The sequence below is a fragment of the Zootermopsis nevadensis genome, unplaced genomic scaffold (assembly GCF_977971745.1).
Source record: "Zootermopsis nevadensis isolate Lab colony 2312 unplaced genomic scaffold, Znev_1.0 Znev_ptg000010l, whole genome shotgun sequence".
NCBI lineage: Eukaryota > Metazoa > Arthropoda > Insecta > Blattodea > Termopsidae > Zootermopsis > Zootermopsis nevadensis.
In genome coordinates this window covers 3,054-428,574 of record NW_028259142.1, presented here as the reverse complement: position 1 = coordinate 428,574, position 425,521 = coordinate 3,054, and the positions used below count along the sequence as shown (strand labels likewise).

The following is a 425,521-nucleotide window of genomic DNA, read 5'->3' as shown; positions in this document are numbered from 1 at the left end:
GTCTAGAAATTTATCTAAATCTACGGGGCACTGCCTCGACTTTAATTACGGTTTCAACTGCTTCACCAGTAAATCATCCGACGATGGAAGCCAAGCCCGAAACGGCCTTAACGCTCATCCAATAAGAGCCACTCTTTATGAAAGTAATGCATTAAAATGGACCAAACTGAAACTTTAATTGGATCAGTTATATTTCTAAGACTGAATGTAATTCCCAAGATTTTATTTACTAAAGCATCGCTTGATTGACTGAGTCGTGTTTACAAGAATTCATGTGACACAAGGGGTGTCCAGCGTCGGCTTCAAGCAGCGAACTCAAGTGTTCCGCGGCAAAACACCATTAAAACGTAGGTGGCGATCAAACTACATTCGTTCGTTCGTTCGTTCGTTCGTTAGGTGCGGTAAATACGCGATAAGAATGAGGCGTGTAGCTTGTACCAGGGCAGGGATGTCCTCCAGCATTAACGACCGGCTCGAAACTGATAAACCCGCCACTGCAACGTATTTGTAACAAGTGTCAACGAATCCATGATTGCGTATTGGACATAAACAAATTTGCGTGGGGTCACTGACCTCTGAGATCTTGAGCCGATGCGACAATTCTTCTAATATTTATTCATCCGAGCTTCGCTATCACAATCACCTTCACGTAGTGTCAAGGACTTGAAGCTATACCTCCATGCCCCTTATACGCCTTAAAGATTTGCTCCTATCGAGATCACTATGTACAATCGTCACAACACGTCGTCTGTGATTGATGCAGCGTTGTTAAACAGTTCAAAAATGCTGTCCCGTTATCAGCAGAAGCAGAGGTGGCCTCTGACAACCCTGCCCGAAACGTCGCCACCGAACACAAATCAGAAATAGACGGAAAGAGACGGACGATTATACCCAGGCAGTGGAAACCTTCGCCTCATTCAGGGCTGCCAAAACACACACACACACACTCGAAAAGTTTGGGTTTGGAAATTTCATGGGAGACACAGAAGTTTCAAGATGGACGTCACTCCCAAGCACGCACAAAATCTTAGTTTGGATGCCGCGTGCAAAACAGGCGCGGGTCTGATCAACGGAAATTGGAGAAAGGACTCGATGTTCAACGATGACTCAAAACGCACGTCGGAATTCACCTAAAATCACATAAACGGCGCCTCCACGTTCGGATGGGCTGCGCGCGCAGCTAGAACGCGCGAGACACGGAACGAACGCGGACGTTTTTGGCGGTGACACCTCTGGACAATTTCAACCGAAGCGAAGACGAAAGGATAACATTAAAATGGATCTTAAAATACACGGGGTGGGCTTCTGTTACAGCTACACAGTCGGCAAACAAAGTCGGAGAAGGGCTTGCCACACAAAACGTTATCAGAATGCGCCAAGGCGTGGTGGTACTCAGGTACTCGAGGAGGGACGGACGGACGGACCAACTGAAGGGTCCACAGTTCGCACTTTGTAGCGGCAGCAGGCTTGCCAACCGATAAGGCGGTCAGCCTGCGAGCACGTGACAAGGGTCAGTGCTCCTAGAGCGCGGCCTTCTAATTGCGTCGAGCAGTTATTCTTCAGAATATGACAGTTGCTCAGCTGGCTAAGGAAATATCTATCCCTTATGGAAGCCAAGGGTTCATTACCGCGTTCACAAAAGCTAGTATTCTGCTTTTCTCAGTCGGTTCCTCGGCCCGCGGTCCCTTTCTGGTTCGTAAGCATCCGCGTTCCAGCAAACCATTCTCTTAGGAGATGTACGGGTATCACAGGTCGATTGATAATATTAAGTTCTATCTTGGCGAAGAGCATGCTGACGTAGCACAAGGCGTACTGAGCTTTTGTTGTGTCGATGACGAACCTCTCGGTCTCATCAGAACCGAAACACTGCGAGTGTCTCGGGATGGGCGGGACTGGGGGTGAACATTCCGAGACAGCGCAAAATCTGCACAGCTATGGAACTGCCTACGTTATGCCAAAACGCAGTTGATTGACGATATTCCAACTGCATAGGTTAGGGTCAAACGTCGAATCTTAGGACGATTATTGATATTACTGGACCATTTTGAGAAGTGGAGTGGCTGAGGACAAACAAGAAAAGTGTCACGATTCCCAGACGAAACATACCTCACCAGTGCCGTCGTGCCGCGTGTCAAGGAGTTCCGGGGAACTCGCAAAATGACGCATTCCTGGGTCAAGGAGCCTCAAGGTTAAGGGTGCTGTGACGCACAGAGGAGTTTGCGAAAACAACAGCAGAAGAAGATGAAACCGCGAGAAACTGATGTTCAGACGACGCACTGAGACAGATGGACCACATTGATACGAAAGAATTTCCTGCTCTTGAACTCCGTCTCATGAAACACGGCTCGTTGTTTCGGGAACGAGAAGTTCAACATCGACCTCACAAAAGCCAGCCACGGGACTCCATCCGATTTTAGGTACTCCATGTCCTCACGCCCTACTTGTGTGAGACAAACTTCAACAGAATCATCCTCCCACGAACGCCTAGGGAAAAGACAATGATTTCCCTAATGATGGAGGCATCAAGTGCCTCCGAAACGTCGGCTTCTACCAGGCTACACGGCGCTACAACCCAGAAGACGGCCACATTCACAGTCGCCGCCATGAGAACTCCAAACCCTACCTAATAAAAATCGAATTATGGTTAATTATTTTCGAAAACTCCGTCCCATGCGAAACCAAATCCTTGGTGCGACGTCGGAGGAATCTATGAGGATCAAGAAATCTTATGCAGAGAAGGAACGGACAGACGAAACACACCAGTGTTCAGTTTGCTGTCGGAAACATAAATCAGGCCGACGAGATTAATCACGATTCTCTGGAAGATGACTGGTCAATTGTACGCTCCATTTCGATCTCTGCATTGCCATGGCGACGTCAGTAAGTCCACAAACGTTCGTCAGCAGCGTTATCGGCTACCCCGAACAAACCTCGTTTTAATCTTTGAATCGCATCTTCATTTTGTTTGTAACAAATCTCAAGTGTCACTGTGTATGACGGCCTAAATTAACTTCGCGTGTCGAACCGAAGTCAAATTTGGGTCAGAAACACGTGACGAAACGTCTGGAACACACATTCACGTAACATGACGTGCGACGATAAGGTTGCGCCCGGTGTGTTGCAGGCAGCCAACAGTCGTAGTAGAGCCGAAAGCTTTCTCCCTTCAGGGTTTCGAACCCGGAAGTGTTTGCAATCTTGCTAAGAATCTTTTGTCTTCCCGACTGCTGTCTAAAAGGATCCAAGATAAGAGAACTATAATTTAACATTTTCTTTTGTGCGGGTGTGAAACCTGGTCTCTCGTCCGAGTTATGAGCACAAATTGAGGGATGAAGTGGCCGGAGGGCGGGGAAAACTTCAACGTAGTTTGTGAGCCACTTCCCGCCAGATATTAATGCAGCAATTAAACCAACGAGGGAGAGATGAGAAATGCTTATAAAATTTCGCTGAAACCTAACCACAAAAGACCAATGAGACGTTTAATACCAGGGCAGACCTTAAATGAAAGGTTCCAGCGACTAGATCATGTAAACCTTCGGGTACCATAAACTACGGGAAATTTCTTGAGGCGCTGAGCGACTGTCAGCTTCTGAGGAAGGACTCTGCTCCTTGGAGTTGGTTACATTTTAATATAGCGCCGATCACGCATTCTCCTCAGCGTAGCATGTACCACATGTCACGAAACTTCAAAGTCATAGACTTCGTCTTTCGTCCATCCAGTTACTACGTGTCCGGACTGATGTAATCTCTTGCGTCTGGCTGCCGTAACAACATTTCGTGTGGCACAGGGATATCAATGACGTACAATCCCACTTCGTAAACATCCGAAAGCAACGTCAACTTTCTCGTATCCAAATATTTCTCTTCGCGTTTCGGTTACTGTCCTTTGTTTCGGAGATCCAAGCGACTGATCCCTGGACGGGCAACTGCACAAAGGTCACGCTCTGACCTGCAGCAAAGAGCAAGACGTCTTGTCCGGGAATGTGCGCATTCAGTGGGGGGCCTTGAAATTTTCGGTCTGGTACCGGACTGACTGAGGTCCCTCCTCCTCAAAACAGTCAAAGGCGACCAACAGGATAACGACCTAAGATACGCCACGACAGATTCTTCCCAAGGTCCTCCCCATCTCAACGTCGGCAGTTTGAAATTAAAGGATTTCTCATCTTCGCGACACACGATCCACCCACCCTCGCCATGAATGAATCACTGTCCATGCAAACTACGAAAAAAAAAGCTTAGCTTATACAACGACATCGTTTCAGCACTCGAGAATAATAGCCGTGAGTTCCGAGGAAAATTTAATACTCGTCTGGTGCGCCCACCACGATAAGGTTCCGACGGATGCCTCGCCATACCGAAACGAGACCTCGCGTCTTTGTCATCAGCCCGGGACACAACATGACCTCCCGATCAGACAAGCGTCGTTATCGTCTCTTCTCACTGAAAGCAGCTGTTGTCAACGCCTCGCATCGTCAATATTACCCTCCCACTTTCCTCTCGGTTTACAAGAGTTCTTTCAGTTTTCGCTTCTTTAATTATCGACTTCCCGAATGCCTCACTTTATAAACCGTTGAACTATTTCATAATTAATTACTAATAAATTGCAAAGGATATGGAATAAACCTGCCGTGGCTTAAGGCACTGAAGGAACCGAGGGGAAAAACCCTTCGGACAGGGCAGCGGTTTCAACGGATGGCTCTCCCGAACAATAATCGATCGCCACTTGCGGGTTTCCAAAAAAGTTCTTTAATCATTTCTTGTATCCATACCCTACCTACATTGCCAGCCCATTGCATCTCGTACCACCACCAGGCGACTTTTGTAAATCACGGAATTACCTGTTACACAACATCGTGAACATATTACTTACGGCACATAATTCTACTTCTGTGCACTTTGCCTCCAAGGACTTGAAAAATTCGTAACGAACTACCGGGAATATACCGTCAGCTGATCTCCGTCTCTTCGGTAGGTCGTCAGACGACGCGGGGCCAAGACTGGAGCTGAAGGACGCCTTCTTAGACCACAACTACCTTTTTCCTTCAAATAACATTGCAAAATAAGACACGTGGGGACGAACGTGGCGTACAAATAAATCCTGACGCAACATCGAGGGCTCTTTCAGATACGCCAGTGAGACGAGCGATAAAGCCGCCCGGCGTCGGCTACCGTCTCTCAGCTATCGGCGAGCAAGCGAAGCACGGACACTGAAAGAGAACAACAAGACTGTGACGACAAGATGATTGAGGAGGTCACAAGCGCGAATCTGACCCGAAACACTGTGACCTCAACCACGAACCCTCCCCCACTCTGCTACGTGGCTCCGAATTTCACAGAGGCGCGTTCGGGACGGCAGGACCAATCGGATGATCCGCGCACAAGGGAGTGTTACCCCAGAGGACACGGGAAGCCGAGGCTCCAAGGGTGTGTGCTCTTCCCCACTCCTTGTCTAGTGTCAAAGTCCTTCAATAATTATTAGTATAGGACTGACATGTCCAGTCGGTCTGGACTTAGTCGTCAAGAACGCTGTTCCCAGGACGTACGTGTAAGAAGATTCCTCTCCAGATCGTCAAGGCTTCACAGCAACGAAGACAGTTCACAAATCATAAGTTGTTCGTGGCCTGTGTGAAGGGAAGTATTGGTTCACTCGAGTGACAATAAACATACACACGCACGCACGCACGCACAAGATATAATTCGGGAAGGTTTTGTCTTCTATGGCGAAAAGCAGTAACGACACGTTCACACAAAGGTACAACATCGCTCTGTTCTTTGACAGTGTTAAAGAAAGATTTTGGTAGGAATAACTTTTAAAAAAAAGTCTCAGAATAACACAAAGACCAGTTCTTTGAGATCCTCTAAATTCTGCTAGACTTTACAACATTTTAGTTTCGTTATAAACAAAGTCGCGTAAACATCGTCAAGGAGCGAGGAACAGACGCGTAAGGATGTCAATGAAAGATTTCTCGAAGCGACAATGGCTGACGCTGGTCGTCTTCAGCATCGCCGACTTCTGCAACGCCATCTGCGTGTCTCTGCAGGCGCCATTCTATCCAAAAGAGGTAAGTTCAACTGCATCTAATACAAGGTCTAGTCGGAATTGCGTGTTATTGATAGACGAGCACAAATTCTGGGTTTATCAAACCGCATTACATTTCTTAATACTCCAGAAGCAGATTTAAACGCAGAAAGCGAGTTCTTTAGCAATGCCAAGTGCAAAATATTTAAATAACAAAACTGATTAAATATTTGCAATCTGAATTGTTATACGGCAGTTCAAGGCTAAGAAATAATCTGATGCAGGAGTATTTAAATGTCGCGACCATTTAAAAACCGCTGATACAAACGTCCTTGACAGTACAAACTTCTCCCAAAGATGAAATAGGACTATTTTTTTTCATATTTTAACCAAAATCAACAAAACGTCACACCTTCGTCAATCAGTTAAGAGCACAGAAATAAAAATACCTCAAGGCTATTCAGTGCAGGCGCGTCAGACCAGTTTTAGTCGAAATCGAGTGACCGCGAACTTCCCCGCTCAGAACGCAAGAGGCAGAGACGAAGGATTTACTTTTTTCTCTGACTACAACGTCGACCGTCGATGACTGACGAACAGCAAATTTGAAAGCACGTTTCAGGAAGTGGTCGTGGCCGAATAATATGTTCTATCTGGGCGTTTGCCAGGAGGGACCGACGAGGACCTCAGCGGGCAGAGATTCGAACTGGGATCTCACAAAAAGGAAGCAGTGTAGTGTGGTCGGTCACGTGAGTGGGTAGTGTGGCAGTTGTTATGAAAAGTGGGAGAGAGAGAGAGAGATGACGCAACAAAGGAAGAAAGGATGATGTAACACAGGATGCCTCGACGAGACGCCTCCATCATCAGGGCGACGTTGGTAAACTTCTACCAGACCACACGGCGCTACAGCCCAGAACACAGCCATCTTCGGGCTCACAGCCGTGAAAACCTCCACTCCTAATGCACCAGTCGCCTGTAAAATCTGGACAGAAGAAGGAACAGATAAAACTGAACCATCTTCAGAACGGAATATTCTGACGCAAGCAGAAAACGGAAAACATGATAAGGGCTCTGTTTATTGAAAGTCGACATACACGGAGACGGAACACAACTTTGGACTCATATGACTTAGAGCGCCCTTCCACGGACAACACAGAAGTTTGGCGACAAAGAAATTGCGTGAGGACATGTAACGACGCTGTTTCTGTCACATCGGATACTTACTTCCGAAACATGTCAGGTCGCACTCCTTGGTACCAAGCGACTGATGAACCGTGTGACCCAGTAAGGATCAGATAGCGAGAAGCACGCACCAGTCTGATTCATTTGCGTCGTAGATCAGCAACTGGGTCCTTCAGTGACAGCTTCCTTTCGAGCTCTGAAATGCTGCTTCACGAAAAGAACAAAACAACAGAAAACGCTGCATAAACGTCGTAAGAGTCAGAGAACAGCCAGCAGTCGCTTCAAATTTCTTAATCGTCTTTAAAATTTGTAATTTTGAAAAACTCAGTACGAAGTCCATTTCCTGATAAATATGCGGCGAAGTCGCGAGAAGTGCGAATGTTTCAAATTGTTAATACTTGTATTCCTACAACAACAGATCGCCCTCAGTTCCTTGCGTGGATGCTAAGCGACCATCTCGTCCGAAACACCGTCGCCTTGAATCAGCAGTCGGCGCGATTTATTTTCAGGACGAAGTGGGCATATGCAAGTACCACGTAGATAAGATTGAACGGGAGCGTCACGTTGTAAACCGGAGTTCAGACATGCATTAATTCTGTCTTTGCACATGAGAGGAGCAATTCTTCTCCCTTCGCGTTTTGTACGCAAGAGCTCATGCTTCGGTCGGATCGGCCCATCGCCACCCAGAGGCCAACGTAACATCACGAGAAACGTCCGGCATGAAAACACAGAATCCTGTCGAATGTGACTTGGTGTCGCGATCAAAGAGAGGGTCTGGCGCATTCTAATCTGTTCCTACGTGGTTACTCCGACGAGTACACCCTTCCACATTTGTCTCTCCCTCCAAGCCACGCCACAGGCTTTTGTGACGACGGTGATGAGCAGTGCTGCAGGGACGACCGAAGTTCACAGTCACACAAATGCTCGACCTCAGCGCTGAACGGATAACACTGATAAGGTGGCATCAGTGTCGGAGCAATCACAGCGCGTTTCTGCCTACAAATCATTTCTCTCTCTCTCTCTCTCTCTAGGAGAGCCGAACTCTCGCGTGTGGGGAGAAGAAACGTTAGCACTCCTGTTTCAATTTCGGATCATCCCGGAGACCGGATATTGCGACCGAGGCTTTTTCTCTGTCTCGCCTGGTACAAAAGTTCCGGGCAGTATCTTAACTAGGGCCATGATCGCCTCCTTCCACATCCTTTCCCATCCATTATTCACTGCGGATTCTATCACTCGACACTGTACAAAATGAGCTACTGAAAGTGTCGTCAAACAACCAACTCCGCGTTTTAGATAAGGACAGGCCACGATTATGAAGTTTTGACGCTTCTTTTGGAGTACATAATGCCCAGACGCTGCGCCATTTTCTACCAAAATGTTAGTTTAATTCAATGCAAAATTGTTTTACTAAAAATAAACAGATTTCCCCCGCGTTCTGCGGGATTTGCAGACGCAGAGTCCAGATACTCGAAGCCCAAGTGCCCAAGAAACGGAATATTAGAAATAATTTCTCACTACGACAAATCAAACATTGTCCACTGCGTGACCTCTCGGAGGTTAGCAAGCGACCCAGTAGTTTTATGGCAGGCAGCCAGGAGGCGCCAGTGAAGCTATTGAACCGATACTGTGACGCCGCACGCAGTGTCGGAAGGCCCCAAATCCCGTCACATTGAACCATCAAAGTTCACAATCAGTGTAAGAGAAATGTCTGATAAACGGATCTGACTGGCTGCTTCTTGCAGATTTAGATGCAGAGATACCTCGCCCCGTCTCCTGTGTCCGTGTTTCATCTGCTCAAGACCTTCCGCAAATGATCACAATGTTCCTTTTCACAGCCGGACTCAAAATTTGCTGGTACGCTACGAAAGCAAAGAACACGTTCTGCACATATTAAGAATCGGCTGAGGACATTTTACATCTCCAAAGAAAGTTTGTCCGCGAAGGTCCGACTGACTTCACGACCTGGTTCATCGTCTTACTAAAACAAATTTAATGTGAAGTTATGAGGACAATAAAATAAACTGAAAACGGCACGCGTGTCCACTGTAGATCGCGTTTAAAATTCCCAGCCACTAGACGTCCGAACGTTCAATATCAAGGGCTGTGTTCCGAGACGAATGTGGATACAGCAGGTCAGTTATCACACCGGCCGTGACCCACTTTATCGCATTATCTGTGCAACGGATCGGTCGTTACACATAATTTGTCAGAGACAAACATACTCAAGTCTCTGACATCAATTGGGAGGCTGTTCTGTGTGGACCAACGCGTAACTCGCTGCAAAGACGTGTATCCAGTGAGGAGGGTTAGGAACGTAGGCTCGGAGGGGGCGAGGGCGGGGGCGGGGGCGGGGGGGCTCTGTTGTATACCTGTAGTCTTAGTCTTGGAGCCGACTGGCATTTAAATTCAGACACAAGAGATGATGCACCGTGTAACATTTAAAACGAAGCGACTGTTGACTTGTTCAAAGGTTCTGCCATGGAATTCAACCGCGAAGCAGTTCAATCCAGTCGAAACCTTCACGCCCTACTTATTTAAAACCAATGTTAATACCATCCTCCTACGCACATCTTCCAAGTTCTCCCTTCAATTTTATCGTGTACATATTTCTTCTCTCCCCCCCCCCCCCCCATGTCCCGTACATTCGATGTTCGATGAGCACTACAAAGCTCCTCTTTTCTCTACGTGATCTCCGAGGCATAGCCATCGAGTTCACTCCAAACTTCTCGTATCGTAACGTAAAGTAACCGTAACTGTACGTGATGTTGCAGGCCGAGCGGAAAGGGGCGAGCGCCACGGAGTACGGACTGGTGTTCGGCATATTCGAACTCGTCGTATTCATCATCAGCCCCATCTATGGACAGTACGTGAGTACAAGAGGGCGGTGGGAGAAAGTAGAGATGCATACAAAATTTTCGTAGGAACATGAGAACGAAACAGGTCACTCGGAGTGCAATCAAAGAAAATATTAGAATGGATGATAGACAATGAATGAGAGCGCGGACTGCATGTAACACGGTTCCATAAACGGCGGAGAATTTGACTAGATGAGCGACTATAAGCTTCTACAGTAACTGTGTCGTCTCTCACGTTTCAGCTCAACCGGATAGGCCCCAAGCTGCTGTTCAACGGCGGCATCTTCACAACCGGAGTGTGCGCCATTTTGTTCGGGTAAGCACCTGCTGTTACAATGAAGTTGACTCTGCTTTTCAAAGTTCTGCAGACGCTAAAAGTTGCGGTAATGATGCAGGTTGCTGGACCGAGTTGACGGCCACTACACCTTCATCGTACTCTCCTTCCTGATCCGCATAGTGGAAGCCTTGGGCAACGCCGCGTTCCTCACCGCCAGTTTTGCCATCATTGCCAAGGAATTCCCCGAAAATGTCGCCACAACCTTCGTAAGTATTCCTCGCGGCCAGCAACCTAACCTAACCTAACCCAACATTACGGAGCAGTTCGACTGTCGCCTTTCATGAAGGAGTCACACGAACTCCTCAGATCAGCCAAGACCGTTCCCTTCCCAATTCGCCATTCACTGATAATTCCCTCGTTTAACGCCGTATAACCCGTGTTCTTTAAAATGTTCCCGACACGCGCTCGCACAGGAGGTCCGTTGTTAGTGTCCCGTCTCAGGCAACTCGTGATGTAAAAAGATCTGTTCTCCTTCTAGGCGTCACTAGAGACGTTCTTTGGACTGGGGCTGATCGTGGGACCCACAGTTGGAGGGGCGTTGTACCAGGTGAGTCCAGTTCAGACGAAATCCGATAACCGCGTTGTGTTTCGGTTAATACGGTGTTCTGAAACGCTGGTCTCGAATTTCAGGCCGGGGGATACACGACGCCATTTGCAGTGATGGGGTCGGCGCTGTTCCTTGCCGCCATCATGACGGCCTTCGTGCTACCAGACCACGGAGACGCCGAGGAAGACGCCCAGCAGGGCTGTGAGTGTCCCCTTCGACTTTCCGTCCCCCACACATTGACAAAGAAGTCGCTTAAAAGTGGCACGTCCACTGATTGATAGGCAACTCACGATTGCGTTCCAGCGAGCCTGCTGCAGGTGCTGAAGATCCCGGGCGTGCTCCTGGCTGCGTCCAGCATCATCGTCACGTCCATGAGCATAGGGTTCCTGCAGGCGACCCTGGAGCCCCATCTGCGGCAGTTCGAACTGTCCCCCATGGTGCTCGGTCTCATGTTCGTCATCAACGGGGGCACGTACGCGCTTACGGCCCCCTGCTGGGGTTGGCTGTGCGACAGGAAGCTTAATCCCAAGGTGGCCACCGCAGTCGGCTGCCTTCTCATTATCGTGGGCTTCTCGCTCGTTGGCCCAGCACCCTTCATTCCCACACCCACGTAAGTCTCGATGGGTTTCATTGCACGCATTACATTTGAAAGACGTGTTAAAGCTTTTCAGTAACAGGACCACTACTTTGTTCCAGGATTCTGTGGGTTTCTATTCTGGGGCTCGTGTCCCACGGACTGGGCATCGCTGCTCAACTTGTCGCCTCTTTTACTGACGCACTCAGAACGTCCATGTAAGTCACATCGTGTAAACACGTGTAACCTTGCTCTTCTGTCCTCGCCTTTGAGGTTCCTTCTTGCTCCAACCCATACGTCAGCGCTCGTGATTTTATTCGCCGAGGGGCGTTGCCCCCTCCATGCGACTTCGGACATCTCCACCGTGAAGACATTGTTTACAAAAAAAAATCTTCCACAAAATGCCAGCGTTACTGAGGGTGAAATTCAAAGGAGGCAAATGTTTCCAGATTGTGTGGGTTCCCTAACAACCTCGAGACGTACGGACTGATCTCCGGCCTCTGGACTTCGACGTTCGCCCTCGGCGCCTTTGTGGGGCCCTCCATCGCGGGCATTCTTTACGACAGCGTCGGCTTCAGGAACGGGACCATGTTCGTCGTGCTTCTGAACGTCATAGTGGTAAGCGACCTCAATATCTGTCGCATGCCATCAGTATGATTAGCTACTGACTGTGCCACTGGACACCTGAGTCACCTCACGACCACGGACTGGGGGTGCCAAGGGGGCATAGGGACAGGCGGATGGAAGAAACTACGCAAGAAGGAGCTTCATAATTTGCAGGCCCTACTTTCTGCCAAATATTCGGGTGACGAATTACAATTCTAATCTTGATATCAGACAGGAAGTCGTAGATTCAGTTGGCTCAGGATTGGGTCCCGTGGTAATGAACCTTCGGGTCACGAATAATATCAGCCTCTCTCTGTTGGCTGTTGCAGGGAGTCTTGGTGGTGATATTTATCTGCTGCTCTCGCCAGAGGGTCCCGTACAAGCAAGTCCTGCCGGCAGAGGATCTCAAGGTCAGCATGACGACGTCCGGTTCGCACAGTTCCAGCAATGGCCACGCCGGAGGCAGTGCCATCGCCATCGAGCGTCCTCCGGGCATGAACGGCATCATCACGTGCAACAGCTATAAGAACCGACACGGCACTTGGCATCGCAGGGAAAGTGGGGCCGTGCTCATCGGGCCGTACAGCACCAGCTACGGCAGCTGCGAGTCCAGGGGCTTCCTCGAGAGCGTGACGTAGGGCGAACCAAGACACAACCACGCCGCCTGGCAGCATTCTTCTTTGCAGATCTTGGTACTTTACTGGCGTCCATGTCTACAGCTCAGCGATGTTCTTGTATTCAAACGTCAACGGTAAAAAAGGACAATCTCATAAAGGAGGGGTCTACAAAATGTGTTCCTTGGAGATAATCAAGGGTCGTACACGTCCCTTTTGTCGGGAAGAGAAAGAACGGCAGAGAAATAAACGATATTAAATTAAAAAGTAGAATTTGTGGGTTTTCACGGCGGTGAGAGTGAAGATGGATGTCTTCTGGGTTGGTACGCCGCGTAGTCCGGTAGAATTTTACCGACGTTTCGGAGGTCCTTGCTGCCTCCATCATCAGGGCGATCGCCTTGATGATGGTTGTAGCACGGACTTACCAAACGGTACCTTATATCAGACTACACGGCGCAACAACCCAGGAGACATCCATCTTCGAAGTTGAAATTCTTAAACTTGTATCATCTATTCATCATTTGTGCCTTTAAGGGATAAGAAAACATTTTGTAATTATCGGGATTCGTTGTCTTTCTTCCTCGATCTCTTTTGCGTTCATATTGCCAATATTCCCCCACTTTCAGGATACCTCAAGAATAGTTTTCTCGTGCATCTTCGTCACTGCTATTGGTAACAAAGTACGCGGTATCTGCACAAATAAACTTTTAATTTGTGTAGCGGAAGCACAAATCTGGTCGTGGCGCCGTGGAGGGTCACATCCACGTAGCCAGAATTTACTGAAAGTAGTCGATCATGAGACAAGAGAAGGCTGTGGGACACAGGCAGTGAACGAATGAATGAATGAGTGGAGTGAATGAGTGAAAGAGAGTGAATTCCTCTGGTTTATAATTATAATTTAATTCTATTTAAAGAATGAGACATGCAAATACTTTGAATAAATGACACCTGAAAAGTCCTTAGTAACAGAATATACAGTAATTATTGAACGAGTGTTCCTCGCTTTCATCACGTTTATAAGTGTTACTTCTTACTTGGACAATTTCATTTAATCGTGCCTTTTAACACTAACAAGGATCAAATAATGCAGGATAACTGAAATGAAATATATTCGACCTCGCTGAGTGAGAGTTCAATTTTGTTGCTCTCGTAGCAACTGGAAGACCTGTTTTATAAATCTGTACCCAAACACAATAAAACACAGACGTGTGTTCATACAATTTAAGTAAAAACTGGGGGCCATCACTGGCTTTGTCTTGAAACAAATTAATCCAGTCCACTTTAATAGTATCATATGTGTAGATCTCATCAAATGGTCTCTGTTCAAGTCAGGTTTTATTTAAGAATATATATATTATATAATGGATAATTATTCATATTTTTGTTGAATATTACATGGAAATTCACAGATCTATAATTCTTCCTTTGATTTAATTAATATAACTTCTGAATTTCAGTCATGTCTGTTACATCCGAGGCTGAAGATTTGTCTGAGTGATTATAGCTCACAGTAAAAATTATACCGAGATCTCGTAATTGGCTTTGGGTTGGGTCACTAGCTATTCATATTGCTCCCTTCACCATTGCCGCACCTAGAGTAATTCTGGGACCCACTCAGCCTCCGATACAATTTGTGCCGAAAGATCTTTCCTCGGGGCAAAACGATTAGAGACAGGATACAGAAGTTTTCAGGTTATGATTCTCACAAATTTAGAAAATAACTTGTATCAGCCAATCTCGGTAAGGCTCGTATGGTAGCCATAATTTCTGAGGTTTACTACGTTCTTGCCTTCAATTATTTAACTGTGTATAATTTACACACAACAAAAATTTTACTTTGTCAGTGTACAAACTACTGTTCAACTGTGCTCCCATCTGGTGGTATTCATTAAAATACTGAGGTGCCGTATGCATTTATGTAAGTGCTGTTTTTTGTCACTGTAAATATTCCATCCCTAGTCATTTCAGTACAATCACTAACAAACACTGTATGTTTGCAATCATAAATAAAATATACTGTCAAAAATTCATGTTTCATTTATGGTTTGAATACCCAACATACATACTGCATTCTGTATTAGTTTATATGGCACTGAATTAATTTAACCTTTTATTTAAAGTGGCCTTGTTACACAGGCTAAACAGAAACAAAAACATAAAATCTTTCACTGGAACAACTACAACAAAATATCATGAAGACAAAATGGGGCTAACTAACATTTGGTCACAGTGTACATGTAAATTAACAATGGCAAAAACTTTCACAATTTAATTTAACTTCAATTTTGACATAACAAATTTTAAGAAATGTTATACCACGAACAAAAATTGTGTTAATCTAGGTATCGGACATAAGGATAAAACAATTGAAACAGCAAAAGAAAAAAACAGATTTCTTTGTCTACAAATTGACAATAACTTAAATTAGAAAACATATATTCATTACATTATCCCTAAACTAGACACAGCATGCTTTGCTACAAGGGCTGTCACACCACTCAAAAAAACAGAAACTTTAAAATATAAGAACAAGATACAAATATAACCTTCATGTGTTAAACAATAATCTCAGTAAATATCAAAAAGGGGAATTCCTATACTAGAATTAAGCTATTCAATAATCTTCCCCCCTCATCACCAATATAAAAAGTCTGAATCAGTTTGTTCTATAAGACATGATCGAATGGAAGCGAGCAAAGTAGATTAATTTTAAGTTTCTGTTTTCATGAGCGATGCGAGAGTCCTCATAACAAAGCAGGCTGAGCTTAGCGTACTTATAACGTATTGAATACGTGTTATCCATTTTAAGTTACTGTCAATGCGTAGGCCAAGAAATTTAGTTGTTTCTTCTTCTTCTTCTTCAATTGTTATAACCTCATATCCTACACTTAGATTAACACAGTTCTTGCTGATAGTAGGAAATGTCAAGAAATTTCTTTGTCAAAATTTAATGCAGGTTACTTAGTTTTAATCCCTTTATTCGAGCGAACAAATACATCATTAATTTGGAATCAGTCAATTTCTGGATGTGAAATTATAACATTAGTATCATCTGCAAAAAATATGGGTTCAGACTGAGAGTTAACAGTTGGTGATAAATCATTGCTACATATGAGGAAAAGTTCAGGATCAAGCACTGAACCTTGAATAACCCCATGTTTTACAAATCTCCAATTTTAAAGGTGCTATTATTTCAATCTGGTGATTTAATTGTTTGCCTGTTGCTTTCCGCCATGAAGTTACTGCTTAAACCGCTGAACAGGTATATTTGTAATTAAATAAAAATGTAGTTTTGACAATAACAATTCATGGTGTAAACAATAAAATTCTGAAGAAAGATAGCAAAATTGTTCACTTGCAAGGTAAATGTTTGCTTTTAAAGTCTCTTACTGTCACATATATGACTTTCTCAAACATTTTTGGAAAAAAAAACCCTGTAAATAATTAAATTCGTGTGTAGTTGGATGTGCACGATTTTTCAACTTTGTAAAAGAAACACTGTAGGTTACACAGCTTTTGAGAGAAGTTGTTCATATGTCATCATAACCTCAATAATAGAACCTAACAATGAATTTCCTGAAGAAAATAAAACGAAAGTAAACGTGATGTATCAGTTCCTAGTGTAGGATAGTATTCTTGCATAACCCTGCAAACATTTTACAAGGAACCTTATTGGTAAGGCTAAAAAAATTTAAACTTACTTACCTTAACGTGGTACATCGATGTCGAAAACAATCCACCAGTGCTAAATATGATGCGTGATACACTTCCTGTGATAATATATTCTCTATCCATGACAAGTACGTTGCGAAAACAAAGTCATGCCTTTATGTCATGTTTCGTACAAAATATTTCAAATCGCCATTTTGGAACAGACGATTACACAAAAATCATACCACCTCACTAGATACCAAAGATGCCATTCTACATACCAGGGTGTACACTGCAGCGCGGAAATTCTCATACATTTGATTTCTAGTTTTCCGTAACTAGTTACCAACAACCATAAAATACTTCTAAAGACTCAAATTCCCCTGTAGACACATCTTACTACAGGCCTGCTTAGAGCATTAATGAAGGAACCTATAATTTACAATTCAAGTCCCTCTTGTCAATCCCATTTCCCTCATTGTAATACAAGAAATCCTCCACCAAACAAATTACCCTGCATTGTTATTACAGTACTGGTTCCACACATCCTAGGAGTTTGTTTCTGGACTACGTAAATTAAAGTTTTTTTGTCTCAGTCATACTCTTATTTCCTCAGATCCAGTATTCCCTAGGTTTGCATTTGTTTCCAGTCACTCTGGCACAGATGAGGTAAATTTCCACTCACAATCCCATTTACTCATCGATATTGATTACCAACTTAGCAGCCAGCTGCATAAATTTCTCCACTCCTGGCTTGATATATGTAACTATTTAAACGTTATGGATGAATGAGGATTTGAGATTGTCACGGCAGTGAATACGTATGAAGATGACTGTCGTCTGGGTTGTAGCACTGTGTAGTTTATTGGAAGTTTACCAATGTTCCAGAGGTCCACCAGACTACATGATGCTACAACCCTGAAGGCAGCCCTCTCTGTACTCACTGCCACAAGAAACTCAAATCCTACTAAAAATTAAGGCATAATACTTATTTGTGTAACTGACATCATGAAATATAGAAACAAGAGCTGCGGCTTACACTGTTCAGTTTCAGAGAAAATGTTTATACTACATCTCATGTGGAGGTTCAGCAGGCAATAAATTATCTGAAAATGGGGAGAGAAGATAGTTCAGTTCCTGGTGACCACAGAGTAAGATGTTAACTATAAGAATGTTCAAAAAGGTTTCATATAACAATCTCTTGACCATTTATCTTTCACAGGTCTAAATATTTCCTCAACACAGTGATTTCAAACATTGCTATTTATGTTCTACCATCAAAGTACAGATGAGATCTTTAACAATCAATAAAACTACAGACAAAATTACAGTTCACTATGCCTTAACCATTACTGTTTCAGGTTTAAAGCAACTATTAATAAAAACCAGAATTTACAGAGTAAGCAGATACACTGCGCAATAACCCAAATATCATTTCATTACACCACATACAGACTGTGCAGTATTCTTGCACTTAAAATGGTACTCTCTCTAACAAATTCATTCCCTCAAATCAGAGCCATCTTAAAGGAAGTGCATACAAAGTGCACTCTTCAACTTCTACTTTACATTCATGCCCACATTACAGACTGGCAAGAACACATTATGAAGAAAAAGCACTAAACAAAATGGATACACGATGTATAAACCACTGTTACATCTTAGAAAAGCATTCTCATCCTACATTCGCATGACCTCTGTTATCATGAAGGATAAGTAAATTTAAGCGCAGTAATCTGATACACAAAGCAAGTGCGTTATAATTTTTTAAAAATCATTAATCCTCGATTATCAGTCTGTGGCCTGAAAGCTTACAACTATCCATAACACATTATTGAGCATTATTAAAAACACACTTCATAAAAGTGTGAAGGAAATAAATGTACAGACAAATCATATAAAGTATAATTCAATCTGTAACAAATATCTAACTTATATGGCATTCTTAATCACAGTAATTAGTACTAATACAGCTCAGTCAACAAAGAGGCTGATTAAAACAAATCAGCTAGGCTTCGATGCTGGACGTTTATTTGTCTCCAATGGACCAGCCATGAGGATACTAGGGCCTTCTTGCCCAGAGATGCATCACAGTCAGTAACTGAAGCACATATTTTCCCCGCAAACTGTGTCAGCACTTAGAATGCATGGAGATCTCCCTCCACGACCACTGACATTTCACAGTGCCACCTCTCTTAGTATTGCAATTACTGCAGCACTGAGTAAACCAGATACTGGCACTGTTACCAACCACGCAACAACAATATTCCTGTGGAAACAACAATAAATAATTTCATTCAAGAAAAACTTAGGAATCAGAATTAACAGTTTTAAAATACGGTCAGTAGCTGAAAGCTGAGAAACATGTTTGTTACTCCATCTGACTCGGTGCAGAAGACCGCAGAGAAAACTGAAGACGAGGAGGTGCGGGAAGACAGAGACCGGCGGAGATGCTTGGTTGAAAGAGCAGCCTCTTATAGCGGAAACATCTTAATAATAATAAGAGCCATAAATGTATTCCGAGTGTTCATGCAATCTGACGCCGTGAATTAGGCATATACAAACCAAATGAGAGGAAGGAATGAAGTGTACCAAGTCGCAAGACTCGCCTGAATAGTTTCCAGTCGACCCCTTCCTTCGTGGCATTGGCCCAGCCAACGAACACGACGGATCCGACCTTGCAGTGTGTGGTGCTGATGGGCATACCAATCTTTGAAGCCAGTAAGACGGTAAGTGCGGCCCCAATCTCTATCGTGAACCCTCTGGAATGTAAATTACAGCTCAAAGACAAGTAACGACTGTGCCAAACCTCAGAACCGGTATCAGCAGACAACCGGCACATTATTTACCAGAGCAAAACTGATTCCGGAGGCCTGTATTATGTTAACAAGGTTCTAAAGACATCTCCATCTCAGAATACACAACGCTTCCAAATACTACGCAATTCGGCATGCGTGAGTGTGTGACAGATCTTCATATTCAGTTACTGCACACAGACAGTCAACATGTTTGCATTAAAAAGTCATTTTTTCCTACATTTGATCAAATATACACCACACTAAAGTATGTTTCAAATAAAACTTATCATACCTGAGCTCTGAACTTGCTACACTTGTTTCATTTTAACATAGAGCACCTTTAAACACAGTTTTTATAAAAAGCAGCAGCTGCATTTGAGTTACAATTGTTAGTATAAAACTCCATGTCATCAAAATATATCATGTAACCTGGAATCTGAAATGTATAGATGGACAGATGTGGTCACACAAATATCATATTTTTTCCATTGTATATATTTTCGTCACCACAGTTACGTTATCTGGAAGGTGACAGCGGCGACTTATGTTGAAAATAAATCAAATGACAGAAACATGTCAGTTAATAGATGCAACAGCTGAAAATGCACAGACGTGAAACAGAGACACCGGATCGGTTTTAATGTATATTTGTAAATGACCCCACAACAAAAGAATGCGCTGAATTCAGTAATATAAGAAATGCAAATAAACAGCTGACAGCAGTTGCACTCACATCAAGTCTGCTTCGAAGAAAATCCCACAAATACATAGGATTTAAAGGTACAAAGATGCACACATTTTACTTGTCTGAACGTGCACTCACGTGGAAGCCGCGATCTTCGTGAGGTCCTCACCTATGGTCTTCATCACTCTCTGACCATACACCCACAGACCAACAGACATGCCAATACCTCCATAAAATAAAATGTAGATCGGAGTCTCCTCCTTCTGCTGCACAGATCCTTCGGTGTAGATCAGCCACAGCGCAATCACTGGGCCAATGGCGTTACTGAAACAAAAGAGGCACAGTGAGATCTGAGTTGATTCGATGACCTTAAAAACAATTAGCAAAGCGACAAATTATTAATCTCATCTTCACACAGTTTTCTCCACCACCTTACAGACATTTTTCCAATTACAATGAAACCTGTCTAGCATGTGTACGCAGTATACAGCATAAGTTGTGACATGAACATATGGAACACATCTAAATGTAGTTCGAGTGTTAAAAAATGCGGGAAAACGCTCAGATTCCAAAATCTGCTATACGTAAGTCCTAGTACCTCTCCCAACCTCAAGTCTGAAAGAAGGTCGGAAGATTACCTGACGTCATTTCCACCACGTGCAAATGAAGAAAATGTGGCAGCAAGAATCTGCAGGAATGAGAAGAGTTCAGGTGGGGCTGCTTTATCCTCTGAGGTTGGCTGTCCTGTGCCATTATCAGAGGAGAGACCTGAAACATAATACAGTACCACGCAGCGTTCGGAATTTGATCTGCTTTTTTGTATGAGTGTGAAACATGGTCTTTCATTCTAAAGAAAAAACAGTGTGATAAAAATATTTGTATCTGTTGCACATACAAATGCTAAATTCTGTATTTCGACAGGATGTGTAGCATGTAACTTGCCAATCTTGGCACCACCGCACAGAACCATTCGTCTGGTTCCTTATTTTCGAGACGTCATATTTATAACACCTCTTCTAGTTAAGGTTCTTACACCGTCCTGATCTCTTCATGACTATTAAAGGCCAATAATTCATATTTCAAGTCCGAGAACAAATATCGCAGGGTCAGTCTGCTCTCACTCACAGGGCATAATGAAAATGTTGGCCGGGAGAGCAAATCATGGCAGGTTCTGGTCAAAGGCAAGTGACGGAGAAAGCATGCGAAAAAATCTGCACTGCACCTTGAACCCCGAACCCCTGATGAGCAAGCACCAAGAACATCAGATTCCATGAAATATTACATTTATGCCCGCATATACGACACAACTGCGAATTGTAATTCTTGTCTTCTCCCAAAATAATTACAGTAATTCCAACATTACAAAAACTAGTGACTCACTGAAAGCTAGGTTGTCCTGTCCGTGTTTTGCCACAGCCCCGGGAGGTTCAGTTTCCTGCAATAAACAGAGATGTACCAGAATTATCATAGAGTGCTTGTCACAAAGGACCACAACATCTTGAAACTGTAGAACAGGATACTACTTACAATTTCTGTACTAGTACCCGTCCACAGATCCAATGTTCACCCACATATTTACGTGACTGTAAAACAGTACTTTGCTTTGAAAGTACTGACTAAATGAAATAATCATTTCAGCTTTTGCTACAAAAATTGCAAATACTTTCATGGCTGCAGAACATCTACCAACTGCAGTACACCGTCAAACAAAGTCCTGACAGTTTACTTATAGAACCACAAATATAAAAGTTATGTCGTAATTCTCAGGTATCTGCTTTTAAATATCTTAAGCAGGCGTAATCAAATTAGTATGACGAGAAGAGAGTATCTTATCGGCATGAGAGGATTTTCAAGATGAAGAACACATTCATACGTGTACTTTGGTAGAAAGTCGTTAGATAGTACACATTCTGCATAAATGAAAGTTATGCAAACAGAGAGACAGGATATTTGGGAGAGTGGTTAGGACACCTCATTCCAGAGACCAGATATCCCGACGCAGGATTGTGATAGCCTTCCCCCAAATATTGCTGTAATAGTACCTTCAAATTAGACTGAAACTGCTTCCTTCCAAATCCTGCCAACTCATTATTGTTTAATAATTCTATCGTTCCATGCTACATAATCTGAGCTTCTGACATCACATCAACTACGGTCCACAAGTGTCTCAGCACTACGCACCTTGGGATTTCAGCCAGATGACTGGAATGCATCTGGCAAATATCAGTGCTTACCTCATTGCTGTTTGTCGTCTGTGGGCCCTCAGAGTTAACAGCAAATGGTACCATCTTAACAGCGGGTGGTACCATATTGTCAATGATCCCTGTCAGTGTCCCATTGACCTCGGTGCAGGACGAGTCGACTTTGTACTCGTCATCTCTCGTCTTTTGCGTTGAACCTGTTTCTGCAAATTAAAATTCATAAAAGTGATTATGTTTATGGGGTGATGAATTTCACCAAACATTTAGCATCCAATAATAAAATGAAGAGACACAACTGTAGTAGAGTCTCCCTCCTTCCCGGTCACCCCAGCCACTAACCCCTAAAGTCTACCCACTGTTTCAAGACTGAAGCTAGGTGTATAAGTCATAAAGATGCTGACCTGACTGACCACCGAGCTTCCGCTTCATGAACGGCACGAGCACGAGCTGCACAGTCAGCATAGTCACTGCTCCACAGCACAAGCTGATGATCAATGTGGCCCACCAAGGGATTCGATCAAAATACAGCACTGCAAAGGCGTGGAAACATCACTCACTTGATCAGTATTATTCAATGTAGAGAATCAATAATTATATTGATAAAAAAGGCTAATAAACAGTTCATTACACTCCAGCGAGATATAAATTATCTGTCATATTTGATTAAATAAAAGTCAGGGGAAAAAAGAGACCTCTTCAGAGACACAAGCAAAAATGGGAGAAAAATATTAATGTGGATATTACAGAGACAACGTGTCTGGCTACGGACCAGAAACAACTGCCCATGAACAATGGCTTGTAAATTCAACAAAGCATTGGAAATTTTCTGACCATTAGCTTCTAAAGAACTCTGCTTGAATACTGCAGTTACCTCGTTATTGTGCACTACATACACAGAATTATTAGAAATATTTGTTCTAATGTGGAATTCCTGCAAAACTTGGTTGAAATATTTTGCAACATTTTACATTCAACAAAGAACTTTCATACTTACGCTAATTAATACATTCACATTATTCTCGGACACAATGCAACGCACTTACATGTCGGACCGTCAAGGAAGATGGAGAACACGTTGATGAAGACAGTCACACCATAGATGATGGGCAGACTCAGCAAACCTCGTACTATGGGATTAGGCGCGTTGAGGATGAAGTGACGAACCAGAGCAAACAGCGACACCGATATCACACCAGACAGCACCGGCGACAGGAACCAAGATCCCACTGCAAAGTAACCGGATGCAACTGCAGCTGACAGGACGAGAAGCCTCAAACTTCATCCAGACACACCAAGTACATGAACCTTGTGTAGCTTCTTAAATACTCAAAAAATTAAAAATACTACACGCTACACTTAGAGAAACTCCTGACATTAATGTCCCACGTTACCTGCAATGTTTACAGTCACCAGATTTAACTGGGCTCCTACAAACAGAAACCCGTGTCAACGCAGACCTACCAATCAATCCAAGGACTCCCCAGTTGATGCCGTCATTCCCGCGGCAAACCAGAGAGAAACCAAGAGTGGCACCGACGATGCCGTGAGTGGCTGATACAGGAAGCTTCAGGAATATTGCAATGAGCAGCAACACAGAGCTGGAAACTGCAACAATAAAAGAGTATCAACATGTGCCACTCATAAATCAATACAACCTGCACCATCATATCTGTTTAAACAGAATTTCCCCATTTAAATTTGTACGTACTTCTTACTTCACCCATATTCTACATGCGCTGTAAAAATAGACCACCTGGGATCATTCAGTTTTAAAATTCCAAAATGCCATCTTTCTTGATTCAAATATATTAAACACATTCTGTAACGTGCCACTTACTCAGGACTGCGAACATTCCGAGCATAAGCTCCAACTCAGCACCTTCGTAAACCGTCAACTGCAAAACACCTTTACGCACTGTTCCCGACACTTTGTAACCTGCAACGCAGAAAAACCCATCGGACACTGTGTAACTCAGCGGGTATCAAAAGGGTGCAGCGTTCAAGTAGAGTGGAAATAATATAAAATGGAACCTGTTTTCAACTGAAAATTTCTCTGGTCCAAATAAAAATGGCCCAGTGAACCAAAATTAAGGTAAATATTAAACCACTTTTCTGGTAACAGGGTCCAAAGGCTCTGATGGTTTCCCAAGTCCCATTTTATATATTTATTTGCCTTCCAACTAGAACATATATTATCTCCATTCAAATTCACCAAATGCATTGCGTTTAGATGAAAATATTTTCATTAGCATTTCATGTTCAAATATTACTGCCATTGTTCTCAGAGAGCGACATCAGAATTACAATTTCATGTTCCTTCGTCTTCGATGCTTTGAAATGCAAATAGGGGACAGACAAAAGGCACAGACAACTAAGGAAGAATAAACTGCAGAATCCAACGGACAGAAAACACGTTCCACTCACCTAGCAGAACGGATCCAGCGATTTCACACACCGTTCCCAAACAGCATGCCTGCCTGAGAGTGAGCACTTTTGATCCGACCGAAGTAGCAAATGAGTTCGGAACGCTGTTAGCTCCAATGCCAAATGCCAATATGAAGGCTGTTATGAAACCGACGATGACAACCCACAGGACGTCAGTCGAATATGGGTCAATCATGATGAAAAGCTTGCGGATTCTTCACACAGCTCGTTGCAGAGACACTTCGATGTTCGTAACAGTTTATAAGAAGCAGTTTTCCCATTCCTGATATCCGTGCATTACGCTACCGTCGCTGTTGCAACTATGTAGTGTCACAGAACTTTTTCTTTGCTTGAAAACAGCGAACAACAAAACAAATTATTTTAACAGCGCCTGCCCGTCATTTTGACAGCAGAAAAATATAAAAGCCAGCTGAGACACTGATCGAATTCTTCGCTGGACAATGACCTCTCTCCTTCGTGACAGTCCCCGAGCGTCACCTGGAACACAGAGAAAAAAAATTCTGAATTTGCTTAAAACACTGAAAAAACTTCAAAGCTAGGATCGTCTTCAGGCTTCATGTTCTGTGTGTGTGCGTGTACATGGATTTATAACTGAATGATGGAGTCCGAACAATGCAGGGTTTGAGGATTTCACGGCGGCGAGTCTGAATTTGCTGTCTTCTGGGTCGTTAAATCGCCCTGATGATGGAAGCAAAATGGACCTCTGAAACGTTGGTGGACATCTACCAGACTACATGACACAACAACCCAGAATTATATTATGGATGTCATGGCGGTGTCGGATTAGAATATGTGAAAATACAATACAGGAAGTGAGCAAAATGAAAATAAGCAAGAGTTTTCAGAATTTAATCTCAGCTGAACTTCTTTGCAAATGTAACTGTGATTTGTTACTGTCATTACCACAAAAAATACTAAAAAATTTTTTTTACTAAAATGTAAGTTGTCAAAGGACAGCTGTTAATTATGAGAAAAATAGCAGCTCTAGTTGGAAGAAATCTTCAAAATGCACCAGGGGTGATGACAGTCCTCAGCTAGCGGATTCCTAACCTCGAAATAATGAGTTTCGGGGACAACGCCTTGCAACAAAACCTGAACCACTCGATGCTACTGCCAAAAGTGTCCTACATTTCTGACATTGTTGAAGGGTAAACTGAATTACGTAAGTTTAAATACTGACGGGGAATAATAACAGAGCTCGCGTGTTCAATATAAGTGCATGAAAGGCTCACGCCAGTTCTACAAACAAACGCGAAGTGGCTCGCCTTTGCACAATCCGAGACGCCGGGTCAACTTTCTTTTCGTTGTGAGTGTACGCACACAGAACAGAGCGCGGCCGAATATTTGTCGTCCCGGAACGGAGTCAGGCTGTGCAAAACACTTATTTTGTTTTCTCAAATCATCAACACAACAATGCAGTGCTTACTAAACTTATTTGTCACTCGAGTTGCCATTCGGATCCTACAACTGACGATGTGGCAACAACTCGCGCTCCTATGCACAGTTATAATCGGTAACGAAGGTTTGCCGAACGACTGAAATATATTAAACAGACTTAGAAAACTTTAATTACCTTCCACGCAATGTGGGCCTTCAAATATACCAGGACAATACTCGGGAAAAACTTGTAATGTGCATCGATCGGAATTCATTAAAATGTCTCAAACGACTGACTACTTGTTCCTAACTAAAACTGAAATGGCTCAACAAAAATGTGGCGTAAGTTTTTCATACCGAGTTCCGTCGAAATCGGTTTCGCAGTTTTCGGTGGCGGTGCCCGAATAACTGTGAGACGAGCATGATACCAACAGACGCACTTAAGACGTTTACACAAACTACTGAGGGTTGTAACTCCCTAAGCGCTATGGATAGCTCGAGTCGAGTTGCCTCGAAAGCAATGTCCCTGCATTTGTTTTCGAAAGTCAGTTTGAATGACCTCGAAATGTCGCCAAAACCAGTTTAAAATAACATTAATTTCCATAAAATTATTTCGAAAAATTAATTTAAAAAGTTCACAAACCTTTCCTTAATTTCGTTTCGCATTCTGATGTTGGCATTAATTAAAGTAGCATTACGATAGAAACGAACTGACCTTGTCTCACCACGGATTCTTGGACGATGCAAACTCCAAATTTGAGGTTTTCTGACAGACGATACAGCTCACATTATGTACGACTTTACAACGTAATAATCACACTTTGTCCTTCCTGTGATATCAAAAATCGTGAAACGCAATACTGACTTCTATCCACGAACCAGTCTGACGAAAACTAAAAATTATCCTTTCCTCAAACACCCACTCCTCACTCACACTTAATAGCTCGTTCGTGGAATTACCTTACCACAGGTAAACACGATGTTTTTCCCGCTGACGAAATAATATCTGGGTAAAATTTGAAATATAATGAGTAATAACGTTACCACACTCTCTCACTCCATCGTGCAGTGTTCTTTGAAACGTCGATTGTTACTCGGCTTTTCAAAGAACAGCCCACTTTGTTATGGAACCCGACTCTATCCTGACTTAGACGCAGGTAACAAAAGACAAAACTGTTACCAACTATGAAACGAAGGAACAGCCATCACGCTGCACGGCGAAAAATGAAATGATCTCGTGAACTAACAAGGAAAGGGAAACAATGCGCCGAACTGGAAAAACAAATGACGCACTGTCGACCGCATGAAACTGTTTTGCCATGGACTCTTACTGGCAAGACGGGACATGACACCGAGCATTTTTGCACTCTTGATTGACTGACAAACAAACAATGGCCAAACAACACACACACGTATTCAGACGAGCTCCGTGACCATTTAAAACATACAAAATTACTAATAAAGGTTTGTTTCAGTCATAACTATTTCCAAAAGTACAGAATTGCTCACGTTTGTTTAAGTCCCAAACAGGATGTTTTCAAAACTTGTTTCTAAGCACCAAAAAATGGCGACAGCTTAGGGTTACTGGAGGATGCTGAGTTAAGTTTAATTGGATTAACATTAACCATGCGCTCCATTAAGGGCACTGAAGAGAACATTTGGACCAAGAGACTGTGGCAAATTGTATAATACTGAGCTTCATAATTCGTACTCTTTGCAAACATTAGCATGACAAATTCGAGAAAGACGTAAAAGGCAAGGGATTTTATCGTATAATAGGGAGATAAGAAATGCATGCAAAATTTTGGTTGGAATGGCTAACGACAGGGTATTTGGAGCTCTAGGTGAACTTTCAGCCCAATGAGCTACCAATAATTAATATTATGCATGCGTATGAAAAAAATGCACTGACTGGTCACAATGTCGACCTCCTCACATGCTTACCAACCATTTATAAACAACATTTCAGGCGAGCTATGGTGCACACCCAGATTTTTGATTAATCAGAACTCTCACAAGGGACTGAAATTCGTGTTTGTAGGTTTAGAAAGTGATAATGCATATGGAACATCTAAATGACGTAACGTGTAATACTTACTGGTACATTAATTGGCCACATTTCCCACTGTAAAGAGTCTGAAGCCGACCGAGATGCCCGAGGACACATACAATTTCATGGGTGTTTGGTGGCGTGGGATGGGGGCAGCAGCAAAATGAGCACTTTATGAAGGAACGCAACAGTTTATACACTTTTCGTTTTGCCTCAAAAAGTGTTAATCACCTCTTTTATTTTCGTAATTACACATGTTACACGGAAAAAATTATCTTAAGAAATGTCAAGACATGTTACGAACTATGTACTTTATTTCCATGGCATAGTTCTGTATTTTAAAACAAATTAATTCCCTGTAATTAAAGTAATTTCAAAAGAAACCACGCTCCTACCTTCACATGAAGTGACGCACCGTTCTTATTCGCAGACCCCGAGCCAGTACAAATTATGAAGCAAGCACGCGCTTAACTTCACCACTTGGTGCGCAGATGGCAAGGGTTACCTAAAAATTCTGGTATTAATTCTTCATGCTTTTATCTTCTCTGTATCACGTCACCAGAACTCATCCTGTATTTTCGATTTGTATTCACAACTGGCAAGCGAATTCCAGTTTTGTCCGCACTGATACGCGGTTAACCGTTATGTTAAATTAATTTGAAATAAAATTCTACAAAATTCCTAATTCTGCAGAGAAACGGTACACGGTGCAATACGCGTCTTTAATTTGTAACACGCGCACATTAAGCGAAGTGTAAGAAAAATAATAATTAAGTGTATTACTTGTATTGTTAACATTTAGTATAATTCCACAACAAGAAAGCATCCACTGAATAGTTTCAGAGGAAAAAGGACGTATCACCTCCTGTAACATTTTATAAAAGCATTCTCAACGTACGTTCTCAGAACCTCTTGCCCTAGTCTGGCATCTTGAAGGTTCGCTGTAATCAACGGTACAGCAAAATGATACACAAAGGACATAAGTTGTAACTTCTAAAAGACTCAGCAATCCTTGATTGTCAGACTTTAGAGGTCAGAACTATACATGCCGCATTATTCAAGTTGTCGTTCATAAAACTAAGCTGATAAAAGAATTATATAATAAATTACAGATAAAACAAATTCTTGAATTGTTTGGCATTCATAACAAACACAGAGTCGGCAGAACCACACGGTTCGATGTTTCTAATACCAAGGCCTGCCACTGCACGGAATCCCGAGCCAGTTCCATCCACTTCCCATCATCACAACCTATTTCCGCAAGATAGGCCGCAATACAACGCCGTCATCTCCTTCTCAGTCTTCCAAGTGGACGTTTTTCGAGACGTTATTCCCAACAACCTTTCGTGCGTAATCTAACGTCAACAGTAGAGTCAGTACAAAGACGACAACTGGAGTCTATCATATCCTCAAACGCTGCACCGTCGTCAGTGACTGAAGCACATATTTTCCCCGCAAACTGTGTCAGCACTTAGAATGCATGGAGATCTCCCTCCACGACCACTGACATTTCACAGTGCCACCTCTCTTAGTATTGCAATTACTGCAGCACTGAGTAAACCAGATACTGGCACTGTTACCAACCACGCACCAACAATATTCCTGTGGAAACAACAATAAATAATTTCATTCAAGAAAAACTTAGGAATCAGAATTAACAGTTTTAAAATACGGTCAGTAGCTGAAAGCTGAGAAACACGTTTGTTACTCCATCTGACTCAGTGCAGAAGACCGCAGAGAAAACTGAAGACAGAGACCGGCGGAGATGCTTGGTTGAAAGAGCACCCTCTTATAGCGGAAACATCTTAATAATAATAAGAGCCCTAAATGTCATCCGAGTGTTCATGCAATCTGACGCCGTGAATTAGGCCTATACAAACCAAATGAGAGGAAGGAATGAAGTGTACCAAGTCGCAAGACTCGCCTGAATAGTTTCCAGTCAACCCCTTCCTTCGTGGCATTGGCCCAGCCAACGAACACGACGGATCCGACCAAGCAGTGCGTGGTGCTAATGGGCATGCCAATCTTTGAAGCCAGTAAGACGGTAAGTGCGGCCCCAATCTCTATCGTGAACCCTCTGGAATGTAAATTATAGCTCAAAGACAAGTAACGACTGTGCCAAACCTCAGCACCGGTATCAGCAGACAACCGGCGCATTATTTACCAGAGCAAAACTGATTCTGGAGGCCTGTATTATGTTAATGTAACATGTAAGTGATTGACACCTTTCTGCAGTCATGAAAGGAACACACAGCAATGAATAGCTATTAAATACCAAAATTCAATGTCCGAATATAAGAATTGCGAAGCGCGTGGTTTATTTTTCTTTGGACATGTACTCACGTGTAAGGTGTGATCTTCGTAAGGTCCTCACCTATGGTCTTCATCACCCTACGACCCCATACCCACACTCCAACAGTGATGCCAATACCTCCATAAAACAGAATGTAGATCGGCGTCTCTGCCTTCTGCTGCACGGATCCCTCGGTGTAGATCAGCCACAACGCGATCACTGGGCCAATGGCGTTACTGAAAGGAACAAGAAGCCACCGCTGTTCACTTCAGTACCATTAAGTTCGACAAGACCTGAGCTTCAACTCCGTAATTTTCAAACCGAAGCTCGTCTATTTATCACTTCCATTAATGGAAATTAAGGAGCTTTTGAATTTGCAATAAAATGATACAAAGCTTATTTCTACCCAAAATTCTCAACTTTGGAAATTTTATATAATAAAAGTAAGAATTTAAGTTGTTTAAAAAGAAAGCAACATTCCATAAAGTGGTGTAGCTCCACGCGTTAACCTCAGCCCTGGACGCTGGTGAGTTAACAGCGTCATGCTTTGATTGCTGTACCCCTGGGGGGAGGGGGGAACATGTAAAAGTAATATTACATAAGAACTAAATGTCGCCATGGCAATTTATTTTGTAGTCCCAAGTCTGAGAGAATCGTACCTGACATCATTTCCGCCATGAACAAATGAGGCAAAAGTGGCCGTGAGCACCTGAAGGAAGGAGAACAGCTTTAAAACCTCTGGTGGGTCCTCTTTTTCAACCTTCTCCACTTTTTTGGAACCCTCTTTCTCCTCCAAGGATGGCTCTTTTATTCTGTCATGAGAGGAGAGGCCTGCAATGCAAATATACAGCGTCACCTGGGACAAATCGACAAGAGTACGCAGCGGCAATATTTCATTGTAATTCCAACGCTACAAGATATGAAAACTCACTGAATGCTGGGTTGTCCTGTCCAAGAGTTATCACGGCTCCTGGAGGCACAGCAGCTTCCTGCAAAACACAGACATAACACGCATCTGAAAAACAATTGAAGTGTGTTCTTTCAGACACAGTTAAGTTGACTTCCAGCTACAAAGGCAGACCATCATTCTATCAGCAGAAGGGAGAGTGCAGAACGAAGAATCGTAACAAGTAACGGAAAGACAATTATGAATTCTCTATTTCCTCCTCAAAAAATCAAGTGTTGTAATTACGCAGTGAAGCCACAGCAAATTTGGCAAACGTCAATACTAACCTCACTGTTAGTGGGTGGCGTAAGCATTATCTCATCTGTTTGAAGTGGGCCATCAGAGTTGTCGCTCAGATGTCGTATCTTGATGCTGGTACTCGTCACCGTCCCATTGCCCGCCTCTGGACAGACTATGTCAGTCCTCTTCAAGCCATCAAACGTGACACCGCCTGTCGTGTTTTGCGTCGATCCCGCTTCTATAAATTACAATTTAACTTTGATATATAGACGAAAAAGTCAGCTGGAACAGTAAGAATCCTGTTTCAATAAAATATGTCGTCCGACAGACAAGCCACCGCACAAAGCCGGGTCTAATCACCAGTAGCCAGAGCAGCCGATGCGCCTCTAAACCCACTACTACTACAATTCTTCACGGGCGTATCACGTGGTATCATCCGCATCTTGCGCTGCTTCCCTTCCCCCTTCCTGAGAAGCCATCAGCTACCAATCAGTTTACTTCCGCTGCGGCACTTCACAGCCCCTTTATAACAATGAGCGGGTCAAATTTGAAGGAAGTCGCTAAAATATGACAAAGTTTACCTTCGATCTTCCTCTTCATGAACGGCACGACAAACAGCTGTACAACCAATATGGTCACTGCTGCAATGACGACGCTGAGAATCAGGGCGCCCCACCACGGAATCTTATCCAAATACAACACTGCAACAGAGTAAGAAATTCGTGCGGTACTGGGAATTCCTTGCGGAAGTTCCTTCGCTGTCTCCTAAGAGGAGAGGTGAAGCAATTAAGCACACCGGTACTGTAACGACATTCGCTTGGACTGAGTGATGGATTGTTACGTTAATTTAAGAATTACAGGCTGTACGTTACAGTACGGTGATGGCGTACCCCTTACCTTAATTGGTCATGCAGTTCTGAATTCTGATGCACAAGACCAGAGGCACCATTGTTCGAACAAACGTTTGTACAATGGGATCCGAGAGTTCCCATTTTTGCGCAACAATCACTTGTGATAACATTAGCGCAATAATGACCTCAGATCGTATTTGTGCATCCTACGTGATGTGGAATGAAGAACACATATTGAATCTGGGCGCACTCCGCACGGCATGCCTTTCCGGCCTCGTCAATAACAACCGAGGATTGGGCCCTTGCCTGTTCTAGCTCCTCCATCTCTTTCTTGGTCATCTTCACTTTTGCCCAGTAATTCACGGCTTCTTTTGGGAATATTCTGTTTTTCCGTTGCTTGCACATGACCAGAGCATTTTGCTTTGTATTAAAATATTTTATCATATTCTGTAATCTGTTCAACCCTTGCCTGATTTTGTATTTTATTTAATCTTGCACACACTTTAACTGCTCTTTAAGATTTTCATCTCGGCACCCTGAATTTGATCAGTTTCTCGTTTAGTTTGTGCTCAATTTTGGTGGGCACTAAGAGAGAGAGAGAGAAAATGCTTTAGGACACATTACAACGCACTTACATGATGGACCATCATGGACGATGGAGAACACGTTGATGAAGACAGTCACACCATAGATGATGGGCAGACTCAGTAAACCTCGTACTATGGGATTAGGCGCGTTGAGGATGAAGTGACGAACCAGAGCAAACAGCGACACCGATATCACACCAGACAGCACCGGCGACAGGAACCAAGATCCCACTGCAAAGTAACCGGATGCAACTGCAGCTGACAGGACGAGAAGCCTCAAACTTCATCCAGACACACCAAGTACATGAACCTTGTGTAGCTTCTTAAATACTCAAAAAATTAAAAATACTACACGCTACACTTAGAGAAACTCCTGACATTAATGTCCCAGGTTACCTGCAATGTTTACAGTCACCAGATTTAACTGGGCTCCTACAAACAGAAACCCGTGGCAACGCGGACCTACCAATCAATCCAAGGACTCCCCAGTTGACGCCGTCATTCCCGCGGCAAACCAGAGAGAAACCAAGAGTGGCACCGACGATGCTGTGGGTGGCAGATATTGGAAGCTTCAGGAATGTTGCACCGAGCAGCATCACAGAGCTGCCAACTGCAAAAACGTAACTGTCTCAATATGTATCAGCACATCCCACTTTCTCTATAGTCAATTTAAATATTACTGTCACATTTTCAGGACTCAAGTTACTTTCCAAATGCCAGGACAAGATAAAGTGTGACGCAGTTCCTCTGCATCAGACTTTGTCCACTTTTAAGGTCCAGCACCTCGCTCACCTTAAAACTTCATTAATTTCACTGCTACTTCTTTCTGAAAGACCAGGATTTGTATCGACATGGACGACAATTTAAAGAACAAAACACTGCAGTCACCAGCACATACCCCAAGAATGACTCACGGGAAAAAAATAACTTTGTAATCATAATTATAAATGATTTAGCAAAATTATAGGAACACCAAAAATTCAGAACACACAGACGGAAGATTACATCAAAACATCCAATTCTGCAAGATATTACAGGCCTCACCCGCAATAACATGTTACATGCGCTTCAACTTTTCTTCACATCTGTAACGTGCCACTTACTCAAAGCCGCGAACATTCCGAGCATGAGCTCGAACTCGGCATCTTCGTAAAGTTTCACCTGCAAAATTCCTTTACGCACTGTATCAGCCACTTTGTACCCTGCAACACAAAATTACAACCCGTGAATGTCTCGAGATGGCACGACAGACACCGCTCAAGGCGTACTGAAACTTGACAGCGCATTTCTCCACCTACTTTTTCAAAACACTCGAGATAAAGGATGTACAAAAATTTTGAGGGAAGAACACAGATTTTTCAGATAGGACGTGCGTTCCACTCACCTAGCAGCACAGATCCGGCGATTTCAAACACCGTTGCCAAGCAACACGCCTGCTTTGCAGTGAGCACCTTTGATCCGACCGAAGTACCAAATGAGTTGGCGACATCATTGGCTCCAATGCCAAATGCCAATATGAAGGCTATTATGAAACCCACGATGACAACCCACAGGACGTCAGTCGAATATGGGTCAATCATGATGAAAAGCTTGCGGATTCTTCACACCTCAATGTTCGTAACAGTTCATAAGAAGCAGAGTTCCCATTCCTGATATCCACGCATTACGCTACCGTCCCTGTTGCAACTATGTAGTGTCACAGAACTTTTTCTTTGCTTGAAAACAGCGAACAACAAAACAAATTATTTTAACAGCGCCTGCCCGTCATTTTGACAGCAGAAAAATATAAAAGCCAACTGAGACACTGATCGAATTCTACGCTGGACAATGACCTCTCTCCTTCGTGACAGTCCCCGGGCGTCACCTGGAACACAGAAAAAAAAATTCTGAATTTGCTTAAAACACTGCAAAAACTTCAAAGCTAGGATCGTCTTCGGGCTTCACGTTTCGACCAAGTAAAACAGCATCAGCTCCAACTGGCGACTAACGAGCTTCAAAATGCACCGCTGATAATAAACAATTAGGAAAAATTACGCGAATGTAAACTTTTGTGACCAACTGCAGCAGCTGCCTTCAGAAAGTGGGGAAGACCCCAACAAAATTCCGATCAGGAAAGCCAGTCTAGACCAGGACACGGCCTCTGTCGTTCTGAACGCAGAGCAACTTGACTTTCACTCTTCCGCCAACTGCAAATCTACATTTTCACCTGTCGTCATTGAGGCCTCAATGGGGAATAGTAAGTTAAAACAAGCCACGGCCACTTCCACTACAATGCGTCCAAAATCCTGCAACGCTGTCGTTTTAATATCATTCAGCAGGTGATAGGCGTTCTTTGCGGAGTTCCAATGTGACAGGCCGAGTGTCCATCGTACAATACGACTATCACGAAGTTCTTTTTACAAGGATTTCTTTTTCTTAAATAAACACCACCCCCCCGAAGCCTTAAAACAAAACAGAATCTCGCAGCGAAATAGCCATTTCCCAGTTCAATCGCTTTTGGTTTATTTTGTCTGAATAATAAGGACCACGAAGATATTTATACTGTGATCCTCATACAAGCCGCCGTGGGAACCTGAAATCTCACCAATATGCAGCAGTCAACATGGCACAATGTCTCTGAACGCGTCAGACGTTAGACAATTAAAACCATTTTTTTTCAACATGCCAAAATACACAATTTTTTATCGTATAAAAATTTAACATTTTTGTGGGAAATAAGCTTTTTCACTATCAGGAATGAATTTGCCGCGTAAATGTTACTTTCTCAACACAACACGAAATACAATCAAATTCGTTGTGGCAAAACATCGCAAAATGCCTTTCGGCACGTAAATTATCCGCTAGTTTTCGCCATTACAGCCGACGGATATTCGAGTGCAGTCACTCACCGTATTTCGCACCGAGCTGCCAACGTCTTGTCCCACGAAGAGCCACCAGTCCTCACTTATGAGACTGCGACGACAACAACAAATTATTCTCTCGTTTGCCAACACGTGCTAAGTGGCCTTTTCAACAGAAATGAACCATGCAGCAGTCTTTGTGCGCGCTAAATGGGTCAGCACCGCCACGCATGTCCTGAGCAACAGGTTCTGATTCGCCGACCGGTCGAGCAACAAATGTTTTCTTATTCTTTTCGCAAAGACCGGTGAAGTACAGCGCAAATCTGATCACGTCCGAACATGCGTAATTCATGTGGCATTTCCGTGGCTGTGATCTTGCAAAAACCTTCCGCTAGACTGCTCAATCGCGGAAAAACCCAGAAATAAAAAGGACTTTACAGAAAACCTCCCAACTTAGGTAAATGCTGTTATCTCTAACATACCCGAGCCAAGATTAAAATGGATCTCAAGGCATTGAAGTCTGAAACGGTGGACTTAATTCATCAGTAACAACATTTCAGACAGATCGAGTGCCATCTCGTTTCGTACTGTCGAAGCAAAGCGGCAGATAACAGCGCCAACAAAAGAAATTCCTCGTAAATTGCCTGATTCTCAACCAACAGCGAGGTAGTGGCAACAATACGCAATTTAACATAGGTCGAAACAATAGCAGGCCATTCGTCTGTGAGACTGACACTACAACAATGTCGTGTTTAAAGAACGGAACTGTTTCATTAGCACAACAATCAGCCCTTAACGAGGCATACGAAATAAAACAAAAGACGGGGGGGAATGGGGAATCACGCGGTATGTTATGACACACATTCGCCAACTCGAGGCCCCCGTACCATTGTTTGGTACCAACATTACGAACGTTACATTACTCGCGGGAAAGAAAACTGCAAATGGTTTGCATTCTGAGACAGCTCAGCTCACACGGTGATTTACGAGCACCCATTTTAATATTATACCGCCCCATTCATGCGGTGGTCTCCCAAACGACACTTTTAGCTGCCCCTTAAAATGCCTCCATGCCAACGAAGCTGAAGGTCCGCGTAATCCAGTCAGGCATAAATTAACTGACATTCCAAGAGGAGCTTAGTGTCTCAACCACAGAGGCAGTAAGCACCTCCGAAACGTCAGTCCATTTCTACGAGACTACGTGCCCCGACACTCCAGAAGTCATCTTCATAGAGGAGACGAACTTATTAAATCAGGCCTCTTTCTAACGAGTGCGTCCAGACGTGGACACGGTTCAGAAATTTTCTTTGCGGAATGTTTGCAAGCAGGATTCAGGTTGCCGCTCAACGACCAGCCAAATGAGCAAGGTCAGCGGCTTAAGGCACGGCAGGGGCAGTCCCCGCTGGCACTTTCCGGGAAAGGACGAGGAAGGTTGCATGAGGTCGTGGCAGCATGCGTCATGCGAGACCGCAGCTACGGAATACCAACCACTGTTGTCGAAACATCTGAAGTAACTCATCCGTAACATATGCAAATAGGCTAAAAGTTAGGAGACGTGAGATTTGAAATGCTGATCGCAGTTTTATCATCGTCCTGATGATGGAAGGAGCAGATGCGAAACACTAAGATACGTCTTGAAACAGTACCTATACAATGTTTCACAGCAAAATACCCTAAAAGTCCATGGAGCATCACAACACGGAAATTGTACAACAATGCAGTGACAGGAACGAACATTTAAATGTGTTCATATCAGTTAAATACACCAACAAATAATCCTAAATCTGTGCAGTACTTGGCAACAATGCGAAAAGTCAGAATGACCACAAGAACGAATTAAAATTTCGTAAACTCCTGTTTCTACTCAGCTCAGAACATCTCGCCACTGCTTCCCGTCGATAAACACAAATACAGAATAACGCAAAGAATGCCAACATATTCTACGAGCCAATTAGATTAAAAAGGTGTTTCTTGAACACCAAAATGGGCCTTACCCATGTTCACAAACATTTTGACCATTTTAATGTTTAAAGACTTCCAACGGTATTCTGTTCACAATTTCACGACTACCAGTGAACCAGTTGAAATTCTGTTGCTGCGACAAACCCATACAGAAACGCGGTTAAACATTGCAGGGACACGAAGACAAGAAACTGAGAATTGGCACGGCGCTTACGTTAGTAACGCAATTTGACATCTCTTCTCTCCACAAAAGTTAGTTACAAGAACTCGTAATACATATTTTGCATTTCTAAATAACTTACCAGAGATGAAACTCCCTAGTTACAGCAGTAATGGCAAAAATGAATCTTCAATGAGCTCAAAAATGATTCCATGGAGTTCTCAGGTGATGAACGCATCATTCATCTGCAGAGGCCTCTCTTCTGAACAAGCATCACTGCTGCGAACACAGCTTTCACGTTTCTTAAAACAAAACACTCCTGTAGGCACAAATCGCTTACTTTGATATTAAAATAGAGACTTAACTCTGACATGCAACTTTCCCTGGCACAAGACTTTTTGTTCTAGACAATGAACATTCTCCTTGACATGTTCCAAACATCACAGGCACGAGCCTCCAGCTGATACACAACCTCAAAAAATCTAATGACAAAGTGAACTTTCAAGGAACCATGTGAATTATAAACTGAACTGCACAAGAACACCAATTTCTGAGCTCAGGTGACACATCGAGACGCACACACGATAGAAATATATACAAAAAAACTTTTCATATCAAATATATTTTACAATTAACCTTTCTGCTTATGACGCCTCCAATGAAACCAACAAACACAAGAAGTGTTGTAGTGACAACAATCTTTGTTACCAACTTCAGTTCGAGAACAACTTTGTATTACTCAATCAATCAAAGCGACTCACCTTAAGCCCAACTGCTGAGAAGAGTCGTCAGTCACTTCTTTCTGCCGACATACGAGGCTAATTCCAAATTTGAGCCTAAACGAGGAACAGAAAATTGACACCATATATGCACACTTTGCTATATACACATCAACGTTAAGTATCCTCTCATCAACAAAAAAACATGTTACAAGGACGAGCTCTGTAAAAGCCAGAAAAAATGTCAGGTTAGGTACCAATTTCACACGTGGCTTAAAACAGCAGCATTTTAGTATCACATCTGAACAACCTTTCTTCAAAACCTAGAATCCGGTTTTAAGGGAACGAGGCAAGAAAATCAATGCTAAATTCCTGTCTTCTGGGTTGTTGCGCTGTGTAGTCTGTTAGCTAACATCGACCAGACTACACAGCGCAACCCAGAAGACAGGAATCTTCATACTCACCGCTGCGGAAACCTCAAATCTTAGAAATCAATGCTAAATTTGTAAATATTCAAGATCTTTTATATACGTGTATACTCTATTAACAATCTCGGAGAGAGCAGATTCCTACAAAATGTAACCAAAGTGGATGAACGGAAGGAAGTGTTCCTTTACACTCCAGCGTAAGAAACAAACACCATCTGTCAGCCACACCTTTAATCACCCCGATACAGCAACAACCTTGGGTCTGGCTGTTCCTTTGATACCATTGATGGATTTGCCATTCCCTTTGGTGCCCTGCTGACTTCTTCACCTGTGATGTGGCATAAGGAGCACCTCTGGAATTTTAATATACATTTTGCCGGTCTTATTAAAGCTGTAATCCTGTTGCAAAAAAAAAATGGCAGAACATGTGACATGCCAGGTGATTGAACGTAAATGTAAATGTACAAACAGTAATTAAACAGAGAACAGTAATGTGAGCTCAATTAGAAGCTACCCATTTCACACATCCATCTGCATCAAATGTACCCGGCAACAGGACGAGCGACTCGGAATCTTGACAGTACCTCTGAGGAGCCGTGACACTACCTCTGAACGTCACACTGCAGCACACATCAAATCAGGAGACCTGGGAGTGTATCACTTCTTCTCGAGGATAACCGGACACTAAATTCACAACCCCGTCTCCTTTTTCGAGACGAGAGATAAATCATTCGCCAATAAAGTAACAGTCTCTCACGCATTATGCCGTCACAAGTACGACCAAGGGTAGAGCAGCAATCCTTAAAAAAGAAAGGCGCTGTCACCCAGGAGGATAGTGTGGGACAGGCTAAGAACAATCATAGAGGCAAAATGTAATTTCCACATTTTATTCTGGGAATGGGGAGACCAATTGACATATTTAAAATACTGTAACAATAAGTAATAGAGACTCAAGGTTGTAAATATTTTTTTGCACAGACATATAATACATAACTGTAAGGCCAAATGCTTCAACATTTCATTTAAAAAAATTCTTTCTTAAGCACTAACAAACAGTTTTCTGCACTAACCAGACGTCCTTCTTTTAAGTACTTAATTATTTCAATATCATCTTTCAGTAAAACCAGGTCTGGTTCATAAACATTTAAGAAATTGCTAAAGTAGCGTAACATTCGAGCACATAGTTACGACGATAATACAATAAAACATCCGCACAACAAGAAATCTCAGGTAACAGCACCAAATATCCGTCACTTACCGTATATCAACTATTTTAAGACAGAAAGCACGTACCTTGGATAAATGTTCCAGCCCGCGACACCTCACATACTCAGCAAATAATCATCCATTCATTTTATACCTTTATCAAAGTAAAATCCAACTGTAGACTTTGCATGGCAGCCATTGTTTTACATTGTACAAGGAGAAGAGGTTACGTATGTTTCAAAGATATATCAACACACAAAATTTCAAGATTTCAGGTTCTGACGGCAGCAAGCATGAGGAGAGCCGTGTTCTAGGTTCTAGTGCAGAAGTTTATGGACTTTTCAGAGGTACTTCCTACCTCCATCGCCACCCTGTTGATGCGAGGTTATCAAATACCTCTGAAATGTCAGTAAACTTCTACCAGAACCCAGAAGACAGCCATCTTTAAAATTTCAGAACCATACATTAAATATTGCTAGTCACTTGCGTTCACGTGGCCATAATACTGGCAATGCTGAAGGCAGGCAGGAATTAAAAATGTACAAAGATAGGCTGAAAAGTACACAGTACTTAGACATTAATACAGTATGATTGAACCACCATTTTCCTGTGACAGATGCTGTGCAGGTATTTTACTGTATTACCATTCAAACACTTATAATGAGCAACTAATGTTTTATTTTTCACAACGGCGAGGACAGGACCAATTCATCAGAATTATCCCCACATCTCTCTGCTCTATGTACACACCACTGGACCATGTAGTAAAATATGCACATTTAACATACAAGTTACTGTCACTGTTTTCATATTGCTAATTACATATGTATGGGCACAATCCAAAATACTGTTACAACTTGAACCAACGAAAGAAAACCTCGAAAACATGACTTAAAACCTGGTTACAACTGGCACATCACTTACAGCAACTAAAAGATTACTATAACCTCATGCAAATGTAAGAAATTTTGCATCTGCATTTCCTTCTTATGAAAAACTTTCTCTCTTGAACAGCTATCATACAAAATGGCAGGTACGACTGGCCAAAACTGCAGTGAGCGGTAGGAAATGCAGACTGACATGTCAGGTGACCAGGAAACTCAAATCGTTACTGTTTGCTCGATACGCAAGTAGATTTTGTACTTGCGGTTCATGACTTCCTATCAGACAGAAAGTGTCGCGTATTTTCCCTTTGCTGCTGGCTTTATAGCACGACTCGGCTACTGTAGTTCACAACTCTTGTTGGTGGAAAATCAGAAACAGCGCGCATACAGTGACTTGCAAGACCTCGTTTCACAAAATTATTTCAAAGTCCATTGTGTGGATTAATCACAATGAACAGACAGTTTCAGTTTTCTTAACAGCACTTCCACTGCTCTTACATCACGTTCTTCTGTTCTTGGCCAGTTCTACATAGTAAGCAAGAAACAGTTATAACCAAATCTCATGTCAGTAAATAGTTTATACTAACCTATTTTCAAGACGTTTAAACCCGAAGTAATCAGAAACTGCGTAGACATAATTAAACATGACTACAAATTAATAGGAATATAAATTTTGGACGAGATAACTTCATTGTGCGCTATATGTATTAAAAAATAAATTTACAAAATAACAAAGATGAAAGTACTTTATATGCCCTGAAATGCATATTGTTTATAAAAAAAATTGTTTCCTTAAAAAAAGTACAAATATGCCTTGATTTAGATGTTCAGGCATGTTTGCATGTCGCACATGGCTAAACCTCCCATGACACTAAAACATTCAAATAGCTTCGTAGTGGAAATGGAAACAGTTAACAGATCATCGGGCTGTCTACAATATTGTAACAAAGCCTGGCCTACAGTCTTGCGGTTACACACACCAACATTTGTCAACAGGAGAGCAACGAAAAGCACAGCAGACTTTACGAATTCCTCTGCAGGAAATCTAATTCACTCTCTTGATACGATACTCCTCGAGCGATGCCGACTGCTCAAGACACATACATGCAACAGCAGCGTGCAATCTTGTTGCTCCCTACAAAAACTAGACCACTGCCATCTCAGAGGAGCCCGTCAAACCCTCCATTCATTCAAACCATCTAAACTACATGAGTAGCACATCTGTTTTTGATAAGATGTCATCTCAGCCACAGACTGAACCCAGTTCTCCCGCTTACAATTCTTTGTCATGCCTTCTTTCACATTTACACAATGTTCAAACTAAAATAACACAACGCCATTTCTCAGTTCCACACGACATGTTGTGGGCAAGATAAACTGACATCAACATACGAATGATCGCACGATAAAACACGGTAGTTTCAGGGGACATGGAAAGCAATGAGAGACAAAGTGTCGATCAAGCCAGGCAACAAATTTGGGTCACCATACAAAGGGAAGGAAGATTTCTGCCGCAGCAAAATGAGATGTTCATCGAATGTAAAGAAATAGGAAGTTCGTCAACATCGGCACACTCATATCACAGAGCAGTAAAATCAGTACCGTGTGTTGAGGACAGATTTCAACTGCAGTGTTGTGCCTTACTTCCCCAAAAAACAGAGACATCATGTAAAAGCTGAGAATGTCTCCACAAAACGAATAATTAACTACACTACACACCTGAATGACATGACAAAATCCTACCAACAGGGGAGCACCAAGGGGAAGACGGTGCGAGATATTGGCATCTGATCAGACTCTAGGAAGGCCAAGATATCTGCATTGCCAGGGGGAATGGACCAAACACACAAAAATCTGCTTCTAGATATAAACTCTGGGCCTCAAAACAAAACTATTGCATCTCACTTCAAGTCCTCTCATTTCAGCAGCAGCAGAAAATTTAAGAAAAGAACAGCTTCACTTAATGCCTCACATCTGGCACACGCCTACCAGGACGTAATTTCTGCTTGCCATAATGACACTTCTGAACGCATGACATTCATAAACATGAAGTTTACATTAAAAGCAAGCGGCAAATGTCATTCTGGCCTGTCTTAAGTTCAATCCCTTACATGCAAAAGGGCAAGCATTTTTCTTTTATTGTTACACACCCAAACTAAAAAATGTTTCATATGAACGATATGAGGTCTTAACCCATTAACTGCTGGCAAGGAGCACAGGTTCAGAGCATTGTGCACTGATCAAAAAAAAAAAAAAGGAGGATGCTCAGGCATAATTTCTTTACGGCAATTTTTTGGGTCACTTCAGATTGCGTTGTTTCGGAAATTATGCGAAGATAACGGGAAGACTCGTTTCACTCAGAATCTGCTGCCAGAAATTATCTTTGCTAACATAACAGATGACGTATCACTTATATGATTCAGACGATACAAAATTACTACAGATGGCAGAAGTTGCCAGTGAGTTACGCACATCATCTTTTTACAAGTCAAGGCATCCATAATAAAAAGGCAAAGTGCCTGATGTCTTAACATTTCTAGCAGAAACAGAAAGGGACGATGGGGCCGCGACATGTCCGACATATCACGCAAGGCGTGAATGGGGAAACGACATAAAAGTTTCACGCTGTGTGCAATGTTCTGTACACATAGCTAATCCATAAATTTGTCTGTCCACTCACTTCAGTCAAAGTACACGTTCTGGGTCTCTGAATCATGTACAGTTTCACCCGACAGATGACAGAAACAGACTAGCCCTCTGAAAACACTGTATTAACTTTTTTACACAGAAACATATGGAAGGCTGGAACTGCCAATGTGAGAAGTAACATGTCTTAAGGTCAGGGTGAATAGCAAACTGAAGCTAGTAAGACATTGCACACCAAAATTTAAATAGAAAAAGAGAATGACTTACACAATAACAGTCAAAATGGTGCAGCTATACAATATTAAACATAGTGGCCCAAAGGTTAAGACGACATGCCTCTCTTCAGCCCGTGCTCCCAACCGTGTGGCAGGCAAGAATTCAGAGGGTATTGACCCATCCTTATGTGCACATTCATAACAAATATTGTATTTATTTAAATAACTGTTATAGCACCAGTACCAAGAATGTATTCTGTTACCTCATCACCTGCCCTCCAACACATAATCGCTTCAGGATGCACTCATAAAAACACGTGGCTATAAAAATTTTAATGCAAAATAAAAAAAGGTGACCATTTTTGGATCACACTTGCTCCTTCACGGAAGCCGCCATTTCAAAATAATCACTGACAAAAATTGAGTCATCATTCACCGCACACTGGAAACACAAACATCACTCACATGACAGCAGCGCAAAGAAACAAGCAACATATGGTGGAAGTTGTTTTAATCAATACCTGTGCACGTGAAACCATCCCAACAAGCAAGCACTAACTCGGTTTGTTAGGGCAGTATTGCTTTCACCCCCCCCCCTCCCCCCCAAAGCCTCTCGGACTGCTGCTGATGCATTCAACTTAACTACTATTATTACAACGTGATGAACGATGACACATGATGCGTACTAAGAGCGTTACCTTTGCTTCAGTCTCTCAGCCAAGGCTGAGGCAGGCCTAGAGGGCAACGGCTCTCAGTATGACCATCGTGAGAGCGCTGAGTCCAGCAGCAATTGGCACTGTTACCACCCATGCAAAAATGATGTTCCTTAGGGGAAAAAATCAACAGTAAGAAACATTGACAGTTTTGAACCTCTCACATGCACACACACAGAATCATGTGGCCATTATTATCTGGACACGGTCCTTTTGAATGAGATACAGCGGATATGCCTCAGACAGTGGACAGCATTCAACATAATATTTGAAAAAGAATAAAAAATTGTCACATGGCTTTAGTATAACATGTAGTTTCTATGCGCTACAAACTGGTCTTCTAATATGCCGATTTCAACTCAGTGAAAGATGCAACATGACTGAAAATAAGAAACGCAGTTGAAGTAGGAGCATAAGACTTCTTTACTCTTTATATTTCTCCTCAAAAACAAAAACACACTCCGTATTAACGTAATGCTCTACACAAACACAAAACAAGGATTAAAAGAACTTGTCAAGGCTACATATTTTAATGGCCTGAAGGATCAGATCATAACACACACAAACATGAACGCCATTCCTGAGATCACACTCTCACATGGATGTCATCATGTGGCAGAAAAGCAGGTTATGGGAAGAGAACAGGGACCTAAAAAATAATGGTGAAGATGGTACAAAGAGAATGAAACACTGAACAGTGGAGAAGCTGTGGACAGACATCATGTATCATGTGAGACAACAGATCTTTAGTCAGAATGCTTTCAATGTCACTAATTTCAGGTTAGAGATGAACTAACCTCCCCCACTGGACTACAAGAAGTAAGAAAAGTTTCAGAATATCAATTACTCATCTGCTTTTAGTACCTGAAGAGTTTCCAGTCAACTCCTTGTTTGGAAGAACTGGCCCAGCCCACAAACACTACAGATCCAACCTTGCAGTGCGTTGTGCTGATGGGAATGCCAATTTTTGAGGCCAGCAGGACTGTGAATGCGGCACCTATCTCTATTGTGAACCCTCTGAAACGAGAAACATCGCCGCAATGTTGACATTTACTCGAATCAGTATAACTACAATCTGTCAGTTTTGGAAATACTGTCTTTATGGTGAGCATCACCAAGCTGCTTAGACAACGTATTCAGAAGTCACCTGTCTCACTGTGAGACAGGGCACTGGCTGTCTTTACTGAAGTGTTGCGTGGTGAAACATCACAACCATCCCTCCTTGTATGAGATCCGAGTTTCTTAGTGGTGAAGACATCCATGTTGGTCGTATGGATTTGAACATGGTGACAAAACCAGGAGACCACAATGACCTCAAATATAAAATAAACTTAATTAACTGACGAATGAGTTGTTTTGGAAATGAAACATGGACAGACAGTAGACATAACTCCACTATGAATAAACATTATAAAATATGTATAAAAAACACAAACAATAATTGGGCAGTCAAAATTATAGAGAGACATAGAATCTTATTAAGCCAAAATACATTCCAAGAGACGCTCCGCAGTTTGTGCAGAATCTGGACACCATATGTTCGCGCATCCTCACCATTTATCTACATGTTAACTGACTCACGTGGAAGATGTGATCTTCGTGAGATCCTCTCCTATTGTCTGAATCACCCTGCGGCCCCACATCCACAACCCAATGGAGATGCCGAGGCCCCCGTACAACAAGATGTAGACGGGCGTCTCTGACTGCTGCTGCACAGAGCCCTCCTTATAGATCAGCCACAACGCTATCAGTGGGCCAATAGCATTGCTGCAACCACAGACAAAACAGTCACCTCAAAACACAATGGATCACAGAAAAGAACAGAGGAACCTCTCGGGGCTACCACATACTGGACAAGTTTTTTTATTTATTTATTCTTCATTTATTGAATACTTTCAACTTCATCACATGATGGGAAGAATAAAAAGAAGTGAATAATAAACTCAAAATTATGTGACAGAAAGAGATTTCATCCCAGGATGTCTTGGGTGTGAACCACTTGATTATGATAATCTGTTGTACTACTGGAATGGTGGCACATTATTTTATTTGGAATAAAAATTCTTTCCTTGACTTGATACTGATCACGAAAATATTGCAACTGTTCCAGTTAACACCACGATTTGTACCATGTCTGATCCCATAAAAAATCACTGACAACTACAAACTCACAAATGTACCACTATGATTTGTGACTACCAATAAATTTATAAATTAAATTAAGAATGTTTAAATAAATCTGAAAAGGTGCTTGCAATGTTCACCACAAACACCTGATCAAATATTAAAAAAACATCTTAATATGGATTACAAATTCCAGGATTAGATACAGAAAATGCCTGACCACACGTTCCTCACCTGATCTCTTCCGAGGCTTAATCAGTGAGGCATGTTTAGGGTTATTAACAACGCACTTTATTATCATGGCAAAAAGTTCAGTCATGCAGGTCAACTGAAAGTAATACCTGACATCATTTCCTCCATGCGCAAATGATCCAAAGGTGGCAGTCAAGATCTGCAGGAAGGAAAACAGTTTTGCAACCTCTGGAGGGTCTTCCTTCTCTACCTCCTCTATTTTTGAAGCAGCTGCTTCAGGATCAAACTTGTCATCTCTTACACGTTCTTTAATTAGAGGCACTGCACTACTATTAGGGGAGAGACCTGCAAGAAAGAGGCCTCATTACTGAGCGAAAATCTGCCTGAAACAGGACTCAAATATTCCGTACTGAATACTTGACCAAATACACAAACGACTTCAATGGATTCAACGCACACTTTTTTGTGCACCAAAAGCCAACCTACACCCACTACAGCACCAGCATTTAAGCAGTATTAAACACATTCACTGAAGATACACACGTTTAAAACAGCTGGTATGATGGAAGCACAGTATCGGTATACTTCGGTGGATTTTGCTGGCAAAACTGAGCAACACATTTTAAATCCAAAATTATACGCAGGTCAGTGTTCACATATTCTTACAAAAAAAGTAAACAAACAGGGTAAAGTGTGGTCCTCAGAGTTATATGAAAATGTTAGTGACATCATCCTCCAAAACGTAGGTCACCACCTACAAAAAACACAAACCCAGAAGGCCACAGACCCCAATTTCAATGTCACAAGAACTTCAAATCTCAAATACAGCATCCAAGAAATAACGTGGTAATTACTCCACACACAAATGGAAACATTCACAACATGGTGAACGCCAAAAGCCTTACCAAGCACAGGCGTAACCTGGCCACTTCCCGGCCGCAGCGGATCAGGGAGAAGCTGCTGCTTCTGTGGCTGCACACTGCCATTTCCAGGCATGGACATTATCAGATTCTCAGCATCAATGGAAGAGGCAGAGTCCTGACAAACAAAAGTAAACGTCATCAACACTTTAAGCACACCGACTGCGTCACTACAGCACGAAGCGGTATGTCTGCCTACATGCATGTTGCATCTTCAGAACTAATGAACACATTTTTATTAAATTCTGATAATGAAAGTCTGCATAAAATGTGTAAGCAAGAATCCATTTTGATCCATATCAGACAAATACAACACTTACTTAACATCAGAGCTCAAAGCAAACTTCAATTTTCTCAAAAGTGCTTCATCAGAAAAAGTATGTGGAATAAACCACAAATTTCAACAAGATTTTAAAAATTCTATTAGAAACATACTTCAGTTTTGTGAACAATTCGTTAAGTACATGGAAAAATAATTTCTGAGTCAGGAGCGTAAAAAAGTATAATGTGATTACCTTTGTAATAACAAACGAGGTACATAAAATAATGAAGAATATGCATAATCCAATATGTGTACTCTTCTCCAATTTATCCTACATCTGCCCAGCGTAATTCATTTACATTCTAAAGGTTTTGTAAAACTCTACTGTCCACACGCAAATACAACATTCGTCGTCGGTGAACTAATAAACGTAATCCACGCTTGCAAGTTATACAATACTACCTTGTTATTTGAGGAGTTGAGAGTTGTTTCAGCCAGCAGGTAGCCATTTGACTTCGTTGTGGCAATGTTTGTCTGTGGGATTGGAAAGCAATAGGTGTGGTTGGCACCCTTGTTCGTCCCATTTGTCGAGACAACAGGAGGAAACTGCACCATCTCATTGTTGTCACTCAGTGCCAACACTTGTTTCTCCTGTTCGCACGTCTCGGTTATAACCGGCAGCGTCTTCTTCATATCGTCTGTTGAAATGGCTCGAGAAGTCTTCGGGCTTGGGTCCCGTGAAGATTCTGCATTACAACACCACACACATGAAAGTTAACTACTAACAATGCACACCTTGAAATGGCTTTCCACAATACTCTGATACAAGGCTAAAATGCACAGCTCAAAGAAATCATTATATTTCAACAAAACACCTGGAACTTCATTTGCAGGAAAAAAACTCAGAATGCCAGACACATTAAGACAAATAAAACAAACTGAAATTTTAATGTCATAATGGCTCGGCACATACACAGGTCACAAACACCCTGAGTGTCGGGTTGGTCTGGCGCTGACACGCCTGTGCTCACTACCCTGACAAGACAGAGACACTTGCGATTCAAACCTGTGTAATCCCCACGCAAGGCGACGGTCAGATCCGTTACAACACATTTACTAAAATTAAATTTTGTAAATTAATCTCCAAACATGGAATATTCCAGGTACATATTATATGAAACTCTCCATGCGAGAAAATTTTCCTTTAATTTCGTGGTTACACAAAGAGTACGGTTAAAAGTGATCACAACATGGGTCTCCAGAAAGTCACAGCCCAAGACTGTTTTCAGTCTTACACAAAAGCTTATTAATGCCTTCATTCTTAGGTTAGGATAACTTAATTTAGTATAAAAGGCATGATAACATAACCTGCACCAACTCCGCAACGGCCATGGATCACCATTATACTGGTATTAAATATTCCACAATCACCAAAGTATATGCCTTTTACGTTTTATAGCATCTAAATGTTCAGTACTAGCAAGTGTAGGGGATGAAAGTAATTAACACAAATGAAAATTATTGAATTTCTTAAAAACAAATCTTTGTACATTTATCTGTGGAAGCTGAAGTTCTGAGACATCAGATATTAGTTCCTAATCTTAAACAATAAGAAAGAGTGAAATCGGGTTCTAATTAAATTCACATTTGCCATACGAGTCACAATTTTATCGCAGAAAGCCATTTCATTGAAAGTAAGGTAACAAAGTATTTCTGCTGTCTGCATTTGAAATTCTGCTTGAACCTCGTACTTTCATCTCATTTATAAAGGTGTACACTTACATGAACGCTGCCAACTGCAGAATACATTACTGGGACCAGTTCATTTACATGTGTACCAACCAAGTAATTGATGCCAACATTCTATCTGCTGGAGTAACATAACCCTCAAATGGGCAAACTACTAGGACTTCATTACTACCAAAAAATACATATAAATTATCGTAAGTTCCAGTGAGAACAACAAATTAAAACTATAAAGCATTTCAGACAAATTGATATTAAAAATAAATATTGAAAATTTCCAATTACTGCTGTTAAGATAAAAAGAATGCTTTCATACTGAATATGAAATAAAAATAGCTTGTTTGTATTTGAAAACAAAAAATACAGTACAGGCTCTGTGAAATGTCGGCCTCTTACTCTAAAATGTACACTATTACCACTAATGTAGAATTTTCATTTAATCCAAAAAAATGAAGTGAAAAATCTGGAAAATACAGGATGCACCTGATAATCAAATGGTCTGCCAACATTTGTATGGCAATGTTAATGCACCCAAAACATCAAATTATGGAAATAATGGCAAACCATAAATAATAAGCTGGGTATATATCCAGATTTATTTTTAATGATCAGTATATGAACAATATTAAGATGAAATAAGTGATAATGTACATGCTGGAAATGTATGTAATAAATGATTGACAGAAGAAGATGCTATGAAGCACTGCCTCACTTGATTCATCTAACATTCACGAAACTCAAAATGAGAATAGGGACTACAAAATGTTGCCAACATTAATTAAATTTCATGAGTAAAATTCCCACTGTAACTTAAAAACGTAAGATGTATGAAACACTGTACTAAGGGTGCAACTGCCACACAAATGCTGCACTGCACAGCCAATGGGGGAAGTGGAAGTGGTAGTAGCAGCAGCAGCAGCACGATTAACGCATTCTCCAGCATGCTCAATTGCCATAGCAACGTAACATAATACCTTACCCTAGGCATGCAATTTCATGTGATGCAGACAAGTCCTGTTGCACAAAGTGTGCTAGAAACTTGTTTCTGCCATCACATCAGGGTGAGAAGTGATTCATAAAGCAGTCACTAGCACATTCAGTAATAATTTACGACTATTTCAGTAACTGTATTATCATTATATTGACTCATAATAATTTAATGGGCATACTTTTAAATAAACTCTCTGCTCTTTTTGGTCATACTCAATGATTAACACATTTAAAACAGAATCACTTCTATGAAACTTTTAAAATGCATAGCGATTAGCAGAATTGTCACCCATCCTGTGAATAGAGTCTCACTTGGTAATTTTCGTTGGAAATGCTTAAAACCTAATTTTAAGTCTAAAAAAAAAAGTCTTTCTTTTTTAAAATTTAAATCATAAATATCAACAATATTTTCTGATGTACGAAATATCTTCAAAATAACTTTCTTGCATTAAGAAATGTAAATATATATATTATTTAGAAAAAAGACCTTTTTGCTTGGATGAAATAGAGGTTAACAGTTTTCCTATTAATATTACCTGTCGAATCACCAAATGAAAAACTGACGCCTCGCCCCTTTTCTTTCCTGAACAGCTCTGTAACACAAGTTATCACGATGCTGTAACATTATGGCATACACTTCTCACATCAAGGAGTATCCTGGCCCTCACCATCAATATTGACTTAACTCTAGCTCAGCAAACACCATTAATTATGTACAACTGCTTCCACCTAATAAAAGCGTATCAGATCTGAACACCACCACAAATGAGGTTATGTAGGAGGGACCATTTCCAAACTCCTTTATCCAATTCATGCAACAGAAGTACTAAACTGCACACAATACGACACCAGACCACTGCAGAATACAACATTCTGGATCACAGTACGAGTGCACTTCTTAGCTGAAACAATGAGTAGATTATTCTGTCAAATTCATACGCACTTCTGGGCTGATGTTATCGCATGTAACCTGTGGCTGCGTCATTAATGAAAGGGGAGGATGATTCAAGAGGACACAACATTGAAAATTTATCGCAATTTACTGTGGCAATTAGAATGGATTTACTATTCAAACCGAATATTTAAAATAACCTTAGTAACTTCAGAGAGTTTCTCAAAGACCCACAAACAGTACGCACATCATTTTTTCACGTGCCCCTCTAATTTTAGTTATGATTCACTGCGAAGACTGAACAAAGTACAAACAGTTTCTTATACATGAGGGCCACGTGTGGCCTGTGGATTAGGTATAGATAGTTTTACAGCTTTGGCATATTCTTCGACTGTCCTTAACCCAAATCTAGCTCCTTCTTCTCCAATAATATGGACAAAGCAGTTTTTCAGAACCGAACACCTCACTGACAAAACTGATAAGGAGAAGTGCGTCCCTATGAAATGAACAGTATCGCAACGGAACCTGTTAATATCCTCGATTTTAATTCCCAATATAAAGGCACATTAACAAAAAATCTCAAGTTGTAACTTTCCCAGTTTGAACTGACCATGATTTTACTTTCAAGTCGTATCTGTAATGGCAGATGGTATTTGCTGTCTTGCGTCCTTGCGCAACTTGCGAAGCAGCGGCAGTGGAAAGCGAACGCCTGTTTTTGAACTTGCTACATGAAACTACAAGAAACATTTACTGATTCTGTAACATGGATCAGGTAGGAGGTGGATTTGGTAGAGCTCCTACAGCTGACAGGAACAAAAGGAAATGATGCTGAATTAGCCATCATACTTGAACATGCCTTTCTACTAGAAACACAGCATACTGTGAAATCTAAAAATCATATCTAAGTGCTCACTTAGCAGTGGTGCCAACTAGGTAGTCAATATTTACTATTTACTGTTCATAGTCTGTTATGAGCATCATTAGCATGAAGTGCCTTGCAACACGCCAACCCACTGCAAAGAAACGAGCATCTACAAAGTAATGGCATGTCCCAGCGCTACAGGTAATTCAAGACGCAGCTGAAATGCATTCCTGTTCTTTAACACTTGTGATCAACTGCTTTGCCATTTGCACACCAGCTGTTGCGTACTGACTGCACATCCTCTGGGATCCTAACAACGTAACGGCAGGAAGTTCTGATCATTTTGTGGTTGGAAGCTGACTGGGAAAGCCATGACAATGTGGCAAAGGGTGCGATGACTTCCCACAGAAAGAAGCTCGTATTAGTCGTTTCTTTGCGGGGGGGGGGCTCTCGGTAACAGCCGGGAGCAGCGAGTCTGTGTCGGAATGCGAGTGTGCGAGAGAGCACTCACCAACAATCCGCTTCTTCTCATACGGTACCAGAACAAACTGGACAAGCATCATGGAGATCAGGCCCACACCTACACTGATAATCAGTGCCCCCCACCATGGAATGTAGTCAAAATACAGCACTGCAACAAACCAAATTGCAGTTAGTCAACCAACAGACAGCAATCTTTCCATGAATTAATCAGCACAAAATATTAAAATTAGGGGATTAACTGGCTAATGAGAATGGCGACATGGCAGGCGAGTGACTTTCTAAACATACTAATATTCAACGTATCAAAACTGTCTCAGATTTGTCACAAAAAAAAAAAAAAACAGTACATACTAAAAAAAATACCATCCCTGATACTTAATTAAGCACGGCACCATAAACATGTATGAGAAAATGGAGGAGCATCTCTGCGCATTCTTAACCCTGGCAATAAATGGGGTTGAGTGGTGATCTTCGCACTTTAGCCACTGCCACTCAGACCTCTGCAAGAGAGAGAGAGAGAGACCCAGTACTCGCTGTACAGGAGACTGGGTGAGCCCCAATCTTGGTCTAGACATGACAGGTATGAGAATTAAGCCTGTGGGGATTAAACCATGGCCATCGACACTACCGCCAACTTTACTCCACTGCAGTCTCTACCAATTACTCTATACTGAGGCGACATGGCATAACAGTGAATCCATATGGACACGCGGCAGTCCGAACGTACTGAAGACATTATCCTGTAATTAACGCAGGCAGAACCTCTACAAAAAGACCTGAGTCAGAACCACTCCACTGGGAATCTGTTCAATGTCTGACTGCAGCATTACCACCATAACAAACTTACCGTGGCACATCCTTGTGTGGGCTGTAAAATGGTTCGTTCTTCCTCATTCATGGAACAACCATCTGTTACAAAATGTTCCATAAATCACAAAACAATTTTAGCGATTAAAAATGCACGTATCAGTCTTTACTTACAAGTGTAAGGTTTGCTGGCATCTGAATGTTTCGCACTGAAAGTGTTAGCTCAGAATAAAGTTCCACTCACATTTGGGTCCATCGTGGACAATGGAGAAGACATTGACGAAAATGGTTATCCCATAGAAGAACGGAAGGGCGCGTAAGCCGGGCACCAGGGGGCGTGGCGAGAGGAGGATGAAATGGCGGATCAGCTTGAAGAGGACCACGGACATTAAGCCCGAGAGTACCGGTGAGATAAACCAGGACCCCACTACAAGAAACAAACACCAATGTTATTCAGTCTGTGAGTGAATTCAGTGGTTCATCAGGTAACAAGAACACAGTTAGCTCAATTCTCACAAAGTTACAGAAAACCACCAGAGTTCTTCATCCTTTGCGTCCCAGTCCGACTAGCAAGCTGCTAAATCATCGATTGAAAGTTAGGTTAGGTTGGCAGCCCCGTAGTATGGGGGTTTAAATAACTTTTTCGCCTGCGATAAAGGTTAAGTGGATTAACACCGAGTGCAAATGTCAAAGTTCATTCAAGTTCATCTCTTTTTTTGTTCCGCGTGGAAGACTGACGACGATGACTGACAGATTTACAAAGCTATGGTCCAAGAAATGACACGGTACTTCACGTGTATGGGAAAGAAAGGAAGAAAAAGATCATTTTAAACCATTTTTTAGGTTACAAAAATTGCTCGTAACATTCATCAGTCGCCCAGCAACATTCGTGATGTTGGGGGCAGCATCCAACGGACACTGGGCCAGCCACAGGACCTATGGGAAAGCAGCTGTGAACAGAACACTAATTTCCATCAGATCCAGTTCAATATTATCCTCCCATCTACAACTAGGTCTTCCAGGTTTCTTCCCATACAAAGTTTGGATCCCAATCATTCCACAGACACGTGAGTTACGAACTATCCTCCACGACCCCCATGTGTCATCCTCGTTTGTTCGAAAATGCTCACCAAGTGCCCGTATTCATTAAGTTACGAAAATGTGTCCTCCCTAAATTATAAAGGGACGCTTGAGTACACTTGCACCAAGGCACGCCATGTCGATGTGACCTCTCAGCAAATGTCACTGCACAACTCGAAAGAGGAAACTCATTCCGTCCTGCCCACTGGACCGCGACCTACCGCCCGCGCAACACGCGAGTATGAGAAGTTGCAGAGTCATGACCACGACGACCTGTCCAATTATCCGCCAGCAGTCACAAGCAAATCAGAAAACAGAACAGAACCGACTGAGCTGCATCGGCTCTCAAAACGATCTAATCCTCCGGTTTCCGGAAGCTTGCAGGTCCGTCCGGTCTCTTGCCTTTCGCCCCGAACTGTACAGCCGTGTCGTCACTTCGCACTTCACTCGACGCGACGCGACGCGACGCGGTGTCTAAATTTACTCCCGCATTCAACCCACGGATCCACCTATTTCCATTAGAGCCGAGTTTTCGGGCCACCCAGTTGTCACAGCAGCGGCGCCCGCCTCGTTCCAGTGCACGAAGCAATTTAGGTCGTGGCCGACTATCTTTAATGTTCGCGGTTTCCTCGTACTTCGATGCAGGCCACGGCGTATTTAGCGATCAGTGCACGGTTTTCGACCAGAAAGAACCTAGTTCAGATCCCGGGACACGCTGTGGGTTTCACGTGACCAACCACGAGGGAAAGGGAAGTCTCCCAGAGTTTCCGTGTTTTCCTCAGTATGGCCCAATAATACGTGGAAAGCAAGTTTAAAAATTGGCCACGACCTCTTCTATATTCCGTCAAATGCACTACCTACAACTGATCACTCATCGCCACGTTAACGAGTTGATACAAAGTCATAAAATACGTAACAGAAAAACTAAAAGATTTCGATGATGAATCATCGGGAATTATGTCGGACTAGGCCCTGAAGATGGACACAGAATGTTTCTCCGAAACTACGGTGTCTGCCTACGAGATCAGACGCCATCAGAACCCCGAACCTTGCACCGAAGCGGATTTTTTATCGCCACAAAACACCAGGTCGTTCCGTTAACTCAATTACCACACGTCGCGCTCTGGCGGCGAATGGTTGAACGAACAGGAAACGGAAATCCAATCCCCGCCCGCCTTTTCGTAGTTTCAGCTGGCGGATTCTGGATCTTGCCCCACGTCCGACATTCGCGATTTCCCCTCCATCTGCCAATTCCGGAAACAAGAGACGACCTTTCGGGTCCCACGGGACAGCCGCGGCGTCCCCAAATCCTGCTCTTATTGGGGTCAGCGCAAATGACTTAAGACACAGCATCTCTGGCACCCGACGCTAAGCCACACGACAAAACCCACGACTGACAGAAAATATCGAATATGTTACCGATACTCACCAATGGTTCCTAGGGTTGTCCAATGGAGGCCTTCGGTCCCGCGACTGACCAACGAGAAGCCGACAGTAGCGCCAACAATACTGTGAGTGCCAGAAATCGGAAGCTTGAAGAACGTGGCAACCATGAGCCATGTGGCACTGCCCACTGCAACGAGACAGGCCTGCCTTCAGCTTTCTTCGGTGTCGTTTGAAAGTGACAGACACTTACGTGTTCACCGCAGGGGCCGACCTACCTAGTGACGCGAGGCAGCCCATCATGAGCTCCTTCTCCGAGTGCTCGTACACGGCCACTTCCAGGATGCCTTTCCTCATCGTGTCCGACACCTTGTAACCTGCAAGAGGAACCAACCGAGGTGAGATGCAGGTCCTCAAGGCGCCGTGCATTCTGGTAGAAACTGACTGACGTTTCAGGGGTGATTACTGCTTCCATCATCAGGTTCAGTGTAACAAACAAACATCGCCACGCGCGTATCCAACGAATGTCAATGCCTCCTATAACTGCGCCAAGTTTAATCTGTGCTCCCTTCGACAGAACACGTGTACTGTCCACCGAGCACGAGAAAATCCCTGCAAGGGGAAGTCGTTTCTGGTGCGGTGCGGGGGGAATGTTTACTGCCAGCTGGACTAGAGGGCTGCTATTGGTGGGAAGTGTGACACGTCAGAGTTTTACGCTACTACACAGACTGAAAACATCAAGCAGTTGAGACCAGCGTGTAGTGAGTGCACCTCTAATGTGTTCTGATAATATTCTAGATTAAATCGCTGTGCCGCTGTGAGGTAATCTTAAAGCTGTACCCATTAGAACACATGAAAGCCTGTCGTCTGTTGTTCGTTCAGTGGTTGTGGAACGAATGCTTTTAGGATGGGTCGTCACTCACAGCGAAATCTTGCGCATGCGCGTATATCGAATTCCTAGCAGGGATTTTCTCCTGGTCTGCGGACTGTACGTAATATTGCATATTTAGCAGACCTCTGACGTGTATCTGTGAATCTGGAGTTACTTATGAACAAATCTGACGGATTTAAATGCAAAGCAAATTGAATTCAAACAAAAAATACAAACTACACGGGATATCTGAGAAAATTTGTAACAAATTATAAAAATTATTAGTAGGAACATTTACATTGTACGCGTTCTCACAAGCTGCCCTTCAGAAAACGCCTACTTACGTAAATACATCGTCACATCAAAACAAATATTCTTATTAGAACGTTGTCCCTCTGTGTTCATCCCCTGGCCACGTAAAAAGTTGAACACGAGTACAAAACAATCATAAAATTACGAAACTGTTTTAATCTTCACACAGGTCAGGTTCTATACAAGAGAGTGGAGGGCGTGGAGGACACAATGACAAGTTCACCAACTGCCATCTCAAGACCAAATGACTGCACTTACCAATCAGGACAGCTCCTGCAATTTCGAACACTGTTGCCAACATGCACGCTTGTCTGACAGTAAGTACTTTTGATCCTACAGAAGTTCCAAAGGAGTTGGCAACATCGTTGGCTCCGATGCCAAAAGCCAGGACGAACGCCACTAGGAAGCCGACGACGATGAGCCACAGGACGTCCGGAGAGAAGGCCTCCATCGAGAAGGCGGTCGGAGTTGATGCTGTTATCGCTTCCATGGTGCGCAGTCGCAGACAAGGTCGTTCCTGGCCCCTTCGCGTCTTACAAAGTCTTTAGCTTCACGCCTCGGCCATCCACCGCTTGCAGACGACAAGTCCTCGACAGTCCTGCGCCCATTCTGATTCTCTATTTCTCTACGGCTAATATCACAGTTTCGTCTCCAAACCCTGAGCCTCCCTTCGTTAACTAACAGACACCGGTCAACAATTCACAAGTTCTTATTCCTTATTACAAAAATAAATTAGGACACCTTAAATTATTCGACTCTCTTAAATCACTGCCGCCTTCGTACCAAATTAATTTCTAACTTATTTGAAACTTTAGGCCTCTGGAATCTTCTCCTCTCAGTATTAATGTCAACAATTTCTTTGCCTCTGTAAAAATAATGTAACAGTAACAATTCCTTCAACAATGTTATTATTTCCCTTCAATTCTTCTTAATTACAAGTTCCTATCCTTGTCTTCTCCTCTATCCCTCTTTTGTTTCAAGAACAGAAAACAAAAAAGGGAATCGAGATCTTGGCCCTTGCAGCGGTGCGTTTATTCCCCACAGATGTCAACACATGTAATTCTCCTTTTCCAAAGAATCAGGAAGCCTCGCTTCAACAACTTCTGGTCGTGGGTCGATTCATCCTGTAAAATAAAACGGAGTCAGTGTCCTGCGAAAACCTCGACATTTCCATTGAAGGAGAAGTTTAAGACAGTGTTTTTGAAGTTCTTCCACTCGTATTAAGAGCTATAACAAAAAGTCTTACATCTCCCATACAAAGCTCGGTAAAGTGCTTTAAAAAGCATGGCGGAATGTCTGTGGCAGCTCCTGACAGTTAAAACGGTGGTACGAGCGGCTGCGAGACTGATTTTAGACGTAACACATGCACAGATATTTGAGGAAGAAGGTAAACAATTTATTCGTACAAGATTTGGAGCTCTCACGGCGACCGAATACAGCGACGTCTTCAGTCGAGTCACCGACCGCAAACAGGAGAACGAAACAATCTGCATTACTCTGTCAGTTTTGGTGCGTGCATCCCTTACTTACTTCCAGTAGACGCAAAAACTGAACAGAGAAGAATTTGAAACAATTTAACCACATAATAAATTGTAGTAGTGGACTCACCCCCAAAAGTTTAAAACTAGATTATCGTTCTTGATGACTTCTCTGCAATGTTATGAGGGTGAGGAGTGAAGGAGGAGACTTTGCCTCTGTGATGGCTAAGAAACGGACCGACTGTCCAACAGGGGGCAATTCCTCAATGCGCACTCGCTCGGTCCAGTCATCTGAAAAACACAGAAATATAACAAGATGCAAGATGACAGTCTGGATACGCTTCGCCGCGCCTCCGCAAAAGTATTGCTGGCATAAGACGACAGACGGAGCTGTTTCGCGTTATTCCTTCCCATTAACTGTTCCAAGAACTTACTAGTGTCAACTCAAAATTATTACAGCAAGAAACACGTCTGAGGAATTCCACGTGTGTTAAAGAAATCAGCAGATTTTAAGCTGAAACCCAGCATTGAAATGCCACAAACAAATATCGAAGTTTTGTATCTGTAAAATGTGCAACGATAAATTCAAAAATTCCCCCCCCCCCAAAATAGATGCAAGTTCACCCTACACTTTCACCACAAGGAAATGAAAATTACTTTTAAGATTTTTGACACTAATGTAATTTGCATCCATGAAATAAGTGCAGAAACTTATCAAGAACGAGGCGACCGAACCTGGTGAAATTATCACAGAACATTTCATTAAGGTGCAATTATAACTTTTCAAAATTAGTGGCAGGCCACGTGACGCAAATCTGAAATTTATGGTGACTTTTAAACTACAACAGATGAATCATACCAAAAATTTTGATGTTACTTTCAGAGGACAAAATGTTTAATCCAATTTTTCTAGTCCACGCACTGAGAAGTGCAAATTCAGTCATGCTCAAAACCCATCTGCATCTTGGTTAATCGTCGGAAGTTCCTGAAGATTTTCCCCACCACAATTGTCTGAATTCCCAATCTTCCTCATCCTAGCTGCATGTCCAGCCCATCATAGCCTCCTACATTCCATTGTCGCGTTCTTTCGCGATGTTTCATGGCGACATGAAAATGGCTTTCGGGTTCCACTGCTCACAAATTTCCCAGATTGCATGGGAAAATACGAGCAATCATCAAATCGCCAGGCGGAGATCGCCAACTGCCATAACAAAGCTTCGTACTGTGTAATTGGACTTAACGAGATGATGAAGCCTGCGTTGCCATGGCATCGGCTGGTAGCCAAGGAGACCGCGACTCTGCAGGAGGCCATGGTCACATTTAACATAAATGGCTGATGTCGAGTTAACAAGCCGTCAACTGCGAAACTACTTTTTACACTACGAAGATAACTCAACATCAAACGAAATGTGGTCCATTGTGAGAGAAACAGCTGTGGCTGGTTGTATACATTTCTTGTTTATTAAACGACACCATCAGCAATTTGGACTATACAGCGTCAAATGATAGATCGATTAATGGATTGGAATGGATATGTAAGGAAGAGGTCGTGGACCAACACACGGTACTGACGCAGAATTTGCTGAGGAAAACCACGATCCATCCTCTGTCCCGGATTCGTACATTCAAAATCGTCCGGGACCAGCTCTGCTTCCAAATGGCACGCGTTACTTTGGGGTAATGACTAACCCCAAGGTCTGCGGCCTCCCAGCACAGCAAAATGAGGTCAAGCTTTGCACACAGCGTGCCAGGACAGATGGGCTGCCTACACACAAGGGGGACACGACTTTTTCAGCAACGAATTACATAAGCCACTCTTCCACGAAGGACGCACGTAGGAAAGCGAGATTCAGAAATCAGCAGCAAACACGAGGACGAGAAGTCGATTCGAAAACCAAAATTAACCCAAACGCACCGGCAATACGAAATGAAACAAAAAGAGAAGAAAGACAATGGTGAAAGAAATTACATAAGGAGTAAGCGATCACACAGCAGGAACGGCGAGGGTCCACGAGCGCAGTGCGTGACTCACCCGCGTAATCTCGGCACGAATGGCGCAAGACTGCGCCGCGTTACGCAATGCAATCCGCAGTCCTGGGTCTGCCTATGCCTTCCCTCAGCCAACCATAACGAATTCTACGACGGCATCCCAACTCTCAGCAGTTGATATGGCGTCGTGAAACCATACCTGCACCACGCAGCTGTCTCACACCGGATCGGCGACTGTCAGTCGTTTTGAGCCTTTGTCCGCTGCTGCGTTCGTTAACATGGAAATTTAACACGAGGCTACTTCCTGACTGTGGTTGCTCACGTGGCCACAAACAGCCAGAAGAATCCAGTCCAAGCCGTCAGACCTTTCTCTAAAATCCAATTTAATATTATCCTCTCACCTACGCCATGCCATCCTGTGCCCCGTAAGTTTATCTGGTGAAGAATGTTTTTACGACCTCAGCAGTTTGCTCAACATCACGGGACGGCTGAATCAACTGCGCGTGCTGTTTACGCAGGCATCGAGGCGACACGCCGAAAGACACACAGAAACCAGCCCACCCGCGGTTACTCAGGGTTGCCTCTGCAAATTCGCTCGGGCAATACCCGCTTCTGCGACGTAAATCCGAGACAAGACTCAAGATAAATATCTGAATATTCGTGGAGGAAAAGCACGGAGCAGCCGAAACTCGCCTACAGAAAGCGAACGACTTCCCATTAAATAAATAAATAAAAATAAATTATAAAATCCCTGCCGCATTCTAACCGCCAATGAGACGGCATGAATCCCAAAATTGAAGAACGGGTAGGCGGGACACGATCCCGGAACCTCATAGCTGCCAGCACAAATCAATCCGGGGACAGTTGGCCAAGTCAAGCTGTGATGAAACTTTGGCGCGGTGCCTCAGAGACGCGGTGCGACTAAAATGTGCCGGTCCCTCGCATGAGACACCCTGGACGACGGCGAACAACGCACGAGGAGCTTCGTAATCCGCGTTGTTCGCAAAATCTGCTTAATCTTGAAACAGTTTCATATGAAATTTGTGAACACATTCCGAATTCCACGTGACTGCAAGCTGAAACACCAAACCGTGGCCGAGTCATTTCCCCTAGCGTACAAACGCAACCCCCACAACAGCTACACGCGGATGCACAAGATTTTAAGCAACATTTCAAAACTTTGGCCACCCTCGTGCGGGCAATGCTACAGACAACAACAAACTTAGGACCTATTCCGTTCTCTGGCGTGACCTCCACGCCGTTTCATAAACGTCGTTGTGGTAATAAGGGACCTGACGACGCCCCGGCCACACAGTGAGAGTTCTTATATTTTATTGGGGAGGGGGTGGAATTGAGTTTGCTCCCTTCCTTGGTTTCGTTGCGTTCGGGGTTAATCCTACCAATTCCATGAATTTCGCGCGATTTTTACCAAATTAGGATTCGTCCTAATTATCTGTCCTTGCCTGCGGACCTGAACTTTGTTATAGCACCGTCCTCAGACCCAGCTGGCCACGTGACAGTCGTGGCACGAGCTCCGATCGTGACTGCGGATTCTCGGACCGAGACGACAGGCGTCACCTCAGTAAAACGCGCGACATCGGACTGTGGGTCAACTAACGAAATCAACACGACGCGCATACCATGAAAACAGAAGCAGTACGTTCCTCGGAGCAGCTATACCTCCACTCCTCCACACGCCTTCAGATGTTTTAATTGCTTCTCCAATTAACCCAAGACATCAGCGGCTGATCGATTAATCGCAGAGCCACGAGGAGACAATCCCCTCACCCGCAAACTTCCCACTATTAACCTCATTATTCTTCCCTTATCCTGGGATCGGAGCAGACCGCCACTGACCGCCCTGCACGATCCTTCCATCCTTTTCTCTTCTCGGACTGGGACCTGTTCATATACGTTCTTGGCAGATGATCCAGAAGTGGTTTGCCATTGCCTTCTTCTGTGTGTGAATGGAATAATTGTTGGGATGCCACGGAGGAAAACTCCGTGTTGCCTAGACCACGGCCTTGCCCAACACAAGTTATAAATTCGAACCCGAGACCCCAGGATTACAAGGCCAGCGTTCTAACCGCTAGACCACCTCATCTTATTATTATTTAGTGTTCTGTCTGACGACAGGTCCATATGAACAGGATCCTTCCATCCTTTTCTCTTCTCGGACTGGGACCTGTTCATATACGTTCTTGGCAGATGATCCAGAAGTGGTTTGCCATTGCCTTCTTCTGTGTGTGAATGGAGTAATTGTTGGGATGCCACGGAGGAAAACTCCGTGTTGCCTAGACCACGGCCTTGCCCAACACAAGTTATAAATTCGGGCACCGCCGGGAATCGAACCCGAGACCCCAGGATTACAAGGCCAGCGTTCTAACCGCTAGACCTCCGTGGCTGTGTTAAGTCGCTGTACCAACTTTATTGTGGTCAACGAGGTCTGACAAGTAAATAACCGGACTGATGATCAGTTGGCACTCATTGGGTCACGTGACCCAAGATCACGCAGTCGTTAGGATTGAAATTGCAGAGAACCGTTGACGACAGACGTGTTGGGGAGGCTGTGGTACGATTTATGGTTACTCGGTGCTTTCCTTGGAAAGGGGAAGATAAGTTCACAGTCGACTTTCTCTTCTCGGTTACAACATCTCGAAGCCAAAGTACGCCTCGCAGGTTCAGCGCGGCGGGAACTTCGCCCAGATCCTCAATTCCTCAAAAATGGCCCGACAATCCTCGATCAGCAACTCACCAATTACATTCACAGCGAACTGCTTTAACCGCGACGAACATGAAGGTACAGCACCGAGAACAGTAAATGCAACGGGTGAGGCGTATAAGAGGCCGAAACCTCCCTCACACACCACAGCGAGATCGGACAACGCCTGACTTCTGAACAAACGAGATTAGTTAAAACCTCGGTATCTTCCTCTGTGGCCTACCAGAACTGTAACTTTATTCTACGGCACGCCACCTCACAGCATCGCAACATTAACGCCGATTACTAAAGGTCCGAGGTTCGAGTCTTACCGTAGGCGAGGAGCCAACTTCGCGCGGTGCAGAACAACGCATTTCCAGGGCAAAACCTGCGCTGCAGGAAGGACCTCTTCCGTCTGCAGTCCAGCAATCTCTTTTCACGAGGCTCCTTGCAAGGACTAACGAACTGTACTCCTTAACGCTAACCTGCGTCACCAATCCCACGTCGCCGTTCATAAACACACGTGCGCGCCGACGTCTCATAACAACGGATATGTTGCAATCTAGAGAGCGTATTTAATTACCGCCATTCAAATGAGGAGACAGGAATGGTGACGACACGTGTTGCTACGCAACCAGTTTATCTCCTGCAATCTGAATTAGGGTCTACGTTTTACAAACCTGCAGAGCTGCTGGTCGAGGAATTCCGTATTCTACGCAACCCCGAAAATTCATCACCGCCCGCCGGCTAAATCCAGCCTGCCTGTTAAAAGGCGCACAGCGACCAGCGGTTAGCAGAGGCCCTCCCCCCTCCAGCATCCACGGGGTCAAAGTGTGACTTCGTTCGTACCGGAGGTCTTATAAATGCACGTATCTGCGAGCCTGAACCGCAGCGCTGTGCGATCAGCGGAGCGACACAGAGTAATTTTCCAACTTGAATTAAATTCGATGTGAACATCGCGTCGCCGGACGCCAGAGAAATCCGATATTTTTATAAGGTCACGAGTTGAACATCGCGAAAAATCAGCAACTACGTTGACGAGAAATTTGATCGGGCTAAATAAAAAAAAAATGAAGAACGCCCGGGCGAAATACAAGGAGACTCTCAAGTGTCTGAATCGATGGCACGTGACTCGGCTGGTTTTCCGTCACCTCTGGTTCGTATCCCGGAGGTGCGAGGTTCAAATCTCGACCAGGAGCCCGGCTATTCTGAGCCTTTCGTGGTATGCCTCAGTCACTCTCCGTAGACGTCGGCAATCATTCCGCCAATCAATCAATAAATCGGACAATGAAACAGGTGGTGATAACGAGCACCACGGAATATCCCTTAAGCTGCATCCAAATGGAATTTGTTACAGAAAGTTGGTAGTCCTGGAACACCCTGTGCCGACCGCGAAGACTCAATTGCACCTCGTGACGCCACCAATAACCACACTTGGAGACAGAGAGGGGGGGGGGAAATTGCACTGTGATGTCGCAACGTTCACACAACAGTGGCCCGCGAAACAACAGAAATAAACGTACACGAGGTTCCACTTTTCAACGACACCTCTCGAATTACCCTGTGCCGCTGGTGTCAAATTCGTCAGCCAATGAGCAGCGGATACGGCGGTCTTCTGGGATGTAGCCCCGTGTACCGACGTTTCAGAGGTCCCTGCTGCCGCCATCATCAAGGAAATGATCGCCGTGATGATGGAGGCAGTGAGCCACTCTGAAACGTCGATAGATTCCTGCCAGACTGCACACGGCGCTACACCCCGCGAGAACCGAGAATCAAGCCAGAAATCGTTTCACGAAATACACTGATTCGTTCTTTAGTTAACAGACGACACGCGACGTAACTGTCATAATGCAGTGACGCCAGTCACGTGGTATCGATTGCCGTGTTCCCCGACCCTAGACGGATGACTCCTGCTGGCACCTATATTTAGTCTCAATAATTCTTTGATTCACTGTCGTCGCAGAATTTAAATAAACCTGACACAGACAAACAGTGGTTTAAAGCTCAGTTGGACGAGAACGAAACGAGCGATTTCTTCGCGTGTCTCTCGGCCTGCGGCCCGCGTCCAGTCCTTGGCACCCGAGCACCACGAAGTCGGCCCCAATTACTCACTCCGCTGGTTAGGTTCGTCTCGTGCTGACGCGCCCGCACAGGAGGTCGTTTCAGACGTAGCAAGCCCAATGTTGGAAGGAAGAACGCGTCGCTGATGTCACTTCATGCAGAATAAAACCGCGAGGCAAATGGACGTCGGACTCGTTAGACGGAATGACCAAAGCTGTTACCTCAAACCCACAATCGCCTCTATAAGCCCGACTGCGCTCCATTTTGAAGTGACAACCTGTCCGTCAGCGAGCTGGGTGGTGGTTGACCTTTGGCCTCGCTTTGCTTTCCAAAGGTGTCAATCGCGTGTCGAGCCACACGTGGCTAATACTACTAACAACAAGAAAACCCTGATACGAAGTGCGGAACGCCATCTCCACAACCAAAGCTGTCTAAGACCGAACTCCTAGCGTTACTTTACGCTAGTGGACAGACATCAGAACAAATTATAGCACACAAACAACCGAAACATTCTGTTCTTTCACGAATACTCTGTATAACGTGTAAGGCTGTCTGCTGTGTTATAGAGCCGTGTGTAGTCTGATAGAAGTCTGTCGACGTCATCGCCCTGATGACGGAGGCAGCAAGGACCACCGAAACTTCTACCAGCCGTGGTCACCTCAAACCCTACGTAACCTCTATGGCGCTGTTCTCATCTCAGACCGCACCCACGATGGACTCCAGAGGAAAGCAGATAAAGCTGGCTTTTAAATGAATCCACTGCAGTTCAAAGCAGCGGAACACTCGTTTTCGGTTTGCCGCATCACCATGGTTCGGACTCTGGCTTTGAGGCCAACACTCCCACTCACTGGCTATTAGCAGTCGCAAAAACATTGTCTCGTCACGAAGGTCACAACTGACAGTTTCGCTGGACCGCAACGCAAGCGTCAGGACGCGCCAAAATTCGAGTAGGACGAAATTACGTTTCGTGTGGCAGAACACAAATTCGTCTGTCTTTTACACGGGCGCGGAAAATCGTCTCTGTTACTATGACGGAACAGCGCTAATCTGCAACTGTTCGAAACCAGGAAAAGTTTTGATCTATGAAATGAGGACACTCCTCCTTCGTCTCAGGGAGGTCCCGGATTCAAACCTCTGCCCGGAAACAGGCCATCCTGACAGGTTTTCGAGGTTATCATCAGTTCCTCGAGGCAAATTCCGGGATAGTATCTTAAATTATGACCCCCCCCCCCAAAAAAAAATTCGTTATCCATTAGAAATTGTACAGGCGAACCTGAGCAACTGTCAGCGTCGTTGAGGAAACCACAATAAAATAAAGACTCAGCATCGCGAACAACTTTCTGATTCATGCGGGCCACCCGGAATCGAGAGAGGACACTGAGACACAGGACGACGCGATGGGCTAGAACGCGAGGTGAGAAACGGTCACAAAATTTTGGTGGGGAAGCGTCTCGCAAGACAGGCGAGGCTGCAGGGTAGCACGTAAGGAGGATCGCACCCCGTGGCGGCGTCCGGAGTTACCGGAGCTCGACAGCGGTAAACGTCACCGGAACGCACCGCCATGTTTGTTCGATGCGAGCGGACCCACGGAAAGATCAGAAATCGATGTCGCCCCCAGTGACCGGCAACAGGTGCAAATATCAGCAATTCGTGTACCAAAGAATCGGAACCATGACGTGCTTCTGGTAACCATAGCAACCCAGGGACACAGCTTCCAGACGCTGCCAAACCTGAAGCAGCTTCGGCCGAACAAGTTCCACGCAGTTTCCTTTCAACGAGGTATTAACAGACCCCAACACGCGTAGTAATCGCTTCATTTACGGACGAGAAGTAATTAGAATTCACGAATCGATCAACTGCTGGAGCGGTTTGGGGTTTATTTAGAAAGAATAAATTATCAAGTGGCGATCAATACTCCAGGTATCGGTCCCGGTAGATCCTTTCCGGGGACAAAGGATCTGAAGACACGATCGAGAGATGAGAGTACATTTGTTGCCGGCAAGCGAATTCCTTCTCGATTCAAGGAAGGGGGAAAAGTGGCCGAAACGTCAGGAGACGCGGACAGAAAAGGGGCCACGGGCGAAACCCAAAAACATTTTCAGTATTCGGCATCGTTCCTCACGCCTCCGTGCTCATATCGATCTCACATCGCCTAGCTACTCCGTTACGTGGTACAGCGTCATGTAACAACCCGGAAAAACAACCAACCGGCGCTGAAATTAGGTAAATTACGTAATAAGTAACTTTGGCTGACTGAACTCCGTCAGGCAACTTCAACTCCGGTCACTTCCGGCGAGGGAAACAAGAAACACGCGCGTAAGTTTGAAGGAGAACCCTCTCGGAAGCTCAACACGGGAGGATTACTTTATTACCGGGGTGACCAAACTACCGTACACTCTCGTTCTAACCACCACCGCGACGGCATTGCAACTGTGACGAAGGTCAAAACGCGCCTTTAACACCCTGAGAGAGATCGGGAGTTCCCGTACGAATCAACTGATGGAATATTCGTTCATAATTTAAGAACACTCCACAATTCACCACGTGCGTCACTTCGAACAGAACTAAAGGCCCATACCTGTATTACGGATTGGACCGAGCTGGCTCAATGCATGTCCTTTCAGTTCGCAGTGGCGTGGACAAGTTTTAAACGCCCCACAATCAGTGCCGCCAAAACATGAGCTCATTAACCCACTTCCGGCTCGTCTGAGCGGTGTTGCGTAACCAGCTCCTGGGATGTTACACTCGGAAAGCAAGAGTGGTCTACGTCGCATGGGGCCTCAGTTACTTGGGAAATAGAAAAATGTCCGAGGTCCAAACTGTCGTCACTTTCGACAAGGCAAATCTCGTGCTGAATTACGCCGACTCGCGGGCAGACAGCCAAGTGGGAGAGGGAGGAAAGCGCATTAGAACGAAAATCTTTTGCAGTTCTGTGGTGTGGCCCGGGGTTTCGGGCAAAGCGAGACGTCAGAGGACACATTTCAAGCGACTCCGAGCACGAAGTCCCGGAATTCAAACGGGCCGCGTCATTCACGACAACTTTGCCCAATGGCATTCGGCCTTGACAGACACCGCGTGACGTCACAGCACCTGCCGGCTCAACTCCGGACGTGCCGGTATCAAAAGGGGACGAGGGTTTCAGGTGGTAAAGCTGTGTTCTTGTCATACCTCGTATGGAGGAGTGGAGGTGTAACTCCACGTATTCTGAGCCACGAGGCTGTGGGAAACTTCATGGAACAGTCGTTCTTGAGAAGCTGACAGTCGCTCGGCCGTCCAGTAAGTTCCCCGCCCTTCGCGGAACCGTAAACGATCATTACCTTTGTTTATAATCATTTAATTAATTAATTAAACAATTATAATCATCACAATATGACGCAACATTATCATCTCATGATCATTACCTTGTTCGCAAACGCCAGCGACAGGGCCCTACCCCGAACTTCAAACCCCACTTCCGTTTTAATATTATCCTTCCATCCATGCATGGCCTTTCGAATAGTCCCGTCTACTCAGCTGATGTTCCTTCCAATCAGTAGTCACGCTGACTGCGCGACAAATCAAGAGTCTGACCTATCTCCACTCCAACGAGAGCTTTGAGCTTCGTAGCAGAGAACGAGGCAGGAGGTCGCGAGGTTCACTTGAACCAAACACCACACTCTTGTTGGAGTGCAAACAGATCCAAGGGATTGCAGGGTGAGACGCGGCCTTGCCAGCTTCCGTTCCTGCTCGGTTCTCTTCCGCAAACAGAGCCCCAAGGTTTGAAAGTCACGCGGGGCAATTACGACGTAATGAAGCCGAATCTCGTCCGAAAAATATTTAAGAAATCAGTCCGTACCGCAAAGAAAACATAGCTCTTCGCCATTACTGAACCTAAGAGAGCTGAAGTGACAAGCGAACGGCTGGAGAAACCTGCTCAATCATCTGTGATCTCAACCAAAAACTGGCCGACGTTTCAGAGGTGCCTACTACCCCCAGCAAGCCAGCTTCATGCCGGTCGCCGAGAGAACTTCTCATCTCAGAACATGCAAAACTGCCGTGTACTCCGACGTCGACAGATGAAGCCAATTTGCAACGCATGGCCCACGGTCGTTCACCCTCTACGAGTCCGGCGTGTTGCCTGTGAAACTGCGAGGCCTTCTTACAGGAACCCAAGAGCCATCACTTCGACGTCAGAACGCGTTACGGCGGCCTGTCATCGCACACACAACCCACTTTCGTAAAATCCATTTTACCAACGCCTTCTCCGCTGCACATTAGCCACGTTTGCTTATAAACGTACTTGTTCGGCGAGATCAAACAAAGCCTCGCGTTTTCACATTTCTGTACAATGCCCTCAAAGGAAAGGGTATTTTTTATACATTAGCCATGCCAGTACCTTGTGAGGTCCCCACTCTGTGAATATACATTTCAGACACGAACGATTTTGACATGCGCGCCTCTGCGCTCATCGAAAGGTCGCCGAAACAAGGCCACCCGCGACTCGTGTCGACGACGTGCTAAATTACTCAGTTCCGAAGCCACCGGCGGTAAACTTTGACCTATATCTTCCCCTTAGTCCAGGAAGTCGGCGAGCCGAGATTCTCGAAGTGGCTTAAGACTTCGTCTCAATTTTTTGTACAATGCCTCAACAACAACAACAACAAAAGCTGTTAAGTGTGGCGGTATTGATTTCTGCCGAGGGAAAATCCGGTTACCTGGTAACACGAGACGTTCTGATGTTTCACTCTCGAAAAAGTGCGCACTGCGCCTCTACGGAGAGAGACGTCCATCAAGTGCTCGGCCTAAGAATGGCCTCCACTCCCCCATACCTGCTTGGCGTGGCCTTCTACTGCTTCAGGATCGTGCAGTGGGTACCAGAGGGCGAACAGCTCGTTGCCCAGTGATGGGCGGGACATACAGCACGCATTGGCAAACCACAAACGCATACGCAATTTTAGTAGGAACACCGACGAGATTATTTTGGAGACGAAGATGTAGATGAAAGGAACGAGAAAAAAACAGGCTTCGCACTGGATTCAACTGGCTCAGGACACGGTGATTTGATGAAACTCTGAATGACCATCAGCCTCGTAGAAGATTCACAAAGAAAGACGCTACATGTTACCAGAACTCAGCCGAGTTCGAATTTACGCAAGCGCACATAATGTTCAGACTTTTCGTGTTCTTCCACAGACCCTCCATACTCACGCTAGTTCACTGAACGACTCGTGACACCTTCTTCAGGACGATGTGTGGCAAATGCCGGGTATCGAACTGAGGAATGCAGCAGCAACGTGTCTCTGCGTGACGTTGCACCCCTGTGCCGGGCTGGGGGGAGGGGGAGGGGGTGGATCAATACGGCGGCCAGGCGAGGGGCAACCCGGCGTCACTTGCACCGCCAGCTCTCGGACGGAAGAGGCACGGATCGATCATGGGACCTCCCGACACCAAACTGTGCCACACGGGACTCCCAGCATCTCTTCGACGTCCTCTGAGCGCGTTCCGATGTCCACACGCAGAAACCTCGAGCGACTGCCTCGATGAGCGGATATCCTGATAATGACAGCTCGCTCACGGTTTTCCTCAGTCCCTTGGAGCAAATGCCAGGACAGGACCTGAAGAAAGTCGCATTTGGTGCGCCCCAACAACTTCTAATTTCATCGTGCGACTGTGTCACCTGCCCGGTACAGGGAGAGCAAGTCGGAGCGCGTTACCATGGTTACGGGCTTATTTATGGCGACTGCCGCCATAAACAACAAATGTCAGAGCGAAAGGGGAAACCTTGAGGCCCGCGACAATTCTTGAGGCATTTGGTACAGCAAATGCGACGACACGACAGGAGCACAATTCCAGTCCATTCGCGCGGCGCCTGCGGTGAATTACAAACTCCTCAAAGTCGCCCGTCGAGCGAACCTTGGAGTTCACTCACTACGCGAGCGGCGACTGCGTCTGTCATTCGTGCAGGATGAACGTCTTTCCCGCTACATTTGAACACAGTGAAAAGCCGATGTTTCGGACTTTATTATTATTATTTATTATTGACTGCAAATGGGTTTATACCCGGTGGCAGTGTCCTACAATAACATACAAAACAATGAGACAGAACAGAACAATGAGATACATCAACACAATGAGACAGAACAAAACAATAAACAAAAGGACACAACAAAAACAATAAGACACAATAAACAATGAGATACATCAACACAGAGACAGAACAAAACAATAAACAAAAGGACACAACAAAAACAATATGACACCCAAACAATGGGATACATCAACACAATGAGACACAACAAAACAATAAACAAAGGACACAACAAAAACAATAAGACACAATAAACAATGAGATACATCAACACAGAGACAGAACAAAACAATAAACAAAAGGACACAACAAAAACAATATGACACACAAACAATGGGATACATCAACACAATGAGACACAACAAAACAATAAACAAAGGACACAACAAAAACCATAAGACACAACATACAATGAGATACATCAACACAGAGACAGAACAAAACAATAAAAAAGGACACAACAAAAACAACACATCCCACTCAAAATCAACCAACTCATAAATTACAAAACCATCCAACCTCAAGTACTTAACTTAAAAAAAAGAACTTAATACCACCTAGACATAAGACAATAACTGTAATGTATTACAAACGTCATGAACTGATGCACTCACACAACAATACAATGAGACACAACAATACAACATACCACACTCAAAATAAAACATCTGACACAATAAAAAAACACACATCCACTAATTAATCACAATACTTAAGAGTGGAATATAAAGTCCGCTCTCAGTACATGAAAATTTTATCCCAAAGAACTACAGCCCTTCATCACTTGGAGACTAAGACACTTCACTTCACTTATCACCATTTATTCCCAACTTAATAACCCTTAGCTTGTAACTACTTTTCTGACCCTCTTTCTAAAGGTGCCTAATTTACAGGGGAAAGACTCTAGCACGCCTGGAGGTAATTGGTTCCAGCTTCTTATGGTCCTATTTACAAAGGAATATTTGCCTACATCCGTTCTTTGTTTCCTAGTCCTAATTTTCCGAGTATGATCGTCCCTGCCCAGGTAGCATGGCTTTAATAATCTATCCTCTATCATTTTCCAAGCCCGGCCCCCCGTGTATGCTTTGAAAAGGGCGCACATTCGGGCTATCAATCTACGCTGTGCCAATGTTTCCCAACCAGATTCGTTCGTGAAATTAGCAAATTTAGCCGCTCTCTTCTGCACCCGATTTAGTGCTCTTACCTGTCCTTCCCTGTAAGGGTCCCAACACACAGTTCCATATTCAAGTATCGGTCTCACTAGCGACGTATAAGCTAAACGTTTCGTATTGTTATTTCCCTTTTTTAGTATACGCATTACGAAATGGAGAGCCTTCCATGCTTTAATTAGTGTATAATTCACATGATCTGCCCAGCTCAGATCACTGCGAATAAGTATTCCTAAGTACTTAAAGCTATTTGCCTCTGGAATTAATTGATCCCCAAAAAAGTAACTCAGCTTATCCTTCACCCTAGCTCTATTGAAGCTGACTGCTTTACTTTTACCTGGATTTATCTTCATTTCATTTTCTACCGCCCATTCCCATAATCTATTCATATCTGTCTGTAACTTATCAATGTCACTACTATCCATTATTTTCCTGTATACTATACAATCATCAGCGAAAAGCCGTATATTTGAATCAATGTTTTTCCAAATATCATTAACATAAGCTAGGAATAGCAAGGGACCTAATACACTCCCTTGCGGCACCCCTGACGTTACCCTGACTTCATGAGATAGCTGTCCTTCCACTCTTACTCTTTGCGAACGTCCTAAGAGAAATTCCTTTACCCATAACACTACCCTCAAGTCCACACCGGTTGCAGCAATTTTTGTAATCAGCCTATCGTGTGGGACTAAATCGAATGCCTTTGAGAAATCTATTATAACCGCATCAGTCCTGATTCCCTCGTCCAATGAATCAGCAACATCTTGACAAACCGTGACTACTTGACTTTCGCATGAGTACCCTGGTCTAAACCCATGTTGACCCTCATATAACCACTCACTCCTTTCCCAGACTTGCCTTAGATACCCTGCTATAACGTGCTCCATTTGCTTGCAAACCACCGAGGTTAAACTGACCGGTCTATAGTTCCCAACTACCGATCGATCTCCCCCTTTATAAATAGGGACCACTATAGCTTTCTTCCAGTCCCCTGGGATAGAATTGTTGTTCATCGTTACCTCCAGCAGACGCGCAAGGTATGGAATCATTCACGTCGAATCAACAAACAGCAGACGGACGGAAGGCGTCTTCGTTCAGGCAGAAGTCGAATATTTCGTAAATGTAAACGTCAGCTCGCACGAAAAATAAAAATAACATGCAACACGAGTGAACGACGCACAACCCGAGAATCTGACCGGCGTCCCATCGCATTCAAGGCCGAGGTCAAAATCAAAACCATCCCGTCACATGCCAATGTTGGCCAACCTGAAGCCACTACGAAGAGCAGCCGGCAATTTAAACGACTACCGTCCAGCTACTGTTTCCCTCTGACATCTGAAGAACGGACTCAGCCCTGGGCCTCAACCAATCAGATTCTGCGCTCGTGTAGGTGAAGTACCGTTTCCCCATAAAGTGTTCAGATGTGAATTATTTTGCCGTCCTAAATCGGCAAAGTCCATCGTTATGTAATTATTTACTCTCCGTCTCTTAGGTAAGAATATTATCTACAGTATTTTGTTTTTCAAACAACTCCAGTCTCTCTTTATTCAAGGTTTACACTCACGACAAAAAGGTTAAACTAAGGTTACGCGCGCAGAACCTACCGACTTGTAAGACACAGTGAAACAAAATAATCTCAAATTGAACTAATTACAGCAATTAACTAACTAACTAACTCCGCCGCCGGTCCAACGCCGACAACACCAAAGCCCGCAACCTGACACGATCCTGGGGTCAACTCCGTCCATTTTCCACCCTCACAGCCCACTTCCCTAAGATCCATCTTGATGTTACTCTTCTTGGTCTGCCCAGTGGACGTTTTCCAGGATTCCCTACCAAAATTCTGTGTGTACCTCCCCCCCCTTACCGTGTTGCATGTCCAGCCCATCCGAGCCTCCTAGATTTCCAGGTGACCCTACAATTCACGAAACTCCTCGTCAGGCAATATTCAAAATTCCCCACTTACTTCATCCCTCCTAGGCCCAAATATCCTCCCAGGCGCCCAGTTTTCAAACACCTGTAATCTACGTTCTTCCTTCAAGGCAAGAGACCATGTTTCACAGCCACAGAAGATAACACAAAATTATTGATTACAGCATTTAACTGAGAATATAATTTCTATTTATTCCTGCGTATCTGAGCATTTCACAATGTAAATAGAATAATTTAAATTAAGAATAGCTTCCTGTGATATTTTTCCACTCAGCCTCCTGATATCTGAGGACCTAGTCCCAAGACAGATGTCAGCTATCAGCTCACGAAACGAACTGCTAATCTCTTCCTGTGAAACCAATCAATTCAAACAAATCCTCGCACCTCCGCAATCAGATTTCCTAGAATTATTCGTTCCCGTTGCCTGGCAACGCTGAAAATTGCACGGGATGAGGGGCTCGTTCCTTTGTGACGGATCGCCTCTGTGGGCAACACGATAATTAGCAGTGACTGCTTTCAGCTTTAACTAAAATTTGCGTCTGTCGATAATTAAAAGTAATGTGTAAACATGAACGAGGAAAACGCCTTCCTAAAAAATTTTAGTGACACTAATTCACGTAAAAAGTTTACACCGAGTACCGAGTATCCTCAGGACTGGCTGAGAAGCGGGAAATTAAAAGACACATCAAGACCAGAGCGAAAATCAGAAATAGCAAACGGTCACATGTTACCTGCATTGCGTCATTCATTAAAAGTTAGGAAATTTTCGCCGAAGGGCTCGCTCAGTTACTGTCGCGAACTAATCGCCATGAGAGGTCGCCAGCTGCAGCTGTGACCTTATCGCCGTTCATCTGTAAGCGACCCTGACCCTCAGCTAACCTTCTCGGAGCAAACTGACCCCACCAAAACCTCTCTGCATTCCTTCCCCGATCCACTGAAAAGGTAAAACAGGAGCAGAGCCGTGGCTGTTAGGCAACTTATCCGTCACAACTGTGGGGCGGGACTGTCTAATACCAGGCACTTTAATTCCTGGAAAGCGCCTGAATAGAGAGAGACCTCTTGTTTCGTAGAACTTTCCATCGGTGAGGAAACATGCCGGAGGGGGATTATTACGAACTGACCGCGAGCCAGAGAACCTCGCGAGGAAACTTCTGTACTTTAGGTGGTACATACAGTTACCACTGCAATTTAAAAGTCGCATACGTTAAAAGACTGTTGAGACCGAGTTGGCAGGACTAAGGCTTGACGTCAGAGTTTTTGGCTAACATTCACTGGGACCGAATGCAAGGAGCCAGGCCAGATGTTTCGGACTGAAGACGCTTCTCGTTGCACTTTCCAAGAACAGCGAGCAGTTGGCGAGCCAATGTCACGTGACAGCGGTACTCGTCGAGACGGTACAGAACCCAGCTCCAGCTTCCTTCCTTATCCCACGTAAAAAGCTGTCAGTGTGCCAGCAGGATGACTCTACACGAAATTCTGTACGTCTCAAAATCGTGTGTTGTTTGCGTGAAAGCAGCGAGCGTGAACAAATGTCTGTTGCGTTAGATTACGACTTTTCATTAGCGACTGAGGTTCGCGTACGCTGAGCAGACATCGCCACTCAAATTATTCCTCTCCATTTCCAGTAAAAATATAAAATATAGAATTTTTCTGTTCGATTCAACGATCCTCATACGTGTTCGCCATCAAAGGGGAAATTTTACAGCTGAAAACAGGGTTCAGCAGCGAGAAACGAATTCATCTTCTCGTATTTTCAGTTTTATCGGGGGCGGGGGGGGGGGGGGAAGTGTTAATAAAATATAATTAAGTTACCACAAATCACGTAAACAAATCATGTCGAAAACCAAACAACCAAACTACGCCACGTTTCGATGTCAATTGGTCGTTTCCCAGGAAATGCCGACAGTCACTACAACAAAATAGCATCGCCCGAAGCCTCGACCTCGTGACGTTCCCAGTAATCCACGCGAAGCGTTGAAGGCCGCGGTCCGAACTACCAATCAGCGCCGAGGCAATCAGACCGCAATTTCGAGCGAACGCCAATCGACGTCAAAGAAATCTCACTGATGAAAGTCACCGAACACGGATCAATCAATCGATTCAAAGAGCAGAGAGACAGAGGCGTTCTTTACTCTCCTAGTCCGTGCCAACTCGTCCACTGTGCCCAAAAGCACAGAAAGTTTCTACTTCGTCTCTCTCAAAGCATGCGCTGAATTTCGTACCAAAACAATTTTTCCACGTGATGAAATTTCCGGCCGGGTTGGTTGCGGGTAAGAAACTAGACCAACCCCCCCCCCCCCCCAATAGGGGGTTAAAACACTCGGAATTTTTTATAGTAGAATAGACACTAAATCCATGTATCAAAGACCTACTTGAGACGCTAATGGTCGCTCAGCCAGTCTTGCATGGACCCCGAAGTTCACCTTCGCGTTACCGACCTCGAAAGTCTTCGGGCGGCAACTTCCTCGAGTTTTGGAATGCGTGACAGATGACGAGCGATGCGCGTCCCGACTGGCTCTGGTACACAATTAGCGACGATGAAACGTCGGTTGCTTTCCCCATGTAATAAAGAGTGACGCGTCGGTCGTTTTGCAAAGACCACAAATGACGCAGCGTCACTAAATGACGCGATAATCGCGATCAACCCCCAGCGGCAATAAAGTTCGCTCCGTAATCACACAGATCAGTTTACGGCCACGCGCCTTCGCCAATTAAAACGCCATGACGCGTTGAGATTCTAAACGGATTCGTGACCAAGAGCATTCAAACTGACGGCCGCTGTGGCCGCTGGGATTAGCATTATTTACAACGAAACAAATCTAGTTCCCTGTTCGGAGAGAAGAGTTAAACGTCAGACGTTTACAAAATAAAGAAAGTGGATATCCTTATCCACTTTCAAAGCCACCTACGATTCTTAAAGATAGAGTTGGAACGATCCCTTATCCGGGGGGGGGGGGGGGGGAAGGTTAATACCTGACGCCATGATAGGGCAGAGCGGGGACATAACACCAAAACTAAATACTAGTTCCTGTCATTTAAGTCTTTCGCGGGCTTCCTTGACAGACGCAATGTCTCAGACGCGTTCACCAGATCATCTGGCTCACTCACAGCTTCGGATTTCGCTACGCGGTTTTCTGGAGCAGTTCTGCTATGAGCAGCATCGTGCTGTTGAATTCGGTCTTCAGGTGAACTGGGTACAGAAGTGGCTTATTCTCCCTAAATCTGCCGCCGGCAACATCTCCGTGATAAGGACACGCTTTTAAGTACCTCCTATTTGTTCTCTCCTAATAATCAGGACGAAACTGGTAAATACGAGGTGCGATCGGAAGGTTTCCAGACTGCGCGTATAAAAACCCTTACACTTATCAAAGGTATTAAATTCATCCATCACCCTCGAAGTAGTTCCCCTGGGAGTGAACACAACGATTCCAGCGCCGCTGCCAAGCCTGGAAGCATCCCTGGAAATCTTTCTTTGTCAGCCTGTCAAGCACCATCTGCGATTCTGCCTGAATCTCTTGCCAAAGACTCGCCAAAACGGCTACGGAAACCTATGAAATGCTAAAGCAAGCATTTGGGGAGTCCGCAATGGGTCGTGCACAAACTTTTGTGTGGCATTCACGTTTTAAAAATGGCCGAACCTCTGTCGATGATGACGAGCGTTCTGGACGACCATCTTCGAGCACAACGCCCGAAAATGTTACGAAGATCGACGTCGTACCATCAACGACTTGTGCGACATTGTTGGGATAGGCTATGGGACCTGTCAGCTGATTCTAAAGGAAGAACTCCACATGCGACGCATCATGACAACGCGCCAGCGCACACCGCCCTCAAAGTTCGGCAGTTTTTTGCCTCAAACACCATGGCGAATAAGGAGGGTGCCTCCTTATTCGCCGCGTGACTTCTTCCTCTTCCCAAAGATGAAAATTCAGCTAAAGGGAAGGATATTTGAGACGATAGAAGAGATTCAGGCAGAATCGCAGATGGTGCTTGACAGGCTGACAAAGAAAGATTTCCAGGGATGCTTCCAGGCTTGGCAGCGGCGCTGGGATCGTTGTGTTCACTCCCAGGGGAACTACTTCGAGGGTGATGGATGAATTTAATACCTGAGATAAGTGTACGGGTTTTTATACGCGCAGTCTGGTAACTTTCCGATCGCACCTCGTAACTGTTTGATTTCCCCCAGTTCTATGTACACTTCTTCATGCCTCATGGCACAGCAGGCGCGAGCAGTTTCTTGTCGGCCTGCCCCAGCAACTGCAAATAACTCACCTGTTACAGAAACTCTTAAGCAAAAACATCAGACAGTCGGCAAAATAACTTCCCTGTGACTACAAGACAGCGCCTCAGGAGGATCCCATCATCCGCCCTTTACCCTAAGGCTAATTGGACGGCCGGTTCAACTAGAAAGACGTCCTGCATATTCTTTCCTGGCCAAGGGGCACTGATCAGGTACAACAGAACCTTGTATTCCGGAGGTATCCGGTTCAAATCTCCTCACCCCCACAATGAAATGTGCAAACACGAACTTCAAATTCTTGTCTGCTCATAATTAATTATCATTCATCGCCAAATAACCAAAGAGTCGATATCCACTTCAGTTCACAAACTGTGGTCATCTGCGTATTTTCGTACGTCTAGAGGAAGGCTACTTTGGCCCGGGCTAGCTTTTCTGCAACTGACCTGACCAGAAGGGTCTATGACGTGATAGCCGTCACAAGTTCTGATACGCCACTCTTCACGATGTTGATTCTGCAGAAGACTACAATCCGCGGCTATGTCCACTCAGCCAAGTAGTTACTTCACAAATCCCTTCGCACGCTCTTGATTCTAAAAATAAGTCTCTGGGATCTGGATTTCTTAAGCAGCTGAACGGGTGGGAATGATTATACAACCAAATGGTCCAGTTCCTCACTACCTCGAGAAACCCACTTTTAAAACCGTCCAATCAGTCTCCTATTCAGTGGAAACCGGAGTTCGGAGTTATTTCCTTCAGGGGCTTGAATCAAATCACTCACCTCCATCTAATGTCGCGGTTAAGTATGTGTGGAGCTTTACCTACCACACATCTCCATGGCTTGGTGTTGAGGTAAGCACCACGAATAATTTTATAATCACATGCGTATGACGCACCAAATTTGGGTTGAACATTTTTGTTGCTACGAAGGTACACGATTTTTAAAACTGCCCCACATTTCCACTACCAACTCTCTACGATAAGGACGAATCTAGACAAGACTATGTCTGTCTTCATTCTAGGTTGTTGCGGAGTGTAGTCTCAGCAAGCACGTCTGAAACGTCTACCACACTACACGGTGTAATAAATAACCCAGAAGACAGCCAACCTCTTTCGCAATCTAAACAAATATAATCAAAAAAACATATCCATCCTGTGAATCTTAAAAAAAACGCCATGTTGCCAGTAGGTTGAACTACTGAAGTGAAACCGAACATAACCGCAGTTTACGGAATATCACCTAAAATGTATGACGACCTACTTTAGCAACCCCTGTTATGAACGTACTTCGCCGATGGCTATCCTCCATTTTTACTTTGGTCGAATAGTTAATTCCGCTAATTGTACTTAACCCAACATCGATAGTACACAACGATATTACTGACGAAACCTCTTATCTTGGCGCCAATTTGATCGGAACAAACACTTCGTATCGATCGCAGACAAACTCTCAAACACTGAAAATGCCGTGGTCTGAAACTGCATTTCTGTTGCTTCGACGTACTTATTTAATGTGATTATAAATATAAAACGTATATCAGGAGTATTTCGCTGACAATACTGGTCTGCTGATAGAAGCAAAACACGTGCACTTGCTACAGCTCGCAATACAAGATGCCATCGAACTTAAAATGTATTCTAAAACATTACATTAATACGTGTCATCCCATACCAACAGCTTCCCTATTCTTTCATGCAGTAGTAGCCACACATGCAAGCTCAGTATTATTCACCTACCTCGGTAGTATTTATGGTGTAATGCTTCCGACCGGCGGACTAACAAACACCACAAACACTTCTACACCAAACACAAGCCGCTGCCGCCGACACCACACTCTGGTAGTGAGATCTCGAAGTATATTTAGCTATCGATAAATTTATGGTCGAAAATAAGTTGTGGAATCATCCGTATCGACGGACATACATCATACCCTGCCATCTACACATTGCAGAATATAACCATGTGATTAATTTGGTACGAATTTCTGTCATTGAGGGCAGGAAATTACAGTCATAATTTTTTGTTACCTCATTCATGCAGCTTTGATAGAACATTTTATCTTTGTGACTTACGATCTCTGAATTCGTGATATTGCAATTGACATATTTACAAAAATATGTGATTGTAAACATAAAAGAAAATCCTAATTGGAATTTAAAATTAAAATTAGATTTCCTGGAGTTCTTTCAGATCAATGCTCAGCGAAGTAATAAAGACAAAGTATCTATCCCCAAGGAGTTCATACCTGAAGATTGTCCAATTCGTTTCCAGCTACGTCTTGATATCACAATTCCATATTTAGTGGTGTGTAAGGACGAGGTTACAAACTTTTACAGGTTTATTTGACAACTACTTATTATAACATCCCAATATGTGTGTTGTATGATGTAATGCTGAATAATTTTAGTTATAGACAACTGTTTCTGAAACACCTGCTGATTTTGTTACAAATATTTAGCTTCTATATATTTCGTTTAATATGATGGAATGGCGTATCTCCTGTTAATTTTTAATTACCTCACAAATACATGGTGTAAATTTTAATATAATATAAGATTTGTTAATGCATGACTTGTCATATACGTACTTTCGACATGTATCACTTTTCTGAAGGAAACAACTTTTTGAAGTCAGTGTGAAAGTTAGGTTATGTATTTTAGATATTCGAAATTTTGAAAGGTTACTATTTAGGTGCCCGCTTCACCTCCTCCCCCCCAAAAAAATTCAGTTACTTTTTTCACTAGAGAATTGATTACCCATAAAAATGTTAAATAAATAACCAGCAAAGCTAAGGCCTCCCTCTTCCTGTCATTCTGCTGATTTAATGTATCATTTTAAAAGGTATTCAGGCTTGGCAAAAAATCCCAGGGACGGTCATCTGTTTCCATGATCGCTATTAACTGTTTATTGCTTAATAATGGATTGGCATTCTGTTTCTTAACCAGTTCAAAGATGCTGTTGACACAAGACGAAATGAAGGAGATTGATTTGATTGAAGCAAGGATTGTGGATCTAGAGAAACGAATTGTTGGAAATCTTCATTCAACGGAAAATTACGTTCCCATCGTCGATTCTCTTGAGACTACAAATTCCTTGATAAACACTTCACTGATAGGTAGAGAATCTGCTTCAATGTTCATGCGAAGGCTGGCCGAGCTAGACACACTGCTTGATCCTGCAGCTGAAGATAGGACACTGAATTTGTCAGTCAAAATGGAACAGGTGCTTGTCATGGAACCATTCTTGCAGCACAATGTGAGGGCTCTCAACGAAATGCAGCAGTTGGTGTCAGTGTTGGATAGCGAGGCCATTAAGAATGTTCCAAGTTTGACGCGTCGGCTTGAGAAGCTCACATTGTTTTATCTGGACAGAAAGCAAGAGACCGATACCATGACTGCCAACATAATGGACTTACTTCAACAGTATAATACAATCATCATGAATGTGACAAAGTCATTTGCTCAGTTTGAAGATGTCGTCACTAAGTGTGAAATTGCCACACAGCCCAAGAAGGAAGCAGAGTGATTATCTGCTTATATGGACATTCAAAAATTAACAAATAATATTCACTTATTTTGCTGTAGGTTTGAATATTCAGATTGTAATGACCTGCAATTGTTTTTTTATATCCTTCTTTCAGTCAGTGTCTCATGTAAAATGAAGTGTATCAAGTCCCTAATTGTTTCATTATCATAAGAACTGATTTGAACAGAATTTATTAAACATGACAATTTAAATTTATGTGGTGTCTTCTCTTTAAATACAAAAAGAATGACAAGCATTCCCTACTATAGTGTAATAATTGTAACAGATACAGACCTCATATTAAAAGAGATCATAATGAACATGGTATGTAAGTCTACGGTAATAATAAAACAGCTCAATTTACATTCACTGCATAGCACAGAAAAACTCCGGCTCCAGACCTAGTGTTTTGCTATTTCATTTTCATTAATTACGTAAATTAACATTGAATCTAAACTTTTATAAGGATAAGTATGAGTGGCAGATTTGGAAGGATGGTAAAGCAAACATTTGTGGTCTGTTTGAGAGTAGTGTGCTTGTAGGGAGAGAGGAAGTCCACAGCCTCTTCAGGATAGCTGATGTTCAGGACCAGACCTCCATGTGTCCAGTATCTACTACTTCTGAATGGAGTCAGGACTGTTGAATTAGTTACATAATGGCATTAATATTTATTAAAAATATATGGTTCACAATATTGTATGTACAGGATTTTAAATTTCTGAGTTATGGCAAATAATGTTCATTTACAAAATATATGAAACCCAGAGATGTATATACACAAGGAAATTGCACCAGAACATTTGGATAAACAAGTTCTTAAAAAATATGAAAACCTTCACCTCTTATTATTTGCAGGAATTATGTCTAGATTATGAGCCGTTGTTTTACACAGTTCATACTGTCAAAACAGTAATCATGTTGGCACTAGTTGTGTCAGTAATGAATAATGTACAGATTATTGCATAAAATGCAACACACATTCGATTTATAACAATCTATCGCTGGACACGCATCTCAGTTCTGTCCAAATGAGTATGTAAAATCTATTTACACACTAATCTAATAATGCAACACTCAACTGGACTCACACACAAACAAAGGCACTTATATAGTAAAGTCTGTTCTCAAGGCTTTAAGGCATTCTACACTTGTGAGAAAGGAAGATAACAGCAGTGGTACAACTGTTGTACTCAGTATTTCCCCAAATATCTGAAGCTGCAGTATATTCAGATCCTGCTCTCAAAAACAGGTTCACAAATTTGTTGATTTGTTACTTTTATTAATTCACTTAAATATTTAGTTTATGTCGCAACTTTTAATTTCTTCACAATATTATAAAAGTTTTACGTAGTCCACGTAAAATATTGGCGGGCCACGGGTTCAGAACTGTTCTACTTATTAAGAGATAAAAATACGTCATCTTAAAACCTAAAATGTGAAACTTCCTGGGGAAAGTATTTAAATGAATGGATTTATCTTATTAAGAAACTAAAATAAAAGATGGAGCAGCATCTATCAGATAAAGCAACAGAAAAATGGCTTATCATAAAAATATACACTTTAATGTATGTTAGTGTGTTGAAGGAATGTTAACGGTAATTGTATAGGAAACTTTATCAGAGGACCCAAAGAAACACTAGCTATCATATATTTATGGGTGTAAAATTTCATCCAAGAGTAAATGGACTGAGCATTCCCACAAAAAGGAGACTTATCAGCATTATGCTATTCATATCATACAACCTGCAGGAAATGTTTCTAATTAACCTTTATCCTACAGGAATAGGGGATTTAAATCCAGTCTTCATGGTTTAGCAGTATGCAACGGCAATGCACGGTCAACTGTACTATATGTAAGCTTTGACAATATCCGATGAAGGTTAAAAAATTAACACTCCTAACAAAATCAAACTTCTGGGACATCTTACAAGTACCATTACAACTGACTTGCGAGGCCAAATATGTTAAACAATTTCATAAGCACATGCCACTTTTTCCCTCATAACAGCATTTAAGACAGGCTAGCTGACTAGTGTCTTACTGAAGACATCTGCATTCACACACAAGCAGTCACACCAACTTAGTATGCACACAAAGCTGCACGGTGAAGGGCGCTACATGGATCAGGTGCATGTAGCATTTACTGACGGCTGTCAGTCCGTTAAGATCATCGCTTAACTTCTCTCTACAAAGGGCTGAGTAGTGACAAGTGTAAGGAAGCCAGGCATTTAACATGTGTCATTTTGAAAATAAAAAGGACATATGTGTTCATTATCTTTCATATCCTTCTGAGCACAGTAAATCTTTCATAACTACAAACATAGTTGATTTAAACGCAATGAACAACCAACACGCCATTGAGTAGCTCAGGCAATTGAGACACCTTATCAACATGAAAGTGGGTTCAATCCCATGGCAGTCCATGTCGGACTTCTGTTGGAAGAAGTGGGACAGTAGCAAATCTTTCTCACGGTATATCACTTTTTCCTCCCACATATCATCATTCCTCCGATGCTCAACACACTTCTATCACAGATTTTCTTATTACCTTGCTACAGTGTGGCAAAGGTCAAGCATGTTAATGTGTTAAAATAAAATGACTAAAATGTGGTAACAAGAACTTCAGTCCCATTTCTGATATTATAAATTTTCCACTTAACTCTTAATTTCAGATGATACAATCTGACATTTCTTTTCAAGACTGGCTAAATATCTCATCAACAGACAGTGACACTCCAGCAATGCTGAAAGGTAGGTCATCTACTGAAGCTTAAGTAGTTTTAGCCATTATCAGAATTCTGAGGAAAAAATATGAAAGTGTTTCTTTTTTTTTCAATTTCAAATATGTCCGACTATATGGCAGCACTGTGCAAACAATTTCATAGTTCAGTGAACGAAATCAAATGGCACAGCAACAAGAGAGGGTAATTTCTTGATGTGGACTAAAGTCAAATGCCACGCTATATGGTAATGGATATTCATTTTGACATCAGTCAAATATCGCAGCAAGGTTAAAGGGCATTAAGTCTGCAAAACAAACGAAGGCGGGTCTGCCTGTACATGACAAGTGACGAGCTCTACTAGGCACAACCATTCGAAGACAGAATCCCTCAGACATTATACTTTTGTTTGATATTTTTGGTCTTTCCATGCTCAATGTTGGTCCATTCAATGCATAATCCAAATTCACTGTGTCCCTTGGTAAGTACAACTGCCTACGGAGAACTGTTACTTAATTTTTAATATTAAGTAAAGTGCGTTTAAAATCACGAACAATACATGTTAAAAGGCAACAGGATACAATGATCTTTCTACAATATTTACATAAGTCTTCTAGTTTCTAGTAAGAACTATAATAAGCCTGAGCAAATACCATAATTCACTTTATCATCCACCTTCTTGTGCCAACCATTAGCTGTTCTCGGCCATCAACACATATATACATTAACTCTCTCTTCGAAACAGCTGAACAGATAACTCCTGCTACATTCTCTGCAAATAGCACTGTTTCATTAGGAATCAGATATTTAAACAAATCATTTGTGTCAAAATATCAGTATTAGGAAGCACATTATAACGTAGCTAAACAATTTTTGTGCAGGATAATGGCTGCTATTTGTCATCTAGAATGTCCCAAGAGGCATTCATCAACAAATGAAATTTGGATAACTCATGAGTTTATTGGAAAAAAAAAAACTTCAGTGTTTATTTGGCATAGAATCCAACTCACTTGTCACACCTGAGCTCAAATATGAACATTTCTGCACACAAAGATATATAAGAACTTTTGGGATGCACAGTATAGCTTAATCACTTCTGCAACTTCCTTATTAAGTTTCCTAATCATACAACAATTTTTCCATTCACATGCTTTTGGTTTAAAGCATATGAAGTCATGTCATTTCAATTCTAACTTTAATGTGGTTAATTCATCTGTAATAGGCAATGTGGCAGACAACTGTGGCACTGATATACATAACAGAGATGATGTATCTTAAAATGCTTACATAATATTAGACACAACAAAAGAAAATGCTTAAAACAATTCATCATCTGGAAGGTCAGCCTTCTTCATTCACACACCATTTTTCAGTACACACCTCACATGTAAATAAGGAAATTATTACACTTCATGCTTACTTGCATAACATCATAAGCCTGTATAATTTAAGGTAATTTTATATAAATTACCATTTAAACAATAACTTTAATTATTAAATATTACCAACTTAATTGGCCAAAAATTCATTATGAACATTTTATAAAACAAGCAGATGGACTTGTGTCCCGTGGATAAGCTACACTTGATCACAGGAAAGTATTTCAAAGATAGGCACTATGCAATTATTATTGCAGATTCTAGGGAGAATCTTCAATTAAACCTGAATGATTATAAACTTCTGTATCTGTGAAGACCCTTACTGTAAAGAGGTAACACTCCCTTGTCTAATACTACAGACTTCTGGAGGCAACATTTACTTACACATTTGGATGTAAATTTGTGTACTTACGTTGAATTCTATTCTAAAATTGTATTTCTTCGGTGCAGCTTTATCAAGTTCCTTTTGACACACACTCCTACAACAAATACTCTTTACACTGAATTTCCTTCCTTCCTTTGTGCCAATTTCAACATCTCTTCTCTACAATTCTGTTTCAGAATCCATCATATGAATAAATATCTTCCATCAAAGCCTATGGGCAGAATATGAAAAATTAAATTCTAACTTTCCATTCAATTTAATACACGTGTCATATAAAACTGTCATAACAAATATCAAACTTCTCAACAACAAATAACTGAAAAAATAGTAAGCATGAACCCCAAAATTGAATTCATAAACTTCCAACATGTAATACCACATATGCTGCTGACCTACCTGAAGTGAGAACCTCATGTTGCTCTTTGTAGCAACGCTGCATGGTTCAGTCACACAGGAAACAGATATATTCAAGCAAAGAAGTTTGCCACATTCATAATGTCGCTTGCTGGTGAACATCACAATACTGATGCCACAGTACACAATACATTTGGCACAGTACCAACTCTGGCACAATCACAGACAGACAGGTTTAACAACATAATTGACTGAAATGTAAATACCAAGCGCATATGACCTTTATTCCAAAGAAATGTATGATCAGACTTCCTAATATTAAAATGATCCGGTGGCATTTCATTATCTGCCAATACAGGGGAGGAGCTGCTACTCTCCCTTCCCCTAATTTAAAAATAGCATTTCTAAATCCCTCCTTCGCCGTACGTTAAATGTTGATTTACGCTCGAAACGACTGCCGACAGTCTTCTCGACCCAGGCCCTTACAGCAGTGATAGAACTGAATATGGATGGATGGTAGCCTTGTCCGCAGTTGCTATGATAGCTCAGCACTCCCTGTAGCTCCCACACACCCCCCTCACTGACGCACATCAGTGGTGCTCCCTCGTCGTTCTGCAACACAAATAGCCTTGGTCACAACTTGCAACTTTTACAATCACTGTCATCATTCTGCTCCTACTTCTGTCTGAAAACCACCTTACCTCCTGTATTTGTCGTCAGGATGCTCTGCTCCTGTCTCTACCTTGCATCAAATGGATATGTTATATTTGACTTATCAAACCAACACTCGATTCTGTTACCATGGCGTAAACAGTTACAATTCTGTCTTCGAATAAGGGAAATGAAGAAAGACATTTCGATGATCTCCATTTATATACAAAAAGAGAAACTAAAATGACTATAGGTTCATGTAACAAGAGGATTTTAGCAGAGAAACCTCTGCATCTCTTCAAACATACGCTGTTTCCATAGTGACAAAATGCAGTTACGTCTTCTTAAATGATTATCTGGGTCAGTATGGAGTGATATGACTGTTTTTCCAGGAAGATGATTGTGATGTTACCTATTCTAACATGACACATAAAAGACCTGTCTGTTGTACGGAGGTGGTATCCACCCACCACACATTCAAGTGTTGAACAGGTACTCACATAACAAGGAGACTTCTCTGCATCTGTAAAGCCAGCGCAGATCTCATCCTTGGTGATGAATCCTGCGTAGTGCTTGGTGCTGTTGCAGTCCCTGAGGTCAATAGTTGGTAGAGGCAAGTAATGCAGGTACTGGCTAAAGTTGATCTCTGAAGGACATATAACATACTCACACTCAGATCAGAAAAGCCTTTCACGCTGAGGTCTTCTGACTCAGAATAATGTACAGTTTCAGAAACACCCACAATATTACACACTGACACAACACACAAGACAGCATTCTGAACATGGTGAAACGTTCAAATCACAGAAACCTGAATACTGAAGCCTGAATAAACACAAGGTTAACTTATGAGAGGTCTTCTGGGTCTGTCGCAACGCTGTGTGGACACGTAGGTAGATAAAAATGTTTCAGAGGGAACACACTGCTTCCATCTTAAGGCCTGTTGGAGGCATATCACATAATGTTACAACTCAGAAGATCAACAGACATCATCACCACCATAAAAACATCAAAGTTCATGCCAAAAAATCATGAGGTCTCCTAAGATCACAAACTTAATTGAAAAACCTGCTCTCTGCTTGCATTTAACTGTACAATTACAACGAATGTCACATTTCAGATTACTGAACCCAAGCTGCTCTTTTTGACAAGTTTAAACAATTCAAGTGAATGAAACAAATCACGGTGACAGCTCACCTCCAGGAGAAGTGTATCCCCAGCCAGCAGTGACGCACAGCTGACGTGGCTCAATTTCCTTCTCTGGCAGGCAAATGGGTCCCACAGAGCGGGTGAAGATAAGTGGCTGGCTCAGCTCAATAAGGGCAATATCATTGTTGTACAGGAACTGGTTGTACTTCACCTGTGGGTACGGAATGATGGACCGCACCTCTCGTATCTGCGTCTCTGGTTTGTCTGTCTCAAACATGGAGCCTCCACCGAATGCCACCCAGCTATCAGGTGTCAGTGTCTTATCCCTGTCAGAACAAAGGGACATGCAAACTTAACTTTGTCGCCAGATAAGTGATGCAGACAGCGTTACTGACAAATCCACTTCTTATGCCAATTTTCCCATAAAATTTTTTACAGCTGTGTATAAGGGAGATGTTTACTTCACGAACTCCTGCAAAATGCTATCTTAATTTGGTAAATACTAATAATATATATTTCAAAGAGTACTTTAAAATTAACACTTATTTTGGTTGCTGTAATTTAAGAACACGAGGTTGCAATCTATTTTATTAAAAGCTCCCAGTATGAAATGCCATAAAAATGGTTGATAATTAATGATATACCTACCTCAGGTGGAGACAGTTGTATGAGGACAGGAGCCACTTGGGACTGATGATGCTTGCAGTGCAGCTTGACCTGTGTCTCGTATGGTACAGCAGAGCCACTGACGGCCACTGTCTATTGGTAGCACCATCCCCACCCACTAACCGAGCCGCCACCCCGTCAGCAAGGCCATGGCTACCACAAGCTGAAACATATATATATCACTTCAGTCTTGGTACCAATTTGATGGGAGTGACATCTGCAAACCATCCACCCAATTGAAATCTCAGCACAGTAGGAACCAGGAACACTGAGTATATTCGTTCCTGATCAGGCTGCAGCCCTTCACACAACTTCTTCTGAAGAAGTTCGTTTCCAAATTTAGTTGTCGGGCTGGGAAATGTCGGCCTGAAGAGATACATAAGAACTGTAATGCAAATCATACTGGCACACATGAAAATCTGAAACGTAAAATTTGTAAACTGTACATCATTCTCCCTGGATAATGATCTCTTGTAAAGTTCTCACATCCTCCTATGACTCAACTCTTTTTATCCTATCCAGTCCCACTTTGTCCTTTCTCCTATCATAAGAAACATGACTGGGAAGTAGTGGTGTTTTGTTTGCACTGGAATCAGCTTTGGATCATATGAGGGCAACACTAAAGGCAGATGCATTATAATGAGGTTTCATTATACTTACTGAATTCCTGGCACAATACTTCAACCATGGAGCCGGATATGCAGGTGGAATCACTGCCAGATTTCTGCAATGACGATGACAGCCGAGAACTTGCACTGCCTGACGGAGCCACAGCTCCTGGTTTCAGGGTATAATATTCACCGACATTGCCACTCATTGCTGGGTAGTCAGTGAAGGTGGATTTACTGTACCCCAGACTCTGGCAGGCGAGATCACTCCACTTGCTGCTCCAGTTGTCTCCACAAACTGGGTGCCATGTTCCCTCTGCAACCCTGCCAACATACATCTTTCCCTTGTAACAAAAAGATGGCCCTCATATAACCAGAGATCAACTTAATGTCACGCTTTAGAAGTTCCTCACTTAACACACATACCACCACCTGTATGTCTTTTAATGACTAATGTGAAATATTTTAGCCAGGCTTTATGATAAGGTGACAGGATTATAAATGAAATAAAATTAAACCAAACTATTATTTATAATTTTTTTTTTCATAAAATATCAAAGATTAAAATGTGAAGTCCTCATAGCATTACTAATTTTATAATTCAATAATTGGAACTCTTCCATACCTTATTTGCAACTTCATAGTGTCATTATGCAGACGGACACAGCCCCACTCATCACTCATATCTGGGCAGTGCTCCACACCGTCACACACCTGCGTCTTCGGAACGCAGCCTCCGGTGTTGCATTGGAACTGGTCCAGCGAACAGTCTGCAGTCACAGAAAGTATACCTTATTTGTACTCTATTAATTCTTCCATAAAGCATTAAACAGCATTTGGTGAAAAGATCAGACACTGACAGAGGTGAACAGAAATGCTCACCGACGAAGAGAAAACAGTGAGACTGAATTCTTGGTTAGGTTTTGGGTCCTTAATCTCGAGTAGTTAATTTTTTCATCTTTTTAACAGTGCTTTGTCTGCTGCTTCAGTTATATAGCCAAATGTGGAAGGTGTAAAATGAATAAAAGATTTTGAATCATGTGGAAGAAAGTGGTCACAGGCTATTTTAAAGCAATATCCCAGTATATGCGCAGAGGAATTGAAGAACTGCAGGATAAATGGTCCCCAGAAATTGGTAAGACCAGTTCTTTCATACTGCCCAATTTCCATATTTTTAACCTCACTTATTTTCTTATGTATAATTCCAGTGACTCAATTCTTAACCACCAAATTTTAAGGAGAAATGTTTGATAAACAAACATGAAAACATAGCAACTTACCACACAATTTCTCATCCTCCCCATTAGCACACTCAGCAATCCCATTGCACCGCCAGGTCATCGGTATGCACCAACGCTCTGGGCAGAGGTACTCGTCATTCCCACATGAACCTAGATTGTCACAAAAGGAAAGGAAGGAGGTCACTAACGAGGCTTGCATGTTCTCTCAAGTAATGGTTGGTTACCTGTCCACCTCTCTTAGATACAAGCTGTTTAGGCTGCAGTTTTCAATTTTAGGTTTAAATATGGTTTAAATATTGTCTTAGAAACAAATGATATATTTTAGACACTACTGTCTCAATACCGAGATGAAACGTTTTGTACTCACTCATGCAATTGTACTCGTCAGTGTGGTTGTCACAATCTGGTTTCCCATCACAGTGCCACAGGAATGGGATACAGCGGCCCGACGAGCACTGGAACTCGTCAAACTGGCACTGCCACCTCTCTGGAAGCAAATGTACTTTAAAGTGACACAACAGAAATCCAACTTCGACTGAGAAAAGATAACATATCATAAATATGTATCTCATACTGGTAAACAAAATATACAAAATGACACCAGAAACACTGGGCAGTTTGGTTGGATAGGGTTAGAAATCAGATGGGATGATATTTTCAAATCAACTACAGCAAATGAGATTCTACACTACTACATTCAAATCACTGAAACTTAATCATAAATGAGAGAAAGCTTAATCTCAAAACATTCAACTGTATGCATTCTCTGTTTTTTCTACAGGCACTGCCTCTTCATTTTTACACTGCACCTATGACCAAACCCAAACATGAAAAGTGAAACCAGCTTTTGATATTAAACAACAGCTCACTTACCACAGTTCACCTCATCACTGCCATCATTGCAGTCGACAATACCGTTGCATACCAAGTGTCTCTTGAGGCACTGGCCACTGGAACACTGGAAGTTGCCAGGGCACCCCTCTTCCACACAGCCCACCTCATCTGACCCATCTGAACAGTCGTTCACCGAGTCACACTTTGCCACCTGACTCACACAGTAAGCCCCCTCATGTGAAGTTCCATTCACACACTGGAACTGACCTGCAGAACACATCCATTTCCTCCAGGAAACAATATTGATAAAGAATTATCTAGATCAGAGGTTCCCAAAGTGTGGGGCGTGCCCCCCTGGGGGGGACGAGTGGTTTTCTGTATGAAAAACATTTTTTAAAGAAATATGGAGAAACATTTTTAACATCCTTTGCTTGGTTGAGGCAGTTTAGTTGTCTTGCAGTGCTGTAGAATTCAGACTCGTATAGCATCGGCGGTTTTAGGACGTAAACGGCAATATAAGTCTATGTACAGTTAGGGACTCAGATTTGTGTTGTGTTCACAGAAGCAATCACATCCATCCCATTAATACAGACATGAAGCGTATATTTTATTACAGTTTTTAAATTAAAGGCATTGAATAATATATACTAAATTATAAGAAATGTATACTCATAGCTAAATTTTATGTCAAATCTATTTGTTTTCACTTGTTATGGAAGGGGGGGCATGAAATTTATGAAATTTTTTAAGGGGGGCGCAAGGTATAAAAGTTTGGGAACCTCTGATCTAGATTATTATTCCTTACTGACTTTACCTTTCAAATAGATACCTCTATTACAACTGGGTCTCATACAATTGAAATTAATGCATCTTCATAAGTATTTCTTGATGTTTCCAAGTTTTACATTCATTATTCTACAGATTTTAAACTTTTCTGCTCTCACCAATTTAATAAAATAAAATTTTCTAAGAATATTTTGCACAGTTTTCTAACATTAAAAGCTTAACAAGACTCAAAACTGACACACACACATCTTGGATTTGAACATGAAAAAACAAGAATAATGAAATTCATGTTAAGTTCTAAATACCAAAATATTCATGCCAAGGAAGGCAAAACTTTTGTTTACCGTCCTTAAAATCACTGAAAGATAAAAAGCAGATTCAAACTTAAATGGCAATTACAGGGCCAGATCACCAAATACAGAAATCAGAAAAATAAAATATTTAAAGCATCAAGTATCCTGACCTGACTGCAGTATATGTGTTATTGGAAATATTTCACTGTGTTAAATGCAGCATAGGATAAAAGACATGCTTCATCAAATCCAGAAATTTACATGAACGGTATAAAATTACCAGCTAACCTGATGCGCATTTTGAGAACACCACAGGTGTCTCCCCAACTCCAAATCCACCAAGAGACGTCCCATTTCCAGATGACCACCACCGTACCACACTATCATTACGTCCTACTGGAGACATGTCTTCTCTCACTGTTGTTACATCAAAATATTTTGTTGAATTCGGTGCAAACCCAGTTTCCAATAACGTGCTTGTGCCTCTGTGTAATGTGGCAAAATAATCACTGAGTGTTACCACGGTACTAACATGGATTCCTGGCGATTTTGATGATGTTTCAACAGTAATATTTGTAGGTAGTTCTGAAGGGAGTTCTGTACTGGGGGCGTCAGGATCACCGACTTCTTGAGGTTTAGCTACCACAATTCCAAGACTAAGATTCATCACAGAACTATTTCCCACACTGTCCGATGTCAACGTGCTGGATTCTGAAGTCATGGATGGGGGAAAAGGAATTTCACTTGTAAAAACAAAGGCGACATCGTCTTTAACATTTACATTTCCATCCAAGATTTTCTGAGTGGCACGTTGGTTATCGGAATTCAGCAACGGCCCATCAGTCAGCAACGCAGTCGCTGACAATTCAGCCTCACTGGCGGTAACATTGGAAGACTCAGACACATTGCTGGTACTCTGAGGGGCATGGCCCTCAATGAAAGGCAGTTCTGTGTGTGTCAGCGGTGTTTCTGTCACGTGTGATGTTTCGTTTGCTCCCCTTGAAATTGCAGGTTCAATGCCAACAGCTATAGATGATTCTGTGTGATTTTTAACTTTGTATGTAGCATTGTCTGTCTTGCCCACAATGTCATTTCTCGGCGAAACTTGCTGATAGTCAGCCACTGTAATGCTCTCATTCGTCGCCGTCTCGCCTTCAAATCTGTAACGATTACTTCCTCCTAGATCTGATTTCTTTTCCTTTGTCACCACATTGTGTGGTTCAACAACATTTACATGATCAATGTCACCTCGTATGTCTGTCAGCGGATCCTCATTTTCATCTTCATCATCAACGGGCCTTGACCCTGTATCTTCAGTTTCAGTCGTGGAGTTTTCTCTTACGAGTGTCACAGCAGCTGTTCTTGCAGATGAAGCTGTTCCAGGGGTGGTTACAGTCACATTCTCAGCCACATCAAACACGTGTTCCCCTACTACCAAAGCAGCAAAACCCATTCTATCTATTTTCTTGCTACTGTCTTTATCAAATTTCTGTAACTTTTCGACCGGTTTCTTTTCATACAGATTAATTGCTGATTTGTCGGGAATAAATTGATCGTTTTCCCCATGCAAACTGCTGGTCTCACCTAAGGATTTCAGAGGTTTCTTGTTTATGGAGCTACTTAACAAGTCTTTCTTCTTTGACTCTGGTTTGCTGATGGAAACTGCCAATTCGTCTTTGTCTAACTTTGTAGTTGTTGAGTTCTCTTCATTCTGGTTGTGTTCAACAGCAGAGGGGACTTCATTTATGGTCACAGTAAGTGATTCATTCTTCAGTTCGCCCACTGGTGTTGGACTCTGAATTTCACCTGAGATTGAATCAAGCGGAACAGCACTCTGTGCGGTTGGTGGAATGATATTCCCACCACCACTTGGGGGCAAGGCATGGATCTCATTTGCATACTCTGTTGTGGATGACACACTCACATCTGGAACATTACTTGGCTCTACCAGAAGTTTGTTTTCTATGTCAGTAAACTCGTGTGGCTTCTCAAAAGCAGTGCTGCTATGGTCAATGACTCCAGTCACAAGGCTACCAGCTGAGCCAAGGACAATGGATTCTGTAATGGATTTGTGATCACTTTGTGTGGATGAAACATTATGAAGAAGTGGTCTCACTGTGTTTATGTGTTCTTCGAGTTTACTGAACAGGTGAAGATCAGCATCTTTAGCTTCATTGTCACTTTCTAATGGTGTCTCAGTTGTCCTATTGGCAGTAATTATCATTTCTTCAGTCTTGTTCATCGTAACTTCTTGGTGATGCAGCAGCATGTCTGGGGAAGTGGATGAGGTCCCAGCCTCACCTGAACTCACATGGAGGAGGGGGGGACTCGTCTTCTCACTCATTGTAATATTGTTGACCGCATCATCCTTCTCGGTCTCATCTGTCGAATCAGTGGTCGTTGCCGAATCTTTGGGCACTGCTGACATGTTCATTTCTCTACTTTGTGTCAAATTCTGTACAGTAATTGTCAGTACTTCATTCTCTGGTTTCTTATTTTCTGGCATTTCTGTTATGCCAGCTTCTATCTTCTGTTTCTTGCCATTTGTGTCTGCTGAAAAGATGTAATTTTCATCATGAGGACGAGCAGTGGTTATATCATTTGCTTCTGGGCTTGACTCACTCAGAAGTGTCGATGAGTTGTCGGCTGTCGATATGTGGACAACTGACTGTGTTGTTAGACTGTCAGCTGGAGATGCAGAGCTGTTTTCTGCATTGTTAAACATACCCCTAGTTGTTGTGTCCACAGATTCCATTTTTGTGGTTATCTCAACTGATTGCTCTAGGTCCACTACTGTTCCATTGTTTCTCAAACCAGTGTTGGTGCCTGTATCTTCATACAAGTTTCTAGGGAGGCCAGTTTCATTGTCATGATGTTCTAGGAGAGGAGCCACTGTCAGTGCGTGAAAAATTTCATGCTCTGTTGTTGTGGTGAATAAACCCGGATGCAACAGTTCACCTTCCTCAATCGTATTCTCCCCAGAAGATGAACTGATGTTGCTCTCACTAGAATTACTGGAATCATGTACAAGGATTGATGAAGTGAAGTTGCTCTTGGATGCCATAAATGAGTCTGACTCAAGCAGCGTGGTCACTTCCACATCTTGAATTGTGCTATCAGTTGTAACCTGGTCAGGTTTCATATCAGGAATTTCTGTACCAAACAAATCAACACTTTCTTTCAAGCCCGGTATGGATATTTCAGTGGTGGTGACTATAACCGTGCCTTCAGACGCGCCTTGTGACACAGCGCCCGACAACATGTCATCTGGCAGGTCTTGTTTATTGCTCTCCTTCATCAACTGAGACAAATCATTTTTGTCAGGTCTCAGTGTAGTTTCCCCAGCTGTAGTTTCAGTAATGTTTCCCTTTCTGCCATGCAAAATGCCAGTTACAACAGATTCATCCTCTGTCTTGTTTGCAGCCTCAAATGTTTCAGTCCCATGTTCAGGAACTTCCGTTGCAGATATAAAGTTAGGATGTAAATTGTCATTGAATACAGATGGGAAACGTTCCTTTTCGGAAGTGCCAACCTGTTCAGGAGACCGCTCTGTGATGGGAATTGCTGATGAGACAGCAACTGATTCAGAATCATGAACAACCAACGGAACACTTTCACCCGTTGGATCACCGGTAACTGTGTGATAAGGCTCCTCATTTGAATTCACGTGAAACATTTCATCATCAAGTCGTGGACCCTTCTTCAGATCTGTATTGTGAACACCTGTTGCATTTTGTGCTGGTTTAGGAGCAACCGTGACCGCCTGCAAAGGACGCCTCTCATAATCTTCAGGCGACAGGGCATTGAGTGTGTCATTTTCTGTGTGCCCCAAATCAGAGAAGTACACATCATTATACAATAAACCTGCATGTCTATGCTCCTTGCTGTCTGGCACTTCTGTCAGTGGAATAGAAGCCATTCCATCATGACTACCATGCATCATTTCCACAGTACTCTCCGTGCTTGGAGTCAACATATCTGCATGACCAGCTCTCAGTGAGTCATTATGATCTGCATCATTAACTTGAACAATTCCGACAGGGACATCTGTTGCAGGAGACTTGGAAGAACTGGCTTCTGCCTCGTTCTCCATCTTGATATCATGATATATGAATGGAGGTTCTTCTGCACTATTTTCTGATGGTTCCTCAGTACCTAACTTCTTGCTTGTAGAATTCTTCAGTTCTTTGGTCCTGTTTTCATAAGCAATGTGGGCAACACCTCCTTTCTTTTCCATGTCAAAAGGATAATCTGTCGGATCTGCCTCATTTTCAGCGTGCTCGCCAAAAGGTATTACCGTATGATGTTCCTTGTGGTCTGACATCACAGGCATGTCTGTTGTAATAATTCCACCTGTGTCATCATGAACTTCATTAGAAGGCGAAAACATACCGGAATGATCTGTTGAAGAATCGATGATATTATGATCGTGTGGTGTGAGAGACCCTGGACTTTGGGAACTCACTGTCACATCACTCTTATAAATTGTGTGTCTGGTGACCAGCTCATCAGGAAATTCAGTCATGAAATGTTCATGTGGAGAAAGTTTATGAGGAATTTCAGTCACATGACTGCTGTTGCCTTCAGCAACGCTGACTACTAAAGTCTGGGTTTCTTTGTGGAAGTGAGGAGATGGGGTTGGTCCAAGTTCTTCACCATGAAGCTCATGATCACCCACAGGAGAGTACGTGGTGTGTTCTGGATGTGTCATATCATCATAAATCACTTGAACTGATGCTGGAACGTCTTGAAAATGCTTGTGAGGAATTTCTGGCATTACAGTACTATTTCTTTCAGCACTTTGAAATTTGAGCAGGTCATTTTCTCTCTCATACTGAGGTAACGATGTTCGTGCAAATTCATACTCTGGTACAATGTCTGGAGCCTGCGAAACAGACACATTTTCTGATTCTGAAGTACCCATTACAGTCGTCACAGGAACATGTTCACCAATATCGTGATCATGGCCATGTTCATGATAACCATGGTTAACGTTGTGTTCAGTAGATGATGGTAAATCTGTAGCTACTTCAGGCATGTAGTTAGGATGCCATGATGATGAATGATGTGACTGAAATGTGGTATGCTCTGGCAGTGGACCAATCTCATGCCCCATATCATAGCTGCTCGGTGGTGTTGTGGAGACAGCAGAAGTTTTGGCCGGTTCAGCTGCTTCTGTGGCTGGTTCAGGTTCAGGCGATGGTTCAGGTGATGGTTCAGGCACAGGTTCTGGTGCAGGCTCATGACTGTGTGTTGGTGATTCCTCCATTTCCACTGGAACTAAACAGATGAATGTAGCAGCAACGTGTTGTTGCAGAATACAGACAAATGACACACAAATAGCAGCTGCAGATATTACACTAGGGATACAGTAAGGTGCCTAATGAAAGTGAGAGAATGGTCAAGGCTTCATTTAGCTACTAGAAAGAAAAAGAACAAGGAATATCATTAAAACTCTCTGGTATGATAGCCAATCCACAGCTGATAACCTATTTCATGTAATTTTACAACACTTACTTGTAATTATAGCTTACCAGTATCAGTACAGTTTCTGCCACTTGAATCTAGATACAGTCCAGCGGGACACGTGCACACAAATGTCATCTTTTGGCGATAGTCGAATGAACAGTCGTGTGAACACTCCCCATTGTTGAACTGACATGTGTCAAGCAAACCTGTATGAGACAGCAGCACAAGGTACAGTCTGTTCAGAAAATTCCTGAAAGTACAGATGCTTATAGAACAGCTGGCTGCCTGCGAGTGCCCTTTTTCCAGCCCCATAACACAGAGACTCAAACGTAAAAGTCTGTCCTTCTTGGAATGTGTGAGATTAATTAATGGAAAGACACAATGAGTACCAGCCTCATAGCTTTTATATTCATGTTTAACATTAAAATTATTTTGCAGAATTTATGGTATTATTAATTATCTAAAATCACCCTTTCTTTACATGTTCACAATAACACCAACACTTTCTGACAAATTGATGTAATTCATATCACAAACGTAAGGGAACAGTAAACACCTTACGATTCAAATGACAGCATACGAGCTGGATATTGTAAAGTTCTCCAACACCAAGTGAAGAAAACAACAACAGACAGAGTTAAGGAATGAGAAAGTATTCACGATGACTGACGCAGATTTGATGAAAACATAACCACGACTTAAAATTTTAACATAGAATTAGATATAAATGTGCAAAATGTTCACATGAAAGACGTCTACAATTATTTATCAACTGTTAGCTTACACCAAACTGAAAATCAGCTCTTCATTTATACCTTTATTTTCAGAAACACGCCTATCACATAAATGACGATACACATAAACTGTGCCCAAACAGGAAATCTGTACGCCAAAGGAATTTGCTCTTGAATCTCAGAAGGCAATGAAATTAAAAGGTGAATTTCAGTTAAAATCTGCATAAGAAGTTTAATTATGACTAGTGAAGTGTTTCCTAAAACTGTTAGCACAGATCAGACACAAGCTAATCTGTGAAAACCCTTTCATGCACTAAGATACTACAAATGTGCGCTACTAACGGCTGGCCCGTACGGATCCCGTCGGAATGTGGTACGTGCCCAACGAGTCTCTGTGCAAGTTGAGTTGCCTTTCCAACCGCTGTCGCACTGCATCCTTGTCTATTGGGTCAGGCGCCTTCCTGATGCCTTCCTTGAACTCCCAGCCGATGCGGAACTTAACCACCACGCTGCCAGGGCTATTGGAATCAAATGCAAAATTAACAAACATGAACAACATCAAGTCGATGTTCCTAGTCTCTGGTGATCTTGTTATTTATCATAGAATCACAGCTGAAACAGACAGGAAATTTACTTGTAAACTGTGTTTCTGTTCCGAGTCAGCCATGAAACTTGACGTGAACACTGGCATGACAGATCTCCCCACCTTTTTAACTTAATGGCAGATGGAAATGCTAACAATGTCCATTGTAATAGATTAAAAATTCCTTATACCAATAAATGTTCAAAAAAATATGCAACGTTCATTAAAGTAAGTTACAGAAACATGTAAAACAGTAAGACAGCGACTGAGTGAAAAACTGATTAAGAGCTTCTAGATCTCAGCCTCTGGAATCTTAAAATGTTCCACACTGATCACAACTGCTCTTAGCACACGTCTTTACTTACGAAAATCCGACGACTTTGACGAAAATGTCTGCTGCGCCATACTTGAGGGTCTGCGCGTCAAACAAAGCTTTCTTCAACTGAAAGCAAATACAAATCTCCATCAATTCCCCCTTTGCTAATTATTTTGTACAAATTCTGATACACACTACATCTGAAGATATACATATCAAAATATGCCGACCGTTAGACTGAATCACTGTATCATGACATAACGACTGCTGAGTCACTTATGTCACCCACTGAGAGGAGAAAAACAGTCCAGAGAAATTTTAAATTTTAAATTTGAAAGGAAGGGCATAAAATACGTGCTATTAACTCATAATCTTAGGGAGATCGCACGGAATGGCATTTTGGCGTAACTTGCTATTCAAAGCTAACGTCTTGGTTGTCAATATCTGAACCACTCTCACAAAACATACTTCGTTCTTAACAATTTTTCAAATGATCCAGATACATGCGTGGAGCATCAAATAAATCGTCAGTCAGGATGCTCATCCTCCAGCCTGAGAATCTTCAAGGTACAAATCAGGGGTGGTGCCATTTGGTGCAGGAGGCTGGCATTTACCTTAGACCACAACATCTCCCGTACTGCACTTCCCTTGTAAAAGGCATTAATCTCAACACCTTTAAAATTCGTATTACATGAAGCACGCCAAGTAACTTGTAAGTCAGTCAGTGTTCAAATCAACAGAAAGTACAGTCCAGAACAGAAGCTGCTGCAACTCACTTCTTCCTCCACAGAAGCTGACAGCTCCCGGAATTCCTCAGACCCACTCACGGACAATCCCGGGTTGAATTCCAAGCTGTCGATCACAAGTTCACCCTCCAGCACTCTGGGAACTGAAACAGCATGAAAATACTAAGAAATATGGGCCATATTTAATTAGAAGACAAATCATTGTGTTGAAGACACCATAGTTGGTACTGTTGCAGATCTGCGGTGTGAGGACGCACACTCAGCCCCAAACGTAAACTTACTTGCAGGTAAAAAGACCATCACCACTCACCATACAGCTGAGACAAGTCGGTGGTTGGCATACTTGGGGCACTGGGTTGTAAGGGCGGAGGAGGCGTGAAAGATGATACTTCTGGAGGTGGCATTTCACTTCTGCCTCCAGCCCGGTCTAAACTGCCTCCCGCGTGTGGACCGTCATTACCGCTGCTACCGAGCTGACGACTCGTTTCAGTCTTCTCAGTGACGAGCGTCTGGCTCTCCTGAGACAGGATCACTCCAGCTGCGACAGCAAGTCGGGTTCTCCAATGGAGTATAAACGTTTTACTGATGTCTTAAGAGCAGTTCTGCATACCTCATTAATATTTATATTTATTTATTCGTGATTTATTTAATGATGCTCTCGGTGGATCACAATCACATGATACTTCATGAATAATAAATATGGAAAGAAGCAGCTATGACCTAATTCAAGGTACTATTCCAGCATAGAGCAACCACAGATAAATACAAGCTGCAACAAAATGCGTAAATAAATATCGTAAGCAGAAACAATCTGAAGCCAGGTTATTAATCACGCAAATGAGAAAATGTATGTTATGTATTTGCGAAAACATTTCTTACTACAAAATATTTTCAATTTAATACTTACCATAAGCGAAATATGTTTTGTGTTCGTGTACTTTAAACTCATGACATTGGATGGGTGCGAAATTCCAAATACTTTCATATTATACAGCGCTCTGAAGAACATCTTTAAAAATGATCTGACCAAGTCATGGTTTGGAACTAATGCCACTGTGTAACGTCTGCATACTCACTTCCTGCTAATACAGCTATCAAAATGGCTACTGCGAGTAGAACAAATCCGATGCCCCAACAGATACATCGTCTCCATGACTGTGATCGCCTCTTGTCCTTGGTTACATAAAGCTTCTCGCCCCTGGAAACAAAACCAAGATTCCGTACATCACGTTACACAGGACGGTGCAGCGGACACAGAGCAGTTGCACTGAACCGGTTTCTTTTAAACAAAGAGTGGACCATACAGTGATGAGTTTCTGCAGTTCACTGACCTGAAATCTGCTGGAACCAAAATATGAAAGACTTTGAGGAAACGGCACATTTAATATGAAGATCCCACAACAAATTTTTTCATCCACGGTCTAATTGATTAAGTAAAGTTACTAAAAAATTTGGCACAACAATAACAAATCAAAATGACACTCATGAGGAAGTTAGGAGGAGATTAAATTCTGGAAATGTTTGCTACTTCTCAATTCAAAATATTTTGGCTTCCCGTCTGATTTCTAAGAACCTGAAAATTAAAGTATGCAAAACTGTAATCTTGCCTGTTGTTTTGTATGGGTGCGAAACATAGTCTCTCACTCAGAGGGAGGAACACAGATTGCAGGTGTTTGAGAATCGGGTGTTGAAGATATTTGGGACTTGGAGAGAAGACGATGGGGCGTGGAGAAAACTGCATAATGACGAGCTTAAAAATCTGTACTCCTCCCCCAATATTGTCAGGGTGATTAAGTCGAGAAGAATGAGATGGGCTGGGCATGCAGCGTGCATGGATGGGGCAAGAGGTGTGCACCGGGTATTGGTTGGGAAGCCTGAGGGGAAGAGACCGCTGGCGAGACCTAGACGTAGATGGGAGGATAATCTCAGGCGGGATCTATGGGAGATAGGAGTTGAAGGAGACTGGGTCCGGTGGAGGGCTTTGGTTAATTTGGTGATGAACCTTCTGGTTCCGTAAGCCATCTAGTTAGTTGGTTAGTTATTGAGTTCTGATGAGCAGCCCTGCTTGAGTCAATCTTGTATCCTTCAATTTTAAAGGAACTCACCACCAGTTCTCTGCTTCCTTGACACAGCTGTCAGGATCATAATACACTTTCTAGGGTAAATCAATACATTTTATTTTATTTTTTTATTATTGTACTGCAAAACTGACAACGCTGAGAGAAAAGACGATAACAGATTAATATGAATTTCGTTCACTTTCTGGAACTCAGTGGCTAAATGCATGAATAGTGTTAAATATGCTGAAAATCAATGTGACGGAAGGAATCGACACCGCAAACACTGGTCCTCGCCACACGAAGGGGTCCTGGGACGATTACACCCTCACAATCTACTTCACTAAAATCCTCTTTAAGATTATAATCTCATCTTCTTTGCCAAGTGAATGATTTCCGCAACAAAATTTTCTACACATTTTGTTTGCTTCTCCTGTCCCTTCCAGACCTAGTGAGTGAACTTTCGAATGTGACATCACCCGTAAAGCTATGCAAGAAACATGGATCTTCAAATGAACTGAATGCAGAACACAAGTCAAGCATAAAACATGCAGATGCAATGTTAGTGTCAGGTTCCAAGGTTGACTTTGTCAGGCACAGCACGCACCCATGCACTCAGCGCCACCAAAAAAAGAACAAAGGAGGCCATGTTTTTGTCTCATCACCGACTAAAATTCATTATCATTCCTGAATGACCGATAAGCCAATTTCCTTCAAGATCTTGTGATAATAAAGAGTTTTAATCACGTCACAAACTAATGTAATAATTCCTGCTTTATGATGTCACATGAATCTGGAAAAGTACCAGAAGTCTTCAATGGCTTTTAAATTTTTGTAAATGAAAATATTTGAAAACTGGCGGCACTGACATTAGGAGAAAATATGGCGATTGTAATGACGTCATTGAACAAGCATATTTTATGTGCACAAATGATGGTTTCAAGGCAAGGAATCTCATCATGTTTCACCACACAAAATCTGCAACCTCCAGGAAAAACCAAGTCGCAGGACCTTCTCAGAGACGTCTTACGAACACAAGATCTTGAACAGGATTTTTGAGGTTAGAAACGGGATAAATCTGCCACTGACCCATTTTCCAAAGCGTAACTGTGGGGAGGTGAGGCACCCCTTTCCAAATAAATACCCAATGATATGAAGCCTGTCTAACCTCACTGCCACCTGCATCCAATCGCGGTACTCGACGAGCCCTTCCAGGGGCGGACTCACGGAGAGTCCTGATCGATCGACCCCAGAACTTGTCACTCCCTTGTCGTTCCGGGGGAGGACGAACGTTATAGATCGAGGAGGCCGTGTTGACAGTGGGGGTTCGTCCTCAAAGGTCCCCTGGGGACCGCTGTGGACAAGAGTGCGTGTCTGTGCAAAGTCAAGGATGAGTTAAACCCACTGCAGTTGTACAGAGCAGTAACACCAACCACTTGCTTCTTTGGACGAGAAAAGTGGCTTTCATACACGAAAATTTACCTCCTGTTCTGCATTGGTCTCTCTCACAGTAAGAGTACAACACGTAAAATGCTAATTATAGCGCGTTCCTTGCACTTTAGGAGGATATCTGTACGTAACAGAGTGAAAGCTGTTGTTCTGAAATCGCTGAAACCCGACATAACAGACGACCTGTCTGGGATTCGAACCGGCAATCTCCCGAGTGCTTCGTATTCTGAATTTCACGGATCGTCATGGCTCTTCAAATAAAACCGTGGGGTTGGTGCCTTAAGAGACGTCACAGCATTTCCAACACCTCATTCACAAAATTTCTCCCATTCGGCATCACGAACAGCGACGTTCAATTAATTACAAACACATTTCATTGTCTTTTATACCTAAATTAGAAGGAAGGACGCCAATTGGAGACAGCAGAGTAAGTTGAGAAGAGCTAGTGTTACTATGGCAACGTGTGGGTGTATGTAAATTTGACGAAAATCGCAAAGGCCTTCGACCAGCACAAGTGGACATTGGCAAACACCTGCTAACCCAGATCGGGAGGGGGGGGGGCTCTCCTCTTGGTCCACAAAGAACTCATCATCTCGATCAATGATGTCGCCGATCGACAGTTTCAAAGACGTGTAAAATGAATTACTCGGCGTTCGCTGTCGGACACACGCCAGCATTTTAGGACATCTTGCTGCGTTGCGTACTACCACGCGCAGGCGAACGAAGTCTAGCCGAAGAGGTGGGAGAGACCCAGAGGCCCCGAAGTGCAATCTGCTAACACGATCATCAGGTTCTCTTAACCTAGTGGCACACTTCGTCAATTCGTGCGTCGTTACCTTCTCCGACGAATTCTTCTACATATTCGAAATACCGATTCAATCTGGAGGCACAGCACATCGGCGTTCTCATCTTTTATCAAAAATTATTCCTAGGTTGGTAACCCTTCTTAAAATGATTTAAGCCTGTTTGCAAGTGCCTAATTATATTGTTCTTGCCGTCTGTTACAAGCTCGTTAATGACATACATTCTCTTCCCTGATCTCAAATACCTTCAGTCTGTGCAAGAGGTAGACATACAAACTATCGACTCAGTTCTTCCCTCGCTAGATTTGGAAATGCCACGAGGAAGGCGAGATCCATAAAACGTGGCAGTTTCCGCCTTCTGTTATCAGGCACCCGCACATTTCCGGTGCCCCGACGTCAACTCACCTCATGTACTTCCGGTGCTCGTTCACCGGAACGAAGTAGTCGTCGTACGGGTCGCTGTAGTCGGCCGGCTCGCCGTCCGTCTTCACTGGAATCCCGCTGCCGCCGTTCTTCTCCGCGTTCTCCAGCGGATTCATGTTCACCAGCTCCAGGTTCACGGCCTCGGCCACTTCCTTGTCCTTCCTCTCAGTCAGCATCGTCGTGTCCACGGCCGAGCAGTTCAGGAACGAGGCGTTTCCGTTAGACGGAGAAGTCACGGAGATAAAAATGCCGTCTCCGTTACCGACCGTCGCGGGCCGCTCCTCTTCTTCGAACCCCGGGTTGTCGATCCCCGCAGATCTCCCGCCATTCTTGACCTCGTTAGAGATCATCATGACGGTGCTGTTTCTCTTGCCGATCACCGGCGATCCATCGTCTGGCGGTGACCGGTGATTTCGATGCACGACCTGCGGACTCGTGTCGCCGGCCTCGACACTGTGGCCCTGCCTCTCCTGTTGGCCGTCGTGAGTTGTTGGTGTTGGAGGAGGCGGTTCTTGGGGCCTCGTGATGATTGTTGTGGCGCTCGTGGGGACTTCTGTCAGCGAGATGGTGGTACCACTGCTACCCCCACTGGAGGAGCTCATGTTCTCTTCGTTTGTGTCCAGGATGACGATTAAATTTTACAGTGGGGAAATTTAAACGTGTAAGTTGGTAGTCCTTACTGATGACTACCGCCAGTCATGGAGACGTGTTGTTCTGCTGAATCATTCATTGGTGGTGGATGACTGCTATCCTTAGCACACTTCCTGAAACAGAAGTGGACAGATCAGTCAGAACATGCAAGGTTTATCGCGTACCCACGAACTGACGTGGCGGGACGCGAACACACAAAAGCCACGTATTAAACGCGATCCAAGCTCCTCCGATCGTTCTGCCATCTACCGGTGTCCGGCGTAGTAAGAACGCGCCGGATTTTGGTCGTACTCTCATCGTCAATACGAAATAAAAGTACGTCTTTTCCCGGAATTCAACCGCCTGCAGAATACTTCGTCCGTCCAGAGTTGTCAGACCTTTCAAACAAACCCGATCTACGTTCGGCCAATGCAATGCCACCTACATCACTTCCGGTCACACATTTCAACAGATGTTGAATGGCTGGGCGAACAAGCGAAGGTCGACCGATAGGCGTCACTCTGCAGCTCAGACAAATGCAACATGGCGCCGCGTCACGGGACATCGTTAGTCTCGGCTGGATGCACCGCTCGAGCGGAGAGGTCTTCCTGAAGGGACTACCAGCTTTCCAGTGAGGACTCATCCATGGACTTTGGTAGCCAGTATAAAGAAATATATTCATCCGCAGATGAACCCGACACGTGCTTATTGTGAAGTACATTGGCACACGTCAGAATACCAACAGCAGGACACAGCCGAGATCTGTGGATCTGAGAGTATGCTTAAAGCCATTGGGTCTCGGGGCCAACCGGTTGAATTGCCTCAGGACACGGTTCGATGAGACTGTGTGACGACGTCAAACCCCGATTTTCCATAACAACACATCCAATTCACTGCGCCTCGTTGAAGAAAAAGTCGTCTACGCAAACTCATTTATACTACCCGCTTGACACAGGTGTCGGAGAAGTTGCCGCATCGTCACGGCTACTGGAGCGAATTTCATGCCGCTCAGTGAAAAGTTTCCATACGGAATTTGTTAATCGCTGGTGACCCACATGGATAATGCAGACAGTTACATCGGATATAGCAATTAATTTGTGTGCGAAACGTGAAGTAGTAAGGCATTGTACTCGGAAAATAATTGCAGTTTCTCATCACCCTGGAAGTGAAATCCCAACGGCTACAGCGCTCTTTGGTAACCAGAGACAGCCCGAAACAGGAAGCATTCAGTCAAGAGGAGACCGTTCACAGTGCCATGCACTCCCACACCGCTTATTACAACAGATTCACAGAATTCATTTTGGGAATTGAGATCATGAAATTGGTTTGAGAAAATCTTTGCAGCGAACGGCCAAAACACTGCCACATAACATGCCGAACGCATTATCCGTTGAAGACTTCGCCCTGTCCTGTGAGCGAGCTACGTTCTGGTAAACGATTATGCAAAACTCGATTAACCAGGCCCTCGTAATTCACATCAAACTGTCATCGCTCTCCGCAAATAACACGGGAGACTGAGACGTAAACCCGTCGCGTTCCGTCACGTAATTCGGTAACCGCTGCGCAGTCCTATTCACCGCGTCGTCTGTGGGTCCGGTTACGACAAGAGGAGAAGCGAGGAATGTCCGTCCACTTTCACCAGCTGCCTTCCATTCTTAAGACATTCCATTGGCTTCGAACCCAGGCCAGCCCCTGATTCTTCCGAAGACGCGCGACAGGTTTCACTTTCTTACCTCAGTTTCGCCGGCTGGCAACGAAAGAGCGACTTGCTCAGACGCCGACATTCCAAGGACACGGCAGGCGCTTGGTGGCACGATCACGCGATTTGCAAAAACAGATTCCTACACTGAGCTGCCTGGCGGTTAACAAAGAAACAACGCAGACAGACGGCCCAGTTTCGTAGCGGGCCCTCCACAAATCTCCCTCATCGAGACCTCGGGGCGTAGGAAACTGTCAACCGGGGCACCTAGATGGCCTGCGCGCTGCTGCTAGGATCTCGAACAGGACTTTGCTGAAATGTTACCGAGTAATGCCTGCAATGTGTTCTAAACGTGTTATCACCAGAATTATCAGAAAACAATAGGAGAAAAATGCTGGTAATTAGGACTAATTACGTTGTGTTCCCAATGCCTTCTTCGGTTTGTTGAAGAATTGGGACAAACACCGTATTTAACGCATTTATTTTGAAACTAAATGTCGCTTAAAATATAACACAAATTTTGAAGTTCCGATCATCATTTACAGCACAGCAGGGCGAAGTACCCTTAAATTTAAAATGCAAAATGACTCCGAACTTTCGGCTTCAACAATAAACAGAGTTTTAAACATAAGTCGATGAGAAATAGAAAGGCTGTAAATTTTACTTCTTGAGCTGTTAAAACCTCTTGTCAGTTGCGACATCAAAGACCGCTTTCATCACATCACTTGTCGCCGCCCTGCTGAAATCTTCAGCTCTTACTGAGTGGCCGATAACACTCACCACCCAACCTGTCCAAAGATGCCCTGTTACATACAGTACTTTAAGTTTCATCGCCACTCCCGCAAAAGTTCACAAACCCGAACGTCCCTTCAACACAATATAGCGACTGGCTTCGGACCTATGACCGTGGTTCGATTCCAGGCAGAGATGCAGGGACCTCTTCCTTTCCACCGCCTCTGGGAACCACCCAATGCTTACAGGGATAACGCGGTCATAGCCTGAAGCTGACCACTCATACCCAACTCTTGCCACGGCTCAGTCCTTTGCCAATCGCGGCCGCCACTATATCAACCTCCTTTCCTATTGGTCATTCATCTCAATACAGCTGTATCACTGAACCGTCCGATAGGTTAGTCTTCTTTCCCACCATTGAAGTCTCCAATGACATCATTCACTAAAACGAAGACACAAGTCATCCACCCAGGCGTTATGGGTGCACATGAATGTTTAAGGATACGACCAACAGATCATAAGTCACAAGAAGCAGCGAGCATAGACCGTCCGTCAGCCCGGTGCTGGCAACCATCACAGGGTCGACTACATTCTGACTGCTTTTGTTCACCTCCTCTATTATCTGTCTGGCTTCAGCACCTCGCCTGCCGTCAGTCAGCGAATCTGAAGTTCACAAAAGGTCTGAATGTCTTCGGAGTCGCTGACTAAATGAAAATCGATTTGTCCGAGGCCTTCGACGGAGCGTGTCACTAACTGACGCGTACTCTTGGACACTTCCCTTCATCTAAGAATACTCGAGAGAAAACAAGACTTTTCGGAGGATGGGTATGATTCTATCCTGAGGCGAGACTATACGATTTAAACCAGTCGGGTTCATTGGAAAAAGGAAACTGCGTGAGCATGTGGACAGGAGTGATTCGGCAGCAATAAAAATTCAGGTCTCACAGAAGTCGGAGAATTTCCCCAGGAACTGAGAGACATTAAGTTCTCAAGGACAACCATGGTCCGTAGTAATACTTTCCAGTCGAGTCTACGACGCATTCCCACATTTGGTAGAACTAGTCTACGCCAGCAACAGGAGGTGGCAGGAAAAGTAGTTCGCGTTTGTTCATGCCGCCATCTTCGAAATCCCTTCAACCTGTCACCAATCCACTGAAGAAGAACTTTCGTTCGCAGCAGCCAGTCGCTGGGCGGCCTACTACGGCGATTATGAAACTCGCTGTAGGTCGTGATCAGTCAGTCGCCCAGCTTTTACCTTGCATAGGATGCACCGCGTTCACCGAACACATCAGAGTTTGGACAAACCACTCAGAGAAAGAGTTTTGGCAATACTTCACGCAAAAGCGAAACAACCGATTTCAAAGGAAGCTAAATAAAACACAGAAAACTATTTTAATTATATGTCCCAGGTTAGCGAAGAAACTTTCCGCCTTTCAAATCCCACGAGGGTTCATTCTCGCTGCTGGCCCCTGTCCTGAGTGAAATCGGTTTTTTAATGTGAGAGTTAGGGTTCTCACGACGGCGAAGATGTGGGTGTGGTTATTGTGGGTTGTGAAGCCTTGTCTGTGGAATCGTACGTAAATACAAACATTTCGGAAACATACCGCCTCCATCTTCAGGTGCGAACAAATACGTTGCTCCAGTGCATTGGTACGCGAGTTCACGAACTGCGTTAAAGAAGAACGACACCGACGGTTTATGAACGTCCGTTTATTTCGCGACGCTGTAGCAACTGTTGTGGTTATGCAGACTTAGGCGAGGTATGAAGGACTACGGACAACAGCCAGGATAGTCCGAGATTGGAATCGGCCGCTCGATACAGACGTCGAGTAAGCCCGATGCCCTCCTGAAGGATCCATCTTGTTTCCCGTCACATTTATCTTATACTGTATACGTTTCTTTTCATTTGGAGTGTATTAATCAGCAAAAGCACGGAGTTTCTTCTGCATAAACGCTTTTTGTATGTACAGAAGAACGCGCGATTTCTGATCGCCCTGTACTGCCAAGTCACGAAGTCGCATTTTCAGCTCATCTCCCTCCCGCCCACGAGAGCCCGCGTCTTCCTGACTGCCCGCAGCGTTCAACTGTTCAAGGATGAAGCCCAACGCGACCGAACTCACGAGGAATGGAGGTTGAAACAGATGCCTCGATTCAGATACCACATCAGGCCTGCCTCAGCGGTGTGCACACAAGGCAAACAACTCTATGTCCCAAAAAACCTCGCAGCCCCGTCTACCTAATTACGTACTCACTGTAACGAGATTGGAACGATTTCCCAATGAAGAATGACAGACTGAGACGCTGACGTCACAGATAAACCAACACGTTTCAAAGTCCTGAACGATACATTTCTGTAGGTAGACTCGACCAAGTTTTTCTGCACAGCTGAAACACACGTTTCGCTCACGACATCACCGCCCGGCTCTATGGATAGTGTCACTGCGCTCATGTTACTGCTCCGTTCAGTCAGCACGAGGAACGTGTCTGTCTGTCTGTCTGCATTTCTGCATGCGATCAGTGCTCCACCTCGCAACATTACGATGCAGGACTTTCAAATTAGCCACTGGGGCGCAACGACGCGGTTATCGGCTCTCAGAACAAGCTGAAAACTCCCACGTCGTCCGTGTAAACTCGGCGCAAAGGGGAGACGCTTCAATTGCATCGCAAGGCCGTAGTTCCTTCAACTCGCGGAAATCTGCTTACACCCACTCGGCTTCATTCAGGAAGCCCAAATAGGCCCCTTATGCTCGTAAGCTGCCAGACATAACCTCACATGCTGCACTGTCATGTCTGTTCTATGCTACGTTCTCACAACAAGCTCAAACGGTTCATTATTTACGACAAAGACAAAGGCCGATTCACATTCTACAAAGGACGAAGTTGAAAAGTGAAACAGATTTTAATCGATGTTCTTTCAAGGTGTTTCGCCACAGATTACAAAGACAAGGGAACGAGTTCGAACATTGCTGAGTGCACGCAAACGTCGGGTTGCACTTCTCAAGCCAAAGGCGCATTCACTCGAGGCAGGAGGACTCGTGCACTTCCTGCTTCACGAAGAAGCGACACCCTTGTCCCCTTCTAGCAACGCGCACTCAGCCAGGCTGTCAGTCCAACACGGACGGAGCTGCTCGACTTTTTCTGTTCTTGGAAAATACTGCACGTCGTCTGTTCCCGTACCGCGGTCTTACGACGTATTTACAAACGTTTCGTAAGATTCTGACCTCGTCACAAAGAAACGGCTTCCAGCGGCAGTCGGAATCCACACAACCAGCCCCGTCCTGCCCCGAGAACAACGGCGCATGCGTGTTTCAATGAGCACAAACAATCTGCAAGTGGAAAGCGTGTGGAATTTCTGTTGTATTTTCTCACGGCATCTCCACATTCCGACCAACAAGAATGAGTACGACCAGGCTGTTAATTGATGCCAGTATCACGTCGTTGAGTTTCTTGCGGGAATCTCGTTCCTCTGGGGTGTCCGTCCGTCTCGGAGCAGCAAACTGTGATTCGTAACATCACTGCCTCACTATCAGTGCATTATCTACTGTCTCGTAAATCCCTGGAACGCTTAAACGGTTTCATTTAGTTACAAACTAATACAGAAGCCGCATGTTTAATTACGCACCTCGCCTCTAAGACTCATGGGGGGAGCAGAGACATGACCCAAGCATTCTTAAGCTGGACACTCGTTGGACGCTTCGGTCACAAAAACTGCCCTCCGTTAAACATTTTATGAGACTGGAGGGTAGGCAAAGCCGACACAAACTAGAGGACCCTGCTGGCACCATCTGGCATTCGAATTCCGGGGTGTTGCTGTCTCACAAAAGCCTTGAAATTCCCAGCCAGCTACTTGTTGAAAAAAATCTAGTACGCTGTTTGTGACTCGAGGCGTATTTATCATAAACTTGCATTGCTGTTGAGACACCGATTTGTTACTGCAATGCTCAAATAACTGCCTTGTTTCAATATTTGTCCGATTGCTATGGCGAAATGAGTCCGAACCTACGTCACGTTGCTTTGTGTTCTGGTGTCGAAATCAAAGTTTATGAAACAGAATGGGATCGTTGTCACGGTGAAAACTGGAATCGGAGACAAGTTTTATTTTTAGTTCATTGCTCTCTTGTGTGAGGGAAGGCTGGCTTATTTTTGCGACTGACTCTCGGTGGAAAGTGACCACGACGGACTTGCGGGCGTGACGTCCAGCAGTGAAAGTACCCGCTACTTGCGAAACGCGCCACAAGGGCTGGCCAGCGCTGTGATCGCACTCTACAGCCATCGATGGCTTCAAACCGAAGAACATTTGCAAAGAAATGCTCAGAAGGGTCACCGAGCGCCTCGAAGCTTCACGCCATAAATTCCGAATCGACAGACAGAATTTAATAAATTTCGGTATAAGACTCGCGCTATTTAGCAATAAACCGACTCGCGTCTTGGAATTCATTCGCTTACTTTTCGGGTGCGCTGACTTCAGGTCGGGAAGAGGAAAGGTCGACTGTGGTTATAAATCGGTGCTGACTGTAACTAATTTCAAAAGCGATGTCCCTCTTATACCACCATAAACGTAAAACTGAGTCACTTCAACTTCAATACTATTATATTACCCACCTTAAAGTCTCCTCTCATTCAGTCACTCCGACAAATGGTCGACATCCCCAATTGACGATACTAAATTTACGACATTTCGATCTATATGTTTTACCTTCAGCTCAGCTCAAATAAGACTTGGCACTTTTTTGCTAAATCTGCAAAGTCTTTGGGCTCAACGTTGAACTCACACACACGTCTACTTCACCTGCCTTCTTTCAAGTGCGAGTAGATCCTGAATCCCGAACAGAGTCCTTCACACGACCGTTCTCTTCAGCATAAACAGACAGCGATACCCTTAAGAGATCACAGAGAAGGGAAAACCGAATTCTTGTCCGTAAAAACATGTTTGCGCGGTGAAGTGTACAAACTACACCAAAACAAGTTCGTCGAACGTGGAATGTGAGAAAAGTCGAGTGCGATGGAAGGCGACGGCCATCACAGAAATTCGATACCGGGCTCCGTACTTAGCCAAACAACTTCGGTAACTTAGTCGCCACCTGTGAACAGCGCCCGGGCATCAGCACGAGGGTTCACGTTCTGGCTTATGCGTCACGACCCAAATGGGGGAGGCCGAACAAACACGCGAAACACTCGGTCACTACGTTACTGCAAGCCGTCGTATGCCACACCCGAGCTCTAGTAGTCCGGACATCCCTGACCGGGCGTCTCAACCAGCAACAAGAAACACTTTAATGTCACTCGCCCTTCTGTCGCATACCTCAGCTGTCTTAACGGTTCCCTGCATTCCTGTCATCCCGCAATAACCCCTTCCCCTCCCCTCCCCTCCCCGTGCTCCAAGTCGCCGTGTCAACGAGTAGCAGAGTGGCAAGTCGTCACGATGTCCACAACCCGCGGATTCCCTCCCGGGCAGTCAGCATGTTCGCTGTGACGCCCCGCCGGGTGCAGACAGGCTCTGAGGTACGACGGGCATCAGGGTTCTTAACGCGGCAGGAGCGATTTTAACTTTTACGTTACCCAGTCCCGAAACGACAAGGGACTGTCAGTCCAACCACGAAGCTGATATCACCCCTTGTTGGCCATCCATCACACTGACAGAAACCCTCGGATGTTATGGCCGTAACCCCAGTCCGCAATCCGAGGACGCGCCATTTAAAACGTTGAAGGCCAATCATAAGGACGTACGACTAAAGATGATTCAAAAATGCTTAGCGAGGACAGGAAACAGCTGTTAGAGCAGCTAATGCCGGAACGAGAACAGAGGGAAACCTTCGCCTGTGATGCAGCATTTTGCTGACCGTCAGAATAGACGGCACAGGCTACAAAACAAATCAAAGGTGACGTCATTCCTGCACCGGGCAACCACGAACGTCGAACCAAAGTGGTCGATATTTTAGCCTTGCTAAATTACTGAGGAAAATCGGGTAAAATTCCGGTTGCGATGGACAGTGGCTGGACTGGGCTTTAGATGAAGTGCCCTCAGTCACGGGAAGTGCATCTTGGAACTTTGCAAAATGTTTGCCAGGTGCCACGAGTTTTAAAAATCTGACACTTCTGGAACTCATCACGCTAGTGACATCTTCCGAAGACTACAAATTATGAAGCCCCTCATTCCGCAGTTTTCTCCGGGCGCAAATACTGTCCTAATCACTTCGTTCGCAAAGACATGCCACTTGGGTGGACACCGGATTTCACACATGTACCTAATACCACTGATGATGATGATGACGACGGTCGAATTGGCCGGCAAAGCAGTCACGTCACGTAGTTCACACGACACAGAAAACAAAAGCCGGTAGCCAAGAGTTTGAGGAAGAACAGACGACAGAGTTAGGAAATCGGACAGCATCGTAATATAATGTAACCATGGCGACGGCTTTCTATTACAAATGAAAGCTCGTGTGTCAATGGAAATCGACTGGCGTGATAATCCTGTTCAAGTAGGCCACCACAGGATGTTCTGCAACTACCTGAGCCACGTCCCTCATTTCTGATCAGAATATATTTCTGTGGCGTTCTAAGAATGGAGTAAATACGAGTGCCTGTTTACCGACGCATTCGCGAAGATCACCGAGTGGGAGGAATCTTCAGGTCGGAGTGACTTTTCCGGGCGATTGGAATTTCAATCGCTGTCTCTGGTATCAACACATCTGCACAGCGAGGCGCCAGCCAGCGCACCAACTTCCTGGAGGGAGGAAGGAAGAAGTTTCCGTCGGTCAGTACAGTCTGCGTCAGTGCAGCAGTGTAGAAGCCTGATAATTGTTGTCTTGTGACTGTGCTGTGTTAATGATATGCCACCTGTTCGATGCAGTCTCCTTTCTGGTCACTGATAACGCCTCGATCACAACAGACAGACAAACCACCGACGTCTTAATCAAAGGACGAAATATCCCATTTTGTGACGTGTCCAAAGCTCAACAGTACGATTTAATCAAACTGAATAAGTCAAAACACAAATATTTATAGCAGGTCACGCTTAGTCACGTTTGGTCACCCTGTGTAAATCTTCGTCACATTTCGACGCATTTGGTAATCCTTTGTCACGACGTGAACGCTGATCATGCTTAGTCACACATAATCACGCCAGGTCACTAAGTCACGTTTCGTCACGTTACGGCACTTATGGCCACATCTCGTCACGTCGTTACGGTGCGTCACGCGTAGTCACGATTTGTCACTAATATATGACATAATTCAAGATAATGGAGCGAACAGCAGCAGCGGTGGTGATGAATCGAGTGATATTTCAGAAAGCGAATGTCTGTGAGGAGTGGAAGAATTAGAAGAGGACCGAAGAGTTGCGAAGAAGATAAGATTATCTCACACTCTCTGCAGTTTTAATTTTCTAGTGACGTGTAGTGCAGTCAAATCGACTTTCCTGTGTTACATAACGTGGTGATATTTTATTTGGAGTGAACTGTACGCGGCCTGATGCATCCCTTCCAGCAAACTTCTGGTTTGTGACTCGCTCCGAGGTTCCAATTCACAAAGTTCAGCGGCCAAAAACGATGGAACGCAGAATAAACATCGACGACGGGTAACGACACCAAAAGACCACTTTCTCTTTTCAGGATGAGCGCGAGGAACTGTTTACCGCGGGTTAGGTTAGGTCGTTTTGCCTGGGAACGCTTAAGAAACGAGCAGCGGCCCGTCGTGCCAGATGAACTGCATCAACACACCCGTTACATCGTCCTTGATATTCTGAATGCAAAACAGAGCTGTTTCGCACAGCGGTATCCGTATTATTTTTAGAAGGGAATCGGTTCGAATCCCTGCACGAACCTACTTTCCCCTCAGTCTCTAAATGCAGAATAATACACAGTGACGACATTCAATCCGCGCTATTTCGAGGGCCTAAAGGGGCGTGTTCGAGGAGCGGGAACAATAATTGTGACCACAACATTTCAGTGGCCAGGTTCCCGACGCTGCCCTACAAGATCCTCGCGCAGAATTAGCTGTTGCACATGGACCGGGAAAGAGGAGAATGATGAGACGGTACGACACGTGCGGTCAGCGGCCAACAGCCATGGGCGGCGTGACAATGAAGGGGCCCACGGTCACTCGAACTCCATGAATAATCGCGCCACCTTGACGTGCCTCTCCCCTACTGGAATGCAGAGGCCCTGCCCACACTGCCGCCCTGTGACGAACAGCGAGCATGCGTCACCCCACACAAACGACCTCACACCTCGCCCCAAAACAGCGGAAATTCAGATTCCCCTTGTGGGAGGATCTTTCGAACAAGATCGTGCATCATAAGATTCGGGGAAGACGTCGACTGTCCGAGCGACTATGAGATCAATGGAGCTAGTTGGCCTCTCTCGCTCTCAGACTGACGTTCCTCAACAGAATCCGGCCTACATCAGATAGAAAAGCTGCAGCAGTTCTGAACTAGCCGTTCTCCTCTGCGTGTCGCCCTGGCACAGAACTGTCGTTGGTCCCGTGTGGAAAGTTGTCGTAACAACTGGGAGGGTCCGAGCTAGATTAAGAATGTTCACGTGCTCCAGTTACCGTCGCCTGGTCTCTGTACCGTGGGCAGAGCCGTCATAATCTCACGCAACAAAAAGAGACGTCCCAGTCGAGAATCACACAAAGATGTATCGGTCATTCTAAAGTCACCTTAAGCTTCTATTTACGTAATGCACGACGCTGAATAAAAGATGTCTTCGCTGGCTCCAGGCCAGACGTGAACTCCCTGTATGACGCTCCATTCGAAGAGCACATTTCCCGTTACCACGCGCTACCTGCATTCGTGTTAAATGACGCACGTGGTGAGTGACTCATTGGTCCGTCCGCCTTTGCGCCTTGCTCTGATACTTGAAAGAACTGCTTCTGAGAAAAGCAGCACTCGGAGTGGGAAGACGACTATCAGCTGCAACACGGCATGGAGCTGCCTGCCGATCGATCGAACTGTCTTGTCCTCTGATCCGACAACAGTGCGTCCAATCGGACCAGTGGTCCAGACGTCAGATTTTTGTCTAGCTATCAAATCTACTCAGCAAGGAGATGTGAAAGACGACACTTTGATTCCTCTTTTTATTATTTATTTAGTGTTCTGTCCGACGACAGGTCCATATGAACAGGATCCTTCCATCCTTTTCTCTTCTCGGACTGGGACCTGTTCATATACGTTCTTGGCAGATGATCCAGAAGTGGTTTGCCATTGCCTTCTTCTGTGTGTGAATGGAGTAATTGTTGGGATGCCACGGAGGAAAACTCCGTGTTCCCTAGACCACGGCCTTGCCCAACACAAGTTATAAATTCGAACCCGAGACCCCAGGATTACAAGGCCAGCGTTCTAACCGCTAGACCACCGCGGCTGTTTGATTCCTCTACAGTTTGTAAATAAAGGTCGTTTCCAGAAAACAGGGTGAACAGACCGACAATGAAATCGTACACAGAAGCATCACCACGTTTACTGTGACACCGCAAATTTAATAGAGAAAATTCATCGCACTTGCTATTCACTTTGAACGTTAATACGTCACTTGTGTCAGGCTCCGTGAATGGTACAGGAATTCCAACATTAAGACATTCATAACTGATTACAGACCAGACGAGACTGAGGTCCAACCCTAAAACGGAGAAACGTCGTCCTGCGTCGAGACGCTGAGGACACAGAAGCAGACATTTGTCACGGAGGTTCTGACATGTCCCACACACGCGCGCGAGATTGGCGCTGAACGTCGCCTCTCCTCAACGAGAATATATATTCCCGTTATATCTAGCGGCAAGGACATATGCACGGCTTATACCGGGTGTCCTACAAAAACCAATCCCTTTCACAAACCCTACATTCCTCTTGACTCGAACACGATGACCCACTCTCCAGATACAGGCTTCGCCCCAGCCAGCGACCGCTTCCGTGATTTTCCTCAAGCGCATCCTGCCGATAATCGAGGTGTATTAAACATTGACGACGCTGTGATAACCAGGCAGAGTTGTACCTTGCAATGCTATTATGAACCACGCCACCTCAGTCAGCTAAGTAACAGCAAAGGCTGACAATTTGCTCTCTTCTGACACGCCCAGCATCCTAATCCAAATATTTCATGGGAAAAGTGTTTAGAGCCAGTATTATAAATACAATAACATACTTTAAATTAATAAGAAACTGATAGTCCTGATGATGGAGACTGTAGGTACGTCTGAAACATCGTTCATCTCTACGAGACTACTCGGGGCAACATCACAGAAGAAAAAGACATTCTCTTTCGTCCCACTCCGTAAGACGAAAAACTAGCGAACGAATTTCATTAATTTCCTCCAAGGTGCTGCAAACAACAGTGACCGAGTATTGGGACACCCGGTACAGCGCGGATCCTGTTAACTCAAGGCGAGGCATCCTTCTACGGAACGCGAAGGTGAGTGTTTACACTGCGTCCACCTTCCTCAAACGTTATCGAGAGATTTTTCGCCTGGCTCACGCTCTCCTCATGCAGATTCCGCAGAGGAACACTTAGCACGCGTTTTTCTGCATAAATCTTGAATATCTCTACCGGAAATAAGTCGATCATTTGCATTCAAACTTGGTGTACTAATCGCCATTCATACGCAAACCTTGAATAATCCACCGCATATTCGTCGAATCACATTCACGACCTGTACAATTTCAGGCCTAATTACTTAAATAATACGAAACCTCGTACCATCTTCAAGAACACGAAACAAAAGAAATGCAACAGCGGCCTGCGTGTTGCAAACCTTCGCACGCCGCCTTCTTCTTAACTGCATTTCGCTGTGTCTCAATGGCTAGAGATAAAATGAATTTTAATGGCACGTACTGCATGTCACAGCCTCTTGGTTCCGTGATGAAACCTAAAAGCCATTAGAATGACGCGCGTCTCACGGTTGGGTTCGAATAATACGACCCAACCTCGACTCTTCTCCACTCACTTCGTCTCTCGCTCAGCGATCGAATACGCGCAAGAAAGTTTCCTGAAGAGAGTGTTTCGACCCAAGTGACAGGAAGTGACAGGAGGGAACTCATTTCATCCAGGCGATGCATTTCCCGACAGAAACCACGCAAAATGAAAGGCGTGCGGTCTAATTTGAAACGGGCATGTAGGTTTCTGGCACCTTGCTACAAAATGCCGCCGAGAGTGGACCAGACCGGAGGTTCGGCACATGAGCGTCGTCCTTAGTAGCACGCGCGGAGCGGAACGGGTTTGAAACCAGGTGAGCCAGTCCGGTACAGGGTGGTCAGCAAGTACGTGACCTTACCGCACCACTTCGCTTCAGAAACGATAACTTCTGTCTTATCTTGACGAGCACAAGACTCGCGTTGCAGATCTGCTCCTTTCTAACTTTGCGTATTAACGTCTTAGCTCGAGGTCACGCTTAAATTCCTTACACCACGCCATAATCTGAGCCACTTCCAACCATTTCCGATCCTCACTAACTACGTATATACCCAAGACACAGGTCTAAAATTTCCTTAAAACACCACAGCATCAAAATTCTGTATTCATTTCCTGTTTCCCACATCCTACCTACACGTCCAGCCCATCGTAACTCGTAGCTGTATCTAACACACGCGTGTGCCGTCTCCGAAACGCAGGAATTCTTTTCGAATTTCAAATGTTATAATCTCATGTGGCTGTGATTTTCAACAACAGACGACACATTCCACTACGACAGCCTCGCATCTGAAGCAAGAACTCTCTTTCCGATGTCTTCATTTCGATCAGGATCTAGGGAGCGAAAGCCGAGGAGAATAACAGCGAGCCGACGGATCAGAGCCCACGCGGCGTTCGTAAGTGAAGGGCAAGCAAGTCTATGAAGTTGGTCAGCCCAACCGCGTCCGGGTTGTGCCCTCACGAGGTCACGGTCAGAGTGACCAGTACGCACACCGCGCAACTAGGTTGATTCAGCCGAGGAAGTAATCGCATCCACCAGTGAAATCTGGAAGGAGGCAGTCCGCTTCCGCCTACACCATCGTAACACGCAAAATCTCTAATCCATACAATAATAAACACTCTCGGACTACTTATAGGCTGTTGAATAATTAATTAGTCGATTAAATGGAACGCATATTCGATTCAAATAACAAATACATTGCAAAGTACAAGATTAAACAAACATCCTGTGAATGTGGTCACAATCTCCACACGATTTCTAGACATTCTGTCCGTCCTTCACTGCTGACATATGCCACTCTCGCACAGCGGCGGAGCTATTTGCTCTGACGCAAGACCACGCCCTGGCGTGTCTGTCCTCAGACCTAAAACCCGCGTTTCGTACGCACAACGAGGGCATCCATCGCTCCCCGCTAATTGTCCTCCCTCATCACCCGCAATTCATAACAACTGCGTTACCAGCATGACTGCACAGATTTCTGGCATCGTGCTTCACCTCAGGCGACGACCGAGTCACGGGCTGCAACAGGTGACAGCGGGAATAGAAAGTGCGGTCGCCTGGCAACACTTTCCATGTGAAATCTACACGTGACGACGCTGACAACTATTTATCGCCTCCCCCCCCCCAAGTCCTGCAAGAAGGAAAGTGTTCACACACACCTGGACGTCGTCGTCACATCTGTTGACAGACGTTGACCTGACGAGTGGACCGGACAGGGAGACGAACCAGAGACTCTGGGATCTCCTGTCGCAGTCGCTTAAGCAGACGACAACCACGTCAAGTCCCTTCCTAAGCAGTTAACTAACAGCTGTAACCATATTGTGAAAAATTCCACGAAGTAGAGTCCTTGAGACGCTGATAGTGGCTTTTCTAGTGAAAACACATGCTTTTTCAATCTGATTGTTACTTAATGTGTTGAAAATAAAACACACGCACCGAAAACCTGGAATCTCTTCTATTTCTCCCGCCTTCTTGATAGCTTCTAGAACCTGACCGATCTATTTTCTTCTAGGTCGTCGAACGTTCGATTAAAGGTAAATAAGGTAACCGACGGTGAAGGAGCTCGGCTGTCTCGCAGTAACACAGACAATGACAGGCCTCGCCCTGAATTCCAACTGCAAGGTCCCAACGCAACGCCTTCACTTCGCTCAGGCCTGCAGGCGGTACGCCACTACGGAAAGGGGGAGTATAATATTAAAACAGATCTCAGTGCCACAAGCCACCGAAGAGTGAGTTGATGACAGGGTCCAGTGGCGGGGTATTGACCGTGTAGGCGACTATCAGCTTCTCTGCAAATCCTTTGTTTCATGGCGTTCTTACACGTTACAAGAACTGACTAATCACAGGCCGCGTCTTCACGACCTCACGTCCCCACAATTTCAAGATGGCGTGGCGCGCAATTCATTGTTCGCCTATCCGGAGATTGTGTATGGCAAACGGACCGAACATCCGCGATAAAGCAGATCTCTATCGGTCAGAAACGCGGCGTTCCACTGAATGGGTTATCGTACCGGAATGTATTCCGGCTGTTACCAGTTCGAACCTTGGCCAGGCCGCCTGACGTCTCGACATAATAATCGCGAACGAAGTAACAGTAATCGCACGCGTTAATGACGCCCCTGTATTAAATAGAGCAAGACACGATAAAGATGCGTGGGGAAGTGGAGGCATAGCTCCACACACTTTAACCCCGGCACCAGATGGAGGTGAGAGGTCAGCGTCACGCTCCGGCCCACCGGTCTGCACAGAAGTAACAACGCTGCTGGTTACCTAGCCGTCCAGCGCGTCCCAGTCGCCATACTGACTGCGCTAATCCGGTATAACAAGACGCCAACAAAACAGCACGACTTCGCAGTAGTGGGTGGGCATGACGTCATCATGCAAGCTGAACGCTGAGCTCGGGGGATTCGTATCTGAAGCAATTAACATTACCCTGTCAGAAAGGCGAATCCATTTTCCTTGCCGCCACTGCACTCGGGACACGCCGACCTGCAGTTTCAACATAAACTCTGGGCAGCGAAAAGCAAGGAGTTCAAAGGAAGAAACTCGCCACGCTCCCTGTAAGTGTCCAACGAGGGCGCCAACCTCATTTAACCGGACAGAACGAGTACTGTTCAGGGGATACCAGGTTTAAATCGTTCCCAACACCGGCTTCCTGACCGAGGCCTGTCGTGGTTTTCCTCAGTCCCTCCAGGAAAATGACGAGGCCACGACCGCTTCCTTTCACATCCTCTCAAACTCATTATTCCGCATCATCCGTTGACTCGCTGCTAGTCTGAGTTACTGACAAAGCGTCGTTTAATACAAATAAATCAGGTCTAAAGGATTAACAGAGTCGCACCATATCTGTTAAGATGTGCTTAGTATACGCCAAGGTCTCTGCGTTTTCGAAAAGGCAGTGGCAGATGGGGATGTCAATGCTGGGTTAAGACAGTTCACTCGGCAACAGTAGACAGTGCCAAATGCCATTCGCAACGTCCATAAAAAGTCTTTTTCGGTCGAGTATTTGACAGCAGAACCACCACCTACCTGCAGACTGGCAGCCCTGTCCCGTTTTTCCGTCACTGCCAATTCAGCTGCTCGCTTTTCGCACTCTTGTTCGCGATGGTCATTCCGTCCTGATTGCAGTGCGACGCTCTGGACTCGCGGAGAGTCAGCTGATGCGGTACGTTAGAATTGAATGAGCAAGCGAGCAGCGGCGAGGTTGATGTCCTCCTAATTAACAGACCACGCGGCAGTCGTCAACCTCTGAGGCTCAGTAAAAGTGACAGCGCGTATGTCAAGTGTTCTGACATGTCACCAAGCACATTGACGTCTGGTGGGCCGTGGTTCAGTTCCCGGTAGAGACGGAATTATTTTCCCTTCTTTCGTGCGTACATACTGACTTCAGGGACCACCCGGTCAATCTTCTATCTTCCACCTGAGGCGAAGTGACCCACTTCGCGAGTCTGCGACCGCTCTCCAAGCTTCCAGCATTTCTTTGCGCGCTTAAAACAGCTGCCTGTCGCAGTCCGAGCTAGAGCTACTGACTGCCGCAACTGATGACTCGAATAATATTCAATAAATGCCCAGATTTCACTTTCAGCCTAGCATGATGCAAAGTGATTCGTGTGTCTCACAGGCACCTTCTTTGCCGCTCACGAAACAAGCTAATTGCCAGCACCAATTTAAAACTTTACCGCGGGAATGAACAGCTGTCAATTTTTTTTTATATCTGTGTGGGGCAAAAAATTAGAAATCGGAACAATTATTTTGCAATTTACAATTAGAACCGCGTTTATATAGCTTATAAATCATGGTACACCGTGATCTGATAAACCGATCTGTAATAAAACGTTTCGATGTGTCAATCTTGCACTGAAATCCCTCACTCTGTTACTAGGTTGCATCAGCATCTAAACGAGAGAAATGTCAGCTTCCCACATTTAACAACCTCCCAAGCAGAACCATAGGTTATATATACCATGTAATCCGTGCACCTTGGGGGGACACAATGTAGCCTGAGATAGTCTTCGCCCTGGTTGACTGTTATTTAAGAGTCACGTGGCTGCCAGCTGACAATTACATTTATCACAGACAGGGCCAGTCGCAAACCGTGCGGAAAGTATTAAATGACGGATGGGGTAACGGGCATACCTGGGTAAAACCACGTCACTGGCCTACGGACGTTTCCTCTAACTTCGGCATCCGACCTTCAGCAATGCTAGACCGGAAAACGAGGTCAGAGGAACTCAGGCAAGAAGCGACTTAAGATTCGTCGCCCCTGGCAACGAAGTCGTCCCAGTACAGTTCGTTATCGCTGAAGAGTCAGTCGCCTAAAAGTTCATTTCCATGCGATCGCTCGTCATCATTCCCCACCTCACTGGCTCAGCCAATCACCGACATCGGCAACATCCCATTACCTTGTGAGAATTTGCCGGTCAGGAGTTCGATCCCCGCGGCTACAGGAACAGGAAGCCGTCGACACTGACGGAATTCGGACTCTTTCGTCACGCGTTTACGCGATCGAAGGTGGCAGCCAACTCCCTCCACAGACAAAAGTCTCGGAGGCATCTTGTTTTCAGTTTACGGCGTAAAAGTAAATCTGCTCTAAACTAGAACCAAGAAGTCCTCACAAGTTCACAAACTACCACCTTATTTGACGACACTCCATCAAGAGATACGCATGCAGACTAAGGCATCATCTGGGACGGCCGTGGTCTATTTCAACGCATGATTGTACACGACCTCAGTCAGGAACGCCACTGCAATGCCGAACTTAAACTAGCTACCTTCCGAATGCATGTTAAACGCAACACCTGCTCTGATTTTCCCAACTTTATTCCAGTGACAGCCGACGACAACCGGAAAATGTTCAATTCGAAACCGGAGGCCTTCAGTCAGCGCCAACCCGTGGCAAGAGGAAGAAACTGAAAGTCTTCGGGAGTAAGGGGCCAACCACGAGAGGCTTATAAATCATCTGCAGAAGCTGGAGCTGTCAGGTGAAGGCCAACGAGACTGCAGAGTCACCCGCGGCGAGCGGGTGGCCAATGAATCAACGTGTGACTGAACTTCGCTCCACGTTCCATAAAACAGAGTTCAGCTTCGTGTTTCGACCGTCTGTGGCAAAGATACGAATCCAAAGAGTGGTGCAGCCGGCTGGACCTACCTAACGACGTATTTTGCTGTGATCAGTTCTGCTGTACGGAGTACCGCTGAACCACGAAACGCAAATTTTTCATTCCTCGTCTCTCAAAGTGTCAGCCTGACCAACACGGTTAACACCCCTCACTTCTGACCAAAGCAACGAGCGATTACAAGGTCAGAATCCCAGGGCAACGAGCAGACGTCGAACAGACAGAGGCCGATGGCTCGCCCGCACAGAACCAGCATCACATCGCACGACCCACTGAGATAACAAACGAAACTTTACGGCAATGGACGGACCGCGTTACCTGCCGTCAGGTGAACGTCCCATTCGTGAGGAGCTCAGAACGAGTTTGCTGTCAAGTTGGAACAACCGCAACTCTTTACGGCTGACACTGGGAGCCATCTGAATCCAATGAACACCACGGACCCTATTTCCCTAAGATTCATTTTAATATTATCCTCTCATCTGCGTCTAGGTCTTCAGACTTTCCAAACAACATTTTGTACTCATTCGTTGCCTCCCCATGCGCGCTATATGCTCTGCCCATCTCACTCACCTTGATTTTTACAGCTGGGTGAGTTTTGAAGAGTTTTTGTCGGCGAAAATCCGTCTGCTGGTTCAGAACCAGTGGCTTCTCCCGTACACACACAATGAGAACGCAGAATTCCTCCTAGAAGCACATCGGAAACCTAACAAACTAGCTTTCACTCGAGCAAGAAGACATCGTCCTGCGGACCACAGGTTTCGAACGTCGTGATGAGAAAACAACAATTCGCCCTGATGGAAGCATAAGAACCTCCGAAACTCCGGACAACAACCCAGAAGACTGTGAAACTGTATCATCCATCGCAAAATAATTCCCTGCCACATTTACCGGGTTTCTCTGCGTCTGCGTCTAGACAAAAAAAACTACCCAGCGCACGAAGTTTCGAAACTGAGTTCATTTCCCCACTCGTTTTTAATTACGTCAAAGTGCGCCCTCGGGACCGCAGAATCGTGGAGGTCGACGGTGGCTTCAGGTGTCACGTCACGACTGCGCCAATAATTGCCTTTGTTTGCGTCAACAGAAGCGCCGCGGGACAAAAGAACCCCACGTCTCCTGCAGCACGAAGGTCGACCTGGGGCCGAGGTGAGACGAGAAATATCGACAAAATTTTGGTCGGAATACCTGAAGGGAAGAGACAACTTGGGATCTACAGACGCGGACTGGTTGATAATATTAAAATGTACCTTGAAAGATCAGGATGAGAGAGTGTGAATGGGATTCATCTGTGTGACGACAGGTCCATATGAACAGGATCCTTCCATCTTTTTCTCGGACTGGGACCTGTTCATATACGTTCTTGGCAGATGATCCAGAAGTGGTTTGCCATTGCCTTCTTCTGTGTGTGAATGGAGTAATTGTTGGGATGCCACGGAGGAAAACTCCGTGTTGCCTAGACCACGGCCTTGCCCAACACAAGTTATAAATTCGGGCACCGCCGGGAATCGAACCCGAGACCCCAGGATTAAAGGGCCAGCGTTCTAACCGCGTGGCTCATTTCCAGATGCGGAATTAAAATACCGTCTCACGTCGTTGCCAACAAAGACGAGGTAACGACAGCATCAGGCCTGCCAACTAAAATCATAGTTCTACGAGAAAAATTCTTATATTTGCATTACATTCGTAGATACCCGCGTAATTCTGATACGCAAGATCTGGTGCCGTTCTAACCCGCCAGCACGAAAGATGATATAAGTAACCAGTGACGTCAGACAGCCTCCGGCGTCTTAGTGACTGAACAAGTACAAACTCTTCTTCGCCCTCCACAGGTGCTGGCGCGTGTGACGAAGACACTTATTTCTGTCAAGTGCAGGGAATCTTTAATGCGGTCCAGCGAAAGTCCTTGGGAATTATCCCAGATGCCCCAAACCCAGACAAAGACTGCGTCCTGTCGTTCGTAAGCGTCGCCTGATGACGGTGCTTTCAATACACGTCATCAGGCAGATTTACGCGGGTGGACGACGAACCGAGCTCGTCCTGTAAACGCGGCGATGAACCACCCGGTTCTAAGTCACGGTGGGGACTTTCCTAGCAGCTGAGTGACTTTTCGTTTGCGAAGGACTCTCATAAATCGGCTTTTTTATTCTTTTCCCCCCAGTAAATGTTGCCTAGAACAGTGGTATTGAACCTGGGGTACGCGTAACCCCGGGGGTACGTGAAATTTAAAAAAAAATATTTTACGATAAACACTGAATAATGAGTAACGAGGAAGGGAATTTTTCTTTCAGCCTCTTATCCAATGGGTACCGGGGTGCTTTCCCGGGGGAATACAAAAAAATCTAATTAGTAGTTGATTAATGATGTCAAAACCCACACTGATAATTCCTAATAAATTCGTCTGCGTATGGACTTAACCTTGAGAGGAGGATGTTGGATAAAAATGCCTTGATAATTACTAGTCACTTTTATAGCGAACTCGTAGAATAATGGCCTCCTTCCTCGTTCAAAATAGAATTAAGGTGTCCGCAGATCTCAGAACTAATGCCTCACCTCCTGCATGAATCGGTTCTGTCGGAATTTGATGACCACCTTTTCAAGTCTGCAATAGCAATTTCAACGTGAAAAAACGTTCCAAGTTGCAGATAAAAACGTCTCGTACCGAACGCACCTTTTAAGGAAGTCTTCCTGTTTTCCAGACGATTAAAAAAAAAGGGACTGCTTTTTTAAAACACCTTGTGCCGTTAACGCCACAATTTTCGTCGAATCAAGAGTTTGCACAAACGAATTGAAAATCTAAACGGAACGCACCCTGATTTGTGCCTATGCTTACGTTCCCTTACTTGTTACTGCAGCAAAACCACACAGGGAACACGGTGTTCAAAAAGCCATGTTTCTGCTCGCAAGTAGCAACGGAATTTCACACACAAAAGACAAGAGACAGCTCACAAGCGCCGAGCAATGAGCCCAGGGTCACAGGATAAGCGATTCTGTTCAACTCACTTCTGAGCGCGAGTCGAGATGACTTCCAGCAGCCTCCCTATATCCTGGATCAAGACAGCTACGACACTTTAGCACTGCACACATCCACTTGGTAAAAGTCTGTCAGAGCCGAGTTCCACCGCACTTCGCTCTCGTGGCCATATTCCCTCTGACTGGCCGCTGCAGCTCGGCTTCGCCGCCAATACACCTCCAAAGAGCTTGGGCCCAGCGCAGAGAAAGGCATTTCACTTTCTCCTCAGCGACTCGCATCAAAATGCACTTTAGTACGACAGCTCCGCCATTCCCAGTTTCCCCACCGACCCGCCACACGAAGGAGAGAAACAACTTGGGAGACCTAGACGTAGAAGTACGTCAGCTTCTCAATAAGCAGCTGCTCGCGCCTTTAACACGCGACGTCCTCAGCCCATGCAGGCGACGTTTCGGCAACGAAACCAGAGCCATTGTACTTTGCATTCACAACCTGTTCATCCGTCCGCCTGCGAGCTTATTCCGACAAGAGAAGGGAGAATTAGGGGAAGTGACCGCCCGCCCGTGGACTGAACGTCCAGGCGTCGCTTTCCTTCATGTTTCAGTATTTGCCAACTTCACGGGACCCTCGTTCTGTCCGCTTACTGGCCCAGCTGTCCACACATCAATATTTGTGGGGTCTGAGGTTATCACTGCGGTAAAAACGTCGATGTCGGTCTTCTGGGTTGCAACGCCTCCCATCTTCAGTCACGTGGCGTCACAACCAGAGGGCTAGTACCAACACACTGATCTTTGCTATGCCTTTGTCATCTGGATCGCGTTCTGTTCGAACCTCGGTGTAGGCAACTAACGTCGTGTAACCATACCCAATTAAATCCAACTTCTTGCGAGAGCTGTTTTAATTACGACCGACTTCCTTGCGATAACTAGGTATTGAGTTTACAAGTAAATCTACACCACGAAAACATAAGGACATACGAAAATGAGGACGCTTCAATTCCCACATTACATTTCCAAAGGCCGCCATGTAATTTCTATGGGGAGGAAATCATCATTGTGCCTTGGTGTTCCTCAATGGCACGACCTTCAAGCCGAATTGCGTAAAAATCACTTTCGAGATTCAAGAAAGAGTCGCTAGTGTTCATTTCCCCGAATATTCCTCGTCTCCATGGCATTTCTCAGCAGACAAAGCGTGGTCGCTGTGCTGAAGTGTGATATCTTCGCCGTCCAAGGGTCTTGCCAGGCTACCTGTTTCCAGGTGCCAAAGGCTGGAAGGCCGGCGGGCCGTTGAGCTGGCGCGCGGGCAGGTACAAGAGACGAACCAGCATTATAATAGCTTTCTGTTCAACTTCGGCAATGCTCGTAGGTTCTCGCACTTATTCGGAACTGAAGGCTGGTATAATTTGCATCGAGTAATTACGAACAGTAATCGTTTTCAAGAACCTCTGGTCTCGATGGCTACAGTACCTCGGGTTTCAGTGCCCCCTGAAGAAGGACTGACAACGCACGAACGCAGCTGAATCTCATTAAAAAGTCAGAGGACAGTCCTAATTAATGAAAAGTGCTCATAACAAACAGATCGCTTTATGCATTGAACTGCACAAGGTGTTCATACAGAAATTTGACAGGACTCCGTTAAATGTTTCTGATGGTGTTCGTAAAAAATACTGAGAAGACACGCGGAGATGTCGAAAGCACAGGCAAAGCTTCTTGACTCTTGCGTCAGTAAATACGCAGAACAAGGCTTCGGCCAATCGCCTTCTCGAAGCTTGTAGGAAGGTTGTCTAGCCAGAGTGCGTCCCTCCGGAGCGCTGGCAACCCACACAGCATCACCGCTCAGAAGGCCAAGGAACGAGTTCCTTCATTACACCGGTCAGTCAAAAGTTGGGTTGGCGGACCGGCGACCAACTGCCGCTCCAGGACAGTTGAGAAGCCCGAGAAGCGTGGGCCTGTCGCGAAAAGAAACAGAATCCGGACTGAACCTTTACCGGACAGTGGTAACTATGTGTACCATTTGCTTTGACGACTGGTAACTCGGCTTGCCCACAGTGATTCTCACGATAAGAAGCAGCATCTCCTCCAAAAGCCATTAAAAGGCTTTATAGCCCTTGAATAGCCACGGTGGTCTAGCGGTTAGGACGCTGGCCTTGTAATCCTGGGGTCTCGGGTTCGATTCCCGGCGGTGCCCGAATTTATAACTTGTGTTGGGCAAGGCCGAGGTCTAGGCAACGGAGTTTTCCTCCGTGGCATCCCAACAATTACTCCATTCACACACAGAAGAAGGCAATGGCAAACCACTTCTGGATCATCTGCCAAGAACGTATAGGCCGTTCGGTGGGACATGAGCTATGGCCTTAAGATGTGCAGTGTATCTGCAGCTCGAACAGTGGGTGGGGTGAACTCAGAGCTCAGTTACAAGGCAGACTCGGCCGAGTTCACTTCGTGTGGTAAATTCCATTTCAATAACATTGACCCATTTATAGTAGACCTGTCATATTCACCGTCATTGTTTCTACTCAGCACGAACAGAATGCAAAGCGTGGGCAGAGGTGTAAAGAAAATAGGGGGATGTAGAGTAATACTCTGCCAAAGTAGAGAAATGGTGATAAGTGTTTAAAGTTTTATGAAGAAAGAAGCTGACAGCGGCAATGTGATTAACGTTAATCAAATACAAAATCGTGTTTCTGAAGCTACTGGTGTGTCCATAAGTACTCTGATACGCATTTTAAAAGAGTACGAACATAATAAACGAGTGGAAAATAATTCAGCACACCTCACAAGAAACGGCCAAGAAGGAAAATTGAAACAGATGTAGATGATTTTGACAAGTGTGTAATTCGAAGAACGATTAACGAATTTCACACTACACAAGGCGAGCGTCCTACTTTAAAATCGTTGTTGGCAGTAATTAAGAAAAAGATTAACTTCAGTGGCGGGAAGTGGGCTCTTTAGAAAATAATTAGAGATTTAGGCTTCAGGTGGAAGAAATCGGAAAGTAATAGAAAAGTTCTCATCGAAAAGGATGATATTCGTGCAGCAAGAATATCTTATTTGAGAAATATAAGTCGTTACAGAAATGAGACGACAGTGATACCAACAGTTGTAGCAGTAGTGAGGAAGAGGAGAGGGAGGAAGAAGATGCAGAAGAAGATGATGGGGAATTAAGTGGAATTGAAGCTTTGTAAAATGTTCGTCAGCCGCTGTTAGTAATTCAATCTGCACTGATGTTTTTATGTTCAGTAGTACAGAGAAAGGTGTTCCCCTCCGTGCCCTACTGCCGCTAGCAGACAGCGTCAGTACCCTCCCTCATGCGCAGTCCACAGCTCATCACTGAGCGAACGACTAATATATGAACAGGTCCCAGTCCGAGAAAAGGATGGAAGGATCCTGTTCATATGGACCTGTCGTCAGACAGAACACTAAATAAATATAAAATATCCCTTGAATAGAATATACAAACGTGAAACATCGAGGAACACGTCGGTAGTCTACTTAATGATGTCATTCTCGCATTATGGCTGGAAATACTGAGAAAACCCACGAAAAACGCATTCGGCAACGAGATTGGAAATTCTCAGGGCGGTGAAGAAGTCGATGATGGTCTTCTGGGTCGTAACGTCACGAGAAATTACCAGCGTTTCGGAGGAACAAATTGCCTCCATCCTTAGGGCCGAGCATCTGACGATAAACAAGCGAGAAACACTTCCGTTCGAGAGAGATGGCCTCTGCGGTTGGAGGACGAATGGCGGAGACTTATTCAAATTAAAAGTCGGAGTCGTGGTCGTTCCTCGACAGGAATGAAAGGCAGAAGACCTAGATATCGCGGCGCAGCTGAGACCAGGGCCATGGGCAGAACTTTAGAAAAAGTTGCGAGAAACAGCGAAAGGCAGAGAAATACGCGCGTTCTACATTCTGAAACCGCCTCATCGCATTTTAGAGATTTCAACGACGTTTCCCTCTTCCCTTGAGACTTTGTAACCAAAATTCTGTGCGCATTTCTCGTGTCTTCCACCGAAGTTAAGGTAACCTCCCGCAGCACCAGGTGCCTTGAATTGCCCGCAGTTCAAATATTGCCCCGCGCATCTGCCACTGCGCAGACAAACACGTGACTAGACCACTGTCTCACAGAAGCCTGACTTCAGCTGCGTTGCTTTCAATTAGTAAGGAAAAAGTTGTCAGCGACACCCAGAAGACGCCAATGCCAGCGAGTTTCTTGCGACAGTCGCACTTCGTCGCAAGGTGACCTTGCTTCAAGACTGGCCTACATACTGCAGTTAATTGGGTCACTTCATTTCCCTTAAAGACCGCCTTCTACGGAAACATATCCCGAGCCAGATTAATCCAGTCCACACCACCTCAACTGTCTCCCACGTGGTATCTTTCTTCCCTTCAGGATTTTGAACTAAAACGTAAGTGCGTGCTACGCGTCCTCTCACCCAATCCTCCCTGAGTCGATCACCCTAACAGATTAACATTTAGCGACGATTACAAATTACGAAGCACCTCCCTGCAAACTCTCTTCATCCTCCAGTTACTTCCTGCCTCATTCAATCCACGCTCCTCCGTCCTCGCGAGATCGCAAAACCAGTTTAACGCCTTTTTCTCCAGGCCACATACGAGAAGTTAAAAGAGAATTACGAGAATTTTGTGAATGCAATCGTCTCGCAGCCAAGATCAGAACCCGGTACCTCCCGAATTCGAATGAGTCTGGTCTGCAGGTGTCGTCTGACACGCGAAGAAGCCAAGACGCGCGTTTAACCAGCAGTGAAATGTTTTTATACAATAAGAAATTCTGAGCAATGGACCGACCGTGACCTTGGATCTTAGCAGCGGCAAAGAATCCTGTACAGTCGTTTGCGTAAAAAAATCTCCCCACACGCACACCGTGCAATGAACGCACGATAACGAGGGTTTGCTATCGATCAGTCGGAGAACTGAAAATCTCGACGCAGTCGCAGAACATGCCGTCAGTTGTCAAACGTGATCTCTTACTTAGTGGAAGATCGTAAATCATAAGCGTCTGAAAAGACAACGCAAACAGAGTTGACTCTGGTACACGCCATGAAGACGCACGGGGGTGTGGAAAAAGTCTCTATAGACGTAAACACGTTAGAGTTCGCTCACATAAACCAGACACGAAAAGTTTACTAGGCTCTGGGCACACGCTGAGAGATCAAGACACATTTGGACTACTTTCGAAAAGTTTCGACAGCTGTCGACAAAACTGCGCAGGTTAAAAATGCTAAAGTGAGGTCACATGAGAGACTTGCTGTGGTCCGGACACATTCAGAGAAGCTCGGGCAGTTTCCGACAAGATTCCGCTGACATGAACAGCCTTCACATTCCAGAAGGTTAACACAGGACTCGACAAGCTACGACTAGTCTCTGCGGGGCTGAGCAGTCGCAGTTTATCTGATAACCTAATCTTGACGGTCTGGACATGTTCGTAGATGTTTCGGATTTGATCCGACAAGTTTCAGGAGGTTTGAAGAAGACTCTAGGGGTCTGAGCACGTTACAATGTGTTCATCTGCTACTGGAGAGGCTCAGACACTTTTCAAGACGTTCCAATAACTCTCATCAGTTCTCTGCAGAACGTACCCGCAGGTCGAGCCAGAGATATCACAGGATGTGTTGACTGACAGCGTTGTACCTGTGGATTCTATAAAGATCATCTCGCAGCAACTTACCCAGACCTCCCGGTCGTATCGGCCGCCAGGACACGTGCCACCGCCAAACCCCGTCTCCATTCTTGAAGTTCGCAACAGTGCGCCAGTGACAGTAGAGGCGCATCTGATGAGGAGATTCCTGTGACGCCGTCTCTGACCACGCGCAATACGCCCAGACCGACCAACGTCTTGTTGGGCACTGACGCCATCCAGCCCTGCCAACACCAATTGCACGTTTGCAGACTAGAGAACTCTCATATCTCGACAGCGAGGAAGTCCCTCTCATTGCTGCCAGGACATGAACTGGAGCTTTCAGGGCAACTACGTATAATACATTCAGGGTTTTTCTTGGTGTGCGCCGACTCTGAGTCATGTTACTGTTTACTAAAGACACAAAATTTCATGAAAATTAGTACACAAATTGTCAAAAACAGTTAATACTCCACTTCATAATGACTGATTGCGTCGAGAGTATTTAATAATTTGTTTCTGCCATAGCTGGGGCTAATAATGAATTGGAAGGGATCACTTAAATTAAGGCATTATTCTGGACACTGAAGAAAACAACAACAAATCTCAGTTGCTCTCCGAGCCCTTCCGAGCGCAAGGCACGAGTTCTGTCCTCTTGGCAATGACATTCCGCGTGGAGCCGTTGCTCTGCGTAATCTCACATTACTACAATCCACGATCCTGCCTCGCAGTATTATAATACTGATGATATTTAAACAATGTTACTCACCTCATTCCACTTCACAGCCCACAAAGTTGCTTCGCTGCAATGACTGCAATTCTGAAAGAAAAATGTAGAGACCACTTGAAGACTAGTTGACAGCAATTACTGTCACAATGATCAACATCACCACCTTCCTTATTCCAGAGATCAGGCAAACCCTGTGCAACCTTCAAGAAGATCACACTGTTTTCTTAATTATTTCTTCATATTGCTCGTTAATTAACTGTGTGCACTTGGAACATCTTTTCAGAAATATTATGATAATAAATAAGGGAAACTGGGTACTTCTATTAACCAACTACTGACTTCAAACATAAAAAGTCTACATATGTCACCATTTTGAAGAATATTAAACATAAATGTTGGGGAAAATGCTGGAGGAACTTCATTTCTGTTTATTTTTAAATATTAGTTTGACATTTCCCTGCAGAACCTGGGAAAACTCACCATCAAGTCAATTTCTCATCAGTAACTTGAAGCAGTCTCCTACACACAAAGCAGCCAGGATCACCATTACACTACACTGAAAATTAAAACAGGCATTCTGTAGTCATATAATTACATGATATGCTTTCCACCTGGAAGCACAGACCAATAAGTGGTTAACACACTCAACACTGATGATGTGTCGAGGCTTATATTTCATTAAGTGTGATTCAAGTGAAGTTCTTTCACTTCTATCTGTAAAATACCCAAAACATTTCTGTACAAACACACTTCATTTCCAACTCAAAGTCACATACTCTGAGAGAAGTAAAAAGGGGCCAACGGCCAAGCCTCTTTAACACAGAGTAAAGTGCAATTATGACGCTGTTGCTCGGAGATGAAGTGGCGATCAGGGTAGCCACTCAGAGTTGGTAAACACTACCGGACATTTCGCTTTCCTGCACTCACATGTCAATGTTCTAATTATAATGAAGACAAACTGGCCAAAATCCTAACCTAATGAACAATCTCCTCACACCATCAAAGTTAAGCATCAATACAGTTACTGTCACACTAAGTTCTTCCGTTCAGTGCCCCTCCCCCATCTCTCAACTTACATACACTGCAGTGTCTCACGAAATAACCGAATGACAATTGAGGAAGCAAAACTGTTCACCTTGAGTTCGATATTCTAACCACGAAATTTCAGAATGTCCTACGAAAGGAGTTAATACCTGGCACTACGAAGGTAAATATATTTCATCACACTGCATCCCACCAGTTCGCGTCACACCAACAACAGCGAAGCAGAAAAACATAAAGCAGAATACAAACACCAAAGACCGCGTGACACTTGCGCTTCCGAACTAAAATCAGGAATCGATTCTAGAAGTCACCAAAGTGACATCTAGTAACTAATCTCGTGAACTACGTGTTGCCCTGAAGGCTGGAACTTTCTGCGGGAAAAATGGGAGATATTCGGCTCGAAATAAAGTATTGTACAATACTCTGACAATACCCACGAAACTAGTCAGGATTATTAAAATATGTTTAAACGAAACATATAATAAAGCCCGTATAGGCAAACATTAGTCTGACACATTTCCTATTCAAAATGGTTTAAATCAAAGGGTCAACATTGCTTTAGAATATGCAATTAGGAAGGTCCAAGAACACCAAATGGAACTAAAATTTAATGGGACACATCAGCTCCCAGTCTATGCTGATGATGTAAATCTATTGGGGGATATAAATAAATACCATAAGGAAAAACACAGAAGCTCTTATTGATGCTAGTAACGAGGTTGGTCTAGATGTCTTGTCACCAGAATTCAGGGCAAAATCCTAACACAAGGATAGCCAATGGATCTTTCGAAAATGTGGCAAAGTTCAAAAAACTGGGAGCGACAGTAACAAATCAAAATTTGATTCATGAGGAACTTAAGAGCATATAATGATTCCTACCATTCTCTTCAGAAAATTTTGTATCTTCTGTTGTTTAAAAAATAAATATTAAAATATACAAAACTATAATGTTGCCTGTAGTTTTGTATGGGTGTGAAACTTTGTCTCTGACACTGAGGAGAATATTTGAACCCAAGAGGGATGAAGGAAGTTGCATAATGAGGAGCTTCATAAGTTGTACTCATAGCCAAATACAATTATACTTATCAGTCGAGGATGAGACCGGCAGGGCACGTAGCCTGCACGGGTGAGAAGACGTAAGACACGAAACTGAAATACAGAAGCTCTGTGGTTCGAATCCAAGCGGATTACTTGTGGTTGTGTAAGTTGGAGTCGCAGGAATACGATGTGGGGTGACGCAAAGAAATGAAGTTAGAAAGGGGTTTGTTTGGTTGCGTATCCTCTACCAAACCCCTATATACCCTAAAGGAACTGCACAGGGCGTTCGAGAGTGGGATATGGGTGCTGAAGGTTGAAGGGAAGGTAAAAATATTTACAAAATAAAAGTAAGGAGGCATTTGAAAGGTTAAGTCACCCGTCCCACAGTTCAATGACATGTTTTCATGATCTTCAGCTTGGACGACAAGAGAAATAATAGAAAATGCAGGATAACCTTAGATCAAGAAGCTAAAAATCAGGATTTCACTGTACATTTGTATACATTCACCCTAGTTCTCATTCTGCAAGATTTAATTCAATATCATCATTCTGTGCTTATCTGAGCACTACATGAAGGCAACTGAAGAGTTGGAAGTTAATCCTAAGAGCCAGCTTTTGCAGAGCTTTGTCCAAGTAAGCGGCGATTTCTTTTTCCTTATGCAGTATTAATCAACTGATATTTGCAATTGAGGCACAGTGTCTTCTCTGAGGTTGGAACAGGACGTTTAGGTATTATTTAGATGAGCTGTGGGCTTCAAAGGGTTAACACATTTTTCATGCTTTAATTGTATTTTCATTCAAAACGATTTCTCTGTGTTATTAAATAGGTCAATTAAATTATTGTGTTCTGTGCAATACTGAGAATCATCTCACAAAGAACAATAATTTATAAATGAATATAACTTGTAGCTAATAAAACAAGGATACATTTTACATAACAGTCATCCTCCTAACCCCACACACTGAAGCAGGAGTAATAACTGTACGACGCACACATCACAGAAATCAAGAAAGGACATGAAATGATTTTAAGATATTTCATGAACATTCAGTAGCTCTTATGATGCCAATACAGCAAACAGTTAACGGTGGGACAGCAGAAGGAATGCGACATGAACGACAGTAATACTATTAAAAAGCAAACTAGGAATATGAAACTGATATCGCTGCAGCCAGGGCAGATGGGACAAGTGCTGCTGCTGCTGATAGTGGGCAGTGGAACATAACGGTGACACGAAGATTGCTGACCTCACATAACCTATAGCAAACAAATATAATATTTTATTACCTGGGTGAGCATTAAATTTAAAACAAAACATTCTTCGAGATAAAGCAGGCAATTCTTTGACAAGCCAAGTACACAACAAACTTTTCAAAAAATATCCTGCCCCATAAAGTGACCGAGTTCAATATCTTCAAACAAAATTTTCCCTTCCCATAATGGTAAAAATAAACAACTGTGGTTTCTTAAGCTTAACAGAACATGACAAACATAAAATCATAACCTCACACATTTTCTGCCTTCCTTACTTTACCACCCCTTGTTGGCCATTTGCAGCTGCTTATTCAATACATCCAGAGCTGCCCTTCTGCTCCGTCCGCAACCTAGGGATGGTTCCATGTGCCAAGGGATCTAAGAGTGCTGGCCAATACAGAGTGACCACGATACTTAAATCAGATGTTTGTCGTCTTTAGACAAATTCCATTACGCATACCTACAGACCGCAGACAAGGCTCCCCTCCACGATGTCATCCTCTGCTGCCTGCCGCAAAGCCATGGTCACCGAGTTATCATAATGCCCGCTAGAGACAAGCCGCACAGTGGTCACACCGCAGAACACAGTCTGCACGGTGCTACCTGCGAACAAGACAAGAAACTGAACTTGTTTAACCTAGCAAAGACCTAATTTTCAGAAAGGACAAATACTGATCATTTTTCCAGGGTTGCCTCTTCAAGAAAGACATTTTTTGTTGATTTATGTAACAGATAATCAGAAATAATGATGGCTTATCATATTTAAAATGTAATTTTATTTGTACGATACAGTTGTCAATATTTAGTGTCAAAATGTGTGCATTAACTGTTGGATTACATAATTTACTGATTCCAAAGCTGTTAAAATTAAAAATCAATCTACTGGTCTCCAAACAGTTTCTATGAGAGCAGAACATGGCTCACATCCATCTTAACTTTAACCTGCTACTGCAAACACTTCCGACGCAACGTGTCTGTATACTGCACTGACCTGGCTTCGAATCCATCCCACAGATGGAATCCACAACTGCAAGCTGTGAAGTGTCGAGGCCCTCTGAACCTCCCAGCTGCACGTAGTCAGACAACCCACGTTTCTGGCACTGCAACAAGGCACAGACACAAATGTACATCCTGCCTTCTGCACATAGAGGTATCAAAATTGTCAACATACTGTACCATCAACTTTGACAAGCCTTTAAAATGCATTTTCCTAAAATGGGGCTTGAAGCTGCAGACTAGATTCAACTGGCTCAGGATGGTATCCGGTGGCCAGCACTTGTCGACACAGTAATAAACTTTCTGTTAGAAAGTCTGCAGCCCTCGTGGTAAATTGTAGAATCCTCCATTAATCTGTTTTGGTATGGTCCTTCGAGACAGCAAAATGCAAATTGCACCTCAGCCCTAGCTATTAAGGTGAGTCACTTGGTGTTAATGTTTACTTTGAACTAACTGCAAGGAGCAGAGTCCTTCTTCGAGAAGCTGAAAATTTCCCTCCAAATAAAGAAAATTCTCCCACCTGAGATTCACAAGCCTTGCTACTGCGCACTACCCTGCGCCACAGCCGATCTGTGACGTAAGCCCAAACTCTGGCCAATCAGCTGTATGTTGTCTTTCTCGACAGGGATAAACATTTGCGTGTACTGCTGTTCCATTATGAGACTGGTCCCAGTGAGGAAGGTGTCATCACGCACAAGAAAACACAAACTCGTGTTTTGATCTGAGCTGGAGGAACAGGCAAACGGAGAGAAGTGCGAGTTGCGGAGTCGCAGCAGAACAACAACTGACCCTGTGCATGGTGCCTGTCTCGAACTCCGTGCCCACCAGTCCCAGTCCTAGTCCCAGTCCCACGCTCAGGCTGAGGACCCTCAAGTTGGCCGGGAAGAGGGCAGTCAGGCTGCAGTTCAAGCGTCTCCCGTAGTTTCGCAGGGTGTACACCTCCGACGTGCCTTCCAGCAGGACGTTGCAAGCTGCAAGCAGAACGACTCGTTACGTTCATTCCACAGCTACGCGACTCGATTAAATGCGAGTTGCGTGGGTGAAGCGGAAATATCAAACTGGCTCTTTGTGTGGCGCTGTCCTAGGTTACAGCGAAGCGGTCAGATCAAATATTTTGATATTTTCGCGTGAGTCGCTGCGCTGGCCAGTAAGGCGCATGCGCTAGAAAGCTCTGACCGTGCAGTACACGGAAGGCGCATGCGCAGGAAGGCCGTGTGTTTCTCTCACGCAGGACACAACAAGCGATTCCCTTATGTCATACGACACCCCATGCTGCTTATGCAGCTCGCATAGCTCGCTTGTTATACAGATGATTAGTTCTGCGGGCCAATCAGCCCCTTCCTTCGCCTTTCCAATCTCATGTTGATTGTTTGTCCAAAAACCTGTGCCTCGCTTTAACCAGTTCAAACTACTACTGACGCTACTCACGAAGTGTCCAGTCCTTTACTAACCAGAGGCACTGCCCTGTCCGGAGTAGAGCAGTCGCCTGAGTCTAGTGCCGAGGTCAATCAGAAGTTTCATACTCACGCGACGCGTTCCTGGGGAAGCGGGCGGTGAAGCTGAAGCCGTTGCCCCGGTGTGGCAGTCGGTACTGGACGACGGCCGCGTTCTGCGAGGACTGTAGCACCTGTTTGACCCTCCGCTGGCCGCAGAACTCGCGGTACCTCTGGCTCAGCGGCTTCGGGTGGTCGTCTGCACTGGGGAAGAACTGCCCGTTCAGCTCCCAGCCGTCCACGAACTGCAACGCCCAAAATTCTGTATGCATTCTTTGTTTTCCCCATCCCCAGCCAGTACGAGCCTCCTTCACCGTCCAGACAACAAAAAAAGTTCCGCCTTATCGTAATTTTCTCCCTTATCCACCTGAGATCCAAGCTCTTCCTGACACCTCGTTTTGAAATTCTTGCTACTTTTATTCTTACGCCTAAATGAAACCGGCTACATTAAGGTTTTGCATATCCTGTATCCGACGTTTCGGAAAGTAGGCAGCACCAGTGGCGAATGCTTCGGTCTTGGTAGCCAGACCACTGTAACTGAAGGAACATAAAAGAACCGTTTCACTTTTCATCTTCATCGTCGTCATGAAAAATACTCTCGTGGGAGACTTAATGTTGTAGAATTGCAATGGACTCGTCACTCACCGAGACCAGTCCGCCGCTCTGACAAGGGACGTCCAGGTAGTCGAAGTGGATCTCAACCCTCCGGTCCGGATCCGTGACAAAGTATACCCCGCAGACCGTGGCACCGTCTTCGGCCGCTTTGTGGAAGAACTGGCCCTCGGCTGAGGTCACTGTCATGCAGTCTGCATTATCGTAGAACACAAACACGATTAGAAACCGGATCAATTTCAGAAGAAATTCTCTCCCCACTGCGACCGGCGCACGAAACCGGGGGCGTTCGTTCCGTAAGGCAATTCACAAACCACGCCGGTCGCTCTGCGTCCTTAATCAAGAACGCGGTCTGAGTTTCACGGGACTGGCAATAAATCGATTAATTTCATCAGTCACTTCCCTTAAACGAAACAGAGTTCGACTATTTTTCAAGGAGGCTGACCCAGTGTGGGTTTGGTCGTGGGTGTCAAATGTGGGTGCTTGAAGGATTTATCGAGGGTCTGAAAGAAATGAAATCGTTCTCGCCTTCTGGAATTAGATTTCCGCTGTGCCTGACCTGAGAGCTTACTCGAATGAGTTTACGTGACGCTGTTCTCCCAGAAGCTTCTCGAAGGCCACGTCCCGCGGAAAATAACGTGGAAGTCCGAGGAAAGCGACGCCGCTCGTAAGACTGCGTCGAGGACAAATTACGAATGCGACAAGAACCTCCACTTGCCTTGCCATTCCGAAATAGAAGGAATCCGATGCTTCCGGGGCACGCAAGGAGGAGACTCCCCGCTGACAAGCTGACAGTCACCCAACTGGTGAAAACCCGTGTCCACAAGAGCCAGTACAGTCCACTCCACCTCACGCCCATTTCTCCACGAACAATGATTCCTATCATGAGCCAGCTGAATCCATTCCACAATCTCACGCCGTATTTATTCGATTTAACGTCTTACGAATTAAATATCAGTTTTCGTGTTTGCGATCTGCCTTACCGACATGCCCCAGGTCAGGTCACGCCGTTCACTCACCTCGTACGATGTGGTAAGGGGTCCGCCTGGCACGTGGCACGGAAGGAGATGTCCCGAGCGGTTCCGCGCCTCGAACCTGCAACACAGAGGTACCGGGGTGTGAGGCGACAGCGACGATACTTGCACGACGAGGGGCAACTTCCTTTGTGGAGAAGCTGATGATCGCTTAGCTGTCCAAAAAAAAAGTTCACTACCGTCAACTTCTCAGCCTGCCGCTGGAACCCTTTCGAAGGCAGTTCTTTTAAATTAAAATAAACATTACCTCGTCACGATCTGCTCCTTTCCAGGTTTCCCAACTAAAATTACGTAAGCATTTCTCGCGTCCGCATGCGGGTCACATGGTTCGCCCATTCTCCTGTCACCCCCCCCCCCCCCCCCCCGCAGTCTACCGATCAACAATTTTGCTTCGTATTCAGGAATTTCAATTCTTGGAGCGGACTCCGGCTACCACGACCGTGGATTTTCGTGGTTTGACTGTCTCCCCCTCGAGCGTCCCTACCAGACGACAACCTAAACCTATGCGTTTGGAAAGGCGTCGTTAAATCGATTCATTCCGTCCACTTCCCTTCTGGGATCGCAGTCCACAGCAGAGGCGACCAGCCGCCACTGACGCTACGAGCCATCAATTTTGTGTCCAATCTCCAGATCGGAACTCCATTCGCGTTCACACCCATCACGCTGAGTTCAATCACATTCCTTGATCGATACAGCCTACGGGAAGCTTTATTACTCGACACGCGATACTCAGACAACCGCGTGATGGCTTCTAGGCACTTTCGCGACTAAACTTTGGAGGAACAAATTGACCTCACCGATCTTCGCCTTGCATTTCTGTCTGTCCGAATGTTTCGACCCGAACAAGGCGGAATGGACCTCTTTTAAATATGACGTCGGGGAATTCCACTAAAAATCTGTCGACAAATTTCGATTTTGGTTAAATTTTCACAATAACTGGCTCATTACGTATAAACACGCAGGGGCCAGATATCCCGCCCACACGAAGGTTATTGACCACCGGTGAAAGGTCAAATTCTGTTAAGCGCGCCGCCATTGCTAGGTCAATATTTCTGTTGGTAGCTAATCTCATGCCACCACCTGGAAGACCTAGACATAGATGGAAGGAAATAAACTAAAACTGATCTTCTCGAATTAGGGCGTGGACTCGAGTTTGGATTGAACTGGCTCACGATAGGAGCCAGTGGCAGACAATTGTAAACACGGCACCGAAGCACGTTTCCATAAAAGGGTGGAGAATTCTTTGACCAGCTGAGCGACTATTAGCTTCTGAAGAAGGACCCTGATCCATACGTTACTAATTTATACAAACGAGAGGCTCCAGAGAGCGCGGACACCTCACCGCGGCCATCACGCACGTAGTTCCTCCGTGTTTCGGTTCTTCGCTCTCAAGTTGCGTGATTGATTGATTGAAATAAGGCGAATTACAGCTCGCGAACAGTCCGACGGACTCGAGGGTCTACGTACATGAGCTGTACAGAGTGTTCACGTCACAGAAGTAAGAAAAGTGCCATTTGTTTCGCCAAAATACATTGTCCTAGACCCTGCTTCAGGGGCATGACGTCAGCTGACTAGTAAGTCGGTTCCTGTGGCGTTTAACTATGCTCGGGCATCCTGTATGTGTGACCCAGAAACTGGCTGCCTCACGTCTGGACTCGTCAGAAAAAAAACCCCTTGTCTTTCATAAAGTATTCGCCATTTCAAATAAAAGTCACAGCTACACGGTACGACCTACACAGTTCAGGGAAGATCCATCCCCCACGATCCATAATCTAATCGAAATCCATTCAGTTCTTGCGGAGATGAAAGTTGAGGACAGGCGGACCGAAACGAACCGTCCATCATAATCAACCTCGTCCCAGTTTCCCAGTCGTTACGATCTCAAGAGCCAGATTACGTTCCGCGATGCTTCAACATCCGTCTTAATGTTATCCCTCTACGCACTGATCCCTGCCCTTCGGGATTTCCTAAACACGATTTTTGTACGCGTCTCTCCTTCCCAATCGACGCATGGAAGACTTTTTCGAAATGCAGGCCACTCCGGTGGAGAGCAACTTCCAACCTCGTTTCGCCTCAGCTGAACGAGGCGTGGGCTGATCGCGGCCCCCGCTGGCACTGCAGATCCCTTGTGTACGTTAGAGACGGTAATTAAAGAGGAGTAAACAGCTTACGAGTGCCGGTAAACGAAGAACACAAGACCGCGTCATATTTATTATGCGCTGGGACCGACAGACCCCGCAGAGAACTCCTCCAGGAGTAAACACACGTCGTCTGTGTCACCTACGGAAGGCGCGAGGTTCACAGCTGCAGGTATTTAGGTCCTAGAAGCTAATTCTGAGCGCGTGGTCAGGCTCCTTGTCAATGAAACGTCCAGAAACCTCACTGGCCCAGGCTGACTTTGTAGGACGCAGTGAGGTGGGATCTTTTTTTTTTTGGGGGGGGGGGGGCTTATTGCAACGCCCTGCCTCGACTACACCCCCGCTAGGAAAATGTCTTGCGGCATTCCGAGGGAGCTGGTAGACCTTCGCTGCTTAATCTGTTCAAACATTGGGTTTACGGCACGGAGATCGTATCTGCAATAAACGAACATCAAATACAAGGCGCACAACGCAGGTCCACGTGCTCCAATCACGTGACACAGACGCTGCGTCTCGCTACATTCACGTTCTAATCGTCCGCGGTTTTTAAAATGTGCGACAGACCGCTTTATTAAACGTACTGTCACTAGCATCAAACACTGCCCTTGGCGTTAAAGTGGTCAATGGAGAGAGCTACTCGCGTTATTAACCACCAGCACCGCTAGCATAAGAGCCAGCTCAGTCCAATTCTGAAACCGACTGCCTCGTGCACTGTCTTCAGGCAAGCGAATCATCTGAACCGCCCCCAGAATTTCCTCACCTGTCGCCGTTGCGTCGTGTCCACCGCGTCCACAGCCCTCGCGAGCGTCGCCACGCACAGGGCCCAGCACAGAATAGTTGCAGCCGTCGCCATGGTTCATCCGCTCCCGACGCTACCGGTGGATGGTCTAAGTCGCACGGACGGCCCGCGCCCGACTTATAACGTGCGCGGCGGGTGGCGTCTGCGCCTGGCAGCGCTCCGGGGTTCACTCCTCAGAGACTTCGGCGGTAAAGCCGGAGTTCCGAACAATTCGCGTCTCTTACGGAGCCCGAAATCTCATTGCCTGCCACTGGAACGTACGCTGAGTCAGATGAGCCCTGTCCACGCCCTCGGACTGAATTTATAAAATCCACTCCGACGGATTTCTGAACAAGACGTTCTCGGAAGAGTCCGTATCGCGTTCAGTGCAGCCAACAAGTCAGCGGTTTAGAGTATCCTTCCAGTGTTGTAGCACAGATTACGGCGAAGCAGAAATTATTGTATCAAAATACAAGTTCGGGCTAATGCGACCTCGCGAAGCTTCAGACTGTTAACATAAAACGAATGTTTCTTACAGAATTTGCGAACTTTAAACGAGGCACTGCCTTTACAAAGCGGCGAATTTTTGAGCAGAGTAATTTAGCGCCGCGTAGTCGGGCACGAGACTTCAGGCTCACTATTGCCATCTCGGTCTTACCGACTGTCCGAAATTAAACAGCAGACGTCTTACAGAATTCCTTTTACTGCTTCGAGATAGCTTCCGGTTAAGTTGCCAGAACTAACATTGACGTAATGAGACATGTGTTGCATTAATTATGCGCACCTGTAACGTTACGAAACGCTGTTTCCTCTGGACGCGGATTAAAAAAAGATAAAAAAAGAACAAAGCCTCGAATCGCCCTGCTTTCACGGGACACAATAGCCACCGACCAACAACTCATCAGCGCCAATCAGAGCGCGTATCTCCGCGAGTAACAGGTCACTTGAACCAAATGGCAAATCTGCACGAGTGACGTGTTCACAACAAACGCCACGGTGAAGGTCTCATATCGCGTCCACCCACTGTCAGGGTGAAATCGCCGTTGATTGATTGGTCGATCGGCTCTGTGACGCACAGGGTTCGAACCTCGGGGCACAAAACCCGCTGAGCATCGTCGAACGTAATGAAACCCGGCTCTTCAACCCCCCCCCACCCCCCGGAGAACAAAGCACCACCCGCAGCAGGCACACAAGCGCGCCGACGTGGGAGGATAATATTAAAATGTTTCTCCAAGACATGGTGTGGTATGGGCCCGTGAGAAATCGACACGAGACGCGGTGTTTCGGAAAGCTCAGCTGCTCCGTGGGGTCTGTTAGATACTCAGTGTAACAGAACGCGTCGCCACTGGCAGTGGGGCAGTTCCCCGCGAAATGGCGAGGCGGTGGGAGGCCGCAAATAGGCCGTAAAGCGTAAAGGGATTTCCGTTTCGAACATTAATTAATATTTAGAGGTAACGAGGAGCCCTCGATGCGACGTTGCAGCAGCGATTAAGCGGGGGAGAGGAAGGGCGAAGACAGCACGGACTGAGGCGAAGGATGGAGCTGCCAGCACGGGGCAAACATTTATAATGTTCATTACAGTCAGCACAGAAGCCACAACCTGTTTTAATCAGATCCGCTTACTTAAAAGTGTCCTAGGCCTGAGAAGATGACGCCAATCAAATTTCGGCACGCGCTTATTTATTTTTATTTCTTCATTAAATCGATATGGAGTTCCGCGACACGTGACGTCAGAAACTGTCAGTACGAAGTTGCGCTCAGCCAGCGGAATGCGTGAGACCGACCGCTTCGAAGTTGCGAAGCGATTACGTATTTTCAACGCGGTATTAAGCCTTGTAACTCTGCAGAAAATATTTTTATTATGACGAAAACGTACAGACGTTAAAATTCTGTGGGCCGATCTCGGGCTGACGTTCGCTCAGCTGGGCAGCACATCCCTTCCCACTGTGGTACCGAAACGTCCATTACCGCATCCGAATCCTTGCACCCAACATTCATGTTTTCGTCTCGTCGCCTCAGGTTTCATGAATCTCGCATCTATCCCATGCGTGCTACATGGACGCCAATCACAGCTTCCTTCGTTTGGTCCTGACAGTGCACGCATCCTAAATCCTCTCTTGGGTCGAAATGTTCCCCTCAGCAGTTTGCTTAATCCACGTTCTTCCCTCAGAGCTAGGAGACCGAGATTCAAACCCATACAAAACAGCGCTAGAGCTGAAGACACTCTCGGCTGATGTTACAAGACGAACAATAAATCTCTGTCAGCGTTGCCGGGAGAAGGAAGTAGCTGTCGGACCGCGGCAGGTTAATGAAGCCCCCTCGCGCTGTGACGCGCCCAGCCCCCCGGAAAGCAAAAGAGAATCAGCGGACGAGGACCCACGTCCACCTGCTCCTACGCGTAACACAGTGTGGCACCTAAACGAAAAATGGGGAAGGAAGTGGTCGTGGCTTGTGTCAAGATTAATACCCTGACGACGCCACGAAAATCCCTCAGTCAAAGTTCGAACCGGACACCCTCCGAAATACGCAGCAGGCAAAGGACCGGTTCAACACCTGGAAATACCAGTTGACGGCTAACAGTAACTGGACACGACCCACCAAACGAATAAGATTCACCATCTCTTTCTCGGTCTTGTTACTGGCCGCTTTCCAAGACGCAACCTGGCGGACGACAACTGAATTTCGTGCGTTGTGTCTGCCGAACGCAGGAACATCAGGAGATTCGAACCCTGGGCCTCCCGAATACGAAGCAGGAGCTCGCAACATGGTTGCTGGGGGTCCGCGAACCACTAGTTGCGTTTCCGTTGAAATAGAACGGCGGACATCCCATCAGCGGGGACGGCACACGGGCCGCCTGTTCCCACGTTCCGTCTCCCCGTCGAAAGAATTTAATTTTGTTCCGTATTTGTCCGCCACACACGAGCGATCTCCCCAAAATCGAAGTTCGTCTCTCCCTTGGCGAGTCAGGGACGGAATCGCCTTCCGCCCAGGGAGCAAACGTCTGGCTTCTTCCGAATGCTCGGAGGCCGAGGGATGAACCGGCCCTTAAGTAGCCCCCGACCACTTCCCTCTACATCACTCACGGTCACGTGATTCACTGGTCTGTTTCGTCCCTCACTTTTTGAACACCCTGTTCTTTCTCTGTTACGTCACTTTCTCCACTCCATGCCCGTTAATCAGCAGCAGCTTGTTTCGCACTGGCGTATCAGGTACCAACGCTAATTTGACAGCAGCTGAAACAATTGACGAACAGCTCCGTGTGACCTCACGCACTCTAACGCACTTCGCCCTGAAGATGGAGGGCACACGTACCTTCGAAACGTCGCCAACACGGCGTCATGCCCCAGAAGACAGCGATCGATATCTTCATCGTCCTCAGAACCTCAAATATTCCGACCAAGAAAACGTACCTGTGTCACTTTTGCATTAACAAGAGTATAGGCGCAGAACGCAACACTTCCGACACCAGTGCAGCACGGGTCGGCATATCTCGAGTCAGACGCCATTAGCACTGAGATTGAAACAAATGTTCCTGCCTGTCGCTGCCGACGCGTGAGACAACTACGAGGGATTAATCGCGTGCCTTGGCTCACCAGAGGAACGCGAACAGAGTGACTCCGGGGCTTCTGATTGCAAGACCCGGTAAATGGCGAATACGTAGCGATCGGATGGGAGACTTCATTAAGAGCAAGTTACGGTATCCACCTACGTCAGATGGGTAGTGTATGCAGCACAAACGAACACTACAAGAAGCGCCTGAAGGGAAGAGACCACTTGCCACAGATGGGAGAATAATATTAAAACGGTGGTGTAGACGTCGTCTGGTGGATTCAGTGGGCCAACGCTGGCGTCTCCTTATGCATGCAGATTTTCCCCACCCTTTTAGGTCAAAGCAATTTCCTGACCTAACCCCCCCGTTCGCCTGCAAACCCCACAACAACAACTGGTGCTACGTAAGATTCTCAAGACTAATCTGAAATATGCGCGAGCCGTTGTCGCTCGAATTGTGTTCATGACTGTACTTCGAGCTTCACGGGATCACGTGCACACGTAAAAACACATCGCCGGAGGCCGCCGAATAATTAACTTATTTGCTGGGAACAGAAGCGAGTAATATTATAAATATAAAATAATTGTCCATCTCAATTCGACTTTTACGAATTAGATTTTCGCTCTAATCGATTTTGAGTCAACGGGAACGGCAATTCAATTTCGCACGTGGGTGTGGGCGTCTGTCCCGAACAGCCGCAACCACGGGACCGCGACCCAACAGTGGATCTCCGAACAGAATGCCTTCGTGGCGTTTCTCATGTAAGCGGCGGGCCAGACGCGCGGTGTCACGATATACTGGACAGCTCTATGACCGAATGGTAAGTATGTATACCAACCACAGCGTCAATTTCCTACGAAACTGAGTCCACGCAGCGCCGAATGGTATATGACGTGACTGAGGAAAACCAAGCAATTTCTTAGTGTCCTTAACATTCGGCGATGATTAAAAATCTATACATAAATACGCATCCCGGGGTTTGTTTTGAAGGTGCGATCCGAAAAGAATTTACAGCAACAACAAAAAATCACATGATTCTGTTTCGACGCAACCCTCAACCACTACGACCCCCCGTAACATTATTTTCATGTTATCCCACCATCTGCTCTTTGGTCTTCCAAGTGGACATCTTCACAGACGTTTCGCCATTAAATTAAGTATGAACCCCCCCCGTGACATGCAGTTATTTGCATCGGGCGTCCTGTGAACCGGAGGGCATTCGTCAATGTCTGCCTGTTTACTCTGCAATATTTCGAATTACTTCCTAGAGCCACGCAGACGTGTTTTTCCTGCTTCCGGTTTACCCAGACTCCTTTCCTGAAGGAAACTTCCACGTTGACGCACTTCAGCTCCTGCGCCTTGGCGCTTCATTTGTTCAAAATTCTTGACGTCATTAAAAACAAATGCTCGCGCCCTAATTTTCCTCCGTGAAATGAAGAGAAAAATGATGGAATATTTATTTTTGTTCCGGAGCAGATTCACGATTCTCCATTCGTAAATCGATCATGCACAGGAATCAGGTTGCCCCATAAGTTGAGTGGCCCGGGAATTTCGTGACCTGCCCGCAGTTGAGAATTCGGCTCTAGTGACGGTAAAATCACACCGACTTGTGTGAAAATGACAACATTTCGAGATTTTCCACGACGAATAAAGTGAGATATGGAAGCTACACCGCGGGTTTCGAGTTAAATGCGTAAAAAACACGGCAACATCAGAGCGGCCGGTCGAGAATTCTACTGGAGGAAGCAGGAAGATGCTCTTCTATTTACAAATCACCAACAACTCCAGGAAATCATTTCGTGGGCGCAAAAAGTGTGAATGTCTCTCACGAAATGCACGCGAGAGAGCAGGAACAAGGCAGCGGGCGTCGGCCCGTCACTTGCAAGGCGAACATCGCAAAGCCAACGACCTGGCGCATCGCTTCGGCGACCACCTGTGGTCCTGTGGGATAGTTCAAGCGGTCATTTCGAGGGCAATGCCAGAAAACACTACGAGCGACGGGCGCCGAGAGGTGGACGAGTCGACGCTGACAAAGCCGACGTCGTCTGAAATGACGCTCTTGACGAAAACATGGCCGCGGAATGGGCGCCAGCGAGCACTTCCCAGGGCGACAACAGCGATAAACAAGGTCATAACGCGGGAGGTTAAGCCAAGATTTGTAGCCGCATAAAGAAACCTCTATGAAAATATTGTTTGTTAAGGGAAATGCGTTTTGTCGTCGCATAAATCACTCTGCCCCGAAGATATACGTGCGGTATTTGACCGAGTTCAGTTGTCTTTCGGACTCTGAGCTGCCACAGAACGCGTCCTCCGACTGCAAAGTTTCGCATGTGCGACGCAAACATCCAGAACTGATATGAGATTCCTGTCACGCCTTCTCCCCTATTGCTACTTCGTAATGCGTAAGGTAATGATGACACAAGGCAGGAAGGTGAGGGTGCCATAATGGAACAACTTGCATCGTCACAAAATAATCATTATTCTGAAGATGGAGGCAGCATGGACCTCTCAAAAGCCAGTCACCATTTACCAGACTGTACTGCAACTTCCTTACATCCAAACAAGCACAGAGTCACCCTGAAGATAGCAGATGATATGTTTGCAGAAACATCGGGCGATGTTCAAAATTCGACGCGGCTCAACACATTCAAAGGCAAATTCCTAATTTGCACTCGCAACAGAACGAGAGGCCCACTTCAAGTTCCTCACGGCCTTTGGCGCAGGAAAACACCAGCTGTAAGGGAGGAGAGGGAAAGTTTTTAAGAAGTCAAAGTATTTATGGGAATTTTGAGGATATATCGCAATGAATGCATTTATTCAGAAACTTTCAGGATGGAGAATTCAAAAACAAATTTGGAAGGAAACAAAACGTTCGCAAATATACGTCAACGCAGTGAATGAGGCAGCCTCCGGTGGTTTCGAGACTTACGTAAAATTTTAGTTCAAAAGTTTCGAAGTGAATTATGTCGACAAAGAAATTTCACGAAGATTCCGGTGAGATTTGCTCCGGATAAAACTGAGAAATTACTCCTCCATTTGGTTCTTCCCGGAGTCTCAGGAACTCAGGAGCTTCCTGCTTCGTCTCTGCACTCCGTCACTGGGCGGGTCGAAGACGGAGGGCACCGAGGGGTAGACAAACTGGTACTGCTGCTGCTGATAGTGAGGCAGCTGTCCCGCGTCGGGCAGAGCAGGTCCCGCAGACTGGAAGTCCTGAAAACAGCAGCGTTGTTGTTCACGAAACACTCGCATTGCAAGGGCTCACGGGACTCCAGGGTGCTACAGACCTGCAGTGGGTGGTAGCTGCGATGGACGTGGGGGTAGTACGCGGGGTGCGGTGGATGGTACACGTCGAACCAGGCGCTCGTCACTTTCTTCATGGCCTGTGCTGAGGCCAGGGCCAGCGCCATTTTGCTAAGCAGCAGGGCCTTTCCCGAGATGACGGCCATGAACTGGAAACCGAGGGGAACCAGAATCACCAGCATCTTCATGAAGGCAAACATCATCAGCGGGAAGAGATGCCTGTAGTGATGACGAACACGGCCTGCACAGACGGCGAATTTCACTAGTCGTAATAATAAACGTTCCTATTGTTTTTTAAATTAATCACTGAAGCGTAAAAGTTTCAACAAAAATCTTGATTTAATTATTTGGCTGTACAAGAACTCTAAAAAAAACAGCTGAGACTCACTTTCGAAAAAAAAAATAGTTAAAGGTGTACTTATATTTATTTATTTATTTTAGTAACCCACAGAATTACTTCGAAAAACCTACTCTTTGAAAAATACTGGATTTTAACAAACTTCGTGCACATTTCTCTGATTTGTCTCGATACGAATTTCAATTTGGAGCCATTCTAATGCCCCTACTGCAGGTCCAGAGATGTAACAAATTTTCTCTGCGTCTCTCTCTCACCTTCCACGTCATCGAGGCGCAGCCTGATAACGTGGCTCCTGAAGAGTTCTGCAACTCGGTCCACCACCTGCCACCTCCACTCCTCTTCACCAGAAACTGCCCTGTAAGGGACGCACAATGTAATTACAGCAACAAATTATGAACTTCGAGAAACTCCACTTTCCTAATCGCGTTAACCAAATAACTGCACTAAGCCAATATTCGCTCTTACGACCATGAAATCGTCTGCTTCCTACGGAACACCAAGCTTCGGCAGGACCTATCGCGTTCACCACGGCCTCCCACGTGGTCCGACACCCCAGAGCCCCAAACAATTCCGACGTAACTGGAGCCGTCAGCAAAGTTCAAAGGTCACAAACTCTGGCAAATGCTCGGACAGGGAAATATAAATGCGTACGGAATGTTTGTAGGGAAACCTCGTGGGAAGCAAACTTTTTGATCACAGAGACGGACGACACGAAAGACAGAGTAAAGTGAATTTTACGTCGTCAGCTGTGGCTCTACCTGGCGAAGCCACTGGCGGGCGACAGACGGACGAGATCCACTCCGTCCACCACACGAATTACGTCCGTCAGAATCATCCGGTCCAGGGAAGCAACTGTCTCATTCCTCAGGCACTGCCACACGCCGAACGTGAAGCCGTCGCCTCGCCTCGACGCCTGCAGCCGACAGCGCCCCAGAACCTCCGAAAACACGTCCCACGACCTGAAAGACAGCCAGAGACCCGGGATCGGCGCTCTCTTAGGTCCGAAGCAAATTACACTAATTCTGCAATTTTAGAATCTGTTTCGGAAGTGCGGTGCAGTGGCTAATATTCAGGATAATTTGTCGCTCCAAATAAACAGAAGTCGTATTTGTAGGTCTCTTCTGAAGCGGAAAATTACTCGGAGCAGACGCTGGCAATGAATGAAGCAGAACAAAATTGCACTTCAGATGCTGAGAGGTTTGACATTCACAAACGTTGCATCAGAAACATTTGAATAGGAGGAGAAAAGGGCGCGTTTTCTGAGTGGGGTCTCAGCCAATCTCGCTTTGGAATGAACGGAACGTAGTCAGCAAAGCGCGGGCCTACAACTGTCACGGACAGGAATCCGTCCTGGACGCCACAACCCGAAGACAACGCAGTGAACCGAGAAAAAGCCCCCACGCCTCTCCTCCGTATTTCCATGTTTTTACCAAGTCTCTCCACCAACCAAAGTGGGAAGAGACAGGATCCAGCTCGCTGCATCCGCGATCTGACCTATCAGAAGACGGCCTACAGCTCATTCACGTAACTTAAACGACTTCAAATTTGAACTGACATTTGGAATGTTGGGGTTGTGTTTGTGTATTTTATAATTCTCGCTGATAAGAATCCGAAATACTTCGCGTGAAGCGCCAAGACACGACTGAAAACTAAACTTTCACTAAGACAGAGCACGACAGATGCTCAGAGGAGGAGAGGATTAAAGATACATCACCAGACCTGCGACACACTTCTCCGGTCTTCGCCCCACACTCAGACGTCTCTCCGGGCGGAACTTCAGCTGCAGTCTGCGATTGAATTAGTAAATTCAGAAAGGCAACGGCCACGCCGATCAACGCTGGTGACGAGTGCATTTTGATGAGTACGATGTTTCTGAACCTTCGAGCACTACTTTCTGAATTTCATGTTTTAACAGTGAGATAAAACGCGGATTCCTAAAAAAATGTAGAATTATCCACCACTGTCACTGAAAGAACACACAAATTCCTTCCATACCGCGTCCTCATATCACAATCTCACACAGACGACGCTGGTACGCCAACATATATACGGTTCGTTCGACCTAGACTTCTGTTGGGGGGGACGGGGGGGTGCTCCAGATGGCCGTCCAGGCAGCGTGTCCCTCTGTCCGAGAGCCTATTATTACCCTGACAACCAACCTCTGGGTCAACTAAGCAGCCGTGACCATGACAGCAAAAATAACTCAAGTTCCGTAAACATTAGCTCCAGTTGTCGGTCGTTTCCACTCATTTTGATAACAAAAGAAATCAATCGGCCGGAGCGGGAATCTGACGACTCACTCGAACCCTCCACACCTTGTCGGATGCCAGTTAACAATAAGAATGGACCATACGTTCGCCCTTTCTCGTGATTTCTTTGATCTCCCAAGAGCAAATCCCAGGCAGTTCTTCAAAAAACAGCTTCCTTCCCAATTCCACACTGCCTACGCCTAACCAGCAGCAGAAATGACGCAATTGAGTAAACTGTCAGCCACTTTCATAGGAATTGAGTTGGGAGAGCGAATAAAATCACGTAGTTTCATCTGACTGGAAACAGAGAACAGATACAACATTTTGGTCGAGTAATTCGGACTGGGTACAGGAAGGTGAGGCCACCCCCGCGGTCTGGATTCGCACCCGAAACCTCCCGCCCTGAATACATTTGTTCCACTCGACTGAGGCGAAAGCAGAGGGCTCCCTGACCCGGAGCGAGCAGAGCTTAATTACACAGCTTTCGTTCAGAATCGCATCAGCGAATCGTAAGGAACAGTAATTAACATGATCCACGCAAACAAGTCCGCGTATCGAAACGATGCCTTTTGAGGTCGCGGCCTACTGACAGACAGACAGACTTCAAAGCGGCTGCCTGATGACTCCGCGTGTTACCTACGCAGCCCACGCAGATAATTTAAAGCGACGAATGACTCGTCCTGGCAACATCAATGTTTCGGGTGTCCCGGTCGAATGTAACCTCGTTCGTTCGCAACGAAACCTGCAAAATGCACCTTCACCTTCGCCCGTCCGTCCAAGCTCTGGGTCGACAGCAAACGAAATTTAATTTTGAACAACGTCACTAGCGGAGTGAAAAATATTTCCCGCGAAAATGCAAGAAGACGCGTTCTCCGTGCATCTTAACAGCCTCTCCCATAAATTAAGAGGTTTTTTTTTTCTAATTCTGTCGTCGTCTTCCGACTCCAGAAACGTTGAACAGATTTTGGTCAAATTTAATACTGGAGTTCCTTCGCCTGCGTCACGCCATTTATAAAATAGCAGGAAAAATTAGGATTCACGAATCGAAAATACAGAACGAAAACCCAAGAGACGTGTCGCTTTGTGTGCATTCCCTAACTTCTATTTTCTTTGCTTCGAGACAATTTCCGCCGTCATGACGACTCAAATAAACATTTAAATGTTACTTCAACACAGAGTTACAGGACGCGCTTGTCTGCAAACGAAACACCTAAAGACGACGGAGCAAAGTACAACCCAACTTTAGGCAAAGCGGACGCTGCTTATTACTGCTACCGAAACGTCATCACCACTGCCTTGTGACAATCGAAACGAGCACCGGCATGAAGGACCGGTTTATCGACAGACGCACAATCGATAATCGAGGTTGGCTCGACTATTCAAAACGCCTATCTGCGACGGACACGGGGTCCAGCGAGCATCAAACACGGAAACTACAAAACGTCCAGCCAAGCGTGGGCTGATCAGCACGACAAAGGCTGCCGAAATTAAAAGTGCGAAGACAGACTTCATTTACGCTCAGATAAAACGTTATTAAACAATGTAATGAAGTCAGCGAGAAGTGGAAAGAGTTGGAACCGATAAACCGTGCATTCTGCATCCATCAGTACAAACTCCTGCATTAATATTTGCGTAACACAAGAAAAAGACTTCGCATCGTCGCCATGTTTAGCGTGCCATCAAACGGAACCGGAAGTACAAATCTTGTGAATTGAACGGCAGTAATCATTTCCGGAATTAACTGTGCGTGTCCTCACTCAGCTTTTCCCAGCGACAAACGTTTAACGACGACCAACGGAACAATTGCTGGAGACTTCCTCGCACTCGACAAAGGAAATGCAATCAAACCGATTTCGATTCAGAGGCGCGTCACTTCATGCATTTCGCAACTGACATTTTGAGGTAAAAAGTGCATTACGTAATCCAGCACCAACGGCCTGGCTCCGAGCGATCCATTATGAAAAGTCACACACACGACAAAGCTTTCCGACAATGGCATTTAATCACACAGTCCAGCTTCCTGATTCTTGCGATGACAGCAAATGCGCGTAGGAACAAACACCACTTATTATTTATTTATTTAGTGTTCTGTCTGACGACAGGTCCATATGAACAGGATCCTTCGATCCTTTTCTCGGACTGGGACCTGTTCATATACGTTCTTGGCAGATGATCCAGAAGTGGTTTGCCATTGCCTTCTTCTGTGTGTGAATGGAGTAATTGTTGGGATGCCACGGAGGAAAACTCCGTGTTGCCTAGACCACGGCCTTGCCCAACACAAGTTATAAATTCGAAGCCGAGACCCCAGGATTACAAGGCCGCGGGTGGTGCAACCCCGTCAAACAACTGCAGGCCACTTCTTAAGAATTCCAATGATCTCAGCAGCTTTCGCATTCAGGGGGGGGGGGGGGAGCCTGTAGACCTAATACGTAACAGATTCAATGAAGAAATGATTTCCACACATTCAGCTTAAAGACGAATGTGTGATTTGGATTGGGCAGGAGATTCAAACGGGTAGAAGAGAATAAGCTACTCTGAGGACGACGACGAAGGTGAACGGGTCGTGTCAAAATGGATCTCGTGGAAACATAAGCGAAAGCTGGCGGGCTCTTGTAAACACGGCACCGAACTTTCGACTTCCATAAAAGCCCGAGAGTTTCTTGATTAGCCGAACTGCTTCCAAAGAAGGATGTTGGATGTGCCGGGATAATGAAGCCTTCTTGTCTCGCTAACTCCGCCCGGAGCGTACGAGACGCGGCTCACGTCGTGGGAGGCGAATGTCAGAACAGCGCTGGAGGCATTACATCAGAACGCGACCAGCTTGTTACTGCTTCTCGGCGGTTTCTAGGCTACAGGTCACCTAGGAGACGGGAATGTGACGTACACGCGGCATCCGGAAGGTTCGACTGAAATCAAGACGGATCCTGAGGTCGGGGCCTTGGTATCCCGCAGGTGGCCTCGAAATGCTCCTCAGTCGCGAACAGAACGTAAGACGACCGAGTGGACGCCAGCTTCTTGTTTGAATCCCGACTATTCTGACCCTACGTTTTTGTGATTTATATTCCAACAGTTTCCTTTCACATCCTCACCTCCTTACTAATCTCAGCCAATGGACGCCGCTTAGGCCTGCTTGAACTCCAGCCGAACACGGATCACTCACGACATCGAAGCATTATAAGCCAGATCCCTTGATATGGTTTCACGTAATGGCGGTCGTACAGATAATTTACAACTGCCGGGCTTAGGACGGACATTTAGTGCTCAATAACAGAAATCGCCTTGGCTTTAGAACTCGCGGCAGAGGACTTAGTGCTAATGTTAGTGTTAGTGCTCACGAGCCCACAGCAACAGCGTCCAATCCAACAGATCATTTCGCGGAAGGCCTACTACAGTGTCGTGGGCGGTTTTAAAACGTCAGAGTAAAGATCTACGCTGCCTTCAACATTCTACCGAAACAGCGGACTTAGATCGCTTTTACAACATAAAACTCTGTTATGATCACCTAGCTACCAGACCAAGCACGCGGAGATACGGATAACAATGTTCTAAACGACTTCATTAACACAATATAAAGGTCAGTTTTGCATTGCTTCGCCTCACAATTTAAATTTGCAACCAACAATAACTGCAATTTCGCGAGTATACGACCAAAGTAATGCAAAGTCTCCATGCAGGCAACAGATTATTTTTAAAAAAAAAATACAAAGCATAATTGTGGTGGTGGCATTTTATGTCGTAAAGTTGGTTACAATGTTAGTCCCTTTGTGAGGTTAACGACAACAAAAACATTTTAAAAATGAATTAACAGTCACTCTGTACCTATAAATGCCCGTTAAATTAGACGGTCAACAGCAAACACAGCGGTAATAACGCGCATTGCATTCTTGTTTTGTTACAGCGTGACCAAACAATACAGAAATAATAATTACAAAACACGAACCTGCATCCAACACATTTTGTGTTTTCAATTCGGCGCGTATTTGCTCTTCTCTACTTCAGCAGAATGAGTTTTGAAACGAACATTTAATAAATCGAAAGGCAAACCGACACAAACCCCACTCAGGGTGTTTCTAATAATAACTTTGTGTTGATAATAGCTTATCGCCACTGCTTCTTATGAAACTGTATACAAATTCTTCTCTAAATGCAAACAGCTGCCGGTCTAATTGCGTACAAATGCTGACACGAGCGCATTCTAGTGGCGACAGACAGCAGACCGTCATTTGTTACTCGGCTGCAGGCACACCGGACAGAATGAAGGACGTGTAGAAATGACTCACGCACGGCGTTCTTAAAACTCGACAGTAAACAGGGATCCACCACACATTGTTGCCTTCGCAATGCAATGTCATCAGGTAATAATAGGACAGTCACTAGATCACGGGTGGGAGATTAGGAGCCCGTAAGAAGTCAATCTCACCAGCACCGATGTTCAGATATCCTAAACAACTCATCCATTTCGTTTCCATGACAATGCCAGCCACTTAAGCCTCTGTTTTACGACAATCCAATTTACGTCTTCGCCCCCATCAGAATATTCATAAAAACGAAACTGACACCGTGAAGTCACGCAGAACTGGAGGAGGTGGGTGTGATATATTCAAAAATAAACTGTCAGTAGTTGATACAGAAATGTTACATAATCAAGCCGCGAAGCGCACATGAATGTAACCTAACCAACCTTCACTAACCTACAATGCTGAAAGTTCTTCTAAAATGGGGACGACGTGGAGCTGACGGAAACAATGCAAATGCCAACGAATTACATGACAAATCCGATTCCACCCCACGCTGCAGGTATAGAGGTTACACGACGTCGAATCAGACGGGGAGCTGATTAAGAAAGATATTATCCTGACGTTCGCCTGAAGCAAACCACGACAAATCTTGGTGCCTCGTGTTGCCACCACCGACAACAGTGCTGCCCTCTATTATCATTCCGTGGCAACTGGCACGTGAAATGCCGGACGAACGTTCGCGCTGAAAGGAGATAAATGTGTCCCTGTGATTAATTAGATGCCGCGTCGTGAGGAAGTATGGAAAAATTGAGGTACAGCTCCACACGGAACAGAGTGGGCACAGTGTCACCGCTGACCGCGCCGGGGATGCACGGGTTTCCCCCATTCCAACAATTTCTCAATTCGGAAAGAGAGAGAGAGTTGGAACTGTAAACATCTCCCCTGCGACCAGGCAGCAGTTGACGGCGTTTATAAAGCTGTATCAGTGACCTTCGGAATCCTGACCGTCTGTCGCTGCCTCGGTAAGTCAAAAACTCAAAATATCAAACGGGGACTCTGTGATCGGCTTCGCCAACTCCCTAAATAGCCTCTTCTCTGTTCCGAAACGTCACGCCCTATAGAACCACGAGGTTAACTACCGTGTACACAAAGCCCCGATAACTTGCGTAAATTTCTGATACCGATTTGATCACCCTGAGGAGCACAAATTATGAAGCCTGTCGTACGTAATTGTCCCCGTCCTGCTACTTCATCGCTTCCAGGTCCAACCCCCCCCCCCCCCCCCGCACACGTTCTCAGACAATCTGATTCTACGTTCTTTACCCTTCGAGTAGGAGACCAAGTTCCACACCCATAAAATTAGTTTTTATACGAACTATTTGTGGTCTGTAAGGGCTGTCTGAAGCGCTAATATGCCAGCAACTGCTCTGAATTGCAAGCTGAACAAACAGCAATCAATTCCGCGTTCTACGTCGTCGTCCCAGGGAAAAGGGAACAAACACTCGTACGCAACACGGAGTCGGTCCATGATAAATAAAACTGTGTTTACGGCCCGTCTTGAACTTCGCGTCGCCACTAAATTGAAACTCTGCACAAAACAATTCACACGACAAAATCCCGAATGTTGAAACCAACCACGTTGACGATCCGCCGATGCCTGGTAGGCCTAACCTAATCGGGTCTCCTCCCACCCTCCTCGATGCCGTCAGGAGGTTCCGGGGTCAGAGGTTTTGCGTGGTTCCTACCTTAAATTACGCCACAACAGCTTCCTTCCACATCCTCTCCTATTCATCAATCACGTTATTATTCAACGCTGTACAGTCTGAGCCACCGACAGTGTTGTTAAACCCGAAATAAATACATAAATTTGCCTACGACACAAATTGTTTTATGTGCTGAAGTTGAAAGTTTAAATTTGGCAAAGCATCCCACAAAAGCAGCATATAACATAAAATGTACTACATCCATTAACTGAACTGCAAATTTTTATATTGAATGAAATAACAAAGAAACAAATTATGTTGACTGAAAGTTGACGCATCTGCATATCACAAATAACACCACTTCCGGTTCCACAGAAACAGCTGCCAGCACTCTACCGCCAGATCGCATCCTCTGCAAAGCACACGGCAGCCCGAAGGATGGCGCATGCGCGGGCAAAGTGCCAGGTGCGCAGTTTAAATGTAAGAACCTGAGACGCAGCAGTCAGTATTTCCACGCTCGACCTTTATTTCCCATAAATGAACGCGGCCTTCGTATGGGCAACAGATTGCAAAACGTAAGCCACAATTTGACCTTCGTGAATTGCAGGGGAATCCCTCACCCAGTCACTTCCCCATCCAGGTCTTCAAGTAAAACAAATTTTGCCTCTCTCAAGTTGTTACATGTGGACAGGCAGACAGGGCGCATTTCTGCAACTTTTAGTCGCAAATATACCTCCAAATTAAAGCGACTTCATTGCTGTGGAGAACACTCGATTAATGTCTACAACAAATAATTGCCCAATATCAACGTAATAACCGATTAGCATTATATTCACATCTTAAGATTCAATATTAATGTCCATATACGTTTTCTTCAACAACACAAAATAAAAAACAGCCAATAGAGAGACTGCTCTGTCCATGCAGCCAGGTTTCAAAGTACTGTTAGATGTAGGACTTTGAGGTTAAGATGGCCGTCCTCCGGGATGTAGCAAAGGTAGATACTGACTGGCATTTCAAAGGTGCTTACCACCTCCATCATCAGGGTGACGACAGAGACAGTAAGCTCCTCTGATTCGGCCGCCAGCTACCAGACTGTGCGATGCCACGTCCCAGAAGACAGCCATCTTGATACTGCCCTGATGCAACGTGCCGAGTTTGTCGTACTTGCAACAACAGAATGTTATTTTTCTAGCAGGTAATATTCTGTGCCTATCAAAAGCAAAACTGGGCCTCAAACTGGTACTCACTGCACCATCCCACACCGATGTGAAACTCTCGAGACGCTGCGCGTTGGGACTCAGAGAACGGACGAGGGCCAGGGGTATGCCAGCACATAATAAAGGTACGGTCAAATGAATGTGGGCCACGTTCGAATGAGGTGAACTGCAAAATTGGTGTGCCCCTTCACACAATTTCATGCAATCTATTCAAGACTTGTTTTTTATAACCTGAATTAATTAGAACTAATTCTATAAAAAAAAATAATAGAGAACAACGGTTCACGAATGAATGGTATACGATATCGGAAGCCTCAATTTTGTCACTGACTGTCCAAATGATAATTTAAAATAATGCAATCAATTGGAATTTAAGCACATGGATAAAGACAAACACAATTTCCATTTAAAAAATCCATTCTCCCATTGTTTTTCAGTGTGACCCAAAATATACTTTCATATGCACCCAAGATAACAAGGGGAGTATATTTCTGAAGCCCCGATTTAAGAAAAGGGGGGAATTTTGAATCGTATGAAATTGGCCACCTGAGTCTAACAATACGCTGGCGACAGAATGTGCACAGCCTAATGCTATCTTCCGTGCACACGATCAGCCCAGATAGACGTTCCATTCAAACAGCGCTCTGCCCTCCAGTTTGGTTTACTGGCACGTAATAACAGCATTTTTTTAGAAAAGAAAATCATTAAATGTGATAAAGTATACTTATGATTGACTATCACGCAAGACTACTGCATAAGGTGAGGCGAAAGGTTGAGTCACTGATCTTCACAGCGACAATTTTACACACGACCATCAAATAAATACAACATACTAAAGAATGGCCTTTAATATGATCCCCTGAAACAAGAGAAAACAGGACCTCTCAAAGAGTTCTGCAACACCTGAAGAGGCAAAGTATGCCTAATACTTTGAGGAACAAGGAAGACCGTAATAAATTCCTTTTATGTATTTGTTTCTTCTATTTTTATTACGACATTGGTTTTATAACATCAAATGGCAAAATAATTAGATGGGATGAACTGAGAGGGACAACCAGTCAGGAGAGTAGTGTCAGGATTCCTCTTGGAAGTGATGACAAAGAACATTAACATCAATTCACACCTTTCTTAAATAGCAAAGCTTGATCAACCACAAAGGTTGTGAAGTGGGAGCAGTCTGGCTTATTACAAGCCATTGTCACTGCATTTGCAAATCAAAGATGACAATGTTGAAAGAAATGCTAAGTTGGTTCATTCATATGCTGATTAATAACACCAAATTAGAGAGCTGCAGAAGCCTGTTTTAATAAATAATTTTGCCTGTAAAACACGAGTCAGGATATCTGGTACCCCAGAAAGATCATTTTTCCAATTGAGGAAGCCTGCTCAATAGAAAACTAAACACTTCCTTTTCAAAATTCCTCTTATAAATAAGAAAGGTGATTTATAAAGCGAAGATACGGTTGTCCTTAAATGTTCTCTGAACGTGTCTCCTGCTTGCAGGATAAATGTTAACCGGACGGGTAACTACTCCATGGTGCGCAGTTCCTCTTAAGGAACCATCGTCCGCTCAGACAGTCCAAAGATTCATCATTGTGGTTGATGAAAATACTCTCGGGCTACAAGCCATGTCAGGTCAACAAACCATATCTTTTGCTGTTTTGAGAACCACCCGTTCTCATCCACAGGGTTGCTGGGTAACCAGTCCATTCCTTTCCTGTGCGCCAGCTGATGGGAACTGGCGATGGATGACAGGTAGTAATGATGTTGCTGGTAGCCCATCCGTTGCTTTCTTTCGTGCTGGCCGGTTGAAGTCGCGTGCTCGCACTAGCTGGCTCAGCCTTCTGGATGGACAGCAATCTTGTCTCAGGATACCAGGAAACCATCGTCCCTGCTGAAGTTGTCGTCGTTTAGGCAGATCTCAACAGCTTCTTTTATGAGCTGGTACACATAAACTGACGCCTTGTCCAACACGGAGTTCCTACTGAAGTGGAAGCATCGGCAGAAGATTTGGTTTGTTCAGCTTTCGGCCACCTGACTCGGCTTGTAGCCTGCGAGTATCTCATCAACTTCAGTCACCGCGAAACCTTCTCTTCATACATTCATCATTGTGTTGACACAAGTTTGAGGCCCTTTATTATATTATGTAAAATGCTAATTCTCACACAGAGGCGTTAGCCATCCAAACTGGTAGACCTCCTTCACAACCGCTTATTCAATACAATATATCTGCAGCTACCCTACACACCTGTAGAATGTCTCCTCCAATGACAACCGCTTGGGAGCCTATAAAATGGTTATTACACAGTGACTTTTGGTATGAGGGCAATATCATAGAACATCTGAGAAATACAACGTTGAGACACGAACTTGATTTAAGTGGTCAAGCAGCTATATTTTCAGGCCTTCATGTTCTATTATCAGAGTTCCTTGCGGCTACATACCAATTTTCCTCTTACACAAAGGTGATCTGGGTGCGAGCCTGGTTGATAAGCCACACGTTGAGCTCCTCGTACTCCTCCAAGCATTCTTCCGCCTGGTTGGGGTTGTAGCCCTTACTTGCGCAGCGCTCCATAACATCTGCCACCTTCACCGTCTTGTTCTCAGCTGCCAGCTCACAGATCACACTGTAGATCTTGTCCATCACATTCTCTGTCCTACAAATACAAAACAACATCTGTTTGTCCCACCCACACCATTCAGGGGCTCTCCCCCACGACTATGTACACAGCATCACAACACTATGTCTAAGCTCAGAGACAAATTTTGCTTTAACACAGGGATAAATTACCCTCATGCCTCAATAAATATAATATTAACTGAACCTGAGGTGGGTACAGCTTCATTTGGAATAGTCCAATCTAATTGGGACTTCCATTACTGACAATTCATATGCATGTTAAGAAATGTCGAATGTACGTTTTCAATTTTAATTTTTACGAATTTACAGTTTAAACCACAGTAATTTATGCACGGCACTAGCATTGAATGTAAAATGGGGGATGATGTACACTTTCTCTGAACACAACATTTGGAAATTTATACAATCTAAAATTCTGAACATTCTCTATACATAACTTTGACTTTTGGATGAAAGCCATATTGAATGTTTGGAGTTAACCAACGTTTCAGCAAACAATGCAGTTCAAAAGGACTCATGTTTGTCGAAAAATTAATACCAAACGTTCAACGCAGATCTCGCCCAGAAGCCAAAGTTATACGCTGAACTCCAGCCATGAAAACCTACAGACAAGAATTTTCTATACAGAAAGGAATTATAAATTCCTGCAGCAACTACGTAATCCTGAGCACACGTAGATGCACACAACAGTCACAAAGAAGAATAACTCAACATTAACTGCCTTTCCATTTTCTGCCAAAGTGGCCTCGATCCAGAAGATGATATTTCATCGTTCATCTTACCTTCCATACCGATCTTCAGCATGGTTCAGCGAGTCTTTAGACATCTCTGTAAGGCGAATGGCTTCATTCACATCTTCTTTTTCAACCTGATCTGAGAGTCGTAAGCGAGCCTGAAATACACGTAATAAATTATGTAAAATACACATTGTTTATAAAGTACTGTTTGTGATAGTGCATCCTATAAATGAATCAAACTGTTCAAGAAACATCACTAGTGTGTCTTACAGCTTCATGTAAAGTTCACAGGGCACGCGAGTATGATATACATACTTACAAAGAGAAGTGTTCACACAGACAATATTCTAAAATCCACTTTATCAAAGTCAGGGATAAATATCACATACTAAATAACTCCTTGGGTCATGCTCAGTGCAGAAATTCCCCACTTTTTATGGAACCCAAATGTTCATAAATCACTGGTCCCAACCCCTAACCAGCTGAATCGAATCCATACTTTTACCTTAGATCCATTTTACTACTATCCTCACAGCTATGCTCAGGCCCTCCAAATGCTCTCGTCTCTTCATATTTTGACATATTTATCTGTTAAAATTTCAATAGAGATGGTTTTAACACTTTTTGTCTGTGAGATGCAAATTCAAGAATAAAAATCTTAATAAAATAATATAATGTAACACTTCAGACACAAGAGATGTAACCCTGGTTCCTCACACTGGTACAAAAATAGCCGAGAGGATAAAATTGAAATACACCTTAAGGAAGCAGATTTTGGTAATGTGAACATTCAGTACATGAATCTAAGAAGTGCAGACATATCCTAGTACAAGACAGCAACCTGTCAGACAAAGGACAATCAGATGGACTTCACATACTTACCAATGCTGTTGACAGACGCAGGATGGCTAACAAGTTCCTTGCTGATGTGAAGGTCATATCTTTTACATTCCGAGCCTCTTTGCGCATATGTACGTAAGAATCTGAAAGCAACAGCATGGCTTTCACTGCAAGCTGCAATTACAGACTTCCTTCCATTTGAGTTCTCTATTAAGAAGTTTTCAAGAGACCAACTGTTAAATCAGGAAACCTCTTGAAAGGAAAGCAATAAATTTGTCAACATGGAATGAGTTTCCACTATTTCAGGGACTGTCTCTGTCTCATCGCAAGGGATTGATGACACACTTTTGGAAGGACGGAGAATGGACGCCGTGTCACGAGATGATGCACCCTGGTAGAGGAGACTCAGTAAGATACACAAAACAGCAGCGAAAGACTGGGCACAAACAAATGAGAAGCAGTTATGGAAGTAAGAGAAAATTGCATAAGGCACCGTCATAACATTACCCATATGGTACAAACATCAACGTTGACCTACCCACAATGTAGTCTGTGAGCTCCTCTGGAATGACAGGTTGCTGCTTCTTGCAGAGAGCGATATAGCGTCGGATCAGCTGCATGTCCAGGGCCTGTACAGTGGCAGGAGGCTGCTTGCAGTGCTGGTGTACATACGTTATGTGCTGAGCCAATCGTAGATCATTGTCCCGATCCGGTCTGTCCTGTATCAGCCACAACAGGTCAAAACGAGAGAGCAGAGCTGCGGGAAGTTGAATGTTCTGTTCTATGGTGCGGCGAGGGTTGTACCGTCCGAATGCCGGGTTCGCTGCTGCCAGAATGCTGACGCGCGCATTCAGACTAGTCATAATCCCTGCCTGCAACATGAAAACTGTGTCAACACAAGTGCTTCCATAAACAGCATGTGTTGGATATATTAAAATCAAGTAAATGTATGTTCATCTGAACTAAGGCAAAATTCAAGAACAGGTATGGATACATCAATTCTAAAGTTTCTGACAATCACACAGGTGTATTACAAACAGTGCCATATTTATTCAAATATCACACACATCTTATTCAGATGTGCATCCTTGTCTTCACAGTATTTTAAGAAGAAAATATTTTAATGAAACTAATAATAAAGAATGCTGACTCAAATGAACCCAATGACAAACGTCTTACCTTGGCAATTGAAATTGTCTGCTGCTCCATCACCTCATGTATAGCAGTTCGATCAGTATCTGCCATCTTGTCAAATTCATCAATACAACAAATGCCTTGGTCAGCCAGCACAAGTGCTCCGCCCTCCAACATCATCTCGCCAGTGAGGGGATCCTTCATGACAGCCGCAGTGAGACCGACCCCTGATGAGCCTCTACCGGTCGTATACTGGCTACGGGATGCCAACCGATCAATGTACGACAAAAGCTGAGACTTGGCAACACCAGGGTCACCCATGAGGCAGATGTTGATGTTTCCTGGAGCAAGACAAGCAGATCAACTCAGCTCAGCATCTGTCCTGCGCCTAGTTCGACGGTGGTATGAGGACAATATAAGCGATGGGGATCACTTGAATCTGAAGCCTGGTCATCTGTCGTAATCACCATCAAATGAAGACCATACAGTATGGAACGTTTAAGGTGAGTTCTATGTACACCAAGGAAGTTCATAAACCACATAAACTTTAAACGGGCAAATCAAAAACATATGAATTTTGAAAAATCATAATAAGATTATGTGCCACTAATAATGGACATTAGGAACCTACACTAATGAAAATTATACACACAAATGAATAACACAGATTGTGTTAATGTTAAATTAGGAACAAGGTGAGAAGTTCTGAGGCTAATCAGATAACCAAGTAGTGGTATCTATATTGAACAAAACTGTGGGAATAAAAGTTGACTAATTTCCATGATTATTAATTTTTGCTAGTCTCAACTGGAACTTACTGTTGCTATCAGTAGCAAAAAATTAAAGGAAACAGAAAAATTCAGGGAAGAAAATGAAAAAAATTTGGCAGATTACACAATTCTGCAACATAACTACAGTGAGAGTATAAGAATAAAATAAACAAACAGCGCACACCTCGTATCTTCATTCCCTGTGGTTTGCGGTCTACCCCTCCTACAAGGAGGAGCAGAAGAGCTTTCTTCACATCCTCATGTCCATAGATTTCTGGTGCAAGAGAACTTGCCAGAAGGCTATAGAAGTCCTCGTGTGTTAATTGTTGCACTTCCTCTGCAGTCAGGTCTGCAGCTGGGGCTTCATCCACTTCTGTCTTGTCCAGACGCACCACACGCTACACAGCCCATTCAATCACATTCTTGTTCAAGCTACTAACCTAATCACTACACAATTTATATGAGCATTTATAAAACTTTCCCATGTAGTGGCAGATCAAACTACAGAACTGCATTGTGCACAAAGTATTTTTCATATTTAGACTGTTGTCTTCCGTGCAATATTGCAGGCAGTTACCAATGTACTGAATAATGTGTTGCCTCAATTTTCAGGGTAAAAGTGAATGGAAAAGAAGAGATCAGACCAAGAAAACTGGCCAGTAAGAGACAGGGATCCAGATCACAATCAAAAATACCTGTGCAATTAACAATGGCTACTCTGAAGAAAACATAGCACTAGCGTGGAACTTCCGAGGCAGCAAATTTTAACAAAGACACAGCAGTACAAGCCAATGAGACCACAGAAGAAGGTGAACATGATCCACTGTTATTGTTTCTTAAAGCTCTGCACTGTTAAATGTGTAGAAGGGACATCTGAACTGAACAAATGTACAAACATCTCTCCTCAACTGTTGGAACAGCAGTAAAAATTGTAAAGGCTAATGACAATGAGAGTGAGAAAATAAAGAGATGTCTTCAAATAACAAGGAGAACGCAGAACACAAGATTACAAAACAAAGATTAAAGAAAGGAGAAGGAACAGAAAAAGAAACTTGTATTCCGATCTAAAATACTACAAGACTCACATGAGCATCCATAAAAGTCTCGGACAGCAGACCTTGGGCTATCTGTCGAAATCCTGCGCGTATGAGGGGAAGGAAGATCCCTGAAACTGAGACGTGGTCACCCGGCAGAGCCCGGCGAGTTGTCTCACCACGACACAGTACTGTCAGGCTGCGAGGGATGTTGCCAACAGGCACAGAATCACTCTGCAACACAAACACCTTCACTTCATAAAACAAGTCCATTTTTATATTTGTCACAGTCTGTATTGCTCTCATATTGAACATGGAAATTCTAATAGGATGCTAGCCCCATACTTGATCCATTCACAAGCACACATTTGGCTTTATTTTGTAGTTTTTTGTACTGTAATCAAAATTAAACTTTACACACACTACCTAGTAAAGGCACATTACATATCCTGTATCATTCTAAAGCCTTATCAGTCTCAATTTGGCATCAAGTTCCTTATCATGTCCTAAAATACAGACTACAATAAAATACTGACTGAATTATGGCTATAAACTATGAGGGAAACGTCACTACCAAAAATAATATTTCATTTATTTAAGGTTTAGTTGTGCTGCAGAACATTCTGACATTAGAACCAATTATCCACCAAGCGTACTTAAAATCGCATGCTAATACAGAGAACGACGCACATGCTCTTGAACACGCAGCTCCTGGAACTTCATAAACTTTGAGCCACGGGTCTGCAGGTAGAGACGACCACCAGCCTTATTCACTCTGCAGTCCTCACTTGGACACATCACCAGTGGCATGAAGGTCAGGGAGTTCACCTGTTGAACCGGGAGAGACATAAACATACATGGGAAGGTAATATTAACGTTAACTGAAATGGATTCCATCTGGCTCAGGAGCAGTGTGTAGTGGTGAGCTCCTGTGAATAATGGTAACGAACCTTTGAGTTCCCATCAGAACTATTATCACAGTCAGTTATACCAAATGCAACTATTACATCAAATGAATCAGGTTGCAGGATTATACCACTGAAATGCTCATTCTTCTTCAGCGTGTTTTACTGTTTATGATTTATAACAAAGACATTTCTTACAATAAGATGATTCTTTCTCACTGCCATGGTTTCATAATACTGTCAGGTTTTGTTATCATTAGTCTGTCAAAGAACATTAAGGATCATAAAACCATCAAATTTTAATGAAGTGAAGCCCTCGTTGTGGTTCATCTTGACACTCGGACACAAAATACTAGAGGTCGCTGATATAATAAAATTTCATGCCTGTACCTTGGCCACCTGAAAGAGTACATCATACACAACTCAGTTTTCCCTTAAACTGCAAGTATAAATTCAGATCCTTTCTATATATATTCAAGTTCCTCTTACCACATATCTTACACTTCTACAAGATCCTTACCGGTTGATAGGTTTCTGCGCCACACCGGTCACAAGTGTACGTGGCAACAACCATCATCGGTTTCACTTCAGTGCATCGAGTCACTATGCCCCGCACTGTAACCAACTTTCCGATGTGTTCTGCCTTGACATCTCGGATTGGAACTGGTTTGTTGAGGCTCATATCTTTGAAACAGATTTCACTGCAATAACAGATACCACATCACGGGGAGACGGAAATATACTCATGGCACTGTTAACACATTGAGGAAGAGCAGTACAAGGAAAGCAAGAAATGCATACTAAATTACTAAATGATGGTCGGGATGACTCAGGCATAGAAGGGAGGATGATTAAAATTTGTCTTAACCCTCTGAAACCAAGCCTCATCTGATCACTTAACACTTCTCCATTACAATGACGATTTGGTCAATGCTGTTTAGCCTCAGAATTAAAAGAAACCCACAAATACACTCTGAATGTTAAAGAAGCTCGTACACATAGTTACCACTGGGCTTTAAAGGATTAAGCAGTCTGTGGGAATAAAAACAAGAAGGCTCAGGATGTGGTGATAAATATAAACAGTCCAGGTGCAGAAACAGCACCAGTGTTCATTGCGAGACTTACAAGCGCCTCATGAGCTCCGGTGGATACTTGTTACGCACGTCTCTCTGCTCACCGGGCTGATGCAGTCGCTGCTCCATCAGCAAACGATGCTCTATGTACACATCGAGTGCGTCTTTGGCTATCACCTAGTGGCCAAACAGAAAATTATCAGAATATCAGTAACCACTTGCAACTACAAGAATCTCCTTAACATCTCTAACATAAAAGCCTTTTGCCTCCGCCATTCCCTCTCACGTCTCGTCTTGCTCATGCTAGACTTTACAAGGTATAACACATATGAGGATGATTTCCTTTGGGATGCTGTGTCATTTAGTCTGGTACAAACTGACTAACATTTTTGAGGATCCTGCTGTAACTACAAACACGTAAACATCATCATGATGGATGGATGCAGTATGTACGATGTATGGTGTGACTCAGCAAAAAATTTCATAATTTATTTGTATCTTAATAATATTGATGTAATCCTTAAGATTTGGGGCGTGGTTTTACTCAGATTTACTATGCTATTTACTATTTTAATCTCAAGAGTAATGCCACTCTCATATTGAAAATCTAACATGTCACATGGTTCAATTTAACCTTCTGTATGCCACCTGAAGATGGCCATAAGTTGACTGAAATATGTAATGCCAAAATAAGACATAACCAGTAAAATAAATTGTTGAAATACTTTGCTTTGGGTAGCATTAAATCTTTGACCAGTGCATACTGGCATATGATTGTAATGAAGTATGACATAGGATTTGAGGTTTTCAGGGCAGTGAATCTGAAAATGGCTGTCTTCTGGGTTGTTGCGCCATGTAGTCTGGTAGAAGTTTACCTTTGTTTCAGAGGTCCATGGCTGCCTCCATCATTAGGGTGATGTGAAGATGGAGGCAGCAAGGACCTATAAAACTTGACCTTTGTAAAGGTGAATCCATGGCTTGCTGCTATTGAATGTAAAGGCAGATGGTATTTTTCCTACTCTGCTTGATTTTAGTCATTTTGTCGATATAGAAATTTTAAAACTAATTAACATTCAGTGACAAACATTAACATCACCCATTCATATCCAAATGTTATCAACGTTCACAGTGTTGAAACAAATTTAAACAATAGACTGTCCACTTGCTCATGGCCTACTATGTACTTTTATACAATGAAGAAAATGTTAATGACAAAGGCAACCCAAAATAGTGTAATTTAGCAGATTTTATAGGTTTCATTGCAAACTTTCATTTTTACAGACATCAGAGAAACAATAACTTTCAAATTAGTGGTTATACACCAATCTATGTTCTTCTGTTCACTCACAATTTCAGTTACATTTGAGAATGGTATGTACCAACCTTAATGGAGTAATGGTCTGCTGTAACTGCCAACAAACTTCAAACTACAACAAAATCTATCTAATGAACATCTGGCAAACACTGCAGCAGCAGTGCGTGTGAAGCCGCTGATGCTGATCTTACCTCTCGTTCCTTGTAGTCCGGCAAAATTTCATGGACAACTTCAGAAGCAATACTGACATATCGACGTGTGTTGCACGCAATGGCTTCTGCCAATTCAGAATCAAAGTCATGCACATCATCCAACTCAATGATCAGGGCCACCTAACAAAACACACCATACATACAGTTGGTCTCTTTCACAGAACAGCAGAAATACATCTGATTGGAATCAGCTTACTTTCAGTTTTTCAAGCCCCAGGACTCACGTAAATACTATTTATTCAGGCGACTGCAAAATTTCCCAATGTTTATTACCATCACCACAACTAGACCCTACCCACACGTGTCACCTCCCTTCCAACACGTAGTTTTTGGCTGCTTGGATAAAAATCTGTTTGTTTTAATACAGTTCATTATCCATTTGTATCAAATTCTTTTTATCTGTTCTAGTACAGAAACTTGCTTCAAATATCCTTAAAATATGATGAACAGAAATTAGTTAAACTATAAATCATTATCATTATTGTTGATCCCTGCTTCCAAATTCCATTTTTTGGTTGTTTTAAATTCAGTGACAGTGACAATTTGTTTGCTGATCTGGAGGGGGTGGGCACACGTTAGATAGGTATAATACTGTATTATATTAGACATGTTTGTAAACAGCTGTTAAAACTTTGAATTTAATCTACTGTATTGTATTTGTATTATGACATATTCTAAATCATTGGCTTAGGCCTACGAAGGATCTAACGAATGACAAAGACTATTCTATTCTATAAATGGTTTCTGTAAGATTCAATAGCAGACATACCTAATTCAAGGCTTATTTAATACTGTTACCTGCTCTCGATGTGCTACTTTCACCAAGTGATGTACATATTTGAAGTCTTTGTGTCCTTCTGCATCTACGGCAGCAAACTCTGTCAAAAACTGCTTGAGTTTCTCTGAAAATGAATTAAATGTTAATTAAATAATGGCTAACACTGAAAGAATATGAGAAATAAGACCCTATATTAAACAAATTTATAATTTTTGCTGTTGCAGAACACAATTGTTAAACTGATCATAACTTTAATTGATGCATTGGTAACTGTTGGGCCTCTTAAACAAAATTTCGTATCACAAGTTATATTTCGATTAATAAAACAAATATAAATACATCTATATGGCTATAGGCATTCTAGAAACATGAGACACTGACTGAGTGTACAGTGCTAATAATTACATTGGACGAAAAATACATTTGAAGATTATGGAATCTTGCCTCACCTTTTTCACTAATGTAATCCTTTCCAGCCATTACGTCCTTTTATTTTCTATAATTACTGTCTTTTAACCCGCCAAATATACTTCTATACCCTACACACACTGACACCGATAACAAATTGGCGGGCTACAGAACACCATTGTGAATACACATTCAGATCACAGGCAAAATAAAAAAGCACCGCATCCAGGGTACTTTAAAAAGATGGGTGGTTCTCTTTGGACTAGTCTAACTTCTCGGCAATTCTACTCGATCTGTAGTACACGGTGATTTGAAAATCTTTCGTGAGTGCCTGAGCTTTTAACAGACAGAATTTAAGTGAATGGGCCTGCGACTTTTTCCTGAAGATAATTGGAATGGTAGGGATACTCACACGTTAAAAGAAATATATAATTTGTAGATTGAATCCAAAATATTGCTGTCATTACTCGTAAATGGATTCTATTCTTAGAGCAATATTACATAACCTCTTTAACACGATAAAATTAATAGAATACAATTGAAAAAGTGACAGATAATATAGAAATGTGTATTGTTAATTTCAGGCTAGCAGTGTCATACTTGCAGGTCTCGGATTAGCAGCCATGGGGTTTGCTGGACGATATATCATACGGGCTGTGCCAGGAATGTCTCAGAAAATGAGTGACACCATGAAGGCTTTTCCTAAAATTGACCCTTCAGTATGTTATAAATTAAAGTGTTTGTTGTGCAAAGAGTCTATTCTGTATGATTTCATGTAACCCTATAGTGCTGTAATAAGGTTTCTTTCATTCCAGTCATTTGCAAACAACAAGTATTATAAGGGTGGATTTGAACCAAAAATGACGAGACGAGAGGCAAGTCTCATTTTAGGAATTTCACCAACTGCAAGTAAAATGAAAGTTAAGGTATAACATACATATAACATAGTTTATTTTCATCAGTACTATGAGATCCAGCCAGGCTTCTTACACAGTTAAGCCAACTTATCCACACTACCCTGAAAAGAAATACTGCCTATCATCCTACTCATATTCAGAATAAAACTGCCCATTCTGTAACATTCCTGCACAATATGAATGTACATAACAGTAATGTTCTTAACATAGTTGTTCTCAAGGGAACAATGTAATGTTTTATCCATTCCTTAGAACACAAATGACAGCAACACAGTAAATCAGTCTAAGAAGTTGAAATTCACAAGAACACAATTCATGCAAAAAATCCAGTCAGGATGTTTAGTTTAAATGGACCATCTGAATAGGGTACAAGTGACAGATGACTCATACTATCCACTACTATATGAACCCTGTGCCTTACAGTATCATGATGCAGCCAGGGAAAGAAATGTGGTAAATTTATTGCAGAACTGTTTTATTTTACAGGAAGCACACAAGAGGATTATGGCTCTGAATCACCCAGACCGTGGAGGATCACCTTTGTTGGCAGCTAAAATTAATGAAGCTAAGGACTTGCTAGACAGTGGAAAATCATGAGGGCATTTGGAAGTTGTAGTTTTGTTAAAATATGCATGAAGCAAGGAAATATTTTTACTGATATGTTTTCATAATCAGATGTGTAATGTTTGTTCGCGACTGTAATCTTGAGACTTTCTGGGTGAGGCAGTGGGTTGAAGGAGGAGAAATAGTGTCTGCTATGCAGTAGCCTTTAATGCTTCAGACTTCCTGCATTCCTTGTAAGTCTCAAGATTACAGTTGCGAACAGTAGGTAGCCAGGAATCATGTTTTAAATTTACATCTTGAAATAATTTTATTTGAAACTAGTATTATGAACTGTAAATATTATATATTTTTTGCCAAAATTATTTGCTAAAAATTTTGTTCATTGGCATACCGATATTGTTTTAATCCTATCCATTGATCATTATTCCAGACTGCATTTAGGAATTCTCAAGGATTTCCTTTTCAGATACAGCTGCAGTATGAAGTGTTAGGTGTAGTAAATGGTTAGGCACGTCATTTCTGCCAGCTTTTACCAGCAGGTGTTAGTGCGACCAACCCATACCTAGCCATGTCTCTTCCTTATTCTACACTTTAAAGGGAAGTTTTCTTACTTCTATATATAATACTAATTTTGCAAGCTTAGTCCCAGTGTCACATTGGTGTTAATTTCAAGAACACACTGGGTCCTCAGCTCTCATCTCCAATGAAGTCAAAACTTTGAAAATGTATTGAATACCACACCTTCACAATGGTCCAGATTCCATGTCATACTGGCTGTCAACACACCATGAAGGACAGGCAGGTCAGCGAGATCATGCCTGAAGACGGTAACCGCAACGAGCATGTGAAAAAGCAGGATAGGAAGTGGGTTACTTGCTGTTCTGGGGATGGGTAAATGAAGAGACCAAAATAATAAATCTCAAAACATTACACTTCATTAATACTACATACAGACAAAAGTCACATAATACTGCTCTACACATTAAAATTATAAAATGAAATTCTTCTGTAAACAGAATTCATAGCTGCACAACATTATCACTTAAAATTCTTGAGACAGAGGGGTAACAGGTTCTGAAATGGATAACTGCTCCTGTTGTGGACTTGTAACACTGACAGCCATTCCACCAAAAGTAGTAAAGAGACCATCAGCCAGATGTCAGCACAGTTAGTTTTGCAGAAGGCCCAACAACTAAAGAAATAAAGTGGAACTACATGGAGCAGAGGCCTTCTTGAGAAGGTGATAGTCACTTCGGACTTTGGTACATGGTTAACAGACTCGGACAAGCCACACTTATGCTACTACTGATCACATGTTCTGTGATATTCCTCCAAAACCCTGGAAACCACCAACATTATTACATGGTGCCACAACTCGGAAGTCAACTCCACATGTCACTGCTATGAAACCTCAAATATCATAACCCAGTATATGTAACATGTATTCAAATGTAAATGTTGGCAGAATGCTGCCCCATAGCAGTGGTAATTTTGTCAAATTTTGTGATGCTAAATAAGAATGCAACATAGTTCTTTCTATAACAACAGCTGTTACATGAGGCTTTGTTCAGCTCATGTCAGTGTGAAGAAACTAGCCAACAGGTATACAGGCACAACCTACAGCAGAACGTCATTACAGCAATCAAGAGGAAAACAGAGGAACTGTGAAAATGTGCTGCATTTTTGTGAACCACAAAATGCAAGTACGTGTGCTGAAAAGTCCTAATGAGAAAATTTCCAATGAAATTTCACAGTACTGACTTTAAATCTTCCACATGTCTCCTGATTATGGAAGTATAACCACTTCTGAAATGTGAAGAACATGATGGTTAAAGGCCAATGGAGTAATTATGTATATAAAGCATGTTGCACCATCACTAAGAACCTTGAACCCTTTGAAGCCAAAGCTCACCTAAATGATATTTAAGAATTCAGTCTGTACTGCAAACAAAATACAACACTTTACCCCTATAAAGATCAACTGGTTAATGGTGTTTAAGGAAATAATTGCTGCTTATACACAGAAGCCATAAGAAGTCCATAAAGAGAAAATTTCAGGAAGGACATACAGTTACTAATGGGCTTTAAACGGTTAAACTTACTGCACCAGAATACGACATTTATTCCATTTCACAAAGCAGATTATAACAAAAACATACACTCCACAGGTATGGGTCATACAATCATTCTCCAAAGCCAAAATAGGATTAAATGACAGAGGCAGTATTGTGTGTTGCCTAACACCTACCAGAACATGTTAACATTGTAACAAATTATGTTTGTGTTCTAAATTAGTTCGGCTATGTACGTCTCCCACATAATTAAAAATTGGAAGACCCATATTTCAGGTCTCAACTAGGGGGGATGTCTACTGGCATTCGATCAATGCCAAGGTCAGTAAAGCCATGTAATGTCACAATGAACAAGCTACACATCAAACACATAGGTCTCCTGTATATTCTTGAGTAGACCACATCAAACAGCAACGGCATGGCAGTGTTATCATGGCAAATAAACAAATGATGAACAACACAAAAATGACAGAGGAAGTACGATTTGATTTTTTCACAGCAGTGATATAAAAGGAACTAAACAGTTTCCAGACAATACTGTGACCTGCCATTCAGTGTCTGGTACTTGACAGACCACCAAAAGCAAAACGAGTAAATATCTAATGTCCGCAGTTCTGAATGTTTGAGGCTACGAGACAGACATGGCACTACAAGGATATTTTGTAATACAAGAGCAAGACCTTAAAATATGAAGTGGCATGAAATTATCTGCAAACATTGCATTCTGTTCTATGTGGAGGATATTTGACAACAAAATCTGAAAAACCCAACTACCCACAAAACTTAACTTTCCTTCTTGAAGTTTCAGATGCCAGCGTGCATCGCATTTCTTAACAAGATAAACATTTTGGTAGTTGATCATTTCAATCTGTTAAGACAGATGCAGAATGTCCTAGCAACAAATGTTTATACACACTATCAGATGAATGTCTCGGCTGGACACGTTAACCATTCAATCAAAATCGTTTCAATTATTTGTTCTCCATACGTCAAAACACATACCAAATATTGTACAGAAAATACCAGTACAAATACAATATGCATAGTTTACCTCTCATAAGGACACCATTCCTCCTGACTAGAACCATGTCCAATAAACAATTACAGCTTCACTTTTTTAAGTAAATAACCATAATTTACTGGTCACTGCACTGTATGATTCTTCCTCTGTTGTGCCAGCCTTCTTCTCAATTTCAATATCGTACTTTGTGATAATGACCCAGGTGCCTTGAATATGCTCTGAAAAGTCACAGAATACTGAATATAAACTTAAAATTTTAAAGAGAGTAAAGCAGTAAATAAAGCTCATCTTGCATTTATGTAAGGACGGTAAATTCATCATACAAAGTAACTCTGGGAAGAATTTCTGAGTTTTTGTATTCAATAACATGGGACAAGGAACATCCTACCCTTTCAAACATTGCTATATGGCATGCACAGTACTGCTGAGATTTACATACAAGTAAAACAAGTTCTGGGAAGAAGTAATTCTTACTACTTTCCTTGAAATATTTCAACTTACATCATGAGGCAAGCAGCAGCTATAATTTAGTGATCCATTTCTGTACATGATTTATAGCAGTACAGAATCCCTTACAATAAATAAACTTCTTTATAATCTCTCTACATACAACATTTCAAATGTTTAGTTCCAATAATTAATTAGCTATAGCCACCAAGCAAAATAATTACATAAATTTAATGCACCTGCCATGTTGTTATCTTACATCGTACAGAAAATACAACACCATACAAAAAGTTGCACATTTTTCAAAGCTGTATCCAAATAAAAAGTTTAAAGGCTCTACACAAAATGGTACTAGTGTCAATCCCATGTCAGAAGTTTGTACTGCTTACACTGTACAAGCAATGGGAACAGTTCTAATACATACCAAAATCAATAAAATTAGTTATTTGGTTAAAAAACGTATTTGTGGAGACACACACATACACAGACCAAGTCAGTACATCCCTTAAAATAAGGAAAGTAGACTAACAAGACTGTCACCTGCATAAAATCATGGCACTGTATGACTAGAGAGTCTCTAGTAATTTCCTTGAAACATTCAGCAAGTGATGAGAAGTCATTACATTGGAGAAGGGAAACTTTATTCCTTTTTATCAGTGTCAGACACACGCGGAAAATGATCTTGGAGCCTTCATAGAACAAACAATCCCATATCCTCAACACAGTCTGAAACAGTGAGAAAATATAAACATAAGACAAACTTATTACAATAATACTACAACTGATTCACTTAAATCTCTGACCAAAAGGTTTCCAGTCAAGCATCAATCATATGTTGTACTGATTCTGCTTTCAAAGGTTCCACATGTTTGCACAGCAAATTCTCTAGGTGTTCTATTACCAGAACCTAATTGTCACTGAACCCTGCCTTCAGCCAATTGAATTAATCCATATTACAGTACTTACACACACAGAGATTAAACTTTTTATTCCAAAGTTTCAGTCTGAAATAATACAGCCCATGCTAGTTCAATGTGTCTTTCGTCAATGCGACTTCCTGTACTGTCCAAATTTCATATGACCATCCTATGGACACGATATGTAAGGAAACATTAGGTCTGATGTTAAATATTTTAAAGAAAACACAAAAAGAACTGAAGGCTAGTTTCTTGTTATAACACAACACACACACTATACTCAAAAATACTGTAGCTGCAATTGAAGCCAATGGAACAAGACTGAAAAGATGTTATCCATACGAGATCACACACAGCATCAACAAGTGTTCTGTGCACCTTGGTATCCCGAATCCTACCACCTGTCCCAAATAGCTTCAATCATTCAATAAACACTGATGTAAAAACTTTTGTCTTTTCAGAGAAACATCAGCTGCCTCCCTCATCAGAACATTAGTTGATTATTATTTTAATTGGACATCTTTCATGTGAAACTCTAAAAAATCATGTGTTTTGAATATCACATTTAGGTAATACAAATAACAAAATAGAGTTTAGCTCATGGGCTAGCATTCTGGACTCATGCACAAATGGTCACATGATCAAACACTGGTCCAATCAGAACTCTCTTATTGCTCGCAATTTTAAATATATTATAATGATTATTACTAGTATTGTTGTTGTTGTTGTTATTATTATTAGACTTTTTCTGCACTCTAGTATAACAGAAGAAAAATATGGGCCCTTTATGTGTTCTGCAAATGTAATATTTAACAATTAGTTACCTAAAAACTTAAATAAGAAGACAATGAATACAATATCATGACTCCCTTCACCATCCTGTGCAAGTGCATTCCCACAGTGCCAACTGGCATCATATATCTTCAGTGCTAAGGTAAAAATGCACAATACCAAATGTTTGTCAAATACAAAACAATTTTCAAAAAGTTCTCACATTTATTAAAAATTTATGTAAATATGATTATTCAATTTACACATGAACCTGATGCAGAAGTGACAGCTTTGCTACATTACAAGTAATACGAAACATGGGCTATAAAGTAGCAACCATACTTTGGTTGCACTGTTTGGATTTACATCACTTTACCCTGGCATACACAAAATGGTAATATTTATATGACAAAAATTTCGCAGTCTTGGCATCTTAAAGTTCAATGGCAAAGCAATACAAGGTGTGCATGTTTTAAAGCCAAATGAACAATGAGATCGCTGACCCACAGAAGGAATGAATGTTCATGTATAATTTTTATCTCTGCCAGTAATCCTGCTTATCCTAATCTTGGGGTTGTCATAAACAAACCCTCAAGTGGACAAAATACTTGGAATTCTGAGAAGTGCTTTCCAAGACTAAGCAAATGTGGAGGGAGAAAAAATGCTCTAAGAAATAAGGAATCATAAAGCCTATATGCCAAACTCTCTTGTCCTACCCAAGTTTCAATCAAATCACCAAGTGCGGTCATTCTCAACACACACACCTCAACTGGCAGAACCTCTGCAAAGAGACAGATGAACCACTTTGTAGTTACTACAGCCCATGGCAAGCCAATGGATGAAACATGTTGATGCACTTCAGGAACCTTTAGTCTGAAATGAACCACATCATAACATCATCATCTACACAAAAGTAAAAAAGGTAAAATGGTACCTGAAACTAAAGAGAACTGAATCAAAAACTTCACAGATAACAGCTCCTCATTCAAAAGGGATCACGAGAATGCAATGTCGTGACTCAATCCATTCACGGTCATATTTACATGAATGCTTTGTTGGTCATTGGGTATACAATACCACTCTGTGCTGTCTGAACATGTCAGCAATCTCCGCAATAAATAACACAAGTATGAAACAGATAATACGTTACAATGGGAAGAGATATATGCAACCATACACAAATTAAAATGCACCAACCACAATGAGCAATATACTGGTCCGACAGACAAGAGTTTGGACAGTGATATTTCTGTGTTATGATCCATAGTACTCTTATAGGCGGTTACCATTGTTTCAGACGAATCTATTGCTTCCTTGTTCAGTGCAGAATTATCACAAACCACCTTTAAGACTACATGGCATCATAACCCAATTATAACTCTTCACTGTCACAAAAACCTCAAATGTGACAGACATTCTGTTGATGTTAAAGAACACTGCAACTCTAAGTTCATAAAGCATGTTTCGAATACATCGTACCTCTATGTACGAACAAACTGTCCCTCAACATCTATCTTGTACAGAACATCTAACGGCAAGAAGTGGAGTTCCCCAAGTGGAAGCAGCTCAGAATTCAGTACACTGTTACCTGACTAACTCCTCCAGAACTTCAATATCTGTGATCACACCATCCATAGTGCGGGTGTAATAGTTTGGCAAGATGTGTTCCACAAGAACTTTCAACAGCCAGAAAGTCATATCTTCACTCTTTGTAACAAGAAGCAGGAGACCGGCAATGTAGTTAAGACCCTATTGAAAGCAAACAGTCCATCAACATCTGTCACTGAGAAAACTGAATAGGAACCTGCTCTTCACTACATGCCAACACTGAAAAGCCATGATTCACCCCTTCAAGCAAAAAGATAAATATATGTACCAGCCACTTTACCACTCAGTTACTCTGCACTTTGTATTTAAGGGTTTAAAATGATTATCAGCCTAAACAGAGCTTATTTCCTTAAACAGAACTAACCAATTAATCTTTGTAATAGTGAAGTGGAGAGTTTATTTTGCAGCACAGAGTGTAAAGCAGAGCCAGGGCATGATGCTGACCACTCTAATGCTTAGATCAAGAATGATCAGATGTACCCCCTTTCTCTGCAAACACTTCCATGGCATGCAGCCGGAGAGCTTTACTTTACTTTGGGTTCATCAGATTACTTTTTTATCTGGGAATTTCCCCATGTTGACCACTGAGAAATACAGGTCTTTCAGCAAATGGTACATTCATACTTGGTTTAAACAAACTGATATTCTGACATTATTCATAACATAACTGAAAACTTGCATAGTTCTACAAAGTAAAACATTAGCTACATTTATACACTTTGTCAGACTGTTTTTATACTTATTCAAAGTAAGCTGTCTTCATGACACACACCTGGCAATATCCAACTTGATGGTTGTCATGAGCATAAGCAACTAGTATGTTATACAGCTGCTGCTGATGACTTGCTCCTGCACTGAAGAAAATATTATCAGGGAATGTCCGAGGAAGGTCTGTTTTCACAATGTCCACTATATCTTGATTCATTGGTCCAGACAGTAACTTCTGATAAAAATCTGAACCCCATTCCTCTCTCAGAGCTTCTGCACCACTCACTGTCAGCCATACCTGCAGATACACAAAGACTGTAATTACATAATTCATGGATGATATCAAATATATGCTTTGACACTTCTTGTACTTACAAAACCTCTATGTTCTCCTGGGATACCTTTCCTAACGTATGTCTTTACTTTCAAACTCCTCTTCAAAGATTTCCCTTCCCCAATCAGCTCAGCCCACTTCTTGGCCCTTTTTGCAAGCACTGTCAAATATTGTGACATGAAGTCCTCATAAGTTTCATAGTCGAAATCATCCGGTCGCTCAAAGCCATATTCATCAACTTTGCTAGAAACATACACTTATATTAATAACCATCAAAACTGACAGCATTACCTATTTAGGTAACACCCACCTTTCCATTAAAAACAGGTCCCTATTCTTAACTCTACATAGGAACATCCTGCTGATGACTACAATCAAAAATACTTTTCAGCTTCAATACATTCGTGGAATCCACAATAAATTAAAAGTATACTAAATCCTACCTAAAACGCGAACTTGCCATACCGCTTGCATCACTTAACGTGTTTTATCAGCACATTTTAATAGCCACAAAATGGTCCATCACGGGCTTCTGATCACACCCGGGAAATTAATCGCTACAGCATAGCCAACAGTTGAACACGTTCTGTACCATAAATAACCTACCCATTCTGCTCCTAAGCTACGACGTTTATTATAATCGAATGTGATGATCATATTATTAAACATAATTTGTTCATGCTTTCATCATCCAACACTTTTTGTGTCCCTGATGCTGTATTATATAACTGTTATTTGAATTGAATGTGATGGTCATATCAATAAACATCACTTGTTCATGCTTACAGTTGTGGTAGGTGTAAGGTCTATTCATATGAAGAACGAGAATTGTCGACTTCAACGTCAGTTTTAGTTAATTAATATTGTATTGAATGTTTGTAACCAAGTAAATTATTAAGATGCAAAATGTGCGATGTAAAGTAAATTTAATTAACCAAAAATTTATCAATGCAAAATATTTTCCATGTTTATGCAAGTTAAATAAAGCAGTTTAACCTCAAACGGTATTTATCTTTTATGTAAAGTGGACGTTACAATTGTCCGATCTAAATGAAAATCGAAATTATTTTACAAAAACTGACTACTCATTTCCATTCAGTGCCAAGGTTAAGAATACATGGAGTTATACGTCCACTGCCCTATAGGTCATTGTGGCATGGTACTTAATTACCACAAAGGGCAAATTTACTTCATTTTCCCCAAAAAGGGACTGGGTTAAATTTGTCAGGACGAAGTCCAGTTGTAAATTGACCTTTAATTCCACAACAAATCAAAATTTTCTGATCAGGGCTATAACAATAAACTAATAAATGAAGGCTGTTCCATGGGTTGAAAATAACGTATGTGCTCTAAACACAAACTAAAACTGTCTGAAGGAGAAGAAACTAGATAACAGTTTGCTTAGACTCAACTTAAGATTCATTAGAGATCGATGTTTTACCTTTGTGAACACTGTATTCAAATAAAAACCTGTAACTTATTAGCTTGTTGTATGGTATGACATTCTTTACAATTTACCAGTATTTACTTACCCATAAAAATATATCCACATTCCCACATCTCCATTATTCTTCTATGACTGAAAAGTGTAAAATTTTAAACTACATTATGTTTTTTAAGACATTTTATTTTAAGAACTCTTGTGGCATTGTCAAAAAAGGTCATATATTAAAATCAGCCAATATTAAACACCATGCAAATGATACACCTACAATTTCTATAGTTAGTTCATTAAAATTGTATACATTTATATGACAGTCCAATTTACTGGACCATTAAAGTTACCACATAAAACTGAAAAAAGTCATATAACTAACATAAGATATTCCAACTCTGTGGCATTTCTCACAGCACAAATCACATCACTGAAGAGCAATAATGTTTTCATCATTTTAGCTGCACCTAGACTTCCAGGTATCGCTATGTTGGTAAATCATCATCACTACTGGCTGAGTATGAAGGAATGGAAGTACAGGTATAAGAACTGCAAGGATTGTAAGTATCAGAATCAGGAGAACTGTGAGTTTCTTTTGGTTCATGAACATCAGATCTGTACAAAGATCCACCAGGACAATTCAACCCAAGCCTTCGGAAAGCTGCCTCCAAGTCTTCGGGAGACGAATCAAAGCCCAGACCAACAAATGATTCCAGAACCTGTTGCCTGAACTCTTCACTTTCAGGGTCAAGATCTTTGGAAATCACAGCATTTACAGGTTGGTCCTTCACATGTACTTTCCACTTAAAACCTAAATTTTTAAAAGCATTCTTCACATCAATCCTGGATGGATTCTTGCCAAGTTTTGCAAAAGTTTCTGCAACTTGCTGTGAAAATTCAATTTTTCTCTCAGCAATGCGCTGACAATCCCTAAAACTCTGTGTTGTTCTCCCACTTCCTTTCCCAACATAGCTATCAAGAACAGCCTGTTTAAACTCCTCATTTTCGACATGCTGGGGAGATGAAGCCGCAAAATTTCTGCTTTCGGCATCATGTGATCCTCTGGCGACTCCTGAATGGGTGACCGAAATTTCAGAAATAGAACTTTCATCTTCTGGCTGCTGAACCAACTTTGTCCAAGCCTGAGGGCTTGTGATAAGACCCCTCCTCAACATCTCTGTCATAATGTCAGGTATGTCTCTGTTTTCCCACACCTCACTATCTTTATTGGCACCGTTTTCTAACTTTCCTCTGGGAACACTTTCATCTTGCTTAGTAAGGTGAGAAGACAAAAAGTATGATGAAGATTGTGCTGAATCTCCTTCGATAATTGTTGAGAGTTCTTTAATTTGTTGTGTGTTTACACCACTGGAAAGGAGATAGAAATTCAACATTAATAACACTGATTGTTTCAGACAAGCAAAGGGGAATAAAATTCTGCATTTTAAATCTCAGCTCTGAAATGAAATAAGTCAAGTAAGACAGCTTTACTGTGAAACAACAAGTAATGTCTCTTTATAGAGAGAAAACATTTTATGGATATACATCAACCAACTACATGATAGATAAGAAATAGAAACCCTTTTCTTCAACTTACACTCTATTTTTGTTTAAAAAATCCCACATCAGATATAACAATAATTTGCATAAATAACTCTGCTGTGTGAAAAGCTTACTCTTAGTGAATTATGTGAGGATATAAAGTGCAGTCTACAACTCTTAAATTGTTAATATTTGTATATCTGACAAATGCCAAAACAGAACACATACATTTGATATTTCAAAATATAAATCATAAATTCAACTTGAGTGAATTAATTATAATACATATCAGATTTTTAAAAGTGTTTTCCAAATGAGTATTACAATTATACAGGAGAGTGCACTGACAATACACTATAAACCTAAAGGTAAATATGTTTGTGGGCTCGCAACCTTTCATACTGCATAGAAAACACTACAGGCATCACTAAAGTAAATCACAGAATAAAGAATAACTGATTTAAAGCTTTCATGGTGATTCACTCTTGATGTTGAACCTGATTTTTGGGTCCTGCTACCATGTAAAGTTACATAATTTCTGCAAGAGACAGCACTCAAAAGTACATTTAACACCAACAAAGAAGAATGTTCATTAACAGCCTCACAAAGTGTACTTACTCATACAACAAGCGTCCACAAAGAGAGAACAAGATGCATTATGCACAGAAGACAATCCTTTTCAAGTAGATGATAACAGACTACCAGAATACATATCTTATCTAACATAATACACCACATACTAAAATGTTAAAGCTAGGAGCTTGGAAATTATTAAAATTTACATAATGCAAATTCACCTTCATCGCTGGAAATGGCTGTGATAAGTAACAAGTGATGTAAAGCTTTCATGTTCAGAAATGGCACCGTGGAGCTTCAGTAATCATATAACAGAAATGTGATTATGCATAAACATTTCACAGCTGTAGCTTTGGAGACAGGTGTTATTTTCTTAAATTTCAAATCTCCATACTTCCCATGATTCAGGATTTGTAAAATTCCGCTTCTGAACATACATACCACTCCTAGATGGCTAGAAGATTCCAAGTTATCTGTACTGAGTTTTACACAACTGATTCATCAGTGTAGTACCTAAATCCTCATGAATGTAAAAGGATTAGCACTTATAACTTGCATCTCAATAAACAAGAACTTTTGACGACCGCTATCCTTCAGTCTGTTTGGTGACACTAGAAGGCGATTAATGTCAGCCCATAATTTTCAATTCCAATTATATCAAATCTGTAAGACGTAACCTGTCACCATGTCTGCAACAGTTCATGGGTGTTTTGTACAGAATTCCAAATTTCAAACATCCAGTGGTTCATTAGTTACCATCATCAAAGTAAATACCAAATACCAATTTCATGCGGCAACCAAGTTCTTATCTTATGTTCTACACAAAAATTAGCTCATAAAAGTAACACGTCTTTTCAAAGATCTATTAACATGCATAATTCAGCACCTTTTAGAAGGGGCTAGTGTTGCTTCCACCTCAGAATTCTGCAAGTCTGCCGTGTAAATGAGCGCTTTAGAATCACTGTTCTAGTTTTAAAACATCTTATTTGTACAAATACACTATTTCAATTTTATCCAATAACTAGCAGTGACAATACAAAGCAAAAATCAGAACAGATGTGCCACACAACATTAAATAAGTTTAAGCTTCAACTACAGTTATTCATTTAACCACTTCGCTATTTGTCATACTTAAAAATGTATGTTTAGACAGTATTAACATAGGGATAATGTAATATGATAAAAACATAAAGAGAACATACTGACATTCTGAACACTTTACTTATCTCAAAGTACAAGATTATTCCTGTCAAAGCACTCAGTCCCATGTTCTGTTAAAAGATTATACTGGCTTGGCAAGAATGATTAGATTACAGCTTCACAGTTAAGAACATCACGTACATTGATACGTTATCATGTACATGGGCTTATGTTTTGCATCATCAGATTAATTAACAATTTTATGTGGGTATAGAACTTGACCTCTCACCATACAGGAAAAACACAGATTGAGCAAGTCTGAGAACAGGGCGCAAAGAATACTTGGACCTAGGAGGATGGAGAAAATTGCTTAATGAAAAGCTTTATGGCAGACATTATTATGACAATTAATCAAAGAGGATGAAGTGCGTTGGGCATGCAATATATATATGAAAAAAGCGAGAAGTGTTCTACGTCAAAAAAACTGGGAGACAGGCATAGTGGATGGAATATACTGAAATGGATCTTAAATAAACACAATTCAAGGGTATGGAATGGATTCACCTGGTTCAGGACATGGTCCAGTTTTGGTTCTTGTGAATATGAAAATGAAAATTTATTGAGATTTAACAAGCAACTCTGCAAGATACATCATGTATGGACCTAAGCTATCTTGTCATGTTAAAGGATGAGAATGAGAATGTAAAGTCAGAATACTCTTGACTGCCTGTATCATAAAATGAAGAAGGATAAGATAGGAGATAGGTCCGTACCAACTGCAGAGGTTATTTACTGTTTAGTGTATCATGATTTAAAGAAGAGAAAGTGACCATTAAGCTAAAATTCTGTCATGTCTGTGTCCCAGCTGAGATATAAACAGAATATTTCCAGACACAAATAAGAAGCCATTCTGTTTAAACTTATCACAGCTTTGGAAATGTTACTCCAGGGATATTTTTTAAGGAGGTGTGAATTCATGAATTGTAATGTGTTGTCACCAGTGTGAGGAGTACTAACCTCTGCAACTTTTGACTCCAGAGGCACGGGGGTGGACGCTTGCCTTGAGAGGGCTTCTGCTTCTGCTGCTGCTCCATGCTGGCTTTGCTTCCACCACTTGGTTTACTGGAACTACATTGTGCAGCGGTGCTATCCACATCACAGGCAGAAATTGGAACTGCCATTTCTTCATCAGACAACCCCATCTTCTGCGAAGGAGTGATACGTTTGTTGTCTTTACTTGAAAGATGCGTCATCACAACAGACGATTCAGGTGGACTCAAATATTTTGTTGAGTCCAGCCCTTGATCCTCATTACTACTACAACTACTACTGGCACTAGTGCCAGTCCCTGAGCCTTCCATCAGCTTCCTTTTCACTCCACGAATTTGTTCTATTGCCCTTGTAAGTTTTGTAATTCTTTCTGAGCATTTGTCTGAATAATCTGAAAACATTTCTGGAAATTTCACAGTTTTATATTCATCATGACTCATGTCTGCAATAACTGAGGGAACTGAAGGTGTTTTTATGTCAAAATCACCTGAATTTTCATCACACGTACATGAGCTATGCAGCTGTTCTTGCAAGAATGAACTCTTTCTTAAAACATGCTCATCAGGCAACTCTCCGTTTGTAATTCTGAGGGGCACTGAGGTACTCTGTGTCTGGGTGCCACAATGTGAAACCGCCTGTCTGGTACAGGTTACACTTTCATGTTCTGAATGTGACACTGTCACAGCTTTTGTCATTTCTTTTATGGCATCTTCAGCCTTCACATTTGCATGCATCTGTTTCCTTGTATTTTCCTTTCCTTTTTTTTGTTCTTTTGTGCTATGTTCTGCCGCTGCACAAGGTGACTTGGCATAGATACCTCCTGCTGTAGATGTTTCCACATCTGGTGTAGACACATCACTTGTGCTCACGCCAAGACGCTCGACACTCTCCCTGCTCATCGCAAGGAGTCGCGATATGTAAAGTGCTAACTGAGGGTTAATTTCATGTATATCAGGATCTCCTTTCTTCTGACATTCATGCACAGCTGCAAGTAGTTTTCCAAGATATTGAATGTGGGAAGGAACCAAATGATCTGGTGGACTCATGTACGAAGTACTGTCCTCTGACATGTCCTTGTCTGAAATAACAGTTCTGTTCGTCACATGATGCCACATCTCTGTTCTGTCTTTATCTTTAATTCTCTCAGTCTCACCCTTTCCAGCCACCACACCTGGCTCCCTTTTGCTTGGCTCTTTCAGTTCACTCTCTGTTGTCATTGTTGCCTTCTCCTTGACATCTCTACTGCCTCTACCTGTTCGCCTGTGTTTCTGCCTGCAAATCTTCTGGCCAAGTGCATCATACCTCTTCTCTTTTTGTGCTGAACTCTTACAACAAATTACCTCAGTCTTTTCTGGAGAAGAACCTGACTTGTATTTTTTTTCGGTCTGTTCAGAGACGCTCACCACTATCTTCACTCCCTCATAAGACGATGACGTACTGCTGCCCAGGCTTGATTCTACACTGTGTTCCCTGGTCTCACAAACTGATACATCAAAACTGTATTCGCTGAGAACTGTTACAGAATCATTGTCTCTTACCACCTCAGTGTCACCTCTCCTGACACCCTTATCCACTTCAGCAACCAGATTCTCCCTTTTATCATTTTCATTTTCAGTCTTTCCTTTACTATGTCTTCCATTCCACTTTTTACTTGTCCTTGTACTTATTGCATCACTTTCCCTGCTTTCCGTATGAACACCATGTTTTCCAAATTCCACTTGCAAATGACTTGTTTCCTCCTCCTCATGATCAACAGTCTCTCTCCTGCCACTTGACGTCACTTCATTCTCTCTTCCTTCGTCATAATCCAATGACCTACGTTCCTCTATTTCACGTTCACTATGTTTTTCATAATCGACAGAACTTTTCTTTTGTTCGGCAAGAACTTCGGGTTCATCTTCATGTACCGATAACAATGCCATACTGGAGCTTCCATTATCAGAAGACTGATCAGAGCTCATCATGTGGTTCTCAGGAACTGGAAGCCATTCTTGTGGCACATTCTTCTCATCCATAAGCAGGGAATGCTGAATATTAACCTGTTCTACCAAGTCTTCTAATGTGTAAGTTTTCTTCTCAGAATTCGCAGCCTTGCCTGCAGTGGGGTGTATGTCAACCGAGTCCCTGCTGGGTGCCACTGAACTGATACTGTTCAAGGGTGAAACACCATTCTGTCTTAGTTGGCAGTCAGCAACATTCAGTCTCACTGGACTGTCTTGTTCTGCTGCCTCCCAGCGGTGTCGACTGACTGTCTCTGGAACCAAATTGCAAAGAACTGCATTAAGCTATCCCATGAAAGCATCATTAAGTTCACACTAGCTGGATAAGAGGCCATCTGGACCCAACTCTTATGGGCGCTGTCCTGCATATTGCTCACAAAACTAGTCTTGGACAAAACTTATAAACACATAACCATGGTAATGGCTGTTTTTCAAAAAGGGTGATGAGGAGTTCAGATATTGCTTTCCTGTTACTAACACACGTCTTGCCACTGCCCATGGCTATGACAACGGTTTTTTTATCCCACTCAAATTTTAGTGTACTTGTACCTGCTCGAGATGATGGTCCAAAGGAAGAGTCTTGCTGAATACCATTGTATATACGCTCAAATGCTAAGTCCATGTTCCTCTGTTGCTTTGTACACAGCTCTTTACGCCGGTAATCGTCTCGAAATATCTCTGTCTGCACAAACAGTCAAAACACCAAAGAGAAATACAGTAATGGCTAATTATTCATGTCCCTAAAATTTGCCGACAGTGTTATAATCACAGGCTGGACAATAAATCAAGTTTCATTACCTCTTGAATTCTGTGTTGGCCATTATTCACCCTAATGAATTTGCATATCAGTGCACTGATTCATCCGTTAACACGTAGACCCAGTACTAAAAGGTCCACTGTTTGACTGTACTTGTACCAATAAAATTGCTTGCTTAGTGTAAATACATATCCCCACTGCCCAGTTCCCTATTACTTACTGTCATGGCACTACATAGTAATCACTCTATAAAATATGTGACTGTCAAGCAACAAAACTTCAGTGGACATGCGGACATGATGCATTATAAAACCAGTTATAATAGCCCACTGATGACCTGGGATAGATAGATGAACATTTAACAGTGAGAAACATCTGTCTTTGCAGATCTCATACATAAACAGCAGAACTTGTGATCTTCAAAAGTTCTGGGCAGGAAATGTGACTCGACCTAACTCACTGGAAGACCGTGTTCACGAGTGCTCCGAATCAGCCTCTCCTCTCGGGCCAGTGCATGCAAGTCACCTAGCAGTTGTCGGTAGTCACGATGCAGTCGTTCCCTAACAAGCGCTTGCTGGCCCCTAGCTTGTCTGTGATGGCTTATATTGCTGCTCACAGGCATAGATTCACACAGAAGTTCAGCTGCCTTGATGGCATCCAGCTGTAACACAAATAAATACACGCTATAAGAAGCAATGACAACAAGCAGAAATTATGCTGAACATGGTCTTCTGTAACTGTGGTCTGATGAATCAACTCCTCAGAGAACACATAAGTAATAAGGTTGCTATGCATGTCAGCATTCTCCCAGAAATGACAATGTGCATGATCAAAGAGGGCAGACCATAAGAAGGAGAGTATGGAAACAGAATGGGACAGGGCATCAAATCTGGCATCTGGACAGCTTGCAATACCTGCACGATGACACCCCATAATTTGATTTCAGTACCAAAATTAGTATAAAACCATCTTGTTTGTCAGTTGCTTCCACTTGTCTCTGGTCTGGTGGTTAGGCAACCACAGCCACTTTTATGACACAGAATGATCTAAGTCCACCGGTGGTTTCTGTTTGCATGAAGCAATTACTGTGTGCACGCAGGAAAAAAGAAATTTCAAAATGACCTGTATTATTTATGTATTGACCTGTGTACAGCAACATTTCTATGATGAGTACAAAATTTAGGGAATTATAAGCAAAATGCCCATATTTCACAAAAGAATAGTTGGAAACATTCCTGAGCATTTAAGACAAAGTTTGGTCAAGTGATGGTGATGATGTACACACACACACAGCAGCTCACCTCATGCACATGTGGGACTACACGCTCAACTCTGGCTTCACACGGGTAACTATTTGCAAATCTGTTTCCATGATCATAAAACTGCACCGTGGATTGCTCCACCTTTGTGGATGAGGCAAGATCGCCCTTGACTCTTGACACATCTGTACAGCTTTTCTCAGATGAAGCATCAGACGTATCTGAACTATATAAACAATAAGAAAATTTCAATAAATATAAGATCATTGTTAATATCATCTTCTTGGCTATGCAGACAGGTTCTTTCATTCATAAGGGAATTATATCAGCATTAAAATGGTGGAGTTTGATCCTGATAGAATGTCTGTATAATACTACTGTTCTAGAAGTGAAAGCACCAAATGAGGACAGCAATGTTGTTATAAAGGACCCAAAACATGTGTCCAATTAATCATCTAAGTACCACATAAATTGCATTCACAAACAAAATTAAAAGCAGATTAAACCGGCTGAATGTTTGGTACCACATGACTGAGAATATTATTTTATCCGTTGTTCTGTATGGGCGTGAAACTTGGTCTCTGACATTACAGGAAGAAAAAATGATTGAGTGTGTTTGAGAACAGGATGCAGAAGGGAATCTTTGGACCTAAGAGGGATGAAGAGACAGGAAGACAGAGAAAACTGAATAATTTTCAAACATACACAAACATTATTAGGACAATCAAATCAAGGGGAGAGGGGTTGAAGTGGGCAGAGCTCCACACTTCACAGAGTGTCCAGCCTCCTTGTATTATCTTTTATTTCCCATTGTTCCATTCAGCACCCTGTTCTCAAACACCTTCAACGTATGTTCATCTGTTAGTGTGAAGACCGTGCTTTGCTTTGAACCTACACAAAACAACAGGAAAGATTGTTATAGTTTTCCAAAGTACATAAATACATAACTCAGATTCCTTCTTCTTCAAACCATCACCAATGAAATGCAAAATAACAATGCCACCTGCTTATTATGAATGAGAACTGATTCAGGACAACCTTGTAATGTCAGTGTCCTCTCCACACTTCGATGAACCGTGTGCAGAGGCAGGTGGAATCCGTTCCGTTCTTGCCATCTCTGTCTGTGGGCGACTACAGGTGCACTGCAAGGAGCCACAGGTGCAGTGTGCACTGCGCATAGCGTCTCTCAGCGGCTGACTATTTTTCAACTGCCTAAAAATGAGAGTGAAGATAAACTGGAAAGGAAGGAACACTTAGCTGCCAAAGCAAAATATTTAGGCAGATGGAGGCAGTATGTTCCTCCAAAAACACTGGTATCTACCTACAGGTTCACACAGAACTATAACCCAGAATAGAAACATCAACATCTTTACCACCACCATGATATTGGGGGGGAGCGGGGGACATGGTTTTCAAATTTGATTTATGTAAATGATCAACTAATGTCAAGCAGTCCGTTCTCTCAACAGTAAGCAATGATATATCATACTGACACCTTTCATAAAACACAAGATTAAAATTAAAAATGGTACTAAAATTAAAGAAAGACACTTGTGTTATTAAAATACAATGCTTACTTATGCCCCCCTCCCCCTTTAGTAGATGAAAATAAAAAGCATCTTTCTTTCTAGAACAGAACAGTTCTGCTTGTATTTTCCTAGTTCTTCAACAAAGTTCAGTACGCTTCTCGTGTATGAAGTCTTTCTTACCTTTTCTTGGGTGAGTTCTTCCCCAGTGACGCTACCACTGCAGACCTCAAGTCCTCAACTGTTCGGGCAAACTTGTGTTGCTTTCTTGAAGCGTTCCTACTCTTCTCAGTGTTTGCCAGCTCCAGTCTAAGTTTTAGATTTGCTTCCCGTCCTCTGTCCTCTGCTTGTGCCTGATTTCTCTGATTTTCAGCTTCCAGAACTGCAGCTGCATCTGGCTGCAAATGTCAAAAAGAACTACACGTCAGTACATTCTTTGCATTCACCAGATAATGCACAGATCATGCCACAACTCCAAACACAACCACTGTCAGGCCATGGGTAGGTAATGGAGACATGTGGCAAGTACATTTTTAGTTTCAGTATAAATGTATTACAGGTTTACACTTCTCTCCAAAATGCAGTACGGTAACTGCCAGGAAGCATGTCATCTTCTAAACAAGGTTTCAGTCCTCTAACACCATGGTAATCGCCCTGATGATGGAGATGGCAAGGACCTCCGAAACGTCAGTAAACTTCTAGTAGACTACACGGCACAACAACACGGAAGGCAGCCACCATGATCATCTATGAAACTATCTGCTTATGGATTGTGAAGCCATATAGTCTTGTAGGTGATTATCACTGTACCTGCAAACTACAAACTGCCACAACCCACAAGTCCTCAATCTAAACATTCTCACATTTGCTGATCATACAAAAAAGGTTGGTGACCTCTGTCAATATGTTCATGTGTACATAGAATTCCTGATATTCACAAAATATTGTTAATTTCTTACCAGAAAAAATATCAACATGTTGCCACACAAAAACCACGAGACGCTAGCATAATTTGCTCTAGCCAGCAGAATATTATGTACTAATACAGTAACAGCTGTAATAACCCTTTCCAGCCATTTAGTTTTACAAGTACGTTCACACAGCAACGCACTGTAACGTAAACCAGACATTACTTACCTACACAAGATGTCTTTATATCTATTCTTCCAGCCAGTATCTATCAAAATTGACAGTGGAACCACGGTTCCGGAGAATCTGATGTAAATATGTCTTTGTATTTAAATTATATTTATGCATTGAATTAGTTGGGTCTGTGGTAGCTAAAATATGTTATAAAATTTGTGCACTTTAGAGTATCAACATTTCGTGCAAACACCATATCTATACAAGATTTTGATCTAGTATTACTACATAGAGGATTTGACATCAACATTAAGCCAAACGTTTCCTCCATAACTGTGACAAAGCTTTGATTTTCCTCCTTCTTTAAATCAATGTTAAAATCTCCTGTCAATATTATGGGCATTGTATTATGACCTTCTGAGGCCATAATTGAAAACATCTCTGTAAATTTGGGAGCAAACGTTCCCAAATGACTCATAACAAATCTCTTACAATCATCAATAGGTGTGTTGTTAAAAATATACAGGCTAACAATTAAGACTTTTTCACCATTGACCATACACTCTGCCGCACAAATATCACCTCTCTTTTCAGCTGCAGCTATTCTGTAATCTGCTCCATCCTTCTTAGGTGACTTCATCAACAGATGTGGGGTAGCCATGGTAGTTGCTCCATGTTTCTCGTACATAGCCACTCTGCCTGCTCTTTGTTCGTCACGCATAAATTGTGTGATGCATTTATACCCTTCCAAATTTACAGTTTCATTGTTGTGCATCCACGTTTCATTGAGCGCCAGGATATCGGTATCAGTAATCACTGTATCCGTTGCTATGTCGAGAGGCGGGCGCTTAACGCGCCAGATGCATTGAAAATTGTACACATTGGTTCATTAAAATTACAATAAATGTATACTCTTACCCTTCCTGAGGAATGAACGTTTAAAGGTGACTCGGCACTGGATCTTACACATCTTCGTAACTAACACGTTTTTGCCTTATGACACTTCTGTATAGATGTATTTACGTGAAAAGAAGACAAGCCTAATTCTCTTACACGAGTTCACAAATGCAGATGAAAATATTAAATGTGATGAACAATAATAATAAATAGGAATCCCTTACCTCAAATTTTGTTAAATTGTAAGAGACCAAAATGTCCACCGGCAATGATCAATTTAATCAAAACTAAAATGGAGAGAGTGGAGGGCAGTATCACAGATTTCTTAATAATTCTTATATAAAATAAGTACTTGTGATATTCTTCTACAACCGATTCACAGCAGAGCTCTTTCCGCAATAATGAAAGCGGATTGTTGACGGCAGTAATGAAAAACAACAATGCCAAATAAACAGATGACATAACAATTTACACATTGTTAGTTTGGATCTTACACATCTTCCTAACGCTTTTTTGCCGAATGACCCTTCCGTATCGATGTATTTACGTCAAAAGCCAATAAGATACAAAACGGAACTGACTATTACCACCAAAATCCTACAGTTCACAAAACATAAACAAGAGACAGGGCAGTCAGTGCTTGACTTCTGAGTGGCAGAAGGAAGATGTAAAAAACTCAAATTCGTACCTGTAAAGCTGCTTGCATGTGACCCAATCCTACTTCATCAAGACAGTCTTGATATTGCTGCTGCAGAAATAACAGCTTGTGAGTTTGCAATCTCTTTATGTCTGCATTTTGTTGTTGTTCAAATGAACTCCTCTGTTTATCTTGTTCACCTCTGACTCTCTGACGTATCTGATTTGCTACATCCTTAGACTGTTGACGGACCTAATGTTAAAGGAAAGAAATACATAATCATGCCTCCCTACTATACAGCTGTATTTTCATGTGAACTACAAGTAAATGTTTTGACAAGTAATAGCATTCTGCCTGTGGTCAACTGCCAGCAGGAACTTTACTGCACGTTAACCATGTTTTTGGGTTCCTGTTACAAAACAAGATAAGGAAAACCACTCAGCCATAAATATATTAATTATGCTAATCCTGAATATTCATTAGTAACATAACTGATACTTATAGTTTAATTATTTTAATTGGTTATATTTGCCTTTGAAGTGAGTCCATTGTCACTGTTACATGAAGAATGATATAACCTGATCAAACATAACACAGAAGGAATGTGTACAGACATTACAGGCCATAACAGCCACCTACGGAACCTTATAGGTTGTTCTGAAAAAATCCATCAAGTTTGAAGCCCTTTTTTTTACATATAACATGACAGTTTCTTTTTACAGTGAATGGTTGTTAGCAGCTAAGGCTGGAGGAGCACCCCTTGTTGGCTATCTGCAACTGTGTATTTCATACATTTGCATCTTCCCTTCATAACTGGAGGCCATCTGAAACCTGAGGATACACCATAAACCTTTCAACCACATTTCTTAGAATCAGTTTGTGTGAAGTTTGGTTGGGTTATGTTAATCCAGTTCATCTCATGTATTTTGTCATTGGGATACGTTCTGTAACTGTACTGTATTTCTGAATGTGATGTTCTGTACTTGCTCCACATTCTGCATATGAGGATCTACACTCATTCACCTATATAATGGTTTATAGCATTCTATTAAAATTATTTAGTCTCTTCCACCTCCCATCATCATCACAAGCTACAGTACTTTGACCTCTGTTCATAATAACCTAAAAAAATTATTGTTTACATTGCCATAACCTGCTTATTGTAACCAAACCCTACATCATTTTACGGTGACCCTCCAAAAAGTAGAAACAGAAACCATTTATGTTACCTGTTCTAGTCGTAATCTTCGGCGCCGATTTATTTCCGTCTTCTTCAAACTTTCAATATCTGTAATTAACATCTTTCCCCTCTGTATTCCTACTGCATTTCTACTTTCCAAGACGCTACTCGACATTCTCAACACATCACAAAGTAAGCTTGCTTGCCGAGAAAAATAGTTGCTCCATACTTCTAACCCCATCCACAAATAATATATGAACGGGAAAGGAGGAAAACGTAATTAATACAATACATAAAAGTTATCATCACAATCGCTTGTCAAATTTTATATTTCAAACTTTTGTAACAGATATTGGCCACACTGTAAATAAAAATGGATTCCAACATAGCTATAAATGCATTGCTGAATAATTGACATTGGAATAAACAGAACGAATGTCTTTTATGCAGATTAGTGTATGGGAAAATCTACCGTCAATAAAACAAAAACACACTCATGGGATTTATAATTATTCCAAATCCAAATTATGGATGCTACATCACTTCTGCAAGTACTGTGATGCACAAATGAAAGACGAAAATCACGCAAATTTCCCCTAAATTAAGTTAGAATTCTTAACATTCATAATGCTCACATCGTTACAATTATGTGTATTAACAGTCTGTGACATTGCATTGTTTATCACCCTCATTGTTAAACGTTAGAGCAAATTGTTATCCCCCATTCATACATTGGTGACTTGGGGCTTTCAATTTTCAGTAGTTGGTGTGTACGGTCATTGTCACCGGTTAACCTTGGATTGTGGTTGGAGAATTACGGAGTTTATTTTGCATTTTATCTTGGAGAAGACAAGTATCTTCTCAGTTTTAATATTTCTGATGTTTCACTAAACCATTTTTATGACGGTGACAATGAGCTTTTCAAGCGACGAAGTCAATTTCCTAGTTTACCGTTATCTCCAAGAGTCAGGTGAGATCCGTATAATTAGCGTCCAACATGGTTGTTTGTACCTTATAAACTCACTGTCGTAGTTCTAAAATCTTTATGTAGCCTTCCGGTTATAAATACATGTTTACAGGTAAGTTGCTTACCAGTCATAACCTATATAACTACGGCTTTTTGGATTATCCGCGTCGTGTGTGTTGAAGGTGTGCCGCCTTATCAGGGTGGCCATCGATATGATGGAACTCTCCCAGAAATTCATTCGCGACGACAGCTACAAGGCGTGGTTTTACCTCTTTTCCTCGAAGTCTTCTTCTTAAATACCGGACCTTCCTCATTGAACTCCTGCTGAACATAACTGTGTAAGTGGATGCAGTTTGAGCAAGATGGGTTTCAGTTCATTCCCCACTTGCCACATCCTGCTTTTCTTCCGAACCACAGTACCGAGCTTTCAGCCCACTCGGTTATTAATTTCCACTGCCAGATCAATGTAAGATTCCTTTTTCCTCCCACAGACATTCATCGTGGATTTGGTAACTGCAGTGATTGCCAGAATGTTGAAACACTTAAGCAACAAACTTTTATTCTATTTTCCCCCAGAAAGCCAAAGTTCTACATTAAACTGTGGCTGTGATGTGTTTGAGGTAGTCATGAATGATGTGTTCACTTTTCCAGGTTTCCAGCATTCAGCCTACACATTTGGCATTGAATCCCACATTTCACAGTCCAACATTAATGGAGCTCTAGTACCACCAGCCGCTCTACTCAGCATACTCCAGAAAGGATTGCAGTACACTGAAGCAGAAATAAGCATAGGAGAAGTAACTACCATTATATTCAGTATTTAATATCTCAAGCAACTGTTACCATAAGATAGAATGTTTCATGCTGATTAGGACATTGCATCACATACCAGAAAACAGTTTTTCCTAAAATGTATTGATATTGTTAACTTATTATGTTTTAGGATGGAACAGAACAGCGTTTAGTAGAGAGTTTGTCATTGATTGATGCAGTAATGCCTGATGTAGTTGCAAGTAGGCAAAACCAGCAGAATCAACAAAAACAACAAATTGTTAAGACTGAAATGCAGGACACAAATGGTGAAGAAGGTAACAGTTCTAAGTGTAATTTAATATTTGCCATTTGATCACAGTTTTGGAACAGATGATATTAATTGCCAAGTTTTTCAGCAGTGACATCAAATGTTGCTGAGAGCATGGAAGTGGATGGGAGTATTGAAATACCACCAAGCAAAGCTACAGTATTAAGAGGCCACGAATCAGAAGTTTTCATCTGTGCATGGAATCCAACTACCGACTTACTGGCTTCAGGGTGAGATGTTGCACTTCACTGGTAATCCAATTAGGAATAGGAGCTCTATTAGGTCATTTCCATTTTTTCAAATGATGAAGTAATTGCGATACTGATGACTACGGAGGGACTCAGAACCAAAAGAAAGCCTTGTATTTTCAAAAATTTTAGAAGCCAATCTGTGCAGAGGTGAAAGCTTTAATTTGCATTCTGAGTTATGCAAGGCAGTCAAAACTGATAGCTACCATGATGACTTTACTTTTGAGTGTGTACGTACATAAATTATAATTTGACATCATTGTAAGATGGAGTACCACTGATTCACATGTTACAGGTCAGGTGACAGTACAGCACGAATTTGGGACATGAGTGATAATTCAGCATCTCCAAATCAGCTGGTATTACGGCACTGTATCCAGAAAGGAGGGACAGAAGTTCCAAGCAATAAAGATGTCACCTCGCTGGACTGGAATGTTGGTATTTTGACACGTGATGTTACTGTAAAATACGTACTCTTTATTTGTGCTAATCACATTTTGTTTTTATGAACAGTGTGATGGGACTCTGTTGGCAACTGGTTCTTATGACGGTTATGCTCGCATTTGGACGACAGACGGACGACTGGCCAGCACGCTTGGACAGCATAAAGGACCAATTTTTGCATTAAAATGGAACAAACGAGGCAACTACATTCTAAGTGCTGGAGTTGACAAAGTAAGAGACACCATAATTTTATTAGAAGAGATTTCATATCATAATGGTCCTGATGTGATTCTTTAGCTTGTGTCCATAAAAATATTTAGTATTTTCACATGACTGTAGGTGCGTACATGCACATCTTTTTAAAGGTGTTTGGCTAATGAGAATAAATTGTCCATTATTGAGAAAATTCTGAAGATGTAAGTCATTGTAATGTATCATTGAAAAAAGATGATAAAATCATAGTAATGTATGTAAATGTTAGTGTCTTGATTTTAAACTGTAATTAAAAATAAATGTATCACTGTTGGTTTTCAGGGCTGTAGCGTCATGTGTACAAGGTCATAAAGCATTACAACACAGAACACCAACATTGATGTCATGAAAATCTGAAATGTCACAAAACTAAGTACAGTTTTACACATATTTTGCAAGCAGAGTCATAATGATGCATTTATTTTAATAGCATCCTCGTACCATTTCATACTGTCATATTTCCCTTAAGATTCCATTTAATATTTATGAAGGAATGTACTGAATTGTTCTTTGAAAGTTCTAATCAGTGTTCAAGATAGAACTGTTTCTCTGTAAGTAGGTTCACATTTCTGTGAAGGGAGAAGAATAAAGTGACACTAGTATTATAGATATATTGGCAGTTCTGTTTCATCCTCTCAGACAACAATAATCTGGGATGCTGCATCAGGACAGTGCACTCAGCAGTTTTCATTCCACTCGGCCCCTGCACTAGACGTCGACTGGCAGACCAACACGAGCTTTGCCTCCTGCAGTACTGACCAGTGCATCCACGTCTGTAAATTGAGTGTCGACAAACCCATAAAATCCTTCCAAGGCCACACGGTATGTACTAGCTGTAGATGTTTCACGTAGCAATAGCAGAGGTGTAGTTTTGTTGAGATCATTTGATCAGGAGGTTGGTTGGTTTTTTCTTTGTGAAAAACTACTTATTAGTCTCATGCTCTGTCAGTACATCTGCTGTCCGGAATGAGGTTTGGCACAAACTCTTAAGACATTTTCTTTAAAACAGACCATGGCCACCTTCTTCTATGCTCTTTAACACTATGATTCTTAATGCCACCTCCAGTGCCATCTTAAGAATTAGTTGAGAACCAGTGGATTAGCTTTTATATTTGTAGACAATTTTTTGTCCAGAATGAGGTGAATGCGATAAAGTGGGATCCACAAGGAAATCTCCTAGCTTCATGCTCAGATGATATGACCTTGAAGATCTGGTCCATGAAGCAGGACACCTGTGTCCATGACCTTCAAGCACATAGCAAAGAAATCTACACCATCAAGTGGAGCCCAACGGGCCCAGGCACTCCCAACCCGAACATGAATCTAATATTGGCGAGGTAAATTTATTTTTTTAAAATTAAAGTATATAATACTGTGTTGTTACCCACTTGTACACCAGTAGGGATATCAGGCTGTGAAATATTTTTAAGTTCGCGTTTTTATGGTCACGCTTTGCACAACCTTCCTGCCAGCATAAAATATGTCAATGCAGTTCTAGCTGTGCTAATGCTGTATCCTTCGAGGAAGGTCTTCCTCTCATGGTAGGCTGAGTCCATCTTCCATAAGGTTTGGAACAAGGAAAAGTATAAAATCTCCCAGATTTTTCTTCGACTGCTTAGAAGAGCAAGTTTCAGTTTTTATCACCATGGATCTAAGGTGAAAATTGGGAAGGAAAGAACTTTTATAAATGGAGTTAACAGCTGGCAGTAGCTCAGATGCGAGGATCATCACAGATGATTAAGTAGAAGCAGAACTGAAGAAAAAACAAGAGGAGGCCAGTGTTGGTGAAGTCATATGTGGCGCTTCAACAGTGAGCAGGAAGCGGCAGTGATGTCATCAGATCTATTTATTGGGCACGAGTAAAGCACAAGGGAAAACGGGGTTCAGACCACTGATAAGACGTCCACTGAATGTTTTATGCTCATTTCACAGTTGTTATCCCACTGTCGGGGATGAAACATCACCTGCTATGCTGTGTACATACTTTTCATATTAAAATACAACTCTTAATGGATATTGTTACAATAATGTGTTCAGTATGCTCTACTGTTGTTCGCAGTGCTTCGTTTGACTCCACTGTTCGACTGTGGGATGTCGATCATGGCGCTTGTATTCACACGCTCACCAAGCACACAGAGCCAGTATACAGTGTGGCATTCTCTCCTGATGGCAAATTTCTGGCGTCTGGTAGTTTTGATAAATGTGTCCACATCTGGTCTACACAGGTAAGATGGGCTGATAAAAACGGTCTGTAAGGTGAAATGTTTCATAACATATGTGCTCACAGTATAATTTGTGTTTTCAGAGTGGACAACTTGTCCATAGCTACAAAGGGACAGGTGGTATTTTTGAAGTCTGTTGGAATTCCCGTGGTGACAAAGTTGGAGCAAGCGCGTCTGACGGAAGTGTAAGTTTCATTCTTTCCCTCTGCTACATATGAACATAAAACCTCCAAACTCTTTTAAGAACTGTGAATTTATGTGCCACTGTAATGATGAATGTCTTCAAGAAGATTGTAGAATGAATGGACTTGAATTGATGTGAACCTCAGACAGTAACATAGTTTCAATGTAATGAAGTAACAGGATTTTAAATAAAGTTAATGTGGCTCACCTTTTCTACACCTTACAAAACAGCATATGAATTTTAAACTGTACATTTGTTTAGGTCAGCCACTTGAACATTGTATGAGAATCTTCTGCTTATATTAAGTATTTTCTAAATAGGAAAGTGCTTCAGCACAAACCATTTTAAAGTATGCAGTTTTTTCCCTTGGATTTAAATGTAATGTCTGCATGGAATCCATCTGCTATTTGTTATTAGTCAATATCCATTGTCATGTCTCAAGGCAGACCACACTTCAGTTCTCAGGTTCAGAATATAGTGAAACACATTTCAGTGCTGCTACACTTTGTATTGTTTTCAATGTCGATACCGACTGTTTACTAGCCAACAAATTCACTGCTATAATCAGTCCTAATTTTGGCACTCGCTGATGACCTATTTCCCAGAAATACATTTTTATATTACCGTTTTGGCCTTCCAGAAGATTTCTGTTCATTACAATTTTGTAATCAACTAAACACTCCATTAACCAGAATCCTAGAGAAACTAAGTCACTCAGCTAATCAACAAATTCCTTCAAATTTTATGGACCTGAAGGTTCCATATCATCTTTGCAAGGGTGTACCACTGAGCCAGATTGATCCAGTTCACTCACACCTTACTTCCTTAATATCATGTTCCCATCTATGCCTGGATCTTGCAAGTGGTGTCTTCCATATGTTCTTTGTGAATGATGTGTATTCTGCCTTAACAGTTTGTAGTTCACTCGAGAAAAGTAAGTGAGCCAGCGATTCAATCTGTATGTCACTGTTTCTTGGTTTCAGGTGTTTGTGTTGGATCTTCGTAAACTCTGAAGATCTGATGTACAACTGAGAAACGGTGCCTGAAACATCATAACTTTTACCACTTATAGGACAGTGGTAACAATGAGTGCCACCTTCTTCAACATTCATGTTGCCCATATAGTCCCTTTATAGATTTAATTTGGTTCTCAGAACAAACAGCAAAACTATTAAGTTGGGCTTGCCCTTCAAAGGGCTAGTGTTACACAAGTTAGTTTTCGCTGTCGATGATAAATGTGTATGAAAAGAAAAACAGATCAGAGACCTACAGGAAAATATATAAACACAAGATAAAAGTAATAGATTTTGTGTGAACCTATAAGGTTCAGTAATCTGAACATGATGGGATCAAGGACTTGACTTGTGATCATGGAGGTGCAATCCTGAAGTGCCCACAAGCACAGTGCATCATTGAACAGAAACAAGAATAGAATATGCAGAACACCTGTCATGTCCGAGTCCATCACAACTCAGTGGCTGAATCATACATATGGCTTGCCCTCGACATGAAACACTACTTGTAGCACCACCCTTCTGCCTTGCCGTAGTATGTTAAGATTTGCTGGAAAATATAGTTTGAATCTCCCTTTGTTAATGAACATCTCCCGAGGTGAGCAAGGGAAGGTTCAAGATGAAGCAGATATTTTTCTGTTCAGAGGTGAACCCCAGTACCCTTTGTCGACAGTAGGCCACGCATTTGTCAAGCATGTAGGGATCAAGTGAACAACCCCTGTCCATTCACCTGATAAAACTATATCCTCATTTTGTAACAGTGGGTAGATAACTTTTCTCATCTTTATTGTAATAAAGACAATAAAAATGTGATTACATTTAATAATTTTGCCTAATTTATAAGTGTGAATGAACCCAGAAACTGAACAGTCTTTACTAATTGCCAGAACAAATATATAACCATGAACTGTTAGCAGAATTTGTTAAGACTCAAATTCTTGGCAGCAAGAGTTGGCTTAAATCCAGTTCCACGACTTATTAATCAACAGTGGATTACGTAGTGAGGTTTATCTGTACTAACACTGACTGCAGGTTTGCAGAAATGGCATATAATTTTTCATGTTTGTGTGTGAGAGAAAATGCATTTCACATAAGAAAGTAGGACATAATGTTTCGTGATGTCTCGGAAACGTTTGACATACTGACTGACCAAAGAACTGGACAGGTAAACCTGCAGTTAATCAATGGGACAGATGTATCACTGGCCAAACCTGTAGAGATTTCAGAGGGTGCAACAAATGAATATCATAGATTGACGACTTGCAGGGACATTCCACTTCCACTTTGTCTACCATAAATCCCATGTAATGCACCTAACCTGAGTTATGTCGTCATACAAATCAAGAATAGTGGTGGTAAAAAAATAAGCTCTATTATGCAAGGCGAGATACAAAATTGAATCAGAACTAGCAAAACCACTCAATCCACTTGGGGTTTTCTTGGAATGATCTGCACTGAGATAATGAAAATGTCTATTATTTACCACTGTGGTACTGCACAGGAAGTGCTGGATGAATTAAATGGTTGCCGAGCACTGCAAGTGAATACAGATTCTTTTTGCAATATACAAAACCTGTTATGGTCACTTAGCCATCAGAATGGGCAAAATGCAGATGACTGAACAAAAAGACTTTATGCTGACTTCTCACAGGATCAAATCTGAGCAGTTTACATGGGATTTCTGGTTGCTAAAGTCATGAAACACTTTGGTTTTACCATGCCAGCCATCTCAATCATCCGAAGTGTATCAAGACAAAAGTGAACTGAACAAAAAATTAGAAAGTAATTATTCTAAAATTTGACGAATTTACATGTTTTCTGCAGAAAATTGAAATTGGATTTTCACATGGACCTAAAAATGATTTCTGTCATACATTCTGACCTCTCCAGTTTTTAAATAAATCAATACACGACTTATCTGAAAAATATCCAGTTTCTTACCATCTCTCTTTACCAGTCTGAGAGGTAACTGGCACGCACGCGCGCACACAAGCAGCTGTTCTCATTAAGGCACTGCCAGTATCACCACCAAAGAACGTTTCCTTCTCAATTCCCAACAGACTTGCTTGTTCTCAGTTTCCAATACTCCAAACAGCAAATGAGTTATGACATACACACACACATATATATGTGTATATATATATATTTTTTTAGTAAGAGTTAAGGTATAAAAATGGGCAACTTAATAATTAGGAGCAACAAAGTGAAGATGCATATAACCACTATTATGTGTGATTCTTACAAATATTTTCACTTGTGTCAATCAAATATACTGATCTGCCACCTTCACATTCAAGGATCCAACACTTGTCTGCACATTTAGTGAGACTTTATGCAACTTGAAGTTTTGCTAACTATACACTGTACAATAAAAAAAGTTTTGACTTGAACAGCTCCCAGTCTCACCAAATGGGAGTACAAATACATTTACACTGTATTTCATATACAATTAAATTAATAAATGCTTTTCATTTTAAATTATTCATCTGCTCCTAATCAGTGAGATTACTATCCTTTACACAGCACCACGACAATTTCAACTCACCACACCAGAAACCATATGTAGCTGGTGCCAACTTAAAACATACACTCAAAACAAGCCTCCTATACAGTTTATAACAGCTGTTAACTAGAGGAAGTTGGGAATACTGGAACTACCACCTACCCCACAACAGAACAACTGTTTATCACTACGTAAACATACATGTGAGGAGTGAAATCTGGAGATGATGTTCATAACAGAAACTTTGCTATCCCCAACACATTCCCTCATCAGTGCTTATTCCCACTCACTCAGTGTTGCCGATTCTTACGTGTATACTACATTTCAGTACAAAGATGTTTCCTTAAAATTAACTGTCTAAACACAAACGCTTGGAAGACGTAAGGTGATGTGACTGGGTATAAAGTGATGCCAGGAAATGGAAGAATTACAGCTGCTGTTGCTTTGAGAGAGAAAGTCAACTAATGGGAATTGACAATTTGCTGAAACAATGCCAACATTTTCTCAGAAAAAGAAGACTTACAATTTCTTTAAGATGCAAGAGGGGAAAAGGGTGAATGAGGAGAAAACACCCCTACATGTCAGCATGCAAGAGGCGCACAAGAAATCCAGACAAAGGTCTGTCAGTCTTGGAAGAGTTACAAATAAAATTTAGGCAACCCAAGATGATATGGTATTCTGGATTATGAGAAGTGTGTCGTCTTGTACACAGTTATGAACATTTCGGATGAACCACTTTCCTCTATCTTTGGGTAGATGGACGTGATATGTTCCTATGAACTGCTGGCAACTTGCTGTAAGACACAACCCACATTTTCACTGTGAAAACCTCAAACCTCATTGAGATCTCACTTAAAATATTCTTAACTTCACTCTAACTAAAGGCTGTCTGTTGGCACATCATCATCACAGTGACCACCTGTGCAGCTGGCAACACATGAGACAGATGGAAGACCTCCAGCCAGTGTCAGTTGGGCAGACTGCTGTCCAGACGTCGCACCCTCGCTGCCAGCAGGAGGTAGTTGTCATCTCCTATGGGGGCTTGCCTGTTTTAAAATAATTTGTCATTCTCACAAACTGTTCCAGCAGACTAGTTAGCTAGGTATATTAAAGAACAATATTTCCTGTATGTGGGTCATTCCACGTGAAATCAACCAATTAAAATGGAATTTTGGATCAGACCTTCACCTCTCAGGCTTAAAGAAAACTTTGTACATACCTTTGTGCCAAACAGTGGCATCAAAACAACAGTCAGCTCGTATTTGTGACAGCATTTCTTAATAGAAGCTTTCGTAAGCCTGACGTGAATGCCAAACGTCTGTTGAAGGTAGGGATGTAAGAACAACCTCCAACAGTACATGAGTATCATTTTGTGAAAAGAAAGCTGTTTAGTATCAGAAACCTGCTCAAAAAACAACAGATATATACATACTTGCTGCCATACTTGGTCTCACGAGCCAGTAACCTCAGGTAGCTGCGGTGTTTCTGTTCCAAAGTACACAGTGCCTCTATCAACTGGTTTACCGTCTTGAAACATGACTGCACATCCTCGATAATGAAGTTTGTCATAAAACAGATGTCGCCCGTGTACACTGCCTGGCACTCACATGCACCTGAAAAATGATTGTCACAGTGTCAGCAACAAGACAGCTCTGCCTCATTCTTATGCCATATTTTCTGTGGCAACGCTATTCACTCCAAGTGCCACCTCGACTTTCACAACCTCCTCTCACTTCTGTGTATGTATGTGCCAAGCCACACAGTGGAAGGCAAAATGCATGTTTCTGCTGATCATGAGTACTAAAGGCATGCATTATTCATCTTTCACAGTTAGTGAAGAACAGAAAACAATTCAACAGACAGAAGAAATTGACAATGGTTGATTCACTACAGGAATATTGTATTTGACATAGTCCTCCGTCTCAGGTTTACAGAAAATACATGACATTTCATGCGTTGGCTCTATTCCCATCTCAGATGATTGGTTGTCATTATCCTGAAAAGACTTCTACATTTTTAATATGGTATTCCTCACCATAGCAGCTGGGCTCAAACCTGGGACCTAGCTGGCCATTTCTTCAGACCTCCCACAAATATGATGTATAATTTTCTGTGACTGCATTCCTCTTAATAAACTTGACACAGTCCCTGCCGTTATAACATAGCTTACGAAGAACTCTGACTGGATCCTAGCAAGGACTATACTGTAATCTTCAAATGGCAATGTCTTAAAACACAGAGCATGAAAACACAGTTCTCTGAAACTGCATTTCTCTCATTTACTCCCAAGAAATAACACTCATTATTAAAACATGAGAAATTAGGACTTTTATAATTACTTCTCAGCCTGGTCAGTTTGTCCATGTTTGCAATAAAGAGTGAGTGGATCCTTTGAAGCTCTCGGTCAGGGTCAAGATTCATCTGCAGTCCTGCCTCAAGTCCTCGAGAAACATCACTGCAACCCGGTGCCACCGCATTCGGTTCCCGACAACTGAAAGTCATATTGCAAGAACTATAAGCAATCACCAAACATGACAAGAGAGTATTTTTTTTTGATGCCTTGATGAAACAAGAATACAGAAAATTTGTGAAAGCGACAGACATCAAAGGAGAAGAGTATCTCTTTTCCAACATTTTAACAGGAATTCCAACATGTCTGATGTAAGTATGAACTGAAACTCTGCAACATATATCCCATCTAGTTTAATGCTAATTTGACAGTCCTTTTTGTGTTCATCTGCAATAAATTCAGATAACTTTCCACAGTTACTAATAATAATATCATCATCATTTTAGACACAAAATCCTTACACACATTGTTTGAGTTTCCCTGAAAACTCTGGTCTGGTTCACGGACAATTTCAAACAGATTCTTGTAATGCAAAAGCAATGTATGTGCACTTTGCTTTGTTGCTCAACAACCATTTAGCACATGAAGCGGTCAGTGTTCAGTGCCATTACAGTATGTAATACAGAACGGTGAATGGGAATGTGTATTCTTATGGAATGTTCAGAACCTTTGAGTACAGTATCTCCCTCCATAAGAACCTGCACGATACCAAATGAAACACCGAGAGCCACACAGCATTCCAGCCCTCACTCTGCATCCTTCCTTTCCTCTCCTTGTCATGTGACTCACCCAGCTTCAACACGTTTGATGTCACTCACGCAGCACTGACTGCACACGCAGCTGATATGATTTGTTACCGAATCTCTGGATATCCACATCACCACAAAATTTGTACAAAACAATGCACAGATGTGCATCAAGCACATCACAACTTCACATGACGTGCAGAGAAAATGGAATCTGATGGAGAACTCATCTGATTACATGACTATCCTACTGAGTTTCAGAACATTAGACATTACTAATTGGCAAATGAACACAGTATGACAGGAAACCTCAAGATCAAATCAGTGGCCACAGATCAACCGTTGAATGGCTCAGAATGTACGGTTTCCTACTCACCACAGCCAATGTCCGTTGATGTATGCAGACGGGTGGTAACGCTTCAGTCGGTTTGCATTGGTCTGACAGATCTTTGTGAGAATATCTATCCACTCCTTCTCTTCTACACAGTTATTAGCCTGGAACCAAATCACCAGCCACATCTTTCACCAAGATATCTTCAATTTTCAAAGCAAAAATATTACAAATGTGATCACTTATATATGCCAGATGTCAGAAACAAGTAATAAATCACTCTCTTGATTTTGTTTGTAATTTATAAGACAGTGAAATTCTCATTTAGTGTTTAATTCTGATAGCACCAGTCCAACTATCTTCAGACATGCACAATGCAGATTTTAAAAATGAAGAATAATAAGAATCAATTTGCTTACTTGGATGTAGAGGGCTCTTTCGGGCTGAACTATCTGAAACATATTCTTCATCTTGAAGGAGTCCTCTTGCAACCTCTCGACAGCTAGAATCTGGTCCAGCGGGATGCAGCATAGTGGTTCTTTACCTGGTGACACCAAACACACAGACACTGCGCAGTGTTAGAGAACACGCCTCGCCCTGCCTCTAGCTACGATGCAATTGTCACTTTATGACACATACCTTTAGTTTTAGAGTAAGTGAGATCTTGAGTCGTGAGCCTGAAGTACCGCTGCTTGAAGTTTTTGCGACCGAACCTCTTCCTACCCTGTGCCCGTTTGATCATTACCCTGTAAAATGATCATTACATACACCATCACATTGTAATTAATAACTAAGAAGGAACGACGTTAACAAATGGATTCTGCAGAACACGGAACGTTTTGCGTTACATTTTAAATTTTTTATGCTGGTAACACTGACTCCACGTAAACATCTTGAAGCACAACAGACGCCTGACTCAAGTTATTCAGAATTAAATATTTTCTCTGCATCCAAACTGGGATGAGGCTTTCATAAATGATATGATCACCCAGACTAATGTTTATTAACAAGACCATCTATTAATATGGTGATTAAATACACAAATTTGTGACTGTGCACATATGTGACCTGTTGCAGCAGAAACCCCATGGGATGAACTAAGAAACTAGTTCGGACACAGTCCAATTTTGATTTCTGATAACATTACACGAGTAGCCTAATGTTCTTCTTAGAACATAACATATTTAGTAACAGCATGTTCTGTACAACAATCTTTCCATGTTTTTCACAGATATAAGTATTATCCTTTCAAGTGGAAGAATGAAGACAAACAGATTCCCCGAGTTGTATCATAATTCTGCTCACAGCTCAGGAAAACTACTGAATTACTGTAGCCACGATCATGACTTAATTTCATACAAAGTTTGCAGCCAGTGTATTTACTCTGAGGAAAATTATAATGAGAACAGTGAAACATTGCTTAAACAAGTTAAATTAAATAATTATGCTCATACACAACCAGTAAAGTTAAATGAAATTTGAGGCTTACATGGCAGTGAAAATGTGGATTGTGGTCTTCTGGGTTAATATGCCACATAGTCTTATATGTGATTAACAACATTTTGAAGGTACATATCACCTTAATCTTCATGGTACCCTGGCCTTATAACACAGAAAGCCACAATTCATAAACCTGAAGTACTTTGTTATAGCAAAATTTCAGCGTTCTATGAACAGTTTAAAATATATAAGGCCCAAAGAATATCGGCTATCAAACTGGTTTGTCACTTAGTTCTTAGTTGGATACATATTTAACATACCTTCTCCTAGTATCCAGAATTGAGGGATGAAAAACAAAGTACAGAAAATTGTCAAGTTTCAAATTTCACAAAGTGCTACAGAAACATATGAAAATCCCAGGAACACATCACACATACTGACAGCAAATATCAAGGATCTCCTAAAAACCTTTAATTACCAAAATGCTGTTTACTATTCCATAATTATGACTTAAATTCCTTGTAAGTATATTTTATATTATTATTTGCAAATACTCAGCTCCCCCATTATTACCATGGAATCATCTTGCATTTAAGGCTATTAATTGAGAGTTTATTATTTGTAAGTATATAAAGACAAACTTTTATTCTACTTAAAAACCAGAACACAATGGCAGTACTGCCAACCAACATAACACAATTATCTTACCCCTCCTTGAGCACAACAGGCGAGTCAAGGGTGCGATGTCCAGGATTGGACGAGGCAGAAATGATCTCAAGAAACTGACGCACTGCCTGAATGTGTTTCTCGGTACAGAAAGCTTTGTAGAGAGCCGCCATGTACTCCTCTTTACATGTCTGCTGTGCAGACCGGCAGCTTACCAGATTTCCAAGACTTTGGATCGTTTTTGAGATGAGAGTGAGCGTACGATTAGTTTGTGAGTCCTGCAAGTATCGTAAGCATACGCCATCAATGTTATTTCTTTGTAACAGGATATGAACATAACATAATAATACAGCAACTTTGCTGTAATACTACAGAATGCATTACCCGTCTCTGAAGATCTTTCACAACGAGAATGACTGTTCATGACAATATTACATCATATAACTCATAAGAATGTCATACAAAATAAATTACATACTTACAATTTGTTCAGTTGTCAGATCAAACAGTTTAGGTCCTAGAATGGCAGGAGCAAAAAACCTCAGAAAGATGAACCCAGAAATCACGGAATATCTTACTTCTCTGTTGTCTGGAAATAAAATAAAACCACATTTTCAGCTGGAAATTTATGTGTCACACAAAATACACGTGAATTAAAGAGAAAGAACTGAATAATACTGCATACTCTGGCCAAATGTCAGCCTGAACTGAGTATTACACAGTGGATGGGCCAATCACACACCTGCATATGTCAGATCAATAATAAGCGTCAGTAAAGTGGCAAATAAAAAGTATGCGTAATACTCAATAATAATTTTAAATATTAATAATTTAACATGTGTTACAAAACTGAACTGCAACACGTCCCTCTGTGGAAAAAAAATAGCTGCACAAAGACAGTCCAACTAATGTGCCAGAACAGAAGGAGAAACATTTAGACAGAGAATAAGATTTCAAAATGCATTCATAAATGTACACTTCTGTGTAACACGTAAAGATGACTCACCTGGGAACCAAGTACTGGCTAATTCTTTGAGATCATGGAACATTTGGCACATGAGTGAGGGGCAGTGAAGGGCAGATGTGGTGATGGCCTGGAAGATGTTCTCCACATACTCCTTGAGATTAGCAAGGTTTGTCTCAATTACTGTGGTATCTTTCACCTTTGTGGGATCTATCTCGCAAGGTCTGCGTTCTTGGAATACAAGGTCCAGAGATGGTCGGAGTGTGTTGCGCAGGTAATGCAGGCCCGCCAACTTCATCACTTCATCCATCATCTTTGAGACAAGAGTGTTACCCCGGAATATTGTGTTGGCATCCCTACAAAAGAGAGAAATCCACACAGCTTCTTAATATAATCTGTGGGTATCATGCATAGTTTAGGCAGAATTTTGTGATGGAAAACTAGGAAAATGAAAGGCATAAATAAATAGTATTACGAACGCACAAAAATATCTTCCAAAGATGAGGAAAAATTCAAGTGTGTAAAAACAACACTGCTCAGAGTGCAATTCATGATGAAGTAACAGCACGATAAATTCAGCAAATCTTACGTGACTTTGGAGATTTCCCAGTGAGCAAGAGCACGGACCATGGGCACGATCTGTCCGTGATGCATGAAGACACGAACAAGAGGCTGCACGGCATCCATCTTGCTCGGCACAATCTCACCCAAGATGTACACTGCACTCGATGTAACTGGCTGATAAAAGGTAATCAAAGGACGGAGGCATCCATACATTTCTCACTGTTAAAAACTGTTGTTATTCAATTAACGTGCATGTAACACAATAAGCACCTCACTGGCATAATTTAACCAACCTAGTATATGAAGCAGTAATGAATATATAGGGTTAATCAGAACAGTTACTTCAAGCAATTTCTGAAAACATACAATAGTGTAAATGTATGTATGTAGAGCTTCTTTTTGAATATTTTGTAAGAAGCAAAGATATTGGGAAACCAAACTTATGTCTGATGCATACTCCATCATTAATGACAAGTAATAAAAAAGAGAATCATTTACTAAAATCCATGAGATTCAAAGATGTAACTGTATAAACCACACGTAAGTACGGCAGTAATGGTAACAACTGCTTTGGAAACATACTGATATCCAAGAGACGTGAGTTTCACAGCATGCTACAGCTGCAAGAAATTGTTGTAAAGACAATTCATTTTTTATACATTTTAATTGTGAACACAAAGATTAGCTCACATTTTCTAATATACATACAAAAGTATAAAAGTCCTGTCTTAATAGGGAAAATACTGTATAAACAATACCACACCAGTTCAAATTAAAAAAAGATGAATTTAGAACAACATTAATAAAATATACATAAATCTAATAAGTGACAAGTGATACGAACATACTAAAGAAATCAACGACTGTAATAGAAATATTTTGTAGCAATGATGAATAAAAGAAAAGTTACTGCTAGTTGCTTTGGCTTTTCTGGAGGTTCAATGATGATTCCTACCTCAACCTGCACGCTCTGCAGGATAAGTTCTCGCAAGGGGTCATACACATGACTAGCGAAAACGTGGTCAGCCGTGTAGTGGATCCTAAGCCGGAGGGAACCCAAACTGTCCTGATGTGTGCCAGGAGGAGACCCAGAGTTGCCGGGCGACTTGTTGCAAGGACGGTTCTTAAGCGACCTAGGCTGGAGGAAATACCTGCAATATGATCATAAAAATACAGCTTCAAGTTTCTGTACATATTGACTGGTTTCAAACTTTTATGGACAGTACTTCCTTTAGCAAACCTAACAGAAGATTCACTTTGTGTGTTAGTATCTTACAAACTGAACTCACAGTGCTAACACCCGGCTCGACTTCTTACTAACCCACATAGCACAACAGCATATATACAGCAATAGACAGAACAACACGCATCTGGACCTTGGAGCACAACTATTTAATTCTAATATTCAGTAACATTAAGCAAATGTCTTCAACAGGAAGCTTCACCCACCACTTACTGCTGGCAGCAAACTCTTGCTGCTGAGGACCTCTGAGAGGGATCTTCACTTCTCCCAGGAATACAGTGTCATGCCACAAAGTAACCCTCAGCTCGCTGAACTCCACATCTCGTTCATGCTGCAGGTTATAAGTGTCCCGGTCATGGTTCTGTCCACGGCTGTTTGGAAGCTACAGCCAATGAAAAGCAAACTGACTCATTTGTCTAACACACAAGTATGAGTCTGTGTACCCAAAACAAACAGCATATTTTTTTTATACACAATGCAGAAATGTTAATACACCACACAGTTTCCCTATGAATACCTTATCATGTAAAACTCTAGAGCCCATTACATGAAGGTAGGAACACAATGTAGTGTCTCAACTATTGTAAATTTCAGTTATTTACAGAAAAAATCATCACCATGCAGAAATACAGCACAGGTGACATCCCAAATAATTACATGTATTCAGAAATTTTTGTCTCTCTGTTCACTTAAAACTTGAATGATTCACTCTGTACAAAACATTTTGATGAATGTTACTGTTGTTATTTTTTAAATTGTAGCTTTCCATTCTAATGTTTGTCTGCTGTGACTGTGGTATCACAAAGATATTAAAAAAGGACATGTTTCACATCTGAATGTAACAAACAGGCTACCTGAAGTGTACTATCACTAATATTTCCCACTATACCATATAAGCAGAGAATGTGTTTTAACTCCATTTTTATGTGATACTAGAAAATCCACCCAATGCTCGTCTTAACACGCTTGTTTTGTTTCTAGACACCATTATCTCAAACTGGGTGATTTATCAATCAGTTCACCGAACAGAGTAAAATGTTCTGAGTACTCTTATCGCAGCCCTTTATCAAACAATGTCCTTGTGTGTGCAAACAGATAACGCGAACAATAAAATTACATTATGAATGAAGAAACAGAACGGCATTGAAATGTTGATACTGCTATACAAGGAAACTGGGAGGATACACTGAAAAGCATGTTAACGAAAATACAGATATATCACGACAGAATACGGGAATTTATAAGCAAGAAGTGCTAACAAGGATTTCTGACTGCATGAAGCGGTCTGTCTCAAGACGCTAATAGTACCTGATACTGCCCCTTAAATTCTGTAATGCTCGTTTGTACTCTTGCGATCAAATCTCTGCGTAACAAAACATGTCCTGCTTCCTTGCTTACCTAGTGATAACTGCCTGCCCATGAGTTTTGCAACCAGCAAATAATGATAAGTATCACAGTCAGCCCCTCTAAAAGACAGGATAGCAGCTAATTTCGCAGTATGAGAACAATTTACTCTTCACAAATAAATTCTGATGTGATTAACTTTACTATGGTAATCTCACTATCATTAATAGTTCTGTCTAACCTCTCACACCCATTTATTGGTTTAAAATAACTTCCCATCAGACATCTCCATTGAAATCTCTGAACAAAATGTTTCTGTGGTATTCAGCAATGTATGGGGGACATACAATGGAAACTTGACCAAAGTTACATTGTGCCTAACACACTGGAAGGACCTGGAATGTCTCCACATTGTCCAGATCTCACACCTTTGGTTCTCTGGAGAAAGAAGCTCTTGGCGATTCAATTGCATGTCTGGGCCAAACAGATCTCAATAACTGCTAATATGAAGCCTCCCTTACACTTCACACTCCATAGGCAACTCATAATTATTCATCCAAATTATGCATTTAGTACAAAATAAGGGCATATTCAAAAATAAAAAATAAAAATATTGCAGTCTTCTGGGTTATTGTGCCGTGTAGTCTGGTCGATGTTAACCAACGTTTCAGAGGTCATGCTGCCTCCATCAGGGCGATGACAGAGGCAGTATGACCTCTGAAACGTTGGTGGAAATCTACCAGACTACACGGCACAATAACCCAGAAGACTGCAATCTTCAGACTCACCACTGTGAAAAAACTCAAATCCTGCAGAAAAAATTCAAAATAGTACCACAATCAAGGAGCTCTACATCCATCAGAAATAGTGGCAAACACCTCTGATGTTAATGCGTTAAGTGCAGATGAGATTCCTACGTTCTGTTTGTGCAGAGAGGTCAGCGGCCGTACAAACAGTAAACTCAAAGGCAATCAAGTACTGGAGAAATATGTTTCATACATTGGATTAAGACTGGGATGCTCAATGGAGGTTGTGAGAACCCAATTTCCATGACAAATACAGTGGAAATGTTAATAAACACGTAGGAATGTTCATGAACTCCAGTAAGTATTTTACATGTTTAGATCAAATGGAACAGTAAATCAGATAATCCATGCTTGTCATTATTGGTTTATCGCAAAGAAATCAAATCAAATCTCACCTCAAATACCAACTCCTCATCAAAGTGTGGGGACACCGTTTTCTTCTTCACCTTTGTGCGTTTTGATTCCTGCTTGCTGTTTGAGTAGCACATGGTCACTATTGCAAACGGATCGCAGTTCCCGTTCTTTATTGTCAGATCACTGCACTCAATCAACCTGTAATCACAAAACAGACCCTTCTTCCTTCGACTGTTCACATCTGCTCAGCTTTTTACTGTTACAGAAACAAAAGAATCACACTGCTCGCCTCTTCTATGAAGTTTATAAATTTTTCTACAACCATCCTCACGTTAACCTTTCATCTGCATCATACGTCTCTAGTAGTCTCTGTCCCTCTGGTCATTCAATAAAAATGACATATTCCATAGATCCATAAGATAGTCAGATGACAATACGACGTGGAAAAAGCCATAATAATATTAATACAATACATATTATAAAGTACAATTCATACTATTATATAAACATCATGTAATATAAACAAAGGGTTCACCTCAAGTAATGATAAGTTACAAATGAATCTACCCATTACATACAGAAGATAAATTATGACTTATTTGTAAACAATAGAAATTCATCGACAGAGTAAACGGAGTGCGTAATTAATTATCTTTTTAATGCTACATTAAATTGTGCCTTTTTATTCACAAGACTTGTGAGACTTGACAGTAGACTGTAAATAATTTTTATCCCTGCATAATATGCACCCTTCTGAAAACATGACACCCCTGTCATCAGCAAATATTATGCGTTCTGTTGCATTGCACTACGAATAGCTGACTGCACTGCGCACACTCACCTCACAGTGACCCTGTTGTTCTGGTGTTCCGTGTCATTGCTAGCCCTCAAGACTGGCTCCACTTTTACTTCAATGTTTGCTTTACCCTGGAAAATCATGCGCAAAAATTTAAAAACAAAACAAAATTACTAAAGAGTTTGACATCTACTGGACTAAACAGAATGGTCTTTTTACTGGTTTGTATAGTTTTACATCAAACATTTCTGCTGTAAATCTTGGGAATGTGAATTTGAAAACGTGGCACAAGGATCACATTCTTTGGATTACTTAATACCAACGGGATTAATTACCATATGTTTCGCATGTTGGTCTGGCAAAGTCACAAGAAATGCGGTGAGTGCTTCACGGCTTAGTCCATTTTAGACCAGTAAGATTTCTCTCTCCTTTGGTAAGAACTCCATACTTTATTACCAACAAAAACCAAAAATTCTAGTGCAGTAATGTACACTGATGTACAGAACTTCCTATGCTAAAGGGTTAATAGAATTTAATGTAATCCTAACTGGCCTTTCATGCAGTAATCAACAACATTTTAATGCATTCTTTTCTGCAATCTATCGGCATCTCAAGCTGCAGCAAGAAGGAAAGCATTAAAATACTCCTAATTACCTAAAACTTACAGAGTTTAAAGACTAATTACTCCCAGTACATGTATGATATACCTGTACTTCACTGTCAGCATCAACTGGGAGGATGGGGAACCAGTGATCTCTACTGTGATATGTGTGCAGAACCTCCCGTTTGATGGCCACTTTGCCAATAACTTTATCTTGTTTCAGGTGGCGGTCCCTATCATACACATATACAGACAAGTAACGAAAACGACGTGGCACCTCAAACTGGAACTCCTCCCCAAAATATGGGCTGCAAACACATAAAAAAATCTATGGCATCACAATCCAGAAGATCATTAATTTTCTGTTCTTCTGTATGGTTACAAATACAAACTGACAGTATTGAGAACACATGCACTGAAAAAATATCTGGACCTTGGAACCAAGACAAAATACAAGGGAAATTATGGGAATTACGTGCTGAGGACCTTTCCCTGCACCGAGTACACATGTTAAATCTGAAACACTGGCACAGCTGGGAAGGGTAAAGTGCAGACAGAGACTTGGGTCACACAAAGGCTGTAGCACTGAATGCAGTGGACACAATAATTCCACGAGACCTGTTCTTAAAACCTTCTTTCACACAGGTTCTTAACTGTTTTTGGAAGCCAGATTTGGTCGGCGGCCATAGCACGCCTTGCTCGGTATTAGTAAAAAGACAGTTCTTAAGCAGGAAGCACAGAGGATCTGAGGAACAAGCACATAAACACAGGGCAAAAGCAGTGCACGTGAGGGCAGAGTGAACATTACAAAGGCGCACACTGCTGCTCGGAAGAGGCCAGAGCTATAAAGACACACTGTGCCAACACAGGCTTGCACGATGCTGAAATAAATTTGTGACGTTTCTGAAACAGAATAGGGAGAAACATCTGTCTCTCCAATATGAAATACAGAGCTTCTTATGCTCTGCAAGTTTCATCTGAAATGTTCTTAATGCATTACATGTGATATACATATATATTTATTTATGAAAAGTATAAAATGTAGAGTTATCCCTGGTTCTTGACTGTCTGTCACAGGTCCCTATCCTTAGTCAACAAACCAAATCCACACCTCATACCCTGTTTATTCTAAATCCTCTTCAATATTATCTATCCATCTAGGTGTCCCAGGTGGTCTCTTCCCTCAGATTTTCGGATTAATACTTTATTTTTCAAGAACTTTCTCCAGTCTCCCTCTCAGGTCTAAAATATTCTTCTTAGCACCCTGTTCTTAAACACCCTCGGTCTACGTGAAAGACCAATTTCTATACCCAGATAAAACAAAAGGTACCAGGTACTGAGAGTTTTGTGAGCTTTTTTAATCTTCAGGTTTTTAGAAAGGAAAATAAAAGATTCTGAACAGATCGCATACACCAGAACATGAACTCGCTTACTTAAGGGTGCGCTCTATGGTGGTGGTGCGGAATATCTCCTCCTGGTCCAAAGACAGCGTGCAGTATACATCACGCTGGTTCACTGAGCCATGGCTTCTGCACTGCAAATTCTTTGCCTCACCTGCAAGACACAACATCAGCACTTTCTCTGCTCCCCAACTAGTGCCGGGGTGCACTGTGACAGCTACCGCCACTCACATACTCGTCGAAGATTACACTACCGAATTCGGCGCGCCATATTTATACATGTTCTTAACCTTGGTACTAGGAGCCACTTGATCCCTGATGAGAGAACTCTGGTACAAACTAGTTGGGCCCCAAAGCCAGTCTGGATGTTATTTCAAAGAGAAAAATCCTGCCCTAACTTAGTCACTCTGGCTCATTCTCACATATCAGTAAGTTGTTTAAATAACTAAGACTTCCTTTGCAACAAAATAAATTTCTTAAAAACAATTTGTAAACATGTTTTTGGACACTCTTTGTAAGTTTCTGCAATTCCAAGTTCAAATCTTTTTTTCAATATTGGTGGGGAGAAAAAGATTCTTTATGGAGATGTGTACAAAGCAGAAGCTCAACAAATTATGAAGATGGCGGTCTTCTGGGTTGTAGCGCCGTGTAGTGTCATAGAAGTTTATCAGCATTTGAGAGGTCCTCAGGATGCCGTGATGACAGAAGAAGCAAGAACTCTTGAGACGCCAGTAAACTTCTACCAGACTACACGGCGCTACAACCCAGAAGACCGCCATCTTCACGCCCATAGCCATGAACACCACAATTCCTACTTATGACATCACGCCTGGGGTCTGCTATCACAAAACCAAAATACAAAAGCACCAACAGCTGCTTCATTCACAAGAGTCCAGCTGATAAGCATCACATCCAATATAAATACGCAGAGGGACGGAGCGCTCTTGATAATTATACGAACAGACTGAATAGGCAGGGTTCTGTTCCTGGTAGGATCTGGGATGTCGCATTGTGCCGGCTCCAGGGCACAGCCATCCTCCTATCTGGTAGCTCTCCCCCCAGAGATAAAGCAGCCGGAGCACGAGTTCACCGTCTTTTCCTCCAGACTCCCTATGCACCTGTGTTGTGTTGCTTAATCACTGGGAATACTTCCACAATTTTATTTTTTTTCTTTAAAACACAGCCCTGCATCAGTCACTGCTGTAATATTTTAAAACTGGAATAGCAGCTATCCTGTCTATCAGTTTAACGAAAATGAATATGCCCTGGCAACATAAAGCAGAATTCGTTAGGTTCAGACCTCCTTTCCACGTAGCAAATCTTTCGCCTTTATACAGATTCGTGACTACAGCTTTATACTTCATCAGGGAACCAACATAACAGTAATGTCACACACGAGACAAACCTACACCTTCAAACAGAAGTAATTCTAAATCACGCTGTTATCAGAAGGGTGCATCGACTTCAACGATACGCTAGGGACACGACGTACCTGACGCTGAAGCACGTCTCTGCACGGACAAACATTACACAAGCACGCTCCATTAACCACAGGCACAGAAACACTTGCTGACCAAATACGCATTTGATAAAATATATTAACCAATTATGGCAATATTTCACTTCAAATACTGATACAGTCTGCAGCTAGAATATAACTCCAGACAGGGGTTCCACAAATTTGAACTTCAACACCAATACAAACAGACTTCACATATGTAACCAAAGATAGTTACAAGAAAAATAGTCTTATCCACAATTCAATGGAGGAGGAAGCTTCAGTGGGCATTTGGTGATAAAGAAACAAAAGAATGGTCTGGAAATAACTGTATTCTTGCCTACTGCCCAACTTTATGATCATTACAGCACCTGCAAGGTAAAGAATTCCACAACGCTTCTAAAGAACTGCTCTCATGAGAAAGGCTTACTTATTATTTCAAAGTTTTTGGAGCATGCATTCTCTTCCTTGTTACACATTGCGAAAGACAAAAGCAGGCATTACAGTTAGTATGTCAGTTTCCCACCATTCATATGCTGAAACCCATTACATGACAACTTTTAATTCTCGGTCGAGTTGACTGAACGCGCAAGTTTCCGTAGTCGCCATTCCTTACATAAACCCATTATCTTATCTTCCATTCGATTTTATGAATGACCGAAAGACATTTGTGTTTTTGTCACGGACTAGTAACTCTACATGTCAATGTGACGAGTGGGAGGCGTAATATGACCTTCACCTTATAGACACAAACGTTCAATTGTTAAATCAAAAAACTTCGATAACGTATTATTAACCATGTTTAACACACTCATAATGAATCGTTTAAAGATTGCAACAGGCTACATGATACAGATACATGGTACGATCGTGGACACATTTACGTTCCCGTGCAATCAGATTTTCATTGGATCTGACATGCGTCAGCACGTGAAATTACTAATGAGTTCATAACTATGACCCAATTCAAGCTCCCCACTTTACAACACACCGTACGGAAATAACTTCACATGATCGTGTTTATCATATTCACACCACCTGTTCAAGAACGTGTTGACAAAACATCGAGACACGAGAGAAATGAGTATTACAGAAATTTTCCGACGAACCAAAGCCTTATGAAATCAATCCATTGGAACTGGAATTCCTTACAACAAATGCATTAATGTCCACGCAACTCACCTATCGTTATTTTCAGACGCTCTTCAACCCGAACTTCGTTTCCTCCCTCCGCCATATTGACTCCATCCCGTTCCAAGCAACTGACAAGAGAACGAATTGAATGAAGGTTGGCTGGCTGGCTGGCTGGCCCTACGCTCGCCGTGTTCCCCCCCGGCATTCCCGTCCTGCCGCACCGACCGCACGACTTCCTGAATGTCGCAACTTCCTTTCTGCCCGATTTTTCTTTGCCGTCAACACGCGTGATGTGTGTTTGTGGTGGGGGGGAACCACACCTCTTGCATTACACTTCCGGCCTCTTCGAAATGATAAGGCTTCGGAACATATCTGCTGAAAAGAAAGACGCGATTATACATGACTGCCATGTTGCGTACAAAGAGACCATTGTGAATGGTACAATCACAAGCATAAGATTCACAGATTCCCACGGTACAGTACATAATTTATTTTGAGTAACGCAAGAAACAAAAAGCCCGCAATAATTACGAGTCTGCTCCCTTGTTTTCGTCATGGACACATGGTCGTGAGTTTTCTCAAGCCAGTGTGAATGTGCTCTCCCCTATCTCCCCCTTCACGGACGTAACAACTGAGCTGAAATCCATGAATGAAATGTACAGTCACGCAAAATATTATGAGACATGCTCATCCCAGCATGCTGTGGCGCTTGGAATTTTATGACGAAACTTGAGCTCGGCATTTGTTCTGATATCAGGTCTCGTAATTCTTAATCGTGCTTAAAGCAGTGTAGCAGAGCAACATCCTACCAAATTTCCGTTTTCCTGATCGTGAGTGTTGTTTTCCCGCATACGAGGTAGCAACACGCACTTCCTGCATTTATTCCTCTTTCGTCTCCTTCAGCCGCCACACAAGTCATTTTCATCCCCTGCTTTGGGAAGCTGAGGTTTCAAACGAAGGAAGTACATCCCACAATTGTAACATGAGATATCTTTCACCCAATTAAATTTGGCATGTAGATCTACAAATCCAAAAACAGTTCGGAATACTTCAGACTTTCTTCGTGCTCTTTCCATTAGCCTAAATAAGCAAACACGAGGAAGCACAAGAATCGTACAATTCTGAGTTGTATCATATAATTAAGAGAGGTAAAAAAACATATTACAGCACTCTCTGTTACCGACTAAACCAACCGTTTCAACCAGTAATTTCAAAGAATGACGTAGATAACAGCACATTACATAGGTAGCCTGCATTAGTTAATGCAATGCACCACAGATGGCACAGATGGAAACTATTTCTGACATAAGTTTTCAAACAATCAAATTTTCCAGCATCTTGTTTCCCAAATCATGAGACAAATGCCAAATTTGTACCCTCCTCGTTACCCTGTTTATGGAGGCAGCAAGGACCTCTGAAATGTCAGTAAACTTCTATCATACGACATGGCGCAATAACCCAGAAGACAGCCAACTTTCAGAACCCTCCACTTTCCTGTCATTTCTCATAGTGTGTTTGTACAAGGACATCAGAGGAAAATAAGAAGGAAACAAATGAAACTGAGGAAAGAGGAGACAGGCAATAAATTTAAGAGTTCATGTGTGCAAACTTTTCAAAATTTTCAGGGGTTGGTTAGGAGTCTTTGGATAGGGCGTAAGAGCTCATTTAAGGTCTCTGATTACATAGAGCACAGTAAGATGCCAACAAACATCCATGCCTGAGTGGGATTCGAACCCATTATCCAGTATTCAAGCAGAGATGACCCACGCCACCACAAATGTGACTGGCACCAACGCTTCACAATTGCAGTTTTATATAATACTAAACTGCACATCACTGAACATTTACAAAATATCCCAAGGTTTGCTTTAATAACTTCCTTTAAACAAGTTTGTCCTCAGTTACAAACAAAGTACATTTCCACGGAGCTCTTCCTTTGGCTATTAATGAGACATTTTTAAACCCTCTTAGTTTCTAGAACACAAGGTCGCCGTACATTCTTCTCAAGACTGGGGGTGGGGCAAAGAACACATCAGACATGTCTGGAAGTACAGTGAGATTTATAACCGCCTCATCAGACAACTCGTCAAAACACTCTCAGAAGCATCCGAGTCCTGGTCCGTGAGGCAGCGCGCTGAAGCAGTGACAGGGTTGAGCAGAAACAATGAGAGCCAGAGAGACGACAAGGCAGATTGAGTCGGTCCTTTTAACGGCATGTCCCGTCTCAAACTCCTGATCTGAAAATACAAATCTGCTTTACACTACCGTCTAAAACATCCCGTAACCAACTCCCTGTCCACCTTAATAAGAGACTTCTTGCTGTTATCAAATATGAAGGTTCATCATTATCATTATATAAACTCATTCTGAGCCAGTTCAGTCCACTTCACAATTTCAAAGTCTCATTTTAATAATATCCTTCCATTAATCACTGTTGAATCAGTGTTCAGATGGAGTGCACGCCTAGCCAGGCCACATTGCAGTTTTTCCACAGATTAAAATAAGTGAGATGATTATGAAGAAGCGAAGACCTGACACAATCAGATGGCCACTAAGAAAATAACACAAAGTCCCGAAAGAATGAGAACATATAATGTGTCACAAACAAAGTTTTACAAAAATCCATTCAACATTTACTACGTCGAAACATGAGAAGAAATGGCAACATAACAAAAACAAAAGTCTGTAGTACTTGTCACACAAATGACGCTGTTTTCGAACTTAAGTGCTTGCAAGTGAACATAAGTCTTTTTATTGATACATATATTTATTCTTCAAGTCTATACACAAAACATTTTAATATTGATGTTTAAAATTAAAATTGATATAAATAATTCGCGCTATTCATCGTTTTTCTCGATGTTACAATTTGCGCTATATATTACAACATGTTTCGATGTCTCAGCATCATCTTCAGGTTTATTTTTTAAAACTATTCAATATTTTTTAATGCACGCTTTTCGGTAATTGTAGATTGTAGGTTGTAGTTGTGGATGTTCCTTTTATCTTCCGATTCTTTGCATATTATGTGGCGTGTTTATATTATTTTGTTCATTATTTCTGTGAAATTATCAACAATATAATTAATATTATTAATATTATTCATACGTAAATGAGTTTGGACATCGTTATAAAATTTTTTTCATTAAGCAATATAGAAACATAATAACATACTAGACTTGAAGAATAAATATATGTATCAATTGAAAACACAAACATGACGCATCTAAACTATAAATATAAGTCTTTTTTTAAAGATACAGCCACACCAAATGTTGGCACTGTCTATCCAATTAGTGTATCGAGTTTCATGAATATGAATTGTATAAAATGAAAGTGCCTAAAGCCACCAAATTAAAACGGTGGCAAAGCTCGGTGACCAGAGCATCATTAATGGATAACTAATTAAACTGAGTACATCTAACCTTAGAAATGCTAACTACTTTAATTTTCAATTTGGTGGTTAGTTTACCTAGCGTATATGTGCTGCCACCTTAATTTCATAAATGCATTTGCTAATATTGCGCAGTTTGTTTAAAATATGTTTATTTATTAAGAAACTTCTACCCAGTCTAGAAAATGTGTGCAAAATGTAAAACCAGTTTCTGAAAGAAGAGAACATCATTGTAACTACAAGGCCTACCCTGTTTTCAGTACTAGTCACCTGGTTGCAACTGAAAATTATTTAATTTATTTCCTCCTGCTAAAACAGAAAGAAGCCACTACCAGCAGCCCAGACACTCTGCAGCCACAATAATCGTCACATCAATGTTGCACCGAGGTTCAATTAGCATCACCACAGCTCACACGCTATTTGTATTTATTCTACTTATCCTGCCACGCTTACAATGCTCTATTGAGAAGGACCAATCTCTCCCCTGCCGACAACAACGTTAACAACTGCAAGATGCTGGAAAGTGAGTTAAATTGTTTCACGATGTTTTAAAAGAGGTTTAGAAAGGAAATTATGCCTGTCACTAACCACATTGATAAAGTTGCATTAATCATCCAGTCACCCGACAGTTGTGCGTATATTGGAGTGAGCATAAACTGGTTACAACCTGGTTCTTAGAAAATGATTGGTTCAGACATCATTCATTTTAAAAATTTGATTGTTTCAGATTTGGCAACATTATGTATGGGAACGATGCCATGGAGGCAATACACAAATTCTGGTCATGACAGTGGACGAAAATACTCCGTCTCCAATGGCGATGGAACCCTACCGCCTAGTGGAAGCAAGACCCTCAGTCAGCAAAGTGATAAGCTTCTGGGAGAAGATCCACAGTAGCTCTGAGGCCAGTGAATACTGATGGAGATTTATCTCCATGCCTTCATGGGGTTGCATTTAAGCACAGAGCAGTGAAAATTCCTTTAGTAGTATGACTGAATACCTCTGAGGATTCCACCGCTATAATCCGGTTCATTTGCAGGTGGTGGCTCGTCACCCTCCACTACTGTGACATTGAAAGTGGCAGTCTCAACGATTGAAATAATAGTAGTAGCGCTACTAGCAGTTGTAGTGTTCATAATAGTTACAACAGAAGTAGCGCTGCTGGCAGTTGTAGTGTCAATAATTGTCAATGTAGTGCTGGTAGTAGATGGTTCAGAAGAAACACTTCGTTCTGACACTTCTTCGTCACATTGAAAGAACAAACTAGTACGACGAGGGTAACGTGGTTGACTGGGTTGCCCATTGTCACACTAAAACAAGAAACACATTATATTGATATCCTTCAAATCATATAAGTACTACAGAAAGTAAAGAGAGAGAAAAAAAAGAGTATAGAACCAACTGACTGATCCATTGACCAATGACCAACAGGCACAGATAATCATTCCCAAAAGTCTGATACAAACCTAAAGTGAAACTGATACTGAGCCGTCAATTCAGTTCATTTCCTGACAACCCATTTTCAAAGATCCTTTTTAACATTACCCTGCATTCCAGTTCATTTCCCCAGCGATATACTGTGCGTTTTCCAGTTTACCTGCCGGATCTACATGTTACATAGTAATATGAGAACTACAAATAGTTGAGCTCATTGTGTGAGGTACATAACAAGTGACTTTCTTTAATTAAGAGTTTTTTTACACATCCCCTAAAATGTCCTGAGCTGAATACAAAGAATGTGTGCTTATAAGGTGCATGAATATAGAAACAATGTCTGCCAACTGATTATCACTTTGCCGTACGCCAGCTGTATGTTGGCAAAACCATTCTTTCGGTTTTTTGACCAAGGGCTGGTTGTATCACTTGCAAATTGTCATTACATTAAACATACAGAAATTTAAAACTTGCTTGTATAGAGAAAACAATGTTCCAACTCTGTCTGACTTATCCATACCAGAAATCGCAATACCGTTGTTCCTCACCCATTCTCCCTAGATCTAGCCCCACATAACTCGTTTCCACTTACAAAATTAAAATTTGTATTCAGAGGAAAGAAATGTCATGATGTCATAACAACAAAAGTGAAACCAAAGAATACACTTGCAGAGTTCCACAGTGTGCCTAATAGTGGCAGACTCGCTGGACTCAGGATGCGAGGGCTCCGTTCAAACAGACAGCTAAATGGAGTAAGTGTAAGTGTAACGGGGAAAAAAAAAATCTCAAAATATTTATCACATGTTAATTTGAAAGTTTCATTTTGAATGCAGTTAAATCTTGAACTGGATGCAGTTCTCCTCACCCGGGCAGCGACACAGTCATATCGGTAGTAGTAACCATTTGTGAAGAAGTAGATATGCTGCCTGTCGACATACAGCACATCATCCACACGACCTTTAATGCTACCCCAGTCTGATAATGGTTTGGGGTATGAGGCAGGGACCTGAGTACACCGTGATGCATCAAACCTCCAATAAAGGTCACCTGTAACAGAAAGTTCTTTTCACGAGGGGCAACGTCTGAAGCTTGGCACTCACCTCCATCTGTCTTGTGATTAGTCACGTGGACCACCTTATCTCTCATAAGGCAGGGGACTGAGCTTCACTGGCCATGCATTGCAGCAGCAAACCTAACCTAACCTAACCCCACAACCCAGAGCTAAGTCCAGCTGGTAGCCCTGCATTATATGGATGTCATTTCTATATTTTCATATAATAATTACTAAATGTGTTTCTGTTGGTGCAACTGATCAGACACAGGCATACAGACTTCACTGTTATTCAAAGGAACTAGGGTAGACGTTTTTTAAATAAAGTTTTTGAGAAGAATATCTGGACCCAAAAGCAAAGCACAACATAGTTAATGCTCTTCGCCAAATATTATTGGAGTCTGAGATGGGGCAGACATGAAACATGCATGACACAACATTCTGGCTGGAGGACCGTGTGGGCACTTAGGAGAAGCAAACAAACCTGGAGCTTATAGAAAAGAATGTGAACTGCAAATAATTGCTCTGTGAGGTTGATAACAAGCAACTCCTCTTTACTGAACTAATTCAGGTTTGCGTAAGACATTCTGTCAACTTAGTATGGGACCGAGGTGCTGGAACTCAGCTTGACAGTGGGAAGTTTACCTTTAAAGAAATAGAAAATATAACCACCAGCCCATGTAACTCCATTCACATGGTCTGGAATTCCTGGCCACCCGACAGAAATGTAAGCACAGGTGCAGTGTGAATAACAACAAGTCCAAAACTTGTTTCCCTTGAAGAAATAAATTCTATCCCGGCTGAAAGCAGTGGCTGCGTCTATGTCACTGGGAAGTTCAGGCCAGATGTGAGAGATGAGACGAGGACTTCCACTTGATATCCCTTCTCGAGTCAGCTTCCAATAGTATTTTCCTGTGATAAAAGAATGATGTAACAATTTGCTATATAATTCACAGCTACTCACTGTAATACATTTTCTTCGGTTAAGTACACTTACTAACTTAACAGCTGTAATAGTTGTATCCACTTCATGCACAGAAACAAGTTTATTAATGACTTGTTCCCTTTGTGCCAAGAGTGATAAAGAAAATCTCATGTTATTCACCATTCTTCTGCATAACAAAATCTTTACTTCCAACATTACAGCTTTAATAAACTGACACCCACATTATTTATCTCATATATCGGAACTTGAGGCCATATTCAATCAGCTACTCAATTATAAATATTTTAATACTTCACCATTATTTCCTTTTGTTTAATTACACACATTCAACAGTAACTTTTTTTAAATATGAACATCAGCATGTATCACATGCATTTTTTTTACATAAATCCATCATACTTTTTATATACATAAGCTAACCTATATCCTTGACAAATTCCCATATTAATATTAACTAAATTGGTGAACTAAAACTTGTGCAAGAATTTAATTTATGTCTGTATTAGACCAATGCTACTTTACTTGAAACTTAAATCTAACTTCGTTTTTTTACAAACAGATGTGGTACATGAAATAAAATACAGATTTTATTAAAGTCTACAGCTTTTATCTTAAACATTTTTCAATATTCTTCTTACTATAAATTCAGAGAAAAAAAGAGCTTAAGAAGTCCCCTGAATGATTAATCAATTGGTTTTTCACTCTCTTCCAAGAAAATCTCAGAACATGTAAGGAATCAGTCTATTCCAGTCCATTATCATTGCATCTTGCATAACACCCTACACAAAGTGTTATTCATACAGCATTATTACATGATCTAAAAACCAAGCTACTAAAATATACTTTGAAATTCAAATTGTATCCACCTTACCTTTCAGCACGTATGTACCCCCAGATGGGCATTCAAAGATCGCATCAAATACCAAGTCTGAGCATAAGTCTGGAAGATCGCTTCTTTGTGATCTACGTAAGGTCTGTAACATCCACCACAAAAACCAGATGAGGCCATGTGTTTTGTCACCAATGTGACCATGGAGAAATACAAAGTTTGAAAAGCATGAATTTCTGTCAATCTTACAGTCATGCTCTGACCAAACACTTGGATTCCATTTCTGAATTAATTCTTCAGTACTGAGAACATACTGACCCACCAACTACAAGTCAAATATCATTTTCCATTTTACTTCAGGTTGGCATTTTCTACGTTGTAAAATATCATTTTATTTCTACTGAACTAAAATTCAGTCCCTTTATAATTGTTTTTCACAAAAAATCTTAAGTTCATTAACTCCAACGCAAAAGGCTGACTTTGGATCATAACTACACAATGTCTTATATTTACTGTCCTCCCACATAGCAACTGTAACTGGCTACAGGCTCAGTAACTGGAATTCAGTTCCTAGAAGTGTCAAGAACTCATCTTCACTGCTAGTCCACATACACACACCCCATTTCCCTAAAGTCCAATAAAATACTACAATTCCATCAAAGCCTAGGTCTCCCAAGTATTCTCTTCCCATCACATCTTCTTTTGTACAAATTCCTCAGCGCTCCCATGTGTTTTGTATCCCCTGTGCACCTCTTCTGCCTTGATCTCATCCTCATAATAGCATCCGATAAAAAGTACAAACTATGAAGGACCAAACAATCTCAATCTGTGTTCCTTGGGGCAAGAAACTGAGTTTCACATGTACACAAAACAACACTTAAGGATATTACGCCTGAAATATTGATGTAAATACATCGGGGAAAAAAAGAAAGAACATGTATGACTGAAATACATGGCTAGTTCTCAAGAATATTGCAGCAAAAGGGTTAAGATGAGTGGTAGAATATTTGACTGGTTCTGGGTCATAGAGTTGCCCAAAATGGTCCACAAAGTAACAATTCTGTCCATTTATCTTCTAGAGGTAGTAGCCTACAATGAACATGTTTCATGACACAGAAGCAAAAACATCTCAGTTTGAGGAAATTTCACAGATGCATGTGCCCCAAACTTCAACAAGAGATAAAACAGTGTTTATTCAAGATTACATGTACTGGAGGTCTTTGCCTTCTTTTACTTATCACATTCAAAGATTATTGGTAAATCTACCACTGTCAGGCATTTTGTAGTTTTCAGATATTTTAACTCCATGCTGTAGAGCAGCACTTTGTCTCTTGCTTTATGTTCGGGTGTGTTTTAACTTGAGATTTCATCACCAAAAATCAACAAGAGAACAGATTAATATAATCTTATCATATTTCAAAATTGTACATAACATGAAATAGAGTTCTTATTGAAAAGCTGATAGCTCCTCAGCTAGACAAGAAAATGCCCTGCCATTTAAAGAACCTCAATGCAAACTACAGCGTTCACAGGACCTCCCACCAGAACCTAACATGAGTCAAGTCCGAAGTCCTACGTAACACTTCGTAACCTGATAGTAGTCTGTCCTGAGGGGCTTCTGCCTGCAAGTTTCAGTATAAACATTTAATTGGTCTTTATTTATATTATTACAATTAAAACATAATTTATGGTATGTAATATGTATAATTTTGATTGGCTTTATCTCTAAGACATGTAGTACCTCTACTCTCCAGTATCTGCAATAAGTCATCACCAATGAGAGATGGAAAATTGCAGCAAAAAAACACTCTGGAATTCATGTTATCTTTCACTTCTGTTAGTATCAATACAAGGTTAACAACAAATCAATAAGAAAGTTCAGCATAATGAATGACATTACATTACTGCCTGTGTCCTTACCACAGCCTCCTTGCTAAATAACTGTGATCCGTATATCAACATGAAGGATGAGAAAACCAGCGCCAAAGTTCCAGCCAACATGTTGCTGAACTGCAGCAGACAACACTCTTATCAAAGCACTTCTCACCAATGCTATCTGCCAACTGATATTCAGTTCTTTGTACTTCTCAGCAGATTCAGTCTGCAAATAAACCCAGTCTCCCCAAAACTGTACTGACGCAACTGACTTTATAGTTGGTCTGAACCGTGGTCAGGGAAACAGCAACCCAAAGTTTCCTCATGGTTTTGCTGTCAGGCTGTTACATGGCGCTGTGCCATATTTGTCCAGCAGACAGTGAGATTAAAAAAATTACTGCCAGTGTGGTAAGTGCATGGCAGCCAGTATTCCTGTTCCTGCTGCTAGGTTCTGCCACATCTGGAAAACAAATCCAGAAAAAGCAGAGTTACACAAGCTGAGTGCCAAGTGGACATCAAGTCATCCTGCAACAACTTCTTCATGCACAAGATCTTCATAAAATGTATAATGTATTTTAATTCTCAACAATTTTAACTGTAATGTGGATCATAATAACCTTCTTGATAAAGTTCAGCGTCATTTTCCGCACACCGAAACCACCAGTATGCTGTTGAACGATGGTAACTGGGTTCGTTGGGGTAATCACGGTCAACCTAAACAAAATAGCTACATGTTACCAGGTCTAATGTAATAAACAGTTGTCAAATGTACATTCATGTCATTAAACTCGATCAAACATATAACATGAATGTGTGAAAACAATATCATTGTGGACTGGGAAACCTAAGGAAAGAGGTATCCAGGCAAACTTCAGTACAAATGACATTAATTTTAACATAGATATTAGAAAAATGTTGTGAAGACAAGACATGGACTGAACTGGCTTATAAAGGAAGTTAACTTCTAAAGGATGAGGTACCCAGAAGGAAAGGAGCTCAAACTAGCGACAATAATAAATGAAGTTTGAGAATGGAATGAAATATATTCTTTATAGATCTGAAACCAATCAAGTATCCTCACCAGGCGTGTTAAGCAGTTGAAACGATAATACCGTCCTTTCCTGAAGAAGTACACAGAATTTCCAATGCGTAACACATCATCCAGATCCCCAACAATGCCATCCCACTTCAACAGTAGTTCTGGGTACATCTCAGCATTAACACTGTGGTTGTGGTTTGAATTGTACCTCCAGTAATGGTCCCCTGCAACAAACATACAAACGTCAACACAGTGAATAGATTATCTCCATGATAATGTATTTATCTGAAAATAAATATTCGTCTATCCTGAATGGTATGCACTCTTCAATACATGGGAGAAAAGCTCTGACCCTGGGGGTAGAGATGTCCAACAGCAACAAATCTGTGGCCAGAAACCTATATATTCCAGTTAATAAAACACTGCACCGCAGTCTGAATGAGATCTGTGTGCAAGTTAATTTAACCTAATATTCTGTCTATGTTATAAACGGAACACTTTACGAATGGTAAGCAGTCAAAAAAGGGTAAAAACCATTCATATTGAGGTTAGGGAGATCATAAATCTTGTTCGTCACCAATGCAAACAAGAAACAGCAGAGAAGAGTCTGATTTTGCAGATGAAAGAAGGGCAAGCTATTGTCGAGTGTCAGATGCAACTGTGAAACAGATCAGATCGGAGAGCACGGACAAAAATTATGCAAGTTCAAGCCTTATATTTCTGATAAGGACCATATGCCCTCCCCACGACATCCACCCACACTGTCTTTTTTAGTTTCTCCTCACCCACTGATATCCAGAGCCATTCACAAAGATCAAAGTTAAAATTCTAGTAAACATGTTAGAATTCTTATGGCATGCATACATTTTACAACTTCTTTGTCTTCTAACAGCATGTAGGTATCTGACCTAGGTCAAATATGATAGTCTGAATAAATTCGTATACTGAAGAAGATGTGTTAATTACAGTAAGTGTTCATTTTATTCCACTTTAAGAAATAAACGCATAATGAATGGGTACAAATAATGAAAGAATTCAAAAGATGCAATGCTCTACACCTTTTACCTACCTTTAAAGAAGAAAAATGTAGAATTATCATAGTACATAGCTGCATCCACGTTGTTTGGAATTCCTCTCCAGGCGTCAGAAATAAGTCTGGGATATTTTGGAAGTAGACATACACCCCTGTATGCCCAAGTCTTGTTACCTTTGAAAAAGTAAATCTTGCCATACGGAAGAGCAATGGCTGCATCTATATTGCCTGGCAGTTCACGCCAATGATGGGAGATGAGTTTTGGGTAACCACTGAGAGGCCCGTCAGCTGCCAGCTTCCAGTAATATTCCCCTATGATGGCACGGAGACAGATGTTTCACTTACTGCATACTGCACAACCACTATTCCATTCAATTGCATGCAATGTAAAGAAACTGTACCAATTGTAGAGGATGGGATCAGAAGAAATGTTGGCACACAAATCTTGACTATTAGCTCAAACACCAGCTAGCTATCAAATGGCAAGATTTCTGCTCCTTTCAAGATAAATCAAGCAAGAGAAAAAGACACTCAGGAAGACCCCTCAAAAGAAGAAGAGATGGTTTTGCAACACAGAAGCCACGTCAACTAGGCCTAACACTGGGAAAAGAGGTGGCAGCAGTTTTGAGGTGATTTAACATGCTTCGTCTCTCTATGGTTCATAGAGTGATTAAGAGGAAGCAGTCATGGCTCATTACAAACATTCACCTGCAGCAACTGAGTTAATCCATGAGAAACTTCACTTAATTCTGCCTTTACTACAGTGAAAATTTAAACTAGGATCCTCAGGTGCATTGTAGGTTGAGCTGAACTGCTCAATCCCTTGTTTCTTTGGCTCTAATGTGACAAAGAGTTAATCTACCAGTCATGGAAATATGCTAAAAAAACACTACATTTCATCTTAACCAGTTCAGTCCAATCTATTTCATTCCTAGTTCCCACAATTCTCTTCACAAGCAAAACATGAACAGCACAAAATTTTTCTGCAGTTCAAACAGCGGACATGGAATCTGTAAGAAGTACCCAGAAATGTACTACACTAGAAAACATTTATAATTAAGATAAATATGGAACAACCTAGTATTTGTTCAGTAAATATAAAAACAGACCAATGAAATGAAAAAAATTTAACCTAACCTTGGCAGAATAAACACTTACATAGCAAGACATACAGGGACGACTATTGTGAGCAAGGACACAACTTGAGGCTAATCCATGAAAGACAGAAGAACATATACACTTTATTAATATCCTTATTATTACTCTGTTGATCTTCCAACCCTCCAATTTCCAACAGGATTCTCTGCCAAAATTCTATTAATAATAAGCATCCACTGCTTTCCCATCTGAACTATCTGGTATTCAATCACCCTCACAGAAATACACAATAAGACAATGCCTCCTTAATCAACAGGTTTCCATCTCCAACTTCAAGCAGTACGACTTTCCCTCCCTTACCTTTCAGTACGTATGTGACTCCTGCAGGATACTGAAAAATGGCATCAAATGTGGAATCTGAACAAATATCGGGTGGAAAATGTATTCTCTGTCCATACAAATCCTGGAAAAGAGAATGTTTTTGTACCTGTGCCTTGGTGGAATGGTAATAATTCACATTAACAGTAAATTAATCAAACCTGAGTCATTCATCACTTATGTGACTAAGCTATCTTGGCCCATGATTCATTGCAATAACAAACACAGTAGAGATAAAAGAAGGAAACTCTACATCAACTAAAGAACAGGAAGATACCAGCCATGGCTGAAATTAATTTTGAACGTCAAAACAGATTAAATGAACATTATCTAAACCTAAGATACAGGCTGACTACATATCACGTACCTGAAAAATGGTGAACAGCACAAGAGAACAGAAATGACTGTGACTGTATATTTCAATTTTATAACTCTCCTTACAAGAAGATTGAGAGACTCTTGAATTTAAACAGACAAAGTGGCAGCCGACCACACCCAATAATTCACCTCAGTTTCAAAATTCTCAGGCTTCATCTGAAACTGGACTCAACACTGACAACTGAATTGTCAAACTGAGGTCAACAAAGAACCCACTTTGAGGTTCATGACAAAACATCAGGGCCAATTTACTTGTTCTAATTCTAAGATTTCCAGAACTGTTCGAATAAGCCAGATATAGAAACAGATGTAAATTTCTGCCGGAGAACATGAAATGGCGAAGTTTTGAACAGAATTATCGAACATGCTTAAATACTTATGAGAGAACTGTAAATCATTGAATATTTCCTTTGTAGCACCTGAATGCCTTGGATGTCATCACTGTGTAACCTGAATGATGGGTCATACATCCCTGCATATGGAAACATGACAGATGTAGTATTTTTTGAGTGGCCTAACCCCAGAGCATGTCCAAACTCGTGCACTGCTACATAGAACATGTTCTGACCTGAAATAGTTAAAATATTGCTTCATTAACCTATTCACTGTTTTCCTATGAGTTTCAATGGCTAGAGCTATGTGCTTAGAGAATTGTGTTTCTATTCATTATGATACACTGTTCTGTTAACATCTGAAAGATGAACAAAGACATTTTTTCTCATGCAAAAATCCAGTTCGTTACTGAAAGAACTTCTGTGTAGGTCTTGAAAAATTCTGCTGTCCCTAGACACCTTGTTAGCATGTGGCTGTATAAACGAACATGTCATGTAAGAAGATAATTCCTCACCATCATTTATGCATAATTTTTTGTATGTAAAAATTCAGTTTCCATTATCTGGAATTAACTTTCACATTCCATAAGAGGCCAGAATTATTTGACTAGTTGAATCTGAAGGACTATTTACAGCTTTTCAAGAAAACTCTTCACCATTAAGTCAGCCAGTTTGCAAAAGTTATTGCATTTTATGTATGAACTTGAGCAACTTAGAATGTGATAAATGTTGTTAAACTGAGGTTCTCGTAGTGATGAATACCAAGATGGCTGTCTTCTACGGCATGGCACTGTGTAGTCTGGTAGATACTGATAGAAGGTTCAGAGAAGCTTAATGCCTCCATCATCAAGGTAACTAATGATGGGGCCAGTGAACTACTACTCTGAAATGTTGGTCAATATAAACTAGCGTACTGCGTGGCACTACGTCCCACAAGACAGCCATCTTGATAAACACAATCCATAATAAAATCTGAAGACCTATTCTGACACTGTGAACCAACTGTTTATATTTTTAAATACAAATAACATTTACGAGGATACCAAATTTCCTTAAAATATCTCTGTTAATGATCAAATACTGGAAGCGTAACTACAGTGAATCATCAGTTACTGCTGTCAAAGACATGAAGTTTAATGGTGCACGTGGCACTCCCAGCTCAGACGTAAGCACAATGGCCACTGTTGGCATCACTTTATCCAGAACGATTTGCAGTAGCGTCACATACATACGAAGACCTCATGAAAATCATCAGACAAGCATATTTTACAACTGAGGAAAGTAGGCTAGGAAAGAATTTGATCTTTATGTGCACCATCTTCAATCAAAATGTTTATAATTATTCTAAGAGTATTAAAATGATAAAAGAAACCTTGTATTCAATCATCATCATCCACCTCATGATGAAGCCTTCTCCATTCCTCTCTGTTTGTCTATATTCAGTATAATTTATGTATTCCCAACTGCATTTCCTGTATCTTCCCTCATTCCATTTTGCCCTCAATGTCTCAAATCATTTTGTACAATACCTGATCAGTGAATACTTAATCTTACCCGTATACTTCCTAATGGTCCATGGTTCATCATCATCAAAGTGCACCTTTCCAGAAGTAGGAGAGGAAGCATGAGCAAGGACCTTCCCCACGCCATCAAATGGCATTTCATCACCATGGCTCCCACTAACGAACATAATTTTGATGTCTGCTGTCTCATTCCTTTGGACAGACAGGAAGTTCAGTTCTGCAACAGCTGCCCATGTACCCAGTGCCTTCTCCATCTCATCAGCAACAGCCAATCTTGACAAATGCTTGATACTCGGATACCTTTGTATTGCATATGTAAGGTTCTGCTTCGACCATTTTCCACCTGAATAAATGCATAAGGACAACATAAAATACATTTTAGCATTCATATACCTTAATGGAAGATAAGCTTTATAGCTTTTAAAAACAGAAATTAACAGTTTTATTATATACACAATTACAGACTGAAACACCAAGTTTTAACAGATAAAATATTATCATTTTACACAAAGTTGAAATATGGAAGCAGGAATAACTTACCAAATATAGAAAACCTCTTCCTCCGGCTGTGCTCTTCATCAAAGTCATGTCTGTCCTTCAGTCCACACCGAGGCTTTGTCATCATCTCATGAGTTTCTTCATCCATCATGCCTAACAGAGAATATTGTTGAAGCAGGTTAATTTTTTATTCCAACTATGAATGAGAAGGCACATTTTTTTGTATTCAATTTACTGGGCGAATGCAAATATAACAATTCAACACAAAGTGTACTGAATTTTCACGTATCCACTAAACATAACAAGAAAAAAAAAAAGCTCCTTCTTATAATATGTGTTATGTTTCAACTTTCACATAAAATGCTCTAATTCTTTAAGTTACTGCATTATTTTCTATGCGCACCAGTATAGAACAACATAATAACAACAAACAACTACAAAATTATAAAAACCAAAAACTTTGTGAGGCCACAACACATTTCTAAAGTAAAGCAAATAAATAGCCGACAGGTGTGGTAAAAGTATTTGGTTTATGCAACTTCTATACTGTACAATTTTCTACTCTTGTTCACCATGCATGTGTGTTCATTCTGTACGTCACACTCAGTGTTTGTTTGACAGAACTCAGTGCCAAGTTTGTCTAGTGCTGATAAGGGAGATAAAGCCTCAGATATGAGAACACATAATGAGATTCATTCACAGAATGGGATGAACTGAATCTAAGTACACGATTTGCTATCATGGACAGCGGAGTGCATAAGTCTTCAACACAAAAACCGGTTATGATAGCTCACACAGTAAAGTGCTAGGCCGAGATCTGCGGGAGTAGAAACCAGTTCCAGGGAGGAATGATCAGTCTCCTATGATTGCTAACATTAAAATGGATCTGAGACTGTAAAATGTTCTGGACAGTGTCAGTTAATGGGCTTCTTTCAGGACATTGTAGCCTTCCGGGTTATGATCCTGCAGCCTTGAAGGTGGTTACGAAAATATGAAAGGAATATATCACCTCCATCTTCAGGGTTCACATTGCTAACCAGCTGCATGGCGATACAGTCCAGAATACCACAATCAACATCTTCACCACTGTGAGAACCTCTGGTCTCAGCTAAATGTCTACCACCAATTTGGAGAATCAGATACCAAACACTTAGTAATTGCATCTGTAACTTGTCAGCAGAGTAATCAATGATGTAAGAACTGCAAAAATATGTAGAGGTAAGGGACAATTGTGTATGGTGAAACAGAAAGTGTGCAGGCAGTACCATCACCCTGTTTCCTTGCATGTCCTCAGAAAACCACTGAAGAACTTCAGTGAGAATATTCATTATCCTGAAGACACTGCTGAGAGGCCATCAGTTAAGTCAGACTAAAACTATAATTGTATTTACCTGTTGGTTGAAGCCCAACAAACATCTGGAAATCCATAATGGATGTTCTCATCATGCTTTCCATCATATCATTTGTCATGCGTGAATCATTTCTCATCACACGTGGGTCCATGTATCCAAACTGAACCAAGTACTTCTGAAAGTAAAGGTAAAATGATGGTATACTTTCTGAGGCTACAATCAAGACATTATTTGGTGCAGTGATAAACAAATGAGCCACATATGACTTCAAGCAATCAGAAGAGATAAAATCTTCTCTTGAAATCATCATTTCCTAATGATGGGACAGTGACAGATTCAAAAATATTTGAATTCTGCTCCAAACTGAATTGGCCAGTCACCTGAGTAAGAAGAACAAATCAGGAAAATTCGTATCTGATGCTATTTCATAACACTTTTCATTATTATCTGGACTGTTGAGTTTTTAGATCTTACCCATTGTCTAGTGTTCACACAACACCCCATGGAAAAGGTGCCCAGGACAGACCCATTCTCAATACACTGTACGTTTTACATCAGACAATGGACAAGTTCCAAAAATCCAGCAATCCAGATGGTACTGCACCCTCACCAGAACCCTTCAGAATAGATTTATTATAATAATTTAGTACTAGCACAAGTACCTACTATTTTGTTTACATATTTTAAATAAAGTGCAAAAGTAATTTAATTAATTAATCATTATGACCTCTGAAACGTCAGTAAACTTCTACCAGACTACACGGTGCAACCACCCAGACAGCAACCATCTTCTAAATTAATGTTAACTTACCAATTACTTCTGCGCATATATGTTAGGCAGCAGGCAGATTCATTCCTGCACTTACCATGGCTCCCGAGTCCACAAACGAAGGTTCTGCCATAGTTCCCACAATACACAGCATAAGAAGCAAGCACACACAAGACATGACCTATTCTGAATGCGGTAGTCACACCTAATACTTCTGTTATCAGAAGCAGTGTGGGAAGTGTAACAGCTCTGCTGTCAATAAAAGATAACCTAATGGCATCTTTTTAACACGGGAAGCATGAAGAACAGCAGAGATATTTACAACTTTTACTTCGTATTACTACTGTAAATGAAAACATTTATTTTCTCAGTTTATTGCAAAACATGGCACAGGTAAATATAATAAACTGAATTACACCTTGCTCTAACCAAAGGCTTCCTTTATCCACTGATATTGATTCAAGTTCTGATAACTGGATAAAAGGCAAACTCGTCCCAGTTTATAGAAAAGATGATAAAACAATAAAGATAATACTGCTTAGACATTGTCCAGAAATATAAGCAAATTATAAATCTGAAACTGAGGAGACAGGTGGAAAATGAATTGAGAAGACAACAAAATGGTTTGAGAGAAAACAGACTGAATTTACACAAGACAGATAATACAAAAGAGACTGGACCCTGCCAGAGACAATGTTTGGTAATTTATTGCAACAGACAATGGATTTAGAGGGTTTCACAGGGCGACGGTTTACAAGGACTAACAGGCAGAGTAAAGAGAATTTATGAAAAACGTGAGAACAGTTTGGTAACAGATCACAACAAAATCTGAAAGTGTCAATACATACAGAGGGGTTAGACAGGGAAGTGTCAGTGTCTTATCTCTTATGTTCTTCAATGTAATGTAAGACACAAGGGGTAAAGGAAGTACATGAAGGAGGATTACCAATGAATTACAGTATTATATGCAGTACAATGGAACTGAGTGAAAGCAAATTAGAGAAGAAATTCCCAAAATGTGTGAACATTTTAGCTTTAATATCAATTTAGAATAAAAGTGTGGTTATGAAAATAATTTGGATGACATGGGCATGGAAAAGATAAAATGTAATGATAACAAAATTAAAGAAATAAGAGAACTTAAAGATCATCAGAAGTAAAACACTGACAATGAGTGAACTTCACTGATACTGACAACTCATTTACAATTTCTGTCCTTAAGAATATTAAGATCAGCACCAAATAATACATTTCAATGCTTAGTACATGCTACTGGCAATAAGTGAAGAAGCCAAAGACTCACCTGACAAGCAATCTGATATTCCATTTAATTTAATTTATAAACTGAGTAACAGAGAATTATGAGGTCATCAGGTAGATGGACTGATGAGAAGACTAAATGTAAAATATTTCTTTAATTGCAATGATTTTAATAACCACTGATGTTGATTCTGCTCCAGGGTTCTGGCACCATGAGCGAGTCAGTCGAGCTGCTGACGTTTCAGAGGACCATACTGACTCAATAATCAGGGTTGGAGTGAGGAATGTTGGGGAAGAAGCTGGTTTATACAGAAATAGGAGATGGATCAGGTCATGGACATTGGCCACTCAAGTTACAGGAGGAGGAGGGGAAAAGGAACCATGTTTGCACCTCAACAATAGTGGCCTTTATGGCATAGTCAAATGGAAATTTGAAACAGGAGAAAAAAAACCTGGAAAAGATGGCCTTTTTAGAAGACTAGAAACAAGGTATGGACAATTGGCATGAGACGTGGTGAAATGCTGTGACGTCAGTGAGACGAGAGGGAAGGACGGTTGTGAGGAAGGGAAACAGACTCTGGAGTTGGTCCTGGAGCAGGGTCTGCATTTGGGGAACAGAGAGAATACCATAACCATTCCCATAAAACATAGTTACAGAAGATGTTTAACTACATGATGTTTACCAACCGTGCGGCCAAGATTCAAACAAAACTGTGTATCACCGCCCAACACAAATTGTAAACATGCCATTGAATCAGACAAGTGTCCACTTTATAGATTTCATTGTGTTCAATATCATAAATACAACAGCTTGTCTGGAAACGGCTAATCTCACTGATGAAAATAAGTCAACAATTCAAACTCCTCTCACAGCCAGAGAAACCAGAATAATAAAGCTAATCAGCAGTGTTGGAAGTGGAGCAGAGTCTGCATTGCTCCTTATACACTGATCATTTGTTTTCTTCCCCATGCCTGAAAATAAAGTGAAAGTCATTATTATTTCGTGGAACAGAGCCTATGTTGCTTTTCTACAATGACCATCTGCATTCTTCCTATTGCTACTGAACAGCTGACTTAAATTTATTACTTTCACCTATAATGTGACATAGAGGCACATTAAACTAAGTGGTGTAATTTCCAATCCAGGGATGAGAAAAGTAGAATCCATGGGCCAAGTACAGTCAAAGTGGCATGGGATTAATTTTAATTTTAATTTTGTCCTTATAGTACCTCATGGGAACTAGGTCTGATAAATAATCACATAACTAAGGTTGTAATTTTTATGTTTTTCTCCATTCACACATTTTCTTTAGCATTTATGTAGATACTTTTAATGTCCCCTTTTTCCTGATTTTCATCCCAAAGGGCACAACATTTTCCACTGTCAAGTGACACAGTATTGAATTTTTCTTTCCACAGTTCTGCATAACCAAATAAACACAGATTATAAAGAGGAATAAATACCAGAAAGAGAGATTTGCTGCAGATGAGACAGTTCATGTAACACTAAGAAATTTTAGGCTTAGCTTCACATCTATTTCCTGCACAATTTTTTCACAAAAAATAAAATTTTCGATGAAGAGTTTTAATCTTAGAAAGTGAAGAATTGAGAAATTGTAAGACTTGAGGTTCTCACAGCGGTGAGTATGAAGATTTCTGTCTTCTTGGTTATTGCGCTGTGTAGTCTGGTCGATGCTAACCAACGTTTCAGAGGTCATACTGCCGCCAGAACCAACCAGACCACTAACTCGGCCCCTTTCAGGGCCCTTATCCATACAACTAAACTCACCTTTCTCTCTCTACTTTATCTCCCTCTCCCACTCTCACCCACGTGCTACCATTGGTCCACTCCCATACCTGCTCCCATTGGCTCGGGGCAGGCTACACCTTTCACTTCCCTGCCTATAAATCCAACTCCTCACACCCTATTGGCATATTCATCGCCCTGATGACGGAGGCAGTATGACCTCTGAAACGTTGGTTAGCATCGACCAGACTACACAGCGCAACAACCCAGAAGACAGAAATCTTCAATTGAGAAATTATTAATTTTTCCCAAATTGGCAAAGTTTATGTGCACCAACTGTCCCAAAACTGACAGTTGTCAATATTTCTTATCTTTTATGTCTGTGAATGGCTTATCCATACCTTTCTGACACACGGCACCAACATGATCATTTGGGGCATCTGAACACGAATACTCTTTTACACCATACAGAACCTGGGAAAAAAAGTATTACTCACCTACACATTGTACTATGATTATGGTTGTATGTGCAAACACAGGACATAATATAATAAAATATAATGTTACATAACATAAATAAAATTACAGTGTGTTATGCAACCATTTAACAACACACAATGTGTAAAAGAGAGTTCACTATGAAGTTCATCTGCAGACAGCAACACTTTTGTAACCAATTATCGATATTTTGAAGTGTAAAGTTTGTCAACATTCTCACCATCTGCAGTGATTTTCTTTTTAACTAAATAATTATAGTAAAATTCAGATCACATCACAATTACTAGCTCAATGAAAAGACAATTAAATCAACACTTTTCAATATCAAGACTCCCATGTTGCTATGGTTACAGCAAGTAACCAGCTGATTCCTTTACATACACAAATAAAGAAATAAGGTCATCAAACACAATAGTTCAGATTATACAAATAAATAAAATTAAGTGCCACATGCTTTAACTCTCATTCAGTTATCATAAGGTGAAATTAATGACACCACTGACTGCTGCAAAGTAATTATTTCAGTAACCTCACTAAGTATGGGTCCATGATTCATTCATTTTACATTGACAGACCCCAACAGATTACAATAGCTGATCCCCTACAACCAAGTAAATGTACGTGCAGCGAAAATTCCGAGAGCATCGGAAGAGCTTCAAGTACCTGTATTCCTTTGATGTCATCTTCATGCAATGTGAAGTTGGGGTTGTAGCCCTTTGCATACGGAAACATGACAGAAGCCAAAATGTCGGAGTGGCCCAATCCCAGAATATGCCCGAACTCATGTACAGCTGTGTGAAACAAGTTCTGACCTGCAACCGTCACACAGTCATACAACCACATCAGCTCGTGGACTATCCTTTCTTAAGAAAATCTCCATATTTTACAAAATTCAAAGGATAATGATCATGTTCATGCTGAATCCCATCCTATATCTAGAGCGCTGTCATCCATTCAAGGTCTGAATTTCCCTTCTTGCTGGAATTAACACACATCTTACCATGTACAAACTATGTACTTTTCTTCAACCAAACAGTTTTAATCATTTAAATAAAGTTATCAACTTTCAAGTGATATAATAATCACTAGTATAATGGAATAACAATTCTTAAGATATGATTCATGTTGCCAGTAGCTGTATAAGAATCAGAATTAACATACTTGACAAGAACTACAAATTTTCATTTCAAGAACAATATAAGTGATCACCGTAGACAACATTTTGAACATGTGAAGAGGAAAAGACATAACAGGATCCATTTCTTCCTGTAATTATAACCCATGAGGAAAATGAAACACTGGGGAGAACTAGCGCTGATGTGACTACACAAGGCTTTCTGCATGGTCGTACCTTCATAACATCTAATGGTCCACTCTTCAGCAATATCAAAATGCAATTTTCCAGAAGGCGGAGGAAAAGCATGCGCCACAACCATTCCCCTTCCATCAAAAGGCATCCCATCACCATGGTCTCTGCTAGCAAATGTAATCCTGATGTCTGCAAGTTCATTGTTTGTAGCTGGTCGGAACCTAAATTTGGTAACAGCAGCCCAGACAGCTGCAGCACGTTCCACCTCCTCATCCACAGCTGACGTGGGCAGGTCTGGATACATTTGTATCATATATGTCAAGTTATAATTTCCCCAGACTCCATCTGTGAGAACAAACAACACTCACTTTAGTTTGAAGATAAATTGTGATTTTGGACAAATGCAAGAGCACAGTCTGAGACAAGCAAAGGGAGGCCAAACAGAGTTGCTCATTCATACTGAACAATTTTTTTTATGTGTACTAAAATTGTTCTTGTTTTAAATTTAATTTTTTCTGATGTTACCAAGTTGGCCCCACTACACTGTTTTTTAAGTAAAACTGCAGTCACTATGAAATGCTACAATTCTGAGTGACCAAAAAAATACGAATCTTAAAGAACATAGAAGAAATATGCCGAAAGAACTGAGGAAAGTCACAAAAATTGTGAAGTGCCCTTAAACTTCTCAGACATGCGTCACCGACATCACTACTGCAGAGCCGCAATGCCACAGTAAACTAATAAGTGAGCCTCACCCAGTGTTGTATACCTCTTGCTCCGGCTGTACTCTTCATCAAAGTCATGTCTGTCCTTCATTCCACACCGAGGCTTCGTCATCATCTCATGTGTTGCTTCGTCCATCAAGCCTGAAGAAGATGTACTGTTCAAATATTTGACAAAGAGACAATAACAAATTGTTAATGGCAGAAGAAAGCAGTGTATCTAGACCTGCAAAGAAATCAAACTACAGCCTGCAGATATACAATGAAGAATGTGTTGTAAGAAACAAAGAAAAAGAAACACAAGGAGCACAGTGTAAGGCACATCATAATATCTGCTTGTCCTTGCACTATGAACAAATTCTGCCTACTCTACCATATCATATTAGTAACAAAAGCTAAATATATACTTTTAACTAAATGACTGACTAAGGAACAAATTCATTCTTGAAAATCGAACAGTAGCTCAGTTGGTCCAGAAATTCCCCACTTTTCATTAAACTTGAAGGCTCACTGTAATGTCACAGCAGCCCCACTGGAACCAATCCTGAGTGAGATCAACCCAGTTAAAAAAGTATCTGAACTGAAAGGTAGCGAGCATTGCCCAAATTAAATCTGCTTTTAATTTCCCCATGAATCAAATTTTTATTCCTTACTGTCGCTCCCAAATATCTGAACTTTGCCACATTTTCAAAGAATCCAGTAGCTGGCATTAAGTTACGATTTTGTCCTGCATTCTGCTGATGAGGCATCAACTTATACTTTGTTTTCTCTGTGTTTACGTCTAGACCAACCTCGTTACTAGCATCAATAAGAGCTTCTGTGTTTTTCCTTATGGTATTTATTTACATCCCCCAATAGATTTTACATCATCAGCCTAGACCAGAAGCTGATGTGTCCCATTAAATTTTAGTTCCATTTGGTGTTCTTGGACCTTCCTAATTGCATATTTTAAAGCAAAGTTGAAAAGCAGTGGTGATAAAGCATCTCCTTGTTTTAGACCATCTTGAATAGGAAACGTGTTAGACAAATGTTTGCCTATACGGGCTTTATTATATGTTTCGTTTAAACACATCTTAATAAGCCATATACCAAACTCAATGAGAATACTGTTCAATACTTTCTTTCTAACCAAACATTTGTACAATTTTCTTATATGTCCCATGCAAGTTAATGCCCCACACATGTGAATCCCACTGCTTTCATGTATCAGCACCTGTTGATTCAAGTCCAACAAACTGCTGGAAGTCAGCAACAGCTTCGGTCACTACATTTGAATCCATGACTACCTTTCTGTTCAAAATCTGCGAGTCCAAGTAGCCAAAATCAACTAGGTACTCCTGAAACAGAGGTATGGATTATCATTAATTCCCTCCCACACGATACTGCTTGCTCGGTATCTTCATATCTGTTTTATGAAGAGGAACGGAAATGTTGGTGCACTGGAAGCAATTACTTTAGCCTTAGCACTTTGAGGAATCATAATCTACAGATGGATAGGCACAGTGAAAGACCACACAGCAATATCAAGTCCTCCCAGAGGACATCTTATGCTTTTCAGCATTCAAATATGGTTCAAAGGTCATGCAGAGCTCCACCTGAGATGGTTAGAACAATTGTTCTGTAATATAAGATAACAGTTTTCTGCACAGCAATAGTCAGTCCTTGAAGCAGTCAGATCATGAAATCCATTGAACAGGAATGTTGCAACCGTCCCTTTCTCCAACACTAGGAGTTGCCCTGCTCGGTTGTAGCCTTTTATGACTTTTTTTTTAGGTTTATGGGGTTAACTGGGGAACTTAGCTCTGGTGAGCAGAGATATATTTTTAACAACTAGGCAATATTTCAAGTATCCAGACATGAAAATATCAAAGACATTCATTATAATAATCAAGACTGAAACTACACCTTGAATGTAAGATTAGCTACTAAGCACTATCTGTGTATCATATCATCAATGCTAAGTGCAGTTGATAAAACTGAGATGCACGCCCTGACTACATTTAAATTTTCTATAACTAAACCAGTGGATTCACTTACAATGGTGCCCATACAGGTGTTTAAAGGTGCAGAAAAGGTCATTACAACGAGGAACAGACACACCACAAGACCACAGCACCACATCATCACAGGTTCAACTGTTGTGTGATGTATTGTTAACTTATCAAGGATAATCTCTGTCTGCCCCTTCCACTTTATCTCTAATCATACTTAAACCCACATTATGGCAGATGACTGATATGTAAGAAGGAAAGAGTGTAGAAATTTCTTAGAAACTGTAAAAATATTTCCAATTAGTAGGTCTCACCCTAACCACTTTGGCAAAGTCTTGGGACTATTGTCTACTTGTGCTGATGCCTAACCCATTAAGCATGTTCCACGAGCTACACTGCTGCATACATCATACTTAATTTGTCAATGATTTCCTAATAAAGAGAACCTGAAATTCAGTGACGAATTTTTAGGAGAATAAATTGGCACTAAAACTGGCTAAAGATTACAGTACACGAGCATGAACAAAACTTACTTTATTGAGTCAGCAACAGTGTCTTTATTTACTACTGGGTCTTTCATTTGAGAGCATGAAGTGAATGTCATGGTGCTGGTGTGCTTCAGTAACAAGTGACCTCAAATACAGGAGCAGATAAAACAGTACTGCTCATAAATAAAGTCTGATTTCAACCTAACAAGCTTACTCAAACTGCACGAAGGTTCAAACCAGATGATGAGACGAGCGGACCATGAAGCAAGTAGTTTGAGAGATTAAGAAAAACAAAAATACATTTCAGTTGAAAAAACTTTTAGGTGAGAGCACTTGTGTCAAGGAACTATAAATGGGTGGATAATAAAATATGGATCTTGAAGAATTATGGTATGAGGATGTGGACTGGATTCATGTTATACGTCACTTACACGTCAAAGTCACTGAAAAACTGTTTTTTATACAAATCCAAGTGTGTTACGAACTAGTTACATGGTTGAATACAAATCTGTATTATAAAAACATATTTTTTATTGACAATTTCTGAGCCTGTCATGAATATTTACCTATTTTATTGCTGTTCAGCACATTTCAGCAAGCAGACTGTGGACGGAAGTGGACAAAATGTTCAAAACTTCTGCAATTTAAAGGAATTCCATGTCGCCGTGAAAAATTGGGGGCGGAGGTTATAAGTTGATAGGTAGTCAATCTTCTTACCGATTGCGCTACTGACTACAACATGCTCATTTACATCGCATTTACTTATAATGACACATAGGTGGCAGCGCATTATACACGGCGCTATGTTCCCCGTCGGCATTGCAGTTACACATCAATTGACATCTGCAGCAAGCTGATCGGAAGATGCTGCTGGAGATGTTGGTCTTTAGAAAATCAAGGAGGGAATAAGATTCGTTGTAATACGTCAGGGCTAATCAAATTAAGCTCATTAAGTTGCAAAATGTGGCCAGAATGAGGGCATTGGCGGTGTCTGTATGGATTTTCATCAACCTTGTGCTCGTGGGCATGTGCGGATACATATACCTACTGTGGTCCCAGTATTGGCACTATGTTGAGAGGCAACATGAACGCATGGCAGGTCTCATTAGTAGCGGTGGCGGTGGCGGTGGCGCCGGCGGCGGCAGCGGCAGCCAGATATTCTACTACCGCAACAACGACCCTCCCTCCTCCTCTACAACAGACCCAGACGTCACCGCTGTTTCGTCTAGAAACCATGTCAAAGCATATACATGGTGTAAGTATGTGGTTAGGTTATATGGAGCGCTCCACGTGACACTGCATAATTTCTCTGAATGTCGTAGGTTACAGACTATCCCAAATTTACCAAAACAGTCGTTGAGTAATGAGAACCATTTAAGTATGGAGCTGCAGCCAGTCTTTGCAAAATTATAACTTCGCCTTAACATATGCTTCTTCATTCTTTGGGGTCTGACAAAGAAGTCGTGGGTGGATACATCTCTGTGTCCGAGAAGCCCATGTCTCATATGTATATTGTGCCTAGTTTTGTAAGAATTACTTGGCATTTGACGCTGTACTCATCACTATTTTAATTTCTCTCCTTCCCAGTTTTTGAAGACAACTCTGATCACATCAGGAAATGTGGCAATGTAGAGAATTTTCACTTACAAAGGGGTCAAAGTTTTAATGACACTGAAATGCACAAGAAATAACTCAACATACTTTTCATTACTAAAGTATGACATTTTCAGTGTACTGACACTGTGTTCCCTCATTTCTGTTGTATACTGTATGCAGATTTAAAGATGAATGAGAATGGTAGCAGTGCCCCCCCTCCAACCACGATCAAAGAAGCAAACAAGGTCTTGGGAGGCAGCTGGTACCATCTACACACTATTATACACTCTTTCCCACTCACACTTCATCAGTCTCTGCATAACATTTCAATGCTTGATGGGTTTCAAGAGCACTCGCGATTATCACCTGTCAACGGTTTCATTAAATCGACGAAATGGAAAACTGACACAAATGGAATGCATTACTCCAGCGTGGAGTATGCATTTTATCCCAAATTCTTGCATCTGTATTGGCCCTGATGTTCATTCACTGCAGACAAAATGAATGACAGAAACACCATCATACTGATTACAGTCATAAATTTTGTTGTTCACAAAGCTAATAAACAGCGCTGATATTACAATGCATACACATTCTTCAAATGTTCAGGGTACTTCACTTCACAAAATATTTCAAATCAAAGGAGGAATTATTAGTGGAATCTGTATTTTGCATGACAGGCTGTTTTCCTGTTAAGTATAATTTAATTATGCATGAAGAATACAAAACTAAACTTCAGCTAACTTAAACTGACTTTTGGTGATGACGTTTCCTTCATGCTAGATGCAACACTTGTCTCAATATTACTTGTTCTCCAGAATTTGGTCCACAGTATCCAGGTCCATCATATGATGGTAAGGAGGTTTACTTTAAGGTACAAGAGGTTTCTGTTGCACACTGAATCCCTCATACTCATCAAAGTTTCTCGCCCCACTCTGCAGTACACATAACTGTGGTTCAAAATTAGCAGCAGGATTAGAATTCTGTTGTTTCTGGCTTGACAGTCAAAGTGGTCCAACATCGGAACAGTCGGCCACGGTTCCCCAAGACACGGGTCGGCAAGAATGAGACACAGTGTTCAGAATGGAGTGGCAATGACAAGGTGTCCTCAAGGATCATAGCCTACAAGAGTCAGCTGGTAGTTCATCTACGCCGTGTGCTGCTGGAGGAGAGCAGTGTATTCAAGGCTAATGGCGAGGGTAACAACCCGTACAATGTGCGCTATGCGGGACCACGCAGCTCCTATGCTGATAAGAGCGTGCATGATCTGGTATGCAGTCTCAGGAAGAAGGTGGGCATCATACGCACAGTAAGTGGGCTGGATGAGCCGTTCAAGGGACGGGGGCTCAGGGAACTGTTTCCCAGGGCACCCATCTTTACTGCAAAGTACAATACCTGTGCCATCGTCACTAACGCGGGCTCGCTCTTCGGCTCGGGACTCGGCTCTTTCATTGGTGAGTTGGTTGCTATAAATGTGGATTTTGTGGTGAACCAGGCTGGGTTGGGAGGAAGGAGTTGTGATTTGTCTCAAGGCCCAGTACAATGAGTAGGTGAACAGAGCAATGGTAACCTTAATTAAGGTAGCTCACATCAGGATCTGATGCTTTTACGTGCCAAAAAGGACTTTATCTGTAGCTAACAGTACCAAGTGGGATCTTACGTGGGAAGAACAAAAGAGAAGCATTTGGGGAAATTCAAATGTGGATACTTGTTAAGCTATCGTTTGCTGCATGCAGGGTATGTCATGAGAACTCTTACACGGCCTTTTGGGGGGTTTGGAGAGCAGAATCACAGATGAAGGAGAACCATGAGGAAAAGGCATCAGGGGGCAAGGTTCACAGAAATTTCATTAGTTGATATTCTGGACATGGGTGAGAGGAAAAGAATAAGGTACTGGGCACAAAGTAGATTGGTGTAAAATCTCGGTCAATGGAAGATACACATGAAAACCCAAATAAATAGCCTCACTAGAAATGTTTTTAGAAAATAAACCCAACCCTGAAACTGCAATTCATTTATCTAGAATATACAAACAAAAAATCTTAAATGGTTGCAGGTACCTAAAAACAAGCAGTGAAAACCACCCACACAACTATATTTATATGCTGCATACTGCAAAACACTACGTGGTTTGGCTTTCAGGTATCAACGCTGAAACAGACTGTGCAATGAATGCATTTTAATTGGCACAGGAGTATGGATGCATGCTCGTTTTTGTTTAGGTAGTCGGTGAAAGAGTTGATATTGTGTGCTTATCCCAGTTCAGATGAGAGTAAAGGATATTAAAAGTTATTATTCAGTTAAAATAGAGCAATAAAATTATGTACAGATTTTGATCCAATTCCTTGTGGCAAGCTGGTTCAGGCTGATTACATTTCTTGTAAATGGAATCCTTGAGTGATGCTTTTTGTTTGTTGCGGGAACTTTTGTGATATAATATTGTTATGCTGAAACAAGTATGTGTGCTAGTACGAAAAGTGTTTTAAAAATTATAAATTTTTGTATATATGTATGTAGATGTCTGTACCTACGCACGTGTGTGTGAGCATAAGTCGCTGAAGAAGTCTAAATCTGATCACAGATATGCATGACATGATCCTGAGGTTCAATCATGCTCCCACGATTGGCTATGAGGCGGACGTTGGTACAAAGACTACATTGCGCATTGTCAACTCACAGGTAGTCTCAAAATCCAGCTTCAACTTTATGACATCACCCCTCTACCAGAATGTGATTCTGCTTGCTTGGGACCCCAGCAACTACTCTTCCACATTAGAACAGGTGTGTTTTATGTTAATATTTTCATGTTTTTATTTCCAAATCACCATCTGTGAAGGAACACATGTATTTGCAAAGCCACATTTGGGAATGAGTATGAATTGCTGGGTAACATTAGCAGAGTCTTTGAGAAGCTGATAGGTGCTCAGCCCATCAAGAAATTCCTCACCCTTTATGGAACCAGAAGCTTCACAAGAGTCTAGTAATAGACTCCTATCCGGAACCAAATTAATCTACTCCACATCTTAATGCTGTACTTGAACCTACACCTAGTTCTCCCAAGCGAAATATATGGCTGCACTACTGTTCTCCACAACAGGAGGAGCCATCAAAAGGGCCATCGCACGCGACACAGAACACAAGAGATCCTCTGCATTACAGTTAAAAGAATCTGAAGTAAAACGGTACTCTGAAATGGGATTGGAAGTCATGTTGTTCTACACATCTCCAACTGAAGAAATCATAGCTGGTCTTCATTTCTGTTTCATATTATTGTACCATTAACTGTTAAGTGCTTTTCTCTGGTGGCTTCCTAACAGTGGTACCAACAGCCAGACTTTGACCTGTTCACGCCATACTTCGAACATCGGAAACTCCACCCAGAGCAGGCTTTCTACCTGTTGGATCCACACTCACAGTGGATGCTGTGGGACTACATCCAGAGTCTCACCCCAGTCAGAATACGCAAGAACCCACCCTCTTCGGGCTTCCTAGGTAACGTGCTGAGTTATTTGCTGCTTCCCTGTGAGCTGTGCAATGGCATTAGTGAGCCACTGTTGTCACGTTTTCTGAAATTTTATAAAGAAATTCCAGAACTCAAAATTGAATGTGAAGAGTAGAATTTTCCAAAATGTCAACTAATAATTCCAAAAGTAGCAGGAAGACGACAGCTTGGGAACATTCTCAGTGCTTGAACTGTGATAACTCTGAGGCTAAAATAATGCAGTTAAAAAGATAATAATTCAGACAAAGATTAAGTAATTCTGTACTTAAAGTCAGAATATGGCGAATGAATGGTTAGAACTCCTACTTTGTATTTGTGACATCCTGGATTTTATTCTCAGCTCTGATGATAGAGATATTGTCAGTTCCTCAAAGCGAATCAACCTCCCATTTTGCTGTATAATTTATGCAGCTGAGAAAGCATCATATTCTGATATCACGACCTTCATGCTCCATTATTGTTTGTGTCTGACTTACCAGGTCTGGCTCTCTTGCTTCCTCACTGTTTGCATGTGGATTTGCTGGAGTATGTGCCATCAGTCCGGCTGACAAAACGCTGCCACTACTGGGACGTAGCCGAAGACTCATCTTGCACATTTGGTGTGTGGCATCCGCTGGCTGCTGAGAAACTTCTTGCTCTGGCACTAAATGTGGCAAGTGACCAGTCAGTGTTCTCTGACGGTTACATTCGAGTGCCTGGCTACGACACTTTGCAATGCTGAATGTAACCTCCTCCTGCTGGAGTAAGAAGACAGTTCAGGTTTGAGAAACAGTGGGTAAAACGCAAACAAAAACTGTAATCAGGAAGTACTCAGTGAGGTAGATTAGTATGAACAGTTCCATTCTCTCAGTAGTCGTCGTATTGCATTTGGTTGGACATTTTCTTTTAAATTCCCCATTTAGAATTTTCTTTATTGAAATAGGACATGTTTGTATGAATATGTTCACCTTCTGGGTGATTACTCGTAATATAATGGAGGAACATACTGCTTCCACCCTCAGAGGGTACATCTTTCTCCAAAATAATGGTAAACACCTACAAGTCACATTGCATCACCACCCACAAACACAACAGGCAATGCCTTCACCACCATCAGACCCCCAAACAACAGATGTTTATATCAACTTTCAATGTTAATTTCAAACTGAGCTTCTAGTCAATGAATCAAGTATCTCATCACATGTGATACAATCATCAGTTTACAGCCACGTCACAGCCCTGTGGAGCACGTATTGAAATCGCTCCATTTGTCTGCCCATACACGTGGAACGACTCGAGGATGAACAAAATTGTTTTGATTAAGATTTATATTGGAGACTTTTATGAAAGACTGTCAAACTATTAAAGTTTTCATGTAGATCAGTCAGTTTTAATAACCTCTTTACACAAGGATAAAAGATTTTATTGGTGTCATTTTATGACAGATTTTATTTTAATGTGTGTTATTACAGTAAACAGTGAAGCCTGTTCTAGTCATTCATTCTATACTTTTTAATTCTCGCCAGTTTAGGCAATTATCAACTAACAGTGAACAGTTTTATATGAATTTAATCTTTGTTTATTTTCAATCATAATTATGCTGCTCTGTGAAGAATGTTGTTAATATTTAGACTATAATCATCATAAATTATGTATTTGCACTTCCAGTAAATATCTTATTTTTTTAAAGAGTTATTTATTTATATAATATTTTGGATATTGTTCATGCACATTTTATACTTGTCATTATTATGTGTTGTTTTTATTGTATGAAGTATGTTTTAAACTACGACAAGCTTATGAGTCTGCATGTTTGTTCTCTCTAAAACTTTTGAATCTGTATGTTGATTTCCGTGAAACCTGGTGTGATCATCATGGCCTAGTGACACTTGTACTTCTAATTTCCTCTTATGACAGCTGTACCAACTTGAGAGCTAGAATGACACTAGCACCAGCTTTTTTAGGAACTCACATTTGGTGTGGCAAAATTTGTATAACTTCCGTTAAAGTAATTTTGTGTAGAGTATAGTGCAAGATGGAGCCCATGTGAAATTTACATCTGGCTTTTGGTTTGACTGCTCTCACCACTGGAGTTGGGCATATAACATTTTTATGTAGATCATAAACATAGCCACACATTGTTCCTAAGTCAGCAGTCACTGACGTGATGCTGGAATGAAAGTTTGAGGTCGCAACTGACAGATTTAGTGTCGGAACTTGTACGAGAGGAAACTGGTCAATAAATAATGTAAGTATCAGACAGATAGATTGAACCATTTGAAGGAAAGTGGTGTGGCAGATGATTTTCAAAAAATATAAGCACAGAAGTAAATACTTCTAAATTAATCTTCTGTTTCATACATAATACCTCAGATGTTCGATTCAATTGTGGGGGCTTAAATACTGACCTGGACTCTTAAAAATGTGAACAAAACTGAGCCCAGCGATTGTCAGTAAACAGGCAGTGTAAATCTTCGCTTGTGTGCATTTCTCTTTCTCCCGTGTGTGTTCATCATTCACTTTGTTTCATCTTACCGTCCAATAAGCTGTGAGAAAGCACAAATGGATGTTATGGAATCAGTTATACAAGTCAATTCAGTTACAGTACACGCTGGTTTCCGTACGTACGTTAAAGTTTAGGCGATTCATATTTTGTATTAGAGATGTTGAATTTACATGCAAATGTTCAATTTGTCTCACTGATATTGGATTTTAGAATTTGATATGTTATTTAAGAAATATAATTTGTATTAAATTTGAAGGACGAGAGTCTACAGCTTGATTTCTGCGTGATCTCACTTTTGAAACATGGCATTATACAAGCAGCGAAGTGGGCTTATGAAACTCGTACCAGTACCGAGTCTGTAGAGGCAGGCTGTATTCTGCACTGCAGTTAACTTCTGAATGCAGAAATCATCTCAAATAGAAAGAAGGCGAACGCTGTTACACCGAGTCCAGCCAGACCTCTCGTGGTGCCAAAACCTCAAGTCTGAAACTACGCTGCATCTTTAGAAGCCACCGTGGTACATTTATGTGCAATGTGTTCAAAAGTTCTGCAGCAAATATGTGATACATCACTTTACATGTTGTATGGTAACATCATTACCACGAACCTAACAGTGAGAGTATTTTTTACTTTACCAGAAAAGTTATATTGGCAGCACTGATATAAACTGTATGGTGGCTTTCATCAACAATCTCAGTGCTTCATATACTGGAAAATTTGTAACAGAGGTAATATGGTTCCTATTCAGATGTAGAATTGTTCGTTAATTCTGCGCCATTGTAATGGTAATATGTACAGAGGGCTTAAATTTCACAGACGAAGTTGCTGCTAGTGGTAACTGGAGAGGGTGATGGAGAAGAAACCAAAGCCCCTATGAACTGACGAATTAGCATCATGATTTTAAGCCTTCATCCTCCCCACTTGTTTAGGCGACCGAACGTGGGAAGCAGCACTGGTTCTGAAGGAACCAAATTTTGGTGCACAAGTTTTAAGCCTGATCAATACCATAGTGAGAATGGCACAAAGTGATATTCATCTGGCAAAATGCCTGGTGGCTCTAGAATCTGCAAGCTTCATTTAAAAATGGGTTCATTTGATATACTGTAGCAAAATATCTGTTCATATACTAGGCCTTAATACTGAAATTTAATTTGGTCAGTTAATTTAGTAGACGCATCCGATGCCTGACTATGTGACCTTTCAGTGAAACCCAACGGAGAAAATCCCTGCAAGGGGAAGTCGTTTCTGGTGCGGTGCGGGGGGAATGTTTACTGCCTGGTGGACTAGAGGGCTGCTATTGGTGGGAAGTGTGACACGTCAGAGTTCTACGCTACTACACAGACTGAAAACATCAAGCAGTTGAGACCAGCGTGTATTGAGTGCACCTCTAATGTGTTCTGATAATATTCTAGATTAAATCGCTGTGCCGCTGTGAGGTAATCTTAAAGCTGTACCCATTAGAACACATGAAAGCCTGTCGTCTGTTGTTCGTTCAGTGGTTGTGGAACGAATGCTTTTAGGATGGGTCGTCACTCACAGCGAAATCTTGCGCATGCGCGTATATCGAATTCCTAGCAGGGATTTTCTCCTGGTCTGCGGACGATATCAGCATTTCAGTATAGTATTGATAGACGTAAACAGGGAGATATGTCGGCACAACATTCTGGTTTCTTACAATGTTCATGTAGTTATTTATTTGCTTATGGAATAAGTAATGAAAGAAGTTGGCCCATTGTGTACCCTAGCAACTGTTACAGAAGCACAGTAGTTCATTGGTGCCACCAGATGGCAGTGGCCAGAGTGTAGTGTTCATTACTGTGAGAAATAAATGAACTGAAATGATGTGAAGTTTTATGCGTTCGGCAGGTACGTCACCCCGACTGCTGGCCTGGTAGCAAACCTGCAGGGCCTGAGCTCAGTCCTCAATTCTCCCCCAGACTTAAATGTTGTAAAGTTAAATTTTGCTCCTATATTCTTGAGCAGACTGTTTCTAGACCCGACATATTCCAAAACATTTCAGTCTAATGGCACCAAGACCGCCTGATGAAAACGAGTGTTATGCCACGATTCTACGCTTTGTAGTCTGGTAGAAATGTGTGGCGTTTCAGAGGTGTTTGCTGCCTCCATCGTCAGGGCGCAGCATATGCACACTCACCGCCTTGAGAACCTCAATCTCACGTGTGTCTGAGGGCGATCCCCCAAATTCTTCCCTACTTCAAACAAAACCTTTTCTCTGTTCCTCAAACTGAACACGCACATTTCGGAGGTCGTGCCTCTGTACAACAGAAACATTTAAATGGAAGCTGCAAGTAGGTTATTCGTGGAAATTCTTGTTTATACAAAACATGAGTTCTGAAGTAAACAGAAGTGTGTTATCAGAAGCCCACTACAAGGGCGAACGCAACCGGAGGTCAGCCAGCGATAACTCCGGCAGACACAAAACCGATTTGTCACGCTTTGCCATTGGCACTGCCGTCATTTTTATGCCATGAGTAATCTACAAGAGTACAGATGTGTGCTTCAGTAGCGGAGCACGTGATTTTGCACACTCCACTCTCTGGTTTTATGGTACTTTCACTGCAATAACAAGAAACACGCCCCAAAGCTAATCATCCCTGCAGATATACCACTGCGCTGCTGACAGGTGTTAAACTTCACATGGTCTGTGGCCGATATTGTTGTATGATGGACAAAGTTTAAACTGACACGAATGGTGATTAAATTCTACAGACAAAATTCGGTGCGGATCGCCAGTAGAAACAAGTACCTTCGGAGATGAAATATGCGGAAGGACTATATGAAACGACCTCTCCATTATGTGTGCACTTCCTCCTACAAAGACCGCAACAAATGTCGAACGCTATCTTCACTTCAGGATTGGCTCACAAAGTCGCCGTGACATTAGGCACCTTCTCTGACACATTCGTGAGGCACACAGCATATCGGGACGGGGCACAAATGGGCCAGGAACGTGAATCTTAATCTCTAGTGAGAAGCTGATCGTCGCTCGTGAACCCCTGAAACTTCAGCTATTGCTCTCTTCTGGGTTGTTGAGCCGTGAGGCCTGGTAGGTGTCCACCGACCCTGATGATGGAGGCAGCAAGGACCTCTGAAACGTTGGTGGACATCTACCAGACTACACGGCGGAACAACCCAGTAGACGGCAATCTTCTTGGCACAATATTTTGTTCGAGGTCAACAAGCAGGAAAATGGAAGCATTTCGCCGAACTTGTGTTCCCAAGAAACAGACCGAGAGATACGAAATCGCGCAAGTCACGGTTCACTGTGGGGCATTCCGATAAAACCTTCTCGCAGAGGGCGAACGAGTGTCAGCAAGGAAAACACTGTCGATCTTCGTCCGTGAATAAATGATATTTGACCATCAAAGCCGCTTGTGCGCTGCGATGTCATGGGGTCATCATGAGATTTACTTCCAGGTAGGGGCAGGGTGCCCAAAATTCGTTCTGGCGAATCACGCGGCATGGTCACAAGTCACGCTGCCCATATTCATTTGATCATCACTGTGAAATTAGTCTCAGCACGACGTTCTGAAAAACCCTCAATCCGTGCTTGATGTAATGACGTCACACCAGTTACGAAGAACGGGTGGGCGTCGCGACAGGGAATGTAGAGGGGATACGTGACAGAAACATGATCTGGCCCATGCAGGAGTTATCGCCTTTTTACACCAAAATCTTCACTTACGATCTGCGCGCGCAGGATCCACTCAGGCCGATATAAAGACGCATCTTTAGAGTGTTCTGAGAAACGGAAGAATGCGGAGTTTGCTGCTGGTCGTGTTAGCCGTGGTCGTCCTCAGTCACTGCGACGGGGAGTACGTGCGAGCGTCACATGATTGGAGAAACGAGGGCACAGAAGTCGACAAGGTGCGTGACGGAAACCGGCAGAGAGAGAGAGTTCGCATGAGATTCTGTCGATAATGAACAACGGATCACAAATTCTTTCTGCAATGTTGCAGCCCCAGATGTACAACTTCCACGTGGAGTCCGTGGTTCGGTTCCGGTTTGCACATACAGTGGTAAGCAGCAGGATTGCCAACCCCGCCAACATCTCCCAGGAAGTGTCCTTTAGTGCAGTACTCCCTCGGACTGCGTTCATCTCTGGTTTCCGCATGTAAGTAGTTTGCACGTCGAATTAAAGCACGGACTACCACCGAGTGAAGCCAAAGACTGGGCCACTTATATTTGGCAGGAGGTCTTTCCAAGTGACCCTGGCGATGAAAGCTTACTCCTTGAAAACTGTTTCCAAGTTATCTTGTGCAGACTGAGCATCATTTAAAGATGTGTCAAAGGAAACAAATAATTGATTCGAACAAGACGTCCTAAAGTCTTGCCGGTGTCGTCAGGTAACGCCCCTCGACTCTGCCACGCCCACTTGCTGGTACTGCAGCATCCCTTATAAAAGATTGTGTTGTTAATCTCGCTCAAACAGCGCTGTTCGCCGCGTTTTCTGTTCCAGGGTGGTCGACGACCAAGTGTACAGCGCGTACGTGCAGACGAAGGCTGCCGCCAAGGAGGAGTACAGCGAGGCCGTAAGACAGGGCAGGACCGCGGCCCACGTCAGCCTCAGGTAGACTTCAGTTCTGCTCACACCCAACTCCCACTTAAGAAGCTAACAGTCGCGCAGCTGCTCAACAAATTCCCTACCTTTCTTCACCATACTCATAAGATCCCGCCACTGTGCCAGATGAATCCAATCCACAATAGCTCGCATTCAGATGGTTTGTTCAAACTAGCAGGCCTGTTTTCGGAGACCCATTTACGCAATTAGCTCCTCCTGTAACATTCATTACAGCCCCCGGGACTCGAACCGCATCACGGTGTCGGTGAACGTGGAGCCTCGACAGAAGGTGACCTTCAACCTGACGTACGAGGAGCTGCTGGTCCGGAAGCTGGGAGCGTACGAACACGTCATAAACCTGGACCCTGGACAGATCGTACCCGACCTCAGCGTGGAGGTTCGCATTGAGGAGTCTGCTAACGTCACGACGCTCAGCGTCCCAGCCCTCAAGGTCAGCAACGAGATAAACACGGACCCTGCCGCAGGTACGTATCGTTGCTGGTGGGAAGGGTTTGCAGTAGGAGGATAATATTAAAATGGAATTGTTCCGCAGGTGCACACAACCCCCTGGCTACCGTAGAGCGCCCAACCCCTGAGTCGGCCGTCGTAAGATTCGCACCGACCCCGGAACAGCAGAGGGAACTTGCTCGTGACGGTATCAGGGGCCAGCTCGTTGTAAAGTACGACGTGGAGAGGACGCAGCATCCGGGACAAGTTGTGGTAAGCAGCACGTGCTATGAGATTCGAACAAAAGTTTAAAATCCTACGACAAGGCAGTCGAGAACTCCGTCCTCCAGGATTATTTCTGCATTTGTGACAGTTCATACACGAGGTTTTCAGTCGTGTCGCTTGAAACCACGTTTTCAGGTCAGCGACGGGTACTTCGTGCACTTCTTCGCCCCAGTCGATCTGCCACCGTTACCGAAACACGTGATCTTCGTGCTGGACGTCAGTGGGTCCATGAGTGGCAGGAAGCTGCGTCAGCTGAAGGAGGCCATGGCGACCATACTGGACGACCTGAATCGAGGGGACCTCTTCAGCATCGTCGTATTCAGCGAGAAAGTTGAGGTACGAACAGAAAAACCAGCACAGCCAATTCACAAATACGTACATCGTCTTTACGAGGTCCGTACGACAGATTTGATGTCAAATTCCAGGTGTGGGATCCTGCCCTGGGCGAGGCCGAAATGCAAGATAATTTAGGACGACTGAGGGACTGGACAGAATCTACCACCGATGCAGAGCGCAGTGGAACGCCGGCCCCTTCTGTGATTACAGCCATCACTCTGGAGAACACGAACAAAGCAAAGCGATTTGTGCAGAACTTGACAACTTATTCTGGTAAGACCGTGCACCGTGTCGTCTCATAATGCACGTGCCACTTGGAGATGGTTCAGACTGTAGACCGAGACGCCATGTACCGACGTTTCGGAGGAGACTCCATCTAGACCTAAATTTACACTGACACGAATCTCGAGCTTAAGTGGCTTGAGATTCCTCGAATCATGGAATGTTAATAGAGAGAGTTGAAGGGAAAAATAAGACTTTTTTTTACACTTTGTAGCTCTCGAGGTCTTAGAGTAAACGAACGTGCGCTGACTTTAATGCCGTGTCAGCTCATAACTCGAGACTCAATGGACTGGTCTTCGTCGTATTTTGCATTGCGGCGCCCTGAGTCAGCGTCTACGATTGAACATCGGAGTCAGTGACCGAGCCAACGAAACAGAATCACACGCAATTCCCTAGCTCGTTACGTTTAAGCGGCATTCGTGACCATTTTTTTTTCGAAATACAAGATACAAAATGAGGAGGTAATATTTATCTTATTCTTGACGGCGGCGGAACCAGGGCAGGGCATGAACGTGCTCACGAGACAAACGCTCTGTTTACAGCGACCAATATACACGGCGCCCTGATGAAGGCTCTGCAGATACTGGAAGTCGGGCGCTCTGCGTCTCCGGAACAAACCAATCACGCAGAGGAAAGGCCGGAACCAATGATTATCTTCCTGACCGACGGACAAGCAAACGTCGGTGTTTCGGACACGTTCAGAATCGTGTCCAGCGTGACCGCGGCCAACGCCGGGAACTCGTCCATCTTCAGCCTGGCGCTCGGAAATGGAGCGGACTTTCCCTTCCTGAAGAAGCTTTCGCTCCGCAACTCTGGCTTCGCGCGGAAGATCTACGAGGCTTCAGACACTGCGCTGCAGCTCACAGATTTCTACCGACAGGTGGCATCTCCGCTGCTCGCGAACGTCACCTTCAGATATCAGCCGGACCAGGTGAGCTTCCGAACGCGGAGGTTTGACGACAACCAAAGAGATACGGTCGGACCGAAGTGGGTCTCCGTTTTTACTCTGTGGTTTGCCCCAGGTTGAACCTCAGTCTGTGACGAGGCTCGCGTTCCGGAGGTTTTTCTCCGGCTCTGAGCTCGTGGTGGCCGGACGCCTGCACGGGAACAACGTCACTGGCGAGGTACAAGCCCACTCGTCTTCGGGCAGCGCACGTTACCCGTTCGACCCGGTGATCTTGCCGACCACGCCTACCGCCAACACAATGGAGAGGCTGTGGGCCTATCTCACCATACAGCAACTTCTGGAAGACGATGACGCCAGCACGTCCCCAGGGAAACAACGCGCCCTGGAACTAGCACTCACGGTGAGAAGCTATTAGTCGGTCAGCTGGTCATAAAATTCTTGAAACCAGAACATAATTTCCACGCAAGTCTTCCTCTCAGGTTTTCCGGCGAAACATTTTACGAAGATGCGCAATTTCCCATTTCCCTCTCCTAAATGAAACGCCCGAAATTATTTTCTTTTCATTTTCCTCGTCACACGTTCAGTATTTTGTGTGACAGACAATGACGAATCGGTACTTGTGCTTTGCAGTACTCATTCGTCACTCCGCTGACGTCACTCGTAGTGGTGAGGCCGGACAACGAGACGCGACCCGTGGAACCCGAGGAAGCCTCGTTTGCAGGTGATGTTGACCGCACAGAAGAAGTGGCAAGTTGTGGGCCCGATGCCCGAGTAGATAATTTGCACGGGAGGCGAAGTTCTTGACAAACTGACGGTCGTTCAGCTGATCAGTAAATCCCCAAAAGGTTCATTACCGTTTTCACAAAATCCCGACCCTCCGTATTTTTCTACGAGCCACATCTCGCATGTGGTCTGTGGCCTTCAGTTTTCAGACCGTAGAGCCCTCCATCAGAAGTTTCCAGTTGCTTGCCTCTTCGTCTTTTAACCCTTTAAGACCCAGTGGTAACTATATGTACCACCTGCTTCACACAGTTAATAACTCTGCGTTTTTTATGTATGGGTTTCGTATTGTTCTCAGTGTAAACAGCGATTATTTCCTTAAACAGCGTTAACCAGTCGATCTTTGTAATGGTGAAGTGCAGTGTTTTCTTCGCGGTACGGACTGATTTATTAAATAATATTTAGACGAGCTTCGGCTTAGCGACGGCTGAAAACTTTTTTATGAGGTGCAGTTGAAGGCAGACTCATCGCGGAACCAATAACAAAACAAAAAGTCAACATTGAAGGTCGTCCAGGAGTTTTTGCACAGAAGCACGTTGCAGTCTCGTCATTGCCATGGTGATCTGATCGTCATATGTTCTGGAGGTTACAAACGATAACTTTACACCAGTAAGTTCAATGAAGTCTCTGAGAATTCCAAGTCACGAGGCAGTTGTTAAGTAACAGCAGCACTTTTAAGAAATTTCCGTACCGTGATCTTGCTGTGACGTCAGACTGCAATGCGCCTCAGATGTGGGACGATTGAAAATGACCGGCTTCAAATGTTTTCATCATACATTAGTGGGTAGCGAACCACCGACATAAAGTGCTCACCGTTATTCTTCATAAATCTAACAAATCATTTATATTTCTCGTAAAATGAGATTATGAACAGCGAAAACGTTACCAACTAAAATGGTCTGTACGATATATCGATGCGAGGGTTCACATGCGATATCGAGAAACCAACATGTGCGGTCATGAGACAGGCTGGCATTTAAAAAAGAGTCTCAGACTATGTTATGTACCCACAATTGCACTGAAAATTGTCCTGTTGCAGCTGCAGATCGAAGCAGAGCTCCCAGCCACGTGTCACCTGTCAGCCTGTCATCTTTTCCAGTACAAGGTACGGCAGAACTCGGTTAGAACGCTGGCCTTGAAATCCTGGGGTCTCGGGTTCGATTCCCGGCGGTGCCCGAATTTCTAACTTGTGTTGGGCAAGGCCGTGGTCTAGGCAACACGGAGTTTTCCTCCGGGGGCTTCCCCGGTTTCTCCGTGGCATTCACACACAGAAGAAGGCAATGGCAAACCACTTCTGGATCATCTGCCAAGAACGTATATGAACAGGTCCCAGTCCGAGAAAACACTAAATAATAAAAATATTGTGCAAGTAGGCTGTAAGCTTTCTTAAGTCGACCGCCCAGTTCATGTCGAGGAATCGCAGACTGCCCTGCTCCTTCTCTGTCAAATGCCTCGTAAGGAGCAGAGTCCTCGTCTAGAAACTGACAGTCGCTGATCTGGTGATATTCCGCGTGTTGTATGGAAACGTAAGGTTCACTACTTTTTTCACAAGAGCCCGTAAATTCAATCCACAAATTATGTTTGAGGTCCATTTTAATAATATCCACATTCACGTCTGATGGACTCAAAATATATTTTTTGTATACGTGTTGGTGTATTCTTAAGTCAGACATTGAGTATTCGTTTTTCACCGCTGTATCACATTCCAGTTACTTATTTCGTGGCCTCGTTTTGATGCTGTCTGCATTTTGTCTGCTTTCAGGAGCCGCGAAAACTTCACATAATGCATACAGCAGAAGTAAGTTGCAGTCAGACACTGAGTATTAGTTTTTCACCGCTGTATCAAATACCAGCGACTTTGGCCCTGTTCTGGTTTTAATTCTATCCGCATTTTGTGTTCTTTCAGTACTTCCAGGTGGCTACCAGGACATGCGTCCTATAAGCAGCAGCGGAGGTAAGTGTCTCATGCATGTACAGTATTTGATGTTATGAGTGTTGAACCATTCGTCGTGGTTCTGAGGTTCAAAATACCAAAACCAACGTTAATACACGAACTGACTCTAATGTTCTTTTACAGCGTATTACGCCGATTTGATACTCCCAGCCTATCCAGGTACGACAATCTAATTTCTCGCTTGCTTTGAAACAGTAATTAATATCTAAAGTTGAAGTAGCCTGATTTTTCAGACTTTTACAGCCAATGCACACGAGAGACCCTCGGAAGCTATTTATTTGTCTAAAACTGATCTCCATCCAGAGGTCGTGTCATTTGCTAAGAAAAGCGAAGGTCCACTTGCATTTATTTCTCCAACTCTTGAATCATCAAATTCCGATGCTCTCAGATCGCCCGTGCAGAGTCCTCATTCACTCGTGTCTGGCCTGGCCTTGCCTTTCTCGCTCAACACTAAGAACAATTCGTGTTTTCAGTGAGCACCTCGGCCAGCCTTGATGACATCTTATGGTTGTCCCCGAATGACACCACCGTCTCCTTACCGACCGGTGTCAACGGAACAAGCGAAGTTTTGAACTTGGCTACAGCTGACGAGGTAAGAACAAGTCTTTGTCTTCACTGGAGAATACAATATTAAAAAGGATCTCACGAAGTGTGTGCACTGCATTCATATAAATTGTTGCAATGCACAGAAGTCTCAATATTTTTTTATTTAGAGCTCTTCTAAATAATAACAGCCAGCAAAAATAAGATGATGACACGACGGGGCTCAAGTGGCCATGTTGCTGGTGCTTTGTTGCAGACAAATGCGGCTTACGCGGCGTGCGTGACACCTGGTGGGCAGCCCGGACACTGCAGACATCTCAAGTACTGTGTTCTTCTAACGTTCCTCAACAACCAGACGGAGTTCCTTCCGTTCTTCTGTCGCATCGATAGGTTAGTTCCCTGTAATCCAACGCAGTGAGTGTTTCATTTGGGGCCCACTTTCAAACGGCCGGGGCGTAAAGCTAACCCCTCAACTTTATCCAGAACCGAGGTTTAGAATGCGTGGAGCTACACCCCACTCCCTCACATGTCTGCATGAAATAGTACTTAGTTAAGAACAAGGTGTCCTTGAGGTAGAAATAACTTGTTGTTAGAAGATGGCTGTCGTCTGGTAGAAGTTTTCCAACATCGCCCTGATGATGGAGGCAGCAAGAACCTCTGAAACGTGGGTAAACTTCTACCGGACTACGCCGCGCAACAACCCAGAAGACAGCCTTCTCGTGAGAACGTCAAATCCTACAACTTATCGTTAGCCTAAGAACAGAAATGAAATCGGTCGATAAATTCAAAGGTGGAACAGCTGTTTCAAATGGTAGCGTGCAGAAGCTGCCTGCCACACACCGACTCTGGGAATGTTTCGAGCGTGCAATGTCGCACACTTTCATAATGTCGTAGTGCCGATTCCACGATTCAGATGGACTCATCTCTTATCCGCGTGTCCCGGTGAAGGCGATTCTGATCCGCCGACAAACAGCATGTTGTGATTGGAGACGAGGCTCCATGCATTTTTAACCTTGGTGTAGGACGGTAGCTTCTTGAAGAAACACTTCCTCGTTACACTCTCGTAACAGAATGGCAGACAAAAAGTTATGCCATTAACAACATTTCTGTTGCAGTTTCGTTGGTGTGTGCTGTCAAGACGACAGCTAACGTTCAGACAGTCTCGAAACGAAAGAACGCACTCGGCTACATCGCAACTGGGAACAAGGTTTGTACCCTGTAAATATGAAACATGCATCGCAATAAATGACGCATGCGCGCGTTTCCAAACACTCCAACTGTTATTTTCATTTCTCCGGCCGGAATACTTCCAAGTCCCTGCATCACGATGTCTGTGTCCATCCCCCACAACAACAAACAGACAGTTTCGCAAACACCACGTCGCCAGAAGCCACCTAACGTTTGTGAAAGGATGGCCATTCAGAATTTTGAGGTTGGAATGACCACAACCTTCCAGAGAATTTTTTTAATTTCCGGTGCGCTAATAAGAATGACAAGGTTCGTTCATGCTGTGGCTGGTAGATGTCAGGGCAGCGAGCGATCGCGTCAGCTGTCGAGTTTGTTGAGCCCAACAAGTGGCGCCTTCGTGGCGATCCCACGCATTACCTATCCGTTTCCCACGCGCGTTGTCGTAGGTTGTGATCCAGTGCTGCCAACTAAATACTATCAGCCAGGGTTCTGCAGTACCCACGTAAGTTCGACGACATCGTTCCAGGAGCGAACTGTTTCAGCAATTCTTCTTCGTTCGTGTAAACACAAAGAAGTGGGATGAATACGTCAGCTGATGATCCAGGTTATTAACCACGCATAATCAACAGCTGAAGTTACAGCGCTTAGATAACGGGGTTTCTGAGGAGAACATTCGGGCTTACCGGCGAAAAAGTTCCATAAAAGCCAGAAAATTTATCGACTAGCTTAAGAGACTTTGCCCCCTTCAGAGTCTTACTTAAAAACCTTCCTTTTTCAGGTGTTTTTCGTCACCCTCCTTTGTCAATAATCCATTCACACCCTTCGACCTCACTATTGGAAAAACGTAATCAAACCGGGGACGGGCCCTAATTACATGGATCCGCGCACTGCGAGTTCAGAGAGACGGACGTTAGTTAATTGGTGACAGTGTCAAGATAACAAGCTCACGATGTCAACACAAAAGACAATATGTACCACCAACCAGGCTACATACAGACATGTCTTTGTCTATCTTACTAATGTTTACACATTTCTTACGAAGGGCTTATTAAACCATACACTAGCTTTTATTCCCCCACCACATTTATCTCTGGACATTCTGCAACGTTTGCCTCATATTTTGCACCACGTAATAATAGAAGTAAACATATAAGCAAATCTACGTTATTGAAGTCTCAGCTGCACAAATGGCGTCCTTAAATGAACTAAAAAGTTTTTAAGTAAGGTGGCAGCTCTGAATGTACAAACTGTCACAACCCAGACTGTTGTCGGTACTGCAGTTTGCATTCCCTTCGACCGGCCGTAGTCATCGGCCACGTTTGTTCGTGTCGTTGGGGAGTAACACTGTAACTTTCCTAACCTTACATTAGTATTTTCCTTCCAATTGCTATAGTTGAACAACCTAGTAAATAGTACCCACAAATATGTAAATAAATACAATAAATACCTTGAAATATGCAAAGTACAAAACCCGATACACTTCGTTCATTTTCATAGTATTCATTAGACATTATTTGACATTTCTGTACTTACAGTTCTGGTAGTTATCAGCTGCATCGAAAACCTTAAATGATGACTTTCTTAACAAATTATTCAACAACAACACCACAATGCACGCAGTACACAGGGACACATTTGCAACGCAAACCGCCAACAGCTTGTAATCTCTCTCCTGATTGGTCAACATGGAATGTCATATACAGGCAAAATTGACTCAATTCAAAGAAAGAATTTGGGGATCGGAAAATGTCGTTTTTCTTAATTAACACATAACGAAGTTAACTTTTATAATACAACTTGAATATTACGAAATATCACTCACTTACGAGAACATCGGTGTCTACTTTTCAAGTCTCTCCTGATTGGTCAATCTGTTAAAATTATTGCCGCGAAAACTGGCTAGATTAAACGAAAGTACGGCATTTCAAACAAAATTCCTAATCAAAAATTATATTTCTCTGAACTGAAAACATAACAAAATCTGGAATTGTAACATGTCATGAATATTATTAAATATTACTGGATGAAAGAAAATGCACCCGGTTGGAGCAGCACTGTCGCGTGGACAGTGATAGTCTGACGCAATTACAACTGAAGCACCAAGACCACAGGAGCATTTCCAGTGAATCAAATTATTTAACAACGTTCATTTTATAAGCAGATGTTTTAAAAACTAGTAACGAAATGGTTCGACTGACTCCCCTTACTTGTCAATTGTCGTTGAAACCGCACGCCTTAGTTGTCAGCGATATTTAAGACGAGGCCTTATGAGTAATTCTGTTTCTTTCATCTGTGATGTTGGTCGAGGAAGAAAGGGCGCTGTCAGTTTGTAATCTCTTTCCTGATTGGTCAACGTGTTCCCGCTATTGCCGTCAATTTTCACTCATTTGAAAGAAAATGTGTAATTTAAACAAAATATTTTGAATCAAACAGTGTCTGCTTATATTACATAACACATATCAGAGTCAACTATTGTATTTTCTTTAATATTATGGGGTATTAATGGACGAAGTGTGTTTGCGGGCTACTTGTTAACTCTCTTCTGATTGGTCAGTCCGTTCAAATTATTGCAACTTTAATTGAATTAAAACTAGCACAGTATTATAAATAAAATTTCCCAAACCAATAATGTGTATTTGCCTAAACTAAACGAATAACGAATTTTGCATTTGTAATATGCCGTAAATATTGTTTAATATTGCCTGTCATTGACAAAGCTTCCGGTTGAAGCAGCACTGTCCACACAGTGTAAATGTTAGAGTTATAGTCACGTAGCAATTTAAAATGAAGCACCACCAACATTAACAATGTTTTAGACAAAAATAATTTTACACTGTCGAGTTTTTTTTTAAAACCGACCCAACTTTTCGGAGTCATTCATGACTAGACGCTGTTAATGCTGCTCTTTCGAGACATTTTTAATTGTTTGTATGAACACAACAGTTTTATCATTTGCTGGAAGAGTGTTTACACGAGAATCAGTTCACGAAATTATAATTTCCAACAACACATGCAAGGTTTTTTTTAAGAAAGAAATTGTTTGCTAATCTAATAAGATGATCCTGCCCAGGTACTAAATTCCAACAGACTATTGAATATCCTCATGTTTTGTATGTCTTTACAATATGCACCACTCAGAAGGCAATTAGTGAGTATTGTATTTTAAGTATACGGCACGTCTGTCATTTATGAATACAATCTTCAAAACGGGCTTCGAAGGTTTTTGCCGACAGATGAAAACTTTATTTGAAGAATTTGGTATAAGCTAGTTTAAAATTTGTGATATTGTATAAAATTGTATTAAATAAAAATATATATCCCTGGTGGCTATGTTCTTGAACGTTTAAATTATTAATCTGTGATTTCATCATACGTAATATCAGCAGAGACATTCAGCCCACTGTCCGCTTGTAACCTGTCTCCTGATTGGTCAACGTGTTCGCGACATTGTCACAAAGTTTACTAAATCCAAGGCGAGTTTGATATTTCAAATGACATCGTGGAATCGAACAATGTTTATTTGTCTTAATTAAATTCAAGACCAAGTTAAATTGTATTGTGATTCGATGTTGTGAAATGTCACTCTCCTACAAGAAGCGCGCCGTCTGCATGTTAACTGTCTCCTGATTGGTCCATCTGTTCAAACTTTTGCCCGGAAATTTCCTCTCGTAAGACATAGTATGGCATTTCAAATAAAATTTCTCAATCCAAAAACAATTAAAACATAACGAAGTTCGATACTGTGATACGTCTTAAATATTGATAAGTATTACTGGATGTAAGAAAAGGTGCCCGTTTGGAGCAGCACTGTCGCACGGAGTTGGGAAACTAGAGGGACAGTCAGGTTCCAATTGAGACTGAAGCACCCAGACCGCAGCAACGTTATCCGTGTTTCGGGCAAAATAATTTTACATTTTCGTGCCTTTTTCAGGGCGGGCTGACACTTTCAGAGTCCCTCATCACTAGACACTGTCAATGATGCTCTTTCAGGACATTCTTCGTTGCTGATAGCAGCCTCAGTATTTAATAGCTCGTCATGATATCCTTTCTCAAGGGAAAATAATTCCCAGCGATGTTTATGCTCTGTTCTTTCCCCAAATTACACGCAGTTCATTAGTTATCGTCATCAGACCGCATCTGTACAAGTGCCGAGAAGTTTTTCGTTTTAAATTAAACTGCTCAGATTCGAAAATCTTTTGCCATACGTTTATTTTTTCTCAGAATTTTATTTTAGGTGGTTGTAGTGTCGCGTCCATGGCTAGTGTGCAATTCGCTGTGATTATACGCCGAAATGTTAATTTAGAAGGCGCTTTTTATTACATCAATAATCTGTGTCCTTCAGAACCTGTGAGGTGTTCAAGATATCAAGAATTAAGATATTTTTCACGTGACCAGAATTCAAACTCATGCCCCAGTCCAGCACGGAAATACCAATTTCATTTTTTGGATTATTAACTTCAAATATCTTCCAGGGCATTAGAAACTCGACGTGTGCAACAGAAAAGTGGGCTCTGATTTGTACCGGAGAATCTTATTTTTCCGTCCGTCCCTTAAAACTCAATGGCCACTGTCACTTACTTTGCCAGACTGAGCTGAATTGTTGCGTCGTGCAGAACGATTCCAAATAAGTAGTCGGATGTAACCGAAACGTCCGTCCTCTGGGAGTCCGATACGCGACTAGAACGAGCAGTTTCAGCGCTCGTCTCTGTAATCAACCGGGTTCTACCCATTTTCTGAAATGCTCATGCTCTGATGATTAAGACCCGTTGTCTCGGTAGTCAACAAACCCAGATGATTGTCGTTATGCGAGCGAAGTGTTCTTCATCAGCATGAATCGCTGGTTTATTCTCTCGAGCTTTATTCGTGCTTTTGATGACGATAATAAAGAGTCTTTTCTAAAAGGAGACTCTGCCATCCTTATCTGCAGAATTTCTGTGTCGTCCATAATACTGATACATCCATTCATTAAATTAATAATAGCTTAATAAACAATTGATTATTGGAAGAGCATTTACTAATGATTTTTTAGGTGAAAATATCGTTCGTTTCGCCATTTTCCTGAAACCAGAAAACTTTATAAAATTATACTCATTGCGCCGAGAATGTTTTTGACACGTGGCCTATTACCGGCGTAACTGACTGTACCACGTCACTCGCTAGTTCCAAATTTCTCCACTGGGCCTGTAGCACACCTGTAGTTTTCTCATCATGGCTGCAGGGTATCAAAGTACGCGTCAGTTTAGTTATAAACAATAGTTTCAAATATTTAATTCTGAAAAGAAGCCTGGTGTATTGATTATCTAAAAATGTTAATTTGTCAATACAAGGTATTTAATATATTATTAGGTCATTTGCAGCTTTGAATTAAGTAATGTGTTAAAAGTGTAAACTTTGCGCGGGCAGAAAAAAAGACAATGGCGAGGCGGGAGTCGGTTCGGAAGTTGTGCAGAGAAACAAACAGCAGGTCCTGGTGACGGGATGGACACAGGTAAGAACAGAATATCATAAATTTAAAGATATAGCTATAATTTGAGGATAATAAATTCTGACATTGCCTTTTGAAGTGCAGAAAATTTCGCCGCCTTTGGGACGACAGTGTCACATAGGACAAACAGGATGAAAATAACGGCGGGTTAAATTCAGGGAGTGGGTGTTAGCACGCACTTCAGAGTACTTAATTCATCTCCTGACCGAAAGGACTGAAATATATTAAATATAATTTTATTTGCTTGAATGTCTGTCTGTCCGTCTGAATAAAGAACAGGCTGAACGTTGGAAAAATACACAATGATTAGCTGCGTTACTATTGTTTATTACTAGACACTGGGAAGGATTGGACCGGAAGGGCATTCAGCACGCATGGAGGAAGTAAATGCACACACGTTTTGACTTATTGCAAAATCCAGAGAAAGAATCACACAAAATACCTGGTCATAGATGGAAGAATATTATTAAAATGAATCCTACACGAACGGACTATACGGATATGAATGGTATTGAAGTGGGTCAGTATAGTGTCGAAAAGCTAGCTTTCGAGGTGACGGGGTTGAACCACCTGGTGTTACTGGTGTGCAGTCAATTCGCATCGTTCTATGATACTTTACCACATTGAAACAGGTTCCCCAACCAAAATTCTTCTTTTCCCACATCGAGTCCTGACTCAGGAACACACAAGTCAGTAGTCACGTTTTGTACCAAGCCCTTGCGTCTCTTAATTAACGTCATTTCCGTTTAAAAGTGTCACAAACTGCGAGGTTCTGGTTGTAAAACATAAAGTGGATATTTCTCATAATTGCCGGATTCCTCAGTTGACAGACAGAACATTCGAACGCTCGAGATGAGGGTGAAACATTCCACGCTGTGCCCGAGCGCAGTGCCTACCGAAACGACCAATATTTGCAGGGCGTGAATCCAGCCTCCTGTTGGAGAGGCTTCGCGTTGATCGTGTAAAGGCTTCGTCGTGGCTTGGCACACGTGATATTTGACGAGCTGGCAGGTGTCGCCATGCGCTGAAGGCGTCACCTGTCAGAACCAGCGCTCGGTAACTGACTCATCCCTCCACGTGACAGAATCGAACGAGAGTGAGTCTAGAATGCAGATCCTCTGCGTTACTAATCTTCCACGATAGTTTTGGACATTAAATTTGAAGAGTGCACTGACACACGGTCAGAATACACGTTATCTGGTTGATTTTTTCTGTAGATTGTTATGATAAGCAGACGCCATGATGGGGCAGAGCACTCCAAGCACGACATTGTATCGTATTACCACGCGGGTCAGCATTCCTCCTGAGTGTCAGGCGCCTCGAATGTCTGTCCAACGATGTTTGAACGTTTTTGAAACACGCGACCGGCCCCTTTTGAAAGTAAATCGAAACCATTACTGATTGTTTTTATCAGCGCGGGACTGGTAACCAATGGCAACCGAGCTGCGACAACTGATAAACTATACAGTCCTTGTTATCAGCGCACTGTTTCATTGGAGTCATCACTTTTTGCAGTTTGCTGACCTGAGAGTGTTTTTAGGCTATGTGCTGGCATTTCTTACACTCAAGTTAAATAATTCCAAGAAACAGTCATTGTGAAGCTGGTAGTCACTCAGCTGGGCAGAAATTCCCCGCTATTTATGCAGGCAAGAGGTTCGTTACGTCTTAGGGCGGTATCGCACTAGGATGCCATGGCGTCCAGCTGCCAGAAAAAGACGCCAGACAAGCTGCCAGCTTTCGACGCCAGTCGAGCGAACAGATGGATAGACATTATGAGATGACGAAATGAAGGGGTATTAGCAAGGAGAAATGTCCACTTTTATCACTTTTGAGAAAATGAGATTTACCTTTATCAAAACTACAAACCTGGAGTGAATTTCAACTCTGTAACAAAATAAATAAGTAAGAAAAATTCTCCAGACACACACTTTGCACGTCCATACCATTATTGAATTTGAAATATTTCAGTTCTTGCAAATCACATGTAATATTACATGAACAAACTTTATTTAATAAAACATTATAAAAGCAGGTTTCTTCTTAATTCACATTATTTGTGATATATCGATTGATAAATAGATTGCTAAACAAAAATACTTAAAAATCGAGTTGCCACATTGGAAAGCGGCCCCACAAATAAAGCCATAGAAACACTTCTTAGCTAATTCTTTCTTTTATACTGTAAATAAATCTCCTCCTCCAAATATTTCCACAAGTTCTTCCCAGTTTCTTCTTTTCAAGTCCCGGTTTGCGTATTCAATAGCAGATGAATCCCATAGTGATGGTCGGGACTGAATTTCAATTATCAGTCTTTCGGTGTCGAAATTATCCGTGTTTGGAAGAAACAGAAATACACACAAGCACATTCACGCACGGACGTCAATGGACTGGCCTCAGACTGTCGTGTGATGTTGATTTGGCCTTGGCAGCGATGCCAGTAGCATTTGAACGGCATCTTGGTTGGCAGCGATGCCAAGTTGGAAGCGCTGCCAGACGGATGCCAGGTGCGTTATATGACTACTAAATTAATGCATTATGTTTGGCCGAGATGCTGGCAGCTGCGCCATGGCCTCCCGTTGGCATCCTAGTGCGATACCGCCCTTAGGTTTGAAGTTTGGGTTGTTTCCAGACAACTTACACGAGACGATGAGGAAGCCACGTGTCTTGCAAGGACCGAGGCGAAATCCCACGACGATTACCTGTCGTTTCTACATTTAAAATCACCTTGTTACTAAAGTAATCGAACAGTGGAACGACGCCCTGGAACTGCTTTTGGAGTGAACACGCTGTATGCCACTTGTTTGAAGTCGGATATTTATTTATGTTTTTGGTTCTTATCACCGCCGCATTAGCGCTTCAGCCTTACAAAAATTACCGTTGCTCGAAGCTGTTTGTTCAACGGTTACAACAACAAACACGCCTCGCTGCTCCGTGTTTAAAGACATTGTTAAAGCAGTTAACACTCTGTTGCTAGGCAACCACGTCTTCGCTGAAGTCGTGCCATGTGTTCACGGACGAGATATCGATCGATTAGGACGTAATACTGGTTGGAGGGGGGGGGAGTACCCAGTTCGACTCTCGCCTGCAATTTGATGTCATTTGTCTAAGTTTCTTTCTACTGCGTTAGTAGGCTAGGGGATATTCTTATTTTATGTTTGCAACATTGGAAGGTAATTTCCTGAATAATTGGCGTAGTAGTGACGAAGTCTATTTTTGAGGTCGACATAACAACACATTTTAAATGAGCTCAAAGACAGTTCATAGATTTATTTACAGTTGCACGTGACATAAATTGGAGCCTTGTGGAAGGCAGTTTTGCCAGGCGTCCCGATAAACATAAAAGAAGTCGACGCCAGACACATTTTTTGTTGTTGCAAGTTCTGTGGGGGTCGGCGTGCACCGCCCTTGTCCAAGGGTCGAAGCAGATGCCGCCTCCCGAGCTCTGACTGCAGGCGTGCGTTTTGATGCCGGAACTTGGTTCGCTGATGCCGCGACCTGCTAGGAAGGGGTGCCAGTGAGACGTGGGACGTGGGACGTGTGAAATAACGAGCTCAGTTGATTCACTTCTCGCGGAGGGCCCGTTCCGCCCGCCAAGTGATGGGCGTCGAGCGATTTGATTCTGCGCACCGGAGCGAGAATTTAAGTGTCTCAGGGGTCGGGCGGCCGATCAGTTTTGCCACGGCTCTGGTGCGGTGAGGATTTGCTCGTCTTTTGTTTCGCTCGACGTGACGGGACCACTTCCATACGCGTGCGTATGTTTGTAGGTTCGTGTGCATGAAACGAGACAGATTAGGTCTTACAGAGCCGCTGCCAACTTCGAGGCAGCGTCCCGGAAAATCCTGGTTTGGGGTCCTCGCTCTTTCTGCCTCAACGTCCCGTGGACCTACGCGGCGTAAGTCATCCGACGACAGGGTGAGTAGGCAAGTGGGGCGTCTCGTAGTTGCTTCTTATTATCGTGAAATTGTGTAGTTGTTATGAACTGTAACGCTGGTATTTTCGTGGGGAAAAGTAAAGACAGTCCCGGTTTCCGGGCCGAAATGAGGAGCAGTCGGAGGAAGTGGTCGTGGCCAGCCTTAGGGACTGCCACGAAGGGGCTGAATAAAGTCCCAAGTTGGGTCAGGAGACACCGGACGCGTGTCGTTTATGATGGAATGTGAAATGTCGCGGCGATGAATCGAAGAAGTGGCTCTGGGGCATTTCATTGGCGAATCTTCACGCCGATGTGGCGTTGGGCACAGAGGACGGACATTCGACTGCACTGATTCTTATGCAGTCATCTGCGAGGATGTCATAATAGAGCTTAGAACCGGGTTCAGTACCTTGCAAATTCCTACTTGGCGCGTCATCAAACTATCGGGTGCTGAGTTCATATTGATGCTGTAAGAATGCGTGCTGCGTCACATTGAAGTGGGAGAGTGAGGAAAATGTGAATAAGGATAGGCCTATACAGGCTCCGAACTGGGAACCAGGAGACCGAAGTCAGGCAAGTTATCGCAGAGGTATTTAAATATCGCAAATTAAAAATGAACTTGTCACTTATGGGAAGTTTGTTAATATAACCGGCAACTTGTTTCAGGGGCCTTCCGTACGTCCATCCGTTTGCCTGTAGCAGAAACACCGCTCTTACCCGGTTACCGGTGTCCCCTAGAACTTCAAATACTACGCTTACTTCCGAATTATTCATTTTCAGTTCGCCACGTAACTTGACTTTCAATCTTATTTGTGGGTAAGACGGCCAGGGCGTGAAGCTCACCACTCACCTCCATCGATCGGTGTCGATGCATAGAATATCAGTCGTTTTATCTCCACCCTCTCGTGTCAGGACACGCCTTCGTCTTTGCTCTGTGGCCATTGGTTTGACCCGGACGTCGTGATGTTCCTCAGTCCCTCCAGGCAAGTGCCGCGACGGGGCTCATTGGCGCTCAGCGTCCCCGAAGTGCGTGGTCCTTTGGCGGGAGTGATTGCAGCCGGAGCCCGCTTTCGTACGCCTTCGACATCGACGTTTGTTCACCGCAGGTCGGGAGCGCAGAGACTCTGACTGAATTTTTTTGAAGTCGAAATTGAAGTGTGGCTTCCACTTGGCATTGAGGATGTGTGAGGAGAAGTTGGGGCCTGAGAGGGGCGAAGCAACACCGCGTAATGAGCGGATGTTTATGCTCATAGGTCGCAGATCAAGGATGACGAATTGGGTGTGGCGACCGTTTTGTCCGTCCACTCTCGCGTCTCCATTGATCCGGTGTTCCGACCGGACTTCCGCCATCAGCTTAACCGTCTGTGCAGAAGTGACAGTGATCGGATGAGCCGTGCCACGTTATCAGCCCATCTAATCGCCATTAATTTGCCCTTTCTGATAGCAAATATTCTCCTCAGCCTCGTAAATCACTGTTGCAGCCTTTCGTGCAAGTCTACAGCTGAAACTGCAGTTTCTGCATTGTGGGCGGGACGATGAGAGATTCCCAGACGCGTGCTGGCAAGCATCGCCCGAATTTAAATTTTTATTGTCTGATTAGCGAATGGCCTGTAGGGGAAGCCGAAACTTGGCCAAAACAATATTAAAGACGTCAGGTCCTCTACAGATGGTGCGCAGAGTTACCACTGCGCTTTAAAAGGCCCAGACGCCGCGTCGGTAGGACCGAATGCCGTCAAATGCCGCTGTCTTCCGGTGGTTTATGTTGTTCCGGCCGAGTCCTGTGACGCGCCGACACCTAGGACATGAGACCGCCGAGGTCTGCCTTTGTTTTACGTCCGAAGAGAAGCTTCACGGCTTTGTAATAAAAGGGGCTATATTTAGAGCATGCGCAGTTCACGGAATGTTAAACCGCTGTTACCAGAGTAATGACTTTTTTAATTTTCTCGCTTAGAACTGTTTGAGTTTGCTACGCCCAGTAAAGAAAGCAAAAGAAGATGACGTCATACGAAGTCATCAGCCACACCAACAGTTGCATAAGATTTCAAGTGTTAATCCTTGTTTTCAAAATTCCGTGGGGGCGGGGGGGGGGCTTTGGCTGTGTTACGGCGTCTCCTCTCGGATTTATGTGCCAACCGTAACGATCTCACACACGCACTTCGAACTGTTACCTCGCGTCTCGTCTAAAGCAGTGGAATTCAACCTTTTTCGTTCGCGTACCCCCAGATATAATTTCTCTTCAACTTCGTACCCCCAAAGTTGTTGGTGTATAATTCAAGTTATACGTAGTATATAATCTACATCTGAAATAAATTAAATAAATTACATAACTAATTATTCAATGTTATCATAAAATAATATATATATATTTTTAAATTTCACGTACCCCCTAAGATGTCTTCGCGTACCCCCGGGGGTACGCGTACCCCAGGTTGAATACCACTGGTCTAAAGCATGCGACAGGTGCGACCAGCCGCAGTCGTGTCACTTGGGCGTTCGCCCCAGCTCAGAGTTGGTGCACCCAGTTGCATATTCTGCCAGGGGACAAATTCACGGTTCAGCTGAATAGATTTCGACAGAATTTGGTATTGGCAGTGAACGCGGAAAGCTGCTTGATTCCCGTCTGATGCTGATTGCACAAAAATGGATATTGCCTGTGATAGAGACCCTGAAGTTGCCGTTGAAGACATTTCCTGACTTTCAACGAAGCGCGTGGAACACTTGGGTTCAACTCCGTGTGTAAAGTGTGCACCGCTGTGTTTAGCTGCTTGTACCAGTGCCAAGCGCCCTCTTGTTTCGAAATACTGCGTGTTCCTTAATGTAAATCTCAGCCAGCAATACAATAACACCAATCAAGAAAACATCTTTTTCTCTTTAATGACGCTCCGGTAATTAAAATGTCCCACGTAATATGTTACCGGCCTTATCAGCCTCTGACGTCTTAGCGAGGTGCACGTTAAACAGAGACCAGGTCACGCTCTGTCGTATAATCTGGGGATATGAGGATCTGGTCGGATTTGATGAAGTGTACAAACCATGGAGCCTCACCTTTTCTCAAATGTACTCACAGTACGTCTGTACTTGACTTCGGGACAGAGTCCCATATGAAAGCAAGGCAATGCCGTTCTGATTTACTGGGCTTATCAGTTCTGTGCGCGGGGGAGCGAATTCTCTGTTGGCGATTCGTTTGTCGCGTGCCTTTTCTCGTTCAGAGCAGCAGTTGAAAGGGTCCAGTGCCTTTTCGCAGGCACTTCCGTGGGCAATAAATAATGACAGACCCTTCTGTCCCTCTTCGTCGTCGTCGTCATTTACCTGTTACTGGCGTCCGATCTGCGTGCGTCGCCAGGAAGGTCCTCGGAACTCGGCTTCTGTGCCTCTTGTGAGATCAGGCCCACGTGACCAATAAGACACATTCTCTGTTGCAAACCTTCGAGTACTGTCTCCAGGTATAATTATCGCCTTATGAAATTAATTTGTCCTGATTAAAATGTCTGGGGCGTAATCCTTGTCCACGTGCTTCTTGTTTCTTCCTGCAGCTGAAGTTCGTTCCGTGCCAGGAGACTAAGATGGCGGGCGCAAGTGACCACGTACCTTCGTTTTGGACCGGTTACTGACAGGAGCGTAAGATGCAGCTGATGTCCACTGCGGCTCCAAGCGACGCCAACGAGAAGAATCTCCCTCAGGTCGCCGTAAAGAACGCCAGCGAGGCCCAACACAACGGCATCAACAGAAAGTCCTGTCCTCGGTGAGTAGCCTCCAGTGAACATCGTTTCCTCTGCGTGCTTGTGTCTCGTCCGCCGATTTAAACTCGAAATGATTCTGCGATCGATAAAAGTTTACGTATCGATATCGCACATATAAAGAGGGACAACCTTGTCTCGCTTAATCTGCGTTTTACTTTTGTTTTCTCTTTTTGAGACTGGTTGCTGCACGGAAATGTCAAAAATGTTTCTGTCGACGGTGTGTGAAATTCGTGCCGTCTCTGCGACGCCCCGTCGCTTCGTAATTCTATTGTAAGCCCTCTTCAAACGTGGAGACAGTAAAAACCTCGAAGCAACTTGCAATAAACCCGTGTTACGATCGCAAGTGAGAGGAGAGAACGCGGCAAAAGTTTTTGCAGGTGCAAGGCCTCCGGGCACCTGGAATGCAAGCAACCCAAATGGCAGCTGTGTGTAACGGGCTGCACGAAGGATCATTTTTCAGGGGCAGGTTTGACAGGTTTAGTAGATACACCCACTGGGTAACTCAGGTAAATCTCCAATGGGTCGTTAGTCGTCACAAAAACCAGAGAGAATGAGGTCTGGCTTTTTTAAAAAAAAGATTTGAGGTTGTCAGGACGGCGATGTTGATTCTCGTCTTCTGAGTCGTGAAGTGACGTAACCTGTCCATGAAGATGGCGGAAATCCAGAGAGGTGGAATCGTCAGGACGTGTTCTGTAATCTTTGTCCCTGTCGCGTGCACCGGGACTGTCTATGGACCACGCCCTGTGTGCATAAGGGGCGTGGAGGCAGAGTTCCACGCATTTTAAACCTGAAGTGGGTGGTCATCTTCACATCCCAGTGCGAACTGGACGATCCAGGCCCCCAGGAAGCCGCTAGCCAGTTGGTAAGTGCTCAAGGTCAGTTCTGTGGACACCCTTGACGACATCCCGGCACACATTCGAAGGGCAGAGGACGTCGGTCCTAGCAACAATTAAGACCGAGACGTAAATATTCATAAGCCGCGTAATAGAACGTGTTTGCTCCGTTATCTGGGCATTTTCCTTCCTTCGCTGGTGACTCTTTGTACACCGAACTAATTAAAAGGAGTCCGGTATTCTAATAAAGACGGCCATTACTGCCACTCCAGTGGCCGGCACGTGACACACTCGTCGCCTGTCAACGTGTGTCCAATCACGTCGTCTGTTCCTTCCTTACCTGACTGCACCGTCCGCTGTCCTCTTGTTTATCAACCAACAGTGGCAGGACACTGTCCTCACGTGTTGAGGGGAACTGAGGTAAACCACGAGTAGACATCTTGCATGCTAATCGGACGCCTTAGTACTCGGCTACAGACAGTCGGGAAAAAGTGAGCTCGTTATTATTTACGTTATTCAAATTGTACAAACGTCCCTTTTCTTCGTATTTTGTTTGTTTTACGCGTTTCGTCAGATTGTGGAATATTTCGTCCATTAGAAATTTGAGGGGCGCATTCCTTGTTGCTCGGTTTCCTAATCGGCGATGTCCTCCGGTCTGCTTGCTGCGCGTAATCAAGGCGGAGCGGAAAAGCACGTGTGACTCGTAACATCAAATCTCATTAGCTTGCCCCGAATGAACACAGGCTAATTATTACTAACAAGCTGGTGATCAAGGCTGGACCAAGGCCAGCCGGTGCTTCAGCGCGGGTGACGATCACATGGGCCGTGGCTAATGAGTGCGCTGGATGGCGTTTGTGAAGTCCATCGGCAGGCACCTCTACCTTTTTTTCTGCGAAATGTTTTTACTGCATGCGCCAAGTTAGTAGACAGAGCCACGTGACATCTGTGGATGAGAAGGGGAGGCGAGTTTATAGCTGACAGCGAGCTAACAACTCTTTGTGTGTGTACAGTAAGCATCGGGTCCGGAGGCTGACAATACGTGTCTTCAGCGGTTTTAAGGCAACAAGGAGCTTCAGTCGCATCGACTGTCTTCGTCTTCAGTAATAAAACAGCACAATTGCATAGCAACCGGAAACCTGCCGCCTGATTTGAGTGACTACGGCCTGGTGACATTGTGTTCGGTGACGAGAGCACTTCCTGCTCCGATCGTCGAACTCTCGACCGACTGCCAGAAACCGGGCGTAGCCTGTCAGCGAGAATATTCAAAATTTCTGCGACTCTAGTGGCCAGTTTCGTTCGTCTTGTGATCGCCTAAGATTGGGCGATCTGTAGACTCCGAGTGAAGTATTTCCTGTCATGGTTCAGCGAGATTCATATTTGATCCGTGAATTTGAAGGCTTAGGACCAGTTCTTGTGTGTCGTAGAAATATTCGATTTCGATTTACAGAGATCGATACTCGGCTTTGCTCTCGATTGATAGTTGTCAAGGCGTAGAGCTGTGTTGCATCGCTTTAACTCGTAACAAAACACAAACAGCTTTTTTAAAAAAATTGTTTTTTTGTAACATTTGCGTAAATACTTTGTCTTGTGTGCGTTTCAACTAATTTAGAATTGTGGTGAAAAGTCGTAGCATATTCTGTAGAAAGGAAACACGACGCATTTTAAAGAATCTTCTACAAGGTGAAAGCGAATGGTAAATTGTGGACGGCGACCGTGTGTCCGTGGCAGCCACTTCTCTTGCTCAGGAGGACGAGAGTTTGAACAGGACGGCGGTGCATCAAGAAGGCAGACGTGTTCGCAGTTGTCCTGTCTCGTTAATAAGAAAACGTGCGAAGATTCGTAGAAAATATTTCTTTGTTTATCTGTGCGCAGAGTGCAACGAAAGAGAGCAAACTTTGTATGAGGTCACGTCATGGGAACGACTGATTAACTTCCAAGGCAAAATCTTTGAATTCAAATAAGCACCGTCGTCTGCCCGTAATCCGAACTAACTCACGTCGATGCTCTAATAATATTGCCATCTTGTGTTTGGTGCATTTCCGGTTTGTCAGTTTATGCGCCACGAGAAACGAGATCTTAGTTCGACCTTCGTTTGTGTTTTGAACGAAGGTTCTGATTTCGTGTGAAGTGACTTTATTATCGTCGTATTAATTGGTTTGCGTTTTCCGCATTGCCGAAGCTTGAACTCGTGTTTTGACTGGGTAAACATTTTATCGTCTTAAAAGAAGAGGGTTTATTTTTTTTCCCAGTTATTGAATTTTCAAGTGACTTGTCTGCGCGGTTTTACTCACGTGTGCAATAATTTGAATTGAATGTTTGAAGAAGACGACGTCTTGTTTTGCGTTCGCTAGAGACAGTGGGGCCTCTGCCGTTGAAGTGTCGATACTGGACGGTGGATGCAGACCTCGGTCTGCCGGCCCAGTCGTTTCTGTGCTGTTGCAGTCGAAGCTTACCGAGTAAAGTGCGTTCGCACTAGAATCTCTCTTTCCAGAATAACACTCGAAGTCGGCGTGGTTTGCAGTGAAGTTTTGCTTCGGTAAGAGAGGACGCGGACTGTTTTACGTTAGAAGAATTTCTGAACACGGTTTGTCGAAGAGAGAAAAGTGGATTTGCCAAGTTATTTTGTGTTGTCTGCGTGTCGCTTAAACTTGGTCGCCGTTTGAACGTGGATTCTGGACACGCGGAAGGACAAATATTTTTGTTGATTTGTTGACAGCGATGCAACACACTCGCACGTGAAGGAATGCGACGTTCGCCGAGAACGTTTTGCACTTAGGAATATTTCGTCTAGGGCATTTCGTTGTGAGTTGGTGACACTGGCGGGACGTGATGTTGGCGGCCGTGCTCTAGCGACTTGCCTTCCGCTCTGATTGCTCGTCGTCAGCGACAATGACGTGATTGTTGTCTTCGTGGAGTCTTGTCAACAATTCAAACTGGATCCGCCACTGCAGTACCTCCACCTCCACCGTCTGTCCACGATCCTGGACTCCGAAGACGAGGAGGAACTGGACGATGAAAGTTTGCAGTAAGTACTGTGCGAATGAGGATCGTTTGTTTTTCTGGCGTGGTTTGGAACAGAGTCTGAAAACTTGGCGTCATTTCAAGGTTTCTGAACCCTGAACGAAGATCCCGACTCGTATTCCGTTCGAGCGTGTTGATAAGCGTACGGAGTATGTGACCGCAAATTGTTTGTGTTGTCCGCTGCTCCGGACGAGCGTTTGCGTTTAATCCACCGATGGGCTTGGCGGCGGCCGGGGGAGGGTACGTTGTTGACGAAGTCCCCGGAATTGCTCGCATTTGGAGTGAAATAGGAAAGATGTCTCTTTGCGCATACGTTCGTTTGAAGTGGGCTTTTTCATCGAATTACAAGGCAGAATCCGTGAAAAGTGGGAAAACACCTGAAATTTCAAGGTTGTATTTCCGTTTTCTTATTTGTCGTGTGGGATTCGCGATCTGCGGTTGTGACAAACACGGAACTAACTTCTGAGAAGTTGAGAGCATCTCCATATTGCAAGTAGCTCACTGTGGGGTTCAGTGCTTGCAGGAGAACGGAACTTTAAAGAAAATCTCGACTACGCGGCAAGAGGGACGCAAGTCAGTCAGAGTTCGAAGTTCGTGTGACTCTTCTGGTCTTCACGAGACCTGCTGTAAAAAATAAATAAAAACATGGCTCCGCGCATTCCGAACAATATTAGGCTTGTTACCATTTTGACTCCTCTTCGCTGTTGTGACGCAGCAAAGGCCGTCTTAATCAACGTGAATTGTGTTTGAGCAATCAGACGCTACGTGGCGTCTCGTTATTTCGTGATGTAGCGAGAGGAAGCCTCTGTAGTTTTACTGCAAATGGCCGTATCTCCGCGACATTTCAGTGGCACATTTACAAAACAATTCTGGCCGTGTTACGCTCTGGCCCCTCAGATTTACAATTCTTTTATCGCTCGCGCGCTAGCCGCGTGGTAAATAAAGAACGCCATGACAGCTGATAAAGACGCTGCTAACTTCCGGTGACGTCACTGCATTACGGTTTTTGCTTTCTATCTGTTGTAGGCGCTCTTTCGTAATGCAGAGTGTGGACGGAATTTCTTTTTACGTGCAGGTGTCACGGTAAAACGACACTTTCCGCGTACCTCTGGAAACGCATCGACGGTCCGCGGGTTCAAAACCCTTCACATCGTAAAGCGTCGTCTTCTGATCTCCCACCCTCGCGCTGTGTTGACTCAAATTTTAGATCCGCTGCTCACTTCTACTCTGAAGACGGAGACGGCATGTTTATGCGAAGTGATGGTAACCGTAGACCTCGGCCGTGAGTTTTGAGTCGGCGACGAAGACCGGCGTGTGACGTCACGCGTTCAGGTGCACTCTGACGTCACGAAGGTATAATTAACAGGACAGCTGTAGCGTCTCGAGAAGCGAAATCGAATCGTGTCGTTTGTCGTTTGAGATTGAGCTCGGCGCCCGCGTCTTCGGACGCAGATATGACGGCGGCGACAGGCTTGAGAAAAATACGTAACGAGGAGCTTTACAATTCACGCCCTTGATAAGATGATATTGACGTTGACAAATAAAATACAAATGGAATCATCCGTCCCGTCCTGACGAAATACCGCGAGGCAGCGCCTGACAAGCCCCGGAGACCCGAATTCCGTTGCAATAACTTGAGCAGTTGATGAAGAGCGTGGAACCCGGTAGCTCGCTGCCAGTCCGAATGCTGTTGGGTAGCGATGCAAGGCCGGGGGCACAGCCCCCCAGCAAGTGCTGGTGAAGTCAGGAGCCTCGTGTTGCCGTTTATTAGGAGCAAACTGCTAAGGCGATTAAGCTTATTTGAGCCTGGTTTATTCAGGGGTGGCCCAGACGCGCTTAGTCTCCTCTTTTCCCGAGAGGTGAACTGAAGTGGACTTACCGCAGAATCTGAATTGCCTGAGACGTGCCAAATTGAGGACCGCAATGCCGTGCTGGAAAATCACATTCGATCATAAAACCCTTCAGTAGCGTTGCCGTGGTGACGGTTGTAACAACGCAGACAGTGTAAACAGTGGCTTTTTAAAAATGATGAACCAATCATTCCGCCGCGCACTCGATCGCGTCTGTCTGTCTGTCTGTCTGTATAAGAACAGACAGATGTTTTGGAGTGCGTGGTCGCGTGGGAGCCAATCAGAATTTTGCGCGTCCGGATTTCTTTTGGCGAACAGATCGAGGACCGAATACTTTTGTACCATTCGGCCCTGTATTTTAAAGTATTCGGGAAGTTTAATTTAAATGAATTCTAACGGAGATCAATGAGCAAATTCGTGGTTGTGTCGGTGCACCCCATAACGGAGTACGCTTTTGTGTGTTCAACAGTTGCCTGTCCTGAGCCTCGGCACGAAAATTGTTTAAAATACCAGAGGCGGGATGTAAACATGGCGGACGGCGCAAGAGATAGTTTTCTGAGGCGGTGTTACAAGCGTGCTGTTGTCGTGGCCTATTTTAAGACTGTCGTTGGAGTTATGTCGGGGTGTTGCAGCCCATGAAGAGTTCGACTGCATCAAAGAGGAACTCGCCTCTGAAGGTTTTCGTAAACGCCAGGCTGGGGAAATGGCGTAGGGACGTTTAGAACATCCGTGCGCCTTGATTTAGGTCGGGAAATGTGACACGTTCATGGCGAAGCAGCTTCATACAAGAGGCTTGTAAAATTACGTGTCATTCGATGAATTCCTTGTGACGCGTCTGCTCTGTGATGCTGGAAACAAAACACTGACATTCTTGCACGAATTCGGGTTTATTTGTATCTTATCACGTGTTGCAACAGCAAATCCTTTAATCTCGTGGCGAGGAAACACGTCCAGCAAACTTGCTTCGTTATTCTCTCTCTGCTGTCAATTCCCCGGCTGTCTTGGCCCGTCTAATTCCGAAGGCACGCGGAGCGCTGGAACGTGGGGACAGAGTCTACAAAATGTTCGGAAAGAAAGCAGCTTTTGTTATCGCTAAGACAGGGCTTCGGATTTAAACGCGAGGCCAAGGAGGAGGTGGATGATCAGTGGACAGCATCCCGGTCCAAATCTCGGCTGAGATGGCGACTGCCCTGAGGTCGGGGTGTTGGCTTGAAGTAGGTCACGACCTATCTCAAAACTCATTCGTTATTTGTCTTTGTGGTCAGAATTTATTTTCGAAACCCAGTGATGCATTTGCTTACTACAGAGGATAATCGTGCTTAAACGAGACTCATTGTGCTCCGAAAAATCATTAATGGTCACAATGAAATGTGGGCGATCTGCGCACTGCAGTGGATTCAGCAGATACACTACAAAAGCAGACGATCAGTGTTTTCGCCCTCCTCCTGGCAGGACTTGCGGTGGAATGGGGGGGGGGGGTGCTGTATTTTCTGTTCCAATTCGCCGCGTGTGAATGACTGCGGGTTGCAGGTCGAAACAGATAAGGGGACTCTCAGAACGTACGTGTACATATTTGACCCAGTAATTAACACGTTCTGAGCATTCCTGACTGTCAGTAACTGTCAGTGGTGACAGCCTCATTCACAGTGCGTCGCTCGCTGGCGTCTCAGCTCCACTCCCGCCCGGAACACATGGCCGTTCTCTTGCTGCTGTCGTCTGATAAGGATAGCCGAGGTTCGAACTGAGCGCCTCAGAATAGAAAGTTCTGCCCCGTCGACTTCGTGTTGCCGCAGTAATGTCCCGCGTTGTCTGTGCAGATGTGGACGACGCTATATCAACTGCGGAGTCCAGCGGTTGACTTTCGTTTGACGGAAAGTCGCTATAAATCTCGATCTAGGTTCAAAGATTGCTGGCTTCTGGGTTCTGGCGTCGTGTAGTCTGGTAGAAGTTTACCGACGTTTCGGATGTGCCTACCGCTTCCATCATCACGGCGTTGAGTGATCAGGGTCGCGGTTTTTGAAATTCTACTCGGTCAGAGTTCGGTCTCGAAGGCTGCACTTGAGAGAAAATTGTTTTCTTTTGCGTGCTTACGCGTAACAAACTGAGTTACCAGAGGACGCGCGGGATCTGTTGGCTGGCCGAAGGAGGAGGAGGCCGAGCGGGTTACAAAGTAAGCTGGAACAGTTCCAATTGCATGTCGGATTATCATGACCATCGATTTTTATCGACATCATGTCTCGATTAGCTGCTGCCTTACCGATCTAATTAAAATTGCTATTGAAATGTCGTTGCAGTTGATCGGCGTTTGAAAATGGAACGTGTGACTGACAGACAGACAGACACAGGATTTCGCAGGGGTGTCAGCGGAACCCTTGAATCGTCGTGTATTTTTGGCTCTTTGTTCCCGCGTTTCTTTGAGGTTTGGTTTGGATTTTTGTTTCCAAGGTTTGCGGGCTGCTGTGAGTGGAGATGTCGCTCGCCTGAATTTTGACTCTCCCAAAAGAGGAAATGTCTTGGGGAAAACGCGTGCGAGGGGCAAGGCGAAGAGGCCGTCTGCTGATTGAAAATCATCTCACGAGCCATGACAAAAGAACACCGACGTTTTATTGCGGCTCGTTTAGGAAAGCCCGGGTGAACAAGCCGGGAAGGTATTGGCTTCAGGCGTTCTTTGCAACGTGCGTTTTGAGGTATTAAATCCCCCTCGTGCGGAAATAAATTTTGAAAATTTATAAATTTTTAAATGTTCCAAATATTTAAAATTTTGCGAACACCGAAAATCGCTTATCGACGTATGAGCTGTGGTTGCCCCTTTCGGCAGAACGCTACGCGTCACTATATATAATTTTAGTGTAGGCAGTCTCTTAATGGTTCGGTAGTTAAAATAATTTACAATCCTTAACAGATCGAGAAAGAGGATTATTCTAAAAGTAGTTCCTCGCAGTGATTTATGGGTACTTGGGCGATGGCGATAAAGTCACGCGTGCAAAGGCTTTAGGCCTTCCTAGCCTCCTTGACATTTGGCAGGGAGTCGCCTTAACTGGAGGACGTCGTTTGTTCGTCGATCTAGCGGTTTCATAGCAACAGAAGCATAACGTACACATTTGTGTTCGTCTTTGGACGCGTAAACAACACGAATCAAAATAGTTCGTCTGGGTCTGTTTCGCCGTGCAAGAATTTGTGACTGGGCTTAGGAATGTTTTATGAACAAGCGAACCAACGCGCGTCTTGTTTTATTAAAAAGATAAAAAATGCAACGAGTGTTGCTCAGTTTCAAGTACCATTTTATATGTTTTGAGTCTCCTCCGTGCAAATTAACTCGGCTCCGGCATCGTAGTTTACGTGTGACGTGCAGATGACACGTCGAGTCATCTACAGGGCGTGTTTGTAATTCAAGACTTTCAGCTGTTCACTTGGTGAGGAAGTCCCCCGGTTGAAAGGACCAACAGTTTGCGGCCCTGATGCTTATATTTTGCGACGTTAAAATGCATTGTCCTTATTTTCCTGCGTTGGTCAAATGGCCCTTCGTTTTGAGTTCCGTCGTGGAAGTTCTCTCTCTCTCTTTTCAGTTTTCGCTCTCGCAACTCGAGGGAGCAGTCCCGTTTTTTGAACACACTCCCGGAGCAGCGAAGTGGACGTCCCTGAAAGCCTTGTTGTGGGCAGAACAAATAATCGGTGACGGACAGAAGGCGAGTCAGTGGTCTGCATGTAAAGCCTCGTTCACACTCGCTTGAGGCAGGTTCAGTGGCGCGAGTGCCTGTGCAACGTCGCGTCCTGAAGGAACCGATGGCCCAGTTTCCTGCCGCTGGTGGTGTTCGCCATTCGTGAGACTTCTTGAAAACTGTTCTTCGGGTCAGGTCATATCGTGGTTCGTCGACACTAGTCAGATCTCTCGAGCTTCTTGTTTGCAAGCGACTTGACTGGTGTGAACGAGGCTGATATAAGCTAAGCTTTTCAATAGCATTCTTGTCACTTTTATCTTCCGTCCGGGGTAGTTTCAGCAAAAAACAAAAATGTTTCATTTCGTCTGCAGGCGAAGGTTTAACGAGGACAGCCAGAGTTGGTTTCGAAGCTAATCAATTTACGCGTCGGTTCATCGCCGTCCGCGATTTGGCCGAAGCCGTGACGTGACGTAGTTCGAAGGTCCATTTTTGAAGGGCAGATGACGCTTAGGTCGGTGCTAGGGTGGGGGAGGGTACGGGCCCAATCCTCCCCTCTTGAAGATTGCGTTTCTGCTAAAAAGACTAAAGAAACGAAGACTGTGGCGCCTTGGCATTCGGAGCAGTGAACAATCTTCTCATGGTTATGGCAATTTTGTCGGCGGGCGTCATGCCAGCTCATCTGGTTTCTGTTGCTTTCAGAGCCGACTGCGTCACGCCGGACTCTTGAGTCTATATCAGGAACGGTGAGGGATGGGTCACGTTGGCGGACCTCCTGTCAAGGTCGTGTAGTGCGTTCGCAAAAGTTCATTCGGTGGTGATTCCGCTGGAAATGGTGCCGTTGGTGGCTGGCGTCTGCAGCTAGTCCAATTTGGACACATCTGACGGTCCAGTTTTGTCGCGCAATTTTGAGACCGCGGATGCCTTGTTCCTGTTGCAAGGAGTTTCTGGGGCCCTCGAGACTTTTCAAATATTCACAAGTGGTATTTGCTAAGAGCACGTCTTCACTCATTGTAAGACAGCCAGCCAGTGTGTCCCAAACGTCTGCTTTGATGTCAGAACACAAGATGCACAAGCCTTGTGTTTAATTACCTGCAATCGGTGCTACAAACATGGCGATCATGCGAAATTATGAGAACATTTGCTTCTGCAGTAATTGCGCGATGTGCGTTCCATTTGTTTGTAGCGACTGAGCGGGGGGGGCGACATGTCCGACGTGCATGGTACGTCGCTTTTAAGCTCTGATTTACAATGTAGCAACGTGCAGTGAACCGTTTCCTGCGTTCTTTCCGAATAGACTCGTCCGAATTGTGGAAGATCAATCCATTGCGAGATGTGTTACGTAATAACGCTGATTCATCCGCAGTCGTGATCATCAGATAATCGACGTAACTGTACACTGATCCGGTCCAGCAGCTGTTGCCAGGTGTCTGTGTTTTGAGGGGCCTGTCCGTCCGTCCGTGCGCGTAAAGCATGTGGAGAATGGCCGAACGGATTTTCATTAAATTTCGCGTGGCTGCTCAGAATTCGGCAGGCTGCGTCCTCGTGGGTGGATGACGTCAACGCCCATCCCGTAATTGTCTCGTTTCGCTTGCGTTCGCTATCTTGTTTGACGTTGCACTGAATTTTACTGTTACTGATTAACGTCTGATTTCGTGGACTTCCAGAGCAGAACATGATCGGGCCACCAAATCATTTGAAATGATTTATGAATACGACGACGCTTAATCTGATAATTGCTGGGTTCCGGCCAACGCCAATACGGCGTGTCCCCTGAACAAGGTCCCTGGATGTAATTCAGGCGTTTTAAGAAGCCGGGCGGTGTTTAGTTTCTGTTCCTAGAGCAAATTTAAACATCTCTGATCTCAACGACGCCGGCCATTCGCGTGTTGTGCCTCGGCTTCTGTCTAGAAACGCGAGGATTAAGATACCGGTGGAGTGGCTGGAGAAAATCGCGTAACTGTACTCTTCAACAAATATTATTAGGATGATCAGTTCCAGGCGAGACACGTGGAAGTCTGTTGTTGGCCTCGGCGGTTTCGTAAATCTTATTCGTTGGCCCGCTTCAAATCCGCGTGAAACGTCGGTGATTATGCGACGTTCAGGCTTCATTCGCCGCAAGGAACGGAGGAATGCAACAGCTTAAAGCATCGGTCATACCACCTAGATTCGAAGCAGGAACCCTGGGAACCTGCTTCGGGCGGTCAGTGAGTCCAGCTTTTCTTTTCTTTTCTTTTCTTTTCTTTTGTGGTTGTCTCGCGCCTGTCGCTTGTCGTCTGCCCACTGTTACGTGTCTCGTGTACACAGCTGAGGGGAAAGTGTGTACTAACTTTAATTCTCTTGTTGATTAGCGCCGTTCCCAGACACGAAGACTGTCCTTAAAAGTGTTCAAAAGGATTTATGAAGATCATAAAAGTAAATGAAAGGTCATTAAAACGTTGAGGGCGCCGAGGGACGCATTTACTGACATTTTATAGGAAATTCGGTTCTGAAATGACACTTAGAAACACAGGACGTTTATATTGTAACCGAACATACCCAGAAGAAATGTCAACGAGAGAGATACAGGCGCCAGTTCGTAAGAAATTCGCGTTCTGCTGCAAATCGGTGATGGGTCCCGAGGGTTTGTGCGTGGCTGTGGTCGAAAAATGTTTTAAAAGAACCATTGCAGAAGTCAGTGCAGACCCTTCGTTCTGATGAGCAGAAAGAAGCCTTCATTATATTTCGAACCCTGGTTGATAAAGCGAAATGTCCCCTCCTTCGCCTGACTTCCTTAAAATGAATTGTACTGCAATGATGGAATTTATTATTTATTATTACAATCTCATGAACATCACAATGACGCGGCGTCCAATATTCTACGCGTCGTGAGTCGAAGTTTCAAGCTGTCGTGTAGCATTCAGATGATCCCAGAGTAGAATCACGTGCCAGCCTGCAACTACGTAGGCTCTACCCTCAAACTGTGTTCATCCTTCGGGGTGACAGGCCGACCGAGGTTCACAGTGTTAACGAGTTATGAATGTCGTGGCTACGTCGCGACGCGTTTTAAGTTCCTCGAACTACGTCTGCGCCGCGTTCAGGTGCTGGTGACCTGTTGCCATGGCAGTGACGACGTGGTGGCAAGCCCTCCCCTCACCGCCCTGGTTCACCGACGTAAATTGAAGACACGTATTAACGGGTCACTACGCCGAGTTGTCGGCCGAAATGAAGGTTTCTTTTTTGCTTGCGGGAACGGGAAACTTTTTGATTTCTGGCTGTTCTTCTGGGTTTTAATGTCGCGTGGACTTCCAGGCAGACGGAGACGTCTTGGAAGAACATACTGCCTCCATTTTCAAGGAAATGTTCTGTTGAGTTCGCAATTTGTGGATTTGAGGAGTACCTAAGCTCTTCATTGATTTGGAGAACTGCGTTGCGTTCATGTGCACCAGGGCGACTGTTGTGTTGACCACGCACTGGAGGATTGGATGCGGAACTGCGTTTACTGAACGACGTATCCAAGCGCTTCGCCTTCCTTGATTTGGACATTCCTGCCCATGTTCTGCGCAGTTATCGTCATCATGAACTCGCCGCATGTAACAACAGCTGATCGCTTTGTCGCCATGAGATTTACCTCAAGTACTGGGACACGGCCCTAATTGCTGATAAAGCTTCGTGTCTCTCGAAAACACTGAAATGTGCTTCTCGTATCTCTTGTTTCCATGGCTACACGACTGAGGTGCGTCATCGTCCTCAGATAAGCCCGTAATTGGTGCTGTAAGCCAGTGAAGCTTGATCGCTGAGTTAACCTTCCATTGGCGGCGTAGCGCGTCTGGTTTCGTCTTCGAATAATCTGAATCGAAGTAATGGAACTGCTTGTTTATTATGACAGCCTTTCGCCGCAGTGGCGACGCAAATTGATCGCTTTGTGCATTAAAAATTGTTGCCAAGCTGTGGAACTGCGATGCTCCTAGATCGCCTGGCAAAGACGAATAATCGCATGCAGTTTCATGGAAATCAGCTTGGCCATAACCTCCCTTAGTATCGTATTATATCACGAAGCAAGTTGTGTTCAGTGTAATTTACGTGTTACAAAACATGCTCGCGTGATTTTACTTCTGGTGCCTGGTTAAGTCGTCGGCGCCAAGGGGGAGCTCGTAGTTGGCCAAGAAATTCCCGGTTTTTTTTTTCGGAAATCGAAATTTCATTGCCATGTTCACAAGAGCCCGCCACCGGGCCCTATCGTGAGCTCCTCCCGCCGTCTAATATCTTCAACATCCCTCTCAATGTCATTCCCAGTCTCGTGCGTCGGCTCAGATGCCACGTGGATATCTGATCTCCTTCATTGCGTTCTAAAGCGTATGTCGCAGGCGTCGAGGTGTCCGTTGACCTCCTCGTAGTGCAGGGTTGTCTTCTGCATTGTTTTATAAGCTGCTGTGTCAGTTTGTAGGATGGGAAGTGGCCACAAGGCGAGCAACTGGTCACCTCATTCAAGATCGGCAAGGAAAGATGATTACTCCAGACGTCCGACCGACGTTGGCGACAGTCCACCGAATTTATTGTCATCACTCGTGGATATGCGAGGTCGAATGTGGCCCCAGGTCTGTGAGAGATATGTAACCCCTTGTCCAGTGCCGAGGTTCAGGTGCGTTTCGTTGTGTCTCCGCTGGTGCAATGTTCAGGGACACTTTGCCTTTCCTTTGTATGTGATGAATGTGTGCCGCTAATTTGTATGGTTTCTGTGTAAGCGCCGTCTTCCGAGGTGCTCAAGCAGGCTACTGTAAATACTGTCATGTTTTCTTTTTCTGTTTGACTTCCAAATTAGCGACGTGCGATTATTGTATGACGTCACATCCGCCCGGAGGTGTGTGGAGAGACTCCTCGGCGACGAACGCACAGAAGTGAGGAAGCTTCTTCGATAAAACACATGTACGCTGTTAAGAGAAATCGGGCGTCGTCCAATATCAGAAGCGGTCTGACGCACGTTGGCGCGTGCACGAAGTTCGGAAGGCCCTGGATTCGAATCTCGGCCGCGCGTTTCAGGCATTCCGTGGTTTTCTCTGGGCGCACCGACGAAGAAGGGATTTCGTCGATGCAAGTCGCTCTAACTTTCTTTTTAACAAGCAACTGACCGGTCGGTCTCTATGGAAACAGATCACTGCCGTCAGTTCAGTCGGAGACTAACAAGGACACGACCTGGGTTCGATTCTCGACACGTGTTCTGTCAGCCTGGGCATCGCAACTCTGACGAGACAAATTGGACGTGGTCGGGTCGCAGGGAACGTGGAGGAGCCGTCTGAGCTGCAGCGTCGCTCACTCAATTGGGACGCGGCCCTTTGCGGAGACTGTAGGAGTGAAGGCGTCGTTGAGGGGAGGCGAGGAATAGAAGCCCGAGAGAGTGTGTGATCACTTTACGGCGGCCTTTGTGTCAGGCGTTCGATTTTGATTGATCTAATTCGGCGTGGGACAGGAAGACCGAGAAAACCGCGTCGAGGTGGCTTTGAAGAAGCCCTCGGCATGTCGAAATTGCTCCTCTGTTGCTTATTACCATAAGTGCGTTCCGTGCGAACAGTTGCTGATCGCTGAGACTGGTGGTGCGCATTGTTACCACTGCGTTCGAAAGAGTTCGCGTGCTATTGATACGGAGTGCGACGTCCCTGCGCCCGCGTGTCCTGCTGTGCCCCTGACCCCGTGGTAATGGAAGAACCGCGTTGCCGGAAAACGCGTGCGTCATTCATTATCTGCTCAGGAACAGAACTCGTTGGCAGGCCTGTTTTGCAACGCGCCTATCATCGCCGCAATTTGACCTCACACTACGGCCACTGCAGCTGATATTCTTGGGTCTGGAACCTGCACGCGCTGCGAAACGACGTCTTTATGCAACGTCGCACCGGCTGAGGTCGTGCGTGGTTTTCGTCAGCCGCCCTCGGTCCGTCGTTTATGCTGCAGTGGAGGAGGCACAGGACTAATTAAAACGATGATAATATTAAAATAGATTTCTAAAGGAACTGGCTGTCGGCCGCGTGGCTCAGGTTACTTCTCGCCATCTGCGTTGTTGCACTGTCGAAACGGAGCGTCGCCAAGGCAAACATCCCTTCAGCAATTCGATCCTCAGGCCCGTCTCTCGTCTGAGGCGTGAGTGAAGCCCTGACAGCTTTTGAACAAATGTGGTTCGCGGGGGGTGGGGGTGGGGGGGGGGTGGACGGCGTCAAAGAGGGGGGCGAGGCGAGGCGAGGCCGACCCTGTGCCGCCTCATCGGCCCGCGCTAATTTACAAAGTGGAGGTGTTTCAACACTTCATAATAAGACGGCCCAGATCAGTGACGCGCAGTAACTCGGCACTTAACACTCTCTCGTCGTGCGGTTTCGTTTGAGACGCAAGAAAGAATGGGCCTCCCCCCCCCGCAGTGGTCTTTCTGACGGTGGTGCCGAAACCCCTTCTGATCTCGTGACGTTCAGTATCTGTCAGATTCGCCGACAGCTGTTAAGGACACCCAGGAAGACCTCGAGGTGCCCTTGTCTCAGCTGGACGTGCGGGCGAGTGGAAAAATGCGCTAAATACGCGGCTAAGAGCGATTCGTCCAGGGTTTGTTTCAGTCATCTCGTGATTTGACCGAAATGGACGAACGCCGACTAATTGACGGAAGCGTTTGAATTTTTTTTTGTACTGGAAGATGTGATGAGGGCTGTCTGGTAAAATCAGGTTTCTCGTCAGCGTGTTCATTACCTGAGGCGCTGAAGACCTCTTCGTGCTTTGTACCACGAACACGAGATTAGTGTCTAATTGAACGACTTCATTAATCTTGAACCGAATTTCGTTGACTAATTTTCAGTTATTATGACTCGTTAATAATCGATACAGGCATTCGACTTCTCTAGACATTTGACTGCAAATTATTTCTGCCTGGCGCAAAAGCCAATTATAAGCGGCCTTTAACAGAGGAGTAGAACGCGACGTCCATGCTGTGTATTTAGTTTGCTTTCGTGGACGCTCCTCCCCTCCTTGAAACGGATTGGCCTTTTGACACACACAATCCACGTGCTCTTGGTATGAGCAGTCTTTCGCGAACTCGCAGGTCGATATTTTACCCACAGGCACCGAATGCAGGGGGTGTAGAGAGCACCCCCCCCCCCCACCACCACCAACTCCGTTGGTGTCATTGGAAAGACGTCACTCCGCTCCAACAGCAGAAGGCGGCGCCGGATAAAATGTATACGTCGTAAAATATTCATGCGTAGTTTTCGATAGACAAATTGGGGTACTGATCGCTCACATACGTCCGGTAAGCCTGCCCTGTGTTTGACATAGCCGAAAGTGGAATCCCGTGCGATCCGCGGTTTATCGAGGGATTCATTTCGTGCCGGAAGAGGCGCTGCAGTCGAGTCCGGAAAAGTTGTTTGTTGACGAAGAGCGGTTGAGTTCAACGTCTCAGTTTATCGATTAAGGATCAAAACCTTCGCGGCTGACAGCCGTAAACTCCGTTCACGTACACGCTCACTGCAGCCACGTGATGAGTAACGTAGCCATGGAGACGAGTGACAGCATGTGCTTCGAACAAACAACCCAGCTGATTTCGAAACTTCCGCACGAGTCGAGTCTCTGCGAGAAATCGCAAGGGAGCTGATTATCCTCCATTTAATCCAAAGTTAACTGAACATCCACCGAAATTAATTATGACGGTCATGTGACACAGCGAATCCTCGGTTTCAAAGCGACGTAACAGCGATGTATGCAGATCACTTGCACTCCGAAGACCGATGACGGTCGCCTAGCAACCACACCAGAGGCGGAGAACGCTCGACGAACAAATTGGCCCTCACGCAGCATTTGATGATTACCGTCTCCTTCAGGAACTGCTTCATAACGGCGTTCACCGAGCGCGAACGCTGAGGCGTTCTTTGCACACCGCATTATTACAGAATAAAGTGTGCTCCCATCTAAGTCTTAGTTCCAAAGTTGGCTTCTACCGTGAAGTTTCCCAACCGAAACGTGTGTATTTATTTTTCGTCAGTGCTGTACGCCCTCGCAAGGGCTGCAGAACCAGAACAGAGAAGTAGGAATTGCCTCCTCATGTGATTTCCTTTGTCCGTTCGTTACTTCTTCTTCGTCTTCTTCTGGTTTGACCGACGGCGTTGTTGACCGAGGCGCCAGGCTCCCGTGGGCTGGCAGCTGTCGTCCATGTGTCGGCTTGCTGACGGGTTTAATTTTATCCCCGCTGACAGGTGATCAGAACAATTGAACGCAGGCCGGCGACCTTCGTCCCGTAGAACGAAGGAAGGCCTCGCTGCTGGATCAGGGGTTGGCGATTGATCTACGTCTCGGATGATCAGGCCCACGATAAGTTTTCCGACAAGAAAAATTAATGAGATGATGTTGGTGTTCCCAGGATATCGAATCTTTCCCCAATAGCACTGAGGGCACTCTGATATTATTAAATAATTCGGCCCGTACCGCAGAGAAAACACCACACTTCAACATTACGAAGATCAAGTGGTTTACGCTGTTTGGGGAAATAATAAATGAGCAGTGTAATTGAGTGGACTGACGTGCACATCTGTTTGACCTAGTATCAGCCTTAATAAACCGACACAAATTTTCCGTAAAATGTCGTAATTTAGGCCCATAACCCGGGGGGTCGCGACTCGATAAAGAAGGCTCCAGGTCCTCAAAAAAGTTGGCTGATTGATCTGATTTGTAGGATCAGTGCCGGAAGTACCACGTGACATGCTGTTGGCAGAAATGTTTTCAACTCGGAAGTTGGCTGAAAAGATTTCTTCAAGATTTTAACTAGATTTTGCATGAAATTTGTAATGATAATGGGATTGGAGCAGCAAACGTTGTCACTTACGAATTTATGAGTACGTGACAGCATTTCAGCTTTTGTCCAGAAGTTGGTAGGACAAGGAGACGCACGCCAGTTCTTTGAATATCATTCCAGTTATTCTCTCGGATATAAACTTGTTTGCATCCGAATGTCTTCTGTCTGCGCGTTTCGGTTTCCGCTGACTTCTCTGCGCACTGCCCGTCCCTGGCAATGCAGAAACCATTCAAGGAAATTGATTACCGCTTCCGGTTTGTCTTTTGTGCATTACAGGCCAGTGGTACGTATGTATACCACTTGACTTCCCGTTTACATCACTGCGTGTCGCCCACAGTCTGCTGTTCGGTTTTGTCTGCTTCTGAGACCGAAATACCTCAAACGTTTACCTCACGTTGTTTTCGTAGCAGCAGGACCCGCGTATTTTGCAGTGCGAACGCCAGTCCGTGGTTAGTAAGTTGTCTGGCCCCTAATTGACCAGCGCGTGGGACGAACTCACCTGCCTGGTAATATTTCACAGCCCCCCAGGTCTCGGGATTCAGCGGTATTCGTGTGCGCGCCTTACAGCCTGTTTCACATAATCTATCTCGATTCCACGGTACGGTAATCAAAGCGGTCGGCGTGACGTCCTCACGCAGACTAATAGCACGGGCTGCTACTGTACTCGTCTTGACCGTCAGCACTACGCGAGTATAAGTTTTATGACAGACTCAGTATCGTTGAAATTTCTGGATCACAACGTGTCCAGATCGGCGACCAGTCACAGAAACGTCCTTGAATGGGGCGAGTTCTCATTGGTCCTTCGGAACCGTTTTAGGTCCACACGCGACACACCGTCTTTGAAACAGAACGCTCGTGCGTCTACTTCGAAAAAGGAACCAAGGTTCCTCAACTGCTGAAGCGCAGGGCTTTTTCTCGATGTACATTTCAGTGTTTTAAAAGTGTCGTTGTGTTTTCAAGCCACGGAACACGATTTTCCTACGTGAAACAATGTCTTCTCCGCACTACGCGCCGAGGAACAGCGGTGACGTTCAACGACCCCTGTACACAGTGGCAGTTCTTTTCCCGGCTAAAGTAGAGTGCTTATTTTCGGGCAGCACAGCCACACTCCTCCGAGACCCATTTTAATATTATCTTCCCTTATACACGTGGTATCTTTATTCCGGGGCTTCTAACTGGTGCGTATGTCGACCACTTCGCATTGAACGGGCAACGCACGCTGAGATTTGTCTAGGAACAGGCTGTATGAGGCTTACCATTGCGAACTGCGTACACAAACGTCCGTGGCAATTTGTATGGTACACACAGGACGGAGACGGTTCGTTGAGGCGCTGTGTAAAGAGAAGAGGAGATAAAGCAGTCCGTTGAGCTCTTCGTGTTTGTTACAAACAGTATCAATCAAGTACTTGTTCTGATTAACTCTCAGAATGATGGTGTTCGTCGAAAAACAGCTTTCCAAGAAATTACGCGTTGTTTGGAAACGTGGCTTTTCATTACAGTCCTCCCACTGCCTCGTGCAAACCACGAGCCGTCTTATATGACAGTCCTGTGTGCCACTTTTGCGTTTCAAACTGACGTGTCTTCCGCACTTCGGAGTCGCAAACCTTTCTCCATGTGTTTAGTTCCCCGTGCTCAGGAGGCAACTTGTCTGTCTCCGCTGTGTGGCTGGTTTCGGCCGTCGCAGGCGCTTACCTGTGGACCGTGAGTTCTCGCTTCTGAAATTTCGGTGGCCCTGATGAAGGCAGATGACCGAAAACTGACACCAATGAGAGGTACGCGGGTTCGTGTAGATTTCCATGAAGTCGCTGTGTGTCGAAGCGTTCTCGCACGGACAGGGACTGGGAAGGAGTCCCAGTTTCCTTTCCCAAACCTCTTGACATAATTCAGTTGAATTTGACAGTCTAATTTCCTTTTAGTCTGTGTCAGCTTAGGGCGTATATATGACCTTTGCTCGAACGTGTTTCCATATTCAGCGTGTCTCGTAGCCCGCGATGGAAGATCAGCAGGCCGATGTGCTGTACCTGGACCTTCCAGTAAAGTGTCAGACGTAATGACGTGCATGTAATCCTCTTTCCCGTGGTTATGAGACGTGTCAGCTTCGATCCAAGCAATCGAAGCCTCATTAGAAATCGATTTCGCACTGGAACCGCAGCCATTGGAACGCGAAGTTTAATCTTTTCACTGGATAAGCTATTTTTCTGTGCGCTCTCACGGCTTCTGAGATGCTGCGTGGTCGTGTACGTTGTCAGACAGCATCCGACGTTTCAGAGGTACAATTCTGCCGGACTGCACAGCGTAGTATCCCAGGAGACAGTCAGTTTCGAAGTCACTTCCTTCCTGCCCTCGTATTTTTACGTCGAACCATTCGTAACTTAAAGGCGGTTCAGTGATATTTTCGGCCGACAGACCAACTTTGTTTGGCGGATCACTCGATAAAATTCGTCTCTCAGATGTTGCAAGGCAGAACTGTGATGATAAGAATGCGAAGTGCTTAGGTTAGGTTTATGTGATTTTGAAGTTGGCAAATAAACATTCTGTGAACTTAAACAAAAAGCCAGAGACGCTTTATTTTTCGAAAATACAGCGAAGTTTAAAGTACTCTGAAACAACAATAACAAATCGGAATTACATGCTCCAAGTACCCTCCAGCACATTCAATTCACGTGATGCCATGAGGTTAGGTCCAGAAACCTTTGTGTTCTCGTCTCCACGCACAGAACAGATCTACGATTTTACGTTCATCTCTTCTGTGTGGGGGGGGAGTGACTCTTGGTCCATCGCCAGGGGGAAGCAATTCGTTGAAGGTGTTCGAGACGGACATTTGAATCTGACGGAGAGGAAATGACAGGGCGGAGAAAATTTGTCAGCGAACGGCTTCGCAATGTGTACGTGACATGGCTGGGGCATGCGACTAATGCGAACAAAACTTTAGTTGGAAAACACGACGGGAACAGGCCACTGACAAGACCAAGACGTAGAAAGGAGGATGATATTAAAATTCGTCGAGGGTGTAGAAGGGATTCATCTGGCTGATGGCGGGCTCTGTGAAGACGGTAACGAACCTTCGGGTTCCAGGAAAGTCCGCGAATTTGCTGACCAGGTGAGGGACGCTCTTTCTCAAGAACGTCTTTGCGTTGTACAATTACGTAACAGCAGATGAGATTTCAGGTTCTCACGGCTAGGAGTATGAAGCCGCCATTTACAATTACGTTTTGAACACCCGCACTAGATTCGCCAAAGTCACTGAGTGTCAGTGCTGAAGTATGTTTTGGCTTGGTTTATTTAAACGTCATTCTTTCATTCATTGAATGCTTTTGTATGGGACACTGAATGTGTGAGGAAGCAAGGAGGTGACGTGACCTCGAATGACCGACCGTTCATGTCGACGGCGCGATCCGAAGTGTCCGAGTACCCTTAACGAAATTCATGAGCATGTCGAAGTCCACCTTGATGCACTCTCCTGACACAAACACGTGGTCCAAGCTCTCGGAGTGACTGTGCACGGCGTTGCTAAGCAGCGCCGTCTGTTTGCCGTCGTTCTTCTCCAGTCGAAGCGAGTAGCGGAAGTGGGACTGGGCCTCCCGGCACATCTGCACGGCCAGGCACAGCTTCCGGTGCGGAATGTCGAACCTCTTGTGCAACACGAACACTTCCCCCAGGGCGAGCACCACGTGGTGCGAGTTCTGATAGCACGCCGCATTCGAGATCTGCCACGTGTCCAGCTCCAAGGTAGTCGAGCTGTGCGCCGTCTGGACGTGCTCCCGGATCTCAGGAGACCTGCACACACGTACAGGAATGTACTGATTGACTGTGGGGACGCCGGCAGAGTTTAGCGAGAAAGGACGTGGAGGAAAATGCGTCTAGTCCCAAGAAGATGGAACGAGACGTAATGTAAACTTTATCTCTCATAAACGGATCCTGCGTAACGCGGAAATTGCGACAGAAGTTAATTTGCCTCGAGACTTGTTTTGTGTTCACGTTCTTCCGTTTGGACGAATTCGCCCGAGAAGGAACTTCGCGGGGTTAACCCGTTTTATGTGTCAGATGATTAAAACCTGCTGACTTTTCGAGGTACATCGCCGACACGGCTTACGACCCAAGAAATATTTCTCTAATAACACGTTTTCTATTTAAGTTTCTGTGCTGTAGAACAACGTGATTGTTCTCGGTTACGTTTGGACGTGGAAACCTGACTGGAAAGTACAAGATCCGGTTTCTCTAAATTCCGGTATAACGAGGTTTTACAGTGCCTTCAGATGTCGCAAATTGTCTTTCATCGGCATAGAGTAGAGGTCTTCTAGAGAGTCTGATAACAGCTCAGCTGTCCGTTCTTTGGTCCGTTACCATGTTACCTGCCAGTCCAATAGCAGTCCTCGACGGCCCGCAGGGGACAGTCGTAACAGCGATATTCGCACTGTGCGTGGTGCGTCCCGATCTCGTTCATGGTGGCCTTGTGCCGACAGCCAGCGCCGGAGTAGCGACAAGGGTACCGCAGGCTACGGGCGATGGTCTCCAGGGCCATGTTGCGGGTCTGCAGAAGCTGTCCCGTGCAGCGCGGGCAGGACTGCAGCTTCGGCCGGCAGCGGGAGCAGGTGTTGTGCCCCGCGTAGCAAAGCGTGATGGGTGGCGTCAGGTACTCGCCACACACCGGACACGTGAGGAGCTCGAACACGTCGTCTCGCATCTCCCGTTTCAGCATCACGCAGCTGCGACAAAAGACAGATTGGTGGGTGGCGGACGAGTGGTCGTCCGTCGCGCCTGCTCGCCGATCTGGAGGTCTCTGGGTCGAATCTCGGCACGGAGACCGTCCGTCGTGACCGAGGGTTTACGTGGTTTCATTCCAGGAAAGTCCTGGCATAGTACCTGCGCGAAATTAGCCCTCGACTGCCTCCTTTCCATTCAGTTGTTTATTAATCGTCCATTATCGACTCTACCTCAAATAAACGGCGAGTAACGAACGTGACCGCGTCACATCGTGGCGGAGTACGGCGTGGAGTTGAAGGGGAAATGTTAACACAGTGTTCGTTCGAAGGAATTCCGCAGACTTTTTACACTAATAAAGGTTTATAACCCATGAAATTAACTTTATTTTCAGGAGCGCGTCTACCGAGAAAATGACTGCAAACTTTAATCGCGTACGTTAGTTAGAACGTGTTTTAATATTTGATAAAGACAATTCGGCTTGTTGCTTTAATGAATGCCGTGTCGCACACGTTCACTGAACTTACGTCGAGGACTGCTGCGCCCTGCTGTTGTCTCACGCACAAACAGAAAGTTTCCTCTGATTTACTGGCGTCAGCAAATTCCCATCTAAACCGTCACACAGAATATTAGCCAGAAAGCGTGAAGACCTCGGCATAGCTCGGAAGATGATATCGAGACACGGACCTCGCGACGCCAACCCCCCCCCCCCCCCCCTCACCCCGCATCGGCGGGTGCTCTTGAGCCTCTGTTAACTTTACTTACCGTGTCGTCGTCTTGGCAACTGCAACAATTGCTGGGGGTGGCTGTCGGTCACCGCGTAGCCATGGAGACTGTGAAGCACCTCGCTGTTGAATCCCGCCCGTTCGTCTCCTTATCAGGCGATAACAAGTGTCGGTCCGATAACACACTCAAACTAAATATGTACATTGGGGCCGATCCCACTAATTCTCCGTGTGACTTGCTTACATCAGAGACTGAACTGCGAAGTGAACGATAACCAACAAACAACGTGTTGGGTGTCGCACGAAATGTCACGTAATTGAAGTCACCGAGCAGCTACTGAGCTCCTCACTTACTCAGTTAAGCCACCAGGTCGGTCACTCGCAAGACTCATTATGCCAGCTGTTTGGGTCACTAGGCCACTCGGCGTAATTCGTCAGTTAACCCTCCAAGCAGCCGGTCGCTTAATGCACTCCGCGAGTCATCCAACTCATGACGTAAGTTAACTGGGAAAGTCAACCGATCACCTGACTTATCAGTCAATCAGGATGTTGGTCATTCACTCTAAGGCAGTAAACCTAACCTAACCCAACCCAACCTAACCCAACCTAACCTAATCCAACCTAACCTAATCTAAACTAACCCAACCTAACCTAACCTAATCAATCCAGTCGACCCATGAAATCAGCCAGTGTCTAACCCTTAAAGAAGTGACTACGACGATGGCTGGTGAGGGTGGACGATGGATTGAACTGACCTTCCCCCGACTTGTGGCCATTCCAAGCCGTGAGAGAAGGATCTGGCTGTCGGCGTGTCCCTCGTTCCTGCACTTGAGGCGAATAATATTCACTTTCGTGATACGCTTAGGCGCACTCATGTGACTGCTTCGTTTGTCCGCAGTCTTGGCCAACACTGAATTGTTACTGGGTTCAGAGCCATAAAATGTAGAATGTAATGTTTTCTTTTGTTTTGTGCAGTTTATGTTCTATTGTTTGCTCTTGCATTTGAATGTTAATTCCGTAGTCTGCGGTCTAGTCCAGTTATAGACGTTTCGACGAGGAGCTGACGGCATGGCTAGTCGCCCGGCGCGAGTGGTCTCTTGTTCTGCATCGTTGGGTTACAGGCTCTATAATACGCCAAAGCCCTGTCCACAAACGCATGTAATGAATAAACTGGGCTTGGAGTGGCGGAGGCAGGACATCGAGGATGCTGTCGTCTGCCTAAACATTCCCAGCTGATACGGAATTCCTTCCAGGACGCTACAGATTGTTTCCTGAAACGACACTTACATTATTATTGTACACCTCGATTCCCAGTTCAGGCTGGTTCACTTTCTACTAGACAAAACGTGGGTTACGCAAATTTGGAAAGATTTCTTAATTTCACAGATTCTTAACTAAAATGAATTCTCTACGCTACTCGAGGGCGATGCTAACCCGCTGCTCGGAGCCACGCAGCCCACCGACCAGATAAAACTTTGTTCACGCGCTCTCTGCACGTAGCGTCATTAAATAATCACCCCGCTCTTGGCTTCGACGGAAAATATGTCCTTGGCGTTCGTTCTAATTTTGCGTCGAAGTTAAGAATTTCGTCTTATGAGACGATCAATAATATTCTTGACATGTTTGTTGCACCCCTGAAGGCAATTTGCCTACTGCGAAGTTCGGAGAGGGGAAGGGAGTGTTATCTTGCGGGTTTTATCTCTGAAAAGGTGCCTCGATCAGCGCCTTCGTGACTGACTGCCTGCCTGGTCGTGCGTCTCCTTGGCAACACGCTTCTGAAAGAAACGCGCAGTGTCTACAGTACGGGAAGACGTTCCTTGACGGTGAGTGTCTGGCTCGTTTGATCTCCACGTGTCTTGGTGGGGAGGAGCTAATGCGGAGTGCCGCGTTCCTTGGTGCACACACTCGTTACTCGTTATCAAACATAAGCGCACTTTTTGTCCTCTTGCCGAACGAACACCTTTCTCAGGAGTCAGAACACGAAGAGTGGAATCAATAGAATATGCAGGAACTTGTTCCTGTCGTACGGCGACGTCTTGGGAGGCCGTCAGGGGTCCAGAAATCGAGTTACTCGCTTCTGAAGATCGGTGTTGGAAACGCAGTTAATCAGTCGGTGAAGCGTAGAGATATTACATGAGTGGCACTCTGTGGCCCACAGGTCTAATTCGGCCCTCGACAGGAACACGAACAATTCCACGATGACTCTGTCGCCCCGTCTTCATGCTGTTCTAATCGTGATAACAGTCGATATTTTGGCAACAACAGTGCAGCGGACTGTAATGGCCATTCGCTGTTTCTGGTCTCGTGGAGGGTCGTAGGAAAATAAAGAACGCCTCGGGTTGCAGTGAACTTCTGTAGGTAGGTAGTTACCGACGTTTCGGAGGACGGAAGACCGCAGTCGACATGTTTAAAATTGTGTTCACAGGAGATGAATCTTGTGAACACGTGTCGGATTTGCCACTCTATTTCAGCGGACACTTATTTTTGGCTGTTATGAACTAGACGTGCGTCGTGTTACCTGCATCATGGCGGCATGAAGATTGCGTAGTGACGGGGGGATTAGGTTCTGTTATATTTGATCGTGTTTCAAGCGTCTCTCGCTCTGTGCTGCTGAAATTATTCGGACGTTGAAAGCTTCTGGTCTCTGATTCCAGCGCGAAACAAAAGAATGTCTTTCGCCGTTTTCTGCAGCGACCTTTGAAATTTAACGGCTCTTCGTATTGTGTTTCTGCAATCTCGAATACGCGGTGACAGTTAAGATGATGATATTTGTGGCAGTCGCGAGTGAAATCGAGGGCCTTGTAGATAAGCCTGCGACTGATAAGGTTTGAAACAATTGACTGGCAGTAATCGGGAAATTCCGCGCACACAATTGATGTCCCGCACGTCTTAGAAAATGGAGACGGTCTGTCACGTCGAAATTTGTTGCTTACGAAGCAAAATCTCTGCGTTTATATTTCTTATCCCCAAGAAACTCCATGGAATAGAATTCGTGTTTTGAAGATTATAGTCGCTCAGCTGGTCAAGACGCTTCGCACCTATTTAGAACTCGGAGTTCACAAAAGCCCGCCACTGGATTCCATTCTGAGACACATGACTGGAGACCACATTATTTCTTTACGATAAATTTTAATATTATTCTCCTAGGTACGCCCATATTTCCAAAATATCCCCCACCTACCAAAAAATTATGTGTTCATTTCTTACGTCTCCCATGCGTGTTACGTGTCTGACGCATGTGATCGTGAAGTTAAAATTACACGTGCAGCAGTTTTCTGATCAGCCACGGCGTTCTCGGACGCGTTTTATGTGAGTTCTGATCCTGCTCGCCTTTGGGGTCACCGTTGATGCTCGGCCAGATCGGCTGAAGCGAAATTGTCTTATCTGTTTGAATTTGCCTTGTCCAGTTACGACTCGACCGCAACACTGCGTTGTCTCGCAGGACACAATGGCCGGACTCGGTGCTGCAGATGACGTCATGAAATCGAGCGACGTCGATTCAACTGACAGCATTTTCGCTGACGGACTGGGCGAGGAGCTGCTCAGTGCCATGGAGTGCCCTGTCTGCATGGAGTACATGGCACCTCCCATATTCCTGTGTGAGAACGGCCACAGTATCTGCGACCAGTGCCGACCGCAGTTGTCGGAGTGTCCGACTTGCCGGAGACCGTTCCTCCCGAACACACGGAACGTCGCTCTGGAAAGCATCGCCAGCAGAGTGCAGTACCCGTGCCGAAACGAAGGCTGCTTCGAGATACGTCCTCTGGAACTGGTCGCCCAACACCAGTCCGCGTGTCCTCGGCGACCTTTTCCGTGCCCTATGGCGCAGGGCTCGCACTGCACCTGGAAGGGCCCTCTAAGTCTGATCAAGAAGCATGTCATGGACTCGCACGGGCGGTACGTGAGGATCGGAGCCGAGTCGACGAGCGTTCTGAACGACGTCAGCGACACTCCGGGGTACTCGCTGGTCATATTCGCGTTCGACCAGGTGTTCCTGCAGAAGAGCAGAATGCAGGACTCCAAGTTCTATTCGGCCGTCCAGTACATCGGCCCGAAAGAGCACGCCTCAGGGTACAGATACGAGTTCCAGCTGTCGACTGCCAAGGGGCACCAGAAGATCGTCGTCGGCAACCTGGTGTACAGCATTTGCGAGGACCTGCGCCAAGTCAATCTGCACGGCAACTGCGTCAGGCTGGACCATGACGTCATCAAGCGATACATGTACGAGGACAAGCTCCCGTACAAACTGCGACTGTACAGGATCGAGGAGGACGTCTTGTAGGCGCTGCGCTGCTTGTCGCCAGAATGTGAAGACGAGAACTTCTACTTACCAAAGCAATGAGTTTGTTTGCTGACGCCTTGGGTGAGCGAGTGGGAGTCGTCAGGTTCGCGTTGTACAGATGCACGAAGACTGAGGAACCCGAGTCATCTTGAAGTGAACTCGCCGCTGCCATCTGTTCAACGTGCTCTTACCTTTATAATATCAAGTTTCTGTTGTGTGTGGGTGATCGAGGTACATAGGAGGCGAAATAAATAAACATGCTTACAAGTAGGTACAGTAAATAGTGTTTGACGTATGACTGTGTATTTTATTGGGACGATCATGAAATCAAAGGGGAAATAATATTTTCCGATTTTTTTAAATATATGATTTTTAAATTACGCATTGTCTTAAGGCTGCTAAAAGGTCATGTGAAGTCGCTGTCGGGTGTAGTTCCGGACTTGCACTCCTTTTAACCTGGCACGTGGGTTCCTTTAGGTCCACGTCTGTACGTACAGATGGTTCCCATGTCAGTTAGTAGCGACTTAGAGGAATGGTTGTCATGGCGACAGGTTACTTTTGGCTCTCGTGAACTGTAGCAAGGTCGTTCTAAGTAAAGTAAACGAAACCGCCGTGAACCGGACGTTTTAATTGAATTAAACTGGTCCATTAACTTCCCCCGCCCCCGCAGTAATTAGTCGTCGTTCGGTGCTACAGAACGCTTCAGTGTCGAAGCATTTCCTTCGGGCGAGGCATCGCTTCTCCGCCCAATGACCGAGAACTTTTTGATTTTTGCATGTTGGCGACATGATTTTAGTTTTATTTTGTGAGGGGTGGTACCGTGCTTTCGTGAAGGCGTGCACTAAAATTTGAATCTGTTTACTTTCGATATTAATAATTATTTTGTCTGAGTATCCTCGGAACACTTGGACGTTCTGACCTGTTGTATTCAGAACACGAAATCAGTGGGAAATAAGTCAGGGGTATGAAAAGTTCTTTGTGCTCTCACCGCCGTCACATCAGCAAATCATGCCCAGGGGCCATAAAAGTTTAATCGTTTTAGGAGTAGCTGATTCAGTTCTGAACCGAAGACAGAGGGCGAAGGGACTCGGTCGCTTGGCCAGTCCAGAAATTATTGCCTTCCCAGGGCGGCCGGAAGTGCAGTTTGAGCCTCTAATTAATTGGAGTGCTCTAGAAAGATCGGCGAGCAGGGGGCGCACAGCCCTTCCTGCCTGGGTACCCGCGTCCTTCCAAATTCCTCAGACGCGTCTGTAACAGCGTTGGGTCTGTGTGTCGTGTTTCGCACGCCGACCGCTTTTAGACTTTTGACCTTTGTTGTTGCCAGGACTGTACCTATATCGCGTAGTGTTGGCAACACTGAGATATTGCTCAGGTGACAGATAACGCTGCCTACACATCAACACGCGCAGGATGAAATTCTGTTCGTTTTGCTGCCTCGGTCTGCCTGATATCCATAATTACAGAAAGCCTCTCGACCCTGTTAATTAATTTATTGTTCAAACAGCGTTCAGCAGTCGGTTAACATCTGTTTTTTGCAAGCCTCAACATTTCAATTACACTTTTATCCAGTTATTTTTTTTATGCTCGTATTGGAGTTGTGTCGTGCGGTTTCGAAGAGTCGAGCGTGTTTTGTTTGATGTCGGTTCGAAACGCATTCCGTCGCGTGCCCTCAAACATCATTCTGTAAAGTTTTTAACAAGTCGGGGTCAGTCACGAAAATTATTACGTGTCTCACCGGATGTTAAGTTTTCCGACTTTTCGTATGAACAAGGAAATTCGGAAGAAATAGACCCCACTTTGTGCCTTCCCGCTCCTGATTAAAAACAAATGAAATTAAGTTTTTTTAAAACTTCAGTGTTCCCCTTTAACCGGTCTTTGAGATTTTCGAGTTCACGTTTTGGACATCTGAATTGTGTAGCCTAACACAGTGGTATTCAACCTGGGGTACGCGTACCCCCGGGGGTACGCGAAAACATCTTAGGGGGTACGTGAATTTTTTTAAAAAAAATACTTTATGGTAAACACTGAATAATCAGTAAAGTAATTTATTTAATTTATTTTAGATGTAGATTATATACTATGTATAACTTGAATTATACACCAAGAACTTTGGGGGTACAAAGTTGGAAGAGAAATTATATCTGGGGGGTACGCGAACAAAAAGGTTGAATACCACTGGCCTAACAGACGTTTCGGAGGGGAATGCTTCCTTCGGCAGGATGTTTCTGCGAAAATGATGGCAAACCAATAAAAAACCACAGGCTACAGGCCGAGAATCTGCAGCTAATTGATTTTGATGAGTTTACTGACTTCTACTTTTGACATTAGTCCATTGATAATGGCATCGCCGTCGAGATTCGAAGCCAAATGCACTGTCAAGGCGGCGTGTAATAACTGGGCTGTGGTTCCCGAACTTCACTTTCCGTGCCACCCTGTAGCACTGGGCGTCTCCCACACTGAGGTCAAGTGACCCCACAAATGAAGTTTAAAATTCGCGAGGCTCTTAGAACCGCCAATTTGTTCTTCCTCAATAAGGATTGGATCCTCCGAGGTTTAGAAATAAAACTGGCTTTTCCATCTAATTCTAGGTCTTCTTGCGTGACTGCTTTTTTTCTGGGAGCAGAAGTGAATGTCACTTTAATGAACCGGGTTCTTGCATTGTCTACGCCAGAGGTTTAGTTTGTAATACAACCGATAGATGGCAGGACGACCCTAGCTGAACGACGCGTTACGCAGACGGACCGAATAGTTCCATGCGACAAAACGTAAAGAACGCCTTGAAGAAACAAAACTGGGTCCAGTGCATGGATTTCCTTTTGTGTTTAGAATTGTGAGCGGCTTTGTGAATGCTTGAAACGAATTTCACGTCGGACGTGGCGTGGGGAGGATTTGTCTGAAACGTCGATTCGATTTAATTCAATCTTCTCATCGTGTAGTGACGTAAAATATTTCTGTTTTGCGTCCTCTGTTTCAGTTATCGGTTTTGGTAACTTCTCATTAAAATTAATTATGTTTCTAGTGTTTGAAGTAAGCACCCATTGTCGTCTGTCAGTGCGACTGCCCCCAATATCCGACCAGGTGCGTGTGACAGGTCAGATCTCTACGGGATTATCGCATTTGCCTCCGAAGTACGCGTTTCGCTGCTTTAGATCTGTCAGAATCTGTTTGATCATCGTAAACTGCGTTCCGAAATGGCCTAAGCTAATTTTTTTAAAACGTTTTCTCTGATTGCTGATAGTCGCTGATATAATCGATAAATTCAATTTTTATCTGCGCGCGCGCGTGTAATTAGAATGCCATCTCAATCCACTCTACAAGCTCACATACTCTTTGAAATCGATGTTATTCTGCTGTTTGGTGGAGACTTTCGAAGAGATATATTTTATAAGATTTCACGGTTAAAATTCTTTATTCATTTTTATTTTCGCCTATGTATGCTACGCGCCTATCCCATCCTCCTTGATTTTCTCTGCCTAATGAATGCGTCGGGTTGTTTAACGTCGCCATGGCAGCTGCAGACTGAGAATGGGACGTGGTTCTTTGCAGGGCGCTGAACGGCGCTGCTCGGCGCAGACACCTGTGGGTGCGAGCCGTGAGGAAGATCACGAACCAGCGAAGCGCGGCTCTGCTCGAGTCTCTGACGTCAGAGACGAAGCTGACCCCCGCCTCGCAGCAGACCGGCGCCAGCGACTCGGCCCCACCTGCTGCTGCATCCGAACCAACAGATGGCGTCACTCTCGCCAAAGTTAGCGTCGCTTCCGGCAAGGCTGATGACGTCACTTCCGTTGCGCAGACCGGTAAAACGTCTCACCTTTTCCCCTCCTGGCACTTTTCAATTCAAGCAGTTGGCAGCATTGAACTCATTGTTACGACGACGTCGTAAACGAAGGATCACAAAGGGTTCCTTGCCAAAATATCTTATTCTTTGGTTGCTGGATCTTGTCAGCATCCGGTGGTTTCCGGAAGACCGGAGGAATTTGCGTGGCGAGGACCGCCAAATATTGTTGGAGGGGGGGGAGATAGGAAATTCATGCAAAATGTTGGTCGAAGGGATGAGGCAACTCTGAAGAACGAGGCGCAGAAGGAAGGCGAAACATCAAAATTGAAAGAATACCGAGTGGGGCTGTGGATTGGATTCATTCGGCTCAGGACAGGGACCGGTGGCGCGCTTTTGTGAGCACGGCAGTGAACCTTCCGGTGCATAAGAGGAGGGAAATTTCTTTCTAGCACGACGACGCCAGTTGGGGTTAACACTGAGTTCAGTGCTGGTAACAGCTGGCATGTTGTTGCGTTCATCACAGTTAAACACTGCGCGGTGTGATGAAGTGACGGCCGATGCAGGAGCCGGTCCGTCCTGTTCTGCGCGCACCGAAACCAAGAACTTCCCGCGCGCTCGTCGCTGAAACGCGCAAAGAGCGAGAAACATTTACGTCGCTTTTGAATGGACGAGTGACGAGGTAAGAGAACGTCGTGAATCGGGTAGAAGGAAAATGTTAAATGATGTTATTTCGTGTCGTATGGGTGTGAAACTTGGTCTCTCATCTCCAGCACCGGTTGGATTTGAGGCTGCCTCTGCCAGGGATATCGACCCCCTGTGGGCCGCCATGTTGTAAACACGTTTTCTGGGCTGTAATTTCATGTGGGGTCCCAGGTACGAACGCCATCCTTCGGATCCGTGGCTTGATTTTTGACAGAGGCGTTGGGTACTCGTCACATTCAGAAAGTCTTGCGTCCACTCTCAGTTTTATGCAGCGGGTAAGAACGACGTAAAGGCTGCTCCAAGTGCGGGGATCGAGAATTGTCGGATCCACGGGTCACCCCGCTGAAGCCACGAGCGGGCTTTGTGTTCCTTCTGATCTGCCACTTCTAGCTCCTTCCTGTTCCCCGCCAGTTCATGCCACTCGTCCTGCTTCCAGCCCAGAGGGATGAGCAGACGACGGCTTCTCCTTCCGATGAGGTGGCCGGGGGTGGGGGAGACGACGAGGGAGGAGGGCAGGTGTTCAAGCGCGGGATCGTGTACCGGGGTGTGTACTGCCCCTCCCTGTCCAACAGCTTCAGAGAGGATCACCTGGAGCTCGCCTATCAGCGGTACTCCCATCGCCAGAGGCAGAAGTCTCTCATCATCGTGAACCTGGTGGACTCGCTGCTCAAGATCGTCCTCGCCACGGTAACGGCTACAGTACTTAACGCTCCCATCGGAACCTCCAGTCTATGCCCGAATGTCGTCCCCGTCTTCAAGTGAATCTCTAAAGCTCTCTCGACTAAAAGTGAAGCCAACGAATTATTTGTTACCGAATGAAAATTAACTTTCACACAGTCCTTGCCAATACGACGAGCGGGCATAGCCTGTCTGTTCTGCTCGCTCATGCCGGTCTGTACTGCCCAGGTATGGTTGCTGAACACGAACACGGCCGACGACCTACTCGCGCACCCGGAGCAGCTCACGTGGACCGTGTGCACCATGACGGCGAACTGCGCCATCTGCTTCCTCGGCTGGTGGCGCTGTTTCGCCAACAACTACCTGCACTGGGCGGCGGGCACCACGTGGCTTCTGCTCATCACTCAGGGTAACGCGCATGCGCCATTCTCCTGTTTCATTGTAATTCTGATTGATAGGATGTTTGAAGCACGTGGTGTATTTGTTGTGAGACCTGCAGGAATCTTCGGAGCGGGGATCGGGTTCGAGGACGGGACGAGTGACGGGGTCCGCCTGGTCTGGTACTTCCTGTTCATCGTCTTCGTGACGTACGCGATGCTGCCACTGCCGCTGCGAACGTGCATGATCCTCGGGTGTGCCACGGCTCTGTTCCACGTGTTGTACACCTCCCTCAGGCACATCGCCTCTTCACAGGTACAGCCGCCCCCGTCCGATTCCTGAAATACGTGCAGCGTGACCAGTCAGTCCAAAGTTCCTCGCGACGTAGGTTTCTCCTTTGCTGCGTCTTGTCAAATAAGCCCTTCTGGACGGCCCACTCGGAGCACCGACTAGGCCCCGGGACCCACCCAGTGCGTTTCAAGCCCTGTCCTCGCGGGTAAAGCCGAGGCCTCGAGCTGTAAGTCCACTTCGTGGCTTAATCACACACGTGGATAGCTTAACCTTCCGTTTTCAGATGTTCCAATTTGTTCCTTAAACTTGTGTCGCCTAAGTGTGGTTGTAGCTGTCGACGAGGTCCTCGTATAGTCACTTCGAATCTCAGACTGACATACGAATATCGTTGCTTTCCTTGGTCCCTTGACGTGAAATAGTACAGTCTCCTTCCATGTACTTACCCACCCCCCATTCATGATCACCGGTGTAGACGGTAAGTAATTATTTGTTGTCTGTGCCAGGAGGAGGAGGACTCTTCTGCGGGCGTAATCATCGTGGAGCGACTGGCAGATAATACAGTACTCTACATTGCCGTGAATTTCGCTGGGATGTACACGAAGTATCTGACGGACAGAGGACAGAGGAAGGCGTTTCTGGAGACGCACCGCTCCATGGAGACGAGGTGCCGGACGCAGAAGGAAAACGACCGACAGGAGAAGCTGCTGCTCTCAGGTGACTCGACGACGTGATCGAACGTTTTTCGTTCTGTTCGATAAAATCAGAGAAAAAATATGTCTGATCTTATTCTGGATTATTTACGCTTGTTTGGGACGCTGATGACGTTCTAGGTTCTTGTTCCACTCCTTTCCGTAGTCGAACGGCTGTTATTATAAAGAGTTTTCCGACTCCTTGTTGTAACAGCCGTTGAAATTCTACGGGGGACGATTTCTCTCGAATCTTCATCCTTTACGCTGTTGCTTATAAAAAAGGTGCTTTAAAAGTACAGTCCGCAGAACTGGAGAAAATCCCTGCTAGGAATTCGATATACGCGCATGCGCAAGATTTCGCGACGAGTGACGACCGATCCTAAAAGCATTCGTTCCACGACCACTGAACGAACAACAGACGACAGGCTTTGACGTGTTCTAATGGGTACAGCTTTAAGATCGAAAAAACAGATTTTAATAATTGGCATGTCATCCCATATCCCACCGCGAGCCAACCACGGGGCGCAGGCCTCAGTTCCGTCGTCACTTATACCACTTTGTTACCTGACTTTCCCGTGAACAGCACGAAATAGCTTGAAATTCATAAGTTAATTGCACATATTCCCATCGATTAACCCGTAGCAGCAACGACATCAAAATAAATTCACTCCCTCAGTCCCGCAACGAAAATCTTTAAGGAACCCCCATTTCCTTCAGGATGATTTATGTGGCAGTTTTAACATTGCGGCCGCTTTCTCTGCACAAGAGCCTTGATCAGTGAGCAGCGATCCGTACGGTCACTTCACACACATTCAGCCTGTTAATCCGCTACAATGGCTTTTCCTGATCACAGCCGACCTCATAGGACGTGTGCGCACTCAAGCGGCGATGATCGACATTACGACCGCTTCAAGGGTCGCCAAATAAACAACACAAAACAGACCGAGTGTTGCATGCAGTCGGCGCGTTCACCAGAGTTACCGAAGTCTATAATCGAGTATTCGTTTATCGACAAATGCCAACTCTGCATCCATGTCGATCTGCTTGTGGACTCATTTGTTAAAAGCAGCTCCGGTTTCGATAATAAGCAGGAGGTTAGGCTGATGTTAAACGTGATTTCCACTGCCAACTATTTTATACGACCTTCATTTTGTAGTCATTGTTGACATTGAATGGAGTTGGTTGAAGTGTTGATCAAACATACAAAATGGAAGGAATCGATACTTTTAGCGCTGTAGCACGCTGTGAGTGGTGTTCAATGTTCACACAAACACTACTTCCTGAATGGTGTTTCGGCATATGCAACGTTACAGATCGTTCTGAAGAGAAGTTACAACAAATTAGTAATCCATTTTACCGAACGTCACGTCCCTCGGAGTCTCTAATTCAAGTCTCGGCTCAAGTACTTCGTGGTTTTAACCAGTCCCTTCCACCGTGCGTTGTGCTTTCGACCAAATGTTATCAGGACGATTAAGTCAAGATGAAACCGACGGGCGGGTCATGTACAGCGCCTACAAAATTTTGGTTGAAAAGCCAGAAGTTCTCTCTCTCTTCCGAGGCCACTCGAAAGACCTAGGTATACTTCGAAGGATAATATTAAAATGGACTTGTTATGAAGCCCATTCGGGAGAGAAAAAAAAATAAAACAGCACTGAGAACTCTTTCGAATAATAACCAGTTATATGATCACAACAAAGAAGTGCAGGATGAGAAATGAAAGTAATTTGTTTCATTTATCCACATTCGCTGGGAATATAAGCAACAGTCTTATGTGGTGCGACGTGTTTGGTGTCGGGGTACCCAGAAGACTCGAGTGCATTCAAGGAGCAAACATCCAAGACAGATGAAAAATGTTGTTGCAAGTTAAAACCTTTGTATTTTAGATGTCAAAATATTAATTGTGCCCTTTTATGTTACAGTAACACACACGTGTTTCTGTAGGTGTGGAGATTGTGTGCGACACGCCACTACGTGACAAATGGAAAGATAAATCAATTTTAGATTAATACTTTGCTGGTGAAGTTAAGCTGATGCATTGTAGACAAATATCTAAGAATACGGAGTTTATTAAATGGTTAGAATTTAAACAAACATTTTATAAATAAATGCTTGATACAGACTGGTGCCATTTGGGAATTAAGAACCTTTGACTGATTGATAAAATTAAAGTATAATAACAGGGAAAGTAACAGAAATATTATTGCTTGTGTTCGCAGTTTTGCCTGATTTTGTTGCCAAAGAAATGATTCGTGATATTGCCAAGGAGGAAGAGAAGGGTGCATTTGTTCCAAACCAGTTCCACAAGATCTACATCCACCGCTATGAGGATGTCAGTATCCTGTTTGCAGACATTAAGGGTTTTACAGGTTTGTTATCATGGCATGGTTCTGTTGCGTCTGTAACTTGACTAGAATTACCGACCAATTAATGCAAATGTCGCATCTTATCTAATGAAGCAGTTTTATGAACACGACTTGTGACAGGGATGTAGTCATTTGCCTGATCTGAGGTTCTGACAGCAGTCAAGGTGCTGATTGTAGCCTTGTAGGTGTGGCCAACGTTTCAGATAAACCACCGGCCGGTCACGTGGGATCACGGCCCAGAAGACCGCAGTCAGCATCTCTGACATTAGACATTCTTGAAATAATGAGGCCTGGTGGGATAAATGTGAGCACTGTGTGTTGGTTTGTTGGCAGCCTTGGCCAGTCAGTGCAGTGCCCAGGAGCTGGTCCGTGTCCTTAACGATCTGTTCGCTAGATTTGACAAGCTTGCAGCGGTACGTATGACTTTCACTATGTTCTCAGTAAAATTTCACGGTGCTCGAGCACAGAAGTCTCAATACATCAGTCTTTATGTTTTCTGTAAGTACAGGAGAACCACTGTCTGCGTATCAAGCTTCTAGGCGACTGTTACTACTGCGTGTCTGGGCTCCCGCGTGCTCGGGCCGACCACGCGCATTGCTGCGTAGAGATGGGTCTCCACATGATCAAGGCCATACAGTATGTGCGCCAGAAAACACAGGTTTGTTATTGTCACGTTAATACAGCGCCATCCTGCTTCAATTTGTTTGCACGTTCGTGCTGAATTTGCGTGTACCCAGTCCTTGATTATGTGCTAACTTTTGTCGTCGTAAAGTTTCATCGTGTGACCATCCTGATGTTGCAGGTTGATTTGGATATGCGCATTGGAATACATTCTGGGTCGGTGCTCTGTGGTGTGCTCGGCCTTCGTAAGTGGCAGTTTGACGTCTGGTCGTATGACGTGACGTTGGCCAATCACATGGAGTCAGGTGGCATTCCGGGGTAAGCATGCTTGTCAAGCCTTTGCAGCACTGACATAGAAATTCAGTGTTGGTAGCAGCAGTTCCAGGTTTGCACTTTCACTCCATTGCTATGTGCAGATGGCAATGATGGCTCATAGTTATTTGATGCTGAGGCTGTGAGTACACGGAGCTCTATCTCCAATCAGCCCTCATGGACTTTTGCAGTATGGTGTTGGACTGAGGAATAGCGTTGTCTGCCCGTAACAAGTGACGTGCGTGTTTGTCAGTTTTAACTGGCTTCTCTTTTCTTTGAAGAAACTTGTTCTGTCAGCTTTTACAGAATTAAATTTCAGGTCATTCACTCATTTTAAGACTACCAAATTACTAGCCGACTAGCTCCACTGAACAGAAACCCTCTTAAAAACTGCTGATCTCTTGCGAGGCATTAAATTTCCTGCCTTTTATGAAACCCAGAGGTTCATTTTCAAGAGCCTGCCAATGCAGTCCATACCTTCAAGCCATATTATATCTCTTCAAGACCGATTTTAATAAAATCCTCCTCGCTGTGTCAAGTTCTCCCAACTGGGGCTCTTCCCTTCATGTTTTTTAGCAGTGCCCCCCCCCCCCCCAATCCATGTTATCTTTGATTTTATCATCCTAACAGCAATGAACAACAACAACAATAACAATAATAATAATGTAAGGAAAAAATATGTTGCAGCCGGGTTCACATATCTAAGGCAACGCTAGATTGCCTCAATGACGTCTATGAGGTGGAGCCTGGACTTGGGGAGACGAGAGACAATTACGTGAAGGTGAGAAATCGCAGTATAGCTCTTGTATCTGACAGCATCAGTAAATAATGATTATCAGTGAGAATCATTTATTGTTATTGCTGTACAGGATCATGGAGTAGAAACGTACCTCATCAAACAAGTAGAACCGCTGCATCCACGTCGACGCGTTTATCACCGCTTCTCCAGGCCACGTCTCTGGTCAGTCGATGAGAGGGCTGGCACCTTGGTCACCCTGTCATCCGCAAACAACAACTCGTCTACGGCCACCGTCGTCACGGCCACTCAACACCAGGGGTCGGGCGGAGGCCCCGCATCTCTCGGTTTCATAGAGGAAGAGACGACCACCGACTGGCAACCAGAGATTCCCTTCGAGAATGTACGTTTTCGCTGAAACACTGTGCGTGTTGTTAAAATGCGAGCGCTAGGTTCTGCCTCGAGTGTGGAATTTCAACACGAAGATGGTTTAACTATGACAAATGTTACTCTTAGTCACAGTAACAGTTTCTTTCTACCGCAGCTTATGACCAGCTGGTAGATCAGAAAATTTCTTGTTGTGAAATCCAAAAGTTCATCTGTATTATCACAGAAGTTACCAGTGGACCTTACCTTGAGCAACCTCAATTTATTTTCCATCTTGAGTAGCCTATTTCTAGAGAATATCTGTGTTGTCACTAAACGTCACTTCTCAGGAGAAGATGAAACAGCATATATATGTATTCCGTAACATACGTAACTCAGTATCTCATTGTTTCAATGTGCTTCAGGGATGTGACTCAGTTTCTGATAGTTCCTTTGATAAGGAGGATTTGATGATGCACTTATTTAATTTTGAACAAATTTTTTACACCACAGATATTATCCTCACATCATTGCTTGGCTGCCCATGGTTTCCTTTTGTAAACTTTGTGTCCATTCATTCTTCCTGCTCCTGGTTTAATCACACCTAAGTTCAAAATATGAAGCTTGTTGTTGTTTAATTTCGTCTTTCTTCAGCCACTTCAGTTTGTTTACTGTACCGCATTCTTTCTGTCTGTTTAGTTGAATTCTGGGGGTGCAATTGACTTGGAAGAAGATCCTTTCCAGGATGATGAAGAAGTCGTTAATGGTGGGGAAGTAGCGGGTGATAAGGCTGTAGCACGTGGCCTGTCCATGGCAGAGCAGGTGGATGAGATAATTGACCACAGTATTGAAATCGAGAGCAACAAACGTATGCGTAATGCCAACCTCAACGCGTGGACCCTGCGCTTCCACGATGTTGCCACCGAGAATAAGGTGAAGACATACGTCAGTTTTGTGTTGTATTAGCACTAAAACTAACTAAGTCCATGGAACAGCTTTGAGAAGCTCACAGTCGTGCAGCAGGTCAGGAAATTCTCTTTCTTTCGTAGGAGCGCGTTGATTTTAATCGCATGAAGCAGTCTTACTTTCTGATGGTATCAATCTAATCTGACAGAATCTTCCTGAAGAAGGATGTGAATAAAATATTGTTTGATTAAAACTAGGCATAACTAGTGGAGTCGGTTGAAGGTTGTGTTCATGTCTTAAATAATTTCGGTGTGTTGAAAAGTGCCAGGATTGTAACAGAATGGTGTGTTGTTCTGTCTACAGTTCTGCCAACTGCGTGAGGATATGTTCAAGTCAAATATGCTGTGCTGTTTCATCATCTGGCTGTTTGTACTCACCTGCCAGCTCATCATTTTGCCTCGGTATGAGTAAATTATCCCCACTGCTGGCCCAGGTTTAGGATTGTTTCCAGGAAACAATTATCTTTTTGTGTACTTAATAAAATGACTGAAAAATTAGAGATAAGTAGGAGCCAGCCCTGAGGGTTTGAAGCAAAGGCCTGGGCCTGAGAGAGATGAACTCGCGTAACTAGAAGCATTTATTTGTGTAAAATTCAGAATGACGTATCATTTTAGTCTTTCATTTATTGACTTTATACATTCTTTCAGTAAAACTCGGTATGCTTAGGACTGTATTGCATTTCGTGTCGATAATAATATGCCACTGCACGTGAAAAGTAATTTAGGAGAAATTTCTGTCATTTTGAAAGAACTTCATGTTTAATGCAAGAGGTGTCTGCACAGGTTCCTTAATGTATTCGCAGGCAATAAGTTCTTCCAGGTTATCTGATTTTTTTTCTTCATAAATCACGTTTTACAACAACCCAAAGCCTTAACTAATGATGAACAAATGGTGTCATTTGTAGGTGGACAATTCTGGTTGTGACGATGGCAGTTACGACCATCTTGCTGGCAGTAGCACTGGTGATGGTGATGGCAGAAGAATTTCACCAGCTACCAGAGACACTGCAGACAATGTCCAGTGTCCTTATGCATCATCGTAACCGTCGGACTGCCTTCATCTGCTGTGTACTTGTCCTTGTGTCAGTTGCCTCTTCAGTCAGTCTGGTAAGTCTTGGCAAGAAATTTTAAGTAATAGAACTGAATGATCAGTTGGTCGGGTCCCCTCGTGGTGGTCTCTGGTTTTGGTCGAATGACTCTCATTGTTTTGGGTTCAGAAGAACTGCTTCAGCAGTAACACTGGAAAAATCATTAAACATTCTTACAATATTGATTAGTTATTTTGGGTTAATTTGTACAAGTGAAAGTTCAGATTGTGACCAGTTTATGGACACTGAGTATTTCTGGTCCACCAGAAGATTTTATGTTTGTGTTCTGTCATTTGTTTTTGCAGTAGCTCTGACTATATAATGTATTGATCATCCTTCTCTCGCAGGTGCTATGTCCAAAACCCGTCGGCACTCCAACTGAGCCAGAAACAAACAACAGCACGAGGTCTGCCTCTTCACTGGTGAACTCATCTCAGCAGGCACTAATCCGCTCTTCCGTGGGTGAGGTAATCTTGTCATTCCTCTTGACAGTAACCGCTCGAGAATACAGATCCATCTCGTCATCCAGAGAATATCCCGTGTCTGCAAGCCGGGTGTTACTGCCAGACTGTGCACCAAACATGTCTCGGTGCAATTCAACATTACTCCCTTCTAATTCTGCGGCACAAAATGTGAGTCTTGGTGACCAACCAGCAAATACAAGGACTTGGAAAAGAAGTGTGCCAAGTCTTGGTATTAGGAACAAAGTGATCGCAAATAAGAAAACGTCTAATTCTGATTTCTTAACTGAGAGGACTACACGAACTGGTGCTGGTGTGGGCACAATGTCACTGGAGCCAAAAGGATTAAGCACTGTTGGTGATTCCGACAATATGAGTGGTCAGTTTGATCACAGAAATAGAAGTGTCTGGAATCTCTACCAGTCACATGGAACAAGAGATGAGGCAAATGGAACGCATGTCAATGTCATCTCTGTAAACACAGAAGTAAGTGAGAGTACCAAAGGAAAAGGTGTGATCATTACGACGTCAGATGTTAATGTAATTAATGATAATAGTACAAAGAATGCATCAGACTTGGGGACCCATAAATTGGCACTACTCAATAATATTACAAATTATTTTGAAAATGTGTGGAAAAGTCTAACAGGTCAAGGTAAAAGATTCAGAGAAGCGTACAGTGTCACGGATAAGAGTGGAGTACAGGAGAGAGCGTTGTTGAATAGTACTGCCAACATCAGCAGTGTTTTGGTGCAGAGGCGACACAAGAGGGCTACAGAAGTTGAGAATGTTGACAGTGCTGCTACCATCACTACCACTGAAGGCAACTCAGTTTCAGAGCATGTTGGCCATCCTGATGCCCACACACTGGATACCAATGATGGCAGGGAATCCGAGCAGTGCCTTGCTCCAGAGTACATTGTGTACACGTGGGTGCTGTGCCTGGTGGCACTGGCTACTGCTCTCAAACTCTATTATCTCGTAAAGACCACCCTGGCCACTGTCATGGTCTCCGTCTTCACCACCCTCATTCTTGTGGCCTACAGAGAAGTCTTCGATAAGGAGTGAGTATAAGGGTGTACTTGCTGTCTAAATCTTTTCCGCTTTGTCTTGGATATTGATCTCATTCCATTTTATTCTGTGTCCCGTCTGCATGTATTGGTGTCCTCTTCCAATATTTGTGAGGACCTTTTTGGTCTCAAAATTTATATTCATTCACTTGTGTGGTTCCTTGTCATATGTCATGTGCTGTCTGCTGCTTTCCATTCTGTGTATGTCTCTGTTTTCTGCTCTTGGTTTTAACTGTTTTGCTTGTTAGGTCGTTCTTATTTCTTGGTTTGACTGTAACTGCATTTACATTTCAACAATAACATGTCAGAATTGTATCTTAGAGGTACCTGGTTCCAGTCTTGACCAGAGAACAGGCTTTCTTTGGTACAATTTATGATCATCGTCACATTTAATTCTACCTCTGTACTCCATGCAGTGTTACTTTGTAATCTGAGAATAAGAGAATATGTCTGCAGTTGCAGTATGCGTACTGTACGTGATCAGGATGACCCATTTGAGGTTTCTCTTTCTGGCTTAAGTGTAAATTCAAAGTATTAGGCATTACTTTGTGAAGTATCTTAACATAATAGGGACGGAACAATTTTAGAGTTTTTGTTTTATTTCTACTGTTCAGAAATCTGAAACATGGGTGTGTATAGTAAGGAATTAGTATTGAAGCTTTGAAACACATTTTCAGTTGCCAAGTATGTATTCTTTCTGTAATTTCTTTCAGCAAAGAGGTGATCCCAAAATCAGCCATCATGGTGCTGCTGCTGGTTGTGTTCCTGACCATGGTGACGTACCATGCTCGTTTGGTGGAGGTGACATCTCGATTGGACTTCTTGTGGAAACAGCAGGCGGAGCGAGAGTTGGCGGATATGATGGAGACGCGAGCCAACAACACTCAGCTTCTCAAGAACATTTTGCCAGACCACGTGGCACATCATTTCCTGGGAGAGGATCGACCAACTGAGGTACGTGGTTTCAAACCGGGTTCATATTTGGAATTATGATTTGTTGTTACTCGTCTGTGGCCGTGCAGCACTGATCAATGGGATCGTCCATACAGTGAGACCCTGTTACTAGGTGTTGATGAAGGTGGACCAGCGAATGACAGTAGAAGGAAAGAGTTGGAAAGACATGCAGAAAAACTGCGTCGGATCTGACTTGCCTTGAACCCGAAGCTTTTATTATAGAAATATCTGTACATGCACTTTTATGCTTATCTTGCTAAATATTCAGTGATTGAAGATTTAAATTAAAAATACTGCTGTTTACATCAGATAGGAACAGATTTTGTTACATAAGTTTGTTGACTGTTCACCTTATAAATGCAGCAGCATGTAAATCAGAAAATCAGGCAACATTTTGTTTGGTTCTCCAGGAGCTTTACTCCCAGTCTCGTGACAAAGTCGGAGTGATGTTTGCTAGCATACCAAACTTCACAGAGTTCTACTCGGAAGATATCAACAAAGGAATGGAGTGCATCCGGCTGCTAAATGAGATCATTGGTAAGTCATGCTAAAGTGTTTTACGTAACATGATAATTATTTATGAAATATACATCTCACTGTCCTTTTAATGAGAGACAGATGAATTGACTGGAGAACATAAATGGTGTGCTTTGAACTCTTCATCTGATGACATTACTAGATAATTACGTCGTGGATGTCTGGATGATTTGGTGATGTAAATTGCCTGGGTCACATCCTGCCTCCTCAGTTCCTATCACACTCATCCTCTGATTTCATTTCGTGCTAAGTTTCGTCTGCAGTCGAGACGTAACTGTTAAATAACTTGTGGCCCAAACATGCATGCAACAAGAAACATACACATAATTCTGAATAAACTTACTGCAAAAAATGCCATCCATGAGACAGAGATGGGAGGACAGTGTTAAAAGAGCTCTCGGGAGATTGTGGGAAGTGGTTTTAACTGACTCAGTCATTTTTCTAAGAACCTTTAAATGTCAGATGCCATAAATGTATACATGGTAAATTAGAAGAAGCATGCTGTGTTCAAGAGCAGGTTGGTCTATACAAATTTTGCTTTGTTCAATTACTCTTTCCTCTGCGTTCTCAAAGCCAGAGCAGTTTGAGCATGCGGAATACGTCGCTAATCTCCTGGTCATTGTAGTCTGACTATTGTTGGCCATTGCAGGTCAAAAGAACTATATAGTACTGAAAGTGTTTGTTCGTAATATTAGCCTTGCATGTGATGTGTCCAGAGCAGTATGACTGTTGGGTCATTTCCCTGTGATGTTCAACAAGATGGCATGATTTTGCTGTTCGTAGTAATGTGTCATTGTCTTTCAGCTGACTTTGATGAACTGTTGGATGAACCACGGTTTAAGAGCATTGAGAAGGTTAAGACTGTAGGAGCCACTTATATGGCAGCATCAGGACTGAATCCCAGCCAGAAGGTATTTGTTTTCACTTTAACTCTGCACCTTCACAATTTCAAGTTCTCTTTTGTTGTCTGTCTAAGTACATTTAGTCTCTATCTTCTTGGTTTAAGTGTGTTCGCAACCTTAAGTTCATCACATATGTCACTATCTGTGTTCATGCTTAATTATTTTACTGATGGCTCATAAATTATTTGAGAAGACTGTCATCTGTTGAGGTTACAAAGTATTTGTGTGTAGAAGTGTTATGTTCTACATATACATACTCCATGGAACCAAGTTCCCAACACTTTATGGAACCTGAAGGTTCATTACTGTGTTCACAAGAGCCCACCACTGGTTCCTGTCCTGAGCCAGCTGAATCCAGTTTATGCCACGCCATCCTATATATGTAAGGCCTGTCCGCTAGCTGCTCTGTGTTGTATTCGCACAAATGTCTGTGTCACGCACTGGTTCCTTCTGATGCAGGTGCAGGAGGATGAGTATGAGCACGTATGTGCTCTGGTGGACTTTTCCCTTGCTATGAAGACACGTCTTGAGGATGTCAACAAACATTCCTTTAATAACTTCTACCTGAGAGTTGGTAAGTTTTCTCGTCTTGAACATCAGAATGAGTGTGTGTGTTTGTGTGGACACTGACTCTTAGAGCTAATGAGATGAAACTTCAACAGGAATCAGCTGTGGTCCTCTAGTGGGCGGAGTGATCGGAGCACGCAAGCCTGTGTATGACATCTGGGGCAACACAGTCAACGAGGCATCTCGGATGGACTCGACTGGCACCATGGGTCAGATTCAGGTCCCCAAAGAAACATCTGTGGTACGAACTTGTGTGTGTCTTGTACTTTCTGTTGCAGTGGGTGCATAAAATGTAGACTGCCAGAACACCATTCAGAAAGTAAGACTGCCTTCCCTGCAGCTTCTATGCCCAGGCAGAACTAGTCAGTCATTGTTACTTTATCGTGTGTTAGTCTGTAATATAGAGAATCACGATCTGAAGCTGCTGTGGAGGGATTGCAGTAAATTAAATGTACAGGCTTAAACTTTACGTTTTATCGGGAATATTTGACAGAATAGTTTCAAGACAAGAGCGGGCTGTGATATAATTTTGATCTAGAATTTACCGAGAAGTTTCTGTATAATATATCAAACATAAAATGTCTATTAAAGTTTCCTTGTCATGAATAATACAAAAAGGTTGTTTGTATAATTTTATTGTTCTGAATGTGTTTGCATTAAGTGACTTAAGAAACCGTTCCTGTGACTTTTCATCAGCTTATGTACTGTCTATTTAATGTGCACATTCATTTCTCTATAAATACCGTTATTATACGAGATGCTTCGCAGTGTATTGACATGTTCTTACATAACTCTGTTGCTTACCACAGATTTTGGAGAAGCGGGGTTACCAGGTGCAGCTGAGGGGCATAGTGGCAGTGAAGGGAAAGGGAGACATGGAGACTTACTACGTGATGGGACGCAGAGCCGGTCATGCTCCGGGCTTCGTGCGTCAACCTAGCACTTACAGCAGCCTGGCAACTGTCGTGTATGGCATGTTGCAGGCTCGCCGCAGGCAGACAGTAAAGAAGTCCACTACACGTGAGTAACATTCAGGGTTAATGAATAAACTGAACTGGAATGAAAAAACATTTAACTAATCTGATTTGTAGAGCTAGTTTATTAAGAGACTGATTGTGGATTGGACAATAAGTATTAGGTTGAAGTACAGAAAGTGATATCGCAATTGCCAAGAACACAGTTCATGTGAAAATGGGCAGTGGAGAAGTTTACTGCTGTTATTTTGATGCTGAATCTTACAATCTGGAGAGGTGATATTTATTACTCTCTGCTCCTGTGTAGAAAGCAAAAGGTTCATCAGAAGCTGAAAGCTCATAACCCAAAAACTGATAATGGAGCAGACAAATATTCATAACCATTTTTGATGGTCAAACTTCAGATTGGGATGCAACGTCATTTGTCAAGCCTCGATGGTAATAAGTACATCATGTGGACCATTGAAAACACCTGAAGTCATTTTGGAGTCTCCTTGAGTTTAATATATAATGTGTTCAGTAATTACTTTTAATTTTAAGAATTAATGTTGAAAATCTTTTTTTTCATTCAATTAAATTGAATAAATGCAATTTCAATTTATAAGGAAGATCCATTATTACAGAGTTACTTGATTCAACCCATTACATTTTACTTCAAAGTGCTGTTATCTGCCAGGCCATAATTATGCTTACTTCATATGTTACCCAGCTGGAAGCAGTGTGATTGGCAGAGCAAAGTCACAGCAGAAGAAGCCTGTTGAAGCTGCAGTGACTGCAGGCAACAACACCAACAACAGACTGTCCAATTTCAGCAGCATGCGCCTGTCAGGACGATCGACTCCTAACCCGGTGCGGCGGAACACGACTCGAGCGGGTCACAATCAGCATCAGGGCGCGCATGGTAACCGCCCACAGTCCAAGATGCGCCAGTTGTCAGTGGATCCGAGCGTGCTGCAGTGCAACAACAGCAATGTAGTCAGTGCCATCCAGCAGCAACAGCACTCGTCAGCACCGCAGTCACCACTTGCAGGGGAGAACGAACGTCACGTGACTCTGACTCGTCAGAAATCGCTCATGAATAATGGCACAACCAACGCTGATAATGAGCCTCAAGTGATATGAGTCAAGGTATGCCCCTGTGTAATTTACTTTGTATGGGAGAGTCCTTCTCCCAGTACTCAGTTATGATTGTTTGCATGGTACCCTGCCTGCTTCTCCACTACAGATTATGGTGCGAGCAAGCATTCCTTTGAGGCTGCAGAAAACCCTGAAGGCACAATATATATTGTCTTTAAAATCCAGCTGTTGGGGTTCTTTTGTCAGTTCTTGTGCTGTAATGGGACTAAGCAGATGAAATGAAAGTTCAGTTGTCGAAGTTATGTGAGGATCTGAACTAATGGAAATGGGTTCTGAAGTCTGTTACATAAAAGCAGATATCACACTGCTTCCATCATACTTATTATGTCAACACTCAAAAATGGCTAAATTTCAGACAGTAATGAATACAGTTAACCTCTATCATACGGATTTGAAGAAATGACGTGTGCAATTCGAGCTTTGAATGTTCATTTTCAGTGTTAAATATGAGAGCGGATGGATAAAAGTTTAGGCACATGGCCTACACTGAGTTGAATGAAGAACATTTAGTCACTTGGGGTCAGTGTTTTGACTGGTAACAGCAGCCAGAAGTTGAGGAACTCTGTTATTGCTATCTTGTCCGGCTAAGACGTCACCCCTGCATCTTTCCAGCCTTCATCTTCTTTAGGGGAAGTTGTACTAGACTCAGTGTTATATAGACAGATCATTGTTATCAATATATAACTGACAATTCAGTGTGAAATATTATCCAAATATTTTTATAACCTGTCAAGGTTTTCATCATCCGTATTGCAATAATCGAAGGAGTTACGAATATTCCTGAATATGCGCGTGTCCGAACTTTGGAAGCTGCAATGCGACTGTTAATCAAGACTTGTGTTACGGAAATGCAGATACCGTGGTCTGACATTTGGAGGTATGGAAGAAGAAAATATTAAACAGTGAGATGAATTGAATAGTTGGCAATTCTGGCACTGCTGGAGAGGATTATGTACATTCCAGCTTGGTCCTAGATTACAGGTTATGTCATGTAAATCTTAGTCTTATTTTGGGAAACTAATCTCAGGTGCCCTGCCTTGTAAAAACATCCGTGGTTAGATTGATTTATTTTAAATGAAATTTAGAAAATAAGTGTTTATATAATTTAATGTATCTTCAGTGATTATACATATTCATTTCAAATAACCGTAAGTTGTGTTAAGCCTTCCTGCCTTTAAATGTTGCTACCTGAATAGGGAGTAAACACCGATGTAAAATTACCTATAATAAACAGAATATGTTTAATGGAAAGACAAATGGAAAATTGTCTGACTGAATATTTACTGTTTTCGTTCACATAATTTTATCCTAGGGAGTTAGGGAGCAAGGTACAGGCCATGAATAATTAATAACAGATTTGTTTCTGAATACACCAGGAAAGGAAAATTCTCATCATAAATGGGAAGCAATTAAGCAAGCTCTGTTTTTGAAAGAATTTGTGCATGGAAAAAGTAAAAAAGAAACAATTTTGTGCTAGTACTGTGCATGTGCAGTGTCGGATACAGGCTGACCATGGTAAATAAAACATGTTCAGTTCCCTTGGAAGTCGAGTATAACCAGTTCTTCCTGTCATCTTGCCTAGCTCTGCAGAAAATTTCTAATAGTAACATATCTTGAAAGGTGTCATATGAATTTGAGGATTTATGACCCTGCCATGTTCGTAAATTCCAAGCATAAAAAAAGTTGATACAGAATTTCACACACCTAGTTTAATAAAGAGTTTCATTAGTTTCTTGTCAAAAAGCTGAGGAGTAATCGTTATGGTAATATCCATTTTATAAAAACACTTTCTCAACAAAGTTGCATATCCCATAAATAACTAGGAAGTCTGCAGTAAACTGCAAGAGAGTTTCGTGGGAGAATGTCGGTATAAATAAACTAAAGTGGTTGGTCCTAAATTTCAACCAAATTTTACCAGTTAGATCCATTGCTAATAGGTTGCTATAATCAATAATAAGGGATTGGATTGATACATTCAGATATAACTCCAAAATGGCTGTCTCTTTTTTGAAAATAAAACCCTGTGAGATTTAAATTCCATATTTTAATACCAAACAAATAGAGAAACTATTGCAAGTATCTCGGGTCTGGAAAGGCTGACACATGACACATACAACAGGAGAAATATACAGGATGAAACTCTGATTCTGAAATTATGAAACGTTGACTGTTTTCACGTCATGATATCCTGGTATTCACCGATTAACGGACAGTGCAGGACAATGGAAATAATAGACTGCATTGGCTACAGTCTGTAACAGTTCTATAATTTGTGCCAGTTACGTGAGGGACGGGCCCTCTGTGGACCACATGGTGTGTGTTTTGCACGATATAAGACTGTTTATATAAGTACTATTTTGATATGAACTTTCTGTATTGATGATGTGAAAGTGCATCAGTCTGGCATGAGAGCTTTTATAACTGAAGCTATCAAAAAGCAATTTTTCAGACTAATTTTTGCTTCAAGTGTACACAAATGGGTGTGGAAAAACAGAAAGCAGCTAATGTGTAATCTGATGTTAACTATTTCATGATTTCAATATTACAGTCACAGGATTTCTTTCTAGAATAGGGTAAATTATCATATGATAATGAATTATCAGATCCAACTTCAGAAATGGTGCCATGCCTGTGGATATTTGAATAACAGTGAAATACAAGATCAGAGGATATAAGGGAAAATTTTGTTTGTAAAAACCATTGAGTAGGATTTCAGGTTCTTACAGTGACAAGATGGCTGTCTTCTGCAATATTGCATCTTCTGGTCTGTTGGATATTAAGTGATGTTTCATAGGAGCTTACTGCCTCTACTATCAAGGTAGTAACCTACTCTAAGATGAGGAGTAATATTTATCAGGCTGTACAGTGCAGCATCAAAGAAAACTGCCATCTTCACCATTGGGTAACATTAAAATGTCTCTGGGAAACTCAGTTCTACTGCCCTTGCTTTGGCAATGTCCCAGCTGTTGTGTGGTGAACTTTGGTGGTAATAGATGGTATGAAGTTTAGTTAAATGCTACAAAACGGATAATCTGGGTCATGATTGCACTTTTTTTATGCACCTGCTGTCCTCATATTCTAGTTATCTTAACAAGAACCAGTGATATGACACTAATCTAACTCAGTGTTTCAATCTGTCATTGAAGTCAATACTTAAGATGTAGTCTGGCATATGTACAGTGCATACAGAGACCCGTAGTTTGAGGGTAAGGGGCCGCTGACACTCGTGGGCTGCAGCCAGCATTTCTGTGCTCGAGTGTCATTTATCATCTTTTATCCCATCATTGGGAATATGGTGGACTTCATATGATAGCTGCTCCCACTTCAGAGACAGGTCCAGTCTACTCCTCCCCCATATAAATGTTTTATACATCACCATTTTCTGTGGGCGTGAAATGAGAATGGGTGCCGAGGAGAATATTTGGACCTAATGGGGATGAAGTGATAGGAGGCTGGAAAAAACTGCTCAGTGAGAAGTTTTGTAATTTGTTCCCTTTGTGAAACATGGTCTAATGTAGATGAGATGAGCGGGGCATGGGATATCAAATGCATACAAAAATATATGGAAATAGACTGGGATAGTTGAATCAATATAAAGTAACTGCCTTTGGGCTGGACAACTGGGGTTTGGTTCCTGGCAGGGGCAGGAATTTTTCTCTTTGCCATTGTAGAGCTCACCATCCACTGCTGAGGCGGTGCGTAATTCAGCACGGGGACAGTCTGACCTACATAAAGGGAACAGGATGTGAGGGCGTCCTCTGTCTTCATCTGCCTTAGAGTACAGACCTGTAGCAGGCTCTTAGGGGCACAGCCATGATTGTTTGGGTTTTATAAAAGCTGGGGTTTTTCCCGACTAGGTTCTCAAGGATGATTGTTCCATGGAACTGTATGGAACCTGGCATGTAGTGTCGGTGCACAGCAGATTCTATAGCAGAGTGCTCGCTGTTGGTACCTGCTTCAAACACAGATCTGGTTGTTTTCAGGAATTCATCCACAGCCATAAAATGAATGCAGAAGATATTCTTATTTTAACGTGTTTCAGTATTTCACAGTCCACAATTCTGTTTTGATGACATGAAACTGGTGATAAATGTGTGGTACTGAAGTTTATACTTTGGATGGGTGGACAGGATGAAAGAATTTCAGGCTTCAGGTGCTTATCTCATTTGTATGTTGAGTGAGCATTGGCAATTTACCCTATTTAGATTTGATTTGAGAACACAAATATTTTCTTGCCCTCATTCAATGCATTGTGGAGCACAACCAAATGCAGCACTGCAAGAACAGTGACATTACAATACTGAACTGTTGTTTTATTTGGTAAGAAACATGAATCATACAGTTATGTCAGTGCGTGTTCAAGATGTGGACATTGGTTTTTGCCCATTTCTCTTTGTTTGTTCCTTCTCAAGTGTGGCATAAGGGACATGTGTATTGGAGTGGAAGATAGGTGATTTCTTCACAGTGATGGCAGCTCTCTTTATTTTATTACTTACAGATGCAACTTTGTCCCTTCTTTGCTCATGTTTGGATGTCACTATGAACCAGTCTGTACTTCATACATTTATGTTCTACTTTAACTGCATTAAAGCTGTAGATAATGTGTTTACAATTTAGGAGAACATACTCTTTCACTGTGAGAGTAATTCAGTGTAAGTGCTATTTGAAACTTCCTGTAATTTCCTACAGTAAAACAACATGAGTGCACAGATGCTTACAAGTATGTACAGGAATTATTTTCCCCCTTAAAACCACAATCTGGTTCTCAGTTCCCATCTGAACAGAATTTCCTAGGAGGAAGGCTATATGGATGCATGAAACATGATCTGGCTTCATCATATTAATTACTGAAACTGTGAATAAGTGCATTCTAGGTATTTAGTGATGGGTTAGCTTCCTAGAAAGTGGGCTTCCATACTTTGCAAACCGGACGCTTTAAACCTTTCGCATGGGGCAAAATGCACATACATTTGACTGAATGGTGGGACAAAGTTGCACATACCTTATCTATATGAACAATAATTTGGCACCAAAGATGATGATTTAATGTTAATACCATTATTATACTTTTTGTTCAAAGTATTTATTTTTTGGATATGTTGTTATATGTCTGAGCTATTAGTGTTTGAAGTTACTTTTAACTGGTGTAAGTATGTCACCGTGGATGGACAGGCAGCACTGCCACTGCTTGCAGGGGGAACCTTCACAGTCTTTCCTATTTGAGGTTCTAGAAGCCGCTGTGGGGAAGTCATGGCATACTGTGCATGTTATGGAACACAGTACACCTCTGAAATTTCTTATTTGTACTGTACTGTACTGAATGTGACTTGGATGAGGCATCTGAACACTTAAAGTAAGGTTGTTGGTGCCGAACACAGAGCCCACTGACATTATGTAGCAATGCTCTATCAAGCACGAACCTTTTCAAAGTAGCACTCTCATTACTAAATGCTGTTATACAGGTAAAGATGTAATCTGACAGTCTGTCACAAACACAGAATTATGTAAAAGAAAATTATTTTGTGTAGAGCATACGGTTTGGATAGAGTATGTTTCTCTGAAGGTGTGAGAAGTAATTAATGCCAAACTTTCATTATAATAAATTGTATGTTGAGACATATGGCCAGGCGATCTCCAGGAATGAACTTCTAGAACTTCAAAGGAACACAAACACAAATAACATTACTTATAAATTATTATTAAGTTAAATGTTGTTAATAGCCACTTATTCTGATCTCTTTTAATGACTGTACATTTATGTGAATACACAGATTTCCCTGTGACTCTAGTTAGTTTCCATTGGAATGATCCTCTGTGTGCCTAATGTCCTCTTGATCATTTTGAAGATACCTTCCTGTTGAGTTGCTCGGCAATTGCTTCCAGGAAGTCGTCGGTGTTGAGGTACATCCCCTCCTTGACATTGGGAAGTCCATGTATGCATCCTGCAAGATCCTTGGTCATCTTCCCACTATCCACACATTCTACACATGCCTCTTCCAAGCTCAGCGCAAACCTACGAAAGTACGAGACGGTTTGAATTTTATGAAGTGAAAAAGTGCCAGCTGGACTGTGAACTGAAACCGTAACTGCACACTCACCGAACTGGTTTCATAACAACAGGCTAAATGGCAGTTCAACTTGGTAAGTGGCATTTTTCAGTTTATTTTCATTACAGTGTCAGTTCTTCACCCAAGTAAAGTTGAAGACCAGTGACTTGCACACAGAAGCTACTAGCCATTCATTTCATAATTCTGATGGCACCCTTATTTTTTAAACTGGCATGTATTCAGTTTCGTTATGGCTTAATAGACGCAGATAATTTTTATGAATTGGTAAACATTTCCAAATACTGTATTGTAATGACTGAATACACACTAGATCTTAAAAACTGTACTGAAGTGCTATTTTAAAATATGCTGTATGTTTGAAGACATTCCAAGACACCTGTCACACATCTAACAAAATATACTTGAGTCAAGTGAATAACTGAGATATTTTGAAACCAGATGCAGTGTTTCTTGTTTCCTTCTCTCCACTTAAAGTTCCCCCGAGAAACTTTAACTGACAAATTCACTGTATTTAAAAGTTTCAATGAAAGAGATGTATTGCTCATTTCCAGTATTGTAGGGCTGAGGGCTGGTCTAACCCTTTTCAAGAAACCAAGAGCCACATGCCATAGTCAAGAATGTGTAACCTAACTCTTTATAATTGTTTTTCAAGTATTGCATTAAAATATCTTTTCCTAGGACAAGCCATTCAGCCATATTTATCGTATAAATTGTAACGTTAATTCATACAATACCGTACGCTGTCACACATTTCAGACGTTGTCTTTTTATTCATATATTTTTTGAGTATTTTATTCAGGGACTGTGACACTGCTGTTAATCCTAAAGTTGCATAGAAGAGTAACCAACTGAGTGTAATGTTGGTATTAAGAAACATACAAACATCTGTGTCCTTTTCAGAATTAGAACCCATAACCACAAGCACAGTCTTTAATGAGTAGCTGATAGTTGTTTCGCTGGTCAAGAAATTGCCTGCCTCTTATGGAACCTGAAGGGTCAGTGCTACATTCACAAGAGCCTGTGACTGGTCCCTCTCCTCTGCCAGCTGAATCCAGTCCACACCCTGACATGTTAAGATACATCTTAATATTATCCTCCCATCTAATACCTATGTCTCTCACTCATGTGGTCTTACATTTTCAGGTTTTCTGACAAAAGTTATGAATTTCTCTGTGCATGCTGTATGTTCTACCCATCTAAGTCCTCGTTAATTTGATCTTTGTAACAATATATTAAGCATACATTAATACAGTAACAAGTCATTCACATGCAGATGAAGGCAAGAGTACACAAACAGGAAAACAGGACATGTCTATCAGAAATCCAATTTACATAATTTTACTCATACACACCCACCTCATTTGTGCTTAATTAAATTTTTCAGTTACCTGTCAAGTTCGGGTGTACTGTCAAGCTTTGCTCTGTGTGACAGGCCACGTGTCCATGCGAAGATTGATGCGATGGGGTTCGTAGATGTAGGAAGACCCTTCTGGTGTTGCCTGTACATAAAGGTTGGTGTTACAGAAACTTTTAGAATATTCAAGTTTTCATTGCTGTGTTGCTTATTTACATGACAATAAGTAGAAATGAGACCCAGACTTCAAACATATAACCTGTACCACTGAAGCATTTAAGTTGTTCAACTCAAGAAAAAATCCCTCACTGTGACGGCGCCCAATAGCCAACCACTGGATCCTATCTAGAATCAGTTCCATTCTGTTCCTGTCTTAACAGTGGATTTCTTTCAAATCCATTTTAACAGTATCCCCAGAATTTTCAAAATGTATTTGAAATAATTTTTTCTCCATTTTCTGTTCTGTTACACATGGCTTAAACAGCCCATAGAGTTTGCTACATATAACCACAGCAGCATCTCACCTGTAGTGTCTCGTGACTGTGCCATGAGCTGCCTCGGACTCGATTGTTTTACCATCGGGACACATCAGAACTGATGTCATGAGCCCAAGTGAACCTATAAGGGACAGAAATTAGTTTATACAAGAAAATAAAAATATATATAAATCAGTTCTACACTTGGAACACTCTTAGGGATCAAAATAATTCATACACCTCAATTTGCTGTATTTACCTGAATCAAGATGAGATCCTTTTCAAACTTTAAAAATACCAAGGTCACCCAATATAGGTACATTCTGATATACATAGTAAATCCATTTCTGCAAATAGTCATGTGAACCAGAAAGGCGCAAAGAAAGGGAAAATGAGGGAAAGACGTTACCAAAGTGTGCTAACTTCACTGAAGTAATGAAATTATTTATTTATGAGTATATATTATCACTGATCAGTGTTCAGTTATTTACGACAAAGGTGGCAGACATAAAACTCCTTTTTGTGCTATGAATAACCGGTTACAGTTACATAGTAACTAGGTAGAGAAAAATGAAGGTCGCTGAACAAAAGTAACATTTCAAGCACGGCAACTGAAAGCAATGAAGTCTTCGTGGTTTATGAGCTGTGTGTGGGAACAGAGTTGTGATTCAAGGTTTTGGAGACTGACTGTGCTTCCAACATCAGCCCTGAACCACAACTTCATGCCCACATATATATGACTTACCGTCTGAGAAGACTTCATTGCACCAAATAAAAGGATTTTATTTTTGAGACTATGCTGTCAATGACTGGCTTTATATACTGTAATGGAGGCTGTTCATTGGTTTGGGTCAAAACTCATAGGCCTAAATAGTTTTTAGATTGACAGAACTAAAATACAGTATCTGTGAAGAATCTGTAACACCAGAAAAATGAAGGTGATGTTTCAAACCCCAGTAGTTCTCTCACTGAGGCTTGCCAAACTTCAGTACACACCGTATCCTTGCGCTACAATGTCAGACTGCACGTCACCGTCGTAGTTCTTGCAAGCCCACACAAAACCACCACTTGACTTGAGTGCCTGCGCAACCATGTCATCAATAAGTCGATGCTCGTACCAGATTTTGGCGGCTTCAAACTGTTCCTTGTAGTCCCTGTATACAAATCATCAATATCAGCTTCAGGAGCACTGTGGCTCTGCTCATCTCTTGCGCTATTAATTATTTTAATGGGGACGGTCTTACTTGATGGCTAAAAAATCCATAATATTTTCACCTTCTTACTCAGATAATGAAGCCATGAATTATGTGAAGAAATATGGTACAATATTCGGTAAACGCTCCACCTAAGTCAAACAAGCCAGAGTCAATAGAAAAATAAACTGACCTTTCATAAATCTCCTGGAAAATATCCTTGAAACGACCATCATATTTTTTTAGTACAGTGTTCTTTGTGGACAGATAGAGCGGCCATTTCTTATGCAGTGCCAGCTGGAATGAAATTAGGAAGCATTGGGCATTGAACATGAAATGACAGATTGTCAGTAAACTTTAGCGAAGAGTTCGTAATAGCATTCTTATACACACAAAAATGGACATACAAAGGAGCACAAAACTTCATACACCATTGGGAATTGCACGCCAAAAATATATTACTGCCTTTGTGTATTAATCTGTACTTCAGCCTCTTCCACTACATCTAATTGGTCAGTTCATCTTCTCTTTTGTCTAAGAATGAGATTACATAATCTGAAACTTCAGGCCAGTTCTAGAAATGTTCCATCTGTCTGTTACAACTGAGCTGCTTTACCTGCAGACTGGAGTGTGCAAAAGCCTGAATAGATTCATCCGTGTTGAACATTCCAATAGACACGCCTGGCCCCTTGAAGGTATACACCTCCATCCTCTGCTTCTCCCCACCACCCTGAGGTGTGAACACCAGCTCCACCTATCAACACATAGATCAGAATTTAGTGCAGTGGTGGTACATCTTTTGTTTCATTTGGTTTCCTTAAATTATCTCTTTCCAGTTTCAATGCACAGTTGTAAAAATGCAACGAACTGGTTATTATAAATTCAGTTATATGTTCTTTACACATAATGTGTATAATTTTTGTGTTAATTCGGAGATCATGTCTGTCCATCTATTGTCATGTTCTGTGAATCTGAAACTACTGAATGGATTTGATGAAATCTGATACTGGGGAATCCACAATAAAATTTGTTCTTTAATATCAGTCCATTGCATCTCCTCCTTCACTCAAAGCTCAGATCAAATTTTATCACCTAGAACATAAAATACAGATCTCAATAAGACGTGAATGAAATGTTTTGACATGGTGAAGGTATATTCAAATTTCATGCCAAAGATATACAAACAATTTATCTTCCTTGCACCAACCTTTCCTGGGCCAGGTACCACAATATCAGTAGCCTTGTACTGATCTCCGAATGCGTGACGTCCAATGATGATAGCTTTGGTCCAGCCAGGCACCAGCCTGGGGATTGTCTTGCAGATGATTGGCTCTCTGAACACCGTCCCACCCAGGATGTTTCGGATAGTGCCATTGGGGCTCAGCCACATTTCCTTGAGTTTGAACTCTGCAATAAACACATTTTTAAAGGCTCCATCTCGACAGCAAACAGGCCACTGAACTCAAATGCCATGTTATGGGGGGGGGGGGGGGGGGTAGCAAAATGCCTAGGATGACATAGTGTACACACTTAGAAATATTTATTTAATTTCTAAGAAGCAAGTATGTTCCAGTTATCTGCAAGTCTAAAAGGTGGACAATGGAAATCTACCTATCTGTCCACTCTCCTCATGTCTGAATTGTCTGTTGATTGATTCACGGGTTATTTAGCTACACTGTTTCAACTGCACAGGTTATATAACATAAAATTACACAGGAAAATGATCATAAAGGGATTGGATTAGGATTTGGAAGAAGTCGTCATAGCATTTGAAGGTATTTATCCCAGAATTTTCCTGCAGTCACTAAAGACAACCACAAAAAACATCAACCAGGTCAAGATTTTAACTAGGTACCTCCTGAATACATGTCTGCAGATTCTCTCGGTGTTTATGCCTGAGCTGTGGCTGTGAACCGAGCAAAATACAAAGTGTGCTGTATATGAAAGAATGGATACTAAGTGGTGATCTTGTCACCATGACTGCTGTAGTACTGACGCAGTTTGAATTCCGGATGAGGTAGTGTAGCTTCACTTTGTTAATTTTTGTGAATGCTAGTAACATATTATAGATCACTCACTTTCAACCTGTCGTATCTTGTTCCAAGCCACAGGCCGCAGCAGGAAACTGTCTTAAAACAACTAACTTGCTGCCCTTATGACCTTGTTACATCTTGTCAGTTTCAGCTAATGAAGTCCTAATTCTGACTAACTTAGCAATTCACTCACTCACTCACACCATTATACAGGATCTTTCTTGAAAAACCAGTAGTTCCTCAGCTGGTCAAGAAATCTTCACCGTCTACTAAATCCAACACTGGACCATACTCTTCACAGCCTGATTCTTTTAAGATCTATTTTAATATTATTCTCCCATCTATGCCTAGATCTCCCAAGTGGTTTCTTCCCATGACATTTTGCAGCCAATCTGTTATATCTGTTCCTCCCATGTGTGTATATAATCTTTCTTTCATTGGTCACCCCGACATTATCAGATGAGTACAAATTTGTAACTCTAACTGACTTGCTTCAGAAGGCAGCAACCCGAACATTTCCGTTATTGCTTCCTTTGGTAAACACCGAACATTTACCTTCCACTCGAGCCTCATCTGGAGTGATGGTAGCACACTTGATGCCTACATTGTGTTTGAGAACGGCATACGCGGCGTCTATGGTAACTTGGTCATCAGTAGCATCACGATGGGGCAGTCCCAAGTCGTAGTACAGACTCTCGACCTAGGGGACACAAAAAACAATTACTTTGTGCACACAATGAGAGACTGTTTGCACATGTGGTCTCTAATAGCAAGCTGTCAATATAGATTACAGGTACCTGCTAGCACGATAGTACATAATGGGAACTGGCTAGTTAGACTAAGGTATGTTATGAGCTGAACTTGTGGGCTCAGATGTGGTAAAGTAAACAGAATTTTAGTGTTAACAAGATGGCCATTTCAAAGACTAAAATAGAGGTGTGAAGAGAACAGTTCAAAGAATTCTAACTAGTTACATTATGTAAATTCCTTCCTGAGAAGCTCATATTCACTTAACCTGCCAAGAAGTTCCCCACTTTTGATATGTTCCTAGGAGCCCACCACTGGACTTCAACCCCAGCCACTTGAATTCAGTCCGTCATCACACGGAATTTATTTAAAACCAGTTCTTATGTTATTCTCGCATTTACTACTAGGTCTCCCAAGAGGCTACTGACAAATTAATCTCTCTTCTGCAGTGCCTGCTACATGTCCTTCCCATCTCATCAATCTGACCTAACGTCGTGGTCGAGCGATTAACACTCCCGCTTCATATTCAGGAGGTGACGGGATCAAATCTCGGCCTGGAGACCGGCTATCTTGACTGGGTTTTTTTTCGTGGTTTTCCTCAGCCTTTCCAGGCAAATGCCAGGATAGTACCTGAAATTAGGCCACTGCCACTTCCTTTCCAGTTCAATATCATCCTCTCATTCATCTTACTACCAACTTAAAAAAAACATATTCATTCCTGGTTTAGATATAAAAGAGTAAATTTTGGCATTCAGCAGTCGTAGATTATATAAAGGCAACGGATATCCCTGGTGACCATAAAATGCCCAATTTTTACCTGTGATAAATGCTTCAGCTGAAAGTGTTATCTGCATTAGTCCAGAGAAGGCCCTGTATATTTTCATTAATTTAGTTCTGACTGCGATGGTCTCGTACCTTAACGTATGGAAAGATGAGCTTCTCTTTGATACTGGCCCATATAATACGGGTCATTTCATCGCCATCCATCTCCACCACTGCATTCTTGGCAACCACGCGCTGCGCTGCATCTGAAACAATAAAAACAATTTGTCTCATTTGCTGACCAGTGATTATGGGGGTGTGCAAGTGCGCGCGCCTCTTCTTCAAAACAAATCGTAGTCTGTAAAAATGTTTTAGACAACAGTTGTAGACAGTAACATGAAGAATGTTTTGTGTTATGTACGTTTATTTTCAGGACAACATGAACTTAGCCGTGGACCTCGTGAATAATATGAAGCGTGTCTGAAACACAATGCATATTTTTTAGACCGTCATCACGTGAGCAGTAACCTTCATTATATTGTGCCTGTATTTGTTCATGTTATCATCCTTCATATGGGAGTATGTATAATTTTATAGGGTCTAAAGGTTGGATTGTGTTACACCTGACATAACCAAATTACTCTGTCATTCTGTCGCCTTGTAGTTGTGTAAGAAGGCTGGGTCACAGGGTATTAATAGAATGCGAAGGTTCAGTTTTTAGAAATCAAGATATGTTTATATCCCAGCCTTATCAGTATCGCTGACTGCTTTCCCTTCAAAGGACTGAGTTTGAGTCCGGAGACATGAGTTGGCTTGTAGTGCAGAAACGAAGTTCAGTGCAACCAGCAAAGGAGGAGTCTTTGGGGCGGAAGCCACAGCTGTTGGCAAAACCGGATACAAATGGACAGGTATCAAGTACCCGTACCGTGGATCAAATATGAATGTTGTTTGAGTGTGTCCAGATGTGGCGTTGCTCGTTGCCAGGGACGCGACTATCTGATACGTGGGTTGGAGGGGAAGGGGACGCCATTTCAGAGCAGTCACCACTGATTCTCATTACACTCCACCTAGCTGGCTGGTCTCCTGCGTGAATGGGGGCCTTGTAAGCTGTTTTCTGGTGCTGGCATCTGATCGCCGAAATACAGGCAGTGGCATAGAATGGCCCGACGTTCTGGCACAGGATTCGTGCAGGACACGGAAGACAGATCCTTAGTTTACGCTCGTCCATTGTTAATATTTTACTTATGGAGCTGATGTCGAACTTTGTCACCACAAAACTGAAAGCTCTCCCAGATAAAATATAGAGACCTTTGTTGCAAAATGTCTTGTATTTCTGTAAATTTAACGAAGCGAAACAAAAGAATTAATGTACTCGCATTTGCTGTTGACTGCTTCTTCTGCGCAGACGCCGGACGGATTCCTTTTTGCGTGTAAATCGACGGACTGGAATCTGGACTAAACGGTGGGCTGTCTTTTTCTCTACCATCACTCCATTGACGTCAGAACTCTGCCCCGCGGAGATATGGTGGGTGGGAGGGGGCGGGTGGGAATTGAGACGCATCTGAAAATTTTTAGTTTAAATCGTCTTCCAAGGCCAGAGAGCTTCAATTAGAACACGCATCATTCCAGCCCTCCAGAATCTTAATATAACACGTGTAATCGCTGCCGATTTACTCTCGACGAGACGCCAGTTTTGAGGTTTAATGTTACCAAGACACGAGTTTAAGCTCACACAACGACACTTCCTCAACTGACTCGGTTTTACAGTGAGCGCTGCCTGGAGGGCGTGACAACGAACGAACGAACGCGAGGCGCCATTGGCTGACAGCACCGTTGTGTCGTTTTAAACAATCACGAGCTGCAATATCAAAACTAGGTCAGGTCCACCCCCGTGCGAAGTCGTCAGGGGGCGCGTTTTGCTTAGTTTTACCCGAGAACGACATTCTGCGGTGTTTCACAGCCCCTGGACCTCTTCATCTGCCTTTTACTTCGCGCGTCGCTGAGAGGATCACTGGAATGCGGTGGCAATGACCGACCCTCTTTCGGATGTTAAGGTCAGGGTTTATGGGTCGAGTTCGTCTTAAAAAAACCTACGAGTTTTGGGATACTTTGAAAATCATAAAAACGACCGAGTGTTTTGAGAGGATTTTCTTGAGAACAGACGTTTCGGAGGTACCCGGTTCGAATACGAATATCGCAGAGTTCCGTGGCTTTCCTCAGTCTGCCCGGGATAACACCTTGAAATAGGTTTCGAACGAGTCCTTCCAACCATTCACGACCATCTTGCCTTATAATTCGACGCTGATAACCCTTGAAACACAAAACCGAAGCCGGTTAATTTCGTTCTGCATCTACCCAGAAGGTGACGGAAGTACGACCCGCCGAAACGTTGGTTTTGCGATCTGTAAGACACCACAACGGACGTGTTCGTCGCCTGGCGCGTGGCTGAAACGAACATGGACAAAGGAGTTGCTGGCTGCAGTCGGCACGACGTGCACTTGGAAATTCGGTTCTCCGGGTACGGAACTTCCATTGCAACAGCAGATATCCCGGGGGGCGGGGGGGGCGGAATTAAGACAGAAACGACATCCAGGCCGTGGGAAAATCGCTGGGAGTTTTCTCGACGTCCTTCCTCTGATATTTTTCCCAGTCGCCTTTTAAGCCCCCCCCCCCCCCCCCCCCCCGCTGCCGACACGCAAATTGCGCGGGAGGGGAACAGTTATTTTCAAGTCCAGTGCTCATGCGGCCTTGGCCCCACATCGCGGCCTGCTCTAATTTCGAGATGATTACGTAGGACGTTGAATTACGAAGGGGGGGGGAATGTGCTGCCTACATAGTCAGGGTAGACCACAATCTGAGCGCATCTTCGTTGAGTTGCTGTTCGTTTGATCCCACGAACGAGGGGTCTGAACCAGAACTCGGTTCTCGAACGAGCCGTGGCCCGCAGGTTGGCAATCAGTACGACGGGCTGCCTTGGCTCGTGCATTCATATTCGTTACGTAAAAGTTTTATATTTGCTTCGCTCTTTATCGAGTCGTCACTCGTCCAGTTATCAGCATCGCCTTCGAATCTTCACGTAAGCGGGAGATATTTTCCAAGCGAGTCGTGACGTTGCAGGCTCAACTGCAATTTGCATTACAGTATCTCGGGTTTAAGGTCCACTCTAGGTTTTATCAGTTGTTGGAGATAAGCCGAGATCTTCGAAGACGTGACGTACAAACGACCCGGAATTTCGCATTATGTAACCGCACGCAGTACAGAGTATTTAGTCAAGGTTCAGTGAATTCTTTGATGGATCGTATAATGCCGATTTAAATTGATTATTTTACCCTTCGTTCAGACGCTGACAGTCGCTCAGATAGTCGAGAAATTCCCCCGCCTCTTAGGCAGCCCGAAGGTTCCTCGCCGTGCCACTGGATCCTAACCTGAGCCAACTGAATCCAGTCCGTAAGATCACAGCCTGTGTCCCAAGTGGAAGGGCTTCCGTTCCAAAATCTTGTATGCAATTCTCATGTCTTCTACACGTGCTGCAAGCCCCGACCAGACCATCTTTGTCTGTCTGACTACCCCTATAATAAGTACTCGTCGCTCTGGTGATGGAGGCAGCAAGGACACCCGAAACGTCGGTAGACTTCTGCCGGACTACACGACGCTACAACCCAGAAGACGGCAATCTTCGGGCCCCAGAGTACAAATTCTGTTGCTGGTGACGGAACGGAAACAGGAACTGTTTTATCGGCCCAAGGGGAAATGTATCGCGTATTCAACGGCGGGGACCAGATTACGGCGTTTTGGACTCACAAATTCCTGACTTTTCATTGAGCAGAGATGGCCTCCCGCGTCGTACGTCAGCGTTCGACGACGAAGAACGTAAAACGCGCGGAGTTTTATCTGAAACGGAATTCGACGACATTTGTGCTGACGCAAAATGTTTTTGATCTTCTGATGACATTTCGAATTCCAATCAAAGACGGAAAAGTAATTTCACGCGCTCTTGTGACATAACCCCAAAAACTGCCTCCGCGGACTGGGACGACGGACGGACGGACATGCAGTTGCAGACACTGCGATTGATTGTAGTGGAGGAAGCGAGCGTCTCCGAAACGTCGGTTAATCTGTAATGGGCAGAGATTTCAACACCCCTGTGTCCCTGCTTACAATTTTGAGAACAAAATAACATTCTGCCGCGTTTTACTGCTACGGCGATGAACAGCTTCACGCAATGCCATCCCACCCCCGCCTTCCGTCCAACTGTTACGACAGACACCCCCTTCTCCGATTACGTCACGACACGTGCCTGCTTCTGGCCCGTATCGGCGTTTCAGAACGGAACAAGGAAAAGAAGAAGAATAAATGATGCCTTCTTTTAGTTAAATCTAAAATCGCATTTGAATAATTGTTCCCACGCTCCGACACGCAGCGCTCGAATAACTGGGCCTACTGATCATCAATGCACTATTTTCCTGAACTTGTACGTTCTCTTAATTTCCCCCGTGAACATAAATTTTGGGATTTTTAACCAGCGCTGGAGTGTGAACCCTGAATACCACAATCCCATCCCTTCCGCCTGAATGGGCTTGGTATTTGTGAAACACGAAAACGCCAGAATGTCTTATCGAGGGACCGCCGCTCTCTGGCTGAAATGTGGATGTTGTGTGCCAATAGTCTGAAGGCTGATAAGGCGTCTGATGTAGAAACGCGAGCGTAAATATTCCGAAACAAATGAGTCGGACAGGAGCCGAAGACGCAAGCAAACACGTGCTCCTGATTGACGTCAAATGGATGTTTATGAAAACCGAGACAGACTTTTCTGTGCAGAGAACACTTTTAGAAATCGAAGTGTTCGCTGAACGCACAGTTTAAAAGGGAATTTGGTTCTGTGGAGGAACTGCTGCACCTGATGTAGCTTTATCTCACGTATTCTATGACGCTCTCCAACGCCACATCCCAAGACGTTTTAAACTATTTTGCAGATTTTCATGAACATTCATACGAAAGCCGTCCTGTTAAGAGGCCCTTCGTATTTTTAATCTTCTGACTAATAATAATCAATAAGGCGGTCATGCGAAATTCTGAGTAACTTTTTGTGTAAAATGTAAAACATGCCGGCAACACGCAACACACATTTGTTCTTGTGTTTCAGAAACATGGCGATCCTGCCTGCAGGAACTCGATATTCCGAAGATGGAAATTAAATCGACGATGTTGTTCTGGGTTTTGACGCCGTGTAGACTCGTATCGTCATCCTGACCGCCGCGACAACTTCAAAATCTCACATACAAATTAAACTGGTGCTGTGAAGAGGGCCCATCATGCAGACTTTGCCGCAAGACCCAGTGGTAACGCGCTTATGAACATGGCAGCTTCGAATCCCTGCCGGGGACTCGATATCCAACGCGAATTACCATGGCCTTCTCTGTATTTCAAGAGAAAGTTAGATAGAACTAGCCCACAACCACAGCCCTCCTGATTTCACCCCGTCATATCTCATTCGACGCTGTGTGATGTCGGCGGTCCACACAGCGCCCATGAACAAAGGATTATCCTGCCAAAGCGTTAAAATTTTAAACTATGCCGCCTATTTACAAGAATGGCACGTCTTCTTATGACGTAAATCTATATTTAGCCAATGGCAACGAGCCTGTAGCGTTGTCATGGAGACATTGAGGTGCCGATGTGTTGCTACCAGCCTTTGTCCACCAGCGTGGCGAGATAAGAATAAAATGTACCTGCAGACATTTTTGTGTAGCGAAATATCCCTGTGCCGGTAGGAACTAACAGCGTGGCATTGCGAGTGTCCCGGCCGATGTGGACCAGCCTCACGGTCAGCTCTCGGGTACAACCTAATTTAGAAAACGCCTAGCACTAGCCTCACTGGTAGCAGCGTTTACGTGCTCCAGATCACGACCAGACAACGCCACGTGGTACGTGAAGGGCCCCCAGGTTGCTGTGGAGGTGGGAACACACACGTAAGTTTATTCAGGCGGCTTTTGGCGCATACGGTTAATTTTAATTTTGTGATGCTGTACAGCGTAAAGGTGGTAAAAGATTCTGACAGCTCACACACACACACGGTTCTGTAAAACTGTTACAAAATAAACTAAAGTTTTCAATTATTAGAATCGTACCCCAAATATGGGTATTGACAGAAGTCAATGTACAATTACAACCAACTGTTATTATATGTTACTAGAGGTTACCAAATCGACGCTTCCTGATGCTCCCAAAAATCATTACCAGAGGAAGCAGCATCGTGGGTTAGTTTGACAGGAATGCGCACTAAAACGCCGTACTTACAGTTTCTATGTTGCGATAGATGCACTGGAGCTGCGAAATTGGACGATTTGCTTGAAATCTGCCCTAGAGTTTTGGAAAACTTGGTTAGCGTACCCGCCATCCCCAATGCCTTGTTCGTTGTTCGGTGCCGACTACCATAGCATCAGCTGCTAGTAATAATTTCACTACAGTTGGCGCGCGCGCAGTTCGATTCTGATACGTGGTTACCAACTGCGTCGATAGTTTCGTTGCATAACGGAGGTGCGTACTTCATACATGTTACGGAAATAAAATGATGTTTGAGCGTCTGTTTGAGTACATAGGTTTATTAAAGGAGGTATAACGTAAGTGCATCATTAAACTTTGTATTGCAGTTCTTCATTTTAATTAGTTCCTTTTGGGTTGGTTGTGGTGGCTTTGCCGCTTTAGGTTCCGTCGATATTCGCAGTTCATTGGACTGGACCGGCCGTGTCAGGCGTGCGGATGCTGCGAAGACTATCAAATGCGTGTCAACGGTACCTTATGTCTTGTATATTAAGTTGAATTGTGAGGACTGATTTGATATCAACTTGAAGGCTTGCACTGGTAATAGTTTTCGCATGTTGTATCTGATTTTAATATGACTTTGTTGTCAAGTTTTAACACGATGGCTTCATGTTTGCTTGCGTCGCATTGGCGGCCTGTACAAAGATCATTTGTTTCTGGCGTAAAGGTCGTAAGATTCAATTCGTAAAATGAAGGTCTTCAGCTCAATGTTTCAATAAGAGGCGCGGTAGTGTCTGAGAAATCTTCTGATTTGTTACACAATTTCGTTGTTCGGAATTTTTCTGCATGACGCTTATACAAATACCTGAGTACTGTTGGGCAACAACATGAAATGCCATGGTATGTGAATAAATCTTATATTTAAATTTAGTTTTCCGAATAAAGAAGAGAGTAGAGTAGAGTAGAGTAGAGTAGAGTTTATTTACATTCCATAGATCCTTCTTAGGACTCAACCAAAGGATGTAGAACATGTCATTTCATACAAGATACATACACTTCAGAACTTTCAACACAACTTTCTACACAAGTACAAGAACGCATTTCACATATCAATGTACATAAATTTCAGATTCTGTAATACAAGTATGAAAAATAATTTTACAAATTAATATACATAAACCTCAGAATTTTAAATATAAATACAAAACTTGCTTTACATATACATAGATTATGGATATAAAGCTTAAACATTTTCAGCAGAGATGAAATCATCTACAGAATAGAAGGAGTGAGTAAAGAGGTAATCTTTCAATGCAGGCATGAATACCTTTATATCATAATTTAGACTTTTAATTGTTGGTGGAAGATTATTAAATAACTTGATACCTGTATAGTACACTCCTTTCTGATATTTAGTAAAGTTAGCATTTGGCACACAGAGATCATGTTTACGTCTTGTATTTAAATTATGTACATCTGTATTTCTTTTAAATTTATCCATGTTTTCCACCACAAATGATAGCAAGCAGAGTATAAATTCACTTGCAAGTGGAAGTATATTAAATTTACGAAATAATTTTCTACAAGGTAAGCTGCTTTTGACACCGGCCATTATTCTAATTATTTTTGTTTGCATGTAAAAGACTTTATTACTGTCTGTTGAATTTCCCCAAAAGATTAATCCATATGACACTACAGAGTGGAAGTAAGCAAAGTAAACTAGCTTTAAAGTATCTGTTGTCATGAGTGCCGGGAATGTTACGTATCGTATGTGCAAATTTACTTTTTCTAGTTTCAAGTCATGTTTGAGTCAAGGATTTGCCTCAGGCTTTACTTTAACAGAGTAGGAATAGTTATCAGTGGCAAATGCCAGCATACATATGTTTTTTATTGATTAGGAATAAACACAGTGTGTGTAGCATACAAATTTTACCCATATAATAGTTAATTGTTAGTGATAAATTCTAGCATATAAATATTACCATTCATTCCAGACATTTACTTTACAATATGTTCCCTACATGCGCAGTCCTTACAGTTATTGGCCTTTTAATGAAACACAAATGTGTGTTACTTTGAGGGAGTCATAACATAACTGCAGTAGACATTTACCGCTAGGTTCTTTTGCTAGGTAGATATAATTTTGTTATGTGACAACTGCCAGTTAAGGTCAGAACATCCAATTTTTTTCAGTGTAATATACGTGCAGTTTGAGCCCAAAGTGTAAATGCAGTTCAGTCTAAGCTCTGATGCTTTGGATCATTCAAATTATAATAAAGCTAAAATCCACAAGACCAATAAATCTGGTAATCGAGTTTATCTCTTTCTGATGGACCCAACAGATTAGGTGCCCCCCTTACCTATACCTGAGGACAAAGACAGATCTGGTTTTTGAAATGGTGTGCATTTTTTGGAGTAACAGACAGCAGATAAAGTCCAAAATCTTGGTAATCCATATTACAGGAGTTTCAGATGTTAAGTGTATCAGTGCAAATGAACTACAGCTTTGTTAAAGTGTTGAGGTGTAATTTGATGTAGTTTGAAGTTACTGCAAGTGTTCATGAGGTTCACTGCATCAGAGCCAATCAAACACACATGTTGCGAGTCATGTGGTGTGATATTTCTGTAGATGCTTATGATTTGAACTGGGATTACGTTGTGAGTGCTTATTTTAGTGGTCAGCGTAGGAAACAGTATTTTTAGCTTACACTGTTTATTTCATGGCAGAGGAGAGGCTTGTGGTGTTTTAATGTGTGTCCACAAGTAATATCTCTGAGCTTGTTAGTTTATACAGACCCATTCTTCCTTGAATTACTGAGTTTTTCAAATATGGTTTAGCCCAGTATGGTGTTTTCCACGCATTTTGAAGCGGTGCTTGAAGCACTTCTGTTCTCAATACCAGAACAAGTGTTGAAAGTTTCTGAGCCTGATCACAAAAAATGTTCTGAAGTCATCATGTCTTCATGGAAGTCCCTCCGTAAGTAAGAAGAGTGTCACTTGTGTTGCAGTGAGACATGGAACGGGGGCTGTTGGCACTTCGCTTGGTGGTGGCAAATGGGGGAGAAGGGGCGACCAGGTTGCTGTCTATCGCTTCTAAAGGATGTGGGAGTGCCATGGGGCGGGGTCCTCTTCTGCTGCAGCACCGCCTGTTCTGTGGCCACTCAGGGCGGCTCCATCAGAAGCAACAGGATGTGACAAAGTCTGCCATACCAAAAGATGCTCCAAAGCCTGTTCCTGGAATCCCATACAACAAGTTGTCAGTCGGTGTGCCGAAGGAGATCTGGAGGAATGAGCGGAGGTGAGTTCACTGTTGAATGATTTGATTGTACTTGGTGAGGCATTTTTCCCCCCCAAATTTAGAGTGTGAATTGAAAGGAAAAAAAAAAAGAATGTTTTTCAAGGCACCGTGAGGAGAATCATGCCGACAGTGAATGTTGAAATGTTCATATCAGAAAGTATTTGTCAGTTCTTGAAAACTGTCACAGCAAAAAAGTTGAAATGAACTGTGTGTATGACTGGCAGGGGACCTTTCCATTAAGCTGATATTTTATGTAATTCTGGATGGTACAATATCAAGTGGCTCTTAAAGGATGATATCATTCATATCTGTGACACCATTTCGTAGTGCTCTTATCTCAGTCATGAGATTTGATGGTGTAGCTTGCCTTTGCCTGACAGAAGCTTTTGATATAATCATTACTGATACAGAATATAATTCCTGTAATTTTCATGGCTTTGTTGGCTAAGCAGATAGCTGGTATCTCACGTTAAAATCCCATACATGCCTGTACTTGTATGTCATGGTTATCAGTTGTTTGTATATGAATCAATGCTTTCTGGATATCCTTAATTGCTTTTTTTATCGCTTTCCTTACTTTATAAATTCTGGCATCCTGGTGGCTCCATCAGGTACACGCCTCTCTCCTCTTCCCGGCAAATTTTGACCAATTGACCATTGGTTTATTACCCAAACATTCAGGGTTCTATGTTAGAAGGCATTAGTCTTCTTCTTCTATGGCTCTCCGGTCCGTATTTAGTTTATGGCCTCCTCAATTATCCTCTTCCATTCGGTCCTCTGTTAGGTCCGTCTGTCCGAGGCTTTGATCGAGGTTTCGAAACATCTTCCTTTTTACGGTGCAAGGTTGTTAGCCTTGCGACCAACCCCCAACCTGGAGGACCAGGGTACCTGTCTTAGTCTGACCTCTCCCCCTCGACCAATCTGGCTAGGGAGGCCCTACCAGTAGCTCTTGGGGTCACTGAGGTACTCAAACCCCACCACCACGATGAGGTGCAGGTACCATTAAGTGGGGAGAAGGCATTAGTAGTGATTTTATTTTTGAAGACTGTGTAGCCAACATGTTGAGTTTTTTGGTAGAACACTGATATTGCAAAGGCGATGATGTGTCCTTTAGTGATATTAAATTAATTACTTGGTTTAGTGGCATTGAAAGTGTGGACAAACTGCAGAGTATTGCACTGGAACCACATGAAATGTTTCGAGTGTGAAGCTTGGATTCCATTCTAATTTGTCTGTACTTCGTAAAGTGGAATGTTGTCTCATTTATCTTATCAGTATCTTAATTGCTGGTGATGTTATGTAAAGAAGTTATCAGTAATCTTACCTTCATACTTGTCATTTGGACGTGCTGATGGAAATATATGAAGTTTATGTGTACTTTTCTTATCACTACTCATAAATTGACTTTGTGTATGGGTGCATATCTTACTCCTCCATCCAAAGGCTGCTGCTTCAAGGAAGTGAATGGTGATCAACATACTGATGCATTTTGATTGGAGGAGGTGGTGATGTTGTGTGGCATTTTCCCATCATGCTCAGTTTCTGTGTCATATCCATGAACTGGAACATGTGACGAGTCGCATCTCCTGCAAGTTCTTCCAATACTTTGGTGTTCCTTTTAGTTTGATTATGACTAAGCAGAAGGGAAAACACCATCCTTATGAGAGGTTGTGGTCCCTGAAAGTTGCTTAAGGGATGAACATAGATTAAGGGTGTTTCAGAACAGGGTCCTGAGGAGATTTGGATGTAAGAGGGATGAAATAGCAGAAGGCCAGAGGAGTTACATAATTTGTACTCTACTGGGTATTATTTGGATGATTAAAGCAAGGAGGATAAAATGGTTGCAGCATGTAGCATGTTCATGGAAGAAATTAAGTATGCATTCAGGATCCTGGTAGAGTTATCTGATGGAGAGAGACTACTGGAGAACCAATATGAACTTGCATGTTATGAATGGTAATGAAAATAAAAACAAATATTAATGGAAAATATATCTGTTCATTTAATTTTGCACCATTCTCTCACGTTCTTTAATTTATTTGACAAGCAACATTCACATTGGACAAGAGGTGTGCACCAGGTATTGGTTGGGAAGCCTGAGGGGAAGAGATCGCTGGGGAGACCTAGACGTAGATGGGAGGATAATCTCAGGCGGGATCTATGGGAGATAGGGGTTGAAGGAGACTGGATTTTGTTGGCCCAGGACAGGGTCTGGTGGAGGGCTTTGGTTAGTTCGGTGATGAACCTTCGGGTTCGGTAAGCCATCTGGTTGGTTGGGTCCACTATTTGGGAAGCCTGAGGGGAAGAGATCGCTGGGGAGACCTAGACGTAGATGGGAGGATAATCTCAGGCGGGATCTATGGGAGGTAGGGGTTGAAGGAGACTGGATTTTGTTGGCCCAGGACAGGGTCTGGTGGAGGGCTTTGGTTAGTTCGGTGATGAACCTTCGGGTTCGGTAAGCCATCTAGTTAGTTAGTTAATTAGCAACATTCACATTGCAAAAGGGCAGAAATAAACCTGTTGGCAGTATTTCTGCAGAATATAGGCTACTCAAAGCAGTAAAATAGGGAAAATGTCTTACATACAAACATGCTTTCATTCATATACGTCTTTATTACATTCCATTGATCCATAAGTTAGTCAGATGACAATAGGATGTGAAATAAGTCATTACTGAAAGATATTAAAAAAAGAAAAACAGATTGTGACAGTGGATTTGTGGCTTATGATTTAGATCACAAATACTGGAACTGTGCAGCGGTTTCCTTTGGTGTTACGTAAGAGTTAAAGCTTGCTGTTGACTGTTCTTGTAAGCTATTGGTATGAATTATATAAGCAAGTTCTGGCCTGGTAGTACATTAGGGCCTCTTTCTTGTTCTGTCAACTCAAGGACAGAGAGAAGCTGTTAACACAGGTGGTGGCAATTGAAGAAAACATGTTTGGCATGAATACCACAGGCTGTACCATAAATATTGTATTTATTTCTGTCATATAGCATTCTTGTCTAGGTTTCTATCATTTTCTTTTAACATTACCTAAAATATGTGGAAAATAGAATATTCTGCTTCTGTTGCTCTGTCTAATGTCTGCTGGATGTGGGTTCTGTGTTATACTGATTGCGTTCAGTAGTTTGCTGCACCTTGTGGGGAAACTTGAAGCGTAATGTGTACAGAAGTGATCCACAGATCAAAATGAAGAATGTTACTGTGGAAGTTACGAAAGGTGAACTTTACTGTGTGTCACAGAATTTGTTATGCTGGTGTTTGGACATTGGAAAACATTTTTTGGCAGCTCAGCTTGTTGAGTAGTTTCACTCAAAAACGTTTTCCAGTCAAGATGACACCTTCACTTAGATTGTATGGTAGTGTGTGATTTTCTTATGTGAGAGACAAAACCCATCACATTTGACATTTCATTCTGTGAGTAGGCATTAAAAGGGAGAGAAAATAAGTAATGAACTGCTGTGCGTGCAATATGAGGCTCTGTGTTGTCACAGAGAACTGCTGTTCAGTGTGTAAATCTCAGTTTGTTTGTGATTTCTTAGGGTGGCGCTGACACCTGCTGCTGCAGCAACTCTGGTCAAGAAAGGCTTCGCCGTTCACGTGGAGGATGGGGCCGGTCTGGAGTCGAAGTTCCGCAACGAAGACTATGCTAGCGCTGGGGCCAAAGTTGTGGACAAAAGCACAGCCTTTCACTCAGGTTACAATATACCATGCTTTTGATATTTTGAATTTTGTTGTAATAAATTTAAGGGGAATTTACTGCTTCCATTTTTAGGATATAAGAATGGAGTCAGCAGTATCATTAATTTATTCCAGCACAGTTCATTGTGACAGATGTATCAGCATTGCTCAGTAAACCTGAAATCATGTGCTTTATTTTGTAACTAAACATTTATATGTGTATAACATGAATATTGTTTAGCAGATTACCTAAGTCGTATGGTGGGTCACTGACATTTGAATCCTGACTGGATTTTGTGTGGTTTTCCTCAGTCTTTTGAGCTTTAACTAGAATGTGACTTCTTTCTTCATTGTTCGTTGTACTTCATCGTATATAATGAGTTAAAACTGTATGGCTCCTGTAATCGATTCAGCATTATGAAATAGCCTGTGTACCAGCTGTCTGGGGTACAGTACAATTAAGTGGTGAGGCTGATGTATTATGTAAGCCATATTCTAGGTACTGAAATGTCCAGTCAGGGTTGCAGCATTTATTTTTGTCTTTACAGACATCGTGCTGAAAGTTCGCCAGCCGATGGTGAACGAGCTAGGGCAGTTTAAGGATGGAGGGACTTTGATATCCTTTTTGTTTCCTGGTCAAAACAAGGATCTTGTGGATCAGCTTCTTGCAAAGAAACTCACCGCATTTGGTAAGGCCGTGCACTTATAATTATTTGGTTTCTTGGGTGTATTCAACAATAGGAGGGAAGCTTGCATTCACTTTATAATTCTGACAACTCATATAAGCTGTACTGTATGTAAGTTTCATTGCATTTTAAAGTTCTTATATATTTTGAGTGTTTTGACAAATTTCAGTGAAGCTTGACTGTTTAGAATTATATCATGGAACATGTTTTCATGATTATTCAACATCCATTCTCTCAATAAAAATATTAAATCTGTTTTTTGTTATCAATTTATGTCACCCTTTCAACATATATCAGGAGCATTGTTTCATAGCCTTGAGTTATTCATGTTTCACTGCTGTCATCCTGTGGAATTTGTCTCGTTGCCTTAGGAGTTCTTACACAATGTGATGTTGATCTTGGTCATGCAAATATTGCCGTAGCCTTGTTTGCTAAGTACCCTGTTGACCAACAAGCATTTTGTAGCTTGTGTTACGCAAGTGGAATCACAGTGAAATTTGCCATGGCATGACAGTGAAAGCTCCTTCTGTTTGTAATGCGTAATGCACTGAAGTTAATTCTTCTGTTTCTAACAACTTGTATGTCACCCAGAAGCTATATTTAAATTATAATGCTCTGAAACATTGGTTTATGTTTTGTAGTTTCCTGATTTGTCTTTGCATTATAATTTTATGTGCTTTTATCAGGTTCAGTGGCTTCTAGTCAAGGGTAGTAAAAGCTTTTCAGAAATTATTTGCAAATTAATATTATTGCCTAATAGTAACAGGCCTGGACAACAGCCACAGAATAATATAATCTTTTTAAATGAATTCTCTGTTTGTAAGACCGAGATTAAATAACTTATTTATTGTGTAAATAAGGCATTTTTTCTCAAACATCTGCCTTTCTGATATGGGACGTATGTCTTCCTTGGGATCACAGGCTGTTCAGATGGATTCGGTACCCTTTAAAAATGGTTAATTTGTTAGGGCTGTTTCAGATATGAGACTGAAGATGAATTGTTTGTTTATTAACTTCTGATGCCTAATTTTTATCTCCTTTAAGAACAACGTGTTGTTGTTTCTCCTTGTGCCAGGCATGGACTGCATTCCTCGTATCTCGCGTGCGCAGGTTTTTGATGCACTTAGCTCCATGGCCAACATTGCTGGTTACAGGGCTGTGGTTGAGGCAGCAAACCAGTTTGGAAGATTTTTTTCAGGTTAGTGGTTTAGGAATGAAAACTCATTCATTCACACTTGGTTCCTCTCCAAAACAGTAGATGTGATTCATAAGGAGGCCATGTAATGTGACTAGTTGTTTGTACCTCCTCAGATGCTGTTCTTCAGATCTGATATGGTACAAAACATTATTAATAAAGAAAACGTTACCTCTGTGTTTAGAATTGTGAGATGAAGGCACGTAGCTTGAGCTCCATATGTTTTTAATTTCATGCTATTACTGCCTTACTGGCAGAATCTGTTGGATAGGTAAACTTTTGTCCTGTGGATTTGCTTTGCATAGAAAATTTGCAAACATAAGATTTTTTGTTTATGTTTTATATTTTGAAAAAAGCAGAAGTTCACTAAGAAAATACTGTGATGGCGCAATTGCCCAGACTTTTTTTTCTGGTTTAGTACACAAGCCAGAACTTATACTCAGTATGAATGAGGCTGATACTGTTTGTATCTCTCAGTCTCTGATATTAATATATGAAGTAACAACGAAAGAGTATAATTATAATGTTTGGGACGATAATCCTGGGCTGTCAGAAGATGCAAAAAGAAATGCTCTTAGAAGTGGTGAATGTTTGTGCTCATTGTGGATGGTGTTGGTTTGAAGGTGAGAGTTGTGGATTATGAACACCATGTGTTAACCATGAAAATGTAAGGCGATGCTACAGGTTCTGAAGGTCCTTGACTGTGTTCACAAGAGCTGTGCCGAGGCCATGTGAATCCAATCCACAATTCAGGATCTTTTATATGATATGTCTTATATTTGGGTGGGTGACAGGTTTGTGAAAGCAGTTATGTAGATAGAAATTGGTAGTGAGTGTAACCTATATCTGCAGGCCAGATCACTGCTGCTGGTAAGGTGCCCCCTGCAAAGATTCTTGTTATTGGTGGAGGAGTGGCAGGTCTGGCTGCTATTGGTCAGGCTAAGAGCATGGGTGCAATAGTACGAGGATTTGACACGCGGTCTTCGGTCAAGGAGCAGGTGGAGTCCCTGGGCGCAGAGTTCCTCGAAGTGACCATCAGGGTGAGTAGGAGTGACAGCTAATGTTGAGTTTGGTTTGGAAGTAGGTTTTCAAGTGTCTTGCTTGTTCTGTTGGCACTGACCTAACACTGTTTGGTACAGGAAGAAGGTGAGTCAACTGGTGGCTATGGGAAAGAAATGTCAAAGGAATTCATTGAAGCAGAACATGCTCTGTTTGCCAAGCAGGCACGTGACGTCGATATCATCATCACTACGGCCCTTATCCCCGGCAAGAAGGCCCCTCTGCTTATTCTTAAGGTGCAGTCTGAATTTCTTTCTGGAGGGTTTGTAACTGGTTAATGGACTAAAATGACATTTATACAGGGGATCTGGACTAAAATTGTGGAATTTAGTTCAGTTTTGGAGAAGAATATCATTAAGGTTTGTATCTTTATTTAAATTCAAATTAATGTTAATAATAAGGGAAAATATGCAGTATAATATCTGTAATATTGATAATCTTTGCCATTAATAGATTCACTTATATTGATTCATAAATGCTACAGAAATAATGTATAGTGAAACTGTCATTATACCTGATGATCGTGATACTTTTTTAGTCGCTGTGACACAGAAAACTGTTATGGCAAAGAAATGGAAGACAGCTTGTACTACATTGGATCTTGTCTCATCTACATTTATGAAGATGAATATTAGCTTCTCGTCTATGTACTGTAATTGTTACCCTTCCATAGTATTTCCAAAAAGCTTTGAGTTGAATAAGAAACCAGTTTGTGGTATAGTGAGTCTCTTGCAGGTAACACCTTACATTAAAGGGGTTATGAACTGACCCCCTACCCCTTCACCATCTGTTCACATTGTAATCATTCTCTGTGACTGTGGCCTGTTAAGCTTAAATGTGATGTTGCTAGGAACATGTGGAGGCCATGCGACCAGGGAGTGTGATTGTGGATCTGGCAGCAGAGACCGGTGGAAATGTAGAGACGACGCGGCCAGGGGAGATATATGTTCATAAAGATGTCATCCATGTTGGGCTTACGGATCTGTCCAGTCGCTTGCCAACGCAGAGCTCCACGCTCTATGCAAACAACATTTCAAAGTTCCTGCTCAGCATTGGTGGGTTTGTGATATGAACTCAAGGTGTTGACTTATGTAGAGTAGGAGAGGGAAATATGTAGTTGGTGTGGAAATTTTCAGTATTTGATTTAACATAGCAGTCATTGGGAAAGAAACCACAAGATACCAAGGTGACAGTGCTCCTCTGTAGTTCTTGCTGTCAGACTTCACTTCTTCGGTGTTGTGGAGTCTCAGCTGAAGGGATGGTGTTTCAGTAGCATAGACATGGCAAAAGGTGCAATAACAGCTGTTGCGAAGACCGCTCCAGAAAATTATTTTCAGCTGTACTTCCAAGAACTGTACAGCCAATGGAAAATGTGTTTGTAGTTGCCTAAGGACAGTAATCTGGCTGTGTTGTGTAATCTTAAAATTTGCATCATCGCTTATGACAGTAAATCCATTATCAGAACTTTCTGAACAAATCTTATATGTGCAGTGACATGTCACACAGTCTGAAGGTAATGATGTTTTAAGGAGGAAAATAGCTTACAGTGCAGTGAGAGAACAGAAATTTGAATGACTCTTACAGGTTCAAAGGATCACTTCCACATCTCCCTTGAGGACGAGGTTGTGCGTGGCAGCATCATAGTACAAAATGGACGGCTTCTTTGGCCCCCTCCTCCTCCACCCACGCCTGCTCCTGGTGCTGCTTCTGCTGTTGCCCCTAAACCGACTGCAGAAAAGCCGGTTGCTGTTGAGCCAAACTACTTTGCCAACACACTCAAAGATGCTCTTGTGTATACTGGAGGTAACATGCCACATGTTTCTCTGACATGTAATACGTATGCTTCAAATTTTTCATGTACCTTTTATCCTGTTCTGAGAATGTGTCAGCTAATCACAGTACCTCTACCAGGTTTTAAGAGAATGAATTCATTGAACTAGTTATGTGTTTGCAAGTGAAGATATTAAATTGTGATTAATTTGTTTGCTGGTGAAGTGGTAAAAATATATTGTTTTGTATTAGGTAAATTGTAGTAATTCATTAACTTTCCACATTTAGCTTGTTAGCATATTATGTTCTGTGTGTACCTGGTTTGAGTCTGGGATGTGGTGCTGGCCTTTGTAACAGATTTTTCTTTGTTCTCCTCAGTCCTCCAGGTGAATGGCAGGACTGTATTAGATTTGAGGTTCTGACGATAGTAAAGGTATCATTGTTGATCTTGTGGGTTGTAATGCCTTTTGGACTTGCAGGTAGATAACAACATTTTGGAGATAAAACTGTCTCCATCTTTGGTACTGAAGAAGACCTGTTGCAGTTTACATCGTAAAAGACCAACACTCACAATTTAAATGTTGCTGACTCTCTGGTTTGCCATTTCTTATCATTGTTCATTCCTGTATCTTGAAGTAGCAAATGACGTTTCCTTCCCACTTCTTTCCAGGTCACGACATGCATTATCCTCTCCTCATATTTTAGTCTAAACAACCTCTGCAAGTGCTACATTGTCACTAAATAACCAAAATATATCCCAAACTGTGAGATGTTTGAATTGTACCTCTTTCAGGGTTGGGAGGGTTGTTAGGTCTGGGTGTTGTTTCACCGAACGCTGCCTTCACCACGATGATGACTACGTTTGGACTGGCTGGCATAGTTGGCTATCACACTGTGTGGGGAGTAACCCCTGCCCTTCACTCACCACTCATGTCTGTCACAAATGCTATCTCTGGCATCACAGCTGTTGGGGGGATGCTGCTTATGGGTGGCACCGCCTTGCCCGAGACAACGCCACAGGTAAGATCCTCGAGTATTCTACTTACAACTTTATGTGGTTATTGGGACAGTCCTTATTATCTGGGATGGAAACTGTAAACAGTCGTCAGATTGTGTTATGTGTCTGGAATTTGAGTCCTGTGAAACTGTAGTGTTCTTGCTGAGGTTAGTTTCATTTGCAGATGTTGGGAGCAGGAGCAGCCTTTGTTTCATTTATCAATGTGTTTGGAGGTTTTGTTGTGACACAGCGCATGCTGGACATGTTCAGAAGGTGAGTTTGTGCAGCCGTAAGTGGCAGTTGTTTACTGAGCTTTGTGTTTAGCTCCCCTTTGACATTGCAGTGTGTCCTTTCACAACTTGGCCTGTGGTACTTCATTATCAAATACTTAGAGTGAAACCTGTGTCTATTAGAAAAATGTATGTGTTCCTCAGAATATAGTTTGAAATCTAATGTAACAGAATGTAAAATAGGCTGGAATGTTTTTGAATTACAAATTCTGTTGTAATTTAATAACATTAGTTTTAACCCTTTCACAACTGATCTGAATACTGTGTTCTTTAAGCCTTTGTGTTAGACGTTGTATTGGGGTTTTTGTGTTGTGTGTTTATATTTGTGAAATGTTTTACCCGAATTCGTCTCCATACTGCCATCCTGTACGCATGCAGGATGTTGACTTTGCATTGTTTGGATTTTAGGCCGACAGACCCACCCGAGTATAACATTCTGTATGCAGTTCCTGGGGCAGCATTTCTAGGACTGTATGGCTGGGGTGCGGCAAATGGTTATGGTGAAATTCACCAGATGGCTTACCTGGTATCGTCTCTGTGCTGCATAGGAGCGCTGGCTGGCCTCAGTACCCAAGCCACATCCAGGCTTGGCAACAACCTTGGCATGGTGAGAAGTGCTTCAGTCTGAGCAGTCAGGCTAGTAGGAACTGTAAATTAATACTTCTAGAATTTGTTGGCACATTGTTTCACAAATTCTACTACCCCAAATTTTCACTGTTGCTCTTGCCATATACTACCTCAGAGTTTCACGCAGTTACCGTGTTTGTCATGATCAGTATATGAAGATCTTTCATGCACATTCATTATGTGTGCGCGGTTATGTTCTGCCTCTAGAAAAATTTTAACATGCCTAGCTTCAGTATATTATTAGTTGTTGCTGCCATATCAGGAGCTGAATTTAGATTCCTCATATCTACCCAATTGTAATTCTACATCCTACAAGTATTTGACCAAAATATAAATTTAATATTTTTTCATGATTTATTACCATACAAAATTTTGGTATGTTACATGAAGTGACTAGTGTTTGTCTGTCTCACAACTTTACACGGTTGTATTGGTCTACAGAATCAAGAAATGTGAGCAAGGGGTGGCTTATAGTGACATGATGTTGTTGAGTTTCACAAAAATTGGTCACTTGGTTCAAAAGGAAGACACCCAATGTTTTTGGGTTCACATTCTGAGTCCAGTACCAAGGCTCTTGAGTTTGAGACGAGTGCATATTTCTCCATATGATTCTCCCATACAAGATGAAGCACCCGTCTTGGTCTCTCTCTTGTCTTAATCATAACTGTCACTGGCTGATCCTGAAATATGCTCCCACCTCAGAAGTATTCAGTCACCCTTACTGGGTAGGTAAAGTGAGAACGGGTCACAATGGAGGCAACAGGAAGGGAGAATTTTTTGAATTGTATCTACATCTGTAGGCTAATAGAAACAACGCAGTTTTCTGATTTCACTTTACTGTACATTTCTTGCCTGTATAAACAGTGTTTTACAAGTGTGGGAAACACGGATACAAAGTCCCCAATTAAAAAGTATTTCATTTCTCAATAACTTTTCTCTTTTTGTTTATCCAAATGTTCTTTCAGTGCCCAGCTAGAGCCAGTACAGATTTTTCTGTTTACTGCCTTCAACTCTTCTTCTTATTATGAAGGCAAAACTTTGTGAACTGGTCTGACCCCTAAATAATTTTCTTTGTAAGTCTGAGATCTTACTGTTCAAAACACTGTATGCAGATCGGTGTGAGTGGAGGTATAGCAGCTACTCTAGGCCACATGGCCCCAAGTGTTGATGTGATGACGCAGATGGCAGCATGCATGGCCACTGGAGGTGTTCTAGGTACGACAATCGCTAGGAAGATAGACATCACTGACCTCCCTCAGCTAGTGGCTGGCTTCCACAGGTAACTTGTTATGATTAATATGATATGAAACTGTCTTGAGACATTCCTGAAGAAAACTGAGCAAATCCAGATATTAAAGCAGGAAGGTAAAATGAATTTTATTCTGTGAGGAATCATTACACTAAGGTTGTATTACAATGTAATTCAGAACCATAATTTGGATTGCCATCATCTTATACATTTGTGGAATCTCATTTAAATCTTGCTTTGAATTTTGGGAGTCGGTGTAACTCAGTGCAGTGACTAGGCCATGGGCTGCATGTCTGGGGTTTGATTTCTGGCAGGAACAGAGATTTTTGTTTTTGCCGACACTGGCATCTGTGCAGCCTGTTCTCTGATGGTGCAGGGAGTAGGGGATAAGAATGTGGAGCAGTGCATGATGCTTGCATTCCACTGTACATTTTCATGGTGAGGTGCTTGATTGAAGATAGTGGACAATGTTAACTATGCCTTTTTACTTTGTATGATCACAGTGCTTTGTTTGGGAGCACAGTATGGCACACAAGTACATAATAATCTGGAATCTCATATTTCAAAATAGCAGGAGGTGGGAAATGTTCTGATAGAATCCTTCCGGCAAATATGTGAATGCCAATTAACGATTGTATATGGAAACTAGAATGCCTTAAGAATTGCAATAAATTTTAACACTGAAAGGGGTTGTCGACTGTTGGATTCAGGAAAAGCCGCATCCTACAAGACAATTGTTGTACAAGTTCTCTTGTCTGAATAAGATCTGTGGTACACACAATGTCAGAGAATGTCAGTATTATGCAAGTTACACTTCATGTTTTGTTGTTTTCAGTCTGGTTGGGCTGGCAGCTGTTCTCACGTGTATTGCCACTTACATCCACGAATTCCCCACCTTTGCAACAGACCCTTCAGCAAACGTTGTTAAAACTGCAACATTCCTAGGAACGTACATTGGAGGTGTAACTCTGAGGTAAACATCCGTTTTGGGTTCTTTGTATAGAGTGCAGGAAGGGATGTGGCATCGGTGATAATGAATACAGTTTATAATAAGACAAACTTAGGTGAAGATTGGGCATTTTTGTTGGTTAACTATAATACATGAATCCCTGTTAGACATTGATCACAGTATTTATATGGCTACTGTTGAAGAAATTGCTTGGAAATCTAAAACAGATGGGAGAATAATGTTAAAATGAACCTTCAGAAATATGTTATGAGAATGTGGACTGGATTTGTCTTGCTTAAGATGTGGTCCGTTGGTGGCTGTCATGAACATGGTAATGAACCTTCATGTTCCACAAAGTGTGGGGAATTTCTTGACACACTCAGCAATAATTATGTTCTCAAGGACTCTGCTCCTTATACTTACCTTAATACTTGTTATGACTGTTTCCAGTGGTTCGCTGGTCGCGTATGGCAAACTGCAAGGTGTTCTTGACTCGGCGCCACTGTTGCTTCCAGGCCGACATGCCATTAATCTAGGACTAGGTGCAGCCAATATTGGGACTTTGGCAGTGTACTTTATGGACCCCTCCATGTCCGTTGGACTGTCCATGCTTGGAGCCACCGCTGCACTCTCTACTGTCATGGGTGTCACTCTAACAGCGGCTATTGGAGGTACACGCTGTGCCTGTGTTATGAGTATTGTCTGAGGTACATTTGACTTATGTGACATTTCAGGTGAATGATTGTCATTATACTGATAGACAAATTATTCAGAGACAAGTGGTGGTGGTTGAAGTGAAACCGAGGTCATTAATCGTACCACCCGACTTTCTGTATATCAAGTATACTTCAGACATAATAGTCATATAATGAATCAACTTGCAGAAAGTTTGTTTAGTTGGTTATAAATTTGAAGATCCTTAGTTAAACCTGTTTAACTACAGATTTTATATAGCACTGATAAATGTTGTTCATTACATATAAATGAAAAGTGCGTGAATTCCTGTGCATAGGGCCGTGCCACGAAGACATACAGGGGCTGTGGTTGTAAAGCTCCACATTCTTACCCTTGGCACAGAGAGCCTATCCAAAGGAAAGGATTTCCATGTTGTGTGTGGTGGTGACATGATAAAGCTCAATGCTGCAACTGAGATTTTAACCCAAAGAATAAGGAAGTTTTAGAAACCTTTCTCAAGGACAGGATAATTTGTTTTGTAATACCAGGAAGACCATTGGCACTTGCTTCACGGAAGGATGCGAGTGTTACTTCCAAATGCCAGATTTTATCAAAATATGTTTAATAGTTTTGAGAAGGAACCAATGTGTATTCATTGACTGCACTTTGTGAACAGATGAAGTGTGAATGATGTGTTGACAGGAGCTGACATGCCAGTGGTTATCACAGTGCTCAACAGCTACTCTGGCTGGGCCCTGTGTGCCGAAGGTTTCATGCTCAACAACAACCTCATGACGATAATCGGAGCCCTCATCGGTTCATCTGGTGCCATCTTGTCCTACATTATGTGCAAGGTTTGTCCAGTCCTTCCTGTATGTGATGGGAACCTGAAGGCCTACTCCAGATGACTGACCTGAAGTTTAAATTTTCCGTTTATTTTTATTACCAAGTTTGTGTGTCTGTCTAAAGACCTTGCACTTGTGGTTGGTTAACCTTTTAAAGTACAGTGATTACTATATGAACCACTTGCTTCAAGTATCAGTTACTCAGTATTTTGCATGCAGAATGTATTAATGGGTTTTGTTTGATTCTTGGATTTTTTTATTTCCTCAGACAGCATTAACCAGCTTATGTTTGTAATAGAGGCGTTTTCTGTTTTATTTGTAGCAGGAACTAAATTTCTCGAAGATTATTTACATGAGCTTAGGCTTCAAGGATTTAAGCCTGAAAAGTTTAGTTTCACAGAGAAGTGCCCATAAATTTCGCTTTAATTGCAGGCTATGAACCGATCACTGATAAATGTAATCATGGGTGGCTTTGGAACGTCATCGACGCGCGCGGGGAAGCCCAAAGAGGTCACAGGCACTCACACAGAGGTGAACGTAGATGGAGCTGTGGAACAAATTATGAATGCTAAGAACATCATCATCACACCAGGTACAGACATGATATGATGTGTACCAGACATTGCAGGATCAATTTACTTGTCTGCTAAGACAACGCCACATTTTGGATGGCAGGAATATATTACTGCTTTACCTGTTTATAGAAAGGGCGATAAAACTGACCATAATAAACATTTCTGAATATCACATATTGACTTTGTACAAAATTGTATCTGTTGTTTCCTCCATATTAATTCTGTGTGTTCATAAATTGGCTGGGGATTGCCAGTGGCCATTTAAGTATGCTAGATGAACTACTGATCAGATAATCTGCATTTGTCAAGTACTGCATATGCAATAGCAGTGCAGTGAGACAGTACATCATCTTTTTATAGACTTGCATAAAACCTGTGATTCGATTAGAAGAGCAGTATTATGGATCAATACCATTGAACTCAGGTCCATGTCCCACTGGCACAGCATGTTCCCATCTCCACTCATTAACAGTCACATTTCTGTTGGTAGGGTACGGTCTCTGTGTGGCGAAGGCTCAGTATCCCATTGCTGAGATGGTGGAGACTTTGAAGAAAAAGGGCAAGAAAGTGAGGTTTGGAATCCACCCGGTTGCAGGTGAGCTGGGGTTTGATTGCTCGCAGCTTTACTTATTAGGCTGCGATATTCAGGCTTATTGTGTGGCCACAGGTTGAGATTTCTGCCTGGAGTTTGGCTCTGTGACTCAAATTTTCCATAGATTTTGTCTGCTTTTCTGTGCAAATGTAATATCATAACTTGACTATTCTGTTTCCTTTCACATTGTTCTCAGTTAATCATTCATAGTCATTGTACCATTTGGCACTAAAAAGCATTCTTACAATAAATCTACTAGCCACTGAACTGCGAGTTTTGTATATTTTCATGGTATAAATAACTACATAGGTTTCATTGTTTCATTGAATGTGACCAGATGTCAGCAGAGTCGTTAGGCCACGACTAAGCTCGCAGTTGGCGCAGTACTCACTTTCACCTCTTGAGCACAGATCTCGTGTGGATTGATTCTGTGCCTCTGCAGTGAACAGTTAGTGTGCAAATTCATATTTCTTCTTGGGCCGCAGGACGGATGCCTGGACAGCTGAACGTGCTTCTGGCAGAAGCAGGTGTACCGTATGATGATGTGCTTGAAATGGATGAGATTAATGATGACTTCCCAGAAACGGACTTGGTGCTAGTGATTGGTGCCAATGATACCGTGAACAGTGCCGCTGAAGATGATCCAAACTCCATTATAGCAGGGATGCCAGTGCTCAGAGTATGGAAAGCCAACCAGGTACCTGTCTTAATATAAATAGGATATGGGTGTGTGTGTGGACTGGATTCTTCCAGCTGAAGGGTTTATATAGTCCAGTGGCAGAATTTTGTGAATACAGTAATTAAGCTACAGTTCCATAAATGGAGGAAGTTTCTTGACCAGATGAGGTATTACAACTTCTCAATAAAAACTCTGCTGCATGGAGTTACTTGGTTTGTTGACAAGTACACTGTAATAAACTGTTAGAGTTGGCAGAAGGCGGATAATAATTGAATCGAGCTGTCTTGGTTTACTGGGTCATTTGTTTCACCTGTGCTTATAAATACAAACTTGTATATGTGACTGGATTGAAGCTAGAGCCTTTTGAATGGGCTTCTGGTTCATCAAGTCCTTTAAAACAGAAATTAATTAGAGTATTAACAGATTTGATGCTCCTAACATAGTAGAATATAGTCAAGTTGCTGGTGTATTTAAATATTAAGTAAGATCTGTTATAAGAAAGAGCATTTAAATAATTCCTAGCATAATCTGAGATGTGACTTTGGTGCAGGTAATAGTGATGAAGCGGTCGCTGGGTGTTGGATATGCGGCGGTAGACAACCCCATCTTCTACAACCCTAACACTGCCATGCTGCTTGGAGATGCGAAAAAGACCTGCGATACACTGCTGTCTAAACTGAAGGAGAAGTATGTAAACGTAGGCTGAGGATTGGCTGTGGCAATAACTTGGTAGTGCGTTGTTTGCCGAATTTTTATGGGGTATGTACTCCATGAAGTGGACTGCAGGGCACTGCCATGTGATAACAATAACGGCATTATGTTTTCATAATACATAAATTGTACATGCATATATGTGAAAGCAGCCACTTTGTAAAGTGATGTTTTGTCATGGAGGAACTGTTCCCTCTCCGCATTTTACTGTACCAAGAGCAGTTGTAAAGAATCTTTATTTAGAAAATTTTCAATAATATGCAACCTGTGGACCATTCACATATCAAGTGCTTCAATATTTCAAGCAGCTGGTATCATTCTCAGTCTGTTCTTTGAAACGGAAAAAGTTTCTAGTGAATATGTGCGCTCATATTATTTTACTTAATTACCAGAAGGGTGTGCTTTCTGCTGTATTGTAGTGGCAGGAGTGGGAACATCATTTCCACATGAACGTCGCAGAACGTAATTAAAAATGGAGGGGGTCCTTGATGCAGGCAGTAGGCGCATGATGTGTACGTCTTCATGTGCACATTTCAGGACAGTCCATTTTGTTTAAAAATTGGGTACTATTTATTTTAGATTGTGTGATATTGCATCTATAACAGCATGGATAGGTTGGTAAGCTCCAGGTTGGGGGAAATATCTCTTAATATGAGAGTTTAAAGAAGTAACTTAAAAATTTAAATGTTTGAGAATTCTACATTTAAACAGAATACCTACTGCTGTTACATGACACCTGATTTATATTTTATAAAGGACGAGTATTGTTATTTTCAGCTTAATTCCTGTGTCAATCAGTAAACATTGGGTGAGATATAATTTTCAACAAAACCCCTTTCCTCCAATCCATTTCTTGGAATATTAAATTGTGTAAATTTCATGTTGAAAAAGAGAAGTTTGGAAACAAGATTGTTTTCCGTCTCTCTTGAACGTAAGGATATTCCTTTAAAAGAACACGAGTGGCAGGACAATATGTTGCTTTTATGTCTGGATTTTGAGGAATGTGTGACATTTTCTTTCTCTTTCTTCCCTTTTTTTACCCCGTGATGAACTTTGCTGATTTGATAATCTCCGCTGTCTGCGTGTGCACGAAGTGCAATGAAGTTTAAGGCCTGTTAGGACAGGTTGCACTAGTTTTCTGTCCAATTCGATGAGAAACAAGATAGTGACAAAATCGTACTTTGGAGTAGGAGGGAGAATATTGCACATATTTTTCTACAATTGCATCCAAATAACTAATGAATTTGAAGTAAAGTTCTGTCTACTGCATGTTTATTCCTAGTCATGTAGTCTGCAATAAGTTTTCTCGCTCTTAGAAGGCCCAGCCGAACAATTGCTTCTGTTTCTGTACAGTGGCTTTATAACCGTTTGATAATTTTGCATATGAAAGTGAAGGCGAACAAAATAGAAATTGTACGCTGTTTGATTTTGCATCAATCCGTGCTTGTCTAAGTTGACCATCTTTAGTACATGGTGTAGCTAATGAAATGGCACATCAAAAGTTTGTCAAATTCTTACCAATTTGGAAATGCGGTCTGAAGAGGTTACTGATAAATTACTGTTTTATGGATTGAATATGTTTTCGTTTATTGATGATATAAAACTGAAGAAACCAAACTGCCTAGGGACCAGTAGACAGTAATGAAGGGTACATGAAATTACCATTCATAAGACTTGTCTTGTGAAATGGACTGAAGTGCAAGTGTGGAATGTGTAACACAGCGTACGCTCACAGGCTATTTTAGTAGGATTTGAGGTTTTCACAGCAGTGAGCGCAGAGTTGGCTGTATTTTGGGTTGTAGCGTTGGTAAACTTTTACCAGACTACGTGATGCTACAACCCAGGTAGTTTTGTTTGTTTCCTGTGTCAGGATGATACAGTACTTTGTGTACAGATCAATAACTTGGCTGCTTGTACATAGACGTCGCTTATAATTATGAAATAGGCAGGTGAAATGAGTGATCAGTATCTCTAAACTGCATGGTTGTTTTTTAATTTTATTATTCAGTATCAGGAGACAGAAAACTTGGCAATGTGTAGTGACCCATTCTGGTGTTCAAATTACTGGTCTGAATATACAGTAATTTATAATTTGACTGCTGTTTATTGGCTGATGCCTAAACCATAACACGGCACAGATATATTATTATATATTGGGGAGTGGCGGCCCGTCCATCAGAGCTGCAGCACCCCCTATAATTTTTCAAAAATTGAAAAAATTATGTTTGTGTTTATATAATTTGTAACACTTTGTTTCCTCTGTATCATTATTTTAATATTGCCCCTTACGTTGTCATTATCCACTAATCGGCTGAACTGATAATAAGTCCGCGGGCGAGGTTTGCGATGCAGAAGGGGATATCATCCGGCTGCAAGGATTTCAGTGCGGCTAGCCGGTCAAAAGCATCGAGCGGGGTGGTTGGTGGAGTGAGGGGCAGTTCACTGGTACAGTGCTGATCAGGGCTGCAAGGTTTGCACATAACGGAGCTGCAGTCCCCGCAGCCAGCTTATAGTAAACGCGCTTGCCCGATACCACGTCTTTTAGACTGGTTTCTGTATCACAAACTGTTCGTGGTTATTGTTAATGAAGGTTCAATAATTCTGTGTGCTGACTATTTTTTGTTCTGAAAATGTGAAGTGTCGAAAGCTGAGAGGAAAGGACAAATCTGCAAGTAGATTGAAGGGTAATATTAAAATTAATGTTGAAGGAATGTGAGGGTTTGGACTGGATTAATCTGGCTCAGGATATGCTCAAATGGATGTTTTGAACATAGTAACGATCTTTCGGGCTTCATGAAAGACAGGGAATTTATGCCTAGATCCTTCGATTCAGGCGCATATACTAAAATTTTACTAATATTTTTCCTGTTTCCAACATGAAACAAATTGCCACCTACGTCATCATCTGATTCTCATTTAAGATAGTTGAAACACTTGAAAAATTAAAGTGTCTCTGCGAAAAAAAAAAGCTTAATATCATGGTCTTCGTCCTTAAACCACTGTGAAACTTCACAAACACGAAACAACATAAACCTAACCTTATTTCAACAACAGCTGATTTCAAGTCGTAAAAACGGAGTGAAGGTGCGGAGTAGCAGGAACGGTGATGGTGCTGCTCCCACTCCGCGTGGTAATCCCTGCAACCACGCAATATGGCGTCCCCCATCAGGGGAGAGCGATGGAACGCGAAGACGGCTCTGGCCTTTAGGAATGTCTGTCATTCTGAATGAGCCACACGTCACGAGAAAGGCGTCAGGAAAGGCGCAGGCGACCCGAAGCTGCCGTACCCCGTCGTGATGGAATCGTGACACTTTGAGGGTAGAAGGGGCGGGATGTCCTGCGGTAGATTGCGGCCCCTCTGGGTGCAGTCGCCTTCGGGGTCCACGGGGTTGGCTTGGGGTAGGAGTGCCACCGGGCGGGACCTCTTCTCCACGAGTACGAAACACACAGTGGAAACGAACTACAACAGGAAACAAAAGCTTCTTATGTCCTAAGAGCTGGCCAGTGGCCCCTGTCGTGAGCCACACTAATCCACTCCACGCTTAAGCAATCTATTTCTTTAAGATGCATTTTAATAATATCTTCGCCAAGGTACCACAACCGGTCTTGGCCCTTTGAACTTTTAGACTAAAATACTCTCACCTCTTCTGCGCATGCTGCCTGTCCTTCCCATCACATTTACTCACCACTAGGATGTGCGTGGTGACAGGAAACAGCGTCCCACTCCTGAACCCCACTGTGTCGTATAGCACCCCCCCAACTGAAGGCCCCACGAACGCCCCGAGCGAGAAGAAGGAGGTCCACAGCCCCGACACCATCCCGTACGTTGTCATGTCATCGGGGAACCCCTTCGCCCTGAAGGAAAAACGGTAGGCACAATTGGGGCACCCTGTTTTCGGGGAATAGAAATTTGGAGGCCGGGTTGGGGGTTGGATATGGGGTTTACATCCCCATCCCGGAAAGAAGTAACTGTACAGAAACCTAAAGGAGGCCAAGGTCTTTAGTAGTAGCAGCAGCAGGACCATGTTTTCTAAATTCATACTTACACAGAGGATCTGATGACGTCAATGAAGCAAGGCACCAGGATGCAGGCCGTGCCGATGCCGTGGACAACGAGTCCAAGAACACACATCGACAGGGTGCTGCAAAGAGGGAGGACACATGACCGATAATTTCCTCAAACAGCGTTAACCACTTCTTTTGTTTTAGTGAAGTCTTGTTTTCTTTGAGGTACGAACTGAATTCTTAAGACGACCTTCGGGCTTCAAAGGGTTAAGCATATCTTTAGCGAGAATTGTGTTTGGGTTTACCAGCTCTGAATAAATCAGGGAAGTCAGTGAGGCTTACAGACTTACAATTAAATTGATTAGGTTTATCGGTTGGCAATTTTTTGTCCACCAGTACATTAGCTTATTCGTTAGTGAGACAGACAGACAATAAGTTATTCAACAAATCATTGGCCTCTCCACTTGCTGTTCAGTCTGACAGAGCGGTTTTTAGAAAATTCTGCTCACTTTGGGAGGGGCAGCCCCGGTAGAGGGCCCACCAGGACGTAGCTGGTCACTATGCACGCACTGCCGGCCACCATCACCTTCTTGGTGTACACATTGAGGTCACAGAGGCGTCCCACGAGGGGCGCAGACACCGCGTACAGCGTCCCACTGATCACGAACATCACCCCCGTCATCAGTGGCGTTAGCTGGAACTGAAACAAACGATCGCCACTGACTTCCTCGTAGTGCCTCCTTTCCTCTTCTTCGTGAGAAATGACCTAAGACTCATACTCGAGGCGTTCAGATGGTCCACACATTCCCTGTCTTTTATGCTCACCGCCCTTATGCCCGCTACATGACCTCAAAATATCATCCTCCTGCTAACCTTACGAACACAAGACTTCCGCAATATCTTTTATTCGTAGGATTTGATGTTTTCTCGGCGGTGAGTCTGATGGCTGTGTTCTGGGCTGTTGCGCTTTGTGGTCTGATAGAAATTTACCGACGTTTCAGAGGTCCTTGTTGCCTCCATCATCAGGGCGATGATTTTTGAAAATAAGATGCTCAGGAAGATAATTGAACGTCTGAAGAATTAAATATGTGGGAAATTTAGGGTATTACATAACGAGAGTCTGCGTGAATTGTACAGGTCACCTAGTAGGGTGAGGATAGAGAAGTCTAGGAGACCTCGATGGGCTGGGCATGCAGCATGGTAAGGGGGGAGGTGCACACAGAATTTTGGTGGGAAATCTTTATGGTAAACAACCACTGGCCAGACTAAGAAGGAGATGGGAGAATTATATCAAGATGGATCTCAGGGAGGTGGGCTGTGAGGTTAAATGGATGAAGTTGGCTCAGGATCGTGTTCGGTGGCGGGCTTTGGTGTTGAACCTGCGGGTTTTGCGCCAGTAAATTAGTGTTAGCCCACCAGATATTAATTCGCTTGAAGTGAAACACGTCGTGGAATTAAAATATCATTTGAGTTTTATATGTTATTACCAATGTAATTTGTGTGATAATTGTATGTTAATCCAACTTTGTCAGGTAAATGGTATGACATTCCCCCCTCAGGTCACATGATTTGTTTGGTTGTGTGAAGTAAGCTTACATTTAACCTGCCATCTATACAATCGAGTATTAAACTCATGAAGTCGAGCGGATTTTCGAGCGTTAGAACGTTTGAGTGTCGTGCTTATTTCTAATTACAGTTATGAAATTGTTGGTAGTACATTGCAGTGTATGAGTAATGTAAGTTCGCATCTAAATGTTTTTGTTATATGTGAGAGACTTTTTCTACTTTACAACTGTTAAGGAAGTTATCTTCACCTGGGTAATGGAGACCTTATACAGGCAAGTTTTCCGTTGTGTTACTTTAGATTTAATTACTTTTCATTTCGCTCATTCCATTTATTTGCCTTGTAAAATAAAAATTACGGCTATTTTTAATTATCGAGCACATATAAACAACAAGTGAACTGAACTATGTTTTAGATATCAGAATAACTCTCAGGGCAAAGTGAATGGGTTGCTGTATTTGTTCCAAATTTGTTATACTACTTTTGTATCACTGTTAAATAATTTAAAATCATTTGTGTCTCAAATAGGTAGACTTTGGAGTTAGTAATGAAAGATCTGATATGTCATTAATCCGTTTTGGCATTCAGTGGGAATGTTCCATAGAAATTCAGTTTCCTTAGCTAGTTTAATGACAATTTCTGAACCAAGTTTATGTTCCTTCTGATATGAACAAATAATTTATAACCAATATCCATAATTGAGAATGAGTTATACAAATATTTACAAACCCACATTAATATGTGGCTTGAGTTGGAGTTAAGAGTGTTTACATGCCATTGATCCTTCTTTGGGCCTAATGAAAAGATGTAGAACATTTCATGATACAAGTACAGAACTTACTTCACGTGCAGGTATGGATACTTTTGTATTATGATTTAAAGTTTTAATTGTAGGTGTATGGTTATTGAGAAACTTGATACCTGTATAATATACTTCTTTCTGATATTTAGTGAGGTTAGTTTTTGGCATGTGAAGGTCACATTTACATTTTGTGGTTAAATTGTGCACATCTGTGTTTCTTTGTAATTTGCCCATATTTGCTACCACAAATGATGCAAAGGAGAGTACATATTCTCCTGAAAGTGGTAGTGTATTAAATTTCCAAAATAATTTTCAACAAAACACTGCTTTTAACAAGTGCCATTATTCTAATTAACTGGTGCAACTGTTCTCATGTCAAGGCATGCAGAGCTTAGTTTGGTAATTGTATGTTCAATGTGTTTTTTCCAATTTAAGTTATTGTCAGTCTGTAAGCCAAAGAATTTGTTTGCTTCAACTTCATCAATTTATTTATTGTCAAAGCCTATATTTAAACTACGACATGTTTCATTCTTAGTAGCAAATTTTATGTTGTTTATTTTATCAAACTTTAGTGCCTTAAACCATTTGTTTGGTTTGGCAAAGACATCATTCATGATATTTTGAAGACGGCACAATTCGGGATACCTGTTTCATCGGCAAAGAGAATAGGTTTGGGTTGACAGATTTATAGTTGCAGCCAAATCATTGATATATATGAAGCACTGAACCTTGTGGCACTCCATGATTTACAGTGTCGCATTCTGAGTGGGTATTATGATTGGTATGGGAGGATTTAATTTCTGCTTTCTGCCTTCTGTTATTTAGGTAAGATTTAAACCACTGTCCTGGTACACCTCAAATTCAATAAAATATAAGTTTCATCAGTAATAATTCATGGTTCACAAAATAAAATGCTTTGGTAAGATCTCAACATTATTAAGGGCATAAAAATGTTATCAATGGCAGAGTTACAGCTGTTTTGAATTATCGTGGGCTAATACCAAATCACTGGGTCCTGCACGTTGATTGCAGCTCGTTTTGAAAACGCTGGTGGGATAATGAGATAGGAGTTATCAAAATAGGTTTTGAGCATGCGTACTGAATAAATGTCTGAAGCGAGCGCAGAGTGGCATCCATACCTTTCTGAGGTGAGGCTCGAGCGTTGCCGAGTAGAAACCCAAGCTGATAGCTGTCGCAGCTATGCAGAATGAATCGAGTACCACGTCGGGAATTTTAAACATAGCTAACAGCTTTACTGTAACAAAAGAAAGGATTTGGTAATTGTGCAATCTTGCAAAACTGAGATATGTCCAATTGCAAATGCACAGGAAAAGAATTAGAGACATTTTGAGGAGAAACTGAAAGAGGATTTTGAGGCTAGTACAGGCATTAGTTTTTCTAATCTGTGTATCATATTTAGCCTTGTTTTCTGAAAGAAAATGGTTAACTAGTAAGACAGTTGTATTATATTCTTTTATATTAGCACAGGAAGGGGATTCATAATTACTTAGTAGCATCGTTGTTTGAAGTTTGCATTGGGTGATAGTTAAACGTTAGAACCCATTAATATTTATTTTAAAAATTAATAATTTAACTGGTGAATTAAAATTGTAATTTATATAAGGAAGACTTGTATATTATAAAAAATTTTGTCACAAGGAAGAAAGGGTTTTAGTAGCATAATGAACTATTCTCAGCCAAAGCACAGATTTAAGAGATGCTTATTAATAATTGCTACTAAAATTACAAAGATGCTCCAGAATAGAATACATTTCTCCATGTTGTTCCTTTCATGTTAAAATAACATGCTTATGGATTTATTTAGAATCTAGCGTAGACAGTTCGTGAGAGCCAGTTATAATAGGAACTTACCTTCTGGTCGCAGCTGACCCGGTTCGTTTCCCAAAGGGGGCAGGGTGAAGTATATGAATATAGCGACGAGCATGAGGAATGTACCCATGACTACAAACGGCAGGATGTAGCCGCCAAGCTAGGGAAACAGAGAGCAGACGTTTGGTTCGACAAGAGTCAGCCACTGCAAGTCATAGCAGACCCATTCTCTTCAAGATACTTTTTAATGCAAACATGGTGGGAAACAAATTCCCTGCTCGTCCAGTCTGTGGGTATTTGAATTACTATTTGAGCAGTCTTGACTCGTGATAGATGTTACTTCCTAGCACCACTAGTAGACGCAGATGAACATATTTTATACTTACCGAAAACAGGATTCCACCAATCATAGGCCCGACAATGTAGCCCAGGCCATAGAAGACTTCGAGGGCTGCCTGTAGGGAAGAGTGCGACTCATGAGTTTTGTTAAACTCTTCTCCCATCGCCACTTCTAATCAGCTTTGTTGGCATAACTTAAGGCCATTTACATTCTCAAATGCAGATTCATTGTTAACACAGTCTTCAGTTAGGAACTCTATTCCGTGATTGGCTAAGAATTACTACAGTGATAAGATATAGGAGGATGAGATGGATGCAGAATGTGGTTTGCGTGGGGCGGAGGGACACACAATTTAAATTGGAAAGCCTGACAAAGGCATAAATGGGAGAATAATGTTCAAATTTATCTTGAGGAAATAGGGTTTGGTGTGTGGATTGGATCCATGTAACTCGGGTGGCTTCTTGTGAGGATAGTAATGGAATCTCCAGGTTTCATAAAGGACGGGACATTTCCTGACTAGCAAAATAACTATCAGCTTCTCAAAAAGGACTCTGCTCCATGGAGTTATTGCTGCAGACGTCATGCAAAGAGGGATTGAGATGTAGACAGGAGAATAGTGGGAAGTTGTGGTTGGGGATCAACTTTGAAGACGTGAACTGCATTAGTGAGTGCCTGCATCATCACGGCATATCTACCCCGATGATGGAGGCAGTCAGTGTCTGAAACGTTGAGGGGAAGGCTTCAAAAATTGCATGTCTAGGCAAAGTGAACCATCGCTGACAGAGTGTGAAGTGACTCACGAATGTAGTGGCGACGGAATCGGGAAACACGGATGCTGTGATTGCAAAGGCCGCAGTGGTGGCTGCTGAGGCCCCTAGAGCCTCGACGATGCGGATGGTAAACGACAGAGCGATGAAGTCCACGTGCTTTGGGACCAGGTCCAGCAGCCTGGAACAGAAATGGGCGTTGCGTAAAGTGAGATCATACGAAGAAGACAAATCACGTGGTGCCACGCGATGAACGTCCTGAAACTGAGAGACGCGAAGCCCGAAGAGCATTTCTGTTGCCGTTTTGTGTTGTACTGTGCAGAAAGCCGTAAGTCAACATAAAATCGAGTTCTGCTCAGTCCTTATGTTTGTCGCGTCTATTCGTTTGCGAGAAATTAGTTTTCCAAGCATGCATCATGACAGCTGCTGCTGGCGTCTTGGATGGCAGTGGTTTGGCTACTAGATGCCTCGTGTTTACAGTTTATTAAAATGGACCAGCTCGTTTACAAGTTTTTGAGTCAGTGATTCAGCTGCTGAGGTTGTACAGAGCAGAATGAGTTAATAACGCGATTGATATTGGGTAAGGATTTCGAAGGACGCGGTCGTGGCACTTGTTTTCAGACACCGCCCCAAAATACGGAAATCTTCTGTTAAATGTGTGGTATCCCGGTCGAGATTCGAACTAGATTTCTCCCGAACGTTACGGCTAAAACGTATTGGAATTATTATGTAGGGGATAAACATGTGTTCACTCTTCGTAAAGTCACTGAATATCTCGCAGGTCAACAGGCTTTGTCTAAAAGAACTTTGGCCCTCAGCTCGTCCGCCGTGCGTTCATGTAGGAGTGAAAAGTTAGTAGTCGTTACGCATTTCTTACGGACGTTTTAAATGTTTCACATTTGGTGGTCTGAAATGTTTGCTTGCATGCACTGGGTATACTAAATATACGTAAATTAAATGTATTGGGTGTCTTCGTAAAACCAAGTTTCTTACCCGAAGAGAATAGAACATGTTGACGCGATGAAAATTCCAGAGTTCAGCATAAACTTTGGCCCAATGTAGCTCAGCTGCAAAGAAACCAAATTAGTTTCAAACTGCTGTTCACATTTAATCCTTTAAAGCACAATGATCTACATATACCACCTGTTTTAACGTCCAATAACTTCACTTTGCCTCATGATTGTGGCTGTAAAAACAGCGAATATTTATTCAAAGAGTATTTTCCAATCGATCTCTGCAATGGTGAAGAGTTGTGTTTCCTTTGCGGTACGGACTGAACTATTAAATACTGTCTAGACGAACCCAGCTTAAATTGGCTGAGAACTTTGCTCTAAATTCTGTATATGGATTTCTATTTTAGATTGTTTCGGGCTCTTACAAATTAATAAACGAGGTTAAGAATATGTGCAGCGTATTCAATATAATTTAATTGGCTCACGCAAAATTTATTCTTTGAAAATAATTCTTTATGCGGAGAAAGTGCACTAGTTCATAACACAAAATATGAATTTCATTAGTGGTTACAAAATTATTGTGAAACATTTTTCCTTCTAAAAATGTGTGTTGCAGAATTGTATTTGTTATCATTGAACATTTAAAAATCAAGACACCTCGTGATATGACCGGGAATGTTGTCAGACGTGAGCCAAAGTTAATGTTAATGAAGAATCTGTGAAAATTTAATTTTCGTATTTCGAGCCTTTTTCAGAAAGTCGATAAAATTTTCTGAAAATTGAAGATAAAATTCGGACTATCACTTGTACGAAATTTTATATCGAAATGCGTTACTTGGCCTGGAAGATACAAGTGCGAGGCAGTAAGAGTCTGCTTAATGAAAAGATCTGTTGTCGAGCTAATTACTTTCCTTCGGCCAAGGACCTCTGAGGTCCTTTGCGAACTGTTAACGAGTCAGATCAAAAAAGTAACGAGATACTCTTGAAAGAACTTTGACAAGCACTTTCATGTTCGGCCAAAATTTGTGTAAATATACACTTTCGCAGACAATATCGTAGTGTGGCAGCACTGCCAGTTTCTTAATTCTAACATAATATTTTCGTAGTTCGTTAATGATCTGTCATCGGAGCCTCGTGCTTCAGCTGGCGTTTAGCCGTGACCGTCGCGTGCTAAAACAGCGTGACACGCTTTTCCGTGGCGCTGGGGTCACGCCCATCTCAGAAGTTCAAGACGATACAAAATTTGATGAAAATCCGTGAACTTGTTTGGTGACACAAGCATATTTTTTGCTCATGAATAATTAAAACTGGCCACAGATGCTCCGAATAAATTCCAAGGTCATCTGCCGAGAGTAAATGAAGTTCGAATTTGTTATCAGCGAGCACATTAAAACTGAACCCGAACTGTTCATGTCATTCGACACGTCGTAACTTTTCAGAGAGTTCAAAAACCGCTGGTCATTGACACTGCGACTTGGTGTGACTTACGTATTTCCCCAGAATTGGGCTGCTGAGGAAGGAGACCAGTTCGAATATTCCAAACACAAGGCCGTACTCGCTGGCCGACACCCCCTTGCGTTCAGCCTGAAACAGAAACAACGCGCGTCATGCGAAGGAAGCTATCGGAAAGGAGTCGGTTTCTGGGTTATCCCTAGCAAATTGACGGCAACAGGAAAGGCAAGTACCCACCCCTTCTGATTCCCTCCGACCTTTTGATGGCGTGTTCTAGAGCAAAATTAAAAAAAAAATCATTGGAGATAAAGCATCCCCCTATTTCAGTCCATTGTGCACTGGGAATGGATCCGACAGAACTCTACCAGATACCCCATCCATACACATCTTAATTAACCTAACAAGTTTCTTTGGTATTCGAAACTCAATCAAAATGCCACAGAGCACCTCCTCGAAGTCCACAAGTAGTTGGTGTACTCCCAATTTTTCTCTAATGTCAGTCGAATGCGAAAGTCGATTTATTACAGCGGAATTCACATTGATCGTCCCCGACAGCTTCGTTCATAAATGGCGTTCACCGTGTCACGAGAATATTCGATAAAATGTCCCCTGTTTTATGGACAGGGACAAAACTCGATTCTTTCCGCTGTTGTGGCAGACTTTAAGCTACAAGCTGTCTCCTACCGCCTGCATGAATTGAGTCGGTGCCCGGAGATTTATAACAACGTCTTAATTTCCCAAGGGCAATCTCAGCTTCATTAAGGCTCGGTTGGAACGGACAGACGGACATCGCGTCGCAAGAATTTGTACTGACGGGCATCAAGAAAGTTTCTTCTTCTGTTCTTGCGTCAAGGCTTAAAATGTGCAAAGTGGTTGCTGCCACTTACCTCGGCGGGGTAGAAGGGCGCCTGCAGGGAGATGCAGATGGCGCATCCGAAGTGTACGCTGCCGATGACAGACAGCACGACCCACTGGTCCCTGGTAAAGCGCCCGGTCGTCCGTTTGACAGTCATCGTGTGCGGCTGCAGGAGCCTCGTCTGCCGGCTTCCTATATACTGCTGCAGGTGTCCACGTGCCTTGAGCTTATGTGGCCCGCCAGGCGCCGTCACTAGACTGGCACATGTTAAGGGGCAGAAGGATGTTTCATGAGATTCGAAGCCTTCGTGGCTGCGGGATCCACTGAAACCTTGGCAACTGCTTGCAACTCGAAAGACCACAGACAGTTATTTGAACAGCAAGAAAATATTTTGCGTCGCTTAGTTGCCGCTGTTTTGAAATTCCTTTAAGAGAGCTTTTCTGAAGTGCAAACAATTAACGAAGTTGTTTCATAAGTGCCGTCGCACTTGTTAACGGAAACCGGTTATGCTTGAATCGGTCAAAGCGGTCGGAACGTGAAGCTGACCGCTCCCCTGTCTTTCGTGACAACGTCGAGGAACGCACGGGGTTAAAACCGGAGACTCTGAGAACACGAACACTCTTATCAGTTGTGATAAGCCCACAGGGAATTTCAAAGGCTATGATATTGTGCAGTGAGAGATTTTTGGGCACCCCTTTCCGCGGGCCACATGCCAACTCTGTTTGTTTCTTGGGGTCCCGACCTCTGACAGTTCATTTGCTTCAGAAAATTACAGCGTCCACACGCCCGAAATAAAGTTAATCCAATGCCGCGTCTGACAAGAGTAACAGACGCATTGAAGATTTCCGTCTTCTGGGTTGTTGCGCTGTGTAGTCTGGCAGATGCTATTCATCACCCTGATGACGGAGGCAGTATGACCTCCGAAACGTTGGTAAACATCGACCAGACTACACAGCGCAACAACCCAGAAGACAGAAATCTTCATATTTTTAATCGCCCTGATGATGGAGGCAGTATGACCTCCGAAACGTTGGTAAACATCTACCAGACAACATAGCGCAACAACCCAGAAGACAGAAATCTTCATATTTTTAATCGCCCTGATGATGGGGGCAGTATGACCTCCGAAACGTTGGTAAACATCGACCAGACTACACAGCGCAACAACCCAGAAGACAGAAATCTTCATATTTTTAATCGCCCTGATGATGGAGGCAGTATGACCTCCGAAACGTTGGTAAACATCAACCAGACTACACAGCGCAACAACCCAGAAGACAGAAATCTTCATACTCATCGCTGTGAAAACCTCAAATCTTACAACAGACGCATTATTTATTTATATATCATTCGTAAGTATTTGGACCGGTGTATCGAGATTAATCCGAAGTGTAATTAGGATAGGAAATAAATTAGCAGCTGTCTTTATAACACGTAATGCAGCACAGATATTGGCCTTGAAGTTATTTATTTTTATTAACTTTTATTGAGAGTTCATTTGGAAGACCTAGGCATAGATGGAAGGATAATATTTAAACGGATCATAATGACATGGATTGTAAGAATAAGATCCAGTATTGGGCTCTTGTTCATTATAGCTCCGAGTCCGTTCCTTGTTTTGGAGGTGGGAATAAGTGAAAATTGTGTCGACGAGCAGCTGATGTGACGTCCGGCGTCGCACGCACGAAGAAACTCGTGAATAAACAGCCCGAATTTAATTAAATGTAATGCCGAACTGTTGAAGTTTCAGAAATTTTAACAAACGCGCACGATCGTTCTATTGTTTTTTGGTTTCGTTTCATATGCAATAAAATCTTCTGGGGCGACTGTGACGTCACATTCACTGATGATTACGGAGACAGTGGCTTCGACGCGGCTCGTCGCCCGAAAAAGATTTTATTCAAGTCGGATATTATTATTTCGGATACTCGGAAAAGAAGGCGCATTTATGGATTTGTGGTCACTTCCATAAACACTCACTACAGTACCAAATTCCGACTGATAACAATTCGTATTTGCCCAGTTCCTCGTTTGCATACACCTCAATTATGCGATCACGTGGCAGCTGATTACCTGCCAGATGTTACAAGAATCACGTGCCTTAAAGCCGTCTTGCCGGCCGTTGCCTCAGGAGGGGATACGCACAGAAACGATAAGTGTTACGTCATATTGACCCCAGGACCTCGGAAGAAACCGATCTGTCGTATTTACATTGCAGATTGCAGGCTGAAGGACTAGTTTCGTCACCAGGAAGCCGCTGTGCATTGCATGTGCTTGATAAAGCCCCAGTCCGACTTTGGTTCGTCCACGGAATATTTTAGATGTTTGTCTTCCGACTCACGGGCGTCTTAACCGAACACTAGAAGAAAACTGAGTCGAAGTCAGCGGAAATTTGAAAATATTAAGGCACGAGTCCTGTACACCTGTTTAAGCGCTGTTAAAGTCGCGCCCTTGTTCAGTGGAGGAGAGACCTTTCGACGTTTCATAAGCTGATGCTCATCTGAAACGTCGGCCAGTATCTACCAGATTATTGTCACCGTCGTGTTCGCAATAGTTCGTCCCTGACACCCGTCTTGGAGGCAACCCACGGCCTAACCTATCGTAGCTGTAAAATTCGGAAGGAGCTGAGAATGAACAGTGAAAATTAAGACTTTGTTAAAGTATTTGGCGGCACATTTTAATAATATTTCAGAGGCTCAAACGAGGGAACTGTCTGCAGCGAGCGTGTTCATATTTGGTCTTACACATTGCAGTGATAAAGTAAGTTCCTGACAGGTTAAACTTACCAGAGCGCAGATCGCAGACTGTGGAGACGCGGAGCAGAGACGACCTATCCCAGTGGAGTTCCGAGCGATGTCTAACGGAGGCTTTTGGTGCGCGTCTGATATAAATGTCGAGGTGATGGACGTCATTCTGGTCCACGAAAGACGTCTCTATAATTTGTACATCTTCTGAGTTATCTGTGTTTGCTGAGCGACTATCAGCCTGAAGGACTCTGCTCCATGTTATTCGTTTGTAGAAGGAAATGGGGAAATCAGGAAGAAGGAGAAGAAGAATACTGTTATGATGACGATGGGACAGTCCTTTGTGCCGAAACTTTCCCCAACAGATGCTCTGGACAGGACGTTCTTTGTATCCCTCCCCTTAAAAGAAAGGCCCAGCCTCCCTGATTTATCTGTTCTATAAATGGATTTCCCCATGCGTACTGCATGTTCCACCCATCTCCCAGTCCACTCTACAACGCTTCTCTGTTATGCATCCAGTTCGTATTCTGAAGCCACGGGTTCGATCGCTTCCGTCAAGAAATCTCGTTCTGCGGTTGATACAGCGTTGTCAGATGACCTCTGACTCAGTGCTGACGTCATGCCGGTCGTTTACACTTCTGCGACGAACGTCATGCTTAGGGGTGAATAAAGTACCGCTCGCCGCCAAGTTCAGATATTAGGAAAATTAAGTTTTTCATGCATTTAGGGATCTGAAGTTTTCACGGCGGTCCTCTTGAGTTGTTGGCAGATTACACGTCTTCAGGGATAGAATTGTTATAAATCTGCGTTTGAAGTGTACACAATCAGTAGTAATTTGATGAAATACATGGCCTAGTTACATTGCCACATTGGGAAGTTGGAGAGCGTGATTTTGATGAAGTGAAGACATCGAAGTAAACACACGCGTGTGGCTGATGAGACGTCTGGAAAAGAAGGCGGCAAAAATGTTTATGACGACAGTAATTGCAGTAAACTAGTCTTCACAGTGTTCATGAACCTTTTTTTTCAGAATTGTCACCACCTGTAGATTAAGATCGGGGAGTGATGTGGTTGGTTGGAACCAAGTATAGAAAATATTGGTTTGACTTATTTGGCTGGATTCTTTTTCGACTCAAGTGCTTTGAACACGTGGTTTTGGTTAAAGATTGTTCACCTGGAGTTGGTATGATGTCTGTTTGGACCACCTTTGCTGCTCCCTCATAAATATATTTTTGCATAACCCCCTCCTCCTCTCATCTAAGGCTCCCATATCCACCCACTTCGACCCTCTGTAATTTTTTTAGAGGGCAGAAATCAGTACAAAACCAAACCCGTTTCTGCCCTCGTCTAATTTCTACAACTTAATACTACTGTAAGTATCCCCGGGTCTCGAACTGCCTGCCGACGTCGTCCTCCGCAGTCTCGTACGTTGCTCTTCGGCTACGAGGCGTGGGCGTGTGGTGTATTCTGATTCTGGTTCGATCACTTATGCCCTTCTCCCGCTCAATACGTAGTTTATTGGGTTCGCTACTAGAATTCGCTGTGGTCAAGTTTGCAGATAGAGAAAGCAAGTCCGAAGTTGGTTAGATTTGTTGCGTGAATCTAGTCTTTGAAGCCTTCGAGGTGTATGACTGGCCGTATGTAGTTTATGTGTAGCGAGTTGTTAGTGTTTCGCCTTGGGAGATGTTTGCGTGCTAAATGTATTTGAGTTCATAATGGCAAATATTCAGTCTTAAAATGCCATAATGCAAGAATCATTGCCGTATGTTTCTGTGTGCGAAAAGTGATCTTGGTGGGCTGTTATTAGGTTACGGAATAAAAGCCTGGAAATTATGGGGTGTTCTCGTTTGTCGGTTGAGGTTATGTGTCGATGATTGTCGAGGAATGATTAAATGAACGCCACGAGGCATTGCTAAGTGACATTTATATACTCAGAAGTGTTTATTATTTGCGGGTTTGGTACCTTGTACAGTTACTTGAAGAATTTCAATATGTTCGCCTTGGAACGTGAATTATGCTTGTTTAGCAATGCTGGATGTGTGGTGTGCCCCGAGAACAAAAGTACATATTCAATCAACAGCGTCATAAGAATGCTGTTTGGGTGGGGAAACTTGATAGTTAAAAGTGAATGCATTTTGTCTTTCTGGGAATAGCTGAGAGAAGAAGCTTAATTGATCCTTGGGATTGTACTGAGTGGAAAGCTGTCTGTCACCTGACCAGCCTACTGCTTGTCAGGAAATCAGTGGAGTATGTTCAGTACACTTGTCAGGCTCACTTAATATTGCAACAGGAAATTGGCTGTGATCTCGAAGTGCACTCCTGTCTGCTACGGATTTATCTGTCCCAACTTGACGTGCATTGTGTAAGTACATGAGCAATATGATGTATTAGATGTGCTTGTCATGTGATAGAGTTAAGTCTGTCCAAGAATATGTATCACTGTTTATCATTACAGTGCCGTTTGTAAAATTGAACAGCTCTTTATCAGTTGAGAGATTTTTTCTAACACCAAATTGTGCACCTGCAAGGACGTTGTTTGAGATTGAGTTTATACATGTCTTTTTAATTTTTTTTAGATAATGCCGTTGGTAATGAAACTGGTCTGTAAGTAGACACCTGGCAATGTAGGTAAAGATCTTGTTTATGTTTACAAGATGTTTTGATATCTGCATTGTAACAAGTTTCACAGTTTGAAGGACAGTATTATGGTGTGGTATGGAGTACTGGCAGACCTAATAATATAAGGTTGCTTCACTGTCTTAACCTAAAATAGACCCATGACAAAATTTGTCTTCTCAAAATGGAATGTGAATTTATTTGCTTTACATGAGGTGTAGGGGCCGTCAAAGACATGGATTTCTGTAATTGGTTGGTGTCATGATGGCAACCAGTGATACTAGTATCAACAGTGAGGAGAGTAGACTTACTTAGACTGAAAATGAATTTCTTGTAGATTATTGATGGGAATGAGGGTAGGTAGAGGACCAACTTTTTTTTTAATTTTATCATCTTGTTGCTTTGTAAGTTCTTTGTACTTTTTTTCCATCAGAGAGATTGTTAAATATGATGTTATTTCATGAATCTGTTTCATTTTCAGAGGTTATATAGCATCAGATAGAATGAGAGGATAATGAATGGGTATGAATTTGGAAAGGGGCAGTAATATTAATTTTCATGTTACTATGCTGGAAGTTCTTTGGAGGGACTGAGGAGAACTCTGATTAGCCTGAGAAGGATAGTCAGAAACTGGACTGAGATGCAACCTGATATCCCCATTAATATGGTTTAGATCGTTGCACTACACAGGCCATCAGAGTGTGAGGGTATGAAGAAAATGATGACTGTCACTGGTTTACAGGCTCGGTTCAGCAAGCCGGTTATCCCTGGGCAGACACTACAGACTGACATGTGGCAACAGGGTAACCGTATCCACTTTCAGACCAAGGTGAAAGAGACGGGGAGCGTGGTGATATCTGGCGCATATGTCGATCTCACCGAGGCATCCGTCCCGCAGCACAAGGTACGTTTTTGTGGCTGACTGATGGGCCAAGATCATCTTTGATGATGGTTGTTCTGCTGGTGAGAAATTTCGTTGCTGCTGGCCTTTCACCACGTTCACATAATTCTGCCCTTATGCTCTGTCATGAGCTGGTTGAGTCCTATCTATCTCTTCACATCATATTTCTCTAAGGTGCATTTTAGTAATGTCTGTGTGTGTGTAGATCTCCCAAGTACTGTCTTCCTTTCAGCTTTTCCATTGAAATTTTTGTGTCAAATTTCATGTCTACGCAGTGGAAATAAAAAGTCACACATATTGCAGGTTCCTCACAGAAAAATGCAATTTGATTATGCAGTACACTGCTACTAAACAAGACGAAGCATTTGAGCTGTGTTGTTTGCATGTAAAGCTTACTTAATATAAATGTACATTTTGATGTAAATTCTGTAATTGTGTGTTGGAGAATGTTTAATTTAGTGTGGGTTTAATGAGCCAAATATAAGATTTAATTCTGGATTTTTAGTAAAATGATAAGACAGCTCTGATGGGCAGGGCATACAGCATGCATGAGCAAGATATGAAATGAGTACAGAATTTTGTGTGGAAAACCTGAGGGAAGAGATGGCTTCAGAGACCAACTCATAGATTGGAGTGTAATATTAAAATGGATCTTTAAAATACTGGGTGTTAGGTTGTGGATTGTGTTCAAGTGGTTCAAGATAAGTCCATGAGGCAGGCCTGAGCTGTGTGGTGTTTGTTCCTACAGATTGCAAGTTGTGTTTATAATCGATATAAAGTGTAACTGATATTCTGTTATCTTGTGATAACCTGCATTGTTCAGCCTAGCAATTTCTTACTCTCAGTGACAAGGTTATGTTTCCTTTTTGTTAAGATCCCAAACATTACAGCATTGCTAGTATCACATCTTCAGTAAGATCCATTTTAACCCTTTAAAGCTGAGTTGTAACTGTATGTACCACCTGCTGTAACAATCATTATCTCTGCATTTTGCCCACAGAATATATAATATGGGTTTTATATTGATCTCAGAATAAACAGTAATTTATTTCTCTAAGCAGCATTAACTAGTTTAGTGTTGTCCTGGAGACATGTTGTGTTTTCTTTGAGGTAACAATGGATTGATAGAATATTATGCACCTTCACTGTGGCTGAAGGGGTTAATTATTTTCTTTAATTTTCTAGTTGGTCTTCAGAGTTGTCACTATCTCAGAGGTTACTCAAAAGCTCTATGGAATTTCTTTGTTTTCTCTTTCCTAGTTACATTTCCAGTTTATGGTAAATATCTGCAAATCAATTTCTCAGGATATTTGCATCTTCAGTGGGCAAAGTGAGGAACAAACTTCACGATTTGTACAGTTCACTTAGTGCTTTGTGAATAGTGAACTGTGGGAGACAAAGAGAAGTTGTCACATGAATACATTGTTTCACTACACTTGTTTATGTAAAATGTCATTAGGTCAGAAATTGGCTTAGACTTGGAAAAAAATTTTGGCATGAAGCTGGGGGTGGAGCCGAGTCATGATAGGGCCATTTGTGTGTGTTTTGACTAGCTGAGTCACTGTCAAGGAGGCAGGAAAGACTTTGCACTTTGTATAGTTCATTTAGCCTACATGTAAGGTTGTCTTGATAACATGTACAGTACAGTAGCTGTGTTCAAGGTCATGGAAGAAACAAGTGAGTAGCTCTGATGTATGCTGGTTGCATCAGTCAGTCACTATGCCTGCTGTGATGAGGTCCACTAAGGTGAGGGAAGTGAAAACTGGAATTTGTAGTTCAGAGGCACATCTCATGTCCTGACATAGAATGCAAATATGAACATGGTTTTGCATTTGTTTTTAAGCTAAAAATATAGTATTCATAAATATTTAACAAGTTCAGGAAGTACTCATTATTGATTACAGAGTGTGTAACCATCGAAACTACTCTCAGTAATGCTAAAGATCAAGTTACATCATATCCATATTTTTCCACTTTTGTATGGTTGTAAAATATGGTTTCTTTCTTTGTGTGAAGAACCTAAATTGTGTTTGAAAACAACCAAATATTATTTGGGATCGTGAAGGATCAAATAAGTGGATTCTTAGGATAGTGAACTAAAGGACTAAATGTGTTGTTCATAAGATGAAAACACATAATGTATGCATAGTTTGGTGGGAATCCTGTTAAAAAAATTGGACATATGTAAGACTGAGAATTTAAGGGGAGGATAATATTAAGCTGGATCTTAGACATGTGCGCGTGTGTCTATCTATATATATATATATATATATATATATATATATATATATATATATATATATAATTTGGAAGAAAAGTGAGAATCACAAGACCTTCCCAGAACTTTGTGTAGTTTTTTCAGCAGTTGTATTGTTCTCCAGGGCAGTGAAGTCTATGGAGGGGGCAGAGGATAACCTTGGTAACATACAGGAACTGCTGAAGAATGCGGTGTTCTTGCGACAGCAGATTAAGTACGAAGAAGCTCGCAGGTGAGTGTTATTGTGAATGTTGTGGACGTGATTTCTGTGGTCTGTCTGTGCCTTCTCTCAGGGTTCTTCCCATTTTATTCATATGTGAACTGAATGTAAGATGAGCAAATGTGTTTCAGTTGGAAAAGAATGTACTATAGCAAGTACAGAATGCTAAATTTGTGGGTTACCTGTGTTTTAGAATACATGAAGGAAATGGGGTTTGGGGAATTTGGGACACAAACTTGTTTTATAGCAACAGGAAGGAAGTCTGTCACTAGTGTAAATCCCCCATAAATAAATATATCCTATGCGTAAGGAAGAAATGATCTGAATTGTTGTGTAGTACATGGACAAAACTATTCTGTGCAAATCCTCGTTTGGGAAGGAGTGATTCTACCAGTAAATTATAGCAGTGTGGTGTTAGCACTCCTGTTTCTCAAATGAATTACGTCCTATGCACAAGTCTCAGCAGGGGATTTGCTGTCCTGACTGAAGAGGTTTTTTTTTGTCAGTTTCCTCAGATCTTCCAGTTGAATCTGATCATAGTGTATCAGAATATGCCAGTTGATCCAGTGGTTTTTGAATGACTTATAAAGCAGTCTTATTAATTAAGTACGCTGCATGTGTATGTCCATCTAGCCTGATTCAGTTACACAGCAGTTGACTGGTTTTTGTGAAATTTGGTGTGAATATCTACCATTTCAGTTCTCTTGATCTTCTGTTCATTTTAACTTTGTCATCTGCCATTACTGAATTGAGTTTTGAGGTTCTTATGATAGTGAATATGGAGGTGGCTGTCTTGCAGGTTGTTGCACCATTTAATGTAAAAATCAGTTTGTGCAACGTCGCAGGCAACCATCTTTGTAATGAGTTGTTTTGTAGGACACTAAATTAATTTTATTGCTCTGTGGATCACTGTTTCATTCACAGTAGTGTAGAATACCGGTCAGACAGTGTGTTAGTGATTTTTCACCTTGCTGTGATTCTTCATGTGTGTTAGAATTGTGTTTTGTTCTTGTGTGCTGATCCAAGAACATTTGGATTGGCATGCGCATATGCGCAACGCATGTGATTTATGTTGCATGTCTTGTCTGTGTAGGCTCCCCCACTAATTCTGTGAGATGCCAGGTAATTGCTGCTTCCTGCTGTTTATTATGTTGGTAGTATATTATGGTAAGCAGTCACTACATGATCATGATGAAATTGGGGATATCACATGGCCTTAGAATTGTTACTGTGTAGGAGAAAGAGTGCATGGTCACATGGACATAATGTTTCATTGATACAGAGGACACTACAGAACAAGGGAACTGTGGTCCTATAAGTGGGAAATATTAACCTGTCAGTGTGGGCTGTGTCGAATGGACGTCTTTGCACGGTGTGATAGGTGCCATGTATGTTTCCAACATCAGAGTGAAAGAAATGACTATATTTATTCAATTGTGAGGTGATACTGAACTGTGCAATATCGTTATACTAAGAGACAGTATATTTAAGACATTTATTTCCTCTATTAGGTTGAAGGCCAGTTCATGCTTCATTGTTCAAAGTTCCTGCTTTTGGAAAAGTTCTTAATTACAGATAATAATGGCTACTTATTTCACCTGCTGTTTTGTGTGGGTGTTAAACTTGGTGTCTTGCACTGATGTCTGTGATGAGCAGAATACATGTAACTAAGAGAAACATACAGGCAGCGAGAGAAAATTACATAATGAGGAGCTTCATGAATTGTGCTGTTTTTTTGGGAAAGTGTTCAAATCAAGAAACCAGTGGGTGGTTGGTGTTGCCCAAGGAATGTAGTGGCACTTCAGTATTAGCAGTGGATAGTTATATAATCAATATTGTTTGTGCATGTTTTTTTCCCTTCAAATTAGCCATTTAATTACTATGTATTTGCATCGCTGTTTGTTTAATTTTGTTCAGATTACAATTTCATGTCTTGGATCCTCCATTCACAATAATCCTAATCCCACTTAGTATTAAGTAATTTGTACGGTTGAAATATAATTATTAAATAGCCTACGAATCAATTAGTCAGTTCATTCACCCTTTTAGCCACTTGATCTCTTAATCACAGTCAGGCGGCTAAGCAACCAGTGGATCAATCAACTGCTCATTCTGTTCAAAGATATTTGTTCGTACAGGAACAAGAAGGAGTCATACTAAATTAAGGGTTTGGTGCAGTCTTTACTGTATGATCTACTATTAGCTTCTCAAGGACTCTGCTTCATGAAAATTTTATTTACAATCACAAAATCATGTTTAGATCTTCAAGGACACTGGTTGACCACAGTTTGTTGGGAACAATACTGGTGATTCATGGTTAGGATCATTTTGGTTATATTTTGAGGATAAAATTCATATTTTGGGTATGAAATTCTTACTTGAAACTACATTTCTCGGGCATTTACAGTGAATCCTTCATTTAGTTCAGATGCCAAAAGTGGTGTTCTGAAAGTGCAAAGTTAAGAGCTTTCATTAAAGATTTCGGTGAGGAATATTTTAGTTCTGATGGAACAATTCTGTTCTGTAAACTTTGTGAAGTTAATGTTACAGCTGGTAAGGGATTTAATGTGCAACAACATTGTGATATGGCAAAACAAAAATAAATTGAGCAAGCAGTAGGCAGGTCAGGTTTCTGTTGCAATATGAAGTGAGCCTGCCAAGTGTACTGAACATACTCCACTGATTTCCTGGCAAGCAGTAGGCTGGTCAGGTGACAGACAGCTTTTCCCCGAGTAAAATCCCAAGGATCAATTAAGCTTCTTCTCTCAGCTATTCCCAGAAAGACAAAATGCATTCACTTTTAACTAACACAAATGCAAAAATAAACAGCATTCTGATGACGCAGTTGATTGAACATGTACTTTTGTTCTTGGGGAGGGGGGCACACCACACACACTTCTGAGTATATAAATGTCACTTATCAATGCCGTAAACGCCTCATGGCGTTTATTTATTTGATTCCTCGGGAATCATCGACACAAAACCTCAACCGTTAAACGAGAACACCCTATCATTCCGTAACCTGATGACAGCCCACCTAGATCGCTGTTCGCACACATAAACTTACAGCACCTCCAAGACTCCGAAGACTAGATTCACGCAACAAATTTTACCAACTCTCTCTCTATCTATCTCTGCGCGAACTTGACCACAGCGAATTCTAGTAGCGAACCCAATGAACTACGTGTTGAGCGGGAAAGAGCAGGATATATCAGGAAGATCCAGAATCGTAATCTTGTAGGAGCCTGGTAGCCGAATGGATAGCGTGCTGGCGTGCGGAGGACGACATCGGCGGTTCGAGACCCAGCGGATTCTTACAGTAGTATTAATTCTTACTTAAGTATTAAGTATTAAGTTCTAAATATAAAACGAGGGCAGGACTCAGGACTCAAAACGATTTCTGAGTTCTGATTTCTGCCCTCTAAAAAATAATTGTGGGTTAACGGGAGGGTGGGGCGCCTAATATGATAGAATGAGGGGGGTTATGCACAAATATATAAAAGGGGGCTCAGTTGGGGGTATACCAACAACATACAGACATCAAAGCTGAATGACTTGATATCTGAACAGGAAACCTGATGGGACAATGAATGAAGTGTGTAATTACCTGACCTATAGGATGTACTTTAAATGTTGTGATTGTAAGTGTGAGATGATATGTTGACAGAAGTAAATGCAGTTTGGGATTGACATTATTGCTGTTTCCAGTTGGTATCGTTTGTAGGCGTGGGTGGAGACTATTTGTGAAGTGATTTTGGTTTTTGTTATGTAGTGCTGTGACCTGCCGGGGTATTTTCTGTGCTTGTGGTGTGTTAAGCAAGGATAAAGGTTTTAAAACTTGTAAACTTGTAAGTTTGGCGTGTGGTGTTTGTTATGAATTTGGATTTGCATGCAAAAATCTCATGCCCAGTAGATGACAGATTTGTTTGTTGATTTATTTGGCTGGATTTTTTCTTTCGACTCAAGTGCTTTGAACACATTTTGGTTAAAGATTGTTGATTGATATGATGTCTGTTTGGACCACCTTTGGCTGCTCCCTCATAAATATATTTTTGCATAACCCCCTCATTCTCTCATCTTCGGCTCCCCACCCACCCGTCCGTTAACCCTCAATTATTTTTTTAGAGGGCAGAAATCAGAAATCGGTTCAGTCCTGCCCTCGTTTTATATTTAGAACTTAATACTACTGTAAGAATCCGCGGGGTCTCGAACTGCCATTCGGCTGCCCTTCTGTTTCCCGCTCAATACGTAGTTTACTGGGGTTCGCTACTAGAATTCGCTGTGGTCAAGTTCGCGCAGAGAGAGAGAGAGAGAGAGAGTGAGAGAGAGAGAGAGTGAGAGAGAGAGTGAGAGAGAGAGAGTGAGTGAGAGAGTGAGAGAGAGTGAGTGTGTGTTGGTAAGCGTGAATCTAGTCTTCGGAGTCTTGGAGGTGCTGTAAGTTTATGTGTGCGAACAGCGATCTAGGTGGGCTGTCATCAGGTTACGGAATGATGGGGGTGTTCTCGTTTAACGGTTGAGGTTATGTGTCGATGATTCCCGAGGAATCAAATAAATAAACGCCATGAGGCGTTTACGGCATTGATAAGTGACATTTATATACTCAGAAGTGTGTGTGGTGTGCCCCCCTCCCCAAGAACAAAAGTACATGTTCAATCAACTGCGTCATCAGAATGCTGTTTATTTTTGCATTTGTGTTAGTTAAAAGTGAATGCATTTTGTCTTTCTGGGAATAGCTGAGAGAAGAAGCTTAATTGATCCTTGGGATTTTACTCGGGGAAAAGCTGTCTGTCACCTGACCAGCCTACTGCTTGCCAGGAAATCAGTGGAGTATGTTCAGTACACTTGGCAGGCTCACTTCTTATCGCAACAGGAATTTGGCACGTGGAAGATTGTTTTTTGTCCAACAGTTCTCAGACTTTTCCTGCGTAAGACGTAGTTTACTACTACTCTGCTATGACAAGGAGGTCGGATGAGTTCGCTGTTTTTCAGACGTTGCCGTCCCTGCCTATGATAAAATGGCGTGGGCGTTCTGCCCCTCTGTATTTCTTTGGTTGCTAGGATGCATTCTGAGTCCAGTGCAGATTTACTCTCATATATATTGCCAGGGCGTGGAAGTTAATTTGAATTGATGTGTGTCATCTTTCCCTTGTGTGAAGGACGTAATGTGTGAAATATTTTGGTTGCATGGAGGGTTGGTTTAGTTGGCCAGTTGATTATTGATGATGTGTAGAGTGCATTCGTAGTAGCAGTTACGACTGGTGTCACAATGCGGATATTTATTTTGGTATTTGGTATTGTTTCAGGTAGGAGTGCCTGCAAGCATGTGGGATACTATAGCCGTTGCCCACTTTTGATTCCTAGTGACCAAGTATGGGGTGTTCGTAGCATGCCTCACAATGCCACAAGGAAGACCTCAGGCCCTCGTGCGATTACCTTGCTTTCCGAGGAGGTGTACGGTTATAGATTTAGTGGGAGTGCCTAGTCTGTCTCAAAGAGTAGTTTGAGATCAGGGGATGTACTGAGTAGCAACTTTCATGTGAACTGTAGCTGTAGTGTGTGTTTACTGGTATCAACGAAGACATGGAGGACTAATTTGTCTGAATATCAGCGTTTCAGAAGATCAGTTGTGTGCGTGATGGGGAAGCAGCTTTTTTGGAGTTGGAGATGTGAAGAACCAGACAGAACAAAGCACCTGTAGTGTTTGTGACTTGGATAAGGAATTGCATTGTTCAGGTATGTTAGAGAGTAGAGTTTATTTACATTCCATAGATCCTTCTTAGGACTAAACCAAAGGATGGAGAACAAATCATTTCATACAATACATATAAACTTCAGTACTTTTGACACAATTACAAGGATGTGTTTCACATGTGAATGTACATAACCTTCAGATTCTGCAATTCAAGTATGAAAAATAATTTAAATGCAGGCTTGAACACCTTTAAATCATTTAGAGTTTTAATTGTTGGTGGAAGATCATTAAATGACTTGATACGCGTATAATACGTTCCTTTTTGACGTTTATTAGGGTTAGCATAGACTATAGAAAAATTATATACTTGTAATTAATTTTTATTTTATTGTTGAGATTTGTCAAACTCCACTTACAAAATAAAAGTCTAGTCAATGATATGTTGGTGTCCATGAAACCCAAAGGTTCTGGAAATAAATATGACATGCGCCCTGATGTGGAGAAAAGGTGTTTAGAGTATTACAGTAAGTGCAGTACTTGAAAGTTACTGTAACTAAAACATTTGACTTCCCTTACCAGTGAATCTGGCCTGCGTTGTCACTCGTTATAACTTGAAACTGTTGCTTGTGTTTTCCAGGTCGTGGAGACAGCATGTATTGCTCTGAAGTCAAGCACGACGGATCCGTTACCGTCGTCAGTGCTGGGAAATAATTTGCTGTTTCTTGGTGGCATCCCTGAATTTTAATGAAGATGAGAATACAGTGCAGCAGCTTTTCTCCTGTCCAAGGTATATAAGAGCAGTTGGAGGCAGAAGAATATTGTAAAACTAACCTCATTCTTGATATTAAAAAAGTGTACAAAATAAAAGATGTTTTTCCAGCCTGATGGTACTAACATGACATAACAGATTGTTAATCACTGGCTTTTCAACGCAGAATTGTAAGCGAGTCCCATGGCAGTCTATGAGGCACTGGTATAGATCTTTCTCTGAGCACCCAGAACTCATTATTTACTGGTACAGTGAGCCTGTTAGAGGCTGTATCACAATTAGTTTGTGTTTAGTATCCTGCCAGTACCAGGAGGCATCTGCACGTAATGTATTTCTTTCTCATATCATAAACCCAGATTTCCCATTTTCTCTGTCCCTTTTACATCAGTTGCTGATTTAGGAAGCAGCTACTGCATTGGCCACTGTTGTGACCAACATTTTGTACACTGAACATTAGGATGTGAGTGTAATTATCTGTACTCATTGCGATTCGCCGTTGCAGTTCTGATGATCCACATGTGGAGATCTCCGCAGTCCATGGGATTGCGTGCAGATTGCAGGACAAGCAAGCCAGAGCCACTCACCAGATGGCAGTCACAGGCAAGTTCATCCATTTGAGTAAATTGTTTAATGAACTTATTTTCTGAATTGCAATGCCATTATTGAAAGAAGAAGACCTTTTTTCCTGAAAAGTAGTAAATGGTTTTAATGAAATAAAGAACTTGTCTATTTCTTCTATTGAGACTACAAAGAAACAATGAAGAACGTGATTTTTCTTTGCCAGTTTAAGGAACCACATTTTGAGGCTGCCCTCCACATTGTTCTATAATTGAGAATGCATGGAGTGTACCTCCATGCTCCCACTGCCTCATGGCATTGCGCTTAGTCACAAGGATAACTGCAGCTGATATAGTGAACCATTAAATGTTTAAAAATCATAATCTGTGTTGGTTTTCTGTAAGTCCAAGTGGTGTTAGAACCCAAAGACCACTGTGAGAACCTGAAATCTCTCTTAAAACCACATTTAGTATGTGAACTTGTTGAAAGCGTCTGCTTCATATCTGGAAAAGCCAGTAAGGCCTGTTGTGTATGTTGGTAGGAGTGTTTGTTGCTGCAGCCATGAAAGAGTTACGACGGTGTGTTCCTTGTTTGTCACTACACAATGGTGGCGATATCTCAGGTAGCTGGTGAGTTAAGTTTTATAAATTTAGATTGTTCAACATTGAAACAATTTATATTACTGATGGTGAAGTTTCCACCTTTGCTTCCAGAAGGTATGATAAAGTGGCATTACTGATGGTGATATGGAAAAAAAATCTAATTGCTACGGCTACCTCTTGCCCCTTGTCGGTTGAATTCACCTTAGTAGTAGAAGTGCTACAGATGTTGGGTGTGTTGTAGTGGCTTGCCATTTCTTAATCTTTCATTTAGGTCCTTTCTCCATGACATCAAAACAGGCGAACCTGAGGGGCATGGACCGACTGGTGTTTGTAGACTCCCTTGCTGTCATAATGGGGCACGAGGAGAGGGAGCCGTGTATCTTGGAGACAGCGATCAACATCCTCGGCTCCAAACAGACGGCAAGCGAACTGTTCGTTAAATATCCACTGAATCAGTGGCAACAGAAGTTGCGTGGGACTGACGTGATGTGTGTGAGTTGTAGAGTTTGTAGTTGCAGTATTATGACGTGTGGAATAATGGCCCACTTGGCGAATGCTTTAAATTTGCTGGGGGGGGGGGGGGGGGAGGAAAGAAAGGCTCCAGTATGAATCTGTGAGTGAGGGAGTTCAGAATTTGTCAGGTCGCTGGTTGTGACACTGTCGTGACCCGTATTTAAAGTTAACTTGTGAATGGGTTTGTAATGAACTTGACAGAATTTGTCTTCTGAAAATGGAAGGTGCTTGTTCATTGGCTAAGGTAGGAGTGTTAACTGCTTGGTGAAGTAAAACTGTGTGCTCTTAGAAGAGTGTGATGTCTTGATTTCTTGAATGTGACTGTATTTTCTCTTTCTGGGAGTAGCAGATTACGAGAAACAGAATGATCCTTCAGATTCTACTGAGCACCATGCTGTTTGTCACGTGACCTGCGTACTGCCAGCCAGACAAGCATTGAAGTACGTGCGGCAACAGTTGGCAGACCGACTTGATGTCAGAAGATTAAACCTGCTGGGACAAAGAAGGAACATGGTATCCGCAAGAAACTGATATCAGTCTGAACGAGGCATTCGTTGTGTGAGTACATGAGCATTAGAATGTATTTGATGTGGTTGTCGTGTGAGAGAGATGAGTCTGTCCAATTTTATTAGGTACTTCAGATGTTGTGAACTTAAATGTGAGATTTGATATGTTGAAAGACCTATGTGCGGTGAGAGATTGGCATAATTGCAGTATCTGTGGTATGCTAGAGGCATTCATGATTCTCTAGTGAATATATTGTTCATAGGACATCAAAATTGGGGGTTAGGTATAGCTTGTAGACGAGGGTGGTGACTATTTGTGATAAGGTTTAGTTAATGAGTGGTTTTGTTACATGTGTGATGTGTGTAGTGCTGTGGAGCCTTTAATGTGATGTGTTTACTAATTAATAAGTGAGTAATTGCCAAGGTAAGGAATTTAGTTTTGTTGACGTGTGAGTATTGTGCACAGTGACCGGAGCTGCTGGGATATTTTCTGTGCTTTTGGTTAATTTTGAGCAAGGGGATCGGTTATGAAACCTTTAAATTAGGTGATGTGTTGAATGTGATTGCATTTTTTTTCTGGTAATAGCTGCAGAGAAGAAGCTTGATTGATCCATGGGACTTTACTGAGGTTGAAGGATGCGTCACCTGACATGACTACTGCTTGCCAGGAAAAGAGTGGAGTATGTGCAGAAACACTATGCTGGCTCACTGATATGACGACAGGAAATCAATCGGCTGTTATCACGAAGGACCTCATGTCTGCGAGAGATTTATCTCTGTCAACTTGACATGCATTGTGTAAGTATACGAGAAATATGATTATCAGATGTGCTAATTCATGATTCACACAATCAAATTCTTTGGCAAGATAGCGAAATATTCCACCAACATGCACTTCATTATTTAGTTCACTTAAGATTTTGTGTGTAAAATTCAATAGCACGTTGTTGCATGTCTTTTTGAAAATTTTTTAGAGAATGCCGTTGGTAATGAAACTGGTCTGTCAATTTAGGTAAAGATCTTGTTTATGTTTACAAGATGTTTTGATATCTGCATTGGAACAAGTTTCACAGTTTGAAGGACAGTATTAGGGTGTGGTGTGGAGTACTGGCAGACCTAATAATATAATAAGGTTGCTTCACTGTCTTAACCTAAAATAGACCCATGACAAAAAATGTCTTCTCAAAATGGAATGTGAATTTATTTGGTTTACATGAGGTGTAGGGGCCGTCAAAGACATGTATTTCTTTAATTATTTGATGTTAGTATTCTACCATACTGACTAAAAGACTAGAAAAGAAGAGTGATGGGAGACGACCAATTTGGATTCAGGAGAGGAAGAGGAACCAGAGATGCCATCGGAGTTATGAGAATAGTTTCAGAGAGAGTTCTCGATGTCAAGGAAGAAGTATGTGCCTGCTTCATCGACAGGAAGAAGGCTTTCGATCGAGTAAAATGGAAGAAATTAATGAGGATCCTACAGAGAATTGGAATTGATTGGAGAGATAGAAGACTAATCGAAAACCTGTACATGCAGCAGAAAGTCAACGTGAGACTGGACTCAGGAGACACCAACAGCGTTGAGATAGGTAGAGGTGTAAGACAGGGATGCTGCGTATCACCACTTATTTTTAACCTGTACGGGGAATGGCTTGCCAAGGAAGCTGTGGAGACTTCAAAATTGGAGGAAGATGATAATGACTGTAAAGTATGCAGACGACTTGGTAGTATTGGCGAAGGAAGAGGAGGAATTACAGAACATGATGGACAAGTTAGTGGTAACAGGTAGAGAGTATGGAATGGAAATCAACATTGAAAAATCAAAGGTAATGAGGATGGCACCGAGAGCAGAACCATTGAACGTTGTAGTTGGAAACCAACGGCTGGAGAATGTGGAGAATTTCAAGTACTTGGGAAGCATAATCACGACGGACGCCCTATGCACCAAGGAAGTAAAAGCAAGGATAGCCATGGCCAAGGCAGTTTTCCGTCAAGAAGAGGATACTTCTCACTAACAAGTTGGGATTGGAGATGAAGAAGAAACTAGTGAAGTGTTACGTATGGAGCAGAGACCTGGACACTCAGGATGAAGGATCAGAAATACCTGGAGAGTTTTGAAATGTGGTGTTGGAGAAGAATAGAGAAGATCAGGTGGACGGATCGAGTTACCAACGAAGAAGTATTGAGGAGAGTCGACGAGCAAAGAAACATTCTGCAGGCGATTACACGAAGGAAAGCTAACTGGCTCGGACATTAGGAGAAGGAATGGGTTACTGAGTGACATCATCGAAGGTCAGGTTGAAGGAAAGCGAGGACTGGGAAGAAGACTGATACAGCTAACCGACGATCTGAAACAAGGAAAGAAGATGAAGTTCCAGGAATTAAAATGAGAAGCTGAGAATAGGGAAAACTGGAGAGCTCTTTTTGGGCAAAGCAATTGACCTGTTGTAAGACAGAACACTGAATAATAATAATAATAGTATTCTACCATGTTTTCCATTGGAGGTAGCTCTGCCTTCATTTTATGTGTTTGGCATTGGTATTTTAATTTGGTCAAGAAAGGGGCTTTCTAGGATAGGTAAGATAGCTGCCCTATCTCTCGGTGAGAGACTGAGGCCGAGTTTCTCTTTTTTGAGAGAGTGTTTTATTTATTTCTTGTGAGAGGTTGAGATATCGTTTGAGTCTTCGTTGTCGTGGTTTTGAACTTTGTAAATGTTTGCTCATGTTTGATTCTTTTGAAATTGATATTGTATTTATATCTCCTTATCATTGTTCATTTACATCCAGTTTACATAAAATGGGATTGCCGGTGGATGTAATGACACCAAGAACCTCCCCATTTTAACTTCAGAAAGGCCGATACTGTTAAAAGGTTTGTTTTCTTTCCATTTTATCGATGTCATTTCTGAGCATTGGCGATCGGTGGTTGGTATGTTTGACTTATATTCTGTGTTTGTGTTTCATGTACGCCAGTGCATCGGACACGTACCAGTGGACGCGGCGTGTTCTGGACGGGACTCGAAGCGAAGGGCTCTTTGTGCGTGTGTTGCGGTATCGTTCATTAGCTTACTTTGAATGGCGTATGGTGCAGTACTTGGTGCAACGTGCAAAGGTAGTTGATTTTTTCGATCAGGTAGAGTTATTATTGTCTCTAACGGAGTCCGACGAACGCAAAGGAATTTTGAAATTTCATTCTGATTTGAAATCAGACATTGACATGTGCCCTCTGTTGGCTGTTTAGAACGGTCAAAGATGTAGGCAGATTGCGTGTAGCCCCATTAAATGTAGAGTATGACACACTCTGAGTAGGTAAAGTATTGAGTTTGGTTGACCACGAGGCTCACCACGGCAAGTGTCAGCCTCAAGGAGAGACTGAGGCAGAGTGACTTATTTTTTAATTTATTTTAAGAAGCAGAGATATGGATGGAAGGAAATTGGTTGCATTGTGCATTTCGCTCTGTTTACTTGCCCCCTGGACCACCACCATGAGGCACGTGGAAGATTGTGCTGTCAATTTTGTTTTTTGGCGAACACTTCTCAGACATTTCCTGCATAAGACATAGTTTACTACTACTCTACTATGACAAGGAGGTCGGAAGCGTAGGCATGTATCCATCAGCCTTTAGTCTTTTCTGCTTGCGAAGAGGCACACCTACTTTCTCACATGTCACGCCACCTCTACCGAAATGTTCACTAGCATATGTATGTTTTTATTGTGGATTCGTTTGAATCAGGCCACCCGAAAAGGGTCACGGTGTAGTTTGCGTATGCTGCGTCTTCGAGATTTTCAGCTCTTGGAGGATAGCTTGGATTTACTAGGAGTAAGGAGTAGCTGCGTTGGAATCAGGCTAAAAGAAAATGGTGATACATCATGTTCTGTAGGTTATAGAAACAGCAAGGTACGTGCTCTGCGTGAATAGGTAGCAGGATGCTGGCTCACTTGCATGAATTGTTGAGGGTGCGCCGTGTCCGTAGTTGGCTACGATCTCAGGTACACACTTTCGTTCGGCTATCCCGCATCTGCAGGGCTTAAGAAGTCTGGGTTAGAGTGCGTCAGTAGCTGGCCATCAGGCTAGTGGTCGACATGTATAGTTTTGTTGGGCGATGCTTCGTCCATGCCAGGCGACTGGTTGACGTGAATATCTTGCTTAGCCTAGGCTGCGTCTGTAGCCGTGTGCCTTGTCAGTTGTATGGGTTTGTTTGGTAATGCTGCATGTGCAGTGCTGTACCAGTTAGGTTTATGTTTGCTTGCCTACTTTGTGTCTGAAATAGGCCACCACTGTAGAGGTTTGTTATTAATCCTAGGTTGCTGCGGTAGCAATAAATCTTTTCACGTGCTTAGTTTGGCCCAGCTGTGGCCGTAGAAGGCAACAAGACCACAGGCAAACATTGGTCAGTCTGGGTTGCGTACATAGATTCCTAGTGGCTGAATAAATCACAGGTTGGGTTGACAAGGCTCTGTCCGAAGAGATCGACTGTGTTGAAGGCCGCGTCCATAGCAGCTTACTGCCTTACTTGCATAGGTTTGTTGTGTCAGGCTTCGTCCAGAGGAGGATAATTTGTAACGTGGATATTACGATAGTACTAGGCAGTGTCCTTTGCTATGCTGCGTCCGTAGCTGGCTAATTGCTCACTATAATTGATATCTTAGGAAGTCTATCACAAGAATGATTGAAAGAAAGTGATTTAAGAAGAACTGGAGTGCACGGAAGCACAGAAAAGAATGTTTAAGAGCACATGAAATTTTGAAATATAATAAATTGTTTCAAATACAGAAAAATTGAATTAAATTAATTCTTAACGTTTAATTTAGATAGAAGAAAAATAAAGAAATTTATTTAACTTGTTCACTTTACTATGGTAATCTTTAAGCGTTAAAACATTTCTGGCAAACACTTATTAAAGTTGAAGTAGTACATTATGTTCATGAGATGGGAAGCCATAAATGCAACAGATGATGCTTACATACACATTAACAGATCACTCTTAAAGATATTGTGTGTCTATTAACCGACTAACAAAGTTCTAATTCTTCCTTCTACTGGTGATGGGTTCCTTCTGTTGCTTATGCATGGCTGGCGCACTGTAGCAGTAACATTAAGTGATCTGTAAATGTGTTTGTATTGTCATTGCTTCTTGTTTGTGCGAGGAAGCAGACAGGCAACTTATTTAAGAAGATACAAGATGATTTATAGTACAATACAACTGATAAAGATACAGAAGGAAAGATGCAATTAAGTAAAACTGAATTTAAAATTGTAGTATCATACAGTTGATATGTAGTTATGATAAAGTGAGGTCTGATGACAACTCCCTAAAATGCTACATTCTTAGAGGCATAGGTTGGTGTGGCTAGGCTACGTCCACAGCAAGGTACTTTCTCGAGTGTATTGGGTGATTGGGCTATGCTGTGTCTAAAACAGGCTACCACCTGATTGGCATAGGTTGTTTACTTTAGTGTGCGTCCAAAGCGTGAATAGGTTCTTTAGCCGAGGCTGCATCAAGTACGTGGGAGTCGTATGTTGGTCAAGGCTGCATCTGAAGCAGGTTAAGGCTATCGGTAATTTTTGCGAGGCAAGCGAGCTACATCCTAGCGTGTTTAATTTTCTGATAGTTGGCTGCGTTCTAAGCAGGATACAGGCTCAATTGCATAGATTGGTTGGAGTAGGCTACGTCCGTCGCAGGTTACGTGCTCAGTTCCAGATATGTTTGGCCATACTTTTTGACGTGAAAACGTTCGAACATTCGAACTAGAATATAATAGTGACGAAAATTTAGAACTCTGATGTGCGTACCTTCAGAAATTCTTTAAACTTGAACTAGTGAATAATTTGGACAAACCAACCACGCAAGGGAAAACTTGTATAGATTTGACATTTGCAAGAGGTATTCAAATAATTTCAAAGCCATATGTATCCTACTTCTCATACCACTACCCTGTATTCAATAAATGTAAGTTGCAAATGAATTAAACGATTCAAAACAAAAATTTTGTTTAATTTCAATATACACAATTTTTTCTGCAGCGATCTGCTCTGTTATGGGCATAATTTAGTTTGGCTGTGCTCTATGCTCAGGAGGCTTCTTACACATACTTGACAGGTCACCACCATTCACCGACCTCACTACGAACATATGTTGGTTAGGCAAGGCTTTGCTCGAAGCAGAGTTATTTTCCGTAAACCGCGTACGAAACAGATTACTGGGAGATGGCTGCGTCCGAAACGGGATACTACTGCATACGCTTTATTTAGTTGGGCTAGGCTGCGTCCACAGTTGTCTTCATTCGTTCGTCTAATCCGCTTCAGGTTGGTTGGGCTAGGCTGTGTCCGTAACAGCATACGTCCTTAGTAACTTAGGTTTGTTGGGTTTGGTTGCGTCCAAAGCAGGGTACTTTCTCATGTGGATGAGTTGATTTGGCTTGTCTGTGTTCTTAGCTAGCTACCAGTTCAGTGGCATAGATATTGTTTGACTAGGGTGCATCGGGTGCATCTGTAGGTGGCTGTATATTTGTTGTGCTAAATAAAAGCCATATATCCATTTCGTTACTTTTATTTCATTCCCATATCGCAAAGAAAATATTACCCGCAAACGCAGACATATTCGTAATGCTATAAAGCGTTGCACTAGATGGTATACCAAGTTATTATTAAGGGTTCTGAAATCCTTGCTACTATTCTTAAATTTATTTTCAATTTTAGCTTCTCTCAGCAACAATTTCCCACTTTGTGGAAACAAGCAGCTATTGTTCCAGTTTTCAAAAAAGAAGACAAAACTGTTTCTGTTATAAACAACTATAGACCTACTACCATAATTAATAATGTTTCCAAAATATTTGAAATTATTGTACATACCATGTTTCTTATAATTTTAATTCTAAATGAATCCCTTGTCAACATGGTTTTAGTAAATCCAAATCCACCACTTCTAATCTGGTTACGTTTTTGGATGTATTTTCCCCTATAGCTTGTTCCCAGTCTCAAGCTGATGCATTTTATGTTGATTTTATCATTTATTTACTTCCATCATTTTGTTTTCTATATTACTCCATATTTATTAATGTTTTCTTTAAATCATTGCTTTACAGACTAATAATGAACATCAGATGAACCACGCCATATAAAAAACAATACCTTCGTTCTAATATATAAGAGTAATTCTGATAAGAACATCTTCCATAAACTGCATAACATTGTAAAGGATTGTAATTCGAGTTTTAAATTTACCAATCTAATTTATACCTGAAGACGGTTAAATATAACCGAAACATGTCGTAAGAGACGTTCCAATTTCTAAATCGATCATTCGATGCGGAACGTGAAATGATATTTTAAATATTTTATATTTTATCATCTTATTATAAATTGTGATTTGACATTTATCAGTGTTGTTTCGCATGTCTTACGTTTGCACAAACTTGGTGACTATGAACTGTCTGCTGGTTATATGATTGATTTCTTAGTTACCTAACCAGCAGACATTCGCAAGTACGTTATTCTGGAGTTTTGTCATTTCCTTTTGATTTATTGTCTGGTATCTTTCAAGGATCTGTATTAGGACCTTTGTTGTTTAATGTGCAATGTCATTAAATTGTAAGGCCATAAAGTCTCCTCAATATAGTTCTTTACTTTGAAAGGACGCAGAAAGCTTAAAGAATTAGAAAAATGTAAACTTAAAAAAAATTGAAAAATTTCAAAATTTTTGGGTTTTGTGTTTTTTTTTGACAATTTCCAGCAATTTTAGTTTTTTCAAAAAAATTATGAAAATTTATGAAAATGTCGAAATTTTTCCCATTCTATACCTACCAGAAACGTTGAATGACACCCAGTCCATGCGAGACTCCGTCTGTGCAGCACCCAATCTCTGCTTCTCACGGTCTCGGCCGGGCTGCCCATGGGGCCTTTCCCGCGAAAGAGTTCCCGGCGACCGGCCGACCATTGTATCTGTCCCCTCTTCGAGGCCTGCCTCGCTCGCGGCAATCGCCGGTCGTGCCTTCACTAACACTTATTTTAAAAAAATATATAAATACGTACATAAAAATGTATGTATGCATATATATTGTTATTTTTATTCTTACCAAGTCGGTATCGCCGAGGGGTTTGTGGTGCCAAGCAAAACAGAAAACTACCGCGCGCCGTCTGACTTTGCCTCAGAACGGGACCTGCTGACTACGACGCACCGCCGGACATTGACTCGGAACTCGACCGACCAAGTAGCATGCACCGCACTCGCGCGCACACACAGAAGCCACGGCAACGTACTTTATGTGATTTCTTATTATATTATGTTTTTACTCTTTTTTGATTCTACAAAAATTTCTTATTCTCTCAAAAATATATATCCATATTTATATACACATGCGTATATATATTCTTAATTTTATTCTTATGTAGTCGGTATCGCCGAGGGACTTGTGCTGTCAGGCAACGCGGAAAGTAGCACGCACCGAAGAAGTTAGCCAGTCAGATATCACGCACCGTGTGACTTTGACTCAGGCAGCCAACTACCGCACACAAACGAGACACGGTAAGCTGCTGATGTTTATTTATATTTTAATTTGGAGTTCCCCCCCTTCTCTTATTGTTTCATTCTTCGCACTGCGTCGTACATGGACGGTCGAGCTCTGCGGATATGTCCCACGGTGCGTGGTAGTTAAGACAGTCGAGCAAAATCCGTCATAAATAAATTTGAATCTGCCTTCAATGTGTGGATAATGGCAACCCATATCAACATGAGTACCATCAGACATACATGAATGTACAAAAGAAATGTATTTAATCTCGATCTTATGTGTACATGGGATATACGGATGTCCGCACGTAGGAACGTTGAAACTTCGATATCAGCAGACGTGCGTGATTACACCAAACGCACTGATGGTAATGTTTGGCATGTATTGCCTTACGTCAGTGGTCCCCAACCTTTTTTTGCCCAAGAGCACATTTCAGAGTTTATGAGATCGTGGCGGGCGCCAACCAATTAACAAAGCCAAATTTCCTTTTCTCTGGACAAATAAGATATGGACACCAAATAATACACAAAACAACACGACGTTTATTGATACAAGAAACCACGCAATCAAAAATACGTACTTTTATAAGTACAATTATTATTACTCAAGTGGGAAGTTAGTGTGATGTTTGGCACTGCATTTCAGCGGCCAGTTTTTCAAATTTGGGAGAGTAGGATGATGTTGCTGCTCGCAATCGTCAAGATGGGCATTGGTACGTAGAGAACTGTGCTTTGATTTTATAATGTTCATGGTTGAACGGCCTTTATTATTCAGTATAACCTCTTTCCGTATCAACGCGGGCACCGCGTTGGGGACCACTGTTGTACATTATTTCGCCCTCACATCTTCATCAGTTATCAGAGTGATTATTCTCTTGTAACATTGATGTCACTGTTAGGTCAAGGTCATGACACAGACACTACCACTTCCAAGACAAGGCAGGGGTTTCTTTTAGCAATGACGTGCGTGATTCAACCGAGACACTACCAATTTTAATACAAGGCAGAGGTTTGTTTTGGCAATTACGTACAAGATTCACACACGAGATTACCTCTTCCAAGATAAGGCAGGGGTATCTTTTAGCAATGACGTGCGTGATTCACACAAGACACTACCACTTTCAAAACAAGGCAGAGGTTTCTTTTGACAATGATGTACGAGATTCACACAAGACACCACCACTTTTAATACAAGGAAGAGGTTTATTTTAGCAATGACGTGGCAAATCGTCCAAAAATCGAACAAAAGTAAGAATTTTTGAAAATTTTCAACTTTTAATTTCTTTCCGAATTTTCCGAAAATTTTTGGTTTTGTGCGCATTTCACAAGGTTTGCAGCGTTTTTTGATTTTTCGAAAAATTTGAAAATTTTTCCTTCTAAATTTGACTGTCCCATCCCTATCAGGACTAGACTCCCAAGTCTTGAGAAGTCACTTGTCCCAAGTCTTCAGAAGTCCTTGTCCCAAGTCTTGAGAAGTTCTTGTCCCAAGTCTTCAGAAGTCCCTTGTCCCAAGTCTTGAGAAGTCACTCGTCCCAAGTCTTGAGAAGTCACTCGTCCCAAGTCTTGAGAAGTCACTCGTCCCAAGTCTTGAGAAGTTCTTGTCCCAAGTCTTGAGAAGTGACTTGTCCCAAGTATTGAGAAGTCACTTGTCCCAACTCTTGAGAAGTCACTCGTCGCAAGTCTTGAGAAGTTCTTGTCCCAAGTCTTGAGAAGTTCTTGTCCCAAGTCTTGAGAAGTTCTTGTCCCAAGTCTTGAGAAGTCACTTGTCCCAAGTCTTGAGAAGTTCTTGTCCCAAGTCTTGAGAAGTTCTTGTCCCAAGTCTTGAGAAGTCACTTGTCCCAAGTCTTGAGAAGTTCTTGTCCCAAGTCTTGAGAAGTCACTCGTCCCAAGTCTTGATAAGTTCTTGTCCCAAGTCTTGAGAAGTCACTTGTCCCAAGTCTTGAGAAGTTCTTGTCCCAAGTCTTGAGAAGTCACTCGTCGCAAGTCTTGAGAAGTTCTTGTCCCAAGTCTTGAGAAGTTCTTGTCCCAAGTCTTGAGAAGTTCTTGTCCCAAGTCTTGAGAAGTTCTTGTCCCAAGTCTTGAGAAGTCACTTGTCCCAAGTCTTGAGAAGTTCTTGTCCCAAGTCTTGAGAAGTCACTCGTCCCAAGTTTTGAGAAGTTCTTGTCCCAAGTCTTGAGAAGTTCTTGTCCCAAGTCTTGACAAGTCACTCGTCCCAAGTCTTGAGAAGTTATTGTCCCAAGTCTTGTCTGCTTGTTTAGGGCTGTGCCTCACCTGTCTTAGCTGAATTCAAATTTTTTCGAAAATTCTTAGTTTTCTTCGCGTTTCGCGCCATTTGCAGTCGTTTTTAATTTTTTTAAAATTTCGAAAATTTTTGAAAATTCTCAAAGGGGTACCCCTTTGAGAAATTTCAATTTTTTCCAAAAATTTCGAAAAATCGAAAAACGTGGCAAATCGTCCAAAAAGCGCACAAAACTAAGAATTTTTGAAAAATTTCAACTTTTAATTTTTTTCCGAATTTTCAGAAAATTTTTGGTTTTGTGCGCATTTCAGAAGGTTTGCAGCGTTTTTTGATTTTTCGAAAAATTTGAAAATTTTTCCTTCTAAATTTGACCTGTCCCATCCTTATCAGGACTAGACTCCCAAGTCTTGAGAAGTCACTTGTCCCAAGTCTTGAGAAGTCCTTGTCCCAAGTCTTGAGAAGTTCTTGTCCCAAGTCTTGAGAAGTCACTTGTCCCAAGTCTTGAGAAGTCACTGGTCCCAAGTCTTGAGAAGTCACTCGTCCCAAGTCTTGAGAAGTTCTTGTCCCAAGTCTTGAGAAGTCACTTGTCCCAAGTCTTGAGAAGTCACTCGTTTTAAGTCTTGAGAAGTTCTTGTCCCAAGTCTTGAGAAGTCACTTGTCCCAAGTCTTGAGAAGTTCTTGTCCCAAGTCTTGTCTGCTTGTTTAGGGCTGTGCCTCACCCGTCTTAGCAGAATTCAAATTTTTTCGAAAATTCTTAGTTTTCTTCGCGTTTCACGCCATTTGCAGTCGTTTTTAATTTTTTTAAAATTTCGAAAAATTTTGAAAATTCTCAAAGGGGTACCCCCTTTGAGAAATTTCAATTTTTTCGAAAAATCGAAAAACGTGGCAAATCGTCCAAAATGCGCACAAAACTAAGAATTTTTGAAAATTTTCAAGTTTTAATTTTTTTCCAAATTTTCCGAAAATTTTTGGTTTTGTGCGCATTTCAGAAGGTTTGCAGCGTTTTTTGATTTTTCGAAAAATTTGAAAATTTTTCCTTCTAAATTTGACCTGTCCCATCCCTATCAGGACTAGACACCCAAGTCTTGAGAAGTCACTTGTCCCAAGTCTTGAGAAGTCACTCGTCCCAAGTCTTGAGAAGTCACTCGTCCCAAGTCTTGAGAAGTTCTTGTCCCAAGTCTTGAGAAGTTCTTGTCCCAAGTCTTGAGAAGTCACTCGTCGCAAGTCTTGAGAAGTTCTTGTCCCAAGTCTTGAGAAGTCACTTGTCCCAAGTCTTGAGAAGTTCTTGTCCCAAGTCTTGAGAAGTCACTCGTCCCAAGTTTTGAGAAGTTCTTGTCCCAAGTCTTGAGAAGTTCTTGTCCCAAGTCTTGAGAAGTCACTTGTCCCAAGTCTTGAGAAGTCACTCGTCCCAAGTCTTGAGAAGTCACTCGTCCCAAGTCTTGAGAAGTTCTTGTCCCAAGTCTTGAGAAGTCACTTGTCCCAAGTGTTGAGAAGTTCTTGTCCCAAGTCTTGTCTGCTTGTTTAGGGCTGTGCCTCACCTGTCTTAGCTAAATTCAAATTTTTTCGAAAATTTTTCGTTTTCTTCGCGTTTCGCGCCATTTGCAGTCGTTTTTAATTTTTTTTAAAATTTCGAAAATTTTTGAAAATTGTCAAAGGGGTACCCCTTTGAGAAATTTCAATTTTTTCCAAAAATTTCGAAAAATCGAAAAACGTGGCAAATCGTCCAAAAATCGCACAAAACTAAGAATTTTTGAAAATTTTCAAGTTTTAATTTTTTTCCAAATTTTCCGAAAATTTTTGGGTTTGTGCGCATTTCAGAAGGTTTGCAGCGTTTTTTGATTTTTCGAAAAATTTGAAAATTTTTCCTTCTAAATTTGACCTGTCCCATCCCTATCAGGACTAGACACCCAAGTCTTGAGAAGTCACTTGTCCCAAGTCTTGAGAAGTCACTCGTCCCAAGTCTTGAGAAGTCACTCGTCCCAAGTCTTGAGAAGTTCTTGTCCCAAGTCTTGAGAAGTTCTTGTCCCAAGTCTTGAGAAGTCACTCGTCGCAAGTCTTGAGAAGTTCTTGTCCCAAGTCTTGAGAAGTCACTTGTCCCAAGTCTTGAGAAGTCCTTGTCCCAAGTCTTGAGAAGTTCTTGTCCCAAGTCTTGAGAAGTCACTTGTCCCAAGTCTTGAGAAGTCACTCGTCCCAAGTCTTGAGAAGTCACTCGTCCCAAGTCTTGAGAAGTTCTTGTCCCAAGTCTTGAGAAGTTCTTGTCCCAAGTCTTGAGAAGTCACTTGTCCCAAGTCTTGAGAAGTTCTTGTCCCAAGTCTTGAGAAGTCACTCGTCCCAAGTCTTGAGAAGTCACTCGTCCCAAGTCTTGAGAAGTTCTTGTCCCAAGTCTTGAGAAGTTCTTGTCCCAAGTCTTGAGAAGTCACTCGTCGCAAGTCTTGAGAAGTTCTTGTCCCAAGTCTTGAGAAGTCACTTGTCCCAAGTCTTGAGAAGTTCTTGTCCCAAGTCTTGAGAAGTCACTCGTCCCAAGTTTTGAGAAGTTCTTGTCCCAAGTCTTGAGAAGTTCTTGTCCCAAGTCTTGAGAAGTCACTTGTCCCAAGTCTTGAGAAGTCACTCGTCCCAAGTCTTGAGAAGTCACTCGTCCCAAGTCTTGAGAAGTTCTTGTCCCAAGTCTTGAGAAGTCACTTGTCCCAAGTCTTGAGAAGTTCTTGTCCCAAGTCTTGTCTGCTTGTTTAGGGCTGTGCCTCACCTGTCTTAGCTAAATTCAAATTTTTTCGAAAATTCTTAGTTTTCTTCGCGTTTCGCGCCATTTGCAGTCGTTTTTAATTTTTTTAAAATTTCGAAAATTTTTGAAAATTGTCAAAGGGGTACCCCTTTGAGAAATTTCAATTTTTTCCAAAAATTTCGAAAAATCGAAAAACGTGGCAAATCGTCCAAAAAGCGCACAAAACTAAGAATTTTTGAAAATGTTCAACTTTTAATTTTTTTCCGAATTTTCAGAAAATTTTTGGTTTTGTGCGCATTTCAGAAGGTTTGCAGCGTTTTTTGATTTTTCGAAAAATTTGAAAATTTTTCCTTCTAAATTTGAACTGTCCCATCCTTTTCAGGACTAGACTCCCAAGTCTTGAGAAGTCACTTGTCCCAAGTCTTGAGAAGTCCTTGTCCCAAGTCTTGAGAAGTTCTTGTCCCAAGTCTTGAGAAGTCACTTGTCCAAAGTGTTGAGAAGTCACTCGTCCCAAGTCTTGAGAAGTCACTCGTCCCAAGTCTTAAGAAGTTCTTGTCCCAAGTCTTGAGAATTCACTTGTCCCAAGTCTTGAGAAGTTCTTGTCCCAAGTCTTGAGAAGTCACTTGTCCTAAGTCTTGAGAAGTCACTCGTCCCAAGTCTTGAGAAGTTCTTGTCCCAAGTCTTGAGAAGTTCTTGTCCCAAGTCTTGAGAAGTCCTTGTCCCAAGTCTTGAGAAGTTATTGTCCCAAGTCTTGTCTGCTTGTTTAGGGCTGTGCCTCACCTGACTTAGCTGAATTCAATTTTTTTCGAAAATTCTTAGTTTTCTTCGCGTTTCACGCCATTTGCAGTCGTTTTTAATTTTTTTAAAATTTCGAAAAATTTTGAAAATTCTCAAAGGGGTACCCCTTTGAGAAATTTCAATTTTTTCGAAAAATCGAAAAACGTGGCAAATCGTCCAAAAAGCGCACAAAACTAAGAATTTTTGAAAATTTTCAAGTTTTAATTTTTTTCCAAATTTTCCGAAAATTTGTGGTTTTGTGCGCATTTCAGAAGGTTTGCAGCGTTTTTTGATTTTTCGAAAAATTTGAAAATTTTTCCTTCTAAATTTTACCTGTCCCATCCCTATCAGGACTAGACACCCAAGTCTTGAGAAGTCACTTGTCCCAAGTCTTGAGAAGTCACTCGTCCCAAGTCTTGAGAAGTTCTTGTCCCAAGTCTTGAGAAGTTCTTGTCCCAAGTCTTCAGAAGTCACTTGTCCCAAGTCTTGAGAAGTTCTTGTCCCAAGTCTTGAGAAGTCACTCGTCCCAAGTTTTGAGAAGTTCTTGTCCCAAGTCTTGAGAAGTTCTTGTCCCAAGTCTTGACAAGTAACTCGTCCCAAGTCTTGAGAAGTTATTGTCCCAAGTCTTGTCTGCTTGTTTAGGGCTGTGCCTCACCTGTCTTAGCTGAATTCAAATTTTTTCGAAAATTCTTAGTTTTCTTCGCGTTTCGCGCCATTTGCAGTCGTTTTTAATTTTTTTAAAATTTCGAAAATTTTTGAAAATTCTCAAAGGGGTACCCCTTTGAGAAATTTCAATTTTTTCGAAAAATTTCGAAAAATTGAAAAACGTGGCAAATCGTCCAAAAAGCGCACAAAACTAAGAATTTTTGAAAAATTTCAACTTTTAATTTTTTTCCGAATTTTCAGAAAATTTTTGGTTTTGTGCGCATTTCAGAAGGTTTGCAGCGTTTTTTGATTTTTCGAAAAATTTGAAAATTTTTCCTTCTAAATTTGACCTGTCCCATCCTTATCAGGACTAGACTCCCAAGTCTTGAGAAGTCACTTGTCCCAAGTCTTGAGAAGTCCTTGTCCCAAGTCTTGAGAAGTTCTTGTCCCAAGTCTTGAGAAGTCACTTGTCCCAAGTCTTGAGAAGTCACTCGTCCCAAGTCTTAAGAAGTTCTTGTCCCAAGTGTTGAGAAGTCACTTGTCCCAAGTCTTGAGAAGTTCTTGTCCCAAGTCTTGAGAAGTCACTTGTCCTAAGTCTTGAGAAGTCACTCGTCCCAAGTCTTGAGAAGTTCTTGTCCCAAGTCTTGAGAAGTTCTTGTCCCAAGTCTTGAGAAGTTCTTGTCCCAAGTCTTGAGAAGTCCTTGTCCCAAGTCTTGAGAAGTTATTGTCCCAAGTCTTGTCTGCTTGTTTAGGGCTGTGCCTCACCTGTCTTAGCTGAATTCAATTTTTTTCGAAAATTCTTAGTTTTCTTCGCGTTTCACGCCATTTGCAGTCGTTTTTAATTTTTTTAAAATTTCGAAAAATTTTGAAAATTCTCAAAGGGGTACCCCTTTGAGAAATTTCAATTTTTTCGAAAAATCGAAAAACGTGGCAAATCGTCCAAAAATCGCACAAAACTAAGAATTTTTGAAAATTTTCAAGTTTTAATTTTTTTCCAAATTTTCCGAAAATTTTTGGGTTTGTGCGCATTTCAGAAGGTTTGCAGCGTTTTTTGATTTTTCGAAAAATTTGAAAATTTTTCCTTCTAAATTTGACCTGTCCCATCCCTATCAGGACTAGACACCCAAGTCTTGAGAAGTCACTTGTCCCAAGTCTTGAGAAGTCACTCGTCCCAAGTCTTGAGAAGTCACTCGTCCCAAGTCTTGAGAAGTTCTTGTCCCAAGTCTTGAGAAGTTCTTGTCCCAAGTCTTGAGAAGTCACTCGTCGCAAGTCTTGAGAAGTTCTTGTCCCAAGTCTTGAGAAGTCACTTGTCCCAAGTCTTGAGAAGTCCTTGTCCCAAGTCTTGAGAAGTTCTTGTCCCAAGTCTTGAGAAGTCACTTGTCCCAAGTCTTGAGAAGTCACTCGTCCCAAGTCTTGAGAAGTCACTCGTCCCAAGTCTTGAGAAGTTCTTGTCCCAAGTCTTGAGAAGTTCTTGTCCCAAGTCTTGAGAAGTCACTTGTCCCAAGTCTTGAGAAGTTCTTGTCCCAAGTCTTGAGAAGTCACTCGTCCCAAGTCTTGAGAAGTCACTCGTCCCAAGTCTTGAGAAGTTCTTGTCCCAAGTCTTGAGAAGTTCTTGTCCCAAGTCTTGAGAAGTCACTCGTCGCAAGTCTTGAGAAGTTCTTGTCCCAAGTCTTGAGAAGTCACTTGTCCCAAGTCTTGAGAAGTTCTTGTCCCAAGTCTTGAGAAGTCACTCGTCCCAAGTTTTGAGAAGTTCTTGTCCCAAGTCTTGAGAAGTTCTTGTCCCAAGTCTTGAGAAGTCACTTGTCCCAAGTCTTGAGAAGTCACTCGTCCCAAGTCTTGAGAAGTCACTCGTCCCAAGTCTTGAGAAGTTCTTGTCCCAAGTCTTGAGAAGTCACTTGTCCCAAGTCTTGAGAAGTTCTTGTCCCAAGTCTTGTCTGCTTGTTTAGGGCTGTGCCTCACCTGTCTTAGCTAAATTCAAATTTTTTCGAAAATTCTTAGTTTTCTTCGCGTTTCGCGCCATTTGCAGTCGTTTTTAATTTTTTTAAAATTTCGAAAATTTTTGAAAATTGTCAAAGGGGTACCCCTTTGAGAAATTTCAATTTTTTCCAAAAATTTCGAAAAATCGAAAAACGTGGCAAATCGTCCAAAAAGCGCACAAAACTAAGAATTTTTGAAAAATTTCAACTTTTAATTTTTTTCCGAATTTTCAGAAAATTTTTGGTTTTGTGCGCATTTCAGAAGGTTTGCAGCGTTTTTTGATTTTTCGAAAAATTTGAAAATTTTTCCTTCTAAATTTGAACTGTCCCATCCTTTTCAGGACTAGACTCCCAAGTCTTGAGAAGTCACTTGTCCCAAGTCTTGAGAAGTCCTTGTCCCAAGTCTTGAGAAGTTCTTGTCCCAAGTCTTGAGAAGTCACTTGTCCCAAGTGTTGAGAAGTCACTCGTCCCAAGTCTTGAGAAGTCACTCGTCCCAAGTCTTCAGACGTTCTTGTCCCAAGTCTTGAGAATTCACTTGTCCCAAGTCTTGAGAAGTTCTTGTCCCAAGTCTTGAGAAGTCACTTGTCCTAAGTCTTGAGAAGTCACTCGTCCCAAGTCTTGAGAAGTTCTTGTCCCAAGTCTTGAGAAGTTCTTGTCCCAAGTCTTGAGAAGTCCTTGTCCCAAGTCTTGAGAAGTTATTGTCCCAAGTCTTGTCTGCCTGTTTAGGGCTGTGCCTCACCTGACTTAGCTGAATTCAATTTTTTTCGAAAATTCTTAGTTTTCTTCGCGTTTCACGCCATTTGCAGTCGTTTTTATTTTTTTTAAAATTTCGAAAAATTTTGAAAATTCTCAAAGGGGTACCCCTTTGAGAAATTTCAATTTTTTCCAAAAATCGAAAAACGTGGCAAATCGTCCAAAAAGCGCACAAAACTAAGAATTTTTGAAAATTTTCAAGTTTTAATTTTTTTCCAAATTTTCCGAAAATTTGTGGTTTTGTGCGCATTTCAGAAGGTTTGCAGCGTTTTTTGATTTTTCGAAAAATTTGAAAATTTTTCCTTCTAAATTTTACCTGTCCCATCCCTATCAGGACTAGACACCCAAGTCTTGAGAAGTCACTTGTCCCAAGTCTTGAGAAGTCACTCGTCCCAAGTCTTGAGAAGTTCTTGTCCCAAGTCTTGAGAAGTTCTTGTCCCAAGTCTTGAGAAGTCACTTGTCCCAAGTCTTGAGAAGTTCTTGTCCCAAGTCTTGAGAAGTCACTCGTCCCAAGTTTTGAGAAGTTCTTGTCCCAAGTCTTGAGAAGTTCTTGTCCCAAGCCTTGACAAGTCACTCGTCCCAAGTCTTGAGAAGTTATTGTCCCAAGTCTTGTCTGCTTGTTTAGGGCTGTGCCTCACCTGTCTTAGCTGAATTCAAATTTTTTCGAAAATTCTTAGTTTTCTTCGCGTTTCGCGCCATTTGCAGTCGTTTTTAATTTTTTTAAAATTTCGAAAATTTTTGAAAATTCTCAAAGGGGTACCCCTTTGAGAAATTTCAATTTTTTCGAAAAATTTCGAAAAATTGAAAAACGTGGCAAATCGTCCAAAAAGCGCACAAAACTAAGAATTTTTGAAAAATTTCAACTTTTAATTTTTTTCCGAATTTTCAGAAAATTTTTGGTTTTGTGCGCATTTCAGAAGGTTTGCAGCGTTTTTTGATTTTTCGAAAAATTTGAAAATTTTTCCTTCTAAATTTGACCTGTCCCATCCTTATCAGGACTAGACTCCCAAGTCTTGAGAAGTCACTTGTCCCAAGTCTTGAGAAGTCCTTGTCCCAAGTCTTGAGAAGTTCTTGTCCCAAGTCTTGAGAAGTCACTTGTCCCAAGTCTTGAGAAGTCACTGGTCCCAAGTCTTGAGAAGTCACTCGTCCCAAGTCTTGAGAAGTTCTTGTCCCAAGTCTTGAGAAGTCACTTGTCCCAAGTCTTGAGAAGTCACTCGTTTTAAGTCTTGAGAAGTTCTTGTCCCAAGTCTTGAGAAGTCACTTGTCCCAAGTCTTGAGAAGTTCTTGTCCCAAGTCTTGTCTGCTTGTTTAGGGCTGTGCCTCACCCGTCTTAGCAGAATTCAAATTTTTTCGAAAATTCTTAGTTTTCTTCGCGTTTCACGCCATTTGCAGTCGTTTTTAATTTTTTTAAAATTTCGAAAAATTTTGAAAATTCTCAAAGGGGTACCCCCTTTGAGAAATTTCAATTTTTTCGAAAAATCGAAAAACGTGGCAAATCGTCCAAAATGCGCACAAAACTAAGAATTTTTGAAAATTTTCAAGTTTTAATTTTTTTCCAAATTTTCCGAAAATTTTTGGTTTTGTGCGCATTTCAGAAGGTTTGCAGCGTTTTTTGATTTTTCGAAAAATTTGAAAATTTTTCCTTCTAAATTTGACCTGTCCCATCCCTATCAGGACTAGACACCCAAGTCTTGAGAAGTCACTTGTCCCAAGTCTTGAGAAGTCACTCGTCCCAAGTCTTGAGAAGTCACTCGTCCCAAGTCTTGAGAAGTTCTTGTCCCAAGTCTTGAGAAGTTCTTGTCCCAAGTCTTGAGAAGTCACTCGTCGCAAGTCTTGAGAAGTTCTTGTCCCAAGTCTTGAGAAGTCACTTGTCCCAAGTCTTGAGAAGTTCTTGTCCCAAGTCTTGAGAAGTCACTCGTCCCAAGTTTTGAGAAGTTCTTGTCCCAAGTCTTGAGAAGTTCTTGTCCCAAGTCTTGAGAAGTCACTTGTCCCAAGTCTTGAGAAGTCACTCGTCCCAAGTCTTGAGAAGTCACTCGTCCCAAGTCTTGAGAAGTTCTTGTCCCAAGTCTTGAGAAGTCACTTGTCCCAAGTGTTGAGAAGTTCTTGTCCCAAGTCTTGTCTGCTTGTTTAGGGCTGTGCCTCACCTGTCTTAGCTAAATTCAAATTTTTTCGAAAATTTTTCGTTTTCTTCGCGTTTCGCGCCATTTGCAGTCGTTTTTAATTTTTTTTAAAATTTCGAAAATTTTTGAAAATTGTCAAAGGGGTACCCCTTTGAGAAATTTCAATTTTTTCCAAAAATTTCGAAAAATCGAAAAACGTGGCAAATCGTCCAAAAATCGCACAAAACTAAGAATTTTTGAAAATTTTCAAGTTTTAATTTTTTTCCAAATTTTCCGAAAATTTTTGGGTTTGTGCGCATTTCAGAAGGTTTGCAGCGTTTTTTGATTTTTCGAAAAATTTGAAAATTTTTCCTTCTAAATTTGACCTGTCCCATCCCTATCAGGACTAGACACCCAAGTCTTGAGAAGTCACTTGTCCCAAGTCTTGAGAAGTCACTCGTCCCAAGTCTTGAGAAGTCACTCGTCCCAAGTCTTGAGAAGTTCTTGTCCCAAGTCTTGAGAAGTTCTTGTCCCAAGTCTTGAGAAGTCACTCGTCGCAAGTCTTGAGAAGTTCTTGTCCCAAGTCTTGAGAAGTCACTTGTCCCAAGTCTTGAGAAGTCCTTGTCCCAAGTCTTGAGAAGTTCTTGTCCCAAGTCTTGAGAAGTCACTTGTCCCAAGTCTTGAGAAGTCACTCGTCCCAAGTCTTGAGAAGTCACTCGTCCCAAGTCTTGAGAAGTTCTTGTCCCAAGTCTTGAGAAGTTCTTGTCCCAAGTCTTGAGAAGTCACTTGTCCCAAGTCTTGAGAAGTTCTTGTCCCAAGTCTTGAGAAGTCACTCGTCCCAAGTCTTGAGAAGTCACTCGTCCCAAGTCTTGAGAAGTTCTTGTCCCAAGTCTTGAGAAGTTCTTGTCCCAAGTCTTGAGAAGTCACTCGTCGCAAGTCTTGAGAAGTTCTTGTCCCAAGTCTTGAGAAGTCACTCGTCCCAAGTCTTGAGAAGTTCTTGTCCCAAGTCTTGAGAAGTTCTTGTCCCAAGTCTTGAGAAGTCCTTGTCCCAAGTCTTGAGAAGTTATTGTCCCAAGTCTTGTCTGCTTGTTTAGGGCTGTGCCTCACCTGACTTAGCTGAATTCAATTTTTTTCGAAAATTCTTAGTTTTCTTCGCGTTTCACGCCATTTGCAGTCGTTTTTAATTTTTTTAAAATTTCGAAAAATTTTGAAAATTCTCAAAGGGGTACCCCTTTGAGAAATTTCAATTTTTTCGAAAAATCGAAAAACGTGGCAAATCGTCCAAAAAGCGCACAAAACTAAGAATTTTTGAAAATTTTCAAGTTTTAATTTTTTTCCAAATTTTCCGAAAATTTGTGGTTTTGTGCGCATTTCAGAAGGTTTGCAGCGTTTTTTGATTTTTCGAAAAATTTGAAAATTTTTCCTTCTAAATTTTACCTGTCCCATCCCTATCAGGACTAGACACCCAAGTCTTGAGAAGTCACTTGTCCCAAGTCTTGAGAAGTCACTCGTCCCAAGTCTTGAGAAGTTCTTGTCCCAAGTCTTGAGAAGTTCTTGTCCCAAGTCTTCAGAAGTCACTTGTCCCAAGTCTTGAGAAGTTCTTGTCCCAAGTCTTGAGAAGTCACTCGTCCCAAGTTTTGAGAAGTTCTTGTCCCAAGTCTTGAGAAGTTCTTGTCCCAAGTCTTGACAAGTAACTCGTCCCAAGTCTTGAGAAGTTATTGTCCCAAGTCTTGTCTGCTTGTTTAGGGCTGTGCCTCACCTGTCTTAGCTGAATTCAAATTTTTTCGAAAATTCTTAGTTTTCTTCGCGTTTCGCGCCATTTGCAGTCGTTTTTAATTTTTTTAAAATTTCGAAAATTTTTGAAAATTCTCAAAGGGGTACCCCTTTGAGAAATTTCAATTTTTTCGAAAAATTTCGAAAAATTGAAAAACGTGGCAAATCGTCCAAAAAGCGCACAAAACTAAGAATTTTTGAAAAATTTCAACTTTTAATTTTTTTCCGAATTTTCAGAAAATTTTTGGTTTTGTGCGCATTTCAGAAGGTTTGCAGCGTTTTTTGATTTTTCGAAAAATTTGAAAATTTTTCCTTCTAAATTTGACCTGTCCCATCCTTATCAGGACTAGACTCCCAAGTCTTGAGAAGTCACTTGTCCCAAGTCTTGAGAAGTCCTTGTCCCAAGTCTTGAGAAGTTCTTGTCCCAAGTCTTGAGAAGTCACTTGTCCCAAGTCTTGAGAAGTCACTCGTCCCAAGTCTTAAGAAGTTCTTGTCCCAAGTGTTGAGAAGTCACTTGTCCCAAGTCTTGAGAAGTTCTTGTCCCAAGTCTTGAGAAGTCACTTGTCCTAAGTCTTGAGAAGTCACTCGTCCCAAGTCTTGAGAAGTTCTTGTCCCAAGTCTTGAGAAGTTCTTGTCCCAAGTCTTGAGAAGTTCTTGTCCCAAGTCTTGAGAAGTCCTTGTCCCAAGTCTTGAGAAGTTATTGTCCCAAGTCTTGTCTGCTTGTTTAGGGCTGTGCCTCACCTGTCTTAGCTGAATTCAATTTTTTTCGAAAATTCTTAGTTTTCTTCGCGTTTCACGCCATTTGCAGTCGTTTTTAATTTTTTTAAAATTTCGAAAAATTTTGAAAATTCTCAAAGGGGTACCCCTTTGAGAAATTTCAATTTTTTCGAAAAATCGAAAAACGTGGCAAATCGTCCAAAAATCGCACAAAACTAAGAATTTTTGAAAATTTTCAAGTTTTAATTTTTTTCCAAATTTTCCGAAAATTTTTGGGTTTGTGCGCATTTCAGAAGGTTTGCAGCGTTTTTTGATTTTTCGAAAAATTTGAAAATTTTTCCTTCTAAATTTGACCTGTCCCATCCCTATCAGGACTAGACACCCAAGTCTTGAGAAGTCACTTGTCCCAAGTCTTGAGAAGTCACTCGTCCCAAGTCTTGAGAAGTCACTCGTCCCAAGTCTTGAGAAGTTCTTGTCCCAAGTCTTGAGAAGTTCTTGTCCCAAGTCTTGAGAAGTCACTCGTCGCAAGTCTTGAGAAGTTCTTGTCCCAAGTCTTGAGAAGTCACTTGTCCCAAGTCTTGAGAAGTCCTTGTCCCAAGTCTTGAGAAGTTCTTGTCCCAAGTCTTGAGAAGTCACTTGTCCCAAGTCTTGAGAAGTCACTCGTCCCAAGTCTTGAGAAGTCACTCGTCCCAAGTCTTGAGAAGTTCTTGTCCCAAGTCTTGAGAAGTTCTTGTCCCAAGTCTTGAGAAGTCACTTGTCCCAAGTCTTGAGAAGTTCTTGTCCCAAGTCTTGAGAAGTCACTCGTCCCAAGTCTTGAGAAGTCACTCGTCCCAAGTCTTGAGAAGTTCTTGTCCCAAGTCTTGAGAAGTTCTTGTCCCAAGTCTTGAGAAGTCACTCGTCGCAAGTCTTGAGAAGTTCTTGTCCCAAGTCTTGAGAAGTCACTTGTCCCAAGTCTTGAGAAGTTCTTGTCCCAAGTCTTGAGAAGTCACTCGTCCCAAGTTTTGAGAAGTTCTTGTCCCAAGTCTTGAGAAGTTCTTGTCCCAAGTCTTGAGAAGTCACTTGTCCCAAGTCTTGAGAAGTCACTCGTCCCAAGTCTTGAGAAGTCACTCGTCCCAAGTCTTGAGAAGTTCTTGTCCCAAGTCTTGAGAAGTCACTTGTCCCAAGTCTTGAGAAGTTCTTGTCCCAAGTCTTGTCTGCTTGTTTAGGGCTGTGCCTCACCTGTCTTAGCTAAATTCAAATTTTTTCGAAAATTCTTAGTTTTCTTCGCGTTTCGCGCCATTTGCAGTCGTTTTTAAAATTTCGAAAATTTTTGAAAATTGTCAAAGGGGTACCCCTTTGAGAAATTTCAATTTTTTCCAAAAATTTCGAAAAATCGAAAAACGTGGCAAATCGTCCAAAAAGCGCACAAAACTAAGAATTTTTGAAAAATTTCAACTTTTAATTTTTTTCCGAATTTTCAGAAAATTTTTGGTTTTGTGCGCATTTCAGAAGGTTTGCAGCGTTTTTTGATTTTTCGAAAAATTTGAAAATTTTTCCTTCTAAATTTGAACTGTCCCATCCTTTTCAGGACTAGACTCCCAAGTCTTGAGAAGTCACTTGTCCCAAGTCTTGAGAAGTCCTTGTCCCAAGTCTTGAGAAGTTCTTGTCCCAAGTCTTGAGAAGTCACTTGTCCCAAGTGTTGAGAAGTCACTCGTCCCAAGTCTTGAGAAGTCACTCGTCCCAAGTCTTCAGACGTTCTTGTCCCAAGTCTTGAGAATTCACTTGTCCCAAGTCTTGAGAAGTTCTTGTCCCAAGTCTTGAGAAGTCACTTGTCCTAAGTCTTGACAAGTCACTCGTCCCAAGTCTTGAGAAGTTCTTGTCCCAAGTCTTGAGAAGTTCTTGTCCCAAGTCTTGAGAAGTCCTTGTCCCAAGTCTTGTCTGCCTGTTTAGGGCTGTGCCTCACCTGTCTTAGCTGAATTCAATTTTTTTCGAAAATTCTTAGTTTTCTTCGCGTTTCACGCCATTTGCAGTCGTTTTTAATTTTTTTAAAATTTCGAAAAATTTTGAAAATTCTCAAAGGGGTACCCCTTTGAGAAATTTCAATTTTTTCGAAAAATCGAAAAACGTGGCAAATCGTCCAAAAATCGCACAAAACTAAGAATTTTTGAAAATTTTCAAGTTTTAATTTTTTTCCAAATTTTCCGAAAATTTTTGGGTTTGTGCGCATTTCAGAAGGTTTGCAGCGTTTTTTGATTTTTCGAAAAATTTGAAAATTTTTCCTTCTAAATTTGACCTGTCCCATCCCTATCAGGACTAGACACCCAAGTCTTGAGAAGTCACTTGTCCCAAGTCTTGAGAAGTCACTCGTCCCAAGTCTTGAGAAGTCACTCGTCCCAAGTCTTGAGAAGTTCTTGTCCCAAGTCTTGAGAAGTTCTTGTCCCAAGTCTTGAGAAGTCACTCGTCGCAAGTCTTGAGAAGTTCTTGTCCCAAGTCTTGAGAAGTCACTTGTCCCAAGTCTTGAGAAGTCCTTGTCCCAAGTCTTGAGAAGTTCTTGTCCCAAGTCTTGAGAAGTCACTTGTCCCAAGTCTTGAGAAGTCACTCGTAACAAGTCTTGAGAAGTCACTCGTCCCAAGTCTTGAGAAGTTCTTGTCCCAAGTCTTGAGAAGTTCTTGTCCCAAGTCTTGAGAAGTCACTTGTCCCAAGTCTTGAGAAGTTCTTGTCCCAAGTCTTGAGAAGTCACTCGTCCCAAGTCTTGAGAAGTCACTCGTCCCAAGTCTTGAGAAGTTCTTGTCCCAAGTCTTGAGAAGTTCTTGTCCCAAGTCTTGAGAAGTCACTCGTCGCAAGTCTTGAGAAGTTCTTGTCCCAAGTCTTGAGAAGTCACTTGTCCCAAGTCTTGAGAAGTTCTTGTCCCAAGTCTTGAGAAGTCACTCGTCCCAAGTTTTGAGAAGTTCTTGTCCCAAGTCTTGAGAAGTTCTTGTCCCAAGTCTTGAGAAGTCACTTGTCCCAAGTCTTGAGAAGTCACTCGTCCGAAGTCTTGAGAAGTCACTCGTCCCAAGTCTTGAGAAGTTCTTGTCCCAAGTCTTGAGAAGTCACTTGTCCCAAGTCTTGAGAAGTTCTTGTCCCAAGTCTTGAGAAGTCACTCGTCCCAAGTCTTGAGATGTTCTTGTCCCAAGTCTTGAGAAGTCACTTGTCCCAAGTCTTGAGAAGTCCTACTCAGAATATATTTATTTTGTTTTCAGTTAATTTTCTTTGCTTTGATTGAAATTAATGTTTGTTTTTTGATTTTGTTCAGGTGATGATACTTTTTTCCAGTCGAGATTAAGAAGATGAAATAAGTGAATGAATTATATTTTGTAAACTGATGTACAAACAGAATTTTTTTGCATAATAAAGACTTTTTTATTTTGAATAATGTTATCATTTAGGATTCCTCAATTCCTTCCATACACTCTTGGTAGAACTTAGAATTTTTTCGAACTTTGCCAAAAACTTAGTTTTTGGTACAAGTTCGGAAAATTCTAAGAAAAACTTGAGAAGTTCTTGTCGCAAGTCTTGAGAAGTCACTTGTCCCAAGTCTTGAGAAGTTTTTGTCCCAAGTCTTGTTTAGGGCTGTGCCTCACCCGTCTTAGCTGAATTCAAATTTTTTTCGAAAATTTCGAATATTCTTAGTTTTCTTCGCGTTTCACGCCACTTGGGACGAGTGACTTCTCAAAACTTGGGACAAGAACTTCTCAAGACTTGGGACAAGTGCCTTCTCAAGACTTGGGACGAGTGACTTCTCAAGAGTTGGGACAAGTGACTTCTCAATATTTGGGACAAGTGACTTCTCAAGACTTGGGATAAGAACTTCTCAAGACTTGGGACAAGAACTTCTCAAGACTTGGGACGAGTGACTTCTCAAGACTTGGGACAAGGGACTTCTGAAGACTTGGGACAAGAACTTCTCAAAACTTGGGACGAGTGACTTCTCAAGACTTGGTACGAGTGACTTCTCAAGACTTGGGACGAGTGACTTGTCAAGACTTGGGACGAGTGACTTCTCAAGACTTGGGACAAGGGACTTCTCAAGACTTGGGACAAGAACTTTTCAAGACTTGGGATGAGTGACTTATCAAGACTTGGGACAAGAACTTCTCAAGACTTAGGACGAGTGACTTCTCAAAACATGGGACAAGAACTTCTCAAGACTTCGGACAAGGGACTTCTGAAGACTTGGGACAAGGGACTTCTCAAGACTTGGGACAAGATCTTCTCAAGACTTGGGACAAGGGACTTCTGAAGACTTGCGACGAGTGACTTCTCAAGACTTGGGACGAGTGACTTCTCAAGAGTTGGGACAAGTGACTTCTCAATACTTGGGACAAGTGACTTCTCAAGAGTTGGGACAAGAACTTCTCAAGACTTGGGACGAGTGACTTGTGAAGACTTGGGACGAGTGACTTCTCAAGACTTGGGACGAGTGACTTCTCAAGACTTGGGACAAGAACTTCTCAAGACTTGGGACAAGAACTTCTCAAGACTTGGGACAAGTGACTTCTCAAGACTTGGGACAAGTGACTTCTCAAGACTTAGGACAAGTGACTTCTCAAGACTTGGGACAAGAACTTCTCAAGACTGGGGACAAGTGACTTCTCAAGACTTGGGACAAGATCTTCTCAAGACTTGGGACAAGAACTTCTCAAGACTTGGGACAAGGGACTTCTGAAGACTTGGGACAACGGACTTCTCAAGACATGGGACGAGTGACTTCTCAAGACTTGGGACAAGTGACTTCTCAAGACTTGGGACAAGAACTTCTCAAGACTTGGGACAAGGGACTTCTGAAGACTTGGGACAAGAACTTCTTGGGACGAGTGACTTCTGAAGACTTGGGAGTCTAGTCGTAATAGGGATGGGACAGGTCAAATTTAGAAAGAAAAATTTTCAAATTTTTCGTAGAATGAAGGTTAGGTTAGGTTAGGTTAGGTTAGGTTAGTGTTAGGTTAGGTTAGGTTAGGTTAGGTTAGGTTAGGTTAGGTTAGGTTAGGTTAGGTTAGGTTAGGTTAGGTTAGGTTAGGTTAGGTTAGGTTAGGTTAGGTTAGGTTAGGTTAGGTTAGGTTAGGTTAGGTTAGGTTAGGTTAGGTTAGGTTAGGTTAGGTTAGGTTAGGTTAGGTTAGGTTAGGTTAGGTTAGGTTAGGTTAGGTTAGGTTAGGTTAGGTTAGGTTAGGTTAGGTTAGGTTAGGTTAGGTTAGGTTAGGTTAGGTTAGGTTAGGTTAGGTTAGGTTAGGTTAGGTTAGGTTAGGTTAGGTTAGGTTAGGTTAGGTTAGGTTAGGTTAGGTTAGGTTAGGTTAGGTTAGGTTAGGTTAGGTTAGGTTAGGTTAGGTTAGGTTAGGTTAGGTTAGGTTAGGTTAGGTTAGGTTAGGTTAGGTTAGGTTAGGTTAGGTTAGGTTAGGTTAGGTTAGGTTAGGTTAGGTTAGGTTAGGTTAGGTTAGGTTAGGTTAGGTTAGGTTAGGTTAGGTTAGG

General features: G+C 42.7%; 25 protein-coding genes and 1 long non-coding RNA gene across 81 annotated transcripts; 11 read left to right on the top strand and 15 right to left on the bottom strand.

Annotated features, from left to right (window-relative positions):
- The first annotated feature begins 5,173 nt into the window (after nt 1-5,173).
- On the top strand, nt 5,174-14,055 carry LOC110834828 (MFS-type transporter SLC18B1). 2 transcript variants are annotated; one of them, XM_087346004.1, is made up of 10 exons: nt 5,174-6,059; nt 9,967-10,058; nt 10,293-10,366; nt 10,446-10,593; nt 10,866-10,934; nt 11,018-11,135; nt 11,238-11,544; nt 11,631-11,726; nt 11,958-12,126; nt 12,444-14,055. In XM_087346004.1, the coding sequence occupies exons 1-10, from the start codon at nt 5,975-5,977 to the stop codon at nt 12,750-12,752; spliced, it is 1,467 nt and encodes a 488-aa protein (XP_087202130.1). In that variant the 5' UTR covers nt 5,174-5,974; the 3' UTR covers nt 12,753-14,055. The 2 variants fall into 2 exon arrangements, with proteins under 2 accessions (XP_087202130.1, XP_087202129.1); XM_087346003.1 differs by having other exon boundaries at nt 5,175-6,059; nt 9,967-10,062.
- A 3,568-nt stretch (nt 14,056-17,623) lies between these two features.
- LOC110834841 (sodium-dependent phosphate transporter 1-B-like) lies at nt 17,624-37,950 on the bottom strand. 9 transcript variants are annotated; one of them, XM_087346001.1, is made up of 12 exons: nt 35,741-37,950; nt 24,488-24,985; nt 23,901-23,999; nt 23,525-23,668; nt 23,107-23,289; nt 22,465-22,593; nt 22,097-22,260; nt 21,243-21,297; nt 20,501-20,630; nt 20,001-20,186; nt 18,989-19,141; nt 17,624-18,648 (listed from the first exon to the last, which is right to left on the bottom strand). In XM_087346001.1, the coding sequence occupies exons 2-12, from the start codon at nt 24,681-24,683 to the stop codon at nt 18,558-18,560; spliced, it is 1,530 nt and encodes a 509-aa protein (XP_087202127.1). In that variant the 5' UTR covers nt 24,684-24,985; nt 35,741-37,950; the 3' UTR covers nt 17,624-18,557. The 9 variants fall into 9 exon arrangements, with proteins under 9 accessions (XP_087202127.1, XP_087202125.1, XP_087202126.1 ...); XM_087345999.1 differs by having other exon boundaries at nt 22,097-22,266; nt 35,741-37,949; XM_087346000.1 differs by lacking the exon at nt 35,741-37,950 and adding an exon at nt 34,912-35,733 and having other exon boundaries at nt 22,097-22,266.
- Nucleotides 37,951-39,010: 1,060 nt separating this feature from the next.
- NaPi-III (Na[+]-dependent inorganic phosphate cotransporter type III) lies at nt 39,011-81,046 on the bottom strand. 4 transcript variants are annotated; one of them, XM_022074397.2, is made up of 15 exons: nt 80,924-81,046; nt 59,158-59,318; nt 57,808-58,673; nt 56,645-56,743; nt 56,413-56,556; nt 54,148-54,330; nt 53,125-53,244; nt 51,396-51,452; nt 48,586-48,869; nt 47,847-47,979; nt 47,091-47,286; nt 46,207-46,392; nt 45,490-45,642; nt 44,611-44,737; nt 39,011-39,314 (listed from the first exon to the last, which is right to left on the bottom strand). In XM_022074397.2, the coding sequence occupies exons 3-14, from the start codon at nt 58,037-58,039 to the stop codon at nt 44,647-44,649; spliced, it is 1,878 nt and encodes a 625-aa protein (XP_021930089.1). In that variant the 5' UTR covers nt 58,040-58,673; nt 59,158-59,318; nt 80,924-81,046; the 3' UTR covers nt 39,011-39,314; nt 44,611-44,646. The 4 variants fall into 4 exon arrangements, with proteins under 4 accessions (XP_021930089.1, XP_021930088.1, XP_087202113.1 ...); XM_022074396.2 differs by lacking the exon at nt 39,011-39,314 and adding an exon at nt 39,835-41,576; XM_087345987.1 differs by lacking the exon at nt 39,011-39,314 and having other exon boundaries at nt 39,835-44,737.
- Nucleotides 81,047-81,359: 313 nt separating this feature from the next.
- On the top strand, nt 81,360-82,928 carry LOC110834844 (dynactin subunit 3). Of its 3 annotated transcripts, none has more exons than XM_022074415.2 (2): nt 81,360-81,491; nt 82,133-82,928. In XM_022074415.2, exon 2 carries the CDS (start codon nt 82,140-82,142, stop codon nt 82,710-82,712), a length of 573 nt encoding a protein of 190 aa, XP_021930107.1. In that variant the 5' UTR covers nt 81,360-81,491; nt 82,133-82,139; the 3' UTR covers nt 82,713-82,928. The 3 variants fall into 3 exon arrangements, with proteins under 3 accessions (XP_021930107.1, XP_021930105.1, XP_021930108.1); XM_022074413.2 differs by having other exon boundaries at nt 81,372-81,523; XM_022074416.2 differs by having other exon boundaries at nt 81,457-81,560.
- A 428-nt stretch (nt 82,929-83,356) lies between these two features.
- On the bottom strand, nt 83,357-136,583 carry LOC110834838 (uncharacterized). 3 transcript variants are annotated; one of them, XM_022074392.2, is made up of 22 exons: nt 136,462-136,583; nt 135,749-135,824; nt 135,308-135,358; nt 134,590-134,783; nt 106,341-107,122; nt 104,852-105,037; nt 102,703-102,824; nt 101,937-102,164; nt 101,657-101,769; nt 100,930-101,006; nt 100,324-100,499; nt 99,313-99,453; nt 94,067-99,058; nt 92,739-92,966; nt 92,233-92,352; nt 91,905-92,015; nt 91,250-91,394; nt 90,677-90,948; nt 89,999-90,179; nt 89,399-89,676; nt 88,702-88,847; nt 83,357-88,162 (listed from the first exon to the last, which is right to left on the bottom strand). In XM_022074392.2, exons 5-22 carry the CDS (start codon nt 106,958-106,960, stop codon nt 87,935-87,937), a joined length of 8,364 nt encoding a protein of 2,787 aa, XP_021930084.2. In that variant the 5' UTR covers nt 106,961-107,122; nt 134,590-134,783; nt 135,308-135,358; nt 135,749-135,824; nt 136,462-136,583; the 3' UTR covers nt 83,357-87,934. The 3 variants fall into 3 exon arrangements, with proteins under 3 accessions (XP_021930084.2, XP_021930083.2, XP_021930086.2); XM_022074391.2 differs by lacking the exons at nt 134,590-134,783; nt 135,308-135,358; nt 135,749-135,824; nt 136,462-136,583 and adding an exon at nt 128,934-129,100; XM_022074394.2 differs by lacking the exons at nt 104,852-105,037; nt 134,590-134,783; nt 135,308-135,358; nt 135,749-135,824; nt 136,462-136,583 and adding an exon at nt 128,934-129,100.
- A 1,524-nt stretch (nt 136,584-138,107) lies between these two features.
- LOC110834806 (corticotropin-releasing hormone-binding protein) lies at nt 138,108-146,340 on the bottom strand. The gene is made up of 8 exons (XM_022074330.2): nt 145,639-146,340; nt 142,726-142,801; nt 141,740-141,900; nt 141,129-141,339; nt 140,391-140,572; nt 139,597-139,705; nt 139,066-139,208; nt 138,108-138,608 (listed from the first exon to the last, which is right to left on the bottom strand). The coding sequence occupies exons 1-7, from the start codon at nt 145,729-145,731 to the stop codon at nt 139,066-139,068; spliced, it is 975 nt and encodes a 324-aa protein (XP_021930022.1). The 5' UTR covers nt 145,732-146,340; the 3' UTR covers nt 138,108-138,608.
- Nucleotides 146,341-151,991: 5,651 nt separating this feature from the next.
- On the bottom strand, nt 151,992-161,439 carry LOC110834808 (DUF1676 domain-containing protein Osi23). 4 transcript variants are annotated; one of them, XM_087346109.1, is made up of 6 exons: nt 159,054-159,226; nt 154,584-154,701; nt 153,623-153,823; nt 153,119-153,219; nt 152,491-152,747; nt 151,992-152,416 (listed from the first exon to the last, which is right to left on the bottom strand). In XM_087346109.1, exons 3-6 carry the CDS (start codon nt 153,697-153,699, stop codon nt 152,261-152,263), a joined length of 591 nt encoding a protein of 196 aa, XP_087202235.1. In that variant the 5' UTR covers nt 153,700-153,823; nt 154,584-154,701; nt 159,054-159,226; the 3' UTR covers nt 151,992-152,260. The 4 variants fall into 4 exon arrangements, with proteins under 4 accessions (XP_087202235.1, XP_021930032.1, XP_021930033.1 ...); XM_022074340.2 differs by lacking the exons at nt 154,584-154,701; nt 159,054-159,226 and adding an exon at nt 161,097-161,439; XM_022074341.2 differs by lacking the exon at nt 154,584-154,701 and having other exon boundaries at nt 159,054-159,238.
- LOC110834811 (uncharacterized) lies at nt 159,363-169,488 on the top strand. Of its 5 annotated transcripts, XR_015534441.1 has the most exons (5): nt 159,428-160,373; nt 161,430-161,629; nt 162,250-162,399; nt 165,470-168,129; nt 169,009-169,488. XR_015534441.1 is itself a non-coding variant. In XM_022074344.2 (4 exons), exons 1-4 carry the CDS (start codon nt 159,459-159,461, stop codon nt 166,888-166,890), a joined length of 357 nt encoding a protein of 118 aa, XP_021930036.1. In that variant the 5' UTR covers nt 159,363-159,458; the 3' UTR covers nt 166,891-167,036. The 5 variants fall into 5 exon arrangements, 2 of the variants coding, with proteins under 2 accessions (XP_021930036.1, XP_021930040.1); XR_015534440.1 differs by lacking the exon at nt 169,009-169,488 and having other exon boundaries at nt 159,363-159,468; nt 165,470-165,698; XM_022074344.2 differs by lacking the exon at nt 169,009-169,488 and having other exon boundaries at nt 159,363-159,468; nt 161,430-161,534; nt 166,799-167,036.
- On the bottom strand, nt 163,245-174,317 carry Mcm7 (minichromosome maintenance 7). Its single transcript, XM_022074320.1, has 13 exons — nt 174,163-174,317; nt 173,734-173,837; nt 172,915-173,055; nt 171,461-171,585; nt 170,856-171,036; nt 170,121-170,258; nt 169,482-169,664; nt 168,581-168,794; nt 167,672-167,967; nt 167,031-167,364; nt 166,535-166,635; nt 165,698-165,807; nt 163,245-164,931 (listed from the first exon to the last, which is right to left on the bottom strand). Exons 1-13 carry the CDS (start codon nt 174,191-174,193, stop codon nt 164,730-164,732), a joined length of 2,160 nt encoding a protein of 719 aa, XP_021930012.1. The 5' UTR covers nt 174,194-174,317; the 3' UTR covers nt 163,245-164,729.
- A 52-nt stretch (nt 174,318-174,369) lies between these two features.
- Nucleotides 174,370-175,964, top strand: LOC110834810 (mitochondrial import inner membrane translocase subunit TIM14). The gene is made up of 4 exons (XM_022074343.2): nt 174,370-174,519; nt 174,706-174,840; nt 174,937-175,047; nt 175,525-175,964. Exons 1-4 carry the CDS (start codon nt 174,517-174,519, stop codon nt 175,633-175,635), a joined length of 360 nt encoding a protein of 119 aa, XP_021930035.1. The 5' UTR covers nt 174,370-174,516; the 3' UTR covers nt 175,636-175,964.
- On the bottom strand, nt 175,051-184,082 carry LOC110834805 (growth hormone-regulated TBC protein 1-A). 6 transcript variants are annotated; one of them, XR_015534439.1, is made up of 8 exons: nt 183,924-184,082; nt 183,522-183,723; nt 183,211-183,444; nt 182,419-182,579; nt 181,547-181,703; nt 179,683-179,868; nt 178,726-178,913; nt 175,051-176,483 (listed from the first exon to the last, which is right to left on the bottom strand). XR_015534439.1 is itself a non-coding variant. In XM_022074328.1 (7 exons), the coding sequence occupies exons 1-7, from the start codon at nt 183,941-183,943 to the stop codon at nt 178,818-178,820; spliced, it is 1,056 nt and encodes a 351-aa protein (XP_021930020.1). In that variant the 5' UTR covers nt 183,944-184,082; the 3' UTR covers nt 176,516-178,817. The 6 variants fall into 6 exon arrangements, 3 of the variants coding, with proteins under 3 accessions (XP_021930020.1, XP_021930021.1, XP_087202233.1); XR_015534437.1 differs by lacking the exon at nt 175,051-176,483 and adding an exon at nt 176,516-176,941; XR_015534438.1 differs by lacking the exon at nt 175,051-176,483 and adding an exon at nt 176,516-176,794.
- Nucleotides 184,083-185,086: 1,004 nt separating this feature from the next.
- On the bottom strand, nt 185,087-199,729 carry LOC110834797 (uncharacterized). 2 transcript variants are annotated; one of them, XM_087346092.1, is made up of 9 exons: nt 199,655-199,729; nt 197,434-197,634; nt 194,949-195,163; nt 194,278-194,451; nt 193,282-193,465; nt 192,441-192,641; nt 191,773-191,905; nt 189,191-191,477; nt 185,087-186,283 (listed from the first exon to the last, which is right to left on the bottom strand). In XM_087346092.1, the coding sequence occupies exons 2-9, from the start codon at nt 197,449-197,451 to the stop codon at nt 185,401-185,403; spliced, it is 4,095 nt and encodes a 1,364-aa protein (XP_087202218.1). In that variant the 5' UTR covers nt 197,452-197,634; nt 199,655-199,729; the 3' UTR covers nt 185,087-185,400. The 2 variants fall into 2 exon arrangements, with proteins under 2 accessions (XP_087202218.1, XP_021930007.2); XM_022074315.2 differs by lacking the exon at nt 199,655-199,729 and adding an exon at nt 198,612-199,167.
- On the top strand, nt 199,319-205,799 carry ebi (transducin beta like ebi). Of its 4 annotated transcripts, none has more exons than XM_022074324.2 (11): nt 199,319-199,532; nt 200,181-200,326; nt 200,473-200,617; nt 200,702-200,840; nt 201,154-201,292; nt 201,372-201,533; nt 202,194-202,376; nt 202,689-202,891; nt 203,614-203,779; nt 203,860-203,961; nt 204,944-205,799. In XM_022074324.2, exons 1-11 carry the CDS (start codon nt 199,463-199,465, stop codon nt 204,971-204,973), a joined length of 1,485 nt encoding a protein of 494 aa, XP_021930016.1. In that variant the 5' UTR covers nt 199,319-199,462; the 3' UTR covers nt 204,974-205,799. The 4 variants fall into 4 exon arrangements, with proteins under 4 accessions (XP_021930016.1, XP_021930014.1, XP_087202231.1 ...); XM_022074322.2 differs by having other exon boundaries at nt 200,699-200,840; XM_087346105.1 differs by lacking the exon at nt 199,319-199,532 and adding an exon at nt 199,551-199,641 and having other exon boundaries at nt 200,699-200,840.
- A 1,273-nt stretch (nt 205,800-207,072) lies between these two features.
- Nucleotides 207,073-224,070, bottom strand: RasGAP1 (Ras GTPase activating protein 1). 2 transcript variants are annotated; one of them, XM_087346093.1, is made up of 17 exons: nt 223,762-224,070; nt 221,115-221,235; nt 219,788-219,989; nt 219,126-219,211; nt 218,326-218,482; nt 215,987-216,162; nt 215,493-215,688; nt 214,563-214,711; nt 214,016-214,329; nt 213,492-213,598; nt 213,052-213,287; nt 211,543-211,649; nt 211,323-211,471; nt 210,949-211,067; nt 209,816-209,967; nt 208,909-209,089; nt 207,073-208,522 (listed from the first exon to the last, which is right to left on the bottom strand). In XM_087346093.1, the coding sequence occupies exons 1-17, from the start codon at nt 223,916-223,918 to the stop codon at nt 208,444-208,446; spliced, it is 2,688 nt and encodes an 895-aa protein (XP_087202219.1). In that variant the 5' UTR covers nt 223,919-224,070; the 3' UTR covers nt 207,073-208,443. The 2 variants fall into 2 exon arrangements, with proteins under 2 accessions (XP_087202219.1, XP_087202220.1); XM_087346094.1 differs by having other exon boundaries at nt 211,323-211,447.
- A 1,486-nt stretch (nt 224,071-225,556) lies between these two features.
- LOC110834804 (uncharacterized) lies at nt 225,557-233,429 on the bottom strand. The gene is made up of 6 exons (XM_022074327.2): nt 233,288-233,429; nt 231,410-231,512; nt 230,238-230,504; nt 229,407-229,588; nt 228,108-228,417; nt 225,557-225,950 (listed from the first exon to the last, which is right to left on the bottom strand). The coding sequence occupies exons 1-6, from the start codon at nt 233,366-233,368 to the stop codon at nt 225,811-225,813; spliced, it is 1,083 nt and encodes a 360-aa protein (XP_021930019.1). The 5' UTR covers nt 233,369-233,429; the 3' UTR covers nt 225,557-225,810.
- A 134-nt stretch (nt 233,430-233,563) lies between these two features.
- LOC110834801 (matrix metalloproteinase-19) lies at nt 233,564-243,728 on the bottom strand. Of its 4 annotated transcripts, none has more exons than XM_022074321.2 (10): nt 243,590-243,728; nt 240,913-241,048; nt 239,564-239,674; nt 239,055-239,366; nt 237,588-237,736; nt 236,773-236,875; nt 235,351-235,626; nt 234,324-234,505; nt 233,860-233,956; nt 233,564-233,702 (listed from the first exon to the last, which is right to left on the bottom strand). In XM_022074321.2, the coding sequence occupies exons 1-10, from the start codon at nt 243,650-243,652 to the stop codon at nt 233,587-233,589; spliced, it is 1,545 nt and encodes a 514-aa protein (XP_021930013.2). In that variant the 5' UTR covers nt 243,653-243,728; the 3' UTR covers nt 233,564-233,586. The 4 variants fall into 4 exon arrangements, with proteins under 4 accessions (XP_021930013.2, XP_087202228.1, XP_087202229.1 ...); XM_087346102.1 differs by lacking the exon at nt 243,590-243,728 and adding an exon at nt 241,740-241,835; XM_087346103.1 differs by lacking the exon at nt 243,590-243,728 and adding an exon at nt 241,685-241,704.
- LOC110834807 (50 kDa hatching enzyme) lies at nt 243,039-250,372 on the bottom strand. Of its 4 annotated transcripts, none has more exons than XM_022074335.2 (7): nt 250,224-250,372; nt 248,392-248,515; nt 247,212-247,322; nt 246,499-246,801; nt 245,811-245,959; nt 245,051-245,123; nt 243,039-243,874 (listed from the first exon to the last, which is right to left on the bottom strand). In XM_022074335.2, the coding sequence occupies exons 2-7, from the start codon at nt 248,456-248,458 to the stop codon at nt 243,759-243,761; spliced, it is 819 nt and encodes a 272-aa protein (XP_021930027.1). In that variant the 5' UTR covers nt 248,459-248,515; nt 250,224-250,372; the 3' UTR covers nt 243,039-243,758. The 4 variants fall into 4 exon arrangements, with proteins under 4 accessions (XP_021930027.1, XP_021930025.2, XP_021930026.2 ...); XM_022074333.2 differs by lacking the exon at nt 250,224-250,372 and adding an exon at nt 250,089-250,158; XM_022074334.2 differs by lacking the exon at nt 250,224-250,372 and adding an exon at nt 249,703-249,723.
- A 100-nt stretch (nt 250,373-250,472) lies between these two features.
- Nucleotides 250,473-259,082, top strand: SiaT (beta-galactoside-a-2,6-sialyltransferase). 2 transcript variants are annotated; one of them, XR_015534436.1, is made up of 6 exons: nt 250,473-250,912; nt 252,258-252,707; nt 253,835-254,034; nt 254,571-254,745; nt 255,235-256,982; nt 257,497-259,082. XR_015534436.1 is itself a non-coding variant. In XM_022074326.2 (5 exons), the coding sequence occupies exons 1-5, from the start codon at nt 250,630-250,632 to the stop codon at nt 255,474-255,476; spliced, it is 1,350 nt and encodes a 449-aa protein (XP_021930018.1). In that variant the 5' UTR covers nt 250,473-250,629; the 3' UTR covers nt 255,477-259,082. The 2 variants fall into 2 exon arrangements, 1 of the variants encoding a protein (XP_021930018.1); XM_022074326.2 differs by having other exon boundaries at nt 255,235-259,082.
- Nucleotides 259,083-260,979: 1,897 nt separating this feature from the next.
- On the top strand, nt 260,980-268,627 carry LOC110834813 (inter-alpha-trypsin inhibitor heavy chain H4). 6 transcript variants are annotated; one of them, XM_087346096.1, is made up of 17 exons: nt 260,980-261,128; nt 261,221-261,375; nt 261,721-261,831; nt 262,057-262,307; nt 262,376-262,542; nt 262,690-262,890; nt 262,980-263,163; nt 263,715-264,103; nt 264,195-264,479; nt 264,710-264,800; nt 265,905-265,964; nt 266,622-266,657; nt 266,766-266,813; nt 266,937-266,972; nt 267,287-267,405; nt 267,613-267,746; nt 268,472-268,627. In XM_087346096.1, exons 1-17 carry the CDS (start codon nt 261,018-261,020, stop codon nt 268,503-268,505), a joined length of 2,412 nt encoding a protein of 803 aa, XP_087202222.1. In that variant the 5' UTR covers nt 260,980-261,017; the 3' UTR covers nt 268,506-268,627. The 6 variants fall into 6 exon arrangements, with proteins under 6 accessions (XP_087202222.1, XP_087202221.1, XP_087202225.1 ...); XM_087346095.1 differs by having other exon boundaries at nt 265,899-265,964; XM_087346099.1 differs by lacking the exon at nt 266,622-266,657.
- Nucleotides 268,628-273,749: 5,122 nt separating this feature from the next.
- On the top strand, nt 273,750-334,893 carry Ac78C (adenylyl cyclase 78C). 4 transcript variants are annotated; one of them, XM_087346086.1, is made up of 25 exons: nt 273,750-274,032; nt 281,473-281,681; nt 313,088-313,338; nt 314,458-314,708; nt 314,928-315,108; nt 315,199-315,392; nt 315,872-316,082; nt 318,274-318,423; nt 318,754-318,833; nt 318,929-319,078; nt 319,223-319,359; nt 320,041-320,134; nt 320,223-320,492; nt 321,155-321,388; nt 321,725-321,822; nt 322,326-322,527; nt 322,856-324,033; nt 324,753-324,993; nt 325,404-325,530; nt 326,335-326,441; nt 326,892-327,006; nt 327,095-327,240; nt 327,809-328,019; nt 328,683-329,101; nt 329,549-334,893. In XM_087346086.1, exons 2-24 carry the CDS (start codon nt 281,563-281,565, stop codon nt 329,093-329,095), a joined length of 5,160 nt encoding a protein of 1,719 aa, XP_087202212.1. In that variant the 5' UTR covers nt 273,750-274,032; nt 281,473-281,562; the 3' UTR covers nt 329,096-329,101; nt 329,549-334,893. The 4 variants fall into 4 exon arrangements, with proteins under 4 accessions (XP_087202212.1, XP_087202209.1, XP_087202211.1 ...); XM_087346083.1 differs by having other exon boundaries at nt 328,683-334,893; XM_087346085.1 differs by lacking the exon at nt 273,750-274,032 and adding an exon at nt 277,697-277,941 and having other exon boundaries at nt 328,683-334,893.
- On the bottom strand, nt 302,376-306,018 carry LOC110834850 (E3 ubiquitin-protein ligase SIAH1A-like). Its single transcript, XM_022074433.2, has 3 exons — nt 305,300-306,018; nt 304,186-304,539; nt 302,376-303,610 (listed from the first exon to the last, which is right to left on the bottom strand). The coding sequence occupies exons 2-3, from the start codon at nt 304,530-304,532 to the stop codon at nt 303,211-303,213; spliced, it is 747 nt and encodes a 248-aa protein (XP_021930125.1). The 5' UTR covers nt 304,533-304,539; nt 305,300-306,018; the 3' UTR covers nt 302,376-303,210.
- Nucleotides 306,994-309,808, top strand: LOC110834849 (E3 ubiquitin-protein ligase sina). The gene is made up of 2 exons (XM_022074430.2): nt 306,994-307,082; nt 308,667-309,808. The coding sequence occupies exon 2, from the start codon at nt 308,708-308,710 to the stop codon at nt 309,539-309,541; it is 834 nt and encodes a 277-aa protein (XP_021930122.1). The 5' UTR covers nt 306,994-307,082; nt 308,667-308,707; the 3' UTR covers nt 309,542-309,808.
- LOC147874163 (uncharacterized) lies at nt 316,107-318,128 on the top strand. Its single transcript, XR_015534435.1, has 2 exons — nt 316,107-317,151; nt 317,977-318,128. It is a non-coding gene; the product is annotated as an uncharacterized LOC147874163 (long non-coding RNA).
- On the bottom strand, nt 333,403-348,201 carry LOC110834848 (isocitrate dehydrogenase [NADP] cytoplasmic). The gene is made up of 10 exons (XM_022074427.2): nt 348,041-348,201; nt 341,897-342,009; nt 340,790-340,934; nt 339,409-339,608; nt 338,818-338,955; nt 338,395-338,498; nt 338,005-338,162; nt 337,057-337,150; nt 336,567-336,677; nt 333,403-335,123 (listed from the first exon to the last, which is right to left on the bottom strand). Exons 1-10 carry the CDS (start codon nt 348,138-348,140, stop codon nt 334,946-334,948), a joined length of 1,341 nt encoding a protein of 446 aa, XP_021930119.1. The 5' UTR covers nt 348,141-348,201; the 3' UTR covers nt 333,403-334,945.
- LOC110834845 (NAD(P) transhydrogenase, mitochondrial) lies at nt 347,463-368,163 on the top strand. Of its 6 annotated transcripts, XM_022074418.2 has the most exons (21): nt 348,263-348,280; nt 348,449-348,604; nt 351,013-351,302; nt 354,847-355,001; nt 355,534-355,674; nt 356,747-356,869; nt 357,719-357,906; nt 358,006-358,161; nt 358,776-358,980; nt 359,510-359,728; nt 360,489-360,715; nt 360,877-360,965; nt 361,391-361,589; nt 362,722-362,888; nt 363,694-363,831; nt 364,258-364,478; nt 365,185-365,336; nt 365,760-365,919; nt 366,393-366,497; nt 366,980-367,191; nt 367,724-368,163. In XM_022074418.2, the coding sequence occupies exons 3-21, from the start codon at nt 351,019-351,021 to the stop codon at nt 367,877-367,879; spliced, it is 3,297 nt and encodes a 1,098-aa protein (XP_021930110.1). In that variant the 5' UTR covers nt 348,263-348,280; nt 348,449-348,604; nt 351,013-351,018; the 3' UTR covers nt 367,880-368,163. The 6 variants fall into 6 exon arrangements, with proteins under 6 accessions (XP_021930113.1, XP_021930112.1, XP_021930110.1 ...); XM_022074421.2 differs by lacking the exons at nt 348,263-348,280; nt 348,449-348,604 and adding an exon at nt 347,463-347,712; XM_022074420.2 differs by lacking the exon at nt 348,449-348,604 and having other exon boundaries at nt 348,259-348,363.
- Nucleotides 368,164-369,856: 1,693 nt separating this feature from the next.
- LOC110834847 (MFS-type transporter SLC18B1) lies at nt 369,857-384,979 on the bottom strand. Of its 3 annotated transcripts, XM_087346089.1 has the most exons (13): nt 384,372-384,979; nt 383,240-384,141; nt 380,485-380,710; nt 379,634-379,729; nt 378,186-378,259; nt 377,226-377,373; nt 376,472-376,540; nt 376,128-376,245; nt 375,395-375,510; nt 372,399-372,589; nt 371,931-372,026; nt 371,571-371,739; nt 369,857-371,344 (listed from the first exon to the last, which is right to left on the bottom strand). In XM_087346089.1, the coding sequence occupies exons 3-13, from the start codon at nt 380,608-380,610 to the stop codon at nt 371,123-371,125; spliced, it is 1,425 nt and encodes a 474-aa protein (XP_087202215.1). In that variant the 5' UTR covers nt 380,611-380,710; nt 383,240-384,141; nt 384,372-384,979; the 3' UTR covers nt 369,857-371,122. The 3 variants fall into 3 exon arrangements, with proteins under 3 accessions (XP_087202215.1, XP_021930118.1, XP_087202216.1); XM_022074426.2 differs by having other exon boundaries at nt 383,240-384,715; XM_087346090.1 differs by lacking the exon at nt 371,571-371,739 and having other exon boundaries at nt 383,240-384,715.
- Between the last annotated feature and the right edge of the window lie 40,542 nt (nt 384,980-425,521).

Excerpts from the sequence above, each read along its gene's own strand:
- LOC110834828 (XM_087346003.1), top strand. The coding sequence starts at position 5,946 with ATGTCAATGAAAGATTTCTCGAAGCGACAATGGCTGACGCTGGTCGTC. Across the intron at positions 10,367-10,445 it reads GTGTGCGCCATTTTGTTCGG|GTTGCTGGACCGAGTTGACG; the intron begins GTAAGCACCTGC and ends GTAATGATGCAG. Across the intron at positions 11,727-11,957 it reads GACGCACTCAGAACGTCCAT|ATTGTGTGGGTTCCCTAACA; the intron begins GTAAGTCACATC and ends AAATGTTTCCAG.
- LOC110834841 (XM_022074401.2), bottom strand. The coding sequence starts at position 34,432 with ATGATTGACCCATATTCGACTGACGTCCTGTGGGTTGTCATCGTGGGT. Across the intron at positions 34,055-34,236 it reads CGCCGGATCTGTGCTGCTAG|GGTACAAAGTGGCTGATACA; the intron begins GTGAGTGGAACG and ends TTTGTGTTGCAG. Across the intron at positions 30,013-30,278 it reads ACGAAGATCACACCTTACAC|AGGGTTCACGATAGAGATTG; the intron begins GTGAGTACATGT and ends TTTACATTCCAG.
- NaPi-III (XM_022074397.2), bottom strand. The coding sequence starts at position 58,039 with ATGGAAGCGATAACAGCATCAACTCCGACCGCCTTCTCGATGGAGGCC. Across the intron at positions 51,453-53,124 it reads TGAGAAGAAGCGGATTGTTG|AGCTGTTCAGGAAAGAAAAG; the intron begins GTGAGTGCTCTC and ends CTTGTGTTACAG. Across the intron at positions 47,980-48,585 it reads TCAACTCCTCAAATAACAAG|GACTCTGCCTCTTCCATTGA; the intron begins GTAGTATTGTAT and ends TTTGTTTGTCAG.
- LOC110834844 (XM_022074415.2), top strand. The coding sequence starts at position 82,140 with ATGCTGTTGACACAAGACGAAATGAAGGAGATTGATTTGATTGAAGCA.
- LOC110834838 (XM_022074392.2), bottom strand. The coding sequence starts at position 106,960 with ATGAGCTCCTCCAGTGGGGGTAGCAGTGGTACCACCATCTCGCTGACA. Across the intron at positions 92,967-94,066 it reads GTTCTCAAAATGCGCATCAG|GTCAGTTCCAGTGTGTGAAT; the intron begins GTTAGCTGGTAA and ends TGTGTTCTGCAG. Across the intron at positions 89,677-89,998 it reads TACAACTGTCTCCACCTGAG|GGATAAGACACTGACACCTG; the intron begins GTAGGTATATCA and ends TTGTTCTGACAG.
- LOC110834806 (XM_022074330.2), bottom strand. The coding sequence starts at position 145,731 with ATGGCGACGGCTGCAACTATTCTGTGCTGGGCCCTGTGCGTGGCGACG. Across the intron at positions 141,340-141,739 it reads AGAGCGGCGGACTGGTCTCG|TTCGTGGACGGCTGGGAGCT; the intron begins GTGAGTGACGAG and ends TGGGCGTTGCAG. Across the intron at positions 139,209-139,596 it reads TGGGATGGATTCGAAGCCAG|GTAGCACCGTGCAGACTGTG; the intron begins GTCAGTGCAGTA and ends TCTTGTTCGCAG.
- LOC110834808 (XM_022074339.2), bottom strand. The coding sequence starts at position 154,717 with ATGCACTCGTCACCAGCGTTGATCGGCGTGGCCGTTGCCTTTCTGAAT. Across the intron at positions 153,220-153,622 it reads CCCGCCAGTGGCTTCGCCAG|GGCAGTTTCTGGTGAAGAGG; the intron begins GTAGAGCCACAG and ends CGTCCCTTACAG. Across the intron at positions 152,417-152,490 it reads GCAGCTACCACCCACTGCAG|GACTTCCAGTCTGCGGGACC; the intron begins GTCTGTAGCACC and ends TGCTGTTTTCAG.
- LOC110834811 (XM_022074344.2), top strand. Across the intron at positions 161,535-162,249 it reads GCCAGGTGCGCAGTTTAAAT|CAGGTAATATTCTGTGCCTA; the intron begins GTAAGAACCTGA and ends TTATTTTTCTAG. Across the intron at positions 162,400-166,798 it reads TATGCCAGCACATAATAAAG|GGACTGTCTCTGTCTCATCG; the intron begins GTACGGTCAAAT and ends CCACTATTTCAG.
- Mcm7 (XM_022074320.1), bottom strand. The coding sequence starts at position 174,193 with ATGGCTGGAAAGGATTACATTAGTGAAAAAG. Across the intron at positions 173,838-174,162 it reads GGATTACATTAGTGAAAAAG|AGAAACTCAAGCAGTTTTTG; the intron begins GTGAGGCAAGAT and ends ATTCATTTTCAG. Across the intron at positions 168,795-169,481 it reads AGACTTTTATGGATGCTCAT|CGTGTGGTGCGTCTGGACAA; the intron begins GTGAGTCTTGTA and ends TGGGCTGTGTAG.
- LOC110834810 (XM_022074343.2), top strand. Across the intron at positions 174,841-174,936 it reads TTCCTAAAATTGACCCTTCA|TCATTTGCAAACAACAAGTA; the intron begins GTATGTTATAAA and ends CTTTCATTCCAG. Across the intron at positions 175,048-175,524 it reads CAAGTAAAATGAAAGTTAAG|GAAGCACACAAGAGGATTAT; the intron begins GTATAACATACA and ends TTTATTTTACAG.
- LOC110834805 (XM_022074328.1), bottom strand. The coding sequence starts at position 183,943 with ATGGCAAGTTCGCGTTTTAG. Across the intron at positions 179,869-181,546 it reads GTGATTTGATTGAAACTTGG|ACTGTGTTGAGGATATGGGA; the intron begins GTAGGACAAGAG and ends TCACTGTTTCAG. Across the intron at positions 178,914-179,682 it reads AGTGCCATGATTTTATGCAG|AGCATATTCAAGGCACCTGG; the intron begins GTGACAGTCTTG and ends GTGACTTTTCAG.
- LOC110834797 (XM_022074315.2), bottom strand. The coding sequence starts at position 198,803 with ATGGGGTTAGAAGTATGGAGCAACTATTTTTCTCGGCAAGCAAGCTTA. Across the intron at positions 191,906-192,440 it reads CTCGTGAACACGGTCTTCCA|ACAGAGATATTTCGAGACGA; the intron begins GTGAGTTAGGTC and ends CTGTTTGTGCAG. Across the intron at positions 191,478-191,772 it reads TGGACCATCATCTCGAGCAG|AGACAGTCAGTCGACACCGC; the intron begins GTACAAGTACAC and ends ATTTGGTTCCAG.
- ebi (XM_022074322.2), top strand. The coding sequence starts at position 199,463 with ATGACGGTGACAATGAGCTTTTCAAGCGACGAAGTCAATTTCCTAGTT. Across the intron at positions 201,293-201,371 it reads TCACCTCGCTGGACTGGAAT|TGTGATGGGACTCTGTTGGC; the intron begins GTTGGTATTTTG and ends TTTTATGAACAG. Across the intron at positions 203,962-204,943 it reads CAAGCGCGTCTGACGGAAGT|GTGTTTGTGTTGGATCTTCG; the intron begins GTAAGTTTCATT and ends TCTTGGTTTCAG.
- RasGAP1 (XM_087346093.1), bottom strand. The coding sequence starts at position 223,918 with ATGCCGGGGGGGAACACGGCGAGCGTAGGGCCAGCCAGCCAGCCAGCC. Across the intron at positions 219,212-219,787 it reads ATGCTGACAGTGAAGTACAG|GGTAAAGCAAACATTGAAGT; the intron begins GTATATCATACA and ends ATGATTTTCCAG. Across the intron at positions 213,599-214,015 it reads AGCCAGTACTTGGTTCCCAG|ACAACAGAGAAGTAAGATAT; the intron begins GTGAGTCATCTT and ends TTTTATTTCCAG.
- LOC110834804 (XM_022074327.2), bottom strand. The coding sequence starts at position 233,368 with ATGTTGGCTGGAACTTTGGCGCTGGTTTTCTCATCCTTCATGTTGATA. Across the intron at positions 230,505-231,409 it reads GGGTACATACGTGCTGAAAG|GAAAATACTATTGGAAGCTG; the intron begins GTAAGGTGGATA and ends CTTTTATCACAG. Across the intron at positions 229,589-230,237 it reads TATTTTCTATTTCTTTAAAG|GTGACCTTTATTGGAGGTTT; the intron begins GTAAACTTCCCA and ends TTTCTGTTACAG.
- LOC110834801 (XM_087346102.1), bottom strand. The coding sequence starts at position 241,820 with ATGTCTTGTGTGTGCTTGCTTCTTATGCTGTGTATTGTGGGAACTATG. Across the intron at positions 236,876-237,587 it reads ATGACATCCAAGGCATTCAG|GATTTGTATGGACAGAGAAT; the intron begins GTGCTACAAAGG and ends TCTCTTTTCCAG. Across the intron at positions 234,506-235,350 it reads TACATTTTTCTTCTTTAAAG|GGGACCATTACTGGAGGTAC; the intron begins GTAGGTAAAAGG and ends TGTTTGTTGCAG.
- LOC110834807 (XM_087346108.1), bottom strand. The coding sequence starts at position 249,302 with ATGATGTGGTGCTGTGGTCTTGTGGTGTGTCTGTTCCTCGTTGTAATG. Across the intron at positions 247,323-248,391 it reads TGTTGGACTTGAATCAACAG|GCTTGATGGACGAAGCAACA; the intron begins GTGCTGATACAT and ends CATCTTCTTCAG. Across the intron at positions 245,124-245,810 it reads ATGACATCAAAGGAATACAG|GTTCTGTATGGTGTAAAAGA; the intron begins GTACTTGAAGCT and ends TTTTTTTCCCAG.
- SiaT (XM_022074326.2), top strand. The coding sequence starts at position 250,630 with ATGAGGGCATTGGCGGTGTCTGTATGGATTTTCATCAACCTTGTGCTC. Across the intron at positions 254,035-254,570 it reads ACTCTTCCACATTAGAACAG|TGGTACCAACAGCCAGACTT; the intron begins GTGTGTTTTATG and ends GCTTCCTAACAG. Across the intron at positions 254,746-255,234 it reads ACCCTCTTCGGGCTTCCTAG|GTCTGGCTCTCTTGCTTCCT; the intron begins GTAACGTGCTGA and ends CTGACTTACCAG.
- LOC110834813 (XM_087346095.1), top strand. The coding sequence starts at position 261,018 with ATGCGGAGTTTGCTGCTGGTCGTGTTAGCCGTGGTCGTCCTCAGTCAC. Across the intron at positions 261,376-261,720 it reads TTCATCTCTGGTTTCCGCAT|GGTGGTCGACGACCAAGTGT; the intron begins GTAAGTAGTTTG and ends TTTCTGTTCCAG. Across the intron at positions 264,480-264,709 it reads CCCTGGAACTAGCACTCACG|TACTCATTCGTCACTCCGCT; the intron begins GTGAGAAGCTAT and ends TGTGCTTTGCAG.
- Ac78C (XM_087346086.1), top strand. The coding sequence starts at position 281,563 with ATGCAGCTGATGTCCACTGCGGCTCCAAGCGACGCCAACGAGAAGAAT. Across the intron at positions 319,079-319,222 it reads ATGTGCGCCAGAAAACACAG|GTTGATTTGGATATGCGCAT; the intron begins GTTTGTTATTGT and ends CTGATGTTGCAG. Across the intron at positions 321,389-321,724 it reads ATGTTGCCACCGAGAATAAG|TTCTGCCAACTGCGTGAGGA; the intron begins GTGAAGACATAC and ends TTCTGTCTACAG.
- LOC110834850 (XM_022074433.2), bottom strand. The coding sequence starts at position 304,532 with ATGCTGAAACGGGAGATGCGAGACGACGTGTTCGAGCTCCTCACGTGT. Across the intron at positions 303,611-304,185 it reads GACTGCTATTGGACTGGCAG|GTCTCCTGAGATCCGGGAGC; the intron begins GTAACATGGTAA and ends ACGTGTGTGCAG.
- LOC110834849 (XM_022074430.2), top strand. The coding sequence starts at position 308,708 with ATGGCCGGACTCGGTGCTGCAGATGACGTCATGAAATCGAGCGACGTC.
- LOC110834848 (XM_022074427.2), bottom strand. The coding sequence starts at position 348,140 with ATGGCGGGTACGCTAACCAAGTTTTCCAAAACTCTAGGGCAGATTTCA. Across the intron at positions 340,935-341,896 it reads TCATCTTTCCATACGTTAAG|GTCGAGAGTCTGTACTACGA; the intron begins GTACGAGACCAT and ends TGTGTCCCCTAG. Across the intron at positions 338,956-339,408 it reads TGGTACCTGGCCCAGGAAAG|GTGGAGCTGGTGTTCACACC; the intron begins GTTGGTGCAAGG and ends ATGTGTTGATAG.
- LOC110834845 (XM_022074421.2), top strand. The coding sequence starts at position 351,019 with ATGGAACGGGGGCTGTTGGCACTTCGCTTGGTGGTGGCAAATGGGGGA. Across the intron at positions 357,907-358,005 it reads TCCTCGAAGTGACCATCAGG|GAAGAAGGTGAGTCAACTGG; the intron begins GTGAGTAGGAGT and ends TGTTTGGTACAG. Across the intron at positions 365,337-365,759 it reads TGTCCTACATTATGTGCAAG|GCTATGAACCGATCACTGAT; the intron begins GTTTGTCCAGTC and ends CTTTAATTGCAG.
- LOC110834847 (XM_087346089.1), bottom strand. The coding sequence starts at position 380,610 with ATGACTGTCAAACGGACGACCGGGCGCTTTACCAGGGACCAGTGGGTC. Across the intron at positions 377,374-378,185 it reads ACATGTTCTATTCTCTTCGG|GCTGCTGGACCTGGTCCCAA; the intron begins GTAAGAAACTTG and ends TTTCTGTTCCAG. Across the intron at positions 376,541-377,225 it reads ATTCCGTCGCCACTACATTC|GCAGCCCTCGAAGTCTTCTA; the intron begins GTGAGTCACTTC and ends TCTTCCCTACAG.